Source organism: Chroicocephalus ridibundus, chromosome 8 (assembly GCF_963924245.1).
Source record: "Chroicocephalus ridibundus chromosome 8, bChrRid1.1, whole genome shotgun sequence".
In the NCBI taxonomy this organism is placed as follows: Eukaryota; Metazoa; Chordata; class Aves; order Charadriiformes; family Laridae; genus Chroicocephalus; species Chroicocephalus ridibundus.
Genome location: NC_086291.1, coordinates 51,004,947 through 51,572,679, shown reverse-complemented (window position 1 = coordinate 51,572,679; position 567,733 = coordinate 51,004,947). Strand labels below are relative to the sequence as shown.

General features: G+C 48.0%; 13 protein-coding genes and 1 long non-coding RNA gene across 41 annotated transcripts; 7 read left to right on the top strand and 7 right to left on the bottom strand.

The window, feature by feature from the left end:
* Positions 1–102,345: 102,345 nt before the first annotated feature.
* Positions 102,346–108,248, bottom strand: SOX8 (SRY-box transcription factor 8). The gene is made up of 3 exons (XM_063344776.1): positions 107,515–108,248; positions 105,665–105,903; positions 102,346–104,726 (listed from the first exon to the last, which is right to left on the bottom strand). The coding sequence occupies exons 1-3, from the start codon at positions 107,955–107,957 to the stop codon at positions 103,990–103,992; spliced, it is 1,419 nt and encodes a 472-aa protein (XP_063200846.1). The 5' UTR covers positions 107,958–108,248; the 3' UTR covers positions 102,346–103,989.
* Positions 108,249–115,858: 7,610 nt separating this feature from the next.
* Positions 115,859–378,945, top strand: LMF1 (lipase maturation factor 1). Its single transcript, XM_063345009.1, has 20 exons — positions 115,859–116,070; positions 126,415–126,724; positions 141,340–141,350; positions 176,315–176,463; positions 199,626–199,691; positions 258,174–258,341; positions 294,021–294,204; positions 296,824–296,977; positions 300,153–300,336; positions 311,013–311,125; positions 322,414–325,981; positions 327,398–335,353; positions 335,846–336,006; positions 355,944–356,052; positions 356,764–357,175; positions 357,848–361,288; positions 361,398–361,606; positions 371,418–371,675; positions 373,477–378,304; positions 378,808–378,945. Exons 1-11 carry the CDS (start codon positions 115,866–115,868, stop codon positions 322,586–322,588), a joined length of 1,719 nt encoding a protein of 572 aa, XP_063201079.1. The 5' UTR covers positions 115,859–115,865; the 3' UTR covers positions 322,589–325,981; positions 327,398–335,353; positions 335,846–336,006; positions 355,944–356,052; positions 356,764–357,175; positions 357,848–361,288; positions 361,398–361,606; positions 371,418–371,675; positions 373,477–378,304; positions 378,808–378,945.
* Positions 378,946–379,003: 58 nt separating this feature from the next.
* On the top strand, positions 379,004–393,440 carry LOC134520141 (uncharacterized). Its single transcript, XM_063345138.1, has 19 exons — positions 379,004–379,137; positions 379,621–379,750; positions 379,913–380,006; positions 380,787–380,937; positions 381,316–381,478; positions 381,981–382,106; positions 383,832–383,894; positions 385,340–385,462; positions 385,893–386,048; positions 386,716–386,769; positions 387,044–387,261; positions 388,059–388,135; positions 388,309–388,419; positions 389,012–389,098; positions 389,959–390,066; positions 390,285–390,406; positions 390,626–390,748; positions 392,127–392,169; positions 392,364–393,440. Exons 1-19 carry the CDS (start codon positions 379,032–379,034, stop codon positions 392,439–392,441), a joined length of 2,133 nt encoding a protein of 710 aa, XP_063201208.1. The 5' UTR covers positions 379,004–379,031; the 3' UTR covers positions 392,442–393,440.
* A 4,326-nt stretch (positions 393,441–397,766) lies between these two features.
* GNG13 (G protein subunit gamma 13) lies at positions 397,767–401,026 on the top strand. Its single transcript, XM_063344353.1, has 3 exons — positions 397,767–398,247; positions 399,345–399,467; positions 400,494–401,026. Exons 2-3 carry the CDS (start codon positions 399,370–399,372, stop codon positions 400,597–400,599), a joined length of 204 nt encoding a protein of 67 aa, XP_063200423.1. The 5' UTR covers positions 397,767–398,247; positions 399,345–399,369; the 3' UTR covers positions 400,600–401,026.
* A 53-nt stretch (positions 401,027–401,079) lies between these two features.
* Positions 401,080–413,151, bottom strand: CHTF18 (chromosome transmission fidelity factor 18). 2 transcript variants are annotated; one of them, XM_063344991.1, is made up of 22 exons: positions 413,032–413,151; positions 412,728–412,892; positions 412,442–412,568; positions 412,146–412,320; positions 411,923–412,012; positions 411,730–411,782; positions 411,383–411,524; positions 410,461–410,673; positions 409,624–409,721; positions 409,373–409,496; positions 409,087–409,220; positions 408,638–408,731; positions 408,460–408,558; positions 408,068–408,198; positions 407,153–407,315; positions 406,662–406,886; positions 406,405–406,554; positions 405,727–405,857; positions 403,719–403,863; positions 402,713–402,829; positions 401,961–402,018; positions 401,080–401,344 (listed from the first exon to the last, which is right to left on the bottom strand). In XM_063344991.1, the coding sequence occupies exons 1-22, from the start codon at positions 413,111–413,113 to the stop codon at positions 401,208–401,210; spliced, it is 2,853 nt and encodes a 950-aa protein (XP_063201061.1). In that variant the 5' UTR covers positions 413,114–413,151; the 3' UTR covers positions 401,080–401,207. The 2 variants fall into 2 exon arrangements, 1 of the variants encoding a protein (XP_063201061.1); XR_010072353.1 differs by lacking the exon at positions 401,080–401,344 and having other exon boundaries at positions 403,719–403,903; positions 413,032–413,113.
* A 75-nt stretch (positions 413,152–413,226) lies between these two features.
* On the top strand, positions 413,227–418,030 carry RPUSD1 (RNA pseudouridine synthase domain containing 1). Of its 3 annotated transcripts, none has more exons than XM_063344931.1 (6): positions 413,227–413,288; positions 413,968–414,159; positions 414,249–414,372; positions 414,517–414,619; positions 414,707–414,808; positions 415,108–418,030. In XM_063344931.1, exons 2-6 carry the CDS (start codon positions 413,978–413,980, stop codon positions 415,506–415,508), a joined length of 912 nt encoding a protein of 303 aa, XP_063201001.1. In that variant the 5' UTR covers positions 413,227–413,288; positions 413,968–413,977; the 3' UTR covers positions 415,509–418,030. The 3 variants fall into 3 exon arrangements, with proteins under 3 accessions (XP_063201001.1, XP_063201000.1, XP_063200999.1); XM_063344930.1 differs by having other exon boundaries at positions 413,266–413,349; XM_063344929.1 differs by lacking the exon at positions 413,227–413,288 and adding an exon at positions 413,524–413,812.
* Positions 418,031–420,684: 2,654 nt separating this feature from the next.
* On the top strand, positions 420,685–428,107 carry LOC134520140 (mesothelin-like protein). The gene is made up of 13 exons (XM_063345136.1): positions 420,685–420,724; positions 421,208–421,317; positions 421,717–421,766; positions 423,371–423,520; positions 423,619–423,713; positions 423,809–423,955; positions 424,545–424,774; positions 424,974–425,129; positions 425,218–425,351; positions 425,625–425,758; positions 425,929–426,029; positions 426,258–427,299; positions 428,034–428,107. The coding sequence occupies exons 1-13, from the start codon at positions 420,685–420,687 to the stop codon at positions 428,105–428,107; spliced, it is 2,463 nt and encodes an 820-aa protein (XP_063201206.1).
* A 1,398-nt stretch (positions 428,108–429,505) lies between these two features.
* On the bottom strand, positions 429,506–505,285 carry MSLN (mesothelin). 14 transcript variants are annotated; one of them, XM_063344530.1, is made up of 38 exons: positions 505,178–505,285; positions 491,159–491,315; positions 489,469–489,591; positions 481,831–482,139; positions 465,495–465,522; positions 464,528–464,974; positions 463,886–464,007; positions 460,878–460,961; positions 451,256–453,011; positions 450,785–450,891; positions 450,378–450,463; positions 446,280–446,320; positions 445,683–445,704; positions 445,549–445,576; positions 444,689–444,773; positions 443,510–443,671; positions 442,869–443,071; positions 442,281–442,372; positions 441,466–441,596; positions 440,722–440,843; positions 440,121–440,292; positions 439,589–439,804; positions 439,315–439,485; positions 438,127–438,273; positions 437,923–437,972; positions 436,918–437,038; positions 436,492–436,577; positions 435,760–435,889; positions 435,441–435,631; positions 434,587–434,677; positions 434,020–434,131; positions 433,599–433,783; positions 432,647–432,793; positions 432,280–432,413; positions 431,591–431,718; positions 430,926–431,020; positions 430,148–430,337; positions 429,506–430,057 (listed from the first exon to the last, which is right to left on the bottom strand). In XM_063344530.1, the coding sequence occupies exons 11-38, from the start codon at positions 450,445–450,447 to the stop codon at positions 429,963–429,965; spliced, it is 3,417 nt and encodes a 1,138-aa protein (XP_063200600.1). In that variant the 5' UTR covers positions 450,448–450,463; positions 450,785–450,891; positions 451,256–453,011; positions 460,878–460,961; positions 463,886–464,007; positions 464,528–464,974; positions 465,495–465,522; positions 481,831–482,139; positions 489,469–489,591; positions 491,159–491,315; positions 505,178–505,285; the 3' UTR covers positions 429,506–429,962. The 14 variants fall into 14 exon arrangements, with proteins under 14 accessions (XP_063200600.1, XP_063200606.1, XP_063200598.1 ...); XM_063344536.1 differs by lacking the exon at positions 465,495–465,522 and having other exon boundaries at positions 451,256–451,452; positions 452,764–453,011; XM_063344528.1 differs by lacking the exon at positions 465,495–465,522.
* Positions 505,286–507,923: 2,638 nt separating this feature from the next.
* CIAO3 (cytosolic iron-sulfur assembly component 3) lies at positions 507,924–521,897 on the top strand. 2 transcript variants are annotated; one of them, XM_063343193.1, is made up of 11 exons: positions 507,924–508,046; positions 509,549–509,644; positions 511,196–511,339; positions 511,671–511,803; positions 512,207–512,341; positions 512,684–512,802; positions 513,920–514,049; positions 514,278–514,350; positions 517,630–517,767; positions 518,818–518,975; positions 520,037–521,897. In XM_063343193.1, exons 1-11 carry the CDS (start codon positions 507,981–507,983, stop codon positions 520,273–520,275), a joined length of 1,431 nt encoding a protein of 476 aa, XP_063199263.1. In that variant the 5' UTR covers positions 507,924–507,980; the 3' UTR covers positions 520,276–521,897. The 2 variants fall into 2 exon arrangements, with proteins under 2 accessions (XP_063199263.1, XP_063199265.1); XM_063343195.1 differs by lacking the exon at positions 507,924–508,046 and adding an exon at positions 508,597–509,362.
* Positions 521,898–522,119: 222 nt separating this feature from the next.
* HAGHL (hydroxyacylglutathione hydrolase like) lies at positions 522,120–527,912 on the bottom strand. Of its 2 annotated transcripts, none has more exons than XM_063343197.1 (8): positions 527,539–527,912; positions 526,395–526,459; positions 526,215–526,308; positions 525,604–525,712; positions 525,314–525,417; positions 525,029–525,130; positions 524,864–524,943; positions 522,120–524,499 (listed from the first exon to the last, which is right to left on the bottom strand). In XM_063343197.1, the coding sequence occupies exons 1-8, from the start codon at positions 527,641–527,643 to the stop codon at positions 524,334–524,336; spliced, it is 825 nt and encodes a 274-aa protein (XP_063199267.1). In that variant the 5' UTR covers positions 527,644–527,912; the 3' UTR covers positions 522,120–524,333. The 2 variants fall into 2 exon arrangements, with proteins under 2 accessions (XP_063199267.1, XP_063199266.1); XM_063343196.1 differs by having other exon boundaries at positions 522,125–524,499; positions 526,191–526,308.
* Positions 527,913–528,910: 998 nt separating this feature from the next.
* HAGH (hydroxyacylglutathione hydrolase) lies at positions 528,911–540,589 on the bottom strand. 10 transcript variants are annotated; one of them, XM_063342971.1, is made up of 12 exons: positions 540,459–540,540; positions 539,890–539,931; positions 538,103–538,133; positions 536,872–536,953; positions 536,400–536,581; positions 535,868–535,932; positions 534,883–535,000; positions 533,695–533,803; positions 532,651–532,754; positions 532,075–532,176; positions 531,517–531,596; positions 528,911–530,986 (listed from the first exon to the last, which is right to left on the bottom strand). In XM_063342971.1, exons 5-12 carry the CDS (start codon positions 536,502–536,504, stop codon positions 530,887–530,889), a joined length of 783 nt encoding a protein of 260 aa, XP_063199041.1. In that variant the 5' UTR covers positions 536,505–536,581; positions 536,872–536,953; positions 538,103–538,133; positions 539,890–539,931; positions 540,459–540,540; the 3' UTR covers positions 528,911–530,886. The 10 variants fall into 10 exon arrangements, with proteins under 10 accessions (XP_063199041.1, XP_063199042.1, XP_063199040.1 ...); XM_063342972.1 differs by lacking the exon at positions 540,459–540,540 and adding an exon at positions 540,342–540,447; XM_063342970.1 differs by lacking the exon at positions 536,872–536,953.
* Positions 540,455–542,222, top strand: FAHD1 (fumarylacetoacetate hydrolase domain containing 1). The gene has a single exon (XM_063342979.1). It carries the CDS (start codon positions 540,797–540,799, stop codon positions 541,466–541,468), a length of 672 nt encoding a protein of 223 aa, XP_063199049.1. The 5' UTR covers positions 540,455–540,796; the 3' UTR covers positions 541,469–542,222.
* Positions 542,223–544,066: 1,844 nt separating this feature from the next.
* On the bottom strand, positions 544,067–558,168 carry MEIOB (meiosis specific with OB-fold). Its single transcript, XM_063342967.1, has 13 exons — positions 558,085–558,168; positions 554,741–554,798; positions 553,235–553,366; positions 552,422–552,494; positions 550,260–550,455; positions 549,640–549,740; positions 547,866–547,918; positions 547,683–547,778; positions 547,239–547,340; positions 546,569–546,722; positions 546,011–546,194; positions 545,428–545,514; positions 544,067–544,530 (listed from the first exon to the last, which is right to left on the bottom strand). Exons 1-13 carry the CDS (start codon positions 558,151–558,153, stop codon positions 544,402–544,404), a joined length of 1,434 nt encoding a protein of 477 aa, XP_063199037.1. The 5' UTR covers positions 558,154–558,168; the 3' UTR covers positions 544,067–544,401.
* A 3,128-nt stretch (positions 558,169–561,296) lies between these two features.
* Positions 561,297–565,067, bottom strand: LOC134519186 (uncharacterized). Its single transcript, XR_010072156.1, has 3 exons — positions 564,987–565,067; positions 561,985–562,065; positions 561,297–561,326 (listed from the first exon to the last, which is right to left on the bottom strand). It is a non-coding gene; the product is annotated as an uncharacterized LOC134519186 (long non-coding RNA).
* Between the last annotated feature and the right edge of the window lie 2,666 nt (positions 565,068–567,733).

Genomic DNA, 567,733 nt, shown 5'->3' with positions numbered 1-567,733 from the left:
ATGCCGTTACCCCTCATGGCTCAGCACCAGAGACGTCGGGATCCCAACCCAGAGCCCTCTGCAGGAGCCAGGCGGGGCGGGCGACAGCATTCTGCATCCCCGCAGCCCGCCCGCATTGCAATCGCCTCTCTGCCCTCGGTGCGGGCACCCGTGGGTGCCACCCTGGTTACACAACTCCCAGCCTCGACAGCGGGTCCTTCGCCTTCGAAGGAGGGCCTGATTTCTCGTCAAATGCCTTGTGGAGGTGGAAATGCTCTTTCCATTGCTTTCCTGCCCACGCTCCTCCTGTGAGATCCCACACATGTGGCAATCAAAGCTAGGAAGCCAGCCTGACTTCCCGAGCATTTCTCATCGCTTTCTCGCCCGTGGGGGAACGTGGCAGGGGGAAGAGCACCAGGGGATTCACAGCTCTCCGTGCCCTCGTCCACATTGCTCTGAGGCGTCCAGGGGCTCGCACCTACGATGGGAATGGCAGATTGAGTGGTATCGCTTACCACATACTGTTTTCGCATCTGCAACATGGATGCAGGAGGGATATTTCTCCCTCGCAGAGTATCACAAGGCAAAAATCAAGAATATTTGTTTATCTTTCCAGTCAAGGCATCACGGGAAGGATAATTTCCTACATGCTAAAATACAGACTGTATCACACCGAGAAAACCGAAGGAAATATTGCTCATCTATTCCTCTTTAACTGCCAAGGCCTTTTCAAGCATCCTTCTTTTATTAAATGCCACATGAGACCTTTTTTTAATACTACATGAAAGAAAGGTACTTTATTAGGTAAATATAATGAAATAACCATGTGTTGTTTCTCACTTCATGGCAAATGTTTCTACTTCCTGACGGTATTGATTCCAGATCGAAAAACGCTGCTTTATCCCGGTACCACTTACCTTTCACACAATCTGTTAAACTCAGCCTGAGTTGTGTAAAATTTCCTTTTCCATCAAGTTTCCCTGACTTTTTTTAGTGTGATACTTGGGGAGTCAGAAGATATTGCTCAAACTCAAATGTTAATTCCGGTGCAATGTATTTCTTCTTCCTATTTCCTTTTTCTGTGTCCTACCATTTGCCCACCCATGAAAAGAGACTTTCTAGTTTAAATTGTGGAAAACAAGTGACGAAGTACATTTGGTGGCAACTTGACTCAAAATTTGCAAGGTGCTGGTGCTAACCACGCGTCACCCAGTGAGGAACAGAATGCACTTCGTAAAAAGTGGAAACCATGAAAACCTTCAGCGTGGAGTGCTTGCAAAGCGCTCCTCTTGGAGGCTGAAATACTAAGAAACTATGGCTCGATGGATACCCTGGACGAGCAGAAGGGATAAGATTTCCTCTATAAAGACTATCTGAATTCATGACCTGAAATTACCACATCCATGCCACTTTTAATGAACAACATTATCTTGGGTGTACGTTCTATCAAAATCACATTAACAATTTCCCATGGAAACCATGTTGCTCATGTTGCTGATGGAAACGAAGCTGAATGTTAAAACCTTTGTCATATCTAGCAAAAAAAAAAGTGAATTTCAAATGGTGCGGGATTTTATTTTCCTTCAGATAAGCATCCAGAGAGCCAAACGTTCATATGGACTTGCACAAATCTGATTAGGACATCAGGAAGGAAATCTTGTGATGGTGAAATCAGGTGCCTTCCCCAGGGAATCTCAGGGCTTCATGATGATTTCTGGCAAAGAAAAACTGCCAAGACCCTTTTTTTTTTTTGAGACACTCTGACCAAGGAAGCAATAATTTTGGATGGCTCTGCACACTCCCACGCTCCAAATCATTGGGAAAACCAGGTTGTGCCCAATATCTCCAAACCTTCCAAATCCAGAGTACAACCCAGATGAGGTTGGACTCAGGAGGTCTCTTTGTTGCTGCAGCACCTGCGTACGGCAGAGAAGTGATGGACTAAGGGAAGGACTCGTCCTTTTCTGTTTGACCTCTGGTGCACAGCGGTGCTTTGCAGAGCCAGGTGCAGGCACCTTCCCTGCTACGGTAAGAGCTAAACTTCCCACGTGCCTGCTCTGGTATTGTGTGGAGAGACCCAGAGCCAGCTCCAGGTGAAGTCAATGATGGCTCAGGATACAAAAAGGGGTGGAAAAGCAGCTGCTACTCCTCTCTGTCCCAGACAGTGCATCCCCAGGCTGCGTGGCTGGCTCCTGCTGCTGAAGGCAAGGTAAAAGTGTGGAAGGAGGTGGCTGCTCTGGGTGTCAGGGGAACAAAACAGCCCTGCAGCATCTGTCACCTCCCTCACCTCTCCCAGTTCCCATCTTGTCAGGAGCAGCAAGCTCATCTGTGTAGATCGCTTCTTCCAGTTGGCCACCTGCCACAGCGCTTCTGGATCTTTCTGACCTTCAAGGTTAGTTGGTAAACTCCAGGGGTGGAAGCAAGACTGAGAAGAGCCGAGTCAGCTTGGGAAGGGTCAGAGGATCCTGGGATTACTACACGGGATATCTCTCATACCTCACACGCCCTTGGGGTTTTCCCCTAACTCTTGTTTTTTTCTGCCACGCAAAAGGAGACCAGCCACCCCTGCCTCTGCATGGAGTGGGTCTTCATCGCAGCTGGTCTGGGTGATCCCCTTCATGTTGGATACCCCTCAGCTTTTCTTGGCAGTTACTGCTCACGTGTGCAACCAAACATGCTCTGATCCGTGCCCTGTGCTGCATGACATAATCCCGTATCAGTTACTACTTATTTCCTTCTTTTTGTCCCTTCTAGCCTCATTCAGACACATACAAATTCTTCGCCTCCTACATCAAATGTGTTGTGACCCACTTCCCCCAGACACCGACTGGGGAAAACTTGGCACCGAGAGCCCACTGCATATAGGATGATTTTCTTGTTGTTGTTCTTTTAAGCTGTTGATTTATTTAAGGCTCCACATCTTCTCAGCATCACCAAACATCTGATGATTTTATTTCAATTGCCTGGTTATTCATGGCCGGCCTGCTTTTCCACTCACCCAAGCCCCTTTCAGTTATGAAAAAAAATGAAATGGTGGATGTTTATTTTATCTCTTTTCCCCAGAGAAGGAGTTTAATAATTTAGCAGCAGATATGAAACTGCTCCATGAGGAGTAATTTGTTTTAGGGGGGAAAAAATGAGATGATTTTTTTTCTCTCTCTCCCAGATCCCCATATATAAAGGTATGGTTTGCTTTGGATCATATTCACTCTCTGAAGACTTGGTTTTGCTATTAAAATCTTTATTTCACTACAGATTATTCTACCATTCCTTTGTCTCTCTGCTATTAGTCTGCTTTTGGTATGCAGCTGTCACCATGGCTTTTAGTAACCTGCTTTCTATTGGTTCCCAGAAATGGTTTATATCCCCTTAGAACAAGCCAATAAAGGATTTCAGGTGCTTTTTAACCTGCCAAATGCAGCTCATCAAGAGATGCATGGAAAGGAAGGGCAGGAAGAAACAGATTTTTTTGTCCTAGCTTATTTACTAACCCTGCATTTTGAGTTTATTGCTTGCTTGGTCGCTTCAAGAATTGTTTTCCCTTATGAAACAGCACCTTTATGCTTGTAGTGACCAACACAGGGATGGACAAGTCCAGTGTCACCAAGTGAAGGATACTTGTGTCTGCTGCCCATGAAAATGAGCCCTGCGGTCCCTTCCCCAGCGATTGCGAGAGCGGAGCTCAATAAACTGCATTTCTAGACTGGGGACTGTCAAAGGCCCTTATACATATTTCCCAGAAATTTTAGAGGTTTAATGGCCTCTGAAATCACCAAGATCCTCCAAAGATCTATTCTCAGAAGACCTGTAAGAGCTCGGTATCTTGCCAGCCTTGGCGTCTCTGTCAAAGGGGGCTGAAGTTGACTGAATTATTGCAGGAGAGGCAGACAGACGGGCGCATTCACGGCAGCCGCACAGGGCTCCTTTCACCAACCCGGTTAAAAAAAAATAAATCCAAACCCTGCGAGTCCATGCTCCGCTTCGCTCCAAGACCCCGAGCCCAGCCCTGACGCGTGGGTCCCCCTTGTTCCCAAACATGGGACCCCACTCCCTGAGGACACCCCGCCACCATGGATCCCCACAAGCTACTTGCATCCTCTTGATGGGAAAAGCGGGATTAAATAAATAGCAGGTTCTGTAACTGCTAACTCCTAAATAGTATCACTTTTGGCAAAGCTGTTTCGCATTCTGACCAAGTGGAAATTCTTCTTCATAGCAGAGGGTTGGATTTATTTATTTTTTTTAATTTTCTGCTTTTTTTTTTTAATAGTTCTTGCGGGTTCACACCCCCCCACACTCCCCCCACCCTGGCCCAGTCATTTTTAATGTGTGGCACATAATAATATGAAGCTAAGGACACTGTTCTGATAATTCCTTGAGCAGCCCTAGCGAAACACTATCCAGATGTGTTGCTGTTTTTCTGCAGGGGGAACGCATTGTGCATGTCAAAAAGGAGGAAAAAAAAAAAAGGGCAATTTTCCCCCTCCGCTTGGCCTTCCAGTTTTAAATGAAGTGAGGTAGGCCACCATTTTGGGGCCAGAAGATGAAAACCAGCACACCCGCCCCTTCCAATAACCTGATGAGGAAGGATCCAGAAGAGTTCATTTGAGGAAGAAAAAGCGGGAGAGAGAAAGAGGAGGGGAAAAAATATATCCAGGCTTAGGAATCAGGAGCAGAAACACGAGCCTTGTTCCTTGTAAGCTTGGATAATCTAAGTCAAAAACCACATGAATCACTTCAAGCTGAGTCCAGACTGCTGTTCTGTACACACATGTACACACACACACACACTGCATTTGCCCTCTTTTATAACATTTTAGTGGCTGCTGCTTTGTTGGGAACTGTTGGGAAACACATTTGCTCTGTTCCCACTCATGAGGAGGGCTGAAAATGTTTTGATTTTATAATAATTGGACTTTCACACCCTGAGTGTTTTCAAAGCACTGCACTAGCATTATCTAATAATCCTCAAGGCAGCTCAGTGAGGTAGGTAAAAGTCAGCATCATTATCCTCATTTTACAAACCGGGGCGAAACCAAGACAGGGGTGATATATGCCTTGCCCAAGGCCACACAACACGTCGATGGCAGAGATGGGATTAGTGCTAAGGAGCTGCTGGCTCCCGGCCCGGGATCGGGGCTCCGTCCACTGGCCTGGGCTTCCCCTGGGATGGAAATACGTTTGTGCGTGAGCAGAATGAAGGGAGAAAGGGAGGGGAGGGCGAGATGTGCAGGAAATACGTACCGTAATGAGTAGAACAGGGGTATTTTTTGCACCAAAAGGATGGGCTCAGGGAGCCCAATGGTGTTTCAGATGTCCTGTCTTGCGGGCAGAGCTGATTCTGATGCTCAGCTGGAGGGAAGGAGTCTTTCTGAGGCAGAGGTTGGTCGGTTGGTTCCTTTCTGACCGACCTCCTTTAGGCAAAACTGAGTTGAACTCAGAAAGGGAGTGAGCAGAAGGTCTGTGCTAACGGGGCTCCTCCGGACAGAGATGGATGAGGGAGCGCTGACCCCGGCGGCTCTGCTGGCAGGGGAGCAGCGACAAGCAGCTGGTAGTTACAACTACCTCCCCTGAAACAGCTGGATCTGAGGGAGGACATCTGGCCGCAGTCTGGGTGGTTTGCGAGAAACAACGTCCACTGAGTCACCAAAGAGGGTGGATCTGGGTCTTCGGGAACAGGAGACACCCTGCCTTCGCTACAGGGACGGGGCTGCAGGGCGGTTGCGGAGATGGACTGGGCCTCCCACGGCGCAGAGGTGGGAGGAATAACTGCAACAAGGGGTTATGAACTCCGAATCCTGCCCCGGTGTCCGGGGATTGTGGCAGACCAGAGCTGCTTGTGAACCACCAAAAAAAAAAAATAAATCTGAAGGCTTGCACAGAGACTCCACATCCTACAAACACACTAGGGCCAAAAAGCCAAACAGCGATGTAACAGGTGGAGGAAAACTATTGAATCCCTCCAAACCTTCCCCTGTGCCTGCAGGTCCCAGCCTGGCTAAGCCACTGGAGGCTTCTGAAGCTCCAAGAGGGCTTTTTTTTCCCATGCAGAGGTGGGTCTGCAGACCGCACACCCCACTGCCAGCCACGGTTGTGCCCAGAGCACTGCGGGTGATGGGACCCTCCAGCAAATCACCCAAGGACCCTGATTTCAGGAGTTTTCCAGTCCCTCTCTCTGGCTTTCAGCAGCAGGTGAAGCTGAAGCTCCACACACGGCAGCGTGACCACCTCCTTCGTTTCCTGAAGAGAGTTGAGCCATGCCAAGCCGAGCTGCGTTTAGCCAATTCACAGCCACTTCTGTCGAGCTTTCCTTGCTCCAGAGCTACTGCCTGACTTCCCAGAGCAATGTCGCAACGCAGTGTTCCTGAGAAATCTCCTGTGAAATCAGAACATCCGATTAGTGACCGCTTCTGCAGATGCTTCATCAGGGAGGAAAATTAAGTCAGAGCTCGCACTTTCTTAGACATCAAAGCCTCAGAAGAGCACGAAATCAGCATAGGAAACCAAGTTTTACTAGTTCTGGTGCTCAGTGTTGTTTCTTACCAAGATCATAGAAAATACCCTTGGGGTGTCCTTCTCCACACTAGCAGGAACACTGGTTACAGGATTAAGTCCAGCTCTATTTCCTCCAAAATTTTACTATCTGCAAAGTGGTTACATCAAATAGCTGTGTTTGCTCTGCAAGAAACCAAATGTTCCCTGGTTTGCCTTCAATCCCAGGTGACAGAGTGCGGATGACTAACATTGTGCCAGCCGATTTCCAGACCCAAGAGACACGTCTGTATTTCTGAAGTCAGCCACGGGACCGTAACGCCAGATCCACCACCCTCTCTCCAAAACTGGCATCAGAGCCCGCCCTTAGGGCAGGTATTTATTAACTACAAGCGCACGGAAAGCCTGTGCTCACTGGGGACCCACCATACGAGGTGTCCAAACCTGTGGCCACTGCACCGTGCAGCTCCTGAGAGTCGGAATCCCTTCTCCCGACTTTGGCTGGAAGTTCATCTCAGTTCATAACAGTTGTGTTTTACCTTTGTTCTGCTTCCCTATGCGCAAGCCTGTGGCCTAGAGGGAGAAACACTGCTTGAGTGTGCAGGAAACCTGGGCTAGATTCCCGTTCTCTTGCTCCTTCAGCTACTTTAAAAGGAAAAGGAGTGGGGTTTTCCAGCCACATGCGTGTCACATTCATGCATCTCGTTAATGCAGCATCGCGGGGAACTTGCTCTCCAAGCCTCATTACCTTTTGTTTCCAGTTCCAGGAACAGAGCAGACGGTTGCCAGACCGTGGTATGCAACGCTTACCCCTTGAAAAACCTTTAAAGAATTTAAACTTTGCACGGGCGTTTTAAGCAACCCCAGCTGCCAATTCCACATGAGACAATCTTAAGATAAATGGATGTTTGTAATCATCCAGGCCCTGGCGAAGGAAAGAACCACCATTCAGGTAAGCGGCTTATTAAATTTACCGGCGTGCCCTGGGTGATTGCACTACAGGGTTCACCCATGTCTGTCCACACTTTCTTGCAGTGCCATTTCTACCGTGCTCAACACTGCAATTAGCTTGATTTATATTAAACATTGTTACCGCTCCCTTTTCCCGTGTTCCCATCTTTGGGAAGCCTGGAGAGTTTTGACAGGAGTAAACCACAACTAATGGAAGCGGAAAATGGTCCAGCGACTGGGGATCTGGGCTCTGCTCCTTGTGATGCCACAGACCTCGTCAGGGGGAGCAGATAGCCTAAAAAGATGAAAAGCTGGTTTGGATTGAGAAAACCCACAGCAGATGCCTGTGGGTGCTCCCGGCTCCTGCAGCGGGGAGGGAGCGACCCTCTCCGGTTGCCCTCCCGGCAGCGGAGCAGTAGGAGCAAGACTTCAAGCAGGTAGAAATCACCTGGCATGGGGATTTCACGGCAAACCCATCTCTCGGGCGAAAAGTTTGCTGTGTGGGGTTGCTTCTTTCTGAAGTGGGATTTGCTGCCGGGCAGAGGGCCAGCCCTGAACTGCCAGAGCCCTCGGGGCTCGCTTAACCCCTGCCTGGCACCCCGAGTGCCGAGCCCACGCTGACGCTCGCCTTTGATATGGCCTCGCGCCCCTCAAAGAGCTCATGGGGGCATCAAACGAAAGCCCCCGAGCCTGCAGCGCTCAGCCCTGCCCGCGCTGCCAGCACCGGAGCCCACGTAGCACCCTCCTCCATCCACGCTGGGCAAACGTCTTGCCAAGAACCATGGGCAGATTTTGGGGACAGAGCCTCACCCTGCCCTTGCCGAGCGTCCTGCAAGGTCCACTCGCTGCCGCCTGGTGCCAGCACTGTGGATGTGGTGGGATATTTGCAGAAACCAAGCGCGCCGAGGGCAGCCGAACCAAAGGAATCCAGTCAGAAGAGTTTAAGGAAAGGCTGGTGGAAAAGGGGCTGCCACTGTCACCCAGCTGCAGCCGTGACCTCGCTTAACCACGCTTGGCCTCCTCTGAGCTGACACCTCGTGGCACTTCTCCCATACTCGCTTGTGCTCGACGAGACCGACTAAGCGATAATGCAAATTTACTGCAGCCTGACAAGCAAGAGATGAGAAAAAGATCTTGAGTGTTAGCTGTAGGGCAAGACTGAAGGGGATGCAGAAGTCACTCCTCTTGTGTTGGGACCTTGCACTCTCCGTGGACAAGCTTCGGAGGGTGGCACTGACCCTGTGGACAGGACAGCTAGCCTGCGAGGCTTGGGTCGCTCTCCTTGCCCTAATCCACACTGGATCAGCTGATTTCATTTCTAATTTCCTCACACATGTGCTCAAGCACAGCTGTGGAACATGAGCCGAGTCTGCAGAGGAAATCCTGAGATTTACACAGGCCCCAGTGGATTATAAAAACCTGGAAACCGGACAGATAACACTCATGTAACAGACTCGAAACATGCTGAGGAGAAAAAAAAAGATCACAATAGATTAAAACCTGCTGTTCTCTGCAAAATGTAAAAGTGTCTTTTCCAACACTTTGAACTACTGTGTTAAAACTTTGTAGGTAGCTATCGTTTCAAAGGTGTAATCTTCAGGAGGATTTTTTTTTTTTTTAATGGATTTGGTAAAGTCGCAATAAAAGAGTTCTTAAAAGGGCTTGACCTGGAGGGCTGCAAGCTTTTTGCCTGGCGAGGTTCATTTCTAAACTGTGTGCAGCTTCCAGAGCTTCTGAGAACTTCCAAAATCTGGACTGGCTGAGCATGTTAAATGCACAAGGCAGTGGGAGTAAGAAATAAACATTTCTTGTTGGGAGATGTTACGTTTTCCATCCCAATGGAACTGGTTGGACACTGTGTGGGTTTCTGACAGGGGACAGATAAATCTGTTTTCCCAGCTTCTCCCTGCTTACAGGAAGCACAGACTTTCTATCTGAGGGTTTGTCTTTACTGCAGCCTGGGAGACGACCAGCTAGAAAAGATTTCATTCATGGGTTGGACGCTCAGTTGATTTCACACGGCGGCTGTATCAGTCTAGACGGTTACCTGTAACTTGTGCGTTTGTAGCCCATTACATGGACAAATGCTTCTCTTCCCAACTGCAAACGAATAATGACCATACCCACCGTTTTCTTTATGAAATGTCTTTGTCCTGGTTCACGGTTTCATCTGTTCTGTGCCCATTGCTTCTGTTTCTTTGTGTTTGCCCTTAGACCTTTTTAATAACTTAAGCTAATGATCAATCTGGAAGGGGTGGCCACTGTCCTGGAGCAACATTTTCATATTCCCCATATCAGTATTGTATGAAGGACTTTTCCCATGTATTTTCCAGTTGGCTACTGGCTCAGACCTGCCATTTTTGTGCTTATTGAGGTCTCCAGCTGCATCAGCAGGATCAACAACAGGCACAAGGTCAGACTGTTTTTTCTTAAGCTGTCAAATGTGATTTATTGCTTTTCTCAGGATCAATGACTTAAGAATTTGGGTTGCCAAGCTGTGCTGGGTCACGTCCACCCAGGGCGCTTCACAGGGCCAGAACCTCTTATTTCAAGGCCCCTTCTTCCCCCAGGACTTTTTGTGAATCTCGGTTCCATTTTATCTTGGGCATCAAAAGAATTTTGAGGAGGGGTCAGATAAAAGTTTGGGGAGTTTCCTCCGTCATTTCTATGAAGAGCAAACCAAGATGGTTTGGGGTTTGCAAAAGCAAAACCAGGTTGACTTGGATCTCAGATCTATTTTATCTCAGTCACCAATCTTTCATTTGAATTTGGGGTTTCCAAACCAAAAACCAGCGAAGACTTTGTAAAAAAACAAACCTGAAATCCAGCCTCCTCCACACATTCCAGGCGGTTGCTGAGAAGAATTCTCCTCCAAGTTCATTTTAATCAAACTGTGACAAGAAGAAACCTCAGTTGACATCCACCTCCCCCCAGAAGGAGCAAATCCCATCCTGAGAGGGGCAGAAAGAAGAACAGAGAGAAGCAGACAAGACCTGACTTGGTGTCTGCACTACCAACGTGCTCCAAGCTGGAGCTATTTAAATGCAAAGCAAGAACTCCAGGCATCTCACGACCTTTAGCATGGCTTGAGACACTGTGAAATGATGTTGCAAGCATCATATGACAAGACAGAAGAAACAGCCGCTGAGATTTGCCTGGACTGCAGAAGCTGTAGGAGTAGTCAAGAGACTAGAGTGGTTTCAGCCTTGGTGCTTTACAAGATAATAGAGAAGGTGTGAAGGTGCAGAGTGCATTTCCTTGACTGTCTGAAGGACGTGGTAGTGTTGTCTTCAAAAAGGGAGACACTTCCATCACAGATGGGGTTAATATTTTAGGACGCACAAACCTGGGGCATGTAGGAGGTGGGGCAGTGCAGAAGGCTCAGTTTTCAAAGGTGGGGTTGCAGCATTTGTATTTTGAGCCCTTCTCTTAATATCCAGAAAGAATCAGGTCTTGGCAGATGGTCGGTGACAGAAAGAAGGAAATCAGTCTCTGCAGGTCATTTTTTCCACCAGTAATGCGATCCCACCAAGAAAAAAGTAGTTTCCGTCCTCTCCCCCAGGAATCTGTGTCTCTCCTGTTGGATCCAACTCTTTAAAAAAGTTGCTTCCCATTTAAAAAATGGATTTCCTCAACTTGAAGTTTGTATGCAAATCCTTTCTACCACGATTTCCAAGGTATCTGTTCTGCTCTGAGCGTCAGCTATCATTCCCAAGGGTTTTGTGACATAAACTGTGGCTTTTCACCGAGAATCAAAGCTTCCTGGGGTGAGCGCTTTCTGTTTTCTTTTGTATGCTGCAGTTCTCCCGCTTCGGTTAGTAATAAGTAGCCAAATGAAAAACTGCCCATTCTATGTAGCTAGAACACGTTCACACAAATGATCTGGATTTTTTTGGTACCCCCTATAGCATTTATTTGGTGTGTGTCACAGGCCAGATTGAATGGGAAAGTAGAATGAGTCAGAATCTGCAGTGGTGCCTTTATTATTTAGTTCAGCCTTTCGAAATTATACTGTGAATAATCCCGAGAGCAGAGACCCTGCAATGGTCTAAAGACCATAGTCGGTGCAAAGTCGGACACCTACATGAGTCCTCAGGGAGGGCTGTGCACACCATCCTTTTAATCGCTTCTTCAAGATATGGGCTGGCATGCCCAGCTCTTGAGCTTGCACTAGCACACGCGTGCCCTCACGCGTACACCCGCTTCTTGATGCCCTCCCCAATATTTGCTGCGATCTGGGCACATTGCAGTTGACAACACACTGCAGGTAGGCCCAAGGGGACCGTCCCCAGAAGAGCATGGCCCCTGCATGGCAGGCGTTGTGGGCAAGCTCGCCGCACGCTCGCTGGACACCGGCACACGCGGTGCCAAATGGTGTCCGAGGCGCTGCACTTTCACATCCATCCGAGGAGGATCGTAACGCGCTGTAACAACCCACCGGCAAGCCAAAGGCCCAGACTTGGGGATTTTATTGGACCATTAACTTGGACAATGAAATTCTTCAGGGAGGATATTTCTCGAGACAGACAGTTTCGTCAAGCAGTTTTTTCCATCCGACCCTGGGCCCCGAAAGTAACGACAGCCTGAACACAGAAACGCTGTTTGCTGATTGGTACCATGATCCCGTGAAAGTCAACCATGAGCCCGGTGAATTTTCCTCTTTAATTAGGTGTGAAAAGTCAACGGAGCCGCGTGGCTCTCGCAGGGGAACCGTAGGGAGGCTGTTCCATGGACAACCCCTTTCCACCCTGCAGCGCGGCAGGCCTCAGCCCGGTACAATCGCCCTTTGAAAGCCAGGCCACGGTTACAGCCCTGGCTTTTCTTCCCCTGATGGCAAACCGGGGAGAGCCTGGAAATCCTGTAACCCCCAGCGAGCTGAACAGTGCCTGGCTACGTCCGTGCCTCAATAGGTTTCTCTGCTGAGGGGATTCAACCACCAAAATCACTTCTGGGCTGGTTTTACTTTGCATTTCTATGCCTCTTTGCTGTCTGAGGATTGGAAGGCATTCTGCACGCTGGGTGGATTTTGTCCTGCAATGCTCGTGACGCAGCCGGGAGGATCGCAGTCATGTAGTGTAACAACACAGGAGACCGAGGCACTGAGTTGTTCATCATTTCAGGGTTTCCAAAGAGCTGAAATCCCATTTAAATGCCAAAATGCGGGTGCTGTGGGCTGTGCTTCCCGAGTGAAGTGGCACAGCATGGTGCACTGTCATCACCAGAGATAAAATGTGCCATCACCTCCAGAGCTGAAGCCAGGTAACAGGACAAAATATTTTCTCTGGTGCTTATTGTAGAGAATTACGGGTTAAAGTGACCAGCATGTTGCCTTTCTTGGGGATTTCCAGTGTGGGTTGTACTACTGAGTCTGAGACACATGGCTCCCTGCTCACCCGACAGCAGGAGCCTGTGGCACAGAGCTCTTAATCTCAAACGAAAGGACAAACTGTGGGGATTTAAGGCAAATCAAAGCAATTCCACCCAATTGCTTTTGTCAAGTCAGTGGCACAGCCAGGAAGGGATCTGGCTCCTTGACTCACCGACCAGCTCCCCGGCATCAGCTCAGATTTTTAGACATGCGCTGTTTCCTTATAAATTGCAGCCCTATGACAACTTCAGGTTGTACGGAACAAATGGCAAGACTGAGGTGAAGTAAAAACTCCTGAGCAGGAGAAGGAAGAGGCGGAATGGGAGAAGGAGCACTTTTATTCAGCAGCAAGAGGAAGAAGAATGAGGCAGAGAGGGGTAACCGGCCATCCCAACCCGATGCGCTGCAAAGGGAAAGGCTCTCACCTGGTCCCGGATGGGTGAAAGGAGCAAATAAAACAATAACAAATGTTTTTATTACTCAAAAAGCCCATTTTGCACAGTGGGTTTCTGCAGCACCCGGCACAACAGCTTTCTAGCCAGAACACTAATTAGCTGTGACCATATAAGAAGAGACAGTGCGAAAAGAAGGAAAGAAATTAGGTCACCGCCACCAGATAGTTTAAGTCCATGCAAGGCTTAACCACCAGTAAGAGATCCACTAACTGGCTTTTGTAGCTCTCTCCAGATAAAAACCTCAAATTTTATGAGATTTCTTGCCTTAAACTGCATAAGTCTTCATGACGAGTCATCCTTGCTCTGCCAAGTGGCCTGTCAGGCAGGCAGCTACATTGGCAATATTAAAATACCATCAAAGTATCACAATTTTTTCTTTAAAACATGCAATTTATTGTTAAGATCAGACACCCCTCACCTCCACACACAGCAATATGTGATTGCGGGAGTTAACCTTCCACACGTATCTGATGTTTCATTTCAAGTTTTAAGTGGCTTCCGCTGCGCCGGTGGGGAGAAAGGGCAAGCCAGCAACAACCTCATAAATTTATACAAAACTGAAACTTGGGAGGATTTTACATGGCTGACCGCAAAACAATGTGGTGTGTGCAGTAATTGAAACACTGCATTACAATTAGACAAGAAGGATATTTGGTCATTCCTTCAATGTTAGGTCTGAGAGCGTGCCTGCATGGCATGGTTTGGGTGGCATGCAGCAACGCTCGTTTTCGCTGTAACCCAGCTAACCTGGGGACAGAAATAAGGACGTCTGCCCGACTCTGCTTACCTTACTATTGCGGCTGAACAGCTGCTGCAGCAAACACCGTTATTATCGCTATCATTAACAGAAGCCGCGCACTGATTCCTATGCAAACATACCTTACGCAACATAAGCCAGTACGGCCCCAAGAACGTGCAGTATAAAGACCTGAGGGATGAAGCAGGGAGAAGCAGGTTTCTGCAGAAGAAACGACGCTGGGCGCGTCCCTCTATCAAACTACAATTTGGTTGTAAAGTACAGTGAAAGCTCAGGTCAGGTTGCTCAGATCGTGGGATAGGCCATGTGTTGTGGTGGCAGCCAACTTGCACTGTCCACGATGTGTGTCCAGGTTAGGATGCTGGAGAAGACTGCAGAAAATGAACAAAGAGCCATTACCACATAGCCGTGGTGGGTATGTGGTAAAGGCTTCAGCATTGCTGCTGGAGCTTGCAATTTTCCAAGGAACTACCACAACAGTGTCTGGTCACCAAACCAAGTGTTTGCAAAGTCTTCCAGAAATCTTCCACGGACCACACCGTAGGCTTCCTGCAAGGAGATGCAGTGCCCCTTGCTGTCTTCCAACTGTTTAGATGTCTAGCTTGATGCTGAGAGGGAGATGAGACTGAAGCCTCAGTCACATTCCTGACATAACCTGACTTGGATGGTGTGAGCACTCCCTGCAGCTACCAACATCTACCCTGGCAGCCGAGTGAGGAGCCACCAGAGAAATATCCGATGAACTAATGACAAAAAATGAACCAGAAAGTGCTCGTGATGCATGTCCAAAGAAAGCAGATACATGGCTCAGCAGGCTCCAAACGTGGTGCTCTGACATGTGGGAGAGGATGGTGATGGGAAGGTAGGAGCACATCTGTAGCCTTGGCTCCAGCTAGGACCACCCCAGGGGACGCGGGAGCAGTTGCTCTTGGCTCTCATTTTTCCATGCAAGAAATCACAGACAGAAATATGATGCATCCACCATACGGCGAGTCCGGTGCATCCTGGACAAATGAGCTGCTCTCTGTGGCCGGGTGTGTGGGGTGGAGCTCGGCCCCGGTAGCCCCTTTCCCCTCTCCCACCTCCAGTGAAGCCGCCCCACGATCAAACCACGGCGCTTCACCAACACAATGAACTCAAACATTCCTCTTCCGGAGAGGATGTGGTCAGTCACCACACACATCTTCTGGGGCCCGACCACAGATCCAAACAGTCTGGTCACACATCACATGTAATCTTAACAGCAAACTTTCTGACATGCAGTTCAGACCTACCCCTGTCCTTGTGGGATATTTCCCTTATATCTCCATGATAATAAAGAGTGAGACTTGTTCAAAATATTAGTATCTGGGGAGAGAGAAAAAACGCTTCAGCAGACTATGACTCACACAAGAATTCCCTGAACCTGAGACGTGGGTAAGTCGTTAGGAAGAATGAACTCAACCCAGCTCGGAGGTGAGGAGTCAGGATCTCTTCCCAAGCTGAAGCTCCCAAAGCCTTCCCCAATGAGGTGCTTACTAGGGGATTCATGTTGGCATCACACAGCAGATCCCACCCCAAGCAAGGCTCTGCTGATTGGGAGGTGGGCTCAGATGCCATGGTGGAGGCAAGAACCATCCATTGAACACATCTCATAGCAAGGGATCAGCTCTAAGGCCACCATTTCATGCTCTGTGGTAGGACATCAGCTTGAACATGGTGTGATAGCACCTGGAGGTGATGGCTCCTCACCCACCAGCAGCGCACTGGGGACTCTGAGCTCCAGATTTCTCTTATGTCCTCCCTTGTACGCTGGCCCAAATGCTCCTGCAAATTCTGCAGCACCAGCAGCACATGCCAGCATCGTCTCTGCTTAAAAAGGGCAATGTTTTGTACAGCAGTACTCTCCCGAAAAGATTGTTGTCCAACTTGCAATACATCTAACTACACGAGTCTGTATAAAAAGGGCAGAATGACATTCTTCCAGCCAGATTTTTCTTAGAAGAAAATAATGACTATGACTAAACCTAACTTTTCTAATTTTTCACTTTGATTAAAAACTCCGGATGTTTTTAATAAAAATAAAAACTCCCTTGGTATGTTTTTTGACTGAAAACTTTTATATGGGAGAGAAAGTTGGGGTTTTTTTTTAAATCTGAAGATGAAAATTCCTTTTTTTCTGACGTATATTTTTCAGGCCATATATCAGGATTTGGGGTTTTTTTTGGTTAAGCTTTCTGCAGTTGGGTGAAGCGCGTTTTCCCACCAGCTGTAGACTGTGTATCAACACATTCGTTTAACCAACCTGAAGTTCCCCTGTTTAATATCTCCTGGTGTCTATTAAAATGCAATTGGTACAATATATAGTCTCCGCCTTCCAGCAGTTAGCACAGAACATCAGTAATTTATCAGCGTTTCCACCTATGCTTGGAGTTACAGATATTTGCGGTAACTATTTAGTAATGACTTTCTTATGGCTTCTGTTGCAGATATAAAAGCTTGTAATGTTGAAATGATTGTTTTTTATCAGTCAAAGTATTTTCCAATCTGTCCCATTTCCTCCACCCACATATTTTGTTTTGTGTGAGGAAAATTAAATAAACAGGATCCATTTTTCCAATGAAAACAAAATCAGTTTGCAAGCCAAAAGGAACTCAGCTTGAATGCAATTGGGCTGTGAGCAATTTAAAACTACTTCTGTGCTTGTGTTAATGAAGAAATTAAGAGTTTAGAGGGAACAAAATCACCGTGAATGACGCACTGGAAATAGTCTAACTCAGCTCTGCAGGATAATGCGTATCATTTGGACATGGCCCTAGTTGTTGATAACATCGCAGGAGCATAAAGGGCATGTGGCAACCAAAGTTTTGGAAACCAAAGTACAAACCAGCTGCTTCCATGGCTCCGGGTCCAGCTGCTCAGGAGCCAACTACCAGCACTTGCTTCTCTTTGGCCTCACAAGCAGCAGAGTCAAAGCAGCAGCTCCTGAGCCCCAGAGATGGTTTGTTGTAGCTCATGGACGTGGCACAGGGAGCCGGGAAGGGCATCCCAGGATGCTATCTTTTGGAGCCATGGCCTCTTCTACAGCTCCTGGAGATGGAGACAAAAGATGAACTTCCCAGTCTGTGAGCCACGCACTCTCCTAACTCTCTGGTCCTGCCTTAATTTCTCCTGGGCTCTCATTAGCGCTGACCCCGGAGGAACCACTCTGGCTACTAGCCCCCATCCTGCTCCCAGCAGCCCTGTCCACATCCCATCCTCTTCACGTGCAGCAGATGGTCATCCGGCTGTGTTCACATCCCTGCTTGAAATTTAGAAGTGGCTCGTGCCCAAGAAAAGGTCACTTCCCCCCCAAACTAGAGGAGCCAAGTGCTCCTGCCTCCCCGACACTCCCACGTCGCCGGCCAAGTGTAAGCGGTGACGGATGACTTTTTTAATAAACACGGCCAACAGCCCAGCGAGCTGCAACCAACCCTGCAATGAGCCCAAAACACATGGCGTCGGCCAGCGCGTCCCCGGGGAGGATGCTCAGCAGTCCAAGGGTTTCTTCGAGAGCTCCTCGCCATTCCGGGCTGTCCCGGGGTATTTCCCGGCCAGGACTTCAGCGGCCAAGGAGAGCTTGCATCGAAGCAGAGGGCGTTTCCATAAAGAAGGGAAATATCTAGAAGCATCTCTGAGGGTAGAGGCGAGTTGAGAGGGTTCAGAAGCGGGATGGGGGCTGCGGGAGGGAGGGCAGCAGCGACAGGTTGCCTCCGAGCTGCTGCTGGCACATGCTCCCGACCGCCTGTTGCTGCCTCTGAACAGATGTGGGCAGTTTCTCAGATGATGAAGTATTGAATATGTTTCTCCTTCAGGGATTATTACTACTAAATAAATCTGCAGGTTTATATGTTTAGCAGCTGACGGAGATTCTTTTTCCCTCCCCTTCTCCGTTATATTATTCCTTGCAGCAAGAGCCAAAACAAGGCTTTTAAGCCAGGGAGCAGAGAGAGAACGATCAGGATGTGATTTGGGAAATTTTAGAGACAACGCTAGAGCAAATGGGGGCAAAATATCCTACCCGAAACGTAGCTCATGTATTCATTTAAGCTTGTTTCTTGGTGTATCTTGGACTCCATGAGCATTGGTTTAACCACCAGTTCATAAATTCGTCTGATATCTTTAGAATTTGTGGCCTGGGAAAAGATCTTTCCTTCTCTCCTGGTGGTATTGGATTTGTTTTTTTTTTTCCTTTCTTTCTTTCTGAGCTGACTTTGAGCAACATGGGGCTTGGATTTACAGTGTTTTAAGTTCCATTGAAAATATTCCCCGATCAGCCCCGAAATGAAAGACAGAGAGTGTGTGATGAAGGAGCCCGACCTGTTTGCAGGGGTGTTCCAGCTCCTCTTTGGTAATGGCAGGTTGATCCAGGGTCATGAGCTGAGTCATGCAGTCTTGACGTTTTGATGTCTACCTTTTTTATTAGAGCGTCTAAACTTACTTGAAGGCACCTCTAAAACCAGCCAGGAGAGAGGCTCAGTGCTGTTTCTGTGGCCTCTGTGGCTCCTGGGTGTCTGGCACCAGAGACAACCTCCCACCTCCGTTGCAGGACTTTGCTTCCTAATTCCTCATTTCATTTGCAAACTTCTCCTTGTTTCATAAACATTCAATTCAGATTGTCGAAAGGCCACAGCTCTGGAGAAATAAGGGACGTGCAAGAAACGCTTGCCCATATAGCAAAGCTGATGGCAGCCGTTGCTGCACCTGAAAAGCTCCAGAACGGTTTTACCTGTGACGGGATATCGCTCAAGGGATGGGGGACGCCTGCGAGACAGCACGTTGCTCAGCTGCTCTGGTTTAGGAGCCCAACCCGGCACTTGGTCCCCGCACGTGGGAGCGAGGAACCCCACCGCGTGCCTAAGGGTGCCTGCGTCCTGACACTTGGCCATAGTAATCACCATCATAATCCCAAAAGCACTATGAAGAGAAGAATGCGGTTATGAATTCAGCTCATCCAGAGCCTCAGGAAGCCAAGGAAGCAGATCCCACTTGGGTGGAGCAGGAAGGTGTATCATGCTGCTTGAAACTCCCTGCTGCTTTGACGGCAAATTTAAAAGCTGAGACATCCGCAGGAGAAAGTCTGGAGGAGGGTGCGGAGCACGGGGCAGGGCGGCTGGGGCTTCTCTCTTGGGGATGGACGAACGCCGTGCCCCAAGCTGGCAACGCCACCTCTGTGGCAGGGGACACAGCTGGCTTCATGCACTGCTTTTCTCAGCTGCCGCATTTGGGATGCGGATGTGGCGGTGGCCATCCAACCCCTGGCAACGCAAGGTCCGGGCAGCCTTTGCTCCCCTCCCGGCCCCGTGCCCAGGGGGACGGCAGGTGCTGCGTGAGCCCGGGACCCGGGGCATTTTTAGGAAAAAGGGGATGAGTGGAGTAAATCTGGTACAAATGCCTGCTCAGCTTGCCCGTTCTCAGAAAACACTCACTGCTGCCTTTTCCGCCTCTCAGGCACGAGCTAATTAGAACCTGCATCGAGTAGAGCGTCAGATAAAAGTAACGGGATGCACGTGGAGACGGGGAAGCGGTTGGACTCATGACTGTGTTCCTGATTCCTGGCTCGGAGCTGTGGTCAGCCCGGGGAACGTGCCTCTGAAGGTGTCTCCTCGGCACCCGCCATGCGGCGAGCATATGGCGGGAGCTGGGCTGGTCCAGCCCTCCTCTCCGCTGCGAGACGCCGCCGAATCGCCGGGCAATTAGGTAAGAATAAAGCTGAAGTGGGCTCTCATGTTACCAGCGAAAAGCCAATGCAAGTAGTACAGAGCAACTTACATCACAAGGCTGAGGTTAATGCGTTTCACAACAGCACATGAAAATCATTTAACAGATTGTTCTTTATTTAATGGTTAAAATGGAGGCGGGGGGCGGGGAGGGGAAGGTGCCGTGTAGTCCCACGGTCGTGGGGAGAAACCTGCTCTTGGACTCATCCCGCCCCCCGCCCCATCCCATCACAAAGCCGAGGAGGAAAGAAATATTATTTGTAGTGTGTTTTTAACAAAAATATATTTGGGTTTTTTTAATTTTTACGTCCCAGTTTGCGTGAATGAACACGATATTACACTGGTTTAAGAGAACTTTGGCAGCTTTTTATTGCAGTTTTACAGCACAGTTGTTCTTAGAAACAAAAGGTTTGAATTAATGGTGTTTTAATGTACAGGATATGACAGAAATGAAATGCAGAAACAGTTGGCTTGCACACTGGGATCCAAGTCAAAATAAAATTTGGCCGTAAGCCTGCAGCGCTCCTCTGGGACACCCAAAAGGGGTGTGAACATTAACTCATACAGCAATAACCCTGGCGATCATGAGCCTGCTTCAGACTCCCACTAATGCAATAATTGAATAAAAACCATCTTCAATTGTCGTATTAAAAAGCAACCTTGAACGCTGGATAAAGACACAAAAGCAGAACAAACCGCATGTCCTGAGCCGTTCAAGGTTCTGGTTAGCTACAGTTTTCCTGTTAAAGGTAAGCCTCCGACCGAGTCTGAAGCTTTGGTTTGTATCTGTTAAGATTTAGCAAACTACACCAAAAAAAAAAAAAAAAAAAGAAAGAAAAAAGCACTGCAGATTTTGCTTTTTTGTTTTTCCAAGGCAGTATAAATCCTCCAAGTACCCAGACCAGAAGGCAGGGATGATTATCATCAAAATATCTCTGACATTTCCTTCAGGGTTTTTGACATACTCAAGACCTCTTTCTATCTTTGTCAGTGTCTTCCTCTGCTGCCTACAACCACGTGCCTTAACTCCTCCATCTCTCCAGCCTCCAACTTGCCTCTGATGTTTCATGCGAGGAGGATGCATTGTGTAGTTGACGACTGCTTCGTTGTGGTGCCAGCTTGTTCCACAGACTCAACTATTTCTTTCTTTTTCCCGTTTTTTTTTTTTTTTTTTTCATTTTGGTAATTGGGAACAGGCAGAAGTTTGGGTATTAAAAAAAAAATAAAATAAAAAAAAAAAATAGTGTTCCACATAATTTAGAGAAGTTAACAAAGCGTGAAACTAAATAAAAAACACCATCCGGTGCTGATCTCAACATTTATATATGCGTGAGTGCATATAGCTGTATAGAATATATTTGAACTAGATCCCTTTTTTCAGAACAAGATTGTTGCTGTTGCTCTGACACTGGATAGTATTTTGAAGACTTTTTGACCACATCATTTTTTTTTTTTGAATCGTGGTATCTGCTTGAATGCTTCAAGTTTCCTGTTTTGGGGACTTTGCCACAGTACTGGCATCTCTCTAACCTGCCACAGCACTATCTCAGAAACACAGTCCTCTGGGTGCTTTTTGGAGGTCTGATTAGTCAAAGTGGCCACCTTGGATGGGGTCTCCTTGCCTTCTGCTCTTTCTGAAGGTTGGAAAGTCCTATAAGGAAGAAGATTTAATAGGGCAAGAGAGTTAATGAGTTAAACTGCCTACATTCACTGGCGTTGCTCTTGTATGAGAGGATGCAGATGTACAACAGCGGTGCTGTCAGGCTGGGGAGCTGGAAGCTGGGAGGTCCAGAGCCAGAAGACATAATTCGACATTGTCACTGAACGAGATGCCACCAAGGGGAGAGGAACCAGTAGATTCCTCCAGCAGATTTCCCAGTGGCCACATTCACAAGCACGATCACGTCCAGGACACCCTCTGCCTACACGGACCATGTCACCAATGCCCCTTGCATTCCCTTCTTGTCTCCAGGAGGATGGAGCTCCCTGGAGCTGTGCGTGTTCCACCAGTGGATCTTGGCCCTAGAATGCAGAGTGGTTCCTCCAGGTTATGCCTTAAGCATTGATACTGGCAGCTGGCTTGTGTCTGTCAGTGTGAGGCTCAGCATAACACGGTAAAAATTGATTCCTTCTACATTTCTTCTGTTCCTACCCCAAGCCCCAGATTAGACACATGCCTCGCCCCTCGCTAGCAAAGTTGATTTCCTGGTTGTGATTAGGGATGGTTTACATATATTTCCTAAAGTTGTTTTCCTTTTATTACTATCATTTAAACAGAATTCTGTGTATCATTTCTTTTCCGAGACATCTGCACTTCAGAAGACCCTTGCCAACTTTGGTCCTGAGATGGGACGTCGAAACCCACGCAGCCAGGAGGACTTGCACTGGCTGAGGCTCTGACCCAAACTTCCTCGTGTGAAGTCTCAACCTCCCTGTCATCCCACCACTTCAAACTCGAGCTGCAAGAGGCACTGCGGGGAATTAGAGCACTTTTAACAGAGCACTTAGCGGAAAGTGCAATCTTAAATCACCACATGAGAAAAAGCCACCGCGATGAGTAATAACGAGGTGTCAGACTGTCACTTCTCCTCTCCCTCCAGATGAAGGGTAGGATGGAGTCGGGCCAAGCCGGGCACATGGGGGAAGGAGTTGTGGGGCTGGGTGTGCAGGTCCTTCTTTGCTCCCCTCCCTCCAAGGAGAAAGCCAACGGCTGCTGGACAAGGGCTGTTGCAGATTCCTTGCCTCTCTTCCCCGGCACAACTGGCCAATGCTTTCAGCGTGAGTCTAACTCTCCCCTCCCCATTCCCATGTCCGCGACGAGTGAGAGGGAAGGTGACAGGGAAACTGGCAGTCCTCCTGAGCTCTTTTTTCCCTCCTGAAATTAAGTCATGCTTCTGAGTAAAGAGGTGGATTCACTTCTTCCATTAGTCCCCTGCCATGGTACAAGGGGGCGTGAAGCTCTTCCCCTCAGCACTGAGCAGCTCTGTGTTTGGGATCTCCCTGTCCTGCATTTCAGGTACACCTTCACCTTCTTCAGGGGAGCAGTGGGAGTTTATTCCTCGCTGAAGGCAGAGCAGGGCTTTCAGATGCATTAGGAGGCTGCACATTAATGTACAGCTCGGCCATTTCTAATAAAGGGGCGATGGAGTGGCCTTCAAGAACAGAGCACCCAAGCTTCCATGAGAGCAGAGTGGATTCAGGATCAATATTTCTTCTACCCAGGCTGAACTGGGAATGTTGGTTTCACTGCACCCACACTTCGTGGGACTATATCATTCCACTCAGACCCTGTCTCAGCTGGGAATCGCAGAGCAGTTGGATTCTGGGATTTACCTCCTTTACCAAAAAAAAAATAAAAAATAAAAAAATCAAAATATTTCAACATTGTGTCACGTTGTGAAAGTCCCACTCATGCAGCCAAAACAAAATGTTCTGACCTTATTCACACAAAATTGCGTCATACGCTTTGATTCCTCCTCCACTCTTCTTGCGACTGTAAAGCTCAGTCCTTTTCCCTTGGCAGCATCCCTCTGGTTTTACGAGGTCTGCGGGGGGTTATTAATGTAATTCCTGACTCCCTGACAATCCAGCCCAAGAAGTGGTTTTCCCAACTGAAAACCAGCCCTCGGATCCCAGCTGGTCCCACAGAAACAAGTGTCATTCAGACAAAAAATTGCGCATACCTGAGCACTACCCTGTGCTGCATTGGAGGGACGCTGCAGGTTCCAGGGGCTTTGCCTTCGCTCTGAGCCGTTACTCATCGTCGGGGACATTTCTAAGCATATCTCCTTGTTTCAAGTTCTCCTCCTCTCCTGCTTTATCGTCCCTACCATTCTCATTCCTGTATGATGGATACCTGCCTCTATGCTATAAAAAAACCCATTATTCTGCTGTGAATAATTGATTTAAGCAGCTGCTATGGTGTCTAAGGCTGAAAGACTCTGACTTCCTCTGCACTTAAAGGTTAAAGACGAAGGTCTGACAATTAAACTAGCACGTGGAGAAAGGAGGAGGGTGATTGCAGCCCCTAACCGTCTCCCATAGCTGCTTAGGGAGTCAGAACCACACAGCCCTGTAGACACAATGGTTTGAATAACTTTTTGACTTATGTGCCTACGTCCGCCCTGGACTCACGGATAGTGTCGCGATAACCCGTGCATCTTCCCATACCAGAGCAGACCGAGTTTCCCTCTTAACTCTGTGAGACAGAGCAAGGTGATGCCAAGGAAAGAGCAAGATGGCATGCCGGTAATACAGATGCAGTGATACCGGGCAATTAAGGGGACGTGTGCCAACAAGTTAGAAACAGGCACTTGTGCCGAAATACTGGGATCCCAAACCCTATGTACTGGAGCCCAGTGAGGTCTCATTATACATAGATACATCCATTCCTTTCTTGAATTTTATAGCTATTGGCTCTCAGTGTCATGGCCCAAACCATGACACAGGTGATTAGACTCAAACTGGATTAATTACCTGTTCTTTGCGTAATAACTTCTACCTCTTTCCCACCTACATACCAAGATGGCAAAGGGGGAAGTAAGAGCTCCCCAAATCTGGCCCAGAACAGAAAGAGCACCCACGTTCCTGTCCTCAGCTGCCATCAGCATCCCTTGCTGGTGTGTGATGGCAGACCAGCAGCATTGGTCCCTCTTCCTTGACCCCATCCATAGGAAGAGGGATGGGGGGCATAAATTTATAGATGCCACGAAGCAGTTAGGTTCCGTGTTTGCATTTTGAACACAAACGCAAGAAAAGGCTCTCCCCACGCATGTTCGTCAGATGAATGTGAGAGCTTTCCAGGCAGCAAGGTAAAACTGAGAAGATATTAAGGGACAACCTGCGCTCCCCTGGAGCCAGAGAAATCCTCCCACTGATTTTGCAAAGACTTCCACAGCGACAACCCGGCAGCGCCTCAGGCTCTTCCACCGCGCAGGGCGGGAATCACAAGCCCCAGGACTGCATTGCCATGGCAATGGGTGGGTGTACAATTTCCTATTGCCTCTGTGCACCACATCCAGAAATAACACTTCGGGGGGGCGGGGTAGGGGAGTGGGAAGTCACATTTTTTAAAACGTGAAGTTCCACAGGCCTTGTCCCTAAAGGATCGATATCGCCCCGAACAGGAGAGGGCTCGGCGGAGAAGTCAGCGCTATGTTTGCCGTAGCAAAGCAACAGTAGCTAATGTGGAAGACCGTTCCAAGGCTGTTTTTTATTACTTGAGGACCCTTTGAATTAGAGTTTTAACAAGCATTACTGACTCAACCGGTAAACATGGTAACTGTTGCTAACAGCGTGCAACAATTAAGCAAATTAACCTCAACACAGCAGCATGCTGTGGTGCTTACAGGCCTGGTTGTCCGCCTTCCCCTGTGAAATCAGAAGGGCTTTTTGGCCCCCTCCTTGATTTAAGTGATGCTGGTTTTTCCAACCCAAAAATTTTGGGCGTAGTTGGCCAAGGCGCCTTCGCAGCTTGATGTGCCACAGGAAAAAAACCTGCCCTTCCAGCCAGGGAGCTGAGAAGGGACAAAACGACAGTGACGCAGAGGCGAAATCTTTTCCTTCTCAGATGTCCCATCAGCTGACCGCAGGCAGCAGAAGAAAACATCGTGGTGTTCATTACCTTCCAGGCTGTTGTTACGGCACGAAGAATCTCCCTTTCACCTTGGGAAGGCTTTAAATGCTGCCAAAGTGGTGGTCAGGCTTCTGGTGTAGAAAAACTGTGTGGGTATTGGGGCTGGGACTGGAGCGCGGGCAGGGACTGATGCTATCAGAAAATTCGGTGCTCAAGAAAACACCATAATGGACCCAATTCTCGACAGCAGTTTTGCCCGACCTCTGCAACTGAGGCTTTTCATGGCTGCACGTATAGGCCGCAGCAAATCAAGGCACCCAAAAGCCAGAGTCAATTTTGGCAACGGAAAACACAGTGATCGCCCGGTGCCAGCGCTGTAGCTCAGCCTTTGCTGACGTGCAGGGAGAACATGGACCTGCCAGCTCTGAACATTCACCACAACCCCGTCGCCCTTCCTGCCACCAGCATCCAGAATGAAAACGTAATTTTATTTAAACGAGGACAAATGAAGCAGATAAATGCGGAGCTGCCATAGCTCAGCTGAAGTCCAATAAATCACCCTGAAAAATACGTACCTGTTACTAACTTCTGGGTTTCAACCAAAGAGAAGTCACTGACAAAAGCATAAGTGACAGAGTACACAAGTGGGGATGAGAAGACCCTTGGAGGGATGCATACTGGTTATCTGCACCCAGCTGTACCATCCCTGCCATTTAACCACACTCTAGTCAAAGAAGTGCCTTGTCGCCACACAAATATGCCAGCATGGCCCAGGAGATCGGTCTGCTGCCCCTTCCCCCGGGTGGTGTATTTCTGGTGTCCGCCGAGACCATCAGGTGAATGAGATTTTGCTGCACCAATATCCAATATCTTTCTCTTCCCGACAGAGAAGGCCAAGGTGGCTTGTGGACTGAAATTAGAGAGAGCTTGGTCAGCCTTCCCAAGAAACCAGAAGGCAGTGAAATCCAACCCAGCTTAGTAGACTCAATAAAGACTTTAAATGATGCTTCATTTTCATTACTTATAGAAAAACAAAAAAACCAAGACGTTAAAAGCCAAGACATTTACTAGGAAATTCTTGGCATTTCTTCTTGGAACGTTTCATGATCATTCTGGGACATGGGTTTTCAGGAAAACACAGAAAGGAAGGATATATTATTCAGGGAATGTTGCAATGCCACACAGCTTTGTGACCAATATTATTTACAAAATACGATTTGAAGAACAAACAAAAGAAAGAAAATTAAAAGCCACCGCAGTCTGAAGATGGGGAAACTGAGGCACGGGCTCATGTAGGCGAGCAGGAGAGATGCAGGTAATCCTCTATGGTCCAAGATGCTGCACTTGTCCCAAGAGCCATCTGTACATCTCATGTGGGTCCTGCACAACGCCTGTCTGTGACAGAAGTGACAGGGTGACAGTTGGAGGCTGCAGGCAAAGCTGGAGCCAGCCCATCGCCGGGAAGTCAGAGCATCCCCTGGCAAAGCAGGGGTGGGGGTGAGCGTCCGACAGAGCAAGGGGCTTTGGAGAAAGTGCTTAAGAGATGAGTCAGGACATCGACCCAACGGGACTTTGGTCTGCAAAAAGGCTGAGAAAAGGCTTCGCTGTTTGGCCCATGACAATAGGAAACCATCCAGATGAAAATCTGCGGTCAGAAGCTCTCTAGCTTGGAGGTCTGCACTGGAGCAAGTGAGCTTTTCAGCAGTGCAACATGAACCTCGAGCAGATCAGCAAGGAAATCACTCTGTGACAGTAGCTAAAAATACGCTGGAGCAGAAAACATTTCAAGGCAGGCCAGGGCCGGCTGGAGCACCCTCTCCCCGGCAGACCTTTCCAATCACTCTAGCGTGCTTCCTTTTTCCTTCTTTTTTTTTTTTTTTTTAAAAAAAAAAACAAAACAAAACTGAATTGGATGGGACATGACTTCCTATTGCGACCAAAACTGCTTCCGTAGGATTGTGGGGGAGAAACCAGAAAATAAATATGTTAATTTTTCCTCTGAGGCCAGAGAAGAATATGAAAAGAGAGGCTGGATATGCAGATGGATAAATGATTAACCAGGCGCTGTCCTTTATCTGCCTGGAAGTCCTCTGAAAAATAAAGGTTAAGAAAAGAGTACAGAAGCAACTGGCCATAGAGCTCATTAATCTGTCTCTTTTTGTTGGCACCAGCCAGGTAGCTGCACCCCCAGGGGCTATCAGCGTCCACTTTCAACATATTTCTTTGATAACCGAAGCGGTTTTTCATGGCCAGCAATGACTAAGTGGTGGGTTTTGCGCTGTTACCTTACCTTACCTTACCCCCAATGTTTCCAGATCACAGGACAACACAATACTCAGCTTGGCAAAGGAACCTGGCCAGGCACCGTTTTTAATATGATTTCCAGAAAGAAAAAGCCCTCAAGTCTGTATGAGAGAGAGCCCGGGTTTCTCCAGAGTTAAATGCTAAGGGAGAGTTGAAAAGAGAGGAAGGCATCTGAAAACACAACTCTCCTTAATGAGGGAGTCTTGACCAGCATAGTTGGGGTTTTTCCAAGTATTTTCATTGTTTTGCTCCATTAGCAAAAAGCAGCCTATGTTCCCAATATGCCGTAGATGCAAAGTTGAGAAAAACCGTCACAGGGAGGTTCTCGAGGCAGCTCACATCATCCTCTCCTGCTCAGCCAGCGTTGGGCAATTGTACTTTGCAGCTGTAGTTTGCCTCTCTCCAGCAGCCATTGTGCCATCCTCCCCCACTGCCTTCGGAGCAATAACACCCCAAGGCCGTGTCCACGCCACAGCAGGTTCCAAACGGGGCAGACTGGGAAGAGCCAACACACCCTGGTGTCGGGATCTCTGCGGTCACCCTGCCAGGCAGCACCCCCCACACCCTGTGGCTTCGGGAACTGGAGAAACTGAGGCACAGCCCGGGGATGGGTGTCAGAAGGGGCGCGTTATCCCATTTCACAAATCGTTGAGCCAGGACACTCATCGACGCGCAGAGTCCCCAGCAAGTTTGGCAGAGGACAGTAAGTAGCGGGCAACCGGGGAAAGCAAAGCAAAGTAAATCCACTTTTGCTTTCATCAGGGAACGTGGCAGGCAGCGCACGGGGAGGGAGGAGAACGGGTTAAAGTGATCTATCCAGCCGGAGATCACAGGAGACCCCCCTTTGTCAATCTGGAGTGCTTGCCAGATATTGGGTTGAATAATTAAACAGCTACTTAACCCTCGGACAGCGTGTCTCCCGCTCCCTCCCCTGCTCCTGACAGCCTGTACTTAAGTAGCTATGGCAACGACTTGGGCGCCAGCCTGTTGACTGAAGAATATGGAAATCACAAGGATTTAATTTTGCTGTGGCACAAAAACTTGTTTGATCTGAGGGTTGTGGCTTTTCTGCAGCTTTCAGCAAAGAATAATTTCTATATTCATATCTCCCATTCAGATGTCAGTTAACAGCTCAAAAAAAAAAAAAAAAACCAAAACAAGAAAAGAAAAAAAAAAAAAAAGGCCAAAAGATTCTCCAAAAAAATATATAAATCATCCCCTTTTTCTGGGCTGGATTAACACTTGAGATGCCAGTTGGAGGGAGCTGCCTCTGCTTCATCCTGACGTCAGAAGGGCTGGAGATGCATCTGCCCCGAGCGTGATGAAAGGAGCAGGGCAGTGGGAAGTGTGGTGGGAACCACTGCAAGGGAAGAGCCAAGGAGGGCTCAGAGGACGCATGAAAGAGCCAAGGGGAGAAGCAGTCTAAAAAACTTCAGGGGCTAGAAGGAGCTCAAGGAGCATCCAGGAAGGCTGCAGCAGAGGCTGGCAGGGTCAGGGAGTCAAGAGAATAAACTGAAGACCGGAGACCATCTGGTTCTGCAGAGCAAGGAGGTAAACCCCCAAAGCGGGGGCATCCCTGCAGCTGCATCCACTCCGACGCTGCAGGGAAACTGAACTGGAGGCAAATGGGAGAGCTGAGCCGCAGCCAGGACACGGAAAATCAGAGCGGAGCTGCCAGCTGGGGAGACAGGATTCATCCATCACCAGAAGTGGCCATCGCAGAGCAGACTGCAGGTGGACGGATCAGGTGCAGATAACTCGTCCACTTGGAAAACGCTGTTTCCAGGCCAGTTAGTTGTCTGGGGGCCGGTCGGGTTATAGCCCTATGAGGAAGACGCAGAGGGAGGAGAAGATACTAGGGACAAACAGAATTTTGTTTTCATCCCACCTCTTTACCTCGATAAAAACTGCCTGGCAGGAAGCTCCTGCTGGGGAATCTATTCATGCTCAAAGACCAGAGGCATTTAGCTCCGGCCTTGGAGAAAGGACCTGGGAGTCTCACATCACTGCTCTTATCCTGGATTTCCCCCTGTACCGGCTTGGATCTCTCCTTCAGGCTGCTTTCCTAAAGGAAGCTGATCAATGACTTGAGTTAATGAAGGAATGACAGAAATATACAGGCATCAACTGTTTGCTGAGAGGCTAGTGCCGCATCGCCAAAGGCACTGGTTTAAACTGTTCTTGCTGTTTTTGTTTTATCTTTCCTGAATATTTGTGGGGTGGAGGCTGAAGCAGAGAGAAGAGGCTTAAATGCAAAAGCTGAAATTCAAAACACATGGTATCAAAAAAAAGTCATGTGCAAAGCGTGCACGATTGTAGCCTACGGAAGCCAACAAACCTTTGCCATCAACAGTGATGGGAACTGGACTGGTCCCAGTGCTTGCATTAGAAGCTACTGCTGATTCGTGTAAAAAGGGTCTTCCTGCCACCCTTACCTTAGGTCAGCTGAGGCTGAGCGCCCTGCAGCCGTGACTGTATACCACCTTTTACATCTGTTATTTCTTCTCCGTTTTCAAAAACTCTAGGGTATGAAGAAGAAATAAGGCTGTGATTTAGGCACTCTCTAGGGCCAAAACAACCGGCACCCTGCCTGGCAGGAGGGAGGTGCCCAGAAGGATGCACCTTTTCCCTGCAGACGACATACAGACACCTTCTCACCGTGACACAGCTCCTTTGCAAGCAGAGCCAGGAGGAATGCAAGGAGACAAAGCACCTGATACATCCGATCCTTAGAGGGCAGGATGGGATCAGCAGGGTGCAGGCACCACCTTCAGGAGCTAACCTCTGCCCATGGGGAGCCTGCTTCGCTGCCAGGACTGTGTGTGATGCTGGGGCTGGTGGGAAGAGCCCAGCCCTGCAGAAAGCTGTTGCTCTTAGTGTGATCTCAGCACATAGACAGCCCCTTCGGACGCAGGATCCAGTGTGGTGGGGCTCATAAGTGCTACAGAATTACAGAAAAATCATAGTCCTGGCACTGTGGCTTCTCACCAGTGGAGCCGGTGGGCAGCAGCTGACCGTGCAAGCTGCCAAGGGAGCAAGAGGATATAGTTAATGGGAGAGCTAAAGCTCATTTTTCTCATCCCTGGTAAATCCACTCCCCAGTTAAAAGCTGTAACAGCTTGAACCAAAGAGCACAGGCTCTGCAGCTGCTGGCTGTGACAACTCGTGACCTCTGTGGATTGGCAAAGATGGAAGGCTCTTGTAACACACACCCCAGGAGGTTGCTCTGGCTCCTACGTGGGCTGAGCTCTTCACGTCTAGCCTTATGTTGGAGCTGAATTTTAAATGCTTAGTGTAAGAGTTCCCTGGGGCTTGGGGGGTTCCTCTGAGGTACTGCTGCAATGCAAGAAAATCACTTTTTTTTAAAAAAAATACCCTACAGAAGTGACAACCTTCACCAGGTTGGCTCACCATTTAGATGGATGTTGATTTGCAGAAGCACCCAAGTGTCTGTCCACCTCTCTGGCTCTCCTTTCAGCCACCCAGATTCTAAAGAGGTCAGCCAGGTATCTCACAGGAGTAGGTTTTCTTAGGAAAATTCAAACCTGGTTTGCCTTTTGGAAGCAAGCAAGAGAAACACTAGAACAGCTCTCCTAGGAAAAACACAGCAAGTTTTTTTAACTGGTCCAAGTCCAGATAAACAGAACTGTGCAGAGGGCTTTGGTGGATGTGTCAGGAGTGGGGAGGAAGGTAGGACCTGAGTGGTGTTAAATTTATCCAAGACTTTCAGATGCAGGGTGAAAAGGCAGCAGAGGTTTCGGGATAAATAGTTCTAATGTCTGCATCAGCTATTTCATTCTTAGGATGATGGAAAACCCTTAAGGCTCCCAGAGTCGGTTCTGGTCCATTGAACACATAAATTATGCTACGTTTCAAAGTTGTCTGAATAAAGTATGCACAAATAGCCAGCTGGGCAGAGGACACTAATCCCATGCTGTAAAAGGTTTTCCCTTCTCAGCCATCTGCCTTTTTTGCTGTCCATAACTATCTGTCAGCTAAGTGCAGAATGGGTCAGGTTTGGTCATCAGCCATCCTTGAGCAGAGAACTGCAGGAGAGTACCTCGCTGGCATCCATCCAAAAAAACTCTATTTCCTTTTCAGGAAGGCAGCAAGCCCGGGCCATGGTAAACGTCCTTCTCAATTCCCAGTTTAACAGCTGGTGAGGGCATCTCCCTGGTGCACGGTGGTGGCCTGAAATGTGTCAGCTGCAAAGAAAGCAGCTCAGCAATTAAACAGAACTCAAGCAATTACCTGACCTTGAGATATCTGCAGTGGTAGCGATCAGAAACCTTGGAACAAAGTCATGCAATCACGAAAACATTGACCAAGGCATTTGTTGATGGCCTCTAATTTGCTTGAACAACTCCTAAACAATCCTGCCCAAAGACCACCTATCTGTCACTGCTGTGAACGCTCTTCCACCCATTACTGGAATAACCGGGCTGAGTGGATCGCACTGCACGGGAATTAGATCCTTGGGATCAAACTCCAGACCAGACTCCACACGAACCTAAAGGGACAAGCCCACGGGCAGAGTACGGTAAGCGTGCCCCATTGGAGGCTTGTTACACGTGCAGTAACCAGCCAAAGTGATACAAAAATAGAATTTCAATTTGCTGGAAATTCCAGTATTTCACACTGTGTTTTTTAAAATCCCAAAAATAATTAAATAAAACGGGTCAAAGTCAGATCAACTGAATGAGTGGTACATAAACTCGTAAATGGATGTGTTTAGAAACATTACAAGAAAACCTACTGCTATTTAAAATAAAAAATCTCAATTAAAAAGTTTTACTTATCACCAAGGAATATGGAAAGATGGAAAAATCACCATTTTTACTTCAAAATTGCTATTCCAGTGAATTCCCAAGTTTTCTTAGAAGGTTGTTTCAATCAGTACAGTTCAAGGGCCATAAAGAAGCAGCAACCCAAACCAACTTTTGTTGACCATTCGATACCAAGAACAATTTCATTTCCCTGACACAAGCAGGTCAGGCGTTTCCCTAAAACAAAACTCCTTAAAGCAACATTCAAGAACATTTACTCAAAAAACCCCCACCAATAAGTAATATGATTTCAGCAGAATTTTTCCACTGGGCTGACATATTTGTAAATGCTGGTCTGTCCATGGTCGGATGAATTTTGCTTTTCCAGTCTGCAAGTTTATTGTCCATTAATAATTATCAATATCCATTTCATTCTGTAGGAATGAAGGGATTTAAGCACTAATGTGTTCCTGTAAGCAGCACTTTGCTGTTTTCTTGAACTGGAGAAAATTATTCTGTCTCTCCTTGTCATCCTAGCGAGGCTGGGGTGGATAGATTACACCACGCCATGAAAATCACTCACGGTTCAGGAGTTTAAGCATGTGCTGGGCTGTGGGGGAAGCCGCCCGCTGGGCTGCATTTTGCTCTCTGGCACCAGAGCTCCTTACTTGCGTGCAGCTCCCCATTGAACGTCGGAAGTCTGCAAGACCATGGAAGAAGTCTTTTCTTTCCATGCTTTCTACACACGCTTCAAAACACCTTTTACTTTTCTCCTCTCCAAACTACACAATCTCATTTTAAGCCTTTTCACATCTTCAGTCCTTTCTGTTGCCCATTGCTGGCCCCTTCCAAAATCATAGAATGGTTTGGGTTGAAACCGACCTTTAAAGGCCACCTAGTCCAAACCCCCTGCCATGAGCAGGGGCATCTCCAACTAGATCAGGTCGCTCACAGCCCGGTCCAAACTGGCCTTGAATGTTTCCAGGGATGGGGCATCCATCGCCTCTCTGGGCAACCCGTGACAGTGTTTCACAACACTCATCGTAAAAAATTTCTTCCTTGTACCTAGTCTGAATCTACCTTCTTTTAGCTTAAAACCATTAGCCCTTCCCCTGTCACTACATACCCTACTAAAAATGTCTGTCCCCATCTCTCTTACAAGCCTCTTTTAGTTATTGAAAGGCCTCTGTCCTGCTGGAGACACAGCAACTGAAACGTAATGCAGCATTTAAGCACAATTCCTTTTGTGGAATGACATTAAAATACCTTTGGTCATGTTTTCTTTAAGTATTGGTAGATTGTTGGGCTATCAGGTGGCAATACTGGTCTTAGCAGAAGGAAAGGGCCAGTCCTGCTGCCTGTGCGGGGTCCCGCGCGGCTGAGCGGAGATTATCGGGCAGGACCGTGGTGAGAAGTGGGTGGGTTGCAAAGGCTGTGATTAGCCTTAGTTCCCAGGGTGGAAAAACTGCTTGGGAAACAGGCTGTGATTTTGAGCTGAGATTCCTGGAAGACGGGATTGTCCCTCTTCCAAGACTGGTATCAGTAAGATAAATTATAAAAAAAAAAAAAAAAAAGAAACGATACCAAATCAGCCCCCATGCTCTGTATTAGAGAAACGGTCTGCAAAGTCCCAGGTTTCTGTTGCAGCTCAATGGGGTGAAGCAGAGTGACAGGGCGAGATGAGATACCAGGGGAAAAGACCACCCAAATTAAAGTTTGCGTCTTGTAAGTCATTTAGCAGAGACAACTGTGAAATCTGCATAAGTTTTAATGGCTTTTGAAGACCAAAAAGTTTTGGCAGATTTGTAATCCTCTACCTCACTACCTGCTATATCCCAGCGTTTCATGTGAACATTTCTCTTAGCTCCAGGAGCACGGAGAAGCAGCCGTTAGCGTTGGACTCTTAGTGGCAGCCAGGCATTTTCTCTGGGCAACCAAAGCCACCGTGACCACAATCACGCGCAGAACTCCCTCCAGAAACGCATTGCCTTGCTTTGCAAGGGGATTCGTTTTACAGGTCATCGGATGATGGCTCCTTCCAGCTGTGAAGCCGTTCCCTTTCGAGCCGTACCATGGCATGGGGGCCGCAGTCAGCCAGAGCTCTTTTCTTGCACAAAGACGAGGAGCAGAAGGAGCTGCTGCGCTCCGCTCTGTGGCAATAGCTCCCCAAGGCAAACTTGGCTGGCTAATCCTTGGAGCCTGTCAAAACCTCACCGGAGCCAAGCCGTGCCGTGGTACGAGCCTCAGCCAGTCCCCAAAGGGTCTGTTGCTGAGGGGGGGGGAACAAGGGATCCTGTGACATAGATTAAATCGGGAGATCTGTGGGTTTTAATTCAACTCTAGCCCGACTTGTCCATTTTACTACTTTTTCTGAAGGGGGGGGGGAAACCCTGCAAGTTCTTTGAAAGGCTCCGAGCACAGCTGTAATTAGCTGATAAGCTTCTTTATCACAAGTCAAATGGCAAAGGCTCTGGCTGCAGCCAGGTTAATATTTTGTCTGAAGAGTTATCTCTACACCATTGCCAGGTACAGAACTCTTAGTTAGCAGTACTTAAATCACCCTATGGACCTGAACAGCTCAAATTTAGGTTTCACTGTGGTCTGCTGCATAATGTTGATGAAGTTTGCTGGTGGAAATGGAGCTCAGTGCAGAAAAGTGAGCGGGGCAGAGCACCGGTGGGGCAGGAGGCACCACCAGGTCCAGAATTTTGGGAAAAATCAGGAAAGGGACATTCAGAGAACCCTTCTTTGTTATGCTAGAGTGAAGGCAACAGGGTCACTTAGGAAGAAAGGCTTTGGGAGCACAGGACTCCAATGGACCACACTCAATGCTGACACCAGTTCCTTGACTTCTCCAGAAAACGAGAGGCATTTAGTCCAGGGGGTTCACAGGGCACCCGCTCCCCACGTCCACCATTCATTGCTGTCACAGAAACCTCCCAGCACCTCATAACACACAAAACTACCATTGTAATGTGCAAGAGCATCACTAAGGTCAAGTTTCCTGCAATAGCAGGAAATTTGCTGGGGGAAATCTGGAGTGATCCTCTGTGTGCTCCAAAGTCCTCACCCTTCTGACCTGAGAGAAGTCATTTCTGCACCCTAAATCAGACAGTTTGTTTAACCCAGAGCATGGACGAATGATCTATCTACCAGGCATCCAAGAGATTTTAATACCACTAGGAGCATAAGTGCTTTGCTCAACATCCTGTTTCTAGCTGTGGCCAATTTCCACTGTTTCAGAGGAAATAAAAAATAAAAAAAAAAAAAAAGAAAAAAATCTCAAAACCAGAAGCTAAATCATGCTAAAAGGGTCAGAAATAAATGCTTCCTGGCCCCTGTGGATGAGCTGTAGAACCCCTGAAGAATGGGATTAATATAACACAAAAACAGAGCAAACAAATTTGAACGAACATCTAGTGATTCTCCTCCACTTCAGGATATATCAGACAATGGGATCTTATTAAATCAGAAGAGAATCATATTTTTCAGATCTTTTTTTCAGATACCTTCAGACAAAATAACCTTCTGATTTGCATAACTTTTAGGGCAAAGAGAACGGCCTGTGACCGGCCACTTTCCTTCATGCGTAAAAGAGGGCCATGTGTCTTGTCCTCATTACCTCCACCAAGCCACCAGGTATCTTCTGACCCCAGCCCAGCTGTACATGTATGTTTTGATTTGCCCTTTGAGGTTAGATATACAATGAGCATCACCCAAACGTGGTCGTCTTCCTCTATAACAGACCAACTCATCATTTCTCTCTCACCTCCTACAATATGTATTTTATGGAACTAAAGAAATGCTCCCTGGATACAAACCAGAGGCAATTACCTTCAAATCTTGAAAATCCCGATTCTTTGTGACCTGGCATGCATCCCACACCACCTCATATACAAACCAGGGGAAGCTCGGGCACCAGTTCCTGCTGCCTCTACTCAGGAAACGAGGATCGTTTGAGCCTTCATCCCTTCTCTCCACCCAGGCACTCGTGAGACAACCGTCATGACTTTATCCGTTACCCAGGGGCCTGCAAACGTGGAGCTCAGATGCTAAAATAAATAGATAAGAAATAGGCAGATAAATATAGTTCCATTTCCCAGACCACCCAGGGAATATTTTCAGAGTTCCTGTAGCTGGGGATCGATGGGACCTGCTTTAAGGTGGGATAAGTCCAATAGTATTATGTGTACTTCTGTACCTATATACAGACACTTCCACGTACGTGTAGATATATGTACATATACAAGCACGCATATATATATGCGTGTGAGCGTGTATATCCACGCATACACATTTATAGGAAGGAACCAGCAATTACAAGAGAAAAGCCACAAGTTAATGTATGTAATCATGTCAAATCCCCAAAGCAATAAAGGGGAAACCGCCTCTGCTCGAGGTTTTTGCTCGGTGAAGTTGAGCCGTCAGCTGCGCAGCGGAAAGCCTCCCCGAGACGCCGCCGTTCCCATGGCAAAGCTCTCTCCCACCCTCCAGCCACCCACTCCTCCCTGGTGCCACTGGGCACATCTCAGCCCAATTGGTCCCCAGACCCTTTGCAACCGCTCTCTTGGCTCCCGTCTCCTTCCCAAACTGCTCCAGCACACTGCGGCCAAAACATTTCCCTCTGACTCTCTGCATAACCTCCTTCCCCAACCCCCACCCCCACCCCCACCACCTTCTCCCCTACAGAACAGGGTAATAAAAAAAAATAAATTAAATTAATGGGACGTGAGCTACTTTCGGAAGCTGCAAGCCTGGAGCCTGAGGTTAGTGAGAGAGAGGAGAAAAAAAACACACCTAATTATAAGTGTGCAAAAAAGAGTTCGCCTGTAGGAAATGGGAAGATTACATGCTGAAGGAATTGCCAAATAGCTGCAAGACAGGCAGTCTGAAATGAATTATGTCTCGGCATGGCGACTCCCCACTTGTAACTATTTTCATTTAAAATCCTTATTGTCTTCCTTCCTGATGGTTGTTCAGGGGACTCCAAATCACCCCTTGCCTAAGGAGCAGCGTGGAAATTACTGTCCACAGAGCAGGACAAGGGGGAAGAGGGGGCGGACTGCACGTTCGGCCCTTCCTCTGGACTCTCCAGGTTAGGTAGAGCTGAAAAAGACCACAGGGATAGAGGCAGAAGGGAAGGTTACGTACCCATCTGACCGTGGGACTGCGCCGCCTGCCCTCGCCCGGAGCCCAGGACCATGCCCCCATCCCAGCCGGGGCCTTGGGGCTGTATCCACAGCATCCCTGCGGCCGGGGGCGTGGGAAATGCAGCTCTGGCGCGAGCAGCACATCCCCAAACTGCCTCCGCACCAAGCAGACCGGGCGGGAGGTTCATAGCCGTCTCAGGTACACCTAAAAACAACTTCCCAGGAACCTTACTGGGCTGACAGCTCCTCATTAACCACCTAGAGGTCAAGTTAAGTTTGGAGCTAATTGCAGAAGACGACCCCACCTAATTGCAATTTACCTTATCAGGGCAACAGAGCCTTTTGCTTGAAAACATCTCAATTTGCTGTAAGCCTGAGCAGGCAAAATAGTTGCAATTAGACATGGCCTATATTTTTACACTCTCTCAAGTGCCAGCTTCTCTGCAGCGTCTGCCAGTATAACCCAACTCAGGGCTGCGCTTGCAAGAAAAAAATGCTCTTTCAGTTGGGAACCTTTTACATTCACTTTAGGGCTTAATTTCTTTTTGGTTGCCTGGTCGTTTCTCTTCCTTTAAGCAGAAAGGAAATAATTCAGCCAGCAGACATTGCAATGATGAGCAATGGAGGAAATGGCTAAACAGCTGGGTTTGCGTATGGTATTTTTATGACCTCTGTCTTACTGGTATTCTCCTTCCATCAAATACTCATTATTGAATTCTGATGCCTCCCCTTCCATATGAAACTGCAATTATTAGCTCTGCCTGTGAATAATCCACAAATATGGCATGCTTGAGAGAGTAAGCAGGCTCAGAAATCACTGAAATTCAAATGCAAAATGTATGCAACGATTTGAGCCTTCCCAATTATCAGTATGTATTGAAATATGAACTATCGCCTGAGCAATAGGTTTGATACCAGCCGTGTTAGGAAAAAAAAAAAATAACACTGCAGGGAGCCCAGTTCTGAGCAGAAACAACCACCAATTTCACGCGGCAAGATTTGGAGATGGTAGGCAACTCTTTTACTGCCCAAGTAGTCGCTAAGTTTCTCCAGCCAGCAGTGGCAGGGGCAGTCTGAGCCAGAAACAGCCGCAGCCTAATTTATCCCATGGGTTTACCCCTATCATTCATAGAAAGAAACCTCCCCTACCTTGGGCACTGCCAAGGGAGAAAGCGGCTCTCCAGCTTCTTGTGGTATTTTGGCCTTAGCCAAATGCTCTACTGCACATTTTAGCACTCGCACAACAAATCCCAGACTGAGATGGCAGCCCCTGAACCTGGCATTGTTGGCAAATAAGGCACAGTTTGGGCCTCCAGATGAAGGCACTGCAGGGCCGGAGCGGTTCCTGGGCTGTAGCAGAGCGCGTCTGCTCTGCCATGATGTATGATTTAAACAAGGGTTAACTCTGGGGTTAAACCACACGCCAGTGGCCACTGATGGCAATCCAATACTAGTAACTACAAAGCCAGATGCATCCGCTGGGTGAAGAAGCCCTGCAACCAGCATCACACAACAAACCGTATGCTGTTGTCATTGAATGATGGAAAACAAGGCTGGGAGGGACCTGCAGAGGTCATCCCGTCCATCCTCCTGCCCCAGATCAGAGCAGCAGCTCTCAAGTGCCTGGCAGCTGTGGGTCAAACCTGGTCTCAGCCAGCTTCCAGGGTGACCACTCCACTTCGACCCCACGCAGCTTCTCCCAGTGCTTAACTCCTTCCAGTTAGAATGATTGTTCTAACTTAAAACTCCTTTGCTGCAGTGTAACCCATCGTTTCTGGACCTCTCCCCAGTGGCCACGGAGAGAAGGGCTCTTCCCGGTTGCAGCAATCTCTTATATACTGGAAGACTTAATAATACAAAGGAGTGAACTCTTTTTGGCCTCAGCAGGAGATTGGCTTAATAATGACTATTATCATTGGCCTGCAATTCATCCTTCCCTTAGTACTCGTCCCCTTCAAGTGTCCCCCAGGGATATATTTTCAAATTTTAAAGCAACAGACTGTGAATCCCAGAGCCAGGTCTCCAGTCACTGCCTCCTCCCAGCTCCTGCTCCCCATGCTGCGGTCCTCAGCTCACGTATCCCTCCCTGTTTGTTTGTCACTTTATTTTTAGAGCTAAAGAAAAGAAAACGCTACAGAGGCATTATTCTCTGCAAAGAAGCGGGTTTCTGCTGGGTGGCGGTGCCATCTGTGTGTCCCACTCGGCTCGCTGGCCGTGGGCTCGCATACCAGCGAGGACAAGGAGGGGTTGTTCCGTGGGCAGCCAGCTTCCCGCGGGCCGGCGGCACATCGGGGCAGCTCTCCGCCTGCCCACGAGCCAGCACAGAAAAGTCAAGTGTTGTGGGCTCCTGTGAGGCGAGAGCTGTAGATGTTGAGACATTTGGCCTCATTCTTCGCAAGCCAAATGTGCCTTGATAAATCAGAGCCAACTTCGCGTTGGGGACGTGCAGGGACCATAGAGTTTGTGTTTGTTTAATTATGCATCTGGTTTTGCTCCACTTTGGCTCTTTGTTTTTACTTATCGGAATACGAAATAGGACTAGAGCTTCCCCAGGACCCCAGAAGAAAGGAGGAGTGTGTTTTTCCAGGAGAGGGAATTTCTGCAGACCATCAGTCTATCTGCAGGCTGAACAAACCGGTACGGCCCGGAGGTCAGGCAGGATAAGGTCAGAGCCGTGTCTCGTGTGGGAAGGAGAGAAGACCTCTTATAAACACTATTTCAGCCCACTCCAGGGCTCTGCTCTTGTCTGACCCATGCAGACCCTAAAGGCCGCCTGCAGCATACATTAATGCCAGTCTTTCGTAGGCAGTTGAATTTAATCCTGTAGTTTCTTCCAAGCCCTGGGATGAGTCAGTGGGAGGAAGGCTGACGGGGTGTCCCTGGTGCGCGTGGGATAACAGCCTCCTCCTTGCACCTCTGCCATGGAGACACCCCTACGCAGAAGGTCTCTGAATACGACACTGCACAGATGGGAAGCTTTAGTTGGCGTTTGACCCTGTACGCAGAAAGAGGACAACCTAGTGGTCTGTTGGACGGGGCTTTCAGGGGCTCGAGGCCAAACCTGTTGCTGAGGCACCGTCTGAGCTTCAGGGAGCCACTTCTGGTCATGCTTGCAAAAACGACTACTGATTTTGTCACCGACTTTCAACTTGATCCACCTGGATCCCGTCTGCCGAACTTGCGAATCTCCCTGAAACTTCACTTGAGTTGGGAAGACTCCTGGAAATCTCTCTAAGGGATGTGTAAGGACAAGGATTGCAGCCAGTCCTGCTTGGAGGGAAGGGACCTGCCTCCTCCTGGACAGGGCGCGGAGGGCAGGGAGCAGCCCAGCTCTTTGGTCAGCAGAGAGCAACAGGATGGCATTGTCCCCCTGGCTGGGAGGGAAGAGGGATGCAGCGGGATCCCAGCCACACCGGCCTTAGCTGTGTGTGTTACCCATCGCTTTGTCAATACGCATTTTTGGCATGGCAGCCTCTCCTTTGACTGACAGCTCTGAAGGAAAGGCGGGGATGTCAATGGTAATTTTTCAAAGATTTCCTTGATGGCTTTAGGTTTCTACCAAAAAAAACCCCAACCCTAAACCAACAGTACAAAACACCCACCCCCTCACCCCCCTCCGCCAACTTAACAGCTTTATCAACCTTAGAGCACAATTTTGCCAGAACAAGGATGGAGAGCGCTTGCCAAATTATTTGTTGTCATTAAAATAAATTAGGTATCAAGTTATAAAACAATAGCGTGGTGACAGAAAGCTGGAAAGCAAGAGCAACCCTAATCAAAGGCAAACATGCTGCGTGTTCTGGAGCCGAGAGCACGGCGCTGTGACAGGATCCTCATCCGGTGCGGGCGATGCAGCTCTGCAATCCATCTGCTGGGCCCGACGGCTGGGAAATTAACTCACAGGGACTAATTACCCCAGAAATGGGAGGGGGAAAAGGCGGGGGGTGGGGGGGGAGAAATATATCTTGCAGTGTTTTCTCAGACGATCTCAAAGCACTTTGGGAAGAGTGATGGTGATTGCAGTACCCGTACCTACGTGCTTGAGCCCGAAGCTGTACATGCTGCTGTGGACTGAAGGGATGCAGCCAGGCTGACAGGGAGGATGACGATGCATCGCTGCCTTCTGCTCCGCAAACACGGACCAGACAGGAGAACTGAGGATTTATCAACTCGAGATTGCAACCGTTCTGTGCAACGCAATGTGCCCGGGGTGTCCAAAGGGAGAGGTGAGGAGGAGGCTGAGCAAGGAGAGATGGAGGTTTGCACATCTCCTGGACCAGAGCCAGGCTGCATCCCGTGGGTGGGGACCAGAAACCTCCATCGCTGACCTGGTTCCTCCGGCGGGTCAGAGGACATGGGGGGGTCCGGGCCATCCTGTGGCGGGCCCTGGCACCATCCCGGCCCCCCCCCCGGCCCCTCGGCCGGGCAGCTGGCGCACGGCGTGTTGTGCAGACGGATTAGCAGTGGCGCGCATACAGCTGCGCTGATCCGACACACAGGGGTTGCATTCGAGACGGGCCGGGCTGGCAGATTCCCTGGGAAGGGCTGGGGTAAAGGACACCCACAGTTGTTGCCCGAGAGTTCGTCTCTATCCACCGGCACTAATTCCCGCAGTAATCCCCCTCCACAACAGGCGCAGTGTTGGGGGCCGGGCGGCCCCTTGCCTCCCCGGCTGACCCCCCGGCTCGGACCAGCGCCAGCACTCCCTGCCCCGCTCCACAACTGGATGCCGTCCCTGGGGAAGGGGCGACGGGCAATGGGGCCTGCAGGGGCAGGTGGCCCGGCCAGCTGTGGGTTTTCGATTTCCCATTGATTTGGTAACGGCCCTCAGTTATGTCAGGAAAGCTGGGAAGGCAGAGCGGGCTCTGGCAAGGACAGAGGAGGTGGTTCCCTCAGCTGATGTCGAGCCTATGGGTTACCCCTCTCTGTCGTGGTGAATGCCTGTGTTGTCCTTTCCTGCAGACCCTATTCGAGATCCTATTAGCCTGCAAAAACACAGGATGCAGAACGACAGTGGTGTTTCCCTTCCATTTCTCTCCCAGGATCTCATCTTGCTCCAGGGTGCGCTCCAGGAGCCAGCCGGTGTCGGCACACCATCGCGCAGCTAAAGGTGCCTCCCCAGAGGTCTTGTTGATGTCCTTTCTTACAGACACCGCTATATCCATTTTTATTTTCAGGTACCTATGCAAGGAACACAGCAGCAATCTGCCCAACTTCCTTACTAAAAGTAGTCCTGGACTGGTCAATACCCTCTGTGCCCCCCTATAGTGCCCACAGGTATTTATCACGATACATCCCTCTCCAGAAATGTGTGACAACCACCTTTAAAAGACCAGCCGAAATATCATCCTTGATCCATTTTCACTATTAGCAGAGGAGGTAGGGACTGGGCCAGCCTCAAAACCTGTACAAAGGCAAAATCTCACTTTCCAGTGTCCACCAAGCAGCTGCTGCTCTGCTGAGCCAAGAAGTTCAAAACCAGCCGGTGAGCTGGAGTACCGTCAGTTTTAGCCACTAAAACACCTTAAAAGAATACAATTTTTAGAGGTACTAAATTCCTGAAAAAAACGTAGATCTTCAGTGAAGTCTGCACAAATCGGAGACGCGTAATTCTGATGACTAAGAGAAGATCTTGGTGCCACTGAAACAGCTGTTCTCTAAGCCAAGATTTTAATTTAAAAAATGCACAGATGCTTATATGATGCGTAGACTAGAAACAAGGGCAACGAGGGTGCTGATTTTTCTCTGAATAGAGAGTTATACCTGGTATCCTGGATATGTGCAGTAGAATTCATCGTTAAAAAAAAGTGTTTGTCTTGGAAGGAGCCAGATACAATTTTAACATACCCCCATCGGGGGTCTGAGTCATCTAACTCCACTGGAGCATGGCACCGTGTCCAAACAGTTGTCTGGTGGGGAGGGAGGCTGGCAGAAGGGCTCATTACTTGGCACACGGAAACAGCTTCCTACGGAATTTTTCAAAAAATTAAAAAAAAAAAAGGAAGAAGAAAAAAAGAAGACATTCATAATATACACAGCTTGAAATAGTAGCCAACAACTGATGGCAAATTCCCCTCTGGTGTATTAGCTGCATCCCTTTTGTATGGAGACCAAAAGCTTGTTGGGTTCACCTTTACCAGGCAACATCTCTGGAGAGTGTGAAACAGGATTGGATTTTGCATCAAAACTGATGGATCTTTCAGCAAATTTCTCCATTTATTTCTGCTATCAAGTACATAGCGGTCTAAATTTAGAGTTATTTTTCTTCTTTTCAGCAAAAAGATTCTACTGGATTTTAACGTTCCTTTGCAGGATTTTTTCCCTGCATCTTTTTTGCAAATTTCCCACATCTTCTGAAAACAAGAACAAGGAAGTGAAAATGGCTCAAACTGTCCAGACAAGTTTCACTGCCCAAGCTAAGTAAACTTGAAAACTGGTTAAACAATATCGCTTTGGCTGAGGTAGGTTTCTGTAGATGCATGCAGAGGCTCCCTGCACTCCCTATTGAATTCACTGCCCTTGCCCCAGCCGGGGCTGTGCTTTCACCCTGCTGTACTGAGGACACTTGATTTCCAACCTGCTTTCCTTCCTTTGTGACGCTGTAATGCGATCTCATTGAAGTCTTCTCTTTAAATTAGTTTTTCATACCAGAGCAAACAAGAATGAGAATAGAAGGAAAGTGATTAAACAGGACATAACAATAGCTGTGGTCGGTGATTAATAAATAAATAGAAAAGGAAAGTACCTATATTAAGGAAAAAACAGTTCTCAGGAATCGAATTGCCTTTGAAGTCTCTGTTAGTGAGTCACCTGCTGACCGGTAGGTTTATTTCATAAGGAATTTCAGAGATTTCCTGGTGCAAGCCTTGGTGAGACATCAAGAGTATGAGGTAGTCACAGTGACCTGTTGCTGTGATGCTTCAGTGATGCTATTGCTTTGCCCACTTAACCTGGGAAAGGGAGAAGGAGCTGTGCAACAACACCGGGGTGACCCGTCCTGCTGAGACAGGCAACATTCGTTAATGCAGACCAACTGCAGTGGCTTTCTCTTCGATCAACGGCTTGAGATACTGGACCTTTCACGATGATGTCTCACCACCTTCAATAAAAGAAGTCAGGCTGACTTCCCACCACCCTTCACAACTGCAGATGCAGCACGTGCAGGAGGGGTTGCTCCTGCTCAGGCACCAGGTGCCAGCCCAGCCCAGTCCTTGTCCCCAGCCCACCTTACAGCATGGGCTCTAAAACCTGTGTTCACCCTTTGGGTGGGAGAAACCTCTGGTTCCTTGCAGTCCAGCCCATCTTGACTTTGGTGCCTACCTCCATATCTGGTCCTAACCGTGAAGCCCAGACACCCCTCTCCTCCTGGTAGAGATCCCATTGCCACCTAACCCAATTTCTGTAGCATGCAGAGACCTTTGCAAAGGAATCTGGGTTAGGAACAACTAAGCTGCTTAGCACCTTCAAGTAATGAGATGGAGGAATGGCTGGGGGAGAAGGTAAGCAAACTCTGCCTCTCTGCAGAGCAAATACCGGCATTTGGAAGCTGTTTGAAGTGTTTTGTGTGTTGGCTGGTTGGGTTTTTTTTTTTTCTTTCCTCAATGAATTTCTGTGGAATGCTCACTGGAGACAGGAATGTTGGTTTCCCTGCTGCCCTTCCCAAGCGTGCAATGGCATTCAGATAAATTACACACGCAGCACTTTTTTTAGCTCTTTTTATTCTTTTCCTAGCTGGGTTTTGCTTGGAGTTGGCCATCAGTTTGGACTAAAAGCAAGACATAGCTCCTCTTTCGTGGGGGTTACTCAATTATAGCAATCAGTACACCAAGGCTTCCAAAAATATTAACTGTTGACTAAGTGGAAAACAATAAAAAGAGTAAGGAATGTTTGCTGCTTCTTTTCCCTTGTGAGTCTAATGGTGATTAAAGGTACCAGACCAAGAGCCCTGGACAGGGAAGCCTTCTTATTTTCTACAAAAGAGCATTGCAGAAAATTTCCCTACCAATGTGCTTCAACCCTGAGCAGGAGTCCTCAGCTTTAACCATGTCCTTTTTGTCCTGCTTGGTTGAGTCTGCCGGTTAGCAGAAAGGGGGTCAGTGATCACAGAGATATTTAGGAACCTCAGTGTCAAGAGCTCCAGGTCTTTCCTTTACTATTTCTTCCTCCGTGCGTCCCTTCTGATGTTGTCTGTCTAAACAGAGAGAGGAACACGCATCTCTAAAGCGAAGCTACCCACGTCATCACCCCAAGCTCAGCCTGCCCTGCAAAGAGTACAGACGAGAAGAAGTGATAAAGGGCCTTCTTCATGAAGTGCTCCTATGGCTAGCAAGGCATCCAGCACACGGCTCCTTTCTTGGTGCCAGGTCTGGTTTTGGTACATTTGGACTATTCAGATGTACTTATGATTAGTTTTCATTCGGTTTGTCTGAACTACTGTCAGACAATATGACTTGTAATACTTCCCCAAGGTTTCACAGCCGGGTGGATCGGTCTGGACACAGCCTTCAACTATTGACCAACACTAACTCTGTACCCTTGCATGAGTTGGCCTCAGGACCTGATACAAGCCATCAGATTTGTCCCACAGGCAAGTGCAGTCATCCAGCCTCCACTCCCAGAAGTGCATGGAAACAGGAGGCACTGATACACCTGCTCACTTGGATTTGAGTAAGGCCAAAGCTTTTTTTCTCCTCCAAAGCTCATTGGAAATTGTAAAATCACTTGGATCTGCAGAATGGAGTAGGAAAATCAGGGGGCAGGGAGGGACAGTTTGTCATTTCTGGCACCTCCTACTTCTAACTGAGTTTCTTTTAAACTCTTTCCAGCATAATCCCCCAAACTATGTGATCTTTGTCCCAGAGGAACTGTGCTGTTTCTATGGAGCCCCAAAGATACTATCCATTTTCCCTTTGATTTAATTTAGTAGGTTCAAGAACTCAAGTAAAATAGCAAATGACGAATACAAATACTTGTTAGAAAAACGCTTCGGAGGTTGCACAAGTGGCAAGGAAGGTACACGCAACAATAGGTCTTGGCTTTGCAATTCTCTACGCTTCGTACCCCACAGGGCACATGTCAAAGGCTGAAGATTAACACCCACCGAGCGCTCTGCTCGCATACAAGGCCTCCCCCAACTCAGGCAATAAAAGCTCAGCCTCAAATCAAAAGCTAAGCTTGCTGAGACTTCAAAATAGCTCACAGCCCGGGCGCTCGGCCCAAACTCAACTCAGCAATGCGCAGCCTTGTCTACAGGTGTGAAAGCCCATGCCTATTGCCAGGATAAACCTCGCCAGGGCTCCGCAGGCAGCTGTCTGAGGGTGGTGTGAAGCCACCAGAAATGCACAACGTGTCCCTGCATCGGGTTCAGCCCCTGGACCCTTCCCTGCTCCTGCTTCCACCTCTCCCAAAGGTGGCCAGAAGTACCAAGGCTCTCCGCTAACACACCAGCTGCTTCCAGCTGAGGTCCTCCAAGTGGCCCGAAAGCCCTGAAGCTCATTATCTCAACCCTTCTATTAGACAGGAAATTACTAACCGTATTTTACACGTAGGGAAAGTGAAGCAGGGAGGCATTGAAGGGAGCTGCAGGACTTTGTAAGAAAAAAAGGGGTTTGGGGGCTTACTGGCAATTTTGAAAAACTAAGGAAAAAATCATTTGGGGCTGGATCAAAACCAGGCTTTTTTTTTTTTTTTTTTTTTAGAACTTTTGGCAAATCACAAACTGGAAGAAAAGTAGAATGGGTCATATAAAATGTTACATTTCAATCAAATTGAAACCATCCCTCTCATTGATTTCTTGAAAACGTCTTGGAACCACTTACACAATTAAGGGAAAGCTTGAAACAAGAATTGAAATGGTACATTTCAAAAAACGTCACAACAAGACCTTTGAGCGCTTTTTCAGAATTATCTTTTTGCTTTCTCCAAAGCTAATCATTGGGCAAAATGGTCAGAAATTCATTACACGTTTCACTGTGATGGAATTTGCATTTTCCACCAAAAAAAAAAAGGGTTTCATGAAAAGAAAACAAGGTTTTCTCCAGATGCAGCCAGTCCAGCGGGGAGGCTGGAGCAGAACCCAAAACTCCTCCTTCAGCCCAGTCCGGAGGGCAAGTTTGGGTTTAGGCTTAAGCAGGAATCCGCGCTTGGAGACCGCAGAGCCCCACGGGTGCATCATTGGCCTGTCCTCTGGATTCTCCCGATGGCCTTGCTCTTGGATTTCATCCTCCTCTTCCACACTTTCTCAGCCCCTAAAACCAAGAACATAAATGTTTCCCCATGCTGTAGAGTCTTTTGAAGAATGGATGAAAAGCATGACCACTAAATATTGATATGTTCAGTGTAATAATCTTCTCGGCATGGAATAACCATTCATACTTATGGGGCAATTGACTGATGATACATACAATTGAACAGGCAATATGGGGGCTGAAAATCTGCAGCAACGAGGGCTTGATCCTGCACCTCTGACCCTTGCAAGCCACTCGGTGAAGGAAATTAGTCTCATTAACTTTAATAGAGCCCTTAACTGGAGTAAACAGCCCTTACACAATCAAGTCTTCCTCACACACGAGGAAATGCTCCATCCCTCTACTTACAGCCTCTCCCAGTTCCACTGGTTCATGCTTTGCAAACCCACAGTTTGTTTAAGGGCTCAATTATATCTAAATTACAAAGACTCATCTGTAGCTGCAGTTCTGCCATTTCAAAGCCATATTAAAAAAATGGAGGTCTCATTTAGTATTTAAATCTGCAGAAGCATTTTCTAGGTTCCCTGGATGATTTGATTTTGCATAACTGGGACAGGAGAGAACCCAAATCTGAGACACCGTGGGGCTGGGTTTGGGGGAGGGGAGGACTGGGCTTTTTTTCCCACCTGACTGCAAAACCAGCAGCACGAAACAAGACCACAGAGTGGCAATTAAAGTAATTACAAAAAATTAGATCCCTCCCTCTTTTTCCCTCACATAATGGCAGGTCATTAAAGTTAATAGTCAGGATCACATTTGTACATGTCAGCAAAAAGTCATTGCAGCATCTTTCATCTCCGCTACTGCATGCAACTTTCCACCCATTCCTTGGGTCTCTGAGGGAGCAGCTCGGTATGTCGGCTTCTGGGTTTGGCTTTTCTTCGTGTTACACCTGTTGCTGGGTCTCGCCAGCAAGGCCTTCAAGGTGCTAAAACTAGTCTGTTGGGGTAGGAAAGCTTTCAAGTGCTCTGAATATTTCGAGGTCAGGGAGGAATTTGTGTTAGACGTAACCCCAGAGACGACTCTGTCTGGAGCCGGAGGTGGGTATTCAGCAGAGCAAGGGGAAAACCAGCCTTTGACGGTGATGTGCTGCTCCAAGAGGCTGTCTTCACCCCAAGGAGGCAGGTCCATCCCCGTGCCATTCTGTGGCTACCGCATGCTGGGCTGGTGGCCCATCCACATGGAGGTGGCTTTGGTCTGGAGCATCTCTCCACCACCACTTCCCACCAGACCAACCCACCTGTTCTTGAAAAGACCCCGTGGGGTTTCCCAAAAGGAGAGACCAAGCATTTGCATGACAAAGGTACGATGCCAGCCACCAGCGCCAGCGCTCGGTGGGGCTGTGTGTTTCCTAAAGGTGGAGTAACAGTTGCACGGGATGAACTTTAGTCCCAGTGACCACGGATGAGACCTGCAGATGCAGCATGGACCAGGTTCAGCCCTGTGCAGGATCAGCCATGAAGGGAAATACGCTGTGGGAACTGAAGAGCAAAGAAGCCGTTTTATTTCAGCTTTTTCCCTTGCAGCGCTGTGAGCACAAACCAGACGTGAGAATAAATGAAATGTGCCTTTTGGGTAAGGGATCTGGGCAGAGGCATCCTTTGGGGTTCAGACTGAACAGGCAGGCTGTGGGTACCACACCAACTACGTTCAATTAGCACGGAAAAGGGCCCATTCTGGGTACAGACACAGATGTCTTCACAATAAAAACTGAGTGTATCACAGTTTCCAACCTGGCCTGGGGCTCCCCATCGAGACAACAGCAGAGTCCAGCCTGCCTTCCTGAGGCCATGGAGGGCAAAAAAGTTTGGAAATCAGACACGGTCCTGCCTATATCCTCCTGTGAGCAACAGAAGATCCTCTGGGGTACTCTGCTTTGCCCCAAAACATACAGAAGAGCTGACGGATGTGGACATGTGTGGACATGTGGACATGTACGCAGATATTTAGGGTTGACTATCACGCCACTTTTCTCCATCCCAAGCAGCACATGCTGCTTTTCCCTTCCTAATCCCACCACTGCCTCCACACACAGCAAACTGTTCACATCGCGCTGCTCGAGGTGAGAAGCAAAGTCCTTCCAGGGACTCTTGGCAGGCAGCTTGTCTCTCTCAGCGGGCTCATTTTGTCCTTTCAAAGGGCAAGAAATGGGGTGCAGTTGGGCTTGCTGCAAACATCTGCCTTCTGCTCTTCCGTCCGAGGATGAAGCTGGCTTCTCTTCCCTGCCGGCATTTGTCTGGAGCAGGGAGGAAGACTTCATCTCAGAGACAGGGGCATCAGGGAGTAATAATCACTAAAAAAGAGAAACTACTACATGCAGCGAACGTGCAGAGATATTGCTGATTTTATGGCAGCAAATGATACTAATAAATACGTGGGCGCCAGGGGAATCTGCTGTCACGAGGGAAGTTCCAGGTTTCCAACCACCAGCTGCTCCGGCTGGTCTGGTATCAGAGCATGACCCAAAAAAAAAAAAAAAAAGAGGATTCTTATTTTACATTTGATCCCAGAGAGATGGATAGTGTCTGTTTTTGCTGAACTCATCAGCAGGCCTCTCTCGACGGCTGAGTATGCCAGAGGCTGTTGAATGATGCAGGCTTGATGTTATCCTAGGAGAAAATTTCATTTCCCCATTTTTACACTGTAACGTCTCTGAACTGTTCCAGCTGTTTGGGAGTGAAGGTTCTTTGGGAATGATGTGCCTCAGTCATATTCCTTTTCCTCTCCACAGATCAAAACTAGCAATGACATGACAGCATGAGGCTTTCCAGAAGGAGAAGGGAAGATGGTCCTGCCATGGTCCTTTTGGGGCAAAACATGCTGAGTGCTGAGAGGTGTCCCTGGGGGGCTGGCGAGGTCTGGAGCTGCTCTCCCTCCTCCTGCCCGCCTTGTGCAAGGGCTGCACCTCCCTCTGGACCTCGTTTGCCCAGCACGGGTGTCAGGAGCCCCTTTGGAGTAATACACCCCTTCTTCCATCGGGGGAATAACCTTGCGTGGATTCACCAGCACCCCGTGGATTCAGCAGCATCCCTTCCAAAACTGAGAAGAGATGATGGCTTTGACCCCAATCTGATACATTTCAGGTAGCCACCACAGAGGGTGATTGCCCCCAAAACTCTTGTTGAAAAGCTTCACCTGCACCCACCCAGCTTTGGGCGAGGGCTCACAGCGGGATTTGTCTCTTACCTTCTCTTCACACCTTGCATCACAGAGTATGTCTTCTGCAGCCAGGACTGCAATAGACAGCTGCAAATCTGCCTTGTAGCTTCCAGTGGCCCTAAAAACTACAAATAAGATATGCTGGAAATTCCCTAGCCTTGCCCGTGCTTTCCCCGTGAAAGCTCGTAGTACCTCCCATATCATTAGTCCTCCTTCGGCAAACTGCTATTGTGCATTTGATACTTTTATCTTTTAACAGTTTTCCTTTACATTTTTCATCTGCTAAATTGCATATTTGTGGGCTTCTCTCTCTCTTTTTATTTTAGTTTATGTTAGTTCTTTCCCCGGTGTAACCGTACTCTTAGGAAGATTTTAATTACCTTCCTTTAAAGCCAAATGACAAGTAGAGCATGTCATTTGTAGCTAAAGTATCACTTGAAAATGCAAAAGCCCCGGCTTTATCAGGCTTAAAAGCTTTCCTGGAATATGTTCAAAAACTGCTGACTGGGCAAGATTAAACATCGCAATGTTAAGTAAAAGATCTCCGCATGTGGTATTCTTTTATTCCCCCGGGTGATCAAGTTAAACGGCAATGCAGCCCTCAGGCCTTCTTCTAAAATATTATTAAGTTTTTTTTCTCCTTTGTGCAATAGGGAGAGGGGCTGGGGCTTTGGTGATGAGAATCTCGAAACAACTATACCCGAAAGCACAGGGGAGCTGAAGCCACGGTGCCTTCCAAAGAGATCAGGTGTTTCTACAGCAAAGCAGCGACAACAGAGGGCACCTGAGGAACAGCCCTTGTGCAAACACACCTCACGCTGAGCAAGAACCTCCTGCAAGCCTGGGCGGATTTGTAATCCCGCGGCACGGGAACGGTCTGACTGCATCAAGGCGTTAAGGGAAACCATTTGTTAAGATGATTTGTTGTGTGGGGGTCAGCAAACCCAGCAGGGGACCCACCTTTTAATTGCTGGGACAATGACCCAAAGTAGGACTGTGGCACAGGGTAAGTGGGCCAACATGAGCCCAACAGCAATGAGTGTGGCCACAGCACCAGCTTCCCTGCCCACCTCTGCCTGAGGGTCCAGGGCTTTGGACCAGGGCCCCAAAATCCACACATGCAGAAGGAACCTGCCTGTTTGGGTGTGCCAAGGGGTGCCCATCGTCCCTACTCCCAAGGCTGCCAGATCTGGGCTCCTCATCAGTGCAACCTGTATTTTCTGGGACCAGCAAGGAGGGTATCTCAACCTGCAGTCCTTGGGATCAGCAATGGGGCTTGCACCTTTCCCCCCCGGGTAAGATGCTGCGTGCAGCCAGGCAAACAGCCCGATGCAGAGCTGTGGGACAGCACAGGGTCCTTGCAAGGATCCAGCGAGGCAGAGAGCCGGCACTGGGAGAGAAAAAGCTGTGGTGATAACCCAGATACCCACACACACCTGCAGACACAGAACCCTGGAGCATAGAAATGATTTGTTACATGTCTGTGGTATAAACCTCCTTAGATGTCAGCAGCATGCTAACAGAATCGAGAGAGTCCCTGTTCCAGCGTAATGCAGCACAATGGGCAGTGAACAGCCCATAGAATCACAGAATGGTTTGGGTTGGAAGGGACCTTAAAGATCCCCTAGTTCCAACCCCCCTGCCCTGGGCAGGGACACCTCCCACCACACCAGGTTGCTCCAAGCCCCGTCCAACCTGGCCTTGAACCCCTCCAGGGATGGGGCAGCCACAGCTTCTCTGGGCAACCTGTTCCAGTGTCTCACCACCCTCACAGGAAAGAATTTCTTCCTAATATCTAATCTAAATCTCCCCTCTTTCAGTTTAAAACTGTTACCCCTCGCCCTATCGCTCCACTCCCTGATAACGAGTCCCTCCCCATCTCTCCTATAGGCCCTCTTTAGGGACTGGAAGGGGCTCTAAGGTCTTCCCAGAGCCTTCTCTTCTGCAGGCTGAACAACCCCAACTCTCTCAGCCTGTCTTCACAGGAGAGGTGCTCCAGCCCTCTGATCATCTTCGTGGCCTCCTCTGGACCTGTTCCAACAGGCCCATGTCCTTCTTATGTTGGGGACTCCATGCCAGGGTGTTTCAACCAGGCATGAGCATAACCCACCCCAGCGCAGCTACTAGAGCTTGGAGGCATGAGCCATGCTGGCGGACCTTGGGGAGGCTGGGGATGAGGTGGGGACATAACCCATCAGGGGCAGAGCCTTCAGCCACCCACCCACCACCCGCAAGGAGCACTGGTTTGGATTTCCCTGAAGGCTGCAGGGAGCGGGGGATCTCTTAATTTATGGTAACAGGTTTTCCCCTCCCTGAACGCAGTGAGATGATCCTGATCTGCTGGCCAAGAGCTCCTTAAAAATCCTTGGGAAGGAGAATTCTGGGATGCGGAGGGGAAACACTTATGGTTTAAAAGGCACATTGGACTTCCAGGTCTGTCCAGATAGTCTCTGAAGAAATCCTCTGAGAGCTTGGATTACTCATTTTTAATACGAACAGGAACCACCTGCCTGCAATCACACACATAAACTGTTGGTTACTTTGCAATGGAAGAGCAGCTTGAATGCTTTTTACTGTAACGTTTAACCCACTGTGTGTTTTTGGAGCTTTTTCTTCTTTTAATTGAAAACACACTTTTCAGATGTGCACTGTGCTGGCCTCTGTCTCCCCCAGCCTCCCCAAGACGCAGGGATAAATCCCAACCCTTGCAGAGGGTGCTCCCTGGTTGGAAGTGGGGGGATTTGGGGTGACGGAGCGAGTTGCAGGACTCGGTGTGCAAACATCACGGCGGCAGGGCTTTTAAGGAGCCCAGCTCACCCACTGCATCACCGCGGCACGTGATCCACCACACCTGTGCTCGCTTCACCCGCTCGCTGCCGACGAGCCCGTACTTGGCATCCACCTTCGTCTCCCTCTGACCAGCATCTGCATCCCTTCGAGCCACTCCTAACAAGACAAACACCGAGCTGCTTCCCCCCTTTGCCCTCTTCCTTCCCCAAAATCCCCCAGGGTGATAGAGGGACACATCCTCCTTTCTTCCTCCAATTGGGGAAGCCTCCCAGGCTCACATCTCGTGGGCAGAGAGCTCAGCCAGCAGCTAGGAGACGCTCTGTGCAGTGCGTCCCACCGGCTCCCAGGCAGGAGCTTGCAAAAGAGAGGACAATCCCCAACAGGCCACCTTCCCCGCCCTCACTAACCATTTTGCATCACTCAAAGTAAATCTTAGAGGGTTTTTTCCGTGTTTTTAAAATTCCTTTCGAAACCCACTGAAAAGAAAAAAGAAAGCAGCTGTCCAAACGGCAAGAGAAACCAGCAGAGGTCTTGGAGAAGGTCGCACAGAAAGATTTCCATTTTTATTTCTGCAGATTCGTTGAACCTGATCAAGTTTCCCCAAAAGCACCAATTAAGCCTTCTAGATCATTTTCTTCTTTTTGGACAGACAGGCCGAGCAGAGCTCATCACCCCAAATTTTAACCAGCTGGGAAAATGCGGCTCTCAGTTTCGAGCCAAGCTTCCAACATTGGGGTGTTTTGTTGTTGTTCCTTTTCTTTTTTCTCCTTCCAATCAGGCAAACGCAACAGTTTTGCATCCTTGACCTCTGTGTGTGTGTGTATGTGTGTAGCTGTGGGTGTCTTAGCAGCTAGAATCGCCTTTTGTCCCGTTGGGTTTCCATAGGGACTGAGCATTCCCTTCAATAAAGGGCTCCAAATGAATGTAGCCTTCTCAGGGATATCATACAACCAGGCCTGCAAAAGCCTTTTATTAGGACATTCACCTCTGATGGGATAATTTTACCTATCAGATCACATAATCTCTTCCCCTGATGCTGAGCCAGGAAATGAAAAAAGACCAGTGGGGAGATTTTTGCCTCAAGAGCCAGGTTCTGCTGTGATGACGGCCCTGATTACTTGGTCACAGTTGTCTTAAAAGACGAGTACATCGAACGAAGCCTAAAATTACAATGTACAACTAGACAATAGGTGGGGCAAAAAAAAAAAGAGAGCAGCGACCAGACACTTTTAGATCGAATTATCAGCGTTTAGTCTATTCATAAATATTTTAGCAGGTTAGTTACCTAGTGGAGCTCATCAGGCTGGAAGTGAAGGTATCTTCTGTTGCTCAGGTTTTTGTCCACGCTAGTAATGTTTGATGCAAACACAGGTGATTGAAAAAAAAAACACAGAGGTTAAGAGGATTTGGGAGAAAAGGATCGAGATTAGCACACAAGCAAACTGAAACGTTAGCCTTCCCCTGCTGCCCGTGCTCTGACTTGTTGCCACATATCCTTTTTCACGGGGTAACACAATCATGGCGAAGCGAGAGGCTGCGCAGACGGGTGGAAGGTAATTAACAAATACCTGATTGCAAGAATAAACTGTTTCTACCCCAGAGGAATGGAGACGAGGTTTCCGCTAAGCCCTTTGGCTGCAACTCCTCAGCCCCACGAAAACAAAGCCACCAACAGGCTGATGGCGAGCGCTCCCGCTGCTCTCTGCCCGCGGGACGGGTAATGGCACCGCCGCAGCATCAGCCCCAGCAGCAAGGAAGGGCTGTGTTAGTCCCTTCTGCCCGAAGGCAGGATCAGCTTCTCCGCTCCCCTTTCTGGCCAATCTGCTCCGAAAACAGACAAACCTTGACAGGAGATCTGTAACACCGCTTCACTATCCTCCCCCCTCTGCAGCTTTCAGCAAAATTCTGTCTGAACCTCTTTTACTGAAATTTAAGCCCTCTCTTCTCTTCTCCACCGTGCATGTGGAGAACTGATCATTCCCTCTCTTTTTTGCAGCCGTGATTTGAAGATTGTTCTCATCTGCTTTTCCAGTTCCCTCTTCCTGAGGCCAAACAGCACTCGTCCCTTCACTTTCTCCACCAGCCTGTCAATTCACACTTAACTTGGGGCCTATAATAATCTTCAGGCTGTTTTCTGAAGATCCAATGCCTGGCCGGTTGTTTTGCGTCCTTTCCAATTGTCCATGGGTTATTCCTGCAGAACCTCGCGCTTGTTCCTCAGTACATCCTATTTTGGTGGTCACCCACTCAACCTTGTTGGGAGCACTTTGAGTTCCAACCTGTCACCCAGTACAAGGCAGTCCCTCCAGCGCAAGGGTCACCTGCTAATCTAGTAAGCACACACTTGGTTAGGGTATCCTGATCGTTAATTAGAAGATTGAATAGCATCATAGAATCATAGAATCTTCATGGTTGAAAGGACCTTTGAGATCATCGAGTCCAACCATACACACACACAAAAAAACCCTACAGTCTCTGCCACTAGAGCACGCCCTGAAGTGCCAAATCTACACGTTTCTTAAATACCTCTAGGGATGGTGACTCACCCACCTCCCTGGGCAGGCTGTTCCAGTGCCTGACCACTCTTTCAGTAAAATAATTCTTCCTAATATCTAATCTAAACCTCCCCTGCCGCAGCTTCAGACCATTTCCTCTGGTCCTGTCCTTATTCACCTGGGAGAAGAGGCCAACACCCACCTCTCTGCAACCTCCTTTCAGGTGGTTGTAGAGGGCAATGAGGTCTCCCCTCAGCCTCCTCCAAGCTAAACATGCCCAGCTCCCTCAGCCTCTCCTCATATGACCTGGTCTCCAGACCCCTCACCAGCCTGGTAGCTCTCCTCTGGACACGCTCCAGCACTTCAATGTCCCTCTTGTACAGAGGGGCCCAGAACTGAACACAGCACTCGAGGTGAGACCTCACCAGTGCCAAGTACAGGGGCATGGTCACTTCCCTGCTCCTGCTGGCTACGCTGTTCCTGACACAAGCCAGAATGCTGTTGGCCTTTTTGGCCACCTGGGCACACTGCTGGCTCATGTTAAGCTGGCCGTCCACCAGCACCCCCACGTCCTTTTCTGCCAGGCAGCTTTCCAGCCACTCTTCCCCAAGCCTGTAGTGTTGCTTGGGGTAACCATGGGCAGATGCCCCAAGCCCTTGGGATCCAGCTTTCTCATCCAGGTGAACCACGACAGCTGGCTTCTCCCCACCAAGATCTTCATTTCACACCCACCCTAACACAGACGGTGGTTTTAAAAGGCCAAATACCAAAGTCTTGTACATCCACCACAAAGTAAGTCCAATGTAAGTAATCTGCTTCACGCTTATGCTTCTGTCACTGCACCTGAACAATTTGGCTTTTGAAAGGTAAGGCATTTCCCCTCCAGAATGTCATTGTTTTGCTGGAAAACAGTGGCTCACACTAAAATGTCACCATTGTTCTCCCAAAATAACTGATATGCTTGTATAACATATTAGCTATATCCACTGAGCTGCTTGTCAAAACACCGGTTGTGTTCCCACTGGCCCGTCCGAAACAGCTGGGTCCTGTTCTTCCATTTTTCACCATAAATAAAATTACATTTTCGATATGAAATGCACCTTATGGTCGTGGAGTTCATTTGACTCCTCGGTTAGGAAAATATCCCCTTTGGTCTAAGCAAATACGCCAGAGCAGGGTGGCCAGCCTTCCTCGCCCCAGGAGCCACAATGCAAAATCTCCACCGCAGCAAGAGCCGCAAGGTCCACGTCACCTAAGACAAAGCCTACGAAGAGCTCTGGGGCATTATTAGGACCAAAGGCCGGGGAAGCAAAAAGGAGAACTATGAAGAATTCGTCCCTGATGGAAACCAGTCCATTGACCCTGGATGGAACCCAGATCACCCCCCCGAATCCAAAGGCATGACTCCACATTGGCAGGAGTGCCACTCGATCAAAAATGCTTGTTTATAGCTTGTGCTTGGTGGAGGAAAGCCCTCTCCTTCACTGACAATCTGTATCTATTTATAGGGATCTGAGGGGTAGAAGACAGAGACTCTCTTTGTGTGTACCTTGGGATGATAATTTCTGGGAATTCCAACTTTCACTTGCCCTCCAAGTTCATTATTCACTTATTATGGGGAAGCAAGGCAAGGCAAAGGCATGCGATCCGCTGACAAGTCACCTCCTAGGGTATTTTCTAGCCAGAGCAGGAAGTTGCAGCTGGGTTGGTAACAAAGACATCTTCCCTTTGATTTTCCCCCTGAGCCATTCCCTGCAGCCTCAGCTTGTTGCTGCAGTGTTGATCTGCCATTTCACCTCCGCTGCGAGCCTTCCTCGAGAATATTCCTACATGAAAGAGAAAGAAAACCCACATGGGACGTTATTCTCTTACAGCCAGACAGAGCCATTATGATCATCAAGTCTGACTTCACACGTAATACAGGACATACCTTTCCACACCAAGCTTATAAGCCCTGTGTGAGCCATAGCAGATCTTTGGGAAAAACTCCTGGGGTTAAAGTCTTCAAGTGACGGAGAATCTGCAGCACACCTAAGTAATTCCCCGCTCGCTCCTACCGGTGTCTGCAGTTTGCAGTTCCCGGAGAGGCCAAGGACGAAAGGCAGGCACAGATCCTCATTCCTCTGCGTCGGGAATGGTTAAATCGGCTGATGGGCACTGAAGACTGTCTCCATTCCTGGAAAGATGAGAAGATCAGGCTCATTGCTAAGCTGCGTCTTATTTATCACACAAAACCAGCATTTTGTGCTGTTTGTAAACTAATCCCTTTGAAAACAAAAATTCTCCTGGAAGTCAGTATTTAAGAAAACTCTGTGGTGGAAATGAGGAAGGACCAGAATGAATTAGGAGGTATTTTCCGTGCTGCTTTGGAAAGAGCCAGAGCACCTCTCCCGGTACCTGGGTGGCGAACAAGCCTACCTGAACACCACAGACCCTTAACTCAACCCACAATTTCCTCTCTCCCCCTCGTTGCCACTCCCACAAATTAGCTAGCCAACACCTTGGAGGGGGGACCACCTTGCCGAGGAGCTGCAGCAGCATCGTGGTGCTGTTGGAGGACGCGGAGATCCACACACCCCCCCCACAGGATCGCACGTTCCCCAAGAAGGACATCACCGACCTTCAGCTTATTGCCTTCCTCCTCTGGAACGTCTCTACACCGTGCTGGGGGTGAGCGCCGGGTGCCGAAAGGGTTAATGGGGGCTATCTGCCGGTTCCTGGTGGAGGCTGGAGCGTGTATGCCAGTGACCAATTAATCAGACAGGCCACTTTCCCCCGCTTCGCCAGCTGGGCTGTGTTATGATCCTGACCGCAAATAAAGACGGCAAGGAAGGAAAGCACAGGCTTTCTGCCGGGCAGATAAACCGGCCTCCATTCCCAGGCAGATCCCCCCAGTATCAGGCCCGAGAGAGGCAGATCACCCCCTCTCCCAGGGCGGGGAGGGGGGGAAGGTTCAGAGTTCAGGCTCATTAGCGCTGGCTGAACAAGAGCTAATCAGGGAGGAAGGGCTGATGTCAGAGCCCCGCTCACCCTGCCCTCTTCCCACCAGGGAGGAGAAGCCCTGGGCTCCCACACTGGGGGCATGGCCATTAATTAGCTCATTGATGATCCCTGGCCGCCCTGCCCTGGCACTGCCTCCCCCGTGCCCTGACCCCGGCTGCGATGGAGGCGTGTGGTCCCCGCGAGAGCCCTGCACCACATCGCAATGTCAGAGGGGAAAGGCCGCGTCCACAGGTTCCATCACAGGTTGGCTCGAAGGAAGAAGTCATGTTTCAGGTGAAACACGGTCTTTGTAGAAGCTGAAGGGCCGGGTGGAAGTGTGGCATTCATTAAGGTCAGCGGCAAAAACCACACCGACTTTCCCGAGGTTGGGATTTTAGCCTGGGGAGAAGCCAAGCAGCAAAGCAGAGTGACTTCATATCATTCGTGAAGAGCTACGGTATCATCCTGCGAATGCTGCTTGCTGCTAAGGATGGACCAAGCTTCCCCCCGCAGGAAAAGGGTTCATTGCTTTGAAAATCATTACGGAAAGTTGGCGCAGTTGAGCAGTCCAGTCCGTAATAGCTTAATCCAAAAAGGGCTGTTAAAATGTACAATTTCAGTTCAGTCCAGCTGGGTCCTTGTGTTGCATTTGTCACGGTGCTATTGGGTGGCGGAGCAAGGGAGTGATATCTGGGGGGGCAGAGACGGGACTCCCAGACCCGCCATGCAAACCATACACAGCCGGTTGGGAGCGCCCAAAATCCTGAATCCATTGCACAGGGCAACAATCTGGGAGGTTCGACCCCACTGCGGTGGGTTGCTCAGGTGAGCCACGTCTCTGCAAACACCTTCTCAGCCCAGAGGAACTCACAAAGTCCTGGGTCTACACACCGGGTTCACCTGCAGCTGGTGGGACCCCAAGCAGACCACCGAGCCAGACCAGCCTGGAGCCAAAGGGGCGTCATCTCACTGTTAAAAACATGTAGGGGAAGGGCTGCCCCTGGCCGGGTGCAGATGTCCGACTGCACCCGCACATTCCAGGCTGAATTCAATTTTCTGCTCCTCACCCAGGGCCCTGGAGAGCAGCAGCTGCCTCAGACTGCACCTAAGATGCATATAAATAGAGGCATAATACCTTATTATAAAGGAATGCATGCCTAAGCAGGAGATAGTGTTACCTTCTGAGGAGGAAGGGGGAGGAGGCAAAATGCTGTACAGAGGAAGGAAAAGTAGGCTGACGGAGATCTAAATTGACTTACAGCAACGAGATGCTGTCAAGGTAAAAAAAAAAAATCGCATTAACCCCCTCCTCTTGCGCTGCAGCAAAAGAAAGGGCCAAGCCCCAGCACCGTGCGCTGTGCCGCGCTGGGGGAGGACCCAGGTTTGCTTCCAAGACGTTGGGATGAACCCTATGCCCTTGACTGTGCGGCACAACCACGCACAGTTCCACTGCCCCCTCCGCACAGGGATACGGAGCAAAACGGGCTAATTCTGGAAACTACCACCTCTGCATTGCAAGGCTTGAGGCTAGGTTTTCGTTCGAGGGCTGAAAATTACTTTGGCCATAGGGGAGCATTTGGTCCATCTGATGTGTTCCTGAGCATCCTGCCTCGGCAGTGCGTCCTATGGGACGCAGGAATCGGTACAACATCCCTCCTCGCTGCGTATGACATCCCCACCGTGTCCGTGGAGGGAGACCACCAGGCTGAGCGACATGGCAGAGGCCGTGTGAGCAGTCAGCGGCAGAGCAGGGCTCTGACCCCGCGTCCCCCCCCAAGCCTGCTGTTTGTGCCGTTTTGGGACAACCCTGCCCCCAGCTTGCAGGCAGCAAAAGCAGGCAGGCCTCGGTGCTCTGCCTCCAGTCCTGGCAGGAATCCTGCCTGACATAAATCAGTGGGCGAAGGAAGAGTCGAGCCAGACCCCAGCGCTCCCCGGCCGTGTGCCTTCTTCCAACACAGCAGCCCTCGAGGACCTGGTGGGTTTTCTCAGGGGCTGCGTTATAATCTCAGGGGTCCTTTCAGAGCCCCGCTGTCCCCCGCTGCGCCCCGACACGCCGCACGCACGGCTGCTCGCGGAGGGTAGAGCAGAAACGAAGCTGCGTCGGGCTGAGCTTGCCAGCGCTTCGGCTTTGATCTTCCCAGCCGGGGATGTGATATAACACCTGCAGAATTATACAGTAACAAGGGAAAGGAAAGTTTCTGGCAATTAAAAGGCACTGAAAGAGGTTGGGAACCCATCGGGCCGCCCTGGCTCAGCGCAGCGCTCTGCATGTCTCGGGTTTAGGGAGCTGGTTTTCAGAGGGGTTTTTAAAGCGTGTTTGTTTTTCCAAGACCTACTGCCTCGACTTTGCACTTGTGCTTTTGCCTTTGTCTGAGCACCGATATCCCCTGTTAGCTATTGCCGCCGCACACCGAGATGCCCCTTCCTGGGGTGGTGGCCGTGCCCACCCACGCTGGTGGTCCCATACGGAGCCCCGGGCATCGCTCCGCTCCTCTGGCCAACTTCTGAGGTTTCCTAGCAATATTCTGTGCTACCTCAGACCAAAGAAAACACATTTGTGGAGCATCTACTTTAGAACAAGGACACAAACCGGTGCCAGCAACCATGGAAACCCCAGAGAAAACAACTGAAATTCATGTTTATGTGCAGCTCCCAGTAGCTGCAGAAATTGGATTCCCACATGAAAGGGGACCTTTGGTGGCCACGGTACACACTGGCAAACCCTCCGGCTGTGACCTTCCATGGATGCGCTGTTTAATAAAGCCAGGGAAAGACGGGAAATCTAAAGCTCTGTGCTCATTAGTTAACGTTCAGCAAAGTGTTTGGTAGGTGAAGCTGAAAAGCCTTATACAAAGGCTGAACATTCATCCTTTAGAGATATTCCTCAGCGAATTCAGGTATCAGCCACTTTGGCTTAGACAAGGACTGACTCAATGGCATTACACGGTGGTAAGGGAAGAGCAGGACCTGGGCCACTTTAGTCTGCAGGATTTGCACTGGGATAAAGCAGGGGGATGGGAAAGGCACTCGAGAATTTTATCAACTGTGTCAGAGAGGTCAAACAAAACTCCGGAGTGAACCCAGAGAGAGCGGTGGGTCCTTGCTCTCTTGCAGCAAAACCAGATTAAGCCAGGATCTCCAATCCAGGTATTTCTATGGCCCTGACAGTGGAGGGAGACTGTCATCATCAGAGTCATGCGAATTTACACCACCGAAGACATGGCCCCCAGCTGACAGAAGCAAATGTCCTGAGTCTGGTTTGTCTTTGGATTTCGTGAGAAGGCTTTTCAGGGAGAGGAGTTGGTTTTCAGGTTAAGGATCGTTCCATTTTTGATGATTTGTGACAAGCATAATCCCATACTAATTAGATTTTGGTGCATGTGTTGAAAGCACCGCGCACGTTTCGATCGGTTGGGCTTTATGGAGACTCTTGCTTGTTCTGCACAATGGTTTCAAAGTTAATCCTTGGAAGCCAGAAAGCTCAGACCAGATAGAGCAGCCAGAAATCCAACAACAACAAAAAAAATCACTTTTTGTTTTATAATTCTCCCAGTCTAGTCAGATTCTAGGCAGGTTACAATTTCTGACATTACGCTACCGCTCAAAAATGTCCCAAGCTGTCTACTTTCATTGCATCAATGATATCAGCTGTGTTGACCTGCTCTTAGAGAGTTTTAATTCTGTTTGCTGTTGGCTAAACTCCATTCCTAATCCTATTTTCACCCATTTCTATCCAATTTAATACAGCTTCTGTAAGTCAAAATTAATTACTCCATGTGGTCTCCCAGCCCTGTGGTCTAAAGGAATAATAGAGAAATCCCACCTCGTCGTTAATGGCATCTCGTGGCTGCTCTCATCCAAGGAAGCTGAGAGAGTGAAAGGGAGTCGGGTAAGAAAATCATAACGCTTTGCCCGTTTTTGCAATTAGTATTTCATCCTCGTGGCTCTCTCCCCAGTGAGTCTCCCCATGCCCATTTTCTCCTTATTAGATGGTGATACCTATGGAGGAACGATGATCTCCTGGGGCAAAGAAGCAAGTCAGCACCTCCAGGTCACCTTCTCCCTTTTCCTTCACCTACTCAGAAATAGTTCATTTGCCTTTCATTTCCAGTATTAATTACTCCTTCTGTCCAACCTTTGCCAACGGGGCTCCCAAGGGGAGGAAGGATGGTTGTCTGGTCACACGCGTCTCATGTTTCTTTAGTCAGGCCTCCTGGTTTATGACTTACCCCACCTAGAAACTGGGTTTGTTCTTTGCAGGGATGCTGTAGATTTGAATTAACTGAAATCCATAAAGTATCCCAAAGATATAAAGCAGAATTCCTACTAAACTCGAGAATAATTATTTTATCCCTGGTTCGTAGTCACCTAGGAGCTCTCCTATGTCTATGATGGTATTTATTCCTGGGTTTTTATTTGTAATTGTTTTTGCCTATGTGCATTCTCGTGTCCTTCTTTTTCCTCTCTCTCCGTAGAGGTATCACCCACACACTACATAGTTGAGAGGTATTTGGAATTCGGGGGCTCGTTCCCTGGTTTGACTCCCATGGCAGAAGAGTCAGTAAACATGCCACATCGAGGACACGAGAGCTCACCCAGCGGCTTCTGCCTGTACGACACGTCTGCCCCTCTGCAAAGCCACCCCATCACCAGGCACCCTGTCTAAGAGCAAACAGCTGATTAATATCCCATCCTATCCTATCCTATCCTATCCTATCCTATCCTATCCTATCCTATCCTATCCTGTCCTGTCCTGTCCTGTCCTGTCCTATCCTATCCTGTCCTGTCCTATCCTATCCTATCCTGTCCTGTCCTGTCCTATCCTGTCCTGTCCTATCCTATCCTATCCTATCCTATCCTATCCTATCCTGTCCTGTCCTATCCTATCCTACCCTATCCTATCCTATCCTATCCTACCCTATCCTATCCTATCCTATCCTATCCTATCCTATCCTATCCTATCCTATCCTATCAAATCAATAATATAATAAAAAGACTATATATGCAAATGTCTTTTCTCCTTCACACAGACCACCAGAAGATTTTTTTCACTTCACACAGACCACGGATGGGAGACAGCGGAGCTTCAGTCACTGTATTTACAAAACTCCGGTAAAAGGAAGCCGTGTGACTGGCCAGCAGCACTGCGGCAGGGTACGAGGACGGGATGGCTGGAACAGGGGCAGCAGGGGATATTTTGGGTGTTTCCTGAGCTGCTGCTCCAAAGAGTCTGTGAGCAGGTCCAAGTTATTGGGACTCCAGGAGGGCATCACTTGTCTGGGGACATGGGGGGTCTGCATACCCTCAGAAAGGGAGAGCCTTGCTACTGGCCGGGGGGGGGGAGAAATAAGGAAGAGTAGAGCAATAAGCTGGCAAAAGAGAAATAAGAGATGCTTGTGTGTCTCTGTGTAACTGTGCACACCCAACAACCAGTCTGGCCGAGAATATTGCCCGTGTTGATGTGTTTCAGAGCTAATTATGCTCGTTGGAAATAGATCAGTGCAAAGCTTTAGAAGGACGCTTCAAATGCGGCGTGACCAGCTTCGCAGCCAGGGGGACGCAGAGGGGAAACGTCCTCCCCAGTATTCAGCAGATTGTACGCAGAGGGGACTCAGACTCCACCCGTAAAAATCAAATGGCTTTTCCTGGGAAGCGGAATGAACATCATGATGACATCATGACATGACATCAATGAGAGCATTAATAGGCTAAAACCACCCAGCCAATAAAAAGGTTTGAATTTTCTATCTCACCGAAGAAAATAAACCCACAATATAATAAAGCAAGATATAGGATTGGCTCATTCATGCTGGCCCATGCTCTGTACCAAAGGGTACAATCCAGTTATAGAGGGAACTACTGATCATGTGAAAATAGACGTCATTAACAAGATCCAAGAGAAGATGCATTTCTGCCACGTTCAGCCTGAGAAGATGTCACTGCAACGCTCAGAAGTATTATGCAGCACAGGTTATTTGGCATTTGGGGAAATATTTGCTTGGCTTCTTTCTCTAATCATCTTTAATGCACCTGCTAAACCTTCATTAGAAGATTTTGCGTGCTCCAAAATGTGGTTGCCTTTTTTTTTTTTTTGCAAGCAGCAAAATAGCATCACAGATACAAGCTGAGCACCAGAAATTCAATCTGAATATCTTTGCGACAGCAGTACAGCATTTATATGATGTTTATGAACAACTGCAGTTTGCTCTTAGAATAAATGCTGTGGTCATAATTTTGCTTGTACCTCTACAGACTTCGTACTCCAATGGCTTTGATGAAGATACTTGTAATTAAGCTGTTACAAATAAGTCAGAATTAAGAGCAAGACATTAAAGAAGAGAGGCTGCTATGCCAAGAAATTACTTTCCCATGCAACATATGAATGTCCTGCAGCTAACTAGAACAGAGGCAGATACTCATCTTGAGTAACTGCAGTGCCCCAAGTATTAAGGAAAACATGTTTGCAGGCCGGACATCATCATTTTCCTGTAACTTTATGCTAATTCATGTAAGCAAATTGAAAACAAAAGCTTTTCAAAAATTAACTTAATTTGCATCGCTTCATTTCCGTTATATATGCCGCATTGTATTCCTTTTAGCCTCGGTAAACTGTTCCCCTTTCAGTTTGTCGGTAATTAGCACATCGGTAGGTGCCGGTCAGGAAGTTGTTTTGGGATGTGCTTACCACAAAGCGGGAAAACAGAAACACGCGGAACTGTATTGCGAGGCGTCGTGCCTTTCCTAAGCGCCTGGGTCTCGTAGAAAATAATAACATACTGTTGCTATTTCCTAATGGCGTTGCCCCTTTAGCTTGGAAGAAGAAGTTGTTCATGTTGCAGCGCTGACGTACTTTGTGTAGGACTGGCCAAAAAGTTGTATTCCTTCCTAATGAAGAATGTCAAGGTTTCATAAGTCCTTTTAATCCCCACCAAGGTTTTTGGAAACTATTTGTGAAAAAAAAAACAACACAAAAACCAACCCAAAACCCACAAAGAAGAGAAAGACTCTGATTGACCCACCCGTGTTACAGAAGCCAGTAGCTTTCCTGGTGGTAAAGCATCTCCCAAGGGAAGCAAAGGCCAAAACTACTTGTTGTGTTTCATCTGCTAACAGAGTTGTGCTCCTAAACGATGATATGGAAGTGCTAAAATACAGCAAGCACAAAGGTGCTCTTTCATTCGTGGAAGCCATCATCTTAAAGTAATTAACTGGGGATTAGTCAGAAACGATGCCCAAACAAATGAGATACGGAAGGGCAAGAAATTGTATTCCTCTCCTGAACCTTGCGTTACGTGGAGCGCTGCCAGTGCAAACAGCAAAGAGAACAGAGCGTTATGTCTTAAGAATAACGAAAAAATAAGATTGGCAATTAGAGCTGGATGGTTGTTTTCAAAACAAAGCGTCTCGGGGGGGGACACACACACAATGCTCTGCCTGTGACCAGCACTGTCATCTCCCGCTGCCCACCTCCCCGAGAGCTCGGCCTTCCCTCTCCCTCCGGGAGGATGCTAACGCAGATCGCACGGGACTTGCTGCAGCTTCCACGGCTGTAAATCAAAGGCTGTGTCAACAGCGTGTCAGCGGCATGAAGGAATAGCGCTGCTCCTCATGCAAAGTTTTCCTCTGACAGTCTCCTCCTTTCGCCTGCCTTCCCGTGACCGATGCATAACTCAGGGAGCAAGCGCAGGAGCGGCGGGTTTGCTGGGGATCAAACTGCACCATGGGGAAGTTTTATCGCTGCCCAACACTCCTACAGCAGGGCTGGGCTGCCCTTCCTTGGAAGGGACCATAAGAACTGCTCCAGCACCGTGCCCGAGGGTTGCTCACATCAGGTTCTTCCAGCCCCAGCCCGGTGTTGCCCCCGCCAGTGCAAGGCTGGCCCCGAGTCCCTCCCCAGAGCTGTAAACACAGAGCAGGGAAATGATGCTCCCAACCCCCTGCATGAGCCAGAGCACCCCAGGGAAATCACGAGTCGAGACAAAAATCCCAACCCCACTCCTAAATGAGCCTCGTGGCTCCCCCAAAACCTTCACGAGGTGCACGGGCTGCTGCCAGACCCCAGCAGCTTGTGTGTCCGCCCCACTCCTCTTGCTGATGTCCCGATAAAGGCTGAATTCCCTCCCTCGGGAGCAGCAACCGGCCCTGCTGCTACTGAGGAACGCCACAACCCAGCGCCCCGGGGCTCCGCAGGCGGCTATAAATCCTCTGACCCCTGCCACCCGCCGGCTCAGCAGCCACCGTAAATCCCTCCCGCGCTTCGCTCCGCCGCCGCAGCCGGGCTCCCCCGGTAAAAGGCAGGCAGTTGCCTTGCAGACACGGCGCCGATTGCGCTGGGAACAAACCCGCCTTATTGTAAAGCCCATATGGAGGAGAAGGAGGCAGGCCGTATAACCTGAGACCAGTAATTGAGAGTGTGTGTGAGTGTGTGTGTGTGTGTGTGTGTGTGTGTGTGCGCGCGTTAAGCGACTTTACAACCATGCTTCACTAGGAAGCCAATAAAAGGGCAAAACACAATTGCTGGGTTTTAATTAAGAAGCTAACATTTAAATGAGGTGCATCATCTGTTTGTATTAAACGTGTTTAATTTAATTTGTTATAGCGCACTTATTAAATAAATCAGCTTTATTGAATTTGCTATGCTGGTGGCATGCTGAACAGAAGTGAATGGAAAGAAGCCGAGTCTGGAATTTTCTTTTTAAATCCACTAAGGCTCTGTCTGCGTGCAGCGACACTCGGGAAAATTAATTCCAGTTAATTAAAGGTGTGAATTTAGAGCAGATCAGTTCAGCCACCCTAAAACTCCGAGCAGACCTCTTCATTCAGAATTCAAATGCCGTTGATTCAGCCCGGCTTGATTCACTTGGCATGTGATGCAAGAAATTGAATTAAGGCCATTTTAAATCTGAATGAATGTTCTGCGCCAGCCTTTCTCGGCGTTTAATTTGTCCCCTTCTTTTTCCTGAGCATCTCTGTGCGGACCAGAGGGTTGCAGGGGCCGTGCGGGGCGGGTCAGCGACGTCCCTCTCCCAACCTTCAGCCTCCTTAGGAAGAAAAGCGGAGTGCTGGTGGGAAGAAACTCCCCCGGCTGGCACCGCCTGGGTGATCTCTGCCCTGGTGTCTCCTCTCCCATCTTCACTCTGCTGTGGAAATGCAATATTTCAATTCACTGCTACAGGAGATCCAGTCTAGAGCTATTAATACATACCAGCTGGGAAGAGATTTTCCTGCAAACGTCGGCCTCTGTCCAGACCGCAAATCACTGGATGCAACAGCTCCCGGGGCCAAGGCTCCGGCTGCCCACCGGTACCTGGCTTCAGGCTTCGGCACCTTCATCTCCATCATGGATGGTCTTACACCTTGATCAGGGAGCTGACAGACCGCCGGCTTCGATTCCTCCAGGCGTGGGGGTTAGAGACGCACATCCAGCGCTGGCGTACCCAAACATACCCCCAGCATCTCTGACGTTGAAAAACGCCATTACGGGGCTCGGTCTTTTCCTGGCTCGCCTCCATTCCTGCGCACAGTCAAGTAATACCTAGTTATTTCGCAGGGTCGCCAGGAAAGTTTCAAAGCGGCGTTGCGAGCCTCTCTGAACTCCCCAGCCAAAAGCGGCGAGGCCGGAGCGTCGAGCGTCGGGGAGCTCGCTCAGCCGGCACGTTGTCTCCGCTCCGGAGGGAGCGAAGTAGCCACCGCCAGATCCCAGCTCCCGGGGGGGCCGCACGCGCCGGAGCCCTCCCGCATGAAAGAGCCCTTGTGCTCCCCGCGGCCGCCCGGCCCCTTGTCATCCCTTCAACTTTGTGCGCGCTTTTCCTGGGAGGAAAATGAAATTCCTGCCCTGGAATTGGCGCCACCGTGCCAGAACGGCAGTGACCTCTGTAACCACACAAGATTTAGTGGTTACTTTATTTCAGCTGTAATGAGGCTTTGTAAACCACTAAAAGCCAAATGTTTTCTTCTCCTTTAACTCTTGGTGGATCGCGCGAAATAAATAACAGAAGAGACGTGCCGTCTGTGCAGGAATTGAGAATTCACTTAAAATTACCCAGCGTCTGAAGTGGGTGAAGCGGTGGTACTGAGAGCAGGTAGGTGCTGAGTGAGAAGTTATTTGGAGAAATGAGCCCCGAGCTCCTTCCAGCAGGCGCAGCCGCGGCCGGTCGGGGGCATGGGGAACGGCTCTGGGAGAATCCGATCTTCATCCCTGCGCCGAGAGCCACGGGGCAATTTCCTCCCAGCCTCGCTCAGGCACACGTGAGGAGTGACCTAAGCTCAGCCAGCGTCATATCATGTCTGTCACGAGAAGTGTGTGCCCATCCTTCCGATTTTCTCTGCAAGCTGCACCATCAGGAAGGCTCGTTCCCATTAAAAAGTGGTCCTGGCTGCAGTCTGCCAACCAACACCGCCTGCCTTGAGCACCAAAGGCAGACACCGACTGATAAATACAGCTGAAACAGTCAGAAGGCACATTTTTAAGGGTGAAATGCTCTTTCTTTAAATATACACCTTATTCCAGAATCTGCTTCACCGCACCGAAACGCATTGAAGATGGTGATGATCGAGGGCGCTGATGTGGCCGTGCTTTACAGAGAACTTCTTCAGCCTCTGCTGCTAATAAAAACAAAAAAATAAATATAAAAATCCAGTTTTTATGCTTTGGAACAAGTGTCCAGATGTTTGCCACTTCCTTACCAGCGAGCTGCAAGGGCTGCCGGGGCGGTGCGGTGGGTTGTGGTGGGATTCAGCAGAAGGGCTGGGGAGAGGCAGTGTCCCCTGGACATAGGTGATGCCACCACCGTGCCACCACCGTTGGGAGCGACGCAGCCACACAGCGTTCAGCCTGGGCGACCCAATTAATTTGGAACAACTGGAAACGTCTTTCTCCAGGTTTAATTTGCTGCATGACTGAATACCACTTGCGTGCTGATTTAATGTGGGAGAGGGGCAGGGCCCCAGGCAGGATGATGACACTGTGCCATGGAAATGAGGGCTCATTTCAAGGTCCCTTCCCCAGATGTGCCATCCCAGGGTGCTGGAAGCCACGCGGCACCCAGTGACCAGGCTCCTTATCTATGAAGTTATCACACAGCGTCTGGTGCAGGGCACCCAGAGATCGGGGATCTGCTGCAGCGCCTGCACCCGAAACGAGAAGGGCATAACTTCTACCTGCTGTTAGTACAGACAGGCTGCTCGTCGCGTGTAACTGAATTTATCAGAAAACAGCATCTTCTGCTCTCCAGACAACTGCAAAGAACTGTGCCCAGTACTCCTCCCCAGAAGGTGAACTCAGCTGCACGACTTACCCTCTGCGGTCGAGATCAGCCCTTTGGGGTGGAGATACCAGGAGTCTGCAGGGGGTGAACTGAACGTCAGGTTTGCTGGTTTCAACCCCCAGCTCAGCCCCGAGTAAATAACAACAAGGGAGTAACAAGCTTTCATCAGGAGTCTGATCCACTCATGCTCAGGGAAGATCAAGAATTTCCATTAAATTCACCTCGTGGGTATTTTGTGCCCAACCCTTTGCCCAACCAACGCCGCGCAGCAAACTGTGGCTGGAACAAGGGGCAGGTTTCAAAGTGTTGGAGGGATTCACCAGATTTTTCCAAGCACACCGTCTCTTTGTTCGTTTTCTGGTGAACTAATCTAGCTTGATATTCTAGTTTTTGTTACAGCCATGACCTTTTCTATTCTAATTCTCATATAGAAGTTTAACCATTTTGGCATCTGTTATGCTATTTGCTGTAACAATAATCTTGCATCAGTAAGTTCCACAAGTTTATAACCTATTGTACTGCACCAGTTTTATTTAAATAGATAAAGTCAGATTCTCACCTGCACTAAGTTGGAGTGAAGTCAATTTATGCCATCAAAAGAGCTGGCCCAAAGTTTTAATTTCATCAAACGCCTCTTTGATCTTCTATTAGAGGAAAGGCAAAATAGAAGCACTTTATAACTGGAGGGGGGTTATGCCACACGTTTTATCTTCTTCTGCCTCTTAATCTTTCAGAGTGGAACTGTGTTGTCCCTTTTAACTGTCCCTGGTTAGAGACTCCCACCGCTGACTCTATGGCCCATACTGACTCTCAGGGAAGTCCAGGGGATCACCTCTTTGGCTTGACCCACAGGACAAAGCTCCTGCTGGATTATCTACTATGAGAGGAGAAGACACCTACACACTGCAAACTTGTTTTAGGAAAGGCAGCAATTAATTCCACACCTGCAGGGTGCCTTGCACCTCTTGGTGGTATTGGGTGCAAGACAGATTCTGCACCACATGGATGTGGCCTTATCTAATCTCATTGCTCTCAGGTTAAGGAAGGACCTTATCCTGTCATTTGCTCTTGCTACCAGGAAGAAACATCTTCTCTACATCCATGGTGCTTCACACATAACAACAAACAAAGGCTTTACTGTGCACCAGTACCCAGCAGCATTCTCCTTCTCACCTTCCTCTGTAGTCCCTCCCTTGACCTCCCGTATTCCCTCAGACGAACCAGCTCTCGTCCCATTGAACAGCCCTTCTGCAGCCAAACAAATTTTCTGTACATGTTCCCAACGTGATTTCTGTGTGATATGTCCTTTGAGTTGACTAGGAACCTGGGAAGGTTTCTGGAAAGGCATCTTTATGCCTCCATTTTTGAGTGGGCCAAGGAACACCGTATGAGAAGGCATTTTTCCAGTTACACTCCTCTTTTTTATACTTCTTTTTTTTTTGGTGTGAGATCAGTCTGAGCTACCGAAAGGGTCTGAAAGCTCAAACTAGGTCAATGTGCAATGATTGCATCGTTGGATCACTGCCTTGGTGATATGTATCTCACTGAGGACAAAGCCACGTTGCCTTGGCAGGCTCTGAGCTATCATCTAAAGCTGATCGTTTTCTATCTCCACCAGCCAGGGCTGGATCCGAAACCCCAGGCAGTGATGGATGCATAAGATGCCTACTCAGTAAAACAGCTTACCCTGGAGCTGCAGGAATCCCCATGCCAGGCTTCGAGCGAGGAATTTAATCGAGTTGGGTCTCCCTCATCTTCAGGAGTGACTCAGGCCAACTGCTTGAGAGGAAAGTGTGAACAGGCAGCCATGGGCCAACGTGCCCGAAAGGGAAGTTTTGTCCTTACCCCTGTTAATTAGAGCTTTGCAGAGTAATGAAGCATGAGGATTTATAACCTTTTGCAACTATTGCTTCTGGGTTTCTCCCAAGGCTCTCCAGCTCAGGGTGCTGGTGTGACACTGCTGTTCCTGCTCCCCCCTGGAGCCCTCTGCTCCAGCACAGCTCAGATCACCTGCCGGAGCACAAGGCATCAGCAAGACCAGCCAGTGGCTGTGCAATAAACTCTTGGAAAAACTGAAAGGTTAAAACATTCTTATAAACACAAGGAGGGCTGTAAAAGTTGTATTTCCAACCCTCCGCCTCTCCCTGGGTGCCTTTGAGTCATGTTCTTTATGGCAAGGCAAAAAACCCCAGAGCTTTTAATTTTGACTCTCTGTGCTGAGATCCATTCCACATAAGGAAGAGGGCGCTGGGTTCTCTTCTGCTTTTACAGATACCACATGTAGCCATGCAAGATTTTTTTTAGACTTTGTGTTAACGGGAACAGGACGTAGGTCTCAAGAAACACTTGCGTTTTGGGCATCTGACACTAATGCCAAGTTGCAGCCTTGCAGTGCAGAAGTGGGCAGTGGAAGTCCCGAGGACTCAATGCGGGAAACGCTTATGTGCGTCGCACCCAAGCAGTGTCTGTGGGTGCAGCAGGACCGTGTAGGTGGGTGAGTACCACCTGGCTGAGCAACAGGTACAGCGTCAGGGCCAAAGGGAGAATGAAGACAAAATCCCAGAGCGCAGGTGGGCAGTGGTTTTCCACACCCTGCCCAAAGGCTTGCCCGACAGAAGAGGAACGCTGCATTTACCCACCACCCCCTTCATTGACATAAATTAGTGAAGCATGGTCCAAACTCTACCTGCTGACCCAGGATTGATTCAGCATCACCAAACCAGCTCACGCTGGTGACGTGTTCTACGCTCCTTTCAGCTAAAGCTGAGCTAGAGCTTCATCTCCAGAGACAAAACAGGTAAAGCCAGGCTTAGTTAATTCCGTTTAAATAACTTTGACACAAGTCTGATCTATTCTTTGTGTAGGCAAAAGCAAGAACGGACTCGTTCATGGTGTGTGATACCATTGCCAGGCACACACCTGGAGCAGCAGAGGCTGTGACAAGAGCATGCGGGCAATTACCACGCAGACGTAGCTGTGACCCACAGGAAGACCCTACCAGCCAAGAGCTGGGAGTTACTCCCTGCACGGGCAGGAAAATCCATTGCAACCGTACGTGAAGTGAGCCTGCACACTGAAAGAAGGTGTCTGCCACTTGGCTGTGCAGCAGCGATCGCGACAGAAGTCCCTGGCTTGTGAAGTTGTCAAACTGTAAAGTTAATGAGGTAGAAATGAGAGTTCGGTGCAGGCGTCTGAATGTTCGAATTACTCCCCGACGGGTTCGCCCTCCTCTTATTGCAGCCTGCGTAAATGAAGTGACTAAGGGTCTCCTTGGACTCCGGCCAACTCGCCACTGCTGCTGCAAAAGGCGCGCAGTCTTGTTTTGCAGATTAATAAATACGAAGTTGCCGGTGAAGGAAGAACATGTGGTTTCTAAGAACTAGACAAGCAGGAAAAGCAGACAGACATTACACTGCTCCTTGTCCCGGCGAAAAAATAAAAGCCATACAAGCAACGCATGCACAAACACCCCTCCGCCGAGCACGGGAGAGCAGTGCTGGTGTGAGACAAAGCAGTGGTGTTTCGAGGAGGGTGGGGGATGCTGGGGGAGACAAGGGCTCGGGTGCTAGATGGAAAAAGTTGGAGATTTTTGTGCTTTACCACTGAAAGAGGAAGTTAAACTGGACGAATTTGGTTGGAGTTGAGGCCTGCTTTACTGGTGCGGAGGGACAAGTTCATGAAGACGCAGCCGGCATGCCAGCAGGAGAAACCACCTGGTGAATGAAGACCTTCCCTTTTGGTAGGGGTGAGTGGGTGGCTCTGTAGAGAAACTCTCCGTCAGCACAGGCGTGCCTCCGCGGGAGCCCAAGGGCAGCATGAGTAACACCGCAGGTGGAGACAAAATCAACAGACTTAGGTGCTATGGAAAGGTGAGGGACGAATTGAGACATCTGCAAACAGCCTGGCTGGCTGGCTAACGCGTATATCCTTTCGGGAGCCCCACCAGCTGACCTGCAACACTCCGTTGAAGTGTAGGAAGAATATTAACCGTAGAGAGCAAGCAGCAGAGCTAATCCCACAGAGACATTCGTGTCTAAGGCTTGTGACTATGAGATTTTTTGTTTCTCAAAATCCCTCCGAGTTCGCCTAGAGAAGTGGGTCGTGGTCCTCATCATGGCCCTAAAAAGAATTATGCAAAACCTCCATGAGCAAAACTAAAGGAAGAGAAGAGCACACACTGCAAATTTTGAATCATTTTCTTAATTGCCAGAAAGCTGAGAAAAACCTGGAGCTGGATCTTGAGCTTTAGCGCAGCCCCAACATAACCAGGAAGTTAGAGGTGTGCTGATGATGTCGATGAGCTCAGAAAAATACCCTCCTCTTGAAATCAATTATTTCAGATAAATCCTGTCTGTCCCTTCCTTACTGCTAAAGAGACGGGAGGCCCCATTACAAAGCAGGGGCTCAAAGAACAACTTTTAGCTGAGGATACGAGCAAGTTCAAAGGGATTTGAAAGTTGGAACACGGTCTGGAACAAGCCTTTCACTACAATTAAGACCACAGGAGCGACCTAGTTAGATTTAAAAGAGGATTTGGACCCCATTGCTGTGTCTACTCCACACCAGAGGAACCAGTCCATATGTCAGCTCTGAGAATAGACATCCCAGCAAACCCAAGCCATTACCGACGTGCTGATCATCGTGTAAAACAGGCCAGACTCTCACTGCTAACATCTGTACGCTCTGCGTTATCAGCACCATCAAGTTTTCTATACTTAAGGCTCGAATCCATCCCCAGTGCATGTTATTTTGATAAAGAAGCATCTGTTTAGATGCTGTATGGTATCCAGTGTGCAGACAGACACATGTAATGGCAGCCCAGGGGTACTCTGCTCCCCGCTGATGACACATACAGCAACGGGGAAATTGGGAAGATCAATTTTACACCTAATTTAACATGAGTTAACATGTCTCTGTTAGTTTCCTAATGGAACACAGTCCCACTGCGTGTCACTTACAGCTGTTTCCTTTATTTTGTGACTTCCAAAATTGCCGACTTGCGACTTTAGGAAATTGCCAAGCTGCGACTTTGGATTTTACCGACTCGCGCCTTCCAAGAGGCTCTGGAAAGGCTCCAGGGAAGCTCTGCGACAGCCCTGGGAAAGCTTTGAAGTGTCTCGCTGGGAGCGGAGATGTCTGAGATGATTCTAGAAGACATCCAGGGAAGCTCTGAGGTACCTCTAGGGCAAGGTCTGCTCAGGGCTCTGGGGTGGTTTTAGAAAGCCCCTACGAGCTCCAGGAAGGACTACTGAAAAGGGCTAGGACTGCTTGAGGAGACTTTGCGCTTGTGCTATGGGGATGGCTCTGTGGGGCTCCAGAGAAGCTCTAGGAAGCTCTTGGTTGCCTCTAGAAAGGCTCTGTGGTGCTCCAGAAAGCTCCAGGGAAGGTTTGGGTTTCCTCCAAAGCAGCTCTGGAAAAGCTGTAGAAAAGATCCAGAACCTTCTTGCAAAGGCAATGGGGCACACCATGAAAGGTCTAGAAATGGTGCAGGATCTACAAGTCTCTGGAGATCTGCAGACGAGGACACACCACCCTGCAAAATCCACAGATGCAACTCTACAACTTTGCAGAGTTTCCACTTGGGCACGTCAGGAGGCTGGCACCGCAAAATTCACCTTTGTGACTCAGTGAATCACGAAGTTGGTGGTTTATGGTGTTTTACTACTCTTTGCAAATGTTACACATTTATGTGTTACAAATCTGAGGAGCTGTTGGTGGAAGGGCAATTTTCAAGCACCCTTCTGTTCCATTACCGTTGCTCCATCACCTCTCAGAGAGAAGAACCAGAACGCAAAGAGGGCCGGGCTCAAGCCTCCCACGTACCTGCACAGCTCCCTCTTCTTCATTTATTTCTCCACAGAATCAGGGATTTTCCATACACACAATTTTCCTCCACGTTATTTCTTCATGTTTAATCACTGCTGGGAAGCCAGCACTTTCCTGCCTCCCCTTCTTCCCCCATAACAGATTATGTTTTCTTACAGGTTTCACACCAATGTCCAAGGGCACAGATTTGCCTCTGCTTTGCCTTGTCTCTGCTCTAATTTCTGCTTCCCTTCAGTATCCCTTTACCTTCCCAAGAAGGAACTAGGAGCTTTCTTCCACGTGTCTTCCAAGTCTTGCTGGATCTGTGATTTTTACTCCTTTTTTTGACGCTAGGACATGGCTTACGCTTTGTGGTAATCTCTAAAGAACAGGACTTCATGAGAGGGATTTCAGAAAGAAGCAGATTGCAAAGTCAGCATGCCAATCCTGTCTAATAGAATTCCAAAATTTGCTTGTAATTCTTACTTAAGACATTTTCACCAAAGCACGTTTGGGCCCCAGTCCTTCAAACATTCACGCGAGTCTCATTTCCAAAACACAAACCGCATGAGATGCCGGTTCACACCAGTCAATTCAAGAGGGTCAAATTCTGGGGGACTGGCACCTCCTTAAAAGTGCTTTTTCCTCATTGCTGGGCTGGCTGTCCTCCCTTGGGGACATCTTTCCCTGGGTCTCTTTTTGCGACCCCAGTCCTGGCTGTGTTACATCTGCCCACCGCCTGTTTCTGCTGCGGAGGAGGAGCTGGAGCCCCGCAGCCCTCGCCCGGTGCCGTTCGTGAGGCGAAATGTTTGCAGAAATCCCTGCTACCCGCAACGCGCACAGGCTGGGACGTGCGCCGGCGACGGCTCCTTCCCACCTCCCCAGACACGGTTCCAGCGAGGAAGGCGAGCGGCCGCTCGCTTGGTGTCCGCATCGCCTCGCGGGGCACGGAAACACAAAATCAGGGGGCGAATAATGTATTTCCAGAGCGCGGATGAGTTTGCGCGCTGCGAGGCAACACTCTTTTAAAGTGGTGGCAGCGGCTCCTGTTCTGCAAACCTCGACTTCGCTAGCTCCCGTCCCAGAGCTGGAGCTTGGGGTTGGGTTGCTTTGGTTTTTTTTAAACACAGATTAAATGCTGCGAGGAATCAAAGTGCTGCTTCCTCCAGCTGTCTTAATCTTCGGAAAAACAGCACAGCGGTTTCTTCCTATTGCAGTGACTAAGACGTGTTTCTGCTGTGTCCAAACCTTGAGCTTATGCCATGTTCCCAATTTTACATGCCAAAACCCTCATTTACCCAAAGAATTAGGCACAGTTCGCATCGCCTTCTGCTTCTCCCATGCCTGTATTTTTCCCCTTTTTCCTACGAGGGCCTTTTCATCTACGCTGAGCCACCGGGAAAAATGTGAGCTGCCTCTCGGCTCCTTGGCTCCGCTGTATGGATGCCGGGATTATGTTGCAGATGTTGCCTGCACTGAATGTGTAAGGATACTACATGGTGGTGTCACAGCTGGACATCCCATTAATAGGAACAATATTTGGTTTGAGCCATTTTAATTGAAACCACGGCTGTAGCAGCATGTATTTTTTTCTTAATCGTACGCGAACGTGTTCCTCTCGGCCCTCCCCGCCTCCTGTGCGATAGTTATTGCTCTAAGACATCTGGTTTCACAGTTCAACAAGCACAGGCGTATTTCCACCATGTAGTTCTTCGCTTGTTGACAGGGCAGAATTTTTTAATATGGGGTTACTATCATCCAGACTTCCTCCACCTCCTCATTTATGTGACGGATACCTCTAAACAGTCCCTCAGCTCCTCCATCTTCAATCTGCTGGCCCAGTTTTATTAGCTCACATACATGACACCTCGATGTCTGATTTCCCGCTCCCCTCCCCTCCTAGGTGAAATCCAAACCCCAAACGTGAACCGGACCTAATACTTTTTTCCCCCCCGCCTCTTGTTAAGGTCTGTTCCATAGGAACAAGGCCAGCAGTTTGGAGCCCCTTCATCTTGCAAGTAACTTGCAAGTGGGTATAAGTGCAGGATGAGCCCCCTCCCGATTCCTGACCAGGGCTGTGGGACAGCCCAGAGCCGAGCAGCTCTACAATCTCAATTCTTTACTCTATAACCTCAGATTTTGCCCAGACATCGTACTTTGCAAACTGCTTTGGTACCTGTGTGAGTGTGAAGGGTACCGACAGCACCGGGGCACTTCAGGCTTCAGCATTTTGCCACGCAAACGGCCGTTTCACCATCTGCCACCGTCGCCAGCTTTGCTGCTGTCCAAAAAAAAAATAAATCTCTGCTCGATGGCTTCTCTGCAGGGTGGTTTCCAAAAGGAAACTGATTTGCAAGGGGAGAGGTGCCCTTCGCAGGGGAGCACCCTCGCCCCCAGGATGGGGACATCAGTGGCGCTTTGCCCCAGGCCGAGCTGCCTATCCAACCTCCCACTTCACTTCTGGACATCAAAAAACATTACAAAATATTTTTAAAAAAGCAGTTTTATCACCAATGCACCCCAAAACACACATCCCTAAGAGTCACATTATCTCCCATCACACTCCCTAATTTGTGCCTCATGCAGTCGAGGAAACCTGTGCCGGCAGCTCCAGCCTGGCTCCTTCCCAGCATTCTGGAGCTGCTTCCGGTGTTTTCCCAGGAAACCGATGGGTCTGGCCAGGCTGGGAGAGGAGCTGCCTCCGGCTCCAGCATGGGAATACTTTGGAGTCGCCATTGACTCACGGCCACGTCTCGGGGATGCTCTCATCAGGGGAGCGGGCGAAGGTTTCACTACTTCAGCCAAGACAGAAATGGTGTGGTACGGTGTAACTGTGACATCTCGTGTAGTCATGGCGCTCAGCATCGCCCTCAACTCAGCTTTGCATCCTCCTGCCTTGGAAGGTTTTTTTCCAGATAGGAATTAGCCCCTCCAGTGCTGGATGAAAGCATCTTTAGATACAGAGACTGACGGTGGGGAGGTGACTTGCTCGGGGCAGAGTGGGGGTGACGCGAGCTGCCAGCAACAGGGACACGCGTGTAGACTGCGAAGATGGAGTCAGTCTACGCAGAGCATTGAGCAGAAGGGAAAAAGCAGAGTTTATATCGCATTGGACTGGAGGGATCCCAGTGGCAGACCAAGGACTGCAAACCCGAAGTCTTCGCTCTCCAAACCACCTTTTCCCCCAGCCTAAAGCTGTGGGTAAGAGCACTCCAGCAGGCCCCGTTATCTGAATTCCGGCACCACCTAAGAAGGGTTGAAGCCTGGCTCACAGAGGTGCGCTTTCACTGGAACAATTGCACCTGCTTGCCCAAGGTGTGAACTCGGCTCTTTATTTTCTTTTTAGGCTTTATTGTACCAAAAAAAAAGGCAAAACTCAGAAAAAAAAAAAGTAAAATTATTAGGTAAGGTAAAAACAAACTTTACCTTTCATTCTCGGTTTATTGGTTACTGGAAAATAAGTTTTACAAACTATCTCTTGCAAAGGACTTGTTTTCAGCTAGTTTATATAGTAGCTTTTGTTCACATAAAAATTTAGAAAGCTACTTTCCTCTTCTCCTTTCCCCCCCTCCAATACATAAGGGAGGTATTACAGTGTGAAATATATCTACCGCTAGCAGGGCTGTGTTGTGAAGCTAAAATGAACACAGTAAATTCTGAGAAGGAATTTGTTTAACCTATAACCTTAAAGTAATAAGTGGAGTGCTAAATGTTTTGGCTCACACTGATATATTTTTATAACACTTGGCAAGGCAGCTCGGAGTCTGAAAGAAAAACTTGAGCGCTGGAGAAACAGCTCGCTGCCTCTCCATCTCCGGGAGGCCGAGTCTCGGCCCGGCACGGACCCCATCCCTCCGTACGGGCACTGGGAGCACGCGTGTGGCCACGTGTGCTCGTGTGTGTGCGCACGCGCGTGGGAGCCAGAGCGTGGTGGGACGGCGATGCCGGCACGGCTCGACCCGGCGTACCCCGTTCAGCCTGCCTGGTTCAAGTTGTATTAATTGCCTTTGGTTTTTTGAATTTAATTAAAATCCCTCTGGAGGGTTTTGGAGAGAGATTGGGCACCAGGAGCTGGTGCTTGAGGTGGTGTGGGTCCAGCGGTGCTCGGTCCCCTCCATGGGCAGCGCTGGCTCGACCCCGACGCCGGCCGGGAGTGACCCCGGGGGCCCTGGTGCTCCCCCGAGCCCCCGTTTCCCCATCTGCCGCCCGGAGCAATAATTACCCTCCTCCCTCCAGCACGCTAACACATTTTCCCAAAGATTTAAGGGGGATGCAATACGCAGGCCTGGTTTTCCTTCATTAACACCCGTTTGACATGGATTTCAATAACCTCGCCTCCTGCTCGTGCCGCCGCCGGAGCCGAGCGGCAGGAGGGACGATGCTGCCGGTGTTTCACCATGAATCCCTCCCGCTCCACGCCAGCTTGAGTGACGGGGCAGAGGGCAGAGGGCTGACCTGGGCTCCCCCGCTGCTCCCTCGGTGGAAACCCGGAGTGAACTGCCCCAAAACCGCCGAGCGGGAGTTTGCACGGCCAAGACGCAGACCAGGATTCGGCCCATCGCCTGGCAGGGGTCCAGGGTACAGTCTAGCCTGAAGCCCGCCTGTATACTTTGGTTGCAAACCCACACGCTGCTGGTTAAAGCAAATCCTTCTTTCTTTCCAGACAACGTCACTCCTGTTGCATCTCAGCCCAAGGTGGTATTTTTCCTGGGGAGAGACCAAGGGTGCAGCATTTGGGCTGGGCTGCAGAGCCATGGCGAGGTGCTGCCGCTGCCACCGCTCAGGGCAGAGCCTGTGGGGAGCCGCGGGGGGGTGCAGGGGCTCCGGCTTCTGATCTCCATTTCTGGGGGTCTGCAAAGGTGGGAAAATAGGAGATCTCCCATCTGGGAAGCACCCTGAGGACTCTGGGCAGGCTGGATCCTGAGCAAAGCATTGGGGAGGTGATGTTCTCACAGCGCAGCAGATGGGAAAGTGGATTTGGGGGAGATCAGAGGAGATCCATGAGGTTTCCCATCCCTCCCAGTGGGAAACGCAGAGGCCCAGCAAAGGGGCCTCACCTGTAACCGCCGATGCTGCCTGGATAAAGAGTAAAGTGTCTGCGCTCAGCCTGGGTCCCCTCCAACACTGGGTGCTGCCAGCCACCCCCTTCACTTGGGAAAACAGAATCTGACAAAGACCTTCCCCACATCCTTAGTCTAAATATATCAGGTGGCACCCATTGCCATAGCACAGAGCATCCATGCCACTTGTCCATGTTGGACACTGCCCTAGGGAATGAGAAAACATTAATATTCTGCGTTTAAAGATGGGGAAACTGAGTCACAGCACTATTAAGCGACTTTTTCCCACGGCAGGTCAGGGCGTGCCACGTGTCAGGACAACATGAGAAGCTCGACCCATCTCTGCCAGCTCTCTAAATCTCATGGGAGACAAGGAGGGACCCATCTTCTGAATCAGGGTACTTCCCCTCCCAGTAGCAGCCCCCCCAGAAAAGCACTCTGTCCACCCCAGGGAGCAAGGATGGTGGCAGCAGGAATGTTTCACACCCTTCATCCTTCTCTTTTTTTTGTTTTTTTTTTTTTTTATTTGGCATTATTAATCTCTGGGGGGGTATAAATAACCTTGCTCACCCCTTCCCTGCCTCCACCTCCCAGATCATTTACTGTGGATTAATATTTGCTAGCTCGTTTGCACAGTAGCCTGTAGATTTTCAGCCTCCTCGCTGGAATGATGTTGACTTGCAGAGAAATTACAGGGGCTTTACCCTGGTACAAAGCAAACAGTGTGTGCTGTAATCAGACTCAACACCTCAGCAAATAATGAAAAGAGATATTATGTGGCTATAATTTCCACGCGGGATTAGGTGTTTGTCTTGTAAAGCATTCAGGTGCCGCCGGGTGTATAAACGAGTGTGTAATTATGGTCATCAGGTTAAACAGAGGGAGCAGGAATCCGACTCGGGGCCGGGGCGTGCACAGATGGGCCTGACGGTAGCTGTTAATTTGCAGCTATGAATGGCTCTTACAGGTCCTGGGTATTTGAGTGACTCGGCTTCTATTTATGGTTCTCGAAAGCAGAGCCCGATCCAAGGCTCGCGCGGGTCCGCGGGATCCTTTCCACAGCTCTGCCCTGATCCCCCTTCTGAACGGTTTCTGCTCATCCTGTTTTCAGGGTAAATCAAGGTAAAGAGCCCCTCCAGTGCTGCCCCCCACCCCCGGCCTGGCACAAAGCCACCTTGTCGCACACCAGGCGATGGACCTCGTCTGCCTGCGGGGTTTGCGTTAGATCAAGGAGAAAGACCCGGGATGGGAGACCGTGGGTGGGCTGTCACTGCTGTCCCAGAGACACATCCCAAAAATGGCTCTTTCCTCTTCGGGCACGTTCTGGAGGGCTTTAGGGCACCAAGTGGGAAAGTGTGATGGGACAGGAGCACACACTAAATTTCCTTCTGAATCGGTGCCTTGTTCCCTAAAGGCTGGAGAGGGACCAGCCTATTTTGCCCTGGTCGGCCAAGAGCCAGCAGCTATCCCTGGAAAAACCACCAAAGGCACCTGGGGCAGAAACGTCCACCCACAATGAAAAGGTGGGGAGGTAACAGCAAACCCCAGCAGGGTCCGGCATGGGACAACCAAAGCCCAGAAATGGAAACCAGGCAAAACTCAGCCCGGGAATAGGGACTGGTTTGGGCTGGGAAGATGTGTGAGTTGCTGTCAGAGATCCCACGGAAAAGTGATGGACTCGGCACCTACGGATGGATGCAGGGCATGGGCTGCCACTGTGGCAGTGAGGCCCCAGCAAAGGACTCCCTCTTGGCCCCGTACAGAGATAACCTGACGGTACCTCATGGCCAAGGAGATGCTCCAATGCCTTCCCAGCCTCTGGCTCCACGAAACCAATGAGTTTTCCCCTGCATGGGCTAAGCCTACCCAAACAGCTCAAACCAGCAATCCCAGCGTCAAAGCAAAAAGCCTTCCTGGACAGTTTGTTCCTCCCTGTGCCCACGCAGGGGACTGGAGCCGTGGGGACAAGGTGACACTCAGGAGGCTCCCGGGCAGCCTGGCAGGGAGAGGAGCAGCTTTGCAAAGGAAGGAGGATTGCAGGGCAGCCGTGCTCAGCTCCCGGAGCGTGTCCCAGGTAGGCAGAGCCGGGCAGGAGCCCAGCTGCCGGGAGCAGGATGGAGGAGGCTGGAGGAGGAGGCTGGGCTGCCTGCCCAGCCGGGAGGACAGGGCGCCTGCCCAGGCTCTGGCACAGAAGCTGGAGGCCAAGAGGACGTTTTGCAGCCCCAAAAGCCGCCTGGAGCCATCCCGGCTGCCCAGCCTGAATTGACCCCATGGGGGAAGGCGGGAGAGCAATACACCCCTTTAGCACCCCCAGGGCATCCCTCACTTTTCCATGCCAACCCGACCCCATCGTGAGGGTTCCCCTGTGCAGACCCCAACCCCACAAGGCACGGTGGGTCAACGCCCACAAGGAGATGAGTCTGCAACCCCCCTGGCGCCCCCAGCCACCTCCACGCAAGGGGAGCAGCTGGGCCAAAACGTCTATGCCGAGCTCACGCCTTCCCCGAAACGGAGTCGTGGCTTATTATAGCAAATGTTATTGCAGCGGCGAAAGAGGCTGCATCCAGGAGCAGGCAATATCCTGCCTGAAATGTTCAGGGACCTCTGCCATGTGCACATTCTTCCACGGCGTAATTAGGGTGGCAGGCGCTGGCGACAGGCGCGCAGTCTGCTCAGGACGGGGTTGTTGGGTTGGGTGTTTTTTTTTTCTTCTCTTTGCAGGAGATTCACCTCAGACAGGGAACACACTAGTTTATTGAACACAAAATGTTCCAGAGGAAATCATTAAAGTGGGGTGGAGTGACAGAGCTCTCGGTTAATGTCACCTAAGAGAAAAAGGGCTTCCAGAAAGGAAGAATTCAGGAAAGCCCTAACGGCCCCACATGCTCTCGGTGAGAAACGGGGACGTGAAGCCGATGCTCTCCCAGGAAAACACTGCAACAAACTGATGGTTTCTGGGATCAGCGCAAATAAAATGTAGCCCTCAGTGCCGTACAGCAGGAGGGACAGAGAGCCTTGCCAAGGGGTGGTGGCAGAGGGGACATGCCAGCCGAGCCATGCTTGTGGCTGCCTCCAGCCAGGGATGCAGGTTTGGGGGGAGCTGCCTCCGCATCTTCCCAAGGCTATGCCTTGGCCACAACATTATTTTCAAATTAAAAGTTTCAGCTATCTCTTTTCAGTGGTATAAGACCTCTGATTGCGGCAGAGTCCATGCATCCCTCCTCATCGGAGACTCGTGCTTTCAGAAAAGGTCCTCGCAGCTGGAGCTGCTGGAGCCTGATGGGTCTGGGTTCCTGCCCAGCCTCTCTGGTCACTGCCTCTGTCCTATCTCCTCGCGTGCAAAGTCCCTGCTTCTTCGTAGGGGTTGGGTTCAGCCCTTTCCCCTAACACAGCTATGAGCAGCTTCTCATGGGAAACTGGGATTTGTACTGTGAGTGGTCTTGGCACCGTTCACAGCGCTGTGCTGAGCAAAGATCTGCAGATCTTCAGGCCTGCTTGTACCTTAGGCTTCATGGGCAATGAGGTCCAGGTGCTCGGAGGGAAGGATGCTGTAGGAACGTGACCTGTAGTGTCCGGATGTCTGGTGTCCTGAAGTAGTCAACAACATATCTAATAATAATTCATTATTTAAGTCCACTTCAGCTAAGGAAACACAGACTGTTAACCCAGAATAAGTAACCATGAAGCCCATCTCCTTAGACTGCAGAAGAATTAAAGAGTTTATGGGGAAAAAATTAACTACTGAGTAGGCTTGTGTTTGCTGAGGATGTCTGGAAATAGCTTCTTCATTCATCCCATGCTAGGTGGGTACATGGGGGAAATGCGTTGCCCTGAGTGCTGTCTTTTGGGTTTCACGTTAAAGCATATGCTTAATATTTAGCTTGTTGTTTTCCTGTTTCCTCTCTGGGGTGTCTGAGTCCCCAGGGAGAAAACTCCGCAGCTATTTTGGCGCCCAAGGATGTGATTCACTTCAGGCGGCCTATGCAAACAGTAACATAAATGTCTGCCATGCCTGCCCCCAGGAAGCGGAGGAAATCTGTCATGCTTTCAGCTCCTTGGTGGGCACATCACTGCACAGCAATTTTCTCCCGGCAGCCCCACAGGTGGGTGCCACGGTACCACCGCCAGGCATCTGCCAGGCTGATATTCCTCCCTTCACCCGAGCTGAGTGCAAGTCTGGGGACTTCAACCCACAGGGAGCTGCTCCCTTCCTGAGCATCCGTCCCTTTTGCCTCATAGCTGCCTATCCCCTTGCAGCTGTGGTCTTGCCTTCCCATTGCAGCAGCCTATCCCACAGAAAAATAGGACAAAACAACATGAAATATATGTCCCAGAAAAAGAGGGCTGTGCCTTGGCTAGAGAATGAATAGTCACCTCCCAGCTCTGTGCCGGTCGGTTTTTCTGTAAGAGGTCTGGCAAGGAGCAGGGACAGCGAGGGCATGCAGGGCTTGGTGGCCCTGGAGCAACCCGACACAGCGGGTCGCCCTTTCAAACCGGCTCCATGCCCCAGCCCGGGTTAAGGCTGAGCGGGAAACCTCTTCACAGCAAAGCAGGGGGGATATTTATTACCACTGTCAGGATTTGGGAGTCGGAGAGTGGCAGCAGAACACAAAATCCAAGCCCAGGGTACAGATTCCAAGCCCCTGGGAGTAAGAAGATTAAATAAAAGAGCTGTGTCCCGCAGGCGAGAGCCCACCTCTCCCTCCCGCTCTCAAAGGATGGGTTTCTGGTCTTGCTGCCCACATGGAGAAGCACTGTAAAAGCAGCGTCTGCATCTTGGCCCATGGCTGCTTCTTCCACCACCCCAGCACAGTCCCTGCCAGCCAGCGTCCCACCGAGCCCGGGCTCATAGCTGTGCCGGCTTCGGCTGAGCTGGGCGGTGGGTGCTGTGGTGCCGATGGAGCTGCGGTTGGCCGGGATAACGCTATTAAAAAGAAGACGGGACTGGCTCCGTGTTCCCCTTGGCTTTCGCACGCTGCTTTTGTCCCATCCGAAATTATCGCACTTTCCGCAGGCGATGGGTGCCGCGCTCCCGCTCCGTTTGCGGCTACACGGGGCTGTCTGCGGCTACGCGGGGCTGTGTCTGGCTACGCGGGGCTGCGTCTGGCTACACGGGGCTGTGTCTGGCTGCACGGGGCTGCGTCTGGCTACACGGGGCTGTGTCTGGCTACACGGGGCTGCGTCTGGCTACACGGGGCTGTGTCTGGCTACACGGGGCTGTCTCCTTCAGGAGGAGCCAGAGAGACGCGAGTAGCGGCCCCGCGGCGCCGTTTGTGCCGGGTTTGGCCGACTCGGTGATGCCCGAGCCCCTCGGTCCAGCAGAAACGCAGGGACCCCCCCCAGGGACAACAGCCAGCACCCCCTCCAGGACTTGCAGGCAGAAGGGACCCTTCTGATGACACGCTGGGACTGGGACCTTGGGCGTGGGCCAAAGAGTTTGATTTGCTACAGGCAGAAAAGTTCTTCCCCGTTATGCAAAGCAACATCATCCCGCCCAGCAAAAACGCAGCCGCTTCCGCAGATGCTCAGATGAGCCGTGAGAGAGCAGGTTTTCGGGGGCCTGCTGAGCCTCTGTCACAGCACAGCTCCGTTAGGGCAAGGAACCGCTGAGTTTGTGGGAGGTGGAGGGGGTGCAGGGCTCTGGAATGAAAGGGAAGAGGATATTAATCAGCTAAAATTCAGGCAGTTTCACGAAGGTAATGTGTAATTCATAGAAAATAATTTAGCCAGCTAATTGCAACAGATGCAGCTGCATTTGCACAAGGAGGAACAGGATTTTAAAAAGTTGAAAAGACCAAGCTTTAAGGTCCTTGTTCTTCAAACTCTACCTCCAGAAATCCCTTCTGGGCCCAGCAGCAGAGACATTGCTGTCCACCGAGAGCTGTAAAACAATTCCCTCCCGCCCTGGTACAGTTCCAAGCAGCCTCTACACAGAGCAAACGATGCAAATCAGTGCCCCTCTCTTTTGCATCTCATCTACATGCCTCCTCTTGCACCCTGCCAGTCTGCCCACGCTGCAGCCCTCAGCTGGGGGGTGGAGGGGGGGCAAACAGGGAGGCACTGCCTAAGCGGAATGGGGATGGGGATGGCGATAGGGCTAGGGCTAGGGATGGGGATGGGGATGGGGATGGGGATAGGGATGGGGATAGGGATGGGGATGGGGATGGGGATGGGGATGGGGATGGGGATGGGGATAGGGATGGGGATGAGGCATCAGTGGCTTCTCATCCAAGACAGGACCCATCTTCAGAGCCAGCAACATCAGCCGGTATTTTCCTTCCGTGTCTCCTCTGTAGGAACTGACACAATTCAGCTGTGATCATCTTTGAAAAATGAATGAAAGTTGCAGGGGAGACTGATTTCAGGAGCAGATCCCTGGGTTTGGCCGAAGCAAGAAGGCAGGCAGTGGGCTGCTCCACCATCAGCAGAGACCACTTCACCTCACCCTTCCTTGCGCCTGTGTGTTGTCACCAGTATCCCTCCTCAGAGAAAAGAAAAGCCAGATATTTGCAGCAAAAAAAAAGCCCCTTTGCTCTCGGAGAGGTCAAGCAGCTAGAAATAACTCCAAGGGGGTCCTCAAAAACAACTGCTCCCCTGTTTATTATCCTGGTTGTGGCCTTGGGCAGCTCCTGAGACCCGGGGTGGCTGCGGCGAGCTGTGGCATTCTCAGCCAGCAAAGCCGAGAGCGAAGGGCTGCAGGAAGCACCGAGGGGGGGCAAAAGCACAGCCCCCCTGCGCTGAGAGCCCCCAGCCCACCCACAGCCACCTGCAGCCCCCAGCAGGCGTGAAGGCGTTCGCAAACCCTTCGGTCGGGATGATCACACAGAGTAATAATATTAATAAGAGTAATAAAACCCCACTCTAACTGCGCGAGTGAAGCTGGAGCGTGGAAGAAAGAAAAAATTATGCAAATGGGGCTTATCGGCTGATCAGAATAACAAGTGAACTTGATCTGGAAGGGGGCAGCCTTCCTGGGTAATGAGGATTATTTACCCATGATTTCCCTTGCAAATCAGGAGCGGGTTCCCAGAGCCGGGCGCGCGGAGGGCGATGCTCAGAGCCCAGCTACGCCTCTCCAGGGCCGCCGTGTAAAGCCCGGGGAGCACACGGGGCGCTTGGCCAAATCTTCAGCTCTTTGCAATAAAACGCTGACTCTCGGGTAGGCGTTTTGCCCCACATAGCTTCGAGGGTTGGAGCCAGGTGCCTTACAGACACATGGCTTTGCTTTTTGTGGCCAGGCTGCGCGTGTAAAGCAAAGGAGAGTTCACGTCGTCCGCAGCCGCTGCTGAAGAGGGAGTTGCAAACCACAGAAGCGAGTTTACATTTTGGCAATTAACAGTGTTGCTAGCTATTTTTCTCGTTATTAGTAGGCAGAGCATCTGTCCTGTATCATGGAACAGCACTCGCCAAGGGCCTTGAAATCCTCCGCAGCAAGGCCGGGGTCTCAGCAGGCTGGTTGTCCTGTTTCCTCAGCTCCAAGGGATCACCCTTTATTGAATGCAGCTTCCAAGCAGCCTTCAGAGAGCCGTCTCTTCGAGCTATTTGGGTCTTACCCATGCTTTCTGGGCCAGGACTATTCCCATATGCATGATCCATGTGTTCCAAAATATTAGTGTATTGGAAAGGTCCTAACTCAATTTCACTCTGCGTTTTCCAGACGTTTATTAAAACAGTGAGCTGCAAAATTCTGCTGTGGATTCCCCCCGGCGCAATTTGTGTCTGGGATGGAGGAACCTGGAGAAGACCCATCTAGTGTGTACCAGCACAGGGGACACCCTCGCTGGGTGCTAACAGGAGTCTCTCGCAGGAATCCCAGTGCAACTGGTGAAGTCAAAGCTTTTTCCTTCCGAATATTCAGGACAGGACATAAGGAAACACCACAAATAGCTGGGGCCTCATTTTCTCTGCAAGAGCAATGTTCGTAGGACTCTCAGGAGCATCACCTCCCATTTTATCGAGCGCCCCAGTTCCCAGACCCAGCTCACTCTGCAGCCTTCTGCTGCACCATGGGAGGAGCAGATCCCTGGAAGAGGGAGCAGATGTACCACAGACACTGTGCTCAAGCTGCTGGAGGTGGGCAGGATGTCAGGATCGAGCCCATCCCAAAGCTGTGTGTTATCTTCCCTGTGCATGCTCTTCCGGGCTTCTGGGAGCAGGGTTTCAAGGGGTCACCCATCGTTGTGATCTACCACCAGGACCAAGCACAAAGGTGAAAGGTCTCGGGGCTGAGGTTCCTGGTGGGCATACGTGGTTTGCAGGGCAGGGGGCTCAGCAGAGGCGATCTCACCCTCCCAAATCTTGCTCCTGGTGAAGGACCTGCAGCGGGTCTGTGCAGGACCTCTCTTCTTTCCCACCCCAGCTTTGCTGGGGCATTTTGCATGGAACAGTAGGACATGGCTCCTTGTGAACAAGGGTTCAGCTCAAGACACCTTGCCAGGGTGGGCACATGGAGCTCCACCGTGGGGACTGTTGTGCTGCCACAGCACAGAGGAGCCACTACAGCCCTGGTGAGGCCACGGAGAAGTATGAGAAAAGGGGAACAAAATTATTAAGGCCATGTGAATATTTGGGGCAGAAGTCCAAATTTGGCAGGCTCAGTGTGCTGAAACCCACCACACCCATGCCCAACAATGCATATTCATTTTGGCGTACCGGGGGGGCGGAGGGCAGCTGCTCACACGCTTGCGCTAGGACTTTGTTTCAGAACATCATGCTGTGGGACAGGGACGTCCCGGCGCAAACATTGTCCCATTGTCCCTCTGCCCCAACGCTCTCACAGTCCAGAGCTGGTCTCCAAAGAACAGATAGAGGAGGTAGTTCAGGGTCATGTTTCCAACCTTGAGGCCATTTGCGCTGCACAAGCTTGGCAAGCACAGCATTGCTCACCCCAGTAATCTACAGAAGGATTTGCACCATTGTTAAAAATGGAGAGGCTGGCTTGCTACGGGAGGTTATAGTTTAATTTTGGTGATGGTTTTGCCAGGAGTTGCTGTAATAAAGAGCTCGGCGCTTCATAGGCTTTGAGTACTCTTGGGTCAGGTTCAGCTGCCATTACCCTTGTGTAAACCTGAAGTAACGTTCCTGGTGTCAGGAAAGATGCTGCATGTTTGGAGGCTTATAAATGGAAATAGGATTTGGCCTAGGATTTCTCCCGACAAACCTTTCTCATGCAAATATGGCCATTTTGCACACGCCTTGAATACCAAATTAGTCCATGTTTTACTACTTAGTTTCACATTTCCTCCACATAACCCATACCACCACCTCTGTCCGTGCTGGGTCCTGGCACACGGCGTTCCCTGCCCCTGGAACCCAAGGGTTTATTCTGCTGGTGGTGACTCCGCTCGCTCACAACCAAATTCCTGCTGTTACACCAATAGCAATGTTGACCCATCAGATGGGATGGCCAAGGGCTGCTCATATGGGAATGTTTGACCGTGGAAGAACGGAAGAAATCAGGACATGAGAGTGAACGCGGGAAGCTTTCCTCTTGGTTGGAGACGAAGGTGCCGGAGCATCACAGCACCACAGAGGGAGTGGGTACAAAACCCCCAGATTAGGTAAATGACCATTAGGCAGAAGTGCTGGAAAAGAATGGCATATTTCTGTCACGCCGACCGTATCCAAGGAGCGGACCCCTCATTCCCCAGCCCCTTCAGGTGCGGCGCGAGATCGGAGCCGGGGGAATTTACTTTTGTCTGGCTCCGAGTCGTGCTGATCCCGCTGCAGCTGGGAGGGGATTTCCCGTCAGCTCCAACCCAGCTGCTTAAAAAACTCTTCCACTAAGTGAGCTAATATTTCATGAATAAATTGAAGTGGTCAAGTCCCATTTTGTGCAGAAAGCACGGTTCCCTGCCGATTAGCCTCCTTGGTACTTTCGGGGATATAAATAACTTCACAGGCTCATTCTCTGCGCCTTTCAAAATAAAAGCAACATTCAGTTATTTGATTTTTTTTTAATTTTATGCAAATGATCTTCTGTTCTGTGTTATTATGTAAACGAGCCAACTGAAATGGTAATGAGGGAACCCAGAAGTATGCATATATTAACTGCCGCTATAGAGCTTTACACCTACAGAAATGGCACTGAATTACTTTTCTAAGGGAGGGACAGGTGTCCCGAGAGTGAAGATTTTGCTCCAGAACTTGGTTACTTCTGAAATCCCTGTGTATGGACGCTTCTTCCTACAGAGAACAGTCAAGCATTCAATTCAAAGAGCAAGTCAGCACTTCAGTCAGATATTGCTTATTTTCAGTGTTTATTTTATGCGATGCATTCAGTTGCCATCAGTCTGTGCAGCAGCAGTTCACGTCCCACCTCTCGTAACCCAGCAAGTCCAGTTCAAGTCGGAGCCCACCTGAGCACAGACAGCATCGGATAACCCGCGATGAAGACAGAGCTGTAGGAATTTTTCTCTCCATGCGCTCCATTGCAATAGGGGAACCCATGGGGAAATCATCCCTGCGTGCACTGCTCTAGGGCTGGGGAGAAGAGAGCGTTTCTGGGCTGGGGGGAAAAGAGCGTTTCTGGGTTGGGATGAGCCCACAGCATGATAGATGGATAGGATGATACACACCAAAAGCAACTTTTTGAGTGTTTCAGATAGACGTGACCATTTCCAAAGGTCATGCATTCTCCAGTGAAGTCCATGGCAAAACTTGATGTTGTTAAAGGAATTAAAATCTTTCTGCTTCCTAAACAGCATCCTTGCATGCTGAGTGGGGTCCTCTGCCTGCTCTCCTCCAAGGTGCCACATGGGACGTGCCTCGAGCTATATAAACTGCTGTGAGGGTGATAAGACAAGTAATATCTTCATTTTCTAAACTTTTCAAGACTATTCAAGGGGGGTTTTAACCAAGGTGAAAGCAGCAGAGTTCCCCACCTTTCTAAAACAGCCTGAGAGAGCTGAAGCTCAGATCACAAGGGAGCAGATGCCTCAAATCCTTCCTAATCCCCATGTTTAGCAAGGATGTTTGAGGCGATTAGAGGCGCGGCGAGTACCGTTCCCAGAAAGGTAGAGCAGATGTCATACGCAGAAGTGCACTAAGCTCTCAGTTGTGGCTGGAGTGCGGAAATGCTGGCCAAAGTCCATCTCGGTATGTCTGACTTAGGAGTATTTGGCTCCAAACACAGTGGACTGGACCTGTAACATAACAACACGGATCCGTTTTTCACAGTGTACAAACTCACCACCGCATCAGGGGCTGGAGCGAAATCCAGGGAACTCCTGAAGGCAATGGGAGTCTTGTCCTTGATTCCAAGGCACCTGGAAGCTTAATATCTGCAGCTTCTGTTTAATAATTAAATGAGAACCAGTAAATAATGGATAATTTGTTATAGGAAAAACTACACCAAGTCCCTAGGTCTGATCTAAAAGCCTGTGAAAGCCTTCTGCTGAGCCGACTGCGTTTTGGAACAAGCCCGTAGTGGTAATAAAAATAAATCCCTGTAATTAGGCAAAAGGGAAAATCCAAAAGATGCCATTTGAGCCATTTAGGGCTCAAAATCTGTGTCCTGGGGTTTGGGCTGGGTGGCCCTGAAACCTCAGGAAATCCCACAAGCCATGAGCATGGGGGGCCTCAGCCATCCACATGGAGGGGATGGGGGAGCATCTTCTGCACCCCGAGTCTCAGCCTCCCGAAATGGCGATTCCCAGGTGAGCTGGGGTGCCCTGAGCCTGGCCAGGATGAGGAGACATCACCTGGTTTGGGATCTGGATGTCCTGTTCCCGGTCTCTGGTGGCTCTGTCTGCATTTCCCTAAGAAAGCTCCATCTGCTCCACTGGGTCTGTCCTTCCTTCCCACAGGCATGTGTACAGTCCTGTCCGGGCTACTTCGCCATCCAAGATACAAATGTCACTCCAAGCAATGCTACAGCCTTTTCCGCTTTGTCTGCTTTCCCTAGAGTGTATTTTCCCAGAGATCTAGAAATTTATCACTTGGAAGGCAGGGCCCAAAAAGCAGGATTTATTGCTCAGAAACCAGGAAACCCTGACTTTTAAAGCATGTTTCAAGTCCATTTTTCACGCTGGGATGAGACAAATGTCACCAGCATCAGCGCCAGGAGCGTATTGGGCCCCAATGGGGAGTGAGAGATGGGGACAAAATTCTGCCCAAGGTGGATATTTTAGGTTTGGAGCTGAAATATGTTACTTGCTTCTAGCTGGATCTTTCCAGCCCAGACTGAGGTCTTTTGCTGTAGGCAGCGAAGCAACAAACGGGGAAAGGAGAAGGGGAAAGGAGATTGATTATTCTTGCCATCACCTGGTGTGTCTCGTGATACAGTGATTGAACAGAAAGCCGAAATTAGAGAAAAAGAAAGAGTTCTTATTTTTTTTCAGAGCAAACAGTTCAGCCGCAGAGCTCTGCCACAGGCAGAGGCCAAGAGCAAAGCTGGGTTCAAAGGAGGGTTAGACAAATTCATGGAAAATATTCAACTTCTAGGCATAGCATTGAGGCAACGCAAGTGTCTCACAGCAATTGCTGATTGCCAGAGGCTGGCAGAGACCAGGGGAAGGGCTATTTTATACAGGCCCTGTTTGTTTCCCTGGTTTGAGGGGTTTTTTTGTTTGCTCCTGCACAACAAACCTACACGTGCCTTTGTAGGATACTCCTGAGACAGACCTTTGCTCTCTTCCAGTGCAGATATTTCCATCTTCCCTCTTTCTTCCAAGCAGATCTGAATATCCATGTAGTTCGGGGCTGATCGTTTTAGCATTTCTTTTTTCTGGGGGGCTTTCAGAGGATCTTTCCTGCATTCCCAGAAATAGAACACAAACATCTACTACTCGGATGTTTTGTTAAGTTATTTTCATTAAAAAAATAAACTTGCTTCCATCTGGGAACTTTGTTAAGTGTTTTAGGTATGTATTTAACTTCTCTGTAACCCATCACCAGGCATGGGTTTCAGCCAACTATTCCAGGGCTTGAACACACAGCTCTTAAGGGATGGTCGGAATCTGGCTCTGAAGCTCTCACCTGACTTCATTCTGATAGACATCGCTCCAAGCTCCTCCTCCCCACATCTAATTTCTCCCAAATGTTGAGCATATCTGGATTCCTGCCTGAATTTTGTCCATTTGCGTCCAGCTTTATCCTCCACTCCATCTGGTGACCAGGAGAGGCTCTCAAAGCCAACAGACCTTCTGGGGTTCAAGTGGCCCCGGGGCAGCGAGAGCTTCAGAGGGGCAGGACCAAGCGCTGGGGGACCTCGACAGCCTGGGAAATTGCTGCCCACCTGCAGAGGGTCTCATTGGGGGTTGCATTAAATCCTCCTTGTTAGGAAAAAGGGGGTGTTTGGAGGAAGAGGTGACTCGCTGCTCTCGAATAGCATGTGGGTGACTCACGGCTCAGCTCCAGGGGCCAAGATGCCAAGACGATTGCAGCGAGAGTCATCTTTGGTGACAGAGCAAGTGGTGGTGGCATGTCCGGGCTCAGCAGGGACCGGCGCTCCCCGGCCGATGCACCCCCTGTCGCTAATAACAGCTTTTCCCTTTGCCTCCTCCCCAGCTGCAGCGTGAACGGAGGAGCGCAAATGGCAGTGTATATATATATATATATATATAATTTTTTTTCTCCTTTCACAGTGTTAAGAAGCTGAAGTCTCAGGAGGAACATTACAACTTCCAGTGGAACCAGCTAGCTTCCCACCTCTTTTTTTTATTATTTTATTTTATTTTTGTTTGACATGCATACCTTTACTTTCCCGAATGAAGAGTGCCACTAACTACCTCTTAAAATATTATTACAGAAGGGCTGTATTCTACAGAGAATGGCATTTTTTGTAATAACCCCATTTTCCTTTTCACTTATTCTTACCTAAAAAGTTTCAGATTGCAGCTCATCCATCTCCCTGACACCCAAATCCCCCCTCACGTTTTCAAATTTTTATATATATTGTTAACCCATTATTAGCCCATAGTGCCCTGGAAAAAAAAAAAACAAAACAAAAACACAACAAAAGAGAAGCGTGAGAAAAGGCGAGACCCTGAGCTGAGGTGCGGGATCGGGGGGGCGGGGGTACATCATTTGGGCTGCTGTTTTGGGGAGATTTGTCTGCAAACAGGTGTCTGCACAGCCTGCTTTCTCTCTGCAGCCTCCCCTCTGCAAGGGGCTTTGTGGGGACACCTCAGTGTCACCGGTGGAGGGGTCCCTTCTCCTTCTCTCCCTGGGTCTTGCTCCAGCACCTGGCGGGCAGCTCCAGCCTGCTCTGCCCCACGTCATGTGGGAGATGAGACCTGCTCTGCCCCCAGCCCGCCAGGACAGGAAAAACCAGGGACCAAAGACTGTGGAGGAGGAGAAAACCAAACTAGCCCTGCTGTTTCCTCCAGACGGGACCGGAGAGGGCATTTTCTGAAGGATGTGCATGTGTGAGCTCATCCCAGCGGGGCAGCGGCGATGGACGTGGTGCTAAAATCTCCCCAACCTGGGTTCCTGGGGTGGAAGGAGAAGGACAGGGATGGGGTACGGCTCGGGGTGCAGAGGCAGACCTGGCAACCCTGCGCCGCCCATGTGAGCCAGGACCAGCCCATCCCAGTCCATCCCAGCTCATCCCAGTTCATCTCATCTCCCCCAGAAGAAGTCAGCAGGAGGATTCAGGCAGCCGGACGAGGTGCATCAGTGCTCGGTGGCTTTTGCTCCTCTATTCCTTGGAATTGCGGGGTTCCTCCATGGCACCGTGCAGCTCCCCAGTTCCCGGGCAGGCGGAGGGGCGTTCGCTGCTTGGGATTCGGGAGGCGGTGGGCGTCTCGCATTTGGTTATCAAACCGCAGCGAGGTCGGACGGCATCCTGAGGACGGGAAGGAGGTTGTCAGAAATGAAGGTAGCCTCTGCGAGCTTTCGAGCAAAATTCAAACTGTAGTCTTTATGGTGTGAAAATCTCCAGGTTACGCGAAGGTGACAGCTTTCCACTTTCATCAGGCTGTAATGAATCACTCGCAGGGAAAAAAATAAAGGTGTATCTTCATTAAAGTTTCCTTTTTTCCCCTGAAACTTTCAACCAGCTATCTACAGACCTTACAGTAAACTGCTATTCCTATTTGTTGTCCTCTTTAAAAAAAAAAAAAAAGTACATTCCTCCTCAAACTCACACCTACCCAACGTGCTGGGATTTATTTTTTTTTTTTGTTCTTTCTTCCCCTTCTGTGTGTGTGGTTTTTATTTTAACTCACAGGCAACTGCTTAACATCAACAACAACAACAACAACAACGAAACTTTGGCAGAAGCCGCCTCAAAGGATCCGTGCGCGAGATGTTCAATGAACTTCCTAGCTACCAATAATTCCAGTTGGCTGCTTTTCCTTGAGCCGCATCTTCCCGGTGTCGGGGTGTGGAAGTGGTCAGTGCCCCATCGCTCGCCGGGGCTCCACCAGCTGCACGAGGCTTCCCTGAACGGCGGCTCTTTGGGAACTGGGCGGGGGGCAGGGGGGGTAGAAGTGGGAGAAATTTATTAGTTCTTTTCCTTTTTCTAAATGAAGCTACTTCTCACAAGTCTAAATATTTACTGCCGTTTCTGGACACACACACACACACAAAAATTAATAAAACTATCCGTGGAGGGAGATTCTGATTCCCAATTATTTTGCCTTCGTGAAGTTAAAAAAAAAATAAAAAAAAATAAAAAATCCCAACTTTGTTTGTGCATTCTTATTGCAAACACAATGCCAACAATGGCTAAATAGACAGCATAATAAATAGCACCACAATGCCGACATAAAGGCCTTTCTGGTACTGCATACAAAATATAAACTGTGCCATGCCATTATTATTCCGGAGCCCTTGCTGAAACAGTGCAGTTGAAATTCCACCCCCAATGTGCACCTAATCAGCCATTCAGAGCCCCTTAATGACTTGTCAGTTCTTTGCCCTGCCATTTTCTGTCCAATTAATTCTTTTATTGTGCACCGGATAAAGGAAGACAAAGGCCTTCCATGCAATAATGAATCATTAAAATTCAGCAGCTCCTCTCTTGTGCTCTTGGCTCCTCACCAGCAATTCAGGCTGTTTCGCATTCGTTATGTGTGTGGTGGTTAAAATTCACTCTACCTCAAACAAGACCTTTCAAAACGCTTAACCCTTTCCTGGGTGAAGACCTCCATCACTTTCACTGGGAATTTAGACACATATGCACCAAAAAAAAAAAAAAAAAAAGAGGAGGAGGGGGCCGAGCGAGGGGAGGAGAAAGGCAGGCAGAGGTATTTTGGGTAAATGTTTTAATATCACGTCTCTGACAGTCACAATATTGCCTGCGCACACATCCACAAACAAATACGGGGCGCGGGAGCCGATGCCAGCGCGGCGGCAAGGGCGGCCGGGCTGCGGGGCCGCGGTGGGACGGGGTGCGGGGCCGTTGTCCCACCCACGCCGGCAGCGTCCCGCTGCTGCCCCTAAACCAACACAGCCCTGGGAGCGGGCGGCAGAGGCAGGGAGGGACACCCTCTTATTTTGGATTAGGAGTGGCTTGGTTTTCATTCCTAATTGGTTTAAGATAAACTGAAAGAAGCCGGCTTTTAAACCTGAATAAGTGTGTCCAACTGGCTTTTTTTTTTTTTTTTTTTTTGCACGGGCTTCACTAAATCAGGTCAAAACCAACACTCCAGTTAAGCCAGTGACACACTGTGCATGGCTGAGCTCCGCAGCCATATGGGAGCGGCTTAATAAGGGTCAGCGGGAACACCGGCGGCTCTTTCAAGCATGGGGAGGGCAGAGGCCCACTTTCAGCAGCACCCACCGTGTTTTCTCCAAGCGCCAAACCATTACTGAGCAAGAGCACCCGGGCTGGTGACAACGGTCACCCCACCGGTGCCTCCCGTGCCACGGCGGTGGCTCTCCCGCAGGCAGCACGGCAGGCAGGTTGCAGCAGAAGCCGGGGGTCGGTTTGTTTTCTGAGCCCTGGCGAGATTGTTTTTTTTCAGTGCAGACTGCGTGGTTTTATGGAAAGACATTGCCTGCCATTTCCTTTCTTGTGCAGCAAAAAAATAAACTCACTTTCCACCTAAGCCACAAAAACCAGCCGCCGCTCCGGCCCCAGCCCTGCTACTGAAACCTGCATTTTTTTGCAAATACTCTGCAACAGAAACCCCGCGGCCCAAGACCCACCACGAGCCGCCTGGGCTGAGCGAAGGGCTGGCATTCCCAAAAACCCGCGCTTGCCGTCTGGGAACAGCCCCTAGATCACATCACATCACATCACATCACATCACATCACGTCACATCACGTCACGTCACATCGCACCATGCCAGCAGGGATTGCCCCGCAGCCTCTGCGGCTCCCGCACTGGCTGGGGATGCAGGATGGCAGGAGAACGAAGCAATTTTTAATAACCACAATTTTCCGTGGTTTGGGCTCCGGGAGACTATTTGTAGCTTCTGCTGACTCATTTGGGAAATGGCTTCCCCTCCCCAAGTCTCATCCTTTGCCACTTGGTGCCATCCTTAATTCCTGCGTGTAACACGTATAAAGTGAATTTAAAATGACACCACCCCAGCTCAGCTGGGCAGTGGCGGAGGAGACGGGATTGGGAATGGACCAGGTCTCCCTGGTTCCCATGGTTCCGTGCAGCTCCCCTCCCTTCGTTAAACAGGGTGCCATCTGATGACCCCCATGCCCCCCGCCCCCGAAAACCTTGTGGAGACTCTGCAGGGTGTCTGAGGAAGAGGAGGGCAGTGGTGGTACGAGGTGTTATCTCTCCTGGGAGCTGGAGTTCCTCCAGGCATCACTCATGGAGCCGTCAGGAGTTGATGTGAAACTCCCTGCTTTCACTCCCGCTCCCCAGAAAGGGAGCTGGGAGCCCTTCTGCTGGTGAATTCATGCTTAAGAATTTGCCTTCAGACTTAAAAGAGCCCCATGTCAATTGGACCCAACCTCATGCTCTTGAAGGCTGAAAATACGGCAATATCAGAGTTTTCTTAAAACCTTCCCCCAGGCTTGGGTTCATCCAGACTCCCTGGGGCCTCGGGCTGTGTTTGCCGTGGCACCTCCTCAGCTCACCCAGCCTTGTGCCAGCAGCTCCTGTGGCCACCAAGTCTTCCCATGGGCTTGCACACCGCTGCTCCAGCTTCCAAAATCTCTCCAGGTTTGCACAGCAGCATAGCTCTGCCCCTACCTGTGTCACTGGCCACAGATCACCTAAAAATGGCTTTTGCTGCCCTCCTGGCTCTTAAACACCACGTACTCCAAACGGCACTCACGTCTCTAGTTATTTTTATTTTATATGTACTTTTTTTTTTGCCTCTAGATGACAGGTAACGTGTAGCCAGGGGCTGTGATGGGAGGATAAACATGGCAGAGGGAGGGGGCAGCCGCACGTCTCCTCTCATCCAGCATCAGGCTGGAGACGCCGGGCGACGACAGGCACCCCTGCGGCTGCCGCTTCCCAGAGCAGCGTGCGAGGATGGCCAAATCCCCGCGTTCAGACCCCCGGGGATCCTGCGGGGAGCAGTCCCTGCATGCAAAGGGACAGGGAGGTCCCTCGGCAGGGCTGGCCTGTGCCCCCGCTCTCCTGGCCCCGTGGCTCGCAGCAGAACAGAGCTGCAGGTCGGGACCGGCAAGCCCAGCTGGAAAAGCCAGACGTCCCGAGAAGGTCAGTCCATAGACAGGGAGCAGGGATATAGTGGCACGGAAGTTTATTAAAACTGCACGCCCTCATAGAAATGCCACTGAAGAATTTCTTTGCCATAAACCTAATACCCAACTGTAAAAAATGTGTAACAAAAGTTGATATCATTCCAGGAAAAATTATAATAAGGAGGATGGGAAGGGACTTTTTCCACCATGCAGAAGGAATGTGGATACGGTCTATAAAGTTAATTTCCTCTTTCTTACTAAACAGTACCTTCTGAGCAATTCAGATAAATAGCAACATTCATTATTCTCTGCACCAAAAATAAAAAAGAGGAACTTTTACTGCTTGTGTATTCCTGCAATTATCTTGAGAACCCTTTTATGTTGACAGCCAGGGGTCAAAAGCCGGTCTTGGTTTCACCTGATCTCATTGACTTCTGCAGAGACATTCCAGCTTCACGCCAACACAAGAGCCACCAGAGCCGAGCTGGGGACACACAATGCCGCCATTCACGTCAGGAGGACGCTCGCCTCATGGAAAATCACTTCTCTCTCTATAGAAAATATCTACGCATAAAACGGAGGAAAACGACAATGCAGGAAAATGCATTTATACAAACAGCATGAATTTCAAATCAAAATGCTCTTCTCTGAATATAAACTGTGCCCCTGATCAGTGGCTTTCTCCTAGGGAAATGAAATGGGAGACTGGTTTGTTTTAGCGTAAATCCGAGTGTGGGGAATGAACTTCTGGTGCTCTTAGAAATTTCCAGCGCACCCTAAAGCCTGAGTCACGGGGATTATTCCGGCCAGTGAATTTTACCTGCCCATCACCTTCCTGAGCGTCGATTTTGTAAAGTCTTTGGATTTTACTCAGCAGCAAACGTGGAGCGAGCATCCCCGACTCTGCGGGATGCCAAAAGAAAAAAGCTGAATGTCAGCGTTCAGCATCGGCGTTTCAAACGGGAGCTGCTCCCAGGAGCTGCAGAGGAGTCTCTGGGGCCCACATTATGGCTTGGACCTGCCGAACGGTAGAGATCTATAGCATTCTCCTTCCGCAAATATTAGTAAAAGCTAACCGGATTTGGCAAAGCTTATAGAAATCAAAACCAAGTGCAGCCACAAGTGTTGGGTGCACAGACCCCAGCGTGTCTCCCATCAGCCAAGGGTGCTTCGGCGCAACTCTTAATTTCAGTATATTGGGTGATTTACGATACCATCGCATACAGATAATTTAACTCTGCTTTAAAGGTTAATCCAGATCTCAGTGAAGTCACTGTAAACTTTGCTATTAAACATCAAAAAAAAAGTAAAGATAAGCACTTATATTCCCATCCCACCCTTTCCCCCCCCAAAGTGTGACTTTGGAGGGGAAGCCCTACCTCAACATGCGGAACAGGCAAAGCCAAAACGCGTCTATTTTTCAAGCAGGAGTTAGGATTAAGACTTGAAACTTGCATTGTAACCGGAGGGAGGAGAAAGGAGGAAAGAAAGTCTCCTCTGAAAGTTATTCTGCAGCTTTGGCTTATAGCGTAATAAAGTCATTTTGCCAGCAGTTTTGTAAATGAGAGCAGAGAAAATGGTGTCCAGTTACAGACACTCTGGCAAGATAGCTCTTGGCAGATACTGCGAACAGCAAATTTGCTTTGGGACTCTGTTGTTCAGACTTTGTTAATGTTCTTGAGCTTCATTAATTGTCATCACATTTATTTTCCTCACGTTAAAACATTTTCCACAGTGCTGCACTGCAACCAAATCCCGAGCGCGTTTCTCAGGCTGGGGGCGGCTGAATTTCCCTAATCCCAACCCTTTCCTCCCAATTAGGCCCCAGCCTGAAAATCTTGCACTGGTTTGTCTGAACTGGTGAAACCAAACTGCAATTTAGTTTATATAAGAAAAAAAAAAAAAAAGAAGTCACAAATGTAACTATTTTAATGACTGTATTTAAAAAAAAAAAAGCCACTACATGCAACATATAATTTTGTTGCTATCATAATTAAGAGGTATTTACAAGGGCTCGCCCACCAGACAACAGAATTTGTTGCTGTAAAATTCCTACGTGCTGTACAGAATAAAACGAACTTGGTCTAAAACCACGCAGTCTGACCTGGCAAACCCCAACTCATGTGAGCAGTCTCATTGAAATCCTATGAAATCCTTGGGATTACGGATGTGGAAATCTACTTCTCAAAGAAGCAAAAAAAAAATAAATAAAAAAAAAAATCTCATAGTAAGACACCGTTCAAGTACAGGGAAAGGGAGCAAGAAAAAAACCCCAACCATCAAAACCCAAGACATGAGAAGAACAGAAAACCTTGCTCGAAATATTTTATTCCGAACAGCCTGTCTCCTTCAAAGCTGCTGTCCGCATTTCTTTTCAGCGCAGAAATATGCTCAAGCAGAAAGAAAACGTAACACGTACTTGATAAAAAGCAATTTTTAATTTTATCAAATTGATCTGTACAAAAGTTAGCATTGCTTAGTCAGAAGCTAGTGAAGAGAACAGATAAGTAACAGCCAAAGTCTTTCAAACTTTATACAGAAAAATAGATTGCATAAAAATGAGTTTTCTGTATTTTTTTCCCCCACCCCCATGTCCCCAAAAGGAAATATGCAAAAAATATTTTTAGAAAAAGAGTAGGAAACGTAGAAAAGGTAAAAAGATGATAACCTCTGAAATGTGTTTTTAGAATTTACAAAGTTTTTAAAGGCACAAGTTACCATAAAATAGATGGTTATTATATGCTCAGCATACAATGGAAGAAGTAGAAATATATCAATGAAATATTAGTCTAAAACTAAGTACCTAAAAATTTTTTAGTGGAGAAGATTTTAGTTTCACAGTTTGATGGATGATATCTGGTCCCTAGAAGCCAAAATTAAAGCAGAAGTTGATAATTTCTCATTAAATTACATCTTCCTATAAAGTAGTCCTGGTTCCGAAAGTGTACAAAGACTCTGCAATGCCTTAAATCCAATTTTAACGCCCGAAAGCAGGTATCTAGAAAAAAAAAAAATTGCCTGCTCCTTTTTGCAATCGTTTTAGCCTCCCAATTTAATTAGTAACTTCCCCCCCCTCGTTATTGTATGTTCCCGATTGAGTTTTCTGTTGGTGACCAGGTCTGCGATGGGCAGATTCGTTCAGTCCCTCTCTCAACCTCGACTGCTGCAGCCGTTCAAAAGCAAAAGAAAAAAACCAACCCAAAACCCAACGAAAATCTATAGACTCATAACACCGTTTTATTGTATCATCTCCACTATTTTTATGCTCCCTCCCACCCCGTTCTTTAAAATCTTTTAAAATTCTACTTTTTGCACAAAATTACTTCATTAATTAAAAGACAAAATAATACAGAACATAAATACATATTTAACAGATTTTAAAAAAAGAACAACAAAAAACACTTTAAGCTTCAAAAAAAACGAAACAAAATGTTAATTACAGCCAAACCTTGCTTAGAAGAACTCTTGACTAAAAAAAACAAACACTTCAGACATTTAATTGGTTGGTCCCACCAGACTCATTTGTTCCCACGAGATCGTTACACGGAATAGCCGGGTTTTCGGGGTTCATTCACGTTGGTCCGAGTGAGTTCTTGCCCTCAAGGTTGGTCCGTTCCTCACATTGCAATAGACCCTTAAAGTCTCAAACAGCTTTTTTTTTTTTTTAATTATTTTTTTATTTTCTTCTTTTCTCCCCCCTCTTCCCACCCCCCTGCTCCACTTTTGCACGTGTCAACTTCCACGACGAGTAAGTTCAGTTCAGTCCTCACAGAGGAGTCGAATGGTTTTGTCCTTCATTTATTCAAAAAGGAATCGATGGTCCTTTTTTTTTTTTGTGTGTGTGGTGGTAATGTTTTTTTTTTTTTTAATTATTTTTAATTTTTTTTAAATTGTATTAATTAAAGAAAAATAGAGCTCTGTCCTTTTGGAGAGTTTTGAAGCAAGGGGACATCCAGTCGCAACGAGCAGAGTTCCCAGTGGCTCAGGAGGCACTTCGGAAACTATCGCGGCACTCCACGCTCTTCGTCTTCATTCCTTCATTAGTGCATACGTTGGGGAAGCCCTCAGGGGCTCCGCACATCCTTTAAGGCCTCGTCAGGGTCGTATAGACCGGCTGGTCCCAGTTAGCGGTGGGGCTGTGGGCCGGCGGGATGGACAAGCCGTTGAGGATGGGCGTTGCGTAGGGACGGCGGGAAGAGTGGAAATAGGGATACTGGTAAATGCTGGAGGGGTAGCCGGGGTAGGGGTTGTAGTAGTTGGAGCTCTGGAGGTCCGTGTAGTCACACTGGGAGCTGGAGAAGGAGGCAGCGGCCGTGGCGGTGGAGGCGGTCGTGGCACATGCCTGGGCACTGTAGGAGCCATAGTCGGAGTGTGCGGGGGAGCCGTGGGACTGGTCGCTGTAGTGGCTGGGGCTCAGCTGCTCCGTTTTGATGTGCGGCCTTTGCTGGCCCGAGTCAGCGGACGATGGTGACGCCGAGGCTGGGCTTTTGTGAGTCCAGACCTGGTTGGTCCCACCGGTGCCCGTGGCTGAGTGGGAGTAGGACGTGCCATAGGAGCCGGCAGCGGCGTTGGGGCCATGGTCGGCTGGCATGGCGGCATGGCCGTTGAGCGGCAGGTACTGGTCAAACTCATGCACGTCAAAGGTCTCCATGTTGTTGATGACCTCGCTGCTCAGCTCCGAGATGTCCACGTTGCTGAAGTCGATGTTCTGGCGGCCGCTCTCCACGAGGCGGCGGCCCTCATGCTTCAGCTCCTGCTTGCTGCCGTGGTGGAGGTCGGTTTTGGGGGTGGTGGGTGGGGTGGGTGGCCCATGGGTCTGACCTGGGGACGAAGGGACAAGCAAGGCTTTAACAAGAACAGCCACAAAACACCCAACTCCTTCAAGGATGATTAAAAAAAGAAAAAAGAAAAAAAAGGCATGTTTCCCTCCCGTCTTATTGCAAGAGGGGAAGGGGGATTGAAATCTACAGCTCTGTGTTGAAAGTGGCTGATGGGGACCATCAGGGACTGGCACGGTGGCAGGGAGACACATCCTTGGCTGGGATAAACCACACACAGTGGGGAGGAGAAGGCAGGGAGCATGCCGTGCCCATCAGGGTCACTCTGGGACATGGCAGGACATCCCCGGCTGCAAAAATTCCCCCTCTCCTGGGAAGCAGAACCAGAGGGAGGACTCTGAGGGACCCGCTCAGCCTCTCCCCGCAGGCAGCCCAGCTCTCCTGGAGCAGAGAAGCCGTCCCGGCAGAGCAGGCCGGGGCTGGGATCCCCAGCCAGGCTGGGCAGGAGCGCAGACGCGTCTGAAGCTGCAGGACGTTCGCAATCCTCCTGGAATCTGTCAACACGCGCCCCGTGCCAATTCGCAGTGCTGCCGAGAAGCGGGGAGCTTCGGGGGGAAGCTGCATCTCCAGGACCCTCTCCCCCAGGCACACTTCGCATGGCCAACAGCTTATTAACCCTTATTAGCTTGCAATTAATTCTCCCTGCTCCCAAGGCCAGCTGGGAAACCAGGATCCCTGCGATTTGGTGATTTTCTATGGCACAGTCAGCTCTATAAGCATTTACTAAAGAAAACTGTGGTCACATTCACAACCTGGTGCAAAACTACAGCTCTCGGGGCAACGACTCCTGCTTTTGGATGGTTCCAATCCCACCGATATTCATTCAGAGGCCAGATGAGCCCGTGCCCACCAGCGGGTTGACATCCCAAAATCAACACGCTTGGGACCTGCAGATTTTTCTTGCCCGTGGGGGTCCTTTACCTGTGTGATCGCCGTGATGGTGGGACTCGGCCATGCCTCCCAGCCCGCTGTCCGCTTTGTAGATCTGCGTGCCTGCGTGGTGGCTGAGCTCGGCTCCGGAGTCGGAGTCGCTCTGCCCAGCTTTTACGCTTTTCCTCCTCCGTGGCTGGTATTTATAATCCGGGTGATCCTTTTTGTGCTGGACCCTGAGCCGCTCAGCTTCTTCCACAAAGGGACGTTTCTCATTTTCGCTTAACAAACTGTTTTGGGATGGATTTTTTTTTTTTAAATAAGGGGGGGGGGGGGGGGGGAGAGAAAAGTAATCCAAAATTAATGTTTTTTTCCCAGAAGTTTTCAGCCTATTTTCAGACTCACACATCCCCACTTCCCATACACTGATCTGAGCAACCCAAAAAGTTAATTGCAAAATGAATTTGCCTCGGCAAAAGAGAGCTAATCCATGTTGCAAAAATGTTTTAAAATAACAGCTACAGACACATGAAAAAAGACCAACCACTATGGATACCGATAACCAAGCAAACAAAAAAAATCCCCCTGCCCCATTTTTAATACCTTTGCCAAATATTATTCCTATGTTTGTCCTACAAATGCCACCCCCTCACCGCAACAAACAACGCTGCCCATTTCCAGCTTTGCTTGGTGCTTACAAAGAAACCACGAAAGCAACAACGATGGGATTATTTCTTTCCAAATTCTCCCCCGCCCAGACCTCTCTTTGCAAACTCTTGGAGAGTCTCAAACCGCAGTGGGAGCATCGCTGGCCCAAGCAGACAGGAAAGATGCAAGTTTTGGTACACCCAGACACGACCGAATATATACCACACGGTAAAACGTGGCTCGTTGCAGAGCCTTGGAAAGCAGAACGCACTTTTTTTTGCTGCCCAGCAAAAAAAGTTTGCATCGGCAGGCAGTGCTGAGCATGCAGCAGGCGGATAAGAAGGGAAATTAGAGAGAAGATTAAAATAACTGCTAAAAATCGGCTTGTTTGGTTTTACAGCTTGTTAAGCAGTAAGCAAGCAGGGCAAGGAAGAAAAAATAAATTTAGAAAAAGCCATTGTAAAAGAAGCAATTTTAAAAAGTCTCAGTCTCCTGGGGACAGGGACAAGGGAAACCCTGACCAGGGGAGGAAAGGGCCCAGGCTGCACATCTCCGTGATGGAGCGGGAAAAATTCACGCACGACACAGCGCTGTGGCAGAACCCACCAGCAGCGCCCGGGCTGTGGCCGTGGACACCCAGACCCCTGCATCGGGGGGGTTTCGAAGCAGGGACTGGCGTGTCCTCCGCAGGGCGCCGACGCGCTCGGCGGGATTTTTGCACTTCAGTTTGAAACGCTTCAAGAACCCCCCGCGGGCGCGGACAACCGAAAAAAAAAAAGTTTTTTTTTTTTTTAAAAAAAGATTTCTAGGAAGCAGTGGGAGGGGGAATCCAGCCGCGCACCTCCAGGCAAAGCCCCCGTCGACCCCCCGGAAAGCCCGCGGGGGTCCCGCCGGTCCAACCCCGCTGCGGGGAGCGGGGGTGCCTGTGCACGGATCCCGCGTCCCCAGCCCGGTACGGAGCGATGCGCGGCCCGGAGCGAGGACGCGGAGCCCGGAAGGATGGCCGGCCCAGAGCGATACCCCGCGGGGCGATGTGCGGCCCGGAGCGAGGACGCGGGACCCGGAGCGATGCCCCCGGGCGATGTGCGGCCCGGAGCGAGGACGCGGGACCCGGAGCGATGCCCCCGGGCGATGTGCGGCCCGGAGCGAGGACGCGGGACCCGGAGCGATGCCCCCGGGCGATGTGCGGCCCGGAGCGAGGACGCGGGACCCGGAGCGATGCCCCGCGGGGGGATGCGCGGCCCGGGACTCACCGCCAGAGCTTGCCCAGGGTCTTGCTGAGCTCGGCGTTGTGCAGATGCGGGTACTGGTCGGCCAGCTTCCTGCGGGCGGCCTGCGCCCACACCATGAAGGCGTTCATGGGCCGCTTGACGTGCGGCTTGGCCTTGAGCGATCCGTTGCCGCGGACGGGCATGGGCACCAGGCTCCAGTCGTAGCCCTTCAGCACCTGCGAGACGGCGTCGCGGATGCAGGCGGGGAACCGCTCGTCCACCTCGGCCGCGTCCACCTTGGCCCCCAGCGGAGCGGCGCCGGGCGGGCGCGGGGCGGGCGCAGGGGCGCAGCCCAGCCCCTCGGAGCCGGCGGGGGACAACGGCGAGTCGGAGTCCGAGTCCACATGTGACATGGAGCTGGTGGTGCCCGCCGGGCTGCACGGAGCCTCCAGCGATTTGTCGTGCTCCTCGGTCATGTTAAGCATTGGTGGCGGCGGGAGGGAGAGAAGCGGGGGAGGGGATGGGAAGGGGGCGAGGGGCAGAGGCGCCCCGAGGGCGAGGATGTGCCCGGGCGGAGCGGCGGGGGCCGCGCACCCCTCTGCGAGCGCCCGAAGAGCGAGAAAAAGATTTAAAAAAAAAAAAATCTAGAAAAATAAAAAACACAAACGCGTGAAAATCAGCCGGGAAAAAAAAAATAATAAAGAAGGAAACAACCAGAAGCAGTCCTGCTGCCGTCCCCGCGCCGCTCCGTGCCCCGCGCCCGGCCCGCGCCGCGCTCCACGTCCAGTGCGAAACTCGGCCCCTGGCAACAAGTGACTTTAAGGCCGGGGACAGCGGCCCCGCCCCCGGCGCCGCCTCCCATTGGTCAAGCGGGGGGTTTCATTTGCATAAGGGGCGGGGCGCCCCCGCCGGCGGGCCTGTGCCGCCCGCCCGCCGCACTCCTGCCGCTCCGCTGGCCGGAGCCGCCGACGAGAGGTGCCACCGGCCCGGGGGCGGCGGCTGGACGCGGCCCGGCCGCCGAAGGGGGCCGTTTTTCGCGGTGTGTGGAGTTCCCTCCTGCTTTTGCCGCTGCAAATTGTCTGGGGGGAGCTTCGCCCATAGTACCGGTGGGGACACCTTGACGGTGGGGATGTGTTTTATACCCGCGGCGTGCACAGTGGACCCCCCTCACGGGGGAGGGGGTGCCGGGGAGTGGGTATGGGGTGGACCGGGGCTCTGGAGCCCTTTTCCAGGCGCCGTGGAACGGGGCTGCCATAGCGAGGAGATGCGGAGCGGCAGCGGGATGGGGCGGCAGCAGCCGCCCGCCGGGGCTCCGGTCCGGCGGGACGCACCAGGCGGTTCGCGCCCTGGGGGCAGCTCGTTAGTCTTTAAGCCCCTATTCTGAGGGGGCTTCTGGGCGGGTTGGTGGGATGGCAGAAGCACCGGTGCGTCCCGGTTGTAAGCGGGGCTGCTGCAGCCCGCCGGCAGCCGAGCCCTGGGGCCGCCGTGCGCTCTCCGCGTCCCCCGGCGCGTCGCTTCTCCCCGCTCTCTCCAACGGGCAATTAACGGCAGGACACGGCGGATTGCTGGAAAGAATCGAAACGAGACCCTCCGCGCCCCCCGCCTCGCCTCTCCCCGCAGCCTTCGCCCCCCCCTCCCCCCCCCCCCCCTTCCCCCTCCGGACGCGGTGCCGGGCACCGAGGAGCCTCCCCGGGAGAGCAGAGCCGGGGCTGCCCCGGCCGCGTCCCCCCCGACACCGGCGGTTTGGCACCGTCCGGAGGAGGATGCGGCACCTCGGGGTGAGCCTGTGCGTCTGGGGGCGGCCGGGGGGGCGGGGGGTGCTTTGCCCGCAAAATCTGCCCCGTCGGCTCCGGCTGCGGGAGAGCCCGGTGCGGGGCTGCGCGGGTCGGGCCCCGCAGTAAAACCCCCTTTCCCCCCTTTTTTAAAAGCTCTGCCCGCTGGATCCGGAGAGCTGCCCCTCTCGGAGCGAGCCCCGGGTTTTCCAGCGTTTATTTGGAGCATTTGATTCTAATTATCCGCGGAATCCAGCCTTCTAATTGCGACTGGAAAAAAAAAAAAGCAACTCCCCAAATTCCAGTTTTATCCGTTGCTTCCCCCCCAGTCCCGCTACCCCCCGGAAAAAGAGGGTCAAGTACAAGATTTACAGGGGAAAAAAAAAATAATTAGAAATTGTGCGAGTGCTTCAAGCATTCCAGCATTTAAAAAGTAACAGGAACGTGGTGGTTTTGAGAGCATTTTGTTTAATTACTGCGATGTATAATCACATTGAAATAAAGCACACACGTTGAATTTAAATGCAACGCTGTTTAAATGTGCCTGAATGTCCGTGTGCCTTTTGTGTGAAAACTAATGTATTCTGTTAAAGTCCAAAGCAGGGTTTTATTTTAAATAAAAGTTCTCTCACTTCCTTATTAGTCGTTTCTCAGGATTTCAGCTTTCAGTTTGCAGAGTCACAAAGTGAGTTACCTTTGGAGAAAGATTTTTTTTTTTTTTAAATGTAAATTTACAACATGTCTTTTTTAAAAATACCGTCTTTAAGGCTCAAGGCGTGCTATATGTCTTAAACTTGCAAATGAGGAATAATTTAACTTTTCTTCCAGGACCCAATCCAAAACTTAATGAGATTGTGGAAGAGTTTCTGTTTCCCTGGGCTTTGGACCGGTGGTTTTGCAGTGCAGTTGGACACTTGACAGAACTTTTTCTTCCTCATCTGACAAATAATTAACGTACATTTCTATAATGTCCGTCTCTTTTGGTTCTCGTAGCTCTTTAGTAAGTTTACCTTACTGAAATTCTGTGAATCGGGTAAATTGTATTATTTCATCCGTTTTCGAGGTGGCTGAGTCAATGCAATCATCACTATTTTTAGTCCAGCTTTTCAAAGACAGCGTCTCCGCATGAGGAGTCCATTCCTTGGAAGGTTTGAACCTCATTGCGTGACTGAGGCTGGGCAGGGATTTGTGGGACACTCAGAGCTTTGGGGCAAGCCCAAGGAGGTAGGAATGAAAACAAGAGCCCCTGTTTTCTGATCCCTGCCTTCAACTACAAGTCAAATTCCTGCAAAAGAAGCCCTCAAGGACAGCAGGAGTTAGAGACGCTGGTTTTCTTCCCCCTTGCATGCTGCTGCCTTTCACAGCTCCCCAGCTCTGCCCAAGGCAGGGAATTGCATTTCCCAGCCCACACGCTTGAATTCCTCTTTGTCCAATGCAGGTAGAAGGAGGAGGACAACATTCAGTAGTGGCTTCCCCTTGCTCCAGAGATGGGCACGGGGAAGAGGTAGTGCCTGGAGCCCAGGGCAGGGTACGTGTCCTGCTTCATGTCTGGTTTTGTGATCTTGCACAGACCGTTTCATGTCTCTGAGCGTCGGTTCTCAGCTGAGCTGGTGGAGGGAGCGGCATTGTCCTGCCTCGTAGGCTGATTCGAGCTGGGCAAGGCTGTGAGAAGTTGAGATGACACAGGGAGAGGAGGGAGCTGGAGCACTTGGGAAACTTCAGTTTCTTTGCTTTCCTGAGAAGTTCACTCATCCATGAAATGGAATGAGATTACACTGGGACAACAAGTGGGTTCAAGTGGCGTCATTTGTCTTACAGGGTCTCGTGGTCAAATTTTGTATGACAAAGTACCAGCGATGTTTGCACAGGGATGGGCAAATGATAGAGCTGCCAGGCAGGTCTCACAGTGATCTCGCATGATGTGTCATCTAGGCCTGGTCTAACGCTTCTCTGTCTTGACCCAGCTCGCTGCAGGGCAGACCCTGACATCAGGATTTCCAGGAAAAGGGTGCAAATCTGGGAGGGAAGAACCGAGATTCCCTCTGCCCAATGGAGCGTTAAAGAGCATACTCAAGCGGGGCATGTTTAGAGAGGATTTGGTGGAATAGAGCTGGCTGTTCCTGACAGAGCGGGCACAGCAGAGGTCCACCAGCTGCCTGCCAATATTGGCAATATTGCTTCATTTTATTTAAAGTCTGACACAGTCTCCAATAAAGTTCCTGGCCAGCTCACACCACCGTTGCTTGAGATCAGGCACTAAATACAAGGTCTGCATGTTTGGCTCCATCACATTGACACTTGTCACCTGGGAACCTTCAGAATCCCCATGGCATGGAGGTGGCTTAACCTCCCATCCCAATTCCTCTCTGCCACACCTATTTGTTATGCAGGAATAAGTGTGTGTGTGCATTGGCATCAGAGCCCCACTAATGTCAGGGAGGAGAAATCTCACCTTCATTAGAAGACAGGGAAGGCATTTTCAGAGCATGAGAGCAGGTGGGAACCACTGCAGACGATGGCATGTGCTCTGCAACGCACACACGTACTGCGCTCCCTCCCTGGCGGGGTGCTGGCCCAGCCCAAAGGTGGGCCCTGTCGCTTAATCTGATCAAGTGGTAAAGTTATAATTTTTCAAAAATTGGCTACCTTTGAACTGTGAGCAGATTTTACATGGGAATTTCAAAGAGCAAATAGAAAGAGCCTTACAGGGGAAGAAAAAACAACCCCTGATCAGATAAGAGTAACCTATGCGTCGTGTTAAAATAAGCCTCTGACAACTGCAGGATTAATGCTCTGCCCAGAGGATACAGCAGTTCAGTGGCAGCTCAGAGATTGCGGTGAAAGAATGTTCAATCCTTTTCAGGACAGCTACTGATATCTGCAAAGAAAAAAAAGACCTATGGTAACTTTCAACTAATTTCAATTAAAACGGCAGCAGAAGAGCTGAAAAGCTTTGCTCTCAAGATGAACTGCAGTGATGGGTCCAGTCCTACACCGTGCAGTTGTGAAGGCACCAGCACACAACCAGTGCCTGCTCATGCCATTTTAAGACTAAATTTATATTGCTAAGCTGCTTGCAGATCAGTTTAGGTCCAAAATTTGTCTTCTGTTGACATGAAATGAGCCTTGCTGCTCTGAGCAATTCAGGAGTAAAAGGGACAGAAGTTTTTTGCAAATTTTAATTAATGCTTGGGGTATTTAGTCCTTGGCATTGCCACAACTCCTGCCACTGTGCCTAGCTGTGCTCTGGGAATTTTTGTTTTCACCTGCACAGCAGGAGTGAAAAATTAGTGTATCCTCTCATGAAAGTCACTGTGTGCTCCCACCACAGCAAGAACAAGTTTTTTATTGCACACAGCCTCATCCAAAGCCCGTCATTAGAGGTGTTTCCATGGATTGTGAAGAGCTGGGGACTCGAGGCTCTCACCGCTGCGAGTGGATGCAAACATGCACCCCTTGCACAGCTGCTGCACTCTGCTGAGAACAGGGGTAAGAGAGAGGCTTAAATATTAGTTTAATATTAGTTTTTATTGCGTTAATGGGGTGCTTAGCTCTGGCATCCCTCCTTTTTCTGGACAGGAATAGTTTGGCAGCTGCAGGACGAACAATGGAGGAACGTGTTCCCCAGCAGCTCTTTTCCAACCCATGAACATTTACCTGGCGTTGATACAAGAAACTCTGTGCACCTGCACTGGGCAAGACACCACTGACCTCTCTCTTGCTTGAAATGCAAGTGGAGAGGGGTGCACAGGATTCCTAAGCTCTTTTCTAGGTTTCATCATGGCAGCAGGTATCAGAGGAAAAGGACATTTATTTTTAAAATGCTTTGACTTCAGGGTGAGTCAAAGGCAGTGAGGGCTTCACGAAAATCTTTACCGTGTTACGTTGGGCCTGGTGTGGAATTTCTGCTAAAATAAAACAAAATAAAACAGCCCTTACTAACAAGGGCTTTTATCATTATTAATTCTTTAATATCCCAGTGGAAAAAGTTAACTAGTGGCTTGTTCTGCATTTTTATCTTGCAGTTTTCGCAGCCTGAAGTTGCACACCATGGTGCTCGCAGCCCAGGACCCGTCTGTGAAAGCAATTACAAAACCCGAAAGGGACGGCTTTCCCTTTTGGTCTCAGAAAACATGCATGTGTAAAGACCAAAACCAGTGGAAAGGGAAAGATATGTCAATATGTTATTTCTGTTCAAATATTCCAGGATACCAGCAACAAACCAAAATTTGCTTTTGTGAGATCAACAACACGCAGGTATGCATTACACATTAAAAGCCAGGCGAGACACTGGTAAAAGATCTCTTATTTTGTCCTGCACAGCATAGGCTGTACGGTGTCTTTTCAAAATACCAGAGAACCACAATTCTATTAATTATGATTATTGTGATTATTAATCGTTTGTCCTATGGTACCACTTAAGAATCCCTCTTTGGAATCAGCACCCCATCATTATAGATGCTGTAAAAACACAGGAGGAAAAAAAAGGTAATTCTTCCTCTGAAAATCCTTTTCAGCCTTAATCTTGCTAACCCTGGAGTTAAAGATCGGATTTCCACAGGGAAGTATCAGGCATTTTAATGGAAAAAATATTACCGCCAGAAAAACCTTAACCAGTAGAAGGAAGCTCCCAAATTCTTTGTGAGATCCCCACCTCCCATTTAGCAAACGCAGCTGAATGCTCAGCGGGATTGTGTATAACTGCATTATACATAATTGAATGTATGTTTTCTTTAGAGGAGTCCCCAAATGTTAATGCTGCTTTACAAAATAGTTATTTCTGCACACATTCACTTTCTCTGTTTTATTTAAACCCAATTCCTGGCAGCCAGAGGGGCGAAAGACTAGACCTGAATGAACACAGAGTAATTTAGGGTGCCAGGGACAGCAGGGTTGAGGTGCTGGTGGGGACAGCTGCTGGGTGCTGTGACAGTAAATGCTTGTTTCTCTGTCACTTTTGCAGCTGTTTGGAACACAGCAAAATAGGGTCGGGCGGGGGGACGTGGCGGCGCGCATTTTGTTGAATGAAGATCAGCATCAATGATGCCTCAGCGCCTGCCAGCCCGCCTGACATTTATGAATCGCTTTCCCTTTGAGACTTTAAGGCTCAGAGCCTCGCTCTTAAATATCTTGTTTGCGTTACTTGCTTGGTTTTCACCTTGTTTTCTTTTCTGACACCTTACTTTTTACTTTGAAAAGAGGTGAACGTGAGGGAAAATTGCGACGTGAAAATAAAAGCTGACAGTAAATAGATGAGCGAGCAGAAAACCTGACACGGGTGATGGTCCACACAAAGCTGCGTACCAGCAGGAACTGCAGAACAGAGAGGAGGTCATCTGATGTTCTAATCTACCCTTTTATCACACTTTTTCCTTTATAGCTTGATCCACCTTCCAGTAAAACTGAAGGAAAGGCTTCCATTGCCTTTTACTAGAGTTGGATTGGTCCTTTAGATTATCAACATTTGTCTGCCATTTAATAGGCTTAAAACTTTGCAGCTCGTATTGTTGAAAGACACTGTTGAAACATGATGTCCCCTGAGCTCGGGTCGGCTGAGGTTGGTGTTCGTTCCTGTGGCCATCCCAACCCGCGCAGATCTCAGTTCGATCTTCAGCAATGAAAACTGACCCAGTTCCCTTTTTTTTTTGCTAAATCTTTAGCCTAAACCCTCCGCTTCTCCTCAGTAATTTCCTCAATTATCCAGTTTGCTTTACAGACATTTCCATTTAATGTGGAATTTGCCGTAGAAGTTTCATAAAGACCCCACAAAGGAAACCATTAGCTTACATCTCTTTAAATTTATCTAGCCAAACCTTGTGGCTAATCCAAAGGGAGAGCAAAAACTGCAGTATACCAGAGGCCTTTAACAAATAGCTTATTTTTCTTTCCCTATACAATGCACCATTATGTAGGTTTTTTTTCTAAGGAGAACAATGCAAGCAGCAGTGATGGGAAACTGGAAAAACAAAAGAGGCATTTAGAAGGGACCGGTTTACAGCCTGAAAAGCATTGAATAATGTTACACCTGATAACAGATACTTTCTCAGAGACCATCGAGCAGTTTAGCACGGCAGTATTTACTTAAGTGGGATACATGGCACACGCCTAAACTCATCGATGACCGCCGAGGCCGCTTTATTAAAGTGGTTTTGCTAAAAAACCCAGTATTTATGAACTCAACGTGGAGCCAAGTGCTTGACGGCTATAGACTATGTGAAGTAGAAATCACGGCAGCATCAGAAGTGGGAAATAATGAAAGTACGAGGAATTTAACCTAATGTTTTTCCTCAGGGATTTAATCTAACGCTTTTCCTCAGCGATTTAACTCAACGTTTTCCCTCAGGGATGGGGCCCAGGTGCGCCGGGGTGAGCTGAGGGGCTGCAGCGGGCCCTGGCCTTCTTAGGCTGGAGGTGGAGGAAGGGGGTTTGGACCCAACTCCTTCCCTTTCCGTTTTTGTTTTTTTTTTTTTTTTAACTTTGCACTTTCTCGCCGTTTTCCAAAGGCCGCTCCCTGGGGCCGTGTCGTACAAACGCCGTTTTTCCACACAAACCCCCGCCACAGTAACCATCGCCTCAGCGGCCGCCCTGCGGGCCCGGCGCGGCGGGGGGCGGGCCGCACGCATGCTCGCTGTGGGCTCCGACATGGCGGCGCCCAGCGCGGCGCTGAGGCAGAGGCGGGCGGCGGCGGCGGGTGGCGGCGCCTCCGAAGCCCCCGAGAAGGCTGTGGCGGGGCCGCCGGGCAGTAGGGCCGGGTCGCCGCCGCCGCTATCGGGCACCTTCTGGCTGACCCGCATCGTGCTGCTGCGATCCATAGCCCTGCTTTACTGTGAGTCTCCGGGCGCTGCCCCGCGCCTCTTTCTCTCGCCGCTGCCCGGGGAGCGGGTGGGGGTCCCCCGGAGCCCCGGGCTGCTGGGGACCGCCGGGCTGGTCGCCACGCAGAACCCCGTGAAGTCCTGGGGTTGACCCGTCCGTCAAGGCCTTCCCCGCTGCAAAGCCTCAGGTGGGGCAGGCGGGACCACCTGCCACGGGGAAGGGGGGTGAGCTGCCAGTGCCCTGACTGTCCCCTCCCGTGGGGTCCATGGCGGTGCTGAGGTCCCACCGTGGTGGGAGAGGAGGCCTGTGACTCTCTTAGGTTCTTGGTGGTGAAGTTGTTTGGGGAACAGGGGGCTGCAGGGGGCCTTGCCCCCCGGTCCTGGGTCTGGGCCCTGTGCTGTCATGGCAGGGGTGCAGCAGTTGCACTGAGGAGCCCTGCCTGCTTTTTACCAAAGCATTGCTTAATTTTGGGGGTATGTGTTTGCATACACAAAGCTTGAGGGGGTGACTGAGATGTGAAATGGGAAGAGCCTCTTGTTTTCAACTCTTGCTTTGCTGGTGGATGGGGACCCTGCGGCTGATGGCAGGGGTGGCGTTGCGTGATGTTGGGGCTCCTGTATTGGTGGAGTTGGAAGGAGAGTTTGCTTGTGCCGTGAGGCTGGTACCTGTCAGCAGAGCCAGTCGGAGCTGGTAGTCTTTTCTTCAAGGTAGGCCTTGTGTGCTAACTGTGCAAGAGAGAAACTCCTTGCCTTATGCAGAAGCAGGTCTTTAGCATCTTACATAGTACTGGAGAAACACGACATCCTTCGGTGTCAACACTACCAGTCAAGACATAGGATTGACATGACCTTGAAACAGTTAACGGTGAAATCAGTTTCCAACCTCGGCTGTGCTCGTTTGGCTCTCACTTTGGCAAGGAACACCGAGAGCTGCGCTTCGAGCCCACTAGTGCTCCACTTAAAAAATATTCACAGTGAAACCTAAACTGACATGTAACACACTACGTTACAAATTCTAAACTTGCCCCAGATTTGTCCACAAAATCGTTAGGATTTGTAGGCTGCCAGCCTGCTTAGATTATTTTGCATCAAAACCATGCAGAAGTTGTAGTTTTGTATGGTTTTGACACGTGCTCTGTTTCTAGTTTGGTTTCAGCTCTCGGTGAAATGCAGGGTTATGACTCTTTCAGTCAAAATGAAAGCGATTCCGATATTCCCCCGTGTGTAAATCCAGACTGCTGAGTTTCCCGTAGCTCAGTTTGCAGTTTCCTTATGAAAAACTGATTAGAGTTCTCCGCTCTATGTTTGGTGGAGGCCTCTGCTTTCTGATGGGGCATTTGGGTTATAAATGTGCTCCATCCAGGACCAAATGCTGTCCTTTAAGGTGGTGGTGTGTACGGTAGGAAGGGGCTGGTGGGAAGGGAGAGGCGGTGGCTGGAGGGGGTGGGAGTTGGGAAGGGGATGATGAGGCAGAGGAGGCAAAAAGCAAGTCAAACGTATGGGAACTTCTGGTGAGTGGGAGACCTGATTTGGGATGAGAGCAGTAAGAAGAACCAATATCCCATTTGGGGTCAGGTGAATTACAACATGAAAATGATTGAAACCTACGAGCTGGAGGGAGAAAGGGAGGGTGGGCATTTGTAAGGCAGAGGATGAAGCTGAGGCTGGCGCGTGAAAGTGGGATGACAGAAAATAGGGAGAAGAACTGAATTTGGCACTTTTCAAAAGAGGAGAAGAGAGTGGGAATGCCTAGGAGTGGAAAAAGCGGGGAGGAAACCCCCAAATGCTTCCACAGTCCAGAGTGAGGAAACGTTTTTGAGAGAGGTAGTGCAGAGGAAAGCATTTGGGTACCAGAGCTGGAAGGAACAGGGTAGGAGGATGGCTCTGTTCTTTGTAATGAAGGAGGTGCAAGAAAGGAAAAGTTTACCTGCTTGTTATGCAACTTCACTTGATTGTGATCAGATAACAGCGATTTCTGCTGTTTGTTTTGGTTGAGTAACAGCCAAGGGACCCAAAGCCAGAAACCTGGGCCAGATTTGAGACAGGTCGAATTCTTACTTGGGCTGTCACTTGCAGTGATGTTGGGGCTCCAGCTCTGATCCCAACACAGGGGAGACACTGCACAGCCTACAACTGAAGCACTCATGGAGTGGAAACTAATTGGTGTGTCTGAGATGGAGAGATTGTGAGGAGGCAGATTCCTCTGTCAAAGGCTGCAAAACCATGACACGGGTGTTGGGGTGGGATGCTCTCGAGGGAAGGTGGGTTGCCTTTTGATCTCTTCTGAGAGCCTGGGTTTAGAAGCAGCAGAAAACAATTTAGAGGCTCTGTGCCAAGCACCTCTTCCAAGTTCTTTTCTGAAGATGGAACTATTTACTCTGACAGATTATTTTTTTTTTTTCCCAGACACGGCGATTCTGCACACGCCGAGTCTCAGACTTGCTGAGGAAACGGTTGATGCCGTTGTGACAGTTTGACATTCCTCAGTCGTGGGATGTTTTCCCCCCTTCTTTCATTTCACCCTTTTAAATGTAACCCTTTCATTCCTGCTGTGTTAAGCAACAAATCCTTTCGGGGCATCTTGTGCTAAAGTATCAGGAAAGTGGTCACCCCCTGATGATTGCAGCTCCTGCCTGTTAGTGCAGCTGTGAGAGCTGAAAGTTTGTTCTCTCTCCTAGTTGGAAAGGGAGGGGTGGGAGAGCAAAGGACCTTGTGGACGGGATGGAGAGAAACACGATTTGGGGGGTACAGTGATTGCTGAGGTGAGGGGCAGAATTACCAAGAATTATTTGGGGGCCTGTCGCCTCCTTCCTGCCCCCTACTCCACTACTGAGAGGCTGTTTTATTGCCTGATGTGAGCTGGGGAGATGCTTTCCCTTTGAATCTCCTCCTGTGGAAGGAGGACAGGCAGAGCAAGGCAGGTGTGAAGTATCTTATGTGCCCTCCTTTCTCCCCCGCCCCCTTTGGTTATAACAGCTCTCCTCTTTTTTCTTTTTTTTGAAGGGGTTTTCCAGAAGCAGCCAGAGCCTGGGAAGTCCCTGGCAAAGCAGCTGCTGTCTGAGAGGCAGGTTAGAGATGGGAAGGTGGGAAAGGATCTGATGATTCCTGGAGGCCGGTGACCAAAGGCACATGCTGCTTGCAGGAATGAGAAGGAAGGGGAAAATGGATCCAAACGGAAAGTTCTCAGTGAGGTTTGCTCTCTGCAGCAGGGCTGTGCCAGTGGGTCCTCCCAGCTGAGCACTAAGGTAAATGAAACGCCTGTCTGTGCAATTCTGTCTTTAATAGTAGCTAGTACTGTGCACTTTTAAATTAGGTGACACTTAAATTCTTATAACTGGCAGCCCTCAGAGACGTTTTCAGATCTGGGATCTCTTTCTCCACTTTACCAAGTAAGTGTGGGCAGACCAAGTGGTAAAACCCTTCCAGAGGAAGAGAGTGTGAATAACACAGAATCCATCCCTGTTCGCTGAGGAAGAGAACAATTGTGTAGGTCTTACCCTGTGCCCTGCTGCCCAGACCCCTCTCTGTTTCTGTAGAGTCATCTTTGTATAGTATTGGTGTGCCAATGGAAGAGACTTGTCTCACAGACTTCCACCATTGCAACCTGTCCGTCACTGGCTAATTGCAATCTTTAATACAGTAATTCATGGGACAGGGAGGCTTGGAGAAATGCCGTTTTGATATTTGAAGGTTTTCTATCTTGGTCTTGCACTGTGCGTTTGTTCTTTATGGCAGGAATTGGTGCTTTCTAAGTACAGAAAGTCTTTGAGGTCTTGTTGGAAGTCCTGTTACAAGTAAATAGCTGGTCCCAAAGCTCTTGACAACAAATGTGCATTATTTGCTCCCTTCACCCTTCTTCTAAATCATTGTTAAGTGCCCTTTTTGGATGGTTACTATCATCAGATTCCAGATGTAGAAGTTCAAGTAATTAGATACCACCCTTCCCAATTTCAGCCAGGCTCTGTAGAGTGCTTTGAAATAAAAGCTATTATTGAAATCCAGTTTATCTTCCTTCTCCGTATGTATTGTTTAATAGTAGTATTTTCTTTCCCCAGAGCTAGAGCTACGGGAGGTTCATGCTACTTCTTCCTAATTCTGAAATCTAAAGCCTTCTCGGGGGGATTTGGCTTCCTGTAGGTTGCTGGCTCTCCCCGGTGTCCTTCCTCCTCTCTCTCTTTCTCTCTGCCATCTCCCCTGCTTTCCCCCTTCTCTTCCCTCAGTTATATTAAAAGGCTCCCAGTAGCTTTTAGCTTACCTAGTCAGGATTATAGAACATCTTCAGACACGTTTTCTCCCCTGAAAGGTTTTATTTCAGTGCGGTGCTTGTTAGCAAGTCTGCACAACGAAGGCAGTATGTTAGCACTGTGTCCTCTTAGCAAGCTACATGCCTCCTGTTTAAGTCTGCATGAAAGAGCCACGTAAGCGAGACAGAAGTGGGTTTGGTCCTGAACAAAGCACTTACACTGTGGGGAGAAAAATTCATAGCAAGCAGTGATAAGGGAAATGATAACAAGAACCGAGAAGGGGAGAATCTGTCTCCCAGTCTGCTGCCTGCCCAGAGCTGGTCTGGAGCAGAGGGATCTTCTCAGGGCATCCTGCAGCTGCAGGTTGAACTGCCCCTGGTGTGGTTTTGAACAGTCTGGGTCCTACGAGGAAGCTTTTTAGCAGCGCCACAGCCCAGCCTTTTCTGTTTGCTTTCACATCATTTCAAAGAGGCAATGGGGATATAAGCGCTTAAAAAGCCTCCAAAGCAACCACCCCAAAGTCTTGAGCTTTGCTGCGAATGGCAATAAAACAAAAAAGTGTTAAGAACAGACTACTTTGTTGTGTGTTTGTTTGTGGCCGTAGGGTTGCACGATAAAAAGGGGGTGTTTGGTTTCACTCAGGCTCTTTGCACAGTACTATGGTGTTGTTGCTTCTCTGTTGCAAAACTTTGCAGGGGAATTTATCGATTGAAAACTTATTTGATTCATTTCTCAGATAATAATGAAAAGACCGTGGATATTCTCCCCCTTCTTTTCAGTAGTACAACCTCAGCTTGACAGCATCCAGCAAAGGACCTTTTTTGAATGCCTTGTTGGGTCAAAGGTGCACTTGATATATGGCTGCAGGCAGATTTTTTGTGTGTGTGCAAGATGTAGTTTGGTTTTCATGTAAAGCTCTGTGCTTTTGGTTCATTTCTTCTTGTGGTTTGGGCTTTAAGTAAAAGTTAAGACTTTTTTAATGGGGGGAGAGAGAAAGCCATATGACCGGAAAGTTTTGGATTTCACATCTTTAAATCTTTACAGAGCATGAAGAATGGGATTCTCTCATTCTCCTACCATGACAGGCTGAGCCTGGACTGGGGGAAAGGAACTGAGGTGACAGGGCAATATGGATAGACCAAATCATTTCAGATGGGTGACTCTTGTGGTGCATGCTTGGGTTGTGTTTATTGGTAGCATGTGGGTTTGAACAAGGAACGTGTTCAGTTTGGGGAGACAGAGGAGGTTGGGAGGGGAAGGAGAAGGTGGAGGGGGGGGGAGTTAATGGAAAAGTACAGTAAAGCACCTTCTGAGGTGAGAATAAGTAGTCAAGGTCTATTAGCAGTTGATGACAATTTACATGTATTACTTATGTAAAGATCAGCTCGCAGCAGGTAGAGGAGCGTGCTCCCATGTGAGCTGTCAAAGGCTCCTTCTGCCTCCTGAGTGGGAGGGAGCATGGGAGTCGCTGAGGCTGAGGGTTTTTTTCAATCTGCAAAGGAGTGAATAGTCTGAAGAATGGCAAAGTGATTCGGATGGAAAGAGAGGAGACTGGCATGGGCTGAAGATACGCAAATCCAGGAATAGTTGGTAAAAAGTCCAGGCAGTGAGCAGCCACAGGGGTGATGGGGTTTTATGCTGCGTTTGGGGACTTGGGGGTGTGCAGAGCTGTGCTGGGAGTCTGCAGGGGATGTCCCTGAATTAGGAGCCCAGCCGTGGCCACACATTGTTCCCATCTGTGATGCTGGAAAGGATAGCTATGGGAAAATTTCGGTTTTTGCGTCCTGGTTGGCAAAGCGCATCCTGAACTCTGAAAAAGTGCCCTTCTCAGTCATGCTTTTGGTTTGTAAGATGATATCAGACAGTGAGAGTCATTCTGCGGGGCTTGGCCTGCTAAAGAGTCTGGAAGGAGCGGGTGACTCTGGATCAGGCCTTGCGTTAGCTTATTCCATCCTGGAGGAATCCACCGTGGACTCCTTGGTGCAGTGTATGCCCAGGCTGGAGGTAGCTGGGGTGCTGATGGAGGCAAGCTACCTGGTGCATAGGAATGCAAGTGTCTGTGCTGTTCTCGCAGGAAAAAATAAACCCTGAACTGATGGGAGACACTGATGAACGCATTGCCCAAAGTTTGCAAATCCAGGAGTCGGGTTTGCTCAGGAGGAAAGCAGCTTCTCCTGAGCGAGGTGCAGAGTCTTGCAGCTGTTGGTGACTGAGACGCTGCCCGCTTGCCTGTCTGACAGCGGTGCTCAGCAGCTGCCCGTCAGACTCTCTTTCGCCATTCCAGCATCCCGTTGGGTAAGGCCCTTCTCCCTTTGCTGCCACAGATGAGAACATCCCTGGGCTGACATGGACCTTGCAGAAACCCAGGAGCACAGCTTTACAGACTGTTTGGAGGGGCTGAGGCGGATGCAGTGCCGTTGCTCAAGCAGACTCAGTGCCTTGGACCCCATGGTGTGGTTGAACCCAGCATGCTGCGTAGGTGGGTCCCCACCGCATCGTCAGACTTACGAACCAGTGAATTCTGGTTCATGTAACAGAACTGCTCTGCCAGCCTCTTGCCAGGAAGAAGCTACAGGACAAACAAGAGAAGCGATTAACCTTGCCCTATGACTCGGCAGTGCAGTGAGCATGCCAGCCAGTGCCCAAGGTGGAAGCAAACTTGTTTCACCATGTTTATTTGGAGGGAGTGGGAAGATGGAGAGTGGAAAATCCCCAAATACAAGGCCAAAGGGAGAGAGGTTTCAGAACAGGGGTTAAGGAAGAGGAAGAAAAGCACAAGCTTTGGGGGCAAAAGGGACTTTTTTCCCCCCTGACTAAGCCAACATTAAAAGGATCCCTTCCTGGAGAAGGGAGCAGGGTCTGTGTTACAATCAATTTAAGGATACAGTTTCTCAAGAGGGGTTCAGGGAGAGGAAGCAAAGACATGCTAATAAATAACTTTTTTTTTTCCCTGTGGAACTGTGCATCTCCTGTGTTGCTAAAATCCTTTGCAGAATCTGTCTTTAGTTTCAGCTATTGCATGTGTCCGGTAACATGGGAACCGCTGCCTACAGGGTGAAGCCTCTTGAAGGCTTACCTGGTGCTTGGGAGAGTGGGTCTAGATGATTTGATGTCAGGATTTGAGAAGTGGGTGCTGCCCAAGGGATGTGCCCTTCAAAGGTACTCCAAAAGATGCTGGAGATGAGTGGAGTGTGAGCACGGAGTGGTGCGAGGCAGCGTCTCAGCTTGGGGAGTGTCCAGGAGAGGGAGCTGGATCCGGGATGGAGCAGCATGACTGGGAAATGCTGCACACGTGTGAGCAATAAACGGCGCTCGCCGGACGTGGGCCCTGATGGCTTGGGAGTGTGATGGATCAAAATGTAAGTGCAACGATTCGGATTTGGTTTGGGTTAGATGAGTCCTTCATAAATTAGGGCTGCTGCCGATGGGATTTAGCTGTGAAATGGAAACGTGCGAAATACCAGCAGTGCAGCGTCTTGTGAGAAATCGATGTTCTGGGGGAAAATCACTTCGTAGCCCAAACAGGGCAATCTTTAGATGTGCAGTTCATGGCAACCTATAATGCAGTCTTTGCTGCTTACAGACTTAAAAAGGCTGTATGGTATTTTGTACATACAATGTGTACTTTTCTGCAATTGCTATAGTTTGTTTTTCCTAATTTACCCTTTCCTTGTTTATCTTGCATACTGTGCAGGGGTCTAATTTAGATTTTTTTAGAAAAAAATCTGCTGAGCAGTTATGGGTTGGGGCAGCAATTTCTTTAGCATTTAGAGGTGAATTTGATAAGCACCTTTGGAAAAACTGTCCGGCAAATTGCAGTGCTAATCAAGGGAAATCAAACCATGGAGTTTTAAGGCAGAGATGGTCTTTATTTTTATTTTTTTTAAACCAAAAATGAAGATATTAAGTTGTCTGAGGCTCAGAAACATTGTATTTCTGCTTGTTTTGTGTGTCAGGTTTTCTGATTACGCATTTGTGCCGGACAGAGTGTTGCTAGAAAAATATGAATACTCTAAAACACTTAATTTGCGGTCCAAAGCTGATTCTTTAGTGTTGTGATCATTTTTTTCCTCTTCTCCCTCCCTGTCTGTAATTGAGTAAAATATTCTGCATGTCTTTTATTACTTTGGAAAATCTTTCACTGTGTGTAAAAGATGAACAGAAAGAGATACAACCAATTAAACCCCCAACTTTATTGTGTTAGCGCTGTGATTCAGGATCTGTTGAAATCGATGGGAACCCTCCCAGTGACCTCAGATATGTGTTGGATTGAGTTTTACTGGTTTTTCAAATGAGAACAAAATACATGCCGTGTGCAAAGAGATGGCGTAAGTGTTAAGTGGATTAACTGGAGACCTTTTTGTGTGTCTGGGGGGAATGGGACATTTATTTCTGTTCCCTGGGGCTGCGGATTTTTGGTTGCTAGTCAAACTTCAAAGAAATGGGAATCCAGGCCTGAACGCGGGATATAGTTTCACATAGCCCTTCTACCAGTGTTCCCCCAGTGAGAGACATCAACCAGATGAACACCAGAATTCTTGTTTGCAGAATGACAGCATTCAGATAAGGAAGGAAACAGATTTGATCATTAACTAAGGAGTATTTGGAGGGAAACAAATTGGCCTTTTGCAAGACCTCTGGTATTGCTGCATGTGACGTGGCTGGTGTTTGGATAATGTTTGAAGGATGGGTAAGTTAGCTGCTGGGAGCAAAATGTATGAAGCCTAATCAGGAAATGTTGGCCTTCATCATTTTTTTCTGAGAAATGGAGTTACGAACTGCAAATTGGTAACTGGAGGAGATTCCTAAAATATGAGATAATCCCTAGAAACTGACCAACTTTCTCTGTAGAACATCAAATTCTAGGTCTATAATCTGTAATTAAATTGCTTATGCGCTGTTAAAAAAAGCATATGGCTGTTCTAAGATTGTCTGGTGCAAGAGCATAGACACTATAAATGAGAGAACTGTAGTGACATGTAAAAAGTGGCAATTTAGAGGACAGAAAAATATTAAGACTTTGTATTTCCAGCCTGCCAGGAAGTGAGAGGATCCAGAAGGTCAACCCATAGCATAACTACTGTATTCTGCAATTGCCATGTGTAACCATTAACCATTACTCCACCAGAAGAATTAAGGTGTCCTTTGGGTGCCTTTTGAATGGTGTGTATGAGTTTAAGCTGTCTCATTAACAATATTTTGAAATATTAAGTGTTTTCAATACAAGGAAATAATCCAATACTTGACAGATGCACAGATAGCTGTATGTAAAAATGGAGATATGTTGTCGTCTAAAGTCAAAGCATAACCTTGCAGGAACAATCTGTTATCAGTCTGTGGTGGGTTATTTGTACTGGGAACAGCAGACGTTGTAACATGTTAACACCGTCAACACCAAACCCCATGCTGGAGCTGTTGTCTATTTACGCAGCAAAATGTTTGGTGAAACTGAAATAGGAGGGGCCGGAAAATACAGCCCTGTCTTTGCTGCTGCAAAGCTGAAGGGAGTTGTGTGCGCTCTTCTGGCTGCTTCAGCTGCACTTCCCAGGATCGGTGCGTGAACTGAGGGCTTCCTGGTGTCTCCTTTCCACAGTAGAAAGGAAATTCTGTCTGAAAGTCTTGAAATTAATGCATTGCTTTCACTTGTACTCCGCAGTGCAATTAAGCTGTTTTCCTCATCTGCATTAGGAGATGAATAGTGTATGTGACTAACCTAGGGTCACGCAGAGTCTCACAGAGCTGGGCTGAGCCTCCTGTTTCTACACTGGGTCAGGTCGCTCAGTTACAGGGAGCTTTTCCCAGAAGTGCATTGTTGAGTTTGCCTGAAGCAAGTGGCATGTCCCTTACAGCTGTTGAGGAGAACATTGTCTCAAACCAGACTCTGTGCCGTTTCCTGGTGTGAAGGCAGAGACAGTATTTATAGAATTCCTCTGCATTCTGCGTTGTGGTTAATAGAAATGACTGTGTTGTATTTTAATGGAGATGAGGACATATGAATAAATTCCTTCCCGAGGCATGAAAATTCTTCTGTAACTCTGGACTCAAAATATGTACTTCAGCCTGGATGATTTCTAATACTGATATATTTTTTCCTCCCTCCTTGTTTTCCTCCAGTTGTGGCCTTCCTGGTGGCATACCATCAAAACAAGCAGCTAGTAGGAGAGAAGGGGCTGCTCCCTTGTAAACTGTACCTGCAGAATGTCAAAAAGTATTTCAGAGGGAAGATAAACTTGGATGCTCTGAGCTATGCGCCAACAATCATCTGGTTTCTGGACTGGTCAGACATGGACAGAACCTTGGACTACCTCTCCTTGTTTGGCCTGGCAACTTCAGCCTTTGTATTGATAACTGGATGTGCAAACATGGTCCTCATGTCCGTCCTGTGGGTTCTCTACCTCTCGCTGGTCAACGTTGGACAGATCTGGTAGGTTAACAATCTCTCTGCTTTGTTTTTTTCTGTAATCTCTTGCTGTTCATTGTACACATTGACTTTCTATTACCATTTGAGGTTGGTAATCTGGTAAGGAGCGATGTAGGAATGTGAGGTAAGGAAAGCATTTGGCAGAAATGAGTTATGGGCACACCCCTGCGCTCTCTCTTACCTGGGATATCTGCCCTGATTTCTGTTGTCCTCTGTGAGACGTGAACTGGCTGCATAATGTACCACGCTACACATTGTCCCTGCTGTGGAGTACTTTCCCTCATGGCTGTTGCAAGGGAATTCCCCTAATAATTGCTTTTGAGATGGTTTCTCAATTTTCAGTTCTATCCGGGAGAGAGCTGGAACACTCAAGATAAGTACATGAAGCCTGTTAGGAAAAAGTAAAGGAGAAATAATGACTGCATATCGCCTTGCTGCAGGGAAAGGCTATGGCGCAAAAGGAAAGGCTCTAGGTGGTTCTCACACTTGTTAAGGCCCCAAATACATTGCTTAAGAGAGTGGGCCCTTAGAAACCCAAATTTCATTAGTTCACCTCTTCAAGTGCCTCTCTGCCTGTAGCAGAGATGATGTGGTAACTTTGGGGAGTAAAAGGCTATGCCATGAAGAGGTGCTCAGCCTGTGGATATGATGCAGCTGTGTCACTGTGATGTTCTTCCCAAATCTTCTGGCTCTACAACACATGACAGGACACCTACCATATAGATGAATTTAAGGATTTGCATGTGCTTGGGCTGCCCCTTGTCCTGTCCCATTCATTCCTATCCTACTCCAGATGGTATGTAAGTGGGTGAAGGATAACAGCTTCAGTTTTCTGAAAAGCTCTATTCTCTGAGCTCTTAACTCAGCGTGAACTTAAGACTGTGAAGGAAAGCCACAAAATTTGAAAAATAACTTGGTGGGTAGTTTTCCGTTGCCCATTTCCAAGTTATTCCAAAATTGCTTGTCTATTTTTCTAGATGTTTTATGTTACAGGGCAAGAATTCAATCATCGTCCTGCTCTCATTTCTAGAGATACAGAAGCTTGTGTCATTGTAGCAGCAAAATCTGGATACGTTCCTTCACGTCTTTCTGTTTGTGGGTCAGGGGGGAAACCTCTAACAACTTTTCCCTCAAGCTGCAAAGGTTTTGTAGCAGAAAGTTGAACCTGCAGTGACTTTTGAGGCTGAAGGTTTGATCTGGCTTGCTCCTGAAGTAGTGGGCTAAGAAAGACATTAGCATGACAGGCTTTCTTCGTTAGTGCCCACAAGGCACTCTGGGGTACTCAGTGTACTGGTGCTATGGCCATAGCGATGCTACAGTGTCCTTAACAGTTTTGATTTTAAAAAAAGCTAGCTCGAACGTGTTCTCCATGTTGGGCAATCACGTTCTGTGCTGGTCCTCTGCTCCCAGTTGCTTTTCCTTGTGCAGGCAGACTGAAGGCAGAGGTGTGATGTCTTCTCTGCTGGTGCTGCAGGGGTGACAGACCTGCAGAACTCTCAGGTGTTTGCCGAAAGAAATACAGTTGTGCCTGTTGAATGCGTGGCTGTTTTGTCATCTTTCAAGTGTTTAAGGGAGAGGCAAAAGGCAGGGGATAGAGAGGGGAGCCTTTTTCCACTGCTGCACCAAACCACCACCAGTGTCCAGCAGACCACGTCCAAATGCCTCTTCCTAAGGGGGGTTAGAAGCTTCAGGTCTCTGCAGCTCTGAAGACAATGAGCTGGCAGCAGGAATGTAAGCGGAGCCCAGAATTTGCCTTTTGTGGATGCTGTGGTTGAAAGGAATTGACTCTTGATATTTGAGATAAGGCTGTATTTTTTTCCTCCTTTGCTACTTCAGATTTGGACTTTGAAAGTTACTCTGGCGCAGGCAGGTGACTCCTGATATACAGCAATAACACACCAAGATTTCTTCTGGGGAAGGGGTGAGGGAGAAAAGTGAGGGGGCAATAGGAGGTGTAGCCTCAACTTCATCCCTTCTTAATTGTGGCATCAAATATATTAAACAGGAAATTAGGTGGTTCTTGTAAAGGAGTGAGGGAAAAGAATCAAAGCAACCCAGTAGTACAGTTCATTCAGCTGCGGTTACATTTTTCATTAGATCCTCCGAAATGGGTCACTGGGTGGTCAAAACCATATTATTATTGTGCATACAGTGTGACATTCAATTCCTGGAGAAGGGAATGCTGGGTGGCTAGGTACTTACAGTGCAAGTAAACATGAGGAGAGAGCAAAGGAGGGATTAACTAATTTCTCACCGTCCCTCAGGGAATTGTGGTGGCATAAGGGATGAGCTGAGAGTACCTGGAATCTCATGAATTTTGCTGCTGATCATGGGTGGATGGAAGCATTGGCCTTAAAACTCAGGCTGGCTTTAAAACTCCCTTTTCGCACTATTTGTAGGTGGGCTTCGATGGTCCATTAACTTTGTCTTACTCTCAAATTTGGGCAGATTGAGAGGTTTTGATGAGTTCTGATTGTTCTCCAAGGTATCTGTTGAAGACCATAGTGACTTCTTATAAAGGGGGAAAGGACAACGTTGGCAGGCATTCCTGATCAGAGTTACAAGATAGCTCAGCAAAGAGGCGTCTGAAATGAGGAAGAAATTCCTCCTGTCACCACATTGTTTTGTAGCTATTGTATGGTCTTTCCTAATGTTGCTCTTCAGCTGGCAGGCGTGGACTCCTGCGAGCCGGCATGGCTGGGCTGGGCATGGACCCGTGGGCTGACCCGATCCAGAAAAATCCTTTGCAGTAGTTGCCTGGGAAGCCAGTTCAAGGAAGAGACGGGGTGATAAGGAGGAATAGAGTTTTCTTCGGGCCAGTGAGGAACAATTTATTCCTTTTATCGCCTTTTCTATTTTAATTTTAAATGTTTCTGTTTGTTTTGGGCTGGAGTCTCCAGATACCGGGCGCTGCTGAAGGAGCGAGTCTTTCAACTGCTGTCCAGCTGGCTTGGGCTCAGAGTCAGAGGAAGCTTTAGAAGAGCAAACCGTCTCCTTTGAAGGGCAGGAGGCATTGCCTGCCTGCCCCGGTACTGCCGACCTCCACCTGTGAGCTGGGGAATACACTGTGTGCCTGGGGACAGCTGAGGCTGCTGTGACAGCATGGCAAGGGACCAGCTGAAGGTCTTTGAGGGTGTTATAACCCTTAAGAAAGCTGCTCCTGTGGAGCAGGCTGGTGTGAGCTGTTCATAATGGATTTTGTGGGATAAGGATTACTTTGGCAACCTAAAATCCTGAGAACTGGGGCCAGGATGTTGTCCTGGCCCTGAATTCTTGACTTTGCCAGTTGACTGTTGGCTCTGCCAAAGCACAGGTGAACTGTCTGGAATAAGATGCACTTTGGCAGGTCTCAAAACCGGGCTAGCTTTCAGAGAACAGCCTACTAATTTTGGTACCTGGGAAATGCAGGGCCAAGATCGCCTTTGCCAAATTTGGCAGTGGAATGCACCAGGAAGCTTTTGTAATTCTGGGCACTCTGTTCCCAAAACAGCTGTGGTATTCGGGGTCTGATCAGACTAAACCTGGACGTCTTTGCTGGGTCATAGGCATGCATATAATGGGGCTGCACTTGCATCACAAGCTCAGTGCGTCTGTCATAAAATACTGGATTTTTTTCCCTCTCTGCCATTTTGAACTTTTCCTTTTGAAGTAGGAGGAAACAGTCAAGAATTCCGAAATCTGGCAGTGCAAAAGAATATATAACGTCTGACCCGTAGGCTGGGTGAAGTTCTTAATCATTACGTTAATTTTAGCCTTGATTTTTCTTCTCATTTCTGCAGACTGCCTAATTTCTGTAAAATAATCATAGTAAAAAATGGTCCTGGTTTAATTGAAGCTACTTAATGAAGCTAAAGATACTTAAAAAGATTTTGTGGGAATTTCCCATACTTCAGCATCCATTTTGCAGACTGCAAGTCCCGCTTGCCTAGGTTCAGTCGTTGAAGAACAGAGCAGCTCCACGGGTCCAATACAAATGGCTTTGCCTTTCCCTACTTCCTCCTTCCTGAACAGTAGTATAGTGGATTGTTGTACGTTTAAAAAAGAATAGGAAAAGCTGTCCCTTTGTTTCAAAGTAAAAATACTTGTTGCAGATGACCTCATGAAACCTCCATTTGGTTTTATTACCTATGGTTTCTGCTGGGGCATATGTCTGCAGAGATGGACCATCGGCAGTAGAGGTCCTTTGTCAGGACAAGCTCTCCGGGAGAGGCATTGCGGCAGAAGTCAAATCAGTTTTGTACCAGAATAACAAATGCACTTCTAAAGTGAATTCATAATTCTGGAATAAAATCACTTTTATCCTGCAGTAAGGTGTCTCCAGAGAGCTATTACATTTTCTTATATAAACAAACTTTTAAACTACTTTGCCACTGATCTCCTGTTTCTTCTTCTGTTGTTTCCTCACTGAACCACCTCACCCCACAGCATTTTCAAATGTCATCTGAAAACCCTTCCTTTCCCTTGGTTATTCTGTTGTTTCATTTTACAAAGCATATTGCCCACTATTAGAGAGCATTCAGTGGTTCAGTTTGTAAGACACTTGATACAAAAGCTAGAATTGTGGTTTTTTAAATCCTATTGCTTTTTTTCCTTTCATGACTTAAGATTCTGGTAGAGTTACAAGAGCTCAAGGGAACAGGTTAAACAAGCCAATAAATAAAACATTATAGGGTGAGGTGGCTACAGCGTTCTTTTCAGTATGTTCTTCCCTTGTGGAAAATGTTGGTGGAGCTACTGCTAACAGGTATTTAGGGTAAAATAAGACTAAACAGTGCACTTTTTTTTCCTGTAAGGAATATGAAACTGAATGGTGCTTCATCACTGCTCAACCCCAGCGGCTGCAGGTGAGTGCCATTTGGGCTGTGCCCTTCGAAGCCCATGTGCCCAGGTGGTTTCCAAGAAGTTGCAGATGCAGCAATGTTTTTGTAGAGCAAGGAGGGAAAGATACGCCTCTGTCTTTCTGACCCCAAGTGCCTGGTGTTTTTTCTTATTTAGCTGATTGAACAGAATATTAATAGCATTTAACTTCAATATTAAGGACTTATTGAAGGGGCAGGTTTACTCCAGGTCACAAAAGCATGTCTCTGAGGCATGTAATTTAATTGCAATTAAATTGCCTTCCTCAGAAGTTCATTTACAACAGAGAAAGAAGAAAGACTTGTATGTCATAGAGGTTTTGTGGTTTATATGTCTCATTAAAAACCACTTGACCTATGCAGGACTCCAATCGCAGTCTTCTGTGTGCTAGCAGATGAACTGGTAACTGGTTCAGGCTGAAGTCCATTAAATGCTAGGGCGCTGATAAGGGGATGCTCAGGGCTGTGTTTTCACTCTCCAGGAGGGCATTAGTAGCCATCAAATGGACCTCTTCTCCACTTTCTTTCCTCTTATATTCTATAGCTTTAGTTTTTCAGTCTAAAGCACTTGGGTGTTTGTGTATTGTCATCCTATCCAGTAAAGGTTAGAAACAGATCGCTTACGAGTTTCCTATTCTGGCTTGTAAAACAGCCAGCGTGTGAATTGTGGGCAGGATTTGGCAAAACATCTTTCCCATTTTTAGGTGTACTGGTTTGTGACCCTCTTACGACAAGGGCGCAGCACTTGTGGAGATACTCATTTTATGACTAGAAGAGTCCTAGTCTGACATGCAAAATACAGATGGAAGAATCGCCCTTTGAGCTTCCAGGAGACCAGAGCTGGATCAAGGGTGAATGAACGTATCCACATGGGTGCATTTGTGTTAGTGCACGTTTTATTAAGTAGCATGGGAAATTCGGTAAGACATTTTTGACTGCTCCTGAGCAAGCAAACACTGAAAGATCAGGAGCCGTGCAAGTAGGGCATAGGAATTTGTGGGTCCTGGATTTTATCAGTACGCTTGGGTCGCTTGGGAAGTTCTCTGAGACCTCACTGTACAGGCAGGAATGGATGCTTTGGGGTTGCACTTAACTGTGTGACCTTGGCGAGGTCTTTCCATCAGTCTATATCCTGCTTTATCTGCCTGTCTGGAAGTAATACAAGCCTGTACTGAGGGATTGTAAGACTTAATTGATGTCAGCTTTACAGATATTAAAGTTTGAAGTGCAAGCACAAATTCTTGTTGTGCCTGAATCCAGTGTACAATTTTGTGTATTAAAAAAAAAAGTATCTAGGATTTTAGATGAATCACATTAACAAATATCACCTTGATGCATATGCTACATTGGAGTCCTTTGAAGTTTGCTAGGGGCTTTGCAAATAAGCCACTTGCAAAGAACCCTTTTTGCAACCTGGCTTTATTTTTCTAGCTCTCCAAAATATCCCAATGACAACAACAACAACAAAAAACTTAGAATATCTTATTCCTTTATTTGGCCCTGGCTTTGGCAATAAACCTCAGGAATTTCTTTGTTATTATGGATCGCAGCCTTGTATCCCTTTTACTCCGAACTCCCCTCCCTCTTTCCCCAGAAAGAAAAGATTATCTCTAGAAACGTAAACCAAAAGTTGAAGGATCTCAGGGGGTCATCCTTCCTGTCGAGGAAGCTGCTTTTTGGCACTTCCTACTTACACAGAAGAGAGGGAGCGTATCGGTTTCAAAGAATGCTGTGAGCAGTTGATATGACATATTAATGAAAACAAAGATTAATACCATGTGACACTGTTGCCTTGCAGTACAACTGGGAACTAATGAGGCTAATGAGAACCATATTTTTGTTTGAGAGATTAAAATTTAATCATGGCTGATGTCAGAAATGAATCATTTAGCATTTCCCCCCCCAGCATGTGTAAGGTTTTCCCCTCCCTGCCCTAGGCTGGCTTTTGGTTTAGCAGAAGCCCTTGAGAGGGGCCAGCCCCTTGCCATTTACTTGCCTGGCATTGAGGATGGCTGGGAAGGAGGAGGGTGATGCCATGGCTGGCTGGCCTTCCCTAGTCCTCGAGACCTGTAAATGTGTGCCCTGTGACGTGAGGTTACTTGTCTTGGTTGAGGCAGTCGAGTTAAATGCAGGTGGCAATGGGTTGTGTGTCATTAATTTAGCTTGGCCTTTTTAAAGGGGCATGTAGGAGCAAAGAATGCAGTTGCCCTAAGATGTCCAGGGAGGTTTGATTGTGCTCCTGCCCACGTCTACTCCAAACCCCCTGCATTAGTCTGGGAGAGTGGAGTGGACTGAAAAGGCAGGCGGAGATGAAGCTGATTAAGAAGCCAGGTCCAGCTATGACATGAATTTGAGAAGATCTGCATGAGCTGTCAGTAGAAGAGGAGCTGCCAAAAGCCTTAAGGGCTGTCAAGGGATGCTTCAGTGGGGTCTCAGGCCGCACCAGGTCTGGTCGTTGCGGGCTTCTGTGAATATCTTTCTGGAGAAGAACTGACCCGTGGCAAGTCTAACTTCCCATTGAAACATGATACAAAAAAGAAGAGAAGCGGCTTTGGTAAAATGGTGTGCCGGGGTTTTTTGAGCAGCTGCAGCGTGGAGATTGCAGCGTTACTGCTGAGGCCACCGATTTTGTAGCAAGTAGTGCCTCTAGGATTAATGTCATCTGAATAATGTGGATGCTTGTAGGAACTTAAAAAGGCTTGAAAAGAGGGAAACTAAAGAGGAATTTATTTTACATTGATTGGTTGCATGTATTGTTTTGACTTATTGTAATTACTGGCTTCACTTAATAATAGCATCTTTGGAGGACTTTTTTTTTGTTTGTTTCAATCTGAATGAATGGTTAAGAGTTGGAAGGGACCTTAAAGATCATCTAGTTCCAGCCCCTGTCATAGGCAGGGACACCTCCCACTAGACCAGGTTGCTCAAAGGATAGCCAGAGATCTATAAAAGTTAACCCACCATATGTAGCAGAGATCAGTGCTACAGTGGAAAACAGTATTGTGCCGAGGGTGCCCTAAAGGTGAGTGCAGGGACTGTAGCGTTATTTCCATGCTGCAGCGGGTGTTCGGGTGTTGACTGGTGCTGCTCCCTTCAGCATCCCAGTGCCAGCCAGCTCCTCTGCCCAGAGGTGTGCTCCGTCTGTTAAATGTGCTCTGTGAATTTGCCCTGAGTCCTGGTTCATAACCTTTTATCATGTTAATCCCAGTAATCGCTTCTGTATAAATGTCAGGACTGTTACCTCTATCTAGACCTAAGAAAACATGGAAAAGCAGTGGTGCGTGTCTGCTGCTTCGCTTTGCAGAAAGCCTGACAAAATGACTTAACGTCGCAGAGCGTAATGCTTTGATAGCACAGTGAATGTCAGCAAAAGGCACGTAGCAAGATTCTTTCACCTCCTTCCTGCTTCCCCTGCTCCTGACTTGATTTCATGAGAAGACCATGTTAAAACATCAGTAGCAATTGGAGTGGGATGTGGGGTAAAGCCGTCGCACAGGGAGCTGTGTATTCTCTACGGACAGTTAATAGCACCCCAGTGTTTCCTTTGCGCAAACTGTTTGTAGCTTCCAATCGCTTCTGCAAATCACGGCCGATGAGAAAATGAGAGCGAAGAAATTATCAGAAGATTATGTGGTTAGTGGCGTGGCTGTGCAGTGTCTGATGTACCACAGGGCTTTGCCAGAGACCGAGACAAATATTTTTTAATTGCTTGTTATCTGGCACATCTAATTGCCAGCTGTATCCAGTCTGTAGACTTGGGTATTGATTCCACAGCTGAAAGATTTAGGAAAAGAATGAATAATGTTTTTTTCATGATTTTTTTTTTTTCTTTTTTAAACTGTAATTTGCCAAATAGCTTCATGCACCCAGTCTGGTCCAGCACACGTTCACGTTGTTTAACTCATCTAACTTCTCAAACAGCTGTGGTTGGAAAGAATGTTAATACAGTGATTGGTACAGCTGAAAAGCAGTCAGGGGTTAGGGAAGGGTCCAAGCCGTGGTGGGATCTGTGTTTACTAACTTCCCTAAGGATCTTAATCCAGAAATTTATTGTTGAGAACAGTGTTCGCTACCAGTGGTGCCGGCTCGTCACTGAGCTGGGGTTACTGCACGACCAGAGGTATTTGCAGGGCTGAGCCATGTTACTGGAGAAATGTTCCAGGTCTGACTGGGTAAACAGCAGCTCTGTCCCGGAGAAGGGGAGGCAAGCGACTGCAAAAACAAGCAAGTTCTCTTGGGGGAAGGGTCTGGGGTAGAAAGTAAGTGGAAACTTGCATTAGAATAACTCATGTCATTATGAACTTAGTGTCGAAGAAATGACCATGCTTTCACCGAGACCCGTAGCCTTGCTCCGGACTTCTTCATTGAATGGGGAATCATACTCAGTCTGCAGAATGGTTGGTGGTGGAGGGCCAACCTTTGGAAAGAGATTAATTAATGCAATTAAATGATTCTTCTTTTTTTTTTTTTTTTTTTCAATCAAGGAATGGAATTACTGAAATGCAGTTTTCCTGGGATTTTACCTGCCGGCAAGCTGGCAGCAGAAATATAAAACCTTTCTGCTGCTGGTCCTGAAAAAGCAGGATTGCAGCACCCATTTTGTGCTGCCTGCCCATGCCTGCACGCACACCAAAATGCCACAGCAGGACCGACCTCCTGAACGTGTTCAAGCCTATGCTGACCCCTTTATTTTCCATCAGTGTCTACTTCCAGTTGCTGTGCGCACGCTTTTGTTCAAGTTTATTTGTGCCTAGGGAAATGTGGTGATTTCGGCAGGTCGGGAAGCCTGGCGTGGCTCTGGCAGGGCAAAGCGGGGTGGAGGAGCTGTGGCGCTGCTGTGGTTGCCTTCTTGCTGCCGACTTCCATTCTCACCTTTCCTGCCTTGGACTCGCCATCTGGCTTGAGGAGCAGCTCTGAGTAGGGTTCCCAAAGCTGCTGTTTCAACATCTGGTTTTGGCACTGGAAGGATTTAACCAAAGCAAACTTCACTTAAATTTGGCAAATTCTGCAGTCACGTAAGCCAAGGGTTTGTAATAATTTTTCGCTTTGGAAATGAGCGTGGACAGAACAGTTGGCGAGTGCCGGGGCTTAGTTAGGTAATTCACATTTGGTCTCTTAACCAAGCCTGGTTCCCGGCCTTGCAAAGGGGAAAATCAAGTGGTGCTTGGGTGGCTTGTTGCCTGGGAGCTGCCTTGCTCGGCGGCAGGAAGAGCCTGACCACGTCGGAGCTGCGCAGGCTGGGGCACGAGTGTGAGCACCTGGCGTGGCTCCAGCAGGGCGGCCGTGCCATTCCTCATCCCCCGGTTGGCTCCAGCTCTGCTCAGGCACCTTTCCCAGCACCATGTGCAAACTGAGCAGTAAACCTCATCCTCGAGCACTCTTTCTTTTTTTTAATGTTATCCCTGTTCCTTCCATTTAAATGTGGATGTTGTAATTACGGAGTGCAGAATCCTAGTTTTTAGAGATCTGTGACCACAATAAAGTGAATCCAGAAACCAGACGAGTGGTTTCATTTACTACCATTCTAGCTTATTTCCTCCCCCCACGACCGCTGTGCAATACTAAAGGCTTGGCAGCAACTGAAACCAGCTGTCAAAAATGTTTCTTACCCCCACACTTTTAAGTTAATGATGTTCTGAAATTAATGGTGCACTAGACTAATTCTGTCATCTCATTTTGATGGACTCTTGGTCTCTTGCAAGTGATGTTTGCCAACTGGCTTCTTTGTTTTGAGGCAGCGTGCTAAGGAAGTGGATCCCCAGGTGCCAGGTACTGTACATACGTATACATTGAAAACATTTTTTTTTTTTCTCCCCTGAAGTGTTTACAGCTTTAATTTGGTTGGTATATTGTGGTTCACCAAACAAGCTTTCAGGCACGTAAACCAGTAACTTTTAGGAGCATCATGTGCAAGACAGCAGTGGATGAGGTTTTCCACTTCTCGGAGCTGGGAGGTGTCAGCCAGCATCTCGTGTCTGGTTGTCACATTGCACTGGAAGTGGCTTCGGCCCCACGCTGGGCAGAGAAGAGGCACAAGCCTCGGCGGCGGTGCAGAAAGTGGCCTGTTGTGGTGAAGAGCTGAAGGAGCTGAGTTTGATTAGTTGAGAGAAAGGAAAACTGGGAAAGGTGACAGAGATCTTCAAGTGTATGGAAGCAGCAGAGAGGATGGAAATTAGCTGTTCTCTGTTTGCTGTCTCCACATGGATAGGACAAGAAGCTGTTGTTTTATGTGGTGGGAAGGAAGATATAGGTTAGACATGAGTAAAAGTCTTCTAAATGTACATATGGAGGAACACTGGGCTGGATACCTGGAGAGGGAGGTGGAGTCTCCGTCGCTGCTTAGACAGGCATCTGCCAGAGGTGATTCTCACAGTCATTTATGTCTTGGGGCAGGTGGATTTTCCACACTTTCTGTACTTCCATGACTTAGCCCGTTTTTCCTCTCCTAATGCAATGCCTGGATTTATGGCAGGCAGCTCATCCAGCTTTCTCTGTTACTGAAATTTTGGAAGGAAGCTCTTCACTCTGCCAGTGATGAATCCATTTGATTGTCTGCTGTGGTCTGAGGCTCCTGGGGAGATGGTCCCCTGCTTCCTCCTCTCCCTGGCTGAGTACCAGAGGGAAGAGTGGGATAGTTAACGTCACATTTCCATCCTTGACAGGGAAGGGTTACCTCTCAGTGTGAGCTCTACCTGGTTTCCATTCTGGAGAGGTGCTACTGTGGAAACCTCCTTAACAGCAGATTTTGGAGCCGTGTCCTGATGGAGAATAGAAAATGTGCCTGTACTACCCAAATACTTTTTCCCCCGTCCCAAGTTATACAGCCCAGAGAATAAGACAGATTCATAATGGAGATGAAAGTTGACATCTGGGTTCACTTTCCATAGAGGATGTTCTCCATGGAGAACAGTGAGAGAAGCTGTTAACACCAGCTGCAGATTAGGGATGCAGCAGGGAATTATCCTGCCTGTGGAAATCAGTTTAGTTGGAAGGATCTTGTGGTGTTGGGCACTGTTGGGCTGTGAGTGGTGGGTAGGACAGTGTTGGTTTGATTTTGTTTTTCCTTGGATTTTAAATACAGATGCGTTTTCCTAGTAAGCATCAATAGATGTAAAAATATGAGTTCCTATCTGTGTTGTAATACTATTTATTAATAGAATCTATTTAGAATTTTGTCATGTTTTGTAGACTTGTAAGAGGAGTCCCTGTCCCAGACAACTCTTGCATTAAACAATCTGTGTAGCTGCGGGGTAGGTGAGTGGAGAAAGAATGTAAATTTATCGGGCAAGTCTGGCCAAACAGAAACCATCATCCTGCATGCAAAGCATGCAGGAAAAAAAAAAAGGTGTTATACAGAAAAGGGGATGTTTTCTGCTGGGTCGGTTTGGGAGCTCCCTGTTGGTTTGCGCAGCAATGCCCATGCGTGGTTTGGAGACACGAGAAGCTCTTGCAGAGCTCTGTCTTCAAACCCATCTCAGCTCCACGCTGCCTCTGCCACGGGCACTGCCGGCGGAAAGTATTTTCATCAGGAGTGATGTAGTTTAATGTAGTTTAAGCTATGTTTTGGTATCAATTTTTGCTTTCCAGGAATACACTTGAGCTAGAATTAATCAGCATGACAATGTGGTGAAAACAATTTAACCCAAATATTTGATGATGTTTATGATTCCCAGCTGATACTTACAGTCTTTCTAAGTGTGACATGAAGCTTGCCTGTAATGACAAGTCATGGCTAATGACATTGTTTCTCCAAACAGAGAACAGAAACGACATCACGTTTTAATTTGACGTAGAAAATCTAAACGGAATATACTTTGAATTTGCAAAATTTCTGGGTTTGACAGGGTGCAGATCAAAAAAGTTACTCTGTTGAAATTTGCCAAAAAATCCGCAAAATCAAATCCATGTTTTCACTTGTCATTATCTGTCGATAGTGTTTCAAATGCCAGGGCAGAAGTAGGAAAAAAAAAAAAATCAATTTTTTTCATAAACACTTTTGTTTACTCTTTATAAGCAAGGAAGAGGACCTGGAAAAGGAAAAATGGAAATTAGGTTACAAAATACAACCTGAAGTCTGTGGGAATTGGGTACCTGCCTGTTTGTAACCTATTAAAAAAAATAAAAATCCCTGCAAGATGCCCTGCTGCTTTTATGTATTTGGAGCGGGCCATTTGGTTTGGTTTCCTTGGCATTTGTATTGCAGGCTTCTTCAGAGAAATAAATTCACAAGTGTTTGTCTGTCATCACATGACAAGTTATGGAGCCTAGATTGATGTAATCAACAACAGACACACGTCAGAAAACTTAATGTGGTTCAGAAGAATACAATATTTTATTAATTCCTCATTTTGTGTGTGTCTGTGTGTGTGTGTGTTTTAAATGAGCCTCAGGGGGTTCTTAACTTCTGCCAAGAAATAAGAATAATTCGTACAAGTTTATGTTTAACTGCGCCACAACTGTGGTGGAGAATAGCGAAGTTAGGTTCCCCTTAATGACAGATATCTTCATAAAGAGCCACTTTTATTAAGAAAGTTAAAACTTGTTGTGCATTTTAAAGTTATTGCTCCTTATACGTCAGTAGCCCTGTATGAAATTGTTGTTAAATATGTAGTAAAATATTTAGATTGATGGATTGTAGAACTATTTGAACTACATGTGTATGAGTACAAAATTTGCACACCTATTCACGATGTTTTCAGTAAGAGCAAATCTTTCTGAAAATCTTTAAAAGCCTGGGATATTTTTTGTTTTGGGGGGTCTTTTTTATTTTAATTTAATGCAATACGCTGAAGATACAAATAATAAAGCCCTGCTGATGTGGGATTGAAGCTATAATGGGACTAAACACAAGCTGTCTGTTGAAGAACAGTATCTTAAAACTTGTTAACCACTGGGTTTCACTTTTAATCGGAACTGGTGATCTTACACAAAATGACTATGTTGTAGTTAAGGCTAAAGGTAATTTCAGTGAGAAGACCAGCTAAAAAAGCAAATTAAACGATGCAGCAGATTGTGGCAAAAATTCACGTGAAAATGACACAGTAAGTGTGTATCGCTTTTCCTGAGACTGAGGATTGCCGAGCAACTAGCACACGGCACTCAGCTGGCAGATGGCATCATGCTAGACTTTTCTGTGTTCAAAAGGGGAAAAAACCCAATGAATTGTTCACCAGCAAGAAGTAACTTCTTGCTTTTCAGCAGCGTGGGCTTCATCAGCGAAGTATGGATTAAGCTTTACTTTTTTAACAACTTCGGTTGTTGCCTTCTGCCTTGGGAAGTGCTTAGCATGCTTTGGAAACCATAAATGAATAATGTTGCAGTAGAACCTGGTTAAGCTGCGCTATCAGCTTGAGTGTTCTCTCAGAGGAGTTTCTCAAGTCAGAGAGAAGGTGAGGAGCAGCCTTTTGTGAAGCTCAGTGTTCTCTGTGATTTGGGACTGTGCTGTCTCTTCTGGCTGTGCTGCTTTAGCATCTTTATTGAAAGAAGGGTAACCAGTTCCTTGGAGTGATAAATAACAGCTTAATTTGCCCAGAAATGAATGATTTTGCTCTTCTTGCGCTGCCAGGTAACAGAAATTTACCATCTAGTGCCTTTGAGTTGCATGTTACAAGGTTCATGCATGTTTCCATACTCCTTGACAGATTTGTTCTGAAACTCAAAAGGTGTAAAGTTTGAAATAGAACTAATATTAAACATAGGTTGCTGCAATTGATCAACCGAGATTTTCATTTTTTTTTTCTTTTTCTACATTTTGTTTTGCAGGTATTCCTTTGGTAAGTGAATAAAAACGAGAAAAAATCTGCAGTAATAATTTATTGATGCATTTGTGGGTATGTAGCTTTTACATTACTCTAACTTGCTTTCTCTGTCTTTCTCTTTCAAATGTTTAAGGTTTGATTGTCTCTGTTCTCTGCCTTTCAATGAATTTCTTTGAGCTCGTATGCCCTTAAGGAAGGAAAACTGGTGTAAATTCTGTAAGTTGCGATTGTAGGAGACTTGGTGGAAGGGTTGTGTAAGTACCACCAGTATCGTTATGAGGGTGACATTAAAGACAAATAGTTAAATAAGCCTGAGGGAACCAAACAAAGTGAGGTCTGAAGGACATCCCCTGGGAGGGAACCTGTTCCCCCCAAATTCCAATTCCCTTTCCGCTGGTGATTTGTATGAAGTTGAGAACCTCTTACTCATATCATCTGCTTTTCCGCAAGTGTGAGGTGCAGATATTACTCCTTTGGAGGTCTGGAAAGTTGATTTGTGCTTTGCACAGGTTGGGGTTTTTTTTTTTAAGCATTAAGTACTCCAACCCACAGCTGGAGTCTAAATGGAAAGTTAGAAATCCCAGTAGAAAATGTTCCTCTCTGTGGAAATATTAGGAAAGCTGTTAGTGTGCTTCTGACTTCCTGGGAAGTACTGCCATGGCATAATGTCTTGAAACAGCCTATTTGCTCACATTTTCTCATCCCTTCAGCCAGGTGCTCGTGCTGTTGGATGGGTGGATGGAGAAGGATACTGGGCCCTTGCGGGAATGAGAAGGAGATTCATATTCCCAAGTTGTCACTAGCCAGTCACAAATAGAAATTTAGTTTTTTTAATGTAAGGCACAAGAACAGTTAAAGTCCATTTGTGTCAGCGTATTATGGAGGCTTCCCTCCCCTTCTCCTTCAGGGAATTGCATCCATCTCCTTGTTTACCAATTGATTGTTTTGTTTTAATCAGTTGTAAGTGGATGTACTGCTTTAGTTTATGTGGGATCATTGAGATGGTGCTTCACCAAGTGGAGAGGTGGAGGATTATGGAGAATTGTTTCCACTCCTGTGTGTTTTAGATAATTCCAAATCAGATGTGGATTTTTTTAATCAGCTGGACAATATAAATCCACGCTTTTGTTGGGTTAGTGAGGACAACCATCTTAGTTTTAACACAAGTTACTCATCTTCTGTATATGTTTTCCAGGTTGTAGAAAAACTGCTTTTCAGAAGTGGTGTTTTATCTTTCTTTGGCCTTTCTTTATGTCCCAACTGGATAGCCACCCTATGAGGATTACTGAAGTCCTTTGTACGCAGTAGGGTCTCTCCCTTCCTTGTTTTTGGCTTAAGGGCTACTTCTGAATAAGATGAATGAGATGTAAATCTTGAGTTACTTTTGTTAGAATACAGGAAAACCACAATATTTTTGTTATAATATAGCTGAAACAACAACATTGTCATCCATTGCTGTAGAAGTACATTAAATATTGCTGAGCTCTGGAAGCCTTATTCTTTGGTAGCATCTACTTCAAAGCAAGATCTTAAAAAAAAAAAAAAAAAAAATTCCTGGAGAGATCTTTGTAAATGCTGACTGTTTCCTATTCCCCTCCAGGAAGTGTGCTTTTTTTGAGACATCTTAGGATGGATTTTGGTAGCCTCTATTAAAACTGCAGGCTGTCCCTATGAATTTTAAAGAACTCCAGAGTCTGGAAATAACAACAAGCTGTTAGGCCAAATGGGATCAACTGGTATTGCCACAGGTTTTGCTCTTTGCTCTTACTCCTGTCAGGTAACAGTTATTAAAAACACTCCTCACTTCAGGGAATGAACCGCGAAAAACAGCCATGCAAGGGCTTTCACAGCGCAAAGCACCGGCTGCGTTGGACTATTTATCTTTGAAAGGTGAAGAGGTGCTCGGCAATGCAAATCCTGGAGTGGGCGCCAGCTTGGGGGTTAGCACTGGTCTGAAATTAGCTGAGCTGTAATAACTTTTCAGCTTTATTTATTGTTGTTCATGTATAAATTTGGCTTTAGATGTAGCGTGACGTGTTTCAGTGAGCACGGAGCAGTTTGACATTGGGTCCCTCCCCATGGACAGGCACAGCTCAGGCGTGCGAGGTTCCCTGCCAGCAGGCGGGAGCGCTGGGCTGGATCGTCACTTTTCCTCCCTGTTTCTGGCAGTGCAGTGCTCTGGTTGCTGAGTGTGGACTCTGCTCTGGTGAGACTGCTCGATGGCTGGACTACGCTGGATTGCTTTGGCCCTTCCTAGCGGAGCTGAGGCTGCTGGGAGTCTTGGGAATGGATGGGTGGATGGATGGATGTCCTGCCTGTCCCCGGTGGAGCACACCTGCAGGGCCAGCAGCCATGCTGTTCCTGGAGACGTGGCTTTCATGGCAACTTCATCCTTAGCCTAAATCTTCTCCTTGAGCTTTGGTATACCAAGGCCTTTCTTCCTTGGCCCCTTCAAGCTACTTTCGAGGTGCCTTGGTGACCTGTGTGTGCCACCGTGAGCCACCTGGCCTCACTCAGTGCCCTTGGTCCTGCCTGGCTCAGCTCCAAAAGTGGCAGGTCTCCCTCTCTGTGAAGGATGCAGCTGTGGTGCTGGGACTAGAAAGAATTGGCAAGGTCAACTTGTTATTTTTTCCTTTTTTAAAATTAAGGACATCTTTTCTCTTGGCTTAGAATAAGACCAAAGCTGCCTCAGCAGATTTGTGGTGTTGACAGCTTTGCTGTTTCTGACTCCTTCTGAGCAAGGATGCGCTCTCCGAGAGCAGTAGTTCCTGATGATGCTTCAGTCTGACATACTCCCAAGGACTTCTTTTTTTTTTCCCCAGTGGAAGCCTGATTTTAATATAGTGATTTATTATCTCTGTTCTAACAGAGGCTTTGAAAAAGATGATGCTCTTTTACAGGCTTTCTTGTCTTCTTTCTTCTGTTCTACCTTGTTATTGTGTTAAGGAGCCCCAGATATTCAGAAGGCGGTTTGATGGCCCTAAGTCTTTCCTGAGATATCAGTGAGGAGATAAGCAGAGCTGCAGGAAAGCTGCAAAGATTGTGTGAGTTGTAATGGACAGCCCCATCTCTCTGTAAAGTAAAAATCCAGGTGTAGTGTGGAAAATGATGTAACTGTTCAGGGAGATTCTGACTCCACATCGTCACCTCCATGGCCGCCGGATACCTCTCAGAGTTGCAGTCTGGATTCCCAGCAAGGAACCCGCAGAATAGACAGAAATGTGTCTGTTTACCTTTTGGCTATCAATGGGATCATTAAACGGAAAGGACTGAGAAGCAGCTGATCTTATTTGACTCTTGATGCACAAAAGTGTCCTATTTGGAGCCAAAGCAAATGTTTCCTTGGGGATTGTTCCAGAGAGCCTTGCTTCTGCACTCTTTGCAGGCCAACTGTATGGCTAGAATTAGAAGCATATTTTAAAAATAAGAACTCTTCCCCCCCCCCCCTTACAGTAAACTTTCTTGTTAATTTTGGTATGGAGAGAAGACAATCACTGAAGGTGGAATTAAAGTCCTAGTTTTTTTCCATTATGTGTAAACATGGAATAAGCAAATAATTTAGTTCATACCCATGCCTGCCCCCTAATTTTATGTTGCGTCTATTATCTCAGAATTTAAGATGAAATGTGTTTTGATTAGTAGTAGAATAAAAAGTTGAGAGCCGAGTGTACGTAATTCTCCATTACTTGTTAAATCCTCACTCTTTACTTCAATGCAAATTGTTCCAAGGAGGATTTTCTTTTAAAAGGTCTTCAGGGATCTTGAATTTTAGATGTGCACTGACATAAAATTAAATGTTAGAGTGCACAGCTGGGGTTCTGGCTTTTGCTGTACAAGATTGAGATGTTTCTCCTTTTGTGAGTGCATGTTTCCACGGAAGAGGTGAGGTTTTCATATTAGTTGCACTACACTAGTGAGCAGCGCTGTGGTCATGGAAGAAAATGAGAGTACGTGGAAATGACTGAGGTCAAACTTCACCAGTGCAGGTCCAAAGCTTGGTTTAAAAGTATACCGAGATGGGGATGTGTCTGGGCTGAACTGTGCCTGGAGCTAACACCATGATTCCTGCAGATCCATCTGCAGTGTCTGCCTGGTGGGTGTGAGGTTGCCCAAGTGTAAGAGAATTCACTGGCAGAAGTTTGCTTTCTTGCATGGCAGGACATAAGTATCCTGCTCGCAGCCGGTGGCACTTGTTACTCCGGTAGCTCGCTGTACAGACGGCACGTGGGAGAGACACTGGCAGCAGGACATGGAGAACGGGTTGGTCTGTGTTATTCCTGGAGAACTTTATTCTGTTCACAGCAGGAGACCGCGGAGCCACGGCGCGACTGTCCCAGTGAGCCCCTGGGAATCGCTGCAGGGTTGAACACCCAGATGGCCATAGGCTGCTATTTATTCATTCTCCCCCCATGCCGAGATGGGAGGGATGGGGTTGCTTACTGACTGTTCCTGTTCCTGGCTAATATTGTGATCTGCTGTTCCTATTTCTCGTGTAAGAGTGGGAAACTTTTCTCTCTGTCTTATTAAATCTATTTTTCAAGCTGTCACTTAACCAGGTCTAGTGACAGAGTCGGATGTTTATGTGGCCCTGGACACTTGAACTCTGGTGTTTTCAATCACAACAGCACCTTTTGCCAGCCGTTGTGAATTAAATACTCCTCATGACCTTTTACCCTCGCCGCTCTTAAATTCATGCTTTAAAAACAGCTTAATGAGGGGTTTACTGGCCCAATTGGAAGTTTTTATTAAAACCTATTAGTGTGCTAGAGTAGCCTGCCTGAAGGAAACGATTAGCCCAAAGCAACTAAACTCGGAGCTGGCCCCTAGCCACACCAGGTTTTCACTAAACTGTTTCCAGACCCATGTTTAACCCTAACACTGCAGCTTGCATGGTATTCATATCCTCTGCTTTAATTTATAGCTTGTCTGATTCTCTCCCCAGCCTTTCTCAATGTTCACGAAAGCATTTTGTTTTAATGTAATTAGAACTGTGTTAAAGGGCAACGTGCCTTCATTCAGGCCTGACTCGTTTGAGAGCCTCAATTAAGTGGAAGTGTTCCCCCAAAGTCCTCTGCTGATGCTGCCTGGGGAAGGGGCTGCCCTACAGACGGGGTTTAGAGCCTGCCTGGACAAAGCCATGATGCTCCCAGGGCCTCGGTTAAGCTTCCCTTGAGGAGCATCCCCTCATCAGCTCAGTGATGCAGCTGCGTTGGCGGAGCACCCTGGGGTTTGAAATGAAGCTGTGTTATCTGGAGGACACAGACTTCGGGATAGCACGCTGGAGCTGGAGGGTGGAAATCCCAGCTGGTTTCTGCTGCTAACTTCCCGTTAGATCTTAGCTTGTTTATTCGAACTCCTTTATTTTATATTCAGAACTGATCCAGTGGTTCTTGCCCATCTTAAAAATAGACTTTACAATGCTACTGAAGCCCTGCAGCCATTATCTTTGTGTTCTTGTGCTTATGTCTCCATAGAGCTGAGAAAAGCAGTCCAGAGCTCCTACACGTTAAGAAAATTGCTGTAGCAAGTCCCATGCCCCCAAAGTGCTGGACGACTATCAACTTTGTACATATTCCCTCCCCATCCGTGCGCCTGGCTGCTTGTCCAGGCTTCCTGCAATGTATCCTGAAACCACAAGGCCTTTGGAGAAGGGACTTCCAGTGCTTTTTTTTTTTAATATATATATATACATATATAAATAAATATATTTGGCCCTTGCCAAACAGCTTGCCTGTTTGTAGATGTCCGCAACTACTGAACTGAAGGCATGAAATAATACAAAACTTCTAAGCTGTATTTAGTGTTTTCCTGGAGGTTTTCTTTGTTGTCTGGCTGCTGATAATGGTACATACCCAAAGTGATGATACGTCACCCAGGAGTCACTGATGTATGTACTGAATGCATTTGTCAGGCTTTATGTTTTTCATTGCTAGCCTGTAATCAGGGAAGGCAAGTTGAAGACTGAGACATAGACTCTTGCTTACAGGACCTTGTTTTAGCCTGTGAAGAAGCCAGATTCCCCCATAATACAATTACAGTTAGCAAATATAAAAACTAATAGAAAAAAAAAAAGGGGTCTTGGCCATGTACCAACTAGGCTGCTGTTGAGGTGACAAAGGTTTAGGCTCTGGGATGCTTTTTGAGCATCATAAAGTGATTTTCTATAAACGGAACACAAAACAAAAAGCAACTGGTCCCTCTCTACACCGTGCATTTCCTGAGTGTCACCTCCTGTCTTTATTTTTACTGGCATATGGATGCACCAACCTTGGTAGGTACCTTTTAAAAAGAATGTTTAAGGAAAAATCTGCCATTAAAGTTATTACTGTAAAGTAATGCCTTTGATTGCGGCAATTATGCAAATGATTTTAAGGGATAAAATACTTCTTAACAAGGACTGATGTAAATGATGGTGCTGCAATGAGTGCATAACTTCTTCAAACAAGATCTTTCCATGCAAGTAATTTTCTTTCAGCTGTTTGCCGTGTTGCCTGGATGTCGACCTGTGTAACCGATGACCGGCCTGCGGATGTGATTTTATTTTCTCTTAATACAGGAATGTAAGTGGGTGGAATGGGAACGCTGGTCTTGCAGAAACTGGGAAACCCTTTCCCTAAGCAAATTATTTCTCCACAGCTCTTGTGACTGACTTTTGTCCTAGCCTTAATAAAAAGGAAACAAACAAAAATGCTTTTTGCAGGCAGAGATTTTCGTCAGAAAAAGGCGAGTTGGACTGGGTGACTAGCGAAAGTGGAGCTCTCCTTGATTAAGGCTCTTGCCTTAATGCATTGCCAAAGTTAAGTGAAATGGAATTTCCTCCATATTAGTTTTAAAGCGGAGAAGTTGGATCTTTGTCCTCCATAGTCTGGAAGAACATTGACCACAATTTGAAGGCAAGCGTGGTGTGGCTGAGGGACTTAGCTCCTACTTCAGTCTGTGGTGTTTAAACTAAGCTTTTAGCGGAGCAGTGCTGCATGGCATCAGTTATGAGAAGGTTTACTGTTTCAGTTCAAATTATTCCCAAAAAGTGTCTATGGACAGTCAGTGCCTTGAGTTTGAACTAGGTCAAGGATGTTCTCCCCATATTATGGATTTGTTGTTATTGGCCCTCCTGCAGCTGGCATATATAGGCATAAAAGCCTTTATAAAGTCATGACAGTGAGTAGTTGTGGACGTAGAGCAGCCTGGCAGGGTGCTCCACACGTAACATGAGTACTGTTTGTGCTCAGCGAGGTAGCTGAATTGCTGCATCCCTTTGAAACCTCAGCATTAAAGGTATCGTGGAAATGCAAAACGAGTGTGCGCGTGTGTTCATTAGTGATGTGTCTAGTCTGCTTGAAAACCTGTGTTGTCGGGAGAAAGCTGCGGGAATTAAAGGTATAAAGAGGTCTTGAAGGTCTGGTAGCACAGATGTCATGTAGGGGTCTTGGGATGCAGTGGATTACAGGATACTTTGTTTAGTGGGGGCTTCAAAAAGGGGCACAGCCTGCTGGAGGAGGCAGCAGCCTCTGTCTCTGCCAGCCGCGGCCACAGGCAGCCCCGTTGTTCGGTTGGTGCTGGGCTTGCACGCCAGCGCCGCGTCTCCGGCCGGCGCTTGGATGCTATCACGCACATCGAGCTGGGGTGCCCAGTTTGGCTGGAGCAGGTGTAGTCATTTGCAATTATAATCAGAGCTTCTGTTTTTTGCAAATCTGTGTGCAAATAGCAAGGGTATTGTATTCAAAGCTTCATAACCTCCGCGTTTTCTCCTGAAACGCATTCTCCCCTTTTGGCTGCTTTTCCTCCTTTATAAGGAAAGGATTTAATGTGCTTAGGGTGATGGTGTTAATATCTGCTTAGGTTCGTATCCTTTTAGCTAGATTCTAACAAAAGAAAATTTGTATATGTGGGCATTTATTTTAAATGTGGGCATCTTTGTCCTACGAAAAAGACAGTCCATATTAACTTTAATTGCTATAAATATGTAAGAGTGCACCTATTCACAGATACACCTGAACAGTTTGGTACTGGCCCTGAGTTCACTTGTGTGCGTTATAAAGCCAGCACTTGTTCTCCTTATCTTGCATTAGTGTCTCTGCTATCTGCTATCCTGAGCTTACGTCGGATTTGTGTTAAGCCTTTCCGTTAAACTTGGGACTTTGTGCAGTGTTCCCAGTTGCGGCTTCCTGTGCAAAACCAAAAACAAGACTAGGGTTAATAAAAGTGCCAGCACACTTTAAAAAAACCTAAAATCTTCATAGTAGCCTTTTCATAGAGAGGTGCATCTGAACAAAGGCTCTGGCTCTGATCACGCTCAAATTTTTGAGGAGGATTTGACTTATGTCCAAACATCCCAGCTTGGACTGATTGCTACTTGTTTGTATAAAAAAAGAAGGCATTTCTTTTGCCAAAGGATCCTAAAAGCTTGTTCCAAGCTCGCTATAGTCAAGGGAAATGCTGCCCACTGCTGAAAAGTTGCCATCACTTGGGGTGAGGTTTAGCACTGTCTGATAACACATGGGGACATTGCACAGTATGAGACAGAGTAACCCAAACACAGTTCCCGCTTGTTTGGGGGGAGTTTAGGAGGTCAAATGTGATTACCCAGTTGGAGTGTGGCTGGGAGACGGTGATTAATTCCCCCAATACTTCAGAAAAGCCTGTGGGAATTTTAACGACCCCAGTGATAAGACTCTCAGTTTTGTGCATCATTCAGAAAAGCGGAGCTCTACCTGCCCAGCGCTGCTGTGACACTGTCTGGGCTCAGATTTGGGACCGGTTCAGCGGTGAGGAGGGATGGGGAGATGCCGTGCGGGTGAACGTGCCATCTGCAGAGCTCCCATCTGTGTCCTACAGCACAGATGGGTTTCCGAAAGGTAAGCGGGCAGGTATGACCGCTCCGACCTTGCTCATGCTGGGGGGTTAGCAAGAGGTTGCAACGTTTGTACTGACTGTTGGGAGTTGTTGCTTCTCCCTCTTTTGGTTCTTCCTATTTAATTGTGCAAAAGCCACTGCAAAACTGTGGCAAAGTCTTTCAGCAAGGCTAGCCTCATACCATAGCCATAAAATTCTTCCTGTAAGTACTGTCCTATGCGATTATTTTTTTCTTTTTGCTCTATTTTTAAAAACAAAACTCAGGCAACTCTTTGAAATAGGGTTTTGTTAAGTGTTTAGGCGGTTGCAGAGGACGTCGGCTTTATTTTATGTTCTCAGCTCATTTATGGGTTACTGCTGGTTTTTCTGCTTCTGAATAGTACCTTCTTTCTGGCCGTAGCGCTCACCTATGTGTTACCGTGTTTGAAGGATCTCGAGCATGCTGCTGTGAGCTGCCGAGCAAGAATAATGGCACTCTTGTTGTCCCCGCGGTATTTGCCAGTTGTCATAAATGCCAAGAGTCAGCACAGCCCGGGCAGAGACCATCTACTTGGTTTTAACTTGTAGAAGGCAGTCAGTTCTAATGAGTATGTCTTCCAAGCCAGACGGCCAACATAAAAGCATAATACACCTCAAAACTGGGAGATAGATAGTAAAGTTTTTTCTGATTTTTAGTGAGAAAGACACACTGGGGAGAATGCAGTGAAAACAATGGATTAGCTCCATGACAGTGCTGGCTTCAACAGGCTGACACTTCTCAGCAAGGTGCTGTTTAAATTCACTGTGATATCGCCAGGCTTTTGATGGAAGGAGGATGAGAGATGGGCAGAGTTGTCTTCAAGGCGTGCTTCGATCAAAAGTTCAAGTCTGGCATGGGAGAACAAGTTTTATTTTTATTTTTCTATTTTTCTGAAGTTAAATAAACCTTGATGTGCAGAATAACCCCTGAATAATAATAATAAACTGAAGGACATCCAAGGAACTGCTGCTGGTTTTATTTTTCATTAACCACACTGTCATTTCTAATGTTCATCTGATTTATCTATGTCTGGTTAACCATTCAGATGCCCTTTTTCTGACCTGATGTATATCACATAAAAAACTTATGGCAGTAATTTATAGAGGGTGATTACAGCTCTGAATGTAAAGTTTTGGAGCGCCATTCTTCTTGGGGATGGTGGGCCTTTGTTGGGTGTTCCCGAGGTATACGGTAGAATTACGAATTAAAGGGTTGGGGCCTTGGGACTTGGCATCTCTGGGCAGCAAAAGGAAGTTGTGTGTGAGCTCTGAGGAAGGTCAGTGAGAGTGTGGGCCCTTTTTAAGGAATCCAGCTCTATCGGGATATTCTTCATCCTTCCTTTATTCTAGACTTGATCCGGAGTGTGGAAGTTTGAGTGGAAGTCCATAGATTTTGGATGCTTTCCGTCAGGAATGTCTGATGAGCAGAACTGCACTGCTGTTTGGGTTAGGTTAAGTGGTCTACATCTTTTGTCTTTTTTAATCAGTCGTAGGATTTGAAAAGCTCTCTGTCTGGAGAATGATCAGCAGACCTGCACTGTACTCTGAATGCCTCTGTGCTGCTCAAACAGAGATGTGGAGGGAGCAGTAACAGTATTGCAATAGAAATGGCATTTTGACAGGAGGAAGAACACTTTAGTATTCCTGCCCATTTGTATCTGGTAATAACTTTTTTTTGGCCACGCATTAAAAACCAGTATTAATCATTGACTTGACCAATAAAACAAAGGGCCGATTTCAGGACACGTATCCTAGCGTGCTCTCATCTATTCTTATTGTCTCCTTTTTCTTGCTGGGAGGAGGAGTGCTGTGTGGGGTGGTTTTTTCCCTTCTTTTAAGTCATCTTTCTAAGGGTATTTATTTGACTGTTCAATGCTACTGAGGGCTAAAGAGGTTAATGTATTTGTGCTGGCAGGGTCCTTTTTTGAAGCCTGTGTGTTTCTTCACAAGTCTGTATTTTGAAGTTTATTGCATTTGCTGTGTTCACTTCACGCATAAAGACCGGTAGAAATACTGACGTTGGGAAATGGAGTGAGAGCCAGAGGTCAAGTTTGATCTTCCTCTGAGTGCTGGGCTCCTTGATCTCCCCGGAGCAGGGAGTAAGCTGTCACTCTTCACTGTCTTTGCAGAAATTGATGCAAAAGTGAGTGACCACATGAATGGAGCCGTCGAAGGATTTCTTCTTAAAGTTCCTTTGTCCAAAAATGTTGTTTCCTTGAAATGGAGATTATTCGTGGGAATGCGTTGGCTTGAGCAGATTTCTGGATCGGGAAAATGAAGTCAACGTTTTTGAAATTGTTGTAACTCTTTTTGTCTTGCCATCCTTGAATTAGAAAAAAGTGTGCCGTAGTTCAGAGAGATTTTAGCATATAGAAATTTAGAAAGCAATTGCACTTACTATAGCACAAAATGTGCTTGCGGTAGTGTGTTTGTGCATGCGATAAAATAGAACTGTGCAGCAGCTCAAAGCCAAATTCAGATCAAATCTGTAGGTTTAGTAGCAACCAGAAATACTGCATTTCCTTGCCTCTGCCAGATTTAAATGTGAGCGAACTGACTCATTTGTGTGAAGAAAGTGTTTAATGACTTAGCATCATTTAAAACCTGTATCTTTGTAAAAATTAATGGGATTTGACTGCATTCTTGAGCATCATCTGAACTTCATATTTCGGGTAAAATCATTCCAGGAACAAATGTGCAAAATTTGGTACAAAAGAGGAGACGTGCAGAGAAGCATGCGCTGTGCTGTTGGATTGTGTTGAGTGGTGTCTCCAAGGTACCACAGAAGGGAGCCTGGGCCTCGGAGCTGCCAGTTTTCTTACTATCCCCAAAGCATCTTGTTTGACTGTAAGGAATTTACTGCGGCAACTGGGAGTTGAAATAGCTTGTGTGTTTTTATATGATTTGGGGCATCTCTGCACAGAAGTCAAAGCCGATGCATCTGCCTCCTGCTGAGCCCTGTGACCTTCAGTACGCTGCTGAGTGGGATGCCCTTATTTTCTGAAATACCGTACTAGCACTTGAGTATTATAGTTTTATTTTACCAGTTTTGGTTTAAGGAGAATGCTACCTAGCCAAATACTTCTGGCCGCCTCCTCATTGCATCCATCATGTTCCCTTAAACTCTTAAAAAATTTGATTCATTTATTTATTTTTAGTCTAGCGAAATAATTTTCTCATGGGTTTCTTTTCCGTTTCTAAACTGGGTGAAACCGCAGTGTTAAGCCATCCTCTTCCCAGTCATATATAGGAAGTGAGTGTGAGCCAAGGTACATATTTTATGTTAGTCAAAAGAGATAAGTGTCAGGATTTCAAAGTAAATTCCACCCTGCAATTTCCAGCGCAGAAATCTCTGCTGTACCTTGGCTCTTGTGCCTTGATTCAGAACAGTTGGCACTTTTATTGCAACTCTCTTGTAGTTTCATTTTCTTCTGTAAGGAGAGGGGTGGTTTGCCTGCATGCATGACAAAATTATCTGTCCGAGTCATCATCCCTCTAGGAAAACCCTTGAATGGCAGGAAAATTGCAGGTAGCAAAGCCGGAGAAGTGCTGGGATGTGAGCCACAGGTGTGCCAGCCGGGAGGGGAAGAGGAAGGTGCAAGACGCTGTGCTTTATCGTCTCGGAAAGAACAAAAGTGGCTCCTGTCCTCCTCAGCAGAAGGCTTAATGCCTGAGGGAGGTGGTCCATTCCCAAGGGTAGGTACCTGTCATGGGGAAGGGACAGGCTGCGTTATTGGTGGGGAGGGAGATGAGCCTGGGGCTGTGGTCTCACTTGCCTGGTGTGCATTAACCGCATCTTCCAGGTCCTGTTTCCCTTGACATCAGATGGGGATAAGGCTTCCCCCAAGGTGCTTCCAGACCTTCATGTAAAGCCGCTACATAAATGCGAGAGGTTGCTACTCAGGTAAGGCACAGTGCCTAAAATAACAGTGTTTTAGTAGTGGGATTTTGATTTCTATTCTATGCTTTCAGGCTATTAGGTGATTAAACCACCATTAAAACCGGACTAAACAGCTCCGGGTTTTAGTGGAGCTGGTAGCGGAGGTGTGGAGGTTTATGAGGTTACGTCTTGATTTACCATTTATTATGAACATTTATCAGGGAGGAGATACAGGGTAATTTTCTGGTTTGTTTCATGTTTGTCTGAGCCACGCTGGATTGTGTCCGATTCAAATATGAACCTCGAGCTCGGCTGGAAGACCTGTGGGATGGAGCCCTTGGCTTCTGTGGGTAGGAAGGCCATGGAATCCCGAGTGGCAGGCTGTGGTTTTATCCGTGCAGACTGAGCCTCTCAACAAGTATTGCTCAACCTCCCTGGAGCTGGCTCAGGGCTGGCCGCCTCGCTGCGTGGGCAGGCTGGGCTCCGACCTGCCTGCCGAAGCCCATACCGGGACAGCTTCCAGGGAAGGGTGGGAAACGGCAAAAGCAGGAATAGGTCCTGCAGCTCCAGCCTGTCACCACCCGACCGTCTGCCTTCTGCCGGTACCAAGGTTTTTCCCTCTGCAAAGGAGGGTTTGGGGCTAGCACAGGATGACTGCGCTTGCACTTGGTGGAGATCTGCCTGGGAGCTGAGTGGCGGTACCGGGGGGAAAAGTCATCCTGCAATTCTCCAAAAATAGGGTGGTACTTTTGTGTGGGAGGGGTGAAAGGAGAGAGCAAAGATGATCCCCCCCCAGAAAAGAGTGAGGAGGGAATAAACAAGCTATGCAGCAAATAAGCGATGAGCAATCTGGGTGCAGGGTGGGGAGGAGACGTCAGGAAGGCTCCTCTGGGGGAAAGGAGCAGTGGGGAAAGGTGAAGGATGAGGGGCAGAACCCGATGGGGAAATCGTTCTTGTCCCTTGTTTCGGCTCGCTGAGGTAATGCTGTTATTTTCGAGCGGAGAGCTGGAGCGCATGGCAGAGCTCCGTTCCCCCGTGTGATGTCTCTGCTCGGCCTCGCAGCTGCAGGAGGAAGCTGTCAGCGATGGGAGCGATGGGCTGCTGGAGCTGCGGGACAGCCATGTGTCAGCGCCAATTGTCACAGGGGCAAACGCTGCTGGGATGTTTTTTATTTTATTTTTTTTTATGCAGTTTGGTAAACACAAGAGCCAGATTCCGGGTGTAAATCTGGAGTAGTGTCAGTGCAGTTGGATCGGCCCAGCTGTGCTGGATATCTTGCTCGGAGGGGAGTGTGGCACGGAGCTGGCACGTCAGGCTGCTCTGCTCTGCTTGGAGACACTGGAAACATTCCCAAAGGGATGGGGAAGGGCAGCAAGTGGGAAGGAGGTGCTGGGGAGGTGTAAGAGGGGATAGCACAGAGCTGTAGCTCTTCCCATCTATTTTACACTTTGCTAAGCACTAAAATGCCATATTTTTTTCCTCTGTATTTAGCCGATAATTATATTATGTTCTCATTTACATGGCTTACTTCTTAATATGACCTCTTCTGGCTTATTCAGCTTTTTAAAACAGACGTGCGTGATAGCTAATGGCCAGGGAGAGGAGGAGTATTTCTTAAAAGCAAGATTCAGTGCTTTATATTAAACACCTTAAATTTGAGCTTCAGAAAATCCAGCAATAGGAATTGGTGTTTATTGTGGCAATTCATGTGCCTTCATCCCAAAGCTTCAGCAGGAGGTTAACCCGGTGCCCTGGGTCCGTCAAGGAGTTGCCCAGGCGATACCGGTGCTCAGCAGCCGCAAATACCGGCAACTGAGGTGGGGCTGGGAACAGCCATGGGGCCATGGGGCAGGCGCCGGCTCAGAGCTGCATCGCTCCATGCTGATTTCCACACTCATGCGTATCTGCGGGCACGGCGCAGAGATCTTTGTCCTAAAAGGCTCCAGGATTTACAGCTGTATTGGTTGTCGAGCCCTTGGGAAGGGAGTTGGAGGGTTTTCAGTGTTAAGAGCTGTCTTGCCTGTGTCCTTGCCGCAGAGTGGGTGAGGCTCGGTCTGAAGCGTTGTTTGGGCTTTAAAACTTACCCCCAGATACAGGAGTGAACCCGAGCTCAGAGCAAAGATAAATCCACATCCCTGGGGGTTTCTCGGGGGCTGCTGGCTCTTGCGATCATTGCTGCAGCTCCTTCTCCGTCGTGATACGGCACAGCTCGTCGTATAAAATCCTTGCTCACGCTTTGCAGTGTTGTGTCAGCCCTACAGTGTAGCTCAGATGGTGATTTCATTTATTTATTTATTTTTGAAAGAAAGTGACTTGATGCATACATTTTGATCCACAGGAATATGGAGAGCTCTGAGATCTGTGCAGTGAAAATGGTTTATAGATAGTTAAGCAGGGGAATTTGGCCAAGACTTTCTGGCACACAGCTTGGACACTTATAATAATTTATTATAATATTTTCCCATCTGTTTGTTATTATTAAATATGAAGTACTGATGTTGTGCAATCTTACCTTTTGGATTTATGCGCAGAAGAAATCGGTGCACATTTTTATTGAATACCTTTTAACTCTAACTTATGGTTACGAACAGCATTTTGAACTTCTCCTTTGTGAATTTAAAGTAAAATTAAATTTAAGAACTCCTGACACATGCCACTCTTCAAGGGTCAGCACTTTCTCTTTGCAAAATTATCCTGTACAGGAATATCTTTCTCAAGTGTTTTATTTCACTTCTAAATCCTGGGTTGCCGGCACCTTCTTTTCCTGCTTGGGTTATACGTGAAAGGAAGTCAGTGTTGCAGTTGTGTCCCTGGCCATGCACACATGGAAGGCAAAATAGCCTGTATTTATACCAGCACCAGGTATGAAACTGCTGTGAACTAGAAGGTTTGTGCGATTGCCAGAAAATAACTCCTGCCGCTGGACTGCTGATACCCACTGCCTTGAACTGGTGCAGCCGGGACCGGGGGGAGCTGTAGGTGTCCCTATGGTTTTGTCACACGTGCTGCTTTTCAGGGCCACCCTCTGTAATGGAAATAACTCTGTAGACCAACAAGCGTCTCCAGAAATTCCAGATAATTGCTAAAAACTCTTCTCTCTGCAGATGCATCGGTTGGAAGAGGATCTGGGCTCTTTGTTTGAAATTAAGCGCTTTTTCACTCCTTTCAGTCCAGAGGGTTGCTGTGCTCGGTTGTATTTCCCCAGTGCTAGGTACTTTTAAAAAATGTTTTATCTTTGATACCTGTTCTTATCCTCCCATGTAGTCATTTAGAGTGGGACATTGTGTCGTGCTAAAAAGGTATTAATCTCTTTTAAGTGGTTTCCTAGACCAACTGAGCAATACTATGTTTATTAGAAGAGTAATTTTTTGTATAAAAGTTTACTGCACATGGTAACGTTTAAAAATTGGCTGTTTTATAGAGTAATTATTTTAACAAATAACGCAGACATTTTAGAATTGCTTTTGGTTCCCTTACCGTGTTTCAAATGGTTTTTAAATAAAACATTTTTTCTCCCTTCCATCCAGGGCTTTATTGGTGTGAGCATAGCACGGCCTCAGGTGTATGATAAATCACTGGCGTAAGCGGTGCTGGTGTTCGGGCTACCTTCACACGTGTTTCCAGTTACTGAATTTCAGCCTCCAGCTTTACTGACAAGTTTGCCATTAATGACTGAAAGTTCGCATCAAAGACTGGGCAGTTATTTCTATCGATAAAAAAGAACGCGTTCTTTGAGCGACTATTTTAGAGGTGTTTCCATTCACGCGCAATTTCAGCATTAAAGCAGTTGCAGGATGTTTTGCCTGGCTTTGCTGGGGTATTGATAACTATTTGTATGGAAGCTTCCCAAGCAGTACCTGTTATTTTGCATTTCCAGGTTGGCTTTACATTGCTGAGTGCTTAATGAACTACACGCTCCCTTGCTGGATCACTCTTTGTACTGGGGCACATGTGTTTTCAGCCTGAATTAATAACACTGGAGAGCGAGGACAGAAAAGCCAGTGATTAATTCATATGGTTCATTTTATGCACTGAAGTCATTTGGATTTCTTACAGCGGGGAGAGGCGAGCGGGTGTACGAGGCTTGTGGTATTGGGACATATGTGAATAGCTGTTTAATATCAGTTGTCACTATCCTGTGTGATTTTTTTTAATGTGGTTGATTTCAGCGGTTTATATAAAAATATAAAAAGCTGCTTCTTCAAATTAGAAGCAAAAATTCTAATTATATGCTACAGAATATCCTCACAAGTGAATTTGATGTCACACGCATGGGAAACCCACCACCCAGGTTGCCGGCAGCGTAACCGTGGCTGGCTGCTTCGCGGCGCTGGGGCGGCGAGGGGCGAAGGAAAATCTTGCTGTATTCTGTGTTGTGTTATCACTAAACCGCTGAATCCTTCCAACTGGCAGCAGAACTCGGGGAATGGTAGTATTTGTGGGAAAACATACTGCTTTTCTTCTCCCCTCCTTTCTTTACCAGGAGGGCTCCACGACGTTTGCAGATGGGCTGGAGAAGGGAGATTGTTCTGGAGTTGCTGTAGGTAGATGTTTGCTGTGATGCCCAGCTCTGTGTCTTCCATCAGAAAGCCGCGATGTAGGATCTCTCAGAGGGGCAAGAGAGTTATTTTGCTGGGGTGACCTGAATCAGGACTGGGACCACAGGTTGCATGAGCATCGGCACATCTTTGCTTGGTAAACTGGCTGTGCAAACCCTTTGCTCTGCACTGCTGGGGCTTCACCCCTCCCTGGTGGGCTCTGTAAACCCAGCCCGCCCGCACGTGGTGGCCAGGTCATAGCCATCCAGGCTTCTCTTCGCGACAAAGTTAGGGTGAACTGCCTTCATGCTGCTACATCCCTAGGAATCTGTGGTCACCAATGGAGCAAAATTCCTTCTCTGAACATCTCCAAGAATTAATTTGCAATTGGTTTAGATTTTGTAGCAGAAGCAATAAATAGTAAATGGTTGTTAAGAGGTCTGTGAAGTAGGGAAAGGGCTAACGATATTAAAAATGCATTCCTGGAAAAAGTAGCCGTATCAGTTAAACTGTTGGACAATTTAAAATGAAAGATTGCGTCCTGTGAGTGTGGTGGTGGGGTTTCTTGTTTGTGTTTGTTATTCTGTTTTGGTTTTTTTTTTGTTTTTTTTTTTTTTTTTTTTTTACAATCTCCTGGCTAGAGGAGAGGAAGGACGGGACTGGATTTAGGGTTGTCTTTCTTGCTGCGTTTGGTTACTGACTATGGAATGTAGGCATGACTAAATATAGAATCGTGAGGCTTAAAATATTAGCTATTGCTTCATAACATTGCTGGGTCAGGAGCTTCAGTATTCCTCCATCGCTCTCTCCAGCCCTATAGGTGCAGCAGCAGCAGTTGTCCAGACCCTGCAGCCGGAGAGGGTGTGATACCCTGGGACAGAAATAATTAGTATACTTAATTCCCTGTCAAGGGACATTGGTTTGATGGATGGGGCAGAAAACAAGAAGTGAAGAGCCCTGCAGTTCTAAACCTGCCGGTGTTGCCGGTGTCTCGGGAGCAGGTCTGCATCGCTTCGGTGCCTGGTGTGGTGATACCTGAATGGCCCAAAGGACACGGGAGAGGAGGTAAACTGAGGCAATGGCATGGCCTGAAGCAGATCGTGGAAGACCAGAGACTTCCCGCAGAGTGTGCGGCACGTGTTTAGTCTTGCGTAGTCATTTCTGCAGAGTGCAATTATGTAGTTACTTTGCCTTGGGTAAATATAGATTTCAGCTAGCACGAGTTTGAAGTGGATGTTATAATTTTGGGAACATATATCTGTTTTAATTTCCTTTCCAAGATTTTCTTGATTGCTCCCTTGATACTTTTCCCATCATATTATTCTCCTGACAGTTGTGCGTGACAGCTCAGGTCTCTCAAGAACATTTGCTCCTGTCCCAGACGAATTTGATGAAAAATGCATTGGAGGGGACAGGTGAGGACAGGTCGGCAGAGTGGCCGTTTCTGTGGCAATGCATGCAAAGTGCAAGCTAAAGGGGAAAATGAAGCGTTTTGCCCAGGACCGTCTTCAGGCACCAAACTTGCCAGTTCTAGGGCTTGGACGTGGTGCCTCCCTCCTGTGCCAATGGGGCAGAGCCCGTGCTGCAGTGCAGGCACCGGCGCTTGGTGGGACAAGCGATGCTCAACCCTCTCACCACAGGACCTGGGCTGGGGAGGGAGCTGAGCGCAGGGCTGTCACCCACACTCCCTGATAACACTGGTAAGGGAAGGATTTGTCTCACAATTAGGTGACCAGTGCCACCGTAGGAACACCTCTGTGCTGGGTCTGTGTGCCCAGGGGCTGAGCCATCCTGCTTTGAGTGGTGTCCCTGGGCTGCCAGGTGATACAGCTAATGATGGGCTGCGTTACCAGGGGAAACTCCTCATTTAGGTTAATTACCAAAAGCTGTTGAACAGCAGTTCTTCAACCTTCGCAGTTAGACGGTGTCTCCGAGCCCTTTAGCTTGCATTTCCTGAGTATCTCAGTAAAGAAACACTCCTATTTACCCAGGTAGGCAGTTATTAGTCTTTTAATCGTTGTACTTGGGTCTACTATCACTGTTTACAAATTGTTTCTCACCTGAATTATTCTGTTTAGCTGAATTTAACAAAATAGTGTGAAAAAAGGAAACGTAAGGCATATAGTATTGTGTATGCAATGGTTCAGGAGTAAAGTAGCAATGCTGCAATACTGTTTAATCCTAATAGATGCCGAAGATGTGTTGCTCGTGTTTATATGTGAGCAACGACTCTGTGTTCAGACTCAGGGCCCCACCTTTGCCGAAGGTCTAAATAATAATTTTGGTTTGTTGTTTTGGTTTGTTTTTTTTTTTAAAGAATATAAAAATAATATCTAAGTTTCCAATTTTTCCAGGTTTGATGTTGAATTATGCCTTCTTTGAAGTTTAGAGTGGCTCTTCAGGGAGTTTCCTTTCAGGAAAATGTTTTTGTAGAAATATTTTTATTTTTACATTTTGTTAGCATGTGATGATATTGACTGTTCAATAGTAGGCAACAACTCTGCAAAATAGCCTGAAAATGAAGAAAAATATACATACTTTTCCAAGTGTTGGGGAAGACTAGGCTAAGTAAAAGTAATTTATCCCAGCTGGCATTCTCAACCATAAAACAAATGTGTAGTGTTTTCCAAAAAATAGAGTGGCTCATAGCTTCCAGGAATCGAGAACTTTGTTTTTCTTCAGGCAATATTAGCAGTGATCATTCTCATAGAAGATGTGCAGTTCATGTCAGTTAACTGTGGCTGTGTCGTTAACATACTTGATCCAGTAGTTCTTAATTTTGTTTAACGAAGCCCTAGGGTATCTGCAAAACTTCTACTGGTGGATATCTGAGCTAAGGTACAGGTCCTCCTAATGAGAAAGCATATGTGAAAATACATATAAAGTGGTCTGTTTTCCTCTGGTTTCAATGTTTTCAAGAAAAACAAGAAGAATTACTGCTCATATAGAGAGCTTACTGAAGAATAAGCTCTCTAGAGGAGTAAGCATATAGAGAGTTACTGAAGAATTCATGCTCATATAGAAGCAAACTCAACATTGGAAGTTTCCTTGTTAAGTCTGTAGTAATAAATTTTGGGTTTGTTTGGGAAGTTTTCCTCCTGTCCTTCCCTCATCTTTTTTCTTTGTGGCTGCATCTTTGTGTCAGAGCCCGTCCTGCTGCGCGTGGTCCCTGTCTCGGTGTCCCTTCTGCAGGAGCAGCGCCTGGGGGAGCGCAGGGCCAATGGCCGGGGGCAGCCACAGCCCTGCACCAGGCACAGCCCCCCCGCGCCTCCCCACAGACTCCCATTGCTCTCGCTGGGCTTTTGGCAAGACCTTTTCAAGGTGCATCAAGGTATGACCCGTTTTCAGGCACAGGAAATAAAAGACCTAGAAATGGTAATTGATCATGCCCTTCAGGTGAATGGGAGTTAAATATTTGGAATATATAAATGCAAAGTACACTTATGTCGCTAAGTCTAATTTCCGTTGAAGGGAAGCTTGTCCATATTTATTTCAAACCAATAAAGCAAACCTGGGTCATTGCTACGGATGCTTCGCCCAGCCGGGCGGGTGGCACCTGTCGGGGGTTAAGCAATGGGAGCCAGTGGGGAGCAGGATGCCCTGTTGCCACGGTTACCGGCACTAACACCTACCCGGACAAAACTGGGGGGACACTGGTGTCGGGCAGCAGGTCTTGGGGTCACGTCTGCCTGCCCACATTCGGGGAGGTGGCAGGGACCCTGTGCCTGCTGGGGGCTGCGCATCGGGGGATGCGCAGCTCCCAGAAGCATCCGTAACCCCACTGCGCAGCCCAGGCAGGCACCGCAGCCCTTCGCTGTGTCCCCCACCCCGATCCCCGCAGCTGTCCCCAACCCCAAAACACGCAGTTCAACGGTGTCTCCTCTTTGGACTCGCAGTCCGGCTGCTGTTACTGAGCTTTCCTTATTTTTACAAAGTGGATTTCAGAGTTTCTTTTAGAACCATCATAAACAGTTAAAACAACTAAACCGCAGCTGTCAAAATAAATAACCCTGCTTTGTGTTGCTTTATCTTTTTGTTTTCTTACCACTCTGAAACTTGCTTATTCCTAAAAATGGAATCCACAGTAATTCTCGCAGCTGCTGGTTCAGATTAATAAGGGTGTCTGTCTCCAGCTCTCTTGCCAGCGTCTGAGATTTTGAAATTTAACAAGTAATATCTATACATGCGGCGAGGAAACATAGTGAATGGCATGTTAATAAGAGCAACAGTTAATGAATGCCACATCTGGCTGTTTCTCAACGTAAACCTGATTTATATTTACCTTTTTTTATCAGCTAAAGTCTAAATTTATATTTCAGATGCATGTTGTAATTGGCTATGTACTCCTGTTATTTTGTAGGTCGTAAGCTGAGCTTTTTTATGCTGGTGTTTGCCATGAGTGGAAGCTGCTCTGGATGACGGCTCCGTGTCTGCATTTCATAGAGGGTGTAAAATATTAAGACAGGCTGAGAAAAGAGCTTAAAGAAATGACCTGAGATCTTAAGACTATTGCAGTTATTCTTTTTCTCTCCCCTCGCAGAGTATCCTGGTGAAGACTGATGGGTGATTTGATCCTGGTGGGGAATTTCTGTGGCAGAGGGAACAGAAAAGGCAAAATTAGGGCAATGTTTGGGGCTGCCTTATGGCAAAAAAAATTATCTAAAATGTTACAGTTTTGATATGCTGTTTAATAATTGTCATGTTTCTGGGGGGGTTGGGTGGAGAGGTCATCATCTGAAATCTTGACATCAGGCCTGCATCATTTTAATTAGCTTTTTTTCTGTTTAAGTTGGAAATAGCAGGTTTTGATTCGAGGTGGCTGAGGCTCTGCGACCTGTACTGGCTGCATCCTCCGTCCTTCTCCGTCTCTGAAACGGCTTTAAAGGTGTCCAAAGGACACTTTTTGGCTTTTTTTCAAAATGAGTAATGATGGGAAGAACACCAGCTTCTGCGATGGGTGGGTTCTGTTTCTGCTGCTTTGGTAAATTGTCCTTTGTATGTGGCAGCAGATTCGCCAGGGAGGTCGGTCGCGTTGAAGGTTTAATGTTTCCTGCAGACTGATTGATCATCTGAACAGTCACTTACAGATCCATTTGCTGTTGCTGAAAAGAATTATGCTGAAGTATTTCTGATTTCTTTTATTGTTTATAATTCTCAATGTGTTGTATGTTAGTTTAGTTTTTTGAACACTGAATGAAATGGTGTCTGATCTAGTCCCTTTCTTTCTTTGAAGCATTTATATCAACAGGGAGATTTTGGGACTCGGAAGACTTGGCGCATAGTTCAGGTCTCTGACCATCAGCATTTCTGCCTGTTTGTGTGTTTGCTCGTCTCTTTGTACTGCGCAGGGAGAGAATGACTTCCTAATGCAGTTGACTTTTTGGCATTTGTCCCGTAATTGCCAAAAAACTGCTGCTTCCTCCTACGTATCCATCAGATCTTTTTAAAATCAGATGGGTTTTGAAAGCAGCTTTTTGATTTCCTGAGATCCGCGTTTGGTCTTCCTTCCTCCTGCTCCCTCTTTCTTCCTTTGTTCTTGGAGGTTAAAGCTGTGGGTGTTGAGGTCCTGTTAGTCATTTTGGCCACTTCTGAGCTCATCGTGTTGAAAAATGCCTGGATTAAACCATTCCTGAATTACAGCAGATTTACATCACTAAAGCTTCGTTAGAGTTAGTTGTGTTGCTTCAGAGTGATGTAGCTGAATGGGGAGTCTTGTTTACTTCTGCTGGGATGGAGAGGATGTCCTGAAGGACACAGCAATATCAATTTTCTTATCTAACTGTAATCCCGAAAAATAGCCTTCACTCCAGGTGGAGTAAATCCCCTTTTAGAATCAGAACATTCATGTTATAGGTACTGTAGTGGTTTTCGTGTGCTGTCTTGTATAAATAGTATCCTGCTTTTGTTTGTGTGTTTGTTTTAAGATTGTCAGTGTAAGAGATGGTGCAGGAATGTCACTGAAAGCTCCGTGTGTGGGTTAAAGCAGTTTCTGGTGTTCGCCACCGCTGAAGGAAGTGGGCCCTGCGGTCCTCTCCCTCCTGATGGCTGTTGGCTTGAGCACTGTTGCCGTTTGCTTGGATGAGCGTGGTCGACGGGATCTGGCCGTGCAAACACCGGCTCTCCCCAGGCTCCTGCTCCACAGCTGGTTTGCAGGGCTGATGATGCCTCCTGGGTGTTTGGCGTGTGTGTTCTGTAGGCATCTGATGACGAGTTGTGTGTAATGTGTGTGGGTGAGGGTCTGCCGCACCGAGTGGTCGGACCGTGACCATGGCTGGTGTCTCTGGCCCATGCGCCGATAAGAACAGCCCATTGGAAACCAATGTGCCTTGTCTGCTGGCTAATATGCGAAGTTGTGCTCTCCTTCTCTGGGACTCCTTTTTACTCACAGGACCTGTATATCTTCTTCTGCACCAGGACGGCCTTTCATGTTCAACCTAAAAGTTGGCCATAACCTGCTCATGGTCCTCTCACATCTCTCTGTTGAGATTGCACCTTGGTCATTGCTCCTGTGATCCTGCAGCTGTTGAGGGGTTGGATGGGTATATCTGCCTCGATGTTAATGAACTATGCACCCTTTTTTTCCCTCCTCCATATACAAGCTGTACTTTAAAGGCACTACATTCACAAAAAAATTAGGGAGGCAGAGAAAACTTTAAATGAGAGGCCCACTTCAAACTGATGGGGAAGCTGGATGAAGGAGTCATCCCTTGGTGAGTATTTATTGTCTCCTGCAAACATTGATGCTAAAACATGTGCTTGTATGAGGCTAAAATGTGATCTCCCAAGGGCAATGGGAATCTCACATGATACAGCAGGAAAAATTTGTCTAATATGCTTTTTATTTCGAGTCTTGCTTTCTGTCTGCTAGCAAAATAGCTTGCCAGGTGCCTTCATGGTATTGGTTTTAATTTGTTCTTGCTTGAAGTGTACAAGTGGGGAATGATAGTTTTGAAATGGTGAAGAAAGCGGGCTGGTTGAGCTGTTAGGCTCAACGTTGCCATGCTAACCATGTTAACAGCTGCTAATGGTTTCTTAAGCTGCCAAAGCAGCCTGAAGATAGATTTAACACCCAACAGACACCTGTTTTTAGCAATTTAGCTCTGCAGGCACATGGCACAGTACTGCAGGGGTCCTGTCCATAAAGAACAGATAAAATGTGTTCAACAGGTTGCTTGAGAAGGTGGAAATTGCTGGCTTTATACTTCATATTAGGGATTTCTTGGTGGAGAATAAGGAGGAGAAGCACAGCAAGAAGGAATATAGCGTGGAAGAGATGAGCACTAAAGGGATTTTTTTAGTATTTTGAACTCAGCTACACCTTCCAAAGCACTTGATGTCTTTCCATCAGTCAAAGGACCCTTATGTCCTTGGTTGCAGTGTCCTCCCAAGGTTCAGAGTGCTTTGCAGGTGGGAATAAGATGCTGATTCTCCCAGGTGCTTGGAGGCTGCTGTTCTATCTCTGAAAGAGTCCACCTGTAGCAAGGCCAGGTTGCAAGAGGACCTTCCCAGAAGTTTTAGACCGAGGTTGGTGTGAGGGCTTCCACTTGCTGATCCCTGTGAGGGCTTCCACTTGCTGATCCCAGAATGACATTAAGTTTCCTGAATGAACGTTTCTGCTCATTCCTGCTGTTTTTTTTCTCCTGCCTCTTCTCTTGGCACAGCGACCACACAAAGTGGAGTGGCCACCAAAGCTGAGCAGAGGGCCAGCCCCAGAGTAGCCAGGGGAGGCCCTGCTGGGAGAGGCAAACTGAACTAGGGAGAGTGTGTTGGCAGCAGCAATGGCCTTCAGGTATATCTTGGGCATGTTGGGGTAGACTTGAACTTCTGACCCAATCAGCTCATGATCAATGCTGGGAGGAAAACATGGATTTTGCTGCAAAAGAGGACTGGAAGCTGAGGTTCATCTGTGTTATTGAGGCATTTGGAGCCACCACTTCAGCCTCCTGAAGCTTTTCGTGACCATTTATTGCAATAAAGGAGCTTTGAGAGAACTCAGTTGCTGAATCGCTGTTGGCTTCATGGAGGGAAGGTGCTGCAAACGCTGGTGCAGGATTTCTGTGTCGACCTCCCTGCGGAGAACAGCGCTGCGTTTGCAGAGCTCTGTATGGACCCGCTCCCAGCTGAGCAAATGGGATGTTTCTACGTGAGGTGGATTTTGGGCTTTTCCAGTGACATAGCAGGAACATGTATAATAACCACTGATTCTTGAACAAACCCGAACTGTTCTGGTTTGGTAGGTGAGGGTTCAGTCTTTGACTTTCTTGTCCTTTGGTTATGTTCTGGTTTTACTTATTTTCTTTTAAGCCAAAACCTCCTGACTCTGTGTGCTTGGCTGTGCCATCATGTATTCTTTTCATCTGATCAGCATGGGTTTCCAGAGAGAAAACTCACCAGAAAACTGGAGCTGGCTTTTAGCTATATCGTGGACTTCAAAGCAATCGGCACAAATGGGATAATTGGAAAGAAAATCCCTTCCAGGTTATAATTATTTGTCCCAGGAACCGGAGTTCCTTAGCGATGATACATATTTTCCCTTTTGTTTTCTTAGTGCCATGGGAACCTGGCAGTAGATCATGTCCGCTGGTACGTGCAGTGTATACCTGAACCTCTGCACGGGGGAACGGAGGAATCACAATATTGGATTCAAACCAGTGATCCATCAAGACTTGTTTCCAGCAGTACCAGAGCCAGCTGCTTCAAAGGAAAACAGAGCGCTCTGCAGTAGGCAGGTTATCGGTTTTGCAGGGAAGGCATCCCTCCGACTCCCGGCAGACAGGGATTGTTCTCTGCCTTCAGGCTTTTTTGTGTCAAGCCTTTAAAGCCGCTTTCTTTTCTTCCGCTGAGAATTCGTTGAGTGGGAACTTGGAGCCCTTGCAGAGCACCCTGCTATGCCCTAATGCAACATGTAGCACCAATATTAAACGGATCCTATCATCAGCTGCCCTTGGCCTCTCCTTTCATTCTCTGTCTGTTCCTGGCTCTGTTCTTCAGTGTCTTGTTCCACAGTCAGTCCTTTCTGTCACTTCTTATTTCATTTACGAAGTTCTCTGTGTGGGACGTAGTTTGTGGACCGTTGCAAGATGTGTAGCTTTTTTTTCTCCCCCAGTCTTTGTCGTCAGCCTAAATCCTGCAAATCTTTGTCTAAATTTATTGATGGCCATCACTGACCCTACTCCTAATAATCTGTTAGGGGAAAATGGGGTGACTTCCCCACTGCAGGAGGTGAGTCCAGAGGAGGTGTTAAACCTGCCGTTGGGTTGCCTTGGAAGCCCAGCACCAACCCAAGCTGTGCCCACGCAGGAGAACAGTGAGAAACCCTGGGAAGCCACTGCCATCTCTTGGCTGTGAAGCACTCCTGATGCTCATTGCCCTCAGCTCACCAAGATCTATGGCACAGGTCTTACAGCGGTTGGCCATGGGAAGATTTTGAGGGATGGCTTGAGATGTTGAGAAGTCCAATGAGCAAACAGTAGCTGCTGTGGTTGCACATCTCCAGAGACAACACGCACCTCACTGACAGGCAGCGATGCATGCATGTTCTCCTTGTCTTGATGGCCGTGGTTGAGAGGTGCCACGAGTTCATGCGAACACAGATGAAATTATTTTCGTTACTTTAAGACAGAGTAATTAAATACAGTATATACGGATTCCTCAAAATGACAGCCGCCCACAGAGCTAAAAACAGGAAATCCATTAACTTCATTATTTAAAAAATAAAATAAAAATCCTCCCAACTGATTCCTCTGTCACTTAAAGTTCTGCATGGAAGGAGGGCTAATTTAACGCTGCATTAACTCACTGTTATCACCCTCCTGTTACCTAAGTAGTTTCTAATGACTACCCTGGAGAGCACTTGGAAGCTTTTAAAAGTTTTTATGCTAAATTTTTTTTTTCTGTGTGGTTTATACTTTAAGAACAAAAGTTATTGATAACATTTTTCCAAATCTTCCAACAACATCAAGAACTATTCTGTTGGCTGCAGAAATGTGAAGTATCACCAGTCTGCTATCTCTTTGGCAAACGAGAAATCTGAAGCATTTAACATAGATGGTATTTGGGAAAAATGGATATGGCAGGGTTTGGCTGTGGGAAGCTAGTTCAGATCTTGGGCTCATTGGTGTTTGGGGCACTAGTGGAGGAGTCGGGTAATCTGTTCTTGCCCAGGACGAGGTGCCAAAGGGAACTCTGTCCTTCATCCCTCTGAGCTTTGGCTTTCATCTCTCTGAAAAGACTCGAGACCCTGTGGGGCAGGCAGCTTGCGAGATGTAGCTCTTTGTTCTGGGATCCGTAAGTGAAAGGCAGGGCCAAACCGAGAAGCAATAAATCATTGTCTTTTCCTCGTTGTCTTTTCCTCAGAGCTGTGCTGGACCCATTTCTTCTTTTTTAAGCATCTCTTCTTCCTCTGTCCCAGTTCAGATGTGCTTCTGAGGTCAGCATCTGTTGCACTTGGAATTTTGGTGGGGTTTTTTTTAAGTGACTTCAAAATGAAGCGTTCTTGTTGTTCTGCAGTATTTTCAAGTCTTAAAGTTGAAACTTTCCGCTTTTTAGCGTTTGAAGAGAGCTTTGCTGTGCTCCTACGGTGTGTGCAATGCTAATGCCGGGGCTTGAATATCCCTCTGATAGAAGACCTAAATTATTTCAAAGTTAGGCCTTGCACGTATGCTCTGCCTGGTGATGGAGGAGGTTCGGAACTGCTCTCTGACATTATTAACAGGGTTTTTGTGCTTACAGACTGACTGTGTGACTGCGGAGAGACCTGATCTCTCTATTAGGAATCACCAGGAATCCTGTCCATTGGGAGCCCCGGGAAACTCTTAAAACTTGACAGAAACTTGAACATTTCTTGTATGTGCTCTTTGTGCCTCTACTTTTTACTGATATTTGGAAAGCTAGAGAGCGAGGGGAATGAGTCTGTCCCCCTGATATGTTTGTTGTCCTTCTGGAAGAGGAAAAATGACTGGAAAAGAGGCAGAAAGGGGCAAAATCACAGAGGAAGGACAGCTGCTAGTGATCCCTCATGGAGCACCCAGTGCTTCTGGGGTGCAGAGCACGACTGATCATGGTGTGAACTTCTGCGCAGCGAGTTAAAGCGATTCATTGAATGTTCTCCGCTTTCCAAGGGTTTCCTTCCTCTGTAGACTAAGCTGTTTGCATCTAGCTGTTGCTCTCCGTAAGCCTGGAATGGCACAGTAGCGGATGGATCTTGCTCACTTGGGTTTTTAGTGTTATCTTCAGCACCGTGATGGTCTTCCCCTGCCCTGGCTGCTGAGCCCGCTCCCCTGGCACTTGTCTTCAGCAGAGAGGAGAAACCAGCACGTTTCAACAGGTGGTAGCCGAGCCATGTGAAACTCCTCATGAAAGCCAAACCCAGTTGAAACTGGTGATAATTTTGCCATGGGTTTTAGTGTGGCCAGTATTTCAAGCTGGAGATAAAAAAAGGTGTTTGTAGTTAGCTGGCAAATGCGGTATTTTAACTTACTACAGGACATGTTAGCGAGACACTTTAAAACAATGCAGCTCTTTTTAGGACAGGTAGGAGCTTTGCTTTCCTTTGAAGAAGTTGTTGCCATGAATGGTGAAAGTGGTAATGATTTACAGAGTATTTTTTTTTTAAAAAAAAAAATAAAAAATAAGGAAAAAGTAGAAACCTTTATTTTCCATGGGTGGGCTTTTTTGGGTTTTCTTTTTTGGGATTTATCTTTCATAGTTGGAAAAGAGGGCTAGGTTTGACCCGACTCTTCTCGTTTGAGGCAACAGGTACTTATTAAAAGAAGTATTGATGTATCAGTACAGTTCTGAGCATTTTCTAATTTGATCTGTGTTTCTGCAAGTGGGAGATGAGTATGGATGGCAGGGTGGAGGAGGAGACTGGAAGTGGGAAGGTGATAGGGATGAGAGGTGGGTGCAGAAGCGAAGAGCAGCCCAGTGCCCGTGGGAGCACACCGGCAGGTAAACACCTAATTGCGAGCGTATTGCTTGCTGCCAGACACGGGTTGCCCCGCTTGGAACCATGCATGGTAGTTGCAATGAGTATTTGCAGACTAAAGTCCTTGGTCAGAATATCCCGTAGTCATCAGTGTAACTCATACTGTTTTCAACAGGTGTTTTAACGCTATAGCTGAAATTATATCATACTAAATTTCAGGGAGGTAAGGAGGAGAGGCTCAGGAGCAGTTAATCTAATTCCAGTATAAGTCAGTCCGTATTGGGTATCTCCCTTGCTTTGGCTGCCGGGGCGCCTGACACACAATATTCATAGGGAGACAGCTGCAGTGTCCGCTCCCCAGCTCCTCTGCGCTGGCCGCAGAGAGCTGTAAAATGCGTGGACATTGTAGAAGCATTTGTCTGTGCCATGCAAACATGCTCCCTATAAATTTTATGTGTATACATGTATACATGAAGAGAGATGGTTTGCTATTTCACCTTATCCCATATTTTAGGAAGGGGAATTAATACAAACAAATGATCTGAGCTATTTCTACCATAGCTAGGACCGGGTTCTGATTTTGGACGGATGATTTTTTTTCTCAGAAAAATAGATTAATTGAAAATAAGTATCTTCATTATCTTTGTACCTGACCGTTTTGTATTTAGTTCTGAAAGCTTTCTGCCCTTCTCTGCCTCGTTGCTTTCTCCCCGACTGTCCGTGTAAACAGAGAACTGGTTTGGGATGCGGAAGGCTGAAGGTGCTGGGTGGGAAGGGGTTGCACTGGTTTTCCTCTGTAGCCATGGACAAGCTGCGATAACTTGGCTGTTTTTTTCATCAGGTATTTGATGCTAAATAATAAAGATGAAAATTGGAAACCTTAATGTTATAATGCTATATAATCTATATTCCATTAGAAATAATACTCTCTATAGGGAGCCATAATGGGGCTGCTTTGGACTTTTCTGGAGACCGTTCATACCAAACTGACTTTTTCTTTTTTAAATGTTAAACACCAGTAATGTTTTCTACAGTGCATCAGGTGTTCCTGCCAATGTGTACGGTCTCTGCCGAAGGATGCAGTGAGAACGCGCCGTGTCGGCGCTCGCAGTTCCTCTTTCAAGCAGCAAATGGGTTTTGACTCTAGAGATCACTTGACGTTGAGCTAAATTTCCTAGCTGAAAATTTAAACTATTGGAGGTTTTATATAATTTTGCAGAAGAAAAACATTTGAAAACCCTAAAAGGAAAATGAGAAAGCTTTTTTTTGTTTTGTTTTGTTTTTGTTGTTGCTTCCTCTACTTCCCTGTCTTTCCTGCCCCCCCCCCACCGACACATCCTCCCAGCTTCTCCTCCTCCCCTGCCCCAGCAGAGACCTCTAGAAAATGCCAAACTATGGAATTTGCTGCATCAAGTTCGGAGCATGTAACAAACATTCAAAACGCGTGTGGGGCAAGTGCAGCCGCTATTGGCAGTTTATTTTATTTCAATTTTTTTTTTCCCCCCAAAAAAAAAACCACCCACCCCGTGGCTCCCTCTCCGGCTGCGCGGGAGATAACAATGGGGCGCTTTGTGCTGCTCTGCAGCTGCTGAAATTTGACTAGATCCAACTGAAGAAAACAGGAGCAGGTGGGTCAACAACGTGACCCTTTCGTTCCCAGCAGTATCAGTGTGCGCCGGGGCCGGAGGGACCGGAGCGGAGGTGAGCCCCGAGATTTAGCCCAGGCAATGAGGTTGTGTTGGTTGGTGCTTTGAGGATGGGAACTGCCTTTCTGAGATAGCCTCGCTGCCTCTAAATATCATGGGGGTTGCTGCCTTTTAGAAAATGGGTTTCACTCCAGAAACGCTAGGATTGGGAAATGTCACTGTATGTGATCAACTGGCATTGTTACAGACCAGAAATCTTTGCTTCATTACCAGTGCTTTGATTCCCATGTTGCCGTTAGTTTCTTGGTTTGTGTCATGCACCATAGCTGCCACATGGACGCTCCTAAAGCACCAGATGCCTGGTGCCTGGCCTCCCCTTCCACAGCCCCAAAGTGGGGGATCATTTGGTTCCCCCTCTAGCTCCCCCCAGGTCACAGAGATGAGTTCCTTCATATCCATGATTTTGCGGTGCTACAACTGTCCTAAAAACTGTTGAGGGTGGGAATTTCTGCAGCTTGGAGGAGGGTTCGGTGTGTCGTTCCCAGTACGTTTGGTAGAAATGGAGGATGCTCCTTTGCCTGGCACTGCCACCTCAGCAAACACATCTCATCGGCACTGCCCACGTAATAGCAAGAAGAGGACGATAAGGATACAGAGAAACACATTTAAGGTCTTCCCTGCCAAGGTGGATGACTTGGTTGATTCCTGGTAGTTGTCACGGTGTGTTTGGGCTTTGTGAGCCTCAGAAGTGATGTTAAAAGGTGGCAATGCTCATTTCAGCGGTGTTCAGCAGACACATGGTTACAGCCTCAAACCTGTCTAAGATTGCAAGGGCTTTTGAGGCTGAGGTTTTTAAGGGGTAGACGAGAACAACTGTAAGTCAGCAGTTAGAAATGCAAGGTTTGCGTTGATGGATCTTGTAATCTTGCTTTCTAATATCAACTTACAATAAAGCAAATGTGAGATGGAGCAGAGCTCCCCCCGTTTACGCTGTACTGTGGATACAGTTGTGGTGTTGAACAACGTGTTCGCGTCCTTGAAAGTCTTCATGATTTTGCTGTAATTTTTAGCAGAAAATATGACACGTGTAGCATTCTGGATAATCCTACCATCGCAAGCACTTGCAGAAATGGAATAGCATCAAGCAGTACTTTGCACGTGGTGAAGCCTGTAAGAGGAATAACCAGCTATAGTGAGGATGAGATCCATGCCAAGCAGAAAGCGGTCGGGAGCAGGAGGGCGGCCGCAGGGAAGGGTTCAGGGCGAGGAGCTGCTTGGGGTGGAAGGAAGATGAATGGAGGCTGGAGAGGAGATTCCGCCGCCGAGGGCAGGGTATGTGACTGTTTGGGTGATGTGTGCTAGTAGGGAAAATTGATCTGCATGACCACATTACCAGCTGTGGAGACTCAGTCCATCAGGAAGAGGGTTGTTAATAAATCAGAGGCTCTCCGTGCATATCTGCATCTTAAACTTAGATTTTTAGCAGGAACTTGCTGTGATCTGATATGAAGGTCAGTAGCAGAGCAAAGTACAGCACAGCACCTCATCAGCGCTGGCAAATCTGCCTGTTGCCATCGATGGGTGCCGGAGCTGGACAAGATTTAGCCGCAAGCCGAGGAGGTTTAGACGGAGACTTGTGAAACAGTGCTGTGACCGTAGTTTGTCCTTGGCTGCGCTTGCAGTTAAACCCTGTTTGGTGCCGGTTTAGCTGCGCCCGCTGCCAGCCCCCCTTGTCAGCAGTGGGTAATTTAAGAGGTTTCTCCCAACAGCTGGCAGCACTGTTTGCTCCGGTCCTTCCCTCCCGCTGCCGCGCTGGGCTGTCCCCCACGCTGGCACGCTTCGCGTCGGATTAATGCTGTTGGACTGGCAGCCGGGTGGTGGCGGTGCCAGGATTCAAACTTGTCGCTTTGGAACAAGAAGCACAGGTGCAGGCTGAACTCATGATCCTCAGAGGCCAGCACATACCGGGAAAGCTTCGGCTTCGCTTCGGACACACGTGCGCTCTTGCACGTGTCGCCCTGTGCTGGATGCACGCTCCTGGAACCCATTTAACGCACAAGAAATGTGTCACGCGGGATCGTGCAATCCTTTGGTGCCCCTTCCCTCCGCACACGCATACACCTCCTGAGGAGTTTGGTTTAAAAATAAAATTAAAAAAAAAAAAAAAAAAGCCACTGCGTGCTGCTCGGTGAGAGGCGATGCTGCTCTCAAAGGGAAGCACAGACGGAGGGATGTAAAGGCCGTTTGGAGATGGAGAGGCGTCCGCCTTCCTGCTCAGCCATCCAGCGCGCATCCTATACGTCTGCAGGGGAACACAGTGATTAACATATGAAAACGCTGATAACAGTGGGATTCTTGTGCAGGCAGAAACGAAGGAGATATACTACCATTTTGGTGCCAGTTAGACCCATAACTGCTATTTGTGGCTGGGTTTAGTAACAATTAACCTTTCACATTTTGTATTAGCCTTTGCTTTCCTGGTGCAGCTGCTTTTATAACAATATACTTCGCTTCTCCTCTCAGAAGCGCTAACTTTGGCAGTTGGGGTATCTGTTCTAGAAGCCACAGGATGTATGGAGGGAGAATGTGGATTTTTTTAATAGCTATTTGATGTATAAGAATCTTACTGAGAAAAAGAAAATTGCATTTTGATTTGGGGGACCTTGTGCATATTAAGATTAAAAAAAGGAGATTGTGTGTCTGCTACTCAAAATATTTTAAAGCAAATTCAGTGTAGTTTTGCTTGTGTGACAACATCAAATCAGGGGTTTGAAAAATCTCGACCTGGGGTGCGATCGGGTGTCTCAGACTGGAGCTGGAAGAAATTAATGCCTTTGGTAGGTGTTTCCCGGCCTGTGTGGGCTGGGTGAAGGGAGGTGTTATGGACCAAACTGTTGCTGCCATTTGAAAACTAGTGAAATGCCAGGGGGGGTCTTGAGAAGGAATGTGGCAACAGGTGACCCATGGGCACTATCTGGTTTAATCTGTGTAGACATCTAGATGGGAATACCAGCGTCTTAAATGGCTCCAATGAGGCTGCTGAGTTTTCAGGAATTGTCCCCACTAGTGTGCCATTTAGTGCCTTTTTTTTCTTTTTTTTAATGGCTTCAGACTGCAATTGTATCTCACAGAAGTATTTGAACATAGAAGTGTGTAACTGCAGATAGGACAAAGTTGGGAGAAATTTGGTTTTGGCATCAGTATATTGTTATTAAAAATGTAGTGGAGGTTGGTCTTCACCTGTCAAAACAGAACTGCTGTGTTCTGGCTCTTCCGGAATAATCATTTCAATATTTATACTTTACGCTGCGCTGGAAAAAGAAAATGCAAAATGTAGATTTGCATGAAGCAGGTTATAGTCTGCCTTCTCCAAAGCAGCTGGTATTGCAGGTAACAGGTTGACTGTGTGGTTATAAGGCTGTGCTTTGGTCTCGGCTCTACTGGTATTCAATCCAGAGTAATTTTGCGAAATCCAGCAATGTGTAAAACTGGCTCGATGGACGATTTGGACTTTTTTCGTTACGATTTTTCTTTGCGGTTAAAAAAAATTCAAAGCTTCTGATTGCATGTTAACGTTGACGATGAGTAAGACTTAATGTGATTTTTAATCATTGTCTTTTGAAGATAAAGACTGCCCCATTTTGGCACAAATCCAGTAAAATCAGTGGGATGGTTTGCAATCGCTCGGTTGGTCCATGGCCTGCAGAAGTCAGTTGTGTGCCTGGATCACCTTGCCAATACCCAAGGCACTTAAATCGCATTTTCCTTTGCTTCATAGAAGTTCTTTTTTTTTTTTTTTCCTCTTGCTTTATGCTGCATAAAATAACCACGTAAACAACAAAAGTGTCAGTGTGTGGTCTTGGAGAACAACAACACAACCCGATGCACCTAACATAGATGTCCATCGTTCACACTGTAGCTTAAAGCATCTGAATTCCCAGTGTGTGTGATGTGTGTGTTAGGACAAAGTTGGTACCTAAGTTCCCCTGAATTAAACTTAAAAAGCGTTACACGTTGGTTTTTTTTCTTCTTGGGTGTTTCAAATTTGTGAAAGGATAACTTACAGGACTTGTGCAATAACTATTTTCTTTTCCATTTTGCACATGTTGGCACTACAGGATGGGAATCACAGCTCCTGGAAACAGGGTTCCTGGGGATATTTCTCTGCCCGCTCTGGACCCTCTCCCGCCTGCCCCGGCACACTCCTCCTTCCAGCATCGTCATCTGGGGCTTCCGGTGGCTGATTTTCAGGATCATGCTTGGAGCGGTAAGTGGGACTTCACATTTTTGCTTTTCTGAGGAGTGTCTCATCCTAGCAGAAAACCTGCCCTTGGTCCAGCACATTGTGCTGGAGTCCTCTTGTTAAGGAATTTTTCTGGTTACAAGGAAGGAGCACGTAGGAGGAAATGCTTCACGCTGTGGTTCACGAAATCTTTCAACTTACTATTAGGGTTTATTTTAAGGAGGACAAACATAGGACTAAGAATATCTGTGTTGGTATCTTGGTGCTGCTCTTGTGACTGGCTCTTGAAAAGGAATAAAAGTGAAGTTTGACAGTTGGGCATTGTGGCTTTTTTATAAGATGGTTGGAGTCCAGTGGGTAATTCCCAGGAGCTTTACCCCGAGTTATTTTTTCGTTGTGCGTGCTTTACTAAAATGTCATTCTCTGCTCTGTGTTTTCAAAGAGAACAATTGCTGCGTTACTGTCCCAGTGCCAGTGGAAATTCCCAGGTAGCTTGTAAAAGAATCCATCAGGAACTGACACATCTTTGTTAAAATAAAGGTGTGGTGGGGGCGTTCTCCTGTCATCTCGATACACATTTTGGACAATTCAAAATATCCCAAAACTTTAAGCTAAGGATCATGACTCTAGAAGGTGATTGCGTGCAGACGGGACATTCCTGTGTCCGTTTGCTCTAAAATCCTTCTTTTACCCCAGCTCTTAAAGCGCTTGAATCTGTAGTTGAGCTCAATAAGCTCTTAATTATCCTCCTGCTCTTAAAAAAATAAAATACAAGCTTTTTTGCGGTAACCTTAGTGTTACCTGTTTTCAAGACAACTTTGGTGGTGGAGAATGTGTTATCGCGGTAGATGTTCTTGGAAAACATGTGCTGTACGCTTGTCACATTGAAGGGTGGCTTCCCAGCCCGTGGCAGTTCAGCAAATTCATCTTGAAAGAGCAGAAAACTTTGCTTTTTCGCATGTGAAGTGCAAGCGGTATTTCAAAACCCACTCTCTGATGTTGCATTCATTTCTTTGCCATAGCTAATGTGTAGCATTGCCAAATTTTGCTCTGCTTTGTGAAGCTGCGATTCTTGCTCCTTATTGACTACGTAGATGTGGTCCTGCTGCGGGGCAATACAGATGGGTAAAATGACTCCTGAAGGTCCACTCCAGCACGTCATTCTGTGACCCTGTAGAATATCTGCATGTGTAGATAATCCCATAGATTTTTAATGCAACTGCTGGTTGAAAATATTCAGTAAGGGTTTATGGGACGAAGTCATCTTTGTAATGCTTTTTAAATGCCATAAAGCTTTTGGTTGGAGTTCAGGTGAATGATGCTGTTGTAGCGTCCTGCCATACCCTGGGATGGAGGCTACTGGATGCATCTGTCATTGCAACTTTACTTTAAATTATAGAAGTCCAGTCTTTTAGGAAGCCGGACTCTCTATGCAGAGAGAGGGTCTTGTTGGACATTCCCCAGGATAGGAGTGGGAGATGGAGCTAATGGGAAGATCTCCATTCTGGGCTGAGCACACAATTTCAGGATGCTCATGGCAAACAAGCTGTTGTGGTTAGGTTGGTAAATGCACAATTATTTAGGCTCTTGTGATCTGTTTTGTGGAGGCTTTTCCTGGGACAGCTGGGAAATTGCTGTTAGAAAAAAAAAAAAACCTGGAATGGTTCTTGTCTCTGCTTCACCCCAAACTGGGACACAGCTAACTTTCTGTTCAGTGAGAGGCTCTTCCTTATCCTTGTGCCTGTGGCAACCAGGGCCAGCTGAGGTGGTTGTTTACCCCATGGAGGGATCGCACCTGTGAGGAGGGTGGACAGGTCAGGTAGCCCAAACTGACCAATCGGGTGCTCCATCCCAGCTGCCATGCTCAGTGTAAAAGCTGAGGGATCAAAGGGGTTGGGTTGGCTCGTCTCCAATGGCGGCTGCGTCTCCAGTGGCTCTCTTTCTTTGATGACTGATGCCCAAGGAGTACCCCGTCAGCTCATCTGCCTTTTGATCCCGGTCAGTGTGGTCCAGTTCCCATTTGTCGCTGAGTCCGGTCTGGAACTTCCCCAGTGCCTGCCTGCCAGCGCCCTGTGAGCGTGCTATGGTGTTGTGTATATTTCTGTGTATTGTATCTATTTCGTTGTTTCTTTTTTATTTTATTATTAATGCTTCTTTAAAGTAGTTTAGTTTTTTTCTAAACTCATAAATCTCTCTCTTCTTCCTCTCCTTGGAGTGAGAGGTGCGGGAGAGCGTCTGTTGTCTTGTCGTTGGCCAACCTGACCCAAACCACGACATTAGCAAAACTGCTGGTAGGAAAGGAATCAAAATGGGAGCTTTTGCGAAGTTGTTGGTGCTGTTCATGGGAAATGGATGTTGGAAGGGAAGTGCAATAGCCAAGTTAAGCGCAGTGTATGGTTTTGGGAGAGAATAATGGAAGATAATCCTTAAAAATGGCCTGCCTTAAACAACAGTTTGTAAATCTGTGTGTGGACTCTTCTGCAGCATCAGAGTCCGTAGGCTGGAGAAGCAGTCGGGGAGCTTCAGGGCTGGCACCGCAGCAGGCTCTTGCTGCACAGAGGCACTGTCCTCAGAGCATCAGGGCTGGGTCTGTGACTTGCTGCTCACTGGCACTTCTGCATGAGAGGACCTGTTGACTTGCTGCTGGCTCTGTACAGAGCTCCTCAGGGACGATAATTTGCAATCCACGTGAACATCACACGATGATGAGATGTGATCCTCCATGCAGTTGATACAAGAGGTATGAAGGGTGTGGTGTTGGTCTACTGAGAACGGTTCTGTTGAAACTTTTTTGGATGAGAAATTAGGGGTGGTTTTGGTATTAATTTTTTTGTGAGAAAATGTGTATTGTTCTTGATGCTCTCCCATTTCTCGTTTGGCCATCACGTTGACTTGGTTAAAATTGAGATCTTTCAAAGTTAGCTGTAGAGGGTCCCATTTGCATCTGTCCTCAAGCTGGCTGGAGCCGTGTGTCTCCAAGTGCCAGGATTGGTGTGGGGAGGTCACAGTCCCAAGGGCAGCTGCTCTCTGCCTGAGGAAGGATTTCTACAAGCTTAAAGCAGCACTTAAAACTTAACACAGCAGCCACCATTGCGGCATGTCTTTTACAGTAGTTCTCAAGTATTTTAAGCAACTGTTTAGGGAACACAGTTGAAAGCTGCTAACCTGACAAAAATACCCGTCTACCTTTTATTACAAATTAAATTTCCTGCCCAGTCCTTTAAGCACAGAATGATAAGCACTGTAGTAGCTGGCCTGCGTGGTTTCTTCATTACGTTTTTGAGGGCAGCAAAGGTCTAAGTTGTTAAAGATTTGCGAGTGCAGTAACACAGCACTGTCTGGCCTTTAATGACAGTCATGGGGACCCGTGTGGGTGACCTGAGGGGTCCCAGTCACTGCAGGACCCCTGTGCAGGGATTTGAGAGGAGCTGAGAATGTCCCCTGTCTTGCCAGATGAGATCCCATGAGATGACCTGTTGGTCCTCTGACCTGGTGAAGTCCAAGGTGCAAGTTACTTTAAATGCAGATTAGACTTCACTTTGACTTCAGGGCTTGGGGAGCATGGTTGTGGGGTTTTGGTTTTTTGGCGTGGGGTTTTTTGTTTGTTTGTTTTCAGGCACCTCATTGTGAATGTATTATTTGGGCCATTTATCACCGATGACGTTTTCACCAAGTGTCAGCATAGCCCCTTTGTCCCCGATGGATGGAGCCTGACTCCTCTGGTCTTGGTGCTTCTCAGTTCTGAAATGCTTCTTCTCAGTCATGATGGTGATTATGGAAAGAATCGACAGTCCATGACACCAAATGTGTAGGGGAACACAGATAATTTTCTTAAGTTATACGATTACCAAGTTTGCATCCTGCTTTCCTTTTTAAATGGGAGTCTGGCTGAGCTTTACTCTGTTCCTGTTAATTTGTAATATCTGTTCTGAATTATGGGACAGGTTGGATATAAAGGAAAATCATGCTCACCAGACATCTTTGTTACTGTTATCTCTGTGCTGCTTCTTGATTTTTATCTGGAGAGTAATAACTCTCCTGTTATTTTAGGGAGAGCCCTCTGCAGAAGAGGTGCTGCCGCACGAGTCCCTTGTCTGTCTGGGTTACTGATATATAAGTAACAGGCATGGGAGAGGAAAACATGGAAAGGTCATTAAATGGGGATCTATACAAGCAAGTGGAAATCGGTGATTGATGGTATCTTTAATGTTTTGGGGCCCAAACACATGTACGTTTCCTTCTCAGCCGGGGTAATGACGCTTGCAGGCACTGGGAAGCCAGTTTAATGCGTGAAACCGAAGTATCCTCCTGGAGCGCAGGTGCACCTGCTCACAGGCCATCTTTGGTTTCTTCTCTAATCTGGGCAGGAGCTGAAGCATGTGCACAAATGTGGGCTGAAGGAAGTTTTTCCCAGGGGTGGGATTGGCAATGATTGTATCATACACAGAAAGAAAGTTCAACTTTGCCGCACGGTTCTCCGGGGACTCTCTTAGCTGGTTGGGGTAAAGCTTTCCTTGTAAAATGCCATCCTCAAAGCAAAGAGCATTCCCTTGGGTCGGCTTGTTTTTTCTCACTTTGTGCTGGATGTTGGGTGAGCAGTGCCACGTGCTGGTTTGAAACGCAGCTTAGATGGGCAGATTGTCTCCCTTTTGCAATGTGGTGGCTCCCAGTGAAAACTTCAGGTTCCTATCCCATAGCTCTCCTGTTTTCTGCAGTCAGTTCCTGTATCGTGAGCAGTACACGGGGGTGGATTTCCCTTGTCAGCCCCTTTTTTTCCATTCAGTGTATCATATTTGGGAACTTTTTCCATGTGGAGCTCTAGCAACCAGAGACTTTGCAATGAAGCACTAGGAATTCCTACCAAAATGAAGGCTGATGTGCCAGTGCCCATTGCAGCCCCTCTCATATCAGCCTGTGAAGGAACAGAAGATCGAGCCCAGTAAGCTGCTGGATACAAAATATACCTGACTGTAAAGAAGGCAGGCTAGACCTCAAGGATGTTATTTTCTAACCCAAATTGGCATGATTGTTGCTATCCATCTCCCCATAGCACATTAACCATTGTCTCAAAAACTTCCTATATCCTATCACCCCACAGACTTGGTTACAATGTCCCAGTTAAGGAGCATCAGAGCAGCGATATGTCTTTATGCTTCCTATCACGTAAACCATAGAAGTCCACAGAGCTGGTGGAAGGTGTCTGAGCAGCACATGAAGCTCATGGATGCGCTGTGCCTGTTCTTCTGCTTTGCTGCTGCCTTTTCTTTTGTGTCTCCCTGTGAGTCTCTCTCCTCCTTAGGAGGAGAATATTGCTCCTGATGCTCAGCAGCATCCCCAGCGTGGTCCTGTTTCCTTCTCTCTTAGCCTTAACCAGGTGTTTGCTGATGAAGCACGTGAGCACTGTCGTCCAGCTCCGGACTGGTGTAAGGGAGCCTTGCTGTTTCCTGGCTAATCCTCCCCTCAAAAATCATGTCTAGATCTTGCCTTATTGTACATGCCTTCCCTGGGGACTGGGCTGGGCTTGCTTAGGGGACATACAGCATATAAGAAGTAAAATAATCCTGGCTGCATGCTTGCAGGAGGCGAGGAGCACGGGCAGGCTCTGCTTCTAGGGTTTGATTGGCAGCAAATGCTGGGCTGATCTCAAATATTACTGACTTTTTAAAAGGCGTAATTATGTGATTCAATCTATATGTTTGATGTTCCTAATAATCCATTACTGCAGGATGTAAAGACGGATGCTTCACAGGAACATGCAGAGGCAACAGAATAGCGGTCCCTTTGTGTGATTGAGCAGCTTGTTAGGAAATAAGTGATGCAAACAGACATTTATGGGGCTGATTTGCCTCAGAAGTGCTCGGTGACTTGATGTCTGTGTCGTTTTGCTCGTGACTCTCTGTCACTCTGATTTCTTGAAGCCTGGAAGATGCAAAGCGTTGTTTTGTGTTCCCACAAGAATCAAGAGGTGGGTAAGCAAAGGTGCGTGCTCGGCCCGTCAGGCGTTAACCAAGGATGTTACCCAAACTGTGGTTTCTTGCCGAAAGGAGCAGCCCGTGCTGTCAGTAAGGTGCTTTGCTCGGCAACGTTGCCTGGTGGTAATTAGGTGTTTTGACATCTGCAGCTGCCTGGGGAGACATCGAAGCCACGATGCTGCACACTCAGAACTTCGGCCCTCTCTCAAGTATATATATATTTTTCAGCAGAAGGAGTTTGGTTTCCAGCTGCTCCGTTCCCTGTAGAGCTGTTGTTGGACTCAGTGTATTTGATGGCTTTGAGGATGGTGGGGGTGTCTGCGTGCTGCTGGCCTAGCTCCCCGGACTGGGGCAGCCTCTTCTCCAAGCCCCTTGCCCCAGGCTGGGGGTTCTGGTGGGGCTCAGCTCCTGGCAGCCGTTTAGCTAAAATGCAGATTTTTATAATCACCTGATCCCCAGTAACGGGACTCGTTGGAGGAGTAGCTGTGCTTCCCTGGGTCGGTGGAGCGGCACGTCCCCTGCATCTTGTGGCTTTTCAAAGCCAGGTCACATTTGTACTGTCTGGGCTTCACGCTCTGGGGGCAGCTTCTGTTTTAATTACCAGGGCCGTGGATCATCTGCTGCACTAGGAGAGGTCGTGGGCTTTACCTCTGAGATGGGCAAGTTTCTCTTTTGCTTTTGGGGTTTTTTTGTGATAAGCAGCCACATTGCTCATGAGCTTTCCTTTATTGGAAAAATATAATTTGTGGCTAATACCCCGTTCAGCAAATGTTAGTCCCATTCATATTTTGCAGAAGACTTGAAAGCAGATGACAACTTTGTCGAGTTCAGATATTCTGTGTAATTACTTCATGCAGGTGAAAACCTTGTGCTGGGGGAATCCAGGTACCTGCCCCGCTTGCGCTGGGGACAGGCTGGGGAGTAGCTGTGGGCTGGTGAATTGCTCACACTGTGTTGCTGAAACTTCGTAGTAGCTCTTTGGATCCTGAAAGTCGTTAGTGATTGCATACGTAAACCATAAAATACAGTTCCTGTTTCTTCATTAGTTGAGTGTCTAAAAAACATTGTGTGCGTACTTACTCAGAAATGTGAGAATTTGATTTTTGTCAACACCTGTGTGCGTAACTATAGTAACACTGATAAAACTTAGTAACTGAAAAAACACGTGTAAAGTGATAGGAGTAGAGGAATGTGTTTTAACCAGATTTTTGGGAAGAACCCTAGGCAAGGTTCATTCTTGAGCCCCTTGCAGCCAGGCCGGTGGGTGAGGGGTAGCAGTGCTGGGTGGTGGGGGCATCTCCCTGTTTCTCTGCCGTGGGGTTTTCCTGCGCTGCGTGAGCTTTAACCCCCCTGTCCAGCTTGCAGTGTGGTGCCGTGCCATGGAGCAGCTCAGGCTGCATCTTGGCAGGCATCAAGCTGAATGTTGACATGCAAAGGCCGATGCTTTTGAATGTAGACATGACTTTTAGATTTCCTCTCCAATTATTCCCAAGGATCGCCTCTGCTTGTTACACACAGCTCCTCCAGTCTCATACCAGAGGGGTTTTTTGACAAGAGGAAGTTAATTGTAGGGCCATTCCCACCTACCAGCACATCTTTTTGTTGATAAAGCAGATATCAACAGGGTAGGTAATAAGTTCAGCTCCAACTCTTGGCATAGTGTTGCCTCTTCCAGCCGGAGCTGGTGCAGTATGATGGTAATGGTGGGACAGGTCAAGGACTTACTGGGTCAAAACGCAAAAGCAGCAGTGAGTCCACTGTAAAAACTGCCCCGCTGCTGGGGACAGAAAATATGACGTAGGGACTGGAATGGGGAAACAGGTCCTGATCTGAGCCAGGGACCAGGGGAGAAACTGGGATGAGCACGGGCAGAGCAAGAGAGAGGATGTGGGAGCCCCGTCCAGCCAAGGATGCCGTGCCAGTCCCAGCGAGGTGCCGGGGCCCCTTCCCGCCTAGGCAGGTTTGTTGAGCCTGGTGCTGCCAAAATCGTGCACAGCTGGGTTGAGGCCTGCCAAGATCTGTCCTCGCATCGTTACATCTTTGGCTTAGCTGGAGAGAGTGTTAAATAGCAGGCAGCTTTGAGCGGAGGAGACAAGACTGGTTTTTATGGATGTGCGTGGTAACCTTTGCACATGTGCTGCCTCTCCCTCTCTGTGTTGTTTGAGGTTTGGAGCTATTTGAACTACGCGTGGAAGTTTTTAACGAGTGTGTATCAGCCGTGCACGGCCTGGATTGCTGCTGTGGATGAAGTTAGCGGAGCAAGTCGTGCAAGGGAGCCGGGCCTGGGAGCGTGAGCTGCTGCTGTTTTACTGCAGCTCTGTGGCTGCAGCCACGCAGCTGGCACTTGGAGGGCTGGCGCTAAAAGCAGCATGGAAATGTCATTATCCGTTTACGGCTGGTGTTCCTCCTGTAAAACATGAGGCACACGAAATGCCTTTAGGTCAGGTTGGACTCGAGGCCAACAAGAAGCAAGAGCTGAGACTGAGTTTTCCTGCACCAGGGCGAAGGTGAGTGTTTGGTGCTTTCACGTGGCTGCGATGCTGTCAGGTGTTAGTGGTCCCTCTGAAAGCGTCCAACAGTGATGGTGTGCTTCAATTCACGTGGCTTTTCATCATCTCTATTTAAAGCCATCTCCTGTGTCTCTTCCCTCCCTGCCTTTCTCTTTGTGCGACACAAACGTGGAGCCTGGCAGTTCCCTGTATGACACACAGCTGAGGGCTGGGGGTTGCTGTGCTGGTAACACGGATCCCATCCCAACACATGCTCAGAAGGGAGGTGTCAGTGGGAATATCTATCAGAAACGGTGATCAAGGAGGTTAAACGCCTTCAGATTCCCACTCTCATGTTCCTGCAAGCCTGCTGCCTGCCCGTTTCATGGCAGCATAGACGTGTATATACAAGCGAGGCTGTACACACGCAACACGGCTTGTTTGGACTGTTAATGGAGAGGTGGTAATTTCTCAAGGGTTTCCAATAAGCACTTTTGGTTTCCATCAGGATGGGTTTGCAGTGCCCCTTTAGCAGAGGGCAGGCAGCACTGCTGAGATGTGTATGTTAGTCAAAGGATTCGGTAGGTGATGTTTGCCAGCTTGATGATGTGATGTGCTGTACAAATAATTATCACTACCGGAGATGTAACGGGGAGGTGGAGGGGATTTGAGCGTCGGGGGTGTAACAGCATGTTGGGAAACTGGAAGTAAACAGGGAATTAAGGTGGAGCTGTGTCTTGCGAAGGATCACAGACATATGGAATAAGTTACCAGGGAAGGTGGCTGGAGCAGAGTCTAAGTGAGTCTGAGACATCTTGATTAGTTTCTGGAGGAAGGGATTGAAGAGTGTAGTGAAAAAGCAGGGAAACAGGATTTAAAGCGCATTACCACTTTAATTTAAAAGTGCCCAAAGCAAGGAAATTCAGATTTAAGGCTGCCAATCTATCACTGGCTGATGCAGGTGTTGGGGTTGGGAGGACTCCACGGGGTCTGTGTGCAGATGGGTCCGTGCCCCGCAGGCTCCACTCCCCGGCCGGGGCCGTGAGCTTGGGCAGCTTAAACTCAAGCCTCGTGTTTGCCCCAGGAATTAGATCCTTTAATGTGTGTGTTATGTAATAATATAATAATAATATTTATAATATTTATGTTTTTATATAATAATATGATAATAATCTGCTGTGTGTGCAGTATCCTTGACATCTTCCTTGTGCAATGCCCTTAAAATTGTTGCAGGGTCTGCTCCCTGCTCCCCAGGCTGGTGGCACCTCAGGGGACAGGGTCACCCAGGGAAGGGGTTTTCTTCTCCCCCTTATCTTTACGTATTGAGAGCCTTTCCTGGGAGTCGCGCCCTCAACTCCTCCTTACGCAGGGTATGTCACTTGGAAGGTCCTGAGGGGCACAGGGAGAATTTAGGGAAACCCAAGAGCATCCTTTCAAGTTGTGATTTGTGACTTGACGGTCCGTCCCCTTGGTTTACTTTCTGGAAACAAAATTTCTCTTTTTTTTTTTTTTTTTTTTCCTCTCTACTTCCTGGATTTCCCTTTCTGAATGTAACTACAGACTGAACTTCCCCAAATCCGAGCTCTGCCTCTCCGAGCTGTTCAAATGCATCCTCAGAAGAAACCCCTGCAGAACAGAGGAGTCCCGGAGCATTTTTTGGCAGGCACAGACTTAGAAAATAATTTAAATCCTCTGGCGTTTCAAGTCTACACAAAAGATATGTTTCCCCTTTTACGGGGCAGGGCTTGGGGGGAAGATCGTTTAAAGTGGTAGTCTTGGGAAAGAAATAGTGCAAAAAGATTTATAATAATTAGCAATAAATTCTTCCACTAAATGCTCATCATTGTTTCCTAGTAAATGTTGCCCATCTTTCACACAGAGATGTGTTTTCACAGAGAAAGGATCCATTATTTCCAGATTATTTGTATATCATTAGGTATCTAATATCTTTTAAAATCGTTTTTTTTTTTTACAATTAGAAAAAAATGTTTCTTTTAACCAACTGCAGCAAATTATTTTAGAAACTAGTGGTTCATGTTAAACTCTTCATTTTTCTTGTTTTGGTTTTTGCTTGGATTCTGTTAAAAGTGTCATAACGTGGGTGGCATTTTAAAGGTTACTGGAAAGGGTGGGGAAGTGATTAGCTAATAAGGGAGATGAACTTTCTGGCAAAAATAATGAAGACTTTGAAGCAAACAGAATCTGGATGCCTGTAGTAAAATTACATTAGATGTAATGAAATAAAAGTTGGAATTTAGGGGATCTCTGTAAAAATTAAAAAAAAAAAAAAAAAAAAAAAGAATCAAACGGATGTAGTTGTCATTTCAGTGACAAGCGTGCCCTCATCCTGGGCATTATGGCTCTGAAATTGAGAATAATTATTCTAATTTGTTTTATTACATTAGCGTGGGTAGGAGGGAAGAAAGGGAGCTTTCTTTTATGGCTTTCTCATTATTCATAGGCGAGCGCGGCGGGGCCAGGCTCCCGACTCCCGCGCCGGGGCTTCATGGGAATTTTTGGAAAATGATGTCTGCAATGTTCTGACCTTTGCCGTCCCAGCTGCAGCCTCCTCCTCTCTGCAGGGATCCCACACTTGACTCCTTAGCAACCTCCTTTGTGCCTCTGATCTCTCTCCATTTGTCTAGTAATAGCCCTTGGCAGGAAGACTTGTTGTTCCTTCGGTGGCTGTAAAAGGCAGGGAGCCGCTAATGCCAAGTACTTTTCAAAATCCCTTTCACCCACTCCTTGCAGCGCTGTCTTCAAAGTCAATCAGATGCTGGTGCAGCCATGGTGGCTTCTCAAAGGGTCTTTCTGGTAGCTGCGGGAAAAAGCAGCAAAGAATAAAACAAAACAAAAATCAACACCAGTGACTTCTCTTTCAGAAAAGTGTTTTCCAGCCCATGCCATTGAGGTGCTTTGCAGTTGCATTTCGTGGTGACTCCGGTTTAGCTTTTGTGCTGGACCAACCCGCCCCCGTTGCAGCAGAATCTAGATGTTCACCTCTTCTGCAGGTGGGACTTGTCCTGTGGGATCTTGGTCCTCAGAGCCCATCCTTGCCTGTGCGGGAGGGTACCAGGCAGGTAGGGTTTGTTCACCTGAAGGTGGGTTGTTACAGAGAATCTGGAGCCTTGTGCTGCAACCTGCTGATGTTGGACCAGAACTAACATTCTCCAGATGATGGGGAAGTCCCGGTATCTTGGCGCAGGCTTGGACCTGAGTAGGGCTGACTGTGGGCTCTGAAATGATGCACAGGGTACAGAATAAAGTTATTTAAATAGCAGTGTCATCTGAGGAGCATAAGCTTGTCATCCTCTGGTTAAGGAAGAGGTATTGAAGCCGGTTGTTTCTCTCTCTTTTCATGGAAGAAGCAGGAGAGACTTGAATTACCACCTGTTCGTTAATGAGAGCTTTGTATGAACACCAGGTACAGCTCTTCTTAAAGCCTTTAGTTTGTTACTGTCAGAGTTGTAGAAAAAAGTTCCCCAAAAGCCTAATACCTGTGTCATGTTTTCCCTATGTGACATTTCGAAAAGAAAGGAACAAACCCCACCTCTGCAGCGCGCGTGATCCAGATCATCCTTCCTGCGCTGCAGAGCTGGAACCCTCCAGCAGAGCCTGCGGGTGGGAGATGGGGCTTCACGCGGAGGGTCTGGATAGGTCTGGCCCAAATCCAGCCTCTGCCACCATCATGGTTCAGGGCAAGGCCTGCGCCAGAGCACGCTGCAATTGAAGATTTGGGCTCATAAATTATGCAAATATTTAAAAGTTTGCAAACAATTTCGATAACCATAACATGAGCCTTGAGGCATAGAAGGACCATAGAAAATGTATTGAATTTTTAAAAAGCGAGAGCCCTTGCTGGTCCTGGGAATGTAATATTTTTCTGTTATGAGGTGCATTGGAAAAAAAATGGCATAAAACGATGTTGTGGAGTTCAGAGGCAGTTTTACAAATCCAGCAGAAGAACTATATTGCTGCTGTAGTGTCGCAACCATCAAGCATTTTTCCCTTGGTGAATGCAGCATTTGAGCATGATATTCATTATTGAGGTTGAAATAAAATCCAGAAATTTTTCAAGATTTATCCTTTCAAATGCAGAAGAAAGCTGGGGCAGGCGGGCAGCGAGCAGGCTGAGCGACCTGGTGCATCAAACCAGGAAAACTCAAAGTGCTTTAGTATTTCTGTTGTGGTCTGAAGGCATCGTGTCAGGTCCCTCGGATTTGGGTGCTTCAGGTGCCAGGGTCCAGCGTGATTGTCCCCTTGCAGCCCTGTCCTATAGTCTTTAAACAATTTTTTTTTTTTTTTTAATTTCGTAAAGCTCCTTCCTCTTCCGTGAACTCGGGGTCTAAATTGCAGCTGGTTTTATCTTTAAAATACACTGGTATATGTTTGGCTTTCAGAAGATGTTGGGTAGCAGAGGCTGGCGGGTGGCTGAGTGCCTGAAGTGCCAGGCACCGGTTGCGATTTTCTCTGGGAGTGTTTCAAACTCACATTATGAGAAAAATTAAAATCTAGAATACAGGAATTGCCCTTCATTGAGATTTTTTTTTTCTCTTTTTCACCCATTTTATGTATTGTCAAGACACAGAAAGGTCTTTAAATTGACTCCAAATTTATAAGGCTGGTGCCCCATACCCCACCCTTCTCTCCAGGGCCGGTATCAATAGGGGTTTTGCAGACATAGCTTGAGTCACCAGGCTTTTTCTCGGCTTCCCGTGCTATTGGCCTGTCTGTACCATTTTTTTCAGAATTAATTTTGGGCTGAAAAAGTCTCAAAGAGTGCTTTGTTCCTCGTTGACACTCACTCCAGGGAAAAAAAAAAAAAAAAGAAAAAGAAAAAAACCGTGGAAAATCTGACATCTGCATTGTAGAGAAAAATCAATAGATAGGGAGGAATATAATTATCCCCCACTCCTGAAAGAATTTTTAAGATATTTTTTGTAACAGTGACTCATATCGGCTTAGAGCTTGAATGACATTTTAATTATTTAGGCTTTTTTTTTTTTTTTTTCATTTTGAATCACCAAAGTACAGCAGCCTGAAAGGGATACAGTTGGGCAGAGCGATCTGCGTAAGATGAAAAGGACGGATTTGGCGTGTCGGAGTTCAGCCGCCTCCCTCCCTTGGAGCGGTGTCGGAGCGGGAGCTGCGTGGCTCAGAGGCATGCAGAGAAAGATGCTGCTCCACAGCGATGGGTGATGGATCACCCCTGGGTCCGTGAATCATGTTTGCTGGCATCAAGTAAATAAGGGAACAGTTTATCTTCTTTGGAGATGTTTTTTCTCCTTAGGTGAAGCGTAAAATCCTTGGGGAGTTGTCTGTGAAGATGCATCTGTGGTGGCTCTTGAACTGATACTTGTGCCTGGGCTTTATCTTTTGGGGAAGGGATGTCAGGGACAAAAGTGGAGCTGGCGGAGATGACGGGGGAGAGGGAGCAAGGGCAGTCCGGTGGATTTTGTTTGGAGGCAGATTTAATTAGAAAGGCGATCAGCTAATTAGAAAGGCGATTGAAAGGAGAGAACACAGGAGGGAAAGAGAGGTCTGAAATAAAGGTGGAGGTCAAAGACTGTGGCCAGCACCTATCTGCATGGGGCAGAGATGGGGTGAGACCTTAGCAGTAGGTCTGTGTGAGCTGGAGGTTAGACTGATGTGGACCTTCCCTGGAGGATGCTTCCCCTCATCTCCATTGGGGTGACTGAGCTGCACGCAGGTGGGACGACAGCCTTGGGCTGTACAGTAGGCAGCTGGGTGGACAACCCGCAGAGTGGGGAGACTGGAGATGGGGTTCTGTGATTCTCATTGCCCGTGGTGGCTGTAACATGGACATGGTGGAAGGGCTCCTCTCCACCTCCCCTGGGATGGAGCCGCACAGTGCCCGCGCTCTGAGCCTTCTGCAGATCCAGAAGATCTGGGGCAGGTCCTGGGGCTGCAGGGGAGGATTCCACTTCTGGAGCCTCTGCCAGTGGTAGCAGGGACCAGGCAGTCTTCATGACTCAGTGTTTAGCTTAATCCTGATGGCAGGAGCTAGGGATGATACAATTAAGAGGAACAATGTCCAGATGTGTTCCTTTCACTGAAAAAATGCAGCAGAAAAGCAAGGACCCATTCTCTTCACATGTTCATCCTCTCTGTGATTTGAGAAGGTGATCCCCAGCATGCCACAGTGCAAATTCAGATTTTGGTACCCTAAAACCAAACAGTGAGGTGTCTTTGAAGGACGCAGATGGCAGTTGCATGGCTCGCATCCCTCTTCGGTTCTGCCTTCCAGTCCCGTGTTACGTTCCCTTGTACCACCACATGCTGTGGCCTTAGATTTGGGATTTCTGCCATGATTTAATCAAACTCATGAAATGGAGAAATCAAAAGCTGTTGGTAAACTTTCTCTCTATGGCTCAATTTCCCCTGAAATCTCTTTTGTTGGATACTCTTTCAGTGATGGGGAAAGAGAGGGGGCATGTGAGGTTACTCAGTCAAGCGAGACTGGAATTGATTCAGTGGGAGCGAAGAAGTGATTTTGATTTCCAACGCCAAAATTCCCTGGCCGCTGGTTGGCAAACCTTGCAAATGTATTCAACAATCTACTGCATTTGAAAGATAATTTATTAGTCATAAATAGCTAGTTTTCAGCAGGCTAACCGAGTTTTATAAACCAGACTGGTTCGGTGCCTTGCTGGCTGGGTCAAGTCCTGAAGCAGGCAGGCAGGAGGATGAATTTTTGCAGTGTGGGTTTTTGCTAAGAATTTGCTGGGAAATATATATATATTTTTTTTCTCTGTTTGCTTGTAGATCTGCTCAAGTGACTGCATGGTCGTCTTTCCTTTAACGCTGTAGTAAGCCATCAAAGTTAGTGATGATGCTGGTGGCAAAATAGTGTCTTGTTCCACGTAGCTGATATCTTACCTATAACTAACAAATAAAATAAAAGTACAGTGACAAAAGTCATCCATGACACCTGCGGTCTATCCAGGGCGCACATTGTCTGAGTTTGGGAAATGCTGTTTATATGTGACCATGAACGCGTGGATGCAGAGCAGGGCTGGCAGGTGGAAGGTGCACCAGAGTGGTTCTGGTGATTAAAACCAGGCATTTTATTGAACACCATTAAAATAAAATATTTAAAAAAAAAAAAAAAGGGTCCTAAATGTAATTTTCCTTCCCCTGTGAAAAATGCTGGTGAATTTAATGCACTTTAATCGTGAGAGCCTGGGAGCCCCGGAGGTTGGTGTTTTCGAAGTACAAGCAGGTGCTGCATCTCCGTCCTCCCCTGCGCTCCTCAGCCGTGCCCTAAAGGGAGCAAACTTAGTAGGGGAGAAGGTATTGAGCACATATTTCATTCTGGATGCTAATTCAATCCAGGGTTAACATTTTATAGTTCTCATGCGGACGGCAGCGCGAGGAGATTTCTGAGTGTGCAGAATGGCCTGGAGCCGCAGTCAGCTGTAAATTAATATGACAAAGATCTCAACTTTCCCCTTCCCCAGGCCAGGCTTTCTTATTACTGGCAGGGGCTTGTGTGCACGGTCTGGCTGCCACGAGCTCGGCCGAAATGATCAAACCCCGGTGTCTTTTGTAGCCGCCATCCCATCAGTATGAATTTAATAATTCTGGTTAGAGCTGGATTCAAAGCAAGGCCACAGAGGTGAAAGGGCAATTGCTAGTTCACTTAGCCACCTGCTTCCTTCCCTTTAGCTTATATTTAATTTGTATTGCTGAATACCTTTCCCTTCTGATATGCGGGGCTTTGAAAGTCCCTTCACCCACCCGCAATGTGCAAACAGAGCCGGCATTTCTGGGGGTGCTTGGTTTTTTCCTGGGGTTGTAAGCATGTGAACATGCATTTTCCTTTATCATTGGGAAAAGAAAATAAACTTTAAAAGCCATTTTCCTGTCCCCCCTGTTTTATCTAATGATTAGAGCAGATCATAAAAAGGAAAAAATTCAAAAATCCCTATCTCCTACCCATTGGTCTCCAGTCCTTCTGTCAAAATAAATGCAGAATTCAAGTTTTTAGCTAGTGCTTTGCTAGCTCAGAACTAGGAAGAAACTTCCTAAATTTGCCAACTTAAAAAAAAAAGGGGGGGGGGGGGAAGACTGTTCCAAGTAATTTCGGAATTTAGAAAACAAGAAACAAGTTAGTGCGCTGAGCTTCCTATAGCACAACCTTTCCACGTTTCCCAAATGATTACATTGCCACATGACAATATTAGGAGCCTTATGCCAAGCTGGAATAATATAAAAACGTGTATAAATGAGAACGATGACTTCTTATAATAGCAGTGACTTGAATTGACAGAGGAAGCCGTGTGCCACGGGACCGGGTGCTCCTGCCTGGTGCAAGGTATTTAAAAGACATGTGGACGTGGCACTTAGGGACATGCTTTAGTGGGAATTGGCAGTGTTAGGGTTATGGTTGGACTCGATGATCTTGAAGGTCTTCTCCAACCTAAATGGTTCTGTGGGGTACCCGCGGGGCCCACAGCTTCGATCTGCATTGGTGCATCATCCCGCCTGCCCGGGTGCTGTTTGGTGACACTAACGCCTCCCGTGAATAGCAAATCTCCATATGCAGCGTGGCGTCGGGTGCTGTTTCAAAATGCCTGGGATTGGGAGGTTTGCTTCTCTATTTCAGGCTTGTGAAATGTGGTCGGTGTGTTGTAAGATATCCAGGAGTAATGACGTTACCAGCTGGCACGTAGCCCCCACTGTGCAGGCAGCCTAACTTCACAAGTTTAATAAAAAGTCAGGGAGATGGTTGTGTTGGACAAGGAGCTGAAAAGCGGGATGAGAAAGGCTTTCCTCTTCTTCATGATGGTGTTTCATTGTACACACATCTTCGGGATGCTTCAAAAAGGGCCATAAAAGCTGGGATGGTTTAGTACGCTGAGGTGTGGTCTGGTCTTCAAGGTGAATTGCAGGAGGTAAACACTCACCCATCATTTTTTTATCACCCAGCAGCTGGGGGTCAGTGAAGAGCTCAGCTCCTCAGTAAATAGGGGCTGGCAAGACTCTGCCCCACATACGACAGCAGCTTCTCAGGAGTTAACAGCAGCTGCCCTTGGAAATGTTTTTCTGCTTATTGCCTACCCGTAAGCATGGCCAACTTCTGACAGCATTAATTATAGCACTAACAGATCAATTTTGATGTTGTATCAAAAAGCATGTGGTACATGAAGGTGCTTGAACACCACAGGGAGAAATTAAAGTCGGGAAGGATGGAAGGGGACCAGGCCTGGCATGGAGAATGCCAAACAGTGAAAAATAATAAGAGGGCTCTGCAAGTGTTGCTTTTTTTCATTTGCATCCTGAGCCTTCAACTTATTCTTTACAAAAAATAGAAACTTGTACATGTGAGAGAAAGAGCAATTAAGCTGGAGGCTGGTACCACAGGTTTATGGTAGCAGCTCCCTGTAGCTGCCGCCTGGAAGCTACTGAATGTTCTAAATGCCTTTATATGTTCTTGGACTTTGAAGGTATCAGGCACATCCTACTCTCCGAAAATGCCCCCCAAAAGTAACGGAAAAGTCCTTTGTTAAACATCTCCATCCTCGTCTTCCTGACAGTCAGGTGTTGCCTCCAACACAGCCTTGACTCAGCAGAACATCAGGTTTGTTCTTAAATCCATCCCACCTAAGGCTGATCTGTGGAGCTCGGTGTCAATCATACGCTTGGAACTAAAAGCTGTGCAGCACTAGGGCCTGAAAATGGGCTGTTCCCTTTCTCGCCTTTCCTTCTGCTCAGGCAATGCTACCAGGAGGTAGCTGGAGGTCTGAGACCTGACTGCCATGGGCTGCAGGAAGGAAGCAGTTAGAAATGTGACTTGGGGGTTGAGAGCCCTGCTCTCCAAAGTACTGCTAAATGATTTCTTTTGTTTCCTTGTTTTCCATTTAATTTGTCCCTATCATTCACCTCTTGAACTCTGCTTAATATTTGCCCCCAAAATACGCCTTGCAAGATGTTTGTAGGCTATGTCCAAATGAGAAGAGGGTCTTCCAGGTCTTCTGGAGTCTCATGGGGCTGTCCTGTGTGCATGCCCTCTGGCTCCTTTTCCTGCTGGTCCTGTGCAGGTCCTCTCCTCATCCAAAGAGAAGACAGTTTGGGCACATCAGAGATGCACTAGCCTCTGCCTGTCTGAGAGCAGGGGATGGGGATTTTTCCCCGTGCTTTGATCTGTGGTATGGCAGCATAATCTGCTGCAGCTGTGGAGTCCAGGCCAGTTCAATATACACAGAGAAATCTTGAAAATGGATTGGGAATTGTTAGCAGACTGAAAGAAATCCAGTGCATGTCAAACTCCAGCAGATGTGGGGATCCCCATTTCCTCCCCTCCCCTTTCTGTCCTCCTGTGCTCACTTGGACCCAGATACCATTTCTCAAACTAAGTTTGCTTCTTCAAGAGAACAGGAGCGGATCTCCAAAAATGTCAGCAGAAGCCAAATAATTAGGGGAGAGTGTGTAAAAACAGAGTCCGTCTGAGCATGGAGCAGTAAGGGATGTCAGAGCTCGTCCTGGTGTGTGCATACCTAGGGATGTACAACTCTGCCCAGCAGGATTACTTGGTGAGCCACCATGGCTCGTTCTCCTTTCATGGTCCTCCTCAGCAGAGATGAAGCTACAGGGCAGGCAGATTTTCGTGCACTACATGCTCTTGTTTCTTGGTCCAACTTCGTTTGAAAACTGGAAAACTCACATGCCAGTGTGGGAGTGGGAGTGGACCTGAAGACAGCAGCAGGGTAAAGAAGACTTGAAACGCCTCCTAATTATGAGAGTGGGAGTTTTCTATGCTGAAAAACAGATTTGATATTAAGAGCTTTGAGTGACTTTCCTGTTTGAAAGCTTTATAGTAAACAAAACGTGATTAACTCCCTTAGTGACTCATTGCAGGAAAGATTTTGGTTTTCAGTATAGTGCTTTTCTATCATATACTTGTTTTAATTATCCCTGCTGAATAATAGAGCTTGATAACAGCTTGGGCAAGGTAGGAGGGAAGGTCATCAAGATAGCTGTCCTTTTTTAATATTCCAGCGTTCTTGCACAGAGCCTTTCTTAGCGTCTGTCCTGCCACTGACAGCGCTGCCGGCTGCGGCACATCCTGTGAGATGCTATCAACGTATCCTGTAATTTTAGAAAAGGTTTGAGGGGCAGAGTGAGCTGCGGATGATTCGGGAGGGGGAGATGAAGCCGTGACTGTTGACAGCAAGTCTGTCTTGTCCCTGCCTCCCGTGCTCCAGCCCTCGCAGAGTGATGGAGGACAGTGACGGGATCTGCTGAATAACTCGCTAGAGAGTAAAATTGCAGAGCAGCCACCGGTACCCACGGCTCTGCTTTCCCATCCCGCGAGTTTTGTATAATACCACTTTGTTTCCATTGTGATTTTATCTCTGCCTTTATGGCCCAGCTCTGCTTGGGTATTTTTTCGGTGGCAGTGGTGGTGCTGGTGGGGGGTGTCCCTTTCATGGTGATGCTGAGATGCAGACCTCCTGGGCCAGGGTATTTCTAGATCTAAGCTTCTGCCCTGGACCCGTCTCAGCCCTGCCTGGAGCCAACCCCAGCCATTCCCATTGCAGCCTGCATTAAGACGACTGTGTGCACGAGGTTTGAAGGTGCCTCTTTCTTCCGGAGGCTGCTGGGAGGGCCAGTGCTCAGGCTTCAGTGTAGTTCTCAGGCAGTTTTACAGGTCTGAAGGACAGCAGGCATGTGCAGGGTACCAGCATCCTGCAGGCTGCCCGCCCTCGGGGGACGGAGCATGCACTGCGTTGCTTTGGTACCCTTCCTTGTTCCCGTGTTGTGCAGAGCCATGTCAGATACCACAGAAACCTTTGCCTTATTGCTATCTTCCTTATCAATCACTTCTGTAAAGTAATCACCCTTTGCTGTATCTCCTTGTTCCTCCTTGCTGGTTATGGTGTTGATTTGCTCTGTTGCATCTCTGCCATTAGCCACCGTGAGGTGATGCTTTTCCTGCAGCCGATAGTTGATGCTGAGAACTCGCGGGGCCTGTGCTGTCTATCGGGCGTTTTCTTTATTGACCACAGGATGCTACTGTGTGCAAATGGCCCTGCCATTTATGACTAGGAAAAAAAAGGAAAATTAATTTGGAACAGCAGATGGGCGAAATCTGCTTGAACTCAGCAACGTGCCTGATAACAAGTGTCATTTAAGGCTGTACATAGCCCTGTTGAAGGTTGCTGGGGTCACCCCTATTCACAAAGACATATATGCCTAAATATCATCTGGTATAAGGCGCAGACCAAGAAGAGTGCCTATTTCCTATTAATTTACCTGCCAAATAAGCTTGTAACAATTTTTGTGGATCTCTGTTTGCTTAAGAAAGTCTATGCTGGGTTAAGCCCAAGGTCCAACTAACTTCTTATATTGTCTCTAATAGCAGCCATTAACAGATGCTTGGGGAGGAATATAAAACATAAAGTGATCTTCAGGGGCAGCTTCTCACAGCTCCTGGCAGTCAAGTGGTTTAGGGACTTTCCAGGGAGGAGGTTGTGTTCAGAAGTTACCCCGAGCCTGTCTTCTGGGAATGTCTCTGGTTCCTTTTGAACACATTTTTACTTTTGGCTCCCATAAAGTAAATGATTTGCCATGTGGAAAAGTACTTTTGTTCGTTCCTAAACCAGCTACTTGATCCTTCCATCAGATTGCCGTAACATCTTGTATCAGGAGAAATGGTCAATAATTGTCCCCAGTTAGAATAACAGAATGGTTTGGGTTGGAAGGGACCTTAAACACCATCCAGTCCAACCCCCCTGCCCTGGGCAGGGACACCTCCCACCACACCAGGTTGCTCCAAGCCCCGTCCAGCCTGGTCTTGAACCCCTCCAGGGATGGGGCAGCCACAGCTTCTCTGGGCAACCTGCGCCAGTGTCTCTTCTCCCTCATAGTGAAGAATTTCTTCCTGATATCTAATCTAAATCTCCCCTCTTTCAGTTTAAAACTGTTACCCCTTGTCCTATCACTCCACTCCCTGATCAAGAGTCCCTCCCCAGCTTTCCTGTAGCCCCTTTAGGGACTGGAAGGGGCTTTAAGGTCTCCCTGGAACCTTCTCTTCTCCAGGCTGAACACCCCCACCTGTCTCAGAAGCTGATCCCTTCTGTATCAGTCAGGAGTTACAAGACTCTGCTCTGTTCTCTCTTTTCCATACTCAAGAGCCCTGGGCTCTCATGTATCACACAGCCCATGTAAAGTCTTGGGAACTGGATATTTCTGGATATTTACTTATGAGATCTGGACAGTTTTGGGGGGGTGTCTTTAACTGGAATTTGGAATTTTTCTTCATCCCTAAACCTGCTAAACTTTGTTTAATGCTGCAAGTGAAGGGGTTTCTTAGCAATTCCGGTGAAACCAATAGGCCAGGATGTGCCTTTGTGCTGGAAACTCCTCCTCTGAGCTCTCTGATTTTAGCACTGAAAGGTCGTCAGTCTCTTCTTGAAAACCTTCCCTACTGCAAATGTAAAGAAGCTTCAGGATGCTCCTGATGTAGCCAGCGATGGGTCCTTGCAGAAACTCCCTGTATTTTTCTACTAAGGCAGGCAGGAACATTATAATTAGGGCAATGTCAGAGGTAGGCAAATACTCCCTAATTGTATGCAGATGATAGAGCTGGTTCAACCTTTTGACTAGTGAAGCTTTCCTCAATTTGGGATATTGTGATCCTAATCAGGGACCTTTTGCCATACATCAAAGCGGTCAGGCTGAACCTGCATACCTTCAGGCTGGCACGGCTTGATTGCAAGGCTTCCTGCTAGCAGGCTCATCCCTGGCCAGGTGTCCTTCCTGCTGTGGACGACTGATTCCTTTCTACTCTTCATCACTGAGGCAAAGAAATTTAATCCCAATATTACTGCCAGCCCTGGAATGGACCCACTGATTTGGAAATTTCACCCTCTTGTTGCCCTGAAATATCATTGCACAGCAACCTCTGATACCTGCTTATTTCATTGCCAACCTCTAACCTAAGGTGGAGCAGACCTGTCATTAGCGCATTCATCTGTGTTTAGATCTGTCAGCTTCCTTCCCCTTCTCCTCTTTTGTTTCTCTAATTACTTTGATTGCATCTCTGTATCCAGCTCAGGGCTGGTGAGGCTGCCGGGTCCCCATCCCAGTCTGTGTCACTATTTCCTTTTCTGTAGGCAGCAGAGGTGGCTTTGCGAGAGGGGGAGAATTGGGTCTGGATTTTAAAATTGTGAACATGGCTGTGTTTAGGTCTGCAGGTAACTTTTCAGTCTGTTATACGGCCATGTCTCAGTGGCAGAACCTGATTTTCAGGCTTTTCCTATGCCTTCTCTATGCTCTGTGCCTCCCTGCCTTGTACCCAGCAATGCTGGAAGCCAATACTGGGAGCACTGGGCTGCTCATACCTGCTCTGTGGAGACTCGGCTGTGGGTGAAGCATCTTCTAGCACCCCTTAAGTGACGTGGCATGTTCCACAAGAATTTTGTGTCAAGTTTTCAGTAAACAGGCAGTGGAAGAAGTCATGTTTGAGCTCTCATTGCGTTCTGTTCCCTCAGGGACAACAACTGGGCCTGGGGTGCAATGTGGTGGGTCATTCCAGGGGGTCATTCCAGCCTCTGCACTTCCCTGCAGTTACAGGCTCTCTCTGTAGTTTAACCAGAGAATTTAGCATCTTGAGATAATACCTTAACATACAAGATGAAGTAAAATAAAATATTTGTGACTGTCTTTTTTGTCTCTGTTTTTTTTTTTTTTTTCCCAGGGACTGATTAAAATTCGAGGAGATCGCTGCTGGAGAGACTTAACTTGCATGGATTATCACTACGAGGTGAGCGATCTGCACATTAAAACTAATTTCTCCTGTCTGCTTTACTTTGGTAGAAAAAAAGGTTCTCTAACCTTTTCTCTTCTGCCAGGCAGCTCCCCATGTTTTCTTTCTTTATCATAGCCTGTCTCTGGCAATGCAGTCAATGTCCACGCGCCAGCTCGGTGATGCTATTTTTCCCAACCACAGTCCTAAAAGACCAATTTCTCTCCTTCCCTCCCCTCACCACCATGGACTGATTCGGGAGCAAACCTAAGCCCCATGAGAACTCTCCCTGTAAAAATTCCACAGGAGAGGATCAGAAAGAACTTTTACGTAGCATTGTGTTGAATGCTCTCTGCTTACGCTTCCAAAATGCAGACATATGTAGACAGAAATAGAGCATCTCAGTGGTCTCCAAGATGCTAAGCACTAATCGCTGGCAGTTCAGAATTATACAGTTTTATCTTTTCGACATCTGTTTCAGTGATTACATTGCATTCTGATTATAAACTGTGGTTTGTATTCTGGCTCTGAGTGTTGTCTCCTCTTTGATTACAGAGAGAGGGAACTCAGCTTCCCCTCTCTTTTTACCTATATTTTTGCATTTGCCTTTTGTATAAACAGTGTTAAAAAGAAAGAAATTGCTGTGTACAATGACATTCCACTGGGCGAGTAGCCATGCTTTAATGAAGGAAACAGTACTGAAGCAATTTTCCCTCCTCCAGATTAATAGCGCAGCTACTGAAAATGGCACACTACGTTGTAACGCCTCTGATCTATAATCCGTGTCCATCTAACGAGCGGGTGAGCGCGCTGCATCTGTTAGCACCAGGCTGCGAAGTCTCAGCCTTCTGCTGCACTTGTCCCCTGTTGGTAAGACCCAGGTACCTCTTCCTGCCTCAACCCCGCAGTTATTTTCAGCCAGCAGGGCTGAGCTGTCAGTCCCTGGAGATGCACCTTTGAGGTGACGTTCTCAGCAGACCTTCGTCACGTCTGGAAACCATTTCCCTTCTCCAATTAAAGCTGGCAGGGCCTGACTTCTCTGACCTGCAGAACGTGTTGCAAGGTGTTACCTATGTATTACTTTTTACGGGGTAGGCACGCTGAGCAGTGGAAATGGGGATGCTCGTACACTCTCTCCGCCCTTGTGTGAAGAGAATTGTGTGTGAGTGCCAGGGACCACGTTACCAGCCCTGTTACAGGATTAGGATTCCTCTTTCCAAAATAGGAAAAAAAACCAAACCTATCATTTTCCCAGGTGCTGACACCTTCATCTTTCGCTCCTGTGACCAAGTTAACTGGTCGCATACTTTTAAATGGAATTTTGCAGGTCCAGAAAACCATATCTGCCGTTTCAAGTTTAGCGCTCCTTTATTTTATCATCATTTACCTTTGACGTGGTTTCACCCACTGAATGCGAGGATGACCTTTTATGAAGGCTGCTGTTCGGTTAGCTCTTGTTGGACCATCGGTGTCCTGCTTTGTTCTGAGTAGAGCTTTGGATGCACAGACCCCTCAGTGCTGTCATTCTTAATCCCAAACACAAAGGTGGCTGCAGTAAATTGTCCTTCATTTTTGCTTACCAGTGTGAGGGCTCTGCTCCACGTGCTGCCAGGCACCTGGCAGCAGTCTGAGAAAAGCCAGCTCAAAGCGAGTCCCCCAGAATCCCCCGGCCGGCTCCGCTGGTGACCCCAGCCCACAACAGTCAGCCTGCGTAATCCCAAATATTTCAAATCAAAACCAGAATCAGTTCTGTAGCCCAGAAGGCTAATTAAGACCATTCCTGTCATATCCATAACGCAGGATCCCCAGCCTGTGCAAGTAATTGGGAACAGGGGCAGGGGGCAGATCACATTATCAATATCAATTATTTTAATCCACACAAAAGAAGCTGCAATAAAAGGAAAATGAAAGAGGCCAAACTTTGTCTACTCGCGATAACAGACAAAGGACTGCAATTCACCTGCTGATTTCAACCAGCCAGAGGGAGGAAGAAAAGGGTGAAGCTGAAGATACCTCTGTAAGTGAGAGGAGGAGGGAGCTGGGAATCTGCTCGTAATTAGGATGATAAAACTGGGTATTGGACCAGCTCGTAAGTGGACCTGGGCCAAATATAGTCTGCTGTGATGTATGTTGGCCACCCCAGCTCTCCTGTTCCAGTCCTGAGCTGCAGTCCAAAATCTACATGGGCTTCTCTGCCAAGAGAATTAATGAAAACACATGGCCTCCATCTCTCGTGTGGTGAGCGCGCCCTGGACTATTTATTTGTAGTAGAACCAGCAGCTATGCTCGTGGAAAATAACATTTCCACTTTTGTCAGGAATCGTGTATAAAATAGTAAAATGTTGTTATGGCTTGGGTAATTAAACGGAGCATATTTTTCCTACCTCTTTCCTCTCTAATGTGCAGGGCCTTAATCCCAGCCTTTATGGAGATCTGTTCCTCAACTGAAGACCCTCTGTTTAGAGGGCTTACGATCTGTGACGCTGTGTAATTTGCAGAGGGAAATGGCAGAACGCATGGTTTACATAGGAAAGGTATTTTCCTACCAGTCTAACTCTCCTCTGATCCCTGAGGAGTAGATGGGCTCCAGTAAGCGTAAGAGAAAGGCAGACACTGATGGAGACGAGAAGGCTTTGCTCCACCACCATACACAGCCTGGCACATGGAAACTACCTGGAGGCTGGGATGAGGGGTGGGGTTGGAAATGCTCGGCGGATTAATCATGCCTCTGGGTGCCAGGAGTCCCAAACTCTAATCCCAGCTTGGCAAGACACCATAAACAGGGAATTTAGCCTCCTTCTGCATTAGTTTCTCTGCTGATGTGGTCGGAGGCTCCAAGGTAGGTGCGTACGTTTGCACCCCGGTGTGCACGCAGGACAGATGCCCATGGTGCCCCAGAGCTTAACGTGCAGCCATGTCCACATTAGCACGTGAAAATGGATGTGCCAGGGTGGTAACTGGCAGGTGAAGTCCTGAGGTGTGACATGCCATGGGCTTTATTTATCATTTGTTGGGTTTACCGTCATTTCACTGTGGCTGTGGTTAGGTGACTTTTTCCCCTAGAAGAAGTCCCGGTAAAAGGGAGGCTTTTGCTCAGTGGAACCTGTTCCTGATGCAGTTAATGCGGAGGGAAGCTGCTTCTGGGTTTTAGGTCTGTTTGTCATCATGATTATTAAGCATTTATCTACTGTGTACACAATGGTTTACAAATATGTGTGCAGCGGTTTGCAGACTGGAGCTAGATTTCTGCTTCCACTGGAGACCGTGGCAGGGATCCCATGGCGTTTGGCGGCATCCCGCCCCTTGGGCAAGATAGAGCAGCCTCGGCTCTCTGCTTGTGTGAGCAGGGAGGTGTGGCTGAGTGTGTCCCTCTGTCCCTGTCTGCTCCAGAGAGCATCCTTCCCTCCCTGCAGAGTGCAGCAGCTCCCTCCTGTAGCCAGCCTCCCCTATGGACCAGGGAAAAAGTCTGCTACGGAAGGTTTTGTGCCACTTGAGTTTCTGGAGCTTGCACAGCTTGCAGGATATTGCCCAGGCATGGGCTGGAGCAGCTTTCTAACTGCTGTGAGTAGGTACCAGGACTGTGAGCCAGGCAGTGGATCGGGGAGCAGCAACCTGCTCCCCAGGGGCCTCTTGACGTTCCCTCCTGTGCCAAGCTTCATCTGGCCCAGGCTGCACTGATTCTGGGTGTGCTGCGTAGCTGGCACCAGCACAACGTCTTAACATGCTCCAAATGGAGAAAATCCTCTTGTGCAAGACCTGTTATTAATCTCCCCACCAGACCTGCAGCTCTCCGACCCTTGCGCTTACACTGCAGAGCACCTTGCGACCATATGTCCTGGCGCAGGGCGGGTTGGAGTGGCACAGGCAGGAGATGAGCATTTTTTGACCCGCAACCAGGCCAAATGGAGCTCGTGTTTTTGGATGCTGGTGGTGGTCTTGGCAGAGTAGTTCAGGAGATAATCTTTGGGGTTTCAAAATGGGAAAGTCCTACATGGTCGCATCTATTGCGTCTCCCCGTATTCCGCTGCAGAACTACTCCCTGTGGGATGCAATCCAGTGATGCGTTTTTATAATGGCTGCCAAAGTATTGTTGCTTTTTAATTACAGACAGATATCTTGTAAAATTCAGCCACCAACTGGTAGGAACAGCTGCCGAAGCAGCTGCTCGGGCAGGCAAGTGCGTGGAGCAGAGCCCTGCTGGGCGTCCTCCTCCTCTGCCAGCTTTGCAGTGGAACTGCGCGGGAGCCGTTAAACACATCCAGGGGGTCCCTCGCCTCCCGGTGGCCTGTCCTCGGCCGGGCCAGTGCTGGGTGAAGCTCAGCAGGGGTGGCAGCCATGGCCCACACCAGACAAAGAACCTGTGGCTCTTCCACTCGCAACTGGAACAACTTGTATTTTGTATTTTTAATTTTAAGATTTTTTTTTTTAAAGTAATGTTTTGAAGGGAATGCATTTTATCCAAGAGTTTTTCAATGATTTGCATCCTTTGCTGCAGAAAACCAGGCTAGGAAGGGAAACTTACTACTGAGACAGAGATGAGGCAGAGGGATAAAGGGAAAGGAAAACAAAAAACCACTCCCAAACCAACAAAATCTTTGTCAGCGTTGGAAGTAAGACCCAGGATTTGCTTCCCTGCTGTGGAGTTATTGTAAGTGCTCAGGATGGGTTGGTTGCCACGAAGCAGGGAAGTTTGAAGAACTTTGCTGAACCAGCCTCTACTTAATAACTGAGTCACATTTTAGTTCTGAATTTGTCAGTGCTGCTGAGAAAAGCTTTGTTCTTTACGTAAGACGCTGCGCAGCCACAAAGGTCACTTCTTTTGATTTGTACAAATTGTCGCTAATTATTCTGTAACTGTTTTTCTTAAATACAGGCTGTCAATCAGTGCTCCAGCTTCTGGCGTGCAGCAGCACTCCAGTTCCTGGAGAAGCTCTCCAGAGCACAATGTCTTTTGTACCTAATTAGGGGCTTGCTGACTGATAGCTGTGCTGATAAGGATGAGAAGGAAGCTCTAACTGCTCTTTAACTGCCTCTTGATTTCTTTTCTCCCTTCTCTTCACTATATTAGACCTCGTCAGACTTTTCATCTAGCTTTTCCCAACCTATTACGAAACAAAAAGTAAATACTATCTGGCAATTCATTTTGATAAATCAGAAAATTATCTGCTTTCATGATCCCTGATGCCTCAGGATGGGCTTTATTCCAACAGTTGGCGTTGCTGGAAGCAAAAATGTTCCTAACAGCGAAGCAGGTACTTGGATCTCATGCTCAAAATGTATGTTTTAAAGTTACAAATTAATGTGAGGGAAACAGTGCTGAATTAAACAGAAAACAAGAATATTTAAAAGAAGTAATCATGCAAAGCATTTTGGAGATGTTCTTTTTAATAACATTATAAAATATTTATGTAGCATCCTAAGTTTACAGTCATTGGCCCTTTACGGAATTTTTTCCATTCTTGAAGACAATAAATGTGAATCCTGGCGGGACTGATGGTCACAATGATGAATTATTAAGGCCAGCAAAACGTATTCCCAATCTGTGGCTTCACTGTTGTCCTGGTTTGGTGTAAAACAGAACCAATTTTCAAAGCAGGACAACTGTGGAACTCCCAGGTCTGGCCTGGCTGTGGGAGCTCAGGTTGGACAGGCGGGCTTTCCAAACCTGGTGTCTTCTGGGGGAAGCACAGAACTTCCCTCTACAAAAGCCACCAAAGGGAAAGCAAAGAACCTGCCGTGGTGTTTCTGGCACAGCATGACTGAGACAGTTGGTTGGCAACTTTTCCCCTTGCTGGTATGAAAGGGTCCGGTTTCGTTTCATTGAATGCAGAATAATTTGCGTCTCTGCTCCTTCCTTCAGGCAGGGCGTGAACTTGCATGGTTTTGCTGATGGATTTTGCTGGTTCCCCTTGGGACAGGAGGTGCTGGATCACAGCAGTTGAGCTACCGAGGTCAGGGCTGCTTCCGAGTCCTGGTGTGTGCGTTATCAGATGGGGTTTGCTGCAGAATTGGTTGAGGCTTGGAGGAGGGACAAGAATCAGCCTTTACATGGGGAAATTTTACATAGTTTTCCAAAAGCATTTGATGAAAAGGGTGTGGAAGTCCGGCAGTCGCAGTCCATGCTTGCGGGGCCTGGGGTGAGCTCAGTGCTGCTGGACACGTGGCTGTGAGCCCAGGGCAACGGCCTGCCCTCAGCAGCCGGGAAGGGTTTAAGAAGTGATCATGGAATTTGGTAGACACGTTGTGGGTTTCTGGAGTTGCTTACAGCCTGTTGTTACTTGAGATAGTAAAATTTGTACTCTGAAAGTTGTGTTTTCATAAAAATATGAGTGAAGTGAGTTGTGATCTATCTCTGCCCTCACTGTACAGCTTGCCCCATGGAAGCCAAAGCTGTTGATGAGTCCTCCATAAAGAGAGCAAGGCAGACGAAACATGGTTCTGCCCATGGTGGATTATAAATGCAGCTTGTTTTCATCTCCTGTTGTAAAAGCAAACTGTTCTTTGAGTTAAGGTGACTGATACCAAAAGGAAGAGCACGCTTGCGTTCAGCTTTTTTCTTTTTTTTCCATTTGGTCATAAGTTTTGAAAAATGACCTTTTTGGAGGCGTAATTGAAAAACCAGTTGTCCTCATTCACACGTATCGAACGGCTGCTTAGTGTGTATTTGAAGCTGAGGATTAGGTGCTTTCTTCTGGGTTTTGGTGATTTGCATGATGTCAGTGCTAGCACTGGAAGAAGGGCCAATTCCTGACCTTGCCTGTGATCAATTAAGTAACAAGATCCATCATAAGGTAAGTGCATGAAGCAATAATATTGGCAGATAAATGTCAACACAACATCAAAAGCTTATTACGCTGTATCTGGATTTTGTATCAGGCTGCTGCAAGAAGGTCTCTATCTGAGACAGGTTTTTAGATGAATCCCAGGTGCTCTATGTTGGATTCAAGATATCTTTGAATGCAATTTGCTAGAAATGTTTGTTATTCCCAACTTTGGGCTGGGCTCTGTTGTTCTAATAATAGTTAAATGTGCACATCACTTAAAAAGAGAGGGAGCAAATGTTTTTAAAGGCGGAATTTGTGCTCAGCTTGGGAGGATAGGTATTGCTAGGTTTGCGCACGTCGGGTTTACTGGCAGAAGCACGAGCAGAGATTCGGTGACTGTATAACTTCCAGCTGAGCACTTCTCGGAAGGAGGCCTGGTTTTCCAGAGTTTGGGCGCTGGCAGTGGGTTCTGCTGCAGATGATCAGGGCTTCTGAAAATGAAGTCTGAGCTCTCGAAAGCTGTGAAGGAGTAAATTCTCAGAAGTGCAACCCTCCTTGTTGCAATTTTAGAAGACATAATGATAAATACTGATGTTTATGCCCAGTCATGATGCTTTTTAAAAAGTGAAGAGGAATACAGGTCTTCTGCAGTCAAAGGATGCTCCAGAAGAACTTGGGTGATTAATAGCGTTGGACCTTAAGCAGAACAAAAGCAGTTTTCTCCTTGTGGGGACCTGGTAGGTGATATTTTATTCCAAGCAGAGCAGGCAGGGAAGCTGCTTTCCGGAGTCGTGCACTCGTGAGACCGTAGGTTTACTGTCAGCCAGTGTTTGGTCCAGGAGTCTGGCTTGTATTACCCTGAACAGCAAACATGACAGACGAATGGTAAGTGGATTCCCAACCACCTCAAAGTCAGCATCAGTTCAGCTATCGTCTTCATCGGGACCAGGATCCTGGCAGGGCATTTAGGAGAAGGGGGAGGAGTGTCTGGTCAGAGAACTATCGAAATAAAAGGTAAAGCTGCAAACCAGCATCAATACAACAGACCCAGCATCTTTGGCCCAGGCTCAGGAAACCACATACTAGTGAAGTAAATTGGACGTAAGCAGGTGCTGAGAGAGGAAACTTTCCGAATAGCTTTAAAAGGCAACTAATGGCAGGAATTGGAGGGATGGGATAAGCACGGAGTAAGTGATCCCTCCCAGACGCCAGCCGCCATGGGCGGCAAAGCACTTGGATTTGCTGCGGGATTTTATTTATCTTTTCGGTGCAGTTCAAGAACTGGGTTTCTGAACCAAAAGTAACTGTATTAAAACAATCCAAAATAAAGTGAGCTGCCTCCGTGACTCTCACTTTGGTATAAGCCAAGCAGGTTAGTGGCACCTGCCACTTGGGTCACCACCGGTTGCCCCAGCTTTCCCCTCATTTCCAGCAATATTAAAACAAAATAGGGTAAACTAGCAGAAGTTTAGTGGAAATGCCCTCCAGGGAACTTTCTGTTGTGAGCCTTTTGAGGTTTTTGAAGCGTAGGAAGACATTATCCCTCCCCACTGCCGGGATCAGCAGCAGAACTGTCAGTCACACGCTATAAATGCATTGGGAATATGCCAATACCATTTTCAGCAGTAATACAATTCCTCTTCCTGGATTCTTTGCTGTTTTTCTTAAGGATTTGTTTTAAGCCTGGTGAAAGCTTCCTGTGCAACTATTGGATTTCATCTCTTCGTTACACTCTCCCACTGTTTCAAACTCGTTTACAGACCACCCAGGACCCTCGTCACTTGTCTTGAATATTCTCCTGTTTTCTCTTCCTCCCCCTCCTCCGCCCATTTGGTCTTTTTCAATCCTAATCAGATTAATTCTTACAAGCCACTTCGCAGCCACTTAATCAGCTCTCCATGCTCTGATCCCGTATGTGGCTTTTATCCTGCTGAACAGTTTCTCCAGCGGATGGGAACGATGGAGCCCATCGCTTCCCTCTGCCTACCAGGGGCTGTGGGGAATGATCTACTACTGCACGTGAAATGTTCAGGACCCAGGAGGTTTGTCAGCTTTGAAGATAACAGAGGCACTGCTGTGATAATTATTTAAATTGTGAATTTATGAGCTAGTTAATGGCGTGTTTCAAGAAATCTGCATAGGGAAGAAAGATGACAAATTTCAGTGCTAACTAGAAGACAGAAATGAGTGGGGATATGGTAGAAGAAAATTTAAGAGCTTTCCAGTCTTTCCAAGTAGCATGTCTGTTTTCTCTCTTGCTTCATGGGCAAGAATCGGTCGGTTGGCCTCCTTGATATGGTGTCAGCGGCTCCTCTATTTCTACTGCTGCATCTCGGTCCTCCAGGCTCCAGAACCACTTCCACCAGGCAGGACTGGCTGCCTGGCCCGGGACCCTCTGCCGTGATGGGGCAGCCTCGACACCCAGCTTGGGACTTGCTCAGACCTTGCCCAGAGCCCTCACACAGGTGTACCCACCCCTGCATACTCCGAATGGTCAAAACTAGTCTTCATGGCAATAAATATCCTAATTTTTTATCATCTTTCGTGGCATGGATGGACATGAAATACTGTATTTTCTGGTCTCCTACATAACAACACGCCAGCTGCAGTCTAGGGAGAGCTGGAGAGTTGATCTTCTCATCCATTCCCACCTTCCCCAGTGTTTGTAGGGCATTAACTATCATTCCAGTTCCCTTGCTTCGGAGACCTTTGGGATGATGCAAACTGTTGGTGTCTGCCAAAATTTAGCGCTCTTCTTTTTCCATAATGTTTGCTCTCAACAGTCCAGAAGTCTAAGTGGAACTGAAACGTGAACACTGCGATTCCATGTGGTATCGGGTGCAAAATGGTGTCTGCAGAGCTCTAACGTACAATTAAATTATCCAAAAAACAACCTACCTCCTTGCCATCTGCTTTTCCAGGGAACGCAAAATAACTACACGCTTTTAATTGCAGATAGAGTTTAAACAAATAGGGTGTTGGTTTACAAGCTGGTGCTTTCTTCTTTGGAGATCAGATTACATTTTCATCAGATTATGAAAACGTGCTACTGTTTCATCTCTTTCTTTGACTATTAAATGTGTTAAATTGTTTAATGAATTTTTGCACAAAAGAGAAGCCCGCTCTAATTTAATAAGTAAAATACTGTATTTGTTGCCTGCAAAATAGCAGACACACAAAAAAGTTCTGCTGAGGAAGCTGCATTCCCAGCAGTGGCTGTGCTTGCGCGTTTCTCCTTCTCTGGTCTCTTACTGGGGTTATTCTTACAGGAATAACCATAAGAAACTATTCCAGTTCTCAGGATAACACTATCTCTAGGTGACCCTGCTCTGGCAGGGGGTTGGATTGGATGATCTCCAGAGGTCCCTTCCAACCCTATGATTCTATGTTAGTTATTGCATACACCAAAAGTCTTCATTTCGGCTTGAAGTTTTATTTCCACAGAAACGTTGTTCTGTCCAGGAGAAGGACCAGCCATTGGCAGAATTTCATAAATAGTAGAGCCCTTCCATTTGCTGGTGAAAGTTTGAATTATTTGCATATCTTCTGTTTACATATAAATTATGCTGTTTCCCTGCAATTCTCTGTGTTTTCAAGCTTTCCCTGTTGAACGTATACTTGATTTGAGTTGCAGCACACAGGTAATGGCACTTCAGTAATCAGGGGGCTGATGGCCCGATACAATTCCTATAAACCTTTCCCTCCCTACCGTAGATCGGGAAGAATTCCATGTATTTCTCCAACGCAGTTTTTTTCTGCCTTGCAACTCTTACAGTGCACACAAAGCCTTCGTAACTCTGTAAAAAGAAGAATACGGCATTAGGATGGTGCATGAATGAGTTAATAGTAAGTCTCTGCTGTGGTGTTTTGCTCCGAAGTCGTGTGCGCCAAACTGACCTTTAATCTCGGAATATAAATCACTTTCCAGTCCTATTATTTGTAAAATCCTACAGGCTTGCAAATGCACAAAAGAAGCCTTTGTCTCTTATTAATTTAATTTATAGGTTAAAGTTTCAAATCAGTGGCAAGCAAAAGCTGATTTACTGTTCACTTCAGGAATTGCCATTCTGGAAAGCACGGCATTTGCTAGACTGCCTAGAAATCGTGATATGTAATTAGGAGCTTCTGTAATTATATATAATGTAATATAATTTGCTTATCTTTTTTGGTATGTATTATACATAAAAGCTGGGAGGGTAACTCAATGTGGATTAGCTCTTTCAACACTAAATACTCAACAGATCAGTAAAACCACTGTTTTTTGTCTTAATCTATTAACATCGTGACAGGATCGATGTTTTCAAGCATTTGAAATTGCTGCCCTGTTCTTTTACATATAGAATCATCCCATCATCTCTTGTACAATGCCATTTGTGCTGCAACAAAAAATAGCCACTTCTGCGATAAAATTTAGATAAAAGCAGTATGGAGCTTTTTCCCACCAGTTTCACACAAGACAACCATTCCTACTTTTTTTTAATTTGATTTAAGCTGTGAAATTCCCATGCGGAGTCAGATGTGGTTTCTCTTTGCAGAGCTAGGAGTGTTCCCATCTGCAGTTCAGACCCATTTTTTCCACTTCATGGGATTTCTAGTTAGGAAATTTTGTAACCCGAAAGTTTTCTAGTCTGGCTCAAAATAACTTGAGACAAAGAAATGAAACTTTTTCATAACCGTGCTGTCATACCACATAGGAGGGTAGAAGCTTTTGACTGCTCAAGGTGCTCACTAGAAGCTTTTACCTCTTGCCCAGTTTACATGGAAAAGTAGATACTGTGAAACGTTGCCCTTGCAAGCATTATGGAAATATTTGTATTAAAAATGGCATTTATCTTACTCATATTCATGAATTCACTTATCTGTATTTTCCAAGGATCATATTCTTCCTCTTCCCTTTCAGCCTGGCCGTCTCGATGGCTAAAAGGGGTTTTATTGCTTTAGCATTAATCAAGACATTTGACAGAATTGAACTGGATCCTGTCCAATTAGACTGAGACAATATTGAATTTCGAACTGTCATGTTGGATCCATTTGAATGTAACGCAAGCTTGTCGCTCTCTGCAATCAATACATCGGTTTAATAAGCCCAGCCCGAGGTGAATGAATGCCCACCTTTCCCCTGCAGCCGTGGACGGTGACTGAAGCCAGTGAAGCTGTGCCTGGGCTGTGCCAGGGTTTCCCATCGGCTGCTGAGGGCACTGAACAAAAGCTACGTGGGACAAGCAGGGAGAAGGTTTTTTTCTCTTCTTAGAGCCACGTTCAATGAACTTGCCTTCCTCAAGGAACCTGCTAACATCTGGAGTCCTGCTGCTGGTTCCCCTCTTCCCCCAGGCTCGGCACTCCAAGCCGTTGGCTGCCTTAGTGAGTTGGGACCAGCACCCCTTTTTCACCCACGTTTCCCCTTAGGAGTATAGATACAAGGAAGAATTTTTTTACTATATTTTATGACTTTTTATGATGAGGGTGGTGAAACACTGGGACAGGTTGCCCAGAGAGGTGGTAGATGCCCCATCCCTGGAAACATTCAAGGTCAGGTTGGTCAAGGCTCTTGTGCAAACTGATCTAGTTAAAGATGTCCCTGCTCATTGCAGGGGGATTGAACTAGATGACCTTTGAAGGTCCTTTCCAACCCAAATTATTCTATGATTCTGTGATTCTATCACTGCGTTTTTAACTTCTGGGTGTCAGGCCATCCCCGCTCACAGGGAGGAGAGTGTGGGGAGACATTAACCCGCAACTGCTGGAGCTGAGCCAATTCTGCTCTGCAAATAATACTATTAAAGAGCATTTATTGAAATATAAAATGTGAGTTGGCTTTAATACCCACTAGTCTAACTGCATCGCTTGCCACAAAGAACATGTAGGTTTGTTGGTAGCTCAAGGGCCTTACAACAGTCTTCATCTTGTTTGATAAAATTTCCTGTCATCTGTCTAAGGAGTCGAAATAGTATCCCACGCAGGAGGTGGCCCACGCTCTGTATGAAATGAGCTAGGACTGGTAAGTCCTTAAGGCAATAGTTGCAATTAACAGTTTGCAAGCAGCCCACAATGGAAATCTGCTTGAATGTGTTACCCTTGGCCCCGAGGCAAATAAGTGAAATATTTTAATTCAAGGAGTTAATTGCAATTTTAGCAGCCTTTCAATACCAAGTTTGGCAGATGATGTGAAACGTTGTCCTGCTGTACTCTAAGCCAAATGACTAGGAACACCAGCACAGATGTTGAAAGCCAACATGAGCAAGAACAGGCTGGGAATGTTTCTTGACTCGTTATGTCGCTCGTTAATGATGTTCATCTTGCTGCCACACTTTGAGTTGCTGCAAATCACCTCAAAGAGTATTTCCAGCAACTAGAGAAAGAGCCCCGTGAGCAGAGAGCATGGTCAGATCCTGAGATCTCTAACCAGTAGCTGCCAGCTCAGAGTGCCATCTCCCTTTGCCCTTGCTCACCCGTTCTGTTGGTAAACAAACCTGATGGATGTTTCACAGCCCGTTCCTCCTTTTGAACATTGAACCCGAACTATCTGAGTGCACAAGGGATTGACAGGAGAGAGCAGGAGCCAAAGAAAACTGCAGTAACCTCTTTCCTCTGCCAAAAGAAGTGAAAGGATAATGTAGCGTGTAGTTATCAAAGGGTATTTTCTCAAAGCCGGTCAAACCTGACTTTCCTAATTGAACTTCGGTTTTATTATATAGAGAGCAACTTGCTTTTGTAACTTGCTGAGTAAAAGTTCACATGAGGGTACTTCTCCAAATTCCTGCCCCTCTGGTCTCGGTGTACTGACCTTGGGTTTGGGTGCTGTCGTTAGGGAGGCTTCTTCCAGCACTTATTGTGCCAACCTTGATTCTACCAGAAGATGCTTGGGAAGGTCCTACAGACATTGTCAAGGAGTGACTGAGGAGACCAGGGAAGGGTCAACACCTGAAACTCTCCAAGGGGAGGCAGCTGACCCCTCTCCATATCAGAGTGCCCCTGTTGGCTCCCTGGACTCCTAAAGGGATGCTCTTCTGCTAAATGTGTTCTCCTTCTGCTGGTGGTGCCCATGCAGTGGCCTTGTGGGACAGGGGTGGTTGTGAGGGGCTGGGGAGCTCACCATTTCTTGGCCAGATCTTGCTGGGATGCTGCTTGTAAGAGGTGCTTAGCATTTCCAGCAGGTTGATCCCTTTGTTTTGTCCATCTCTGGAGACATTCAAAACCCGCCTGGACGCGTTCTTGTGCAACCTGCTCTGGGTGACCCTGCTCTGGCAGGGGGGTTGGACTAGATGATCTCCAGAGGTCCCTTCCAACCCTATGACTCTATGATTCCCAGAAACCTGCACACACAAAGTTTTAAAAGGGTGATCCTTTAATTCTTTAAGCCACTGGTCTGAATTTCATCATAGTCTGTGAATTTGTCGTCATTGAGAATTTCCTTTGGAAGTTTTGTAAGAAATGTAACCAGAAGTATGTCTTTAAAAAGCAGTTTTTTCTCCATTAATGCACTTCCCTTCTGCAAAACGTTTGATCATTAGTATTCCTCTGTGTCTGTTTGTGTGCAATTTTCATCAAGTTGCTCCTGCCGTACATTTTCCTAACCATGAGCAAGATCTAACAGTGCTTTTTATAACTCCCTTTTGCAATTATCCGTGCCAAATATGCAGCAGCAACACACGTGACCCGACTGCGCTACCAGCAGACAAGCGTTAGCTGATTACCTTGGGGGGATGTAAAGGCCAGCAGTAGTTAACAAACGTGGCCGGTTCGCTGCTTAAATATTGGAGACTTGCTCTCTATTGTTTTATTACTCCTGTAAGTCTCGGCAGTCTGATTAACATCACGCCCATCGCTTTCCTCGTTACTGTAATGAGTGTATCAAGCTGATGGGCGAGGCTGGAGGGGAGTTCCCGGGGATGATGGAGTGCAATGCTGCGTGGACGTGAAAGCCATGTGTGTTGCGTTATGTCATTAAACGCGAAACTTTCTCAACTAGAAAGTACTTCTGAGATTCGTAGTCGATACTAGTTTTCTTGTTTGTGGGACAGCTGCAGGTAAAAGGAAAAGGTGCTGTCAGAAGGATGGTAAAAGATCATTATGGGGAGGGTTTTTGTTGTGTTTTTTTTACTTCTGAAATAAAAGATCTTCTGAAGGTGGCAGTTTAGCAGCTTGGCTGCTTTTGATGTTTTTATCCATGGCTTTGTCTGATTTAGCATCTTCATATCTGTACCCTGTATGAATTATTGGGTCTTACTTTTCTTCCTAGCTGGAATAACTGAAGAGGAGCCCAGCACGGAGGCTCAGGAGGCAGGAGTGGGACCCTGTGAGGCTCAAAGGTCACGAGGCAGAGGCTGAAACGCGGGAGCGGGTATTTATGTTACTCCTTGCTCAGCACCGACACCTATTTTGTCTGACAAGGATGAGTCCAGGTTTCATTTTATGTGATTTGCCTCCAGCAAATCTCAGAGGAGCTCGTGCCAGGCTTGAGACCTTTCAGCCTATCTCCCTGTGAGAGTACTTCCTTTGGGCAATAATACGGGCTTTTAGCAGGGTTGCCTCCACATCAAGCGTGGTATGGGTTTAATTTGCTAGTTAAGATGTTACTGACTTCTCCTAGATTTCTAACGTTTCCTCTCCTACGAAATCTTATATGTCACCTATACAGGAGCCGTTTTGGCTGGGGGCTTTTAGAAGAGCACTCAGGAATTTCTTACTGTTTCTGTGGCACTTTATTTCAATTTACACTGTACACTAAAGAAATAGTTCCCTTTAGGTTAGGATAGGTTACACGCTCTCCTCCGTGGAAGAACAAAGGGCTGTCTGTTACAGTGAGCATGGTTATAAGTTAGGAGGTGATGCTGCAGACGGTGAGGATGCGAGACGGGATTTTGGGGATGTATTTCACATGTAGAGGGTTGACGAGCAATGAGAACATTGCAATAAAATAGGACGCAAACAACCCCCTTAAGTACTGGAAAAGTGGAAATAAATTAGATGATTAAAGCGCAGGGTGTTGGCTGCATTGTTGTTTTCTATAGGGACCCTGTAGCAGCCCTTTGTGGTCTGGGGAGGCTGGATCCTGTGGTCCTCGCTTGCTGAGAGGGGGCAGTGGGGTCAGGCGGGTCGTTGCTGCCCCAGGCTGTATCGGTGCCTGCGAACAGCCGTGCCCTCCTCCGGAGGCTGGACTGGACGGTCTTCTCCACCTCTGGCTCCCTGCAGTCTCTCCATGCTGAGCTTAACTTGCATTTTTGTACCAGATTTGGGCTTTTTTAATGCTGCTGAGGTGCTGGTCTAATGCCATGGCTAAAGGTGATGGCCAAAACTGGGTCAAATCGCTTCATTTTTTTTGTAGCATCAGTCATTTAAGCAGATCTTCATGGGGAACATTAGGTTTTGCCTTCCCTGCAGTTGTCCCGCATACTGCACCTCTTGCTGCTTGTTGGGTCGCATCCTCTCCAATGATTGCGAGCTGATAGAGCCCATCTTTGCATCTCGATGGTAGGGAAGCCCTGTGTAGGGTGTGCTTTGACATTCCCAGAAAAGCGTGACATAAAAGCACTATGTAGCCATAACCATGATGTCTTTTCATGCCAACTTTTAGTCCACCTCCTCTTTAGAGCCCGTTGGAGATGCTCTCCGTGGCCTGTCATTCACATGGCTCTGGTGCACGCAAACCTCTGCACAGTAGCAAGCCCTGACCTCTCTTGCAGGACTTCTCACACTGGGAGAAATTAATCCCCATGGACCCCTAATAAGTGTTTTCATGTTTGGTTTAAGGAGGCTCCATAACATGCTGGTTTTACGGGTATTGCATTTGTGTGTACCAGAGCTTGGTTTAGGGTCCTTCTGGGATGAATGGCCCAGTTACTCCCCCAGTCTTTTCTTCCAGCAGTTGTATTTAGAGGTAAAGCAACTGTAAAATTGTATAGTCTCTCCTATGCCATTAGACACTGCTGCTGGAGTATAGGATGGAAGGCCACAAAAAAGCTAGGCAGGGAGTTTTACCCTGGAACGGTGGTTGAAATGGTGACTTGAAGTTTGTTTCTCCTGCTGTTAACGTAACTGCTGCCTTTCATCCCAAAGATCTGCTAGAGCAGACCTGGGCGTGCATTGCTGAAGATGTGAAGATTTCGGCACCTGATAGCGTGCCATGAGACTTGACTTTTTAGATCTCCTTCTGCTCCACTTAGATAATGCCAGGCCTATGCCCTTACTCTGGACCTGGTTTTGCCCAGTGCAAACATGGATTTTCACGGGTTTTGAGGGGGCTCTGCCTGGACTCAAGAGACCCAGATTTAGGGATTCATTCTGGAAGATCATCCACATGATGACCAAAGACCAGAAGCCATCTGGGGTGTGGTAGCCCCCGTAGTTGGCTGGGGAGGCAGCGAGAGAAAGACCCTCTCTGTCTGAAGCCAGATGGGTACACACAGCTTGCAGATAATTCCCACCTTTGGATTTCTGTGGAGCATCGCACTCGACAATGCTTGTTCTTAGGGAGCACTTCCACCAGCCTTCCTTCACCTCTGCCTCCAAGAGGAGTTGTCCATGTATCTATTTGCCAATTTCTAAGCCCCTGTTTCTTGAAGATGATGCCCCTTTTGCCAGCCAGTACGTTCAAGCCCAGCCTGTCCGAAGTAATGCCAGACCTTGTTCTGTTCTGCAGTTTGTAAAATGGCTTAGGAAAGAGTAAGCACCATCCAAAACAGGTGGTGGATTTCATCGTGGAACCAAGAGATCATAGGTGTCTGATATGTGTTGTATGGGTACACGCCAGGAAGGTGACAGCCAGGTGCCATGGGAATAGTTGATTTTTAGCCAAAACACCCTCTCATAAAAGCATCTTGGGAAGAATTCCTTGCAGTGCGTGTATGTTCATCTTGGTCCTGAGCATGCAGCGTGCTGGCCTTTGGTGTGTCCAGGGGGACTCAGTCGGATGTCAGTGCGTAGTAGTTAACTCCCTGTTTAGCGTTGTACATTTTTAATGGTTTTATGGCTTCTGAGAGAGCCTGACTCTTGGGTCACTGTGTTTTTGTTGTAGTCCGTTAAGAAAGCTTGCTTCAGGATTTGGTTCTACCTGTTGAAAGAATTTATTATGAAAGATATTGAGAGCTTTGTCTTGTTTCGTTTACAGATTTCACGGGATAAATTGTATCCATGTTACGGGACCATGAATGTATGTCTATGACACCAGCTGGTTTTGATAAACTATAAAATGGCCTGTCTCAAGTAAATTAAACACAAATTTTATGAAACAATTATGCATCGGCCTTTTCATTCCCTTCCCTCAAAGTTTGAATTTAATTTTATTGCTTGAGATTTAGCAGAAATTTAATACTTTATCTTCTTCTGAAGAGTGAACCATCTCTCCGAGGCCCGGCATTCCTTTGGCTGTACAGCGTGGATTTTGGGTTCCAAGCACAGCTTATGTTTTGCCAAATTTAAGTTACTCTGTACCCAAGCTGCCTAACTTTAATGGATGGTTAAAACTTTTGAAGTTTGCTCAAGAATGTGCTTTACGTTTAGTTGCATGTCAGGAAAGATTCCTCCTTTTTAATTTTTCATTTAAAGCAGCCTTTGGTCAGAAAGCCAGACTCAACCAAGACGTCATGAGTCACTAATCTTTCAAAATGCTGGGTGAGGCCTGCGGAGGTATCTGTTCATTCAGTAAGGATCCAAGACTTATCTTTATTGAAAGAAAGTAGTTTAGAGCCACCAATGCAGTGCTTAGTCTTGTGGTTATTTGATGAGCATCTAATCTGCTCTGCAGTGGAGATGTGGTCCTCCAACTTTACAAATGATACAAATTTCATTGGTGTCTGTGTGGCTCCGGTGTAATACTTCAGGTGTGAGAGTTTTGACAGCTCAAGATAGGAGTTTTATGGCTGTTGATACATAAAGGCAGCCAGCAGCTTCGGATCACTTAATATACGATTGAAACAAAATATGATCAGTGTTGCTAGAGAAGGAAAACCTGGCACACAGGTGGAAGGGGAAGAGGGTTTAGAGAGTGTTGTGAGCATGGCTGAAGTCAGGGAACCTGAGATACCATGGGGTTGATGTCATGGGAAATGTGGTGGGTCAAGAATATTGAATGGGGATGTGGTGGAAGAGGAGGACACACAGAGGCAGATCTGTAGGATATCAGGCTTTGGAGCTTCAGCTCCTGATGGCACAGCTCTCGTGACTTTTGGCACTTTTCACTGCGTGCAGGAGATCTGCGTCCCAAGAGAGAAAACTGGAAAGGAAGGTAATCCCGTTGAAGCATTCAGCAGGTGCACCCAGGAGCTGCCTCCTGGATCAGACCACGGCCTGTCTCCAGAGATCGGGCTGCTTCATACGCTGTAGAGCCGCTGGCTGAGGCTGTCTCTAGGAGTGCCATCTAGTGCTTCCCTAGAGTACTGGAGCATCCCAAACCCTTCGGTTTTGAGAAAGTAAGACCTCCATTGGCTTGTTTTCTTGTGCTAAACCAAGGGCTTGTGGAAAGTTAAGTACTAAGTTTCTTTGGAAGTTTCATGTTTGTGTTCTGCTTGGCATGGCTTTCTGGATTGAGTGTGAGATGTGAGGGGGAAATCTCCTCAAACAGGTTTAAAAGCATATTAAAAAATTATATATTGCTGTTCTCTGTGTTTGAGATGGAGAATGTCTCTGCAGGGACTCGGGCACAGTTAGACGAAGGCAACCAGTCCCCTCTTCCCTTGACTTTTGGATCGCAGCACGGAGCTGGGGGCAGAGAATGGATTCTCCTTCCCCAGAGGTGCCCGGTGTGGCTCCCAAACTGCAAAAGTTAATTTGTTAGAGACAGGCTCTGGTCTGACGACTGTCAAACCAGGAACATGCTCTGTACTATTGAATATGGTCAATCGTCATCTTTATGATACGCTGCTCCGTGGAGTTCCCCCCTTGATATTAATGCTGTGGGGTAAAACTCTTGGCTTTAAATGCTTATTCCCAGTCTGCTCGCTCAAAGAATGTCCTTTGTTCCTTTAAACTAAAATTGTGCAGTTTCTGTGGAAGGGTAGTGCCCTGGGCTATCTGGTAGGAGGGTTGAGGTGGGTGGAAGAATGATCACATTATTCCCCGTAGACATGTGGTTAACTGCACATGCGGAGGGGCTGCTTTTATGGGCGCGGGTGTCTGCGAGAACGGCGGGGTTTCTTCTGATTTGTGAGGGGGGGGAGGGGGGAGCAGTTTGGGTTTGCCCCAAAGGGCTTCACCCCAAAGGTTATCAAGATATTGCAGCATTTGCCTTCGGTGAGTTTGGCTCTCGCTCGCGTGAAGGTCCCCAACTCCCCGTCGACACGTTTGCAGGCAGCTCTGAATTGCGTCGCTTTTTGTGAGTTTGTGCCAGAGCTGTATTATTTTAATGTGGCTGTTAGCGTGTAAATCTGTCTGTATTGCGGCAGTGTTTTCCCTTCGCAGTTTTTTAAAAAAAAATACAGCATTGTTTATTCCTCTGGTTTTTGTCCAGTAACGCTGGGCATCTCCTGCCCGAATGCAAAGACTGAGACAGCAAGTCCCATTTTAAAATGAAATAGATCATCATCTGCTTTTTGGTATTCGAAGTAGTTCCATTTCTAGTGCTTTTCTAGAGGATGTTCCTGGGTAGCGCGCTGGTACAGTGATGATTTGATTAGGAGCAAGTGGTGGATGTGGGGACTCTCAAAGGCAGGGACAAGGCTTTCCGCATGGGATGCTCTTTGGCAGGTCCCCGAGGCATGCGGCGCTGGCAGGAAAGCCATTGTAAAGCCATTAAAGGTGTCACGCTTCTTATCTGCTTTTTGTTTATTAAAAAAAAAAAGGGGGGGGGGGAAAGGCTACAAATAAAGCAGTGTCACAAGATCCTACTTGTAATTGAGGGTCCTAAATTAATTAGCTATGGTGAATGTTCTGCATGGCGTTCTCTCTCCTCTGAAGAAGGACCCCTTTGTGCATCACGGCCGAAGGCTGCCCGGGCAGGATCTGCACATGAAATACCTGAGGGCATCACGGGGCCTTTTCCTCCCTCTCTTATTTTCACACTTCTCTTCCCCTTTCCCTGCCTGTCCTTTCGGATTCTCTGGATGGGAGGATTTCCTAACATCTCTTTTCAGCATCGCTTCGTCTTCGGCTCCCTCACATTTCCCTTTAAAGCCTCTAAAATTCACAGTAGTAATAGTGTTACCCCATTGGATTTTTAACGCTGGGGGTGATGCCGTGAATTTCCAGACCTCCGCAGGCTGGTAGATGCAGCTGATCCTTTTCCAGCGTCCGATGCTGCTCCTCTCGCACCTCTCTGTTGGTTTGCTCCCTGTGACTGTCACATTTTAAGTGATGTGCTGCGTGTCCTCCTCTGCGGTGCCTCTTAATTTGGGGCTTACTGGTTTCTGTTTAGATTCACTTTTTCTAGCCACTTACATCCTTTTTTTGTGATGATTTACGCTGTTTTGCTCTTCGCCTGTTGACTGAGCTACGGCTTTGGAGAGTACTCTCCTACTCAGACTTAGGAGCAAGTCTGGTTTTCTCTAGGTTTTCTGCCTTTTTTCTCTTCAGTCTCTTCAGTTTTTTTGCCAGTGACTCCTGCGTAGCAGATTTCAAGTCTACAGACAGCAGCTGTTAACCTTGAAAATACAATTGTATCTTATAGAATTATATTTAATAGACTTTATATTACAATTTATATTTTAAAATTATAATTTAAAACAGTCAATCATCAACAGATTCAAGGCCCATCTAGATTTTATGTTTAATTTGTGCTTCCTGATGATACAGGACTGGGTTCTGCCCTCGCAGTGCAGGCACAAGCTTTTTTTCCCCACCCGACACCCCCTTTTGCGTGGGGATGCGCAGCTGAGGAGCGGAGCTGCTGGCAGATGAGGAATGTGTCCGTCAGCCCCGAAATAAATCAGAATGGGAAGTGTGTCGGGGAAAGTAATCCACCAGCTGTTCCACCAAGCTGTCACTGATCGCTCAAAGACAAGAATTTAGACCAATTTAATAAATATGAGGATGTTCTGCAGGCACAGCCACGCTGGCCCAGGTTGTCTCCATCCCCCATAAGGGGAGGTGTTGAGCCAAGCTCCCTGTGGAGCATTCCCGATAGCTTGGCATCCTCTGGGAGCGGGCACCCTCTTTCCGATGGGTGAGTGCTATGAGAAGGATGCTCTGCTGCACCAGGAGCTCCTCAGCCACTGCTGTGTTAACGCAGGCAACCTTAAAGAGGGGTAAATCCCGTGAAAACCCATTCCCTGGCAGCCAACCTACCAGTGCAATCTGGGAACCTGACTATAATCTGTTCCAGTTGTAAACTTACCATCAGTCCTCACCCTCCTACCTTTTTAATACTTTTGGGGCTGTTTAAGCTAAATCTGCTCAGCATGAGTATAATCTTATTTTACTGTTCAATGCAATGTTGTTGCAAGCAGGCCAGGCTAATTAAACTCCACGGCCGCTTGTGTACTGACACTTTTGATGGAGTAACTGGAGTAATTCATGTTTAAATCCAACAGGCAGCCGAGCCAGGGCTGACATTGGAGACATATTTCATAGAGCAGTAATGAGCCTAAATTTCAGGTATTCGTCCTCTTCCCCAGCCCTCACCAACATGGCTGTGACACGCTGTTTACTCAAGGAAATTAAAGCCAGCAATGTACATGCTGATTTTTTTTTATTTGTTTTTTTGTGTTTAAAAAAAAAAAAAAAAGCAACACCCCCCCCCCCCCCCCCCAACCCTCACAACACCCTCCCTGACTGTTAAAGTTTGTGCATGATTGATTTTAGTGGGTGGATTAAAAGAGCAAATCTTTTCTACCACGTTCCAAATCATACATCAGAAATCATAGGGGAGACATTTCTGCCCTGGGAGCGGGGCGTATGTTGTCCCGGTTTTAATTGTGAGGCCTGGATGTGTGCAAACTGTTTCTTAACGTAATTGGATGAGGGTCACTGGCTGCCCTGAGATATACGGGCACACTAATCAGAGAATAATTTCGGCCAAGGTTGAAGTTGCCAGTAAAAGTTGTAAAAGTTAATTTTATAGGAGTTTGTACAAAATATCAGCGAGCAGTTTCGTAGTTATGGTTTATTTGCTTTGTCTAGTGACATTTTTATTATGTTTTATTATTATTATTTGTGTTTCAAATGCAATTTTGGGCAGAGGGGAAGAGAGAGGAGGGAATGCTGACCTGATTAGCAGCCGGAGCAGCGTGTGCAGATGGATCAACCAAAGCAGGAGGAATTCATAAACTGACATGAACTTCCCTAGTCATAACCAGAATTAGATCAAATTACAGGATGATTTATATATTTTACCCTTATATTCTTTCCTTTGATTTCCAATAAGTGGCAAAGCCCATCCAGAGTGTATTAAATAAGTGGGTTTATATCTATGCCGTAGCCTGTTGCTGTGTATGGATGAAACCCTTTCAATCCGCTGTCTTCGACTGAGCCCCGTGGTGACCGCAGGCAGGGAATGTGGGGCACGGCTGACGCGGTGGGAACACACGCATTTTGGGGTGTCTGCAGGACAGCAAATGCAGGGAGCGAGCAGTCGGTTGGTTTGGACTTTTTTTTCGTCTTTTACAACTACGTGAGTCCTTCCTTAATCTGCCCCTAATAATGTTAGATTGTGCAGTTCCCATTAGTATTAATAGATATGGCTGAAACCCAACATCATCAGGTACAGATTGCTTCCATTTATATTCTTATTTCAGGTGAAATGCTTCATAGTTGGATTTTTGCCATACTTGCCTTTTTTTTTTTTTCCCCTCCATAAGTTTCAGCGCAGTCTGTTGTTGAGTGGGGCAGACCCATGCCTCTGATCTGAAAGAATTCGTTAAGGACCTAATTGTATGAATAGGCATGCATAGCCCACAGTAAAAAAAAACAAACCAATTTGAAAACGGGTGGTGGGAGAACTAAAAGTTCAGCAGCGATGGGAGTCATCCTGGAGCTCAGCGGAGAGCAGATCTGCGGGGATGTCAGCAGACCCTCGCTGGAGCCCCTGCGGACCCTCTCTTCAGAGCCTTCCTGCCCAACGCCAGCAGGCAGCCTGCCAGGAGCGGGCTCTGCTGGGTACCACACCAAAACATACGGTATAAAATGTTATAGCCCTTATAAATGAGTAATTGCTTTGGAAAGAGCCCTGTTAAAAGGGCGAACGATGTCAGTGCCATGAAGTTACCCATTAAAACTGGAGCAAACACCTAGAGAGTCCAGGGGAAGTCGCCGGCCAAGCCTGACAGGGCGCTGCTGGGTTACAGTTCAGCTCTTGTCTACGCTCTTGTTTGAAAGCCCGGGCTCTGGCCCCAAGTCCGGGTCCCTGCTTTTTCAGCAGCATGACTTCAATGTACTTTCTCAAAATAATTTTCTGTGGTCCCAGAGAATCCCTCGAGCTTTGCAGTTTAAATAAAAGCCAGACCTCAAATGAAAGCTTTGTAACATTCAAGCAACCCACGTTGATGGTTTCTTCAGCATGGCATGACCCTTCTTCCGAAAGCAAACAAGATAGTCATACTTCTCAATGAAAGATTTTTGAGCTACTAAATGGCCTGAAGTGCTTTTTGATGCCTTTCTGGTTACCTTTATATTTTCTCCTTCCAAAGTGAAAAGTCTGGGGGTCTGGAGGTACTGTTGGTAATTTGGGACTCATGCTTGTTCTGTCCCCAGCAGAGATAGTAATGTTTGGTAATGAAGCATGGTAGTACTGTCGCATCACATTTTCCTTGGAAGATGTTGAGCAAGGGTTTGGAGTGCAGGTTAGGAGAGAATCGTTCACGGTACTCTGTTGTGGTGTCAAAGGAGCATCGTTGATTTGAAATGGTGTTTCAGCTGACCCATGTTCTATGTGATGCTACCAACACACCAGGTTGCTCCATAGCCGCGGTGTTCCTGAGGTCAGTTCCACTAACCTGAGGTCCTCCTGTGGCTGGGAATTGGCTTTGCGAGCCCTGTTCTCCCTTACGTGCAAGAGGTGAGCTGGGCATCCGGGGAACAGGAGTGGGAGACACACAGCACCAGGGAGCTCCAGGTTGGACAATCTGAAGGTCCATTCCTCAAAAATGACCTTGTGCGGTTTATTTACCATCTTTTAAACAAAATATTTTTAGCTGAAAGACACTGGTCTAAATGTAGTGTTCTTCAGTTTGCTCCCTGCGCCAACCTCAGATTGTCCTGCACGACCCACCTCTGTTGCAATACAAACTCGTGACGGCACAGGGGTACCTTGCAGAGAGGGGAAACGGGACAAGTAAGCAGAGGTGGCTGTACATCAAAGACCTCCGCACGTGTTGGCGTGGTGGTGACCTTCCCTTCTGAGCAAAGCCGAATGCGAGCGGGGCGGGCACACAGCCTGGCAGCTTATTGCCAGGCAGCTCCGGGCTTCCAGCCTGCCCGCAGCCTGGTCAGCAGTTGTGTTTGTTCACGGTCACAAGAGTTTTCCACAGTCGCTTCACATTAGGCAAAAATATGACTTTTCGAAGAGGGGATTGTGTAATTGGAATTGTTTTTCAGAGCATGTTGTGAGCACCATTCTTATTCACCTTCCTGTTATTCATCTTAGCATGTCATCCGAGCTGCAAAATCTGTATTGTTTTCTGCTGGACTGGGCCTGGTAGCAGAAAAACGTCTTCAGAGAGACCTCGGGGGACTTCATCACTAATAATAAACCGCTGGAGGAATCAGCGAGTATTTTGCGTTGGCATTCGACACGAAATGGGCATTTTGCCATTGGACTTCAGAGAGTAGCTGCTTTGCTTTTCTTTTTTTCGGGCGCATTGCATTTGCACTGAGGTTGTGCGGCTCGGGCTGCTCAGCTGCACCTATTCAGCCATGTGCCAGGTGATTTTTTTATTGCATAGGACTGATAAAATCGAATGTAAACAGCCTTTGAGAAGTGTTTGCTCTGTGAAACACTGCAGTGTTCCTGTGCTGGTGGCAGAAAGGGAGTTCAGATTCGTACACATTATCAGAAGCAAAAGAGGCCATCGCTATTAAAAATTACGAGTGTTTTGAAGGTCTATTCGGTGTCTGCAGAACAGGTAAAGTGTTAGGACCGTAGCAGTTACTGGTTGTAACGTCCCACGGACAGATGCATTTCCTTATTTCTGCAAACTTGAAGTAATAAAGTTCAATGGGGTCTGTAGTTTTGAAGAGCACGGAGCTCACTGATCCCTTTGTAACTTCTATAAAACATTTGGTCACAGGCCTCGTGCCCTGTATAAAGGCAGTCATAAAAGATATCTTCACAGTTTATGAATTGAAGTAAATAGTTTTTTTTTAGTAACTTATGACTATATTGGGAAACGTGCTCCTTTCCGTTCTTCTCTTTATATACCCATGAACTTGTGGCGTTCCCAGCTGACCCAATCAATGCTGGAAAAAGGGGTGGATTTTTACAGTGGTTTATCTTTTCACCCTTTCCCTTGCACCACTGAGAGTCAGCTACTACTTTTATCTGAGGCTTTCTGGAAGTTTTGCTTGAGGTGTGTCTCTGAAGGCTGCAGTCATGCCTCTGCTCTGCAGGGCCGGGGAAAGCCCTGCTTCACAGTGGGGATCTGCAGGGGTTGACCTGGTGGCCGGTGGGTACCAGGGCCCAGGACGTCCTCGGTCAGTGTTTCTGTGTGTGCTTGCACCAAGTCACAAAACCCGCAGGCAGATGTGAAACGTGGGAGGCCAAACAAAAAGTAAATGCTGCTTGATTCCCTTTATGCCTAATAGTGACATTGATGCCTAATAGTGACATTGTTTAATGCACGGTTCCTGGTGTGCAGAGTGACCCTTTGTAATGCACTTCTGTAGAAGAAGGATTCATTAACGCGCTGTTCAGGGAATTCTTGAACGCTTTCCCAGCAGTTTCCTTCATTACTCCAGACGTTAAATTCCAAGGGCTGGGCTGCAAACAATATTAGTGTGGGGATGACAGATGGACACTTTAATTTTGATGCCTGCGTTGCTCCAGTTTTGATGCTGAAGTTTCATTAACCAGAGCGAAAAAGAAACACTGGGGACAGGAGGCATCTCGCGTATGGGCAGGTAGCTCTGATGGTGGGATGAAGCTGATCTAGATGGGACCATGCGGGACCCGCCGGCTTCCCAGGTCCCTGCACTGCAGGCAGGGGGAGGATTCTGCAGGCAGTGAAACGCATGTTGTCCATACCTTTGCTTTCCCCTATATGTCTTGAACTTGTAGTCTTTTTTTCAGTTTTGAACGAATGCTGGGGGGTTGTTTCTGGCTCGTGGAGGTTGTGGGGTGAGGAGCGGCCATCTGGTCTCCATTCCAGGTGGTACCTCCTCGCTGTGAGACCAAGCACAAAGCTCCTCAGAGCAGAGCCTGCTCTGGCGGGAGAGCAGCGCCCAGGCTGCAGCGAGCTTTGCATCGGGCCCCGGTTTCCCGTGTTGCACCAGCCCACCATGCAAAGAACAAAATTAAGAGCTCCAAGACCCTGCTTTAATTAAATTCAAAAGTACTCATAAATTCCACTCATTTTTCATTAACATGTAGAATCAGGAAATCATACTTTGGGCTCTCAGGCTTCATTAAGGCGCCCAGCGTAGTCTGTCTCCTGTAACTTTTTGATGGCGGAATCTATTAATGGGTGAGAAATTACTTAATTTGACTCTTCTGTTTTATCTGACATTGAGCAGTTTCACAGCTCCAGTTCCTGGATTCAGGAAAACGTGTTTAATTTTCGCCATGCATCTACATGATTTGTGATCTGTAACTTCCTTCTCTCGGTTAATCAGATAGTATCAGTACGGGGCTTATTGATATTTAAGAGGGTGCCTGTATCGGTTCTCATTTATTTTGTTTTTATGTTGTTACTATGTAGGTCTACTGTAAAGAGCTCCGTCCTAGCCCTGGGCAGTCCACATGGAGGGGACAGCTGGAATACACTTTTATCTTATTTTATTATTATTTTTATTTTACCTAAGAGCCGCCTTTGGTTCTTGGCATGTAGTAGGTTAAAAAAAAATAATAGAATTTCAGATCTTAATGAACAAAACTAGGATGCACAGACTCCATCTCCACTGCTATTTAAAGAGTTTAGGGACACAGAAATGGACGTGGCTCTGCGATATGTGGTCTCGCGGTGTCCAGTTTCTTTATTTCACTGAAGTGGGACGCAAAAATATTTCTGCTAAGCCCTCAGCATGGATAGGAGTGGACGTGAGGGCAGGTCACTTGCTGTCTAAAATCCCCTTGTCAGGGATGATATGGTTCTTGGGGGTGGATGTGAGATATTGATTATTCTCAGCACCAGTCTTTGCAGAATTTCTTAAAAAGAAAAAAAAAAAAAAGTGGTTTTAATTATTATAAGTAGGAAAAATATTTGCATTATTAAAAACATGTGCATCCAGACGAGATTGCTCTTATCAAGTGAAATGTTAATTGCTTTTGACTGAAGCAGCAGCATGTTTATTCAAATATGCCTTTCATTTTGATGATACTGCTAATTAAGCCCTTTATTTTATTTAGACAATTATGTCTAAACAATTGTGCAGTTACAGTAGCTCTAATTGAGCTCTTATTTTCTTACCTGCTTAAAGATTACATGTGGCTTTAAAGAGAGAGAGGTGGGGCTGCGTTTATGTCCCGGAGGATTTTAAACCCCAGAATCTAACAGGAATTGGTCAGCTTCCAGTTCCTGTTTCTGTCTGTAAAGTTTACAGGGGAGGTAGAGGGTTTTGTTTTATTTTTGATTTTTATTTTTTTTTTTTGTGGATTCTGCTTTCCACAACCCCGGATGGACGTGCTGGGTGTGTGGGCTGCTCCCCCACCCTGAAGCCCAGACCTGCTCCCGGTGTCCTTGCCCAGAAACGCAGGAGCTGAGACCAGATGTAGGAAGGGACAGGAACATCCATTGTTTTGATTTGTAGATAAACCACGAGCTACTTCGTTTGCACCCTTGTCCCCATGTGCTTTTATTCCTACCGAGCCCATGCATTTGCTCCCATTTCTTCCAGCTGTTCCTCTTCCTCCATCAGTATAAACCAGCAGCGATGCCACTAAATTCACCGAAGCTGTGGGAGAATGGCTTTCTGCAGCCCTTCACTTGCAGTTTGGCTTCTATTTTTAGGGGTGTTAGAAGCAAAACAGGATCCTTTCTCCTCCAGTCACCAGGCACCCGTTTCCCCATCTTCTCCTTGTCTCTGTGCCTGGCACCCGGAGCTCAGTTGCTGCTCTCTGACACTTTAACTCTTGCACCCTTGTCTTGCTGTGTTGGCTTGCTCTGCCATGCTCTTTTCCTTGGATTTTTAAACTGTATCCATGTAAAGCTACGAAAAAACCTTTCAACTAGTAAAATGTGTATTTCCACGTATTCTTTTTATTTATAAATTCCTCTGTTTTCAATGTAATTAATAATCCACAGCCCCATGCTTAACTTTTTCCCTCCTCTGTGGGCTTGCTTTGCAGCAGTTCTGAACTTACAGGTGTGTGTTACTTCTCTCTCTTCCCTTGTTCCCTTTTTATTTTTCACCATCTGCCCTGTTTCCTTGCTGTGTGGTTTTTCCCTGTGCTGCAGCTGCCTCGTCCCTGCTTTCCCAGTCAGATCTCCAGGGCTTTTCCCGAGCGGATGGGAGCGAAGGGCTGAGATGTCCTTGCTGGTGCTGCCCCTTGGCCAGCGCCTGGGCAGAATCCATCCCAGCTGCTTTAGCATTCCCAGACCACGCTCGCGCTGCTGCTCTTCGTCGCTGCTTTGCCTTGGAAAACTGCTGTGAGAGGAGAGTGTGGAGCGAGAGAGGCAAGATTTTCCAACTACTGTATCAGTTTAGTAACGGGGATCAAGAGTTGTTTTAACTACATTTCCTAAACATATTCCAGGTGTGAAATCCGTAACTTGCCTTTCCTCCTTTCTCTCTCTTTCCTTCCTCTCCTCGGGCGCTGCGGTGTGGGTTTCTTTCTTGGCCGCAGCTAAAAGCCACAGCAAACCCTCCACCGTGCCCGGCTCAGCAGCTTGGCGGCAGGAGCAGACCCTAGGTGGTCCCTCAGCTTTGCCGGTGAGGCTTTCAGATCTGCGGGAGGAGGATATTATTTCTTGAGATTCCTGGTGCGGAGAAGAGCCGCAGAGCCCCGGCTTGGGGTTCGGATGCGGTTGTGCCCGGCGCTGTTCAGGCAGGGCACAAAGGTTTGGCAGAGTAAATGGTGAGCAGGTGGACAAGCAGAGACAGACGGACAGGCAAAATTTAGAATATACCCATCAGCCTGGTGGGCAGCAGTCTCCATGTGGTGTAGTTAATACCGCTTGATTGTTTTAGCACAAGAAGAAGGACCACACGTACAGGGGAGGCACCAGGACTTGGTGTCAGACCCTCGGTGTCCAGGAGGCTGGGGCAGGAGTGCGCTCCCAGGGATTGGTGCTGCTTTTGGTGAGCAGGCAGAGGAGCGTGTGCCTTCCTGGCCGTGAATACATCTCCCTTACACTTTGGTTATCCCATGTTTTGGAAGAGTAATTCATTATTTCAATCGCTGAAGTATTTCGCATTTTTGTTGTCAAGCACACAGCTGAAGGACAAGGGAATGCAATTGTTCTCTTGCTTAAAAACTTGGATTTTTGGCATCATCAGGAGGGACTACACGTGCTTCTGAACTATTTAAGCTGCTTTAACTGTTTTTTCCACACGGAACAAATGAGCATTGCCCAAAAGTCCTGGGATATTAATCTCCATTAGGGTTCCTAACCGCTGCCTGTTGTTGCTGTAGCCGGGCACCTCCCTCCCAAATTAGCAGAATCCCCGCAAGGTGCTGGGTGTTTCTCTCATTCAAGCCAAGAGCTGGTTCTCTTTTTTCTTTAAGGTGATGGTCTTCTCCGGCCACGCGTGTTTGGGGCCAGCCTCAGCGGCTTGTGCGTGTCCGTCTGTCCTGCCAGGAGATTCCTCTCCCTGCTCGGAGCCTGGCTGCTTTTTGCAGGACAGTCTTCGTCACCCTCCAGTGTGGGGCTGAGGGACAGTTTGCTCTCGGGCACAGTGCTCTGCCCGCTGCTCCCCCCGAACCCTCATCTGTTTATTATGCAAATAAATATAAATAATATTTTGTCAACGGCGTGGGGTGGGGGGATGTTTTGAGCCTTGCAGACTTGTTTGTAAGGAAAAGCAGCTGAAGTCCTCCCTTGCCTTTTCCACCTTGTTTATACCTGTGAGGCTAGTTATTAAATTAAAAATACACGTGCCCTTTGGGCTTATGTCTGTTTTAAGCACCGAGGGGTGTATTTTAGAGCTGCTCTGGTCTGCGCCTTTAGAAATATGGGGTGCTCTGGCACTTTCCCTTGTTGCCTTCATGTCTGACGTCCCCCAGGACCTCCTCTGTGGTCACCGAGGAGTTCGGTGGTGCCAAGGGGCTGGTGGTGCCAGCAGTGGGCACAGAGGAGACCAAGGAGCCCCCAAGCCATGGAAGGTGCACATCCCTGGGACCCCCATGGTCATCCGAGGTGCAGGTCTCCTGGGGCTGCAGACAGCCGACCCCCTTGTCCTCATGTTCCTTGCCTGGAAACCAAGCAAATAAAGTTATTACCAAGCATGTGCTAACTAATAGCATGGGTTAATCCCAATTTAGTTGGTGTCCCACAGTTTGAACAGGAAGGTAATATTAGTGCCATACCTCTTCTGTCTCGGATGGGGCAGAGGGGTGTGCTCGGCCGCACCGAGCAAAGGGGATGAAGAAAATAACTCCTTCTCCTGCTGTTTCTGCACTGTTCGTGCTGTTCTGTCCCAGAAAACCACTGGGGAATTGGAGAGCCCAGAGCATTTGCCGGTGGTCCCACCTCGCATCTCCGCCTGCTCGCTGGGGCGCCGAGGCCCCAGGCACTGGCAGGTGTCTGTCCCAGTGGGGTACTGCCGTGATCAAAGGGTATTTATTGTCCTGGGGACAAGGAAAGGCTGTGTTATGTCAGGTGCGACCAGAGGCTAGCAGAGGGTTTTATCCTTGTGTCTTGATTCCCGTTTTCCGGAGCTGTTTAGAAAGTGTCACGGGCAGAGGGGTTCCCAGTGCCGGACCGGAGCAGGTAAAGCACAGACTTATCCATCTCCCTCTGAAGTGAGCCGGGTTTGTTATTGCTCTCCCTAAAACTCAGCAACAAAGCCGAGTTTCCTTGTTTGTGTTTGCTGGGAATGTCAGGGGGATGATGGATTTGGCTGGAAAGGTAAATAATCTGCCGGGCTGAAGTGTAGCCCAAGCAACCCTGAGAATGTGCAGTCGCTATCTTGAAGGCCTTTCATTTCTTACATTTGATCTGACAGATTTTGGTGATTGCTCAGTATTTTCGCTCTGCTTTGGACCCACATTGTTTATTTCTGTTAGAAGTTACTTAAACATCCCCAATTTTTTCTTCTTAAACAGTTGCTTCAGTTTGTAGAGGCTTTAAGGCAGTAGATGCCTCCGACTTGTCTTGTAGTGCAAATAAATAAATAATCCGTTTCCAGGATTTCCAATTTAGTTCTGTTTATTTTCTTGTAATATACACACAAAGCTGGAGCTACAGGGCACGGTGATGCATTGGGTTAATTCCATCCTTGTTTGTTTAGAAGTGACGCGCTGCGATGTCCCAGCGCAGGGAGATGGGGCACGTTGGAGAGATGCAGTGAGTGCAGTTTAAAACGTGATGAATTAAACGGCTGTGTGGTGGGCATTGCTGCATGGTGGGCATTGCTGAGGCTGCTGGAGAAAGGAGAAGCATAGGCAGCTTTTGGGTAAGAGAAGGCCATAGGGTTGATGGATCACCATATGAAGCCTGAGTTACGAGTTTGTGAGATCCCTTTCCCTTCTCCCCAGGAAGATTCTTGCCGCTCAGGTAGATTCTCCAGATCATTCCTTGTCTTCTACCTCCAGTACAGTGCTGCACACTTGCAAGATCATCTGAAACGTCTTACAGGTCTGCAAACTTGGCTTCGCTGTGCTGCACAGAGGTAACAAAACAGCCCCCCCCAACACCCCTCCTCCTACATCTTCCCACTGCATTGATTTTGGGGCAAAAGTGCAGCATCGTCTCCCTTTCCCCAGCCATCCTGTAGCGGCAGGAGCCCCAGGTGGGCGCAGTGGTGCTGTATGGAGGCACTTTTGGTGCTGCAGCATGTTTGACTCAGGGAATTAATTGCAGTTGGCTCTGCTGCGGGAAGCACACGCTGTTTGCGGGGTCCAGCATGCCTCTCCTGACCTGCTGTGGTACCCTGGCGTTGGTCCCTGTAGGCGAGACAGCACGGGACATCTGCAGCACCGAGGTCCTTCCCAAGCCTGGTCCTTCCCAGGGCTTCTGCCACTGGTGTGTCCTGTGAGCAGCGATAGCCAGGAGGTCTCCAGACCCTGACTCAGCCTGCACAAGCGGATGAGACCCTTTTAGGGACCCTACTGCTTTTTGGATGTGTCCCTGTAAGAGAAACAACAGTCATTGGGGCTGGAGCTATAGGGAGCTGCTGCGTTAATTAAGGCTAATTAAGAGTGTAAACTCTTTGGGGCAGGTCCCTCTCTCTGTTTCAGCCCTACAGGCACTACAGTAAAACAAATATGCAAAGCAATGAAGCAGTAGCCATGTAATACAGCTTTTACTCAAAAAATGAAAACTATTGTTTAATTGTAGTATTGCCAAGCTGAAAAGGAGCAGGGGGAACCTTCCCCCCCACCCCGGGTTAATGCTGGTGCTTTGAAATCCTTACAGCTGCTATCACATAAAACCCATGAAAGGATTATTTTCGGAAACTTTGTTGGCACTACCATAAGGTCATTCTTTATTGTCAGCCAAAGTCATGCTATTTTGGGGCAAAGCGTGTTGAATTTGCTCATTGTTGGGGGCTGGCTTCCCGTGTCCCCAGAGCGGTGGAGCAGGGGGACGAGGGGCAGCCCAGGGGGACGAGGGGCAGCCCTGGGACCCGTATGTGGCGCGGGATGCTCTGTGGGATGCAGGAGGGGGTGCAGAGGCAGCTCTTGGGGTTCGTTGGAGCAAGTGCCGCTCGGAGCACAGCTGGCATTCAGGCGGTGGTCAGGGCATCGCGCAGCACGCAGAAGTTGTTCATCCTGATTTCAGGTACAAGGCAATTTGTCGCATGTAGTAAGTTGGTGGTAATTTATGGTTGAGGTTTCCTTCCAGGAGCATCTTACCCGAGGGCTCCTTGGGGTGCGGTGTGCGATCAGAGATGTCCGGTGGCAGGACAGGTAATGTCAGGAGGGAAACCGCTTGCAATAACACTTATAAGCATAATAAACCACCGGTGCAATTAAAGCTGTGAAATGTTCTCAGAGCAGAAAGGCTCCTGGTGCCAGATGCCGATTTTGCTCAGATTGACCTGGAGCGCGGATCCGTCGGTGGGACGGTGCCTGCCGGGTATGTGCGGTGGCAGAGGGGCCGAGGCGCAGGCAGGGACTGCAGGCAGGGCTCCGTCACCCTTAGCGAGGTGTCCGCTACGAGGGCACGGCTCTTAAAGCCCTAATGAGGGCTGGGGAACAGAGCTCCCCGCTTTTTGTTTTATTTCGGTGCTCCCAACAAAACAAGCTAATATCTACCCAGTGCCTGCAGCCATTTGGAAGCAGATTAAAAGTTTTCATCGGCTCTTCTTAATAGAGCCAGATAAACCAGGCTAATAGTCATGTGTTGAGTTATTGAAGGGAAGTTCAGGTAATATGCAATCACCTTTAACCTTCGGCTTCCTAAGACCTCCTGCTTAGCGATTGTTTGTCTGGGGTGTAAACCATAGTCCAGTTCATAAATTATTATGTAGTTCCACTAACCTTAATGCAGTACAGGTTTCACGGTGTTTCATTTTGTAGTGTAAGCTAATTCTGGCTGTGCACACAATAAAGCTCCAACGTTGCTAGAATTAACCCTTTCCCTGACAACTCGGAGTTTGCCAGTAAGTGAATTATCACTACTTGGGCACCGGTGTCTATATTTTATTCACGGGCGTGATCCACCTGTAATTCTCTCTTTTTTTCCAAAGTTTCTGAATCTGAAAATTCCCTAAGTAAAACATAGCAGGAAGTTTTTATAAAAAAAAAATTTAAAAAAAATAATCTAAGATGTCATTTTTAGAATTCAAAGTTAGCACCGCTGTGATGGTTTCAGCCTAAAACTTATGGTTAACAGTTTTGCATCCATGATATTAGAAAAATGTATTTTGCTATAATATCACATACAAGAGTTGTCTGATATTTTTTTAATTGAGTACAAGTCAATAGATCCCGTGCATTGTGCACTTTTCTCTCCACTGACCGTGGCAAGGAAGTAGTCCCAGAGGATGTTCAGAAGTTGGGTATCTCTGCTTGAGTCTGCCTCATCGTTTGATGTGTCAGGAGATGCAGCTGAGCCCCCCCTTGAAACATGAACGTCTGAAACGCCAGTTCCCACAGAGCTGTACCCTTTCTTCGCTTGCGTAATTTCACTCTAAATTAATTTTCTGCCAAGGGGGGCAATTGCAATCTTGAACTTGTTTCTCAATGTTTGGGGGGTGTGGTGGCATGTGGCTTTTTTTAATCCTGGTGTTTTATGGCTTTTTTTGCTACGTTTCCCTGTAGTTTACTTTATTCACAATTGCTGCCGGAGTACGACAGATCTCGCCCACCTCAGGCATTGTTTTGGGCTGCTAAAGCAGGGAGCGAGGAGCCGGGCTGGCTGCCCTCCCGGCTGCGCAGGGGCGATGCTGCCCTCTGCGGGAACACCGGCCCCCCAGCCCCACGGGCTCCCCGAACCCCTCTCCTCCTCCCTCGCTCCGGCCTCTCCTCTTCTCTCCTGCTTTTCCTCCTTTGCCTGCACTCGGACAACCTCACCGCACAGATCGCTGCCGCGTGTTGTAATCACGCCGTGGAACAACCTCATGGTTAGTCCTACTGCAAAATACCGTGCGACGTATTTTTCTCCCCACGAAGACTTGAATATTCAAACATTAAACCAGCGTTCGTCAGCAGTCCCTATCTGCAGATTTGGTGCCCCGGCACTCGCTTTTCCCCCGTTTTCCCCGACGTGGTGTGGTAGGTCTCAGGCTGGATCGCAGCGTGGTTTCTCGGGGTGCCGGTGCATGTGGGTGGGTTGCTCACTCCCACCACAGTGGGAGAAGGGCTCCCACTGGAGCAGGAAGCAGAAGCTGTCCCATACAGAAGAGAGTTTTCACCAACATATAACAGTCTTGCATTTTCCTCCATAATAAGCTATTATTTCCTCCATAATAAGCTAATAGATTCATGTTGCTTTAATAATAATAATGCATTAATATAAAACCACATTAATATAATGTAAATGTACTTAGGGTTTAGTTGTTTCGTTTCTTCTTGTGATCATCTATGGAATGTTCATAAGAACGTGGGGCAGCACAAAGACTCTAAGGGTAGCACCAGCTGCAGTGTATTCATACACCTTTTTTTAATAACAGTTATTCTGAATTTCTTTCAATAGTTCCTCCTCCTATTCAGCAGTTACTGTTTTCCATTTAAGTAGCAGATACCCCACTCTGCCCTATGAGGGGCGGCTGATCTGCAGCATAACTGAAGGATAAAAAAAGACTGAAAACCTTTTAAAATGGAGAGCAGAATCCTGTTGCTTGCGGGGGACTGTGAATCACTATAGCAGGAGGCTGGGTGCAGGGGTATTTTGTGTGTGTTTATGCCCAGGCTGCTCGGTAGATTTTTGTATTTGGACTCTTGACATTGTAATTTTTTATATGGAGGCGCTGAGAGAGATGAAATTCAGGTATTGCTGTTGGACAAAGCAAACCTTATGGAGGAGCTGCCGTTTTCTGCAAGCAGTTGCTTTTCGCCTTGCTCTGCAACAGCCCTGTACACCGGCGTGCTCAGCGTTTCTTGTTTTTGGAAAAAGTTATTGCTTCATTAGCTCTGCAGGACCTGGATCGCATCCATGAGGTGGGAGATTTGCACCAGAGGAACTGGACTGCCATTGAGGCCCGCCTCGTCTCTGATCTTCGTCCAGCTGGCTTTGGGAAACCTTCTACTTTCTTGGTCCTCGGTTCCTTCTCCTAGAGCTGGATCTGATCCCCTGTCCCACTACGCCGCGTTGGCTTACCTGTGAATCCCATTCTGACCTCCTGGCCCAATACCCAGGACCAGGTTACCTCCTGCTCCCCTTGGCTTGGGCCAGACCACCTCCTGTGCTTCCCATTGCGCTCGGCCCCCTCCCACCCTGCTCACGGTGCCCCTCTTGTATTATCCAGCTCAACCATGTCGTACAGACCTTGCTCAGACCAAAGAGGAGTCTCTTACAGCCCCTCCATCCCCCTGCAGCCAGACTTAAAATATAGCAGTGCTTCTTAGGAGACCCACCCTATCTGCCTGCTCTTGCTACTGGGCCAGAGCTCTTCCAGCTGGGTTCCCTGTCCTGTCAGTTGCTTCTCTTCTTCTAGAGTGAGTGTCCATCACTCTTCCCCATCCAGCCAGAATGGTCTCCGGAGGTCCTTGGTCTGTGGAGGTCCTTGGAGGCTGACTGTGGTTCACGTGATCGTGATGTCCTCTGCAAGAGGGTTCTCAAGCCTGCAGATCTATAGTTCTTCTCCTGGCACCCATGAGAGGAACTGTCCGAATCTCTCCTTTCTCAAACAGGCCACCCAGCCGCTGCTGGCAAACATTCAGGCCAACCCCACAGGAAGATTTGGCTATACTTTCATTTGGGTTTTTGTCACCTCATTGCGAACGCTGCATGGTCCAGTGTGTCTCTGGACAGCTTTTTCCCCTCTTCCCTTTGAACGGTGGGTAATAGCCAACTTGCTCGTTGAAAGCAGGAATGAGTCTGCACTGGTACTTTTATTCCTGCTGAAGTATCTGCCCCACTGGTGCTTTTATTCCTGCTGAAGAATCTGCCTTCACGCTGCCACGTGCACGACTCCATCAGGATGGTGAATGCCATTTCTTCGTTCCCTTTTCAGCCAAGGGCTCAGCCCCCAGAGTGGATTCCCTCATACATGGTTTGCAGGTTCTGCTGGCGCTCCTGGGAGCTCTGGAGCCCCTTTACTCTCTGACATTGAGCAACATGGTTATTGTCATCTTCCACTGACCCTTGACAATCGAGTAAGAGACTCTTTTGCGTTGAGTCTAGTCTGCCACAAAACCGGGGTTAGAAGATGTTTGAGATATCTCCAGGCAGCCAAGCCCACAGCCAAGTATTTCTGTTGTTGAATTGTGTATTTCATTGTCTCCCCTCCCAAAATTTTCTTTTCTGCTCTAGGCATGGCATTTGCAAACAAGGCAGCAAATAGCTGTGACTCTCCCGAGGCACACATGAAATTGTTAATTCCGAAAGTGCCAGGAAACACAGGACATTTCTCAACTCCATCCCACCTCTGAAGTCTTTTCCATTTGGTACTACGAATGGGCTGTTTATTGGGGCAGCAAGTTTATTTTAAAATGCTCGATTTTGAGGAAGAATTGCTGTTACCGGCAAGCTGGTCCGTGATGAGGTGCTGTGGTCAGTCATGGGGGTAACGCAGGAGTTTCCAGCAGCACACAAACTCACAGAATATGGTGACATGGTTGTATCATGTCATGTAAATTGTACTGATGTGGTTGCAGAAGATGGAGCGATGGTACGTGCGGGTCCTTACCAAGGGCTGGGTACAAAGCCCCTCCTATCTGCGTCGCCGCTCGCATCTCCTTACACCCGCCTGATTTTTTTATTTTTGCAAGGAGTCCGTTTTCCTCCCAGCAGCAGCAGCCGCCGATGTTAGTTTTTCCATATCCACCGGGAACCACACTCCTCGTTAAAGCCGTTCCAGGGCGGGAGGAGGGGAGGGATCCAGTTCCTTCCAACAACACGCCGTGCCGCTCGCAGCAGGCGCGACGCTGGGCGAGCAGAGAACATTGACCCATTGAGGAAAGCGGCGGCTGCCGTAGGCACGTACCTGCCAAGGGCTCCCGGTCTCCTTGCTGCAAGCTGACACCTATTGGCACCGTCTGCACAAAGAGGTCCCGAATAATTTAAGAATCCTCTTTAAATGTAACTAGAATAAGAACAAAAGCATAATTTTCACATTCCGGTTAGCTGCTTTTTTACCGATCTGGGGAGCCCAGGAAAGGAGTCCTTCAAGTGCAGATTTGTCCAGCTTCTTCCCTTTCCTGGGCTTGTTTATCTCTATTTATTAATTCATCCAAGTCTTAAAATAGTTTGGAAAGTCAGTTGCTCTTTGCTTTTCCCCTCAGAGCTCATGAGAGGAGGACAGTGAATTTGTAATGAGGCTCCTTCAAAAGTGTTTGCTAGCTGTGCAAACCCAAGTGCTGAAAACAAATTCATACAAATCTGAATTTTGTAACCAGGCTGCCCTTGAGTTCCCTTTGCAGTGGCTTAACTTCCATTCTCCCGAACCTCCACAAATCTCTTCGGTGTTTGATAGCAGTTTCCTAGATTGCCAAAGACCTGCTTTATCCAAGTAAGGAAGAAGGATGATAATTATTTCTGTCGTGTGAGTGCTGTGCCAGTGGCTTGATGGGGTCTCTGCCCTCATGGGGAAGGATGAGGAATTTATCTGCATTCAAAGCTTTTGGCCTCCTCTGTCTAAATGAGGTGGTGTTTGCCTTTTCGTCCTGTGAAACGGTACTTCTGTGCGCGACTTTTTCTTCCTACCTCCCAGTTGCGTTGCCTTAGGGACCAGCTGGACGTTTAGACGTGCTGCAGGTGAATGGGGCGTTGGGATCACGTTTTTAAGTCAAGTCCTTTTTAAGTCAAGTTGGATAAGAAGTTTATGTAGAATTACTTTAGCCCTTAGCGATCTATTACAAACACAGGACCGAGTCGTTGCTCTGCCTGTTCCAGGTATCCGTTGTAGCATCTGCGAGAGATGCAGACTTCTAAAAAGATGTGGTCAAATGTGTGTGAAACTGCAGAACGCTTCTGTACTTTCATCCACAGGGTCAAGACTCTGTGCAGGTGCTTGGTCAGGTTTTAAATACATATTTGTCTACATGAATATCAGCTTTTGCACGTGAAGCTGTGGGACTTGTGCATGGTAACTGCTTGTTTGTGCGCCAAAACTGGTGGACCAAAGCTGGTGCAGCCTCAGCTGAGGAGCAGAAGAGTGTGTTCACACAACATCTATTGCTTTGTTGGTCGGGAACACCAGAAATGAGTTTCATGTGCGCTACGTATTGAGAACTTCTGCTCTGGGATAAGACTGTCGAGTCTTTTTTTTTAATTATTTTTTTAACTGGAAAATTCTGGTTTATTTCTTTATTCACATGGGATTGCCTTCAAATAATTAACTTCTATAAGATCAACCACAGTAATGTTTATATGGAGAAAATTATTTGGGTATTTTTGATACATGTGCTGGCAGTGAGGCGAGGAAGTGGAAAAAACAGTTCAGCAGGGAGGGGAGGGACGGGGGAGAGGGGCTGGGGGCAGGTCAGCGTGGCTGCGCTCGCAGCCTGGGCGCATCTGCGAAAAGATGATGACGGATTGTAAAGCCTTGTCATTGTTGAACTGAAGTGGTCCCGGTTGATAAGTCTGATTAAAATTATCCCCATCCACATTTTTCCGGAGTGTTTTCTCCGGCCGGAGAGATGCCGCGGACTCTCTGGTCCATCTGACCTGGAGGGGCTCTCGATGCTCTCCAGAGTTGGCCGCTCTTCCCGTGTTTGCTGGTTTGTTCCTTATCCCTGGGACTGAGAGGTTATTAACGGTGGGTACCAGCTTAACAGGAAGCAATGGCTAGGAGTTCATAACTGGTTTTTTCCCCTAAACATAGAAGGAAATTGCTGGCGATGGTGAACTATAGATGTTTTAATGGCAAGCGCCATTAAAGAGTTTTACTTCCTGGCTTACTTATTTGTAAATTTTATTTTAATTAGTGCATCGACTTGGAAACGCGTTAATCACTAATACATAGGTTCGAGCAACTCTTTTCTTTTTGGGTTGGTGCATACTTTTAATGCACTGAGCTGCTTGTGTGGGCGAGAAGCTTACTTTTTAAATATTTTATGGAAGGCACAAAGTCTCAAAGGTGTTTTATGTGGCAAGCTAAAGATGTAATTTAATAACAACAAATAGTTGAGGGGTTATTCGGGGAAAGTTTGCCTCTGTGCAGAAATGTTGAAGAATGTAATGGAAAATCCACATTACCTATGCATGGCACGCTGCTTTCTGTTGCCCCCTAAAAGGACGAGCCTGTGGCTTTATTTCATTCGACTGCTCTTTTTCTGGTAGAGTCTGATCCTAAAGTCCTTGCTTTTCCCTGCTGGGTTTCTGTAGCGCGCAGAGTCACTGGCCGTGGGATGTCTTCCACTGCTTCCACTGGTTACGTGGATTTCGGGAGAAGTTTCCAGAGGCAGTTCAGGGCTTTGGAGCCAGTGACCACTTGCACATTCTGGTTGTGATTGTAATAAACCACCTTTCTCTAGATAAGGACTTTTTTGTTGTTGTTCTTTCCAAAAGCCCATGTGCCAGGAGACTTATGGAAAATTCAAATTTCAGGGAGGAAAAAAAGAAATCCAATGTTTTAAAAGTCCCTATAGAAGTTTTCTGCTCCCACCAGCTCTCTCCTTCTTGGCACAGAGTTAGAAAAGAAAAGGCTGGTGACAAACCCTCCGGGCGCTTGCGGGAGCTCGGGGCACTGCCCTCCATCCGCCGAGATAACGCCTGTGTCGCGTTCCAGCTCCTGATGCCGTCCGGTAACGAAGTTACACCTCGCAAAGGTGAGGGATGATAAAGGAAATGTAAAATGATTCGTAGCAGGAGTGGCATGAAATGTCATTACAGGGGAGGTGGTGTAGGCGGGGGGGACCAAGGGACGGGGAGACCCCTCTTCTGTCCTGGCCGATGGCGTTGATTTAATATAGCGTTGATTTAGTACACCATTTTAGCCATGTCACATTTTTTTGTACTCCTTTCCTCCCTTAAGTTGTGCCGTGTCTTTATGAGGCTTTCTGCTGTGATCTCTCACTTCCTCGGTATTTCCACGGCATTCAGCATAAACTGGGTCCCAGACATGGACAAAATGCTATCCAAACAAAAATACTGGGGTTTTTGTGCAAACGCATTTGGGATGAGCAAGTGGGACAGCGCTGAGCTCACTCTCACCTTCTTGTTTGCTCTTCCTTGGCAGTGGGATGCTCGGGACTGGGCTTGGACGGTTGGAATAATCCATAAATTACTGGCAAAAATTGTGGCACATTACACAGGCCTGGGCAGTTCTGGGCAGTGGCTCTGTGTAACGGAGCTGTACGGCTTTGCTCTGCATTGCAAATCCGAATTATTTAAATACTTGGCTAGGCAGAGACGTGCGTGGGGGTGGCCTCATCCTAACGTTGCTCTTTTGCTCTCTGGATTTCTTGTGGACAGTCGCGTTTGCTTTATTTTGTCCTTGATTTAAGTACAGCTGGAAAGGCAGCTTAGACTGTATTTAATAACTAGTCCTTCAACACAGAGAGGTGCAGAAAGTAATTTGTCCCCTTGCCAAGCACCAGAAAGAATGGGCATTTTGTTCTTCGCTTCACGGTGATTTTACCTGGGTGTATTATGGAAAGAGAGAAAGACTTGTGCTACTGTTACCCTGCACGCTGTGTTGATTTATTGAAATTGGAGCCTGCGAGTGTGAGTCGCGAGGTACGTTCTGACATGGAATTTCTAGGAGAAATATACAATTGGCCTGGTTATTATTTTTTCCCTCCTCCGTTCGCTTGGGCATCTTTCCAGCTTTTGCACTAAGGAACAAGACTTTAAATTAGTCTTGAATTTTAACACAATGCAGCTTCGCCTTCATATCCCCGGCGTTTTATTATAAAGCGTCTGAGCTTGCGTTCTTGTTTCATCTCCATCACCTGCTCTGCAACAGATCGCTTCTCCTCTTTTTTTTCTTTCTTTTTTTTTGTTTTTTGGGTTGTTTTTTTTCAGAGGAATGAATTAAAGAGAGGCTGCAGGCGTTTGTCCTGCTGGGCTGAAATTGTGGTTTTGCTGTGACTTAAATGTCATTGTCCCCTTTCCCTGTGTGTCTGCATGGACTCCGGTTGCTGTTGCTGGTGTGTGTGTCCAGGCAACCCATTGCCTTGGCAGGGGAGCTCCCGACAGAGCCAAACCTGGACGCAGGATTTGCCCGTTTCTGCCCGACGTGTGTGGCAGAGGAGATGTTATGCTTTGCCTCCAAGCAGGCGGGAGGAAGAGGAGGAGCCAGGCTGGGCTGAAAATGGGTTTTATCAAATTATTGAATCGGAGCAGGCTGCTGGCAGCAGAGCGGTAGAGGCTGGGTGAGAGCTCGGACGTCGCCTGGTCTGAGCCCTGCTCACACGTGGCCTCAACAAGCTGTGGATGCACTGGAGTATTTTCTCTTATTTAGGCAATTCTTAGGTTGTTGTAGAAGCTTAGGATGCTGACACTGCAGCCAATGCTCTATATGGCCATTTTACTTATGAGATTAATGGCAAAATGGAATAAATTTGTTGGACTATAACAGAACTTTATCTCTCGTGTAAGTAAAAGCACATGTGAAAGGCAGGAGGGGGCTTTGTTGGGTGAGACGGTGTAGCTGGTCTTTTCTGTAGGGCCTTATTTTGATTTATGTGCTCATATTTATATATAATTTTGTATCTGCTTCCAGAAGCCGATAAAGACATTACAGATGTGGTGGGATGAAAATGTAGGGATTAGAAATGGCCTGTTCATTGCGGGTAACAAGATCTGAGGAAGGCGCTCGGTTCAGCTATAGCAGCAAAGGAATCGCTGCTCTGCATCGGGCGGGCGCTCGCGCTCGTTGGGAGGAGAAACTCTTCCTTGTACGTCGAGTTACCGGAGGAGGATTCACAGTCAAATATATAATGCATGGGAGAGTTTCAGCTGTACGGGGTGAATTACGTTCTCACCTCTTAGTCTTTCTATTAAGATCATTGCTTAAAATCTGTCGATGTGTTCTTGAGGCGGGGGGGACATGGGGCAGCTGAGCGTTGGCTCCCGTGTGGCAGCCAGATGTGCGCTGGCACCGGGGAGGGCCGGGGGAGTCCAACCCTCTCATATCGCAATACGGCCTAATGAAGTATTGGTGTATTTGGCTATGGAAAAATTGACGTAGATGAGCAAACCACAGGGAAGGAATTGTTTGGTGACATGGTGCTGTGTTATCCATGTCTAAGATCTGTGAAAAACGTAAATTCCCTGATAGCAGCTCTGGTTAATTTATTTCCTCTTAAGCTGTGTTAAAATACATTAAGAAATCCTTCTCTTAATTAATAATACATTTTTTTTTTTGTATTTTGTTATTTTTAGAGCAAGAAATTCAGGATGACTATTTTGTACTGATGCTTCCAGACATATTTCGCATCTCCTTATTAGACATCCAGACTGCTTCTCCTCCAGTTTAAATTATTTACTGGGCAGGTTTTAACTCTTAGAGAAAAGCTCTGATCTCAGTTAGAACTCTGCGAACCCGGCGGGGTTACATTGCGAACAAGCCTTGAATCTGTTCCCGTTAACAAATTCTCGACAAATTAACTTGGGATTTGAGCATTGCAATGCTTAGATTTTCTCTGTACTTCACCATTAGCAGGTTTCTGTTAATTGTTGTCCCACATAGTTATTAACGGTGTCTGTGATTGTCAAGTTAAAGCACTTCCACAGGCTGATGTTTCTCCATGGAAAACATATCTGCCTCTTGATACGTGTAGTAATTCAGGAAAACACTTCAACGCGTGCTTGCTTTGAGACTTGGAGCGGTCGTTTGCCAGCGGATCGGGACCATCGCGGCGGCAGTGGCCTGGCGAAAAGCAGCGGTCGTTGGATTGGGATGGTAGGAGGCGATTTTGGTGAGCACACGTAGGGCAGAGAGCTGGAGCTGCCGGCATGTGGAGACCACGGCAACTCAGCGCAGGTCCTCTGTCGTCCTGCCGCTTTCCTCTCTTCCAGTTTGATCAATGGCAAAAAGCCGCCTTCCCTCTCTGGTGAAAGATCAGCTCCCAAGTAATGATGTCCAGCTGTACTGACAAAATGTGATTGCTCATCAGTTTGGTTGATGACTTAATCTGGGGCTGATTAGCATCTTGGAGACAGTCCAGACGATCAAAAATGATGCATAATTTTGCTGCGGGCCACAGTTTATTTAACATTTTAGCATCCTTCTGGCTCTCGTGCAGTGGCAGGGGCTCGCGTTGCGATGCATGTTTGCTCTCAACAAGGCCTTGGATTTGGGAAGAAGGGTGCGCTGAAGCCAGGCTCCCGTCATAGGGACGAGGGCGTGAGCTGGAATGGCTTGGTGTTGTGTCACCAGTGACAGCTGCAGGGGACATGTCGGTGGCCGGGACTTCACCGGGCAGAGGTGCAGAGCATCCCATGCTCTCCCTGCCGCATCGCTCCCAGCAGAAGCTTTCTGTGCCCTTGGGGTTATGATAAATCCATAAGAGCGATAAAAATCCTCTCCTTCCCCCAAAAAGCTGCTTCCTTAAGCAACTATATACATTTAAGCAACTGTATACATTTTCCGTTTTCTTCTTGCAGCTTTCAGATAGTCACCCCAACAAGACTTTTTGCTGCTGGGGGGGTTTGGGGAGCAGGAAGAGAGGACAAGACCTGGTGGGACGGACACGGGGACAACCTCTGCGGCTGCCGGGAAGGCTGGGCTGCGGGGGGAGGCAGCCTGGCTCCTGCCCGGCAAGGGTTAAAGCTGGAGCGGGGACTGCTGGAAGAGTTCAGTTGTTTCACATTAGGCCGGGGCGGCCCTGGCTGCCTTCCGTGCTCTGGGAGCCGGGGGCCGAGTCCCCAGTGTTAAATCTGCGTAACCGATGCCGTACAACTGGCACCAGCCTTGACCACAAGTGGCCGTTAAAATAAACATCCCCGGGCTTAACTGACAGGCAGGCTCAAGGAGAAACAGGCCTGCATGACGGGGAATATTAAATACCCGGCGAGAACCTAACTTCATCAGACAAACACACACACACGCACCCCCCCGCCGCCCCGCCATCGCCCCAGCCCCGCGGCATCAATGGGCGCAGTGTTTGGGGCAGGCGCGTGCCTCTCCCGGGGGTGACAGGCTGGTGCCAGCGGTGGGGGAATATGCGAGAAATCCAGCCCCAAAACCCACCCTGGGTAAACACGACGGCGCGAGCCCCGCGGAGACGCGGGGACCAGCCAGCACGGGGACCCCGGCACCGAGCAGGGAGGGAGAACCGGAGGAAGGGAGCTGCCATCCCTTGGATGCTCGGGCTCTGAGCTCCTGCGCCAGGATGTTATTTGGCGTTAGGAAAGGAGGTAAAAGGCTTTATTAAAAATGAGACGTTTGGCTTAGATCGGCAGTCTTATTTATAACGATGATTTGCAAGTTCTCCAACTCAGGACAAGTGTGAGGGCATTATTATGTCCATGGGGATAGTGGAGCGACACTTTTATTGGGTGGAATTTATCTGCCTACAGCATTTATTTATTTTTTGAGAAAAGCGTAGAAACAAGCAACACTTACAAAACAAGCAAGGCGATTACACAAGTGAAATACTTAACGGGCCTCATGGCAAAAGGATTCAGATGCGTGTTGGCTGGTGCTGGTGGGAGAGACTTCACCCAGCCCTGCAGGCGACCCAAAGTCCCTCTCGGTTAACAAGCTACTCCGGCACGTGCTGCTTAGAATCTGTCACGTTTTTGTGCCGGAAGGTAAACCACTTGTTATTAACAACGTACTGTAGAACTTTCCATTCCTAAATTGTCCTTAAAAATGTAGGTAATTATTATTTTTACCTACGGAAGGCCTTGAGCAGGATGGAGGACGTTTATAACAAGCAGACTTTTGTATCCAGACATCCAAAGATGCCCAAGGCTGTTTTCTGGCATTAGCAGAATTTAATACTTCTATCTATGTCACTATGTTCGTGTACTGCTTCCTAGCAAATTGTCGTGTCTGTGTAAGAAGTCATTATTTTAACCGTTTAATTAAAAAAAAAGTTATCTGGGTGGTTTCCACACAAGAAGGTGCAATGCCGGTTTAAACGGCTGCGGAGGGGCAATTCACGGGCGAGAGAGAGCAGGATTGGCTGCTGGATTCATCCCGCTGTTGAAGGAGTTTGTGCATCTGCTCCTCGTGGCAAAGAGTTTTCTAGTGAATTGTTTTACTTGTCCTAAATTCTTTCAGCCTGCGTCCTTTGTTACTAGGGAGAAAGCTTAAAACAGAAGTAAGCTCTGCTTAAGCTTTTGGCTACACCTTTGGGACAGCTACCTGTTTTTCCTGCTTTCTTGTTCTTACTGGGGGGAATGGCTGACGCAGGAGGTGACGCTCCTTTCCTGACTCTTATGCATTGGCAGATTTTTTTCTTCACCCCACCCCACCCAGGAAACAAGAGGATTATTTTTATTCCATCCCACTCTGAGTGCTCTTAGATGAACAGGGGGTTCAGGCCTGAATTCTCCTGACTCAGCCACGGCGTGTCCTGCGGAGCTGGTGCTTCTTGCAGGGTAAAGCAACCTTAGTGTGAGCATGACGAAGTGTCTAGTAAAAGGGATGAGTCATTTATGTGCCCATTTAAAAAGGCCCTTTTGACGAAGTATCACAGAGAAATCTTTCTGCCTGCTCACATTGTGTCCAGGAGCTGTATTACTTCAGCTACAGAGAAACAGTTAAATTTGTAAGATGCTATGGAGTGAAATGGACAGAGTAATCCCGGTGTTTATATCAGTGTAGTTTCTAGGGAACAGGAATAAGATATACCACATGTTATTTTATCTATATATTCAACTTGGATTGAATTGGCGTAACCATTTTGGATTAAAAAAAAAAAAATTATCATCTTCATTATAACCAAGCAAGACCTGTCAATATATTGGAAAATATATGGGCAGAGTTGTCGGGCGTTACTGCTCAAAAATGGGCTCTCTGGAAGAGCACGTGAAACAAGATGAGAACATGTTGTTAGAAATCTCTCTTTCAGTGTCTGAAGCAAAGAGGTGAGGTCTGCTGGAGCAGAGATGTCTTCTGTCTGCTCCGGGAAGTACTTGGGTGTCCTTCTCAGTGCAGAAGGGTAGAGTAGCTCCATACCCTGTACTTTCTCAAATCCCAAGGACCTTTATTTTTATCTTGCCCTTAATGACCAGACAATAAAGAAATAATAATGTATTAACCTGGTGCCACGATGACTAGGGCACAGAGGAGCAGACCTCACTGACGTTACCCACCCCAGAAACCTTGCCCAGGGCTTCTCAAAGGCTGCGTGCTGGGACTCTTAGGTAAAAGATGTGTTCCTAATGATAGCCATCCATTTTTGCACCTCTCCGATGGAGTGAAGGGTCACTTCAGTGTTTTTTGTTATTTTGGAAGGATGTTTTAAGTAACAGTTAAACAGTGTTATGGGAATACATGATAGCTCTGTACAAACATCCAGGAGGATGGATGGGAGCTGACCATCTTCGACTTGTTTCACCCTTTCCAGCCTTGCAGAAACACCTGGTGAGTGTTGGGATCACTCTTTTGTTTCAATATGAAAGTCTCAATTTACGTTATTCTCTGTCCTTTCCTGACATGGCTCAAAGTCTTCTCAGTAAAGCCCAGGTGACTCGCAGAGGTAACCACCACCAGGATGCCTTTCTCACCGTACCCTCAGCCCCTTCCACCCCTTGGATGTTTCATTTACAGCAATGACTGCTCCAACCAGCTGGTTGGTTGAAATACCCACATTTGAGGCAGATGATGTTGAGTGGACTCTGGCTCTCGGGCAGTTGGAGAGTTAAACAAGGCAGCCCACGACGGCGGGTTCCCCCTCCTGCCCCTGGCGCTGGATTTGGTGTGGAGCGCAGTGGCGTTCCAGTTCGGAGAATTCAAATGACCGTCCAGGTAGTCGGTTCCTAATGGCACAGTTTACCCTTTGTGAACATATTTTATGAAAGATCTCACTGTTTGTCTCAAGTTGTGAGGAAAAAAAAAAAAAAAAAGCCCTAACCCAACTCTAAACGTCCAGGCCACGAAGCTGCCTAATCCAAACACAGGCACGAGCCGGGGGCTTTGCTGGCATTCGCCGCACGCGGGTTTTGCCCATGTGTTCCTTGGCCTGATGCTGAACGTCGTATTTATGAGCGCACACAGAAAAAAAAAAAAAAAAGTCCTCTGAAGGAGATATGATCCTGATTTTAGCACCGGACTTTTAAGAAGGAAAAAAAAAGTGAAGCAGTGGGGCCTTTGGGAGAGCAGCCGCACTACGTTTTTAGACTCGTGAATGGTAGGTTAAAGCCCAGGGTCCCTGGGTCCGCCGGAGCAGGCGTAGTGGTTGGAAAGATGTTCTGAAAGATGTTCTTCCACCCTCTCTCTACAGCAGTGGGTTTGCCCTTCAAAGCATATCCCCAAAGAGAGAGAATCGAGGGTCTTCGGTGTACGTGGAAAATGGTCACTTGGCTGGTTTGGAAATAACTGGCTGTTTGGGGCAGATCCACGAGGATGAAGTGGCCCTGCCAGCTCTGTGATCCCACGCGTCTGTGTCCATGGTTTTCCCACTGCAGGAAACCTGGCAGCCTCCCACGCTGGGAAGGAGAGAGTGCTGGCACCTTTCGGAGGAGAGCAGAAAGGCTGAAAATAACCTGGCAGCTGCCACGGTCCCCGCAGGCATCCCGGGTGCTCGCAGGGGTGGCAGAGGAACGTGCTTCTCAGCAGGGTATCTCCCCTCACTGCACTTGTTCTCAACTGCACGGAGTGGTGTTGTACCAAGAGACCCCGAAGACGATTTGCCTGTAGATCCCTCAGCTGGGACAGCAGGCTGTGCTCTGGGGATACGGACTTTTTCCTGATTGAATACAAGCTTGTCTTCTTTTTCAACATGGCAGATAGTTTTTCCTCCTTCTCCTCCTCCTCCTCCTCCTCCTCTTCTGACCATGTTCTATGCTACGGTTCAGCTCCAGCTCCTTAGGGCAGCCTGTGATCTATATTTTTAGTACTTAAATTGAATTTTGAACGCTTTTCTGACCCTGTGGAAGTTATGGCTCTATCTGTTGGCAGCAGGACGCTGTCACAGCCCAGGGCTCTGCCACTTCTGATGGAAAAGAGAGACTTCGATTTGCAAAGCAGCGGACAGGAGTCCTGGGGGTAGCTTTTGGTTCGTGCGTCCTTGTCCCTGTTGTACCCACAGGTTATGGTCATCCATCTCCCATAGCAGGCAGCATCCCAGTGCTGCATCCAAAGCTCCTCCACGACATCCAAGGGCTACAGCAAACCGGAGAGTAACCGCGGTTTGAAACCGTGGGCTCAGCGAAGCAGCCCTGTGCGACAGCAGTGCTGGCTTTGTGCTGTCTTGCCGTGTGGTGTTGACTAAATATCCTTTTTTTTGCACTGCTTTAAAAACACACTGCCAGGAACTCTGCTGAAAAGGTCAGAAAATCCCAGTTCATTGAAAATTCTCCCAGAAGGATATTGTGGTAAAATGGTCCACAGAAGCCCATGCAAGTGACCTTGCAGAGGTCACAGAGGGAATAACCAGAGGGATGAACAGGACAGGAGTATCAAGGGGTGACCTTCAAGGTACCAGTGATCTCGGGGAAATAGGCTGTGGGACCCAGAGGTCCCATCTGGTCCTAGCTAGAGTTAGGAGTATGGTCGCTGGGGTGACCTTTGGGATGAAATGCTGACATCCTTTCCTTCAAAACGTTTTGTACTCGGGCAGAATAGGAACTGCATGAGCTTTAGTGTTGGAAATGGTAAGCACTGTCATCCTGGTCCACTTGGTGGTGGAGCTTTGGGTCTTGCAGTGATGATGAATGCTTGACGTGGTGTCTTGGCTCCGTTTTTTCTCCTTTTGGCTGCTTATTCCCGGGATGTGGCGGCGTAGCTGTTGCCTGTTATCTCATTTACCAGTTGCTCATAAGGGGGTACCTGGTGGGAGCTGGCAAATCCATCAGCGTGCTCATGTACCAAAACGATACCTCTGGCCTCCAGGAGAAAAGACTAAATGAACCCCAAAGTAACGTGTATTAAAAGAAAATGTAAAATGGCAGAGGCCACATGAACTAAGCAGAGGTATTTTCTAGCTGTCTAGTCTAACGTTTGGTATCATTTTTCTCTAGGATTACAGGGGCTTTCACCTCATAAATTTGTGCCTGTTTGAGGTCGTTAATCTTTCTTTACATGTTGCCTTGCAATTTTAGAGCTTTGCCACCATCTGGGATCACATTTTAAATGGAGTTTCCACTCAGTACGTCCCTTTTCATGAAATTATTTATATATAGAGAAATATATAATAAATATATCAGGACTGGGTTGTTTTTAAACATTTTCAGTGCTTTCGCAAGGGCTTACCTTGTGTGGAAAAACTTGTCTTCTCTAATAGAGAGCCATAACATTGACCAATTAAAGGATCACATTTGCAATATACTCTTAAATGGCAATTTAAAATATTGGTGAGTGACCTGCTTCGCCATCCGCTGGGGAAGGTGAGCTCCGTCGGAGAGTGCGGGGCCAGGGAGGGGCGTTCCTGTGTCGGAAAAGCTTGGAGTATGAGAAAGCACTATCTGATGGCAACTGGATATCAAACCTGGAGAAGAATTGCTGCGGCTCCTCTGTTGCCTTTGGGATGGGACCTTCTTGGTAAGCATGTATTGCCCTTAGCTCCTTTTTCTTACAGACGTACCTTCCAGCCTGGTCCACTCCCGAAACCAAACGTGACCCATCTCTGGTGCTCTTAATAAACGAACCTTCTCCCCCAAAGCAGTACTGACCCGCAGTTGGTTGCACCAGCTTCTTCTGGCCCCGCCAGAGCCAAGATGTCTGTTCCAAGCCCCACTAATTATTTTAAAGGGATTTTGAACAAATAAATAGCCTGAACAGTTCGGGGGTTCCTTGTGTAATTTTAGCTCTGGACCCCTCCAAGAATGCACAGAATAAACAGGTGAATCTGTAATCCATCCACAATTAACTCCATATACAGCGAGCAGCTCGGAGGCATGCTACGGAGGAATAGTGTCAATAAACAGGTATGCTGTGGGCCGTGGAAATGTGGTCTTTATTATTGGAGAAGGATAGCTCTGACCAGGAGGTAGGGTGCAGCCTGGAAAAGCAAACAGTGCAGCTACACATCCTTCTGCCCCCACCCAACTTGATGGAATTCAAAAAAATCCGTCATTTCAGTGTACCCCTGGTAAAGCACATCCTCGCTCGCGTTGGTGTAAATCAGGGCTGACTCAGGAGGAGCAAAGCGTGGCTTTGTAGCTGAATGTCACGGATGCGGCAGGAAGGTTTCGCCTACACCGGTGACTTTGCAAGTGCAACTTTGTGACCAGGGGAAAAAAAAAAAAATCCTTGGGATATTTTATAATGCCGAGGCATGAAATTGCACAGCAGAATTTTCTCCCAAGACCCTTTCCCCTCCGGCGTTTGTAGCCGCATGTGCAGCCATCATTCCCCAAGAAACCCAATGCCCAGACGTGAATCATTTCTCTGATTTTTCATGCTTTTAACTTTTCATTGCTGAGGCTTCGCTCAGCCGGGAGAAGTAGGGACCTGTTTCAGCTTTGAAAAACCTTAGACGGAGGGACGGCTGGGGAAAGGAGTTAAAAATGAAACAGCAGATTTATATATATAAAAAGTAAAAATATATGTTCTACATCTGAAGTTTATTTAGGTCCTTTGGGAGAGTGGCGCGGCACTACGTCTCTACTAAATTGCCAACATTTTATGGTCGTGCTGGCACCGAGTCAAACACACATCTCCTTGGCTTGGGTTGCTGTCTTAAAGCAGGCAGATTCCAGTATGTTTTTCTATGAACTGAATATTACTATTGACTGGACGAGGGAAGCTCTGCCCAGCAAGAACATATAGGTAACTTTTCTTTTTAATAGATCTTTCGAGACTTAATTATTTTGATATTGCCTTACTGAAGAGCCGTCCCCTTGTGACCCACCCAGACATTAGATCTCTGTGCATTTTAAGACAGATATAACTTTTTAATTTTTTCTTATGGTTTTATTTTGGTTGGAATCATAGTAATAATTAGGAAGTTTGAAGGGCCTGTTTTAACTGATGAGCTGTTGTGTACGGAAGCGTGTTAGTAGCGTGCACATGGCGATGTGTGCGTATGCATGTGTGTATAAAATATACACAGCACGAGGTACAGCTGGGATTTACACAAGAGGCTGAGCACTTCGCTGCTCAATTTCCTTTCAAAACCCTTGCCTACACGTGTATCTTTGTGCAAAACCACTGTGGTGTTCATCAATCAAGGTTGCTGCACATGTAGAGCTCCTACCACAAAGCCTCGCGGTGAGGAACCAGCAGCTCTCCGTAATCTCCCCCTGGTATGAAGAAGGGTGTTTTGCAGGAGTCGTTGGTTATTGTACAGCACAAGACGGTCGGACTTCAGTCGAGACACGCATCTTCCCACACTTCCCAGCAGCTGGGAGTGACCCAGTTTATCTCCTTTCTGCTTGCTGCTTCTTGCTCTTCTGCACGGGGCTGGGAAGCCGTTTCTGCTCGGGCTTGGGAAAGTGGAGCTTTGATCTGCAGATGCGTAAGGAGGAAGGGTCAAGATCTGAAGCAGAAGAGACTGGCAGAGAAACAGCCTGTTGGATCATGTTGATCAAATTATGCTCTGCGATGGAGAATCCTTTTTATTTTTTGGTCCAAAGTACAAGACAACTGAGAGCTTTTCTTTGAAGCTGAGCAGATGAGTTCATGCCTCAGTGCCTTGGGAAGCTGGAGAACTGTGCTTTACAGTTCACCCGTGCCTTCCACGAACGCTCAGGAAAACATTCAATAATCCCTCTCCGCCTGGTTTGCCAGGGTACCGCTCATCTTCACACCTTTCTGTTTGTGCCAAGGGCTTCCGTCGCTTTGACTGTTGGAGCCTCCGGTGCCCACAAGCCGTTACTGAAGTGTCCGTTGCGCCGAGTTAATCCTGTTTCTTTTGACAGAATAGTTGCTTCCTCTCATCGTTTATTCATACTTGCTATTGTTCCGTTTCCTTCTGTTTTTCAGGATTTTTCTGCCGTTAAGTGCACTCGGATTTGAGTATTTTGGTTACGTGGGTGCCTTTCAATGGGAAAAGAAATTATAGGATCTAGAGCGCGTAGGAATATTTATGACTTGCTTTGTGTTTCACCAAGCCGGGTTTCTGCGACGGGCACCCAGGGTGGCGTTTTGAAAGGCTGTCCTCAGTGTTGTTTTAGTATTAATGCCAAGTATGCTTTTGGTTATCTGAATCAATAGATAATCTGAGTTTACCTCATAGAAATAGGTAGAATAATGGATTTTTTTGTTCACCTTTTTGAAACGGATTCATTCATGACTCGCTACTGTTTTTTGAAAGACGCCGTTTGCGTTTGAGCTGTTGTGGCACTCAGACAGGCGAGCAGAAACAGCAGAGGCTCCTGAAGCTCTGCTGGAGTTTATTGTGGCGTGAAGGAAGGTAAAAACCCGTGATTGCAAAGGATAAAACTTATTCGATATATCTCTGGGCTCCTCCTCATTTGTGGTGGAGAGGACAGGGTCTTCCTCACCCTCCAGCGTCCCCCTCCCGTGCCGCGTGGTCACTTGCGTGGCCATAAGAATAACATCCCGGGCCCTGGCCGAGCAGCGGGTTGTTTGAGGACAATGTGGGACTTGTTTTCCTGCACACGTGTAGGAGAGCGTGGAGATTTCCCTAGGCTGAGCTGGGGTATCTAACGCTGGGATTAAATACTGGGTCGGAGTTTATGTAATGCCATACCAATCAGGAGGCTGAAAGGAGAGACCATGTGCATTTACAGTCCCAGAGAAGAGCGTTTACTCTGGTGTATAATAGCCTTCTGTTGGGTTTTAGTGGCGTATAGTTTAGTAAATTAGGAGTCTTCAGGTACTTAGCACTTTAATGGTTCTCACTAAGAACATAATTAAACCATAGACCCCTTAGGGAGAAAAAACAGTTTATTGTGCATATTTTTAGAATCTGTTACCAGCCCTCGTAAAACCTGGTAGATACAAGCCAGAGAACATACCTTAGCTGGTGACCCAGAATTCATTCAGCAGCCCCCGCCGAGTGTCGCCCCGCAGTCACACGTTACAAATCTGCCCCGTGAATTATGGAATTAATTTTCCCCAATCTGATTTCAAAACGCATTTGCAGCGCAGTTTTTCTCCGGCTGCTGGAGGTGTGAGGGAGGCAGAAGGTTTATTATATTGCACCTTGTGCTGACACGTAGAGACGGGTTTTGCTAATCGTTTTTTTATTTAGAAACATTTTATGTTGCGCAGAGTTATCCAGAAACGGGGCTTGTTGGAGACAAGGGCTCCGCTCTGTTCCTCTCACCGTGCGTCTGCCTTGGGCTTGTTTATTTAGTTGCATCTGACTTGGAGCTGCATTTTTCTGTGTCTGTGCATGTCAGGAGTTCACAGTTTTCGAAGCTGGGGAACTCCTGGCTGCTTCCAGGCTGCTTCGCCTTGCGAAGCAGCCACGACGCAAAGCGTAAAGCTCCAAATCCCCAGCGAAACAAGCCGGGTGAGGTGATCCTGGAATGCTTTTCCCTCCTCCTCCCGGGCTCTGACACCGCCGCCTTTTGACACCACCGCGATGTTTCCTAGGATGTGATTACACCAGGAGAGCACTAGGCATGCCTGCGTCGGGCAAGTTTCCTCCCTAACCCCAGCAGCGTGCCCCATGTGCTGGGTGCAGCACAGCGGGACCCACCGGACGGGACATTGGGTGGCAGCGGTCAACTCAGGTGCAGAAAGGAACCAGGAGGCTTTCCAGCATCACAGGTGCTTGCATTCAGCACCGCAGTGATTCACACGTTGCCCTGGGTCTTTGCTCTTGCCTCAACACCCCTTCCCGAGTAAACATGGCTTTCTCCCCGGGAATCCTGCACTGCGCTACACCCGTGCTCACAGCATCTGGAAGGCATTGGGAGGAACGAACACACACACACACACACACACACACACACACACACACACACACAGCGTTCTCCTTCCCCAGCAGCCTTTTAATGGATTTTTGATACAAGCGAATCGCTTCTCTATCGCTGTGTTTTGTTTTACGAACTGGAGGTTTATGTGCCCAAGAAGGGGCTGCAGCGATGGGGAGGAAGGGTCCCTTACTGATCATGTCCCCGGAGACTCCATCATCAGCACGGTTCTTATCAAATGCCTTCCCTTCCCTCTGTCAGAACAAATGCTGGCTGTTACTAGTGTGTCTGCTGCTGTTTCAGACTTTTGGTCTTGCTTGTCGTTTGAGTTACCTTGCCTGTCGCCCAGCATTGCCCCCACTGACACCGTGATAGTGTCGGCGCTGATAAGGTGAAGGATGGCAATGCTATAGCACCTGGGAGTGAATTATTAACCCACGCCAGATTTCTGTGCTTCACTTCTCCTTTTTCCCCATTTCTACTTCAGGATAAGAATTAAGCTGCTGCTAAAATACATAAACCGCAGGCGCCCCGGCTTTGCCAGCCTGGGCTGTTCCCACGCGAGCCCGTACGTGGCTGCTACGTCAGCCCAAACAAAGAACTTTCTTCTGCTTCTTGTCACACTGCAGTGGGACCAGAGGCAAGAATTTTATCTTTCTGCCCTTAAGCACGGCAAACTGGGGGGACAGTATCTTGAGTCCCAGCCCGAAGCAACAAGCGGGATTTGCTGGCCACAGTTGGCCGTGATAGATGAGGGCATCGGCGTGAGCCTGTGATGGAGGGGAAGGGGATGGGGGAACCGAATGGCACATTCGATAGCTGAGGGTGGTCTTTGCTTTAAGATTAAACAGTGTCAGCCCTGCCCTGCAAAGCTGCAGTCGAATGGAGAACTGCTCTGTGCCATCAGAGGTGCTGGAGCGAGGGCAGAGGAGGGCAACGAAGCTGGTGAAGGGCCTGGAGAATAAATCTGATGAGGAGCAATTGAAGGAGCTGGGACTGTTTAGCTTGAGGAAGAGGAGGCTGAGGGGAGACCTCATCACTCTCTACAACTACTTGAAAGGACATTGTAGAGAGGTTGGTGCTGGTCTCTTCTCACAGGTAATTTGCGATAGAACAAGAGGGAATGGCTTCAAGCCGCAACAGGCTAGGTTTAGGCTGGACATTAGGAAAACATTCCTCACAGAAAGAGTGATTAGACACTGGAATAGGCTGCCCAGGGAGGTGGTGGCGTCACCATCCCTGAATGCATTTAAGAGTCGTTTAGATGCGGTGTTGGGGGATATGGTGTAGGGGAGAACTTTGTAGAGTGGGGTTGATGGTTGGACTCGATGATCCCAAGGGTCTTTTCCAACCTAAATGATTCTATGATCACGTTATAAGATTTAATTACGTATGTAAGTGGGTGTGTAATTTCATGCTTAATGCTGCCTGTTCTCCATGGTCCCTGGCCATAAGTGCTGGAAGGGATCGGGTCCCGGCACAACTCCGCAGCATGGTGCCGATGGGGAAACCATGGCACATCGCAAGAGGGGGTAAGCGGGAGAGCCGCCTTGCTGCAGCTCTGGCGTGCTGCAATCAGGTGGTTACGTGCTGGAAGCCGGCTCATCTCGGGCTGCATATTGCAACTTCTAGGGCTGATACCTCATGTAGGTTGGTTTTGGTTAATGCACTTTAAAAAAATAAATAGAAGAAGCCAAGAAAGCAACCTGCCTTTTTGGAAGGATAAAAGCATTTCTCAGCAATTTGGGATCAAGGTAAAAAAAAATCTCTTTGTGAGCCTCCCCGATGTTCTGGGAATGCTCAAGAGTGGTCCAACAAGCAGATTAACTCGAAACAGGTCCCGTGCAGAGGGGAAAGACCCTGGTGGCACCCGGGGCTGCGGCAGCCCTGACCTCCCGCCCCATGCTGGAGCAGACTTGGCAGAGCTCCTTGACCCCGACACCGCTCCATCCGGCACCGATGTCCGAGGAAGGAAGGATGCGGTCTCCTGTCCTAAGGGGTTACAGCAGCCTCAAACCCATATAAAGCAACAACTTTATTAATCCCAGCTTTGCTAATAAGGAATTACAATAGTTGTGGGATTTGGCAGTGGAAGCACGCTCAGTTGCCATGCATAGTACAGTATTTTCCCTGTTTTGTTTGTATTTTTGATTTAACTACAAATAATTTAAAGATGTGTTGTGTCTCCTTCAATTAAAATTTGTGTCTTCAAACTCTTTTTTTTTGTTGTTGCAGTTTTAAAACAATACCAATGAATCTGAGCTTGTCAGATATGTTAAGATAAATTAATTTCTTTCTTTTTCCTAAAATTACAGCATTTCTAAGGGTGGCAGTTATTAACATATCAGGATTTGGTTTTGTTTCCTTTGTAAAATTTGCAGCTTTATTGTACTGGATGGAAGATCTCCCAGTGTCAAAAAATTTCAGGCTGATAGAAGAATAATATTGTCACAAGGCCAGTATGTAAATACCTTAAACCAATGTAGCATGTTTAGAGGAATTACACTTTCCTCTCCCAAATTACAATTTTGGAAAGCAACTCTACCACCACATTTATTTCAAATTTAAACATTTTGAAAGAATATCTCCTAGGTTTTGAAATCTGGTTTCCATTCCTGGCTCTGTTTGACCTGCTGTGTGACCCTGAGAAAATCTTTTTCTCAGTTTCTGTATCTGCTTAGTTGCTCTGATGATCTTCAGCGCTCACGCAGAGCAATTTAACATCCGTCGGTGTGGAGCTACGTGTAGCATTTCAGTATTAAATAACAGCGGTTTTCATTTCAGATGAGTAAGTTTTGGTTATGATGAAAAAAGAGAAAATTAAAACTCTTGTTTTTTTTAAAAGATGTATTGGTTTAAAAATTCCTTGGGTTTGCATGAAAAAAATTGAATGAAGTCATTTTCTCTAAAATGAAATGAGTGCCCAGAGGCAAAGGACGGTTCTGCTGTGAGCAAACTGGGGGAAAAAAATAAGGAAAAAAGGCCAAGAGCTCTGTAGCTCCCTGCGATGATGAGCCTTGGAGAGGGATTGATTCTTTTTCTCTTCCCTCTTTCAGACGCAGCCAGTGCCCAACCCCATCGCCTACTTCATGCATCGCTCGCCGTGGTGGTTTCATCAGTTCGAGACCTTGGTCAATCACTTCATCGAGCTGGTGGTGCCATTCTTTCTCTTCCTGGGACGGCGGATGTGCATCGTACACGGCCTCTTGCAGATCCTCTTCCAGGTGAGATGCTCCTGGGTTTGCTTCTTAAGGGTCACATCTTCTCCTGGGACGGAGCAGGGGGTGTTCAAAGGGTATAAAACCTCTCGTGGGCTGGGACCCAGGTGACCAGGATGCAGACACACATTTGTCACACTGGGTCCTGCAGCAAGGGACATGGCCACGCGTGCCGGGAGCAGCAGTGGTGTGGTTCGCTGGAGCCTATCTTCTCCGAGCAGGAGCAGCATCCAAAGGAACTGACTCAAGCAGCAGGTCAAGAGTTCAGGCTCAAGTGAATCAAGATGATTCACAGCTATTAGCTGTTGGCTCTCGGGTGGTTCACGCTGGCGTGGCTGCTCTTAGCGCGTTGCTGGAGGTTTCTTTCCTGTGCTGCTGGTTTGGTTTCCATTCATAGGATGGCAGAGAAACATCAGCCCAGGACCAGTGCAAAGGGTCTGATCCTGCGAATGTTTGGGATGAATAATTGCAGTTTCTCCAAAAGTTAATTTTTATAGACATCTTTCACCCTTTGAAGGGATTTTTTTATATATTTAACATTTAAGGGCTGTTCTTTGTCTTTCAAAATGTTTGAGCAGTTTTTTTACAACCATCAGATTTACTGAGCCTAGGTTCATAGTGAAAATAATTTCTTCAAAAATGAATGGCATTCACATTCCAGTTGATTTTTTGGTTGGTTTTTTTTTTTGTGTACGTGAAATAAATAAATCTGTGCAAAAGTCAGAAGACAGAAGCTCCTGCATATATATTTTCCTAGACCACATCTGATTTCTCTTGTCTCTGCCCCGACATAATTCAAACAGCTCGTTAAACCCCAGCCGCTCTGACTCGCAGAAGCACAGCTCTCAGCCCTTGCTGACTGCGGTGTTTGTTCGATATCATTTCAGCATCGTGAAATTCATACTCAGTAGCTGTTACTGCTTCCTGGAAATACGTGTGATGCTTAAACTGGAGAACAGCTTATAAACTCTATTGGTAAACCACAAAAATGCTGATCAGATTTTAAAGGGCTGACATAAAAGGTGCAGGATTTGTGCCCTTGCAGGGATGCCTGATCATTCTCCTGCTTCTGAAATGCATCCCGTTATGTCTGGCTACCGCCGAACACGCAGCTTGTACCTCTGCTTGCTCAGCACACCTTTTTGGCATCGGGTTTAGTTTTGTTGGGATGGATCTTCTCAGGCTGGAGGTCCTGGCAGTGGGGCAGAAAAGGTCTGACCTGAAGAGGTCTCGGGGCATTGCTCCACGAGGTGCCAGTTGTGTTTGTGACGGGCATCGCACCTGAGGTTTTCAGTGTCATGGGCAGGATTATATTCAGCCCAACCCTAAAATAAACCTGCTCTTTTGTCTCATGGACAAAGCAAAACATCCCGTCTCTATCGGCTGCTCGTTGCAGAAGCATGCGGGTGTTGACATGGCAGAGATCAGATTAGCGAGCAGGAATTGCGTGCAGAAATAAGTTTGTGTGAAACAATATGTAGGGAGGATAGCGATGGCTCTTTCTAAGGTGAGTAGACCCAGAAAAGGAGCAGAGCACACCACGGTGGGCGGCTTGTCAGAAAACAAACCACGCTGCCGCATTCCAGGCAGAGCTGCCGTGACTCGGGGCAGAGCTCTGCTCGCATCTGCCTTGGCAGAAGAATAGTAGCGTGATGGACTGAGATGGTGATGCTTTATCTTCACGTGTTGGCCAGAAGAAACTTCCATGACCAGAAAGCCTGACCAAACGCTCCTCTCTCATCCCCTTCTCGGCTCTGGGTTTCGCCGTCCTTGCCGTGTTGCCGGGCAGGGGCTGGGATGGGGCACACGGGGGATGCGCCCCAAGCCCCTGGCCGTGGCTCTCCGCCTGGCGCACGCCTGCAGCCTCACGGCTCCTCCGAGGGCCCCTAACGAGCAGCACGGCTCTTTGTGTGCTGGGGGACTTCAGCCGGAGCCAGTGGGATCTGAAAAAGCCAACTACATACAATAAAGGCTCATAATGACATATTGTAAATGCATGCATCTAACCACCCTTTAATTGGCGCTTTATTGATAGTTTGCAATTACTGACTTATTTCTATCATGAGGGGAGTCTGCAAAGGAAAAAAGGGTCCCAGTGTAAAATGCAGCTCTGGTGCATTTATAGCGTTTCAACAAAAACCTGTTTATTTAATATTTACTGCCCCTTTTCTTCATTCAGAATGACTTTTATTGACAATACTTCTGCTCTGCAAAGGAAGCAATAAAGTTTAATGTTGATATACCACTTAATTCTGCTTTTCAAGATTTGAATTGACATTACATGCAAGTTTTATTGGACATTTTATAATTGTTATTGGAGTCATGGTGGCTAGGTTGAGTGAGTGTATTTTTCCAGATTCCAACTGGCCTGGAGAATATTGCTTTGTCAGGAACCCGAAAAAAGTTGTGCTTTAAAGAAAAAAAGCCTTCCCCCCCACCCCCCTGAAGTGTGAACTTACTCTTCTTGCCTAGTTCTCGTTTGTAAGGAAAAAGGCTTAGTGAGTTTGGAAATGTCAGAAAGGAGGGACTCGGCAGCCCGCCGGCTGAGCGGAGACGAGAGCGTGCGGGGAGGATGGATGTCTGTCCCCCACTGTCCCCCACTGCATTCCTGTGGGGTTGTGCTGGTTGTGCCCTAGGCAGACTGGGCTGGTCCCGGTGTGCAGGACCACCCTGGGCCACCTACTGTGCGGGGAGATTGGGGTGATGAGGACTGAAACACACACTGCGTAGGCGCATCTCTGCACCGTCCCCTCCCCGTGTTCGCCACCCACCCGTGTCCTCACAAGACCTGCAGCAGGGAGCCCGCGGAGCCGGGACACCCCACAGTTTCGGTGCTTGGTGTGCGTTGATGTTGCCGTGATCTCGGTTTGGGCTCTGCCTGCTCCGATACGAGTCCCCGTAGCTCGAGCTTCCAGAAATCTCCCCCTTTTGGCTGCTTTTTGATCTCGAATTAATTGAAGAGTCTTACTTATTGCAAGTCTCTCGATATAAATAGTCTTTGCTTAAAAAAAAAAAAGAAAAATAAAAATCAAGGAGTGAGTTGAATGCTGGCCAGTTCCCATTAGAAAAATCATTCCCCATTGTCACTAACCGCCAGATTGGGGAGGGCTTTGTGATTTACAGCTGTGGGTGTAGTTTTTGCAGGACATCTGCACACAGAGAGATTCTCAATCAGATTGCAGCGCCCAGAGCATGTTTGCCAGGATCAAAGGTGAGTGGAGAGAAAAATGTCATCCAAGGTTTTACAGCCAGGCCCCGTCAGCCGCTCGTCCCCCGGGTGGGCTGCGGAATTGCTCCCCAGCCACCAGCGCAGCTGCTTGCAGTCCCGGCCAGCGGCTCAGGGCTGGGGACTGTCCCCATGGGGTGGCACGGGGTCCCACCAGTCTGTGTGTGTCATCCGTTCTAGGGACAGTCAGAGTGGGTACATGTCCTCCGCACCGGTGACTCCTTGCTCCCAAGAGAGAGGTTTGAATGGGCTGTGCTGACCTTGTCATTAATTGCTGCATGAAACCCTGTTCCCGAGGAAGCTGTTTGCACTGAAGAGATGACGGTGGAGGGGAAGCTCTGGGACATGGCGCCTCCAAGGCTGAGGAATCTCTCTCAGCCAGTGCAGCTAACAGGCAGGTGCATGCTCAGCGGACTAAACAGTTTAATGGTGCCCATCTTACTGTCTCCCATCACGCGTGTCCTAAAAGCGAAGACTCCCACACTCTCATCTGCACAGGTTGGCATCAACCCACGAGGCTTTTCTCTTCCTTCTGCGTCTGCTGGGACTCAAACCCCTTGGGTTTCTGAGACCCAAAGTATTGCATCAGCCCATCCCACCTGCAAGGGAGCCCGCTCGAAAGATCTCAGCCGGCGTGAAAGCATTAGCGGGTGATGGTGGCAAAGCTTTCCCTTTAGACAGCCTGGGCCGAGAGCATCCCTTTGCATTTAGAAAGAAATCTTAGATGAAGGGCAGCCAATCATAGAGGATATCCAAGGTAAATATGCAGCATTGTTTCAAAAAAACATTCTTTCCAGCATTTACAGTACATAGAAATCCAAATCTAAACCAGAAATTAAAGTAAATGAACGTTTAACTTTTAAGCTTTGTTAGGGATTTATTGTAAGCAGGTGCCAGACTTGACGTGCTGAGCAACACTGCTGCGAATTGTCTCTGCCAAGGAATAAAGCTGGAGGAGACTTGTAACTCAGCTCCTTCCCTGCTCGGCTCTGCGCTACAGCGCTGTAAAAACAGGCTGGTGAGAAATGGCCAGTCTGAGCCACGGAAACCTCCAAACAAGCCTGAGGTGGAGTCTGCCCTTTGCACATGTGTAACCGAGAGCCCTTAGAGTTTTTGAGAGTTCGTTAAATACTAAAAGCTTTTTACTACCGCTTATTGTCGTCCTTCCTGGGGAGTATAGGGACATGTTGTAGTTGCTATGTAGAGGCGGGACCATGTTTGCCAAGATGCTCGTGTCTGGAGCAGGGACATGTGCATCACCTCATTAGATTTAAACTTCCATCGCTGAGTTTGTGGGTTTGGACACCTCTAATTCCTAAAGATGGGATTGTTTTCATTGAATGTCTCTTGACGGTGGCTATTGAATGTGATGCTCACTTTACGCGATGGAAATCCAGCTGCAGGGGGCCACAGTGGCCGATGTTTTACAAATCACTTCAATGAATGGTTCTTGCACTTTGAGTCTGATGGTACCAGTTGGCTGATTTTGTAGTTAGTGTTGGGGTCTGAGCCTCAAAAATACGCGTGTAGATCTGAAGCACCCCAAAGTCCAGGAGAATTCAGTCCAAAATGTGGCTTTGGTATCTGGAGGTGGAAGAAGAGGTCTTGGAGGGTCTTGGAGACCATAGGTGAGATCTGGACCCTGTTATTCTTGGTTCTGTAGAAGCATCGAGCCAGAGCCTGTCCGTGCCCTGAGGAGCTTGTGGTTTTAAGGGGGAGGAAGGATGAAAGTGCTGCTTAGGGAAGGCACGTCCTTTCCCCTGCCTGCAGGTCGATGGCACAGGACCTTTTCCCACCACACCACCTACGAGAGCATTGCGTTGTCTCTCCTGTCTCCCCGCTGATGCTTCCATCCCCTGTGCACAGATGGTCGCCTTTGCGTGCCCGTAGGTCCGTCCCTGCGCTCAACCACCCACGGCCAGAGAGAGCCGAGCACCAGCAGCGTCCATGAGTGAAACTGGAGAGGGTGCAAACCCACGGCCTTGCTGCTCTGCGGGTGTTTCGCTCTTCTCTGGAGCTGGCTCCTAAAACCCTGAAGCTGCATGTTTTTCACGACGTCTAATGCACAGCTTACACCAGCGAACGTATTTCTTGGCTCCTTAAGCCAGGCAGTAAAATTACACTGCTTTGGCAAACGAGTTGATGAGGGGAAGCGAGAGGAAAGCCAAAAAGCCAGGAAAAAGCCACCTTGCCCCTACGAGCTGGCAGGTAGAGCTGGGTTAGGGGAGCATGGCGAGGAGGCTGCAGGGCCCGCATGGGAGAGAGCTGAGGTTTCTTACAGCCAGGGGGTGGTTTTGGCTGTGCCAGATGGGAAGGAGCTTCAGTATTACAAAGGCAAAATCCATAAATAAATAAAAAGTAAATGGAAAGTATAAAGCTAGCACTGTTGGAAAAGCAGGGTCATTCCTTTGCTTCCATGGCGCTCTTCTGGGTTATAGTCATATAGGCACAGTTTGGGATTTTCAGGTTGTGGGGAGAGCTTTAGGCATTCAAATCCCGTTGGATTTGTATGAATTTTGGGAACCCAACTCCTTTGCGTGGCCCCTGAAGACTCCCGGCTCGTCCTCCTGCGGGGAGCATCCTCTGCGCAGCCTCGTGCCTGGGGAGCTCCCAAGGCGGGCTGGGGTGGGCTCAGCCCCCGGCGTCACACGTCAGGACAGAAGTTCTCTGAAGGAGCCGGAGTGGCAATGCCTTGAGGTTGCCAGTTCTTCACTGCCACGCATCCTCGTCCCGCCCAGGTTTGGCAGTGGGCTTTAACTCCGGGCTGTCCCAGGATGTTTTTCAGCGGGAGCTGTATCTAAAGCAGAGAGATGACAATGCCAAGAGCGAAGCTGAATTCCAGCCTTGAGGAAGGCAAAGATAAAAACCTCCGCAGCCAAAAACCCCCTCGAACTGAGAGCGCTGACAAAGAAAGCTCCCAAGACAGCGCTCGGGGTCCGGCCAAGGAGCTGCGCGGGAAGGCGGCAGCTTTACGAGCTGGTGGAGGGCCAGGGGGGAAGGACCCGCTGAGAGGGAGCCCCCGGGGTGGGGGGGGCTGCAGCAGAAGCCTCCTGCAGCGGAAATCTCCGGCTCTTTTCCCTGGGAGACAAGCGCTGAGTGCTACCCTTGCCCACCCTGGGCACCGCACCGGAGACACGCAGCTCCTGTGCTTTGGGGAGCCGGGAGCACATAGGAGAGTGGGCAGCAAGGTGATTTGCCTCTTATTTTCTTTTTCTAGAGCAGAAAGCAGTTGTTGAATAGATATTTTCTACCTTTTTTTTTTTTTTTTTCCCTTGTCTTGGACAAACCCCAACCTCCTAAAAATTTTGATGGAAATGGACATATTCCTCCAGTTGATCCCTTTCCCATCTCCTCTCCAAAGCTGTGCATGGGAGGCGAAGCAGGGCTTTTCCCCCGCCAGCTCTTTTGGGATGGGAGGACCGAGCCCCCCGCTTCCACCGCTGCTGCCTCTGCCATGCCGCAAGACGTTGGAGGGATGAACTGCCCTTCCAGCCACACACATGCAAATTAAATCATGCTGTTGCAGTGCCACAGCTGCAACATATTGTGTTGCTGACTTAAGAGGTAGCAGAGGTCACAGCAGCAGCCCAGAGAGAAGGAACAAAAATTAAACAGCTCCCCCTTTCCCTGCAGAAAGTGTTTGAATCCAGTGTTTGTTTTCACTTGTCAGATAGGAGCTTGGTTTTGTTCTTTTTCTTACACTGGTGTAAATCAGATGTGTCTCCAGGTGGATTATCAGGGTTACGCAAGTCCCAGGCTTGTGGCAGAGGAATCAGGCCCCTCGTTTGTGCTTTAATCATGCACTTATAGGACATTTGAACTGCCCAAGTAGTTGTTTTTCTTTACTGTTGCAGAGTAGTGTCGTAGCCTTGTGAACAAATTGTGCATGAGGATAAAGCCGCTGCCCAATTCGCCATAGGAGCCACCCCAGGGCTGCTGGGAGGCAGCAGCCAGGAAATTCGGGCATCCGTCCTGCACTGCTCCCGTGGAGATCGGCACCGTGACTACCTTTGAGTTAAAAGACTGCAGATGCTGTTCCTCCAGGTGATATCCTCAGGCCAGCCGCTGATTTCACTTGCAGATGCCCCTCAAGGTGGGATGCAGGGAGCGCGGTCCCCCCGGAGCAGCGTCCCTGGGAGGCTGCGGGCGAGTGGGTGTTTGCTGCTGGGGCTGGGCGGCAGCGCGGCCTTTCCCCTGCGCAAACAAAGAGGAAATTCAGCCTTCACAAAAGTCCAAATTTTGTTGATTTTGTTGTGGTTTAGAAAAAGAAAAAAAAAAAAAAAAAACAAACGGAGAACGTCCCAGGAAAATTAACAGCAGAACATGAGTTTGCTGCTGGGGGGGGAGCGGAACGGCCTGATGGAAAATAGTTTTGCAGCTCAATTGTTTAAAAATCTGCTTTGGACTCAGGTCTGAGACGGAGGACGCAGGGAGAGCGTTTTGAAAGGTTGTTTGGGAACCTTGAAGCACTGGACTGAGGTTACGGAGATTATTCATCATGGCTGCAGCCCCCGGGTCGCTGGGGCCAGCCTTGAGCCCCCATCCCGGTCCCGTGGGCGGGGGGCGGCCAGGGTCCTCCTGCCCCTCGCTCGTCCTCCAGCCCTCCGCCCTGGCGCGGCTCCAGCTCCGCTTTGCTCGACAGCAAAACAAAAGGAACGTGAAATCGAGGGAGGTACAGGGTAGATTTTCTGTTACGTTTCAGCCACCTTAAATTAAATACCGGGCTACACACCCCCCCCCCCCCGAAAAAAAATCCAACTTAAGCAGGCAGAACCCAAACTATTTAATCACTCCTATATTTGATTTCACATCCAGCTTGATAATATCTGTTGCGAGGCAAGGCTGCCGTGCCAGACACGAGAATACCAGCACATACCACCCCAAATCAGTAAATAACGCTGCTCGTATAATGGTGTCTGGTATTAGTTAGCAACAAGTTAAGTTCTTGCATTCTGCAGTAGTCGGAGTGACTTAGAAACACTTACTGTTAGCCATAGGAGTGCATTTAATTAGCTTCTGATTCAGGGGGCTGGGGGTTTTTTCTCCTCTTTTTTTTTTTTTTTTTTTTTTTTAAATCATTAAATAAAGTGTCACCCCTAGCCAGTGCTGTAAACTCTATTTTGATTGTGGCTGCAATAACCCCTTTGGGCGTCATTCAAATTGTACTAAACAGTTTCTGGAGAGTGCTGGTTTCTCTCAAAATAAACCAAAGTCCGGCTTTGACAAGCTCTAATGAAAAACAAATTGTTATATTACTTAGAAAAATAATTTGAAGGAAGTCTGAATTAGTTGTAAAGGTGGAAAAGGTTCAGCTACTTGAAAATAGAAATTTGGAAGGTATTTATTTTAACCATTAAGCCAGCGGCCTTGAAATACAGCCTTGTTTGTTACAGAATGCGCCTAACGAGAGACATGAATCATGCTGTTAATCAGTATGGGAACTTGATTAATTGGAAAGGGGACCGTCAGTGACTCCAACAGGAGGAGCCGCCTGGCAGCAGTCTGCGACGGAGCCCTGGAGCTGGTGTGATTTACCATCAGTCATCCTGCTGGCACGCGGAGAGAAACTTTGGAGGGATCCCACAGCCTTGGGTTTGCGGGTTGTTGTTTTTTTTAAATTGAAAATAGAATGTGGTTATTTGGGACACTGTCGGCCTTTGATTTTTGATGCTTCCGCGTTTGATTGTCCTACTCGAAATGTGTTTTCCACGGAAGAGGGTCCACTGTGTCTTGGAGGCATCTTGTTAAGATGTCCCGGGCCGGGATGCCTGTTGTCTCACCTTTGCTACCGATAGTGGTTTTGCTTATTAAACCCGAGAGCGAGATTTTACGCCCAGCTATGAAATCAGATTTGCACGGGAGGCCCCCAGGATGCAGAGCACTGCCATGGCTGTAAAAACGCAGCAGGAAGGTCCGTATTAATTTTCACTGTTGACTGGGGCTCTTGGTTTTGGGGCCAGGAAGAGTCTGGCCATCCAAGAGCACTGGTTTAGTTTCAGAGCAGCATATATTTGCTCATACGGCAAAAGGATACGGTGGCAGGGAGGGAAGGGAGCATGTGGTCATGCCAGAAGGATGAGTTCCAGCTGCGTTTCAGGTTCGTGGTGGAAGGTGCCACATGTCGGGCTATCCCAGTGGTGGTGGCCCAGTTCAGTGCCGTTGGTATCATCTCTGTGCCACAGAAACCCCCGTGGCCAAGCCAGGGAGACCCAGGGACCGGGCAGGCTCTGGTGCCCCCACATCCTTGGGCATATTGCTAAGCAATGAGGTTCAAAGATCACAAGTTAGATCTCCAAATTGCAAGATTTCCTTAAGTATCGTGAAAATGCAACCAATTCTGGCTGCCCTAAGTATTTTGTCTGCGTTACAGCCTTCCAGGGTACTCAGAAGTCTCATTTTCTGTGCTGTTCTGTGTAGGCTTTACACTGCTCTCCTCTTCACACTACATGAACACCTTCCAGAGCCGTATTAAACGATGTGGCTGACATCCACCACATGTGGTCCTTCCTTTGCCAAGGGAAGAGATTGGGGAGGTTGGGCCCTAGGGCTGTGAGGCAGGTTTGGGGCTTCCTCCCCCCCCCCCCGGCTTTTAATTTTGCATTTGATTTTCAAGATTTCTCTGCAGCCCAGAACTTTTATGTCTGCAATCCTGTAGCAGAATGTCCAGGTGCTTGGGCTTGAAGAGAAAAATCAATTACGACGATGTTGTCAGTGAAATGATATGAGTTGGCGAGGCTGCAATAGCTTCAAAACATCTGCACTTTCCAGATGTGATTCGCTCGGTGCTATGCTGCAGCATTTGGGTCCAAACAAGGATGGGAGATAAAGTATGTGTTGCACATGTGATTGCATGTATGTCTAAGCGTATGTATAAAACATTATGTCTAATAAGAGCCAGACCAGCTATAAACCAGAGATGTTACTGAAGTCAATGACATGATCTTGAACATGCACTGTTACCATGTTTCCAGTGATGATTATTTATTTATGTTTAGGTGTAGCTACTAAGCCTAACTAAAACCATTATGAGCCATTAACGTTGCCCAAGCCAAAGGACTCGCCCACTAATACGTGTCAAATGTCTTTAAGCTGTGGATTTATCCAGTTTCAGTATAATGGCTTGAAGTGATGGTAAAGTTCTTACAAGCTTAATCACATTTTCTGTATCTTGTTCCTCATCTGAACTGGTCAGATTGTGTCTTCCCAGCCCTTGGCTCTCACCAAGTCTTTGCTTTTCGGCAGGGTGACAGTGGTGATCGTGGTGGTGGTATTTGGATTTTGGTTTCTTTCCTCCCACCATCTAGATTACGGGACCTTTAAATAATGTTTTATATTCCATTTCAAAAAAAGAAGAAATCAGAACAGCCTAACTGGAAACAGATGGCAGATTATGAACTTTTTTTAAAGGGAATTTATAATACATGTATTACGAAGAGAATCATTTAATAGTGTCAGATATAGACGTGTGAAGAGAGACCGTGCCCATTCGAGGAGTGGAAGGGGCTGGGAGTGGGCTGTTGCCTTTGGTGCCGTGTTCTTGGGGGTGGGGGGAGGATTTTGCCGCAGTTAACGGCTACAGCGAGCTCTCCTGGGGGAAAGGAGGGGTTCCTACCATTACTGCTCTTTAGTCTTTCCTCCGGTATCACTGGCTGTTAGAATAGTTTATATTACGCTCTTACCTTGGGTTTCTGGGCTCAGGTTAGCGCAGCCGGGGAGCCCAGTGGGCTAGAGCTCCTCTGAACAAGCTGTACCTCCCCGTGTGTTGAAAATCTTAACTCTGTTGACTCTGCCCTTGGCCGTGTCCAAATTTCCCTACAGAGACGTAGCTCTATGCATCTTCCTCACCAGCAGGAGTCTTCCTCGGCGGCTGGGCGCGTGGAGGGGTTGTGTGCTGGGGGTGAAGGGCAGTGCAGCTCTCCGCGTCGCTGCCGTGCACGCGTCGGCTGTGCCGGGACCCGGTGGCAAAGACCTGAGCTGCAGGTACCAGCTCGTGGGCTAGAGCTTCGTTTGGGGCCATGAGGGTAACTCAGAGCTCATTCAGAGTCTGTGCCCCAGTGATACCTGCTGTCCTCCCAGGTGGTCAACTCAGGTTTTTTTATTAATTTGCATATTTCAGTAAGTGATTTTTCTGCCGAGTTAAATTAGTGCATCTTTTATATGTGTGGGTAGTTGGATTTAAACACACCTTGTGCCAGCTGAATGTACATCCATAAAACTACTCACGGAGGTGCAAGTTTTACCACTATCCCTTGCACAAAGATCGGATAGCTTTAATTAAAGCCATTAAAATTAATCCCATGTAGTTTCAGGGTAAAGACAAAGCCATGGAACTTGGTGTCCGGGCTGCTTAGGGATAGAGGTGAAGATGGATTTAATAGTGTCCTGCTTTGATGAAAATAACTCATTTGCTTGTTCTGGGCCAAGTTGCTGGGTTTAATGTTTCTCTGTAATGATGCTGCCTCCAGAGAGGTTTTATTTTGATTTGGAAGTGTTGGGATGAGGATGCGGCCCTGAGATACTTTAGCCCACACGCAGTTTACACAGCTGTATTATCCGATTCCCCAGGCACCACCAAAGACATTATCTCTTTGGTGATGCAACAGCTAGAAATTGCAGGAAACCTGTGTCACTCATTTCTTTCATCTTCCTATAAAAACTGGGGTTTCTTGGAGCTGGTGACTCAGAGAAATCGCCGATTAGTGCAAGATACTCTGAGCAGCTGTGGTTTGTTTGCGGCGCTGGCCGAGATGAGTGATGTTGCACTTGGATGCCGGCAGCGGTGCCCGGCTCTTCCCAGGCTCTGTGCCCACCCACCCATGGGATGGAGATGCTGCACCGTGGGCGGTGGTGATCCTCCCCCGGAGAATTGTTCACAAACCCCAAGTCTCACCTTTCCTTTCCTTGGGTTAACGTTGGCATTTTGCAGAGGGTAATGGATTTTTCTTGCTGCCATAAACTGGGTCGGTGGCTGAGCTCAGTTGAGCCTCAAACTCCAAAATGCCGTGTTCCAGGCCAGTGTTTGTAGCATGAGGTCTCACCTCTCTTGCTTTCCTCCGAGGGACTCTCGCCTTTTCCTTTCATCTCTCCCAGGAGCACACTGATGGTTTGTCTGTCCAGGGGAAGTGTTCTTGATTAACTGCTCGTTTCACACTTATGCAACTCACTTTGAAGACGGGTTAAGCTAAACAGGAACAACATAGGTTTCATTTAGGCTTGGAGTCCACATGTGGAGCTATTCAGGAAGAGATATGGCACTTTAAATTTACACCCTACTTTAATAAAAACTTGCAAGCGCTGAGCAACCCTAGATCAGTGCCAGTTTTGCAAAGACTGAGAAAGCAAGTGCCTAAAACAATGTTCCCTACTCATCACATCGGCACTTTTCGTGACTTGTGCTGATGAGAGGAGATGAAAGAGAAAATCCCAGAGGCTTTCTGGTAGCCATGCAGCTGATTCATTCAGCTAATAAAGATCCAAGGATCCGAACCCTCTAAAAGCTCGAAAAGCTGGTTTCCTTCTATGAAGCATGTCATTACTGAACTCATGCTGGTGTTAGAGGAAGCATCTACATGTGCATAGCATGGATTTCCCCCAGGTGCACAAATCACGTATTCAAGTTGGTGCAATGGGAGTGTGGAGAAAGTCTAGCAGAAAAGGTCACAAAATAAGCAGTAAATCCTTTGAGCAGTTTGGGAACGTTTAGTACCAGATTATGGCCTGTGTGGTGCGGCAGTCAGGGTTGGTAGGGCACGTGGATTGAGTTCTTGTACCTTGCGAGCGAGCAAGCAAGCAAGCAGAGAGGAGAAGAAGGTCAGGAATTTCGGAGGAGCCCTTCTTCTTGCGATGGCGGGTTGCTGCCCGGCTGCCCCTCTTGCTTCTGGAGTGCCCCTGTGTCATCTTGGCTGGTTCCTGTAGAGTTTGGGTAATGCTCTGCGTTGAGTTTGTGCCAACAGCCCAAACTGTAGCTGTTCCAGTCAGCTCAGTACCATCAGCTGAAGGTGGGCTTGAAGTTGTGTTCATAGCTGCATGTTAACCTTTCTCCCCAGGACATAGCAGAACCTTCTTTTTCCCCTTTGAAGGTGTGAAAGCCCCAGGTCTGCTCCGGGAGTCAGAGGAGTGCCCGACCCCGCTGTGCTTCTCCAGCGGCAGTGGCAAGCCGTAGCCTTTGTAACCAGCGAAGCCATGAAGACGAAATGAGGAACCAAAACCTCCCGTGCCAAATGGTCTTTGCAAAATGCTCTCCCCGCCCCCTGGTGTTCCGTGGCGATGCGTTTCCCGTTCGTCTGCTCCCGTTTCAGGTCATGAGGCACAGGAATGGAAGCGACCCCTTGCCCATATACCCAGATGCTCACCTCTGCGTCCTGCTGGGGTGCAGAAGCAGTTTCTCCTTTCTGCCTGGGTTTTCCGATGCTTGAAGTGTTAGTGCCTGGGAGGCACGGATCACTCTAATAACCGTACTGGTTGTTTCTTTGTGAAGCTCATCTTTTTCCCACTGAAAAGAGATTGATGAATTTGTTTTCATCCTTACCTGAACCAATTCCTCCGCAGGAGCCGTTTTAACACAATTTCCACCGTCTTTTGCAAATTCTTCCCTGGATGCTTGGGTCTGTGCTGCCCTGTGCCAGGAGTCCTGAAGCTGGTTAGCATTCAAGGTGAGAGTTTCTTCTGTGTTTCCTTCAGCTGCATCCTCCTTCCATGAGGAAATGGTGGATTTTGGAAGAGGTTAAATTATGAAAGCTCAGGTCATTCTTCCTGAGCAAAGTAAGAGGTTAGGGAAAGAGGGATTTGCTGAGCTCTTCATTCCTATAGCATGAAACAGGTTGAGAGAGAAGGAAGGATTTTCTCATTTCACATCCACTGTGGATGAGAACCATCACATCATGGTCTACTTTAGAGCACCTGCCGGCTCCTGCTGCTAGGTGCTGTGGAGACATGCAGAAATACAGGGGCAGTAGAAAACTCAGAGCAGAGTCAACATAAATTTAAAAATTTCGTCTGGAAAACCAAATCACACTGCATTGTTTGTTTGGATTGAGGTTGGGAATTAGTATGGCAGGAGTGGAGAATGGGAAAGGGACAGGGATTGCTTTTATTGCATCAATGATGCCATTTATTCCATAGCCAACCCTTGAAAACCAGTTCTAATCCCCATGCAAATCCCTCTGTAGCAGCAACGGCAAATCCACCCGTTCTCCTAATCAAATGCTGATCATTACTGCAGGCCAGAAACCTCAGAGGGAACGAAGCCAAGGTAAAAGGGTCAGGATCTGGGGGAGGGGACACTCTGAAACCCAATGCATCCAAATCATCTCCGTCTATGATTCAGTGGGCAGATGGGATGGTGCCAGAGACACTACGGGGCCAATATTTTTCTTTCCTCCCCGCAAAGTGTTCAGGGGCAGACAAGTGGGGTCCTAAAGAAGTACAGGGATCATTTTCCTGGGGCTGTTTAGAAGAAATGTGACCACAGATAAGAAATGGAGCTTCAAAATGTTGCCATCCATTCTGCATTCCTTTTTCCTTCCCCTTGTCCACCCAGAGAAGAAGTGGTCATCAGCGGGAGAGCCTCCATTCAGGCTGTTGCCTGCTCCTGGTTCCCATTGCCATCAGTAAAAAGGGTTGTTGGTGCCTGCAGTATCTCTGATGGAGGGTTTTCCTCTGGCCCCCATTACCGATTACTGGAGCGTAGGGGAAGGGGAGCGAGATGTTTTCATGGAAATCTGTACCTCAACCGTCTTGGCAGCCAAACCTGAAACAGCTCGAGTCTTTTGCCCCCAACTTCATGTTTATGGTCAATCTGAAACTCCACCTGTGATCACCACATGCGTCCTCTGCAAGACTGCAGTAAATTAAAGCACAACAGGGAATTTTAAGAAATACATCCTCTTCCTTCTTGGAGTCAGGTTACATCAACCTCTGAACATCTGGACTCAGTGTCTCAGGGCTCCCAGAGGTTCTGCCGTATTAAAGGTTCTTCTGCCTTTGTTAAATTCCTGGCCTTTTCCCTTCCTTGTTGCCTCCTCTTGATTCAGCGTTGCTTACAGTGTGGCTGGCCATCTATGTAATTGGTATTTTATGTTCAGTATGTAAAAGACACCATGGAATTTTAGTTATCTCTTGCCATGGGTAAACACAGATCCGTAACCCATCGCCATTTACTGTGCTCGTGGGAGAAGTCTAAAATAAAATATGCTCCTGTTTTTTCAAAAGCCTAAATTCCGTCTAAGCTACTGGTTACCAACATCCTAAAAGACTGAAATATAATGTTCACTTAAAGAACTTATTCCCTGGTATTCCCTAGGTCACAAAAATGTATTTGTTTTTGTGATGCCCCTTTGCTTTGAAATCCCTGTGCCTGATCTATCAGGTTGCCCTGATAAACAGGCAAGCTTTAATCACTGCGTCCTGCTGATTGAAATTAGCAGAGGTGGAAGCAGGCAGGTCCTGCTGCCTCCAGCTGCTGGGATTTGTTGGGAGTCCGGAGCAAGAGAGAGATGCAAAAGCCATCAGGTGGCTGTGCAGGAGCTGTGGTCGCTGGTCCGATGATGGTCCATGTGGCCCCTGTTCAGAAGATCGTGTTGAACTACGGCATCTCATGGAAGTCACCCCGTCCTCACCCCGGGGAGCGACACATCTCCGTGCTCACCCCTGTAGCACCACAACCCTTTAGCTGCTGCGCAAAGATCAACGCCCAGAAGGAAAATGCAACTCCAGCTTTTTGCTTTCTGCCTTTCAGGCATAGGCCTCAAGGTTTTAAAGACTTACATATGTGTTTCACTTGATGTGCTCTGAGTATTCCCATTGAAGTTAACTAAGTGGATAAGACTTTGCAGGATTAAAGCCAAATGAGTCCTCACCCACCATGCTGGGAAGTCGTGTTGAAGTGGGTCATTGGAGGGAAAGGAGGAGGAGTCAGTACTGAACTTGCCCCTTTCATTTTATGCTTCTCTTTACTTAAAGGATATTTTTTCTAAGCCTGCTTGGGGGGAGAAAAGAGGAAAAAAAAGCCCCAGGCTGTGGTGTAACCACCATAGCCAGATGTTGTCATGACTACTAAACAAGAAACTTAATTTATAAAATGAGGAAAAACATATGAATGTGAAATAAAAGAGAAAAAAAAGAGGGACGATCTTAAAATATTAACTATGATGTAGAGAAAAATATAAACAGACACAGTTAGGAAATTCCATAAGGAATATGACTTGTTTAATATTAATCATAAAGGAAAAGATTATGAGAGCTCCAAAAAGTGCCAGATGAAATATTCCACACACATCCAGTGCTGTGATAAGAGTCCTTGCAGTGGTTTTCCTTGGCTGCTTGGGCAGTCAGTGCTCTCAGCCGTGCTCCGGTGGAGATGCCCTGGTCAGAGGATGCTTTAGGGACATATGTGGTGGGTTCTGCTGCTTTTCTCTCCGTGGTGCTTTTCCTCCCTTGCAGAACTGGCGCAGCGGGTAACTGAGTGCAAACCTCCGTCCCATCCGTGGCAGCCAAAATAATCTGTACTTTTATTTAAAATAGCAGTAAGTTGGGGAAGGTAACAGTGTTTGGGGATGCGGAGGGATTTCTGGGAATGGATCAGGTCAGGAGTGGATCTGATATTCCTTAAGCCACAGCTTAATTGTCTTCCAAAGCTGAGGTCACTGCAGAGAGGTGGCTGGGCGTGTGGTGTGGGAGCTCGGCCACCGCATCCCCTACCGTGTGTCTCAGGTGGGCTCTGCTCCCTGCTCCGGTCTCCATAGATGCTGTCTCGCACTCCTGCTCTTGCTTCTGTCCTCTCCTGAGTCTGGAAAGCATATGGAGTTCCTGAAAGCAAAGCATTAGAGAAGTCCCAGATGTTCATGGTTTGATCATGAGCATTCATGAGCTCAGAGGCTAACCACCATTCCTTGTCCAGGGCAAGGCCAAAACAGGGAACCCTGAGGGTCTTCAGGACCAGGCTGTCCCACAGGACCCCTCCGAGCAGGTACCAAAGGGCTCCATTGGAGCTTGCTGGGTCTGTGCAAATACCTTTTGTCGTGTTGGGCTGGCATCGCTCATCTGTTTTCTGGTGACAGTGCCCTGATGTGGCCCAGAGACCCATGACCACCAGCACCATGACAGCAGTGGTGCCACCACAAGACGCCAGAAAGGAGCTGCTCTGACCACAATTGCCGATGAGTGAGTACTGGGAAATACCTATGTGGTATCTCGGGTGGAAAATCCTGGGCAGAGCTGTAATTTGCTGCTTCGTTAAACTTCCCTCAGTCATGTCTGAGCTGCTCATGTATCTGTCACGCAGAGATTTCAAGGCTAAAATTGTGCGTTGGGAGATGAATGCCTTGTGGCACGTCCTGTGCTGTATGGTGTAATTTTGCAGCGGTGGGGCTGGCTGCTCGCAGGCCACATTGGACCCGGCGCTCTGTTTGGCACTCGCTTGTAAACATGCTGGTTTATAGAAACCTTAAGGTTTCCTTCTCACTGTCAGAAGACATTAAGCTACAAAGCCATACTAAAACTTCCCGAAACAATGTCGGACTGAAGTCCATAGCATGAAGGTCCTGGTCCGGATGCCCACCCAAGCCAGGACCTTCCAGGGGTGTGGAAGGTTCTCCCCATGCCGGACCCCTCCGGCACGCAGGAGCAGCGCTGCTGCCCGGCTCTCGGCTCACAAAGTGTGATTCCTCCTGGTCCCGTCCTGCTCTGACCTGGCACCGGGTGTTCACATCAGCTGCATTGCCAAACTGCTGATCACCGTGTTGACGGTGCAGAGAAACTGGACCAGCAAAGCTCCCTGCATCTTTTCCCAGCTCCGGGCTGGCGTGCAGCAGCCTGGCAGGACTCAGACCCCCGCTCCTTCCGATCGCTGCCATGTCAAACGCCGCTGCAGAGCACCAGCCAGTGCCAGGCAAGTTCTGGGCTCCTCTGCTCTGTGTCTTGTTCCCCCCCTTCTCTCGTAATGTCACGCTAGCTGTCACCTGGCTCAGAAAAGCGCATTATCCCACTCTGCTAGATGAGGCTGTTTGAATCACAGAACCAAGCAGTACTGAGTTTTTGCTCTCTCCGTCTGTTGACAAATCTAATTTGCTGGTGAATAATGAGTAACCTTTTAAAATCTTCCCCATGGCTGATGTTGATGCACTCGGGTTTTGCTGAATGAGTCACACACTCGCTTTGGAGCGTAGGAACTTACTCACGGACAGGCAGCTGTATTTCATCCTCTGCTAAAGATTATTTTGAGCTGGAAAACCTCAAGCCCCATGCAGCTTTTTTTCCAAGAGTGCATCTCTTCTTGATAACAGTGCAGCTGCCATTAAGTTCTCATCAATGCAAGGGCTCATTGCGGCGTTACTCCTCCAGCAGGCGGGCTGTCTGTTGACAGTTCTTCCTGGAATATTCTGATATACATATATTTTCACTCCCCTTCCGAGGTTCATCTCATATGTAAGCGATCAGTGCAGCAGCGTGAGCAGCGATCTCCTTGCAGCTGTGACCTTGAAAGTGGGTGGCATTTTCTGCTTCCTCTCCAGCATCCGCCGGGATCTACATTTCATGTGATCCCATCTGACATAGGCCAAATCTGTGCTGGGAAAAGTACTATGATACTACCAGGAAATACCCACTGCACTAACCTCTTCATGGTTGAGATCTTCAAAGCTCCCTGTAGGAGACAAGCTCCTTCGGCAGCTTTTGAAACCCGTAATGTGCCATGTGTGCAGGCAGCTACCTATGGGATAAATTGCACAAAGTTTATTCTTTAGCATGTATCCCTTCAGAGCACCTTATCTTTTCTGTCTTCCTCTGCAGACCTAAATGCAGGGCCTTTAGCTTCTTTTAAATGTTTGTATTGCTATTTAGTGCTAAACAGGCGCAATCAGTTCCCGTATTGGAGATTTATTTCAGTTTTCTCCAGGCAAATAAATGTGCGCACGAACGCACAGATGAAATAAAAGCTCCCCCGGCGAGGCTGGAGCAACGCTGAGCATCCTGGTCCTCCTGGGTTCTGGCTCCATCCCACCAGCCATCCTCGGGCATGGTTTGTTCCCGTGGAGAAGGAACTGCTCGAGGAGGAGAGGGAAAGAGCTGAAAGTTCTCCTTTTTTTGATCATTTCATAATTTACACCTCGTTCCCATTGTAACCTAAATTACAAGCAAGGCAACCCAACGCTGAAAAGAAACTGCTGCAGATGGCAGCATAAAAATGTGGTTTTTGACACGTTTTGTGTTTTCTTAAGCATATCTGGTTTTGCCCAATGTACATTTTATTCGCTATTTACTTAAGTCCCCGCCACTGACAGCTTGGGGATTGCTAAGCCACCATCTGGGATGTAAGTAAAATGCCTTTTTTTCCTTCTTCTTCGTTTGGCCTCGGAAAATTTCACAAAGGCTTTATGTCCACCTGTTGGGCATTTTGTATTTTAAATGTGCGATACAACGTGTCAGCAAGCTGGCCAGTTACATCGTTTATTTGTCACCATTTTCAACCCATTTTCTACTAAAGTGGAGGGAACGGCTCAGGGTAAGTGCAGGGGCAGCGGCCGGTGCTTTGCCGCCTGCTGCAAAGGCTCTTCGCTGACAGAGATGCTAAGGCACGGTAACTGTTCTGCACTTCCATCAGGTTTCTCCCCTTTTCTTTTAATTAAACATAGCATTTCTCCTAAAATTTTTGCATTCGGTACTTCATTTTTTATCCCTGTGGCTTTTGCAGGCTTTCTTTATTAAAATCAAATGGTAACCAGTCCCAAATAAGATAGCAGATTATTTTTTTCTCAGTACATTTTCACGCCACGACTGTTTCCAATTTCTCCCGAGCTTGCCGAAGCCCACGGCCGGCAGCTCTGCTCCGCGCCCGTACGTGTATTAGCTCCGAACGTGCTGCGAGAGGTTGGTTTGGTGGAAAAATCCAGGTCATCCTGGATTTTGAAATACGCCCAGCCTTGGCTTTCAGTGACACGGAGTAGCCAACCCAAGTTAAATATTTTACTGCAGATGTTGCTAAGAGCTTAGAGTTACTGAAATTATGTCCTTTAATGAGGCAAAGAAAGTAGCTGCAGAAAGATATAAATCAGAGAAGCCACCAGTGTTTTCCACCGTAGTGTCATGCTGATCAGATGTGACATCCCCTTTACTTTTTCCTTGCGTTTTCCTTACGCCTGCGGATGTGGTCGTGTCCTTTCCTTTTAACTTAAAGGTGAGTTTAAATCAGAGTTGGGATTGAAACGCCAGCGAATTTGGGGAGCGGAGTCCCGATCCAGCTTTTGCAGCTGGCTGCTACGTCTTTGCAATTGGTCGAACCAAAACCTTGGGGTTGAATTGTTTTGAAAGGGATTCGTAACACAGACCCCGTTTCCCTGTGCCAGGGCTGTCTGAGATTCGAGGTACTCAGCCTGCCCATCTAAATTTATTCCAAAGAACATTGTTTTCCCCCGACTCTGTCTTTAATACCAGTTTAATCCAAATTTTACCAAGACCTGGACAGATACTAGACAAAAAGTTTGCTATCAGAGTAGATTTTTTCTGATGTGTTCTCCTTCTCTAATGGGATTTGCTCTTATTTTGGCAATTGTTAGATACGTCTAAATATTGTAGAAAAAATGAATTTCAAAGGAGCCTGCGATGACTGTATGTGGAAAGGGAATTGAAGTATTTTCGCCAGAAGTATTTTAGCATTCCTTCAATCAAGGAATATAAACAGTTCCATGTGACTTCAGACTGATCCAGGATTTGAGAGAGCAGGGTTTAATTCACATCATTTCTTGCAGAGGGAATTTTGAACCACACGTCTCTCAGTGAAGAATGTCCTAATTAGTAGAGAAAAGGATATTCTGGAAAAAGCGCTTTCACTTTCTAGTCTTGATACCATTCTACTTTATTATTGATAATTCAATAATCATCTAGCATTTATTACAGTGGAGTTCCGTGCTTTGCCATGTAATTGGGGAGCGAGTAACTGATTTATGCCTATTGACAGCCTATTCCAGATTGCAATTAAAACAGGATAGACCTCAAACAAGGAGTATTTCTGCTAGGGTGAAAAATGCTTCCGCTGAATACTTCTTTCCCTGTGTGTTGATATTGGGAGATAACTCTTGCTCTGAAGCAGAAATGGCAAACGAAAGGGCTTTCACTCACGAGTGAAACCACTGGTTTGTCCTTTCGGTGTCTCAGTCCTGGTGAAGCTGGTGGGAAAGGCCCCGCAGGCTGTACGCTGGTGTCAGTCCCCTGAAACCTGCTGTGCCAGAAACCCACGTACCTTTTGGGAAGGACCAAGGTGCCAGGGATGCCTAGTGAGGCGTTCTTGATCCCTGTTACTGTGTTAAGGCTAAAGGGCCATAATTTTGCCACTTGAGTAAGGGACCTTCTACTTTTTTTTTTTCAGGCAACTGAATTAAAAACACTACCATGTGGAAGTGACGTTCTGTAGTCCCAGAGGACCCTAAGGTCCTCTCATTCAAGGGGATGTATAAACTATCAACACAAAGGCAGTATTTCCTCTGTTGAGGGCTTCCCACATCCTCGCATCATCTTAATTCATCCGTCTGACATTCCCTCCTTATTTCTTATCCACTAGAAGATCATAGAATCATAGAACGGTTGAGGTTGGAAGGGACCTTAAAGATCATCCAGTTCCAACCCCATGCCACGGGCAGGGACACCTCCCACTAGACCGTGTTGCTCAAGATGAGCCATGTGCACCACGGCTCACCAAAGGCATCTTCAGTGTGTCTCACAGGCTGTGGGCAAGATGTCCAGCGGGCTCCTACCGAATGTTGCGTTACAAATAACAACCACCCGAGGTGATTTCGCAGGGACGACGCACCAGCCAGAGGTCCAGCTGGGTGAACAGCACAGGACCAGGCCACCGCCACCCCTCGGCAGCCCCGCGGTTTCCCCCAGGGACGGCCTGTGCCGCGGGTGTGCTCCTGCGGCGCTGCAGCCCACAGCACCGCAGGGATTTGTCTCCATCCGCTTCCAGAAGCGCATCCAGCCAACAGCGTGAGCGGCCCGTGTAACTGTTTAGGTTTTTGACAGTTTTATAACCTTAAATTTGCACCTTATGGAAAACTATGACAGTTAATGATTAACTGCCATGTTGGAATTTTTCTTATGATGTCTTAATATCCGAGTATGTAGCAGACCTCAGCAGAGAGGAAAAATAAAAACCTGCAGCAAAATGCTCCCAGAACAGCTTGACTAGGCAAGTATTGCCCAGTCCAGCTACTGCTGTCCAAAAGACAAGGTTATATTTAGGAATGTTTTTTTAAAGCTGTAATGCTATTTACTAGGTGTCTAGCTCAAATTGGAAACCGGCTTGAAAGGAAGCTGTGAAACCATTTTTCACGGGTGAGTTCTTCAATCCCTTTTCAGTAGAAAGTTGGTTTTGGTATTATAAACGAGCTGCTGGTTGTTAACCAAAACAGGCAAGGGCTCCTCATTGAAGGAGGACTCTCAGACCTTACTGCCGTGCTAACTAGATAAGAAAAACGGTTTATTATTTTTTACAGTCAGGTAGCTGCTTTAGCTTCTTTTGCCGTTGATCTGCCTTATCTTGTGTCTGACCGTCTGCACTGGTGACAGACCTGGCCTCGTGGCTGCTCCACGTTGATGTGCCACCCAGCACACGCGTCTGCCCCGGTCACAGGGGCTGTGATCTGGGGACAGTCCGCAGTTTGGGGCTGTGCACGGGGAAAGGGCGGGTGCTCAAGGAGTCCGTAGCCTGACACTGCTGCTGTTACTGCAAGAAGAAAATATCAGGCACAGGATGGGGCACAGGGACTTTTTACAAGGGCATGTAGCAATAGGACGAGGGGTGATGGCTTCAAACTGGAAGAGGGTAGATTTAGAATAGAAATTAGAAAGACATTTTTCACTACGAGGGTGGTGAGACTCTGGCCCAGGTTGCCCATAGAAGCTGTGGCTGCCCCATCCCTGGAGGTGTTCAAGGCCAGGCTGGACGGGGCTTGGAGCAACCTGGTGTGGTGGGAGGTGTCCCTGCCCAGGGCAGGGGGTTTGGAACTAGATGAACTTTAAGGTCCCTTCGAACCTAAACCATTCTATGATGGCAATTCCACTTGTGAGTCACTTTCTGTAAGCTCAGATTTGATGGTGTCCCACAAACCAGAATGATGGTCTTGAAGCATCCCGGATGGGAACAGAGTTCCCAGGGAAGGTGCTCATAGCTGGGTCTGGCCCATGTAATATTTTGATGAATCCACAAATCCTGATTGGAAAAAATCCTTTCCAACCTGCTCTCCACATGGGGGAGACAAATGGAGGGCAGAGCGTGACATCCCTCCGGAGCGTGTGGCGTGGGGCTCTTTCCAACATAACCCGTCTGGAGATACCACTGAAGCAGAGCACTTCTGCTGGACTTCAACTCCACATTTGCTATAAAAGTATTTTTAATGAGCGAGATGGAGCTGGTTAGTGAAACGCTTGGGCCGTTAATAGATGTAGAAATTTTTTAACGTGCTGTTTGACTTTATTGATGAAATGAGCTAATCGGAACGAGCGCTGCTCTCGCGTGAGTGAAGAAACCCAGACGTGCTCTGGGGGAGCAGTGCTCTGGTTTTCCACAGTGCTCTTGTCCTGTGGATGGATCCTAAGGCGTTTTGCAAACAGCATGTTTGGAGCTCCGTGCCGGCAGTGGGATGTCACCGCTCCTCGGCTTTGTGCTGGAGGGAGCAGCTGCCAGGGCTGCAGCGTCCTGCAGGGATGCCGGGAATGGCCATGGTGGCCTGGTTGTAACAACCTGACTTGGAGTTTGGGTTGAGATCTTCTGCATCCTGCTTCTCCTGCCTTCATAGAAAATTCCATGGTCTCTTTTAATGACCATGAGTAATCAGGAACTTGGTTTTATGTCCTGTTTCAAAGTCCACACAAGGCCCCATAATTACATGCTAATACGTTTTTCTCGGGACTGAATCGGGGCCAGATCCTGATGTCATGCTGGTACAAACCAATGGGGTAGTTCACTCCGGTAGCTCTGCCTCTTCCTGCTCCACCTCCTCCTGACAGCAACAGTAGTTTTGGTGGTGACCTGCCAAGTCTTCTGCTGATGGTTAGTGTTTTGAGTCGGTACCTCGTGGGCATTACCCGCCTGCAGGGCTGGTTTGGGTTAGCAGCTAGAATTGTCTCTGAGTTATCCCTGTATGAGCTCAAAATTGGAGGGTCTGTAGAGAGGGTCTCCCTCGCTCTTTTGCCACCCGCTTTTCATGTGCTAACCTGTTCTCCGTGGAGAAACTCTCAGTCCCAAGCTTAGAGGACTTGGTCTTACCTGGACTTGCCTTCCTCCCCTTAAACAGCATCCTAGTCTAGGAGGTCTACCACTGAAGTCAACTTTTTGGAGCAAATTGAAGTAAAATCGGGAAGAAAATATCTGAAAATGGTCCTCTAATGTAGGGTGCTGCTGTAAAGCTTGTTGAGATTTGCTGGTCCGTGAAAATGCTCTTTGGTCTCTAAAAAAAAAAATAAAGAAGGTGTTGAAAGGTTTTTGCCGTTACGTGTCTTTGTGACGGCTTCGCCCTTTAGGAAGTAACTTTGCCATCAGGGATGGAAAGATGTTGATAATTCAGAGCAGAGTAGCAAAAAATTCCTTCCTTCTGTAAAATTATTCTTTCATTTTATATTGGTCCAACACTTACATAAACAGTCCTTCGGCAGTTATTTAGCCTGTAATATATTAATGTGGAACCCTGTAGCCTCTAGCAAAAGAATCAACGGATCAAGCAACACCAAGAGGTATTTTACATAACAAAGCTTCAGAGCAGAATAAATGTGTCAAAGTCAGTAATGCGGAGACGTATCTCGGCTCTGCAGGAGCAGGACGGGGGGGTCCGGTTGTGTTTCAGACCCAAAGTGAGCATCTGATCCTAAATTCACACACAATACTTTGGTAATCGAGTTAAATGTATAAATTTCCTGGAATAGGAATACTTGCTACATCATCTTGGGCTACATGATAAATAAATGAAACTAAGTTGAACCCTTTTGGGGCTGGATTTGTCTCTCATCCCAGTATCCCAACCCCAGTCCTGGGTGTTTCCGAATGGGCAGCCTGCGCTAAACCACCGTCCATCCATCCGTACTTCTCCTGACCACTCGTCACTGGAGGTCACCTGGAGTGCTGACGCATGAGATTTATTTGGGCTTTTATATAAATATATATATATATATATACACACCCGTAATCACTCCACTTTCATGCTCTTGCTTCTCTTTAAATTTTTTTCCCTTGAAAATCTGGGAGTTGTGCTTATCCACAGAAATGCTCTGCAGTCAAATCCCGTAATCTGTGGGAACTACAGTAGGTGGTTCATACAGCTGCAAATTAAAAATGAGTATGGAGTGAGACGTTTATATTGCTTCACATTTAGATCAAGAACAAATGTGGGGTGTATGACGGGCAGGGAAAGGCGCTGGTTCCCTCTTGCTTTAGCACAGTTCCGATCGGAACTTTAGACCAGGTACTTAGACCGGGGATTGCAAAAGCCTTACAGTGCAATTTGTAATATGTCAAAATCTGACCCAGTTCAAGGACGAATTTTAGTCAAGATTGCTGCACGATTGCATTTGGGCTTCTATAGTTATTTTATTCCTCTCCTCAATAGTTACTTTATTCCTTGTTATTTCCATTCTGCGCCTTTATAAGTTCAGGGGAGCCACTAACTAGGCAAGTATTTATAAATATTTTAAATACTGACCTCTGCTTTTTTAGGGACAAATATGGTTCTTTTTTAACACAGTGCTTCTCAGGCAAACAAAAATCTGTATATAGCATGTGAATGATAAAAGGCTTTCAATTCTAGCTAATTCCTCTGGCTCTAAAAGAATAATTTGCATCTCTTCAGTCATGTCTGAGTGACCCCCTGCTAATGAGAGGTGCCCAGCGTCTGTGTGCAACTGTGCAAGGGGCATCTGAAGGTTTATTATTTTCTTATTTCTGTATTAAATGTGGTAATAACATGTGGGTTCTGTCCTGTCATCTTGTGGGAAGGAAATACTCAGCCTTCGCCTACGAAATCATGTTTTGGATGCCAAATTTGGGCTATTTCCTGACTCCGCGATATTCCCTGTGAGCTGGGTTGGTGCTTCCACCCCTTTTGGAAACTGAGGGCTGAGGTCTCTGAGGAGCATCCGGGTGTCCAGAGATCAGGTGTCCCCACGTCAAGTAAGGGACGGAAAAAGGGACTTTGCTTTCTCTTGCGGGCTGCGTTTTATTATGAGAATTGAGATCGCCTAATGGACTGCACGTCCAAAACTAAACCGAATCAAGTCACATTCTTCTTTCTCATCTTACTGGCACAACTGTCTTTGCTCCGTTTTATCCTGGTACTTCCAATACCTTTCTGAATTTCTGTGGGGTTCCCAAAACCATTTTAATCTGCTGTCTGAGACAGAGCAAGTGGACAGAGGCAATTATTTTCCTGTGTGTTTTTCTGCACTACATAGCACTGCAAAGCAGAGATTAAATCCCCACGCAAATAATGAGTCAAGAAGTTAACAAGAGATTAAATTAGTAATAGGGTAAAATTAACCGTTCTTGCTGTTGTCATTTAATGGGAATTTTTTGCCTTTGCCTACAATAACTTTTGGGAAAAACTACATATATAAGTATTTTTCAAACTGAAACCAGATGGGGGAATGATAGCCTGTTTTTCTTTGTGGGAGGCTGTATTTTCATGGTACGCAAGTAACTGGAGGCGCATTAAAATCAAATTTGGCTTTTGAGGCTTTTCCTTCCTATCTCTTACAGGAAGGACCAGCTTTTGATGTTATGAGATTCAGCTTGTCCTGGGAGTAGGAGATTCTTTGGCGGTGGGGCCGCAGGTTTCAGAAGAGCGGAGTTAACCGCTTAACCGAACCCAAAGCACTGTATGCCCATTCGCAGAACGCTGGTGTTTTCTTTTTAAAGATCCACCCCAGGCACAGGTGGCAAAGACACTGTGGGCGATGAAGTGTCCCCAACGCAGCCGGTAGCGCTTGTGCTTTCAATCCAGTGGCACCAGCGTGCCACCATCCGCCTTTCACCCAGCCCAGCTGCTGGGTGCCCAGAGGAAAACCAGAAAGAGAACAAGCCGGCAGAGGAGCGAGGAGTGGTGCTGGGGGACTGGGCAAACAGACTGAGGTGGGTGATGGCAAATCTCTCTTTCCCTTGGTGTCACGCGTACCATCAGGATTTGTCCCCCTCTGCTCAAGGGCATGGCCTGGTGGGGGGTCATTTTCAAACTCCCACTTCTCTCTGGTTCCCACGGGGAACCGAGCAGCCCATAGTGCCTTTGCTCAACCGTGGGAGATAAGTCTGGTGCAGGCGTTTCTCTCAGCTGGGACCTCTGCCATTAGCCCCGCGTGGCTGTGGAGTAGCACTGTTGTCACGTGTGGGATGGAAAGAGATGGCGACGAGATGATCCTGCCGGTGCGGAATGCCACAGCTTTCCCTGGTAGCTCCAGAGAGCACGGCACACGCGTTCTTGGGTGCTGACATGGGCTCCTCCCCATAGAATCATAGAATGTGTTGGGTTGGAAGGGACCTTTAAAGGTCATCTAGTCCAAGCCCTCACATCTGCTCCTTCATAAGGATCCCTAAAATCCAGCTTAAAAGACTGATTTTCTCTTTCCTTGGTGACACACAAAGTCCATAGAGGAGCGTTCTTAAGTTCTGGAGATCCAGCAGCGGGTCCGTCAGGAGGAGGGGGTCTTTGCTGTCCCCTTTTGCTGAGCTGATGGTGGGTGGCTCTGGGGATCTGCCATGAGAAGATCCATGTGGGACCCAGGTACTGCAGTTTCGACACGGCACAGATGAACCCGGCTCTTTATTCACCAGCTTTCACTAGCACAGAGTGAGTAAGCGGTTGTTTACTTTGTGTGCAAGGAAGGAGGTGTTTTTTTTTTTTTAAATGATAAATTCGGCCTGTGTTTTTTATCTTGAAGTGATTAGTGCCTTTTTTGTAACAGTCATCACTAAAAGTCACATCTCACGTGGCTGGTGGTATAATTAATTCCAGTAACAAAGCAGGATGACCTCAGCCACAAGCAGGGGAGAGCTGGAGAGCACTTCGCTAAGTTAGATCTTTTCAAATCGTCTGAGCCTAAGGAAATCTGTCCTAGGGCTGTTAAAGAGCTGGTTGTTGAAATTCTGTCAGCATTAGTGATTATCTTTGAGAATTCGGAGAACATAGGTGAAGTAATGAAAGAACGGAGAAGAGCTAATAAAGTACCTGTCCTCTAAAGAGAGAAAAAAGGAAGAGCCAGGACGTTACAGAGCCGTTACTGGAAAAATACTGGGAAAAAATGATGAAACGAGCCATTTCTAAATACCTCCAAAAAACAAGGGGGATAACTACGGCCATCGTGGTTTTGCCAAGAGCAGACCATGTAAAAGCAGTCGTCTTTCCTTCATTGACAAAACAAGGCGCATGAATAGAGGATAAACAATATATGCTTTTACTGAGGCTTTTGAAACTGTTTCACATAAAATCTCATAAACAACCCAAGAAAACGGGGTCTGTAAGAAGTAGGAAATACTGTCTGGCGGACAAAACAGGTTGGAAAGTCTATTCAGCAGTTATCAATGGCTCACTGTCAGAGGGAAGGATTTATCAAGGGGGCTTCCCCAGGGTCTATCTGGGGATATTCAGGGTTTTCATTAATCACGTCTAATATTAGCAGACCACGCTCAGGTAGAGGGTGTTGGCGCATGTGATGAGTATTCAGAATAATCTTGGCAATGGGCTCGAGTCGGCAGGGCTGCACTGTTGCAGAAGGGGCAAAAGTCTTACTGGAATATATAAATTCTTTGTGCTCTGAGTGTGTAAATCCTTCCCGCTTTCTGCCGCTGGTAAGGCTAGAGCTGGAAGCTGTGGCTCAGTTTTGGGCATTCCCTTCAGGAAAGATGTGTCCCAGCTGGGGAAAATCCAGAGGACAATGAGAATAAGCAGAAATCTAGAGACTGGATTCATAAGGCAGGGCTGGACCAGCTGGGATCGTGTAATCCGAACGAGAATATTACTGGGAGGGAAGAGGCAGTGGAGAAAGGGCAGTTTTTACCTATATGAGAGGCTATTGCAGATAGAAGAGAACAGTCGTTGATGCCAGTGAGAGAGAAGGGGTCATGGAATTAAATATTGTCAAGGAAGAGTCAGGCTAGATTAGGAATAATTTAAAGATAGTCGGAGATAGATAGATAAAAGGTCAGAGACCTGGCTCCATCACTCGACAAGGCTTCTAGGAAGAGTTGAGAGAAACACACAACGGTGCAGGCAGAGACAACTCCCCGGCAGGAAAGACCGGACAGCTTCTTGAGGTCTCTTCCAGCCCTCTGTTCCTATGTTTTTCTCTTTAAATAAATCATAGTTCTTCCGGGCACCCCAATTTTGCCTCTTTGTGCCCATAGCTTAATATCAGACAGCTCCAGTGCTGCGTGGTGACCGTGTCCCCGTGCTCGGAGCCTGCAAGCTCCAGCCAGCCCTCGACCGTGTTTAAGAGTTTACAGCCTGTTGTTGTTCCTTCTGGACAAATATACAGTCTGCTACACAGAATATGAGCTTCTCCTACCTACTGTATTTTTATAACAATCTGTGATTTAAAAAAACAAAAACCAGCCAAACAAAGAAGTCTAACCTGTAAAAAAGTTATGGGTGTAGGTGCCCATTTTCTGACAGAGGGGTTTGGTAACAGTGCAGGGGACAGAAATGTAAGGAATAATTGTTTTTGGGCCTAGAACCAGGAAAACTACTTTTCCAAATTAATCCAGTGAGAGCCATGAATCCACAGTATTTCATATCACACTTCATAAAACTCCAGTCATAATCCATAAAACTGACATTATTAGATTAAAAACCTCAGTTCCTCCTATAAGGAGCTCGCTCATTAGACATGCTGTAGTTTTATAACCTTAAAGTTCCTACCCAATTACCATGATTAATACTGTGCTTTAATAAAAAATTTTTAAAAATCACCACAGGGGTTGGTACCATCTGTTTGTTATAATTGTGCATTTAAATATCGTCCAGCAAGAGAAAGACACTCGGTAAACACAAGTCAAGCCCGAGGTAGGGAGGGCACAGCCCATCCACCGCAGCAGAGGTGCGGAGGGTGGAGACATGGAGATGCGGTTGGGTTGCGGTCGTGGTAGGAGCTCAGAAGGGCCAAGCCTGGCACGGTACAAAGGCCGGAATTCCTGTGACATGTGTGCAACAAACTCTCCTGCTCCATGCAGCCGATGGGGAAGGAGCAGCGATGCTCCCCGTGCTCTGCCAGACCAGCAGCACCGGCTCCTGGAGGGGTTTCATGTCCGTGCCCCAAAACGTGGGTGCGAAGGGGGTCCAGCACCCACACACCTGCTTTGAACGTGGGTGAAATAAGACTTGGGGAAGTTTGGTGGCTTAACCCAAATCGCCAGCATCAGGCGTGCAGCCCCTTCAGTTCCCGGGGCAGGAGGTGAGCACAGGGTGATCAGAGATCTCTGCTCTCACTGCCCCGAGAAATTAATGATAAATTAAACTTCCTGCCGGGAACCAGCGCGGCTCTGCTTTGCCAGGGCAGGGAGAGCAGGACACACAGGTTTAGGAAGGTTCAGGTAGAAAAGGAAGGATTTAGGTAAATGTGCGCTGCTGCCGAGGCAAATACTAGTTTGAATGGCCAAGGATCCACCGACCCGGGGGATGCTGCGCTGGCAGGAGCGGTGCTGCAGAAGGCACCGGTTGCTCGACGGACCAAGCGTCACCCTCAGCGCTGATCGATCAAATCACGTACACCTCGTGCTAAAACAGCCACGAAACGGTTTGCTGGGACAGCCACCCATCGGCATGTTTGAGAAATTAGCTGTTTTCCCGTTAATCGACTTTGAAGCAGGAGTTCCTTTGAGGTTTGCTTTCACAAAGCCGAAGGGGTTCGCGGTGCTCAGCCCCCCTGGGGCTGGGTATAAAGTTAACCCCTGTTTGAATCGGCCGCGGGCGCCCGTCACAGCGGCTGGCGCGAGCGTCGGGACTCGGTCCGAAGAACTGAAGTTAAAAATGTGTCAGGTTCGTGATTCCACCCACAGAGCAGAAAACGCCAAAACTTGTATTATTTTTGAATCCCCTGGTTTTTAAGGGCTGGTGGAAATAAGATATCTTGCTTCTGACTTCCAAGCAATAAAGAGAGGTGAATCACTACTTTAAAAAAAAAAAAAACAACCCTCCCATGGACCACCCAGTCGCTCCGTACAAAGCTGTAAAACGAGCCTCGGCAGAAGTGGCAAAGCGCAGAACTATTTTCTTAATATTACTGCAATCGCACGGGGCAAATCACATCAGAAAAGGATCAGAGTTTCCTAACGAAGTAGCTAAGTGACAAGTGCGTTAGTGAATACAGGCTGATTAATATGCATTGAACTAAATCACGTTCGGGTCAAAGGGGGAGCACCAAACCTGGAGTACAACATGTTCTGTTCAAGGACCTAACATGTGTATGTAATTCACATTTAAATACTTTTTTCCCCTCATAATTCTGGGTAATTATCCAACTCAGGATAAATAAGTAATTACTTTTCTAACTAAATAATAGTTAGGACTTTGGTTACTTACTGTAATTGGTCAGATCTCTCTCTTTTTTTTAAGATTATGTGACTCTGTTACTGAAGACTCCTTGCTGGGGTTTTGAAAATTGTAACTTGCAAATCACCGTTTTTAAAAAAATGGTGCCAATCATATAAAATACGGAGTGACATGTTTTTAGCATTAATATGTTGCTAGTTTTAATGAGAAAACATCCATCTTTTTAACAGAAAAAGTCCTCAGACCGAAATTGGGCATGTGTTCTTGATGTTTGCGTTGCGGAATAGTATTTTGGGAGACCACCTCTTATTTTCGAGCGGGAGGGCAAGCACCACAGTGAGCCTGTTTCAGGGAAGGAGGGAGCACGCTGGATGGGGCCCTCCGGGATAAACCATAGGGACCAGCGTTTGGGCAGACAGGTATTTTGGAGGGGCCTTGTAATTAAAACATTGGATTTGTAACTGGGATATTTGGGTCCCGTTTCAGGTTCCACTGCAAGACTCCGTATGTGATCCTGAGTGAATTTCTTTAAGGCGATATCCCTGGAGAGCGTTGCTGAAATAAGAATTAGGTGCCAAAATTCTTCCTCTCTCTGCCTGTAACACAGCTGTAATACATCCTAATTTTGATCTAACTTTATCCGGTATGTTTAGATTTAGGTTTTTTTCAGGACAGGAACTGTCTTCTTACCATCTGTTTTGGCAAGTCCAAGCCAAACAGGTCCATGTTGCAATTGGAGCCTCCTCGTGTTACGTGAGTATAACAGAATCCGAACAACAACCCCCCGGGTAATGTCCAGAAGCCCTTGAAAACAAATGAAGTGTGCTGCTTGTGACGGTGGTGGTCTCATTTCCTTGTTCCCACCCATAAGGTTGGCACTGTCATGGAGACCTTACTCTTGAACAAGCCCCAGCAGAGGTCGGTAGCCTCTGAGTGAGGTCAAGAGACACCTATCTAAAAGCCATGGGCAACTTGAAGAAATATGTAAAAGGTACATTACAGTGTTCCTAGATCCGAGGACTTAGCCAAAGACCTGCTCTGTTACGTGGTCTGTCTTGTGCTGTAGGAAGTTTTACCATCATAGCGGTACGTGATACGTTACACGGTGGGGTTGATATCTGCCGGTACTTGTCTGAGCTTTCGTCATCCTGGCCAGAGGAGGAGAACCTGCGAGGTTCACTAAGATTTCCTCTTCACTTGAGATGTAGCTTTTTGGTGTTCGTTGTGGAGTTTTTGTATATGTTGGAGAAGGCAGACACAAAGGTGTGCTTTGCCATGGGAGTGGGAAGTTTGTGATGGTCTCCAGCTCCCAAGGTGTCGTCTTCTGTTTGACTTGCGTCAGCTCTTGAAGGCAGCTGGTTTTCCTCCAGAGACCCTCTGTCTTCGGGTGCAACATGGGCTGGAGGAGCAAAGGGGAACTTCAGCTGTGCCTCTTGGGTCTGTGGTCAGTCCTTCAGCTTCTGCATCTCCTCAGGGTTTCTGCAAGCTTCATCACTTGTTCACTGAAAGGAGGAGACCAGTGGGGGGCCAGTGACGGGGCTGAGGTTAATTTGGCAGGAGTGCGGTCCACACTCCAGCTCCTCCATCTGTGGTGGGATGCTGGGGGTGTTGTTGGTTTGTGTGTTTGCTCTTGCAAGTCTTCCTTGGGCATGTGCGCTAAAAACTGTGAGTAAACAGTTCACGGGAGGATAAAGTTCAGCTTTGTGAATGGAGGAGTGTTCTTTAAAATAGTAGTGCCAATCAGAGTTACAGCTTTCAACCCAGCTGGAAGGTGGGGGAAGTTCTCTTTAGCTGGTCTGAAGACTGAAAAATAAATGACTTTGTTACGTCAGGGTATTATTTTTCAACTTGTAATACATTAAATCAGATTTATAACCTTCATTTTTTATGGATAAGACGGTGAGACTACTTTCTTTTCTTCCCTTTTCTCCTCTTTTGTTTTAACGTGTCTGAGGATCAGCTGGTTCATTAGGGCTAAACCCTAAGTAATGTGACTAATGGGACAAGAATCCAAATCAACCTCAAAACTCAAATAGTCCCAAACAGGCATCACCTGCTTTTCTCTGCCTGTCTTTGTGTGCGTGGATTCCCATATATTGTTTTACGCCAACGCACTAAATCACTCCTAACATGTTCCTTTGTGACCGCTGCGATGGCTGGGCAGCCCCGGGGAAACCCAGATGTGTCTTCACGGCCACCACCCTGGGCTTGGCTTGGTTTGACACGTCGTTTTGCTGGCACTGGAGCAAGTTCCCAATGTCCGATCTGCATCTGGTGCAAGTCCTGGTGTCAGCAAGGTTGAGCTGGCAGCAGTCCCGCCTCGGATGAAACATGGAGCAATTAAATGCTTTGTCTGCTTTCAGTTAAAATCCACGTTGTGTATGAGAGCAAAGCAATGAACTTTTGAGCCCATCAGTTCTCAGCATCCTTGGTGGTGTCAGTGCAGCCCGGGCTCCTGCCTTCCAAAGGTTAACGGGCAGATGGGACGAAGTTGGGTTGTGCGACACATGGGATGACACACCATGGGTTAGGAGCAGAGACATCTGTGTGATGTTGGGAGCTATGTATTTGGAAGTGGCTTATGTGTAGGGGACTTGTGTGCGCGGGCTGGCAAGCACTAACGTGACATCCCGGCAGAGAAGATAAATGCGGCATTAAAACACAGTGGGAGGGGTAGTTCTGGTTGAGCATGAGAAATGGCAGCATCGCTGTACGAGTTCCTGGTGAGACCCCTCTGATTCCCTCCTTATGGTCCTTGTCAGCACCCAGAAAGATGGATTGAGCCTTGCTGGGGTTGAGGGCATGGCCGCCGGGATAAGCAGGCAGGGAAGTCCTCTGGGAGAGGAGACCAGAGCGGTTTGGCTTGCTGGAATTGCTGGAAAGTATAAAGGAGGAGAAGGGATGTAACTGTACAAATAAAATGGGGGGGGGGGGGGATGTCTATGAACAAGTAAAATACTGGCGTAGAAAAAAAAGAGTAAGCATGGGCTGGGCTTTAATAAATTTAACCTGGAAAAGTAGAAACTAAAACCAGTGCTTGTGAGGACGCAGAAATTGCTCTGTGTGTTCAGGTTTGTGTGAAGCTCTAATGAAAAGCCCTGGGCAGGGGTTTGGCGTGTACCTTGAGCAGGGGTGTACCTGCACCATCCCCATGGCTGACGTACGAACACAGCGAGGAGGTGATGTCTTACAGCTGCAATGCGAAGCCACGTGCTGTGAAGAAGTGACCCAGGTTCTTCATGAGCCTTCATGACCAAGGCTAACGGGGCCGTGCCCAGACACAGCTGCCTGATGCTCATTAGGACTTGCTGGAGAACTGCAAGAAAGTTCTTCATATTTTTCAAGTCACCAGAAGAGCAAGACAAAAAATAACACGTGCCTAAAGAAAGCTTTTTCCAATGCGTGCAAATATGTACGGAGGCTTCTCCGAAGGCTTGCAGTTTTTTCCACTTTCTCTGCCTTACATATGCAAGGCGTTCTCCTAAACAGCCAATAAAAGCCAAAATTAAAAAAAAACCCTCTTAAAAAAACGCACACTTCTATATGTAATGCTGCTCTTTAATTAGAAGGTCCAATATTTCCTCCTGAAGGGTTTCAGGAATGCGGCTGTCACAGATACATCGGCATAAGCAGGAAGCAGACGGTTCCCCTGGGGCCAGACCGCTGCGCCGACACCGGGAGCACTATGGAAATCAAGTCACACTATACCCTGCCTGATCTTTCTCCTGCTGAAAGCAAGGGCAGAGCTCGCGTTGCAAGCCAGTGGGGTACATTTGGGCTGTAGCCTGGGCAGGGAGGGAGAGGTTTGCCATGGCTCTTGCAATCGTGGAAAATCAGCAAAGTACGTGCTAGGGTGCTAAAATCCACCCGGCATTTCCTTCACCGAGCTTTTCTGATGTAATTTAAGCAGATGCAACACCTTCTGCTGCCATCTTTCCTGTTCAGGTGCTTCTGATCATAAGTGGAAACCTGAGTTTCCTCAACTGGCTGACCATCGTGCCCAGCATCGCCTGCTTCGACGACAGCAGCCTGGGGTTCCTCTTCAGCTCCAGGCGAGGAGGGGTGAAAGAGCTGGTGGTGCAGATGCGGCTCAAAGAGGCAGCCGGGGAGCAGCTTCCCCCACGATACGGTGAGTTATTCCCAGAGCAGGGAAAAAATTACACAGAGGTGTGTTTGGTGTGGCACGGTGTCCCTGTGACCCATCTGTCCTCTTGCCCTCCATGCCCACGGGCTGCTGCAGGCTGCTTCTCTGGTTAAAGAACTGGACGTGAGGCCAGACTCCAGAAAGAATGAAATTCGTTGTTGATCCATTGTGGGTCCAACAGCTCTTTAGCTAACTGGGAAAGAAACCTGGCGGCTGGCAAAGCGGCTGTTCCCCATTCGTGTCCTGCGTGGAGAACATGAGAGGAGCAGATGCTCGTGGCTACCGCTGGCAGCGTGGGCACTGCCACGGCAGGGAATGAGTTCCCCAAAGCAGGGAGGAGGTGAACTCATGTTCATACCATGAATATGGAAGAGCAGATACAAGGGGGTTTGTAAGTGGAGAAAAGGAATCACTGCGGCTGATGTTTCCTTCTGAAGGGAGTTTTCAAGCAGCCCCATTCCAGAAGATCGCCTGCACAAACAACGCTGCGATATTTTTCATGGGGCTGCATAACAGATGTAGAGTTGTGTTTGTAGCATTTTTATAAACCGCATATAAGCAACAAATTGCCTATAATATCAACAACAATCACACATGCTCTTTTTTAAATATACTGAACATCTGTCAGAAGAATGAAAAATGTCAACAAGATACAGCATCTGTCTCTAGTCCTTTCTCATCCACCAAGAAACAGCTTATTAACCAGAAGCGTTAATTCCAGAAAGGCTAATGCTGTTTTGTTAATGCACTTTCTATGTCTCCTATCTTACGTATTTTGCTGGAAGAAATCTTTAACAGCTTTTCCTGCCCGGTAGCTTTGCTTTAGAGGCTGTGAGAGTCTAGAGCTTTCCTACCAACGGTATTTTTGTATCCAGTCCCAAACAACACTCAGGTGGTTTGGTTTCTGGAGGAGAAGCCAAAGGGCGCCTCTTTGCTGTGGCACTTGGTGAGTCACTGCGAGGGGGAGGTAGGTCCCATTTTTGAGGAACTTGCTCCTTTTCTGTGATGTTCTCCAGAAAACCTTACTGAGCCAGGGTGCCCAAGCAAGAAGAGCCATCCATACTTAGCACCACTCTGGAGTGTAGATGGATGTGTCCCTGTTCTGGGCTTTTAAAAAGGTCTAATCTGTAAGTAAAGGGTAGGGTATCTCTAATATTCCGGGCAAATTTTGATTTCTGCGTATTCTTTCTGCTGACAAAGCAGAGGCTGTGGATCTGGTGCTGATGGGCTGTGTGGCAAGAGGTTTACCTCACCCCCGGGTCACCGGAGCAGAAGACAGGAGGGTAACCAGCCGTGCCCCACTCATGACCCGATTTTACATGGCTCTGGCCACATCCTTGAAGTGTGTGTGTGTAATTCCTACGGAGATCTCAAATTCCCATTGCTAGTGCTCAGCTCCTGCCTGCTTGATCCAGATCCCCTTGGCTCCTGTCCCATGCTCCTTCCCCAAGGCTTGCTCCATCCTTGCCGTGTTGTGGGTTCTTTCCCCCATATTAAACCCTTTTTCTCCGTGACTGAGTAGCTGTGACCCCAAGGGCATGATGACGATCACCACCTGCTGAAGGACGAGCAGTCTGTGCATGGCCATAAAGTGTGACCTGAGGAGCTGCTGATGCTGCCCACGTGGCGGAGGGCTCTGTCTCCGTACCTGCGCTTTAATTACAGGCTAAAAAGTTTAGCCCATCTAAAAGACAAAAGAATGCCTGACAGACTCATACTGCTCTCGCAGCAGCACAGGGGATGGGGGGAGGCATCTCGGCGAGCTCCTTCCCAAATCAAATGATTCTCCAGAAATGTTCTCAGACTAAACAATTATTAATAGCTTCTGAGAGAGGTTCAAATAAACATCCCTCTCCTGCAGAGATAAGGGGAAAGCTACGTGCAATTGCTTTGAATCTGATCCTTTGGCTGTTAATGTTAAACAAATTCAAAACGGCCATAAGGGTAGGAACCCCTCAGAGGTCAGGTCTGCTTATTTGTCTGATTGCAGTAGGTGTCTCCTTAGACTGAAACCCAGCACAGCCCTGGGCTGCTCCTGCAAACCAAATGCCAAAGCGCTGGTGAAGCAACCCACGTCTCGTACGCAAACGACAAGCAATAGGGATTTGCAAAGGGAAAAGGAGGTTTGAATGGAGCTAGTGAGCGAGACGGGGTGGGGGGGAAATGCAAGAAATAAGTCGGGGTGGTGAGAGCCTGGGGCGGCGGGGAGGAGGCAGGAGCGGAGCCCCGGGGGGCTGGAGACGCTCCACGCACAGCTTACAAACCAGGAGGGCAATTTTGAGCAAGGTGCAAGTGCCAGCTGTGTTTTTTCCCCCTGTATTAAAGCAATGATTAATCTTACATTTTAGACATTTTTCTTTTTAGCCCTTTCTCAGACTATTTAGAGAAAGGCAGATCTCTGGATTGATAGCGTATGGCCCTCGGCAAGGTCGGGTTGATTACGGCGGAGCATTTGTCAGCCCCAGACGAGAGCTGAGAGCAGCTGTGAGCACCCAGGCAGGGTCCCGGCTGCCGGGGGGGCAGTCGGGCAGGGGAGCGGGGGGAGCAGAGCCCATCACCAGCCGTGAAATCCCTTCTCCTGATTTGCTTTTGTGTCCCAAACAGGCTTCTATGTCCGCAAAGTGGTGAACATTTCCTTTGGCATCCTGATTGCTTATCTCAGCGTCCCGGTTGTCCTAAACCTGCTCAACTCCAGACAAGTCATGAACACCTCGTTCAACCCGCTCAGGATAGTGAACACCTACGGAGCTTTCGGGAGGTACATGCATTTTCATGGCACATCGTATAGCTCTGCTCCTCTCTCCGGTATAGTCTGATAACCAGTCTGTGTGCCTTAAACCTAAACCAAAATCCTAGAAATCCTTCCGGTAGCTAGTAGACTGGGAATATCTGTTTATGAGAGAGAAGGAGAAAAGGAGCATTTTTTTTTTTTCTCACTGCATTATAATTTATGGAATATCTGTTTTTGAGAGAGAAGGAGGAAGGGAGCAGGTTTCTTTCCCACTGAATTATAATTTATTTTCTTTGAGCCACTTTTAGTTAGCTCATTATATTGATATAGCAAATGTAATAGCGGGACAAAAATATCCATAAGAGAGTTCATCCAGTGGATAGCCTTCACCATCACCAGCCCGCTATATTTATGGTGAACTTCTCTTCCCCTGCGCTCATTTGCTCTCCCTCATGTAAATATTCACATAAGCTATTGCGTAGCAGATTGAAGGCCAACAAAAGGAAGTGCTTTTTCCAGTGAGTGACTTGGGGAATTCATGGCTACAGGAAACTGTGGAGACGAAAGTATAAATGGCCTCAAAAAAGAACAAGACAGATTGAGAGGACAGGCCCAGCAGCAGTCTGGCTGCTGCCTTCAGCTCAGGAAATTCTGCTTATGGATGCAAGGTGGGACTGGACAAGGGAAGCATCTCCAGTTACGTTTGTAACTGGACTGGTTTTGAAGCATGTGAGTCTGGGTTTTCTGAGGACAGGTCACCAGGCTTACGTGAGCCATGGTTGGGCTCACCGTAACCGTTCTTGTGTGCTGGCCCTCCCAGCCTCTTCCAACTGAGAAAATGCTGAAAACCAGGGCTTCATCAGAACAGCTTGCCCCAGGGGCAACAACAGGGCCAGTCTTCTCTGCGTACACCTCTGGCTTTGCCACCATCTCGCCATGGTGGCCATGGGATGTTCCCCAGAGATCTGAGCCAAGGGGTGGGATGGGCAGCTCTTGGGTTAGTGGGCTCTAGACAAGGTCCTACAGGAGAAGCCAACAGTAATTAAATAGGTTTTATAAAAGGCAAAGCCGGTTGGCTGTTGAGAGCGCTGGCTGAGCGGATGGGGAAGGGGAGGAGCAGGTCTCACTGTGAGCCTTGGAGATGCAAAGGGCACCTGGAGCACATCAAATTAGTATGATGTTTTTCCCCACTTTTTCAAATAGCAGAAACTTCTGTGGAAAGAAAAAAAGTTAGAAAAAGACATGATTAAAAATATCAACCCTAGTTGTGGAAAATGCTGAAGTTTCTCCTTTTTTTTGAGAGAGGGAGAAATAACCCCCGAACCTCTTTGAAGGCTGCAGTGGTGAAGCTACGGGAGATTGTTTTCTTTGGGTTGTTGTTCTTTTTCTTCTTCAGTCTATGGTTTCTGTTTCAACAGTTACCAGAACCTAAAGAGCATGTGATGAAATGCTGCTGTAATATGTTTGTAATTCCAGCCTATGTAAACCAATAAAAAGAGGATTGCAACTTATAATGAATATACGATTATGTGAAACTTGACATATTTTGAATCACACAGTAGGAACATACTTTTATTAGTAATTTGGTGTCCCTGATTTACAGTGTGTTTCTAACCATTGGGCAGCTGGCCACGGCTCATAACTCAGCCCCGCGTATAATATGGAACTTGGCTGGAGAATCCAGAAATCTATTAAATGTAGGTAACAATTATAAGCGGAGACGTACAGCATTCCTTGGGTTGTAAGCCTCTATCACTGGAAGCCATTGGGGGAGAAGGTGGAGGCTGTGTGTGTTTCCAAACTTTTGGGTTCTTGGGTTGGAGGAGGAGGGACCAAAGTAGTAAAAAATTAAAAGGGTGTTGGGAGCTGGACAACTTTGATAGGCAGAGTTACGCGGTTATGTGTTCGTTATGGAAAACAGCTCTCCAGTGTAGGCGAGCGTCACCGACAGGTCATTGAGAACTTGATGATGGTGTTTTCACATAGGCTTTCCATGGCCTGGAGAGTTTGCCATCCCTGCTGCTCTACCACCTTGCTGTGCAGAAAGAGTCCAGCCAGGCAGCAAAGGGAATACTCGTGACCTGCCGTAAGGCTGGGGTGGTTTTTAACCAAGTTTCTATATATCAACTGGCTATGGGGGGCTTTTTTTGTTTTCACTTTCTGCTTTTCTTGGCTTGGTTTGCATTGGCTCACATGTTACCTCCTCCTCCTCCTCCTCTTGCAGAGTAATAGCTCCATGAGACCTGTCTTCCAGCCAGGAGGGTGAAATGTTTGGGCATGTAGAGACAGCTGTTAATGATGCCCCAAGAGTCAGCTCCTGGGGGGGTGCTCCGTATGGGGCCAACCACCTCCCTAAGGCTCAAGCAGCTGTAGCCAGTGAACCTGGGCTCATTGAGCGTGTCCTGCCCTTTCCCATGGCCAAGTTTCAAGCTGGAGCTCGGCACCCCTGGCCAGCGGCGCTGCAGGGAGAGCTGGGCTCACCAAGGGGACACTGGAGTGGTCCCAGCTGGAAGCTGCTCTGTTGATCCCACGGCTGGAGGTGTCCAAAAACGCAGAAGCAGGATATCTGTGCGCAATCACCTGTGAAATTTCCCCTGCAGATATTGTTGGTGGCCATGGCATTAGGGCAACCACACGTGCCAGTTACAAGTCTGTATTTTTGCACATGGTGCATGCTAAAAACCTGGAGATGGAGCTATGCTTTGTAACCATCTTTCATCTCCATTTTCTCATATCATCAGGAGCTTGTAGTCAGCTCTTGCATCCTAAGAGTCATTGGAATAACAGAGACAAAGGCTTTCTTCAGAGACATGGGACAAAGAGAGAAGGTGGTGCAGATTGAAGATGCTCATGTGGGGAGACACTCGTTATATTCTCAGTGTCTTGGACAGTGTTAGGCTGTGATCTAGACAGACAGACCCATCGATTTCAGTAGGAATCATCTTTTTGGGCCATAGTCCCTCTTTGAACTGGCACAACTGCAGTGGGATAGGGAGGAGCGTGGGAGAGCATGGAAGTTGAAGTTTTCCATGTACTTTGCTGATGGAGACAGAAAAGTCTGCCAGATAAACAGGTTCTCTGTAGCTTAATCCATCAGGATCCAACTGTACCATGAGGCCATTGACTCGCGTTGCCATGTTGACTCTTGTGAACTCGCATTTTACATGATCAGAGACAACAAACAATATCATGTGTCCCACAGCATTACCAAGGAGAGAACAGAAGTCATCCTTCAGGGGACGTCCAGCCTGGATCCCAATGACCCCACTGCTGTCTGGGAGGAGTATGACTTCAAATGCAAGCCCGGGGACTTGAAGAGGAGGCCGTGCTTTATCACCCCCTACCACTACCGCCTGGACTGGCTTATGTGGTTCGCTGCCTTCCAGGTACGTGCCTTTGGGTGTTCTGAGACTCAGGTGTCCCTTGACCAGGAAAAACAATTTGTATGAATTTACTATGTGTTGGGGCGGGTGGGGAATATTTGAATCTCCAGCTAAGTTAATTACATTAAAAAAACAAAAAGGTGGTATTCCTAAAGGATGTGTGCTACTAGTGTAATGAAACTCTTGGAAATGTTATGTGAGGCTTTTTAATTGTTTCTCAGCAATAACGAGAGTTAAAGACATTGAGAAAGCCTCTGGACTGCACCTGCCCTGCGGAGCGGTGGCATGGTGGGGCAGAAGCTGCCTTGCAGGGTGCCCGGGACTCGCTGGGGCTGGCAGCATCCCCAGCTGCCCACTCCGTCGGCCGGCTTGAACCCACATCCCTCTTGGGGACATTCCTGGGGACAATGGCAGTTGCTTCCACTGTCAGCCTGCCTACATATGGACGTAGGGTCCCTCAAAATATTTTCCCCACGTGCTATCAGCAAACAGCTGACAGCCATAAATTAAAAAAAGAGTTGGGGGGGGGGAAACTTGTACAATTAATTCTTGTATATCTTTTAGCCTATTCTGCAAAATCTTATTCACGTGAGCATGAGAACTTGTACCAGGTTTTACAGAACCGGGGGTAACAGCAGTGGCACAGGGCGGACCCACCTCAGGTTATCACGGGCTTTTCTCTTTGTTCCTGTATCCTCTCCCGGCGTATCCTCTTCCCTCGCTCCTCTCCCCCTGCCCCAAACTGCTCTGTTTGCTTTCTTTGTGGTATTTTCATTTAGGCGCCTTTTGGATTCCTCAGCGATGACATAGCGATCGCTCTTTGGCTATGGTTTTATATTTACCCCGCTAGTTTTTGTGTGCTGGAATTTCATTTAATCTGCATTAGGTATGCTTATCCCTCAGCACGACGACAGCAAAGGTTAAAACTCAAGCCAGGAACGGTGCCCAGCTTTACATGAAGGTGCAGAAGGTTGAATGGGAGCTGTTGGTTTAAATCTGACAGTATTTTGGGAGGGCTCCGGCAACGGAGGAGAAATCCAGCTCACCCAAGCGAAGGTTGTTTCTGAGATAAGGGAAAGGCTGTTTGTTTCCAGGGTTGGAATATCCCAAAGGCTTTAAAATACAAGGTGAACTCAGGTTTAAAACCAAAGGAGGACAGGGCATAAACCCTGATGTATCCCAGGCTGAGAGGCACCATCACACCCCAGCGCCGTCTCTCCACAGAGCCGGGCCGGGTGCGGAGCGACTGGGATGTACGGGACAGCCTGGGGAGGAGGAAGAGGAGATGACATGGCCTCTTCGCATCTTTATTATTAGTGTTTAATTCACAGAAAGGTTCCCCCAAGCGTTCGCCAGGGCAGGAGACTGCTGGAGCGCGTACGTGCTTGCCAAGGTGTTCTCTCCTTGGTAACGCTGTGGGATGCAACACGACGATGGTTTTTGTCTCAAATCATGTGAAATGCAAGTTCGTGAGCGTCAACATGGCAACACCGAGTCAATGGCCTCGTGGTACAGTTGGATCCTGATGGATCAAGCCACAGAGAACCTGTCTATCTGGCAGACTTTTCTCTTTCCAGCTTGCCACACCAGCTGATGAGCAGCAATTAGCGTCGCGGGGCTTGTGCATGGGCAGGAGGAGGGTACTCGGGTGCGTGCCGGAGGTGTGTGTCAGCCCTGGAGCACATCATTCACCTCCCTGCCATGGCAGCACCGGGTGGAAATGGGGCCCTTGGCCCTTCCCGGCCATCCCAGCATGTGCATTCCGTGCCACTGCAGCGCTCCCTCATCCTCTCCTGCTGCTGGGGGCTTTCCCATGGCCCTCCCCGTGCGCACAGGTCTCTGTCAAGCAATTTCACGTCATGCTTAGAAGAGTTATTAACAAAAGGTGCAGAAAGGAGAAAAAAAACTTCTGAAAAATGGGGATGACTTGATGACAACAATAGGAAGGTAAGTAGCCTAGGCACAGCAGCAAGCATTTTCAAATCAGGATGTTAAATACTTGCTTAAGCATGGAAGTAAATCCCATTTGGAGTGGCCGAATGTTTGTTTGAAAACTGTGAGCTGTCATCCCTGGGAAAGCTGCCTGTCCTGCCATCATCCCCGCACCGCCGCAGCCAGGAGAAGTCACTGTTGTTCGATTGTTGTTTAGACTTGAGTCACGCAGAGCTGCAGAAAGGATGGGAAACCCGAGTCAAAACCCCAGAAGAAATTTGTGAAGCCAGGCAAGTTTTGCAAACCTCGTACAGCAGTTTACGGAGTCCATAAAACCAAGTTACTTCAGCCTCTGGATTAGATGTAATTTGTTTTTAAAAGTTCTGGATTTTTTTCTACGCCACTGCTCGCCGTCTGCCCCGTCGCTTCCCGAGCAGGCGGCTGCAGGGCTGGTTTTGCACTTCGTTTCGGTGGCCAGGTAAGGAGCTGACATATCCAGCTCTGACAGGCTGCAGAAAAGCCGGGGACTTGGGGGGAAGATATTTACCATCCCTTTGTGCTGCTCGTGACAGGTTCCTCTTTGCACCTCATCACCGCTTGACATATGACGCCTTCCTCTGCTTGGGGTTTCCTGCAAAACTTTCCACCTTGGCTGTAGCTGCAGGATTCGCTTTGAAGAACTGGAGCATGGGAGAGCCGGGCCCTTGGCATGGCTGGCACGGGCCGGCGCGGTGGGGGAGCCGCCGGCACGGCCCTGGCACGGGAACGGGAGGAGCCATGGTGCTGCTCCACCTCTGAATTGCAATTTATTAGTTGACTGCCTCTTAATTACCATTCCAGTAGTGCCATAATTATATGTAATGTAACATGGCATTATTTTCCAGGAAACAATTTTCAGGATGTTAATTTTATTATCTAAATATAATATGCCTTTTCACTTGTTTTCTAAATCCCCTCTTTGTTTTGTATGTCTTGACATCCCGAGGGTGCTGTAGCTCTGAATTGAAGCCCTTCATTTAGTTCTGGCAGGGACATAACCCGTCCAGAAACATGTCTGCGCTGCTTCTTCCCGTCTGCAGAAGGGGAAAAACTCCCACAAACCGGCAGCGGGGTGCAGAAATCTGTGCAAAACCCTTTTCAGTTGTTTCTCAGCAGCCGCCTGGGACGGGACGCGCTTCACTCCGTCACCCAGCTGATGCCCTGGTCACCTGCGTGCAGAGTGGACTGGGCTGGGCTCACCAAAAAATAAGGTGTCTCTCGGTCAGGAGCTGGTGTTCAGGTGCTTGTTGCTGAGGTTGGTCGCTCTGGATGACCTACCTCCATGGAAGGAATTTAAACCAAGGCCTGAGACAGCTTAATGCACATCTTTAAGAGGAGCTAATTGGAAGGAACGGCACGATGTACTCATTGCATTTGCAGGTGCCACCAAGCTGTGAGTACAACAGAGGACAAGGTCTCAAAGCCCAGCGATCTTGCTGGTTTTGGTCCCAGCAGACAGGAGAGGCATCAGCGGTGCTGCACACGGGCAGGACGCGTCATGGGATGGGATGGAGCAGAGCATCGTGCGTCGGGATGGAGCAGAGCATCATGCGCCGGGGAAGCCTCTTGGGCTGAGTGTGCATCACAAGACGAGCACACTTAGGAAAAGGCACCGTGAAAAGGCAAACACGATGCCATGACAGGCGAGCAGGCATTCGGTGTGCACCGTGTCACCTGCTACACTCAGCCGAGCACCCAGTTCGGGAAGGATGCAGCTGATTGGCAAGGCTGCAAAAGAGGGACCTGCAGGAAGAACAGAGGTGCAGAAACCTTCTCCCACAGCAGCAAAGAAATCTGCATGGGCGTCCAGATGTCAAAACAGGTTTGGAATAGGTGAAAAACCTACGGCAAAGGGGAAAACAGCCATCTGTTTTCTGTGTCCCTGAGGAGCAGGGAGGAAATAATGGATGAAATGGCAGAATATGATTTAATCTCAGGAAAATTCAGGTTAAGCATTAGGAAAAACTTTCACCCCTTGACATTTTATTGTGTTAGTGCAAAGACATCCTGTTTTTACAGGAGCTGGAGACAAATTATTAAAGCTTTGTCTGTCATCCAGCTACTGATGGCAACGCTCCTGTAATTATTTGACTTCTTTATGGTGGGCATTTGTAGAAGGAGCCCAGCCATCGCAACCCAGAACTGAGCTATACTGTGCTGCTGGTACAAAAAGCGTTACAGGCAGATTTTTGGCAGGCTGTGGGTGGATTCAGCATCGTTAATAAATAGCAACCAGAAAACAACATACTGTTCATAGTTTTGGGCCTTCAAGTTGGTCACTTTTCCTGGTAGCGGGATGTCTTGGACTTTACAAAAGCCAGTTGTTTATCGTACCAAAGATTTGTTCTTCACCAGTGGGCAGCAGTGGAAGCCTTCAGTACTCTGAATAAAGAAAAATCAAAGGGAAGGCTTTTCCTCTCCTTATTGTGGCATGAAGGTTATTTACTGTATTTGGGGACTGCCTTTGGCCAACGTGAAGGCGTGCTCCCAGTGCTCACCAAATAATAACTACTCAATAAATAACAAAGCTAATGCTGTCTTCATATTGGTTTTTTTTAAAGCCCAGTGTTTTGTTGCATTGTGCCTTGAAGATGCTCCAAAAGTCTCTGAATGTTGGGGCTGGCACAGAAACCGCTCGGACTGGTGGCCCACGTTGCTGTGTCCTACAGGGCTCTGCAAACCCTCAGCAGACCCAGCGCAGAGCAGCATTTGCAATGCACTGAGAAGCAATATGTGTTTTCCAGATACGATGTGTAAGTTTATTTATAAACTTCAGCTGCCTTCCTAAGAGAAGGGAGAAACTTCAGCAACGGCATTGATGCTCTGAGGATCTCCCCTGGGAGGTAACAGGGAGTCGTGATGGAGACTTCACGTTATCGCACACAAACTGGAAGAGCTGCGAAAATGTAACCCTATTTATAGAGAAGGCAGATTAATATTTTTGTAAAACACTTTATTCAAGCCTCTGTTATCTCGGTCTTCCAGCCAGAAGGTGCTTACAGGAAAAAGCTGCATGGCAGCAGAACGGAGGAGGAGGTGTGTTTAACGTAATAAAACCTAAACCTCATGCGCAGTGTACTAAGCGCAGCCTTTTACATTTCCTTTCTTCCCCCTTCTAAAAATACAGGCCTCAATTCACTTCCATTTTCCATTCCAGCATTCATATGTTTTGGTCCACGTTCAGCATGTAAGAGCTTTATTTTCTTCTTTTAATGGTGATTACTTGTCTCCCTGTGAGTATGAATAATTTCAGACCCCCAAGCTGCAGTTAGACAAACTGCAGGCTGGATCACGGGCACACTCACCTCTAGTAGCAATATTGTGATGGAGGTGCCTAAAAACCCAAATAAGACTGATAGCCTATCGTGCCGCGGGCTGTATAAATACAGAGTAAGACCTTGTCTATGCAGGGAATGATTATTGTCTACAGTGGCTGTTGTATCTCCCTGTCTAGACTCTATTCTGGAACAAAGTGACTTTTCTTTCCAAATACAGAGGTGATACGGGAGCTATGCCAGGTGCGCGGTTTCCCCGTATAGGCAAGATCTAAGAGCCGCTTCCCAAAGTCTTGCTCTGCCTTTTATTCCTCGGCCCGGACTTGCCGCGCTCCGCACAGCGCCCGCCTCCTCCGGGGACCTGCTGCTTTCCCAAGCGTTTTCGAAGAGGACGAGCTGAGGGATGGCTTTTAGTGAGGCTTGAGAAACCGCCCCCGCTGAAATATTATACGTTGAGCCAGACCTGCAGAGAAACCTTTGGGAAACTAATAGAAAGGCGAAGGGGATGTGGTTGTTGCAGATAATGAGAAGTGATGCGACCTGACGTAGCTTTTGACCTTCCTTGGTTAAATCACTTGGGTAGCGGGATGGTAGCAAACGTTGGTGAGCTGGAATATTATAAAAAAGCAAAGGATAGCCTCAGGTGTGTCCTCTTTTCTGTGGGAGAGGGATTGTTTCTCCAGCTGATAGCTCGAGTTCCCTAAACAGCCACAGTCAAAGGCGCTCGGCTGCAGAAGTGGAAACGGCAGAGTAAGCAGCAATGTGAATATTGGGTGAAAACATCGAGGATGGTGGAGTTACGGCTTTACATCCCCAAAGTGGGTCGGCTGTGACGCGGAAAATGCCCTTACGACATAGCACAGGAAATGTAAACCTCCCCTACCCCTCTGTCATCCACCCTCGCACACCGACGCCGATGTGAAACCGTGCAGGGTTCCCAACCATGTGAAATAATAATGCTGGGCTCCCGTGCCAAGTTTCCAGCTGTTTCCACATGTGCATCTCATACTTACCTCCTCCCGTGTGCCTGTGCCAGGACTGAGATTCAATAAAATGCCACACTAATCCGCAGTCCTTTTTCATTAAATGACCAATTAAAGCTAGAGGAAAAGGGTTCTTATTATTATTATTTCAGTTGGGAACATGTTCCCTGTAGCGCCGCGTGGTTTTTATATATATTTTTTGCGATGATTATATTCTCTTCTGCTTTGTTATCTCCGCAGAGTTTCGTCGCTACTGCGTTTGGTTTGCCCCCAGCTCCTTGCTGGTGCCTGACTTAGCAGGGACTGGGTTTTAAATCTGTAAAGTTATTAAATACTTCTGTGTGCACGTTAATGTAGTCAAGGTGAGAATGCTGTGTTTGTACACTGGTAAAGCGTGTAAGTGGAGAGGTCGGAGAATATAAACAGCTGAAGAGAAGTCTCAGGGCAGCGCTGCTCCCGGGAGGTGGTGGTACCCGGGGCGCGCAGCGATGCTCGGCTCCTCGCGCTGGGCCACGTGCGGGTTGGGAGAGGGAGCAAGGGAGCAAATCCCCGTCCCAACACAGCGAGACTGGCATGGAAAGCGAGGAGGGAAGCAGCTGCCCGAGCACCACAGAAGGCTGAAGTCCCTCAGGAAATAAAAGCTCATGGGGTCATAACACCTAGACCCAAGTACTCTTTGTTAGTCCACAGTGTTATACCTAAAACCTGATTTTTGGAGGTCTTGAGTGCCGGTAGCAGCTGTAAAGGCAGGTAAAGATGATTTAGCTTGCTGGAGGGCTGCGCCTGTTGCATTTCTGTTGGTCTGCATGGGCTGTCTGTGAACACAGAAAGCCTTCGGTTTTGTGGTGAAGGTAGCGTTGCTTTGGGAACCTTAACCTCTGCCCAAGCTGCCATTCTCAGGCATTTTAGTTGTGTTGATGATGATTTTTTGGTGTGTTTAGGTTCCTTAGTTGCTTTCTATGCTAAAACAGAAAGAAAACTCTCAAAAGATGAAGGAGGGAGTCATGTCCACATCCATGGTGGGCGGCAGCTCCCCAGGGATGCTCGGTTCAGGGTCGGACAGTGAGCTGTGGAGCTTGTGGCACGTTTCAGCTCTAACTGGCAGCTTGTAGCAGCAGGCTGTGCTGGTCGCTGGGTCCCCAGTCATCCCAGCACAGGCCCTGTGTGGCACGAGGGGAGCTGCAGCCCCAACTTTTGGAGGGCAGGAGGCAGGTGTGGGAGTCTCGTAGTCTCAGTCCGTGCCCGTGTCTTGATGGAGGCGCAGGGAGACAGAGCAGCCTGGGACCTGCTGGTCCAGGGTCAGTCACTGGGACCTGGTCCAGGGTCAGTCCCCAGCTGCCTGTCTTTGTGCTCAGTGACGATCCAAAACCGAAAGATTGACCCAATACGTGTGTGTGTGTGTACCCACCTCAAAGCAACGCGTGCATCTGTCCCGTTTTGTTTTTTTTTTTTAATGAATCCACTGGATGGTTCAAGCTCTGACTCTCCTGTTTGCACGCTCAGAGCTGGCAAAAGCAGAGCTCCCATCCTGATCCTGGCAGCTCTGCAAACAGTCTGCGGGTCTGGGGCTTATTGGATCCACAGACAGAGGAACTGTCACCTTCCCACCCTGTGGTGTGACGCTTCCCTGGACGCAGCCCAGATCTCCTGGACTCCTTTTTTGCCTCCCTTTGCCACCATATCACCTTACAGAGTAATGAGTTAAACAGCGCGGTCGTTAGCGCAGCTCGGCTCCTGCGTGCTCCGAGCATCGGCGGCACGCGATATCTCAGCCTTCGTGCTGGGGGGAGCGTGGGGGGCTGCAGTGGGTGGAAATTTCTCACCGCAGACTTTGCTGGGGCCAGACATGTTGTAAATTTTACAGGAAAAACACTTTACGAACCAGAAGTCCACCTCTCATGCGCATGGAGCTGCTAATTAACAATTTGGAGACCGATTCCACCGTTGCAAAGCCTCATGGTTTTGAATCAGGCCTTGGAGATTTGGGGTTCTCCATAAAGCTCTAGCTCCGGGAGTCTGGTGATTTCTGTTTCTGTTCTCCCCCAGCTTCTCCCCAATTCACACACAGGAACCCTCACACCTCCCAGGCCCTCCTAGAAATAGTCCTTAAAATCATACAGACCACTTTAAAAAGGGATGTCCAGGGAGGTGCAGGATGCTGAAGGTCTGACTTGTGATACTTGACTGTCAGCAATTGCTGTCGCACCTCTCGGGATGTCCTTGTTCACAGCCAAGGATGCCCCAGGGTGCAGGTCCCAGCGTGGCACCACGCTTCCAAAGCCTGGCCAGAGCCGAGCATCTCGGGCATCACGGAGCCATCACCGAGGGGCACGGAGTCGCTCAGGGTGGATGGGAGTTGTCCCATGAAACGTGACATGGTCGGGCCCGTGGCAGGGATGCTGCCAGCTTTTCCTGCAGCCCTGCCAGCCCTGGTGGGGTTATTGCAAGACTTGCAAGGTTTGTGTTTAATGTCTCGCGTGATGCCAAGCTCCCGGCTCCAGGTCTCACCGTGGCTCCCCTCCCAGACCACTCCGTCGGAGGCGCGGGGGCTGAGGTTGTCCTGTCCCACCCTGAGAGCCACCACCTCCTCTGCGCCGGGAGGGAGACTGGGAGGTGAGAGACAGGGGCTGGCACAGGGTGTCGGTGGAGAGAGGGGTGCAGCGGAGGTTAAAGAGGGCTTTGGGGTGGGCAGAGCACGGCACGGGGCTGGCGGTGGGAAACATCCCTGGCTCTGCCACCCATCCGTGTTGGTGGTGCAGCCGGGACAGCAGATGGGATGAGCTGCGCGGTGAGGCAGGATGGAAGCAGGCAGATCGGGAGAGTAATCTTCTTTAAAAAGTTGTTGGCTTATACAACTGTGGTTTTCCTCTCAATTGTGATGAGCACGGGTCAGAAACCCTGCGAGGTAGAGCTGCTGCTTGATGGGCCTTTCCACCAGTGTTTGGTGTTTTCTATCTCGTTTCGCTCCCCTGTTTCCCTTAGCAACGGAAATAACAAACTTTACCATTAGAAAAGATTTGCGGAGTAACTTTGCCTTGATGTTCTGCATTAGTCACAGTCCTGCAGGTACAGCTGCCGGGTTTCGCTTTCCCACAGTGTCCCCTACTGCTTGCATTAAAAAATCCATTTAGGTACACATTAAAAAAGGAGGAAAAAAAAAAATCTTAATGGAAGTATAAAGCAAGTCACCAGAAGGGGAAAGGCTTTTTATGGAGCCTCAGCAAGAATCCCTGCGAAGAGCATGAGATGCGTGGATTCCTGGAGGGGGGTAAATGCAGAGTCAAGTTCTGCCGCTGCAGCTCGGACTGCGGCTCCCCAGAGCGGATCTGCTCCCTTTCAGTGGCAGCAAGATTAAGGGAAGGGCGTAGGGATGTAAAGAGGACAGATCAGATGAAAGGGAATAAAGAGGATGCAAGAAAAAGGAATCGGGAATAAAGAGGTCACTTTCTTCTGTTTTCTTCCTGATAACACAAACAAGGGATAGCAACCTGTTTTTAAATGATGGATGGATCATTTGAAATGAATGATCCGTTGCAATGATGGATCATTTCAAAATGTGCCATTACTGTTCCTCTGTGGAACTTGCTGCTGAAAGAAATTATTAAACTCAAGTGTTCTGGGGGACAGAATAGGCCAGAACCCCTCCAGCTATGGCAGATACACGTAAAGTCAAAAAGAGATTTGTGATCCAAGGTGTAGAAGGAGCCACAGCTGATGGGTGGTGGGGAGCACAGGGGGTGGTGGGTGCCCTGTACCCAGGCAAGGGCTGTGTGTGTTCTATCCATCTCCTGGACCAGCAATGCACCAGGCTTTCCTGGTAGCACCCAGTTGTAGGCTTCTCCCTAGCACTGGGACAAAGCAGTGCCGTGGGCTCGACAGGGCTGCAGGGCCGGTAGAACTGACCCTCAGGCGTGACGCCTTGAGCAGAGGTCACTGTCCGGGCTGGGGGAAGGTGGAGATGCATCCCTGACCGTCATCTCATCCCTGATCATCAGCTGAGCTGTGGCTGCTGGCTGTGGGCGTGCTCTGCACCCCGCTTAGCTGTGATGTGAACACCTTTGGGGATGCTCTAGATGGGGGACGCTACTTTGCAGTTGGGACAGGCTGGGAGCGTGCACGGAGCCGTCCCAGCTCTGCTAACGAACAGCTCATTAAACCTTCGCAACTTGCACACCCTCGGTTCTGTCCGTACCCTCAGGAGTGATTTCCAGGTGAGCCAAGCTCAGCGAAGCTCTCCCCACTCCCCACAGATGCCAGAGGGTCTCACTCTGGACCTCAAGGTGTTGGATTGCATGGGATCTATTCCTTGCAATGCCAGGAAATTCATCATTTGCTCCCCGAATCGGTTGTAATCCCTCCCCAGAGACCACGCAGAAGTCTTTAACGCTAATAACACTACGTGGCAAGCCCGGCAGTGCCTAACTTATATATTTCTTATTCCTTCCCTAAGACCTATGAGCAGAATGAATGGATAATCCACTTGGCTGGGAAGCTGCTGGCCCAGGAAGAGGAGACCTTGTCCTTGATGGCAACGAACCCGTTTGCGGGCAGAGAACCCCCACGGTAAGCTTCGAGTTTTGCCAACGGAGCTGGAAGTACCCAGGCTCCCTGTCGTTCTTGTCTTGGATGTGCACATGTGTTTCTGTTGATGGATTGAGTTTTGTATTTGATGGTACCCAGGTGGTCTTTAAATAGGGTGGGTTTAACATGAGGACATCGTGAAGAGCTGGTGCTCTCAGCATAATTAGGTCATCTTTTATGAAGAGCATGTTTGAGCTGATCATCCTTGTCCTCTGGGACAAGGAATGCCAAGGAACGGTGGGGACACAAGGACCCTTTGGTTGAGCCCGTTCCCAGGCAGGTCTGCGAAGGGCTCGGCGTTGCTTCTGTTGGACAGAAATCGTGGCTGCTGAAGTGGTTTCCTGCCCGTCAGCTTTAGATTTTTTGCCACGATCAGTCTGCGAGCTGAGATCAAAACCACCGTTTCTACCGGCCCACTGAGGTATTTCAAAGACAAAACAGTCCTGCAAAAGTGATTGTTTTTGTGGACACTTGTCTTGGAAGTGTTTGCATTTCCAATGAAGAGACAAAGCAAACATCAGCAAGTGAAAGGCACCGATGAAAACCCCAAGGTTTTCTACAAAAGGATATTTTTCACCAAAGTGCCTATTTTGCTGATGAAGTTATTTTTAGCTGAGAAAACATTTTAAGGGAATTTTGGATCAACTCAAGTAATTTTATGCTCTTGCTAATATTTTCCATTTGAGGCTCTCGAGATGCACTGCAAACAAGGATGAAGGTTCATGGCACCGTGTGAAATGAACTTCCTCTTGAACCCTGCTGATGTTTTTCAGCTTTAGTGCAGCGCATCCCTCAAATCTGAGGAGGGACTCCTTTTCCAGCTAAGACAGTAACAACTTCCACCTTGTACCAAAGTGCCTCCTCTGAGGTGGTTTACACACCTCAAGGTGGTATAAATGTATAAACCCAAGATGGTTTATACTCTGAGCTGACCGTATGTGTGTGTATGGTCTGCAGAACAACAGAGCAGAAGTGCAGCTTGGAATACAACTGCTAAGTGCGTTTCCCACCGTTATATTTGAGTATTTCTAATAACTATGTTTCTGGAGGTCCCCAGGCATCCAGCTCTGTCATAGCGCCCAGGCACCTTATCAGAGCGTCTGTACAGGCTGATGGGAACATACTCCCTCCAGGTACAGGAGCCAAAACTGCTGTAAGAACAGTTATTTTGGGTTATTTGCACGTACTGTCATTTGAGAACTGGTTTTCCCGTCGGTGCAGCATCGCAGAGCGAGCCAGCGGGCGCTTCCGACACCCGGGGCAGGATCCTGCCCGCAGGCCAGGGACTCGCAGCCGCACCGGAGTTCCTGTAAGCGATGGTTTACATCTCAGGGCGCGTTATAGGGAGGTGTCGCAGTTTGTTGGGTTACACAAGCAGCGTATCTGTTACACACAAATAATGACGCCTTGGCTCTGCTCCAGGAGGGCTCTGGGGAACCTCTATTAATTATTGCTACAAAAGGCGTGCTGGGCTAGACCAGGGCAGCCCTTGCCACGGACAGGTACATCTTTAATAACGTTTACGGGGGGGTTTTGGCTCTGATTAGCTGTGCTGGGCTTGGCATTCCATGCGAGGAGCAGCGCGTTGATGCTGCGCGATCAGATGGTCTGGCTCGGTGGCTCCGAGAGGAACCTGCCATCATGCATGAAACCTCCTTGCTATGGGTTGGGTTCCCACTTTGGCCATGTTTTCTCTTTGTTTTTATGGACCTTCGTTTGACTGCACATGCATTTATTGGCCAATGTAGAGTCTGCTTCTTGTGACAGCGAGCTGGACCTCCCCACTGCTCCCTGCCACCTCCTTTTCCAGGGCTGCTCAGCCCCCACGGAGGTTTCTGTTGATGGTTCTGGCGGTTTCTGTTGATGGATTGGGTTTTGTATTTGATGGTGCTGCTGCTCAGCCCCCATGGAGGTGGCACCTTTCTGCTGGCCAGGGAAGGGGCACGGTGCAGCCCCAGCACCTGCACAACCGCTCACATGGCAAAGGCGGTGGGTGCCTCATTAGGTGCTAACGAACGCTGGAGCTCACAGCGGGCAGAAAATTCAGCCCAGTGAGAATGGCTCACCCACCCGGATCTGGCAGGGTCTGGGTCCTTCGGGAGCTTATCAGGGAGATGGTGTTGGGGCATCGTTTGTAAGGCTGAGCTGGAAGAGCGACCGGAGAACCTGCATTGTGTCGGCTCTGTCCCGGGTGCGTTTATCCACCTCCAAACTTTGCTTGTGTCCCCGAGGCTCGGTGCTGTCAATTGACCGAGCGGCGTTCATTGCAGGGCATTCCCTTGCATTGCTTGTTTTTAATAAAAAAACGTAAAAACTAGAAGAAAGGAATTTGGTCCTGAGTGCTGGCTGACCCCGGGGGTTTTCAGCAGAACCTGGGGCCTTTAGACACCGAGTCACCAGTTTGAATTAGGTGTCCCCTGGTGCCAGCAGCCAGAAGCCATGACCATCTGGTGGCTGCTGGCAATAAACGGCTCTCGCAGTTCACGGAGCGACAGAAGCATTTGATAATCCCAGAGCTGTTTATTACCACATGTCCCCCAGTGCCATAAATGTTGCTCCTGGTACTCACCGCGACTGAGGCTGAAAACAAGACATTGTAAGAGATTAAAAAATCAAGACAATACGTATCCCATCTTGCCCTCCGAGATTTGCCATACATGGGCTGCATCTCTTCTGTGCTTTCTGGCACCAGTGGTTGTAAAAAAAATAAAACTAAATTCTGTTGAACACAGAAAACTCATTTTAAGATGAAAATAATGACGGGAGATGTGGCTGGGGTAACACTGCATTGCTCCAGGTGGTGAATAGGGTTTTTTTTTTATTGTATTCTGTAACAGGTGAGGAAGTGAAATATTCAGGAATCTAAAGCAAAACCAAAAGCAAATCTCTATCTTTGTTAGTTTTTATAGGATAACGATTGCAGAGCGTACAGAGGAATGGAAGCAGGTCCAATAAGTAATTCCGCAGCAGCGTGGATGCTGTGTTGAGCACACAGTGCTATAGATCTTGTTGAACAGGGTCTTGATTCATGCGTTACCTTGGTTTAACCAAAGCACAGACTCTGTTTTCACTCTTTAGCAGCTAGTTTATAGTAGGAAAAGATCAGGATCCAGCACTGGTTTTATGTGTCAGCTGCCTTTGCTCTGGCATTAGCTTTGCTTTAAAAGTTTTTCATGGGTCTAGTGTGTTTTTGGGTGGCGTAAAATAAAAATAACAATTTAAAAATGCTCGTTTTGGCTCAGACCAAACCCCAACACCCCGTTTCACTCTGGATCCCGGGTTGTGGGTCACGTTTGGGGTTTTAGCGAGCCAAATCCAGACACCGGGGACGTTGGCACCGTGCGGATTTTCACCCAGGTGCGAAGGCGAGGGCTGGGGACGCGGGTGGGAGCTCACCCTGCCCGTGCTGGGGCAGCGGGGCCGGGATCACATCACACCAGTCACCCATTCCTGTTGCTATTCAAGTTTCTTCAGTTATTGCATGTTTGCTGTTAGCGCTTTGCCTGCGTAAGGAAACCGCAGGGAACATTCGCCTTTTTTTGTTTTTTCCCCCCAGTTTTTGTGCCCCATCCCGATTCTGCTGGGTTTACACTCGTGGCGCTTGCGGCATCGGCTGCTTTTCACCCAGCGTTACTTCTGCTCGGGCGGGCTCGCCTGCATGGTTTGGGGGTGTTTTTTCTTTAAATTTCAAAAACACCGTTTCTTCGTTTAATTTTAAACGTCCCCTTGTTGCACGGTGGGGCTGACGAACCCCCTGCACCCACAGCACGGTTCCGGGTGCCTTCCCGGGGTAGAACCACGGCCGCAACGTGTGGGATCAGTCTGCACCCTGCGATATGGGTGCAACGAGTGTCAGAAGAGGCGGTTAGCAGGGTACCTACTTTTTTAATCCAGACCCCTTGTTAACTGAGCGCTGGATGCAGGCATCGTCAGCGCTGGCAGCCGCTTACAGCCAGCGATCGCCTTTTTGTTATAATTTCATTTTAGTTGTGAACAAAAGCCTTAACGTTCAGCCTCATGGGTGACACCTGGAAAGAAAAGGTAATTCAGGGTGGCTGTAGCTGTGGCAGTTTCCCGAGGGCATCCCTGCACCCTCAGCCGTGAGCCGGAGCCCGACTGCGGCTGCCGCAAACCTTGGAGACGCCTTCGCTCCCACCTTCCAGCTGCGGGTCGTGCCCAGCGCGGCTCGGCTCCCTTCGGTAGCTGGGTGGAAAAAAAAGCTAATTTCGCTACTATATCCCACCCCCCATCCACTCTAAAGGGAATTTTGAGACTTAATTATTTTCATTCCCTGCTAGACTAAATAATTAGGGGAAGGGACTGTTTTCCTTAAGAACATTACGCTCCATACTCCACGGAGTTTATTCTGTTAATGGAAACTCTACACCTTAAATAGCCAAGGGACTTTCAAAATGAGTTAATGCCTTCGAAATGAAATTTCTGAGACCAAAGTTTGTAGGTTTCTTTACAACGCTAGAAATTATAGTATTTTTTCAAGTGTGATAAACTTAAAATGAGAAACAGGTGACTGATTAAAAATGAGGGTATTGTTGAGCGCCCAGCCTAGCTGAGTGTGAAGCTTTACTTCAAGCGCAGTGATGTTTGTGGAATGTGGATTTACAAAATATTATTGTGCAGCGGATAGTTCATAAAACACCAGCCGTCATAAATCTGAACGGTAGGGCTTTGGCTGAGAAATTAATAAGTGTTTAACACACCGTCATGGAAACAGACTGCAACAATGAAAGAAAACAAAAATCAGCTTTTGCCTACAGAAGGAGGGGAAAAAAAAAAATCGGGTTTGTTTTTGACTGAAGTGTTCGGTGTCTCTGATATTAAATCATGTTCACTTCAGGACTTTTATTCCAATTATAGTAGCACTTTGTTGAAAAAGCCCCAACGTGTAGCTGAAGACCTGGATTTGTAGCGGAGCTGTTATTTAGGGAGGCAGCGCTTCCCATTTGATGCTACCTGGCTGCAGAAATGCAAGAAGAATATAGCCTTTGGTAATCTTTTTTTTTTTTTAAATTTGATTGCCCATTTATTTCCCATTTGTGTCACAGCTAGTGGGCTCGAGACCCAGGGGCCTGTTGGACTGGATTTTCAGGCCGTGTAAGTCACCATGGACCCTGGCAGAAGGTGTAGGTCCTTTCCTACGGGACCCGCGGAGATGTACAGCCCAAGCCATGGGAAGGGTTTTGTCGTATTTGCACGGTGTAGAAGCCACTTTGGGGGCTGCTGCCTTGGACACCCCCAAAAGAGGTAAAGGTAATTCTGTAGCTATCAAGAACGGCACTGAGAGCAGGCAGAGATTATGGGATTATTGGAAAATAACCCCATTGGGGTTATTTCCACCCCATCCTTGGGATGCAGGTGGAAATGACATTTCTGCTCTGCAAGGTCGCTCCCCAGAAGTCTTTAAGTGGGAGCGGTGCTCATGGATATGGGATGCTCCATGGGGATGCAAGTCCTTAAACTTGGTTTTGCTGAATCCCAAGTGCCTCCTCTCACCCCGAGGCATTTTCCCGCTGGGACAAGTCTCCCCCCAGGTATCCGTGTGGTCCACACAATGTGACAGCCTAAGGGAACGATGTAAATCTGCGGAGTCCCCGAAGCCTCTCCCACAAGCGCTGGTGCGTTCTGCACAGAGAAGTAAAATATTTCTTACAGTTTTCTCACTGAAAAGCGGTTTTGCCAGCAATGAATCTGTCCTGGGAAGTGACAGGATCCTCAGAGGTGAAAAAGTATAAACACGTTCTTTTGGCTTTCTCAGTGGGTTTCGCCGTAGCGAAATGTTTTATTGCAGTTTGTTTCTTCTTTCCCTTTGTACTGTAATTTAAAAGAAAACCTTCAGTTTATCGTCAGCGTTCTAACATTTGATATTATCAGAATGAAATGATTCCACTGTCCTGAATGAAAGTGTAAGGGATTTTCTTTTGGTAAAAACAACCTCAGCCTTTCAGTGTTGTCAGGGAGGGCAGAGCTCATCTCAAAGGGTCAGGATTTTCCCCAGGATGGGAAGTCTGGTTCCCAGCCACCTCTTGCAGCGGTGGCGGATGCAGCCATGGGGCAGCTTCACTGTGGCCAGACTGTGCCGCGTGTCCCGTGGCCGTGGGAGACATCTCCCTTGGCAAGGGCAGCTCCTACACCTTGGCTCCATCAGGATTATCGGCCCCATCCCCTTCACACCTGGGAAGCACTAAGCTGAAACCCACACGCTGGGTCTGCCTGTGCCAAAAGTAATCCCAGCCCGTGCTGTGAGCCCCGGGGGGAGCCAGGTTTCCTTCCCCCCAGGGTTTGCTCTGCTCTGGGTAGAGATGCAGCCTCTCAGCCTCCCTTTCTAACCTGTCCATGGGGGAATAAACCCACTTTCCCATCTCCAAGAGAGTTTTGAGGATGCTCTGGCTCTGCAGGACCAGGTCTTGCAGGAGCCTTGGAGAAAGAGAAGTCAGCAGCGTTGAAAAACAACCCATAAAACTGCCCTTATTCTGCAAACTTGGGCCAAGATGAATTTATGATCCCTCCTGCTAACGGGGCTAGAACAAGCAAGAAAGCCGATGATGGAGGCTCTGTTACTGTAATGAATTTGTACTTTCCACTGCCACTCACTCCCTGATTTACAATGGAATGGGGAACTTTAAGATAAAAAAAAAAAAACCAACACAAAAAAAAAAACCAACCCCCAATCGAAAAGACGCCCCGTGTTTTGGTTTCTTTCTTCCCTCTCCCACCCCGCCTTGCCCTGTCAGGCCATTAATTCTAACAGAAACCACCGGCTCTGGTTTTTTCCCTCGAACCCCTCAGCTGTTGCAGGGAGACAGCTGCACCCTCTGGAACTAATTACAGCTGTCTGGGAGATTTAGCCCTCCATCCCAACAACTCCAATATTGCTGCTAATTTTTAACACGTACAGTTGGAAGATGTCATAATAGGCTGATATATGATTGAATCTTAAAAGTGCTACAGCGCAGCTGCTACCGGGCATCTGGTGGGATGAATATATTGATTTAAAAAATAATGCTTATTATTTTTAGCCTTTCTGCCCTCCCTGAGGCTGTAGCTTTGCCCGACCCGGGTGGTGATGGAGAGTGGGTGCTTGCCAGAAGGGTGGTGGCAGGCGGGTCCTGGAGTCCCTTGGGGGTCAGTGGGTCCCTCTGGGTGGCTCACTGGTCCTCCCTCTTCCAGCCATCCGCACCGGGATCAGCGCTGTCGCTCTGCCAGCACCTCCCGGGCACTGCATTGACCTCAGGAGAAGCTGCCAAAGGGTCACTTCTATCCTGTGTCCTCCTTCCCTGTTGTTATTATAGCAGAGGGGGTTTTCCATCTTCTGGAGGAGAAACCTCTGACTTGCTCTGTCTGACCGTGTCTTGTTTCTTGCCTCTCAAGTGATTATTTTGCTCTCGTGTGTCTCTTCAGGCACCTAACCTGGGCTCAGCTGGTTCAACCTGATGCTTCTCCTGAGCAGTTTCCCAACCCGGCTGCAGTGCCTGGTGCTTCCCAGGGAGCCAGGAGGAGCTGCCGGCTTGCATTCGCTCAGCAAATCCTGGGAAACTGCTCGCAGCCGGGATTTTCCTTCCTGACCTTTCTGTCTCCTCTGAAACATGGGTCCTGCCCATCTTTCTCCAAGTGTGAGTGACCACCTGTGGCATTAGACTGCTTTAAATGGAGAGGAAGTCAGATAGCTGCTTCACAACCTCCTTGAAGATGTTCCCATTTCTCCAGAGCAGCAAGCAAGGTTTCGACATTCTGGCACTTTCCTGCATCAGAGAGGGCTCAGAGACCTGTGGGTCCTTTCCACCAGCCAGAAGGTCTTCACCTGAGCCCCAAAGTTGCAAAAATCACAAGCAATTGCTGATAAGCCGATCTGTAGCTTGTAGCAGTTTCCTAATCTGCAGGCAACCACGCATGTGTGCATCTCGCCTGGGTTACAAGCTGTCCAGGGCTCCAAGCGATGCTTGTAAACTCCATGAGCCCTGAAGTGATGGGCTCTGTGGAGTTAATGCTTCAGCCCTGTTAGCACAGGAGTGGGTTCGCTCCCCGAATCCCCAGAGGAGGGAGCAAATCCAGCGAGGCAGCGCTGGAGGAGTTTCCAAGTTCCGTAACTTCAGGACGGAGGCGCGCAGGTAGATTATAAATAGTGGGGTAGCTTGTAAACTCTATGAGCCCTGAAATGAGGGGCTCCAGTGAGTATTAAGTTCTGCAGCTTTTACATCCGTGAGCCTTGCAAGGGAAGATTCCCATGGGTTCCAGGTTTTCTATGTTTCTCCCACAGCCGTAACCCCAGGAAGGATGGAGAGGATGGATAACCGTGGGGTCTGGATGCTGCCGTCGTGTTTTGATGCTTAGACATATTGTGATGCTCAGAAGTATTCCTGCTGCACTTTCTCCATCCTGCAGCACGCGTTGGCTGCTGTAACCCAGTAAAGGCTCTTTGGTGCCTCCATTGACCAGAATGGAAACCTTCAAGTCTTGAATCCCAGAGGAGCACTGGCAGGCTGTGCTGTGCTGGAGCTTTATAGCTCATCGCTGGGTGAGTGGTTCAGCTCCTGGAAAAGCTCGACTCAACTTGTAACCTCCATGGAGTTTACAAACTCCACAGCCAATGAAACCGTGCAGGTTCCTCTTCCATGGAGCTTGTCATCCTGACGTGGACCGTGCATCCTGACACTCCAGCTGACGGCTCAGGTGGAGCGGGCTGGGGAAAGCAGAGTGACTGTGGCTGGGACAAGAGGGTGGCTGAATTTAGAGGTCGGGGGGCTTGAGGGGGACTCCTCAGATCGATTTAGGCTCTGAACAGAAGAGCCTGAAACACAGTCAGATAGAACGGCAAACTTTATGCCACAAAAATGCATCTTCAATTGCATGTGGTTGCTTTAATGCTCACACGGTTCTAGTTTTACATGCCGATCCCTTTGATAGCAAACATTTTAATAGACAGAGAACATATGGGAAAAATCATACCAAATCAGATGATAGATATTATTTAATCTGGGCAGGCAAGCCCGTTCGAAAGGGACAAGGAAATTTTCATTCCAGAGGGGTTATAGGACAGCCCTTGAGGCTGGGGAGAAGGCGCTCCTGTGTCTGAGCAGAGAGCTGGCATCTCCTGAGGTCTCCTGGGTCTGCCCTGGGGTGAGTGAACTGCTCTCTGCGCCCTGTGTGCCCAGCTAGAAAATGGAAACTTTGCCAGAGGGGGTTTGCAAATCGCTCCTTCAGCGTGGGGCGCCCCGTTAGACCCATATTGTGGGTGTATGTGGAGACGGAGCCAGCTTGGTAGATGCCCTGCGGTCACTTAGTGAAGAAAAAACCCCCAAAGCCTTGGTGTGGCAGACGGAGGGAGGCTTCGAGCTGGAGAGGGACTGACATAAAATCAGCCACTGAAGCTTTTTGGGGAGGTGGATATGTGTTTTGAATTCAAGAAAGCAATCAAGCAGCACAGCTTGGAAATCTCTATCCATCCTGGACAGGAGACTGCAGGCTACCTGGACCCAGGGGAACGTTGCCGTTCAGTAATGCTCTAATTATTAACAGGAAATTTTGTGCTCCTGCGAAGTAAACACTGTGGGAGTAACACTTCAGCCCCCGTTTGACTTTTACCAGCCTCAGAAAAGGAGGGGGGAGAGAGGGTGTAGAAATGGCCCTGACTGTAATGAAGCCAGCAGCTGCAGGGCAGCATTTATGGTGATGAGATGCAGGTTTGTGCAGCCCGAGCCCCACACGGGGCTTTGGCATTGCCCCCTCCTCTCCCCCTTTGCCTTCCCGTATTTGAGGGCTGGTATCCTGCCCCCCGGCAGCCCCCCGGCAGCGAGGCGGGCTGCTGGAGGCCCTGACAGGGAGCGATACGGCATCAGGGGACACCTCCGTCTGTCCCCACGCTTCCCTTGGCACCCAGCCCTTAGCAGTCGTTTAAATTAGAGCTGTCCCAGGGTAGCTCCAAATGCTTTAGCCTGGGCTTCCTTGGATCCCACCTTCATCCTCAGCGGAGGGGGAAGTGCGGAGATATTTGTCCTATTTTTGCTCCAACCAGCAGACAATCAGAAAACAGAAAAGTCGGCAGCAGGCGACGGGTGTGATGAACAGCTCCGCGTTAATGTGTTTTAAGAGAATCGTTTCTGTATTACTCACCTGGGTACCCAGCACGATCCAAATTGAGATGTCGAGATGCGATTGCAGCAGACCTTTTAATTGGGTGCAGTTTTATCTGTCGTCTGCAATCTGCCCTGCTTCCCGTCGGAGTGCCGGTCTTAGGAAGGTGAGCGCTAACGGCAAATATACAGGAGTCGTCCCTAATTATTTTAGCAGTAGGAAGGAACTTTACGGCTGCCCGAGGTGCAGCCCCGGGAGCGAGCAGCTGCGGGAGCGCGGTGCCCTGCTCAGTAGCTGGGTTTGTATTTTAGTAGCGAAGCAAAGCAGGTTTAAATGAGCATTGACATGACTTTGACATTTTTATATTGTGGGTTATTTTATGAACTTATCCAGCAAATGCAGCGATGCACTCTGCAAACAGGGACCACAACGCTGGAGGACCGGGGTGTTACTCCTTCTCTTGTCAGCATGCCCTACATCAAGCGGGACCAAACCTCTCGAACCGAGCGGCATGGTTAGCCTCCGAATGTGTTTCGCGACACTGATGAATGCTTCTTTCTGCACTGTTTTAAAATCTCCTTTTCTGTCAACTCCCAAGGCGGCCAGAAAACAGATGCGCTCGTAGCCCCGCTAATAAGCCGCGGAGCAGAAGGAGCAGCCGCTGGCTGGGGCAGAGGGATGCTGGGGGAGCTGGGGCAGCAGTCGGGCTCTCTACCTAAAAAATGTCCCAGGCAGAAATACTCCATAGTTACTCTCAGAAAAGAAAAAAAAAAAAAAAAACAATTTCCTGCCTTTATTATTATTCTTTCAAACTTGGCTGTAGAGAGGTGTGTGGGGCTCACGCTGGCAGTGGGGAGCGCAAAGGGCGGGGGTGTTAAAGTTCCTCTGCCTTGTGCATCATTCCCAAATTGCATCAAGAGGAGCCCGGGAGCTCCCCAGTGCCTTGCTCCAGCAGGGGTGGCTGCATCGCTGCCTCCGGCTGTGGGCATCCCAGGGATGGATGGAGCACCAGGATGCGGGAGCCAGCCAGGCTGAGCACCCTCAAGCTGATTTGTCCATCCAGCTACAGAAAGGCTCAAAAAATCCATGCCCAGGGGACCATAAATAGGGTCTGACACCTTTTCGCCTCTACCCGGCAGAAGTGCCAGCCCCTCGTGAGCAGAGTGTTCTTTGTTTCTCCACAGGTGGATCCGAGGGGAACACTTCAAGTACAAATTCAGCCAACCCGGGGGAAAGCACGCCAGAGAGGGGAAGTGGTGGATTCGGAAGAGGATCGGCCCTTACTTCCCCCCTGTCAACCTCCAGGGCCTGAAGAAGTTTTATGAAGACAGGAACTGGCCGTACCCAGTGCGAGACTGATGGAGGAGGGTGAACAAGGTCGAGAGGGACCGGCTGGGGAAGAGGGAGAGCAGTCAGCTCCCTTACAAACTACATGTCTTGCCTTTCTCTGTATTTTTTATCCATATCCTTGTTTACACATATTTCACGGAAGGTTCCAGCCAACCTGTCCTGTTGTGGTCTGTTTTTTCTCATCTTTCTGTTTCTTTCTGTTCATCCTTCTCACCACGGCCTTGCCTGATGATCGATTTCTTTTGCCAGGCTGCTCCCTTCGGAAATCCTCAGCTCTAGAGTTTGAGAAAAAGGTGAACAAATACTGTGATTAGTTTTGGGGAGGTGTTGGTGTTGCTTTCCCTGACCCATTGCATTGTGTGATGGCTGCAGAGGCGCAAGGTGAGATTTCGGGGTGGTCTTCTGCCTCGGCCAGTGCTCACAGGTTCACTGGAGGCCGGCATCGGGCAAAGCAGCCAGGTCTTGCTCTGCAGCTGCCTCATGCAGAGCTGATGCTGGCCCGGCACAGGGCACCGCTCCTCCATCCCATCCCATCCCATCCCATCCCATCCCATCCCATCCCATCCCATCCCATCCCATCCCATCCCATCCCATCCCCACGTGCACTGCACCACCAGCACTGAGCCATCAAAGCTGCTTTATTCCCAACATAGCTGTCCCCACGGTGCCCTTGCTGTCACCCTGGGAAGGGCCCGGTCGCCACCTTCTCACCGCAGGTTAATGATGGGGCTGAGCTACGCGTCCTGCCCGCCAGGCATGGTCCGAGTGTCCCGCAGTTCATCTCCGGGGCAGCACGGCAAGCTGGGACTGGGCAGTGCCCCCAGCCTGGGGAAAACACCCTGGGACCTCACCCTGAATTTCCCCTGTCCCTCCAGTTTGCTTTGGAGCCTCTCCTCATCTCGGTCTTTGTTTAAAATCACTCCGAATTGTCCCACCGCTTGATGAGCCCCAAATCACGGTGATGGGAGGGGAGTGAGAGCAAGGACGGTGTGTGACACAGCCAGCAACTGGCCAGGGTAGTTTATAATAATCAATTGCTTGTTAGCACATTCTGCTGCACGCGTTTCTTCTTGCAGAGGTAAAAAAAAGATCAAAGCAACCTGTGTAATGCATAAACCCCCGTTGTATCAGGGCTCGCCTGCAGAAAGCCGCAGGTTTACTGAGAAACCCGAAATAGCTCCTTGCTGGAGCTGCCGTGTGGGCTTGGTGACTCAGCCCCGAGGACAAGCACAGCCCTGTGCGGCTGCCCTGTGCCATGTCCCAGCGCTGCCCATGCTCGTGGGTCGCCCGGGCGGCAGCGGCCGGGTTGGAAAGGCGGCCGGAGTCAACAAGTCTGCCGCCAGCCCCACCACCTTTAAACAGGTCTTGTTTTAACGGGCCCTGGCCTGGCAGCACAGACGCACGGGGCTGCGCCTTCCTGTTTGCTTAACCTGGGATTTTTATAACTGGTGCTTTTTGTCAGCAGCCCCGGGGCTGAAATCCGCCTGTTTGGGGAGCTGGCGGAGTTTGGTGCCGGGGTCGTCTGACCGGCTGGTGTTCAGGAGGAGCCCAGCATCCCACGGGCACAGTCCAGCGCTGCCGGCCATCCACGCGCCCAAGCAGGAGAGAGCAGGGAGAAGCACGGAAAAGGGCTCGCCAGCCTTTTCCCCCTGGGTTTGTGCTCTGACATTCACCTTGGCTCCCCGGGGAGGAATTCCAGTGGCTGGAAAGCTTACAATAAAGCTTTCACCCTTCCAGAGCAAATTCAGCCCAAGCCACGTGCACGGGGAGAAGCGTCGCCGTGTGCCAGGCTCTGAAGCGGCTCGGTGCTCAGGGCACAGCCGTCCTCCCCAGTGGCCACCAACCTGGTGGGGACCAGTGGGCACCGTGGGAGGCAGAGGCGGTGGCCACGTCTCTGTCCCCATCCCCAGGGCTCATCCCTCTGAGCCCGTCCCCTCCCACGCGAGGTGTGCCGAAAGCAGCCAAATGTGGTTTTGAAAGAAAAACGGGTCCAAACTGGGAAGAGCAAACCAGCAGGTAACTCTGGCGCTGGTGTGGGGCAGCGCGGGCTGTGGATGCGGGCACAGAAATGCCATTTCACGCATATCTTCCCCCTTTTTGACTGCGCGTACCGAATGGGCACCACCGGGAGTGTGTATTTATGGAAAGGGATTAAAGCAAACAAGCTCTTGCATAACCAGAGGGAGGTACGCTCATTTTTTATTTTTTCTAAAAGTGTTAAAAAGGGGAAATGGCAGCAGCCCCGGGAGGGCAGCCCAGCCCTGGGTGCAGTCCCCAGGTGCCCGCCCTGATGTGGTTCACCGGGGACATGCCAGCTCCCACGGGGATGAGGTGACAGGCAGTAAATAAGGTGCGTCCTGGGTGTCGTGGCACTTATTTGCATTTGAGGGAGTGCCTGGTGTCGTGTCTGCGCATCTGACCGCTGCCCCAGTGCGCCCAGCACATCTCCCTTCCTTCGTGGCATTGCAGGGTGCGTTTGCACGGCGCCTCCCGCTTGGTTTGTGGTTACTTTGTGGCTGCTCCATCCCGGGCAGATCCCACTTGATGTGGCTGGAGGGAGCGGGAGGACCCTGGGGTGGTCTCCTGCCCGGGAGCTGGGAGGCTCGGAGGTCCTGTAGCACCGGGGGTGCAGGCTCTGCGGGGTGCCGGGAGGTGCCCGGCTTTGCCAGGGAGGAGCCAGCGGGCAGGGAGCGATGGCTGGCAGTTGGCACCCGGGAAAGCCGTGACAGCGGCGGAGGTGCGGAGCCCGTGGCTTGGAGCCGCCGCGCGTCTGTAAGATGTTAACACTCTTGGCCGGGGACCGGGAAAGTCCTAAACGTTACCCGGTCTTCTTCGAACCAAGACGAATGGTTTAATTGCGGGGCTTGGAGCAACGTATAGGGTGCTCCAAATTGTAAATAACGTTTATGACTCAATTGTGTTTTCCTAAATATTTGCCATAGTTGGAAACCAATGCTCTTCTGCGAACAATGGAAGAACATTTTGTTCCGATTACCGTGCGGAGAGACGAGGGCAAACGCTGTGATCCTGCATCTCTCTCCCATTATCGTCCTTCCTGGCTTGGCCGACCCGCCGAGGGGCCGGGGACGACGGAGGCCAGGTTGTGTCCCTCGGGATCGGCGTAGTTCAGGGGTGGGGGATCATGTCTCCGTGGGTATGGGAGATAACAGTGTGGGTTCGCACTGAGCATCTCCGTCAACGTGAGCTCAGGTGCTGCCTGCGCGTACCTCTTTGCTAGATGTTATTTTAGGCATTTTATTTATTTTTCAATTTTCTTCTCCCACGGCTGAAATTGAGCCCTGGAGTTGGATGCACAGAGCAAGGCTGGACCCTGTCCCATCACCCTGTCCCACCTTGGGCAGCCGCCGGCAGTCGGGCACTTCGGCAGGATTTTTTCGGGAGGTGAGTTGGCCAAGAACAGCACGTGGTGTCCGTGTGCTCTCTGGCTTGATGGGATTATGGAGCCTGCCATGAAAAGGCACTTTTCACCTTCCCAGCACCCGGGACAGCCTGTGCCCCGCTGTCCCTTGCCACCAGCGCCATCCCTGACCACGCGGGACCCTGCTCCTGGGCAGGGACTTGCTGCAACAAAAGCCATTAAGGATCCCACCTCGGCGGCTGCACCTATCCCTCTGCTGGGGGTCCCTGCCTTGGGATCCTCCAGGCAAAGCCGGGGCATTTTAAGTGGCTGTTAAAAGCGACTCTGCCCCGCAGCCGCGCTGTCTGCTCCCCATCCCCGTCCGTCCTTCGGCTCTAATGCGAACAAGCTGGGGCGGGCGGGCAGCACCACCCGGCTCCGTGGGTGCCGGGAGCTGGCGGCTTTGATAACAGTACGATAACACCATGAGGGTGCCCCACTGCGTGGGTGACGGGTGACGGACGTCCCCCGGGCATCCCTCGCGGGCTGGTCACCAGCAGCCAATGGTGCTGGCCTCCCCCCTCCCCAATTTAATTAATTTCTTTCGGTTTCCAACCTCTGGGTCAGGGATAATGGAACCCAGACCGGCATTTCCATTCCTGTTTGCTGCGCGTTGTGCTTGTTAAGCTTTTTTTTTTTAACTTTTCTTTTTTTTCTTTTTTTTTTTTTTTTTTTAAATCAAAAATTCTCGCTCTGCTCCAGAGCACTGGCTGGAAGATAATACACATTCAAAGGCAGCGAGGAAGGTGCATGCAGGGGATTAAATTAGAAACGTTTCCCTGGGACAAAATTTTGAAAAAGAAAAGAAACAATTATTTAGAGGGGCTGAGGAAATCGGAACCACATTGTATTATCTGTTGACTAGAAGTTTTCTTGCAGAGATCTTTTTTTTTTAACCCTGAGCTATGCACTGGATGTAAAACTTCGTGGCGTTCCCAAGTCAGCGCACCGTAAATCCATTTGAAAGATAACTCTGTCTGAGCTCTGCTCCTGCCAAGCTCCTCTTCCTCAGATGTCTTTGAAGACGGGAGGGGGACACCCACCAAGCACCCGGCGGAGAGGATTAGGGTCCCGACAGAAACTCCACCGCCTCTCGGGCGCAGGGTTTGGGTCCGTCAGTCAAAGCAACGACCAGCTGAACCCCTCCCTGGGACAACTCTCTTCTCTTAGCTGTGTTTTCCCAGCTCATCCCCTGATCCAGAGCCGGATCTAATCCCGCTCCTTCCTACTGTTTCTCTGTGAGGTCCAACTATGTCCCAGAGCCACTAGTGCCGAGGAGGGAAGGACACGGCTGGGGTGCTCGCCCCATGTGAGCCCTGGGCAGCTCAGGCTCCCACCGCAGCCAGGGGACATTGTCAGGTCAAAAATAAGCAGCTTGATTTTTTATTTTCTTTTCCTAGGTGAAAGTTACTGACCCTTCGGGTATTATGAATACAGCTTCTGCAAGCTGTGCTCCCCTGTCCCTGTGCGTGGCCGTCGGTGGCTCTGCTGTGGCACTGGGTGCTCCCCAGTGCTCAGTGCGGGCCAGCAGCCGGCTTTCCTCAAGAGCATCACCCACAAAATCTCGGGTGGGGAGGATGTAGCCAGGAGAAGCCCCCACGTGCACACAAATTAATTGACACCTTTCCTCCCCCACTCCTGGGCAGGGTCCCCGCGGGGAATCGGTGATGCCGGGGGGAGCGGAGCCGCAGGGAGCCCCCGCCGAGAGTGCTTTGGTGTTTGCGTGGTGGCGTCGTTCAGCCCCTCCAAATGCGTTCTGCACGTGTTCGCTGGGGACGGCCGGGGCTCGGGGCACACTGCCTTCCTCCCTGCTGAAAGCCGGGCGCATCGCTGCATTCAGTACTCGCTCGGCGATGGCCCTCGGCAGAGACCCTCGAACCCTCCCGCTTGGAAAAGTGCCCTCCGCTCCCTGCCCGCTCCTTGTCCCAGCACTGGGGCTGTTTATCCGAGATGGACGTGATTGAACCTCTGTGGGTTTAGGAAGGTCCCTGCTGCCATCCTGGGTGGGGGGAGCGTTTTCATCCTGGAGAGGAAAGGCTGGAGTGGCCCCTACGCGTCCTTCTGGGGCGAGGAATCACAGGCTCGAGGATGCTCCTGTTTAACCTGCGCTGAAGGTCGAGCTCCTGTCCCTGCACGTGGTGGGGACACACTGGGCAGGGGACCACGCTGGACGCTTGCACCCTGGGCCCTGCCCTGCTGGCAGCTGAGTCTCCCTTCACAGATGACCAAACACTACAGGTTCGATTCCCTGCACATCCAAACCCCAGCGCACCCGGGAGCTCTGGGGACCGTCCCACGGGGCAGGTTGTCCCCTCCAGCTTTGCTTTGTGTTGCCGTAGCGGTTTCCTCGCTTGTGTTTTATTTTTCCTGACATCATTTTGGGCTTGTTTTTTTTCTTTGCTTTCCACACCTGCAGCCCCCCGACCCGCTGCCAGGTCCCGGGGGCACCCCCTCTGCCGCACACCCGAAGCTGGGGCTTCCCCAGGCGAGTCCTGGGGGCGACCACCACCACGGTGGGCACCGGCCCGGTGATGCCAGCTGGCAGCAGGTCCGGGCTGCAGGATTGGACCGGCTTTTTTTTCCTTTTTGCCAAGATTACTGCGTTTTGAAAGCATGAGACCCCCTAGCAAGCACAGCTGGGTTTGTATTTCCCCACGTTGGCCACTGCGGCAGGGTCGGATCCCACAGCCTTGGCCGAGCTCATCTGGGCTGTTCTTCCCCTGGAAAAAGGAAGCCTCCCTGGGCTTTATTTTTTTTTTAATACCGCGTATAAATGTCTATTCCTGTTGTTGCTGCGGGGGAACACAAAGTGAATATATATTAGCAGATGGATTTTAGCTCATCTCTCATACACAGGGAATGGCTAAATTGATCCGTGCTTCCATCATTTGGGAAGACCCAGCAGCGTGGCTTTCGGAGTGAACTGGAAGGGACGATGCTCATGTCAAGAAGATGTGGGAGGCTGGATGAGACCCTCCAGGGGTCCCCGGTGGGGCTGGGTTCTTTGGTTACTTTATTATCCTGGCTGCCCTGTGAGGCTTTGGCTCAAACTTCATTGAATATAAAGTTGCAAGGGCTTTTGAGGTTTTACAGATCATCTACCTGTCCCAAGCCCTCCAGGAGAGCCGTCTTCTGGTGGTGAGATGGAAACCTGTGCTGTGTGTTAGTGTGCAGCGTGTTTATTCTCCCGCAGGCGTTTCAGATTCAGCTGGAAAATCTTTAATGATGGATTTATATTAGGAAGTCCTGTTTTCCCATGAGGGTTTATTTCTGCTGCAGGAACACAGAGAGGTCCCCGACTCCATCGTCACCACGGTGGTCACTGGGCTCTGGGAGGACATCTGCCCCTCGCCAAACCCCCTGGAACCGACAGCCTTCCTTTAAAAAAGCCTCTAGGGCTGGTGTAAAAACCCTAAGATTTGGGGGAAAAAGTCATTCCTTCCATTTGATGTTTTTGAGATCCATCCAGGTTGTATTTTCAAACCTTTCTCTGGATAAAAGCATGGATTTGGTGCGTGTTTTGGGAGCGTGGCCCCTGCAGTGGGGTCGCTGGTGAGGAGCTGCCGGAGAACGTGAGCTTGCGCCTCTGCGAGGTCCTTGTGCGGGGCTCATGGGGCTCCTGGTATTATCCATACCAGCAGCTACAATGCACCAACCCAGAGATTTCCTTATTCCTGGATCATTTCTAAACTGTAGTTATTTGTTTTCAAGTAGCCAGCCTTCAGCCTGGGAGTTCCCGTAGAAAATACGTGTGTTTGTATGCCTTCCCTGCTCCCAGCTGCTTTTAGAAGCTGGCTTTACTTTAACACATATTAAAGGAAAGAGCTTTTTTCCTTCCCAGTAGATTAAGTTTGGCTAAACAATTCAGTGTGAACTGCTGGGCATGAGGCAGAAACCTGTAGGCTAAATTACCCAGCTGCTATAAGTTTAGACCAGCATGGGATGAATTTCAGGATTGTATATTAGTTTTCATTTAATCTGATTATTCTGGGCTGGAGTTCCTGGAGGGTCTTCAGGTTATTGTCAGTCAAAAGAATCTTTAAGAGCTTCCATTTGCACTAAACTTTTCCCATTAGAAGTCTATTTTCATTATGGATCAATTTTTATTTTAATGAAAAAATGATTCTCCCAACCCCCTGCTTTTTTTTTTCCCCCGGCTGGGGTTAAAACTGGAGCCACAACAGAGTCTTGCCACTCAAAATGCCATTTGCCTCTCTTGCTGAGGCCGTTGGCTTGCTCGAAAGAGCTTGGGCAGAGGAGGAGGAGGCAGAAAATGCAGAAAGGCACCTCCTCTGCTCCCAGCGATGCTTCCCGGTACCCGCCTCCTCATCCTCAAACCCTTCCCTCGCTGGGAAAACGCTGTAAGAGGCATGAATCCTGGGGGGGTTTCTAGCTCAAAAGACTCGGAGACTAATGCAGGATTAATTGGTCTTAAAAGCCCGTTACTGCATGCCTGGGAGTCGCGCTGTCAATTCACGGGCTGGCTTCTCTCTGCCACTGACTCTCGGCTTCCAGTTTGGGGAGCCTGGCTGGGATGGGGGCGGGGGGGAGAGCAGCAGGAGCAGACCCCACGAGGGCTGGGAAGGCAGCAAACCCCACGTTTTGTGCTGGCGAGGAGATCCCTGTGGGGTCTGTCCCTTGGGCAGGAGCGACAGCTTTGTGGTATGGGCTGGCTTCAGGCTTCCCCGGCGCTGAGCTGAAGGCACCTCCCTGGGGCATCCATCATCCATCCCCCCTCATCCCGCTGCTGCAGGCGGGATGGAGAAGGGACGAGAACCCGCCCCAGGGCTGTGGTAAGGAAAAAACAGTACAGAGACGTCCAGAAATAAACCCCAAACTCATGTTCTTTATTGATGCAGGATTTTACATTGGATGTGCTGGCCTAAACCTTCTGGAGTCCACGTGCCCTCCCTGCTGCTCCGGTAGGCGATCCCAGCGCTGACCCATTGGGGGACCAGGACCATGCCAGCCCAGTGCAAGGCTCTGCAGGGACATCCCGGTACCTTGTCGCTGCCTCAAATCCTCAGTTTGCTCAGGTTTTGCACGTAGGCAGGTGAGGAGGAAGGAGCTGAGCTGCGGCGCCGAATCGTCCCTGTGCGAGTTGTGCCCCGGCCGTGATGCCGGGCACCGTGTGGCTCCCCCGCGACGGCATCGGGATTCTCCATCCTGCTCTGCCGCCTCCTTCCCGCAGCGAGACGGTGATCAGGACGAGCCCTTGCCTTCAATTTTCCGCAGTCCGTGGGATTTTGGCATGCCCTCCATGTCACCAAAACGCCAGGTTTCCCCCCCTTTCCCCCGGTACAGGCTGGGAGCCTGCTTCCTCCGCGGTAGCAGCTCCGGATAAGATTGCACGTTTTCGAGCTTTTCCCTGTGTGTGCCTGTTGCTGGGACAATTATACTAAAATCACACCACCTGCAAGCGGTTAGTTAGAATAATAAATAAGTGATAGATTATCAAATAAAGCGTTGGCTTCACATGAGGTCATCCTAGCACCGTGTCGCGGGTCTCGGGGGGGCTTGCAGGCTGCTTTCCTGCCCCTGATGGGCTAAATAGCTCTTGTATCAGTCAATAAAAAAAGTTGTAGAGATTAAAGAATCAATTAGGTATTAGCCAAAGGGGCAAAAGCGTAACCCAAACATGCTGATAAAATCCAGTAGGTGATTATGGGAATGGTTCTTATTTCATCTTACTTTTGAAAGGAATAATTGCTCGTTATAGAGCATGGAGGGACCTGGACTGGATACTTTTCCAGCTTTATAGAGGAGGAAATTCCAGCGTTCGGCTGACAAACGCAGAGGCACGCCGCGCTTTAGGGCCGAATGGGTATTTTTTGATTCTTACTTTGAGGAGCATCATTTTGTCCTAGGAAAATTGGCCAGAAGAGCTTGGTCGGTTATTTGGTGGCCCAGGGCACCTTGCCCGTGGTGGGGGTGAGGAAGGATGCTCTCGGAGGAAGCGAGAGGGATGGGACTGAACATCGGCGCCTGGGTATTTTGGAGCCCCGACACTCTGCTGCTTAGCACGCAAACATTGATTAACCAAGTAAAATCCGATCAGCTGAAAAAGCATTTAGGGATGTATATTTTTAGAGTGTTTTTTTTCCAGTATTTACCATACAGCCTTCCGTTTTCCAGGAACACACATCTGCAGCGCCGGCCCCAGCCCGGGCTGGCAGCTCGCGGTGGGGAATGGGGCTGCGCAACGTCACGTTCTGCTAATTCATGCGAACGTTTATTAAGTGTTAGTCTAGTGCAAAACCTTACCTCATTTTGGGCCAAAAATAGGGAGTACCTGTGCCAGGGGGTGGCTCCTGGGGAAAGAGCGACCTGAGCATCCCACCCGGCATCCCCAGCGCTCGTGGGCTGCTCCAGGGATGCGGCAGCTCCGGAAACCCTGCGGATGAGCCGGGGGATGAGCAGCAGGAGGGGTCACTCTGGTTTAGCCTATGTGTTTTTGCAGGACGGGGCATTCGCCAGATCATTTTCCAGGGAGGAAAGCTCAAATGAATTACCGCTTTTTTTTCCCCCCCTCATATTAATATGAAATGTTGGGTTTTACAAGGGGAAAAAAGCATGGATTGAATCTTTTCAACTCATTTCTGTTTGGAGCTGTTTCTCAAGGGGAAGCACAATGCTTTGGAATGGACTCTTAAGTCGTTTCCACCCCACAAGAAGCACTGGCTCTTCACTGCTCCTGTCCCAAGCAAACATCCATGTTGGGATGGAGCAGCTCCCAGGAAGGGCTGCTCTGTTGGTGCGCTCATTCCCTTTCCTGCTTAAAAGGGGGAGATTTACAAGCCAAAAAAGCAAAAAGTGAGCCACGCTGCAGGCGCTCTGAGCCTGGGGGTACTTCGGAGGTGGCACGAGGACGTTGTGCCACGGGGACATCATCCGCCAGCGTCCCCTTTGCTGGAGCCTGGCCGGGTCCTGCTGCCTGCGCTTCTCCCAGCCACGCTGCCAGCCGCCCGGCCCTGCCTGCCTGGATGCTTATATATCCTTCACAAAGCATTATTTTTAATGGCGTGTATATAAAGCGCGCGCACAGTGCACATCGCCGCCGGGCTGGCAGCACCTCTCAGCCCGGGGTCGGGAACGAGCTGTTTATTGCCCTGTGCCCTCACCGCGCCGCTCCCCGCGTACGTGCGCGGGCGGGGGAGACGGGGAATTTGTTTTTTCCCTTTGGGTTTTGGTTTTTTTTTTTTTTCCCTTTTCACAGGTCGTATACCAGCGGGCCGGGCCGGGCCGGGGCTGCGGGCAGGTTGCCTTGTGCGGGTTTGTTTGAGGAACGTTGGAGAGTTTATCCCAGCTGGGCCGGGGAGGTGTTTGCTGCCCGCCGGGGGCAGAGGGGCACCATGGCTCAGGCATCGCCTGGCCTCTGACTCTCCACGTACACAAAAAAAAAAAACCAGAACCAAAAATAGAAGCCCAAGGGCTAGCTGCCCAGCCGGCGTAACAGCTCTTGCAAAAGCTAATTTTGCCCGGCTAACGATGGATGGCGGCGGCACTGGGAGGGGAAGAAACGCTGGTGCCGCGGCAGGGAGTTGGGTTTCAAGTGCAGGGGAAAAAAGAGCCCGATCCTCGCTCGGGGGCTACGCGCCGCTAATCCCCTGTTTATTCTCCGTCTAGCCCAGCCGCCCACGCTCTCCTAAGCTTTTGTTCATTAACAAGGTCCAGGGTAAAAAGATACCTCTGCGGCAGCTGTCTGCAGTGCCAGCAGGAGCGGTTGGTGTCGGCACGGCCGCGTCCTCCTCCGGCCCCACAATGCGAACTCCATCCTCCCACGGCAGCTCCGGCTTCGCGGGGTTTGGGCCCCTTCGGGGTTATTTCAGCTGAGGATCACGGCGCAGCCCTGCTCCTCGTCAATTCCGATAAAGGTTATATGCTTTTAAGAAAGTGGCAACAACAAGGAGGGACCGGAGTTGTGTCTGCGGGGCGAGCTCTGGCAGCCCACGGAAGGCTCCAGCCCGGGGTGCGTTAACCCCACCGGTACGGCATGAGCAACCCCGCGTGCTGGCCCAGGGCTCGTACGTTTAATTGGCAAATTAATCTTTGTCTCCTGGGCCAAATTCCAGAGCCAGCTGCTGCCCTGAAGTGATGGAAAGTGGAGTGTCAGTGGGAAAGGGGGATCTCCACGCTCCAGGTTATAGATCCAGTTTTGCTCACAATGAAGTGTTGAAAGAGGCAAATCCCTTGTAGATAAAATTACAATAATTATTAGTAGCAATTTACCGCTAATCATTAATTGTTAATAATAATGCAAGTGCTGAGACACTAAGGCAGATAAATGTATTTTGGAAACAAAAGGCCAATCTGTAAGGCTAGGTAGAATTGTTCTATCTCCTGGAATAAAGTAATTTTATACAGGCTAAGAAGGCTTGGCAAAACTTTAAACAAATTAAAAGGTGGCTGAATTTATATGACTTCCATCTCTGAGATGATCTTGTCTGTCCCTAAACAGAGGGGAGACGCTGCCTGTACCTACAGTGGTTGCAGCACCACTCATGTACAGCCGTTGTTGGAGCCACATCCATCCCTGCCTGCGAGGGAGCGCAGCAGGAGCCCGGCTCTGCCCCTTGAGCAGGACCCGGAGCCAAGAACCCACACCAGAAAAGTCACAAGTTGAGCCAGAAGACAAGGATGAGACGTTGTGCTTCTCCCCGTCTCCAGGAAGGCCTTCAGCTCTTTTGGGAATGACCACACCGCATTGACAACCCTTGCCCCGAGAACCCTCTGCCGATCCCAGTGCTCGCCCAGCCGGAGACTTTGCCGAAGCCGGAGCCAACCGCGGCGAAGCCGGACGTGCCGGTGGCAGGGCGAGCAGCGGGTGGTTTGGTCGGCTCCTTGAGACATCCCAGCATCCCTTCCCGCTCCTTCCTTTTCTCTAATTAATTGCAATTTCTGTCCCTTTGTGGCTGCGGAGGGGCGAGCGGGGAGCGTGCAGCTGTGGGCTCGGCGGCGGAGCAGCCATCTGCAGCGCCCGCCCGGGAAAAAAGCCTCGCAGCTGCGTGCGCCTGGTACCGGCGGTACCCGGACGAGGTCATTCATCACCAGGAGCCCGGGCAAAGAAGCTTGGCAGGGAAAAGGAGGACGGCAACCACAGGAGGCAAATCTTAAAAATACTCTGCGACAGCGGGTGTTGTATCTGCAGCCCCGGAGGTTGTTTCCTCTTGCTGTTATAGAAGGGCAGGATGCGTCCGTTGTGTCCCAAGTGGGATGGAGGTGCATCAACGCACCACCATCGAGCTGGTCCTGCCCGTCAGCGGGAGGAATGAGCCAAGCCCTGGAGCCAGCTCTGCCCTGAGAGGTGGGAGCGGGAGGTGGCAAGAGCACCCCTTCCCAAGAAGCACGGCAAGGGGGTACGAGCGTTTAAATGAACAATCCAGCACGTTGGGTTACGTTGGGTGGTGATGGAGGGTGCCTTTCTTGGTGCTCTCAGGGTGGCCCTTCCTTACCATCTTTCCCTGGTCTGTTGAGCCGTCTATGCTAACGGCAAATGGCAGGAGAGAGCAAAATGTGTGAGTTGAGCCCTATGGGTACTTATGGGCCTCCAACTCCACTGGCTCTGGGTATGTGAAATGCTGCTGAAGGCTCTGACCCACCTTCCCAGTTTTCTCTCCTGCAGCAACTGAAGGTCCCCGCCGTGGGTACCACAGCAGCATGGATGGCCTCGGAGTGAGGACACAGTGATGGGCCGAGGTCCCTGGGCTAGGGACTTCATATTTGCCACCCCTGACCTGGTCCACCTCCCCATTCATCACTCGATCTAGCAGAGGGAACCATCAGACACCCAACAGTGATGTCCACAGCAAGCTCTGACGTTGCCTCTGGTCTCTCTTCTTTGTCCCCAGTTCACCAAAGAAGAGAGCGGATATCGAGAGCTGCATGAGGAACAAGGGTCACCAAAACCCCACCTGCAGGTCCCTGGACACAGATGCCACCACCAGACCTGTCAGTGGAGATGGCTTTGCTCCTGCAAGATGGGACGTGGTCGTCTTCCCGTCAGAAAGAGGTGAGAGCCGGGGAGTGCGGCTGCTCGGGATGGCCCGGTGGGGGACAGGGGACAGGGGTGCCCACGCGGAGCAACACGACTCGGTCCAATGATGTGTATCCAAACTGTTTTTCTCTCTGTGGGATGCCCTGTCTTTCCTGTTTACTTGTTATTCTGGAAATAGAACAATAAATAATTTATCGCCGATCGGTTGGCGCGCGTCCGACCTGTCAGTTAAGTTGATTTTAACTGGCCAAGTGTCAGGGCAAAAGGCCAGGAATGCTGTGCTAGGGAACAGTCAACACCACAATTATAAGATTAACACCTTGTTTAGTGGTCAGATACTGTCAAGTGGTAAAAGATTGCCCCGGTTCGTCTCTATAGAGCATCGCTCACAAACTACCTTATTAAGCAGGATCTTGCTCGCGGTCGGCTCCCTGCACCTGTGTCCTCAGATATTTCCATTCATGGTGGAGAGGAGGCCAACACTCGGCCGGGGCTGCTGGGGGCTGCGCAGCTGCGGGAGCATTATTCCCTCTTACCGTATTTGCATATCAATGAGCCCCTGATTAATATTTAAAGAGCCAGCTGTCCGAGCCACCTATGAAAGAAAAAAAGCTCTGTGAGGTTTTTATTTATTTTTTTTTTTTAAGGGATAACACTTACTGCCCTTTATCAAGTACGCTTCATTTTTACCCCCCCCCCATTCTTTTATTTAAAAAAAAAAAAAAAAAAAATGCCAGGGGAAAAAATATGAAACGCCATTAACGAGTTATCAGTGAATGAGTTGTGCTGCTCTCAATGCTTCTCAGTCCTTTTGTGCCGTAGTTGCAGCTGCATCCAGCAGGTTTTTAGGGGCAGGAGCCCAGCGCCGGTGCCGACGGGCGCCCATGGGAACTGTATCTACGGGCAGCTCGGCGCGAGCGCGAGGCCTGGGAAACGGGCAGCGTCCCCGCGGGCGGGCAGGGCAGGAGCTGCCTCTCCTGCACGGGATGTATTTCCATGCCCCCGGCGTCCCCACGCTCCTGTGGCGGAGCCGTGGCCGGTGCCGATGTCCCGGCGGTCCCCGGGGGGAATGGATACAGCGGCGTTGCGCTCGGCGAGGGATGCTCATGGTGGCCCATCAGTTAACGAGAAGCAAGACACAAAGTAATGTCTCGAGCGGGCTAATCAATTGAAATGCCATCAAAAAACTAAGAATTGGTATTTTCTGTGCCTCCCCAGCACTATTAATTGCCAGGCAGTTTTGTTTCCAGGCTTAAAAAGCTGTCATTTTAATAGACTATTCTCTTGCCATTTTTTTTTTCCTTGAGCATTTGTCAATAATCCTCCAACAGCGGCAGCTTTGTTATCCCAACTAATTGGAGTCAAGTAGGGCTGCGAGAAAAGATTGTTCGCGACGGAGCCCTGGGAAAAACGCAAAAGGATTTTAATTTTCAATAAAATATGCAGATAAGTAGAAATTAACAGTGGGGAACGGGGTCTGGAGCCTGCGTGAATAATGGTGCTGCTCAGACGATGGCGGCTCGAGTGACTTAATGAGGACTCGAGCGGGTCGTTGGCGATGCCGGCGGCTCTGCGGGGCCGGGGGGGTGCAAGGAGCCGCCCCCCGCACCTGCATGGCCGCCCGCGGGAAATTGATGGCGCGGGGCACTTTTTTGTATTTTCATCAATATTTCCCGGGTGCGGGAGGTGAGCAAGCCCTTGATCTGACCCGTCGTGCCCAGCTGCAGCTGGTGGGGAAATATTTCAGGTCACGCTTTGTTATTTTCATATAGAAGTGAGGGAAATTTGGGCGTCCCTTCGCAGTGGGGATGGGATCACTGGGATGCTGCAGTTCTCGTGAGGCCATGTACGGACTCGTCCCCCCTCTGCCTATGCCACTGTCCAGGCCCGAGCCCGGCGGTGACCACTGGATGGGGATTTTGGCCGGGATGCCCTGGGCAGGCACAAGTGTTTCTGCCACGTTCCCCTGCCCATCGCTGCGTTTTGAGCCGGCTGGTGGCAGATGGTCCCTTCTGCTGGTGCAGCCTCCAGAGAGGATCCAGAAAGTTGGGAGCATAAATAAAAATCCCTCCAGCTTCACTGGGTGCTTGGCTGGATTTGCCCAAAAGGCCTCTCCCGGTCCTGCCGCTGGATGCACTGGGTCCGGGGGCAGTCGCGCTGACAGCTGCAGTTTGCAAAGGGGTTTTCAAAAGTGATGGGGTAAAATATTGCCCAGCGAGGGGCTGTTCAACGCTTCCCGCAGCGTAGCCCTTACTGCAGGAATTCGCCCAGGGCTGGGGGTGGGAAGGGCTGTCCCCTGTCCTTGTCTCTGGGCTGCTCACCCTGTTCCTCCATCCCCAGCAGCATCGGGAGGGCAACCATGTGCTGGCGGGGGACCGGGCGCTGCCTGCAGGGTCTCCGCCTTTCCCAGCAAGCCAGAGCACTTTTTAGCAGGATTTTGGACAACTAACGCCTCCCAGCAGCTGTGCCCCATCCCACTGCGATGTGCTGTGCCGCCGGGCACAGACGGGAGGGAACGGCACGAAGCTGCACACGCAACCGCCGAGGAGGTGCGGGCAGTTTCCCGAGGGCAGGATGGAGCCGGCTGAAGCGCTGGGGACCCGCTGGCCCCCAGGCCAGCCCCCCTCCAGCCTGAACAGCCCCGTGGGGAGGAGGACAGCTGAGCCGTCACCTGTTGGAGCTCAGACGCCGCAGCTGCGGCCGGCACCACCCGGCTGCTTTGAACCCGCCGGATTAGGCAGAGGAGAGCGCCACGCACGCACTTGTGCTCCGCATGCCAATGCCTTCCTCCCCTTCCTCCTCCTCCTCCTCCTCCTCCTCCTCCCGGCGCTCTGCCGGCCACATGGCCGCAGCCTCCCTGACCTGACATCTCATCAGTTCGGCCACTTCTGCGCCAGCTCCTTGCTGACAGTTTGGGGACAGCCCCGGGGGTGGCAGGTGGCAGAGACCCTTTGGGCCCTGGGGGTGGGAGCCCCATGAGCCGGCGGCTGCTGCCTCCACAGAGCCCTGGGTGGGAGCAGCAGGGATCTGCTGTTGGCTGGACCGGGCACAGCAGTGATGGAGGTGGGAGGACCTCTGGGTGAGAGCCAAAGCACCTTCAGCACTTGGGACACTAGGTTCAGATCTGCTGAGCTTTATCCTTCTTATCCAAAACAGATAAAAACCATAGGAAATCCTGGGTGGGGGGAAAACCCAACATTTTTCTACTTTGGGAAAGCCAGCATCCGCATGTGGACACAGCCCAGCGCACAGCTGCATGGGGTTTTTTCCACTCCATCTTTTCCCATCATATTCCCTACTTCCCACCATAGCCTTCCCAGGATCGGAGCTGGGGTGGTGGGACTTCATTAGCAGGTAGGTGATGGCCCCAGCTCTGCAGATGTCCCCTCTGCGGGGTGGCCGTGGTGGGCTCCTCTTCTGTTGCCTCCCACCTTGTGCAGCCGCTGCATCTCCAGTTGGGGTGCGTTGAGTCCCCCAGTTTGGGTAGGCTGCCCCCAGTTCGGGTACGCGCTGCTCTGCGCTGCTCTCCCTTTCATGGTGACAGTGGAGCGTGGCTCGTGGTGGGCAGCTGGGACACGTGTGAGTGGCACGTGTTGCGGTGATGTCCCCAGCTCAGCAGCGGACAGATGGGGACATTGGGTGGCTGGATTCTCCATTCAACCCGATGGATGGATTCTCCATCCCTCCCTTGCACACATGCCTGACACCTCTCTCCTCCTTCCTCTGTTTTCTCTTGTTTTCCTCAATCCGAAATTCAAACCCACGGACACAGATGCCCCGTTCTGCGGTTTGCCAGCGGCGGCCAAGCTGTCCCTGTGCCCTCGCCCAGCCCAGCACCGCCGCAGGACCAGGACCAAGGCTTGGCCTCGGTCCCTGGGGGTGTGTTTCATGGAGTGCAGGATTTGTCTTCTGCTTTTAAAAGCAGAGAAGGGATTGCTTTGGGTCTGTTGGGTTGGTTTTTTTAAAAAAAAGCACTTTCTCCCCATACTGTACTTTTTAAATTACCCAGTTTCACTATCTGTCCCTGTGCTCATGCTTTTGGTCTATTTAAGAGCAAGAGTGTAACATTAAGGTGATTTATAGCAATCTCTGGAGTGGAAGGGCAGAGACTTGGGTATTTTTTTCCTTTTCCTCAGGTGAAAGAAAACCTCGAATGTTAGCTCACGAGACATTACAACGACTGCTCCGTCAATCCTTGATTTACAAGCTCAAATTTATGAGTTAAAAATTATTATTCCACTCGCATATATTTTTTCCCTTGGCCGTTTTAGTGCTTGTGAAAGGTGAGGGGTTTGACAGCTCCTGGAAACAAAAGCCTTTAATATCTCCCCGAGCAAGGCTCTCCCAGGCAAGAAGAGAGATGCCAAGAGGGTTTTACCTCCCTGCTGCAGATATTAGTCACTCCGGGCCGGTCTTAACCAAACAGAGCAGAAAGTTCGCTTGAGATAAGCCAGGACTAATTAGCAAAGTCCATTCTTGTTGCCTGGAGAGTCCCCTGGGATTATCCTCGGTGGCCGGACCAGCGCTGGGCTGGAAGGCGAGCCAGCTGTGGAGGATGCCCATCACCGCCACCATCCCCCCCCCCAACCCTGACATTTTTGGAGCCCTCCCAAAATTTTTTTGGACACCTCCAGACTCGTTGGCGGGGACGCGAGGGGATGCGCGGTGGTGGCGGATCGCCTTCCTCCCATGTTGCTTTGGGATTATTTTTAATCACTTTGGTGAAGTGTCTTCCCCCCCTTCCTCCATCCCCCCTGTGACACCAGCGTTTTGGGCCTAAACTAAACTGGCAGCAGTCTTTAAAATATAACATGCGTGAAATACCAGGGAGCAAAAAATATCCTCTTTAAAGCATATGTCGCGCAGTGGCTTAGAGAGCCGGGGGATTAAAACCTTCGTGGAGCTCGGGAAATAATGCCAGAGCCCCTGCTGCACTTCATTAAAGTACATTTTTGACGCAGCTTGCCTTATTCAATAACAATTTAGTTGACCAAAAACTGAATCGAAAGGGACAGGCAACTGTGTAGCATTTTGTTGCGTTTTCATTTTCAGCATTTTTTCATGTCAATTTGCCATCTGCTGCCCCAGCGGCTGGAAGGCGGCTGCGCTCTGCCAGGGGCAAGGCTGAGCCCATCTCAAAGCGCTGGAGGGTTTGTCTGTGTGTGCGCCCCCAAAAAATTAGATAGAGTTGGGGTCGGGCTGAGGCTCACCACCATGCCCACCTCCCCATCAGCGTCCCTGCTCAACCCACAGCCACAGACCCCACTCATGGCTCCTAAAATCTTACTCTGGCCACACTTGGATGGGGTGAACGTCTTGGGTTTCCCCTCCATCCCCACCTGTTGGGACTTAACTCCGATGTCCGCGGTCGTGGCAAAGCCCAAATGGCTTCAAAGCCATCAGGGCAGCTCCGTGGCGGGTCCATGGGATGCATGAAGCTTTGCTACCGTGGCCAGCACGGCAGCAGGGTTGACTCTGGTTTCACTGTCCACGAAAATGAAATGTGGGGTTGTAGGCGGTCTGAATGGCAAAGCAGAAAGGAAGAGTTTTGCTGACCTTGGCTGCTTCCCGGGGAAATTTCCATTTTGAGGAAAGAAGGTGTTTTTCTGTTGGGAAACACGCTTGGAAGGAGAAGGAGCAAGGATGCCTTGGTCTGCGCCTTACCCCCAGGAGGGACTGCAGATGGTCCTGGTGTAAATCTGTCACTAAGGACATTCTGCGGTGTGGGGGGCCAATCCCATGGCCTGGGGACGGCGCTACTGACACAGGGAAACTCCAGCAGCTCTGAATGTATTTGTGTTTGATATTTCCAAAACCCTTGAAGGCAGTACTCCATGTTATGGAAAGTTCATTGGGAGAAAGGAGCCAATTTCAGCCTGGAAGGGCATGAAATGGCTGCTCAAATGGTATCTAATTGTTTTCATCTCCTTCCTCCGCCCGCTCCTACAGTCGGGCGGATTTTTCTTCCCACAAATTGGCTCAAAAAGAAAAAAAATTGATCCCAGGTTGAGATTTTTATATTTCAAGTATTTGGGACGTGTTTCTCTTTAGCACAGGGAGAACGTCACAGCCGAGGGCCTGGCTCTGTTTCTTTGATCTTCCCCTCTCCAGCTCAAGTGGCTTAAAGATGGCACGACCAGGCAGGGTGGCAGGAGGCACCGTGCGGTGGGGGGACGGGGAATGGGGGGAGATTCCCAGCATTTCTCCTTTGCCTGAGTCCATACGGGGCTAACCTGCCTCAGGGTGCATGTTTCAGGGGCAGAGGCCCTTCTGTGACCCCCAGTCCGCCTGCCCACGGGTAGACCAGGTGGCGCACTCTGTGCTACCCACCTCCTTCAAGGTGGCCACAGCAGTGCGAGGAAGAGCAAGCACCAAGGGCTGTTAAACACGCAGAGATCTTCTCCAGCTTGGGGCATCTCTGACAATGTCTTTCCCTCCAGTGGTATCTGTCCATCAAAGACAAGACCCCCTGGGCCAGAGGGATGCTTGGGATCCAGCAAGTCCTTCCATTCTCCTCCATCTACACACCCCATGCATCACATAGACCTCTCTTGGCCATAGCCCTCCTTGTGCCAGGTGAGCTGGGGAGCAGGACAGAGTTGTGGGTCACACGAAGACATGAGTGATGCTCCTGAGGTCGAGCGAGAGCAGGAAGGGTCCCAGGGGAGCCGAGCAGCCAGGTCCAAATATGGATCCACCATGTGCATCTTCTCCAGGAGCAGCCAGCCAATGTTCCCACAGCGTGTGTCACGGTTCCCTGAATAACCAAGGCGTTCATACAAACAAAACAAAGAAACCCTCCGTCTCTCCGGAGACAAGTCACAAACAGAGAGCCCAGCCAGGCCCATTGATGGAGCTGGATGCAGTGAATCACTCAACCAGCTGTAGTTTAAGCAATTTGGGTCAAATACGCACCCTGGCGTCGCGCCACCGACTTATCTTGCGTTTCACTTGTTGTACCTCAGCGCGGGGTTTGCCTTGCAGTTGCTTTTAGTTAACGGTAAAGTCTTTGGCGCTGAAGGTGGGTACCTGCTTATGCAGAGTTACCTAAGGAATCTGCGGTGTCGGTTCTGTTCACATTCATTCTGATGTCAGTTTTATTCCTGGCGAATTTTTACTGCAGCTGAACACAAAGGACAGCAAGAACAGTATCAGCAGAGAGCTTTACTGAGTTATTATCGTTCCCCGTGGGTGCAGAGTGAACTTAGGCGCTCAACAAGTGTATAAAGGGGTCCATAAAACGTGCCCGGGGTATCTCAGCGGTGCAAGACCGAGGGGCTGCGGGGACACTGGCCCTCCTCCGTGCGCAGGCGAGGGCCTGCTGCCGAGGGCTCGGTACAGCTTCAGCCTGGCGAGGCTGGGCCCAGGGGACCTTCCTCCAGGATTACATCAGTAGCATGAGGATGCTGAGTGTACTGTCTGGGAATCTAGAAGACGAGGGTTGGTTTTTTGGTTGGTTTTTTTTTTTTTTTTTTTATACTTCGAGATTATGTATATGATAAAATATGTTCTTCTGACTCTCGGGCCGCCTGCAAAAAGGGATGTGCTACAAAAGTGACATCACCTGATTTTCCAGTACCTGGGAACTGGCAGCTCTGTGTGCTGAGGCAGCCGCGGGGCCGGGCTGGGGCTCGCTCCCCTTCTCCGCATCCCTGCCCGGTTTGGTACCTGGTGTCGCTGTGGGCAGAGACCACTCGGATGCTCTGCCCCGGGCCGGAAGGTGTGTGCAGCGCTGTCTTCTGCTCAGTGGGGTCAAAACCACCCCGCTCGGGTTCACCGAGCCGCTGTGCTCTGCTGCTCCGGGGATATGCCGGGGGTCCCGCACGCTCGGGGACCGTCCCACGGCTACGGCAGGAGCTGGGGAGTGATTGGGATGCTTGGCTGGCTCTACACGTGTGGGTACCACTGGGAGGATGCTCTGAAGAGCAAGAAGCTCGTCCAGGGTGGCTTTCTCCATGTTGTCCATATCTCCTTAGGGCTGCTCGTGCTGATTGGGTGATGGTTTAAGTAGCTGTGGGATGCAGCTCTGCATGGCCATACAACTTGGTGTTTCCAAGCGTGCTTGACAGGGGATTATACCCCGAAAGAGAGAGCGAGGTGGGAGAAGGAGCAGAGGAGGGTGCAGCTGGAAGCCCCCCCACACTGGGGGAGCAGACAGAGCTCAGCCCCCACCACGTGCCGAGGACTGGGGGAGTGAGCCGGAGCCCCAGGGGACAGGTGAGCACTGGGAGGGGGAAGGCACAGCAGGACTTTGCTGATCAGCTCTGCACTGGCTCCTGTGTGCAACGCGGGAGGAAAAATGGGGGAAGAGAACAGGCCAGGGGCTGTCCCTGTGGGGACAAGCTGCTTTGCACAAGTGTTTGCTGGCGGGCTGGGGGGGACGGCAAAGAGGATCCAGTTCCTAAATTGGAGGCTGGCTGGAAAACGGAGGTCTGCCCCCGGGCAGCTGGGGATTAGCCGTGGGGATGTGGGGAAGGGGGTAAAACGTCGGGTTTCCTTCGGTCAAGATCACAGGGACATAGTTGAGCGCCGGCCAATGCATCTCGCAGGCCAGCGCTCCGCAGACAGACTCCACCTCCTGAAAGAACCACATTGCATCGGGCTTGGCAGCCCTGCTCCATCTGGCAGCCCCCTCCTGAACAGGCTCAAAACTGAGCTCATACGGAGCCAGAATAACCTCTCATCCCAGGAGGGGACGAGAGGAGGGCAGCAGGACCCACATCATTTTTGGTGTCAGTCTTGGGTCCGTCCCGCAGGTGCAACACCCTCGGGAGCACCCAAATGGGTGGGAGAAGGGGGATCGAGCTGAGCATCACCCTTGCCTTGTGGTGCAGAGTTCGAGGAGACCCTAGTCATGGTCCTTAACGCTCCTTCACAAGCTTTTCTGAATGGAGGAGGAAAATCGGGACAATTCCTTGTTCCTGACCCAGCCTCGGTGCCCGCCGAGCCCGCCCAGGGCTTCTGGCTGGTGGGGAGGGATGCTCGGAGAGACTGGTTTTTCCAACCAGCATTGCTGGCCAGCTGAGCCCGGGGTGGGCTGAGGAGTGAAGCTTCTTTAAAAGGCCCGAAAATTTGTTCAAATTTAACGTCGCGGTGAGAAACTGAAAATTTAGTAGGGGGAAAAAACAGGAGAAAAATGTTAGTGGGGATCTTAGTAAATCCTTCGGATCCTCCATCCTCCCCAAGTACAGAGGGGGCTGGAGTTGCTCCAAAACGGCAGTTTTAACCAAAAGAAGCTAAAACAAACAAACAAAAAAACACTTGGCCGTGGTTTTCGTCGTCCCCTCCCCCCTCCTTTTTGATCGTCTCTGTCTTGTACAACCCTGGTATAGGCGGATAACTGAGGATTTCACCCATCTTTTCAAAGTAGCACAGAGGAAGAAAGCGGCCTTTGTAAAAGGGTTTCTGAAGTTCTCTGTTCTGGGAAGGTTGGAAATAGCACAAAAACATCCTTTCTCACTATATTGTGTCGCTTCCAGCTCTAAGCTCCACCATGACCCAGATGTTTAGATGCTGATGCTGAATAGGAAAAGAAGAGCCATGGCGAGAAAGCCAAGAGAGTGGGGATGCTGTGTGAAATTTGCTTCTAGAAACCTGCCCTGCTTTGGGCACAGTGTCTTTCTTTCCGAAGCAGGGAAGAGAATTAGTGAAGGAGATTCAGACACTGTGAATTAATATCTTAATTCCGTAGGAATAGTGATGACTGTTAGTCTGACTGCACATCTCCTCACATGCAGCTGTATAGTTTAGCTTTAAGACAATATGCACGTTCAGCCTCAAATGTATTCAGGGTTTGCTACTATCAAGCGTTCTTTCTGCCTGTTGATCCGATTCTCCCTTTTTCCCTCATTGCTCCCAAGTTTTCCCAACCTTATGACAGTTATTGGTGTGAGTTCATCGGTCTGCTTTTAAAATTATCTTTATTCAGAAGGAGGAGGGACCTCCTTAGGCGGATGTATGGAATAACTCTGTTATTACCTAATTGATTGGACAAGGAAAGTTAAGTGTGAAACGCTTCTTTATTGTCCGTATCCTCTCTCTAATTATCCCATCTCAGCAAGAATGTCTCCGAATGTCCGGTCCGTAGCTCCTCTCTAATTGTTCTGCCTCAGCAAGAATTTCTCCAAATGTCCAAGCTGCTAATCCATCCCTTCCAGAGGGGTCTCGGCGTGGGGTTCCGCAGTCGGCTCGAGCCGAGCAAAGCCCCCGCTGACGTGGGAAGGAGGCGACCCCCCGCCTCTCCCAGCCTGCGCGTCCCCGCTGCGTCCGTGTCCGTCCAGCTGCCGGGACGTGTGTCCAGCTGGATTTTGTGCTGGAGCGAGGGGCTGGGACCATTCTGAGTGCACCCAGATGTTGATGGAGGCGGGGAGGCTGCAGCACCGCTGTCCCCCAGCCCTGCCAGCTGTCCTGGGCAGAGGGATGGTGGAGCAGGGGGGTCAAGGCACCGTCTCCCACCCGTCCTAAACCCGCTGCTGCCAGAGCACGGGTTGTCCTGGCCAAAGCCCGGAGCAGGAGGTGGGAGCTGAACTCGTCTCTGCTCTGGCAGGCAGACGAGTGAGATGAGCCACTCCGGCGCTGACTTTTGGGAGCCCGAGCCCTGGCTCTCGCCGCACGCCTGGCTACGGGCTCGTCCCGGCGGCGGGGCCCCGCGGCCACCGCTGCGCAGGGGAGAGGGGACGTTTCCGTCCTGCGCTCTCCTGCCTTCTCCCAGGGATTAGGGCAGAGATGCTTTAAAAACAAAGCCTCAAGCCTGCAAAGGTTGTGCTGCTGGAGCGACAAAGCTGATTCACCGTCTGCGGTGGCAGGCGGCCACGGAGCAGCGAACCATATGGTGGAGCTGGGTGGGAGGAGGAGCTGGGCTCCGTGCTCGCCCCCAGACCCTGGGAATATGTCACACGAGGGTCCCCGGGCACCCCATGTGGGACGACCTGCACGGGGAGCCTGCATGTCCCTGCTCCATGGTCAATGGAAACAGGCTGAGAGCCCGTCCCCAGAGCACGAGCGGTGGTTATGGCGTGGGAGGGATGGGCTGTGGGTCAGTGGCTGCAGGGAAAATCCCGCTGCCCGGCTCCTCCGCACACTGCCTGCGGGTGGGTGGATGGATGCAGCGTCGGGGGCCCAGCTGTCCCGGAGAGGACACCGCCACCACCACCCCGGGCTTGCATGGGTCCAAACTTGTACTCGTGTTTGCTGCGGGTCCTCTGTTGTCACGCTGTCCCCAAACACCCTCCTCACCATCCCCAACATCCGCACTTTGCCAGACTGGAGGGCAATCAGAGGATCAGAGACCCCCAGGGTTCCTCCCCATCCCCACTCCCACCCTCCCTTTCCCCCGGCTCGTGCCTAATTCAATTTGCTTCTCCCCAAACGGCTCCCCATAGCTTGACCATTAACAAATGGACTTGGCTGGAGGCCTGGGCGACCATTTGCATGCTGAACCTGCTGCCGCCGCTGCCTGCCAGCCAGGCCCCGGGCACCCGCGAGCCGCGCCGGCGCTGCCAGCATCCCGCGCTCCGCGCGCCCCGGAGGGATGCCAAATCACAGCGGCGCTGGTGCCAGTCCAGAGAGAAAGGGACGAGGGAGCCGCACACAAAGAGCGGTTTATAGCCCGGCCGGGCACCTGACACGGGGAGGAGGGAGGGCTGAGACGTGCTTAGCCCTGATAATCCCCAGTTTGAGTTTAATTTTTTTATTTATTTTTTTTTTTAAATCAAAAGCACAGCAACAGCTGGGGCTGAGGCTTTCCAGGAGATGAACTCATGAACAACTGTTCAAAATAACTTTATTCGTAGTGCTATTAGATCAGTCCACTGGGGAGCAACCAATTATTTTTGATTACTCGAGGCAGATAAGGCTGGGATGGAGCCGAAAACCACGCGCCGCAAGGCATCGAGGGCATCTCGTGGCTTGGGCACGTCGGCTGTGCTGCTCCCCGGCAGGTCACGGGCACCCAGCACCCGTGGGAGCCCCCGGCACCGACCCAAGCCCCCTGCCCGGTGCCGAGGGGTCGCGCTGGGGGAAGCGGAGGAGGTTGGGGGTTTTTGCCCCGGGGGTTGTGCGCCGGGCGGGCGGGCAGGAGGCCGGAGCACGCGTGCGCTGCGGGCGGGCGGGGGTGAATATTTGCAGATGTGTACGCCCTTGCCGCCGAAAAACCAATTAACTGCGATGCTGCAGAGCTCGTTAGCCTGACCGAGGTTGGTCTGTCCATCTTGTGCAGAAGCCTCAGAGGCGGCACAGCACCAGTATAGGGAAACACGAGGGGTTTGGAGCAAAAGGTCCCTTCCCAGTGGCTCAGACGGGCAGTGCCCGGACAGCGTGGTCCCACGTGCCCCTGCCCAGGGGAGCATCGCAGGGGGCTGACCCTGTTCCCATCCCACAGACCAGACTTACAAGTGCTTTCAGTCAGCTGAGGCCAGTGCCGGACATTTTTGCTTTCCAGCATGACATCAAGCAAACCTGAGTGCGAGATCTGTTAGCCAGCAGGATAATCTCCCCAGGGAAAGAAAGGTGGAAGCTAAAACGCTAAAAACCGGGCTGCAGGGAACAGCCTGCACTGGCCAGGAGACAGACTGCATGATCTAATAGGTCTTTTCCATTTCTCGCTCCTGTGATTCAAGAAGTCTTGTCGCTAGGGATTTTTTAAAAATAGACTGGATGAAACAGAAGACGGTGGACGTAGGGATCAGTCCTGCCTTGGCTGGGAGGCAGGTTGGTCTAACAGGACTTTTCCATCGCGCTGTTCCATGATTAATCGAGACAAGAAAAGAAAAGAAAAAGGAAATTGATAAACACAATAGTAATTCCATCCAGGGTTTGCCTTAGTCAGGTTATTACAATCCTGACATCATGTCTTGAAAAGAAGACTGGAAATAAATCTCTAGGAGATGGTATCTGCTCGCTGGGGATGGAGAGGTGCACCAGGCTGCCAGGGGCATGAGGAGTTAATGCCTTTGGTGGTCCCCTCCCCAAAAAGCTGTTTCTCTGGATTTCACTGGGTCTCAATCCAGCAACAGGAGCACATGGCTTCCAAGGAGACCTCGTACCTTCTTCTGTCTGTGCTCCTTAGCCCTTCCTGCTGAAATCACTCCCCTTGAAAAAAGCATTTTCTGAAGGCATCTCGAGGTGGTTGGGAAGTTTATTTCCTGCCAGGTCATTTAATCAGGACAAACGCTGGGAACTTTGACTTTCGCTTCAGCTGTGGGGATGTGCAAGCTCCGGACAGCAGTGGTCTCCCAACGGATGCTCCACCACTGGGTCCACGTGGGAGCAGGTCCTCACCCGCACCAGGAGCTCTCCGGGGAGACCTTGGATTTGGACCAGCCTGAGCTACAGCTATTCCCGGTGGCTCCACACTCTGGAGGGGCAGCTCAGGTGAGACAGGACATCTACGTGACGCAAGTCAGGATTTTTTTCTGTCCCTTTGGCCTTTATGGCAGCTATTGGGGATAGGTGTGACAGACACCAGCGAGGTCGCTCAGAAATGTGTCTGAGCCCACGGACCCCTCTGATCCCTCACCAACGGGGCTGGGAACTCAGAAATCACCATTTCAGGGAGGCAAATGAAATAGTCTCCCTTTTTTTCCCTAAATGGTCTCCACTAATGGAAGGTCTCAGTCTGGAATTGATTTGACTCCAGTCACCAGAGCTGCCGCTACCGGGGATTTCGTAAGAGTCCGCAAGGCCTTTAATCTTTTCCTCTACAAATAGGTATGATGTAAAACCCAAATCCTGACCGCCTCGTGGTTACGAGTCTTGTGGCACTTGCAGCCGGAGCCGGGCGTGCGAGCCCTGGGGTCCTGGCCAACCTCCAGCCGGGGAATTTGTGTTCCGTCTCCGCATCCTCCTGCAGCTTCATCCCTGGAAATCGGAGCTGCTCCCGCCCGGTCCCGGCTGCTCCTGCCGCACCACGGCGCTCGCTGAAACAGCCTCCGCACCCTGCCCTGGGGAAGGAGGCATTGCAGGGGCAGGGCTTGCTTTTTTTGCTCATTTAGTTTCTTTAACAAGTGGGTTTTTTGCCTGTGAGCACACGCTCCCCTGCTTTTCCACAAGCAGCCCCTTCCTCCCCTCCTAGGGCTGCCGCTTGTCACTCTGGTGCAAAATCCCAAACGAAATCCCACCCGTAAAGGAGGAATCCAGAGGGAGACACGCGGCCCTGCTGCACCCTCCGAAGGTCTGACCACCTCCAGCCCAGGATATTCCCTGGCTACATTCGGACCCGGTGCAAGGCCAGGTATCTCTAGGTTGAAACATTAAAAAAGAAAAAAAACACTATTGCAATATTCAGAGAGCAAAGGTTTGAATATTGCACCCAGCAGCTCTCACACAGCAGCCTGAGCAGATGGAATATATACTAATTTTTTCTTAAAACAGCGGCCCAGTTCTCGCTCCAGCAACGGTGGCGATGCAGAGGTGGGATGTCACAGCACCTTGAAAAATCCTCCACGTCCCCCCTGTTGTGTTCTGCAGGCGACAGTGCCCTCTAGCGCGTCCCCCCCCACCCCCAGCCCCCTTTAGCCCCATGAAATCTGCAGCTTAATGGGCAGAACCATGTGCGTGGCAGACCCCTGCCCACCCTGGCTGGCAGCACCCTCACCTGCTGTCTGGGGGTTCATTTTTTTTGGAAAAAATAAGGATTCTCAGCATCACGCTTCATTTTCTATTTCGCCCTCCTGCTGGTGGGTGCGATCCTGATGCCGCTGCAGCTGGCACCAGTGTTTCTGCCCAGCTAAAGGCACCCGTTGAGGTGCCTCTTAAAATTTTTTAGGTTTATGGTTGGACTGGACTCAATGATCTTCCTTTAGAAGAGCAGCAGACCTTCCTTTAGAAGAGCACAGAAGCTGGTGAGGGGTCTAGAGAACAGGTCCTGTGAGGAGCGGCTGAGGGAGCTGGGGGTGTTCAGCCTGGAGAAAAGGAGGCTGAGGGGAGACCTTCTCGCTCTCTACAAGGATCTCCTCTCCCAAGTAACAAGTGTTAGGACAAGAGGAAACAGCCTCAAGTTGCACCAGAGGAGGTTTAGATTGGCTTTTTAAGGGGAAAAATCTTCATTGAAAGGGTTGTCAAGCATTGGAAAAGGCTGCCCAGAGAAGTGGTTGAGTCACCATCCCTGGAGATATTTCAAAGACCTGGAGATGTGGTGCTCAGGGACATGGCTTAGTGGTGGACTTGGCATTGTTAGGTTAATGGTTGGACCTAATTTTAAAGGTCTTTTCCAACCTGAACGATTCTATGATCTTAACCCATCGTTCTGGGTGATGCCTGGAGATGTTGGGGACCATCAGTCTCTGGCATTATCCCTGCTGGCTGCCCTTCTGGGGAATTTCCATCTTCCCATTGCTGATGGGTGTTTTTCCCCACTCTTGCGCTTGCAGCTTCCTCAGAGGACAAGGAGGACGAAGCGGACAAGGTGTGCGACATGTCGGACCCTGCACAGTCATGGAGTAAGTCATGATCCCCTTCTTCGGGCTTGGGCACTACCAGAGTGCCCCATTGCCTGTCCTCACCCTCAGTCTCTCCAGACTCTGGAGATGAGGACACTGGCCCCGTAAACTGTGAGCATCCCTGGATGTTGGTACGCCTTTACGAGCATTTAATTAATTACATCTCCCACGAGCACTTGCCGTGCTTCACTTCTCTCGCTCAAAATCTTGCCTGGGGATGAGAAGGGACGTGTCCGTCTGTCCAGGACTGCCAGGCGCCCACGGCCACCCCGCTCTGCGCCGTCCTGCTCGCTGCAGGGCTTTCACAACGACCTCAGCCAAGGAACATTATGTTCTGCTGAGGGTAAGTCTGTGTCTTACTCCTTGCCCTCTATTAAAGCAGTCTGGGAGTGGGGACCGAACGCTCCCGGCATGGCACGAGCACGTCCCTTTGCCAGAGCATCCCTCTGCTCTCCTACCTGGGGATGATGGAGGCGGGGAGGTCTCCAGGAGGGATGTAGATGCAGATGTTTAACAACGCCGGGACACGGGCAGGGTCGTTAGCATTCACGGCTATCGGCGCTGTTTAACCACGCACACGTTTATTTTCCTTGGCTCCGACAGAGAAATGTGCTCCTCGAGGACTTTTCATTAAGCAAAAAATTTATGAGAGAGGATGAAAATTGTGTTTTACTGTCTGAGGTCTCGGTCAGTGCTGTTTCTTCAGACGTTTTAGTAATTCATCTTGGCAAGGACTGAGAAAATTTCTCCAGTGAAACAAAAAATTTAACTTCCACATTTGGAGTCCGTTGCATCGGCCGGTTCTGTCCCCGGCATGGACCGATGCCCAGAGCAACGACCAGCCTCCCCCAGGGGTTCAAAACAAAAGCGAAACACCTCACAATTTATGTCCAGTGAAAAATAACGTGTACATGATATAAAGTGTTATTGGGATTTGATGCTAATTTTAGTGGTCACCTTGGCTGCGTTTGAGGAAGTTGCTGGTGCTGCCAAGAGCAAATTTACCTGATGATGAATGAGGAATCGGAGCATAAAATAAATAAATATCAGCAACACCTTTTTTTTCCTTCTTTTTTGGCAGATCGGTGTCATCCAAGGTCACGCATTTGTGCAGTAGGAGAAGTACTGCCAGAGCTGAGCGCTTTAAAATCGTGTTTAAGTAAAGAGCAGCATCTTTAAGTACTGGATTTAAAAAGAAAGACTGAACTAGAGTCTCCCAAAAATTCTTGTCCGTTGGTTACATTTTCATGCCGGCATTAATCTTCTTCCCTCCTCGTGCTCAGGCTTGGAAGAAGCTTGCCATGAACTTCTGCAAAAATTCCTTGTTTTCCTTCCCAAAATCAGACCTGGAAACTCCCATGCCGGGTACCAACCGCTCTAGATTTGACATTTTTCTGCTGTTCATGGAAAAAATTTTGGAAAGTTGTGCTCCGAGATGGTGAAAAAGGAGGATTTTTTTGACAAAACGCAACAAATCTCAACGAGCAGGAATATCTTTTGTTTCCCTCAGCAGTTTTCGGAGAGCGGGAACGGTTCCCGGCCAACTCTCAGCACAAACCCCGGCCAGGCTCTGCCCGAGGGGAGGCAGAAGCTCCCGTGGAGAAGCTCATCCCAGAATGGCCCCAGGCAGGGGGTCGTCTCCGCTTCCCTCTGAAGCGCGCTGGCCACCGGCAGAGGATGGATACCGGACCGCAAGCCTGGGGGAAATACAGCCATTCCCACATTTTTATGATTTCTTTTAATTACTCCGGGCGGGAGTTTAGAAGGAATAAGCGTTTTCAGGCTCGTGGCACCGCAGCGATGGGAAGCAGAGCATCGGATGCTCGTTTCTCCGTGTGCTTCCCAAAATCAGAAGCAAACCCTCTGCAAGTTAAATCCCCAAAACCACTCGGGAGGAAAACGGGCAGGCGCCCTCCTGAAGTGACCCCTGGTCCCACAGGCTCCGAGGGCAGCGAGTGTCACTGCCTGCCTTTCCAAGCTGGTGCTAATTACTGAAAGCATTTTATTTAAAAAAAAAAAAAAAAAAAAGGAAAAAAAATAAAAGCAGGAAGTTCCTTCATTAAAAATGCAAGTTTTATTTGCATGTAATGCCAGCCATTCTGCGGTTTTTGAGATAGGCTTTAAAGATTTGGGGGTTGTTTTATTTTTTATTTCCCCCCCACCACCACCACCACCAAAAGGGGATGCGGAAAGGAGATGTGTAAGGTTACAGAAATAACACAACCTACAAAGGGAGGCGGACGGAAAGTTTGCATTACGTTAAGCAGGAGAGACGGGGCACAGCTGAATTTATAGCAACCCTCCGAAAAAAAATGATAAATGGAAGCTGTCGTTTTTATTGGGGGGGGGGGGGTCGGGGGGCAGATCACAGGTGAGGGAACAAAATAATAAAAAAAGCATAAATTAGAAACGTGGCTTGACGGTTGGGAGTAGAAAGCGTTCGGCTCATATATAGCGTGAGTTTCTTCTGGAACACGATCCAGAGCAGTGCATGGAAATTACCTGCAAAAAGATTTTCTATTAAGTCGTGTTAGGGTGAACTTCTTCTATCACGGCTCCGTCGACCGAGGTCCTGAGAGGGGCGGCTGCGCTTTGCTTCCCACCGCTCCCGACGCCGTCCCGCAGCTCCCGCCCGCGCTCGGCTGTCCCGCGCTGAGCCGCTCCGGGTTAACCTGTCCACTTATTTAATATATCCAGGATGAAATCCGCCGTGCGGGGACAGTGCACAATTTAAGCCCAATACAAGCCTGGCGTGATGCTCTGTATTTCTCATAATGGCTTTAGGAGAGGCTTTTGCTGGCCGTCGGGCAGCTGCCTGTTTCTGCACCCATCCGGCAGTCCCTGGGATGTGGGGCCATTGACGCGCTGCCCCTCGAGACCACCGGCTTTTTCCCAGGAAAGGGAGTACCAGTACAGGAGGCTCCATCACTGGGAATGTCTGCCCGCGCAGCCAGGAGGAATCCTGGCACTCTGAGGATGTTTCTGACTACAGCAGGCTGGGTCTAGATCAGACATTGGGAAGAAGTTCTTTGCAATGAGGGTGGTGAGACACTGGCCCAGGTTGCCCAGAGAGGTGGTGGAGGCCCCATCCCTGGAGACACTCAAGGCCGGGCTGGATGAGGCTCTGAGCAACCTGGTCTAGTTGAAGATGTCCCTGCTGACTGCAGGGGGGTTGGACTAGGTGGCCTTTGAAGGTCCCTTCCAACCCAACACATTCCATGACTCTATGGTTCTTCCCTCTAGCCCTGGGATGATGCCGGTTAGGAGATATCGGGACCCCAGCTTGCCCTGGGCAGAGGTGGCCCATGGAGGAGATGGCAGCTGGTTTCCCATGGGGTAAGAGCTGCCTTTGCAAGGCGTCAGGGCTCCTGCCTGCACCATCACTGCAGACCTCTGCTTCAACAGGGACTTTCTCATGTGTCTGCCAGCAAAAGCAGTCCCAGGGGCGAGGGGATGGTGGGGTGAGGGCAAAGACTTCACCAGCGGAGAAATGCCATCCCTGTGTTTGTAAGTCTCACCCTTCCCCCTTCCCCAAAAAAAAGAGAAAGCCGGATGAATCCTAGCCCTAACGGGACTGTGGGTTTATTATGGGCAGTGCTCAGTCCCCAACCTCTGCCCAGGTGCCAGCAGTGGTGACCAGCATGGAGCCCAAGGTCCCAGCCAGGTCCCAGATCTCCATGGACAACTCTGCATCAAAGGCTCCTGGAGACCCTTGGCCACAATGGCTTGTGCAGGACATCCCTTCTTTCCTTGCTCTGCTTTTCCAACGGATGAGCGGTCCCAGGAGGATTTTAGGACTTGCCATAGGAACAGAGCGACTCCAGGTCTGCATGAGTGAATAAAAGGAATGGGAACGAACCGAGCATCTTTCCATGACGCATTTCCACCCACCACATGTTTCTCAAAGAGCAGCAGACTCGCAGCGCCCCAGACTTTCCAAGTCTTGTCCTGACAGCCAAGTTTGTCTCTAAACCTGCCTGGTTTCTCTGGGTTTGAGTCCATCTACCGATCCCTTTTTTGATGCCAGAAATGCCTCCGCAAGCCAGATTTCCCTGGTAATTGTCCTTTGGATTAGTTTGGAAAATTGCATAAGCCCTGGGTTAGAGCTGGCTGCGTCTCTCGTCCGAGTGCCTAAGGCTTCATGGGGCAAAGACTAAAGAGCTGCGAAATGCAGAGATATAACAGATGTTGACATGTAGTGAAAATACTAGACGCAGGAGCCTAAGATAATAAATCTGAAAAATTAACACGTAGGAGAACGAAAAAAGGAGCAATATGTTTTGGTAATCATTCTGAACTGCTGAACCCTTCTCCTGCAGTTCAAAAATCTCTGGTATTAAGCAGATGTCATTCAACCAATGATTAACACATTACCGAATTTCTCCAGTCGTTTAATAAAAGTTTTACATAACATGCAGGTAATTGCTTCCAAATGTCAAGGTAACAATGTGGGCTTCTATGGATGGCATTGTTTCCAGCATCAGGTGAAAACCCCTCTTGTTGCCTTGATATCAGGCGAAGTCCCGCTGCGAAGAGCCCGCGCCCGGCCAGCTGCTTTTCCCGTCACTCCTCTGGACGCCAGAGACAAAGGAACAGGCTGGGAAGAGTCAAAGCCTTCGATCTGGTAAGGCTTTCTTCCCTTCAAATGTCTGTACGAGCAGCAAACGGGCCCTGCGCTCCAAAACTGTGGCCCAGTTGTATGTCTTTTATGTGATTTTTTTATTTTATTTTATTTTATTTTATTGCTTTTCTTGCTAGAAAATCTCATCGCTGCTGAGTGCAAGGAGGGGATGGAAAGAACAGGGTGAACGTAAAGCCCGGGCAGCAGTGATGGGGTGTTGCTCTTCACAGCAGCCCTTGCCATGAACCCAACCCATGCTCAAAATCTGAAATCATCCATCCTGAGATCAGGGGGAAAAAAGTCATCCCAACCGGTTTATTTGCTGGAGAGCTGTCCTAATGTCCAGCCGGAGGTACCGCCGGCTCCGGAGGGTGCTTTGCAGCAGTGCAGGATCTCGCTTGTTATTTCAGTGTCGGGGCAGGAGTGAAGTGTGAGAGTGATGGATGCCTGGGGACAGGGGAGCCCGACAGGCTGCAAACTCCGTGCAGGCTCGAAGGATTGCTGGCTAACGGCTTTCAGGGCTGCAAATGAGCTTCCCAAATTATTAGAGCTGGAGAACAGGATACTTTTAAAACAACCAATCTGTCATGAGACGTATCCTGTATCTGTCAGAGGCCAGCGTGACTCCGTTGGAGGAGTCCGTGACAAAAACCTAGGGAGGGCTGTAAAAAATGCATGTTGATGCTGTCGTTTTGACATGACATTTCTTTTTAGGAAGCCTTAAGTGATTTCTGCTGCCACCGCAGGTAGCACATGCCATCTCTGCTAACCAGCATCTCCCCTATGGCTCCCGCTGCTGCTGAGGAAGCAGGATTGTCCCGGGGTCTTGTGAACGGAGACGAGACGTTGTCGGTGCAGTGCTCTGCGGCAGACTGCAGAGAGCCCAGACCCTCAGGAACGTAGCCAGGTTACTTCATCTCCATGTACTCCAGTTCCTCAGCTGCAGAAGAGGGATTATAACAGTGGCCACCCTCCCGGACACCTGTGAGCATTGGTCTGTTGGTGGCCGAGGACGCACAGGGGGATGCACTGCAGCAGGGTGATCCTGTGTGGTATTAATACCTGATGCCACGGCCAACACCCAGGTCCCACGTCAAGACCTCGGACGCATTTTGGGTGCCTGAAGGTAAGTGCTTGGTGCCATTTAGGCACCCTGCAGGACCCCAGCTGGCCTCCAGCTGCTCTTCCAACAGGCTCAAGTGTCCTGCAGGCCCTGGCAGCCCCATGGTTTGCCCTGAGACCCCAGAGCATCTCACGTAGCACCAGATACCTCTGTTTAGGGCCCTGAATCCCACCCTTGCTTCCCTGGAGGGTAGGTTTCACCCGGTGGTGACCACTGCCCTTGAGTCATGTTGTGGCCACCTGTTGCTGCGAGACATGGGCTGACAGGGGCCACTGTTCATGGCACCAGAGCTGGGGTTGACTGCATAGACTTTGCTGCACCTGGGAAGTTTGGGCCTATTCCCAGCACCATTGCTCAGGTCAGCTGCTACAGACAGAATGATTTATGGACACATTATTAAAACCATATTTTCAGCCTCAGAGGATGAGGGAACGGGTGGGTGGTACTGGAGGCAACGTGCCCGCGGAGGACGGGGTTGCTCCTCAGACCACCTGGCTTCTCAATGGAGATGAGCAGCAACAGGGTTGGGTAACAGGCTGGCCCAAACCCCCAGAGAGGAGATGCCAGAGCAGGTCTAGCCTTGCTCAGGAGGAAGGGATTAGCTAAGAAACATCTCCCACCTCCTCCTGCACTTAACGTCATTCATCAACTGCTTCTGCTCTCCATCACTGTCAGGCACTGAATTTCTGCACATGGATGGGCTGCTCAGAGACAGAGGAGATGGTAACACGGTCCGAGGTGAGGAGAGGATGCAAACGATGGTGAATGGATCCAACCGTGCACCTTCTGCGAGGGCGCAGCATATCAGAGTTACTGACGTGCCCGACCTGCCTGTGAGTGGCTGGGTGCGCTCGGCATCTGCAGGGCTCTTCTCAGATGAACTCATCACAGTTTCCAGGCAAATATGTGGAAAACACTTGCAGGGCACCTGCTCCCCCACCCGCACACCTGGAGACCTTCTGCCTTCACTTCTTTGAATGATCGGCTGCGCTCACTCATCGCCTCCGGGACCTGGCCCTGCTCCTCCGGACCCGCTCATCACGCCACGCCGGACGGGTCCCTCCTGCCTTTTAAGCAGACGAGAGCACCGTATGATTTCATGGCTGCACCGGTGTGTCGTGCACCTGCCTGGAAACTTCTCGAGCACCTGCTGGTGCCGGGCGTGCTGGCACACGCTTGTGTGCGTGGAGATACTGGGGAAGATCAGAGCTGTGGAGGGAAAGGTGGTCACACAGCCCCAGGGTGGCAGTGGGTGAGGTCCTTCAGAGGAAGAAAACAGGATGGCAGTAACATCACTGGATTTCCAAGCCGAGAAATAATTTTGAAAAATTGAGCATTTCGTCATTTTTTGTCATGTCCACATCAACTTTTACCATGAGTGAAAACCCAGCTCTTCTTTTTGTGTTTGCTTTGTGGCTTTATGAAGACATAAATCCGTGTATCTTGGTTCCTGCGTGTCCTTATGGGACTCCTAGAGATATCAGCGTGCTCCAGTGATAACGACTACTCACTCTCCAGCACCGGTGTTTTACAGTCCACCAGAGCAAATCCCACTTGCCTGCCCTCCAGTCCAAAGTCACAGAATCACAGAATCACAGAATGGTTCAGGTTGGAAGGGACCTTAAAAATCATCTAGTCCAACCCCCCTGCCCTGGGCAGGGACACCTCCCACCACACCAGGTTGCTCCAAGCCCCATCCAGCCTGGCCTTGAACACCTCCAGGGATGGGGCAGCCACAGCTTCTCTGGGCAGTTCCAGTGTCTCACAACCCTCACAGTAAAGAATTTCTTCCTAATATCCAATCTAAATCTCCCCTCTTTCAGTTTGAGGCCGTTACCCCGTGTCCTGTCATTACACTCCCTGATAACGAGTCCCTCCCCATCTCTCTTGTAGGCCCCCTTTAGGGACTGGAAGGCTGCTATAAGATCTCCCCAGAGCCTTCTCTTCTCCAGGCTGAACAACCCCAACGTCCCCGAGTCCAGAGAACTGAGGGGACACCGGATGGTCTGGCATGGCCCAGTGATGGGAGCCAGCCCGGGGAGAGCGGGGCAGAGACTGGATAAAGCTCATGGAGATGGCTGATTTGCTACCTTGAACTTGTTGGGCTTTTCTTATTGCTAACATCTGTGCTAGGGCAAGAGGTGTGTGAGCATCTACCTGCCCGTAGGGTGCAGAGTGGAGGTGACCTTTCCACGGGCCAGCGCCGAGCAGCTCGGAGAGAGCAGGGCCGTGCGACTGCTGAAATGGCCTGGCAGGAGGTCTTTAGATTGCTCGATGTCTCTGTACTGAAAAGCAATACCTGCTGAGATTAAACCGTTTGGCCTCCTTCCCCCTGTCTCCAAGGCAAACATAGACAGTTCTATTCATACCCACAAGAAATACATATTTCAGCATTTGATTCTTTTTGTGTGTGCTTTGTTTTATCTAGCGCCATGGAGCTTGGATGTCTTTTTCATCTCATATTGTGCCTTGGATGCAGCCTCTTTTATTCAGCCCTCTTGCTGCCTTCATAAAGCATAACAGCGGCAGTTGTTGTTTTTTCCCCTGGAGCATGGGCTGCTGTAAACCAAAGGGAAACTTCTTGCTGAAAGAGGGAGAGGGCAGGCGGGACGCTGACATATCCATTTCCACACCAGAGCTGCAGCCCCACGGGCCGTGCAGTTTGGCTTTCTCAAGCCTTCATGGAGAGCATCAAATTGTCCTATAAAAATTCTTTTCTTGAATTTTATTTTCCTAAGGAGACAGGCCCAACTTGTAAACTTGGGACTAAAATCTCCTACATCTTAAATGGACAGCAAAGCCCAAGATAAAAGCCGTGGCACTGAAATATAATGGCATCTACGGATTCTGCCTTTCACCCTCCCTAAATTTGCACCTGAAGCCTCCTTTTCCTGGCTCTGGAAAGTCAAGCCCCATCTCTTACAACCTCTCAGCAGCTGTCATAAAGGAGAAAACCTTGCAAGGACATTTCTGCTTATCTTCCAGTTCAGGAGGGACAAGAGCTGCTGGCCCACGTGCCAGGCTTGGAGGATGTGGTCCAGCCTCACCTCCATCTTCCCATGAAGGTAATTTGGGGTGAGGATGGGAACTGCTGCCCCCAACCTCTTCCTCTCCGTGTCCAGCTTGAAAGTCATGCTGTATGCGTACCAGACAGGGAAAGGTGCGTCAGCCCTGTCCCGAGGTATCATCCATCTTGCTGTCGGTGGCTGTGCTGCTCACATCTGTGCTTCCCCCTGCTTATGCCATTAGCTCTGCGGCGTGGCCCAGGAACAAGTGCAGCCGGGGTTTCGGCTCCGCAAGTCACCAGCTGCTGATAAATCGCTTTCCTGGAGATCAATCGCTTCCCGTTTGCCGTGCAAACACCTGGGCTGCCTGCGCCAATTGGCTCTGCCGGACACTGGGGAGAGGTCCCCATCTGTGGTCATGCTTGAGACACTCTGAAAAACAGTAAGAAAATACGGGCCCCATGTTCAAACCAAAAGAGGGGAAAGGCTGGGGGTGGGACCTGGGCACCCCCTTTTCACTCCTTCTTCTCTTTCCCTCCTGCTGCAGCCTTGCTCTGTGCCTGGAGGTGGACAACGTCGGGGGAAATGTGTGTTTGGGGTTGTCTAAGGTGCAACAAAGAACTTCCCATGGGTCTGAATTATACAGGATCATCAGGTTTTAGTTATTTCCACCCTAAATATAAATAATGTGCTAAGCAGAAATTTGCTTATGCAGAACCCTCTAGGCACTGGTTCCCAATCATCCAGCCTGGATTACCTCCCAGACTGGGTGCTGCAAGCCACACCATCCTTTCCCTTTCGGGTCTCTTGCCGTGGTGGTGGTTTCCAAAGACCATGAGTGATGCTGGAAGCAAGAACATATTGTGGCAATATGTTGCCCTTGAACCCTGAGTTGGGAATCGGGGATTTTAAGGCATTTGAAATCTGTATCTGAAATCTGTGACTCGTGTTGTGCTCTGACCTGAGAGAAGGATGCTTCCAACTGAGGTGGCTGCATGAGTTAGCCAGACCAGCTCTCCTGGGACCCCACACTGCTGCCTGGGGATGGCAGCTGGGAAGCAGCGCCCCAAGATACCCTTCCCAGCGCTAAGATCTGGTCCTTCATGCCCAGGTAAATACCAAAACCTCTTATTTTTGGAAATAGATCAGCCTTGCTTTGTCTTGGGCTGCATGTCTGCCCAAAAGTGGGGCCAAGGCTGCTCTGACTCTTGTTTTCCTAGTTGCAGAGGGCCAGGTGAGGGATGGCCAGTACCGTCCCTGCTAACGGAGCTGCACATCCACCCCTCCGGCACCGCGGGCAGAGGAGGCAGGACGGGCAGGGTTGGGAACAGCATCTCTTCAGCCACATGCGTCTCTTCAGCTGCGCAGACCACCGAAGACAAATGAACTGGAGGAAGCATTTCCTCTGCCGAAGGCTCACACCCGGGAGGTTTGTGTTCACAGTGTAGGTCAAGAGTTGAAAAATGAAGAAGAAAGGAAAACAGATAGAAAGATCCATCTTCCCTTATAAAATCCCCAGAGCAGGGGGCATTTGGAAGTCATTTTTCACTGAGCTGAGAGCTGTTTCTGGCCCTTTAGCAGACATTCTCTTCTCAAACCTCATAGTTCGGGAGATGGGGAAGAGCTTGCCCTCCATCCTCGTGGGTGTTGGAAGAGGAGCGTTATCCTGGGTGCAAGACACTTTGCACCTTCCTCTGAGGCCAGAGCCCACAGTGGTTTGGGCTTTGGGGCAAGGTGGAGCCCAATGCACACTGAAAATTGCTGTGTTCCTTGGCGTGCAAACTTTTAAAGTGCATTAGAGCTGAAATGCAAAAAGAAATGAGTGGCTTGGATTTGCTGGCATTAACGCACAGGTTAAGAGGGACAGCTTTTAAGGGGGAAAACCCATGCAAGAAGGGGAAGGAGAATTTCAGCATGGTTAAAGGAAATCTAAATAAAATTCCTTTCTGGAAGGAATTCAAGAAAATTATTTTCCTTCTGTGTTTCTGTCTCTCTTCTTCTGGCTTATGAAAACACCTTGGCTTGGATATTACATCAACTCTGCCTTTTATTAAAAACCCCTGCTCCGGTTGTGCAGATTTCATGCTGTTACATGAAAGTAAAATTTTATGACCAGAAGCTGAAATTAGGAAGGAAACTTTATTTTTTTGTTGTGGTCATGGGTTGGATTTTGTTGGTAGTCAGGAGAGTTTGTTTATTTTTGCTTTTTCTAAAGCGCAGCCAACTCCTCCGGGTCTCAGCACTCTGGGCATTTTGGGGGGATGCTTGTTCCAAACAGGTGCTAACGTGGGGGAAGCCGAGCCCTGGGCAGAGCGAGGGGATGGGGGACGTCCTCCCTCCGCTACTGGGGTTGTCTTCAAGCGAGCCGGGTTTTCATGGCTGTTTCAGAACAGGACATATGCGTGGGAGAGCAAATGCGTTTCATTGCATGGGACACACGTCCTGGGTGTTTGGCCTGGAACAGTCTCATGTTGTGAGCAAAGTAACCATGCAAAAGTGCGAGCGATTCCCTCCTCTCAGCCTCCCCTGTAAATCCAGATCTGATGGATGATAGCTTGAGTTCGTATTCAACAGCAGCTGCTTGTTGGCTGGGTAGTGCCAGGAAACTTTTTTTTTGCCATCTCTCCCTTTAAATGTAGTACTACTGTTTTTCCATTAATTCCTCCCTCCCCTGCTAAAAAAAAATAAATATGGAAGAGCGAAAAAATGTTTTAAAAGGTCATTCGGTCCTTCCTTGTTGGGTGACCTACAGTGAGCCTAAGGAGTTACTACATCTGAAGGTGTTAAAAGAAGAGTTGCATGGAGTTAGATGAAAGTTATAGCTATGAATTACAGTACTGGTTTCCTTTGGGACTTTGGCAAGGTGGTTTTGTATCTCCAGGATCCGTCCCTGCAGCCCCTGTTGGTCCCTAGTCCTTGGGACAGTTTCAAAGACCCCTGGGCTGGTGGGAACAGCGATGTGGGGCCGTCCCACGCAGCCCAGCTGTGACTCGAGGCTGGAGACCTCTCCCTGCACAGCTTCTGCTGCAGCACCTTGGGGATGGAGCAGCCAGAGGACATCTCAGGGGACTTCAGGACACGGACCTCCTCTCCCTGTAGGCACGTGCGTGCTGCGGCGCGCTGGGAGCAGAAATGGGCTCCTGCCATGTCCCTGCTTCAGAGACACTCGCCATGGTCAGGATGGGGGATGCAGGTCAAGCCCCGTGGCCCCTCTGTTTCCTTCCAGCCCAAACGTCTGTGCAACCTAGTGCTGCCCTTGGAAGATTTACGGAGCAGCAGTAAGTATTTCACCAGCTCTTTATTAATAATGCGGCAATAAAAGAGGTGCAGCCTTTCTTTCCAAGGACTCGCAGAGCCCTTAATAATCCAAGGAGGGATTTGGCTCCCCCCAATAGATAGTTTACTGGTGGGCATGCTTTACAGCCCCTTTGTTAGAGCGGGGCTGTTCCCCCATCATCAAAGTGCGAACTGAGGCTCTGTGATGGGCTAGTCCATAAATCTCTCCCCTCTAATCCTTTCCTTTCTACTACTTGCAAACTGGGGGAGGAGGGGGTGGACTGGACGAGGCAGGCCAAAGCTTTAACCCTTTGTGCTTTGGCGGGGGGGATCTTCTCCTTCTGAGCAAAAGAAGACGGTGCACGGAAGGAGAGCTGTTCCACGGCAGCCTTTTAGAAGCAGGTAGTTATATTCAGCAATTAAACCCCAAATGACAGCTTAAAGAGCTCCTTTGGAAGTTTAATAAGTCCACCACTGTATATAAGAAATAAATCTGGCTGCATTACAATCACTTCAAACTACTTAAGCAATAAATGCAGAACTCTGCTCTTATTCACCCATTACGTGGGTAACTTTGCTTCATTCCTCACTTGGTTTCCAGGGCTGGGATCCCAGAGGAGGACCCAGCCCAGCATTCGGAGCTAAATCAACCTTGCAGAGATCACAGGTCTGTGGTAGGGAGGCGGTTTGATGCAGTGCTTTGGTTTGGGGCCACCTTGAGTTTGAGGCCGAAACTAAACACTTACGGGGTCCATGGAGGAGAAGAAACCATCTGAGTCAAATGCCAAAATCTCCTTTTGCTCTGGTGATGTGTCAGGCTCTTGAAAGAGGTGTTGTATCCTGGCTACCCAAAGGCTGATCTTAGATGCAGAGGCGATGGGGAAACTAGGTCGAGAGCAAGAGGCAAGATGGTGATTTTGGTCTTCAGGTGTTTGTGCAAACACCTTTGTCAAGACCAGGTTTTGGTAGACTGGACTGACACTGTCATGCTGTGACACCGAACCATTTCTCAGTTGTGAATGGATTTTTATCCTTCCAGTGCCTGCTGGAGGTCAGGAACTGGTACGAGGTCCATCAGTGGTCACCTGAGGTTCACACAGAGAATCTGGGAGCAGACCTTGTATGCCATTCAATCTGCTAAACCAGGGTTTCCAACCCCTCCTGGCCCCATTACGTTAAACCTGCCCACTATTCTCGGTCCAATTTTGTTCAGTATAGTCATTAATGACTTGGATGATGGGACAGAGTGTATCCTCAGCAAGTTTGCTGATGATACCAAACTGGGAGGGGTGGCTGACACTCCGGAGGGCCGTGCTGCCATCCAGCATGACCTGGACAGGCTGGAGAGCTGGGCAGAGAAGAACCTAATGAGGTTCAACAAAAGCAAGTGCAAGGTCCTCCACCTGGGGAGGAAGAATGCTAAGCACCAGTATAGGTTAGGGGTGGACCTGCTGGGAAGTAGTTCTGAGGAGAAGGATCTAGGGGTCCTGGTAGACAGTAAATTATCCATGAGCCAACAATGTGCCCTTGTTGCCAAACAGGCCAATGGAATCCTGGGCTGCATAGGGAAGAGTGTGGCCAGTAGGTCGAAGGAGGTCATTCCCCCCCTCTGCTCTGCACTGGTGAGGCCACAACTGGAATACTGCATCCAGTTTTGGGCTCCCCAGTTCAAGAGGGACAGGGAACTACTGGAGCGGGTCCAGCGTAGGGCAACTAAGATGATTGAGGGACTGGAGCACCTCCCTTATGAGGAAAGGCTGAGAGAGCTGTGACTCTTCAGCCTGGAGAAGAGAAGGCTGAGGGGAGACCTTATTATGGCATACAAGTATCTAAAGGGTGGGTTGAAGGAGGATGGAGCCAGACTCTTTTCATTGGTTCCCAGTGACAGGACGAGGGGTAACGGGCACAAGTTAGAACATAGGAGGTTCCGTTCAAGTACACGGAAAAACTTCTTTACGGTGAGGGTGACAGAGCACTGGCACAGGCTGCCCAGGGAGGTTGTGGAGTCCCTTCTCTGGAGACTTTCAAGACTCGCCTGGATGCAGTCCTGAGTGATGTGCTCTGGGCAATCCTGCTTTAGCAGGGGAGTTGGACTAGATGATCTCTAGAGGTCCCTCCCAACTCTGAAGTTTCTGTGATTCTGTGACTATGGGACACCTCCATGCCCAAGAGAGGAGCAAGCCCAGGGCAGGATCCAGCTGGTGAGGGGCTGCCTCCTTCCCCCCTCCGGCTGCTCACATCTCCATTTTTTAAGCATTGCAACGGTTGAAAAATGAACTTTGTGTCCATTTTATCATAAAAGATCCCGGGCTTTTTAAGCCCAGCTTTATAAACAGTGATGAAAGGTCCTGCAACGGGCAGAGGTCTGCTTTTGAAATTGAACAAATTGTTGTTTTATGGTTCCCGTGTGGGGGGGGTGCTGTAAATCTCCGAGCATTTAACGCATCTGTTCTTTTCCAACCACGCTACCAGCGTCTCAAGGAGGAGAAGGAGAAATATCTGACATTTCCTGACATCGGCTGCTCTCACGGCCCCCGGGAGTTCCTCAGGAAAGTTTTTAAAGTAATATTTATGGATGATCATGGTGAATCAGGCCCTAAAAGGTACAGAGACAGGACTGTTGTTCATTAACATTTGGAAACTGTGCACTGAGGATTTCCCTGTGGAGGGGCAAAAGAAATGGAGTGAAAGTGAAATAGCTTTCGAGTTAATCCAGATCTTTTTTAACATTATTGTTGTTGGTAAAAATCAGAACCTTATTTTGGATGAAGAAAAAAAAAAAATAGAAGTACATTTTTGGGATGGTTTTCCTCAAAATAGTATTCTTTCCAAAATTCCATAATGAGTTCCCTAGTAAAGGTATTTGTTCTTACTGATACATGGATACATGGTTGAGTTTTGGTCTTTGTTCCTACATATCTCCGTAGTAAAACAACAATATATCTGCCCCAGCTAATACCTAGGAATAACTTCAATTTGGTGTTTTTTCCTGGAGATAACTTTCTCATTGCCACAAGCCATTTAGTTTCAATTTGATAAAAATGTTCTTAAAGCTTTGCACTCGCAACGGCTTTCACGTGATGTTCTCCAAGTTAAACTTCCCCATCTCAGTAAATAACAGATCTTTCACCGAGACTTGTAAAATCCCTCAGCAGTTACTCGGTATTAATTACTCGAGTTTTATGAATAGGAAAGCTGAGCACAGGAGGAGGGATGGTTTGGTGGAGTGCGAGTGCAATAGCATCCTGGGGTTTCAGTTTTCAGTGCCTTTTCCTAAGGGCAACACCGGTGCCCTTCTGAGTTAAAAGCCTCCTATAGACTTCACTGATAACACAAACTCCCCAGAGCTGAGCCAGGGTTTCTCCTTAAACGTGTTTATGTAAAGTAGCTTTGGAACAGATTTATTCGAATGAATGCATGGAGAAGATAAGGCCACACGTGTCCTTTGGGCTAGCTGTTTCTTTCAGTGTAATGTCTTGAGGCTTATCGGAGTGTGCCTGAGATTAGAATTAGCCAGAGAAAGAGAAAATTAGGGTATATTGGCAAAACAACATACAGATGTCTCCATAATCTCCAGGGTTTTAATTTCTTGGGACTTTTGCTGTGACCCTGCATATCCTGCTCCCAGAAGGGACCACCAGCAGATTCCTGCATCTCCTGGCACCTCCCCTGTAGGAATGGCGTTTCCTTGGCGTCTTCTATCCGTGGTGTTGTGCAGGTGGGCAGAAGACCCAAGCTGCTGATGGATGGAGCGCATGGGGTACACAGGGCCTTTGCGTCCAGCACTGCAATGACAGGGTCAACAGCAGCCACAGCTTATTGATGTTGGTGAACCTACACCACACTAGGCCGCCATCCTGATGGTCCAGGTGATAGGATCGGTGGACAAAGCATCTGAAATTGTCAGCTTTGGGTCTCTTTCCTTAAGCATGGGATGGTTTCAGTGTAACTGAGCCTCTGCATGAGGCGGTTTTGATGTGCAGAGCCACACGGATGCAGAGGTGTGCATACCCACACAGCCCCCAGGAATGATTTCCACGGAGCAGCAGCTGCTCCACTCCTCTTTTTAAGAGGTGATGTACCTAACAATGCAAAACATCGGGAACAACCAGGTAGTAAAAAGAAAATGCTTCCTTCTTATCATGTGACATCCCACCTTCGCAGTGCGTGCTGGAGCTCTGGTACCTCTGGTTTTCCAATGCAGGGGTGATGGGCAGCCAGAAGGACCCGCTTGCACACATTCATCCATGAGCAAAATCCTCCAGCGCGGAACTGCTCTCAACTCGGCTCCCCTGCTCGACTCTGTGTGTACTTGGCACAAGGCAGGAGGTGAAGAGCTCAGCCTGGGCAGAGCAAACCTCTCCTCCGCGTTCCTGTGATACTGGGGCCCCAGAGAGGCAGCAGGCAAGACGACGATGATTTTTTGCCTGACGTGCTGAGCTACAGCTGGTCTACCCCGTCCTCTCGGGAGCGGGACGAGGATCGGGGCGCAAAGCCACGATGACTTCACCAGCAGCGCGAGGGTAGGACGGTGTCCAGCTGACCCTTGCAAAACACCCTGCCGAGCGCGCTGGCCCGTGGGCACGCTTCCCGGCGCCGAGCATGCCCTGCCATCGCACGGTCCTCGCTTCAGTTACTTATAACCCAATACAGGCATCGAAAAAGGGGTTTTTTTTTTGCTTTTCAATGACTTCATGAATCCAAGGCACTGCCAATTATCTATCATTTATGGCATTTAAAACGTCAACGCCTCCTTCCCAAACGAAAATGGAGTTAAAGGTCCTGGGCTTCCCTGTGCCCCTTGCTCTTCGTCATCCCACAACGGGGCCATGGAGCTTTGCCTTTTAGGAAGCCATCAAAGCAATCCTGCCTCTCCCTCTGCTCAGATAAACTGTATTTGCAGAAGACTATGGCCATGCGATCCTGCACCCAGCGCATGCGATGGCACCCGGGGCAGGACCCTGGGACACATCCAGTGGAGAGCCTGGATTAGCTGTTCCTCAGATTTGTCATCGCAGCTCAGGAGCTACTGGGGGACAGCCATGTTTGGTCTGCGGTGGTCTGTCCCTGGTCTGTCCAGCCCAGAGGTAATCAACCCCAGACTAGGTGCTCTAGCTCTTTGCTCATGACTCCTATGCCTTTCCAACATCTCTGTTAAAAAGAAACCTCCATCTCTCCCCCTCGCTTCCTTTTCGCTGAGACTCTGCTTGGAACTTGCATAAATCTTGCCCAAAAATAACACTGGCCGCTCTCCCAGCTGTGGGCGTCGTGACTTCTGCGCAGGGAAGGGAAGGCTGCGATCTGATTTGTTTCATGGCAGATTTCGGTCAGCTTTGGCACCCCTCCATCCTCGCTGGTACCAAATTTACAAGGTTCCTCTTTCCAGCTTTTCACTCTTCTCTTGGGCTTACCTCTGCCTCTCTGAGGCCTCGTCTCTGGAAAGCCACGGCGTTTTCTTGGCCCAGCTGCCTGCGAAACGTGGCACAGACAAACCAATAAAAGTAGCCAATAAACTCGGCGAGTTTTCTTTCCTTTGCTGCAACTGGCCAAGGCAGCGCCGCTTCCTTTGGGATGACATTAAAATACAGCAGAGAGGATGAGACTCGGATCCTTTTCTGTTTCTTTCCCGGCCCATGTATGATTTTTCCACCGGTGCGAGAAGAGTTCTGAGAATTTTTTTAAAAGGGAAAATAGTTATAGACTACGGGTGCCGGCGGGCTCAGCCTGGGGTCCTTACTCTGTTAGGTCAGTGGTGTCTAATCCAAACTGGAATGAAAACCAAGGACCTGATGCCCAGCTGGTGCAAATTAGTCAAACTCGTGTGATTTCAATGAGCTTGATATCCACAGATCATCTATGCCGATAGCTCCCTTGCATGCTCCTGGTGAGAGGCACTATAAGGAGAAGAAGGGCAAGTTCTTCCTCTTGGAAATCCTTCCACCTTCTCTGTGCAGAGAGGAAGGACATCGAGGGAGCTGAGCCCTGGCCGATCCATGGGGGTGGAGGACCTTTGAGACAATCCACGCTACCAGACAGCTGAGCTTGTTCCTTATCTTTCTATCCATGTAGGGTAAATCAGGAGGAAAATGTACTGAAATGGTAGGAATGACCCATCAGCCCATCAAAATAGCCTTTGCCATGGGGGAATGGCAGCAGGAGAGGCCCTGGGAGGCTGGCAAGGGAGCCCTGACACTGCTCCAGGGCTCTGGCCAGCCTGGAAACGCAATATACCGCTGGTTTGCGAGAGCCCCGGAGTGACCCGCTTATGCAGTGCTGGTAGGGCCAGCCATAGCCTTTTGGGATGGGGAAAACCCTGCTGGTGGCTGCAGCCCTGCCAAGGACAAGGGACATCCTTTGAGGTGAACTACAGTAAGTCACGTAACCCCCAGGGCTGAGTCCCCATGTGGGACCCCGGCTCCAACTGAAGACACAGTGACCCCCGTTGACAGCGACGACTTGTGTTACTTCAGCAGGAAAACTGCTTTTCTCTCTCCCCTGGGTATGGTTATTGATTCCCTGCACTCGTGGTGGGAAGCAGGGACCCTTCCCTCCGGCTGGGAGCCCAGAAAGCTCCTCTCTCGGCCAACGCTTTGTCTTGGTACAGTCCTGGCCTTTCTGCACTGTATTAATTTAAGATGCTGTGAAGTGAGAGGGCTGGGGGTGGAGGATGCTGTCTAAAACTTGTTCGGAGCCTTTGCTGGATAAATCCCCATGGAATTTGATTTAAACGAGCTGACACCAGTATGAATCATGCCAGCATTACCAGCTCTTGAACACTTCCTACCAACTGCCTGCAGGGCTCTTGCTTTCTTTAGTTAAAGTGAAGACTAAAAGCATCTAAAACTGTTTAAGACCTCTGTCCTAAAAGAATACTTTTTTTTTTTTTCTCTCCTTTTCACTGTAGGAAGAAACAACATCTGCTATAAAAATCTGCTGGCCGGGGGCAGTGGGAGCGGATACCACTTATCACGGTTTGGCTATTGGAGGCAGCGGCTGGTTCCCAGCAGAAAGTGTCTCAGCCCCGTGATCATGGCGTTTACCGAACGCCATCTCATCTGTCTGCAAGCTGGACAGATTAGATAGACGCAGAGAGGAGGGAGAGCTAGGGAAAAAATAAAAGGATAGAGGGAATCGGATAGGAAGGAGGAAGGAAAGACTTCCAGGAAAGGGAAGGAGACAACACTGTATTTACAGATATTTACCTGGGCCTAAGTGAAGTCTCCTAAACGCTGGTGGGACACAAAGTCAGGCTGCTTTATAGTAAAGCAAGGCCTGTGAGGTAGCACGTCTGTGCCTGGGCTTTAGCTGAAGAGTGACATCTCTGAAGAGGCAGGAAAGTGGTCAGGAGCAAGCATGAAACATGTAAGATTGCAGAATTCAAAAGGATAAACATTATTTGATACCTTATTTATAGGGCACCACAGGGGAAAGGTAAAGGTTTCAGAAAAGAAAGAAGCACTTTAATTTTATCTGGAGATTTTCCAACAATAAAATCTAATCCATCATTCTCTCTGTGTGACTGCTCTTAATGAAAATTTAGAGGCTGTGACTGAAATTTAGAATTCACAGGGGATACTATTAGGAAGATGTCTAGCAGCTATGCAAAACCTGTTATATCATAGCCCCTGCCAAAGGCCGGGGAAGAGTGGAGTGTGAAACGGACAGCTTTTAATTTGGCGTGCCGAGGCTCCGCAGCGCCGAGCCTTCCTCTCCCGGGTGGCGGCGGTGGGACTCCTCGGGGCTCGCGGTGGCCGTTCACCCAGTGGGCTCCCACCGGGATCAGCTCATCAGGTGACAGCCAGGCTCCGGCAACGGCAGCTGTGGCATTGATTTCAAAAGAGATGGGATTTGGCCCATTTACATTTACTTTTCACCCAAAGCACCTTCTTCACCCTACGTTAGTCCCTCGGTGGTGACGAGAGCCGTAAGTCTCCTCTAATACAATCTCTGTGTTTCTTGCCCAGGTTTATTGATCACGTTATTAAGAGCTTTCCAAAAAGAAGAGAACAAAATTATTTTCTGGCCTGAAATTTCTTCCAAGACTGAGCGGAGATCCTGCGTTGAGGCAAGGGCTGTTGGACACCATCATGGGAAGGACATCCTGGCTACCTGCCGGGCTTGGCGAGGGCTGCAGCACCCACGCAACTCCACTGCCGGCTGTCCTCGGCCATGCGCCTTGCTCCTGCCCAACACCAGGACTGCACCGCTCGGCCAGCGAAAAGGTATTGGCAGTGCTTGGCGGGGTCGTAGATGTATTTTCCTGTTCGTCACTTCGATAGAGACCGTTCAAATCCCTCGCACACGGGCCATGCAGCCCCAGTTACTGCTGGTTATTGAATGTGCGCGCTCTCCGGGAACCCCCAGGACCATCAGCCCACGCTTGGTGCTGCGCAGAGCCATGCAGTGCCTTTCAGCTGAGGGTGACCCTGAGGGGAAGGCTGACCATCTCTAATCGTTACCAATCCTCCACGCTTTATTTGTAATCAAAGCAGATCGCTAGACTGTTTCCAATACTTTTTAATGGGCAAAAAGGGGCTTCGATTATAAAGACAATAATGGTAAATTATTTAAGGGCCTGGATGTACATCATGAATCAGTTTAATACCAAAGTCACTGCCAATTATTCAACTGATTCAAAATGAGACTCCATCACAAAATGTTAAATCACAGGATAAATCTGTCCTGGGAAGGGCTTTAGTAATCAAAATTCTCTCAAAGCAGAAAAAGCTTTTCTAAAAGCAGGGGGGAAAAAAAGGTTACCGCTTAAGCCAGACATTATATAGTAATGCCAGATGTTAAACAGTTGACTTAAATTATTGGCAACTATCAAATGCAAGATACTAATACTACTGGTTGCAAAGCTATGCCACCAAGTTTGTAATCTGTGGAATGGGCTTAAATATTCCTTTAATTTTCTGCCTATGGATAACAGGCAATTTGGATTAGCTTCCGCAGAATAATAACCTCCTAATTCTCAGCAGATGAGTATAAGCCTTCTGCAACATCAAAAAAACGAGACCATGCTTAATATGTAACCTTTAATGGCATATGTTTTTAAATTATATGACTCCATTGGACCTGTGTAATTAAGCATGAGAAATGCCTGAAACCACTCTGCCTGCCTCGCAGACAGCAGAAGGCACCTAGGTAGTCCCCCGCTCCCAAATGCAGAACAAAACATCAAAAAAAGCGTTCACAGATTTGCACGTCAATCTTCTCTACCCCAAAAATTGCCTTTTAAAAACGTTGCCATGAATCCCTGTGGCTGGAGAACGCCAACATCACTCGGAGCTGGGGCTCAGCCCGTACCCATCTGCCCATTTGGGTTCTCAATTTCTCGCAGCAGCTCTGCCTTTTTCCCTCTCCTTCATGCACTCCTCCCAGCGACGTCACCATTTGTCCAGCAGGATCTGGGGGCCAGGACTGACACCTATTTATTTATTTGCGCAGCACCCAGCCCGGAGTGTGTAATCCTTTATAACTCCAGCCAGGTGTCCTGCAACAACCCTCCTGCGTGGCCTCAGTGGCTGCTTGCCATCCATGCTAAAGAAAATGGGATCTGGGCACCTCCTGACTCGGTCTAGGACTGGTAGGGACTTCCTCGTCCCCTGCGCAGCTCAGGCACACATCTCTTCCGGCTGGCCTGGCAGCATGACCATGAGCTGGGGCACCTCATGTCTTGGAGGAAGAGATTTGTTCTCTTTCTGTGCCGGGCTTGGGATGTGTTAGAAATAAAAGGGGCAGAGTCACAGCTTGGCCTGTTCTCCAGCCGATCGCTTGTCAGTGTGTGTGTTGTGCGAAGGCTGAGACTCCCCAGCGCAGCCACAAACCGACATGGCCCGTGGGCTCCCCGGAGGCATGAGGACAGCCCCCAGCCTGACCCGCTTGCTGCAAACTGTAATAAAATGTCCTGTGAGTCTGGGATCAGGCTGAAGTAACAAAACTCAGCTGTTCAGATGAGCCAAAGCCCACATTTGCTTTTGTTTTGATTTTTAAATTTTTTTTTCTTTTTCCTTGATACAGAGCTGGACGCATTTGAGAGCATGGACAGCAGGGCTGGGCTTCTTCCTGCCTTTACACCGGGGGGGGACAACCGTGCTTAAAAGCTGGAAGATGGGTGAAACGGCGGTGAGGAAAGGGTCAAAACACATCCCTCCGACTGCGAGCAAAAGAAAAATGTTGGCAGAGCAAACCTTGCCACAGGAATAAAAGGTTGTCCTTACTGTTCATATTACTCCACATGGGGTGAGTAAAACTGTCGGTCGGACTGAAGCGTCTGATATACAAAGGGGAATAAAAACTCATTAAAGGTCTAAAAGGAAACCCTATTAAAATACCAACGATAAAATGGAGGAGACTTGATCACCCTAGTGCTAGAGAAGTGTCAGGGTTTGAATGAACCTGACTTTTTTTTTTTTTTTTCCCCCCCCTGAAAGCAGAGGAAATGTGTTTTGTGGAAAGCCAGGTGGGATGAGGGGCAGGTAGAGTGTCAAAGAGCACTGATAATATTTCAGGGTCTCGCTAGGAGCCTGAAATACGAAGGGGATTTATTCGGCTTTCGGCAGGGAGGAGAGTGCTAGCAGATTTTTGAAGGCATTCCAACGAGGTTCATATTCATCTGTTTCTTAAATCGAGAGCTCTTGGCTGCTGCTGTGCCGAGGTAGGGCGCATCTCTACTTCTCCTCTCTCCTGCCCGGGACGCAAGCTGGCTCGTAGCCAAAGGCAAATTAGCGCCAGTGGGTCCTTGTGATTCTCCTGCCCTGGCCCGGCTGTTGTCCCCCAGAAAAGCCAACAAACCAGACCATTTTTACAGGGCCTGAAATACCCTGAGCACAGTCTTTCTCACGGCATCTCATTTCGACTTTATTTGGTCTTGGGGAAGGAAAGAAATTATGAGGGGAAAGAGCTAAATGAACCATTTTCTTTCAAGCATTTAAAAACCATGTTGTCCCGTGAGCACTGGAAGTAGCGAAGTCTGGTTTCCAATGGATTCGTGCCTCATGGTCGATGGACTTTTAAACCGAACTGGGGCTGCAACAGGCTTTCACCCCTTCTTAGACACCAGAAAAGCCACGTGGGGAAAAAAGACATGATGAATACCTCACCCAGAGCAATTCCTGCCTGATCAGCCACCCCAGAGTCCCCTTCTTAAGCATTTTCCCCTATGCAGAGTCACTGGTGTCTCATAATCATGAATGCTACCAAGGCTTTTCCATGGCTTGGGAATTTTTGTCCCATCTCTTCCTGGATTTGTAGTTTTCTGATCACGGTTGAACTCAGAGAAAACATAAATGGAGGGTTTCTCTCTCACACACAGGCAGATCTCTTATCGGAACACTTTTAGGAATGTGTTACCTTTGGGATTTCTACTTGCTGTCCCATTTGGTTGAAATGGGCACCAGAGTTCAGTAATTATCGGGGGTTGGGGCTGTGAGGGAAACATGCACTCATACATGGGCTATCACCACAGAAATCTCATCTCCTCACAAAATCAGGGTTCAAGTAAAAGCTTGTTTCTTATTTAGATGGAGGTAGAGAGCCACTAAGGCAGACCCTGTGCTGTTTTCCTTGCTCCGCTACTGTTTCTCTCCTCCTGCACAGTGAGGCAAGTTTTTTCTCAACTCCTCCTGTTGGATCCTGGGTTTTGGAGAACACAGATGGTTTTCTCCTATCTCAGCAACATCAGGATACAAACAGGGCTTGTCATTCACTCATACGCACGTTATAATCACGTAAGTCCTGCTGCCTTATGAAACCTGAGCAGAGCTGATTCCATACAGCAGACGACACTTTGTCAGCCCATTGCAATGCACTAGGAGGCACTTCAAAGATTATAGTGGGGAGGAACCCACCTTCATGTCACCATGGAAAGTTTGCCCATTAACAGAGGCAATGAATCTGCAGAGATGCCAAAGGTAGCTAGAAAAGACCACAGCTCTTTTCCCAGAAGCTCAGTTATAAGAATCTCTTTTACCGTTCCTGCACTGAACATCTTTTTTTTGGGCCAAACAAGCACAAGAGCCATGACATGAGTCAGCTGCGAGTGCCTGGAAAGACCTGCGGCACCTTGGTTGGGCTCAGCAGACTGATGGATTAGCACTTGTCCACGTGGAATTGTAGGTTTCAATCCTCAGAGCCTTTTCCAGTCAATTGATCTATCCCAAGCCTTTCATCAGGTACAAATGGGCCTTTGACTTTCAACAGAATGAAGCAGCAGTAAATACAAATGGGACGTGAAAAGTTTTTTTGAACGGACATTTTAATGGTCTGTTCGCTCTACAGCTCTGCTGTTGCGGTCAGAGAGAAATTCCCCTTCTACTTCAGGAGCTGGTGGATAGAAACCCATTCCTCCAGCCCTCGTCTGTTCATTCCCAGGGAGCAGACGTCTTCTGCATATTCATTTAGTGTCCCAACCTGGTCCAGACTGCTCCTCGTTGGGCCTCCTGGAAGTACCGATGTGGGTCCAGGATCTGGGACCACTGATCTGGGACCCTTCCATGCCTCTCCCCTGTAAAATAAACAAAGAGCGTGGCAGGGCTCTGGGGAGATGATGGGCACAGCCCCAACAGCCGGTAGCAGCTTTATTGATGCATGGTGTTGTGTCTTCCTTCCTTTATGTTACCCTCCAGACTGCAGCTAATTATTGTCTATATTCCACTCCTTTGAGGATGACAGATATCCCCAAATATACCCTCATCATCTTGATTCCCAAATCTCTATGGTTCCAGGCAGCTGACATACATGACCCCATGCTGCGCCAAGCCCCAGCAAACAGCAGCACAGAGTTCCCACTTCCTTCGCACAGAAAGGGGCAGAGACAGTGTTTTGAGACATTTCTAGCACTTTATGGGCCAGCTCTTGCCGGCCATTGAAATGGATTCAACGCCAGCATAATCACTGGTCCTCTCACTGTGACTGTGGGAGTCCACTAGAAGCTGTTTCTCTTTTTTATTTATCTCCCACAGCTTGTGGCTGGCTCAGGAGAGGGCGTTATGTTTGACTTATGGGCTCAAGGAGCAGGAGAGACATCTCTTCACCCTAAATGCAAAATACACTGACCTACACAATGAAGACCGCAAAGCAGGAGCCTATGATGTCAACTCCAGACCGTGAGCTTTGCTAGGTCTGGGCACGAAAACTGACATGGCAGAGCAGACTGAGCTCAGGCGATGTGAAATTTAACCAACATATTTTACACCCACACCACTAAAAATAGGACGCCGACGCCAACTCTTCATCTGGAAAGAGAGGAAACACCAGTGTTGCTGTGTTTTGGATGAGGCACAGCACTGAAGTCCTGACCATATTTAGCCATAAGATCATCTCGTAGGATTTCTGCATGAGAGCGGAGTTTTAGAAAAATTATTCTGGCCAAGTGCCAGTTCTGCCTTTATTATTTCTCCCTGCTATCTCAATACTTCATTTCATCACCTAAATTGCTGTGCTGAGTTACTCGAGGCTGCTAAAATGCTGTCATGCTACAGAGGCAACTATGTGAAGGAAATGATGTCTCTGCTGAAAGTGCTCCATACAGCTGAAATCAGGCCACCTATTTAGGTGTCGAGTTTAGATTTTTCATTGTAAGTACAGAAACTTGAAACATTTTGCCCAAATGTGTTGAAAGCTACAAAGACATTAAAGATTATTCATGGAATAAATATTCATTTGCAGGAAGACATTTTTTTTTAACGCATGAATATTTCAGGCAGCGCGTTGCAATGTGTGCAGCCGCTTACAGAAAAAGGTGATCATATTCCGGGTGCTATTTCAATAGTTCCTAATATTAACGATACCTGGATTGTACTTCATTTTTTATGATTTAATGGCAGTTTCTGCTTAAGTTCCTAGATTTTCCTTAACTAATTACTAGTAATGAAAAATTCCCTGAGGATTCGTCTTCCAATTCTTCCATACCAGGTTCTGCAACGCTGTCACTTTGCTGATAACTTTTAACCACAAATGCTATGTTACACTTGCTGCCTTGAACACCAGAAAAAAATGTCCTTATTTTATTCGCAACTCCTCTGTCCGCTTTTTCCCATAGAAAAAGCGATTACTTTGCCAACAGCATATTAATATATTGCAGCTTTACATCTTCAGCTTTCCGTGTTTCAGAATTTCCATTTTTGAGGTACTGTCTGTCTGGCCGGGTCCTGCCTGAGCCTGTGTGGAGCTCTGGTACCATCTAGTGTTACTGGGGAAATCCTGAACGGTGGCTGGACGTGGATCTCATGCGGGGTTTGCAGTAGGAAAAGCCTGTCGTGACAGAAAGTGGCGATTCAGGATTATTTGAAAACATTTCCTCCGCCAGCAGCCGCTATCCTGGCCATGGTGGCTCAGGATGAGCCCGTCCCAGCCTGACTGCGAGGGAAGCAACTCTCCCAGCTGCAGGAAAGTGTCTTGGGCCACTGAGCCAGGCGTGTGCGCAGGTTGTCACCTGTGGGGCCTGGGCCCCCAAGATGCACCCCAAAAGGAGACACAATGGGGCTTCGCCACCTCCCTCTTCCCCTCCTGCAGGGCCTCACGCACCAGAACGCCCCACAGGACCCTGCACTGACGCCGATTTCCCTCTCATTCCACAGCTCGCGGAGGATGAAGGGTTTATTTAATCACTTCTGCAGCCCCGCCGCTGAGGGAGCCGGGCCTGCACGGGGCGCACGGCCCTTGCCCTCACCAAAGATGGCGGCCCCGCCGCGGCTCTGCCACCCCGCTGTCAGGGCGGTAGTAGCGCGGGGAGCGTCACGGCGCGCACCCCTTTTCTGGGGTCGCCGCCTCGGAAGTACTTGTTGGTTCAAAGAGTGGCGGGTTTGAGCGGCTTGGTGGCGGCGGGAGCGGGGCCGGGGGCTGTACGGTGAGGGGGGGCGGCTGAGGGGAAGATGGGCAGGGGGCGGGGGTCGTGCTGGGAGGGGGTTGCGGGGCGAGGGGAAGCAAGTGGGGGGCGGTTGGTTGGGGTTAGGCCCGACTGGGGGCCCAGGAGGCCGTTGCGGGGGGGGGCGAGGCGAGGCCAGAGGCTTCGTGGGGCTTGGAGGGGGAGAGTCCAGTTGGTTGGGGGGCTGTGGGGGGAGAGGAGAGGGAGGGAAAGGGGGGGGTTATGGGCTGAGGGGATAGGGGTGCGCTTGTTTGGGGTTGGGGGCTTGGGAGTGCGAGGGGAGGGAGAGCAGATGGGTCTACGCTGGCCGTCTCCGGTGCCTCCAGCATTCAGTCTGCAAGGGACAGACAAGTTATCGTGAACAGCGATAGTTGTTATCATTAGATGGTTCTTTCAATGGTGGCCCCGCCAGAGGAATGCCAGCTCTCATAATTCTTTTCTTTTTCTTTTTTCCCTTTCTCCTGTTCCTACCCCCTTGTTTTTAGGGTTCTCTCTGTTCTGGATGGAAACGGCAATGTTTTTTGGACTGCTGACTGCAATAAGGGTTGAATGTTTCCATCCCTAGTATAACTTAATCAACATAGATGAAGAGTTTGGGTCTTGGAGAAATTTTTATCTTCCCTTCCTGAGGAAAGGACCTTCAAAGTGGGAACGATCCTTATGTCCTATTAGCTGCCAGGTAGTTCCTTTCCTTTGGAGTTCGGTAACCATGTGGACGTTGAAAAGAGAAGAGGAAGAGCAGAGCATAATCCTGATTAGCGATGATGAAGCCGAGAGCACGCTTGGGAATTCGGTTCTGTTGGTCGACCCATTGGGTAAGTACTGTGCTTTTGTTGTTGATGAAGTTCTGTAAAGAACTTCTGAAATAATCTAAAGTAAAATGTTATGTGAGATGCTTGAAATGTGTCTTTCTGCTGCTAGGAAAACAAAGTACTTCAAAAATAAATAAAAACAGCAGGAACTGCCATTATTTTGTAACTTTCAGGATTTCTTTGATGGTCGTACTTACCCAAAAGTATACTGCTGTTTAGTTACAAAATATTGCAAACTTAGCTGAGACTGGGCCTTTTCAATGCCAATTGGATCCTTTTTGATTACATTACCTCTCTTTAGCTGGTGTTTGGAAGTTTTTGTTGTCCCAGGCCTCTGTAGCATTCTTATTGGCACCCCATGCAATTACAAGAAAATGTATACCTTAAAGTGTTTTTAAAAAAATAAATGTCAATAGCTGGCTGAAGTTGTAATGAAGTTGTAGTCACCTTTATACTGATTTACACTGCATATTTTCTTTTCTGTAGAGAAGTCTGCCCTGGAAGAGATGAAATCTGCAGAAGTTGTGGATGAGGAATGTGAACTAATGGTTACTTTCTGTAAACAAGCAAAAGTGATGCCTCATGCAAGATATGACTGTACAATACACCCGTTTGAGTATGTTCAGTGGCATGGAGGTTAATATGGGGGTTTAATTTTCCTCATTTAGTTCATCTTGTCAAATAACCCTGCTAGTTTTTTAACAGCTGAAAGCAGAAGTAGAGTTGGATAAGCATGTAACTTGTTTCATAAATAAACTTCTGTTTTTCAACTTTGTAGGCGAACAGAATGTGATACATGCTCACCCCTTGGAAAAAATGCTGATATTTGTAATCAGTGCTACTGCTACATTTGTGATAAACTAGCTTCTGAGGTAAGAAGACCTGTAATCAAGAAATGCACAACTTTCAGTAAACTAAATTATTCAACAGTCTGTTTAAAAGAAATCACTCTTAAGCACACTAAAAGAATAAATGATAAGTGATCAATTATTTCAACGGTTTCTCTCCAAAATGTTGATATCTGTCTGCTTTGCAGTGCTAATGCTGTCTGGGTTTATTTCTAGTAGTCCATCCAGTTGTTGGGATAGACATTCACTTGGTTTAAGCAAATGTACCTCCTGTTTGCCTTAGGCATACCATGTGTTTGGTGGAATTGGATTACTGAATCGGACTGCTTCTCACTGCACAAGACAAATGTCAAACTTTTAGTTTTTCGTATCCTAAGGAGCAGGGGGGAGGCATTGGGTGTGTGGAATTTGTTTGGGTTTTTCTTGGAATTCAGGAAACTTTGAACTGTGAAAAAAGTTAGGGTCAATGTACAAAGATAGTTCTCTGCTACTGATTTACCATGGGGAGGGTGCCAGCCCTAAGTGTCTCTAGACTCTAGAACTTATTCAGGAATGAGCGTTTGTGGTTTGTTTTTTGTTTGTTTTTTTTCTTTTGAAGCTGTAGTCTTGAGGTATTGCCATATCGGCCTCTCGCCCTGGCTGTCAAAATACTTCACTGCAGCTTTGTCTAGCTGGGTAAAGGATGAAATGAATTTTAGTCGTTCTCATAGAGAGGAATTAACTTGTGTTGCTCAGCTGGAGAGAGAAAATAAAAAAAAATATAAAAAAAACCACTTTCCCTGTTTTTCACACTTTATGAAATAGTGCAAGAATTGGACAACCCCTTCCCTCTGTCACTGCAACGCACACAACAAAAGCAAATTCTGGAAGGACCAGCGTGACTTTGCCTTGGCTGGTGTTCTTGTAATGTTCAATTTGGAACTCACAGATATAGATGCAGACCTTCGGCATGGTGGTAAGCGTTATGCTCTCGTGCTGTCCTGAGACCTGTGGATCGCTGTGTCTACGCAGACTGTGGCTTGATGGACGGCTTGTCTAGTCCACAACTCTGCTTGCGAAGGCTTGGTGAATTTTTAAGGTAGCAGCTTACTGTTGCTACTCTCTTTCTGGGCCATGCTCAGACTAGACACAGGTCTGCAGGTCCGATTTGTGTACTTTTCTGTTGTCCTCCCTCTGAAAGAAGAAACAAAGCTTTCCTGGTCAATAAGATTGCATGTGAATAAATTGCTGAATATTTTAGATGGGGTACTTATGATTGTCTTTCTATTTCTTTTAGTTTTGAAAAAATTAAAAAAACTTGCACTCACAGTTTCACATCTGTCTGCTCTCTTAGGAAGTCTTCTAATAAAATTTATCCAGGAACTTTCTGTGGAATATAATAAGTACCTGGTTGGAGAAAGAATGCCTCCCACACAATATGAGTGTTTTTGTCCCCTAAAATTGCCTCCTGGGCAATGCAATATCTGCAGATCACGCAACATGGAGGTTGTATACAAGTAAGTGACAGCAGAGTTCAGCTGCTAGCAGTACATACTGGTCAGTGCAGGTTTGATTTCCTTAGTCAAGTGATAATCAGAATCATGGCACATGACGTAGCAGAAACATAGTTGAGAGAACTTACTTGGCCTGTGAAATACTGAAGTGCACTTGGATATAGTTAAAACACATCCTTAAATACATCTTTAAATACATCTTAAATACATTGTGTTAGACAGTTAATAATAGCCCTCATTATTATAACCTGGGAAAGCATGAAAATAAAGCCTGTATTTTTAATAATTTGTTTTTTAGGATGGAATTCAGCTTTTACTCAATGGTATGTGCCTTTAAAATGCTTAAAGTAATGCTTGTGCAAATACCTTTTCACTATATTATAGATGCTTTTCAAGGAAAGGCAAGTCAATTTGCGCTCAAACTGTAGAATGGTCATAATTGCCGTTTGTTTACGAAGTACATCATTACAGACACTTTATCTTATAGACTACTTAACTTTCTTAGGTATTCTGGAGTTTTTGCCCTGGTAACAAGATTTTTAAATCAGGCAGAAAGAGAGAGTCCTAAAGCTGCTGCCGTCATGTTGCTGGGAGCAGCTAAAGAGGTAGCACTTCATAAAGACCCTGCTTTGTAAGTATCCAGTTCCACATCTCATGCATCATCTTCATTTGCTTCTGTCCTGGTTTCAGCTGCGATAGCGTTAACTTCCTTCCTAGTAGCTGCTGTGTTTTGGATTTAGTAGGGGAATAATGTTGATAACACATATTGGTTTAGTTGTTGCCAAGTAATGTCTACAGTCAAGGACTTTTTCAGCTTCCCATGGAAGCTGAGGGGGAGCACAGGTAGGACAAGCTGGCCAAAGGAATGTTCCGTGCCATGGGCGTCATGCTTGGCAGAGAAAGGGGGTTGGCTCAGGGGCAGGGATTGGTGAGAGTAATTGGTGTTGCATCACTTTATTTGTATATTCTTTTACCATTATAATAATTACTTTTTTTCCTCTTCGTTACTGTTCTGTTAAACTATCTGTATCCCCACCCATGAGGGGCTTTTTTCCTCCTTTTTTACTCCCCTACCCTTTTCTCCCTCTTCTCCCTGCCCTACTGGGAGGAGGAGGGGGGATGTGAATGGCTTCATCGTCCTAGTTGCCAGCTGGGGTTAAACCATGACAGCTCCTCAAAGGGAGGAGACTATGTGAGAGAGTTCTGGTTCTCCATGTATTAAGGGTAAGGACAGTGTAAAGATCACAGTCCTGGCTGCAGCACAATGAGAGAAAAATGAGTACACTTGAGGGAGAAATGAGATGGGTTATGGGGAGGGATTTTGGGGGAAAGAGAAGGTTAAAGGCTGGGTGTGAGAGGAAGAAGTTAAGTGGGATTGAGTCATGAGGAGGAGAGATGCCCAACAGGGGGAATGAATTTGAGATGGGAATTGGGAGGAGGGAGGGTGACAGACAGCAGATAATGGCAGGTGGGGTTAAATCCTCAGGAGAAGGTACAGGGGCAGGGGAGCTTTCCTGAGAGGAGAGTGCACAAGCTGCATTGTGTGAAGAAACATCTGCTTTTGACCTGGAAGGGAGGGAGGGAGGATGTGATGTTCCTTGGGTAATAAGTTTTAGATGATTCCCATAAGTCTGGACCTGTCAGCTGGAAGGACTGCACGATAAATAAATAAAAACAGACTTTACATACTTCAGTCTTTATTACTTGTGCTGGTTATTTTCTTGTTTATATTGTGGCTGTTTCATGCTTGGTTACTGTCTAGCTTGAGCAAGGTCCTAGAGCTTTGTTTTGCAAAACTGAAATATTTTGGGGCTTAAATTCAAGGCTTTTTATAAAGGAGAAGTAAAGGTGGCCTGAGTTGGTTCAACAGGCCAGAAACAGCAGTTCTGCAGTTCTTTCTGGGGAACTGGCAAGGTTTGCAAGGAGCAAGATCAATACATTAATTTGGGTAGGTTTCTCTTCGTATGCTTATTATGAGTCCTGTAGCATTCATTGTAGTTGCAGGGGATGTGGCTTGGCCCTCTCATGGGATGATGATATACAGCCTTTCAGAGGCCCTGGAAAAGCAAAAACGTGCCCACGATGGTCTAATATGGCAGGTTAGAAGGTTTGGTACCGCTTTACTCTGCATGGGGGAGGTATGCTTCAGTTGGTTAGGTACTGCTGTAAAACAGTGTTAATTCTAGAAAGTGTTGTATACTTTGAGCACTTGTTTCATCTGTTTAGAATGACTTTTATTAGCATGATAGCTCCCAATGCCTTTTAAGAAAAAAGTATTTTCTTTAACAGCTGAGTATAGAAAAGGCAGAGAAAACAGCCAAACGTTAATTAATGCTTTTTTTTCATCCCCTCTTAGAAGCTGGCAGAACCTTGATCATACTGCTTCATTAAGGATTGCTGTCCCTTGTCTCTTGCAAAGGTAAGACTTGTCTTATCATGTGATGAGATGGCAATGGAATGGTTGCTGGCTGCAAACTTTCTACTGGCATTTAAAATGCATTTAAATTACTTCTATTTCAAGACATAAAGAAAAAAAGTAAATGCTTTAGCTCTTAAAAGCCAAAAGTAAACTCGCACAGGTGTATAATCATATGGTTCTGTAGCATCAGGAACTCCTACTAATCAGGGAACAGGACCCCACTGTACTGTCTTAAGCTTTCTTGGAGTAGAGCAAGAATAGCCTACTGCTGCCTGCGTGTGGACTGCAGATGGGTAGTTAACAGGCAGAAGAATTTAAACAAGATGCACCAGCCAGCCTAATGGGCAGGGATTTGAGGATGCTATCACGTTCTACAGTTGTATCCTGCAAATCAGGATTTTTTAGAAGCTCTGTGTAATGCTGGTCCCTTTCTGGGAAGGACAAGGGCAATACCTTCCTTATTTAGAGCCACATAAACACTCAAACCTTCCTCTGTTCCCTCAAAGGAGAATAACTCAATGGGGAACTCAAAGCCAAGAAGATGGATTACTTTTTGACTGTAGTCTAGGAGTGTTCTCTAAGACCAGACCAGAAAGTGGTGTCAGGTAGCTACTTGTGGTTATTAAGCCAAAGAGTAAATAGTGACTGTTAAAGATCAAAACAGCAGCCTTGTACTGTTTGTACTCTACTGGGATGGAGTAGTCAGGGATGTAACATAGTAAAGTTCCCCCAGAGGCTACTGAATGAGGACATCTAGCTCACTTGGCTTAATTCATTTCTCATTTTAGCTTTGTATTTCACCTTTAACCCGCAATTCACTTGCAACAGAAGGTTAATGAATTAAGAATTAACTTTTTTCAGGAACGCTTAAAAACAATTATATATTCTCACCTCGTATTTGAAACTAATGAAAGGTATAACCTAAATCCTCTATCAGTTTTCATTTTAAATTACTATTCTTGAAACTTTTTTTATTTCTTGCTTTAAAAGAACAGGGAAAAGAATTTTTTGCCTCCCTTGCCCGGTTTTAAAGGAGTAATCTCCTCTTTGTGTCAGTGTGTTATCTCCAGTGTTCAGTTAAGACAAAAATGGCTTCACTAGCTTTGAAGCTGCTCGGGTTGATGGGGTTGCTTTTTGGGCTCATCATATGTTTCTGCAGAGTTTTTGCATATACTCACGGAGGATCTTTGTTTTAAAACTTAAGACCACAGAACCTTGTTTTCACTGTTTAAAAATAACAAAAGAGCAATACTGTTACTAACTATAAATCCTAAAGCACAAACTTAATATAGATCTAAACTGCCTCTGACATCTAACAAAAAAAAAATAAAAAACCAAACCCCAAACTTCTTTAGAAGGGTTTCACATAGGATCAAAAAAAAAGACACAACAACTAGTAATTCACCTGATTTTAAAAGATTTTTTTTTTTCTTTTCAAAACATAGGATTACAACACAACTTCAGAGGATGCTGGTGTTGTGTGACTTTCCAAAAAGTTTGTATGAAAAGTTTGTAAATTTTTTTCAGTCCATCTCACTTCCATGTCACTGTTTTGGCTTCTCAAATAGGTATGTTCTTTGATTTTTGTTTACAGAATATATTTGTATACAGCTGCCTGAACTGAAAACAGCTGTAGAATGTTTCTTTCGTTGATAGTGTTAGGTGTGAGCATTTTATAAGAAGATTTCAGTATTAGCCACTTTGTATTTGTCCTGTCCTTACAGGAACAGTTGTTCGATGCTGTGGCTAAGCATAAGATGGTGTTCTAATTAAGCAGGTGCTCAAACTCCTTTACAGCTTTACAAACTTCCTTTACAGAAATGTGAGAATGTTGTCCATATAGCTTCTTTTCTTTTTTTTTTTCCTTTTTTTTTTTCTCCCCCCTAGAAGTGAGTAAACCTCAAAATATTTTATTGGTAAATCATGTTACTCAAGGGAAATAAATTGTGGTGTACAACCAAAACATGGTTAAAAATGACTTTGTTTTTGTACTTCCAGCTTGAATGTTGTGCCATGGGACCACGTGTTACTGACCACGGTTTTAAAAGGCCAGAACATCACTGGTCAAAGAACACAGAAAGGAAGAAAAGTATTTCTGTGGGAAGTGCTCCCAGTTATAGAGGCTCGAGTGGAGAAATTAATAGACAAAGAGAAGTAAGATCAGTTTGGTCTTGTTTTGGATTCTTCTTTTTATGAACTCAATTTTCACATTTTGCATGGTATTGACTGTGGTATAGTGTTTTCCTAACATCTGCAGGAGTTTCATGTAACGGGGAAACATACAAAACAAAGGCACATTTGAAGCTCTTCATGCCTGTTACTTCTTATCAACAAGGCCAGTAGCTTTTTGAAGTTTTTTCAAAGCAGAATCAAGCCCTTTGAACACTTCAGGACCAGAAAAGAATGTTGAAGTGGATAATTTCTTTGTTTCCATAACCCCAGTAGGTTTTAGATGTTGATGTTTCAAACAAATTCTGTTCATCAAAAGGTGACTAGATGGAAGACAGCAAAAAGGTGCGTTCTGGTCTCTGGATCTTCAGAAGTCTGTATTCAAAAGAATACAGTAAATTTAGACTTAAATTACAAGGCAACCTCATGTTTTATTTTGACAGAGAACAGAGAGAATCTGTGGAGAGCGTCTTGGAACTTATTTCCAACTGTCTCTTTCTGCCAGTTGTATTTCTGTCCCATTGTGCAATGTCTCTTGTGTGGGAAGATCTACTGTTTTGCTTCATGAATTGTAGTAAATATTTGATTGACCTGTATATAGCTTTGCGCTTCCTTCCTCTTCCTACTCACCGTCTTCCTTTTTTCTCTCCAGCTATAAAGAAGTTGTTCGCTACCTGAGAGCTGTGAAATGCAATGATACCAAAGGGTAAATAGCTTTTTTTTTTCCTTTCCTTTTTTGTTTAATTGTTTCTTTGCCTGAAGATTGTGTCCCAGTCTGTGTTTCTTCAATGTGTAATAAACCGGCAGAATGAAAAGCAGTAGGATTTTGGCAGCTGTTTGCTAAGTGAAAGCAGTGCTGCTTTGCAACTAACTTCTGCCTTGTTGGATGTAACTTACTGGTGGTCAAGCATAATCAGATCTATACATTCCTATGGTAAAACTTTCATGTTAATGAAAATCAAATATTCATTTCTTTCTAGGTTAAGAGACCTTCGGGATAAAATCCCATTTTATTTGTGTAAAACTGGAGACTTCCTTGATGCTGCGCATTCGCTGTTGTTTCCTGTCAATAGCCTCGCGTGCTGTGCTGCCTGCCGGTTATCGCCTTTGCAGTTTGAGGTCTACCTGAAGATGTTCAGAACAGGCAGTGTCCCCACTGGAAAGGATATGCTAGACCCTGGGCCGTGGATCAGAGTGGGCAAGTGTGATTTCTTGCTTACATATGTTTAGAACCTTACCTAACTACAGCTTTTACTTTTTCATTAATTCTGGTAATATTCTGAGGGACTTTGAACCATACTATAAATTGTCTGGACTAAAGCATGGTACGTAACACTGGGCAGGAAGAAAGTCTTTATATTTGAGCGTGAATTTGTTTAGTACACTTCACACAAAGAGCTGGTTTTGTCAGCTGTGAAGCTGTTTTGCTGAAAGCAACCTATTAAATGAAAATACAAAGCTCTCTCTTACATCACGGCATTTCCAGTGGCAGTGTGTAACTTAGCCTTGACCTTGAGAATAAAAGCTTCCTGATAGAAAGGATTTCACGATCTGTATATTGCGTTCTGTCATTAGTTTAGCCACTGGTAACTGTGATCATCTGTCTTGGTGCATTCTACTTGTCAAAGTGTATTCTGAAATGAAAGATGTATTTTGGAGGTGTTCAGTGACTAGTAGAATTCTTAGGCGTATGGTACTGACAGTGTGTATCACACTGTACTTTGGTGTGATGTATGTAACGAAGGCTGTTCTGCGATGGCTTAGTCTAAATTGTATTCAGTTCTTTGCAGCTTTCTGGAATAGCGATTTACGGTTGATGTTTTTCTATTCAGAGCCTACAAAATGTTGTAAAATAGCTGTAGACACTTGTTTGTTTCTTTTTGTTAGGTTTCTATAGAAACGTATCTGTAACTAAGTTAATGTCTTGTTTGTTTTCACGCTCTATAGTTAATCAGGGAATATAAGATATGTTTTTGGATTTTCTTCTTCTTGCAGGGTCTCCCTTGAAAGATGGTGTTCTAATTAAGCAGGCGCTCAAACTCCTTTACAGCAATGTGTCACTATACAGAAATGTGAGTCTGTGTTAAAACCATTTCTGTGCCCATCAAGTGGTTCTGTATATTACCTGTTTTGTCCAGTTACTTCTTTAATGCAAGGATTTACTATCAGAACGCTTTTCTCTCTGAATAGTTTACACCTCTGAACGGATTTGACTTTGTAAAACGAATGTTCTGCTGTGTTTCAGTCTAAATGCTGGAGTTGCCTCATTATGATCTTGGGTAGTAGCAATTTGCTGGAAAAAAGTGGGCACCTCCATCCCATCTCCTTGAAAGAGCCACCGCTTGACTTCCAAAAGGTAACTGAAGCAGTACTGGGAAATGGGAGAACCTGTTCTCTTGGGTTTATACAAGACTCCGTTTGACATGGGCATTGGCTCATTCTTCTAAATACTGAGGTGAACTTCACAGTGCCTCATCAAATACTCTTGTGGTACGTGCCAAATGTAACGCTCCGCGAAATGTTGTGATTCAGGAGTGTTAAATGCAATAGTAAACAGATTAACGCCGCTTGCAGCCCAATGCCTAATACTGGTTCTATAGCTTTTAATGAGGTGGATCAGTTAACAAAATGGATAGGAAAGCAGTTTAAGAAAAATGTGTTCAGGTGGTCCTAAAGAATCGGTATCTGGATGTTTTCTTCACAAGAACAGAAATAGCTGCCTGCTAAGCATAGTAGGTTAAAACAAAGAAGTTATGTGATACAGTTTGTTTAGTGCCGTAGAGCCTCAACTTTCCCCGAGTATGGCATTGAATAGTCAACCTCATCTGTAAATAATGCTGAAAAAATAAGTGAAAGCACAATTAAGAATCACGTTGGGCACTGTTTGAGGTTCGTAGAATATCAGGACATCCTTCCCCTTTATATGTGACTCATTACTTCTGTTTCAGGAGGTACTCGCTGCCAGTGGTGACCTTTTGGAGGAACTGAAGGCAAAAATTAATGTTTCTTTACCATCTGCAATTTTCTCCCCTCATGTAAGTGTGCAATGAGGAAATTTACCGGGTTTTTTTATTGTGCTTGAAAATACAGCAGTATTGAACACAGGTGGATTATTGTGAAAAGCTTTTAAGAGGGGCCTTGAAGGTTTTTTGGGAGGGAATCAGTGTAAGACTGTTCTTAGCACAGTCTAAAGGCTAGAGCAGATATCTGAAGGTAATGAAACTATTATTTGTCTGATCTATATATGTCTGTTCTGCTCTGACCGTCTTCGACCTAGGGTAAGTCTTACTTTACCACTGTCCATATTTATGCATTTATAAAGTGGGAGGGTTGGTAATAATTGATTCTGTCTTCTCCCAGGGTACTCTTGTGTCGTTTGGTTCAAACTGGAGACTGTCCTTTGAGACTTGACAATGTGTTTGTCTCAAAACTCAGGATTTCTAAACTTGTTTTGAATGACGAGTTTAAGTGTAGTGGAATGTTTAATGACGGCTTGAAATGTGTTCTCTATTAAATACAGTCAGTACATCTAAGGCGTTATCTTATTCTTTTTTACTTCTTTTGAGGAAATTACATTTAGCTTAGTCTCCAAATATGTGACTACTGGGGCAGAATTTCTTTTTCCCCTTAATTCTCTTTCTATGATGGTGTGAAACTTCATGTTTCTGTGAGGACTTTGAGAGCACCAGGTGAAACATGCTATATAAATAGAAGTACCTGTTCTGTTCTCCACTCCTTTGGTCTTCATAAGACTCTTGTGGATGTCGTGTCTGACATCCAACCTATCTGATTGGAATGGTAGTAACTTAGTGCTGATTAAACTGGGTACGAAATGCAATTAGTGGGCAAGTGGGCTTTTAAATATACGTCGTCTTGTTGATTTCTCTTCCTGTAGTTGCACCATGAGGCTTATCTTATTCTCGCAGTGCAAGCAGTACAACAGATGCTTTTTTGTGATCTTCCATACTTGAATTCCTTCTTAGAGATAGCCCTGGCTTTTGGGGTAAGTCCTAGATACTGATTTCTGTTCTAAGAGATTAAAGCAAATTATATTTAAAATCTGTATAGCATCAGCTTGGAGTTTTTAGACACATTTAGCTTGGTTTTGTTCCCCTTTAGCTTTGCTGACCTTTAATTTATTCTCTTTTTTAAGAAATGTTTGGCAATTAGATTAAATCACTGGTCTCTTTTTTTTTTATATTTTTTTTTTTCTCTTCCTAGAATAACTTTTGGGCTCTGAGGCTGTTATTGGACCATCTTTCCTATGAAGAACACATTCTCCATGGCATTGTCAACCTGATTTTGAGAGACCTAAATTGTCAGAAAGGAACAATGCTAAAACTGTGAGTAAACACTTGCTCCCCGCAGTCTGTTTGTTTACGGAAACAGTCAGAGCAGTCCCACGGGAGTAGCGTTTAGCAGAGATGTAATCCTTAGCTCTTTGAAACCAGCCAGACCAGTGCTTTGGGTAAGTCAAGAATGCAAATAAGATGCTAGGAATCACTAGGAAAGTCACCTTTGTTGAACAGCTGTGTTCTGTTTCCTGGTTTTATACCGCTTAGGTGGCAAAACCTTGGTCCCCAGTACGTGGGTGAATTCCTTTGCCTGTTCCTGACGTGCAGGCATAAGAAGATGCAATCCATTGGCCTCTTCACCCTGAATATTATTACAGAGAACCTGCATTTGTAAGTGTGAATCTTCATCATAGCCAAACAGAAAATCATTGTGTTGCAAGACCGATGGTAGTTTTCTCTTAATTAACAGTCTTAACTCACAACTCATCTTGTTTTTTATTCTTCGCTGTTATTAGCAGTGGTAAAGATACTGAACTTGATGTTTTGGGTAGATTTGAAATTGTTCTATGTTACCTGTTGCAACCAAATGGCCTTCTCACTTCCCAGTGCCCAATGTTGTGAAAACACATTAACTGCTCTTGGCAACCCTGACCAGTCATCGAGATTACATATGGTACAGTCTCGTTCTGTTACTTAACTGTCATTGTCATCAACAACAACCAAAACCCCTTAATTGGGACATACAGCAAAGTAGTTACTGGACTCTAAGGGGGCATAATACTGCATAAAACTTATTTAGGAAAAATAGTTGAAAGTAACTCAAAATATATATTATTGTGTATCTACAGATGTCAACGTTACTTTTAAACTTGTAAGAAAGTTGTAGATCCCTGCCAAAAACTTAAGATTCAGGGATATATGTGCAATGTAACGCAAGCTGAGGACAGCATGAGGTTTGTGCCTCTCGTTCTTATCCCCTTTTTAAAAAGGAGAGAGACCACATGCTCTGCAGGAGCACAGACCTTCAGTGGGTGGGGAAAACGGAGTTCTGAAAAAGTCTGACTCCTTAGATTTTGATTACCAATCATAATAAAACACTGATGTATCGCTTTTGAAACCACTGGCTGTTAACAGTCCGTGCTCTCCTGTGTCATGCAGTGAAAGCGCTTTAGGTTTTAGTGATAGACTTTAATGTATTGGCGTAATAGTTTTAAAATGAATTGACTCTGTGGTTGTATACCGGAAGACAGAGTAATTGCCTGCTCTGGCACTCTTCATTCACACGTGGCTGAGGGCGGCAGAGTAATGTTGAGAATTCACCTTTTAGTAACCGTCTTAAGTGGAAATCGTGGACGTGTAAGTTGACCTTCTTTGTGAAATGCTTCTGTCTGTTTCTTCTCTCCAGCCTTTGCCGCGTGCAGCTGAGAAAGTAAAATACCTAATTTCACTTAGTTGTGGATGAGTTAAGCTGTGTTTAACAAATTTGCAATTCCATTAATTGTCTTTTTTTGTTTTGTGGGGCTTTACGGTATGCTTTAGCGGTGATCCAAGAGAATCTGGTGAAATCCTGTTTCTTTTGATCTATCTTGGTCTTAGTTATTTTACTGTACATCTGATGCTGAAACCTTCTCCATTTGGAAGCTAAAGTGGATTTGTTGGATCAGCTTTCTTGTAAAGCTTGGAGTAATGCGAAACTCGGAGCGGCTGAGACTGGGTGCAGGTCTGTCGCCATGAGAAAATGGATTAAGAATTTCTGTCTGTTTTTCAGGTGTCCGTGGGCAAAGCATCTTTGCAACTTCTTTCACAATGCGGTGAGTATCTCTGTATTTTAGAATTTAACAACAAAGCATATCAGTGACAACTATATTACTTACCAAGTAGATATTTAAATATATCATTTGATACATCATGTATCAAATATATGTTATGTCAATGTCATTTATTATAACACTTATTATAAAAATTACTGAAGTATACTAACTAATTTTTTTTTTCCTCTGCCCAGGGATTAAGGCACCTGCCCCTTGGCACCACGGCTCATCAGGAAGTCTCGAAGTTCATAAACATTTTTGAAAAACTGTAATTTGGCAAAATCCTCAGGAATGTTTTTCAGCTTGCCTTAAACTGAAAAATCTCTTCCTGGAGTCCCTTGTATTCTGCTGTGGTTGTCATCTCGGAACACGTTCAGCGAAAAACTGACTTCAGACAAATAAAAAAATGAGATCCCGGGCTAAGGTGGTGAACAGTGGCTGTACTTCAGGAGTCGTGTTCTGGAAATTTCCTCCTTTGCAGGCCCATGTATTAAGCAGTTGTTTAAAGAGGTAGCAGGTTTAAGCATGTGTGTGTTTGTTTTAAAAAAAAAAACAGTCTACAGAGCGGTGCTGATCGGAGGGGGAGCGAGGGGAGAGTGACGCGGATGAAGGAGAAAGCACCACAGGCCTTTACTTCTGTTGAGTTGCACGGCCGCGCTGTGGGCGAGGTGTCTGCAGCAGAACAACAGCTGAGAGCGCAAACGTTTGAAAAAGGAAAACTGGCGTACAACGGTGTGCATCAAAATGCTGTTTGCACATCCATCCTCTTTTGTTTCGTGTATAACTATAAAAATTAAACCCCTCTTGAGGCTGAAGGACGTTAACTTTCTAACTTCAAGAAACCAGATTCAGGAAGGTGTAATGCAGCAAACAGCTTGGTTTGTTTGTAAATAAAATAAAAATCGGGGTTTCAGGGTTTTCCAGTTGTGGGGCTTTGTTTTCTGCAATAGGTGACTCTTAGACTGGTGCGGGTGGTTCTCTGAGTTTCCCACATCCTTATTATAGTGGTAAGTTTAAGAGTTAACTTTTGACTGTGGAGGTAGAAATAGGGAAATACTTCTAGCCTGGTTTGTACTCTTCTCTGCCCGGCTGTGATACCTGTCAGCACTGGTTTGGCAGGTGGGGGGGGGAATCTTAATATGTGGTGAACTGTATTTTGCACATTTAAGGCTTTCAGTGGCTTTTGCTGCTTTTGTTATCCTAAATAAGGTATGCTGTTGTTCAAGTTTTCCACAAAAATGTACATGTTAAGTAAAACTCCGTAGAAATTTTGTCGTAATGTTGTCAGTTCTGTTTTGGCGGGTGTGGGATTTTTTTTTTGTTTTCTAAGCAGTTGCTGTACCTTTATCTCGTGCTGTCCAAGTTGAGCCAGGACAGGCGGAGGTCAGCGCAGTCCCCTGATCCTCGGGAATCTGGTTCTGCCGACTGTTGGCCACGTGGTGTCTCATTCTGGTCTCTGCTCCTGAAGATGCACTGTGGTGCTCCATCGTCATTTCCAAGAGAGGTGTTTCTTACATGTTCCTAATAACATGCTCTTTCTCATCTCCTCTACCTGAGTAGCAGCAGGTCCCCGTTCCTCTTACGCCTGAGGGGGAGAAAAGAGGGGGAAGGAAGCTGCAAACTAACATGTATGTGTGTTCTCTGCTTTGTGCTGGTGTACGAGCTTCCCTTCCCGACCTGTGGTCTGGCCTGTAGCGCTCCAAGCGCGCTCCCAGCATCCCAGAGGTTGGGCAGCTGCCTGCCCGCCCGCAAGGATCCTATTCTGAACTCTCTAAAATAATCCATTCTGCGAGGCCCAGGGCAGGCTAACGGTAGGGTGTTACGTTGTGCTTTGTCACTTTGCTGTGGGTGTAAAAAAAAGACACCAGCAAAGCCCTGTAAGCACTGGCATCAGGTTGAACTTGGACTGGGCATAGGCTTCAGTGTCGCCCTGTTTGGTGCTGGGGGCAGGAGGGAGAGGGGGCAGGAGGGAGAGGGGGCAGGAGGGAGAGGGGGCAGGTGAGGGCAGGAGTTCTGTTACCCCTTCAACCTTGGATTTACCATCACAAGGAAAGGCTAGGAACTGCTTATTTACTGTAAGTAAATAGCACATCTATTCATTATTTATCTACTTCTGAATTTTAATGATTTATAGCAGCCCCTATAGTGAGGATTATGCTATAGGTAATGATAAAATCTTTTATGTATGAGGAAAATCTGCACTTGACCTGGGGTATGGGTTGGACAGACAGGTATAACCGTTACCAGCAACCGCAGTAGAAAACATCTTCCCGGTACCCTGGGACTATGCCTAGTATAACCCCAAAGGTAAAGCGAAGGCTGATCTCGTCTTTACTCCAGGTATAATCGAGACGAACGGAGCTCATTAAAAATTGAAATGCACAGTTCGGAGAGGAAAATGGGCCTCCAAATATTGTATTTTAGCAAAGAGAACTCTGCTGTTTTAGCAAGTATGTGTACGGCTGCTACTGCCAAACAATAAATAGAACATTTGCAAGTAAGTGCCTGTATCGAAAATAAAGTTTCATCTGAAAATAGTGAAAATGTCTTATGTTCTTAAAGTCGGGAAGGGGAATAAGATCATCTAGCCCAGGAGCTTAATGTACCTGTGGGCCAAGGGCCTGCTTGCGGTCAGCAGTTGAGCGGACCTCTTCTGAGTCTGTGCGTCACCATTGATTATGAAATACATTGCTAACAAACTAATTGTTTACAGGCCAGAGGGCGGGGGGGAGTTCTCAGTATAATATTTAAGAACAAATGAACAACCTCCCCCCCTCTGGTGCTGCCAGTAACCCTGCGTGGCTTTTCTAGCTCTGCTCCAGGGGGGAACGGTGATGCGCGTCCCACCAGGGTCAGCTTGGACAAGGAGGCTGAGATCATCCTGCGCCTGGGTAGAGAAGCTTTGCCCCCTCGCCCACCTGGGGGTTTGTGGATTTAGACAATAACATGGTCGGGGGGCGAGTTCACCGCCACCAAACACGCTGCCTCTCTGCGTTACGCCTCCCAGCCTCGGCTGCTGCAGGGGCTGGGGCAGCGCTGATACCGTTTTTACCAAGGACACTAATTAACCTGCTAAATGAGTTTATCCCTTTGGAGTGCGCACCAGAGAACTGAGTTATCTAAAATACCATCCCAAAGAGAGCCGTAATTAGCAGCCAGCACTGAGGGCAGACCCCAGGCTTCCCAGGGAGGCCTTGGCGAGGCGGTGGGGGCTGTGGGCTCGTTGCCGGTGTGGTCCCTCAGCCCGGACAACATCCCTGCGTCCTGCGCAGCGCAGCACCAGGCTGTTCGTCACACAGAGCATCCCCTTCCCGGCATGGAAGGGGGAGAGGTCCTCTGCTCTTGGACCTGCTCCTGGGTAACGTGGGGGCAGCAATAAGGATTGGGATGCAAGTCGCTGCACGGCCACCCTGGGGCACAAAGAAGTCGTGTTGCCCCCGCCAGCTGCCTGCCAATCCAAAAATACGCAGTTTTAATAACTGGACTTAGCAAAGTAAAAAAAAATAAAAAACAGCTCGTTGCTGGCTGCCAGATTAACAGATGGCTACAAGCATTAATATTGCAAAACTTCAGGAGTTCATAATTCTTTAATCTACAAAGCCCGCGGGGGTAGCTAATGCGGGCCCTGCAATCTGCCGTGCTGGGGGCTGCCACCCGCCCACCCACCCACTGCCACCGCGTCCCTCCCGGACCCCCCGAGGGATGGGTGGATGGACCTTGGTCCTGCCAGGCCAAGAGACGGCTCCCCACTGCCTCCCAGGAGCCGGCTGCTGGGCAGACGCTGCCTGTCAGGGGGGGGGATGAGCTTGATGAATCCCCCCAGACTCAGAGCTGGTGTCGGTGGCTCCTAAATTCCCTGGCTCTGCCGGCCCCGCTCAGCCCTCGCTGCCATCAGATTGCGGAACATCCACGGAAATCCAATAACCCGTCTCCAGTGTCATTTTATCGTTAAACCCAAGCCTTCCCCATAATTGTTTGGGGGCAGCGCGGGGAGATTACGATTGATGTCAACAGCCAGATAATCCGTGGTTCAGCGTTTGGTATCGCTGACCTCGTTAATAGGCGCCGGTGGCGTTTGGAGCACGGGGAGCATGCCCTGCACCACAGCCGCCCCAAAGGCTGTTCGCAACGAAGAAAAGCCCAGCATTGGTGTTACAATAAAAAAAAAAAATATATTTATTATTTCCTTTGGGTGGAAAAACCTCGTGCTGCGGCTGCAGCAGGTTTGGCCCCAAACAGCTCCATCGATCCCTGGCCAAGCCCCAGGCTCCAGCATCCTCTCTCGGAGCAGGACGAAGGGCCGGTGGCTCCGTGAGGCTGCCGGGGAGGCTCCTACCGCTATCGATCACCCGCGGAGGGTGAGGGCTGGGAGGGGAGCGCGGCTGGGACCCGGCGCCCCACGTGTCACCGTCCTGCTCTCGGCGTGGTCTCGGTGCAGAGGCTGGGGGGGGGTGGGGGGGTGGGGCCCCTCCTTCGCCCACATCGTGCTGCGGGGCATCAGCCTCCTGCTCCCTACAAAGGGCTCCGGTGGTTTGATGCTACAAAGGCGTCTGCCTACATATAGAGATATATAGATAGAGAGCCGTGGATGTAGAGGTGTTTATATATTACATAATATTTCCAGGTCTTTATAAATTGTATGTGTATATGTCTCTATGTATTTATATATTTTATATATATATGTACTGTATTTATGTATGTTGTATACTATATAGTATATAATAAATATAAATTATAAATACACGCATTTATATAAGTTGAATATATCCGACCTCCGTACATACGCGATCTATATGCATATAGGGGCTTGGAACTAGATGATCTTTAAGGTCCCTTCCAACCCAAACCTTTCTAGGATTCTATATGTGTGTGTGTGTAAGTACGTGTAAACATCTATGTGTGTATAGTGGATACACACACACTCTCGCACACTTTTTTTTTTTTTTTTCCCCAAATGCGTGTGTGTATTAGACATTCCTGCGTGCTCGTGTACTCGGAGGAATCGGGCCCAGGTGTGTTTTACAGAGGACGAACAGACACTTGTACGGACACGGCCCCTGGGCCCCCACGGAGTGGGTGGGAAGGAGAGGATCTTGGCGTAGCCTTTGGGAATTTTCTATTTATGGAAACCTTGCTTTGCTTTTTTTTTTTTTTTTTTTTAAGTGCAAAGCTGCCGTCACCATAATTACCTGAAGTTTTTGTAACTGCCTATTTAATGAAGGGCGGGGGTGGTTGTTTGTTTTCGGGTTTGTTTTTTTTTTCACTTTATGGTTTTGCTTTTGCATCAATTACATTGCCTTTAATCGGGTAACAACTGTTAGTGGGCTTTTGCCCCTCCCTGTAAGTCACACATTATTATTTTTTTAATGTTGTTGCACTTTTCCCCTTGTGCTGCCCTTTCACCCACCATAAGCTTGGTCTCCAACTGCTCGCTTTTTTTGCATATTATTTTTTTTTTTTTCTTCCTTTTTTTAACCAACCCCTCCCCAGGTGCACCCCAGGTGCTCCTGCCCCCGGCTCCCCCAGCACCAGGGAAGCGGGAGGAAACACGAAATCCAGGAGCAGCGCAGCGGGAACAGCTGGGGGAAAGCCATGGCGGCGCGGCCGCGGGGGGAAGGGACGGACTGGTTTTTGGAGGGATGCAGGCAGGGATGCAGGCAGGACTTTCCTGGGGTGCCGCCGTGTCCCACCACGCTTTTACTCCCATTCTCCTTGGGGCCCTTCTGTCCCTTAGGGCTACGGGGGAGGCCGGGGTAACCCCGTTTTGGCAGCTCGGCCGCTGGGTACCGGGATGCTGCCTCCATCTCCATCCCGGGCACTCGCATTCAGCGGAGCCAAATCCCCCGGGAGCAGCGCAGGGGGCGGGCGGGGGGGGGGGAGGATGCTCCATTATCCGGCTCCTGCCGTGTCGGAGGCAGCTGGACCGACCGTGCATTAATAGATTACACAGAGGATTTGGGCTCGCCGGCAGCAAGGGGAGCGCTCGCAGGAGGCAGCGCGGGCCAGGCCAAGGCGCTGGGCGAGCCGGGGGGGAAGGACGCAGCCCCCCGCTCCCCGCTAACACCTTTTCCAGCCAAGGTAGGTGGAAGGCTCGGTCACGGCGCTGGGATGCTGGAGTGGGGATGGGGATGCTGGTCCCCATCTGCCTCCGGGAGAACCGCCGGTGGGGACCGGGAACCCCGGGGAGGCCGGACCGCGGGTGGAGGGGGATTGCTGGGCCCTGGGTGCTCCCCCTTCTCCCACGCCTGGCTGTTTTTCCTGGGGATGCTCTTGCGGAGAAGCCCATGCAGCTGCAGAGCTGTGCCGATGCGTGGCTGGATTTGAGCTGTGCCTGTGCACGGCCGGATTGTGTGCCCTGGCGTGCAGCACCCCCGGCCCTTCCCTGCCCCTGTGCAGCCTGGTCTGGGGTGCGGGACTGGGTGTCCCTGGGAGTTCAGCCACCCCCCCTGGGTGCAAAGCGATGCTGCCAGGTGCTGGGGTCATGGCTGGGGCAGGGGGAAAGGTCCCCGTGTGCCACCAATTCATGGGGTGCAGAAGGTCTCATGCAACTACAGCTTGTCCTCCGTCAGCTGCTGTGCCTCAGTTTCCCCAGCACGCACATCCCTACCATTAGCCGGCACCCAGGGCCATGGCGGGCATGGGGGGGGTGAGGCTGGTCTTGCCCCCCTGATCAGAGGTGACCGTCCACATGAACCATTTCCAGGGCTGTGTACACAGCCATGCAGCTGCCCAAAAAATCCCTCCTGGCTTTGCTTGGGGCTGTAGCAGCGCAAGAGAAGGACAGACTTCCCCCCACCCGCCAGATAGCCTCCGGCCGCTATTTGCTGCTCTCCACCCCAGCCAAATTGCAGTCAAATCTGGCCAGGTCCTCGGGTTTTGCATGTGCCCACGGGCACGGCGCGGCTACAAGAGGGTAGTGCCAGGCAGCCACCCCGTGCCAGGCTGGCCACGCACCCTGCCGGTAAGTGCAGCCTTTGCTTTACGAGCACAACCCCGAAAGCTCCTGGAGCCACGGGCTACTCCGCCATGGGGTTGGAAAACCCCCCCGGAGGATGGTGGCACGCTGTCCCCATCCTGGAGGATCCCCCACTCTTTGGGGGGGGGGGTGCAGCACTAGGGGTGGGTCTGGGACAAGATGCAGCCATGGGATATGGCACCAAGGTCCCCATTTTCAGCCCCACAGAGCCCCCAGCTGCCGCCATGGACGAGTGGGACCTCCCGCAGTGGAAGAAGGAGGTGGAAAGCCTGAAGTACCAGCTGGCCTACAAGCGGGAGATGTCCTCCAAGACAATACCCGAGTGAGTGGGTGCCCACCCTCCCATACAATACCCGAGTGAGTGGGTGCCCACCCTCCCATCCCCTCCTCTCCCTCCCCACACCCCCAGACCAGCCCGGCAGCAGGACATGGTTTTGCGCAGCCAGGAGCAGAGCCCAGCTCTTCTCCACCCCGCAGCCAGCACCAACGGCCCCTTCCAAATCACCCCGGGGGCTCCCGAAACAAGGCGGGTTTAGAGATTTTTTTTTAGTGCCTTTACAGTTCAAGCCCCAGCGGCAAAAACCACACCAGCCCCGGTGCCTGCAAAGCCCCCATGCTCCTTTCCGCAGATTCCCCCCCCCACCAATATCAGCTTCTTTCCAGCTGCCCAAGCTCCGGTGGTGGCTGGGACATGACAGCATCCATGAGACACCTCCCCCCACCAGCACCCAGATATCCCCCAGGACCCTCCAGCTTTCCGGGCTCAGCTGGGCGAGTGTGCAGACACCCTCAAAAGATTTAAACCTGTAAAAACAAAGTCACGGAAATGTATTCCCCCTTCCCGGTTTGTGCCTCTGCTCTTCATCGTGGAGGGGCTTGGGACATCCCACCAGTTAAGCCAGCCCATGGACCCTCACTCTCTGGCCTGTTTGAAGGAGGGCGACAGAAAACTTTAGCAAATAAGTTTTAGAACACAACACAAAGGCTGCCCCCACGCTGACAGCACCCAGGCAACCACAGCTTTTTGGGGACAAAAGGCTTTTATTAAAGAGGCCTTGTGTTTAGCTCCCCCCCGTCTGAAAACCGGGGGGGGGTGTGCGGGGGCTCACGCACACTGCCACCAGCGCAGGGTGCACCCCCACCAGCACCCCAGCACCGCTCCCCACCGGCGCAGGAGTTATCCCGGGCACTGCAGCCCCCCCCCCCTGCCCCGGCTCCCCCCATTTTGCGGCCGCACAGCCCCTGCGTCCTGCGTCCCCCACCTTGGCAAACCGCTTTGGGACAAGGCAAAAGCGGCTCCGGGCAGGGTCTGTGCCCACCCCGCCCCAGCTCCCCTCTTCCTCCGCAGGTTCGTGAAATGGATCGAGGACGGCATTCCAGAAGATCCCTTCCTCAACCCGGAGCTGATGAAAAACAACCCCTGGGTGGAGAAAGGCAAATGCGCCATCCTCTGAGGGGTTGCCCCCCACTGCGTCGGCCTCCCGCCCCTCACTCCCCCCCACTGAATGTACTTTTTTATTAGCTAGCTTCCTAATATGACTACCTGAACAAAAACCCTACCCTCAGCTTGTCTTATTATTTTTAGTGGTAGAAGCGTTTCTTTTTTATATGGGGGGGACACAGGGAATACACGGGGGTGGGCAGTGTTGGGAGGGACATGAGCGGCAAAGGTTTCCAGTCACCGCTCTCCACTCGCCTCCGCCACCGTTGCCGTCCAGCTGGCAGCTTTTTCAACTTGTAAAGGAGCAAAACTTTTATAAAACATTTTCACTGATTTTAAATATTCTTTTGTATACTGTAGGATTATCGTTTTGCAGCAGACCAGGCAAAATATGACAACCAAGGGTTTATAAATGAAATAAACAGAACAATACTTCATGATTTTTTTTTTTTATATATATACATTTTATTTTTTTTTAACAAAACAAGTGGGTATTAAAAAAAATAACCAAAACCAACCAGGATCATGCACACACCCCATCCACGGGTAAGAGAGTCAGTCAAGTCAGCTTATCCCTTTCAGTTCCACCTACGTAATTTCCTGGGCTTCGTCTCTGCCCTGCTAGAGCAGGTCCTTGATGTAGATATTCCTCCTGACGGCGTTGGAAAACCCTTCGTTAAACCGGAACCAGACGTCGCTCTTCCCCACGGCCTTTCCCATCTGGCTCTCGATCGACTCTTCCTTGGAGACCTGAGGGGCTGCGGGGGGGCAGATCCATCTCAAAAACTTGCTGAAATTCTTCACCTTAAAGTTAGAACCCGCGCCCAGGCTGCACAGGGGCCGGGGAGCTGCCAGGGGGGGCGGTTTGGATGGGGAGAGCTGATGCTCCCACATCCCGGATCCTGCAAACACTGGAGGTTCCCACAGCAGTGCTGTGCTCCGAGCTCGGTGTATTTGCTGGCCCTTTGGACGCTGCCAGAAGCCACCACCGACCAGCCTGCAGACACCCCCCCTGCCTGCTGCACTGGGGGCAGTGCGCTCGATATCCCTCCCCCACCCCGTGGATGTCCCCCGACGACGCGCGGGGCTTAGGGACAGAGCCCCTCTTTGGGCACCTATGTGGGCTCCAGGCACTGAAAATGTAGGGACTCCCTGGCAGCAGTCGCGGCCACCCCATCCCTCTGTCACCCACCCGGGGCTGAGGCCACCACAGCCACCCCATGCCTATGTCACCCACCTGTGGCCGGGGCCACTTGTAGTCGCCCTGTCCCTTTGCCACCCACCCAGGGCTGGGGCCACTGCAGCCACCCTGTCCCTCCGCCACCTGCCCCCTGCCACAGCCGCTCGCTGCCATCCCCTCCCTCTGCCACCTACCTGGGGCTGTGGCCACCCGCTGTCGCCGAAGCGGCCGCCCGAAGAAGTCGGTCTCAGGCTGCGAAAAGCAAAAAGCAGGAGGTGAGTGGGGCTCTGCCAGCGCCTGCATTTACAGCCCCGGCCCCCTTCAAGCAGTCAGCGCAGGAGGGAGCCGCCGAGCGGGAGCCGGATGCAAATCCTGCAGAAAGGGCCAGCGGCCTCGGGAAGATGCAAACAGCATTCAAAATCGGGTGGGAAAGACAAACTTTAAGGCTTATCGTGCTAAAAAAAGCAGGGTTTTATGGACAGTCAAGGTCTCAAAGCTGAGCCCGTGGAGAGGGGTGGTGGCAGGGGACCTCCTCTTGCTCCTCTTGGCTGCTACTGGGATGCCCGGGGTGGAACCACCCTGGCTCACCCACTGATGTCCCCACAGCCCCCCCAACCTGTGTGTGTGCCTCCCCACCCCACGAGCAGCTCTCCCTCCGACCTCCCAGCTTCCACTAAGCCAAAATTCGGCTATTTGAGCCCAAACATCCACATCTCTTTCCTTCCCCACCCCTGAAGGCTTTGCGGGGCGCGTCCGTAATTGCCACCCAGGTCTAACTCATCCCCATGCTACAAACCCAGCGAGGCATTTACGGGACGCGTGGTGCCGAACTAGCCTATTAAAAGAAACTGTACTAAAAATAAATAAATACCAATGGAGACAGGCAGTCTCCAGCAGCCAAGGTACACGCTGGTAGGAAATCAGGTAGAAATTGCAGGCCCCTCACCTTGTCCTCCACCGCCGCCCGCCGGACGATGTGCTCCAGGCGCTGCTGGTGGTTGGGGGGCACGGCCGGCCCCACGTCCGCTCGCTCCCCAGCCTCACCAAGGCCGTTCCCAGGCTCCTGCGGGGAGAAGAGCCCTGAGTGAGGGCCTGGAGGTTTGAGCAGCCCCCTCTATTTGCTGCCAGGTTTGATTACAATATCCAAACAACCTGGTATGTATTTTTCCGTCCTTTCCTGTCCTGCAGCAGCACATGGGATTAGCCCTGGCAGCACTTCGGGCACATCGTGTTTACAGTCCCTTTTTCCCTGGGACTTCACGGTTGGCACCGTGTAAACAAGAAGCCTTCAGAGATGTTTTTGCAGCATCTCTTTGCCTCATGCATCCCCCGAGAAAGCCCTTCCGCTGCAAGAAGGAGCGCTCTGGGATCAATTATCCCCGTGGCACCAGGGCAGCGCCGGCACCAGCTACACCTGAACCATTTCTCAGTCTTTTCTGCCCGTTTCCACCTTCTCCTGCTTTCTGCCCACTGCTCCACAGAGATTTCGTCAGTGGGCAGAGTAACTTTGCTCCTCCTGGGGGCTTTGGGACCTTTGGGAGGATCAAAGTGAAGCAGGGAGGGAACATGCAGGCAAGAGGGCAGGCAAGAGGGCAGGTCAGCTCCCCCATGGACACGCACAAATCGCAGCCAGCACATCTCATCACAACCCTCATTAAAGAGTTGAAGGGTTTAAAGCTTTAACTCACAGCGAGCATTTCTTTCCAGAATTCCTGCAAAAAGATGAGCCCTTCAGGCTCGTCGCCCCAGCGCAGATGTGCTGCCCGAAGGCAGATGTGCAGGCAGCCGGCTGCGGCTCAGGGGGGTTAATCCTGGATTTCCATTTGCAGAGCAAAAGCCACCGGCTGCTTTGGGAACACCAGGTCCCCACACCAGCCCTAAAGACTTTATCCCCATTGACAGAACCACCCCCCCTCTCCCCGAAACCACAGGACACCGCGAGCCCTCCCTACCTCGCCCAGGTTTCGCGCCTGCAGCAAAGCCTCCGTCCTCCTCATCTTCTCCAGCTCGATCTCCCTGGCGATGAGCTGCTTGGCCTGGTAGGTCAGCTGCCTGCGAGCCGGCAGGTCCGGGAACCGGCAGACGTCTTCCACGTTCCTGCACCGCCGAGCAGGGGAGAAGAGAAAATACACCCATACTGAAAATAAATCAACACTGAAAATAAAAAAGCGTTACGCAAACTGTAGCCTGATTCAGGCACAGGGAGATCCACCAGATTCCCAACCCCATCCCCTCCAGCTTCTCGGTATGATCCTGGCCACGGTGCCTCAGTTTCCCCATCGCTGCCCTCTCTGAGTTCTGCGTGGGCAGCACTAGAAGATGCCCAGCAAGCGGCACCGGCTGTGCGGAGCCAGGTTGCTGCAGGGCATCCCAGCTGAATGGGAACTCAGGAGGGATTATGTGCTGTTTAATCTTGGTTTTAATGCAAGGAGAGGAAACTGCAGGCGGGTCTGTGCCCAACAGATTGCCCTGGAAAAGCCACAGTCACATCACAGCTCGGGCACGAGCAGCACCACGGCCCTTCGCGTGAGCCTCGAGGTGCCTGCGGGAGCCGTTTAATTGAGATACGGCCATGAACAGTAATTTTGGCTAATCAGAGCAGTTTCGTTCTTAACGAGGTTGGTGCACCAGATCTGGAGTCAGGCCTGTTCCAGTCCAGCGAAAGCCCAGGCGCAGCCCCAGAACCGAGGAGCCAGCGGGGCCAGTTCCTCCGCCAGCTGTAAATATGTCACGCTTTACTCACATTCAATATTATTCCCCTTAAAGTAAAGGCAGCAAAGTCCTCTGTCAGATGGCTTTGCAGTCATTTAGAAATTAACGGTCAAACGTATGATTTAAAAAGTTTTAAAGAGAAAGCACAAGTTTTGCTGTCGACAGCAGCTTTGTTTGCCACAGAGATACTGGGATGCAACTGAGAGGTGGCACTGGGACATGACACCCCCGTGGTCCCCGCCATCACTGAGCATGGCCAGGAAACAGGCTCAGAGTTCGCAAAAACAGAGGAGCAAAGCAACTGCTTGCGCCATGTTGTTCCCAATGTCCCATGCTTTCCCCATGGCCACATTTCAGTGGCACAGCACGGCGTGGGGAGGGCAGGGGAGGATGGCTCCCTACTGCCCCTGCAGCTCCCGCGGGCCTTTCCAAGGGGAAAAAAAAAAAAATAAATAATAAAGCGCTTCACTGTAATTAGATACAGCTGCTTGATTTAACAGCGGCTAATTTTTGTAATTAACTTTGCACCAGGAAGACATTAGCGTTGCTCCTAGCTGTGGTCGGGTCTGTATTACTTCACTGAAGCCTCGGGAGCGTTTACGGCTCTGTATATACTTAGAGCACAGCGAGACTCAAGTCTAGCAACGGCCGGCTCTTAATATACAAATTAACCGCGGCTACAGTGACCTCCTGTGTGCAACGTGCCCGGCTGGACCTGCTCTCCCCTGCTGCCACAAGGCTCCAGCAGCTTCGCTCCCTCCTCTCTTGGCTCTGGTAACAGCTAAAGGCAGCTGCTTCCTTTCCCTTAATCCCATTAAAGCAAAGCCACCCCCGCTTTGGGCTCCTGGGCTCCTTCTTTAAAAAAAAAAAAAAACAAAACAGAAGGTAAAAAAGCAGATAATCCCTGCAGAGCCACCATGGGAGAAAGTGGTCTCCCTGAAGCCATCTTGGCACCAGGCAGCTTGCACCAACCCAGCCGCCACCATCAGAGAGTCATAGCATCACAGAATGGTTTGGGTTGGAAGGGACCTTAAAGATCCTCTAGTTCCAACCCCCCTGCCCTGGGCAGGGACACCTCCCGCTAGACCAGGTTGCTCCAAGCCCCGTCTAGCCTGGTCTTGAGTGGGTTGCAGCCTCTGGCTGCAAGAAACCTACTCAACGCCACGATGCCTTCAGGCTCAAACTCCTTCCTGAGCTCTCTGCTGTTATTTCGGACCCCTACGCCTTCTCCCCACCCTTGGGACTTACGGGTCAAGCTTGTAGACGTACTGGCCCTCGGGCAGGCGCTCCTGGTGGTAGGTGAGGTTGTAGGCCAGCATGGTGCTGATGAGGTCTGCCAGCTGCTGCTTCTCCTTCAGGCTGTAGAGCTGGGTGTTCACCTGGGGAGGAGAGCGGAGCCCAGCAAGGGGAGGGCATCACTAATCCACAATAAATTCTAAACATAAAAATAACCTGAAGCACAGGGTTTGTCTCTATATGAGAAAGGACAGTTAATACCCGTGAGGTTCAGACCAAGTTTAGTTTCCTGTTAGGAACACACGAACTTCACAGAGCACAGTCCCCTCCAATGGCCCGAAGGGTAAATGCACCCAACAGAACCCATGTGCAGGTGAACCAGCTGCTGAAAGGGGACTGCAACAGCCCCCCAAGCCCCTGCTCAGGCCAAGCCCACCCCCTGCTGCAGCGGTCCAGGAGGTGCAGGACACCCCCGCACACACCCAAAAGTCAGCTACCTCAGAGCCTTGTCCCCAGCTTCCCTCCGGCTTTTGCATCAGCTGCAACGTCAAACCCACTCCGAATTTGGGACAGAGGTCCAGGATAGCTCAGCCTGGGCGATGCAGCACAGGGGACGTGTGCCATCCCTCACAGGGGGTTTGCAGAGGGGACACGTCACCCAGGCGGGATAGAGGGCCGGTGGGCACTCACCGGTCGGAGTTTCGGGGCAATGATGTCCAGCAGCAGACAGAGCACCTCCAAGATGAGAGACTGCTGCCCGGCGCGGCTGCGGGCGCTGGGCGTTATCCCCGACACCATGGACACAACGACATTCTGCATGTGGTTCAGCTTGGCCAGGGCCTGAGTGGAGAGGGCAGGGACGGCTCAGCCACGGCGGCAACCGCAGACGTCCCCACGGGTGACAGAGCTGGAGCCACGCTGCTGTGGTGCCCTCCCCAGGTACTTGCCTCGTGCTGGCTGCTGGGATAAGCGAGCCGGGGGATGCTGGTGGCCGCGAAGAGCAAGTGGAAAGCCACGGGCAGGAAGGGCAGGTACCGCATCAGCTGGAAGCTCTGCCCATGCAGGACAGCCCGGCTCAGCAGGTCGGAGAAGCCCAGCCACTCCAGGGCCAAGCACACCGAGCTGAAACTGGAGTCCCGCAGCTTCATGTTCAGGAAATTTTCGTACAGACCCTGGAATTGGATGCAGGATTAGAGATGGCTCGAGGCCGGGGAGACGGTCCCGTCAGAGCACATGACTGGGATTCTCAGCATCCCACTGAGCCCAGCTCCAGCACAACACCCCAACGCTCCATCCAAAACGAGCACAATCCTACTGCAGGGACGGATTTCCCAAGACACCCCCCTTCAGCCACGACCCCCCAGATCAGAAGCCCCCCTTCCTCCAGAGAGCACGGCAGAGGAAGGAGCCCGGCTCTACCCCCACCGAGCTGCTCTACCTGGGCAAGCTTCTCCTGTTCCCCCGAGGAGACGGCAAGGTGCAGGATGTGGTGGAAGCGGTGGGAGGACGCGTTGAAGCCAGCTGTCCCCCTGAGGTGTGACAGGTCCTCATCGCCCGCCAGGAGCTGGGCTGGCAAAGCGGGGTCCATTCCTATCCTGTGCCTGGGGGGAATGCAAAGGGAAGAGCTCAGGGTGCCCTGGTGCTGAACAGACCACCAAGGAGTACTTGGACCCTTGCAAACTGGACTGAAGGCAATACTGATGCCAACTTATTGGGCACTAAAGAGAGCGGCCAAAGAGCATCTGGACACACAAATCTGCTGAAGAAGCCAGGTCTGCTGCAGGGCAGACCAGCTCTCCAGGACCTTTCAGGTTTTTCCACTGCAGGTCACAGAATCATAGGATTGTTTTGGTTGGAAGAGACCTCTAAGATCATCAAGTCTGACCGTTAACCTAACACTGCCAACTCGACACTAAACCATGTCCCTCAGCACTACAGCTACATGTCATTTAAATACCTCCAGGGATGGCAACTCAACTGCTTCCCTGGGCAGCCTGTTCCAATGCTTGACAACCCTCTCGGTGAAATTTTTTTTCCTAATACCCAATCTAAACATCTGCTGGTGCAACTCGAGGCCATTGTCCTATCGCTTGTTACTTGGGAGAAGAGACCAACCCCCACCTCTCTACAACCCTCTTCCAGGCAGTTGTAGAGAGCGAGAAGGTCTCCCCTCAGCCTCCTTTTCTCCAGGCTGAACAACTCCAGCTCCCTCAGCCGCTCCTCGTAAGACTTGTGCTCCAGACCTCTCACCAGTTTTGCTGCCCTTCTCTGAACACATGGTCTTGCAGGCAGGGCAGGGGGTGCCACAAGCGGGTCCCAAGCAGGCAGAACCTAACAAATCCCCCCCTTTTACCTTTGGACCTTTGGGAGCTGGAAAATCTCTTGCCAGATGGAGAAAAGCCCCTTGTTTTGGTCCTTCAAGCCAATCTTCATCGTCTGCACCATCTGCACGCTCAGCTCCTTCTGGCCTCGGCCATGCAAGAACTGCAACACAAGCGAGGGGCTGGGGGGGACGGGCACCGCGGGGAGGGAGGGGATGCCCGCGACAGCCAGCTGGAAAGCCAGAGACAGAGGCACCTCGCTCTCCCTTGTGTTGTCCATTAAAAATGACACATGGAACAGGCTGGACATTTTAGGGATCTGCCTGGGACAGTTTTTTTCCCTCCATCCCCACCCGAGCCCAGCTCAAGTCAAGAGGCGCAGCAAGCCCCTGTCCCCCAGAGACCCCCGCAGTGACACCAGTACCTGCAGGGTGTTTATGCAGGAGCGGATGTCGTTCTCCGTCTTCTCGCACAGCGCCAGCAGCGCGCCCGTGTCCGCCCGCATGCCCTGCCGCAGGGCGATCTGCAGGAGAGGGGGGTCAGCAGGGAGGGCCCGTCGGCTGGCGGGGGGGGGATGAGAGGAGCCCTCGGCCCCGCCGCACCTCGCAGAGCCGCTGGGCCAGTCGGGACGGCGCCGTCTGAGGGAAGTTCAGCAGGAACGATTGCTGCCGCAGCGGCCGGAGGGCAGGGACGTACCTGGCAAAGGGAAGCACAGGGGTCTCTGAGCAACCCTAGCAGAGGAAGAAATCCAGCCATTAATGCTCCGCTCAAAGAGAGACGGGTTATTCAGCAGCCACCTGTACACCACTGCAGGCCTGGGCACGCACAAACGCAAATGTACTCTCACACCTAGCCACAATCACCCCAGCAGGTACAAAACCAGGGGGGGGTTCAGGAAAGCTGAGCATGTTGCAGTTTTACTTTTCATAATTCACTTCTAAGCCATGGGTCTGATGGCAAATCTTTGACTGGAGGTGACAGCAGTCGCCTCCTCGCTTGGGACAGGGGTCTCGGCTCTCCATCCCTCCCCAGACACGCAGGTGATACTAACTGGTCATTGCAGATGCAGATGATGGGCCTGAGCAGCAGTCCGCCCTCACGCCGCCTCCTCCGGCCCATGCCGGCCGCTGCCTCGCCCTCCGCATCCTTACGGTGGATGATGTTTAGCAGCACGTTGATAGATGCCTTGGGAAAAAAAAAAAAATAAAAATCAAGCACTGAAGGGATAAATTCTTGCTGTTCAGAGGCAAGAAACAGCTCCTGAAATGGATGCGCTGCCAAGAGGGCAATAATTAAGCAGTTAATGCAAAAGGTGGCCAGATCCAGGCTGGGCTTACTGCGGGCGCGCCGTCTATCTCATCGATGATCAGGCAGTTGGGCTTCTCGTTGGCACCCAGCACGGACTTCATCTGAGTGGCAGCTTCGATGCGGGTTTTGAAAACCTCGGGGCTGCGGTCATCACTGCAAGACGAGTCGGTGCCAGGCTGCTGTGGCACAGCATCTCCTCTGGCACGCCACCACCTCCGCACGCCACCACCTCTGGCTGCTTCTGGGGCAGGGCAGGGCTGGGCAGCCGGCGCAGACTCACCTGGCGTTCATCTCGACGGCGTTGTACCCCGCGTGCCTGGCGATCACGTGGGCCAGCGTGGTCTTTCCCAAGCCGGGTGGGCCACAGAGCAGGGCTACCTGCGGCAGAGAGGTAACGTCAGCCCGGCAGGCAGCGAGGCAGGGCTTCCTCCAGCACCGACTAAGGCCGCCACGCAAGGGGATGAGGCTCTGCGTCCTGCCAAGCGGTCTTGGGAGCTGCTGCACTGGTTTGTAGGCACATGGGAAGAAGGGAAAGTCACTGGAGAAAGGAATAGAAACTCTCAGAAGTGACAAAGTCATCCTGGCAGCATCTCTCATGCATACGTTTAAGCTTGCAGGGCAACAGATAGAAAAGGCTGAACAAAATCCCTCCCAGAATTACACTCCTGAGAAGCAATGCTGTTAGGTTTTGTTTCTCCTTTTTTATATCTTCTCACTGGACAGGTTGAAGCTGGTTAGTTGGCCTTGTTACGTTATCTCTGCTCTCTTTACCATTTGAGCATCATCGCTCTTTGCTGGATGCAGAAATTCTTGCTCAACGGCATGTCACGTCTGCCCCTAACAAAAAAAAGTCAAGACCAACCTCTGCTAAAAAGGGTGCGACTTTCCTCAACCAGCCCGTTTAATTTGGCTGCAGAAGGTCTGTTCCTCTCCCCTTATTATCACATTACCCAAGCCAAAACAGAAGGAGAAATGATAAAACCCCACATTCTCTAAAGAGAATCAAGGAATCCAATTTTTCCTGGATCTGTACTGGAAAAGCCTGCTCCTCACTGTGGTGGTGGGATGAGGGGGATTGGAGAGAAGACCCACCACAGTGGCCTCCTGTCCTGCTCACCTTGTATTTGGGTCTCTTGTGCTGGTCCAGCTCAGCCTCCAGAATCTCCTCTGTGAGCTGCATCTTTGTTTTCCACTTATTCTGCTGTTCCTTGGGCTGGTTGAATGGAGGATGAGCCTCGGCGCTGGGCTTGGCCTTCTTCACAACCTTCTCCTTCCCAAACACCACAGTGTCCCAGAGCTTCAGCCACTTCAGAAGGCAGCGGTTTGTGTACTGCATGTGGGGCAAGAAAGCAAGGAAACCCCATCAAACCTTGGAAGGATCCGGCCAAGGAGAGAGGTAGCCCTCTCCTTCATGGCTTAAAAACCACCGTGGCAGCAGAGGAAGGAACCGAGCCCGGGGAGGCAACGCAGAGCGCTGTCTGCCCAGACAGACCTCGAGCGTGCAGCACATCAGCCCCCGCCATGGAAGAGGCTGCCCAGGTTTCCACCTGGCATCTCCCCGCGACAGCATGGGAATGCTGCTTCCCTTCCTAACTCAGCCACCATCCATCCCGCAGCACAACCGAGGACAAGTCACATTGGCCCCATCCCTGCTGTCCCTCATCTGTCTCGGCTCAACGCAGCGCTTCTCAGCCTCTTCCATAATTTCCAATTCCCTACAAAACTTCCAATATTCCAAAATAGGCAACAATTCCTGGCTAAAGTTCACCTGATAGTTTTTGTCTTATTTTGGTCATCTTTCACAGTCTTTCTTGTTGGAAGGTCCACAGCCTACAGCTGAGAAACCCCCACCCTGAGCCCTCAGCAGCAGGACTGCCCCTGGGCAGGGCTGGCACGGACACAGCCCACCAGCCGGTGCTTCCGAAAGCCCCATAATCAAAGACAGCACCATAAAACCTTGATCCCACAGCATTAAGGAAGAGTTATGGAAGCGGCAAACCCACCTGAACCCCAAGCCCCCACTTATCCTAGCACCTCACATCATCACTGAGCAGCTCCATGTAGCGCCGGGGAGTGAACTTGTCCACCCAGAGGCAATGCGACGCAGAATCCTCCTCGTCTGCCGGCTCCGCTTCCCCGCTGGGCTCCGGGCTCTCGGTGCCGGTGTCACTCTCGAGGCAACTGCAAGAAAGAACTAACTTGCCCTAAACCACCCAGGGATTCAGGGCAGGGCTGGGAATTACATCCGGACTTGCCAAGCTGGGGATGCTGAGGGCATAAGAGGCTCCTCTGCTCACAAGTCCCAAAACCCGGACCCCACCAAAGCATCCTGGGAGCCGCATCCGACAACGCGGCAGGCATAGGACGGGATTTCAACTCATCTCACCTGTTTATTATCTCCGTCAGCTGCTGTGACGCCTCCAGAACACGTCTCCGACGCTTGAGCACAAAGAGGGCAAGAGGGGGGTCAGAGACACCCCACTAACCCGAGCTGGGGGGGAACAGGGATTCGGGAGCCAACGTTGTGGCTATCCAGGGGTGACAGGGGAAGACATGAAGGTCGGTACAAGACGTGATACCTCTTCATCTACTTGTTCCTTCAGGTAGGAGAAAGGCACCCCCAGCAAGTGGAGTGGCCTGCGTGCATTCCAGCCCAGGGAATCTGGGAGCTGTGAGGAGCAGAGGACACACACCAAGTTTGTACCGATGCTCAGCACAAACATTTCATGCTTCTTCAAAGGTTCTCTCCTGAACTAGATGGAAGTCAACAGAGAAGCAAGAAGACTTCAGATCCCTCCTTACCTCCACCCCTGTCCTGGAGGGATCATCCCTCACGACCATGAAGACCCTGGTGCCCTCGGTGGATGTCACATTGATATAGTCCTCCAGGATGGGTGGCCGCTTGAGGACCCGCTTCTTCTCAGAGGGCGGCGTGGTCTGCAGAGGCACCATGCCGCTCGTCTCCAGGTGGTCCAAGCTGAAGAACACCAGGTTCCTTTAGCAGGGGCGAGGGAAAGAGCCCCTGAAACCCAACCTTCAGTGGGGTTCAAGGGCTCTCTCCCTCACCCCTGCTAGAAGTGGGGTTCAAGATGGCCAACCTGGCAGTCTGCGGAGCAGAAGGTGCCTCTGGGCCAGCATCCCAGAGGCCATCAGGAGCCAACTCATCATCTGCACCAAAGTTGAGCTTCTTAACAGCTTCCAGGCGCTGTCGCTTCGGCTTCGGGGCTGCGTGAGACACCATGGCAGGAGGATGAAGGGGAGAACCATCGCTGATCAGTACCTGGCTGCTCCTCCAGCAGCACCCCGCACCGCCCGGGGTGGAAGAGGCGTCAGCAGCACCCGGGGACCCACCGGGGCTGCAGACTCGGCCTGGGCCAAACCTACTGTGGGCTGCGGGCAGTGACGGGGACGTGAGTGGGACAGAGCCCCGGTCCCTCTTCCTGGGGTTGGTGTCCCCGGGGGGGTCCCCGGTGGGGTCGGGCTCCTCCGGCGGCTGCCTGCTCCTCCGGAACTGGGAGATTTTGGGGCCAGCGGGTGAGAATGGGTCATCTGCAAGAGGCGTTGGACGACGGCGCCGGTCACCGGAGGGGACCCACGGGTGGGACGCTGCCCAGCGCAAAGCCCGGTCCCGCCCCCTCGCTCCACCGCCGCCCCCCGCTCCCGGACACGGCGCCCCAGCAGCTCCCACCTCCCAGCTCGGCCAGCACCTCCAGCTCGGCCGCGAACCGCTCGTAGAAGCCATCCTCGGGATCCTCCTCGGGGTCCGCCATGACCCGCACCGCTCCCGCCCGCGCCGCGCTTCCGGCCGCCGCGCCGCCGCTGATTGGACGCGGGACGCCGGACGGCGGCGGCGACGGCCCTGATTGGACGCGACGCGCAGCTGGACGCGGCGGCGGCGGCGCTGATTGGACGCGACGCGCGGCGCGGGCCCGGTGCCGCCGGTTGGTACGTTGTAGCCATTCGCCCGCCCCGCCCGGCCCGGCCCGGCCCGGGGACGGCGCTGCAGGTCGGCCCAGGACCGGGGGAGACGGGACGGGGGTCGGGGTTGGGTCGGTGCCGTCCCCTTCTCCGTACGTGCCCCCTCCGCCGTGCGTGTCTCCTACGGGGCGCCACGGCGTGCGGTCCCGGCCGGAGCCACCGCGATCGCGACCCGGCCCTGGTTGGCAGCGGGAAGGGCGGCGGGACCGGGGCTGGGGGGCAAGTGGGAGCAGGGGAGGCCGAGCCCCGCCGGCGGGCTGGATCGGCTCATCACCGTGCGGCTGCCGGGCCTCCACGCGTGACATCGGGACGGGGATGGGGCCTCCACGGGTGACACCGGGACAACGGGCGGGCTTCAGGACCCGTACGGTGTGACACTGGCACGGCTGTGACTGTAGCGCACCGGTACCGCTGCGGGACTGCACAGTGTGACACCGATATCGGTGTGGCCCAGGGACCCGTGCGGTGACACTGGTCCGACTCCAGTGCAGGTGGGGGTACCCCAGCCCCGGGCCCCGCTCCCTGCCCGCTCTCGCTGGGTCCCTTCGCTCCCCGGGGTGCTGCGCCCGTCCCTGGGGGTGCCCAGGCTGCAGCTGGGGACTCTTCCCACCCCGCTCACCCCGATCCCCCCTCACGCTCCCCGCAGAGCGCTGGCCATGGAGCCGGGCACCATCGACAACCTGTCCATCCTGTACCAGAGCTCCGACTTCATCGTGGTCAACAAGCACTGGGACATCCGCATCGACAGCAGGATGTGGTACGAGACGCTCACCCTGCAGAGCCAGCTCAAGCACCGTTTCCCCGAGCTGGCCGACCCCGACACCTACTACGGCTTCAGGTGAGCGGCCGGGGACCGAACCGAGCTCTGCCCTGCCTCTGAGCTGGCCTCGGCCGGGGGTGCTCCTCCATCTCCCATCTCCTCCCCAGGTTCTGCCACCAGCTTGACTTCTCCACCAGCGGGGCCCTGTGCGTCGCACTCAACAAAGCAGCGGCGGGAAGCGCCTACAAGTGTTTTAAAGACCGGCTGGTGACCAAAGCTTATCTCGCCCTGGTAAGCCCACCCCACCAGGTCCTGCTTCTGGACGTATCTTCAGGTTTTGCTAAATTGCAGCTTGGCCTCTGCTTCTTGCTGTCCCGGTGGTGGTGAGGAGCGAGTGCCAGGGCTCGGTTTGCAAACCGGTTTTGTGCCCTGCAGGTCAGGGGCCACGTCAGCCAGAGCCGAATGACGATCCGCTACGCCATAGGGAAGAACACCACTGAGGGCATGACCCACATGATGTGCATTGACGGGACGGAGGGTGAGCGGCTCCCGTGCCCTGCCTGTGCTGCCCGGACCAGCCGGGCCATGCTGGGGGGAGCTGACCCCCCTCCGGATCTCATTGCAGGCTGTGAAAATCCCAAACCTTGCCAGTCGGAGCTGATCGTGCTCGAACACGGGTCCTACAGCGGAGACCCCGTAACGAAAGTGCTGCTGCAGCCGCTGACAGGTGGGAGCTCGGGGGCACACGGGCAGGGGGGCTGCGGAGGCTGGACAGACAGAGGAGCAGAGGTGCCGCAGCGGGACCTGCACTTGTGCAGCCCTGGGCCTTGGTTGCAGCATGGTGATGTAGTGAAAAACAAAGCCTAGGAAGAGCTGAGCAGAGCTGAGAGCCACACTCAGCTCACGGAGGACTCAGGTTCTCAGACTGGGGGGACAAATGCCCTTTGGTGCATTGTCACGTCGCACCACTATGCTTTCAAGGGATAAGCTGTGTCCCTGATTCCTCCGCTCCCGCTCTCCCCCTAGGGCGGACTCATCAGCTCCGGGTTCACTGCAGCGCCATCGGCCACCCCATCGTGGGGGACTTCACCTACAGCCACAAGAAAGACAGCAGTCCCTACAGGATGATGCTCCACGCCTACTACCTGCGCATCCCCACCAGCAAGGAGCTCATCGAGGTCTGTGCGCCCGACCCCTTTGTCACCGCAATGGACAGCAACTGGGTGCCCCACCACGTCACTCACCGGCTGGATGAGACCATCCAAGAGCTGAAGGACAAGATGATGCAGAAGGGGGAAGAGGAGGAGAGCCAGGAAGCTGTGCTCGGTGGCGGAGGAGAGGAGACACAGCACGAAGCCAAGAGCCCGGAGACGGAGGAGCAGCGAGCCCGGTGTGAGCAGTGGTTGGCCGAATGGGCTTTGGAGTGAGCACAAAGCACGTCTCTGCATTTCCAGCCCAATGCTCCATTTTCGTCCCAGTGGGTCCCCGCCGGAGCCCAGCGCTGACTCCACATCTGCACTTTCTGTATGCCGTGGCTTCCCTCACTTCTGGGGCTAGGATTAGACAGATTTTAGCACTGATTAGGGAGTAGGATGGGTTTATTTTTTAACGTACACATCATCCATCTGGCCACTGGATGCCCCTTTCCTAATTCTGGGCCTCAGCATCAGAGTCAGTGTGTCACGTACCAGCCTAGAGCGACCCCAAAGCTTTACGTCCCTGTCCCAGGGCTCAGGCACAGCCGGGGCGGCACCAGTGCTGCCTTTGCCATGAGCACGATGGACGTATCTGCAAACCCGCAGCACTAGAATGCTAAAACACAGCCCAGCAAAGGGAGAAAACACGCCGGGTGTAGCTGCTGTGGGAGGTGGGAGATGAGGAGGCTGAAGTGCAGCCTGGGGGGCACTGACAGCCCCCCTAGTCCCGGGGTGGCCCCGGCTGTTTTGCCCATGGAGCTGGGCTGTGCGATGGGCGCAGGAAAGGTCCCTGCCTGCTGTGGAGGACGTGCTGCCTGCCCGTCCCTGCCCTCGCGCTTTCTTCCCCCACCTCAGCTCACGTGTGGTTGTGTTTAAAGGTTTGTTGAAGGTGACTGAGTTGATACGAATGGATTTTAAACTTTTTTAAAAATTTCTATAAGAAGAATCCAGTCTTTTAGCGGTTCTGAAATACGGGTGGTCTCGGAAACGCGTGTATTTTTAGTACTTCTGTGGTCAGAATAGCCATCAGGTCAAAGCTTTTTAAATAGATCTTATTATTCCTTCTACTAGCATTGCCTTTTCTTAGCGCCCACTTTTATCCTGGATGTGGATGTAACCCCTGCTGAGACAGGTCAGAAGACACAAGCCCCTTTCTGCTTGTGGAGGACAAGGAGGAATCAGTTTTTGTCCCGTCGCGTGGCTCCTCGCTGGCAGGTTTCAGCGAGGGTGTCCGCACCGGAGGGTGCCACGGGCAGGTCCTTCGGGTGGGCAGTTTGGGAGAGCTCTGGATCAGCGAGAGCAGCCGAGGAGATGGCTGAAGCTGAAAGAAAGGCTGAGGACTGGTGCGAAGAGTGGGAAGGGGCTCGTCTCCCGCGCTGGCACTCAGCTTTGCAAGATGCTGAGAGGAGTTTCTCTGGAAATGCCCTTGCTTTGCCAGCTGGCGACGTGATGCCTCGCTCTCTCCTTCCCACCCGGCTTGTCCTCTGCAGCCCGTAGATAACACTTAGAAAATGAAGAGAGCGGGGCAGTGGCGTGGGCTGGGGAGGGACAGAGGTGGCTGGAGCCCCTCGCATACAGACACCGATCCCTGGGGTCTTCCGCACCGAGCTGCCACATCAGCCCATGCCCAGAGCTATCGCTCTCGTCACCCCACAAGCCCTGCCCCATTTAAAATGCACCTGACAGTGGTTTAAGTAACTCATGTTCCTACTGTGAGGGGAACTAGAATGGCACAGCCCTCTCCTGCTGGGTGAACGCACCGCGCGGGTCACCGCAACCGCGAGGGGTACTGCATCACCCGTCCCTTGCGTCCCTGGGGGCTGGTGGGTCCAAGCTCACTGTGCTGCGGCGCGTGGCTGGGGACAAGGTGGCTGTCACCTTGCTTTCGTGGCTTGGCACAAAGTCCTGCCATCCACTGCAGGGTGGGGACGTGCTCAAGGCTCTGCAGGCACCAACCCTTGGCACTAAGCAGGGACCGCAGGCTCATGAGCTGGTGGCAGAGAGCTCAGGGGGGTTTGAATGAGCAGAAGATCTGTCTCCTTCCTCCCAGGCCCTGTCCCTGCTTGTCCCACGTCCCAGGAGTGGCCGGGGAGGGGAGAGGCAGCCACAGGCGGGTCCTGAAGCTGTAAATTAATGCCATGAACTTGTTTGCCAAAGAATGAACGTGGGTGACGTGCACAGGAGATCCTGAAAAGTTATGGGTGAGACTTGCAGCATCAGAGACGGGGCGCAGCCTTCCCTTCCCACGGCCCCCGCTGCGGGAACAGTCCCTGCTGCGTGATGGGGACACGTGTCCTGCAGCCGCACGTCCGGGACGAGGCCACGGGGCCGGCGGTCACTGGGGGTGGTACGTGGGGACATGCCGGTGCTAACGCACAAGGGGATGGTGAGGAACCATCACAGCTGGGGGGCTGGTGCCCAGCACTCACCCACCGTCTGCGTCGAGGAGCCCCTGCACCTCCCGTCAGCCTGCGTGTATTGCGCTTTTACCCGACCCTGCAGCAACCAGAGATAAATATGCATTTTCCTTACCCGGCAGAGAGGTGTTTTCCAGGCACCCTTCCCTGGCTCCTCGCCCGCGCTGTGTCCGGTCCTGCTCCCTCCTCTCTGCCATCGCTGCCGCGGGGCCATTTGCTGCGTCGTGTGTGAATCCACTCCTGCGTTCGGACCGGGGGGGTGTGATGGTGGAGTGGGGGTGTGTGTCTCGTGACGTGCTGTACGGCTTGCAATAACCCTTACTTCTTGTTGCACATGACCGTAGTAAACCATTACCTGTACACGCTGCAGTTCACCCTCTGGTCTCTCAATCCGCTCCGCTCGGGATGGCACATTCTGCATCGTGGCCGGTGCGGTGCCGGTGCCGGGGGTTTCCAGGAATGAGCCCGGACCGGCACAGCGGGACCAGCCCCAGGGCTCTGACCCGGCCAACCTGTTGTGTGAACACCGGTGCTCATCCTCGCCCTGCTGAAACCCCCCCAGCCGAAACCTCTGGGATTATCTACCCGAAAGCCCTCCTGGATTTAGTAACTCTTGACACAGATGACCAAGGGTGCCCGGGGTGGCTGGGGCACATGCCACTGCCCCGGCCCTTCCCCTGCCCGGCCCTGCCCGCCGCTCGCTCTGGCCAACACCAGCGGCTGGGATCATCCCGAACCAAATAGCAGAGGCGGAAGAAAAACTCCTAATTTCGAAACACTGCAGCTCTCCCTGGCAGGGAAACGGGGGAGCAGCCCCGGGGCTGCCGGTGTTTAGGGGGTGCAGAGGGAAAGCTGCGGCCGTGCATGAGTTCTGTATAATTTGTACATCAACGGTCATACCTTGGGTTGGAGCAGCTGGAAAAGTGAGTGAAAACCCCAAGGAATCATTTGCAGCCTTCAGGCTGCGAGATTTTTAAGGTTGTAAACCCCACAAGGAAGGAGAAGCAGCTGGCAAGGAGGAGGGGGATGCGGCCGGAGCTTCCCTGCCTGCGGCGGTGCCCACCACCCTCCCACCGAGGGTGAAGGGGCCTCAGCTGATGGCTCCCGGCACATTCGCGTTTGGAGTGGATTCTCCTGTGCCTGTTCCTCCTGGGCTTGTTCCAGGGCCAGGTTTAAGCTCTGCGGGGACACAGTGACCCACAAAGGGGCCCCCATGTGCCCCTGCCCTCCCGCTCCAGCCACCTCTGGCCAGCAAGCCCGGGGCAGGGGCTGTGTCCCACCGGCAGCCTCATAGCAAACAAGTTTCTGTAATTTTACCGCTCCAACAAGAGCTATTTTTACAGCAAATCCTTCCAAAATAGAAACCAGAAACACCCGCGGGCGGTTGACCAAGCCTTGGTGCTGCAGGACTGGTTGCTCGGTGGGAGTCGGGGACAGGGACATTGGCTGGGGACACCGGGGATGGCAAACCCGGCTCAGCGCTGTGCCCACGGGTCCAGGGACCCTTTACAAAGGCTGATGTCCCCAAACCTGGCCGAGCGGGTGGTGTGGCCGGGACAGCCGCCTCAGCCGAGCGCTGCAGACTCTCTCACCCTTCCCTTTTCCCGGGATAAATGCACAGATAACACGTTTGCTGCCGGCAGCATCGGGCTCCTCCAGGTTTTCATCACACACAGCATCAGGGTCCTCTGGGTTTTCATCACACAGCCCCCAAAAGGTTTTGCTTCCTTCCTTTTTGGTCTCCTCCTTCCTGGCACCTGCTGGACGGCGTTTCAGAGCAGGATCAGAAATTCCAGGGAGAAAGCTGTAAAAAGGGGAACGGGATTGTCCATGGCACAGGCAAAAAGGACGGGTGTGAGGGCAGCACCTCCCGAGGGGTGCTGAGCCCATCACCGAGGACTCGTCTATTCTGCACGCCAGTTGCCCTACAAAATGTACCCTTGAATAGCTTGAAGGGTTTTTTTATGAACTGGGAGGACGTTTGCCTCCATCAGGAGCACGGAAACCACCAAACCAGAGGATTTAACTCATTTGCCCCAAAGTTCAAAGTGACCCTTTACAAAGAAAGAGAAAAAAAACAAAAAAACCACCAAAACAAAACCAAAAAAACAACCAAAACCGAGAGAGAGAGAGAGCAGCTTTACAAAACACTGTTGAGAAACTGGCCCGTCACACCCCGTTTTTCAGAGCGCCATCCCCACCCCGCAGCAGATAAGTGCCGAGCCCTCCCCGGCGCTGCCCAGCCCCGGACATCGCGGGTGGGTGAGCACCTTCCCCGCCTGAGCAGCACCGAATCCTCCTCCAGCCCAGCCAAATTCCCCTCCCCGGACGGAGAACGACTTGGCGAGGCCGACGGTGGGATTTAGGGAATGCAATGAGATTTAGCGGAAAAAAAATTACTCGGCTCCGGTACAAAGGGCAATAAGCTAACTGCTCTGGGCAGCGCTGAGCAGCCCACGGACGGCAGTTCTAGAGCTGGCATTTATTCTCTATCGGGAGTTTCTAGCTGGGGGGTGTGGGGTCGGGTACAGGGGGAGGGCTGCACCTGATGGAGCTCCTCCGCTGGGTTGCACTGGGTTTCTCCCAGTCTGTGCTGGTGTGGTTCTGTGCGGAGCTGGGGGATGGAGGGGGACCCTGACCCTGCAGGGTCCAGATGGGACCAGGGGTGTCAGAGGGGACAGAATGTTGTGGAGTTTCTTTTAATGTTTCTTTTTAATTCTTTTAATGGAGAATGAAATTCTGTTTTCTGTTATACAGGATTCAAAATCTCTCCCTTGGTGGCGGGGGGTGGGGGGTTTGTGCAGGCACTCACAGAGCTCGGGTGGGCACACTGACCTGCTGCGCTCCCGCGGCTCCAGCCCCAGCATCCGACGAGGGAATCGGCTGCAGGACCATTCCCCGCCCAGCCGGCACCGTCCCACGGTGGGGGACACGGCTCCCCGTCTGCACTCTCTGACCTGCACTGAGGACGAAGCCCCGGCACAGGCAGCATGGTGTGGGCAGCCCCAGCAGCCATCGCTCTCTGCCTCCGTGAGTTATACATCTCATCCCTGCAAAGCTGACGGTGTCCCGGGACCCCCTGCCATCCCCGGGCTCTGGGGATGCTCCAGCCCGCGGCGCTTTTCATTCCCAACCCACGTGGCTTTGGTGCTCCCTGTGCTCTGCCTCCTGCTCCCGTCAGCACCCGCAGGCGGTGGGAGTTTTTCCCAGCCGCAGGGCGTTAGAAATCTGCACAAACCTATTCCATGGGGCAGATTTCTCACTTTTTGCCTTCCAAACCCACCCCGAGGCGCCCCGGGTTGCTTGGGCTGGCACAGGCTGCAGGGTGATACGGGGGCTGCTTTCTGCATAGCGTTGGCCAGCATTTGCTAACTATTATTAAATTGACAAGGAAAAGACCCTTCCTAGGCTTTACCCTAGAGCTGCTTTATAACAGCCCCCGACCGCCTGCACATACGGACGTGGATGTTTTATAACATGGATATTTTAAAACCCCATCCCGCTTTGTTGCAGGTTTCCCCGCAGACCTCGTGAAAGCAGCAGCGGTGAGTCAGCGCCGGCAGCTCCAGTGGCTCCGGATACACCAGGGCTTTGCCGAAACGTCGCAGCCGGTGACCGGGAGCGTCAGAGCTGCCGCGGTTCCCCCGGTCCTCGGCTTCAGGGAGGCAAACCATCGCCTCCCCGCTGGCCCCCTGGGCAGCCCATGGCCCTGCCCTGTCCCATCCCTCGTTCACCCTCCGCCTCCATGCCCAGCTCCCAGACCGAAGGTTGGGACCCTAAACTTGATGGGCACCCAGCTAGGGGGAAGCAGGGACACACCTGCGGCTGAAGGGTCCCCACTCCTGAGAGCAGCTGTGGTGGCTTTTGCCCAGGGCAGCCTCGGGGCTGCTGCCGTCCTCAGCGGCCTGTGGGCAGCAGCCGCCGGTCTGGGCATGTCAGGCCCCATTCCCCGCTTGGTCCCTGTGTTTAAAAGCCCTTTGTCCCTCATTGACTCTGAGTGTCCCCCCTCTCCCCCTCCCCAGGTCACCCTGGTCGTCGCAGCCGTCCTGTCTGCCACCGAGCAACACACCGAGTAAGTACCGGCCCCAGACGGGGTCTCTGACAAGCTGGGGGGGTCTCAGGGGATGCAGGCAGTGGGGTGGGTGGATATAGCGTTTCTCCCCACATCCATGTCACAGCTGCTGTGACAGGTCACTTGGGCTGGGGAGGATTTAGAGCCTTGCGCAGCCGGTTCTGGCGCCGGTGCCCAGGCTGGGGTTTCAGCTGCAGCGGCTTTTGTTATAGCACAAACACACCAAGAATTCCCTTTCCTTTATGGATGATGTGAGTCAACGGGAGCCTCGCCCAAGCCGAAATCCAGGCTCTGCTGGTTTCTCCCTCACCCAAAGCCCAGGGTATGGTGGGCACCTCTTGCCACCACCCCGGCCGTGGGGATGGGCACCCTCATGGCTGCAGGGCATCCCCTTTGGCACCAGGGCCGGGGGACGCTTTCACGACACCCCATGTTATTCCCACTTACCCCACGGTCAGGGCAAAGAGGGATTTCCCAAGGGAACAAGCGGATTCTTCCTCCGCGGGGTGTTAGGGAGCTAACGTGGACAGTGAAAGGCAACCGTGCCTCTCCATCGCAGCCTCTCCGCCTCGGTCCTGCAAGGTTTCCAGTGCATCCCAGCCAGCGACCTGCCTGCTGCCGACATCCTCGCCTTTGCCCAGGGTCTGCAAAACGAAGGAGCGGAGCTCAGCAGCGCCCAGGTGGGCAATTGTGGGGGCCACAGACCCCGCAGAGCCCGAGGGGGCGCGGGGAGCTGGGGGGTGCCAGGGAAAAGGGGCTCTCACCGCCTCGGCGTTGCCAAGTAAAGCCTCTCTCTGCCCAGCTCTCCTGCCTGGCCAGGCTGCTCGCTGCCAAGAACCTGACGGCTGAATTCGGCACGTACCCACCAGACCTGCTGCTCTTCTTCGAGTGAGTACGGAGGGCAGCGCACAGCTGTGGTTTTGGTGCCGAATCGCAGCACCCAGCCTGCACCAGCGCGGCCCTGGCACACCCCAGGGCGCGCAGGACTCCGCGTGGGAGAAGAGTATTACGAAATCTGCATTGTGATGCCCGCATCTGCGGGCACCTTCAGACCCACACGGGGCACATCCAGCCCTGCCAGACCCCCTGGTCCTCTCCTTGCCAAGGCTGGGGCCACGCTGGCCATGGCACGGGGTTGGGTAGCCCCCACCCTGTGCCTGAGATATCCTCCCCTGGGAAAGAGGAGACCTCCCCCAACCCTCCCCCAATGCACAGCTCATTGCTCAGAAGGGGGTGACCATTTAAAACGACTTCCCCCGTGCTCCCCACCCAAAAAAACATTAAAGCTCTCCTGCCCGGACACGAGGAGCCCTTTGCCCTGTTCCTCCCGGCCACGCTGACTCTTGCTCCCCGCAGCTTGTCCGAGGTGCGTGGTGGGACCTGCCGAGAGTTTTACACCCGGGCTTCCCGCGGGAACCTGGACCTGCTGCCCATGGGCTCGTCCCGGCGGACGGGGCTGCTGCGCGGGGCACTGGCCTGTCTGGTGAGTGGGGAGCGAACCAGGGGTGGCCAGGGTCCCCCCGCGCCCCTCGGCCGGTGTTTGTACGAGGTCGTCTCTCCCAGGGGGTGAGGAGCAGCCGCCTGAGCCCCGAGCAGCTCGACAGCCTCGGGGCACTGGTGTGCGACATGGAGCCTGAGACCATCACGGCCTCGGACCCCAGCATCCTGGAGAACCTGAAGCTCTGCCCAGCACTGACGGGGGCCCAGCAGGACGCCCTCAATGCCGTGCTCCTCGGGGGGGGCACAGTGTATGGGTAAGGAGCCTCCGTCTGCTCTTACGGGGCAGGCAATGAGCAGAAGGGGTGGCGTACCCATGAGGATGCTGAGCTGGTCCTTCTCCCGACGGCTGCAGGGATCCTTCGAGCTGGGATTTACAGACCCTGCAAAATATGGGGCCGCTCCTGCTGGCTTTGAACCAGACCACGCTGAGCTTGGTGGCCGAGGTAAGTCCCCTCCCCTCCAGACCTCGGGACGAGTTGCCCATCAGCCAGGCCAGCCCTGAGGCTGCGGGACCCAGCACCCTCTGCCCCCTCGGCAGGCAGCGCGGGAGGCTTTCAGCAGGAGCATCGCGGCCACGTACGGCAGCCAGGGACGTTCCCAGCGGGAGAAGTCCCTGACCCTCCTCAGGGCCTTCAGAGCAGCGTCGGCTTCGTCTCACCCCAGGCTGAAGCGCGGCACAGACGGTGAGTGTTTCCCATCACTGTGGCCAGTCCGGACCAGTTCAGAGCTCTTGGGGAGGGAAAAAAGACCCCAGGCTGGTGAGCACCTGTGTGCTCCCAGGGAGGGGGACAGGACCAGGCAGGAAGCTGTAGGATTCCCTTTAACTGGGGAGATGGGGGAAAATGTCCTTACAGCACGCTGGGGTGTTTGCTCTTACCTGGGAGCAGGAATATGAGAGCAACAGCTGGGAAGGAGCTGGAGCAGGGGGAGAAAACTCCTGGAGCTGGGTGGGAGCGGCGCCAGGGGAGGATGCTGCAAGTCTGGAGGACGCTCGTGCAGGCGACATGGGAAAGGGTTCATTTTTTATTTGCCTTCAAGAGGACAAAGCACACGTGGTCTACAGAAACATCACCAGGTTCTTCAGGAATAACTTTAAGGGATGAAAGCGAATAAGGCACCTTCACAGGCTGGGGACCCAGGGGATGGGAGGACGATTCTCAGTCCTGCCCTGCAGGACGGCTTGAGCTGCATTATGGCGATTCCCTGTTCATTCATCAGGGCTCTTCTGAGGGGCTCTGGGGCCCTGTGGCAGGACCAGGGCCAGGCAGGAGGGAGAAGATGCCAATCTGCCCAATGTGCCCAATGTGCCCTCCTTGCCCACAGGCTGCCCGTCCACCCCCATCACGGCCAGCATCATCTCCAGCTCCTCCTTCATCATCGACTACAGCACCAGCGAGCAGCTTGACCTCTGCCTGAGCAATGAGGTTTTAGAAGCAAACCTGGAGCCTCTGCTGGAACAGCCGCTCCCCACGGAGTACCTCATGGTCGTGAAAAACAAGCTGAAGCAGGTGACGAGTGACAGAGGGCGGGAGCCCCTGCACAGCCCCCCGTTAGCGTGGGCACGCTCCGGGATGGGCGAGACTCGCTGCGGGAATGGGCATCGCCAGACGCAGGGATGAAGGCGCCTGAGCGGGTCCTTTGCGCCTGTTTCTGCCTTCTTTTCCCTTCCCTGACCCTCTTTTCTGCCCCACTGGCCTGGCCCTATAGATTTATGGGTCGGAGATCCCGGAGAAGCAGCTGAAGCTGTTCAGGCAGCTGGCTCGCCAGTACACGGCGGAGGAGATCAGCCAGTGGCCACCGTTGTCCAACGACACGTTCTCAGCCCTGCTCAGCCCCTCGGATGGCAAGTGGGAGGCTCCCCAGGTAAACCCCCCGGCAGCAGCACGCGCATTTCTACCGGGAGCACCTTCCTTCCCTGCCTGCGTGCAACCACATCAACTGTGTTTCCCAGGTCCAGCAGCTGCTCAGCAGGTACCAGGCCACAGGGGGCACCTTGACCGGACCCTTGCTCTGGAAAATGGGTGGGAGAAACCTGTGTAACCTGCAGGAGGAGCAGATCAAGCAAATACCTCCAGAAGCAATCAGGTTAGACACTTTTTAGGGGTGCTTTTCAGTCCTGCGAAGCCCTTGGGACCAGGGGGGAAGCGGATGGTGGGATAGCAGACTCCCACCTCCGTTTCGGCCCTGCCGCTCACAGGCAGCACAGTGGGATGGCCACGTCCTGCTCCCCGCTCCTGCCTGAGCCACCGGCACTGCGGGCAGGGACAGACCACTCCTCTCCCCACACCAACAGCAGGGCTTGAGCTGTGCTTTGGAATGGTGCCCCTGGCTCTAACCGGTGACCCTCCCTCTCCCCAGGACTGCTGGACAATTAAACATTTCTTCTTGTTCTCAAACCAAGAAGGACCAGCTCTACAGAAAAGCCCAGGAGGCCTTTGCTGGCCAGGCTGGCACCACCAGGGCGTATTATTGCCAGATTCGGTCGTACCTGGGTAGGTCTTTCAGCCTTCACCCTCCTTCCCATGGTGACAGAGGTTGGATACCTCTTCCTCGGCCAGGGGGGTTTGTCCACACTAGAGACACATCCAGCAGTCTCCAGAACCCCCGCAAACGCATTGGAAGTGTTTGCACGTGTCTAGGTGCCCCGTATGATTTCTTTAAGGTGGAGCTCCAGCAAAGGACCTGAAAGACTTGGCTAAAGCTGGCATTACCATAGACATGGACATAGACACCTTCCTTGCCCTAAATCCCGATGAAATGCAGGTACGTCCCCCACCACGCCGCTCCTCTTTTCCCCGCTGAAGGGCAGGGCTAGTTGAGGGCTGGGGTTTGAGGCCACAGCCCCATCGGATCACCAAGTCTCTATTTTTTTTTACCTTTTGAAATTGTCTTTCGGAAGTTCTTACTTACTGTACAGTCCTGCTAGAAAAGCGCCTTGCGGTGCTGCCAGCTGCGAGGATGGACAAAGACGTTGTTGCACGTGTATTGCAGGAACTCAGCGTCACAGACGTGAAAAATTTGCTCGGGGAAAACCTCCCTTACCTGAAGGAAGCTGAAAACGAGACCTCGGTGATGCGCTGGGTGAAGAGACAGTCCCAGCAGGAACTGGACTGTACCCTGGGAATCGGCCTGCAAGGAGGGATGCAGGAGCCCAGCCCCGCGGGGACCACCGCCACTCCTCACCCCACCACCTCGGCCAGTGTCACCCCCACCGTCCCCGCGACCACCACCTTCCCCACTGCCCCCACCTCTATCGCCACTAGCAGCCTCCCCACCGCTAATTTAAGTACCAGCCCCCACAAGGCCCCCACCCCAAGTACTATCAGCCCAACCCCCCCTCACAGCACTCCCCCACGCACTTACACCACTGCCCCCAGTTCTGCTGGGAGTCCCCCTGCCACCTCCACCGCCGCACCTCCTACGACCACGGGCTCCATTGTCCCATGCTCCACCCACCAGTCTGCCACCTCGAGTAAGGCCACCCCCCCCACTGTCACCCTCCTCACCACCATCCTTGCCACTGTCAACCCCAACGCCACCTCTCCCAGCTCCGTCCCACCTCCGGCTCCCACACATGGGGCCACCACGACCACCACCAGCGCTGTTAGTAACCCAGCCGTTACCACCCACAACGCCAGCACCCCACTGGTGTCTGTGAACCCCCCAGCACCTGGAGGTACTATCAGCCCTGCTCCTGCCACCCGTAACACCACCACGCCGACCACCCACAATGCTCCCAGCACCCTTGTCCCTACCTCCACCTCTGCGCCCGCCGCCACCGCAGCCACAGAAATGAACCTCCCTCCCCACAAGCCCACCCCCACTCCCAACTCCACTGTCTCCACCCAAAAGAGTGTCCCCTCCTCAACGGCCAAGACTACAACATTAGCTTGCAAGACCAGTGCTCCTCCAGCATTTCCCGGCCCCTTTTCCACCACCAGCAGCAGTGAGACCACTAAAAACCCACCCACAGGCGTGCCAGAGCCACCGAGACCAACACCCAGCGGATACATCAACCTGCACCCTGAAGCTGGTAAGATGTGAATGTTCAGAGTCGGGAAAAGCTTAGGACCCGATGGCAAGGCAGAAGCTTGACGAGTAGTAGCTGATCCACCTTTTTCCTGGCCAGATTCAATCCGGTGTGCTGCTGTCCACAAGAAACCCCCAAGTAGTTACTGGCTAGACAGGCAGCGATGTGGCTCTCCAGGGTGTCAAAGCCCCTGGATCTGGAGCCCACCATTTTCAGGTCCCACGCGCTCTGCAAGTCCGGTGAGGTGCACCTTCAGACATCTCGGCATGCCCAGCACCCCTCAACTGCTCTGCAGGGAGCTGGAGTAATTCCATTAATGCCAGGGCACCACACTGTTTTTCCACAAGGCAAGGATCTGGCCTTCTGTATTTCAGCCAACACAGTGTTTCTGAATAGGCATCGCTGTAAAAGCCCTAAAATCTGAAGTCGTTTAACCCGGCAGAGCTACATCTGTAGCTTTAATGACTCGACAGATTTCCTCCTGATTTACGCTGGTGAAAGTTAGAAAACACCCGGTCCCGCTGACTATTTACAGCCAGGTGACATTTGTGCCTGGGGTGCAGGTCAGTGCCTGAGGTGCAGGTACGGGCAACGTCACAAAAAATAGAAAAATGTCATCCTGACACGTGCAGTCCTCTGGGGTACCCGAATGCCAAAGCAGCTCTACCGCCCTCACAGCTCACGCGTGCTGTTTGTCTGGATAATCCAATTCTTTCTCATCTGTCTTCTCCCCCTAGGATCAGGATCCAGGCTCTCCTCCTGCCTAGTGCCCATCCTGACAACAGCCTCACTGCTGCGAGGGCTGCTCTGACACCGCCACCTCCAGCGCCAAACCTAGCGGATTCCTCCTTTAATTTGCACCATCCTTGCTAAAGAACGGTGCTGGCAAATTCCCTGCGGAAAAGCAGAAACCCAGGAAAGGAACAGAGTTTGTCCACTTGATACCAGCACAGAATTTGCTTATTAATTTTGAGGCTGGGCAGTGAAAGGAGGACAGATATTTTTCCAGCCCAAAGAAGCCCAACAGGTACTTACTAGCTAGTTGCTCTACGTAATACAATTGCCAGCAATGCTGACTGGTCTGACAACGCATTAATGCTGACAGCAGGGCCGGTTCTGCCAGCTTTACTCACACGGAGGGGTATTTTACTTCTAAGCAGTCCCACTGGGATCCGCTCAAACAGTGGGACAACTCAGGGATTTGAGTTACCGGCCATTCCAAAAGCAGCAGAATATGGCCCAGCAACACAGTCTGAAAGCTCAGAGATCCACTAAATTGCATTTAACTTGTTTCACGGGATTTTTGATCAAGATTTGTTCAAACTACGCAAAGCCTAGTTAGAGGGATGATTAACTGAAGATAATTCATCTTGATTACTGTTGCAATGCTATATAATAAAACATCAATCAACTTTTTTTTTTTCCTAATCAAATGTGTTCTTTGATGTGTTTAGTGCTTTGTATTGTAGTTTTTCTAGCTAGCTTAAATCTAAGCAGTTTCTACTTCTTTTGCTCTGACTTTCTTCATTATCTAGTGTCTCCTCTTCCAAGAGCCCCACTACAAGAGAGCGTTTCTCCCTCCAACTTGCAGATCATCCACTTACTAGTTTCATTCTCCACGGGCTGAGGAGATTCTTGCATGTCAGTTGTTGAGAGCGAATCAAGGCACAAAGAAACAAATCACGATTTCTATCAGGGGATCGATGCTGTTAAAGATGCAGCTGTCTTTCTTACGTTGGGCTCTCCCCCACCCTAGCTAGTGCCCCAGCACCCCAGGACGCAGGCAGTGGGGAAGTGTCTCTTGCCACCCAGAAGCCTGCAGTGAAGGACGGGGCTCTCCTGTTCTCTTTCTGTAAAGCATGGACAATGAACATTTATAATGTCTTTGCAGACAGGTTCTCCTCCTGGGGGAAAAAGGGGGGTTTCAGGGGCTGGATACAGGTTGCACCGAGGCTTTTTTGGACAGAAATTCCCAATGAATGGGGAAAAAAAATGCACTGAAAATCTTATAGAAAGTTCTTATACCTTGCCCATGAGGAAGCTGAGAACAGCCTCAGTTCTTCAGTGTTGAGTGGTCAAGACCAAAGAAAAGGAAAAAGCATGTCTGGGGTTTCTGACCATTTAATTTGGACCGATATCTGCAGACACAAAGGTATGGGCAGTCTGAATGAAGAGACGACAACAGCAACTCTTCAATTTGCTTCTGGCATTTTTTACTTAGTCACGTTATTTCTTTACAATCAGACAGAAAACTTCACTCCTGTTCAGAGGCCTTGGTACTGTCAAGACACCAGGCTCTTTGAGAAACGTAATCGTTAACGTGCAGAACAGCCAATTTGCTCACCCTTAAACCCACCAGGGTTGTGCAGTAAAATATTGACATCGTTTGTGTTGCAGTTACATGGCTGGGGCTTACCTGGGCTTGGTCTCTACAAAAAGCAAAGATCCTGCTCTGAAGAGCCTGAAATTTTCCCTTCAGACAGAACACTGGCGTTATTTTGAGTTATTTGAAAGACGAAGTACCTAAAAGTGAACCCTGGGCTGCACAACAGTTGCCTGCTAGCACGGAGCACCCCCTCACCCCCCAAGCATAGCCGTCCCCAACAGGCCTCAGAGCAGGTCAGAGGCTGGTCCCCCTCATCTTGCTTTCTCTTGAGGGAAGATTTTCAAGACAAGACCAACATCATCAGGAAACTGATAAGCAGAGCAGGCAGGAGGTGGAGTGTCACGGCCACAGTACCCAGAGAGGCTGAGGATGTTGCTAAAGGAAAAAGAGGGGGCATCAGTGCAAAGAAACGAACGATTGAACCACTTAAAGCACAACAATCAGAGGTCCTAACATAATACGTACACTGAAATTTCTGTGCGACAATGTTGATGTAACCTTCTTGTGTTCCCCCAGTAAGCCCAATATGCATTTTATCCAATTCTGATTGTTTCTGCATTTGGACCCACTCCCAGATGGGGGACTTGTGCTGCCATTTCTTCAGATCACTGAGATTTATCCCCAGCAAGTTCTCAACCTCAGAAACTGTCAGGCCCTAGGAGAAATCAAAGAACAAGAATTACAGATGTAGGAAATAATACCTCTGACCAAGGAACCAATGAGGTTTCTATTAGCAGAAATGTGAAGTACGAGGAAGACAAATTTCTGGTGAGTGGTTTCAACTGGGACAATCTTCCCTTAGGTTAGGGGAATGAACACGATGGCTCCTCAAAGACTATTTCTGCTGTCCTGTGATGACAAGTCTCCTACACTCAAGAGGGGGCCCCAGTCCCTGCCCGAATCACTGGGCTTTCTTCCAAAATTGATTTCATTACTGCTAACACTCTTGTCAGAAGACTTGTCACATAGCTGTCGACTGCAGCCTAATGGATGCCCGTTCCCTGCTCCAGCCACTACTGCTATGAGGGCCTGCTCTAAAGAAATTCCCCCGTAAGACTGGCTTAGCATCCATGTACGACTCCAAATTACATTCTTACAGAAGTTTCAGGCCGGTTCTCCACTTTCTACTGGTCTAGCGTCATTCTGAATTTGACAGAGTGACTCCTGATTTACACCAATGGACAATGCGACTGAACCCATAATACGAATGCAAGGAATCCAACAATTTGAAGATTCAGCTCACCAGCAAGGAGTCTCTTCTTAAATTCGCAAAAGTACTAACATCCATGTTCACGTTGTCCTTGCTTAGAGCTTTGAGATCCATACCTGGAGCACCCCCTGGGACCAAAAAGAGAAAGTATATCAAAGTATGGAGGACAGCCCCTAAATGAGCAGTGTTGTGTAACTGTATAAGCTAGAGCTATAATGATGTTTCTAAAATTTATTAGGCTGGGGCTGCTAACAGAGTGAGCTCCAACTGCAAAATATACGGATGCTACTTCATTTTGCTGGGAGGTATTATTGTGTTGGCCGTTAAACCAATCTGCAACAATGCCAGATGCTAGACAGAGGTGTAAGAAGAGTTTGCTCAGGCTGTGAATAAATTCTTGGCTTAACAGGGAAAAAATCTATGTTTTGTGACATGGAGAAGGGCTGTGAGATAAGCGCTAAGCATTAGCAGCTCGATTTCTTGTGGATCTCGCAGATCTTACCCATCCCAGAAGTCATGAGTTTGATTTTCCCTGTGATAGTCTGACAACTGATTTGGGCAACCTGCAAGCTGGAAAAGACTGAAACTTTTAACAACCTGGCTCTGAAAATTCCCAAATCTTAGATGGTATTTGATACCCACTCAGCTTCTGGCTAAGACCTCTGTCTTTCCCCATAATATACTGTTCTTTTACATACCTAGATATGGTTTGATAAGCTCATAGTAAGCAGGTAAATAGTGCTGGTCTGAGAAAGCACGTTTTGCTTTAGCATATAAGATGTCTTTCGTAAGCTGTGAACAGGCTGAAAGATTCAGAGATGCTAGTCTGCAGAAAAATTAAGATTCAGGGAGAGAAAAGTTTTTGTTATCTTCAACCTGAACAAATTTTGAACTATTAGTATCTGTCTGGGATTCTCTATGTAAGACAGGTGACCCCCCTCTTCCCAGTAGATAGAAGAGTTATGGAGAGAAGCTAAGACCAAAAAATAATGGCTCAGTCTCCTGCTTAAAATGGCATGTCTTCCAAGTTACGATAGCTCTGATGGTGCACGGTAAGTTTCTAGATTTGCAAAGATGTAGTTAACTGATTTCATGTAGCAGTCTTTCAAAGGAATTTAAATTAAATTTAATTAACTCTTTTCGCTCTAGATAAAAGCATGCATGCAGACCATATCTGTTGTCAGCTGAGCTACAATACAGAGAGTTTGACTGCAAATCTGAGCCCTTCCTGGCCTGCAAGAACTGCAGGCTTTTAAACCTGGACGCAGGGCAGGTACCAAGTTGCTTCCTAGATTTCCTCTCACTGAGTGGAGAGAAAAGGAAAATGCACTTGCTGATGGGAAAGTGCTTTTGGAAGAAGCCAAGAGCATTACGATATTTGACTCACTTCAAGCTGCTGGGGTCTATCATATTCAACTCGGTCACATTTAGAAGGCATATGTATCTCGTACCAATTGCGTTCAGTGCAGTGGCATTCAAGGCATTTCCCAAGTCAACATATCTCCTAATTATTGCAGAAGCCTAGAAACACATTTAATTTTTTTCAAAAGTTAACCTGAATCAGAATCTATGTTTTCATCCTCAAAAGAAAAACAAATGCAATCGTTACAAAAATAAAACTGAATCATTTCAAATATATTTGTTTGGACCTCAAAGATGGGCAAATCATCTTTGAACCCACTAAGCTAGTCCTAGACCAGCAGCTCCTAAACCAGGAAGCAAACATGGGCAGGAAAGCAAACCCAAATCCCTACCTGAGCATCAGCAGGCTGATACTTTAGCAAGTCAGCCAGTGTGTCAGCTGAAGTTATCTTCCATTTAGAAATGTCCTCAGGGGTGACAAAAGAAACAAGGGAGCCCAGTTTGGGGAGCAAACTTTCAGGATACCCATCAGGATATGTCTGTGGAAAGATCATTGTTATTGCTATGAACACTCATTATCATGCCTGTGCTTATGAACTTATGCTTTTTGCAAAATTGATGTGGAAAAGCCCAAAAGGTCTGCAAGGAATAAGAAACCAAAGCCAGTGAGACTCCATGAGCACATCTGTCCTTTTTCTGCTTGATAGCTCAGGCAAGCAGGCCCCAGGGGAAGGAACAAAACCTGAAGCACTGTGAATTGAGTCAACACGGATTTGAGTGGCCAGCATGCTTTGTGGTGGTGAAGGCTAATCAAATACAGAGAGAGCTTCCCTAGCAGCGGCACAGCCAGCATGTCAAGGGAAGTTACTATTCCCCTCCATTTGGTTGGCACTTGCGAGACCCCATCTGGATACTACGTCCAGAAAGACTTTGACAAAGTCTAGCAAAGACTAGAAAGTCTAGCAGAGGGCCATGCTGGTCAGGAGGGCAGAAGCAGCACACAACACGCAAAGTGGGGCAGTGGGACTGAGAGAGGTGGGTTTTTAGTCTGAGGAAGAGAAGACTAGGTGAGGATTTTATCACTGTCTTCAACTAATGGGAGATTTTAGGGAGGATGGAGCCACACTCTTCTCAGGGGTGCACAGTGAAAGAATAAGGACCAATAGGCAATGAAAATTCTCATATTAAGAAACATATATTTTCACAGTAAAGGTGGTCAAACAGTGGAAGGGGAGCCCAGAGAGGTAGTGGAGTCTCAGTCCTTGGAGACACTTAAACTCAACCGGACAAGTCCCTGAGCAATCTCATCAGTAGATAATTTGACATTCTTCAGCCTGGCATTACCTCATCCAGATGCCTCTTCAGCACACCTAATTGCTGAATGCTGAAGGCATAGGTCAGTATCTGAGGGAGGTGATTATCCAGAGAGACGTTTTTCAGGCAAGTATGTAACTGCTCAGCTGTGTACTCAATAGGCATCAAGTCACTGTTAAGAACCACGTCTGTTATCCGCTTGTTAGGTGGGCAACCTGTTGAAGAAATTATCAAATGTGCTCAGTATTAAATCCTTTTACTTCAAGCTTTGAATGGTCCCTTGCTGGAGATAGACAGGTATGCATTCAGAGTACCACCCCCCTCCCGGGTGACCTGCCACCAAGTGTTTCGTAGTTGAACTCAGACACATTTAGGGACACCTACAAGCACTAGGGTCAACCTTGATGCCAGGGGGAATGCTGCCATTACAGATCAGAGAAAGCTCCCATACCATCAGCACGCTTATGCCTAGTAGGCAGGAGTTCTTCAACAATGGTGGCCAACTGTTCCCTTGACAGAGGTGAATTGTGTGCAAAGTTTTTCAGCCAAAGAGTTAAAGCATTCTGCAAGGAAAAGGTTTCGTCAGGGGGACATTGCAATCTTTGGTGTACCACCAGCATAACAAGTTGCAACTCACACAGACAAGACTGTTAAAGTACAATGGGCAGCAGACCTGCTGCTATTTTTTTTGGTGAGCCAAAGGCAAATTTCTTAATGCTTAAACTCTATCATATCCCATGCCCCATAAATGATTTTACCTGCTCACAAAGCATTGTATACAGTCACTACCGCTTTCCACCTCTGGCACTCTTCCAACAATGATCTAGATTTGCAGTTCCACGCTGTCAGCTTGATCAACCATCACTTCTCATAGACCATCTATCCCTTTTGGCACCACAATTTTTAAATGAAGACACTATTGAAAACATACTAGACTGAACAACCCCCATCATATTTCCTTCATACTGTGGGACTAGGAGTGCTTCCCAAACTCCCCACACCTCTACGAATAACACACCTTGGGGATCTTCTGCAAGATGCTGTGATCAAATACAGGAATCAATCCACTGAGCACATTCAAAGTAAAAGCTGACCATGCTGCGGGAGCCCTGCATACAAGAATTAGCAGGGATCAGCTTTCAAGGAAGAACAACAACAACAAAAACAACACTTTAAGAGCTGACAGGATTATGTCCTTGTACCACCTGAAGTTAAGAAAAGACAAGATTTAAACCCTATCTCGATCACTTCCTGTTACACAAAACTTCATTCCACCAGAGCAGAAGCAATTGTTAGTAACATGAATATGGGCAGCTGGATGGGAAAATGGCATTTTAAGAAGTACATTATTATTTTCTTAAGCATGAAACCTAAAGAATATCTATGGCTTACTATCACCCAATTCAGTGCCAAGATCTCAGGGCATTTGACACAGGAAGAGAAAATATTTTGCCTCCCTTCCCTGGACAATGGCCTCTGTTAGATACAGCCAGAATTTATCAAGCACCTGTCAGTTTGACAGGTAGAAACAGAATATTTTCTGAAAGTGAATGGCTGACAGACACCTAAAGCCCATCTGTGTTCATCAGAACAGTCTCAGAGAAGTTTGGTTAATGAAAAAGAGACCAGCAGAAAGGCTTTTATAACTAGAGCAGGTGAGAAGCGACAATGTATTTTCCAGTGGAATTCCAGGCACACCTTTCAGCTGAAGTTCAAATAAAACAATGTTAAATGTCCAATGTGAAATTCAAAAACAATGAATTATTCAAGTTTTTGACCAAGCTGGTTGGCTGAAGTTCTCTCAGGACTTAATAGGACAATTGTTTTGTTTAAGCGAACTGTTCTGCTGATGCCCAAGAGAAAAATTCATACCCGAATGTAGTGTTACCACTGCTGATGACGCTCCTAATAGCCTCTTCTTGATCAGGCAGGAAAGAGTCACACTGGCTTAATTGCTTCAGCAAATTCCCACCAGAACTTCTAATGTATTCTCCACCCAAGTCACAGACCAGACGTCCCAGAATCTCTGCATTTTCCTTGTTTACCTGTGTGCTAGAAATTTTCTGAAATAATACAAGACAGAGGTGTTAAAGAACTGGATGCCATTGTAGAAGAGCATTCTTGCTCCTGCTGACAGCTGACAACCCCAAGCTCTCCCCAGCCTTCTGCAGAGCTGTCCCTGACCACGTACCAAACATGCCAAAGCTTCCAAGAGCAGCTCTTTCCGCTGAGATGACTCTCTTTGCAGAACATCAAGATTTGCTTTCCCGATATTAGCAAAGTACTGCCTACAGCTTCCTGTTGCTGCATAGTCTGAAGGACTAGAAAGACAAATACTCCATGAATTCTAGCGAATGATATCAAACAGTTGGTCAGGTTCAAGGCTGTTCAATATATACTGTGTCCAGTATAACATCTTCCACATCCACAGACTAAACTCTATGCAGCTGTTGTTCCCAAAGATCCTAGCCTACATTTTTTAAAAATTCATTTTCACTTTAAGGAATCTATTGCGAGACTCAGATTAAAATTGCTCAAGATTTGGATGCAGAATCACAGCGGGCAGCTACAGGAACAAAGAAATCCACTCTGCTGTCTGTTTTCTTTGACGTTGCAAAGGAAAAGCACATTCACAGAGGCCAGAAAGTACTAAAACTGCACACTGGTTTCGTATCCAAACAGACATATTTAAAAGGAGCTTTCTAGCTTTTACATTCATATGATGGATAGCTGAATCTGAAAGGACCTTAAAGCACTTTTGAAAGCTTTCCGAAATCTGATTTTTTTTCCCCTTTAAGGAGGCCTGAACAAGTTTGAAATACACATCAAACACGAACTAGTCATCACCAGCTAGGTTATAAAGTAATACCTCTTTTTCCTACTAGTTACTAGGGTAACAACATGAAAACCATAGCACAGTTACCTTAAAAACAGCAACAGGTCTTTAGGATAGCTATCTAAATCCTTGGGAATCCCATGCAGCGTCACCAGCTTCGCTAAGCAACTCAGCTGAAAGGACAGCACAGTTTACATCAAGGATGAAAAAGCCAACATGAAAACATTAGAAAAAAAATAAAACAAATATAAAGATTTTACTCTGCTCCACAGTAAGGAAAAAAAAAAAAAAAAAGAGACAGAAATCAGAGGTTCTGGTTCCTGAGAAATCTAGCCAACTGGGTCTTGACTTCTCCTGTCTTCGGGGAAATTCAGAACTGTGGGATGGAGACGCAGGACCAGTTACATTTGTTCTAGTCCCTGAAGATGAGAGATTTTTTGTTCTTGCTGAACAATCCTCCTTGCTATCTTTATGACAACACCAAACATCGCATTTCAAAATGCGGAAACTGACCTGATCTTCTCCCAGCTTGACATTCTTCTCCTTCATGACTTTGGCCAGCTCCTGAAATCTTTCTGCTTCCATCTCATTGGTAGCTGCACACGTGAAGCCTTGAAGGACCGACTGAGAAAGCCTGAACATTTACAGAAGGCAAATCAGAAGGGCAAGGCCTTCAGGAGAAAATTCGATGCTCTTCTCCCACATATATAATGACAAATACAGCAAGCATAAGCCTCCCCCATTCTCAAAGTTTAACGTTCTCCCAGCTCCATCCCCTCAAAGTTGCTAGTCTTGACTTATGTGGGAGATCAAGAAGCCATCACTGGTCAAATAAACATAATCCAGAGACTCGTAGTAGAAGTAGAAACACAGGGACAAACTCTCCATCCCAAGTAGTATTGCTGTATCCTGAATTAAAAGATCAGTCTCCCTGTGTTTTCAGCACATGCCACACATTGAAAGTGAAATGGAGTTGTGCAGGTCCCCGTCACTGAACATAGTTTGCACAGTCTGGGAGAGCTGAGGGAGAAGTCCTTAAAACTTTGATTCCTTTCTATATGGAAAAGCTTCATTGTGAAATCCACAGGACACTGATGTCAACTCTGTTGTTTTTCCTGATATATATAATGGTTTTCATAATTTTTCATCTCAGATAGGAGAGCCGACAAAAGATATATCAGTCCCACTAAATTTAATGCCTGGAATAGCACTGTGGAAGACTGACACATTCTCCGATTAGAAACACCTTCCACAGAGGCAGTAAGAAGCAAGGTTCCAGGTGCAGTCTCAGACAGCAGCATCATTTCAGAAAGCAAGTGTGGTTTATGGGTATATTTTGCAGATAACACCCTGGTAAATCTTGATGCTACATGCCTGTGTTTGGGTTTGCATGTTATTTCCCATCTGCTATTACAGATTGAATATGGTGGGTCTGCCATACATGCCAAAGGAAGCACGGAAATTGCAATCAAAGCAAACGCAAACATGGACAACGGAAGGAGAGAGGAAAAACGCTACCTGCTGAAGTCAGGCTCTGCCTTCATCACATCACTGAAAAACATGGCAGCCTGTGAAGCAAAGCCAGAGTGTCAACGGTTTACCATGCTCTTCTGCAACATTCACCTGTATTTTCAGACAGATGTGCAGAGCAGACACATAGCTCTGTAGAGTCCAAGGCTGACACTGAGGGGGTAAGAAGGACACAAGCCGCCAGCATATTACCTGTTCTCGGGTCCACTTTTTACTGTTGAGATCCAAAACATTGGGCTTCTCTTCCCCAAAAACAAGCAATGATTTTGGAACGTAACTGGCCAGAGCATCAGGGATATATTTAACCAGGTCAGCAGGGTGTCCTACACTGGAGGAAATCTTTAAAAAAAACAAACAAACAAACAAACAACAAACCAACCACAAAACGTATAATTCAAATACTGTGGCTAAAATAAACAATTGCTGGAGAAGAAATGACAAACTGGAAAGAAGCCAGGCAAACTCCCCTGATGATCACCTGGGCATTTCTTGGAGACCTAACACTACAAAATATTTCCTGTTTGACATATTCATCAGACTACGAGAGCTGCTTGGAGCTAGTACCTGGGGTCCTGATGAATGGGAGCAGTTCTATCTCTTATCAGTTTCCCACCTCCTGGCTTTATGCCCTAAAAAGTTTTAGCAGGCCAGAAAGGAGGACGCGTCTTTCCTCTCTGCCAACACAAACAATGTCTCAACTTGAGGAAGGCACGTTACAGAACAACATGGTGGTGAACGTTATTTCCCTAACGCTTCACACAGAGCCCCATTTGCCCCAGGACATGCTATAGGCAGGGCCTCTGGTGCCAAACACAGTTCAGGGTCTTTCCTAACAGAGGGAAGATGATAACAACAAACTTGAATGCTAAACACACAACTTGAAGACTAAAGTTATGGTCAGAAAAAAGGCAAAGAGGTGTTCAAATCCTACACAATCACATGGGAGGATGAAATACTGCACTGCTGAAACATCAGCCTACACTAAAAGGGACTTCCTAAGCCGCCTTCCCTTCTCACATGTTCTCACTCCAAACCATGACAATAACCTTTTTCTGAAAGCATCTTTTCAAGTCAGTGGGGAGTAGCTTCCAGGAATACCCTGTAAAACAACTGTCCCTTCTGCCCTCATCCCCAGGACCCAGGAGGCTCAGCAAGACACACTGGCTGGCTGCCAAGGACATCTACACAGGCAAGGTGATAGGGACTTGAGAGGCTTGTCCTGCTGCACACTCTGTTCAGCAATGACGAACACCCCCGAGGGAATGTTGTCTGGGTGTGCAGGTGTGTGTCAATGCCTGGCCCCAGGTAACCAGTGTTCTTAGCTGTGAGTCACCAGAGCTTTGCTAATTTATGACGCCTGAAGAGAAAAAGCAACTTCACCTTTTCCACAAATATCCTTTTCAGAGAAGAGGGCAGGGTCGCTACGTGCTGAACAAACTCAGGCAACTTAATGGCTTCCAAGATTACTTCTGGAGACAGACTTTGAAGCGTGCTGCTGTTGAGGCCAGCCACCAAGCTCCCAAGCTTTGCCAGGCTCTGTCCATTCTGGATCTGAAAAGTAATGCACGCAGGCATGAGTATGTGAAGGGCCAAACATCACTTGCTGGCAGCTATACCAGGTATGAGCTGCATTTGTGGATCTTATCCTTTGTACCTGGTAGCCAGAGCTGAGCAGTTTGTTGATGATTGTGCTGGACTGCTCAGCATTCCAGCCACGAACTTCACCCAGGGCAGGAATAGATGCTTCAAGGTCTTTTTCACTGATGCTGTTTTCAATGTCGGATATGGACAGTCCAACTGCAGCCTGGCCCAATGCACGCAGGATTGCAGGGGTGAAATGTTCAAACTTTCTCACCAAGGAGGATGCAACCTGAAAAAGTCCCACACAGACAGAAAAGAAAGTCAGAGCAGCAATGAGGTAAGCCTATGGGATCCTATGGCCTTTGGATGTCTTAAATCACTGGACTTTGTGCCTTAAACTTGTGTGATGAAGCCTATTGATGGACTGCGTCTCCCCACTAAGATTTTGCACATCATGAAACACCAGCCTGATGCCACAATAAAAAAAGCAAGATTGCCTACAGGAGTGTACACAGGAGGAGGCACAAGAGTTGATTCTCAAGCCTCACAAATTTTGTCTAGATGAATGAAGAACTGAGTCATGGGGCTGAGTGTCAATGGTTTACCTGCAGTTCCTCTGTTGTCAGGGAGGAGGGAGCACTCTCTCTAGTTATTCCTCTGTGTGTCAGGTTCAATGGGCAGTTCTTACTGATCCTCTGGGCCAAGCTCAAAGCATCGTCTCTGCTCAGGTTGCTCACTGCCGAGGGGCTCAGGTAGCAAACAAATCTGTCTGGGAGACTGCAGGTGGGAGACAAGGAGGAGAGGCTACCAGTATGACAGACAGTGGCTCTGACAGATCTTTCCTTTTTTTCCCAAAGGATGCTCTTATCCAGCACATGTTTCCCCTGATTCACTTTAGCTTTGACAATGCTGATGCTCCTGTTCACGGAGCGCACTGCTGTGTCAGGCAAAACTGCAAAAACATGCAAGGTGTGCTGCTGGTCATTAGTCGGTGGCTGGCACTGCATGACAGTCATTTCCCAAGATTTGGAACTCGTGGTCCGGCCCTCCCCAAGATCAAGTCCAATGCAATTATTTGAAGAATAGACAAATGCTTTAAAGATTTAATGGAAGCAGCCATCAGAACCACTGCTCAGCAAACTTCTGCTAAGTCACAGTACCACGCTAAACCATAAGTCAGGTAGGAAGTCAGGTCAGGTCCTGTACCTCGATAAGGGAAAATCAGGTCCAGAGGTCAGCAGCAAGGTATAGTACACAGCTGTCTCCCGGAGCAAGGTGAGGTTGCTGATCATCTGTATATTGACTGGATCCCTGGCAAATTTTTGAAGCTGAGAATGGGAGTAAAAAAAAAAACAAAACAAAAGAAAAAGTTTAGATGAATACTTTAATGTGACAGTCACTTCGGCCAGTTTGAACCAACCTCACTTGAAGCAATACGGTTTTTCTCATCCGGCTTTGAAGTTGCAAGGAAATTTATTTTTCGTTTTCAAGTAATACACTGGGACCTTGCTTTATTTATCTTTGCACTCCAAGGGCATGGTAAGCCTCTCACTCTATGACTGCTGCAAGGCACAAAGGCAGGAGAGCTGCTAAAAGATGTGGCCCTGCCCCTACAGCATTATGCACACATACAGTCATTCACTAAACCAGGCCCAGACATCGGTCCAGTCTCGAGATAAGGTTTGGGTTTGCTGCCCTTATTGACTCCAGTTTGCTTTCTGCAGAATTACCTATGTGAAATCAACTTCCGTGCAAGTGCCTCTTATCATAAGAAATCATGATGGGGAAAGAAATAAAAACTGAAGTGATTGTTCACCATAAACAAACAAGAAAAATGTTCCTGCTAGCAGCATCTCCATGAATTTTGGTCAGGGAGGGAAGACAACGTCCCAGACACAGAGTATTTTGCACGCTGCATGTTATTCATCACCCTGATGAGCCTGCACTTACTGTTGCTTCATCACCAAAAAGCTGCAGGTCTCCAACAGTAGCATGCTCCAAGAAGGATCCAAGATAATTTTCAAACCAAGCAGTGGAATTCAGACCTGGAACAGCTGCATTGTAGCATTTGTGGTTTGATCCTGTAAAACAGGCCAACACCATCAAGCTACAGACTTGCACTGTATCAGGAAAACAGTGGAGACTGGAGACTTCTGAATGCAGAACAGGCTTCAGCCTATCAGAGAACTCAGTCAGCAGAGAGTTCCCTCTGATCACACTTGATGCTCGGATCTGCATGTCTGTGCACTCCTTACACAGGGGACAGGACAGATGCCTCATTCTTGCAAAGCCCTCCAAATATTTCATCACCAGTCTGTTTCTTCCTCCCTTCAAATCTGCCAAAAACTTTTTGCGGGACATTAAATTTTTGCGTGCAAGCTACTGCCTGGAGACAGGGGAGTGTCTTACCTGGGTCCCCCTTTCTGAGCTGCTTCTGAGACGAATCTTTTAGCTCTCGGAACTAAACGCTGCACTGTTCTTTCACAACAAAACAGTAAATGCCATTTGCACAGCATGTAAATCAGCATAGGACTGACCGTGCTAATTTATAAAATCCCGGATTAATAAAGCCTTCAGGCAGGGAAATGATTCCTGATACTTCTAATCACTGTCATATTCCCAGCCTATTTCCATTGAAGAGACAATATAAATTCACCAAAAAATCTGTGAAGCCTCAGCCCTGTAACAGATTGTAGCTAATGTTGTAGCATGTATCAGTGGCTTAAAACATTCTATTGTTTCTTAAAGGAAATTGAGTCATTTACCATCCTCGATGAGATAGTATTTGATCCCGGTGTAAAGATTCCTCTGTTCTTCCACTGGAAGGTCAGAATATATGCCATTCAGGGCAGCGACTCTGAAGATGGGTAAGAAAGGCAGACATCTCAAACACAGATGAAATCAAACCCGGCAGGGTTGGATTGTCACAGAAAGGGCTGTTACATGAAGACCGATACTATGAATCACATCCTTTTTCAAAGTTACCAATGTGACCTCCCTTCACAACAGCCCCATGATCATCTGGGGGCTGCACTGCCAATCCTGTGATACTGCTTTGGAAATGCCATGCTAGCAGGGCCACTACACACACATTGACTGATGCAGAGGACCAGTTACAGGGTCAGCAGGTGTGTTATGAAGCCCTGGAGAGAGCTTCTCAGAGACCCTGCCTGGGCTTCCATCAGTTCACAGCGCTTACAGAATTGAGCCCTTTGTTTTGGAGTGAGGGCCGCTTTCCTATCTCAGCAAAACAGGACCGAACAATCATAGAATCACAGAATGGTTTGGGTTGGAAGGGATCTTAAAGATCATCTAGTTCCAACCCCACAACAATGCTTGCATTCAGCACTTACATCTTCTGAAACGTCTCACAGAACACATTTTTGGCACGGAGGCAAGCAAAGACCTTGGGCTCGACTAGGAACGGCTGAAGCCCCTCATGGACCCACTGAGACAAAACGGGTGGGCTGTCAATATCAGGTACTTGCAACATCTTCTCCCACAAGCCATTAATGAAGATCATGTTCCACTCAGAAGAAAGAGGCACGTAAGAAAACTGAAGGCAAGAGATGAGAAGAAACATATGAATTCAAGTGAATATGGACTTCTAAACAAACATTAACATAAATCCACATGAATCTGAACATTATGAACAGAATCACCCCTAGCGATAATCCCTTCTCTGGATCGTGACCCTCTTCACAGCAATATTTGTGCAATTTAAGCACAGTCAGTCTGTAATTCACATAGGAACCCCAGGTCTGTGCTGCCACTGCAATCAGCAACAGGTAACCTAGCTGAACTCATGGGTGTTATTCCTGTCTTCACAGCTATTTTTAACAGCACAGAACTCTACTATATTGGTGGAGCTCCGTTGACTGAAATAGTGCCCTTTTTAAAATAAGGTAACATTAAGGTAAAAAATACGGTAATGTTAACTAATGCCTTCCACTGGCATTACAGGTAAACAAAGAGTTGGATATGTGATACCCACCCGCTGGCTGAACATAGTCAGAGCAGCTACAAGCTTCTTGGCATCATATTTGGAAAAGAACAGAACGGAGTATTCTGGATCCATAGCACCGGCAGGTTTAGGGGTAAGGCAAGAATATAAGGATATGAGGAAATCATCCTGAAGGTCCTGGAGCCAAGCAGTCTGAAAAAGAAAAGGGAAATCCATACAGAGATAACAAAAGGCGTGTCATATTTAGAGATACTGCAGTATGCAATCTCCTTCAGGTCTGCTTCACTAGCTCACCTACACGTGAGCGTTCAGCACTGTAAGGTGATGAAACCTGCTGACAGAAGAGTCAGAAGAAAGCCCCGCTTACGCTGACTTGAAGCTAGCCTGAATATGCCCAGTTCCAAATGCTGGATCCTTCTGTTACCTAATCTGTGCTCCCCCCAAGCAAAGAGTGGCTTTAAAAAAAAAACTTTATTCCAAATGGTTTCCCACCAAAAATTAAAAAAGGCCATTCGATCAAAGTGGAAACTTCCATAAGAAACTTCCTCACTCCAGAAACATTTTTCAATGACAAAAAAAAAAAAGAAAAAAAAACAAGAAAAAACCACACCAACAAATATTTGAAGAAACTATATCTTTTTGTTAGAAATATTTATGGGAATATACAAATTCATTTGCAATTAGTGGCAGCACAGCAACTTAGAGATAATGACAAAAGCAGGAAGAGAAATAAACCTGAAATATTCCAGATGACATTTTCCACACTGCAACCACTTTTTATTGTGCTCATTAAGTGTTTTACCCTGATGGACGTAGGTTACTCTCATGCAGAGATTTGTTTCAACACTATGATACCAGTTTCTAGTAGCCAACTTGTTCTGGAAATCTCCCTTGTCCCACCTTCTCATTTGAGAGAAGTTTGGAAAAGACAGCATCCCCACTTTCACAGACAGCCCCAGAAAGGCCTCCATGGTGGTGTTGCCTGGGAAGGTGACGCTGCCACAGCTCAGTGCTCTGGATGGTCCTGTGTGTGTGACCCCATCCCTTCTTTCAGTCTTGTGGGGGAAACCTTGACAACCCAGATCTGAAGCCTGCACAAGGCTTCGGCCACTCCATTCACAGCCAACAGTGGGACTGCTTTTACATTAGAAATGGCACTGTTGTCAAGGAAAACAAAACACCAGCCCATGAAAAGGAGACTTTCATTACCTGTGCACATGCATATTGACCAAAAGTGAGGCTGCAGGGGGAGGCTTGGCCACGGGCTACCTCCAGAACCATCTCCTGGCTGACACTGGTGTGAAAAAAAGCAAAGACATCACCTCTGTGCCAGCTGCCCCAGACCTGGGAGCTAGCACTCTGTCAGCATTCCGCCTGCAGACGCAGGCATGGAGTGCGGCTGCCCGAGCCCAGGCAGCCAGTCAAAGGCATGTGAATGCCCCTGACCACATGCTTTTATTCCTTGGAGTTTTGCTGATCTGCAGCAGGGACAGCTATAAGCTACACTCCTGTAAAGGGTCCAGCCCACCCATTAAGGAACAGGAGCAATGCCAGGCAGCCGTAACAACGAGGCACAGAACAAATACAGAAGAACAGCCAACCAACAACACAGATGATGAGAACCATTTGCTGGCACTATTTGAGAGCAGGGAAAGGGTACTTGTAAATTGTTGACCCTTAAGTAGAAATCAAGTTCAACAAAGGCTTGAAGAGGGCCTGTTTGAGTCTTAGGCCCCCACGGCTAGTTAAGCTGAGCTCAGCACCAATGCCAAGGTTCTTGGAGCAGTAAATCCCCCCATGCCAGGCTGGCTGACACATGAGGGACTTGCCCTGATTTTCTTTGTCCAGCACAGACACAGAGAGAGCCCCAGCAAGGCATTTTCCCTTCACTGTTTCAATGAGTGAAATTAGAGCCCTCCCTGCCCACAGGCATCCCTGGGACTTTGCAGGGACAAAGATGCTACACCTGGTTTCAGAGGCTTCCTGCTATCCGATGTGACATCCCCAACAATCCAGTATCACTCTACAAGGAAAATGCTGCCAAGACAATTTGCTGACGGTTCACATACCTTTCCACCGAAGCACACACAGCAGATTCTGATTCCCAAAAAAAGAGAGACAAAGGTAAGGGAACTGTGATAGGAATATGCATACAGACCATGTCTGAATCTTCTTTATGGAGATTACTTGGTAAGAAACTCACCATTGACAGGGGAGCTGGAGCACTGCACCAGGAGAAAGAGAGAAAAGAGATGATCTTATCATGCAGTTGCAATGGTAGCACAACATTATTTGTGATCATTGCATACAGACAAGCATGTTAACTGCAACCATTTGTACTTGGATCTGGCCTGAAAACACACAAGTGCCCAGAACCAGAGCTCCCATCTTGCCATGCTAGGTAGTCGCCATCTGCAAAATTCCTATCAGCACTGGCTCCGTACCTCAGACAGCTGGAAAGTTCAGGGTTATACGAGTCCTGCCCATCACTCAGGCATAAGAGCCAATGGGATGGACTGTTCTCCAGATGATGTGAGTGTGGTTGATGAGCGCCACCTTCACTGAATCATCTGGTGATGTGCTTGCACTGAAGCCCTGCAAAGACCTGCAGAAGCCATCCCCACTCCACTCACTGCTTGGGAGACAGGATGGGCAAGGGCTCAACGCACTGCATCTGGCTTGTAGCAATTGATTTCCATCAATGCACTGCTACCAGGAAGCGGCCCACACCAACCACCAACCCAAACATGCTTTACAAGACACGGATGACACTTATTTTAAACATGCAAGTTTGCCTTACCAGATGTGTCCCAGCAGAAGTTGCAGCAGCTACCTGCCAACCTGGAAGACAATGTTCCATGATTTTAGCAGCAAATGCAGGACAAAGCTCCTTCCTACAGTCCAGCCCCCATCTGGCTTAACAGATCCTGAAGATAACTCATCTCACTATGTTATTTTATTCCTCATTCTTGACACAGTATTTCACAAAATCATTTCTGTCAAACCTTTCTGCTGTTTTCCCTTTGGCTTTGTGACAGCTGACTGGGTGAGCAGACATTAGGTACTCCTCTATCCACACCAGGTCAGACTGGCAGAGAACAGAAATGCAGTGCCTTAGATGACATGAGAGACTGCACACATCTCTGTCCCCACAGAGAAAAAGGCAGGGAAAGAGGCAGAAACAACACTCTGGGAATGGACCTTCTCTCCAGGACTTCCTTGCCCAGTATCCCTTGTGCACCATAGCCAGCAATCAGCCCAGCAGGCCAGGCTCACCATGCTTATACTTCCACGATGCTTTTAGCTTTGCAGCTTCTAATTGTCCTTTACAGTGTTGCCATCAATGCGTCAACTGTAGCCAAGCCTGTGTTGTATTTCATATGTTTTTCCTGCTAAATCCTCAACTGGATTAAAATCACCCTATGCTGCAGAACTGCACACAACGCAGGTAACGCCACCGTACGACAGCCCCCATGCCAGTCCTGCCTGAGAGCTTGACAGGGATTTATGGAAAGACAACTGTGTCACTGCTGGCTCTTGGCAGGTCTGTGCAAGCCCTCCACTTCTCTACTCCTTGTTTCCCAACCTTTACATTGTTCTTGATGGCAACTTTCATCTCCCCCGCCAATGCCACGAAGCTGGAAAGGTGGTGAAATGCAAGCTTAGGAAACCAGTAACAACATACACAGACTCAAAACTCCCTGGCATTAGCATTATTTACTTCAGATTAGGAGCTTGCCAAGCTCAGCATCCCCCGCGTACAGAAAAGGGAAAGGTAGAGACTTCACACTAGTTTGTGACAGGACAGAACAAGTGAATGCAACAAACACTACATGAGCCTGGTGTAGTGGGAGGTGTCCCTGCCCATGGCAGGTGGGTTTGAATTAGATGATCTTTAAGGTCCCTCCCAACCTAAACCATTTTATGATTCTACGAAATGAGAGGCACGGAGAGGGAGAAGGCAGTGCTTAGAGGCTCCTGAGGTTACGCTGCAGGCTGACTGTCACAATTTGCTAGCACTGAATCACTGCACAGTTGTTTCGGTCAGTGTGTTTCTCTAACAGCACACTCAGGATGCAGCTGGTCAGCACTGTCACCTTCACCCACCTCCTGGGGTAGCTGTGCCCGATCTCAGTCCACAGTGAAGCACCAGGGCCTTGCAGAGCCGTCTGACACAGCCATCCCTCGCTGCATTCACCCCCCACGCCACATGGCATGCCCAGTTTGCACCATTCTCCTCCCACCGCTTTAGCTACATCCTCTGACCCATCTCAGTGCGTGGCAGAGCACAGCAAGCCCGGCTGCCCTGCAGCCCAGAGTACCCTGCAAGCTTCTCTGCAAGCCTTCTTCATCTGCTCAAGGAGTAATGCGGTGATGAAAGTTCAGTAGTTACCTCTCAGCGGGGACCAACTTTAGTGACTTTGGATCAGGCACTGCAGCTGACAGGAGGCTGAAGTGGCTGTAGAGATCACCCCCACCCATGCCTCATCTCCCAGACCCACGGACCAGCTAGCCCAGGGCTGGCTGAGTAGTGCCCAACAAGCATATGGAGGTGTGCAAAGCTCAGGTTCAGTATGATTGTTCCATGGCTCTAAAGCACCAGTGACTCCCACTGCACAGTGCGGGGAGCACAGTTGGGACTGGTGTTATCCACAAATATTTGGTGAGAAGTGACTCATGGGGGGAATGTGGAGGAGCCGAGTCCCAAAACCAAAACACAGAAGCAACCTTCTGTGGTTCCTCCACAGCATATGGCGAAGAGACCGGACTAAGGTGGCTCAGGGCAGTGTGAGTCAAACCCACGGTGATATCGGGCACAGAAATCAACAGGATGGGAGACCCTTATCACTGAACTGTGATGGGCAAGAAGAGGAGGAGGAGGACATGAACAGCTTTCCTGGGTATGGATGTGTTCACCAGCCCAATGACCTGCATTAGGAAGGGGATTATAAAATAGCTTGTAAGGATAGATGAGAGGAGCCCCTAATTAGTATAACAGCTTTTTTGATTAATAACTGCTACACCTTTTTAATCATTTAATTAACAGAGAACTGTTACTAAGTAACACACAAAGGAAACACACGCATAGCTGGGCAAATGCAGTGCTTTCCTCTATCCCGAACACACATTAACTTCGCTCCTAGAGGAAGTCCCGAAAGAGTTACCAAAATCACAAGCAACATTTCAGTGCCAGAGGCTGGCCGTGAGGCCATGCTTCCCTGCCTGCAGACACAGCCGAGCTGTTTCCACTGTGAAAATCACTGCTCACCTCAGGACGGGACACCTTGGAAACATACAGGCAAGCCCTTTGGCCCCACTCTTGGAAAGCTCTTACGCATATGTTGAACTTCAAGCATGCAAATCATCCCATTGACTCAAAAGAGCAGCGTTCAGAAACACCCACAGAGGGAGAAGGAGGAAGAGAAGGGTGGCTTGGCACTCTGCAAGATCAGACCGGACCCCAACCTACTATCACAAGAATCCTCATTGTATGACAATAAATCTTTCATCGCACAACATCACAACAAAGGCTAAGATATGTGCGCATCACGCTGGGAGCAATACCCTTCCAAAACATAGTTTTCGCTCCCACACTCTGTTAGTGCACAGGCACGTCAGGCTGCAGTGAAGCCTCCCATAATGGAAGGGACTGTCTCTTTCGTGCACGTACACTGTTCAACTGCTCTCCACGGTCCCTCCTCCTCCATGAGGGCACTTCTGTGCCACGAGGTTGCTGAGCACTGCCGGGTCTCCCCACTGCTTCTTTACAACAAGGCTATTCGTGTTGATAAGGTGGCACCACTACACTTAGATCTCCTGTCCTTCCCTTTCAGAAACCTGTTTCGGCACTTTCAGAAAGTTGTGTTTTCTTTCTTCTCTTTTTGATCCGCCCCCCAAAGTGCAGTGCATGCAAGCTGTTGGATGCAAATTCTCCACAGGCTCAGCACATTTCTGATATTCTGACTTTTCTCCACCTCCAGTTATGTAGGGCATTTACAGAAGAAGATGGGTAGATGGATGGGGGCAAGCATGGCCCAAAGAAATGAAATGATTTCCCACACCTGCATGCTGAGCCAGTGGCCAACATGAGAACAAACCACCAAAATTAAAAGCAGTTGCATTAAGAGTCATTAACTTTTACAAGCAACCAATGTACTTCTGCTGGACAGAGACATCCCTCCTTGTACAGGATGTTAATAGAAAAGTGGGGAAAAGAAATATCGCATTTCCATCAGAGTGTCCATAATACATCAGTCAGTTTTGAACACTGACAACTGCTTAATTAAAGAAATAAAGAATGTTTTCCTTCCTTTAGTACTGATAACTAAGCCTACTGTTGACAGTCCCTTTATGTAGCTGTTCCCCAGCTGGTGGTTCTTTAGATTGTTTGTTTTTAACGTTTGAACGTTACGTGTTCTATTGTCATCAATATTCACTGCAAATGCTATCTCAAGTCTGATGAGGAAGGAAGAATAAAGCACTGACACTTTCTGAAAGAAACAAAGATCCTGCTCCGGAATCCCTTACTACCAAAAAAATAGATGGAGGGAAAGTAGGGAATATAATCGGATTCAGCTAAGTTTATTTCTTAAGTGCTTTCCCAGAGACACCTGGATGCTCCAAACAAAGGAGCAGTGAGCAGATAGCTCTGCAATGACAGGAAGAGAATGAATTCCAATTTTGTCTTTCCACCCTGCTTATTACAAAAATGAATATATTTTGGTTTACGAATACAACAATTAACAAGCATAACTAAAGTTTAGAGATTTAGAGCAACCACCAAAGTAACATTCAATGGTCTTTCAGCACAGTTTTCTCTTTTGAGCATTATTTCAGCTACAGCTGCTGGTAAGAAAAATCCTCCCGGGACACCCGCCACCCTCACGGTAATACTCACCAACCAAAAGGAGGAAGCCCAGCCCTGGGAGTAAAAGCAGCATTTCTGCAGAGGTCTTTAGAGCACTCATACATGCAAGGAATCACCTTATTTCAGCCAAGAAAAATCAAACATGAATAATACTTAATTGCAAAACCAAACTCAGAGTAGGAAAGTTAAAAGGTGACTGTCTCACAAGCACACTGACGCATGCCAACACCCTTCACAAAACCTATTTGAAACTAGACCCAAAGCACACAAAAAAACTTACTGAGGGTCCGCTATGCCTGGGAAAGCACAGAGTTGCACGCAGAGAATTCAGAGAGTTAGTTAAGCTAGATTCACTGCTATTGATGCCCTGATGTCAGGCTCCCCTCTGGCAGAGGAGGATAAGAAGTTGCACAGCCCCGCTTGGAGGGTTAACTTACCTCCAAGCCGCTAGTCGCCAGGTACTCAGTGTGAAGGGCTACCATCCGTAGTGGGCTCCTTTTCACTGAGCAAACTGGGGCGTGTCTCTGGCTTCTCAAAACTGCATCTGAAATTACAGGATGTATTTGGAGCACTGGACACACCTATAAGTACTTGAGAATACAAATGTTTAGCAGTACAAATAAATGTTATTTGTTAACGCTCGTCATTCCTAGGATACAGTAGGAAACACTGAGCCTGAAGCAAGGCTGCACAGAGTGGGCAGGATGAGAGCAGTGAATAGGTACATTCCCTCGCTGCCCTGTGCAGGACGTGTTTGCCAGTTACAGGAGGCAACAAAAATAAAGCCACCCTCCCAGGACAGAGGTACTCTAGGACCGCCTTCCTCTAGTTACTACAGTTTGTCGTCAGGAAATTTTGCTTCAGTGGAGTTTGAAATGTTTGGCCCTTTTCTTGAAGTTTCTGCTTACCCAAGTCATCTCCACCTGGGAGACCCACCAAGGAAAATACATGGCAGTTCCTCCGATAGTCAGACAGGCCATTTTCTGATCACAGTTATGTCAAACTGGGAACTCTGCTCCAGGCTCAGTGAGGTCAATCAACTGAAACACACAGCTCTCCACTCAAGACAGAGGAATCAGGATAGCTGAAATCAAAAAATGCAGCCCTGCAAGAGGATAAAAGGCTAAGATTGGTGCAAGCAAATCCCACAGCACAGCCATCTTTCTTATTTCCTTGATGAACCTTTGCTTGCTGACGCGCTCCAGGGTGCTCATGGCACACTGGCCTCATGTCATGGTGCCCAGCATCTGCACCCAAGTGCCACGTGGGCTTTTGCATCAGCACTCGCTGCAGCAGCTCGTCAGCACTCACAAGCACCACAGCAATGAGATCACTGCTATCCAATGGCCCCAGAATTGCAGTCCCAAAGATCCCTGTCTCCCTATCACCAGAAGTTACCTTTCCCTCAACAAACCTTCATTTATTTCCTTGCTGCAAAGTTCCTAGGACATAACTTCATGGGCTTCCTAATTCCTGCAGGCTGCTCTATTCTAAAAACTAAACAACGTTCTTATTAAAGAGATCACATTTGGTTTTAAGGGGTCTTTATGCAGTAACTGCATGCTGCAGGAGCTGAGGAATGGCTTTGCTCCTAACCCAGCTGAACCACACGTGGTGGTGTTCCCCATGATCTCCCCAGACCTATGCATCAGCAATCAGGGGGAGCTCCTGATTGTGCCCGAACTTGAGTTCTCCTCAAGCTAATGGTCAACTATAAGCACTTCTGTAAGGAAAACATAGCAAGCATAATCTGCAAGAATAAAAATGAGACCCGCTGCAGATTCTAACAAGGGATGGATATTCAACTATAGTCCACTCATTTCAGACTTCTTTTCACTGACCCTTGGATCTGATCTCCCAAGTCACTAAGAAATTGCCCGCAGTAACTCTCTCAATTTCTCTGGATGCACCGGAGTAATTTTGCATCCTCAGGTTTGAACAATCTTTCTTTGGTCACTTTGGTGATGCTTTTCAAGAGAAGTTTTTTCCATAAGCCAGTTATGTCCCAGGCTTAGGCTTGCCCCACCATGCCCACTTACAACTCGTGTGTTTGTAACAACACCAAGAAAAGCCAGTGTTGACTCACAACATCACAACATGTACCCAAACCCCAGCTCTCTCCACACTCTCAGTTTTCTTACCCCACTTAACATGTTTATCAGCTATTTGGGAACTAGTGTAACACTGATTCATAATTAGTTTGTCTGACTCAGAAGTGCACAGGATGCCCAACATCAAAGTGACTCTCATCAACACCCATCCTAAGCTACCCAAATCTATATAAACTTGAAATGCATTATTTTGAAAATGGTCAGATTCATGGACTCCTAGTTCAAAGCAAGAAGCCTCTTCTCCAGGATATCCAAATGAGGTGTTCTTGAGATGGATTGGGATCCTTCAATCGCGTTTCAAATACCAAAGCTTTCAGCATCTTGCGCCTTCTGTAAATTCAACATTGCAAGCAGGCTGACCACGACAGAGGGTCCGATAGGCATGTGTTGCTGGGGAGCTCTGGACATGCTGCTGGATGAACTGCAGGTCCATATAAGAGTCAATCAAGATGGCAACAAAGACCATGTGGCACAGAAGGCCTCTGTCAACCTCGGCCAGATCTATGGGTCTTCCCCAGGGCATCGAGAGGTGAAACACAAGAACAGGAGAGATCTGAAAAGCAGAAAAAATAACACTGAGCCTCAGCCACAGATAAGGAAACCATGGGAGGGGGCAATGCAAAGCGTCAGGACTTTCTGCTCATGTCATCCAGGAAGTCATGCATACCTAAAGGGTGTGCAGAGCACCCCCCCTTACGGGAAGAGAAACCAGAGTTCACAAAGGCAAGAAGAAACTTTCATCTGTAAACAATCTGGTATTTTTCTAAAGTCTGTCTGCAGGGTGGTCAAGCAGAACCATGTAGTACCTGCCATTTGCGTTCATCCTTTAGCACCTATGAGCCATAAGCACAGATCCAGGAGTGCTAGGTGTGATATGAACAAGAAGGTCTTTGATTCCAAGAGCATACAGTTGAGGAGATGAAGACAGACAGAGGAGCTCAAAGACAGGAAGGCAGGCAATGATTTCAACACAGCAATAGGTGAGGCATTTTTGCACACTTCATGCCAAAGCAAAATCCTGATAATTACACAGAATTAAGTCTGGAGATGATTTATAGTATCGCACCTACTCGAGTAAGCCTAAGTGAGAATTACAGCTCTCTACAACAGGCCTCCAGATAGAGGATTTTTACCTTTTGGATGTGATGCCATATCCAGCTTCACCACTTCGTAGCACTGAAAGCTGGGAAGAGCAGTTTGGCCTGTGGCAGGTATTCCTGCACTTTTCAGATCCCAGCCTGGCCCAGCCCAAGGACACAGCCACTTTACCGCAGGAGCCTCAGCACTGCTTAGCATGTCAGTGCAGTTTTCCGAGCAGGGTAAGATCACCCTGATGGACTGCCAGAAAGGAGAACCTCACACAAAGTGACATGATTCTGGAAAAGCAGGTTTTATGACTATAATTCAGCAATAACCTTCATGCTAACCAGATGGGACGTGGTTTAGGAGCTTTATACTTATTATCCGAATATCCTTAGCAGCATACAGTGATCCAGGTTGCAACTGTGACTAAGTGGGAATAAGATACTTGCAGCACACACCTGGGCAGACAAGTCTTTCAGGGGACAGGGCCTAGCATGTCCTCAGCTGCCACCTCCCCAGAAGCAGAGCCCTCCCTGTCATTAGTCTCACCTGCACCACGTTCCCTTCCTAAGCACTGCTGTCCCCACCCTTTATGAACTTTTCTAATTTTGCAGCATCAGGCTTCTCAGCTGCAGACTAATGGGAACACAAAGCATGTACCAGGAATGCTGGCAAAACTTGCTTTCAGTGCGAGACAACTAGAGACCTTCTCTTACCAAGAAGTACAGAGCTGGGAGGGGACTCCGAGACTGCCCAGTCCACCTCTTGCACCATGCTGCAATTGTAGCTACCAAGGCCGACAGAGGTGCAGCCAGCCCTTGCATAGGCCTGTGAGGGGGGTTTTAGAGCTCAGCTGTAATAACAATCACTTCTAGCTCAACACAATCACACAGGAGACCTCTCTCTGTCTCCCTTCCCTCTCCCATTCCTCCCTCTCCACAAGCCTCCTTTTTCCTTAACTGAAAATAATCCAATGCCTTCACATCACTTCCCACACTTCCCAAACATATGAGCTTCCTGGTGATAGCAAGTAAGGAGTGAAGCCCAGTTCTGCATTGTGATCTTTAACACATACACCGAGAGGCGAGGGCAGGAGGGGAGGCAACGAAATCTGCAGTGGGTGGGCAGGAGTGGGACAGGTCTGAGATGAGCAAGTTTGCCGACGACACCAAGCTGTGGGGCACAGTCAACATGCTAAAGGGGAGGGATGCCACCCAGAGGGACCTGGACAGGCTTGAGAGGTGGGCCCATGCAAACCCCATGAAGTTCAATCAGGCCAAGTGCAAGGCCCTGCACCTGGGTCACAGCAATCCCAGGCACAAATACAGGTTGGGCAGAGAATGGCTTGAGAGCAGCCCCGAGGAGAAGGACTTGGGGGTGCTAGTGGACGAGAAACTCAACATGAGCCGGCAATGCGCACTTGCAGCACAGAAAGCCAACCGCATCCTGGGCTGCATCAAAAGAAGCGTGGCCAGCAGGGCGAGGGAGGTGATTCTACCCCTCTACTCCGCTCTCATGAGACCCCACCTGGACTACTGTGTCCAGCTCTGGAGTCCTCAGCACAAGAAGGACATGGACCTGTTGGAATGGGTCCAGCAGAGGGCCACAAAGATGCTCTGAGGGCTGGAGCACCTCTGCTATGAGGACAGGCTGAGAGAGTGGGGGTTGGTCAGCCTGGAGAAGAGAAGGCTCCAGGAGATCTTATAGCAGCCTTCCAGTACCTGAAGGGGGCCTATAGGAGAGATGGGGAGGGACTCGTTATCAGGGAGCGTAATGATAGGACAAGGGGTAATGGTTTCAAACTGAAAGAGGGGAGATTTAGATTGGATATTAGGAAGAAATTCTTTACTGTGAGGGTTGTGAGACACTGGAACAGGTTGCCCAGAGAAGCTGTGGGTGCCTCATCCCTGGAGGTGTTCAAGGCCAGGCTGGACGGGGCTTGGAGCAACCTGGTCTAGTGGGAGGTGTCCCTGCCCAGGGCAGCGGGGTTGGAACTAGAGGATCTTTAAGGTCCCTTCCAACCCAAACCATTCTATGATTCTTTGTAGTTTTGTACCACAGGAAAATGAGTCAGTGCCTTAATAACCCTCTTCTCACACAACCTGACTGTGCATGTATAGCGTCAAGTATGGCTCAAGTGTTCTTCAGTAACACTACATTGTACAATTGACCGCCAAGGTGTTCCTGCCATGTTAAGCCAGGTGTGGCAACAGACAATAAATCCTTCCCTATCCCATCTCCACCATGCATGCCACACGCCCTGCTCAGCCCAAAGTCATTATACTTCCCAGCCATTTTTATCCAGAACAAAAGGGGCTTTGTGCTTTCTCAGAAAAGTCAAGTCTCCCATTATGCTTAAGAGAGCACTCTGGAGAAGCTGCCTGAGCAGATACATGCTCACACCACAGCTGAAAAACCCCCATCAAATATGGACTCAAGGGCCAGTAAATCACAGAAGACAGCAGTACCCCAGCAGGGCTAATACAGAACATTTCACCATGGGTTTGGTACTGGATGTACAGGATGGGGCTCAGGCTTTTACTAATATGTGAGACCACAGCCAAGCTCCTCTGTAACCTTGCAAGGGCCATAGAGACTCACTGGGTTCAGACAGCCCCACCAGTGTACTCCTTTTCATTAACGCCAAGTACAGTCACAGAACCAGGAGGAGAGGTTTAAGAACAGGAACAACAGAGCACAAAATAGGAATGCTTGCTGAAGAGGAACCAAAAGGGGCAGTTAAGAGACTGAAATGTTGCAGATGGTGTGGAAATTATATAAAGGCATACCAAAGGCTGAAAGCAAATGCGTACCACCTAGCAAAGAAAAATCAAACTGTCATAACTGAACAGAAAGGCAAAAGAAGCTTCTGGATATAAGATCATAGAATCATAGAATGGTTCAGGTTGGAAGGGACCTTCAAGATCCCCTAGTTCCAACCCCCCTGCCCTGGGCAGGGACACCTCCCACCACACCAGGTTGCTCCAAGCCCCATCCAGCCTGGCCTTGAACACCTCCAGGGATGAGGCACCCACAGCTTCTCTGGGCAACCTGTTCCAGTGTCTCACAACCCTCACAGTAAAGAATTTCTTCCTAATATCCAATCTAAATCTCCCCTCTTTCAGTTTGAAACCATTACCCCTTGTCCAATCATTACGCTCCCTGATAACGAGTCCCTCCCCATCTCTCCTATAGGCCCCCTTCAGGTACTGGAAGGCTGCTATAAGATCTCCTGGAGCCTTCTCTTCTCCAGGCTGACCAACCCCCACTGTCTCAGCCTGTCCTCATAGGAGAAGTTCTCCAGCACTGTGATCATCTTTGTGGCCCTCCTCTGGACCCGTTCCAAGATGATACTTTTCAAAAACTCCATGTTATTTTTCTGTTTGTTACAGAATCATAGAATCATTGGTTGCCTCATGAGGAAGAAATCTGTCAGGGCCCTGCTGGGACAACATGATCCAGTTATAAAAAGAGGATCTGGAGACATACAGCTCTAAAAGGGAAACTAAATTCATTCTTTGTTTCCATGTCCATCACACTAGATCCCTTCATTATGTGAGCTCATCTAACAATTAATTCCATATGCATATACTGACAGAAGGGGTTACAGAATAAAATCACACCAAAATGCCCAGACAAGGTAGGCTACATCAAAGACTCCTGGAGAAGAACAACATGACACAGCTGCGGTGTCCAATCCTTTGCTTAATTACCCTTTGGACCACAGGTCAGAAGGCGATAGGCAACAGCAGCTTTTAGGAGGATCTCCAAAGGATACTGGACAGAGAACCAGAAAGAGAGAAACACAAATATCAAGCCTCAGCCTAAAACAAACCTCTTCTCTTTGGTGGGGCAAGAAACAGACGAGCTTGCTGCTAGGGTCAGCTAGAATGAGCTGTGTGAGCCCCCTAGAAAGGGCCGAGTCCAGAGCTGGCAGAAGAGGATAAAGACCGAAGTGATGCAAAATCTGTGGTCTAAGGTATAAACAGCTCCAAGCCCACAAAAGTGGTGTTATGATACAGTCATCACTTGCAAGTAGCTCTTCTTTTACCCTCTCTGTACAGATCTCAGGCTTACTGGGACTTAGCACGCAAAGGAAGACTCCCCAGTAATTGAAACAAGGCTGTGTGAAACCTCTCCCCTCCTTTCTCTCTCAAAAAAAGTAAACAAGGAAACACTGCTACAAAAACGTTCACACGTCAGAACTGTAATTTCAGTGGCAATGGACCAACAAGCATTGCCCCATGGATCACTGCTTCCTCTTGCACAGCAGTCCTGCCCTCACTCCTGCTGCTCTGGACTAAAACCGCTGTTGCCTACCTGCAGAATCACAGAAGAGAAAGTTAGGAGGGCTCTCCAGGTATTCATCAAAACATCTCCTGGCTTAAGAGTAGATCATTCTTACAACCACTTTGCCTGGAGCTGTGTTCTGGGTTGACAGTCTGAAAGGTTCTGGGTTAAGGCAGAAGATACATTTTTTGAAAGCCCCATCTTGCAGGTAACCTATAAAAAAGGTTTTCCTCTTGAATATACTGCTGTGGTCAGTGTTGGTAAGAGAGCTTTAGTATGAATAGGCAACTGTAACATTAGTCATCATAGCGTCTGCAGCATGGAGCATTTTGGCCCATTTCAGGTGCAGAGCCACCTCTGTCTGCAAACCAATGGATTCACAGGACCAAAGGCATAGTTCAGACCAGAAAAGGAGCTGACTCTCCACACAGGCATTTAAATTGCACAGCTCTGTCTCAAGGATTGGCAGATACCAGAATCGGCCATTCGTTCAGAAAGAAACTGAGCAAAAATTATACCCTCAGATTTATTATCAACATAAATATAGTTTCAAATTGATTCTTATCTCAGCGTAGATCTTTAAAAGAATGCGTAAGCACACAGGTCACGTCCAGCTATGTGACTGCGTAGTATTACATGCCTGCTTGTTAAATGTCACCTAGAGAGACTTTTATAAACAAGGCAATATTTGGTTCAAGTAAGCAGCTCGTCTCACCTCTGTTTGCTTAAGCATTCAGTTACAAGGAGGGAATAAATGAAAAGAAACATCATTGGCTTCAAGATGTTACTACGCCCACACCTACGAATGCCAGTGGGGTCACCAGAACTCAACGTGGAAAGTTTGTGTTTAAAGCTCATGAAAGACCATCTATTCTCACCTGCCTGCACTAACAGGCCTTCACTTGAGGCTACTTCTAAGTTGCAAAGGAGAAGAGAGGGAAGCCAAGGGTCTCAGAGACCCACCTACCATCAAACATGTTGAATCCTCGGTCAACTCAGGACTAAAACTCAATCCTGATTTATCCCCCGTTGTAGTAACTCCAGAACAAACCCTGCTCTGGCCACACGACACTCCCAGAGCTATTGTCTGCACACTGCTAAAGGAAGTGTCACGGAGACTAATACAAAGGCAACAGAGATCATTAAGACAGGATAAAAAGGCCAAATAGCACCAAATATCAGTTTATAGCTGGAATTGAAACACAACTGCCACATTACACCTTCCCAGAGGTTTACACAAGAGATTTTGCTTGCTTTCTACCTCCCTCTCTCTTCTGTAATCTCCTCTGCAATGTTTGTTTTGCACAAAGTCAAAAACCACCAACATCTAACACTCAAACCTTGTCCTCAATTGTAAGACAAACCAACCTAAAAAAAAAGGTAATTAATCTGACATCTGATCTTCCTCTCTCGACAAGGTTTCTACTCATGCTGGTGACCAACTGGCTGCACTAGAAAGCAGAAGTGTTGTTCAGTAATGCTCTAAACCCTACCTGTTTAGCTACCCACCAGGGCAGGGTATTGAGGCTATGCCTGTTGGAGACACTCCTGACACATAAGCAGCCAGGACTAAGAAGCATGACCAGTTTTAAGGTCACTTACGTTACTGAAAGACCAGTTTTCAGCAGGAGGAGGCTCAGAGCTAAAACATGCTCCCAGAAACTCAGCCCAGCTTTGAAAGGCTGCTCAGGAAGACCCAGGCTATCACGACACTGGCCCCTCAGCCATCAGTTCTGGCTATACCATGGTGCTGACAGCATTAAAACTATTTGGCACCCAACACCCCAGGAACAGCGCTACCGGTGTCAGCTGCTGTGCCACGTTCTCACAACTCCCACATCCTTTACCTGAGCAGGTCCTCCCAAAGCACACACTCATCTTCCAGAGGGCCAGGCAAGAAAGGGTGAGGTGCTGTGGGCACCCAGCAATGCTCCTGCCCCTTCTGGCTCTGTTGTGAGTATCATCAGCACTGGAACATCTCTACCATACACTGAAGTGCAGCAAAATATAGCTTTAATTGTCAGGCACTCCGTATTCTCAAGTACAAAGCAGCTCTGCCTCTGTATTTCATAGCTTCAAGAAAATGTTCTTTTGTATGAGTCAGCCACCTGCTGACACTTTACATGTTCTCAGTTGCTTCTCCTTACAGCAAGGCTGACACCTTGTGATACAACATAGTCTAACCTGTCCTCTCTTTTATATATAAAAATATATATATACACGCATGTATGTGTGCATAGTCACCTATAGTGGTTGACAGGTCGTACATGGCCCTAAGAAAGAAGAGAGGGAAAGAGAAAGCCTATGTTATGAAAGTCAGAGATCCAGCTCATGAACTGGAAAGTTTAACTCATTGTCTAGCAGGACTAAACCCATCTCTCACTCTCCCTAACCCCCTATCAGTCAAAGGCTGCCAGCCCTGAACACTCTTCTTAAGTACCTTCTCCCCACACTCATGTAGCACCTTGCTATGCTGAGCACCTGCAAGGGATTCACTTCAGCTCACAGTATCCAGCCTTGTCCTGCCCCCTGCAGTGACCTGCTCTGTACGGTGAGATAAGGAAGGTTTAACCCCTTCCTGCTGCATGTATGTGTCTGATGAAAAGTAAACATGTACCGGGCAGGACAATCAATGAACCTGGCTGAATATCACATTGAAAACACAATTTGCCTGACTGTGTCCTTAATTTTCCAGGACAGGAGAAATATAGGACATTAAGCAACGTCAGAGCTGTAGAGAGAACTGGGGAAGGGGAAAGTAAGAAAAGCACTACAGGGTCAGTTCTTGTTCCTGCCTCCTGCAACCTGTCACCCCTCCATAAGGGTCACTGCACTAAGCCAGCGGAGCTGAGCACAGCCCTGCTGCCTCCACCGCACCTTGCTTTGTGGGCTCATGACATCTGTCTGCCAGCACGTCCCTGGGACCAGGCTGCCAGAAGGAGCATGCAAGCACCAGAGGGCACCAGGAGCTCAGCCCTGCTAACCTACCAGCTCTCTCCTGGGAGTCTCTCCCGCCGCCACTGGAGGTCTCTGCTAAGTCACTTACCTGGGGAAAACGCCGTGGGGAAGAAGCTGTTTTAACCAAGCTGGAAGGTTTCACAAAACAGTATCGGTTCTTGTGGAAACTTTACTGGAAAATACACAAGACAAGCATTAGTCATTTCTGTTATTTCTTTTCAGTCATATATTCTTGTACTTCTGATTTCATTCCAATTCAGAACAAAAACACATTTTGAATTGTGACTTTTTCTCACAGACAGAAATATGAACTACGCCCCCCTATAGACAAATGACCACACGGCCACCATTCCTGTGTCTCAGCCCCTGACCCTCCTGTATGATCCAGCAAGTTCTCTCCTTCTTTATGAGTAACTGCTGATGACTTGTCAAATGAACAAAAGTAAAAATCTGCCTCTGTAGCTGTCTTCATGCTAGAGCAACAGCTATATATGAAACTAAGTGGGATGAAGTGATGCTACTGTCAAAGTTGACTTAAGCCTAGACATGGAAACTGAGCAACGTCTGCAACAGCTATTTCCAAAAAGATTTAACTAGTATTAAAAAAAAAAAAAAAGAAAAAAAAAAAGGAGTCTCTAACTATTGCTGACTTAGCCTCCTTAATACTACGATTCTTCAGTCTACACTGTAAATCTTTCCATGGTGCTTGTTTATCCTCTGATTTTATGTACTTACATCACACATCTAACAATACATTGCCCTTTGACTTGACAAGAAAAAGTCCTTCTCCATCCCTAGAATCAAACATTGCTTGGCAAGAGTCTCCGAGTGTGGTCTAAGAAAATGTCAGAGAATGTGGTCTAGGAAAAAGTCACAGAAAATCAGACATTGACCAATAACTCACAAAACATAGGAAACGTTAGTTTGGACAAGTTCATAAAAAACTGAGCAACTGAGGGCTTTCAAAAATTGGCCACTCGTGGTCACCTTCAGTCAATCCTTGTTGAAAATGGGAAACTGCTTCTCAGTGGATTTGATCCAGATTTGAGTCATCAATTGATTTTTAATTCTGGGCAGGGTGCTCTGTGTCACACCCGTCTAACTGATGCCTTTGCATGGCAGGAACTCATTCAGGTCTCCCACACCCAAAAGTGGCTTCACAAGCACGCAGCACCTTCACAGCAGAATAACTTTGCTATAGCATGATAATGCATTGCAAAGCAAGGAAGAAACCGCCTGAGTCCCAAACCTGCGACCCGTCAGGCCACATTGTCTGCACCAAGGGCCAGGGCCAGCTGGATTCTGTAATGTAGATACAACTTTGACAGACGCCAAATCCCAAATGCTTTTGTTCCGATGCAAAAGAAACACCTCTGTGCATGTGTAATGGGCTATCATCATGTAACAGAGCTATGTGACATATTTCCCAAGTGTTGTCTTATTAATTCAGCTTTAATAGTTACATAAATTGAATGGGCTCTGGGGTTATGGTGTGGGATTTGTCCATTTTGGCCATTTTATCTGCTAACTTTAAGTGAATATCATTTGGAAACATCATGCTCTGCAAAATGTGGACTGCACGGTCACTGTTTCCCACAACCTGGGCAGAAAGCTGTGACCTGGACGTCACAGTCCTTTGTGGAGGGCCTCCGTGTACAATATGATACACTATCTTTTCAGAGAGGGAAGAGCTAGGCTTTGCTCCAGCTGATGTTGGGGAGTTTGAAGTGAGACCAAAGAGGAATACATGGGTCTCACTCAAATGCAAGGTGAATTTTGCTTTGCTCTTGTTTCCTGATCTGAGAAGAACAGCAAACCTTAAGACCAAGAAGTGCCAAAAACTGTTTCTGCAGTACTGGGGTGGGGGGGGCGGAGGGGGTGGGGAAGGAAATGGTTGAAGGCCTTTAAAGATAACAAAGACTTCTCCCAAACGTTCCTCACACTTTGCCTTGAACAAAAGCCAGAACACCAAGACAGCCTTGTTGGGATGCTGTGTGTCCAAAAGCTATCAAGAGACAAGGCTGAAAAAGAATAAACCAGCTTCATCACTAGGGATTTTTCTCCTACTCTGAGTGAAACACAGAGGATCCCAGAATAAGTACGTTATGCTGGAGGTTGACCAACAAGCAATTACATGAGCCAAAGTCAGCTCCTAGCATCTCTGCTGAGGGCAATGAGACAGTGGTGGCAGGTAACTAGTTATCCATCCTGAAGTATTCCTAAAGTGTCTGTGACCATGCTCTCTAAAAACAGCTACTTTTTTTCCACTTCCAGCTGCTACATCTGGAGATTTTCAGCTCCACAGTTATGCGCTAGTGAACAGAAAAAGCCTGTTCCGTGGTCTTGTTTACTCCTGAAGTGATTTAGAGCATTCCTGAGATGGGCAAGGACATGAAACTCAACGTCATCTCAACAGCACAATGATTCTGAAGCCACTTAATGCTCTTTTATGTTATGGTTCACTGAGATTTCTCCGTGTGCTAAGGTACCTCAGAAAACTGAGCTCACCTTTAGGCACAGAATTACATTTGAAGTGTGAAGAAAGTAACATGCCAGGAGACAAATACAAAATGGGAAGAGCCTTGGAAGGAGAGAGCAAGTTAACACAATGATGATGCTGAGATCCTGGGCTATCTGTGAAAACAGCACTGCAGAAAACAGTTGGGGAATCTAGCTTAACTTCCCAGACAAGGCACACGGCACCTCACGGGGAAGAAGGAAATGAAGGAGGTGTGATAGATTCTGTTCCAGACCACCCTGCAGAGATGCAACGTGTAAGTCACTGAAGTGAGTCCAGATTCACATAGAAGTATATGACGAGAGTCAGATCCTTTATTTTTTTAAGCATTTCCACTGTCACCACAAAAGGCTCACAAAGAAGGAACATTTTGTCACAGTATTGTCTTGTTATCAATAAAAAAGGGCAAGGCAGATAGACGGCATAGCAGCAGTGAGGCTAACAAAGCTTTGGGAGATGAAGCGTAACAAAATATCTCAGCAATGAAATGCTTCTGAAAGACATTTTTCCAAGGTCATTCATTCTTGAGATGTAAATACGCAAAAACTAATTCCAACTGTGCTGTTATTTATGCTCACCTTCCTTCCAGTTCCCTGATCCCATCAAGTGGTCTGTGACACACTGTAACTCTCTTTTTCACGGAGATATTCAGCCCCTTGTTTGACACAATCCCTCTCAGACGTATGGTGGTGGCTGAATCCTGGAGATAAAGGATTAGCCGGATGAGAAAGATTGTGCCATTTTAGGGTAAAGCGAGACTTTCAAGCAGTCTTGTTTTACTGCAGCATACCCATATGAAGACATCACCTGAAGGGTGATTCAGTTTTGCTACCAGTTTTAATACCAAATTTAAGTTAATCCCCAAGTAGATATACCCTAGGGTGTAATACCCATCCCATTACACTCCATTCCCACTGGATAAGAGGGCCTGACCCCTATGAAGCAGACAGTCAATAGAGCGGCCATACTTTTCCATTTGCTTGCCCTAGGAGCAGCTTCCTCCCAGCTACATCCCAGAACTGACCCCCAATGCAGTAATTGTAATGGGCCACTGATAACAGAGCCAATATTTTATTATCAGCCTCTTCCTCATTGCAGAATTGACCAGTGACTCTCACCTGGGCGGCTGCGGGCTTCATACCTCAGGAGCTGCTACCACTGAGGATGTCACCCAGTCCTCACTTCCATACAAAAGCCACCAGCAATCAGGTGGCACTCACCTGTGTGTGCTGTCTGGGGTGCAGAACAGGACCTGGGGTGCAGGCACACCCTGCAACACCCTTTCCAGATACCGATGTGCTTGTAGGCATTTGTTTAGCTGGTAAGGTGCACTGCAGGAGAGACATGAAAACACCCCCAGCCTTGATGAGTCCCTGTGACATTCGGGCAGGACTAGCTGCAGATGTCCACGGAGAACAGTGATGGTCATGGGGGTACCGGCACTCCTCTCAGAAAAAAAGGAGCTCTGAGCACCAGCTCAGTAGACGCACGCTGCCACAAAAAAAAAATGCATGCTGGTCCATTTCAGGGATGTGATGGTTAAACTCAGGTTCGTGTTCATATTTACAGCTAGTTTTAACGTGCAGGAGGAAACAAACAGGTATTTTATTCCAAGTCTCTCACATGCATCTAAGATGATATGTGTGAAGCAAAATACAGAACATAGCCTAGAAAAAACAAAACAGAACAAAAGAAAAATACCCGTCCCCAACAGAAAATTGCTGTAAAGGGCAATATTTGTGGATTTAATTTAAAAATTCTTTTGGCCAACAGAGGAGGAAGAGGTAAATTACACTGCCCAAGATCAAACATGAAGGAAAGCAACAAATAAAATCTATGCAGTTTACCTTACTGCAACTAAAGATATAAAAGCTCTCTGTTTTATTGCTGTAGTTATTAGAACATGTCTGTGCTCTGAAGTAATGCATGAGACACTGATAACTCAGTGGCTGCAGAGTCAAGCCGGGGACTGATTCCACATTTAAGGAAAATCAATATCCTTGACCCCATGTAGGAAGACTGTAGCCCTAATATCTGATAGCTCAAATGCCACCTCTCAGGATGCCCCAGAGAATGCAGAGGTACACAGGCAGTGTGCCAGGTTTATGTTTGGGGTAAATCTCAGTCCATGCTCATCATTCAAAACACCTTTCCCCACGGGGCAGTCTGCCCCGAGGATACGCCTACCTTCTGTTGTACTGAAGAAAGGAAAGCTCTGAAAGATGGCAGGAAATAATAAATCAACTGTGTTCACTTTAATAGGAGCTTGGCACAGCCCTTGCAAATGGCAAGGATTAAAGGAATGACCATGTATGACAGAGCAGCATGACTCACCTCCCCTAAAGCTAAATATTCACCTTCCTTTCACTATTGAAATGAAACCGATCCTGTTGCACAACTACACCAGGAGCCCATGCAAAAACAAAAGACTTCCTCTTCCAAAGCTGTCCTCTTGACATTAAAACACAACCCACAAAACTTCTTTAAATCAAAGATATCCAAGACGACGAGTTGGTCTCACACCCATCAGCCTGCATCAGTGTTTCTAAAATCTCCCTTATGTTTCTGACCTTAAGCACGTGTCTGACTACTCAAGGTTCAAACAGCTCTGGCCGTTCCAGTGGCTGTTATCTTCCCTCACCTTCCTGTATCGCTCAGTGGAGCGGCAGTTCAGCTCCTGGCAAACCCCTCTGACAATTACAAGGTCTTGACCTACCTTCTTTGAAGCAAAATCCCATCAAACTTTCTATTACTGGGCACAACCTTCCAAAAAAGAAGAAGGAAGCATCTTTCCACACGTTGGGAGTTCAAGAATGGAATTTATCGCCACAGGATACCAGGGATGCCAAAATGCAGTTAGAAAAATTCATGGTAGAGAAGTTCACCATGGGCACTTAAACTCAAAGATAAATCTCCATGCTCTGGCTTAGGAATTCCTCCGACACAGACAGCTGAAACCAGGGATTCACAGGTCTAATTCAGAGGTACCTGTTCTTAAGTTCTTGCATTCAATTCAGCAAGAGTTTGCACCAATTTCAAAGTTTTTAGGATACAGAGCACTTTTCTGAACCAAAAAGAGATAGCTGAATAGAAGAAATAGTTAAGAAAAATTACATGAAAACACAATGACTGTGATCTTATTCAAACAATCCCTTTGGACTCAGAAGTACAACATAACAGATTAACCCACCTCATTACACCAGAAGTATCCAAACAAGCCTGCAATGAAACTGTCCTTACAGCTAACATAGACTTAATGCTTTTCTTTACACTACTATTGAGGAAAAGTTTCCTGTACCAAAAAGCAGAATAAGTGCACAACAACCAGTATTTGCAGTGGCAGTTTATGAAAACAGTGTTACGTGATGCCTCTTTGTTGGCTGGTCATAACTTCAATAGCATAAGACTACAGAGGGCTCTAATTCTGACAGGTTCTGAGCTCTCCAGGGAACGCCAAACTTATTCCCACAAACCTATTTGGGAAAATAATGCAGAAATTGTCTATGCAATTGCACTATCAAGTCTTCATCAATGCTTTGGCCCTTCCCGTTTAAAAGCTGTTCTCACTTTAAGGCAGCTTATTTCCATGCTGAATGGGTGGAGAAGGACAGAGACTACTACTGGAGGTCAATTTTTTTAACAAGTGACACAAGTTATGTGACATCTGAGGATGCCTCAGGAAGGGCTGGGCCTTCGCTCCTTGGAACAGAGTCAAAGTCACTTGGCATCACTCACCACGTCCATCCCCTGTGATCAGCTGGATACCACCGTATAAAAAGGTGACAACTGAAGAAAGAGCTACTCCTGCACTCAGTTGCTGGACTACATGCTGCTTTCTTGAATTCACAAGGTTCTGGAAGAAGAAAAAGTAAGTTTTGGGAGGTATGGCTACTTTCTCTTTCAGCTAAATAATTAAGTTAATGATTATTAACGAGCGAGTTGGTACTCTATGTAGGAATGTATATGTTGCTGCTCTTACACATAATTTGGCAGAGCAACTGATCTCCAGTTGAACTGGATGTTGTTCTTGGCTAATTCCAGCCATTCCATTATCTCTTTCAAGGTTTTTTTTAAATAATAAAGCAAGGTGCTCAGAGAAAAGATAGAAACAGAAAGGCACAGCGAAAAAGATGGGTAAAATATGACAAGTGCAAAACAGTGATTTGTCAGTGGTTGTGGCTGCTCTAGGACATAGGATACTTGAAACTTTACTCTCAAGGCAAAGTATTACTACACTGATTGAAAGACTGGAGGGATCTGTGGTACAGGCTCTGTGCTGTGTTGCAGTGAGATATGTTACAAAGAAAAACATTATGTTTGTATTTGAGAATTTCTAATATAAGCACGATCTGACTGTCTCTGGTCATCAGGCAGAACGTGATAGCTGACAAAGTAAATCAGGCAAAAAAAAAAATAACAACTTAGAAACATACTCTTAAGAAAAAAAATACAATCAAATTTTAAGAGTGTCTTTTAGTGCTGGAGGAATGTTTTTGTTCACTGGTGATTAATACTAGCTCTGATTATTTGTACAAGGCACCCATCCCTCAGTCTGTTTCCTTTCACAAGTGTTGAGGTCACTGAAATTTCCCTGGCACTAACAACCACCCCAGAAGCAAGGCAAACCTGGGTCACCATCACCATAATGGAGCTGCTGTTGGCTCCGAGGGATGTAAGCAGAGATGCCAGGAGGATCCTTTGCCCTATAGCTTCATTTTCCAAGCTGCAGCATGCACAAACCCAGAGCAGCTTTCCAATACAGCCAGAGACAACTTAGAGAAGTACATTCACTGCCAGTGAGCTTCCATTCACTCTGCAGGGACCCACACCTGCCCTTTGAGTGCACCTCAGCAAAGGCTGAAAGCCCTTACAGCAATTAGAGAGAGAGCTGGTTCCAGTGAGAAGTAAGGAAGTCTATAGCCAGACTGGATGTGCTCAGAGCACTGCATGGTTCTCCAGCTCCATTTGCAGAGTGCTGGGCCTGACAATCTGGGCAGTAAGGAGAATTTCCACAGAACTTCAGGAGAGTATCTGTAGTAAAAAGAGACAATTCACCGATCATTTATGCTTTTTTAGGCTTGAAAAGGTGATCCATTCAAGAAAAGAAGAACAATGAAGGGAAAAGAAAGGCCACCACTTTTAACTGCACTGATAACTTTACTCATTTTAGGTAAGTCAATTCAGATCAACAACCACGCTGAGGGATGATTCCCACAGAGCTGGATATAGTAACTGGTGCAACAGAGCAAAGCACCTCTGGTGTTGTCAAGATTTTGCAGTGTGGTTTGGGCTCCAACACTGAACATGCAATGTCATGTAACAAAAATAGCATGAATCATTAGCATGTGTGCTCACTATTAGTATATATCTGAGTATATAAGAAAGATGAGCATAAACCAGTGAAGGATGAAAAACAAGCTTAATTTCATGCTCCCCAGTCTCTGTTCTTGCATTTCTGTGGGAGTCTATGATAGTTAGAAGAAAATCAGTTTATGTCCATTCATCTAACTATTTCACTTGTGTTTTTTTTTTCTTTAGGGCCATGTGTAAAAGGTTTAAATCAGGTATGTGTGTAACATCACTGAATGCTGTAAAAAGTTTGTTTCTGGGTTACTGATCATACAGCAGGCACTTAAAAGTAACATCAGTTACCTGTAATAGCCACTTATAATAGTCAAAATGCCATTTTATTCACTCATCGACAGCGACTTAAGAACAATCTAGCACAAGGAAACCTCCATGAGGTTACAAACAAAGACTTGCAATACCTCCCAGAGCTCCACAAACTCACGAGCTGAAGGAGAGAGGGTATAATTCTGTAGCCAGGGAGGATTCCTGCTTTAAAGCTGATCTGTTGGCTGGAATGAATGCAACTCCGCCAGAACACTGACCTGCACCAGTCAAGAATCTGGTCAATTTGTCCTGAGCCAAGAGCGACCGGTCTGTTCTGAACAGCGGGTGCATTGTGGTACTGGGCATCTTTCAGCCCATCCCAATGGTTTGCCTGATGCAAACAGGGCAAGGCAACACAGGAGTCACCGCTTTTTAGCTGGCAGCCTGAGTAAATTACATCCTATTTCACGTCATGAATATTGTCCTAACCACTGCTTTCTCTCCTCTCTTTTCCCAGTGTCCAGCATTCCTCTTGTGTAAGTAAAATTTTGTTTGTATCTAAGGCAGCATTTGTGCACTTGAGTTGTTGGACAGGGTCTAGGCACATAAAAGAGCAGAATGGAAGTATTAGGAAAGTTGATGCTCCTAGATGTCCCTGAATAGAAGCCATGTAAAATTTCTGCATCGCTTATTTAACAGCTGTTTAGAGCCCTTCAGCGGTCTCAGACCAGCACTGAAAAGAAACACTATTATACATCCACCACTTCCCACACAACATGAATAACAAACACAAGGAGCTGAAGGGAGAAGTTGTCAAATGTGAAACTGGAAGGACTGTCAATACTTTCTGTACACAAAGGAAAGCATCATACATATCCTCGAAGGGAGAGACTAAAATATTAATGTCATACATTTCTTTCTTCTTTCACAGCTCCAACATACTGCTCCTCTGAAAGCAGGTAGGCACCCCTAGGAACTAGTATCCACACTGCTTGGGAGAGATTATGTTAGTGCTAAAATACCATCTCCCAAAAGGCTCACCAAGAGAACCTGAGCTCTCTGCAGCCCACCAATCCCTTTTCTCATCAGACATTCAGTGGAAAACGTTCAATGTTTCCTGCTTCCTTTCCAGTTCAAATCTAAGCTCCATCCTGAAGAGTGATGACTGGTGCAGCCCTTCCCTCCGGCAGTATGCCTGCGCTTCAGTAAGTCACCTCCAAAAGGTCTGTCCTACTAACTACCCCAAAAGGCTGCAAGCCTGGCCACTCCTTCTTGCCTAGAGATTGTCTGTAGCAAGAGCAAGGGAACTGCAAACTCTGACCCTGGACTTGTAGATCTTTACCCTTTTTCTGACGTTAACACGCTTGTGTATGTCTCAGGGCACCAAGCTGACATCAAGGCAACTCTCCTCCATCCTCATGTGCTACATCACAGACCCTACTGCTCTCCTGGACCAAGGGGCTTTCCTGCTCTTGTTTCAACAAGTCAACAGTGAAGTGCTGCAAACTGCTCTAAATGAAATCAGTGTGCAGGTAATATTAGCATCAGAGTGGAGGACCATCAGCAGCTCCCTCTTCAGACCATACACAGGGGCTCTTTAGGTTCAGCTACATCCATAGTTGAGTATTTGACTGGGTTTTTTTCCCCCATGCTGCTATGTGAACAGAGACCAGTCAATAATTACCTGGGGAGTCTACAGCCCCAGCTCTCTAGTATGTTGTTACTACAATTACACAAAAACGTAGCACAAGTTTCAGTACAAACCAGCTTTCTCTTCCCTTCTTCCCCTCCAAATCCTCCTCAAAACTTTATTTTTCCATTCTCCTTAACAAAAACAGAAGAGGAGTCTGGCTACTGGGGTGATAAATCTACTTTTTACTCAGCTGAACACCTCCTCCTCCTCCTTCTCTACTTGCATTTACTACTTCTCTCTGTTGAAGAGAGCAGAGTCTACCCGAACAAGTTACTACCTTTCAGCCCAGACACGGTTCTTGCCGTGTCCATGCTCCTAGTACAGTGTCAGCACCAAAGAAGAGAGATTTGCTCAAGCCACTCTTAGGAGTAATTTTCAAGGCAGTACAGATGAACTTATTTGATGTTACATATGGGGATTCAAAGCACACAGGCAATTTCTGTATCTTCTCAAGAATCATAGAATGGCTCGGGTTAGAAGGGACGTTAAAGACCACCAAGTTCCAACCCCCCTGCCATGGGCAGAGACACCTCCCACTAGACCAGGTTGCTCAAAGCCCCATCCAGCCTGGTCTGGCCCCATCCAGACAAGTCACTTCCAGTTAGAAAAGCATGACAACAACCAACCTGAAGATCTTGGCAAAGGGATGGCATTCTTGTCCCAATGATTGTGCAGAATCTACCACAAAGAGTTTCTAGTCTTGGCACTACCCCTAAGCATGCTAACAATACCCATAATAAGTCAGCAATACTTTCAGCATTTTCCGTCCTGTTTTCAGGTCCGCAGTGACCGGATTGCATCAGCCACCAAAGCCTTCATGTTAAATGCAGCTTGGGAAGTTGTGAAGTCTGATCCTAAAGTTGCAAACGCAGGTTTCCTGGCATCCTGGTTCCAGGAGACCCTGCATGCCTACCTTCCCTCCATTGGCACCAGCATCTTAGACTGCATGGCACAGCTTCCAGTCACTTGCGATGGCCTGGCCACAGTGTACGTATTATCTAAGCTCAGAGTCTAATTAGATGGTATACACGTGCCTGTGGTTTGATAGAACCAGGAAATACATTGCATTGTCAAACAGTACTTTTTAAGACTTGAATTTTGATGTCTTTTCCTGCCATCTATGTCTGTTCCTAATTTGTCTTACTACAGTCAATCCACAGAACAGTAAAGATAGAGCTAGGAAAAAAATCAAAGACAGAATGAGATCCCAGGGCCCGGTATGTGAAAGCTGCCAGCAAAGAATAAGACAAATGCAGTACACTGTCCAGACAGTGCAGTTTGCTCACTGGAATCAGTGTTACATGATTGTTTCTCTTCCAGCCATGCAAGAAAGCAGCATATATTTATCATACATAACATTTTTTACTATTATATTCTATGCCTCTTGGGAACCTCTCCCAGAGAGAGGAGCTGGTGAATGAGATAAGCGGAGACGGGCAGAAACTCAGAAGACGACGTGAAGCAGGACGGAGATGTGAAGAAATTAGCTAGGATATGAACAGGGCTTTACAAATTCACCTTAGAACACAAAGGGTTATCTCAGTTTCTATCATGCACCCAAAGAGAATTTCTAATGTTCAACTTAGAGAAGGAAGTGAAGGGAAATATGAGCTACAAATTGTTATTCATACCAGGAGCGGGCAACAGGGTTTGTCTCATCTGTCCCTTTTGAATTCTAGGGTTCAAGCTCTGGACACTGTTTATTCTGAGATGGACAACAGCACGAGGCAACTGGTAGCTGACTGGATTAGAAGATTCCTTACCACACACGGTTAGCAATCTGTATTTACAATCCAAATTTTCCTGGTATAATTGCAATAGATTCAACAGATTCCCGTATTAACTACTAACATGTATTGACTACAGAATGAGAATTAGCTGTTAAGATGATCAGATGTTAAAGGACTCTAAAAAAAATTATTCAGTAACTTGTCCATACTTTCATAAGCACAATGAGACTATTTAAACAGCTTTTCTGAACTCAGGTCAAGCTATATGAGAGGAGATCAGTGAGAGTGAGGTTCTTTGTGTCAAACTCATCTTCATTTTTCCCGGTACCCTCCCTCTAAGCCTTTTCCTCCCCATGGTCTCAAAGGAGACCCATGCTTATCTGTTTATCAAGAATTAACAAATTATTTTATGTTTTCAGTTTGTGAAAAAAATTCAGCAAGAGAGTGGCTACTGACCAACTGGAAGAGTTTCCAAAGTTATGCATCATATAATGATCTGACTTCTTGCTGGAGCAGCTTTGATGGGGTAAGAAATCACTTTGAAATAGGGCTTCCTTCAGCTATTTCACCCAGCAGGCTGTCAACACTCAAGCAATAGAGGAGCAGGGGGATAAAGTGACAGAAACTTTCACTTGCTTATGGATAGCAGTATCGGTGATTAGAGCTACAGGTCAGCGAACAGCTAGACAGCAGTCCACACCCACATGGTGCCTACTAAACTTACATCATATATTCAATAATTTGGTTAACTACAGTGCTGTATGGAAGAATTTATCTCATGTGGCACTTTGTTCAGTAGTTTAACTCTTGCACTGGGTCTTTAGTCACATCTATCTATTCACAGTTTACAGCTCTCGAGGTCCTCACCGCCAGCCAGCTAGCCCAGCTTACAGTCCTTGGCAACGTGCTCTCCAACAGCAGCCTAGCTGCTGCCATCACTCAAGTCCTCAGCACCAATAACGTCCTCTACCTTGAGGACTACTTGACCAAGTTATCAACTTTAACACTGACTCCTCCACTTGACCACAGTGCAATGTACTCAATGCTGGAGACCATTTTAACCAAAGTCAGAGAGAACTTCCCCGATCTGTGCTCACCCTCTTTGAAAGACTTGTTTCAGGTGAAACTGAAAAGGATGCTGGCTGTTACTGATGCACATATATTAAGGCTCTTCCCAACGAAAATAGGCTGCACCGATTTCCAAGATATGTGAGTATATCTGCCATCTGCACTTACTGAGAAACAAAATTAACAGAGATAATACATAAGCACGGCTCCTCACTGCAAACTTTGTGACTGCTATACATTTTTATCACTTGTTGCTTCTAAGACTACTATGAAAATGAACCTGCAGCACTTCTGTTATCGTATTGTCAAATGCTGCCCTGGAGATTTTGAAATTATAATTTTTAGATTATGACCTCAAGATAAACAGTGTTATGTCTCTCCAGAAAAAGCAGTACAGCACAATGAAAATAACTATTAGCAATGGCTGAACTTGCACAGATGATATATGAACAAAGCACCTGAACACTTAAGTGAACGTTAATCTTCTGCAAGGTTCAAAACCATTTCACTTTTCTCTCACTAGCTAGAGTTATCTTAGGTTTAAAAAATATTTGTTTTTTTGGTACAGCATGGCTTATAAATACTCTGATATGAAACACTGAAATCCCTTTCATTTTTATCAATATACAGCTACAAAGGACTGAATTCTGTGCACCACGAGTTAGATCCTGACACACAGAGAGTGGTGCACCAGGCCAGAATGGATTTTCTCAATGGGCAAGCAGCAAAAGAAGGTAACAGATTACTACATGTTACTTTCTCTTATGATCCCGTAAGCACTTTAATACTAAAACCTTACACTAGCTTTGAGCAACACATGAGCAATAATACTCATAATTTCAGGATTACGCCAAAATTCACCAAAACAACCTAAGAGAACGCAGGGGTCTACTTACCTATCCCAGGAGCACTTTGTGCTGTAGCATGGCCAAGTTAAACTGCAGAAGGGTGGGATGATTCTAGTATATGAATTTGGGAAGAAACTTCAGCCTCTTGATTGGCACTCCTGAGCACCATTTTCTACTTCCTGCATCATTCTGAGCTTTTTCAAGGCCCAGCTATGGCTATTAGCACTATTTCTACCTCACCTTCTTCTAGAGAGGTAGTTTTCCAGCAGCATACACTTATCTGACTGTCTTGCATAGATGAGTGTCTGACAGTTTAGACAAAGCTTCCCCTCTCTCCTGCAACAGGCTCTGTTAGGTTCTGACCATCCAACTTACTATCTCTTGCAGGAGTAGCTTGTACATTCACCACTTCTAACAGCCGAGACTGGTTAGAGGAAAACTTTGGATTCTCTAGTATTTACACTGACTACAGTGATTTCCTCCGCCTCAATCCCAGCTTCAACGGAGTAGGTATCACACCCAGCAAAGCTCACATTGGGTTTCCACAAGGCTGCTCCGTTGTGCCACTCTGCAATGGCAGTAGGGTGCTGTGCTTGGCCTGGGGTTATTTGTAAGCTTCTGAGTGGCCATTCACATGCAGAAAGACAAGAGCTGGGGGAGCATTTAAATGCTGCTAGGATGACATCCTTTTCCTTTCCCTTTTAGTTTGAGGTGACCGATTTGCTAACTTCAGTGCAGCTAGGAAAGCTACTCATCACCTCTGGTATCCTAACCAACAACACGAGGGCCAGTGCAGAGACAGATGTCACGGAAATTATGAAAACCCTCCAAACCCGGAATGTATCTGAACTACACACCTTTCTGAATGAAGTTAATTCTCTTGTAGCACAGGTAAGAGAGTTCCTCCAGTTGCAGACTCTATTTTCTACGGGCACCGTCCTTCCTCTTTTGGGTCTCATTTTCATTTGCTCTTGCTCCTGACTGCACAAGCATCTATAGATTTCTCCAAAGCAAATTTCTATAAAACAATATAATGGTATGATTCCAAACAAGCAGAATTATCAAGTCTCTCATATTAAGCAGCAGGGGGGAGAAAAAAAGGCAAAAAAAATTCCAGTATATCTTCATTTACACTGCCCAGCCCTGTATCATGAAATCTGCTGTTCATTTCTGCAAGAATAAAGCCACACTAATACACATAATGACTGAGATCCAAAGACAAGCATCTCCATCACACTCCAGTATTGCATCGCTTCCCATTTATTCTTCTCCCCAGATGCACATAGAGAGCATAATGAGCACTGGAGTTCGTGACATAATGCTCAAAGGGATTTTCCAGATCCTGAAGCCGCATTTTGCCTCCATGACAAGAAGAGACTTGGAATCCCTGTTCAATGGGACACTGACCTTGTATCTAGGCTCCATCACTCACAATGAATTGATGACACTGCCTGCTATCAGCAACTGCCCACTCTTTCAAGTGATGTGAGTATAACCCCAGCTCAGTTTCTCTCATCTGTGCGCACTGTAAAGGAGAATGTCACTGTGGCTACAGGGAGGGATCTGACAAGCAAGAGGGATGGCTGTGAATTCATCTGTCCCGTCAGAGAAGACACTTCTGGCTGTGATAAAAACATTATTAGCTTGGATCTGTGAAAGCCACAGCAAATAACTGATGCTGACATGTGTCTTCTCTTTCCTTGTCTGGCAGAGTGAGAGGTTTGGACTATGCCTTTGATGACATGACAACAGATACAAAGACTGACATAACCCAATGGATTGTCCAAACTCTTCCTCACTTGGGTGAGCCTTTTCTTCCCACTGAGTTTGTCCAGGCCTCTGGTGTCCCTCAGACCTGACACACGGATTTCTCCCGTGCCTAGGAGTTTTCAATAATTTGGAGCCATGGTTTTTGTAGAAAGTAAATGTCACGCTCAATGAGCCAGTTCCGCCTCAGTGCAGCTGCCCCAATACAAAATGCAACGTCAGACTTTCTTACTTTCTTGTTGACTGAGGGGAGGGGTGATTTTAAAAAAAAAAAAAAAAAAATTAATCGTGCCCTTATTACAAGCACAAACTGCTTTTAAGACTTACTGAATCACTGAATTATTTTCAACATTCTTGTCTTACAATGCTTGTAAGGAATTAAAGTTGAAAAGTAACCAAGCAGCAGTGTCCTGATTTCCATGAAATTACTAGACACTACTTTGTGACAGTCTCCCAGAAATCGCACCAATATGGGCCAACCTGGTTAGAACCAAGTTGATTCACCGCTTAGATGTGTGATGATTGGAAATATTTCCTCTATAATTTCCACAAACACCCTGGAATGATATTAGGTTTTGTGAGTCTTAAACTGAAACATGAATAATTTGCTATTGCTGCATTTTAGATTGTCAGATAGATGAAAACTGGATGACGCTTAACTTCCGAAGATTCAGATCCATAGCTAACATCACAGACTTCGCTGCTGCCAATGGAAACTTTACTGGGGTAAGAGTACTGATTTAGTCACTTGGTGACATTTTACTACTATAGAGCAAAACTATTTCTGTCTCCTTTTTAGAGAGTCACACAATTCACAGTGGGATTTATCTTCTAAGAGCGAAAGAGTATAGTTTGAACACCAAACATTAAATAGAAAAATGTTGCCCTTTCCTCCTGAATTAGAAACAATAGAAATTTCTCCATTCTCTTCATGAAAGCCAGGATTTTCCACTCTGCTACAGGAAGAGTTCAAATAGAGTTTCTAATTATTCCCCTGAATTTCCGTTCCAACAAGCCCTGGCCAGTTGGTTCACTTTGCCTTACCACAACACCCAGCAGAAAGGATGGATGCACAGCCAGAGCACCTGCACAGGAGCCAAAGGATCTCTGTATCTGATGCAGATTCTCTGTTTGTCTTTCAAGAGCCTAGACGTGATTATCAGACAATTTGGTTTGGTTTCCATGGCAGTCTATGGCATGGCCACTGAAGGAATATTTCCATGGAACGTATCAGAGAAGCCTAAACTGGGGTCTGCCTCACTCTTGCCCCAACAAGAGAAGGAGCTCTGAGCTCCAGCATGAACATTAAGTATCATAACTTGCATCTGCCAGAGGAGAAAGAGTCCTTGTTCTTGAGGACAAGAACAAGTGAAGGAAAGCTGCAGGCACACATGCCAACAGCGTCAATTGAAGAAAATATGAATCTATATTTACAATTAATTCTCTCCGTTCCAGCTGGCACTCCTGGAGGAGCTGACCGCCATCCAGCTTGCCCAGTTAACACTGTCCCAAGATGTGTTCAGCTCTGTTGCTAACATCGAACGAATCTTTGACAGACTAACCAAGCTGCCGGGTCTCCATGAGTTGGCCGCTTACTGGGATGAGCTTAGCTCTGCTTTAGAGGAGGTAAGTGCAGACAGCTTGTTAATGGGGCTTAGTGGGAGAGGTCTGTGAGGACAGAAGTCTTCCTGTACATCCTGTAAACGTGCAGTAACCTAGAGTAAAAGGTGATACAACAGGTTTGCCAGGGAACCTTGCAGCAGGTTCAAGGCCAGAAAGAGATTATGCCATTGCATGTTGCATTCCTCACATGCTTAGTCTGTGCTTGGGTTCGAAACAGCTGCCACCAACCCCTTCCCACTTAGACTGCCTGAAAGACAGAGGCCAGATGTCCAGCATTTGTAAAGAATAAGGCTCAAAGAGGTCCCTAAAGCACCATCATATTAATTCACATAAATTTACTATTTGTCTTTGGCTCAGGCTCTCCCACATACACAGTTCTGACTGTGCACCCAGTGCCAATCATTAGCTGAGGCTCCTCTAATACAATAATTAGCTAAGGGCCCTTCTTGGCTCCTTGTAAATACAATACCTTTCATCAGGCCAACCGAAGATATGCAAAGTCTCAGTCTGCAAGACTCAGACCCTGCAGGTCTCTCCCTCAGCTACGATGTGATCACAGACAGAAGACTTGCTACTGGATATGGCATCATGACTAACTCAGCTTTTCCCAGGACTACGAAAGCTAGCCTTGTACCAGAGCAACTGTTCAATTTTCCGCATTCATCCAGAAGATGAAGCACATGCCTAGAATGGTATAAAGCTAGCCTCCGGCCTGCAGAAATAATAAAAATAGTAATTGTTACCTCTCCTCCCCTCGCCCCACCCTGCCTAAAGCAGCAAACTGTGGAACTCTTTAGAATCCAGCTGCTCTCACCTCATTTGATATGAAAGTCTAGTGTGGAGTTAGAGTCTCCTCTGGGCTGTACTCAGAGAGACACTGTAGGCACCTCCTGGAGGCAGCTGCAGCTTCAGACACTTCGCTGCTTTGTCACATCAGCTGGGTCCTTCAGGGCTCCCCTGGGGCCTGGCTTTGCAGGGGGCTCAGCATTCTCTGAGAGGCAACAAAGCTCAACAAGAGCTGAAAGCACGCGACATCTGGTATCCCCAGTCCTGTTCAAGGTTCTGCAGCAGAGGTGACAGAAAGGACTGTATGCCTGTTTCTCTGGTGTCGCAGTTCCTAGCCCAGCAAATCCACTTAAACTACCACTGACAGCCAGCACCAAGATACAAGGTGCAGAAGCCACCAGGTGACAGCTGGAAGAGTAGCAAAGGGGTGAGAGTCAGACCTGTAATTCTCCCCTGAACAATAACGTCATGAAACTAGAAAATAAAACAATCTTGACAGTGAAAATAACACACCTGGCAAAGAAAACAGCTGTGGCTGTTTTCTTGAGGCTCAGTAGGAACTGAACTATAAAATGGCTATATATAGCATCTACTTTGTGCTATAAAATATAGGATTGTGCAAAGAGTCTGAGACGTCAGGGAATATATTTAGTATCATAAGTCAAAAGTAATTCAGAAAACCTCTTCTATCTGGTGCAAGCATCAGGAGCTATGCCAGCTTGGCTGCCTCAGAGAATTCCCAAATAGAGAAGAGTAACTTCACTGAAAACTGAAGGTCTAGAGAACACTAACGTTTGTTCCTCCTACTGTGCTGAATTAGTTTCAAAATATTTCCCTGCTATAGAAGATCAAGGTCGGGACATAAAATAAAAAAAAACCTCTATTCTTCTATGCCAATTTTGCTGGAAATTTCTCCTGTGTGTAACTTCATACTTCAGAGTAATTTAGTCAGGTCTTGGCTGCACTGTTACAATGCTGTAAAATCCTTATGGATGTGGCATGATTTTCTATTCCTGTTGGGTTAGAAATAGAAACTGCATCACTCAGAAATATTCTTCTCTTAGTTTTCCAATATTCTCCCAGAGCCTTACAGTGGCATCTTGTGTTCCTGCTGCAGCCTTTTGCCAACATCTTCAATATCTCCATGGCAGTGAAGCGCACCATGCTGGCAAGAACAGTGGAGCAGCTCCGTTCTGCGCTCCCCACCTTCACAGACAATGACTACCACCTTTGGTTTCAGAAGAGGCTCATGGCTGTTCTGCCAGGCATTCATGCCACCATCCTTCAGGACATCCCCAACACCATGTCCTGCAGTTCCTACAAGTCTCTGTGAGTCATGCTCACCCTGCCTGAAGCCGTTCCACGTTGCTTGAGATTTAAACCATTTAGTAAAAGAACAATTCAGTGCAGTGGATCAACTGCAAAAGGAGGGGAACAGGGTGCCATGGTAACAGAAAAAGGCCAGAAGACAGTTACTCCCACCCCTCTCACTCATTTGTCTTGCATGTCTTGGCAAGTCACCTTATTTGGCTTTTATTTACTGTATTTATTAGCCCACTTGCTGCTAATTCAGGTATTAGTTACACTCAAACATTTTCTTGGGCCAAGACATTTAGGAGACCTCAATTTGTACTCACTTTGCCTCCGCTAAACCAATAACAAACTCCCCAGGCAACAATGAAGCCAGACTTTCAATACTTTACTTTGATTCTTGTGATATATTTATTTTTAGGGCAGCCAGAGAGAACAAGCCCAGAATATTTCATGTGAGCTGTTCAGCAATGGGTTGGCTCCCACGAGTCCTTCATTTACTCCAAGTCTCTTTCTTCTACAGAATCGCTGGGATCAATGCGGTCTTCTCTGAAATCCCTGCAGCTGGCAAAATGGATGTATACAACTACATTGTGGCATTCCTCAACCAGCAGTCTGAGCTCACTGGTAATGCCTACCAGTTCCAGGACTTCAACCCTTTATTTTGCCTTCAGGATGCTTTGGCAATCCTGGGTACTGATGTATACTGGAATCTTCTCTCCCATGTTACCTGTTTTTCTGTGCCCTCACCATAGGTCCTGCCTGCTCCGCCCAAGCCACAACCAGAGACTGGTTATTACAGTTCTTTGGAAAATTCTGCACAGAAGCACCTTACACTCAGTTGGTTTCACTCTACCACCAACCTTTCAATGCGGTAAGTCTGCACATATCCAGGCTGCCTTTGCACTCAAGAGAGGATGTGCCAAAAAAGATGGAAATGAGATTGCCCAGGTATGAGGTAACAGAATTCAATTCCTCTGTCTTTCTTTAGTATGCCATTTTGGACCTCCTCACTCCCACTCAGATTGGTGACATGATGGTATACTCGGACACACTGACCCGTATGGATGCAGCAGTCCAGCTCGTCCAGTTCTTCCAGCAAAGCGAAGCTGAGGATGTTCAGATGATTCTGACACAGTTCACCAAGGCTGCAAGCATGGTAGACACTACCCATGTTCCCTGCAGTCTCCATCTCCCCTGCAGATACTTGCCATCTAAAGTTATTTTACAAATGGCTTTGTAAACACTATGATTTTGAAAGTACATTGTTACAACAGTAATATTCAAACATCTGTACACATCAGGTCCTTTCAGTGACACAGACTGCACTCTTCAGAGTATTGTTTACTTCCATTTGTTGACTTCTGGCCACAAAAAACACTTAAAGAGGTCCCTCCCCACCCGTAGCATTGCAGTTCTGATTGCCCCAGCACCAATGTGTTGATCACATAATTTTGTTTCAGCATAAGATCACAGTCCTGCCAAATGATGACATTGCTCGGCTGCTCCTGCTGCAATACCTGACAAGTATGTCCAAGCAAATGAAGACATACACTGCTGCTGAGTGGAACATCACCTTCCAAAACGAGCTGTACTTCCTGCAACCTGTCATCAATGAATCAACCCTCGCGCTCATTGTGCCCCAGGATTATGACTCTTTAGTTGCTGTGTAAGTCTCCTGGGCATCACTGGAATCTCTCTTCATCCAGTAAACAGGGCAACACTCCTCATGGAGTCAGATCAAAATCTGAAAGACAGATGTGCTGTCAGTCTGGACAGCTCTAGTCTGGGTACTTTTTCACTGCCCTTACTCACAATTTAGTAATCTCAGAAGTTTAAGATGAAACGAGAGAGCGGGGCCACATAAAATCTAGGCCTTAGTCCATATATGCTATTTGTACAACAGGGGTGGAGTATTACAAGTTCCTCAGCAGAAATTTCCAGGCGAAGTAACTGGCCACAGTAACTTGGAGAAAAGACTGTTCTTGTCCAAGGCTCCAGTTAGAGGAAGTTACAAAGAACCCACCATCCTATCTATTCATTTTTCTTGTCCACACAGTGTTACTGCGCTTGATAACACTTACCAACACATGACTGAATCCTCTAGAAGAGATGTAGCACTCTGGATTGCACGGAACCTCCAGATCTTGAAAGGTAATACTGGGAAGCCACACATTCCAGCTAATAAATTCTTCCAGGAAAGCAGGGGCTCAGCTGGTAAACTCCCAGGATGTGCTAAACAACAGTAATACAGTCTTGAACACAAAGGCAAGCACTACTGCATTAGAGGGCTGTCCAAGTGGAAAAATGCTGTCTTTCCAATGCTATCTCACAGCAGGATACCTTGTTGATCTCTGGTGACTGTCACAAAACATGATGTATATTCCTGGAAACTGTTAAAAAAAAAAAATAAGGGATATTTCTGGTATTTTGACCTGATCTGAGGATCCTCATTTTTCTTTCTCTCTCTTGCTATTTATTGCACACTGATTTTGCCTTCTCAAGGTACAAAGTCTAATTTTCCTTTGTAAAAAATGTAAATGCCATCTAGTCCAGCATCCAGTACTGGTCAAGAGCAGATATCTAGGGAGGATTAAAAGTACCCAACCAGCATAATCTGGTATTTCCCTTTTGCTTTTCAATGGTATCCAAGTAATTTATGTCTCAGACTTTTCTTGAGGTAGAAGGGACACTGCAATGTAACAGTAAATAGGCAGCTATTCTTTTCAGTCAATTGGGATCTGAGTTTTCCACTTTTCTGCAATAGCTCTATTGTTTAAAAAGGACATACTGTGGTGGGTAATTCCCTGAGAGTCACTCCGTCTTTTTCCCCACTTAGATGGTCCAACTGAGTCCACTACTGAATGGATACAAGTCACCTGGAAATCCTTCTTCCACAATATAGCCCTCCAGGAAGCCACAGCAACCCTCAACAACTTTGACGCTGTATGTATGATCCCTACACTAAGTGCATATGTGTAATTGGGGCTTTCAGAAATGTTTATCATACAGTAGAGAGCATTAAAGGATTTAATTTCAAGATTGGTAATAGAATATATTCCCACTTCTATGCAGCAACTCTAAACCCAGAAATAATAGTATGTTTTGAACTAGCAGGGCATTGAAAGAAGCTCCAATTTTGAATGGGTATCAGATAGTCAATATAAAAATACACGTCAGCGTTTTGAAAGTCTTCCCTGTGCTGGCATAGCTTTGCCTGGGATCTCAGAAATAACTTCAGGATAACAACAATAACAAATCATGACACACAAACACAATTTGCAAAAAGAAAAGTGTGAAACTGTGAAAAAAATATTTCAGCTAGTTCTAGTGAAGAGGGAATTAGCTGATCTTCAGTCGCTGACACTAGTGTTTCCTAGGCCAAAATTCTGGATGTGCTGAGCATCGAGCAGCTGGTGGAATATGCCCTGACTTCTGATGCCCTAGTCAATGTGACCACAATGCAGGATGTCCTGAATGCCCTGAGAGGTGAAAATCCCCAAATCTCAGAGCCTAACATGAGTGAATTCCTGAAGAAGTTCAATCTGGCTCTGACACAGGTACTGTAAATTTCATTATAAACATCTTTCCCCTTTCAAAAGGCAGGGATTCTCAGGCACTTCATGTGTGAGAAAGTCCTGCTCATGGTGCCAGGTAAAACAAGCATGCTGATGAAAGGGAGTCATCATCCCCCTCACCATGCCACCCCCAAACAGCTCCCAAGTAACAGACATTTCCACTCCCCACAGGAAGGCATTGTGGGCATCAGAAATGATGAAGTAAGGATGGAAATGCTGACAACACTCTTCACAGACCTTTCCAAGCACTTTTATAAATTTGCTGACCTTGACTATGAATTCTGGTTCCTCGAGAACCTAAAATTCCTCTTGCCCAGCATAAACACAGATCTGCTAGAGTTAATCCCAGGAGACCTCAGCTTCCCAGCCTACACAGCCACGTGAGTACCATGTGCTGAGAGGAGTGCTGCCTGCCAGACTCACTGCAGGAAAGCTCTGGCAGGGGAAGCAGCTCACATTTTAGCAACTTCTTTCCCAGCACAAGTGTTAGCATTTCACATGGATTTAAAAAAAAAAGTCCCAACTTGATTTTTGCAATAAAGGATATTCAGGTAGATTTTTCCACATACACATGTTCTGTGTCATGCTCTACTTAAGTATCTTCACATAACCTCCACCCTTTTTGTTCCCTGCTCCAGAACAGCACGCTCGGAATGAGGCAGGTATATGCCAACTCTCCCATGCCTTATAAAGCCTGTACCTTTTGCACTTCTCGTTATTGCCATTATTGCTTTAAAGTATTACAGTTGAGGCAAAACTTACACTACATATTATCAAAATAATGTTATTACTTTATTACAACTCTCTACAGTCTCAAGCTGATGATGTCTTATTTCTTGACGCTTGCAGAGTGCGAGGCCTAGATAACGTCTTTCCAGAGCTTCCACAAAACACATCCCATGCTATCTACCTCTTCATCAAAAGGATCCTGGAATCTCAGCTTACTTTCTCAGGTACTAGTCTGCTTTCGGCGATGCTCCATGGCATAGTTGAATTGTAGCTGTTTGTCACATCTGCCAACTGCCTGTCCCTCTTTGGGTCAGAGAGGAATTCACTCACAGGAGCAAGTACGATATGGGGAGGCTGCCCAGCACCTTTCAGTCATTGGGCTTCCCAGGACAGAGTACTGGCTTTCCTCTGAAACATCAAACATTGACTGCAGCTTATAATCAAGGAACCAAAACACTTGGGCATCTGTTCTCTTCCCTGATGCCTCAGCACCATAGCTCTCCCGGTAACACCCTACCAGGAACCCCCGGCACCTGCCAGAACTGCACAGTAAACAACAGCTCACTGTGCCCAAACCAGCCCCACAACCATCGGGGATCCCCAGTCCTGCCTGTCCCCCACAGCTCCCCAAAGCCCTCTGCATGCCAAACCCCCCAAGGTCTGCAGCTGCTCAGGACTGAGGGAGACTGTAGGTCGCAGACTTATTTTTCAGCCATGTTGTGGAGAACAACAATAAAAAAAGATTAGTTATCATGCTGTACTGACAGACTTCTTGTACTTTCTCAGAAAAGGTATTTCCTGGCACGTATAACAGCAGCCGAAGCTTCCTGAAACTTATCTTCTACAGATTTTTACATTTTGCTTCTTACAGTGACCTCACTGACTTCTACAAGGACTTTAATGGGGTAAGCACACATGTAGGTCTGACGGCACAAAATTTATAAACAGTTTGTGGAAAATTTGGGGCTGTATTTCAGTCTGGGTATGACTTCAGAGAGTCAAAAACATTGTCTGAAATTTTTTTTATTATAACCTTCAGACACAACCCTACAGTTTATAATCCTCTTATCCTTGTTTCTGCCAACACTGACACTCCAAGACTAGAAACCAAGGCAAACCCACGACTATTTAGGAATCTCAAAATGAGCCTTTTCTTACCAGGCTTCCACACACAGACAGCTCTGTAAAAGGTATCAAAAGTTTTGAACATTTTTCACAAGCTGAACTTCCAGGAGGTATTGTCCTCTTCCATAACTATCCCCAAGGGAAGATCCTTGCCAAAGAAATCAGGAGGACTTCCTCCAGGCTTTTACTATTAAATGTAGTTCGTGATCCTTCCATGCATTTTATACGAGCATGATGATCAAGTAGAGGCACTTCTTAGCCCAATGCTTTCCACTCTCCTGCAGAACTCATTGCCATACAGTTTCTAATACTGCAGTAGAGTAAGTTGTCTGATTAGCAGTGAGAATAGAATGGCAATTATGTTAGCTAGCTAGAACAGCTGATGAGCATTACCCTCAGTTTTCTGTGTCGGGATGTAATACGGTTTTTATCCACCCAGGCTACGGAAGGCTCCTCGGTGCTGTGTAGCATGGTGGGGACATTCAGGTGGCTTTAGGGCTCTGATGAGCCTGTCAGAAACATAAACAATGAACTATGTATATGGCTGAGAACTATAATTAGTGGACAAGCAAGTGGCCTTCTAAGTCTGCATTTTCTGATGTGTTTTCCTCATTAGTATGAAGTTCTTGACCTTCTGTCTGCCAGACAAATAGGAGAGATGACAGTTCTCACAAATGCTCTTAAGAGGGAACGCCTTACTGTCCAGATTTTGCTGGAGATGGAGAAACGCTCCTTTGAGGAGCTGACTGAATTCACAAAGGAGCTGAACACTGCAGCAGAAGAGGTACCGTCAAAGCTCCCACCCCAGAGAACTGCATCCTGTTACAAGTCTCAGAAATACTAAAAAGGCCACAACGGAGACAAACTCTCCTTACAGCAATGTAAACCCTGGGCTCTAGACCACTGGGTTAGAGCTCACATGCCTGGGCTTCATAGAGCAGTATCCAAAGTGATTATTCTTATTCATGTTATGGGTTACACTGCAGACACCTTACTCTTTTAAGAAGGTTATTTATTTTCTCTCACAATGTTTATTTAGCACCTTGGTTTCCCTTCAACTCAGAACTCATCCCTTACAGGAGAGGAATAATAAACTTCATTAGCTAAGACCGCGGTCAAATGGCTTTTCTACTGGAAAATGTAAAGCACAGTTATTTCATTAATTCATTACAGTAGTAATCTCATTCAGTTACAAAATTCATTAGTCCAGTGTTACATTGTATTGCACTACTGTGCATTCATGCTAAAACACTGATGGCTTTCCTGAAAACTGCACTCTACATCAGGGGGAGAAGAGGAAACTTCTCCTGCCACTAGGCAGTTTAATCTACCTGTGGAGAGCAGTAATTGCTAAAGTCAATTTGTGTGTGCTGGTTTTGTTTCCAGAGGGATCTCACTATCCTTCCTGACCCCCGGATTCGTGAGCTGCTCTTCGATTTGCTTTTTAAATCTTTACCACTCAGCACCTTTACAGCAAACGAATATGCCCTCTGGTTTGGTTCGGAGCTGCAGCTATTCCTGCCAGCTATGAATGACAACTATCTGCAGCTCCTGCCTCTGGACATTGACTGCCAGTCTCATCAAAACCTGTGAGTCATGAGCAGCCAGCTTCCCCAAGAGTGGCCAAGCTCTCACTACCCCATCAAACCAACAGAGTCACTTCCCCCAGAGTATCTGACATCTCACTGCTTTTAGCATACTGAGCTTCACAACAAGTTTTGCATCAGCCAAAACCATTCATCAGATTAGCATAAAACGCCCGAGTATACCTTCATTTTATTTTTCAAGATGTTACCAAGGGAACAACGAGGAGAAAGAATAGTTTGATTTAGACCAAATTAAACATTTCAGTTTTACTGACACTAGTACTTTCAGCTCATTTTTCCTATGGATCTGAATTTTTCCTCTAAAGGAAAAGTGCCCTCCGCAGATGTTTAACCCATAACCTACTTCTGCTCTTGTGCTGATACAGTGTGCAAGCAATGGACAGAGTGTATGAGCATTACACAGACGAGCAGAGACTCTCAATCCATCGCAGAATACACAACTTTCTGGAGACCTACCATAACACTCAAGGTAAATATACACACACTACTCAAGAGCTTTTCTTTTTCTCCCATTATAGTATTTAATCTTTGTGCTTGGCAAATACTTCCTGAGTTTCAATCTTCTAACCTAAAAACTATACACAACCAGAGCGTTTTAAGTGCAAAAAAAGGAAATGTGCAGACCCTCTGTGAAGTCCACTAGGAACATGTCATTGCAATTAATTTTACACGTTAAGTCCCTAGATGCTACAGTGATGGACAGTGGTATAAGAGTCCTAACGCAAATCAGACAGGTAACAGACAACAAGATGCAGGAAACTGCTGACTGGTTTGCTGAATGTGGGCTATTCTTCTGCATTTCAGGCATCACCTGTTTCCCAAATGCAAATAGCAGCATATGGATTGCTGCCAACTATGGCCATTTCAGTGTCCATGCCACTCTCCAGGAGTTCTCTTCACTCAATACAAATTTCAATGGGGTAGGTCACATACTGAAGCTAGCTGTATCTGAGCATTGCCGGCTCCTCTCTACATAAGCATGGCCGATCCGTAACTTCTTGCCACAGCACTGACAGTGATCCCTGTTATAAATATACAGATGTTTCTGTGTTCCTTTTCAGATGTCAGCTCTGGAAAAGCTTTCACCAGCTCAGCTGGCACAACTAACACTGGAAACCGGGGCTCTGGCTGATGAAACAAACATGATGATCATTATGGACAATCTAGACACACCAGCAGATCTTGCTAAGTTCTTTGCCACGCTGAACAACATCGCATCGGTAACTTCCCTTATTGCGCTCCGAAGCTTCTCCACCCAAACACTGCAGTGACTTGAATCAATGCCCGCTGTCTGATACTCAAACCCCAGCCCTGGCCGTAGAAAAGATGGGCTCATCCTACAGCCTCACTCCAGTCATCACAGGGAAACCTGCCTGAGACAAGGCTACAGGCCAAATCCTTGGGTAGCTGTTCCTTAAAGGCCTGGGGTTGTAGTAATCTGTTTTTCTGTCCAGACACCAAGCTATTCTTCGTCCCAGGGTCTACGCTGAGCCATAGCAGGATGTGATGGGAAGTATCAGTATAGCTGAGTATAGCTCAGGAAAAACAGACCTACAGCAAGCACTATGCACTCTTTCCAAAAGCTCCCTGCTTGGGTCCTCCCTTGGTGATACCGATCCAGTCACCTTTACGGTCACTTCTCATGTGTGAAGAGAGAGATGAAATAATCCTGAACAATATCTTAAATTGGGGAAGGTTTAGCATGATAAACTACGTGTTAACTATACTGAAAAGGTGTTGTGTGATTACAGGTCGAGCTTCAGAACAGTGACCTTGCCCATCTCCTACTAAGCACTGCCTTGCGTAAAATAGCTCCTAGTTTTCCCAAAATGAAAGCTGATGGTTTTGCTGACTGGTTTCAAGATACTCTACAAAACGTGTTGCACTCTGTGAATGAAATGATCGTTGCAGAGATACCTGTCAATATTTCATGTGACTCCTATCAGCAAATGTGAGTCATCTGTTCTACACATGTTTATCTTACCTGAGCATTTCTATTTATTTATGCTGTATATGACTTTCTAGCAATACATTCACATATTCCTAAAGCAGAGTGTAACGCTCCCCCCGAAAAGCAGAAATAACCACCAGTAAAACACTCGGTATTTTCAGGCTTGCATGCAAAATACCCTGAAACGCAACAAGATTTTAATTAGAGTAACCTTAGCAATTCTGTGACCTCTATCTTAAGGAATTGCATCAAGTAGAGAGCAAACTTTTTTGAAAATAAAAACGGCCTTAACACATAGGTAAGCTACGTTCAGTCTGATCTGAAGATACTTTGCAGTTACTTAAGAACCTCTCTAATAAGGTCTTGCAATAATGAATAACAACGAAAGCTGCTGAAATTTTTCTAATGGAAAAGTTTTTGTTATTGGAAAATTCTGATTTGATTAAATTAAAATACTTCCCATAACCATCCCAACATTCCCTCCTGCAGGTTGAAGGGTTTCAACAAAATCTATGCTGGCATCCCCACAGAAAACAGTCCCCATGTTTTTGGATTCTGTAAAACCTTCTTGACATCAAAAGTGAAATCAGGTAATGGCACAAAAAGTCTTAATTTGGGAATGTACTTTGAAAGCTTTCCAGCGCACTCTGGGCCTGAGACGCAGCAGGAATTCCTGTAGTGATGTCTGAGATGCTCTTAACGACAAGAAAGGTAAAGGAAGCATATACTTACATTGTTGCTCCAACACTATGGCCTTTTCCTCTTACTGATGGGATTCTCACAACTCCTCCTGTATTTTGGATGGCTCACTAGTAAGTTTAACCATTGCCAGCCACAACATTAGGTTGCCTAACACTGTTAAAGATAAACAAGCCCAAACTTAGACAACAGCACAAAAGCATTATTACTGAATAATGAAGATTCTGGTCTCTCTCATACCAATGTGAATTCAAAGCATTCTGCAAAGGTTTAATGGGAATTTGTAAGAGTGACTAGGGTTTCCAGTCAGAACATCAGGAAGGAATATGTGGTCTCCAGTGTTCCCAGTATCATTATTTTTCCAGGTGTTGCATGCGGCAGCGTAACCCAAAGTACTCAGAACTGGCTGGAAGTAAATCTTGGAAATTTTAGCAAATATGCCGAGTACCAGGACTTAGTGACTTGGAAAAAACACTTTGTGGGAGTAAGTGTTTTTAATATTTTTTTCCCCCACTAGCATTCACTGTGAGAACATGGTAGTATTCCACCATGAAAACACACTACTTTCCCAGCATCTGCAATGTCTTTATGCTCCACACAACATGAGAGGTGATGGGTCATTTTTCTTAAAAAATACTCTGGCGTAAGTGTCTAATTATCACAAACGTTTTCACTGCTTTTCACTGCCTCATGGCACTTGCAGAGCTACAGTAAGTAACATTCAGAAATGGGATACTACACATCCTGATGGAAAAAGGACTTTACAAGTCCTGTGGATATTCCAGCCTTGCAGATTTGTCCTGAGTCTTCTTAGAAGCACTAACATTTACAAATCACTCTCACGTGCTTAAGAAGGTTGCCATCTGCTTTGTGTCCCTTTCCACAGATGGATGTCTTGGACAAGTTATCCCCACCACAACTAGCATCCCTGACGCTTTCATCTGATGCCATTAATGAAGAGGAGGAGATGTGTCAGATCCTTGCAAAACTACATAACAAACCATCAGAGGAAATCTATCAGTATTTAGACCAGTTCAACAGAGAGGCAGCCCAGGTAGGGTTATTAACACTGCAAGTCCAGCGTAAACTCATGCAGTGTGGACTTCAGCTATCCAGAATCTTAAAGACGTCTTCAAAGATGGTTTCTGAGCTTCTGTTCTAAGTATGAACAACTGCAACAAAGCATATCATGTACAACCTCTCACCATGGCTGTCTGGCCCAAAGTATTCAAACACCAGTGCCCAAGACTTAATGGCTGGATGATACTCAAGTGCATGCTCATGGCAACACTGAGGTTGTACTGCGCAGAACTACTGAACCTCATTATCTGTGGCCCTGTGGAGGAAGCTGATCCTCACAGCCACTTCTCACCTAAGACATGTATCTGCCTATGCTTGAGTGGTCACAAGGGGCCAGCGTGCAGCCAGCGCTTTCAGTGAGCCCTGGAGTGGCAGAGCGTCCCTGCACCATGTTCAGGGACAGCTGCTGAGACTCTCATAGCTATCCCTTGGTGTTGGCTACCTATGTGGCAGGTTCACAGGACATACCTAAATGCATCTTCCCTTCTCTGGGACTCGCTCAGTTGTTTTCTACAATGCTATTCCCTGTGGCTTTGCACTTGGGTCTCTTTAATCCTGCCTTCTCATTGATGCTCATTACTTCTCTCTTTCAGCTAGCAATAACCACTATTAAGAATAACGATGTGAGGAAAAAGATGCTCACTCAGTTCACAGGAGATATCGAGGCAGAATTTCCAGCTTTCAGCCCTGCTGAATGGACTCGTTTGCTTGCAAGACTCGCTCTGCTACTGCCAAGTGCTGGCAAGGAGGACACCAAACTGTTCCTGTCCCACATTTCTGGTTGTGACAGTTTCAGAGCTCTGTAAGTACACAAGGGAAGTGTCCTCTTTACTGCATGCAAAATAAAAAAGGGGATCATCAGGAAAGAGCAAGGAATTGCCAGGGCTGCACTGTGCTAAAGAACATCTGTGCAAGAGCCCATCATTTAAAGAAACATTCCATCAGTCAAACAAAATAGCCAGAGTCAGATCTTCCTTCCTTTGAGTAAAACTGTGCAAAAGCAAATAAAAATGTTTGCTAATATAGTACAAAGTCAATTATAATTTCTATTAAATAGATTTTACTTATTTGTAAAATACTGCAACTAGGAGCAGTAAAACGAAAAAACATCAAGAAGAGATGAGAGGAAATATCCTGTCTAATGAAACAGATTAAACTGAGAAATAAACTCCAAAGGGCAGCACTGGAAGGAAACCACACAGACAGTCACATCTGGGCCACACAAAGCAAGGAAGACCGTGCTGCCAACAACAGCCCTGCTTTGACCTAGGAAGTATGCAGGAAAAAAAAGAGCAGGGCTGGGCCCATAATAGACATTTCCAATCTGGTCTTGAATTTCCCTTTTCTGGCACAACTGTATTCTCAGGGGCTGGCATGGCACAGCCCTGCTTTTTGCATCTGTACAGCACTTGTGTACCTATAGCAAATGGTTCAGATCTAGCAGTTTGCACTGGCTATTCAGAAAACACTCTGAAACGAATTTGGCAACATAGGGAGGGAGGCTAATTACCCATTTCATCAGCCGTTCAGGGGTTTAACTAATTCAGAAAGAACACAAAGAGATCACTAGGGGAGGCTGTACTATCACAGTCTCTAAGGACTTTTGACAACAGCGTAGACAAACGTCTGCACAGAGCTAATCCTGCCCTGGGGCACGGATCTCTCAAAGTGCCTTTGGCAGTCCAGTCTTTCACATACAGATTACAGCCGGTAAGAAAGGAGCAAAATGCCATTTCATAACAAGTAAGCTTTCCCTTCCTCTTTCTTTCATTTTGTGAAACTGTTTCTGCTGAATTTTCTCTCTCCCATGCACAGCATCATGGCACCAGCTAGAAAGCAGGAATTAAATCTTTCCCATGTGATTTTCCTCCACAGTGTGTCCTCCTTAAGCCAGGCATACACGTCCCTGTTGCCCATGAATCAGCAAGGCATCTGTAGCGCTTTGCTGACCTTCCTTGAAAGTCAACACACCACGACAGGTAACATGGGCCAAAACCTAAAATGGGTTTTTAGCATTCCTGTACATTCTAGCAAATCGGAGGGAAGGCGAGTGACACTCTCTTGTTCTCCTGCGCTGCAGGTTCTGCGTGTGCGTTGGGACAGGAAACAAGTCTGGAGTGGTTGCAGAAGAACTTGGGGGCATTTGCGTCCAATGCTCATTATGAAGATTTCACCAGGTTAATGACAGACTTCAACGGGGTTAGTTTGTTTTCTAACTCAGACCTGAGAGCTTTGCCTTTGCTCAGGTCCTGCATCATGCTCTGCTACAGCTCATTGCATGCACAAGGCTGAGCACACTCCTAGATGATCTAATTCAGTAAACAGACATTGCTCCAGCCATAGTAAAGCTCTTCTTCCCAACACAGGGAATCCAGCCAACTCCATGGCTTAGGTCTCTGCCTGTTAGCAACATTTTACTTCTCTCTGATCATGTCCCATTGGTTTTGCAGCTCAGTGTAAGGGACAATCTCACCGCTACCCAGCTTGCCCACGTATTTTTTGGCCCTGGAGTCCTGGATGATACCAGCATGGTTGAAACCCTCCTGGGCTCCCTGGAGAGCAGGCCAGCTCTGGACATATCTGCCTTTGTTGCCGAGTTTGTGGCCACTGCTTCTCAGGTGAGATACCAACCCTTGCATGGGGATGTTGTTTTAGTACACAGTGAACTGAGAGAACAGCATCTTGCAGAAACTACTGGGCTTCAGCCCATATGGACCTAGAGAGTATCTTCCCAGAGCTGGTTCCCCTGTCAAACACGTTATTCCACCCAGACCCACACACTTACTACAGCAAGAGCTACACAACTGCATCAGGTCACAGCTGATTTGTGTTCTTACTTGCTTTGTTTTGCAGGAAGGCTTATCATCCCTGGCAAATGTGCAAGTCCGAGATGCCATGTTCAGTGCCATCTTTCACAAACTCCAAGGGCAATTCCCTACTTTTAGCATTTCACAGTACAAGGACTGGTTCCAGAACAAGCTCAGCTTGTGGCTGGGCAGCATAAATGCCTCTGCCCTTGCAGCTATCCCAAGGAACATGCCTTGTAGAATATACCAAATTATGTGAGTACCTCATTGCATGCATTCACTTCAACTTTCCCCCCCCTTCAGCTTTTGTACATAGCAAGAGAATTCCCATGGCCCTGATTGGTCCTATCTGAACACAGAAACAAAATTATATCATGGCACTTAAAATCCCAAGCTCACCCTTCCTTCCCATTTTCACTCCCAACAGCTTCATTCTCTCACAGCTCCAGTTTCTGATCAGGGCTGTGCCATCTCTATCCAACTACAAATTTGGCATAATAATGCTTGTTCAACAATGCAAACTCATCCAAGGGAAGAGGTTTGGTTACCACCGAGAAAACAGGCCATAGACTGCAGAGGTTTTGTGTGCAATCATGTTACAAACATTTGGTGACTTCAGTCACCAAAAACAAGGCTTTACTGCTATAATGAACCTCCTGCTTTCCCTTCTCTCACAGAATGGGTGGCTTAGAGGGCAGCTTTCAACAGATGTCTCCTGCTACCCACCGGGATGTTTACAGCTTTGCAAAGAGCTACCTGTCTGCTAAGGCTTCTCAAGAAGGTATGCTGAAGGTGTCCTGCACTCACTCCCTCTTGTGAACTTCCCTGCATCTGTTAGGAGCAGTAACATACTCACAAAATTACGGGATGCTGGGCATCTACCCATGAAAAAGACAATCCAATTAAAACTGGAAGATGTCAACTGCTTTTTGCTCTATAGCAAGGAGAGACAGAGAACAAAAGCATCTGCAGAAGCAGCTGTGTTTCTCCTTAAGGCTGGGACAAGCCCTGGTTTTAGTCATTGCCCCTCTCTGCGGTGGCAGCTCACCAGCTGAGAACTGGACCATTATTGGTACCTCTCTGGCTACCATTACCACAATATCCCAGAACCTCCCAAATTTAACATCCTGATCCCCATGCCTTTGCCAAAAGATATGGGAATGCCAGGTATACTTACATGGCTGAAGGTACACATTGGGCATTAGTCACTTCAGTGATGTCAATATCATCGAGGGATTTAGGCACCTAGACGTTTTGGGCAACTCCTGTATCAGGACAGTCTTACTATTCCCACAGGAGAACCATGGGACCAAACCGCTGGTTATATCGCCCTTGAATTATGCTTTGTTTAAAAGGTGGCGCATGCGTTGAGAACACCGGGGGAAACTTGGGTTGGCTACAAACAAATCTGGGCTCCTTCAGCTCCTTGGCTACATACAGAGACCTGACTGACATGAATGCAGATTTCAGCATTGTAAGTAACTCTGCAAGACAGAGCCCTGTGCAAGGCTCAAATCCTGCCTGACAGCCCTTCACAGCTAGCAAACACTCCTGCTGTAAGGCAAGGATCGTAATTTTAATATTTGATTTCACAGGTTGATGCTGTGACAGGACTCAGCCCAGAGCAACTGGCAGCTTACACACTGGCTAGCGATGTCCTGCGTGACATGGACAAAGCAGGCAAGGTCTTCAGCTCTCTGACCTCTCACACCATTGGGGATTTCATGGATGCATTCAATGCAGCTGCAAAGCAGGTAGCAACTTCACCTCCTGTTCAAGAGGCTGGAATAAAACAGTTTACACATGAAGTGCGTGCTAATGTGGGAGCTAAGTTCCAAGTGCAGAAAGAGGCCACAAATCTTAATTAGTCTAGGACCCATCCTGGTAGGGATGCAGATTCTCTGCAATGCTGCCACTCTTTAACCTCGTAGGAACGTCAGTGTTGTCACAAAGACTAACAAGTCTTAGGGAAAGAATGAAGGAGTCATTGTGCAGGCACTGTATTATGGTCTCCTTGATCCAACTGTAACAGCCCTGTATCCTCCACTACCTATAGCCATGAGCATCCTCAGAGTATCCCCAGGATCCTGTACCCATAGGCCACGTGCTGGAGATGAGCAGCACACAGGCAGTTTGTGTACGTGCACCCTTAACTGCCCAGGAAGAGGTGAGCCCTGGACACACAGTCACTGCCGCCCCACATGCAAGTAAGCAGACAAACCACCAAAAAACACACACACAGCAGCAATCTTTGCATTTGCAAATTAAGTTAATTACATCTTCTTGTCTTAAGACGAGTCTCCAGCAGGGTTACCTCAGAACTGTAGCATACTTCTTGGCCCTCAGTTCAACTCCTTTTTACCAGTCGCAGTTAATATAAACTGCATTGTGCACTTTTAATGATGTCTTTTTCTTTTGGTTGAAGCATAATCTGACTCAGATTCCTCATGGTGACATGAGACGATTCATCCTGGGGCAGATCTTCTGTCACTTAAGCACGGTATTTGAGCTCTTCTCTACTGCGGACTACGTTGCATGGTTTGGAGGAAGGCTTGGCCTCTTCCTGAGCAGCCTCAATGCACAGAATCTCGGCTTCTTACCCAGTGACATGACATGCGACTCTCTTGCAGCCATGTAGGTATCAAGTCCATTATCATTTCAGTGACACTCTTCTTACTTCTCTCTTTGCCTGCAAAGATGGGAGCTCAACCACTAGGTGAGGAGAGCAGCTTCCAGTATCTCAAACATCCAGTGCCAAAGCTGAGATTCTCATTTGGTGAATACCATTATGATCTTACTTGGCTGCCGCTGCAGTTTCACATTTCAGGCCACAAACAGAAGACCCTAAGCAGAAACTCTCCTTCACTCACATACACCTGCAAATCCACAAAAAACCAACCAAAGAGCCTAATCTCCTGAAGAAGCACTTTTGGTCACACTCTGATTGATGTGTCTGTTCCCTGGCATCAAGGGAGTGGAAACATCCCCTGAATGCAGCCCTAGCACCTTTCCACTCACTGGCAGAGAGCTCTGCAGATTCTGTCCCAGTGGCTGTGGATTACTTGGTTGTGGCTGTCTTACCCTGACTATTCATGTCCTGCAGAGTGAAGATTCTGAATGAACACAAAGCCCAAGGGCCCTATGAGAACCCAGAGCACATCTACTCCTTTATAAAAAGAGTTCTTCACTTCCAGCTGCAGAACTCAGGTAACAAACATCTAGGCCTGCTCTCTCCAGGTATTCAGGAACACGGAAAGGTAGAAAGATTCAACCACCTCATAAAGCGTCCTTGATTTCAGGTGACATGCAGACCTGCTCTTTCTGTGGGAAAGAGTCATTTTTTTATTTTAGCAATCTGACAGTTAAGTGCATAACCAGTGCTAGGCCTTTAGGGTCTCCCGAAGTCAGCAGACAGAGAAGCATCTCTACCTTTGGATAAGCTGCTTCCCTGGAGAATAAATGTACTGAATCTCCTGCTAATTCTTAATGGAGTCCTCCCTCACTCCTCGGCCTGCTGCTTAGCCCTTCAGCTCACAGTGGTCAGCAAAAAGTACCATACTTCTCTTTAGAGGACTGAAACCTCTCTCAGATGGCGCAGAGCTGAGGTCAAAAAGCAGCCGCTGTATCAAGAATGAGCCTAGAACATACAGACATGGAAGGAATGTGGCAACCCAAGTATGCTCAAAGGCTAAATGATTCCCCCTTCCACTGTCTGGTAGGGTTTGGATCCCAGAAGGAACTTGCAACATGAACTATTATACGTATTTCACTGTCAGTGGGGACTCACAGTGTTACAAGCTTCTGTGATTCCGCAAAAGAAACGATGTATCTTCTGAGCTTTGCTTTTCCTTTTGTAGGCTCCGCCTGCACCCAGGGCACTGCCACAGACAGGGAATGGCTGCTACAGTATTTTGGTTTATTCACTGCTTTTGGATCATACTCAGATTTTGCAACACTGAAGAGCAACTTCCATGGGGTAAGGGCTAGATATGAAATATCTGGCATTTTATTCTTTGCCATTAGGCTGACAGGGACAGAGTTCAACTGGATTAGTTTGTTATTTATGTTGCTCATTTTCTCCTATGTGCTTCCATTTTTTTCTCATTAAGTTTCTTCTTGTTAAGTTTTAATGCTAAAATAGTGTCAAAAGCACTGCCTCTAGGAGATAATCATCTTATCTGGAGAATATAAATTCAGTAGGAAGACAAGAATTTCGATGACAAGCTCCAAACAGCAGTGGCTGATAAGTCACAGGAAGAACAGATAGTAAATTATAGATGGTCTGCTGAGAACATTCTCACAAATCACCTGTCTATCAGCAGAGAACAGATACTATTAATTTAATCCCAATAAACACTGTGTGCTGCTTGTTGTCTGAAACCCTGTCCAGAGAGAAGTTAATGTTCCTTATAGGTGAATGCTCGGGTGGGTTGAGAGAGATGAGCAGGAGAGAATGCTGCCTCCAGGCCTCACTCTGTGCTCCCTCTTCTTCAGCATGACTCCCTAGACCTTTTCTCAGCTGAGGCACTGGCCCAGCTAACTGTTCAGAGCAAGACCATCTACAGCCCCTCAGCCATCCAGAAGGTCCTGGAGGTAATCAGGAACAAAGAGGAGCCCCTCCACTACCTCAGTGTCTTCCTAGAGGACTTCAACACTTTTGTCCTGAAGGTAAGTAACCCAAGTGCCTGTGATGACCAAGTCCTGGGGGGCAGAACAGGTCACAGGTGAACTTTCAGACTTCCAACTCTGGGACTCTCACGGCCAGATATAAAATAAATCTGGAAGATAACCTAGAAGGAGTTCCTCCTGCTCCAGTATGATCTTGTCTCAGTCTAGCTCTTACTCCAGTTTAACTTCTGTGCACAGAGCGGTGTAAAATGTTCTTCCTCAGAGGAACTTTGGGAAGCACACCCACCACTCCAACCTAGAGCCAGGATATAAACAGTAAGGGTTTCTTTACTGCCTATCTGTGGCAGTTTAACGACTTATGAAAGGTTCTGGACCAGGCCCCTAAAATTGTTAGCATCCATTAAAACATTTGTGTATGAGCAAGCAAGAAAAAGACTGCTGCTTGCCCTAGTCCTGGCTGGGCTGAGGACAAGTTAACAATAAGCCAAGCTGAGAAGCCTGAGCGTGCCCCAGCCTCGCTTTATACACTTGTGACCACTCTGCTGACTGCCATAACAAAAGCAGTGGCTGTGGGAGTGCAAGGGAAAGGAAATTCAAGCACCTGGCCTGCTTCACTGTCCAACTCTGTTGACAAAAGAAAATCTGAATTGTCAAGGTCAACTCCCCAACAAGGCCGCAGCCAGGCCATATTTCCAACTTTTATTGTTAAAAGGAGAGGAAGGAAGGGGAGGAGAGCAACAAAGAAAAGAAATTGTGGTTATTTTGGCAATTTTTCCTTCACCACTTTTTTCGGCTTAGCTTCAATATTCAAGGCTTTCTAACAGCTCTGCTCATCATCTGCTTCAATTTCTTCCTCCTTCCTCAGAGCTCTGATTTCCTAGGAAGCACTAAGGTTCGAGAAACAATGCTAATGATGACAGCGGAGATCATCTTCCCACAAATTACTGACATGTCCCTGGAAGACACATCAATGTGGCTGCACAGGCTGCACGTCCTGCTCCCCCATGTGAACGCAACAGTGCTGGAGCTGCTGCCCCTCAGCATGCCGTGCCCTTACTACCAAGCTTTGTAAGTGCCTGCCCGCAGCGCTGCAGCTGCTTTAGCTTTGTGTTGCTAAATGAGCAGTCACTCTTGCATCACTAGTTATCTATCAATCAGGCAATTTTACCTTCACGTTTGGCATCGAGTACAACCAAAATCAGACAGTGACTCTGCTCTAAAGGGGGCATTTTCTTGTAGACGGATAACAAATATTAATCCTTAGTCTCAAACACACCATAAATTATATAGCCCAGGAGAAACTAAAACTGATGACCCACATGCTACAGGCCAACTACTAGCATCTGCCATCTTGGTTTGTCAGCATTAAGAAGTTCTCCTCACCCCACTACACTGATCTCCACTGCTTTGCTCACATAGAAATCACCTGTTATATGGTTTCTTCCCCAGCATTGCGGCAATCGATGGAGTCTACCCAGTGTTGTCAGCAAGGAAGAAACATGATGTGTATGAATTTCAGAAGGCCTATTTGACAGCCCAGTTCACAGACTCAGGTAAGGTGCCTACGCATAAGTTCCCAGTAAAGCACTAGTATTCGTATGGAGCATCTTTTGTATTCCAAATATTGAAGATTTTTACACCTAACAATCACACTTCTTCCCAACACTGAGATTCGGTCACTTCTGCTGTTCACAACAACCCTGTGAAAGAGGAAGAGAAATCACTTCTCCTTTTGAGCTACAGGGAATACCGGTGTAAGGAGGTACAATATTATAGAATGAATAGGATATAAGCAGAGAAATAGGATTTCCATTTGGTGTAACCATTTCCCCAGTCTGGAAGTGAATCAGAGTGCAGAAGATCAGACCCTGCACTTGCAATAGGAAGATTAGACATTCTTCTGCTAGCAGATATTTAGCCATTCACATTAAGGATACCTAGATGCCTCCTTCAGTATATGTTGTGGCTTTTAACGCTTTGGATCTGTTTTGGTTACAGGATCAGCGTGCCAGGATGGAACAACTGGGACCAAAGACTGGTTGCAAAAGAATCTGGGAGAGATCTGTTCAGTAGCTAAACTAAGTGAACTTCAAACCTTTCACCCAGACATCGCTGGAGTAAGTTTTACTAGTCTATGCACTGAGCAACAGTAGAATTAGCACCAGTTTCCAAGCAAAACAGATCGCCTCCTGGGCTTTGCACTTACAATAATCAGTAAGGGGAAGATGCAGGTGATTCCTCACACAGTGGCTGCATCTCTTAAAGCTGGGATCGGCTTGGGTTTATATGGTAGAGTTTACTAGATATGACCCATGTGCAGCATCAGGGATTGAAATACACATTCCAGCTGCTTGCCCTTCTCTTTACAGCCTCTCTTTGATGAAAGATATTAATTGTTATCACTGGTTATCAGAACCAATACTAAGAGCCTGAGATATGTCTGAAATACAGAGGCATACTCCGCTACGAGTGGTGAGGGGAACTTCTTTTAAGTAATCTTTAAAATCAAACTGGCTTAAAGGTCACAGTAAAATTGCTAATGTGGGTATTGCCTTCCCTAATTCCTCCAGAGAATGACTCTTGAAATTACACTTTGTCTTCAAAGATACTGGAAGTTATTTGCTCAGGTCTACCAAAATACCAGATACATTCTAGTATTCTGAGTTTAGTCTAATCAGTAGCAATGGGTTGCATATCCTGAGGACACACTGAATTAATCTTTCAAGTTGCCTACATTATGATACCAAGCTGTAACTACAACAATGTAAATGATGCATTAAGAAAAGGTGTGACAAAGGGCAACATCAGTAAGACCAACAGGAATTGAATCCTGCTAGACTAGTATTTGATTGGGATGTATGTGTCTAAACGTTATTAGAATATTGTTGTCACAGCAAAGACAGAAATTGCATTAATGTAATAATTCAAGTACAACTTGAAAATCCAACAATTATACTTTCATGTGAAAAACAAAGATTTTCTCTTCATATGATGTTCTAAAAAAAAAAAAAAAACCAAACCTCCACAGCTGTAAAACGTGCCTTAGACAACGTTTTAACTTCACACACTGTGTAAGCCAGTGCTAGTATTTATTAAAATGCTGATTTTGTTTAAAGAATGGGTGTGACACTACCTACACAATCACCAATAAAAGTAATGTTAAACAACACACTTGGTATGTTTCATATTGTTTCAGACAATCTTACTGGTGGTACTTAAATTAAATTGACAATGTAGGTAGTGGTACAAATATACTAGTTGCTACTGGTTGAACTAAACTAAAAAGTTTGTAATTCCAAAACATAAACCAGTTCACTAACTACTAACGGTGAAAGCACAACCCATTACTGTATGCCAGGCAGACACACAAGAGCTTTTGTAAGGGAGTTATACTGATAAAGAAAACCTCCAATTTTGACATTTAGATTAATCCTAAGCACCAACATTATCAAAATTCACCACAATTCCCCTATTTACTTGAAGTTAAGTCAGAAGATAAACATACTGTTCCATACAAAATATCTTAGCCTACCACATCCACAGCATCTCAACAACTTCCAGCAAAATCTTGAACAATACAACTTGTCTGTGTTCACATTTGCCATCTGCACCACAGCAGCTCAATCCAATATTGCCATTCATTCTGCAGCTGAAGCTCTCAAAGGAGAAATGCTGATGTGAGTGTCTTGCAGACATTCACTCTGATTAGCAAGTTCCCTGCCAAATGCTGCCACATTAAAAATCCTTCATTTTCATCACAGAAAGTGACCTCTCTCTGTCTTTGAACATACGCTATAGCAAAGAACCATCTTCTTTCAAAACCACGGTGAGAGGTTTCTGGTCTATCAACAATGCCTCAAAAAGGCTTGCAAACCAGAGACTTTACCATTGCTTTGATGTCATTTCCTATTCTCTTATGATCTACCTCATTCTGTGAGGAACGATACTGTATCGGAACGCATAATATGAAACCCATCAGGGCTTGGGGAAAGCCTTGATTCATCTAACCTCCTCAGCACAGCACGCTCTGTAACCTTTTAGCAATGACCGCTTTGCTTTCAAATACAGTGCTGAAAGCCTTTACGTGTGAATTTTTCAGAGCAGCTAGAAAAAAAGCACCTTTCCCCCCCTCAGCAAAATAAACCATTTTATACGAGGAGAAAGAAAACAGAGTAATGTTACTTCAACACCACTTTTACAGAATCACATTTCAGAACAAGGTTGCTTTTTAACTGGATAGACAATGGCACACAACCACATTCAGTCTGGCAACGTCCCACATCTTCACCTTGATAAAGAAGATATTGCATTTACACCAGCATTACACAGCTCAGCTTCCTGTTGCTTTTTATTTAAATTCCCAGAGAGCAGACGGTACTGTCTGGGCTAACCCAAGGTGTAAGAATCCCCAGAACAAAAATCTACTACCTAATATGACAGGTAGAGAGAGATAAAGACTCGGCGTACATTCAATTTTACAAACAACTGAGCTAAGCACTAATTGCAAGCCAGCCTTACCTAAAGCCTTTTAACATGGCAATAATTATTTGGAAGTTTTATTTAGGGTCTTAAAGACTGGAGCAGGTAACGTCCTACGAATGGTCTCAGCCAAGGCATCCCCACCAAAGGGATTAGTGTAGAAAAGAAGGCAGCAAGAAAATGGTCAAGACAGAGCAGGGGAAGGTGGGAGGAAAAAGGAAACTGAAGTGATGAGGTGGAAGAGAAAGGGCTATTGCAGATGGATGCTGCGCACAGGAGACAGTGGAAGCTGAAAATCCAAAAGAATATTCCTTGACAAATCTAAATCAACAATTGTTAACCAACTACAGGTTTTCAGGCAGTTTTATGAGATTCTCCTTAAAGCGTAAAAGGTACAGACTATACTTAAACTAATTAACGAGCTAAACACTTCACAGGCAAGGAACTCCTGCTCATACGTAACAGCCCGTTTCCAGGGGGATATCCAACATTCTCCCCTGAAAAGCTTTTTACATAAAACTGAAGGGGTTTTCACCCTCATCCTCCCTACAGCTGTGGCACCAGACTATTCACACCTCACTGTTCCATAAGGAAATGTGGATCTGCCCTGGCATAGCCTACTTTTTGTCTCCTTCTCAAAGCGCGCTGCCCGCAAACATCTGTGGTACCACAAAAACATTCTCTCTCCCTGACTGTCTGGTGGAGGACTTTGCTTTAGAGCCACTTGGTAGCCACAGCCCTCAGACAACTCTTTTACATGTGTTTCTTCTCAGTTTAAAGTTCCTGATCTCGATACCCCAGAAGAGATGGCACAGTTGACTGTTAACTCAACACTGACCAGCCTGGAAGATACGCTCTCAATCCTGGCAATACTTGAGTGTGGATCTTATAACACAGTTGACAGATACATGAGGCAGTTTAACATGTGTGCTCGCCAGGTCAGTCCTAACAGATCCCAGGTATTCTCCAACTCTCGTGTCACTGTACTAGGGGAAGGTCTATACCATGATGAACTGCCTCCATTGTACAGCTCACATTATGCTCCGAATGTAACGGCAGCTGTCTACATGTATCAGCCTGTATCAGGAATAGTGTGGTGAGCCGGACTAGGGAAGTGATCATCCCCCTGTACTCGGCACTGGTGAGGCCCCACCTCGAGTACTGCGTTCAGTTTTGGGCCCCTCGCTACAAGAGGGACACTGAGGTGTTGGAGCGTGTCCAGAGAAGGGCTACAAAGCTGGTGAGGGGCCTGGAGGACAAACCTTATGAAGAACGACTGAGGGAGCTGGGGTTGTTTAGCCTGGAAAAGAGGAGGCTGAGGGGAGACCTTATCACCCTCTACAACTACCTGAAAGGAGGTTGTAGAGAGATGGGGGCTGACCTCTTCTCCCTGGTGACAAGTGATAGGACGAGGGGAAACGGGTTCAAGTTACGTCAGGGGAGGTTTAGATTAGATATTAGGAGACATTTTTTCACTGAAAGGGTTATTAAACATTGGAATAGGCTGCCCAGGGAGGTGGTGGATTCACCATCTCTGGAGGTGTTTAAAAAAAGGGTAGATGGGGCACTGAGGGACATGGTTTAGAAGTGGCTCTTGTCAGGGTAGGCTAAAGGTTGGACTCGATGATCTTAAAGGTCCTTTCCAACCTCAACAATTCCATGATTCTATGATTCTATGTAACAGAGCTGAAAGGCAGAGAGAAGCTGTGGTAAATACTAGACAACTTTATAAGGAGAGATCTCAGCAAGGGGCAAGAAAGTGATCAAGGAAATAGACTTAAACCCGGATAGGCAATTTAATTTAATTACAATAATGCTGCAGATGTTCCTTTGGTAGCCTCTTCCGATTTAAATGCTTATCCAGAACCACAAGCTGTACTGATGGGTTTGCTCTTCTTTATACCACAGGTAAATCTGACCTCATTACCCAGCATGCTGGTTAGAGATGCGATACTGAGGACAGTACTACTAAAGCTGAGACCTGAACTCCAAAACTTCTCCAGCGAAAGCTGGGCAACCTGGTTCCAGCAGCAGCTGCCCTTATTGCTATCTGGTATCAACAAAACCTATCTGGCATGGTTGGGGACCAACATCTCTTGCAATTCCTATCAAGCAATGTGAGTTTACCACAACTCTTAGGGTTATGACAGCATGGCAGTTAAAAGTTAGAGCTTCAGCTGAGACCTCCACATTTTGGATTTCTAAGACGGAAGGACTGAGCTCTGACTCCCTTACTGTTCTGTCTATTAGCTGAAACCAACACAGAACCACTAGGCAGGAATTGCATAGAGATCTTCCAGGTCACTCAATTTGCTTGTCACTGCTGAAAGGCTGTAAGTAAGTCCCATATATTCTAAAATGTTTTTCTGTTCATATAAATGGAAATATTCACAAACTACTTCTGTGAAGTCCAATTACGAGATATGACAACCGCAGGCACCACCCAGGCCACACAGAAGGTTGGAAACAATGGGTCAGCTTCCTTAAAACTCCAAACAAATGCAGTTCCTTTCTAAACACGTCCTCTTTTATTTCCCAGCATCAAAGGATTCAACATCGCTTATGAGGCTCTTTCACCTTCCAGCAAAATTGAAATATATAACAGCTACATTAAAACCTATCTGAGCCAACAATCACATTCAACAGGTAACAGCACCAAAGAAGTAGAATAATTTAAAAACCCAAAGGACAGAGAGTGATCACGGAGTTTGTTTCCAGGCTACAAAATATCAGTTATGGGTTCCTACCTTCACTCAGCCGTCCATGTGGCTGGAGCCAACTTCACTGTGCAGGAATAAAGCAGGCCCGGACTCAATTCAAAGTCTCCTTGGAGTGGTCCTGTCTGTGGGTCCTACTTGCACTGCATGGGGATATTCCCCAGAGATAGAATCAGCTCCAATTCAGGCTCTTAATTCAATAAATAATCTAAAACAGTCATCACCCACGGGAATGGTGTCCTACTTCTGTGCCTTTCGTTAGCATCATCATGGCTGCCCTGAAAGGACAGGTTGTCTTAGTTTGTAACACTGCCTTGTCAATAGACCTGTAGGTTTTTTTCCCCCTCTTTCTAGGGATTGCCTGTGACATCCAAAGAGGAATGGGAAACTGGATTGATATAAATCTTGGAAAATTCATACAACAATCCTCCATGCAAGATCTTGTTTGCTTCAATGCCAAATTTAAGGTACTGAGCTGAAAGTCTGTACAGAGTGATCAGCAATGCCACAGTTCATTCTTAGTAACAACATGTACTGGGCTTCAGAGGAATTAAGATTTCCTACACAAAGGCCAAATCACAGCCCAAGATGTCATCAATCATGTCCCTAATACATTCATAGGCCTTAATCCAGAAGAAATCAACATAACACAGTAAAATCGAGCACTGCTGCTAGCTCTGCCTTGGAGACACCACTATCTCTGTACAGATCAGGGCCAGGCTCGTGCACAATCCCACCTGCACTCTGCCTGGGAACAGCTAACAGGATCCAAGCATTGCTGTATGGCTTAAGTCTCTAATATGTAATTACTGAATGAGCAACTCCACATAATTTTGTGTGAACGTACCTAATTCTCGTATCATTTTTTCTGCATAGGAACTAAGTGCTCAGAGCCTGAAAGATTTGCTGGGACCTAATTTTGGGTTAGACCTTGAAGCAGGTTATTCACAACAGCCATCAGCAGGTGAGTGAAGGAGGACTCAGGAGTTACCATCAAGTTTTTCCTAGTACTGACACCCTTACCTTTGTTTAGAATACAAACAATTTCCAAAAGGCTTATATCTGCATAGCAAAAGCATACAAAAAGGTTATTCCTTGTCTGCCTCACAGCAAATTCTCTCCCACTGTATAGAAAATAGTAGCTTATCACACGAAAGTAATTATGTGCCACATTTTGCAGTGGAACCTCCTGGCATAAACTCTGCTGTAAACTCAGTAACACTGCACAAAATACTGCATATAGGGTCAACTGGAAAGTCACAGTGGGTCACACTTAGTTCACTGCGAAGGAGTGGCAGGACTATCGCACAGCGCATGTTCCTCAGTGCTTTGGACAATCCAATTGTAACCCACTTTGCAGATGACTTTCACTCCTTCCCTTGGGAGTCTACTCCACTAGTAAAACATTTCCAAATGGGCTTATGGGAAAGCTATCAGGAGGTGGAACGATTATTCCAGATCCTTGAACGGATCATTGTCTCTGTGGACAGTCTCTGTGGACTCAGAACTGATTAGGTGCCTTAATATTTATTTCAGCACCTCCTGTAACCGGAAGAGCAACAACATATATGAAAAAACACACGTTTCAGATTTTTTACTGTGTTCTCCCCCTCTGGCTACTAAACACCGTTTTGTAAGATTATATCCTACCCCTAAATGATAAGGCATTCTAGGACAAAGAAAGCTACACAACACTTCAATCAACACGACATTTACTTTCTTCAGAGCTCATCGCTTCTTAGCAATAATCTAGAGGTGCAATTGCAGGACGTTAAAGTCATCTAGAAATCTGCAGAGTCTGGTGCATTTGTTGGTAAAGTACGTTGCCCAGAGCCCCGTCTCCACACCTTAAACAGAGCTCTTGAAGCTGCAAGGACAAAACCCAACAGCAGTTTCAGCATCAGGCCCCAGACACTACCAGTTTCTCCTTACATTCTGCCTACAGGTATGCCTGGAAAAAACTATCATACAGCTCTGCTTATTAACGGCACACTGCACTTCGCACTTTCCATCAGGGTACTTCTAAAGGCACTGCAAAGATTTTTTTTTGTTGTTGTTAAATAAAGCTCCTGTTAATATACATTAGGTTGCACTTTGTAAGAGCCCAAATTTGCAAGGCTTTCCTTGAAACACTGCTGACATAGGGAAATCTCCAAGCAGGGTCTGCAATCAAGGTGCCAAGTTCTCAACTAGACACCACTACAGCCTTACCAGCAACCTTGAAAAATTGTTACACCACTTCCTCCACTGGTTCTCATGTCAATAAAATTGTTTCTTCCCAAGAACTAATCATTTCTGAGCTTTTGAACCTCTAACACACAAAACATCATGCATCCGCATGAACACAGCAGCTGCTCACGATTTACAGCTTTAAATCCTTCTGCCACACAGGCAGGAACCTCACCAGCTGCCACCCTTGTGAGAGAGCAGTCCCAAGAAGGGTGATGGGTATCTAGGCCACCCCCACACGCTCAAGGGCTCTGAGGACCTACTCTCTCCAAGAACAAGATGCCCAGCACAGGTCTCACACTGTTTATGAGGCCAAGGGCCGGGATACCTCCCTCTCTATAGCGCCTACAGCTTACCTCAGTCTAATACACTTCCCACCGTGGCCTATAAATCAACAAATACCCTATACACAGCCTGCCGGCGGAGCACCCTGCCTCAGCCACCTCGCCCGCCATCATGGCCACCCCCTCCCTCGCAGCCCGCTCCGCGCACGCGCACTCACGCCGCCTTACTTTCCGGCAGTGTGGCCTTTCCCCTTTTACGACAGTGTGGCAGCCCCTGCCTCCCCCCGCTGGCTGCCGCGCTCGGCGGCGGCGCGGCTGCGATGGCGTCTCCCTTCAGCGGGGTGCTGCAGCTGACGGACCTGGACGATTATATCGGGCCCTCCCAGGTGGGTGCGGGCCCGGGGCTGCCAGGGTCAGGGCCGGGGGCGGTGGGGGACAGGGCGCGGCTCTGTAAGGGGTGGCCCGGGACTGCTCCCGCCCCCCCAGCGCCGCCTGGGGAGGGTGAGGAGATGGCGCTGAGGGGAGGTGGGTGACAGCCCCAGGCCGGGACAGCGGCTCTCGGCCTGGACAGGGCCTGGCAGCGTGAGGGAGGCGGCACAGCACGGGGGCAAAGGGTCCGAGGCCGGCCCTTTCAGCTGTCCTTCGGGTGCTGTTAAATAAAATGGTAAAAGGAAAAAACCACGGAGATCCCTCGCTGTCTTCTCCAGCCAGTGTGCAGAGAACGGAGAGGGCAGCTGATCGGTGCAAGCCTCTGTAAGCAGCTGAAGAGAGAAATCTTGGCCCAGCAGCCAGTCAGTCATTCCCAGCCCGATCTGGAAACTGCCCTATTAAATCTTAATGTAGAGCCCCCCAAAAGAAAGCTTGAACCTAAACAAGCTCCCTTGCACACTACTGATCTGCACAGATGCTTATGCCGGCATGGCAGAGAGGTGAGAGTGAGCAGCAAGGACGGGTCAAGACTATTCCTTTAGAAGTCTGGAAGCACTAGCAAAAGTACAAAATAGTAATCCTGGACTTACTTGCTGACACATACAGCAGAAAAACTTACCTGATGAGATCAGTGGAATGGGGCATAGCAACTCCCATTAACTCTCCTTGCAGTTTCCTAGTGAAGTTTTCATGTAAATAGTATGATCTGCTTTTCTGTTTCAAGTAGAGATCATGGTTTTATTCAGTGAGCATAACTGAAGAATCATAATGAGTTGTTCCTGCTAGTCTCTGAATCTTGCAAAATGTAGTAAAGCTGGATTAATTTGAGGGTGGGGGGCAAACTGAAAATGTTTGCAGAGGAAGAATGGTAAAAGGCAAAGAGAACCGTAGCTGCCGAAGTAGGACAAGGAGTCATAAGGTGCCTAAACAATAAAAATCCCACAAAATGCAAAAACACCCTTGAGACTTCATCACAGAACAATACAGAAAACTGGAAGCAGTCCATCTGAGGTCGTCAGAGTCCTTTCGACATTAAATGAAACTTCATTGGCACGAGCCACATGTTGACTGCAGTGACCACGCCTCCATCAGTTAAAATTTGCGATGAAGAATGCAGGATCAACCATAAGATTTTAGAGAGGAGGACTGCGCAGGCAAACCTCTGTTCCTTTCAGGGCTCCGTAAAACATAGCTGTGTTCTTCAGAAAGAATATCAAAATTGTCTTCTGTTCTTGGTATGATGCTGGAAAAGTGTTCCTTCTGTAAAAAAGGGGTAAGAAGTTTTTGCTTTTACGTTTTCCCTTGGTGGTTATAGATGCTGTAAGTAAATCCAGCATAGCTTAAGGGACAGTAATCGGCATTCACTATAGAACTAGTGTTTGGGTTTGATCATTCTAATTTATGTTATATTTACCTCTTCCACACATCTTCTCACTTTCCGGCTTCATTTCTCTATCAGGAATGTATCAAACCTGTAAAAGTGGAAAAAAAGCCTGGAAAAGCAGCAGCTAAGATCAGAATTGAAGCAGATGGAAGCTATTTTCAGATCAATCAGGTATGTGTGATTTTTCTTCATTCTTGTGTAAAATATCCAGAAGACATGAGTATATTGTTAAGTATTTGAATAGTCTACAGCTATTTAATGCTTCAGAGGACCAAGATGTTAGAAAAGTGTCGCTATTGCTGTCAGGATTCTCGTATCTTTTTTCCAAAGTCCAACTTTTTAATTGCTCAGTTTTATAAGCAGTAATTCCAATTTTATGTCAGTCTCTTATGCTCTGAAACACTGACATTAACTAGTGATGATTTTCTGGATAAGAGCAGATAATCTGAGAAGTCTGTTTTGCTGCCAGTACTTAAGTATTAGCAAATCCTAGATAATTTGCGACAATGTCTTTTCTTAATGCACTATGTCATACAGCAGAGCGCTCACAAAGAGATTCAATTAGATACTCTTAAATTTTGCTCTGATTTTTTTAATAATATTTCAAAGTATTTGTTAAATAGACTACAGAATTCATAAGCCTCCCACTTCCAAAATTAATGCCAAGTTTTGTAGAACAATTTTCCTGTTTACGCAGAAAAGGTTAGCATTTCTTAGTTAATCAAGCTGGGAATTCATCTAGAAATGGTACTTTTAACTTTAGGCAGATGATGACCTTTTGACTTCAAAAAGGGGGATACAGCACTTCCAAAGGAGTCTGGTTTCTTATTTTAAAATTTTAATTTAATGCTACCTAATTGCTCAGTCTGTTTCTGACTTCATTGAGAGGTGACATTTAAGAGGAGAGTCTCATGGGAAAACTGACTTATCCAGGTCAAATATCGTGAAAAATATTTCCTTCCAGCAGCAAGCCACACACTGTCTTTGATACGCTGCCATACAGTTTTCCCATTAGCATCCATGTGAGTTTTGCACGCAGAAGGATTGCAGAACGCTCAGTATCAATTGTTAGCGAGCTTGTAGCCTGGTTACACAATCTATTTAGAAGGAGTGAAATTCAAGTTCCTGTGAAGAAACAGCTCCAGTACTATTCAATAACACGACCAGCGTCTGACAGAGGTGACAAAGCTGGCCGGCTTTCTCCAGGGTAACACTCAGTGCACACTGGAGGTTGGTGCTTAAAGGCTTAGGACCTCTGTGCTCTACAGTTTTGTGGCTGAAATAGCATCTGCAATCTGTAGCGTATCAGCCACCCACAAGTTGAAAAAGTGAGCAAGACAGACCCTATTTGCTTCTGGGATAGTATAATTTCAGTGTTTCGGAGCAATGGTAGTCCACACGTTTGTGTGATAGCACAAATAATTGGGGCCTAAGCAACTGTTCTGTATTTGATGAAAGTTATGCTCTTGGTCTTGCTAAAATTTTCCTGAAGTTCCTCAGCATATTTGCATCTGTGTGCCAAATAATCCCATTAAAAGCAGCAGGCTTCAAAGATACTAGTCTTCCTCCTCATCATACTAAAAATAGAATACACTTTTTTTTAATGATAAACAGAGGCCATAAAAAGGGCAACATCTTCGTTACAAAACATAGTAAAGGTGGGAAAACTGCTACCTAATTCTACACTGTGATCAGAACTGAGTCTAATCTGTTTCCTTATAGGATGGAGGAGCACAAAAACTGGAAAAGGCTAAAATTACTCTGAACGACTGTTTAGCTTGTAGTGGCTGCATTACATCAGCAGAGAGTGTGTTAATCACTCAACAGAGCCATGAAGAGCTCTGCAAAATGCTGAATTTTAACAAGGTAGGTGACAAGCCATGGCCAGGTAGGCTGCAGAGTTTGGAAGTTTTAATAGATTGGTATGATGTATCTGCAGATGCATGCGTGGAAACAGCGCACGTAAAAATTACTTTCAAAGATCTGAAGGATCTGAGGACATTCTCAGTGCACTGTTGTGTTTTTTCCAATTTTTAAAAAGTAATCATGGGTTTGTAAAAGACCTTTAACGTGGTAATTTACCGACTTCAGAGTTAAGCTGGGAGATACTTTCTGATGTTCTAACGTGCTGAAAGTTCTGCACGTGCCGTATTAATATTGCCTGAACAATGTTGTTGTTTGTTTGGTTTTTTCAAAGACTGCCGCTCCCAATGAGCAGAAATTGGTGGTGGTTTCTGTTTCACCACAATCCAGAGCTTCACTAGCTGCAAGATGTAAAATGGGTGTTCTGGAAACAGCAAAGAAGCTGACTGCGTTCCTAAAGAGTTTAGGCAAGTGGTATTGCGTTCTGTTAATCACAGAGGGGACGGCTGGGATATACGTTAAGCATAACTGTTATGAGTGGACAAGGTTGATGTGATTTAACCTCCCCATGGACTCATAATGTTTCGTAATTGCCATTAGCTAAAATGCTAACTGTCTACAACTTCAGTTGCATAATAAACTTGGAGTGATGGAAGGAAGGAACTTTAAAGTTTATATTTGCGGTCCTCCTGTCACTTTTGCTCGTCTTACTGTGCTGACGTGCTAAGGAAAAAGGTTCACTCTTAACTGCAGAAGCTGATACCTGTAAATAAGACATAAATAAGCTTGGCTCCTGTTTGACTGGAGGCTTTTTCTTGTCGTTTGCCATGTCTTTCTTGTGAATTTTAACATGGATGCTGTACTGCCTAGGTGTGCACTATGTTTTTGATACAACTTTTTCAAGAAACTTCAGCCTATTGGAGAGCCAACAAGAGTTTGTAAAACGCTTTCGAAAGCAATCTGAAGACAAAAAGGCTTTGCCAATGCTAGCTTCTGCCTGTCCAGGTACGGTATTAAGTTGGTTATGGAAATAATGAAACGGCATACGAATAGTACACTAGAACAAAAAAAAAAAATCAAAAAGCTCATCAGAAAAGTTTAAATGGATAAATTAACTTAGAGGATTACTCTCTTCACAATGCAAAGAGATCTTGGTGTTAATAACAGCAATGATCTATACAGTTATCTAATGATCTCTAAAGTTACATGTCCTTTGTTTTTTGTGCTGAAGCGATGCTGAAAATGGTTATTAATGGGTACTGAGCCTGGGGTCGATGGCAGGGTGGGCAGAGTTGTTGGGCTGCTTGTTATTTTTTTAATTTAATTTGCTAATTACACTCTTACCAGGTTGGATTTGCTACGCAGAGAAAACCCATGGCAGTTTCATCATTCCTTATATCAGTACCACCAAGTCTCCACAGCAGGTCATGGGCTCCTTGATCAAGGGCCATTTTGCAGAACAGCAGGTAGGGGTCTGACAATACTGTGCTTCATGGCAAATTGCTAAAATCAAACGCTTTAAGCCGATTTTTTTTTTTTTGTTACATGTTACACATTAGAGTTTAAAGGTAAAAATTATCTTGCAGAAGCCAGCAAAGGCAGCATCGTTCTCACTTCTATTTTATCTAATGAAAAGTTATCAACTAAGGCAGTAACACCAACCTCTGCATGTTATTTGGGAAGGCTAGAGAAACTCAGTTTTCTGTGTCTGTGCTCCCATCTTGCCTGTGTGTGGTATTTTCGTGTTGTTTAAAGTTGGTGAATAACTTAAAATAAGTTATCCAAAGACAAAACTGCAGTCAGTGCATACGTGCAGATCATGTCTTGTCTAAAAATTACTTGCTTGTTCCCAACTTAATGTTCTGTTTCAGTTTGACTTAGTTCTGTTCTCAGTCTTTAACCTTTGGAAACTTTCCAAATGTAAATTTGATATTTAAAGACTAGGGTTATACTAATAGCCTAGATTTGTCCAGTAAGAAACTTAAGCACCACTTCTGATTGCATGATTTATTGTCCATTAACGAGCAGTGGTTTAACACTTGCATTAAGTAAATGCTGACATCTGCATACTTGTTACAAATATTGGCAGCTACTAAGAATATTTGGCACAAGATACTGAAACAATGGCCTTGAGTCAATGACTTATTTCCTTGGCCTGTGCTTATTTCTTGGATGGTCATGAGGTTTTTGTCTGACTCCACATCAACGGCTGGGAATTAGTAGCGTGGAGGAAGCGTATTCTCTAACTGCGTAGTTGGGAATTCATTTCACTGACTGACTTTGTCTGGATCATCTGCGCTAGCAAAAGGAGGTGGGGGGAAACCTGTAAAAGACCATACTGCTGAGACTTGCTACAAACTAAAATTGGGTTCTATGAGAGAAGTAATTTAGCGTGTATATAAAGGTGTGTGTATGTATATATATACACACAAAAATAAAAATAAGTATTCAGTAATAGTGGGTAGTATTTCCAGAGGCATGGTGGCATTAGTTTCATGATTCTCATTTGTACCTAGAAAACATCTCCCTCAAGATAGGTTTGATATTGGCCAATCCAGCTGCACAGCTTTGTCTTTCTTCCAGCACTTAACACCTGACCAGATATACCATGTAACAGTGATGCCCTGTTATGACAAAAAGCTGGAGGCTTCAAGGCCAGACTTTTTCAGCCAAGAGTACCAAACTCGTGATGTGGACTGTGTAATCACCACAGGTAAGCAGAGCCGGAGGTAGTCCAGATAATTTCTGGAAGCCTCAGAGCAAGGCGTTTGCTAGTTTTAATAACCCTTTGTCTCTGATAGAGGACATAGCGTATGGATATTGCTGTATAATTACGATAATGCAAATCATGTCGTGTTAAAGATTGCAGATGCAACTGGTGGATTTTGTTTTCATTTATCTCCAAAATAAGAACTTTTTATATCTCTGGGTTCTGTCTTAGGAGAAGTGCTAAAGTTGTTGGAACAAGAAGGAGTATCTCTATCAGATGTAGATCCTGCTCCTTTGGATGCCATGTAAGAACAAAATCTCATTTGCATCTTCAGTCATGTTCTTCCTCATCCAGTATTTATAGAGTTCTTCAACACAATTTGCCTTTCCACTACTGTTCTACACAAAGCTGCCTGTGTTTGCATTTGATTTGTTTTCTTCTGTCACTTGAATCAGTCCAATTGTGCATTAAAATAGTTAATCTACAGAATACGATGAATTTCCACTTTTGGAGAACCTGTCGCTATTTGTTCTAGATTTTAGTGGTCCAAGGGTTAGCAGCTCTCACTGTAAATCAGTAGGATTGCTAGAATTAGCTCAGTAAGAGTATAATGGCAAAATAATTGTGCAGAGAAGTACAAATTGCATGACAGTCATTTACTTCAGTTACTGTTACTCTCAGTATAGCTGGTGGAATCCCACAAAAATCTACCTGCAAACTTTGAAAAGTGAGAGAATCTAGATCAGTGGTAGAAGAGTTCGCTAAAACAAAGCCCGTTATTGCACTGTGCTCAGTTTGCTTGTCTCTGTTCCTAGTTATCAGAGCTACCGTAAGGATTCCAGAATTAAAGCATAAATAAGAAATATTTAGGTCACTCAGCTAATCTGTAGGAGTCTTTATTTGTAAAAAAAAAATGAGATCTAAAACACGTGCAAACCAGATGAGGCTTTAGTTGCTTCAACTGAAGAGTAACATCTGGTTAAGTGACAACTGAACAGATCTAAGCGACTATGGAAACATTAAAGTCACATTTTACTCATCTAAATTGACATGCAGCGGTGGTTCCTCTCTGAATGCTAAAACGTAGTGTTCTTTGCTTCAGTTTAAAAGAAATGTCTTTGTAGCACTTTGCACATTAATAAACAGAAAGGCTACATGTCTGGCAACCTCAAAGAATTATAAAAGATAATGAAGCACATGGTTCAAAAATTTACAGCTCAGGTACCTTAAGTTTTTATGAGAGATTTTGATACCCCAAATACGAAGCATCTAGCACATGAGTAGAATGCGACACTAGTCTGTTTTCAGTTGTACCCCTCGCAGATGTGATACTCTTGTTTTGAAATTTGGTTTATTTCTAAATAGGCTTCAAGTTTCTCTAGTACAACTAAGTGCTGTTGGCAGCCTTTGCTCAAGAATTGTCCAGTCAGCACGTGTATGTTGACAGGGTGTGAAGGGAAGTATCTTTACACGAGGCCTCTTTCCCAGATTAGTTTTAATTGTTATAAACAATGGTCGCTCCTGTGCTTCTGAAAAGAAGGAAAAAGGGATGTAGAGATGGTCTGTTGCTATTCATTCCATTTCATTTAAGGGATACTTCATTTAAAAAAGTGATTTAAAATAATGTGCATGCCCAGAGCCTTGGTTTCCTTCTACTACATTTCAGTGGATCAGTAGGTGTAGGTTTCACATAATGCTTTTGCTAGCACAGGTCTATTTGTGCCCACTTTTTCCAGGATTAAGTGTCTTTTTCTGACATAGCATATGCGCGGATTGCTTTCGCTTCAAAAAGGAAAAGTATTCTCAGCTGTAATAAATGTCTGCATGAGTGAGTCCCAAAAGTACAACTTCAAAAGTTGCCTGTGTAAACAGGTACTTCTGTTTTACCTGCTTTTTTGTTATATCGCTACCAGAAAATTGAAGAGAAAAAAATATTCTGAAGTGTTTGGGTTCCCTTAGGAAATGACATTATGGAAGTGTCAGTTATAACATAGAACCGAATGTCTAATTACTTGATAAAAATCTCTGGCCAACTTCTTAGGAGTACATTCTGAGCGCCAGGCCTCATGCCTGTGGTGATAAAGCGCCTCTATAACCTTTTGCTCACTTTAACATACTCAGTAAATTGACTGGTTACAAACAGCACGTATTCCTCAGAACTTGGAGCTTTCACATCAGCAGTCCAATGGCTGTTGTTCTGCTTTATCCTCCAGCACGTGGAAAAGCCCATTAAGAGGTTATTACATTTGGCAGCAAGAATGAGGTGAAGTGCCAGAAATCCCAGGACTTTTGCTGGTATAACCGTTTGCTCCAGGCCAGCACTGGAGCTTACTGGCAGCCTTGTTTTAAGAGAGTAGCAGTACGTGAGGCCAGACACACTGAAACGTTTTGTTAATGAAGCTCAGTTCCTGTAAACAAGATCAAATTAAAAATAGTTTCTGAGGGTGATTGCAGGCTAAAGTGTTGCCTTCTGCAGTTCTTGCAAAGCCTAAGATTTTATCTGCGAGAGGCAACATCTTCAATTTGACTTGAAACTGCTTGGCCGGAATTCAAGTGTTTTCCCTTCTGCAGCTGTTAGCAGGAGAATGCAAGTGTCACTGCCTGATGAGCGCTCCTAAGCAGATCCCTCATCTTGTTATTCTCTCATAACAAAAGCTATTGTTGTGGCTTCCATCTGGTGAGCTATTCTCGAGAAACAGCTTGACCTCTGAATAGTTGGTTGTGTTTTGGCATGTCAGAGAGATGGAATTATTTGTGCAGAACTGGAGTTACAGAATTTATGTTAACGTCGTTGTTCAACACCAAAAATGTGTTGAACTTAAACCAGGATCCTGTTAAGGACAGCCGTGTATGGAGCAAATGTCCTGGCATGGTTAGGTTTGCTCACCTTTTTTCACTTAACTTTAAGCACATGATGCCACAGCAAACGGATTTCATCTCTCTGTGCTTGTGATCATCCCACTGATACCTCCCAGAAGCATCCTCTCATGTCCCAGCAACCACATGAAGAGTAGCTGGTTTCAAAGAATGGCTCGTAACACAGAACCAGAGCTTTCAAGAATGAATTCTGCTTTTGTTGATGTTGCAGGAAAGCTTTAGCACTGATGAGATGTCTCTTGACCAAGACAGGACTTCTGCTAGGTTGTGTTCCCCAGGAGAAGCAGAGATTGCACAGACCCGTACCACCAATGCTTCATTATTTCCCTCCTCCCATTTCTAAGTGTAACCCGGGATGTTTGCAGAGGTATTAAACAGAAAGCTAACGAAATACACACGTCAGGTAATGGCTCTAACACAAACATTCCCAGACAGTTGGCAGTGCCTGGGTCAGGCCTTGTGGCATGTGACAGTATTTCCACTGAGCTTGACCCCAAGGATGCTGGGCAGCACAGGGTTAAATCTGCTGGGCTCTGAGGCTATAAATAGTTGGTTCCCAGGAGAAAGGGAAGAGCCTGGAGCTCAAAGGGAGCAGGTCTGTGGTGTGATATGTTGCTTTTCAGTCCCCCGGAGCTTTGCGTTTGTGCTGGCTGTTCTGTTTTATCAAAGATTCCCCTAAAACTGCTTATTTCTTCCTTTCCCCCAGGTTTAGTAGTGCTGCAGAAGGGGAGCTCACGGGCCACTCTGGAGGTGGTTCTGGTGGCTACTTGGAGCACATATACAAGTATGCAGCCAAGGAGCTCTTTGGAATTCAAGTGGATACAATTCAGTACAAACCTTTAAAGTAAGAAGTTCAAAGTCCTACAGAAAGCGCTACTTTTATTGCGATTCCCTTTGTGCTGTTATCTTGCTGATGGGCTGAAACTTTCTTTGCAAGGCTAAACATTTTACTTCAAGGCATGGGAACTGGCTTCTCACGCCCACAGTTGCTGGGCAATAAATCAGCCAGCACTCCATGCAGCCTTCCCCTTGGAGACTTCTAGCCCCTTCACCACCCACACACTTCATTCTGGCCTGATGGATTTTCCCAGTATCAAGTTGCAGACAATTTTTAGAGTTAATTTAGAAGACAGAGCTTGCCTGGGTCTGGGCTTCCTCACCTGCAATCGGGCCAATAAAGTAGATTTGTTACTAATCTAGCTATCAGAGAACAGAAAATCTTGTGTCAGGGCTTTGGGGCTCTGTTTTAAAGACAGCAAGTCATTTTAGTTTGGGCATAGAGGCTCATTCAGCTGAGGTTCCTTCTAGTTTCCCAGTTATAATATTAAGGTACCATTTTTAATGAATTATATCCCTGATTAGCAATATTTATGTTTAGGATTCTCTGGTCTAGGAAGCAGAAGAAACAGTCCCCCTGAGTCTCAATATGAAATACTTGATAAAAATCAAATTATTTACTCTTTGATCTGGAACAGCTATTTCCACTAACCTTAGGAGTCTGGAAGCCTTCAATACTGGTTTGTTCCCGGGTTTTACGACCCACTACAATGTCAAAGTTTCCTCAGTGGCCTCACTAATGTATAAGTTGGCTGAAGCCAACTCAGAAGGCCTATCTATCACAATGAAACTTTTGTTTAGGCTCCATTTAGAGCCTAAATCCTTTTAAGGATTTATTCACCACAGGTGTTCTTCAGCAAACTCAGTTCAGGTGGCAGGTCCTCAAACAAGACTGGAAAAGGATCAGTTCCTTCATCTGTTTTGTTTGGGTGGCAAAGAACTAGGACAGCTTTCTCAAATAAGATTTCACAAAGAACTTTGTTTTAGCACAGGGCTCCTTGAAGTTTAAAATAGAAGTTAACTTGGATGAGACGTTTTCTCTGCTCTTGTTCCTCAGAAACAAGGACTTCCAGGAGGTGACACTGGAGAAGGATGGAGTAATCCTGCTCCAGTTTGCTTTGGCGTACGGGTTTCGAAACATACAGAACTTGGTGCAAAAGCTGAAGCGAGGGAAATCGCCCTATCACTATGTTGAAGTCATGGCCTGCCCATCAGGTAAGACTGCACAGGGATTTCACTGTTACATTCCCTAACTGTAAGAAGCTATAGGAAATCATACCTAAAATAGAAGGACAATAGGCAGTTCCTCACATGCTGAATATTGTGGCAAAGCCTTCAGACTCCTGAGATGTGATAGTCACAGCATCAGAATGTCAAAGTTGTTTGTGTGTATGTTCTCCTACCTAGAAGCTAGGAATTCTTCAGGATTTAAGTAATTACAGTTAAATTCCGTTGCACAAAATTGGCATAATTAGTGCTTTCAAGGAGTTTCACCTGGTTTTCTGAGCGCTTTGGTACATGAGGAGACTCTTCCTCTAAAATTGCACAAAATTGACTGTTACACTTGCAGAGAACGCTTGCTATGGCTGGCGAAGAAAGTCTCTTTCCACCTATTTGATTCCCTTTTCCACTTTGTCCAAGCCCTCCTTTTTCTGCCTCCTGCTTCTCTCTGACTCTGCAAGCAGAACACACGGGCAGCTTGGCCCCAGCCTGAAGCGATGCCGAGCTGCCACTCTCGGCACTCTCAGCAACTGCTCTGTCCCCGAGGGGCCGCTCAGCACCAGGATACCCCCGGCTTAGGGCCACCACAGGCTGCGTAGCTCGACTCATAGTGCTCCTCTGCCCCAACAGCAAACCCAGAACCTGTCCCAGAGATGTTTATCCTACCTTCAGTTGAGACTCCAAGGCTGCTCTCACCTGGATGGCCTTCTGGCCCTTTTCTGGAGGCACAGGATGAGAGCCAGAGCTCCCTGCTTCGTCTTGTCTCCGTCTCCCCGGCACGTCCCAGCCTGCCTTGGCAGCCCTCGCTCGCAGCTGGCTGCAGGCTGGAGCAGCACTGGGACACACCAGGCCAATGATCTCCGCTCCAGGGCTGCAGCCCGCCCTGCTGGGGTTAGATAACTGGGGAGTAAACCACAATTATAATGGTGTTTTCATTTCTGTAACTGTTTGCAGGTGCAGAGTAAATTAGCTATAGTTGGGGTTGGGTTTTTTTTTCTGATAAAGCTGAGGTGCTTTCTAAACTCAGTGACATTTTCTCACTTTGTTGCACATAGGCTGTTTAAATGGAGGTGGTCAGATCAAACTAGATGGTGAATCCAGCAAGGACCAGCTTCAGCAAGTTGAGAGGTTGTATGAGTCTCTTAAGACTGAAATTCCAGAGAAGAACCGGACTGTAAATGAACTCTACGAGCGGTGGCTGGGTGGCGCGGAGTCAGAAAAGGCTGCGAAAGCTTTGCATACAGAGTACCACGCAGTGGAGAAAACAAACACTGGATTTAACATCAAATGGTGAAGACGGACGCTGTGAAGCCCAGATACAGATACTCAGTGCCTTTTTAACTCAATCATATTTAAGATTCTCAAAAGACAGTTCAAGTTCTGTCCCATCACTGGGAGTTTGCAATTCTGACTCTCGTTAGGGATCAGAAGGTAATGTGCACATAGGCAGGCAATGTTGATTCCTACAGCTTTATAATTATTGAAGTGATGTAAATAAAAACCAAGCACTACTTAAAACATGTCAAAAGAAGCAGTAATGCATCCTAGCCTCTGCCCAGTCTGTGAGGACTGAATGCGAACTGCCCTTACAACCCTGTTCCTGCCAGAACTGATGAATTTAAGGTACTGAAGGACTGGGGTCACGGTAGGCTGTAGCCTCACCGAGATGAGCTTTATGCTAGATGACAGTATTACTCCTCCAGGCCTTGCTGTATTTCACAGCACGAAGTTTTATGGCTGTCTCTGTCGGGACATCCTCATTTAGTTATAAATGGTCTAATTAGACCTTGGGTTCTGTTTTTCCATTTCACTGCCCCTGACTGGCTGCCCTTGAGGTCCAGCTGCAGTATCTTTACCCTGTCAGAGGGGGTGGGCACCAGCAGCCTGGGATCACGTGAGAAGCATCATCTCTAGGGCTGTTTTATTGCCTGCTGAAATGTGAACTGAATGAATGTTTAAGAAGAAAAAGCTAGTGATTTTTTTTCCCCTTTAATTACAACAATTGTCTCTAACTGTGTGCAATTACATCCCTTTCTCTCCCTAAATACACAGTAGAGAGAGTGACAGAATTGTCACATCTGCCCTATCCTCAGCTGCCCATTACTGATGGATAATATCCTTAAATTCAGAGAAAACAATTTTTTACAGTGTTTGAAGTAAGAATGTACTGCCAGCTTTCTTTCCAATGAAGGACAAAGTCCTTGGTGTCTCTGAAAGGTGTTACTTCACAAAAGTTAATAGCAGGCGGCTGTGAAATGTAATCATTACAAGAAGTAGTTTACCAGAACAATCCAAGAGGTTAGTAAAGACACATCTGGTTTAACGCAGCGTATGACGATGCCTTGCCTGAAGACAGATGGATGTGAAACAGATTTGGTCTTTTGTTACTGGAGATGACGTGTGTTTGTCTTGCTATCTGTATCTTTACATACGGGTATTTTCAGAACTATTCACCGAAAAACAACTGAATGAATAACTCTCTGTTGGTCTGTTTAATCTGAATATCAGTTTTTCTGGAGTTACAATGCGTATGGGGAGGGGAAGGCAGCAGTGGGAGGATTGGCAGCTGTACCTGAACTCCAGGGGAAGGGACGCTGGCAGATGTGGTATCTCTCCTCGTGACTGCTGTAGCTGCGTGAACGTGAACTTAAAAATCGCGTTATTGAATCACTTCAGTATTTCTCCCTTTTCCAGTTCCTGCTCTGTGAGGAAGAAGGACTGTGCGGAAAGTAAGAGTTAAGTGGATGAAAACTGAAAACAAAGCTGCCACATTGCTTTGTTCCTTCAGAGTAAACGCAGAGAGATGGAGGTGGTTACTGCATCTAGCCCAGACTGAAACCTTGCCCGGACCCTCGTCAGAGATAACCCTCACCCAGTTACTGCCCACCCTGAGCTTAGGGCTGTCAAAAGCAAAGCTGTCAGACCTTGACCTGCCTCTTGTGACGGCTTCTCTGGCAGTACTTGCCTGTGTCCTTCTCAAAGCCCTCTCCGCTCTTTCTTAAAAGTAAACCAACAGTGTAAAAGATGGGGTTTTTTTAATGGTTTTAATTAAAAGCTTTACATTTTTCAGGTGTTGCTGATCAATTAGTGAATTCACAGTGTTCATAAGGCAAGAATGTCCCAGTGCTTCCCCCTCCCCACCCTATTCATTTTACAAGCAAGTCGGTAGTTTCAGTGACTGCCCTGTTCCACGCATAGATGTGTAACGCGCGGCGTTACGCTAAACCACACCATTTTTATCTGCAGCAAGAGACACCACTGCTAATGCAAAGTCAAGTCCAGTGCGCTGAAGTGCTGAGACCATAAACGTCAGTGCGAGAGAAACACACTCTCTCTCTGTTGACAACATGCACATCAGGCCAGAAGTGCACAAATACATAAAGATAAATTAGCTGTAAATTAAATAACTAGGGAGAGGGAGGCGAACTCCTTGTCTCACCTCCAGTTACCAGGCTACCAACACGCACACCCCTAAAGCCGCCAAAGGGTGCTCTGCTCAGAGCAGGCTGAGACCTCCGCTCCTGCAGAGGCTCCCGGGTGTCTGCTCTTGCCGGGGTATCGCGAACAGCTTGGATTCCTCCCAGCCTTGGAGCTGCAGGCTCCTGCTGTCAACGTGAGCGGGCTCGCTGCTAGGTCGGGAACCCTCCCCGAACACACAGGGGAGCATCTCTGCTCCAAGGGTAAATAAAATTCCAGAGGAACACCCAGGTAACATCTATAAACTGCACCATTACATTTAAACTGAGTAACTTTGAGGCAAGAGCACTGAGGCAATTCACGCAGCAGGATTAATTCTTCCCCTCCCGTGTGGGGGGGGAGTAATTCTAAAACTATAACTTAAAAAAAAAGAAAGAAAAGAAAACCCTTAGTCTATTTCTAGCAATGAAAGAAACAGCCACAAACCAGGCTTCAGTGGTAATGGGTGCAGTTCACAGTCCACACATGAAAGATCCCGAAGTCAACTCTATTCCAGTGTTAGGAGCTACAAAATTTATAATCAACGCTTTAAAATGCCAACACGCGGTAAAGAATCCCGAGCCCAGCCCCTCTGCTCTGCTGTGTTTTCAGCTGAACTACGCAGAACTGGGGGTAAACTCAGCAACACCGAGACAGTCGCACACATTGAGGTAAAGAAGAAACCAGAGACGGGCGATTGTCCCCCCCGGAGCAACCTGCCCGAGCCCAGCCCCTTCGGAGGGATTTTCACAGCTATTTACAGAGCTACCATCGAGCCCTATGTTTTCCAAAAAAAAAAAAAAAAAAACACCAAAAAAAACTACTTTACTGGTTTGCAATGCACCTCCCCACCACCTGCCAATAAAAGCTCTGCACATTTCTCAGACTTCAAAAAAATAAAACAGTACTGATTTCACACAAACTAAAGGCTGAAGAGACCCAGCTGTTCCAAAGAAAAGGCAACAGAAAAGGAAGTTTCATCCAAGTTTTTCGGTTTTCTATCTTGGGAGAAAAATAAACAAACCAGCAGCAGCAGCAATGGATGCCTAGTAGCGCGTTGTTGTTCGCAGCCTAAAAACTGTCACACCTTGAAAAGTCATTTACAAAGCCGGGGGTTAGAGCACGTGTCCCCCCCAGGCCTGAACGCCACCTGAAGGTACTCTGTGCGGTGTCAGTGGTTTGGGTGGCTCCCATCAGTCAGCGATTGCATTACAAATCCCCACGCAATTTTTCTATGTTGGCCTACTATAAAAATAGAGGGGGGGGCTGAAAAAGAGGAAAAAAATACCCAAACCCCACTGTAATGAGGGTTTCTGTTAGCTCAGGTCTGGAGTCAAGCAGGCACTGCTAAACAGCCGTGAAAAATGCCAAATTCCCTCCTGGCTTCCTCTTGTGCACCCAAGTCTCCGCTTCTCGTCCCGATGCAGCACCCAGGTGTGTCAGGGCTGCCGGCAGGAGACCCTCACAGCCCCCCCAGGGGTGCCGGCTGGTCCGTGGGGGACAGCACCGCGTCCCCTGAGCGTCCCCACCTTCTCCATACTCTGCCTCGGCTCCCTCCGGCAGGCAAAGGGCTGCACGACGGGCGGCAGCTCCCGCATCCGTCAACCCCAATGTCGGGGGGGGGAGGTCCTCCAAAACATGCCCTGACCCTCTGCCAGCAGCCCACGGGGTTTAACTGCCTGGCCGAGCTCAGCAAAGCTCCCATGGCCAGGGGAACCGGGCACGGCGCTGGAGGGAGCGAAGCAGAGCGGCCTCAGAACGAGCAGGTTAAAGACAGAAACCAGTTCCCAACTGCCGAGTCCTACAGGAGTAAGTCGGAGCCAGACGGACGCAGCCCCGGGAGGAAGCCCCCGCCGCGATGGGGATGCTGCGTTTCGGGAGCCACCACCACAGCGATCACTTCTTCTCGAGGAAGGGGCTGAAAAGTCCCCAGTCGAACGCGAGCATGGCCTGGGGATTGGGCCGCTCCTTGGGCTTCTTGAAGTTATCCTTCTCGGTGCGGAGCGTCCTCAGCACCTCCACCGGGTCCGTCTTCCCCGTGAACTTCTGCAAGGGCTCCTCCCTGCAAGGAGAGCGGCTCTGCTGTGACCACAGGGGACGGCATGGGGACACCCCTCCCCACCGGGACCCCAGCGCAGACCAGGACGGACAACGGGGGAGTCACATCCTCGTGCCAGGTGGCTGCTGGGGCACGTGGGGCTTGTCTGCGGGTGCCCCGTGCTGGGCAGTGCAGCACCTCATGTCCGGGCCCCCTCCCCTCCCCTGGGGCTTGGATCTCCCACCAGCCAGCGAAGCCATGGGAGAAGGGGTGCTGCTGGATGAAAAAGGGGAGCGGAGTTTGGGGGCAGGACCAACCAACCCCCCTCGGATTTGGGGTTGACCCACTGCGGGGCCCTTCGCACCCCCAAGGCACCGGCGCTGCTTACGTGACCCGCAGGAAGGGGTTGTAGAGGAACTCCTCCTGCAGCGTGGAGGGCACCGTGGGCAAGTCCTCATCATCCCGCTGCTGCCGAGGAACCAGAGACATCCAAAAACCTGCCGGCACTCGACACCTCCTCTGTCCCCACCCCGGCAGGGACACAGCCACTTACTTTAGCCCACGTGAGTTTGTTCTTCACTATTTCATTCTCCGGTTCCACTTTCAAGGCAAACTTGAGGTTTCGGACAGTGCATTCGTGGCCGCAGAACACCTTCTGCAATGCCAGCAGGAAACACTCAGCATCACACGTGTGCCCGGTGCCTGGTCCGACCCATCCTGGTCCCGCTGTAGCCCCAGTCCCATGGATGGGTGCTGCCTCCCAAGCGGTGCCAGCCTCGAGCCCCCTCTCAATTTTGGGGTCCCTCCCCAGGCTGGGGCTGAGACATGGGGCACTCACCGTCTCCTTCGGCAAAGCCCCCAGGATTTGGGTGAGGTTGATGTACATCTGCTCCGCCGTCCCCTCGAAGAACTTCCCGCAGCCTCCCACGAACAGAGTGTCACCTGTGGGGAAAAGGGTCTGGACACGGAGGGGACCCTGGCCCCGCTCCCAGGGACGGGGTGCCGGGTGGGAGCCCCCACGCGCTGGATTCGCCCTGTGAGCATCAAGCCCAGGGGGGGAGGCAGCGGGGAGGCAGCGTGCCCTGTGACCCCGGTACCCACGGGGTGCACGTCAGCAGGGTGGGATACCTGAGAAAAGAGCCGGAGCATCCGGGGAGCCGTCCTCCCACATGAAGTAGCACATGTGGCCCGAGGTGTGGCAGGGGGTGAAGAGGCACCTCACCCGGATGGCCCCGAACTGCGGGGAGAGAAGGTCAGGACCTTGCTGGGGTCCCCCGGCCCTGACGGGCAGCCAGGTTCCCCCAGACCTCCCCGTGCCCCACGGGGACCCCTGCCCAGGGCTCAGGAGGTCACAGACGAACCAGGGGAGGGCAGTTTGGGTGAGCCCCGGGTTACGCGCATCTTCTCCAATGGCATTTAGCAGCAGAGCTCCAGGAGAGGGTTGGGTCCCCCAGCGCAATCCCAAACGGGCTGGGAATGGGATGGGGTTTCTCATCCAGTCCAGAGCTCCATCCCACTCCGAATCCATGGTGCTGCATCTACAGCCGCCCCAGGGCACGGGGAGCCCAAGCACAGCCCCAGCCAGGCACCAACCCCATTAGCTCCCGGCACGGTGGGACCATGCCGTCACCCAGCACTGCACCAGCCACAGCCACCCCATGGGGCAGGACCCGTGCGTGGGGACCGAGCCCTAGGGCACTCGTACAGCCACGCACCGTCAGCTCCTGCTCGTGGGTCACCTTGTGAGTCAGGGCCCCGATCCGCTCATCGGCACCGTACACCCGCAGGCCGGGGCAGAGCCTCGCCAGCTCCTCGTTGCCCCTCGCGTGGTCCCTGCACCGGCAGAGGAGGGAATGGACACCCGGTCCCACATGGGGCACGGCTGCCCCCAGCCCCCTGCTCGTGCCAGCGGCACTTACCAGTGGTGGTGGGTGGTGAGGATGGCTCTGAGCACCACCTCCTCCTTCCTGACGATTTCCAGCAACTGAAACAGACCCAGAGCAGAAGAAGTGAGCACACAGAGAAGTGGTGACACACACTCCACGACCGCTACAGCCGCACAGCACAGCCCTGAACGGCCGGCGCCCGCCGTGCCCGTGCCAGCACAGGATCTGTCCCGTACGGCACCGCGCTGCAGGCGAGAGGCCCAGCGGACCAGGGCAGAGAAAACAGTCAGAAACAACCACTGAGCGATGAGAGGATGAGAGCAGGATGAAGGCTCGGCTCCCTGCAGCCGACCCCGTCGCACAGAGCGGAGCAGGCAGACGGGAACACGCTGCTCCCACGGGGACGGCGGCATTTTATGGCCGGTGCTTTCGCAGCGTAAGCATGGAGGTGCAGCACGGGCCGTGCACGGGGTCACCGCCGCAGCAGGGAGACGGTGGCCGTGCCACCCGTCCCAGCTACAGCGAGGGGCCGTGCAGGGCTGCCAACCCCATGGCTCAGCTTCCAGGAGGCTTTTGATGTCAACTTCAAATTCATCGCTACTAACAAAGCCCCTGGCAGCTCCTGATTACGTTCTTCAAAGAGGAAGGAAACGTCCGTGTCAACAACAAACGCTTAAAAACCGCGACAGCCTTTCTGCGATGTGCCGCAGCTCAGGGTGGCACAAGGGGGGTCCCAGGCAGGGGGACCATGGGCGTCACGCCGGCGAGGGATGATCCCGGCGCTGCCTTCCCTCCCTGCCTGCAGCAGCACGGCCGCAGGCTGGCTCCTGGAAAAAAGGACTTTCCAGCCTATTTCAGGTTATTCTCACTTGCTTTGGGGTCTGCACGGCTTCCAGCTCGGGAGGGCTGGGAGGTAACGGTTAGGGCAACGTGGAAATCCCCCCACAGCCCAGGGGTCTAGCACACACATCCACGCTCCGTGGGGGCTGAACAGGGGCCGCCCCCACCAGTGGGATGCTCCACGCACAGACGGATGCACCCGCTGCACGCAAAGACCCCACAATGGCAACCCCGCGCGGGGCCACCACCGCGGTCACGTCCCCCAGGTGGGACCCCACAGCCCACCCAGGACATGGCGAGGCTGCGGCCGCTCCGGGGGTGGCAAAACGCCTCTCACCCTTTTGGGGACGGCGGCGTCCACCGCGATGGCATCCCGGGTGCTCTCCTCGATGACCAGGTACATGTAGTTGTCCTCCAGGACAGAAATCACCTTCACCTTCATGGTCCCTCACCAGCGCCGGCCGCGGGACACGGCGCGGGGCGGGGGGGGGGCGGGACCCGGCCCCACGCAGCAAAACACGGGGGTGGCCCCAGCTCCACGGAGCAAAACGTGGGGGTGGGGAGCGGCCCCGGCCCCGCGCAGCCGCGGGGGTAGGACCCGCGGGGGTGCGCGGTGTCCCCTGCCAGCCCCGCCGCGACCCTCGGCGGAGCCCACGCGTGACGCGGCCGCTACCTGCGGGCTCGGCCGCCCGCAGCCCCGGCGCGGCCCCTCCCCGCAGCGGGCGGACGCGTCCCGCCCCCGCCGGTGCGGTGCGGGGCGGGTCACGCTGCGTGGGGCGGGCTGAGAGCCCGCACGGCCCCGCTGCCGTGCCCGGGGGCTTCCCTTATCCCCAGCGCCAAGGCGGCTGCCGCTGGAACCCCCGCCTCGGTGGGGGGCAGAGGGATGAAGCAGCCCCTCGGTATCTCACCGTGGACCCCCGCGTCCACACGCCCACTCGCGGGGCCCCGCGGCTCATCCTTGCGAGGCTGAAGGCACGGGGGAGCCCGGCGAGGAGGAAGGCTGGGGCACACGGTGTTTGTGTCCCCGTCCCCCCACCACCGGACCCCAAAACTGCAGCCTGGCCCCCAGCCTTGGCGGAGTCCAGCCAGGCATCACTGCAGCAAGTGAGGGCCCGGCCTGCGAAAACAGCCGCTTCTCCCACCACCAGCGTGGTAACGTGAGAGGGATGAGGGTCTCCCATCCCTGGGAGGGATGGGGGGTGCCGGCTCCCACCAGGGGTTGGAAACACCAGAGACACAAGATGGTTTGGACGAGACCTGGACACTGGCACTGCTGTTTAGGAGGGAGCTCCCGGGAGGGTCTCGCATGACCATGCCAGAGCTCCAGGCATGGCCTCTGAACAACTCCGAAACACCAAAAACGCTGGGCAAGCAGGATCAGAGCCATGCCCCGGCTCCCGTCCCAGCCCGACATGAGCCCCAGTTCAGGGTCAACCGTGGTCCCCCAAACGCCACTTGTGAAGGAGGGAACGGCGCTTGCAAGCAAGAAACAAGCGCTGAACATACTCCCTTCTTTCGAAGGGAAAATACAGTTGTAACAAGACCTTGAATAAAGCCCCAGAGGGTCCCAAAATGCCACCCACCCCCCCCCAGGATTAAGCATAAAGTCACTTTCAGTTGGTTGACTTCAATTACCAGTAACAAAAAAAAAAAAATAATAATTGTCCGATAAAGAAACCTCCCCTTCTTGCAGAGCACCCCACCGCTGCTCGGTTTACAGCTGTTATTATTTATTTGCTCATTTGTCAAACAGCCATCAGTACAGTCATGCTCCGTTGTAGCAGCACAGCATTCAAGTTAAGGAGGCAGTAAAGTTTCAGGTACCACTTTTCTTTCTGAACTACATAAAATTTACTTTTTTAAAGCAAATAAAGAAACGGTGCTACACCAAATCCCGCTCATACACTGCCATTGAGCGCATTCGTTAGAACAACAGACCCAAGTTACACCGGTGACACCCAGGTGGTTACGGACTCCATCGTGGCATTACTTACCAACATGCACTGGGGAGAGAGGGAGAAACTGGAACCAAAATTATTTTAATCTTTTGCTAGTTTCAGCCGCAAAGCATTTCTTTGAAAATGTCTTGTACTTGAGCAGATCTGCAGTATGCAGCCGAGACCAAGAAACAAGGAAGAAAATATGATTAGAAGGAAGATGCGTAAGAAACACAGATGCCGAGCCCACAAGGCTGGGTCCTACCACCCTTCACTCTCATCCCTCTTCTTTAAAGACACTGAGACGGAGGATGGGAAGTGCAGGAAGGGGGTGACCAACTCACTGAAAATCTGGATTTATTTTCCCCCAAAGTTTATCCCATTCATGCACGTCGACACACTATTCTCTGTGAGAAAAACAGCCCGAGGGGAAGCTCCCTCCCTGCAGTTTTCAAGCCGGCTGCAGACTGGGGTCATACAGCACAATTCTGAGAACAGAGATGGCTTTTAAGCCCCATGGACTAACCAAGAAAAAGAAACACTCCAGGCTAATGTGGTTTCTCAGGGGGTCTGAGATCTGAGCCCTGTTTAATCTGGCAATATGCGGACACCCTCATCATTTAGAACATCACTGCTGCGGCCTTTCCAGCAGAGAGGCTGGCCCAGGCAGTGGCTGCAGGGTGGGAGATCAGGCCCAGCAGCATCTGCTGTAAGCCAGGCCCCTAAGCTGGAGTCGCCCAGGCTCACGGGCCCAGCGCGGCTGCTGCCAGCGCTCCCCACAACAGCTGCTCTCTCGCTGGGGAACAGCGCCCAGCTAAGAAATGCTCGTTTGCCACATTACTCACGGCAAGGTACAAAGCAGCTGCTCTGGCTATCGGCAGCAAGGCGTCTGTTGGAGGAGTCTCATCGCTGCTCAGCTGTTAGACACACAGTTAGTCACTAGGTAAGTGGTTTCTTCTCAGGGTTTTGAACGAGCCAACAAATCCCTTCTTCATTTGTGTGGTACTAATACAAGTAACACAGATCACACTTAAGAGCAGTAAGCAGCTACATGCAAACAGGCTTAAGAGTGAAAGGGTAGGTATAAGCAACAGTGCAAACTCTAAGCCAGCACGCTGCTGGGAAAAGTTACTGCAGTCCACGAGAAGGAATGTCAGAGAGAAGAGGAAAGCTGGAGAGTCCACGTGTGCCATTCCCCAGTACCCTGCGTATGTCACAAACTAAGCCCGGAACTGGCAGTGGCAGAGGAGGTCTGTCACGGAGAACCAGTTTCAGTGGAGCCAGAAGCAACAGACTCAAAGGTTTAAGCAGCAGCAGTTCAGATTTTCAGCCGGCAATGTAGTCACTGCATTTTGTCTCTGTTTTAAATGAAGACATCTTGGGCCCTAGTCCCAGTGTCTGCATTTGCATCTGGCTCCAACAAAAATAACAGGAGTTCTTTCCTAGACCTCAAGGTTTGACCCTTCCCCACCCCAGACTCTGAGCCACGTACCAACACTTGTAAAATGATCTGCATGTGACACATGTGACAGTTTGAGAGCCAGCAACAGAAGGATAAATATTCTTCATCGTAATATAAATATGCTGTAGAAGATCTCAACAAGGGCAAAGTGCTTTTTTTTCTTAATTAAAACAAAATAAAAACCTAAATATGACTTTCTCAACCACAACAGAAGGTTCAACTCCTAAAACATCTGAATAATCTAAATTACACTTAAACTGACATTAAAGTGATCCAGGCAGAGTGCTCAGTCCTTTGGGACTCGGAAGTTATCCTTCTCTTTTCTGATGGCCCCCATTGTTCGGACGGGGTCGGTCTCCCCAGCGTGCTGCTGAACCGTCTTCTCCCTGCCAGGAGGGAATACCAGGGACAGTAAATGCAGAGACTGCAAGATAAAATCTCATCTATGAAGTCACTACTATCACGTTTCTCCTGCATGAAGGGAAAACGTTGCACTTAGAGATCACAGACTCAGGGCTTTGGCACAGGCTTATCAGCTCCCCTGGTTTAAACGCTCATTGGCAAGAGGAAATTGCAAACACTCTTATGCCTTGAACAGCATCTTTTGCTGTGAGTGTCTGCCAAACTCCGCTTGATGAAGGAACGTAATTACACAATGAAGCTTGTTCTGTCTCTTGAGTCAGGGTTTTCAGCACTGGCAGAGACGCTCACCACAACCCTTCAAATTTCACTGTAGCAAGCTGCTGCCAGGACAGCGAGTATATTTTAAGGAGGGTCTTGAGGGCATCAGAACAGGAATATGTGAGCCAGGAGAGCAAATCCCACTTATGGCTCTTTCTTTAGAGACCTCCTCCTTCCCACATCCCCCCCCCTCCAAACACAAGGACCATTCCCACACCCACATCTATCTCCATACCTCACTCGCATGAAGGGGTTGTACGTAAACTCTTCCGCAATGGTGGAGGGTATGGTTGGCTCACCGCTGTCATACTTTGCCTGTAATAAGGGAGAGATTTCTGCTTAATGAAGAATGTTTTGGTGAACAAGAAACATCCTGTATATTAACCGTGCGGGGTTAGAGCTGCGCCTGCCTGCCTGAGCTCCTCCTCACGCCAAGCCCTTCCCAGGGCCATGCAAACAGCCAGACAGACAAGCACTGAGGTACACACAGAGAAAGCTGGGACAGTGCTGACCCTCCCAGACAGACATGGACGTCAGCCTGTAATTATACCAAGAAGTTTCCAGGGAGGGTCACATCTCCACCAGCCAGTAAACTGTCTTCTCTGGGCCACACACAAACCCTATTCCCGAACACATCACTCCCCTGGACGAACAACATACTGCAGCTCCTGGATCTTAACTCCCTTCCCTCGGCCTCTCTTTCTCCCCAACGTGGCCTCCTCTCCTCTAACTCCTCAGAGAGGCTCTGCCTCCATGAAAGTATCAAGCCTAGGGAAAGGATGAACCTGCTTACCTTGGCCCAGGCAAGCTTTTCCTGGATATTGACATTATTGGGTTCAACATGTCGAGCAAACTTGAGGTTGTTGATCGTGTATTCGTGACCGCAGTAAACTCTCTAGGAAAAGAAATGGAAGAGTGATACCAGGTAACTCTGACGGTAGAAAGGTGGAGTGCCAGGTACCATCATCAATGTTACGGTACAGCAGGAACAACAGAGTCAACCCTCCAGGACGCACGACACTCTCCACCGGAGACACGCACAGGAGAAGTGCCAGGAGTTTTCAGACAGTACTATCTGCCAATCTAACGGCAAGCCTGATGAAAGAGCCCAGGCAGCCCAGCTCGCCAGCCTTTGTTTTAATAAGCAGACCCTACTCTTTCCCCACAAAGCACAAACATTTTTGGGGTAGGCATTTCCTTCCCAGAGGACTCCAGCTATTCAGCATCAAAGACAATTCCTGATGCAATCATTCATTCCTTCAACACCATGAGAAATTCTCTCTTTGAACAGTATTATTAGGAAGACAGTTTTCTTTGATGTCTATACCAGTTTCTGGTTGGTTAAATTAACAAAAGGAGAGGGCCATACCGTTTGGGGGTCCAAGCTGCCCAAAATCTCAATCAGCGCTCTGTACATTTCCTCTGGCGTTCCCTCGAAGAATTTCCCACAACCAGCCACAAACAGCGTGTCCCCTGTAAGGGAGGTGTGACACGGCATCAGGACCTGAAAGACTCCTCACACCAAAGCATCAGCACACGGTCCCCGAGGGCTCAGTCCTGCCATTGCTGTCCTTGCTGCAGCTCACCCAAAGGCACAGGGAGAGCCAGGCTGTACTTGCTGCCCCACATGGGCTCAGTGATACATAAACCCACACAGCAAACGCAACTTCTAATGCGGGAAACCCCACAGCCTTGCCAGGCAAACCATGCCAGCACTTCCCTGTCTGTGGGTAGTCTGCTGTCCCCTCTTTTCCTCTCTAGAGTGGACAAGGAACACTTATTCTCTTTGCTATGAAGCTGAACAAAGATGAGTCGCCTCTGCATTTTCTACCCAGTGCTCCCTAAAAATCTTGCTTAAGCCATTACTTCTTCCATGCAGCAGCTTGTGCAAGCTCTAGAGAATGCCCGTTGGGAGAGGGATGACGTGGCAGCCTGGGGAGACTGTGCACAGTCTCAGGGAAGGGGGAACCCTACTCTCCAAAACAGGATCCAGAAGCTGGCTACCAGAGACAGAGCCCTCTCCTACTCCCCGATTTTCTCTTCTCTCAGTTTTGTTACAGACATGAGTACGGATATATGGAAAAGCAACAGGTTTTGGAATCAGCCACAGTTTGGCCTGAGACAGTAAACCAACAGCTCTTGTTTCAAGGAAGAAAATGCTACGTGTAGGACTCATCCAGGGCTCGCTCTTGATGTTGCTTGCAGGGTGTCCAGCAATGGTTTACAAACCCAGAGGGGTTTCACCAGTTCCACCTATAACTACTACTTGGTAAGGGGGCAAGATGTGGATGCTAACCAGCTGCACTGGCAGTAAGGAATGGATGCACATCCAGAGTCAGGAGCACACAGGCAGAGGGGTAGCTTATTTCTTTGCAACACAGACTGCCGGCAAGGTAACCTCCCAACTCCTCACCTGTAAAAACAGCAGGTGGCTCGGAGCTATTTGGCTTAGTCACATAATAACAGATGTGTCCAGAAGTGTGACACGGCGTACAGAGGCATTTCACATTAAGAGATCCCACCTGAGAAGAAGGCAGAAGACTAGAGCTTAAGCTACTGTTTGCTAGCATTTGTACGGTTAGAAAAGAATTGCAGCTATTACATTGGTCTAGTAGTCCTACAGACAAATTCTCACATAGCCGGGCAGTAAACATCAGCTCTGCTCCTGGGAGAGTCCAGCAAGAGAGTTTTATGGCAGGAACTTGGAAAGGAGCTGTTTCCTCCTAGCAGGTGTTGCGACAAAGAGAAATGCCAGATTCTTTCATTTACATGCAGAGTGACTCGGCGTCTGGTTGGCAGCAAGAGCAAACAGATCCAGAGCAACACAAAATCCTAAACAAAGTTAATCAAGTGTAAAAAGCTCCAAACAAAAATGAAGCTGAAAGGGAAGAAGCGGATGACACTTACAAAAAGGGAAGGATTAAACACATTTATGAGGCCAAGCGGATGTTTCCCCCACAGCCCTAATTTGCACACCTTCCCATGTATTTCTGTACTCCCTTCTTTACTGCTGCCCCCCAAAAGTGCACCTCAAGACGAGCAACGACATTCATGCCAGCCTGCACATTTCACAGCAGTTTATGTCATCTGCCAGCTCGTCTGTAAACAAACAGGTAGGTTCCAATAAGTTTTGCTGCATCAGCTCTGGAAAAGCAATGCAGGCAGCTAGCACTGCTGGCCCAGTTCCTCTTCACCCTGTATTCCAGCCTTCGTTCAGAGGGCCACTTGAGTTTGTTCAGTGCTAACGAGGCTCTAAGCAGAGCACAAGCCCTGTCCTTTTTTCTGACCACCCCAGTTAAGGTGGCTGTCAAGGAGCACATGGACACCCAGCGTGCCCCAGGCAATGCAGGTGTCTGAGCCATGCCAATGTTCTCATCAATGAAGTATCACCGGTCAAAACGAGACAGAGGAGATATGGTTCACAGGGCTGGAAAAGGGCAAAAGGTGTACTTAAAACTATCAACTACATCCAAGAGATGTTAAAAGGTAAAAGAGCTGTGACCACAGTATTAACTCAAGTGGGACCACACTGGTCGAGCTCTACAGCTGTGACACAAACAGGAGATGCCCCCAGCCAAATCCTGCAGCTCACTCCCTTTACCTTGAGTGATGTCAGGTGAGACACTTTCTGTGTCAGTGCTCCGACTCTGCTGTCTCCCCCGTATACACGCAACCCCGTCTCCATCTTTACAAGCTTCTCATTTCCTCCAGCATGGTCCCTGAAAGGTCACAGAAATGGATTTGGGTAGGGATGAAATTTATCATAACTCATATTGCAATGGTGACCTCCAGGTCATCATTTCTGATCAACTATTCTCCCAGTATCTAACACTGTCCTCATATCAAAGGACATGCCACATCAACATGCGTGGATATTTCTCCAGTAACCAGGGCGGTGAGAGAGGGGAACAACCCCTTGCAAGTCCATACCTAGTTGGGAAACACCAGCCTTAGGGGCTCACAGTCAACTCTCCAGTAACTAGGACAGGAAGAGACTGGGACAACTGGGATATGTGTAATTCAGTGTCCCACAAGACACAGTGGAGCAGGCACACAGATATCCACAGAGCTCAGCATTTGCTTGCAGCGCTGGTCCTGCCAGATCAGGGCTGGCTCTCCAACCACAGAGGTGGCTCCACCATGACCCATGGGAGAGGTTACTCAGGTTCAGTACTGCACAGTTGCAAAACATTCATTGTTAGGTCCCTGGCAGAGTTAATCTGCAACACAGGTAATCCTCCCACAAGTGCTGACTGTGAGCAATATGCCTTACAGATACGTCCCAGCACCACAGTGCGAGTGTGCTCCCTCCCACACTCCACAGCTACCTTCACACACATTTATTTCACCCTCCACCTAGAATTCATCAGCGCTTTAAAGGTTAAGGGCACCGACACACAGAGCTTGCAGTCTAGGCAATGCATCCGTTTACAGCAAGCCCAAGGGAACACTTCCTGAGCTCTGATCCTTCTCCTCACACCTAAGCTCCTGCTTAGAGAAGACCAATTTGATCCAGAAAAGCAACAATTCTTGGCTGCTTGTGTTTAAGCAGAGGGAAGAGGAATCCCACTACAGCAGATAGTTACCAGTGATGATGTGTGGTCAGGACAGTCGTCAGCTTCACGCCGTGCTTTTTGACTGCATCCAAAACCTGCAGGCACAGGGCACAGCAAGAGCATTACAACTCACATGAAATGACTTAGTAACACCTGGCATAACCTGGACACAACTGCTCTAAGGTTTGAGAGTGACACACCAACAACTCCACAGAGCTCACCCCTCTCTGAGCTGTAGTTACAGATCAGGACGTGAGGTCTCTGATCCAGTTAGCCACAACTAAGCCCTCAGTCCCATTTCCTCTTTTCTACCCTACATCAAAAGAAGGGCAAAAAACAAAGTCAGGTCAATAACCCTTGAAGTCAGGGACAAGTTGACTGAGCCCAGAAGCAGACTGCCTGTGAAGCCCTGTCCGTACTTATGCATGGCCAGTATTTCCTGCCTTTCCCCCATGCCTGAGTCAGCATGTGACTAATTCTGTCGTGGATGTGGCAACCTGGAAGGATCTCCCAGACCGGCAGCAGTGAGCACCCTGCTCACAGGAGCAGCAGACAGCATTACCTTCTGGGGCTGCACAGGATCAACTATTGCAGCCTCCTTCGTTTCCTCATCTATGAGGAGGTACATGTAGTTGTCTGTGAGGGCTGGAAGTAATTCCACCTTCATGTCGGCTTGTGTGAACGTCTTAGACTTCCTCCGCTCGTGTTCTGTGTGCAGGAAGACAGCTCGCAGCTGTGCTGGACCTGGGGACGCCAGAACAGTCAAACCGCAGGTTAGCCCAGGGAGGGGAACAAGTGGGACGGAGCACAGCAGGTCCCCCAGCCCACAGCCCCAGAGAAGGAAGGGTATGGACAGCCCAACCTGCCTCCTTCAGAGGAAGAGGAGAGAGGCCACCACAGCACAAAGTCTTAGTGCCTGGCTGTGTCACCTTGTGTCCCACAGCACAGGAGGCTCTTGGTGCCCTACAGCTGCACCAAAGAGGGACGAGACACTTTGCTCTCAGAGATGTGCTCGTGCAGGGAAAGCGCTGTACCTCAACTGGAGAGAAGATTTCCAGGGGCAGGAAAGAAGAGCGGAGAGGAAACAGCTGGACAAAGGTCAGTCTGGCACAGTGACTTTGCAAAAAAAGTACAAAAGGCCATGTTACAGCCAAAAGACAAAAAAGCAGGGATTAAAAAAAATAAAAAAGGAAAAACACAGAAATACACACACTGCTACAACAGAAATATCTGGCTCATTACTTGGGGAAATCACATCCTGCATGGAGAGAGGACAGGCTCTTTGCGTGGAAGGCAAGGCTCCCAGGCTGGCCAGGTACCAGGCACACACTGTGTGCGGGTTTCTTGCTCATGGGCTACCTTGATGCAACAGTAGTGCTTCTCTGTTTGCTTTCGGTTAAATGTTTAATCAGATTCAAGAAGTAAATCTAATTCCAGATGCAAATAATCTGAGCTCCAGTGTTCAACTCACAGATATGCAGTTCTTAAAGAAACAACCAAGCCCTAAGAGGGTCTGCCATAAAAAAAAAACCCAAGCAAACAAAACAAAACAAAAACCACAAAGAGGACAAAGTCTTCCATTGCTGGGGCCCTGCAACACGGGGCTGGGTCCATACACATGCAGGGAAAGAGGCATCAATCTCTGCAAGTCAGAAATCAGTTGTCCTCACGCTCAAGGCCCCCGCACACCACTGAAGGTGACTGAGTTGGTCTGAACTGTGCTGGCTCAGTCCCTGTTTCATTTTGCACCACAGACTCTCTCCCTGAGGCTCCCAACGCTCAGTGCTTGGTCACCTTCATCAGTGCCAAAGGGAGGGGTCACCAGGTTCCTAATCAACCTGCCCCACTCTCCCAAAACAGGTCAGTCCTGCCCACCCCTGATAAGAGCCTGCTTTGGAGATAAGAGGCCCCACAGACTGGCTGCAGCCAACAGGAACAGCCCCCCTGCAGCTCCACAGACCAACCGGACCAAGAAGGCTGCGAAACCGAGACCCAGGTTCTGACCGGGGCACGCAGACAGCTGCTGCAAACCCAGCGCCAGGGCAGCGGGAGCTCTAAGGCCCCTCTGCTACAACTGTCCTGCCCAGAACTTTTTCTTCTCCTACTTCCACCATCTCATTTGCTTAAGACAGAAGGGAGATAAGGAGGGGAGATGGTAGTAAAATTAAACACAGTGCTGCAAAGAAAACCCCAAGGCACGACAGTGTAGGCATGCACTGGGTATTTGGTGGTAAGGGCACACAGTATTGAGAAAAGCATCCGTACCTGCTGAGCGTTCCTCTGGAACAGAAGAATCCTTTCAAAAAAAGAACAAAACAAAACAAAAACCCCTTACTATTCCTTGATAGGAAAAAATAAATAAAAATCAATTACTCTCTAACTGCTCCCTAACATGAAGCACTTTTTCAATGCTATCAGTCACAAGAGCTATATATGCTGCATGTTTGTTAGCATGCTAGACACTAACTAGAAAAAAAAAAAAAACAAAAACAAACAAAAGAGAACACAACCTTAACTTCAAGTTAAAGGAATTATTTACATACTTAAAATGTTTTCTTCCTATGAACCATTTCTAACCTTGGCCATGATCCCAAAGCCTCTTTGCATGTTTAATTCACAATTCTTGCAAAACAACAAACAAGCTACACCGCAGAAGGAAACGTTTTCTAAAATGTAATTTAAACAAAGGAATGCGAAAACATCCACAAAATATGAAACTAATACTGAATTCCCATCTGCAACTAAGCGGCACCTTTCCAGCCTGCCTGCTCGGCGAGCAGACCGGCAGCGCTCCCACGCACGCCCGGCACTGCTCCTACGAGAAGGGTGTTCTCAGACCCAATTCTGCTCACGGGAGCTCCCCAAGCGATACAGAACCTCTGCCCTGGCGCAGGACTAACGCAGATTGTTTCAGGATCACTGTAACACACGCAGGTCTGCTCCAAAATGCCCAGTGACTTCATTTTCACTCAGTTTTGTAATGCATCCCTCCTGACTTCATGCCTGAAGCAGAGAGGACTGGCGAGGGCAGAACACCAGCAGCTTTTGAATCACACGCTTCAGCTTTCTGGGACAGTTTATTAGTGCAGGTTGAGTCGTCAAAAGGAAAGGGTTTGCAGATGGGAAGTGTTATCACATAAATGCATACATGCTAGAGACTGAAGGCAAGCGGGCAGTAGCACAGTGTAAAAAGTAGGTTCCCTCAGAAAAGGGGTGCTTCATACATTTTCTCTTTAGCATTTTATTTTACTCTTTTTCTTACAGAAGAGTGTCAAATTCCTACTTCAAACATGGCTGTCACTCAAAAATGACTGTACACACATACCCAGATGAACATCGCTGCCTTGACTCAGAAGAAGAAACACTACATTCACTCTTTACATACTCTGCACGCAGATATTTTTTGGATACCCAGAGAGTTTGTGGCTCCACACAATACCAAGCCAGCTGGTCCACAAATCCAGGGCAACTCCCACTCCCGCTTGACTTGCCCACCTGGCACACGCTGCTGGCGGCACAGCCATGTGCAGCCAGTGTGGACAGGACACACACCCACCTACTGGTGTAGCAAAGCCTGTATGGAAGGTGCAGCACCCACCCTGCCACCTGGGGAACTCGGGAGCTGGTAGTAACTCGGTTTGACATACTTGTTCCCATCAGGGTTTCCAAGTCTGGCAGTTAACTCCAACGGACCCTTGGTTGTTAAAGCCAGGTCTTAAAATTGCAGTGATGCAAAAGGCCTCTAATAAGACTTCCCAGAGATGCTGTGAAGCTAAAGCCCAAGCTGTCGTCTAAGGAGATACTTTCAGAATTTAGGCCCTAAATTTAAATGCAGAGCTTACGCAGTTTTGGTTTTGTTTTTTGTTTACATTGCAAATACAGTCTACCACCCCTCAAATCCAGTTTAAATGCTAGCCCCTGTCCCCCAAGCCCCGCTTGCAGAGCAATAACCAGCGCTTTGGCAGCCCAGAAACTCCCCAGGAGCCTCCCAGATGGGTTATCGATGTGAAAAGCCACCGACAGAGCCAGGCTCCAGCTGAGCAGATACTGACCTACTTGGGGCTGTGAGTCAGCTTAAAAACCTCGGCGCACCCCTGAGCCGGGAAACGAAAAGAGAAAAACCACCATCAAACTTCCAAGCTGCCAGACGGGCTGAACCCCGCCGCCACCCCCAGGGTCGGCCACCCACGGCCGGGTGCCCGCAGCCGCCCGGCTCCCTGCGGGGGCACAGCACCCCCCTCCCAGCCCCGGGTCCCTGCTGCACAGGGGGCACCGCACGCCGCCCCCGGCCCGCTCCCAGCTGCAAGGAGGTCACTACGCAGACCCCAGCCCTGCTGCAAGGGGACATCCCCACCGCGCCCCACGCCGCGGCCCTGCTGCCCGGGGACGCGGCCCGGTCCCCCGCGGCCCGGCCCGGCGGCAGAGGAGGGCGCTGCCCGTCCCCGCAGCTCCTACCGGGGTGCAGCCCCGGCGCCGGGCGAGCCGCGCCGCCCGCTCCACGTACCGGCTCGGAGCAGGGCCCCAGCTCCCAGGACGGCCAGGGCGGTGCCGAGGCCCCGCCAGCCCCCGCCGAGCATGGTGCGGCGCGCCCCGCCCGGTGCCCAGGCCCGGCCCGGTTTACCTTTGCTCCCCGCCCTGCGGCCGGCCCCGGGGAGGCGGGCGGCGGCGGCCGGCAGGGCCCGGCCCCTGCCCCGGGCCCGGCCCGGCGTGCGGCGGGGGCGGTGCTGCGCCCGCCCGGCCCCCTCCTTCCCACCCCGCCGCTCTCGGCACGCCCGGGCCTAACGATTTGCGAACCCGGGTAAGGAGGCGGGGGGCAGGCGGCTGCGCCGGGCAATCCGCGGCGGGCAGGGAGCGGGAGGGAGGCAGGAAGGAGGGGCGGCGGCGGCAGCGCGGCTCCGGGCCCGGCAAGGACGCCCCAAGGGCGCCCGCGGTCCCCGGGGAAGGAGACCCGGCGCTGCCATGGCCTCCTCCAAGCCCTTGGCCCGCTTCTGGGAGTGGGGCAGGAACATCATCTGCGTGGGGCGCAACTACGCCGAGCACGCCAAGGAGATGGGGAGCGCGCTGCCCCGGGAGCCCCTCTTCTTCCTCAAGCCTTCCTCGGCCTACGTGCGCGAAGGCTCGCCCATCCTCCGGCCCTACTACTGCAACAACCTGCACCACGAAGTGGAGCTGGGGGTGGTGATCGGGAAGAGAGCCCAGGCCGTCTCCCAGGAGGCTGCCATGGAGCACGTGGCGGGCTACGCTCTCTGCTTGGACATGACGGCCAGGGACACCCAGGAGGAGTGCAAAAAGAAAGGTCTGCCCTGGACCTTGGCCAAGGGCTTTGGTTCGTCATGCCCGGTCAGTGACTTCGTGCCCAAGGAGAAGGTACCAGACCCTCACAAGCTCAAGATCTGGCTCAAGGTGAACGGAAAGCTGAGGCAGGAGGGGGAGACCTCCTCGATGATCTTCTCCATCCCTTACCTGATCAGCTACATCAGCGAAATATTCACCCTGGAAGAAGGGGACTTGATTCTGACAGGGTCTCCCGAAGGAGTTGGGTCTGTGCAGGCTAACGATGAGATAGAGGCTGGGATAAGCGACATCCTCTCCATGCGGTTTAAGGTGGCGCAGCAAACACGAGGATCCTAACCAGGAGCTGGGCTGGGACCCTGTCTGCATTGGAAGAGACTCTTTTGGGAACATCTGGTGAACAAAGAGACGCACAAGCTCTCCTGTTAAACACTTACCTGGCCCTAGTGTCTAATGGACTGTCATGCATCAAAGGCATGTAACCCATGAGCTCGAAAGGCATCTGACTAAAACAGCCCTGTTTCCATGGAGGCTTCAGCCTCCTGCGAGGCCATGAACCTGGAGTCCAAGCCAGCTTGGGGCAGATGGTTAATACCCAAACCGTACCTTGGAACTGTTGATGGAGACGGTGTGCTGGACAGCTGGGGAGGGGAGCTGGGCTGGCTGCCACTGTGTGTGCTCTTCTGTTCTGCTGATTCTTTGAGCTTTGCCAGTGTGTTGCCTTAAAATAAAAATTAAAAAACTAAACCATTAAAATGGTGATGTAGGAGATAAAGCTCACCCATGCTATGTAAAATCAAAGATGTGTGTGTAGCAGTAAATCAAGAATTACAGCTTCAGAAAGAATTTCTCTCCTTGGGGTGTTCTACAGTAGAAAGATGTTTGCTTTTTCGATTAGTTTCACGACTCCTCCGTGCGTTTTTCAAATGTACGACTTAAATGAGGATTGCTTTCCCTCCCACTCCAAGGGGCGTAATGCAGCAGGAAGTGTGCCAGATGCTTGGCAGATTTTTTTCCTAAACTGAGCTTTAAATATGCTTCTAAAAGTAAAATCATAAAAAAGATCAAGAATAAAGCAGCTCATTGGTAAAGATCACCAGTAAACTTGTCTTTACTTTTACTGATTTAAATATATTTTTAATAAAAATCTAACTGCAGCAATTGCCATTACTTACACAATGTACTGCAACAGTTGGAGGTTTTGACTATTTCCAGCTGTTAAAAAGCCGTGCTGTGTGACTTTTCCCGTTTCCAAACTCCAGCTGATCTAACACTCTCTACCACTTTGCATGACAGCAAGTTCTCTTTCAATTCAAGGGAGTGACAAAGTTGTAAAATATAATTTAAAAAACCCTCCCCCCCCAAACATCAAAACTTACTGTTTCAAAGGTTGCACAGAACTGTCTAATTTCTAACAAAAACAGATGGATTTTTTTTTTTTTTTACATACGTGCAAGCACCAAAGTTAAACGCTTCCATTTTTTGGAGCCAGATCTTAATAACCACTAGGAAAAGTTTTATTTTAAAAAGTGCATTTGGAGAGTCTTAGGGAGAAAATTACTGTAGCCCAAAGACAGGCACCTCTGTGAAAGAGCAGCATGGTCCAGGATACTGCAAATCGTATGGTAAAGAGAAAGCAGAACATGTTGCAGGAGGAAAACAGACATTTTTCTATCAACTTGCTTTTCCAGCTGCGTGCATCTGCAGCACACCACTGCGCACCCGTACACCACCTGCACTGGGTACCAGCCCTGCAAATATGCACACGTTTCGTTCCACTGTATTTTGACTTGACATAAACCACGTGTAAAAGTTCTTTGTATGATGAGGCCTAAATGCTGTGGACATAATTCAGATTTCACCTAGAGGAAGCCCAAAGAACTGAGGCCAACTGAAACAAGCATTCAGCCATTGCACCTGAACAGAACCAGCCCCTGGCTCGTAGAAGTCAAAATGCTCCTTGATTTAAGCCTGCCTGTCAGCGGGGAAGCTGTGATCTCAATTTGTTGCAACCCCACGAGCTGGGCCGGGCAGAGAAGTCAGGCCAACAGAGCCGGGCTGAGCAGGGAAGTTAGGGTGAGTAATTCTGAAAGAGGAAAGATTAAATTCACTTTCTGTCCTGTTTCCATTCCTTCGTGCCTGTCAAACATTACCATCTATGGCAACAGCAACAATGCATCATTTGTAGTTTGGTCTTCAGCACTGTGTGCTGATTGCTGAGCTAAGTTGTGATTAAACTTAATGGAAACATTCACTTCAACATTTTCCAGCCATAATAGCTAATACTCTGAAGTTGATTATTGCTGCAACAGGAGAGACACAGTGTCCCAACACTGGCAACATTTTTTTGTGCAGTTAGTCCATTGTTCCCACTCACATGAATAGGGAGATGCAATCTCGGGAGTACTGCTTGTCAAGATTCACTGTTTCTGTAGCTTCCTTTCTTGCTTTAGCAGGTAGGTGGTGAACCAGGGGTGATCCCAGTTCCAAAAGGCGTTCTAGCCTAACAAATACTTTGCAAGAGAAGTGGCATCTTCCCACCACTTGAAATAGGCCAACTCCCAATACGCTCAGTAGCAAAGACAACAGCTGCAGGAGAAGCTAAGGACAAAAATAGATTTTAAAATAGGAAAAAATATATGAAGAAGGGGAAAATGTACATACCTAGGTTCTTTATGTTCAGCTAACGGCAACTATCCTGGTGAAAAAGAGTCCTTTCTTCTCTGCTGCTTACAGTCTTAGCTTGATTGGTTGTTTGTGAGAGGTCTCCGGTAATTGATTACTCCGTTCTAATAAGACTCAGTCTGCCCTAGAGAAAAGCAGCCTTGCAAACATCATGGCTATCATCAAGCCTCTGCAGTTGCCAGAAGTTCCGTGTTTGGATTCACCAACGTACACCACAAACCCAGGCAGTATTTCAAATGGGTCTTTATTTTTTGAATAACACAAAAGTAGCAGGGCAGTTGAAAACACAGAAGCTCAGGAGATCTGTCTTATACTATTTGTTCTTTCTGATTTTCTCAAATATATTCTAACCTGAGCGAAGAAAGCTTCCCTTCCCCTTGTAAGGGGTTGAATTCACTAGAACTAACTTTTCTTAAGCTGTACTTTTTAAAGTACAATCACCCGAAAAAGATCAACCCAGAAGCCCACTTACAGGTATTAGTAATACGTATTCATTCTTCACCATCAGAATATACTTAGCAAAATACAATGACAACAGCATTCTACCTCTAATGATACAGTGAAGAAAGTCTTTTTCCTATCTGTTATTAATAGTGTAATCTCTTATTTCCAGTCTCTTTTCCCAACAAGCTCTGACTGGCCTCTGCAGGGTCTGACAGTTTGCATGAAAGAACATTCACTTTCAGTCTGGTTCTCCAACTGGGTGACAAAGTAACCTGTAAAAATAATTAACGGTCTTTGTTTTCACTGCTCTATAGGACTTTGAAATATACAATTTTCAAATATCATACAGCATTTTTAATTGACAGATTTGGTTATACATATTTTACATTATTTTATGTATGAGTAGACACATTTTATGCTAGATACCTGTCACTACTGAGTAAAACACTTTCATTTTTTCCTGGAAATAGAGGCAGAGGGTGGGGGAGATGGGAGAGTTAGAACAGTTTTGCCAAGAAGGGCAAGTTTATAAAAGGGAGTCAGTTTAGAGTTGTCCTAGAACACACGGTTCTACGAAAAGGGAATCCAGTCCAGTATATAGCATGCAATGAAAAAAGTAAAGAACACTGCAAGTAATGGCAGATCTTTTATCAATTTTTCCAGGTGTGTTAATCTAATATTGTTATTGCTTTAAGGGGAATTGCAGATTTTAGATGTACCTAAATAATCACATTATTTCCAAAAATAGAGGTAACTAAGAAATATACTTGGGTAACCTCATCTACTGTACAATCTATTGCATATGTTGACTAGGCCTTGCAAACTGATAGTTATAACTTTATTCATTATAAACCTACAGCCATAGAAGTCAGCGACTAAATCATGTATACATGCTTTTGAAATATCAGCTCCTTAATCAGTATTGGCTCGGTGCAATTTGTGTCTTTCACAGTTTGCCTGAAAGAGGCCTGTATATCTATCTGATCCTGCAGGGACATCCCCTAATGTTGAAATTATGGCAAAGACTATTTACTTGGAATATTCAGAATATTTACAAAAACTAATCCTTATTTTTAAAAGCTCAGCAGAACTGACATGGAATTTTTCATCACTAAATGTACTGTCGAATGGGAAACAGCCACTGTTTTAAATTATCAGTAAATACTGACTTTAAAATAAATCTTGCTTCGTTCCAAAAGAAGTTGCCATTTCAATGCAGTTTTCTTGTCTTCTGTTAGAGTGAGGAACTCATGGACCTGTTAATAACAGGGCATAACAGAACACTTCTTCAGCATATAATTGTAACAACAACTCCACAACAAAATGATAATGAAAAGAGCATCTTATGCATTTTTTAATACATTTCTAAGCTGTATTTTACCTCTTTAACATAGTTTTTCGTGTAATATGTGTACCAAAATGGTCAGATTAAGCAGAATAAATTGCAGGGCGTTTGAAAATCAAAATTAAGGAATTGCAACCATGTTCTCAGAAAAGTGTAAATTAATTAAAATAAAGCAGTATTCTGAATAGGATAGTCACTCTTACATTCAACACATTTCTTCTTATTAGCAGCTACTGACTTCTAACTTTTGGCTTGTTAAAAAGCTGTACGTGTGTTTTCATATCCATATGCAATTTTTTTAACCGGTGTACACACACATATACAAAGGACATTTACATATATTTGTAATTTTCATCAAGCTTCACAGCTCAGATCAAATAAGAACAACCTCATTTATTTCTACTTACTGTGCAGCCTAATGTTTCCTCAGCTACACAGTCAGACAGGTAACAAGAATAAAGAGTGCCTGTGTGATCCGTCAGATCAACGAGTATGTCAAAGCTTGTGAAAGTTGACTTTAAATTTGAAGAGACGTCACTGCAGAAAGTGCATGTGTTTGACATTTCATTCACTATAAAACGGCATATTGAACTGAAACATAAGAAGACAATTAACGCATATATGCAATTCCTTCTTGTTTGAGACTATTTTCTAGACTGAGATTTCCCAAGAGACTTTTCATCCTTAAAAAAATTCTTCATCTTCTAAACTCTTAAGTCTGTCTGAGACAAAATGGCCTCTTTCTTCTTTTCTCTTCTAGGACCAGAAAGAGCAAATCCTTCATAAAGCCAACTCCTCTTCCTTGCTACTTCTGGAAGTCTACACAACAGGAATCCACATGGCATCCCCCAGAGGACTTTCATTCCTTGTCTGGAACTAGACTAAAATATTGTTCTATCTAATTTGGGTCAGGGGAAGAAGGACAAGCACTTTTTAATACAAATTTAAAACAGGCAGTTGCTTACCATCTGTTGCGAATAACTTTAGATGCATTATCATCAATGTCCAGTGTAGAAATGTAGCCATAAATAATGCCATAGACTGGTTGAAGTTTCCCATCGCTCTGTAAAGCTTTTTCTTTCAGCTGTTGCACACTATAAACATCAACTATAGTCTCCACTAAAAGTTTAAAAGACATGTTAAGTGCATCTGAGAAAGAAACAATGCAGAAGAGGAAAACCAAAATGGATCTTAAGGTAATAAAAAGGAGAGGATTTGATCTAAAGCACCAGAAAAGCCCCTCTCACCTTCCCTTAGAAGTACGCTTATATTCGGAGGCAAAAAATAAAACAAAAGGGGACTCAAATCAGGAAGATATCTAATTTTTAACTTTTGTATCTCCTAAAATGAGTTTTTGACAAAAACTTTCCCTCTGCATTTCTCATGCTTATTCAAGACAGAAAGGACATGCCAGACAGGCCGCAAGTTGGCATAGTCACTAACCCTGAAGATACATAAGTGATAATATAAGGGGTAGCCCCAGCAACAACAGTCCAAACTTCAAGTACTCAGCCAGATGGCTATACCTTAGTTTTGTTTCTATGAACACACGGAGCCAGAACTTGATATTTCAGCTGCACTATGAAACTACAGTATATAGTTACATAAAATCAAAGTGTTTGGATCCATGCTTACAGTTAATGGATTCTTTCGACTGCTCCTCCATTTTATCATGCAAAGCCCCTAACTGTGCACTCTCTTTCATGAAGCTGAAGAGAACATTTGCTTCTGCTGTTTCTTGAAAACATATTTTTAAAAGTTATTAATATACGTAGCATATAAAAATAACAGCATAATTATATTTTACAACTTTTTGTTCTGGCAGCACCAACACGTTGTCTCTTGGAATTAACCAAGAGATGTTTTTCTCTTTTTCACTTTACCTGTTAGTCGCACATGGAATATATGAAGGCCGCTCAGATAAAATTAAAAAAAAAAAAAAAAAAAAAAAAAAAAGGGTAGAAGCAAGGAGCTTTCTGAGGCAAGCAGGCAGAATAAATCAGCCCTCCAATAGATTCATTCATGCATTCTAGCCTATAATGATTGCTAATACCAAAGCAATACTTCAACAGCTCTTACCTGGATTAGTTGTAATGATGGTTTTTGATATCACAGTTGCAGTCATGCAGTTCCTAAATTTGTCAAAATTTATTCTCACATCTGATGCAAATATAACTGTAAGAAAAAAAACCACCTCTTACTGTAGAGTAAGTATAATGTTAAGAACTACAGTAAAAACATTAAAAAAATAGAGTATTATACCTGTTTCTCGTGGGATCCAAGTCTGTGCAAGCTGGATAGATTCATTATCCCAACTAAATTAAAAAAAAGTTAATGTATCAAAACATTTTTGAAACAGCACTCAAACTGTTTAGTATTAAACTACTGAATAATATAATTAAATTGGTCAAAGGGGACACAACTCCTTTGTTGCATGCAAAGAAAGTGCCACATATATCCACAGGCATCTAGTTTGCAGCCAGCCAGGATGCTTTAGGTACGGTCTAATACAGGCCCCATTTTATCCCATGCCAAACAGGGTTAAGTAAAGGGCTATTAGATTGTTCAAAATTATTAAATGCAGAGTATACCTGGAAAAATACTGTGTGTATTTCAAAGCTTTGACAAAAGCAATTTCTAACTAAGGCAGTTATTTTAACTGTGATTTGCTTATCAGCTGAGCCTTTTCTGTGGGAACAAGTTGATTGCTCGCATCACTAGGTCGGATGTTCAGCCAGCTTTCCAACACTGGAATCCTTGTAACTGTGGATGATCAGACTAGAGTGAGGTCAGTGGTATCCCTCAAAAATTATAATTTGATGGTTAGAACCCTTGATAAAAATCTCATTCAGTTCCTCGTAAGTTTGGATGGCAAGAATACTGCCAAAGCACAGTTTCGTTCTGGTGGGTTTTTTTTCTTAGTCCTTGGAAAAAAATTTAAGATATTTACTTTTCATCTAGCATTGTTCAGACGCCTCTTCACTGATGGCCTCTGAAACATCTTCACTACAATGCTGTTGCTCAAGGATTTCCTGAATCTTTGCCTCTACCTACGGCTCCACGAAAGCGCAAAACGCAGTGTTTAGGGTAACCAGAGTAACATCAACTCGTCTCTGCTTCTGTGGACTCCTGAAGTATACAGCTCTGTACGTTTCACTACATACCAGCACTGAAACAAGAGTATCAGAGCTGCTGCTGCAACTTAACATCAGTGGCAGCTCAAGGGATAGAAAACTTCACACCATAGATGTTTATTAATGTTCGTGTGTATACATTAACTATGTTAAACATTACACTGAATGATAATACAGTTTCTAGCTCAGACACAGAGTGCAATGCTATCTTGCTACTCCTATCTAGGGAAAAAAGGTCATTTCAACCAACAGACAGCAAACCCAGCGCAAATTAATACCCACATACCCTTGCATGTAGATAAGCCACAAGTTTATTGAACAAACTATGGGCAATATGGAAGCGTATAAACAAATCACTGTTTAGATGCATAAATGGTATGGACGTAATCATGTCTGTTAATAGGATACAGTTTGAAAATATGCCCAAAATAGTATCAAAATGTTTCTGTGCTATTTTAAACATTTAAAAACCATTTCAACCTATTTCCATTCCACTTATTAATTCTGCTTGGCTTTAAAATTAAAGCATGCTCCTCTTCCCCCCCCTCTAGTTTGTGGAAGAAACGTACTGCCTTTGGAGCTGTTTTTAAATGCTATTTCCTGAATTAATTCAAATTTCCAGATTAAAAAATGGAACCATTTGGAACTGAGCTGCATTTTACCATTCATGAGCTAGCAGTCTGTCAGTAAGTCATAAAACTAGACAATATGTACAAGGTCACTCTAATGATTCTCTTTTTTAAGTTTCTGGTCTGTGTACGTTGCTGCCTCATGACAGTTGCCACTCAAATAACAATACATTCAAATTAAAAGACAGTGTTGTAACTGTATGTATTATGGTTAATTTCTTTACCTACTCTTGCATTAATTTGTGTATTTTAGTGAATAAAAAAACATTTTACCATACTATCGGAAAAGACATCTCCGTTTCATCATACAGCTTTACTTCACACCTCTGACCTTTTCTTTTGTCTGAAGTCATAAAATACTTTGGTTCCCCAACCTTTAAGAAGAAAGACAAGCAGTCACTTTTCTTCTACTAGGAGTATAAAAGTGATAATCTAGAAAATAGAAGAGTTAAAAAAAGGGTGGAAAACACCCTGTAGAACAGTAAAAAAAAAAAACAACCAAAAAACCAAACCAAAACACAACAAAACCAAAACCAGGTACACCAGTAAAAGTTTAACAACAGTAATTTTACTTCAAGACAAAGGGACATACTTTATTTAACAAAAATCTGCAGTTTACGTATTTTCAAGTTATCTACTGCTTGCACATCCACGATTTCAGAAAGACAACTGATGTAGGACATTTCTATTCCCTTAATTTCTCCCCTCATGTTGATGAAAATCTTCAGTAGCTCGTATGGTTACTGTAACTCAGCTGAAGTGACTGCCAACCTAAGCAAACAAAACCAGTGATTCCTGTCCACTGTGAGTCCCAAAATCCATGTTCACACTTAAGTCAAGTTACCCAATGGTACAGTAGACAAGCACTACTCTGTTGTGGCTTCTTAACTTACTGACATTACAGCTGCAAGCACATTAAGAACTCTTCCATCGAGGCTTTGTCCATTTGCAATGATATCACCCAGTGAATAATAATCCTGAGGGTCCTTGACAGGCAGGTGCAACAGAGAAAGTAGTTTGGTGTCCATTTCATAACATGAAGAAGTTTTAACGACGGAATGATTTTCACTGAGCAGTAATTTGTAGGAACTAGATAATGTGCACAAAACAAGTCACATCGATCAACATTTCACTCACCAATATATTAACAGTATAATATGTTAATTCAATTCACATAAGAATATAACTGCTGATTTATTCCTCTATTGTTTTCTCTAAAGATACGGAAACGTTTGAATTAATTTGTTCTAAAATTATTTTTAAAAAATTATATACTTTACTCTTATGGAAGACTTATCATGTACTTTATAGTTATTTAGAATTGAAATGCTAGCAACATGCAATACATATTTGTAAGTCTTTCAGCCCTTATCAACCACTAAAAATAAAATAAGTTCTGAAATGTGTGTAATCCAGGTAACTAGGATTTGGCGTCATGACATAAGACACTACTACAGTCAGACTGGACTTCGTAAGGTGCTTTCAAAAGTAATAGCCCAATGACCTAAGTAATATTTATAATGCACTATTAGCCAGTGGAAATAAGATATTTAATATATTCTGGATAAATATGTTTTACAAATGTTTATGAAATCTATAGATATAGAGGATCTCTCTTCCCCGGTGAAGTTTCTACTTGACTTTTGTTCTTTTACTTCTTTCCATTTAGCCAGGAAGTACATAGTGCAACTAACTACTACAGCTATATATTTGCTACAAAGGTTAGAGATGATCAGTAAGCAAGAACACAGAACTGCTAATTTGCCAATTTAATGTGCACATATGCAATATTCTTATGACTGATATTGTTGAGAGATAATAGTGGTTTAGTTTAAATAAGTATGTTTTAATTAGAATAAATTACTTACGGTTATAATATGATGTGATTTATGCTGTTTACCTAGCTTTACTTGGCATGAGTAGCTAGATTTGCTGAAGCCTTTAGGCTGCAATACAGTTAATTTTCTGAGTAATTTTCCTAGAAGCTGGTACAGTGCTGCGTTTAGTGGTTTAGTATGAGGAAAATGTTGATAACACACTGAAGTTTTGGTAGTGTTTTCCCTAAGTCTGGGACTTTCAGTTCCCCACGTTCTGCCAGCGAGTGCACAAGAAGTATAAACTAGAAGATAAAGAGGGGACAACCCTCAGCAGAGACTGCAAATCATCAAGATAAGAGCAGTCACTGGCCGGCCTGCCTGGACACAGAAGAAGAATCCAAGAAGGTGTGAGAAGACCCCAGACCAAAAATCACCATTAGACTAAAAGACGCATGAAGAGCGTGTGAGGGGCGGGTGTAGAGATCACAAGGGTATCATTCCCCAGGGATTCCTGGCTGACCCTGGCACTGAACCTTTCAAGTAAATTGTTTATTTTTATAAAATCCAATGCCTGAGGCTCTGCTGCAGGATTCAATTAAGAAAGAAACACTAATTAAAGAACAGGTGTATTAGTCTATCTTTACCTAACATCTGCACCTTAGATATCTAAGATAAGTTAAAACATATCTAAATTAAGACTTGCAGTGTTAGTTTCATATACCAGTTCAAATTGTTCATTTTAGAAAACAATTTGAGAGAATACACCGAAAGACAATGTATATACATTGCATGACACGAAACAAATTACAGTGCTTTACCAAATGAGTAACAGATAGCATTACAGCGTATTAAAATACCTGCTAGATAAACATGTCATGTGAATGGATTTTGATAAGAATACACCTTCCATAAAAGAGTCATGTCTGATAAAATACTTTAGCAAAATCAAATCAATTTTCAATAATTTTAGTAGACTTTACTCAAATAATGAAATTGACTCTGTTTAATTACAAAGAGCATTATTACTTTACAACAAAACTCCAAAGACCATTTTCTGACTAATATATTCTCTTTTGAGATTATTTGACCATACATGGTTGAACACAGAAAGGAAGATATGCTACATAAGATGACTAACCCCAAATACTTCTACCAATTGCATGCTGCTGCAATCAGCTGGCAACTAAAGCAAGTGTCAACTTTGATCTTCCTGGAAAGAACTACCAGTTTAAATTTACCTAGGAGTTACAGGGTTGAATTTCTCTTCCCTTTCCGCTTCCTTTGACTGAACTAAAGGATTTTCAATAATCACTAAAATAAAACATTGATAAGTAATGTTAGAAAACTGAATATAGATACATATAAGGAGAAGTGGTTTTAAAAATGGTTGCTTTCAAGGTTGATATGGAAAGGAGAAGATACGTGCAGTAACTACTGCTAAATGTTTTCATACTGAAAAACATATCTGTCCAACAGCTCCTATTACAGCCAAAGTCCCACAGGAGTCCTCAAGACATTGAATGGAAACAAAATGACACTGAGTTCTTGTGTGTATAATTTTCATAGTCATAAGCTTTATCCAAACACCCTGATCTAGCAACCGTGAGCAGCAAAGTCTTTCTATAAACTTAACAAGATAAAAGCACATACTATAAATAAATACAAGATTTTTGTTGTGTTTTGATGAACAGTCATATCTATAGCTAAATGAAGGCAAAGAAAAACACCAAACTACTTTACAGAGTTTATTTTTTGTTATTTATAAGAACTGAATATAACGTAAGAATTTAGATTGATTAACTATAAGTAAGTTCTGGGTGGTTGCATTCAGTGGATTTTTATCTGACCTTTTTGTTGACGTATTTACTGGTTTTGAATTTAAATCTTATTCCTTTCCTCTTTATATTTAACATAACTGAATGATGTTTCCAATTAGACTGTTTTCTGAGTCCTCAGAGAAAAATATAGCAAAACCACAAACACATAACTCTGATTTACTGGAAAAAAAACACATTCAAACAGCGACATGTTAAGAATAAACTCCGGCTTACCACAGTCACCAACTCTAAAGCTTTCTGAAAGTGATCTAATATATTCTTCTCTGCCCCAAGAATTTACATTTATAAAATAAGTTGGTGAATCACGAACAGTAAAACTGAAGGTGTATCTTTCAGACCCAATGTCTGCAAAAATAAACAGCACTATTACAATTCATTAGCACAGCTTGATTTCAATCTAGAATATGTGTGTAAAAACTGTAATTTTGAGGCTTTCCTGGATTTCTGTCATGAATTTACTATCAGCAATCTGGTGAGCACCACTAGAGGTCAGCAGACTGTTCAGTAAATACGCTGGTGTTCATGAATGGGGGTGGCTACAACCCACGCGGTAGTTGTACCTATACCACCCTATCTATGTATCACTTAACTTTAGGCAGCACCATATAAATTTACAGCTCTAATGCAAGAGTAGTAAAAGAAGCGTACGATGCTACATTCAAGGCATGGACAAACATAAATAGGGCCAATGCACGAAGCAATGCTATGAATGAGTGTACATTCTAGCCCAAATTTTGTAGTAGGTAGGCTGTCTTAGATGGCTGTGCCCGTATATGAGACCACCACGATGACATACAAGGCTGCAGATCACAGGCAGTGTCACTGCCCAGAGAGTACCAAGGGGTATAACTGAATAAAACAAAGCATTTCCAGCTCCATGGTTCATAGTCAAGAGGGTATCAGTCTTGGAAATGCTGCACCGCTTTTCTCTTACAGCTAATTAACAAAGCTTTCCATGGATCATACAACATTATGCAATACGTTATTTTCAAATTATCAATGAAAACTGTCTAGTGATCTGCATATAGTAAGCATAATCTGACTGTAGTTCCATGGAGGCATAAGTATGAGCACCACATTTTCAGACTATGTAGAATTGTTTCTGGTGACGATGGTGACTTCCTTCTAAAAATTCACCACCAGAGCAGCTCGGCATGGTGACAATGCCAACGGAATAGCTGAGCACTTCACACAGAGGTGGAATGGCTCTCTAGGACTGGAGATGCTTCCTAACAGCGTCTCTACAAACCCCAGCTGTAGATATGTTATTTCAATTTCCAACTAATGCTGTATTAACAATGTATTATTTCCATTTTTTCTTTAGGAGTGTATGATAAGATGAAGTTTGGTACTACGCAGACCAGAAATTACTTGTTTCACGCCTCAAGACATCTCCCTAACATTTCTGTTTTAAGAGAGAGTGAATATGAAGGGACCAGAATCAATTCCAGCAGTATTTATATAATAGTGGGTTCATATAATCCTGAAACACTTCCACAACAGAGTTTTTCCAAAAAACTTCTAACTGATAAGGTTTGGCCAAACTAATGCTGCTCTTTTATCTCAATTCTCAAACACACACTATTTTTTTGTGCATTTTTATTCTATACATTTTACACTAAGAACTCTGTTTATCATTTAAATATTGATTTCAGTCATCTATGGTAAATTATACTATATAAGAAAATGAAGTAAAAATAGCTATAAAAGAGACTGTACTTTTTCTGTCTGGAAAGCTTCTGACATCTGTTTTCCCAATAACCACACCGATTACATTCTAAAAAATAAAGAGATTATAGAATACAAGTATTAAACACAGATGTACAGGATGAATTAGATTTCATGGACTTGTACTCTACTGATGATAATAAACATATTTCTGACTGGTAATCATTTTAATCTATTTATTCCGTAGTACCATATGAACTAAGGACTAAAACATAAACATACAATTTTACTTTAAGAAAAAGAGTGACTAATAAAAATATTAAAAGAAATACATCTGTTTCTGTTTGTAAAGACAATGGGAGGACAAAAGTTCACCCAAAACATTCACAGTTTTGGCTGTTATACAGCAATCTCTCCTCAGGTAGGCAGCAATATTGTTGTTTCACGCTCCCTACACAGGTCTCAGATCTCCTTAAATGCACCATGAAAAGTCTGGACAGGATTTACTTTACAGTTAAGCGTCCAAGGTTTCCCCTGCTGTCAGCACCGAGATACATACGTGTACATCCACAGGAAGGGCCATTTATCCTATCCTCATCAAAGCAACATACATTTCTACAGGTGCCTCTTTCTTGCTGTCTGTCCCTTAACTGACTACAACGGGAGCTTAAGCAATGAACTTTTTTGATGATTCAAAAGAAAATTAATCTTATTCTGCTTTGCTAAACCTTTAATTATTATGCAAAAGTATCCCATTCTTGATTGTCAAACAAAACTACTAGGAGCAAACACACAGAGGAAGAAATATAGATATACGTATATAAAAAAAATATATGTATTAATGATATATAGCTGGGGGAAGAGTTGTTTGGTTTGGTTTTTTTTTAAAAAATGTCCTCTTCATTGTGAGAAGAGAGTATTGCAGTGCTGGTCTGGTAATTTAAGAAGGTTATGAAATTAAGAATTGAAGAAGCAATGAAAGTTGGTAAGGTAACAAGGACTGGAAGGAGAGACTGACATTGCAATATTGCAAAGGTCCTTCAAAACATGGAGTGCCCCACATCTCTTCCACTTCATGTGTGCCCTTACTTGCAGTACTGCCTGATGTTCTGGCTCAAGCAGGGGAACCCCAGCTGTCAGCTAGCAAGGGGCAGCATAACAGTTTAAGAATCAACACAGGCTGAATTTTGCACCCATTCACAAAGCGATGCGACCTGACTGACCTCACCATAACAATATTGACATGCTCAAAAATTAGATCTCGTGTTCCCAGTTTACTTTGAATCACTAGATGGAGCAAGGTAACTGTCTTATCCTACACTGATGGAAATGAACTCATTGAGAGGACGTATGTGTAAAACACTGTAATATCCTAGTTCTTCCCATTTTTCTAAGATAATATTTTCTATCTGTCCACAACATGTAGTAATTCAGGATTTTATTTTTCTATTTTTGGCTTTGTTTCTTGAAAAACAAGCATTTCAATTAAATCAGAGTGCAACATACCCTGGATCTCACCACCAGTCAGAAGAACTGACATTAAGGATGACTCTTCACAAGAATTAAGCCGATGTAAATCCGCCATTTCCAAAAGAGACCTCCCCTGTCCCTGCTGCGAATATATTCACCTCTCTTGTATCAGCGCTAAGCCTGCACAGCAAGCTGCAAGAAGGAAGTGATCTGGCTGGAAAGTATTTGGGCGATAGAAAGAGGGTAGGAAAACTTCCATTTCCTTGATCAGCTTATTGTGCAACTACACAAACACTAGTTTCACCAAAAGAGGAGGAGCGGAACACGCCTGCAATGAGGAAGAGAGCCATACTGCCTTTTTTGGCAGAGCATTGCTTGAGGCTGCTCAACCAAATCACGAGACTGCAGCGTTAACACACTGCAAGTTTCTTAGACTTTGATCTATTTCATGTTAAAGAATAAACTGCAAAGTAAAAAAATATGACATTTTGATACTTCGAATGATGTGTGCTCAGCTGTTTTAATGTCCTAAACACGTACTTATCACTCTATCATGATATACTAGTGAATTACTTTTTTATAAAAATACTTTCTTTACTATATGTTGCTAATTGCAATACTCAAGATTAGTGTAAAATAAATGCTTTTAACTGAGTGAGTGGGTCCATCAGAGTAACTGTGAGTGACAGATTAAATTAACTTTGCTGGAGACCAGGAGTTTATAAAAAGTTGGAAAGAATATACAATACCACTGTGAGGACACATAAAACTCCTTCTCCTAGTGCATCCCTTTTCTGAGATTTCTCTTTCATTTGTTTAAAATAAATGAGAAAAAGGGCTAAACTGTGCCCTTCCCAAATAAAAAGCTGTGGAAACAGGAAAACTCTGTCTACTTTACGCTGCACGGGGAGATAGGACTGTAACACCGCATCACAGCCCGCAGTGCATCCGTGTGGAAATGCTGCCTCTCTGGTTTGTTCTCCAGCTCCCAGCAGCACTGAACACTCAGAAGATCCTGTTATCGCTAGTGGGCTACACAGTGAAGAGTGGGAAATAGTGCAACAGGGTATAACGTAGCTTTCTCCCTCCCATATTAAAACATCATCGTGGAGACCAAAGAATGAAAAACTGTGCTCCCCAGACTTCCTATTTTTCATTCAACCATCTAAAAACCAAAAGAGAAAAACACTGAGTTTTACAGCACAGTCCCCTGTTCAACTCATCCTCCAGTGGTGATGGTCCTCACTCATATCAGGACAACAACAGCAAACAAACAACAACAACAAAAATCACACTCAAACATCTGTATGAATCTACCAACTACAAAGCTTTGCTGTTTGTTAAGTTTACTTTTTGGTTCATCCTACTCTCCTGTACTCCCACGAGGAAAATTCTTAGCAAAACCTGCTTTTTGTTCTAAAGAAACAGAAAAGATCCTACCTGACTTGTAATTGTGAGATTTTTATCCAGTTAAAGCACCATGCCATTCAACAAGAGTTTTGTTTCAATATTTAGCTCAGAGGGATTGAGCACACAAGACTGCAGGATCGGGCCCTACGTTCATAGCTTGTAGTGAAAGACTATTGTAGGTTACAGATGTATTGTGACTACATAATGCTGACTCTGTACATGTCTTTACTAATTCAGCATCCATTTAAAACATTACAAAGAAGCCTCTGATGCTTTCAGGCATTGAATTGTCCAGTCAATATCTATAGTTGTGGTATCCACATACTATGGACAACAGCAGCATCGATTTTCATTTTGCTGGTTTATACACAAAGAAGGTAAGGTACTTTATATCTAACAATTATACTAATGCTATTAGTATCTAAATACACATCAATTACATAATTTTGCAGTAATATAATACAGTCATATACAATTCCATTTGAGAACAAAAGTACTATGTCTATGAGACTTACAGGACGAGCAAGATTTGGATGCAGATCTGAAAGTGCAACAAAGTCCCGTGTTGAACTAGAATAAGCCATTCTTTATCTGTAACTTGAGAAAACTAATTTAGATTTTTTTTTTTAAATCTGAACAAATCACTTATAACTATTCATAGTGACAATAACAAGTTATTTTTTAACACAAGTGTTTTGACCTAAATAGTATCTCTTTTTAATAAAAAGCATTTCAAGCCACCTGAAGTAGACAATTCTTTCTTGTTTGTATTTGGTGAGGTAAGTTATGAATTTTACTACTCTACCTGTGCTTCTTAGATAAAGGTCTGTAATATTTATTTATTTATTCTGCATTAAATGACTCCATTAGCACCAGCCTCTGAAAAATATTTACCCTCCTTCTCCTGTCTGGGAAGTCCAACTGAATTTAATGAGGCAGTTCATATATAAAAGGCCATTTACATAGGCGGAAAGGAAAGCATTGGGTTGCAAACCACCTTAATTGAGGTGTTTAGTATTAAACTACATTAAAATGTGAGTTCATTCCTTCCTCAAAGTAGAAAAGTTTTGAATTTATTAAAATAAAAAATTTTAAAATTAGTTATTTTCAGGTTGCCAACATAGCATTACTGCCCATTCCTGCGAGCTACTGCGCACTCAAGTCCTCTCTATTGATGCCAAAGTCGGGCCATGGACGCTTTGTTAGCCCATCTGAATGCCTCTTATTATTTCATGGGTACCCTCAGAGATATTACTGATATTTAGCAAATAGCTGTCAGATTCTAATTTTTTTGTAAAAGGAACCATCAAGTTGTCTAAATCTTAATGACATTTAATACGAGAGAACTGCTGACATTTTTCAGAGGATGCCAGTTCAAACTTTATAACAAAAGTCTTGAATGGCCTTCATGGTCTTTATACCTGGCACCTTGTGTGAGAATTGTTAGTGGTTTTGTTGGGCATTAGTATAATGATCTGTTGAACACACTAGAAAAGAAATAGTCGGTCTATACTTTAAAGATGTAAGCAGTTATCTGAGAACAAAATGATTTCTCTAAAAGAGCATTTCAAACTAAACTCTCACAGAAAGATATCCCAAATTTGCCTTACAAAAAAACTACTGAACAATGGGGCCCTCAAACCTATTCCCATCCCATTATATGGAAGAATTCACGTTTGTTTATGCAGGAAAGTCACCTCGACCACCCCTCCAAGGCACATTAATATTCTTGCCTCAAAAGAAGTTAAATATTGTTGAGTGACATACCTCACACCACAGCTGAATCAGTTTGAAGAAAACAGCGCTGGGAACACATTTATCAAAGGAAGATTATAAGAGAGGCGATTTAGGATTTAAAACACTACAGGCCCTGACAGGGGAAGCTGCAGCGTGCACTCACCCCTCAGAGGCAGGGGCTGAGCTCCCGAGGACACCCGAGGGGACTTTCTCTCACCACCGCCCAGGATCAGACCTTCTTCTGAGAGAAAGGACAACATGGAAATCACAATAAATAAAAGCATTGAAGCCTTTGGCACCACCACCCCATCCCAAACTGGTGTCTATCACCAGATAAACTAGCATCCCCAAAGCCAGGCCAGGCTCTACACTGCAAAGAGGTTTTTCTTGCGTGGGCCCATCATTATCCTTATTTCTTTCCCTATCCAAACCCGAGCAACACGTGGTGGCCGTCCCACGCAGGCAGGGACGACATCAGCTTGGAGGCTGGGCAGGCAGGAGCCCTTACCACAGCCAAGGGGCGTCAGGGGAGACACAGACCGGCCAGGACGGGAGCACCCTGAAAGGAACCAGTGGGGTGCTCAGGACAGGGAGACAAAATGGCGGCGAGCACCGTGGGCGGGAAAAGGGCTTCGTGCCCTCTCCCTGTGAGTGACCTTCCTTCAAGGGCCAGCGCGGGCCTGAGGGTGGCCAGGGCTCCATGCAGTGGGCACCAGCCACAGCCCTGGGGCTGCCAAAAAAAAAAAAAAAAATCACCAGAAATTCAGAGTTTCATGGCTTTCACATACCTGAGGACAGGCGCTCAACCCAGAAGGATCAACTCAGAGCACAGCGCCATCGGCTTCAGTCAGCGAGCTCTGCGTCAGGCCCAGAGCTGAGGGTTTAGAGCTTGGGTTTCACTTTTTGTGAGTCCTCTGATCTGCGGGGCTCTACCCCCGACCCCCGCTGTCGCTGCCCCGTCGCTCCCTCTGGGGCAGCAGCTTCATCCCGACACACACCAGGTTTCCCCGGGTAGGATGTTAATTTAAACCACCTGATTGCATCTTTTGTTTGCTGATCTAAGAAAACATCTGTATTTTCTTGCAGCGCTACTCCACGGCAAGCCCTGGAAGATTTTTTTCCTAACCAAATATGTTCAGCAGTATCACTAGCGGGTCTCAAGTCCCTGAACTTAAGAAAGCTTAATGAAGCACCAGCCCTGGAGTCTAGAGTCAGGCTTATTCTGCTCCACTTATAAATGCACAACACACCAGCAAGACAAAGCAAATTTCAGAAAGCTTTGGAGGATACATTCCCTAAGTTCTCCCTTTTTTTTTTTTTTTTGCCATAGCTTTAAGGCAAAAAAAAAAAATGCAGCCTGTATTTTATAAATGAATCAAAATTTATGGTTTAAGATATTATTTGTATTGATTTGCACACAGAAATCCTGGGTTTTTAGGCCCTGCAGAAGACTGGAGTGAGCCATTTTGTCCATTTATATTGCATATAAAATTATTTTTTATAAAATCGATACTCTTCACTTCTGTATCATAAAAAATTTTACTCTTGGTGAGTAATTTTATGACCTCAAGGTCATGGCTATTGAAGTTTTTAGTGTAGCCTGACAAATTCTCTGTGTTGACTCCGTATTACAGGATCTTTCATTTCTTCAATTAAACAGCTGAAAATGGATACCACCTGTGCTCTCATATTTATTGTGTCACTAAAGTCCATGATAATTACACCGTGCTGATGACAAACGGCGTGCCAGAGAACTGACAGCCTGCGTGGGTTTTTTTTTTTAGGTCACCTTTTATACGGTATGATACATGGATTTAACTTTGTTCCATAGGTTTGAAGTCTCCAGTAAACAGAATGAGGTAATTCTTTTTATTAGTTCTGTTGTTTTGATTATCTCAAACTAATAAGCAAGCAGAAGGTAACAAATGTGGTGATGGGATCCTAATTGAATGGGAAGGAGAACTTACATGCTGGCTGGAAAATGATGGCAAAGGTACAGGTCTCATTTTTACCACCGTGTCTGCAAGGTAAACCAGGAAAAAAAAAATGAAATGAGATCTGTGGGGTCTCCAACACTGCAGATGGTGATAAAAGTAGGATCGCAGACCATGGACTTGCAGGTGTTGAGCTCATCTAGTATCTCAGCAAGGTTTTGGTGGGACATAAGCACCTGTTTAAATGGAGCCTCGCTTAACCAAGTGGGATCCTGCGCTGCTGCCCAGCACAGTCACCACTTTCATTAAGTTTTGTCCAGGTTGAGCTTGCTTTTCTCCCACCGGCACAAAGGACAGGTGAAACACGACACTGGCAGCATCCCCAGCCCAGGGCCACAAGCTTTGTTTCATTTCAAAGCCACCAGAACAAGGATGCTGTTGTGCACTGCTCCTCAGCGTCCCCATAGCCTCAGCAGACGTCTAATGATCAGGTGGTTTTGCTTTGTGGTTTAGTCCCACTCACCTTTTCAATGCATCTACATTTTGAAAAAAAGCTGCTTTTTACTTTCCCATGATAGCTCCTGCTAGGGAGATGTTATCAGGACCGGCATGAAGAGATGCACCGATCTGGCCACAGGCAGAAAGGCAGAGGATGAGACCTGAGTTATTTCCCTGGAAGATATCATTAGATGCGGAATTTCTAACTTGCAGTTACTAAGATGAGAATTCATTTGATTGACGTACCTGTCTCAGAGTGATGCTGTGACTTCTGGCATTTGTATGGCACAATGGGGGACAGTCAACAGCTTGGACTCCTGTAGGTTACTATAAACAAATAACATTTTTATTGGTGCTTATAGTAAACCAATGACTAAACTAAATGTCTCCCGATAATTTACAATGTCAGCTGATTCTCCAAGTTAGGAATTTTTAATAAAAACACTGAAGAGAGCCTGCAAAAACAAAAGTTACTCAACTTTTACTCAGCTTTACTCAAGCTTTCCTCCTCAATTGACCTCAAAGCAGTCTCTAAAAGAAAACAGCATCATTATCTCCCTTTAACAGCTGGAAAAACAAAAGAAGGACTGAAGCAGTTTCCTGAGGGCCATGTACCATGCGAGGACCTGCTCCCCTGTCCAGTACTAGCACCAGCCCCTGCGGGAGGGCAACAATATTAAATTCAGTGTTTTTCTGATATAGTGCTTGATCCCTGAAATGTCTGAGTGATTTTAGCTCTCCAGCACTTCAGTGGCACTTAGCACTCTGCCAGACTCAATCTGTGATTAGCAGAGACTTCCCATACATGGCTGCAAATTGCACGGTTCCTGCTAATTAGGCCTTCATGAATGGATTTATTTAAATTACACTCATTGGCACGGTCAAGGAGTGCAAATGCCATTTTGTAATTCACTTAGCAATTTGTTACGTGACGATCAGTACCGTTTGCATGCAGGGGAAGCCAGCCTCCGTCCAGCACTATCAGGGACATTTCAGAAATCATCTTCAAAAGGATCTTCAAAGCTAGAGCAATATGAAAATATTTCCTCTCCGAGTTTCACGCTGCCTACAGCATTTACTGAGTGAGGTCATTGAATATTTATACATTCTTAGGACAAAAAGAATCTGTAAAATGAAAAGGCCAGACCTGTAATTTTATGTAATTGGCCTGACTGAATGCATTAAAAGCAGCAAATTATTAAAGGTATTCACTGTTCAGTGGCTTTGGCTGATACCTGAACTGGCTGCAAATCGGGAGTGCTGATGGAATAATGATGGGCATCTTTAGCAGAAGTAATGCAGGTGCTGATGCAGCCAACAGGTGCTCAGTGTGTTGAGGGATATTTAATCTAAATTTCTCCCCATCACCACGATGGGGAGTCATTGTTCACCTCTCACTTATCCCTCTGTCTTCCCCCTCCTGGTCCCCAGCGCTGGAGTCATCCCGATGCTGTTTCAGTGAGATTTCCTCGCTCTGAGCAGCACTGCTACCTCCTGCAGCGCAGTAGTTCTATTTTAAAATAAAAACGAACATGAACCATGGCTGGTTCCCTCCTAATCCGTACTAATTCTGCCTTCTTTGGTGCAGGGAAGACACCAAGACCTGGGGCTGGTGCATGCACATGGCAGTGGCATGCGCAGTGCTTGTGTGCCTGCAGGCAGCTCAGACACCGAATGTGTGGGTGAGCAAATGGGACCACGTGTCACAAGGGCTTGGGTTAGGATGCCAACAGCTCTCCTCCGGACGAGGAAAGCCCTATTGCTGGCAGAGAACTAAAAAAAAACCCTTCTTTCAGGTGTAAAACTATGTGGTACATGCAAGTGCTGCCCTTTCCAGCAGTCCAGGAAGGATGGTGTTTTGAAACAACAGCTGCTCTGAAGACAACAAAGTCTCCCTGTTCTCTCTGATGAATTCACATGAAACTGCTTAAAACCAGACCCAGCCTTCCCCGCCGGCAGGGAGTGAATGGCATTTGCAGGGCTCGAATGCAGCAAGCACAGCATTTCTGCAGCGGTCCGTGCTGGGGGAAGGCAGCGACCTCGCTCTCCAAGGCAGGGCCTGGATGCCCATTCATCAGCAAGCTCAATTCATAACTATTTCAACACTAATTAATCCCTTCTGCGACATTCGCGCAAGGGTGGAGCAGAAACGTCACGCAACGCAGGCAAGCTGGCACAAGCCGGAGAGGAAAGCAAGCCGTCAGCGCCAGCCCATACACCGAAATCAGCTCACGTCAGGTCACCATTGCAGAATTTTAGCAAAAAATAAACACCACAATTGAACTATAAGACCTTCTGGATAGCTACTAGGTAGGTGGAATATTTTCAGCAAATAGTTTGCAAATATATCCCAGAACTACCCCTTTTGTCTTTTTAATAGCAAAAGGTCAGAATAAGAAGTCCATATAGGAATTCACTGCTTGAAAACACTGACACAAGTCTCTCTTCTTCACTTCTCTTTGCCTGCACAGTGATACTCTACCTTGCTTTTTTGAAGATCAGGCTTTGTTTGCCCACGATTTTCAAGTCCTCAGCCTGCTGTTTATCTTGCTTCAAACTACAGAGGTAGAAAGTACTTCTTTTTGGAGCCTACGAGCAGCATGAGAGCATTTAGACTATAGAGGATAACTTCTCCTGCACATAATTCCAGAATAATCTAAGTGAGGTCAGTGAAATTACTTGGATTTTCATCACTTTCCCCGAGACCAGAATTTCCTCCTCCCTCTATGAGCAAACAAATGATGACTATTTTCCAACAAAACATCATGGATTAAAAAATACAGCAATTAAAAATAGTTTTAGTGACAGCTCCCTGACACTGGGAAGAATGCTTTGGGAGAAAAAAAGAAGATATTTAGCATTGGTTGGCTGCCATTCAAACATTTTCAGCTATTCAAATCAATGAAACCAAAACCAAATAAATTATATCTGGATTTCAGTTTGAGACTCACGACACTGAACAATACCAATTAAGACACATGGGATGAGCGTCTTCCAGCAACAAGACTGGGGGAAAACCCTTCCAACCTTCAGTTGCTCCAGTTTCCAACCAAGTCCAAAATTGCATGAGCAGTTCATAAGGAAGAAAACTTGGGACATAATTCTCAGAGACAGATGGGGATGGCTGTAAGAGAAAACTGGGATCTTAGAGTAAATACAATATTTTCCCCCACCACAGAATTCAGTGAACAGAGCACCAGTGAAATCCAAACAACCCATCCAAGCTAAACTTTCCAGCAAAAATATACCTTTGATCTCCTGGCTGAGCGCTTGGCCCCGGCCCGGCGATGGCAAACCTCCCATTGCCTCTGAGAGCCAGGACCGCATCCAGCCCCTTCCTAGGTAATCATGTGTCAACATTTCCACGGTATGCCTGGCTGCCTGTCAGCCAGCTCGTTAGAAAATTCCTGCAGACTGACACTGGTATTTTAAGTTTTTATCCATTAGAAAAACAAAACCTCCCCCCAAAGCCCGTCCAAAGTGCAAAGGTATGAGACCTGATCAAAACAGGACTTTATCAAGAAACTTTTCGTTAAGAAAATGAACGCTAGAGGTCAATCTAACAACTTGTCCCGGAAATATATATCCCTGGAATAAAATATTACAGACTTCTTCTGTGTACTGTACACCTCTCTAACTACATCCAGATTCACTGGCTTGGCAATGCGCTTCGTATCTAACAAGAGTTTCTTCTATTCTTTTGAATTTGTTCTTGTCTTGCTATACATTAGTATTTCCTTTCTGGAGCTCGCCTGTATGATCGCTGTCCCGATTCACGTGGCTTGCTAATGTACTTAACTACCCGTTTATGAAACGAAAGGGGAAATTGGCACTTGCGTGTGTAAATACTGGAGGCCAAATGTGTCCCTGATGTAACTCCGCTGCAGTCGGTTGAGTTAGATTAAAGATGAGTGCAGAAACAGAGGAGCAGCCATCGCCACACAGATGAAAGCCCGTCTAACTCAGGATCTTGTGTTTCATGGATAAATCCATGGTTTCAAAGAGGCAGCAGGGAGCCTGTGGAGAACCGGGCTGGGATGCAAGTGATGGGTTTGTGACTTCCAGCCTTCAAATCCGATTCCCTTCCAAAGCATCTCCCATCTAATAGCAACGGAGCTGACTTCATTACCTGTGCATCACGCTTTGTTCATCTCATCTTCTGCACTCAGATTCTGGAGGAGCTTGTGGCTACAAGCTCCCACTCTTATTTACACATAAGACACAAGAATAGTTTTGGCTGTTTGGTTTTTTTCCTTTATCATTCTTAAATGCCCAGTGTTCCAGTTTCAGTGAATTTCTTCCTCCCCTTTCCCTGCTCTTAACAATAGAAATAAGATGTAGCACTGCCAGCCTGCTTCAGCCTCCCCATTGCAACCTTCTTCAGCAAATCCCCAGCTCCCCTTATAAAATATAAAGCTCCTGTCTCAGACAAACTCGATGGAGACGCGGAAGGAGCACAGGCTTCGCTGACACGGAGGCTGCCTCAACCAGGAAAACCAAGGGAGATTTAAGGCACAGAAGTCAAGTCAAATGAAAGTGCGGATCCAGCAAAGGCTGTGTTTAAGCGCAAAATTTCTCCCGGGGAGTCACCGGGGCCACTCGTGTGCTTTGCACCGAGCACATATGTGAGTGCTTTGCTGAACCCAGGCCAAAATGCAGTTCTTCTCTATGAATGCGGGCCAGATCCTGTAGCACTGAGTAACGCCGATGAGTAACATTTATTCACACAAGTGGTCTCTGTGGAGAAGGGCTGCCAAGTCCTGGCCCCGTATGATTTTTTTTCTTTAACAAGCAGCCAGAGCAGAGCTCCATATGGCAACGCCGACTCCTCACTCAGCAGCTCGCCTGCTGCCAGCTCCTCGGTGGAAACGGCCCAGCGAGGCAGAAATGTTCCAGCTCAACCTTCGTGTTACAATTACCTTTAAAAAACTGCCAGATAAATTCCTTAAAATTCTTCCAGGGAGTTTCTTCCTGCTGCGGCTGCCTGTATGACCGTGACAGTCCTGGCTGTGGCCGGCAACACTCTCCTGAGGCAGCACCAGAGCCCTTCCCAGGTGAACGTTTCTCCCAGGGCATGTCGAAAGGGTGTCCATCCCTAGTACCTAGCTCCTCAGAGTCCTGGCACATTCCAAGGTTGCCACAGAGGTGATGGACTAGCAGGAAAAGCCTCTTAAGCTCCTCTTCAGACAACCTGGCCCTAACGTGGTGCTTAAGCGTGTGCAGGGACAAATCTCTGATCACCCTTCCCAGTTAATGCACACACACGAGAGATTCAGGAGGGGCACAAGAGTGGTTGGGTACAGAGATGGCTGCCTTGTGCCACCATGCACCTGGCATGCATTAACACCCTTGCTTCAAGACAGTTAAAATTGGGCAGAGCTGAACAGGAGAGCTCCCTCATTGATCTCCTTTGCAGCTTGCCCCCAAAAGCTGGGGGTGGTCTCAATGCCTCACATAGGTATTTTTTCTTCCATTAAAACGCACAAAGGAAGATGCAATCCCCTTCAGCTACAGGTGCTGCCCTTTCCCAGTGTCTCTGTTCATCCCCATCCACCTGGGAGTTAATGCAGCCAAAGGCTGGGTGCGTCCAGAGGCTCTTCCCAAGAGCTGACAGCAGTAACGACAGCACGCAACCCCTTCCTACAGTGGAGACATGGTGCAAGGGCCCCGCCAGCTGCACCAGCCATGAGGACCTTCCAGGGACTTAGGGACCCTGCCTGAGCCCCCCAGCACCACAGGGAACCCCACAGCAGAGAGCAGCAACTGTCCATCAGGGGACCCACAGGCATCCCATGTTCTCTCCATCCTCCACCCTCCCCTCTTCCAAGGGGCCATGCATGCAATTCCTAGCAAAGATCCATAACAGGGGCTGACATTTCGCAGAGGTCTCCTAAGATGCTGAGCAGAGCATTTAGGAGAGGTACCTGCCAGCACAGACTGGCAGCAGTTGGTGGGGAGCGCGGCCATCTCACATCCCTCACCACCACCAGCTGCT

Excerpts from the sequence above, each read along its gene's own strand:
- SOX8 (XM_063344776.1), bottom strand. The coding sequence starts at position 107,957 with ATGCTTAACATGACCGAGGAGCACGACAAATCGCTGGAGGCTCCGTGC. Across the intron at positions 105,904-107,514 it reads ACCCTGGGCAAGCTCTGGCG|TTTGTTAAGCGAAAATGAGA; the intron begins GTGAGTCCCGGG and ends ATCCCAAAACAG. Across the intron at positions 104,727-105,664 it reads CCATCACGGCGATCACACAG|GTCAGACCCATGGGCCACCC; the intron begins GTAAAGGACCCC and ends CTTCGTCCCCAG.
- LMF1 (XM_063345009.1), top strand. The coding sequence starts at position 115,866 with ATGCTCGCTGTGGGCTCCGACATGGCGGCGCCCAGCGCGGCGCTGAGG. Across the intron at positions 300,337-311,012 it reads TGTGGTTCGCTGCCTTCCAG|ACCTATGAGCAGAATGAATG; the intron begins GTACGTGCCTTT and ends TCCTTCCCTAAG. Across the intron at positions 311,126-322,413 it reads GCGGGCAGAGAACCCCCACG|GTGGATCCGAGGGGAACACT; the intron begins GTAAGCTTCGAG and ends GTTTCTCCACAG.
- LOC134520141 (XM_063345138.1), top strand. The coding sequence starts at position 379,032 with ATGTGGACGTTGAAAAGAGAAGAGGAAGAGCAGAGCATAATCCTGATT. Across the intron at positions 379,138-379,620 it reads TCTGTTGGTCGACCCATTGG|AGAAGTCTGCCCTGGAAGAG; the intron begins GTAAGTACTGTG and ends TCTTTTCTGTAG. Across the intron at positions 387,262-388,058 it reads TGGGCCGTGGATCAGAGTGG|GGTCTCCCTTGAAAGATGGT; the intron begins GCAAGTGTGATT and ends TTCTTCTTGCAG.
- GNG13 (XM_063344353.1), top strand. The coding sequence starts at position 399,370 with ATGGACGAGTGGGACCTCCCGCAGTGGAAGAAGGAGGTGGAAAGCCTG. Across the intron at positions 399,468-400,493 it reads TCCTCCAAGACAATACCCGA|GTTCGTGAAATGGATCGAGG; the intron begins GTGAGTGGGTGC and ends CTTCCTCCGCAG.
- CHTF18 (XM_063344991.1), bottom strand. The coding sequence starts at position 413,113 with ATGGCGGACCCCGAGGAGGATCCCGAGGATGGCTTCTACGAGCGGTTC. Across the intron at positions 409,497-409,623 it reads GCCGTCGAGATGAACGCCAG|TGATGACCGCAGCCCCGAGG; the intron begins GTGAGTCTGCGC and ends CTCGTCTTGCAG. Across the intron at positions 409,221-409,372 it reads AGATAGACGGCGCGCCCGCA|GCATCTATCAACGTGCTGCT; the intron begins GTAAGCCCAGCC and ends TTTTTTCCCAAG.
- RPUSD1 (XM_063344931.1), top strand. The coding sequence starts at position 413,978 with ATGGAGCCGGGCACCATCGACAACCTGTCCATCCTGTACCAGAGCTCC. Across the intron at positions 414,373-414,516 it reads CCAAAGCTTATCTCGCCCTG|GTCAGGGGCCACGTCAGCCA; the intron begins GTAAGCCCACCC and ends TGTGCCCTGCAG. Across the intron at positions 414,620-414,706 it reads GTGCATTGACGGGACGGAGG|GCTGTGAAAATCCCAAACCT; the intron begins GTGAGCGGCTCC and ends ATCTCATTGCAG.
- LOC134520140 (XM_063345136.1), top strand. The coding sequence starts at position 420,685 with ATGGTGTGGGCAGCCCCAGCAGCCATCGCTCTCTGCCTCC. Across the intron at positions 426,030-426,257 it reads TAAATCCCGATGAAATGCAG|GAACTCAGCGTCACAGACGT; the intron begins GTACGTCCCCCA and ends CGTGTATTGCAG. Across the intron at positions 427,300-428,033 it reads CAACCTGCACCCTGAAGCTG|GATCAGGATCCAGGCTCTCC; the intron begins GTAAGATGTGAA and ends TTCTCCCCCTAG.
- MSLN (XM_063344530.1), bottom strand. The coding sequence starts at position 450,447 with ATGAGTGCTCTAAAGACCTCTGCAGAAATGCTGCTTTTACTCCCAGGG. Across the intron at positions 434,678-435,440 it reads AGTGGTAACACTACATTCGG|GGCTCCCGCAGCATGGTCAG; the intron begins GTATGAATTTTT and ends TCTTGTATGCAG. Across the intron at positions 431,719-432,279 it reads ATAGACCCCAGCAGCTTGAA|ACTAGCATCTCTGAATCTTT; the intron begins GTGAGTCAAATA and ends ATTTTTCTGCAG.
- CIAO3 (XM_063343193.1), top strand. The coding sequence starts at position 507,981 with ATGGCGTCTCCCTTCAGCGGGGTGCTGCAGCTGACGGACCTGGACGAT. Across the intron at positions 514,351-517,629 it reads CCTGCTCCTTTGGATGCCAT|GTTTAGTAGTGCTGCAGAAG; the intron begins GTAAGAACAAAA and ends CCTTTCCCCCAG. Across the intron at positions 517,768-518,817 it reads ATTCAGTACAAACCTTTAAA|AAACAAGGACTTCCAGGAGG; the intron begins GTAAGAAGTTCA and ends CTTGTTCCTCAG.
- HAGHL (XM_063343196.1), bottom strand. The coding sequence starts at position 527,643 with ATGAAGGTGAAGGTGATTTCTGTCCTGGAGGACAACTACATGTACCTG. Across the intron at positions 526,460-527,538 it reads ACGCCGCCGTCCCCAAAAGG|TTGCTGGAAATCGTCAGGAA; the intron begins GTGAGAGGCGTT and ends GGTCTGTTTCAG. Across the intron at positions 525,713-526,190 it reads CCCACGAGCAGGAGCTGACG|TTCGGGGCCATCCGGGTGAG; the intron begins GTGCGTGGCTGT and ends CTCTCCCCGCAG.
- HAGH (XM_063342968.1), bottom strand. The coding sequence starts at position 540,414 with ATGCTCGGCGGGGGCTGGCGGGGCCTCGGCACCGCCCTGGCCGTCCTG. Across the intron at positions 536,582-540,341 it reads TGGGGCCCTGCTCCGAGCCG|GTCCAGCACAGCTGCGAGCT; the intron begins GTACGTGGAGCG and ends TGGCGTCCCCAG. Across the intron at positions 532,177-532,650 it reads GCAGCTTGGACCCCCAAACG|AGAGTTTACTGCGGTCACGA; the intron begins GTATGGCCCTCT and ends TTCTTTTCCTAG.
- FAHD1 (XM_063342979.1), top strand. The coding sequence starts at position 540,797 with ATGGCCTCCTCCAAGCCCTTGGCCCGCTTCTGGGAGTGGGGCAGGAAC.
- MEIOB (XM_063342967.1), bottom strand. The coding sequence starts at position 558,153 with ATGGCTTATTCTAGTTCAACACGGGACTTTGTTGCACTTTCAGATCTG. Across the intron at positions 547,919-549,639 it reads ATGTCTTTTCCGATAGTATG|TTGGGATAATGAATCTATCC; the intron begins GTAAAATGTTTT and ends TTTTTAATTTAG. Across the intron at positions 547,341-547,682 it reads CATCATTACAACTAATCCAG|AAACAGCAGAAGCAAATGTT; the intron begins GTAAGAGCTGTT and ends TATGTTTTCAAG.